Here is a 473,666-nt window from a genome sequence, read left to right as displayed (position 1 = left end):
TGCAGATTTATGTTCATATGTGTACATAATGTATGTATTTGTGGCTACGTTTTAGCCTGTAAAGAATTTACAGTCAAATAAGCTACTGAAAGCTGTTCATGTTAAAAATCATGACCAATCTACGCAGTGCTCAGAAATATAGCACACTACTCCCATCATTTCTTGTGGCATTTAAAATGCTTCCGTAATATGTAAAAATGTCTTCATATACTGTGCAATTCAATTTATCTAAATAGCCTCAGGAGCACAGAAAACATTTGAGTAATCAGACAGCAGATAAAAGAGGATATCATTTCCATAAGGTTATACTGATGTGGAGTCACAAGAGAGATGGGTGAACTCAAAACTGAATTAGTAGTATCTGAAGGTGGGAGAATAGGGAGAGGTTCCGCTGTATATAGAAAAATGTAACGCTTTAGCTATGTCACCTTGATTCTTTCCAAATAGACAGTCCTGAATCTTTGGGGATGATAATCAAGATAATCAATTGCTCCTCTTTATTTCTCTGTTCACATGGAGAACTTGAATCGTACAACCTGACTTTATCCTCTGGCAAGACTGCTTGAACAGGACAGGGTTGTATCTTACTCTCCTTGCGCTAGTGCAAAATAGTCACTTAATGGTTGTAGCCTGTTAACTAAATCCCTACTCGAGTGTTCAGTGGATGTATGAGGCGGGAACAGGACTAAGCTTTCTGGCTGCATACCCTAGCCTAAGCCCTTGCACCTTCAGGGGCCCTACATAGCAGCCCTTTCTATGTGTTCATTTAAATGCGCATAGGTCAGGGTGTGGCCTGAGGAAATGGGCCTATTTCCCTCTCCACACATTCAGTAAACATGTAGGAAAACACATACAGGGATAAATGCTTTACATGGAAACCAAGCCTTACAAGGAACACTAGAAGGAGCTGGGTATGTTTAGCCTGGAAAAGAGGAGACTGGGAGGAGATATGATAAAGGTAAAGGTAAAGGTACCCCTGCCCGTACGGGCCAGTCTTGACAGACTCTGGGGTTGTGCGCCCATCTCACTTAAGAGGCCAGGGGCCAGCGCTGTCCGGAGACACTTCCGGGTCACGTGGCCAGCGTGACATCGCTGCTCTGGCAAGCCAGAGCCGCACACGGAAACGCCGTTTACCTTCCCGCTGGTAAGCGGTCCCTATTTATCTACTTGCACCCGGAGGTGCTTTCGAACTGCTAGGTTGGCAGGCGCTGGGACCGAGCAGCGGGAGCGCACCCCGCCGCAGGGATTCGAACCGCCGACCTTTCGATCGGCAAGCCCTAGGCGCTGAGGCTTTAACCCACAGCGCCACCTGCGTCCCATGGAGATATGATAGCCATCTTCAAATATCTGAAGGGCTTGGTATCTGGACCAGGATTGAAATATTTAAACAGAGGAAAGCATCAAACCATTAATTCTAGCATGCGGGGGCCACCTAAATTGTATAATTTGGCATCTCAATGATTGGTATTATTAATTGTATTATAATTTGGCATTGTTATAATGAGGTTGTTATTGGATTGGATTGTTGTAATAGAAAACTAATAAAAATTATTATCAAATATCTGAAGGGCTGTCATAGAAGGTGGCGCAAGGTTGTCTTCTCCTGCTCCACAGGGTAGGTCTTGAACCAATGGTTTTAAGTTACAAGAAAGGAGATTCCGAGTAAACATCTGGAAAAACTTTCTGACAGGAAGAGCTGTTAGACATTGGAATGGACTCCCTTGGGAGGCTGTGGACTCTCCTTCCTTGGAGGTTTTTAAGCAGAGGGTGGGTGGCCACCTGCCATGGATGCTTTAGTTGAGATTCCCGCATTGCAAGGGGTTGGACTAGATGACCCTCAGGATCCCTTCCAACTCTACAATTCTATTATTTTTTTTTTTTTTTATAATAATTTTTATTAATTTTCCACACATATAATAAAGAACAGTGTAAAACAATATAACTTCATGCTCATCGGTTCATACCCTTCCTTCTTTGACTTCCCCATACCTCCCCATCCCTGCATCCTTGTTTAATAATTCTTTAGCAACCCTTAAGTCCATTGTCTTAGTTCCCTTTCATAAAAGTTTCTTAAGTTTTTTTGTTTACTGCTGCAATTCTTTACTTCTTACCCCCTGACATCTTAACATTCCTCAATTTTGCAATTATTTTTAAGATATATTTTGAAATTCTTCCAGTCCTCTTCCACTGTCTCTTTCCCCTGGTCCCGGATTCTGCCCGTCATCTCGGCCAGGCCCATAAAGTCAATCACCTTTGTTTGCCATTCTTCCAGAGTAGGTAGTTCTTGCGTCTTCCAATACTTTGCCAGTAAAATTCTTGCTGCTGTAGTGGCATACATAAAGAAAGTCCTATCCTTCCTTAACACCACTTGGCCCACCATGCCCAAGAGGAAAGCCTCTGGTTTCTTAGGAAAAGTCCACTTAAGGACCTTCTTAATTTCATTATAGATCATTTCCCAGAAAGCTTTAACCTTTGGGCAGGTCCACCAAAGGTGGTAGAAAGTACCTTCAGTCTCATTACTTTTCCAACACTTATTATTAGGCAAATGATAAATTTTTGCAAGCTTGACTGGGGTCATGTACCACCGGTAGATCATTTTCATAATATTTTCTTTTAAGGCATTACATGCAGTAAATTTAATACCAGTGGTCCATAACTGTTCCCAGTCAGCAAACATAATATCATGACCGATATCTTGTGCCCATTTAATCATAGCTGATTTCACCGTTTCATCCTGTGTATTCCATTTTAACAGCAAGTTATACATTTTTGATAAGTTCTTAGTATTGGATTCCAACAATTCCGTTTCTAATTTTGACTTCTCTTTCTGAAATCCTATTTTCCTGTCTTGTTTAAACGTCTCATTTATCTGATGGTAATGCAACCAATCTCGAACCTTAGGCTTTAATTTCTCATAGCTCTGAAGTTTCACCCTTTCACCATCGTATTCTAAAATCTCATGATATTTTGGCCATTTAGAATCCATATTAAGCTTTTTTACTTCCCTAGCTTCCATTGGTGACACCCACCTAGGGGTTTTACTTTCCAACAAATCTTTGTATCTAGTCCAAACGTTATACAATGCTTTCCTTACAATATGGTTTTTAAAGCTTTTATACACCTTTGCCTTGTCGTACCATAAGTATGCATGCCAACCAAAACTATTGTCATACCCTTCCAGATCCAAAATGTCAGTGTTCTCAAGAAGTAGCCAGTGTTTCAACCAGCAGAAAGTTGCTGATTCATAATAAAGTCTTAAGTCCGGCAGGGCAAACCCCCCTCTATCCTTTGCGTCAGTTAAAATCTTAAATTTAATTCTGGGCTTTTTGCCCTGCCAGACAAATTTTGATATATCTTTCTGCCACTTCTTGAAACACTCCATCTTGTCCACAATCTGCAGCGTCTGGAATAAAAACAACATTCTAGGCAATACATTCATCTTAATAGTAGCAATTCGGCCTAACAAGGAAAGTTTCAACCTTGACCATATTTCCAAATCCTTTTTAACTTCTGACCAGCATTTTTCATAATTGTCCTTAAATAAGTTCACATTCTTGGATGTTAAATTTACCCCCAGGTATTTTACCCTTTTTGTTATTTCCAAGCCTGTTTCATTCTGAAAGCTCTCTCTTTCTTCCGTTGTTAAATTTTTTTCCAACACTTTCGTTTTTTGTCTATTCAATTTAAAACCTGCTACTCGACCAAATATATCAATTAATTCTAATACTCTTTTAGTACTAGTGTCTGGCTGTTGCAAAGTCAATACTAGATCATCTGCGAATGCTCTTAATTTATAATGTCTAACTCCGACCTGAACTCCTTTAACCAACTGGTCCTTTCTAATCATGTTTAACAATACCTCCAGGACTGATATAAAAAGCAAAGGGGATATTGGGCAACCCTGTCGTGTACCTTTTTCTATAGGTATTTCTTCTGTTACCACATTGTTTACAATTAATTTGGCCTTTTGTTGAGAATATATTGCACCTATACCGTTTTCGAAACCTTGGCCTACCCCCATCCCTTGGAGATTCTTTTTCATAAAAGTCCAACAAATGTTGTCAAAGGCTTTCTCTGCATCCACAAAGATCAAAACTGCTTTCCTGTTAATGTCAACGTCCAACAGCTCCAAAATGTCTATAATGTTTCTCACATTGTCTGACATATGTCTGCCTGGGAGAAAGCCTGTTTGGTCCTTATGAATCTCTTCTGCTAAAACTCTTTTCAATCTTTTTGCCAAAATGTCTGCAAAAATTTTGTAATCCACATTGAGTAAAGATATAGGGCGGTAGTTTTTAACCTGGTTCTTCTCAGTCTCTGTTTTCGGTATAAGTGAGATGAAAGCCTCTTTCCACGATTCAGGTGCCTTTTTCCCCTTCAAAATTTCATTGCAAACTTCCTTCAATGGTTGTGTCAGCCATTCTTTCAACATTTTGTAGTATTTGGCCGTTAGGCCATCTGGTCCTGGTGATTTTCCCAATTTCATATTTTGAATGGCACCCTCTATTTCTTGTTCTGTTATTTCCTCATTTAAGATCCTTTTACTTTGTTCTGAGATTTTTGGTAAACCATATTTTCTGATGAATTCTTCTATTTCTTGCTCGTTGATTGGCCCTTGTGCATACAATTTCTTAAAGAAGCTTTGAAAACAATTGTTGATCTCATTGGGTTTATGGATAATTTTTCCTTCCATTTCTAAACTTGTTACAGTGTTCATTTTCTGCCTTTTTTTCAATTGCCATGACAGAAGTTTCCCACATTTATCTGCTGATTCAAAAGTTCTTTGTCTCATTTGCCTTATCTTCCATTCTATTTGTTGGTTCATAAGCTCCATATACTGCATCTGATAGAACTTTATTTCTCTCAAAATCTCATGGGATTTTGGTTTAGACCTCAACTTCTTCTCTCCTTCTTTTATTTTTTCTAAAAAATTTTCTTTCTTCTCATTTTGTTGCTTCCTCTTAATAGAATTTTGTTGAATCAGGAAACCTCGCATCACGGCTTTACTTGCGTCCCAAATTATTCTTTTTTCCACATCTGTTTTCCTGTTGATCTCAAAGTAATCTTTTAATGTTTTAAGGGCCTTCTTGTGGATCTCTTCATCCTTAAATAGGGTGTCATTCATTCTCCATCTATAGGATCCAGTTGTTGTTAGTTTCATCTCCATCTTCACTGCATTATGGTCGGAGCACGTTTTTGGGCATATTTCTACTTTTTTTGTTCTTGGCACCAGACTGCTAGAAATCCAGATTTGGTCTATTCTTGTCCATGTCATTTTTGCTTCAGAGAAGAAAGTTCCCTCTCTCTCTAGAGGGTTCTTTATTCTCCAAATGTCAATCAAGTCCATTGTTTCAGTCATTTCAAAAAAGATCTTTGGTAGTCTCCCTTCTTTTGAAACCACTTGTCTCTGTGCTTTATCCATGTTTGTTGAGACAACTCCATTCATATCTCCCAAATTCTATTATTCTATGACATGTATGCATCTACGTTTAGCAGGGAAAAGAACATTGTCATTATCACTGAAATCACTATCCCCTGTGGTTGCTGCTTGCTAAAGTTTTAGGAGACAGGAGATGCAATCTCAGAGCCATCCTTGTCAGTTCTTTCCTTGCTTAAGCACTGGAGGTATTTTTTTGGTACAGTATAACGTTATGCTTCATGGAGGCATTAAGCAGTTGTTTGGGACTCTGTTGTGGGAATGTCATATAATTCTTCTAGCTTTGCTTCTGTGTTGATTTAATAATAGTTATGGGTAGATAGTAATTAGCTTGTGTTGGCACAAGCAGTGGTAAGCATTTAGGTACACTATAGGATTTTGTTGTAAGAAATAGAAACTTGTCCATCAAATGTTGTGTTTTTGCACTACATAATATGTGAGATAGCAGTAGTTATTCTTGAATGACTCAGACTGCCATTCTAAATACATCTGCTGGAGAGTAAGTCCCACTGAATTTAGATTGACTTCTGAGTAAACATGTTTCAGATTTCGCTGTCAAAGAAACGATACTGACTTGAGTTCTTTGACACACAAGATTGTGTTTAGCGTTAAATTCATAGAATTAGATGTGTCATTTCCATTATGTTTTTAACTGAATGGGACTATTAATAAGTTAGTCAAACATGCCTAAGTTAGTCAAACATGCCTAAAAAGCTTCTTCTTTTTTTTTTAGTCATACAGGAAAGATAGGAAAGGTATAATTTTTTCAGCAGTCAGAAATATATGGCATGCACCGAAACAACAAAAATGAGTATTTGATTTCCATACTGTTAAGGAAGTGGATTTGTCTGAACAGGGACCCCAGAGACACTGGCTTATCACCACTGTGTCAGTAGTGTCATCTCTGTCTTTGCTGCCAATGACAACATTGACAATTAGCTTATACTGTGGATGGGCAAACTTCTTAAAATGTGTCTTATTTCATCACTCAAGGTTGTGATGAGAATGACACATTTTACTGGTTCATAAGTGACATGAGCAAATTCTGCTGGTAAACACTCCCTGCTTGAGCTCTCCTGTGCAGGTGAATCAGAAATCTGTAACTAGAGGTTCTTCCAGACTCTCACTATTTTGGGGTGGAATTCAATCAAGTACAGGCAAATACAGGTGACGCATTGGTAGTTGACTCACTGAGGGAGTTGGGTATGTTTTTAGCCTCGTAAAGAGGATACTGAGAGGAGATATGATAGCCATCTTCAAATATCTAAAGGGCTGTCACATGGAAGATGAAGCAAGCTTGTTTTCTCCCACTCCAGAGGCTAGAAGCTGAACCAGTGAATTCAAGTTACAAGAAAGGACATTCCGACTGAACATCAGGAATAAATTTCTGACAGTAAAAGCTGTTTGACAGTGGAACGGAATCCCTAGGGAGGTGGTGGACTCTCCTTCCTTCCAGGTTTTAAAGCAGAGGTTGGATGGTCGTCTTCCATGTAGTCTTTAATTGAGATTCCTGCATTGCAGGAGGTTGAACTAGATGATTCTCAGGGTCCCTTCCAACTCTACAGTTCTGTGATACTTCTCCAGAAAAAAATCATGGTTGAAGCAGCTTATAACAAACAGCAAAACATCTCAAGATCAACCACCGCAAGAGCAGTAATAGTAAAATGACAACATAACAGCAAATATAGCATACAAAAAAACCAACTTCTCTGTGCTGTATATAACAACATTACATCAACATTAGAAATAACCAGGGAGCTTGAGAGTTTCACCTTGGTCCTAGAAATGCTTCTCCCATGCAGTTCCTACTGCAGCAGCTTATAAGGTTTCTAAAGGCTGGGGTATCTGGAAACGTTCCTCCCATGATGTTGCTCACAGTCCTTGACTAGAAGGTCTTCTGCAACAAATCCACTTCGCCCCAGAAAATAGACATTTTTCAATAAGGAACATGATGCAAAAATGCAATGGAACCTAAGAGAGAACACCTGCTTTGCTGCAATGTCATCTAACCTCCCAGCAAACAAATGAATGCTCAATCGATTTTTTTTAAAGCACACCTGGAAGCACCCCAAAAGGCAGGGATGGGTAACAACCCTGTTTGTTTGACAGGCTTGTCTTGCATTGGCTATGGCAGGTCTATGAACCTATTTCAATGAAAGACACGCTGTGTGTACATACAATGGCAGCTGGCGGGGGTCTATCTGAAAGGCCATTGCCCCCACTATACTGGTACTCCTTCTCACAATGCGCAGTCCTGCCGTTCCTCTACAGCAGGAAATACAATTTTATTTGAATTTGTTGACCCTCCTAGATAGAGGGATAGTGAGCTCATCTAGTTGCAGAAGCCTACACATGCTTTCTGTTCTGTGCAGAAACCCCCCCCCCACACTGTACCTTCTATGTGGATCAGGCCGTGTTTTTCAGGTAGATGGAAGATATGCTCACCTAAGATATGCTCACTTGAAAACTGGAGTGAGAAGCTGTCCATGTCATGTCTTAAGGAAAATATATCAGCTCTTCTACTTGGTTGCTAAGAAGTGAAGGTAGGGGAACATATGCTTAGATTTCATAGCAACCTTTATATTCTTGCAGAGCTCTGTGTTTTTTATGGCTGCATGACTAGCAGGCATTTAGCAGGTATATTTGTGTACTTGGAAAAGCATCACTTGTTGAATTTGTGCTTTCCATGCAGTAATTAAAGACCCTAAAACCCTTCTGGGCAAAGAGGTCAAAGCAATGGTGAGGAGTTTAAGAAGTGGGGTGCGATTCTCTGATAAAGAATGATGAGGATTGCTGGGGTCACTCTGTCTGGAGAGAGAGGTAGTTGAGAAAGCTACAAGTGGATCACAGGTGGGATCTGGCCTGAAGAAAAGCCAAAAGAAGGCTTAGGGAGGGGGAGAATAGTCAGTTGGGAAAACCGACTGTGATTCAGATTCACAGCCAAGCACTCAGCCCCTCCACAGGTGATCTGAAAAAAAGAGAAGCCAGAGGCAATATATAGATAAGGCCAGAAATCAGGAGGCTCTAATACCCTTAACAAGTGATAAACGCATCAGTGGGACTTGTACACTTTTAGTTAGTAGCTTCCATATATTAATCAAAAACAGCATGCTCAGTGCATCGGATGATTCTAAGCTTTTAGATATCTCCCAGACAATTGTAAGGATGATGCCAGATGACATACTTTTATAAAAAACAAATGTCTGTTTGGGGGGCTGAGGGAGGAGAGAAGCTGAGTTAGGGGTTGCTAAAACATATGAACAGACTTTCGAAATTCCCTTTCTGCCCTCCCCATTTTCATTCTTCTTTATTCCACCAAGGTGTAGAGGCTGAAGTAGACACCTTCCTTGCAATGGTGCCCCGGTAGTTCCTCTGCGTGACCCCCCCCCCTTTTCCTTTCCTTTCCTTCCCTCCCCCTCCATCTCCATCTGACTGACAAATGACAATTCTGCCATTTCAGACACAGCTTGTGCAGCGCAGGCACCAGGTCACGAGAGGGTGAAATGTGTCACAAGGCTGAAATACGATGTCTCCTGGGCTCAGGTCACAGCTGGCGCCTCTTTGCAGTCCTTCTGCCCCCCCTCCTGGCTAAGCAAAGCCATTGTGTCCATTGTGTGCACGGCAAATGGCAAGGGGGGGGGCTGCGAAACAAGCCAGAAAGGAATGAAGAAAAACCAGGCAAATAGAATTGAGTCCTTCACTGAGAGAGGCTAGGGCAAGGGATCCCATTGCTGCATGCCCAATTTCCTCAGAAGAATGCAGGGGCAAAAATGGAATGCTATAAAATGGTATCGAATGACTGTAATGCTTCAGTCAGTCAAAACTGATTGCTTAAAAGTAAGGCAATTGAACTTAACTGCAATTAAAAATCACAACCACAATTGCTGCATTATTCCTTGGTTAACGGTGTCAATAAGGAAGAGGAATAGGACTCAGAACTAACTAATGTGCTCTAAGCAACTACATACAGTAACTGCCACCCTTTTGAACACATTCTGCCATCTATGCACGTTCATGCTACAGTCACACATCAGGAAGAAGCACAAGTTCGTGCTGCTGGACACCACAATATTATGGCAAGAAACAACTTCTAGCTTACATGCAAGTGTTTCCAAGTATAAAATGAGGTTCCCATTCACAAAAACAAACCTGTACTGAGTTGAGCAGAGTTGTGCAGCATTTGACATGTGCTGAGTGGGTATCGGCTCATTTAAGTACACAAGCGGCTTGCAGCGCAGTGTACAGACAATGCCTCATAAAGCACAATGCAGCAAATGCAGATGGATTTCTGAATTCGGTTTGTTCTGAAGTAATCCACTGGCCATTACAGCAAATCATAGAATCATAGAGTTGGAAGAGACCACAAGGGCCATCGAGTCCAACCCCCTGCCAAGCAGGAAACACCATCAGAGCACTCCTGACATATGGTTGTCAAGCCTCTGCTTAAAGACCTCCAAAGAAGGAGACTCCACCACACTCCTTGGCAGCAAATTCCACTGTTGAACAGCTCTTACTGTCAGGAAGTTCTTCCTAATGTTTAGGTGGAATCTTCTTTCTTGTAGTTTGGATCCATTGCTCTGTGTCCGCTTCTCTGGAGCAGCAGAAAACAACCTTTCTCCCTCCTCTATGTGACATCCTTTTATATATTTGAACATGGCTAACCTCCTTAACCTCCTCTTCTCCAGGCTAAACATGCCCAGCTCCCTTAGCCGTTCCTCATAAGGCAACGTTTCCAGGCCTTTGACCATTTTGGTTGCCCTCCTCTGGACACGTTCCAGTGCCAAGCACTGTGGGGATGCAATAAAGCTATACTGTATTCACCATGATTGTAACCGTTGGCATTATGCATGGTAGCCCAGAGAGTGGCCAGCAACATCCTGAGAGAGTTTTGTTTTTTAGTTTTTAGTTTTTTTTAAAAAAAAATATTTTATTAAAGTTTTCTTGGTTTACAAAGGTATGCACCATGTCTCTTTTTTCAAATTACATTTTCCATAGGTCAGTTTCATTTGTTGAGACATTAGGGTTACATTAAGAAGAAAAAAGGGGAGAAGAGGTAGAGGGGGCCATGGTGGGTGGGGTCGGAAGGCAATATTTCTATTTTGCTTAATGTACGTGTGGGTTTTTGTGTCAGCGTTGTTTGTGCAGGTTCTCTTTGCTATTCGCTTGTGTTCCTTTGGTGGTGAGAGAAATTGTGGTTGGCCTAGGGTGCGGTTGCTTGTTTGTGATTGGCTGTGTTGAACTTTGTTTTCGTGTGTGAGTGGTGTGTGTGTGTGTGTGTGTTTGAATCAGGTTAGCCATATTGATTCATATGCTGTTGGTGGATTCTTGTCATTATCCTGAGAGAGTTGATAATAGAATTGGTGTGCACTTTTGCTGAGTCCCGCTCAGCATTACTTGAGTCTGGAGGCTGCACCATGGAGCTCCGTAATGCTCATTCAGATAATACTTATGCTGATCATAATAGCGTGATGTTGATTTCCACCCATTGTGTCAAACTGTGGAGATGTGGGTTCAAATCCCTGTTTGCCCACTTATTACCTTGTAAAGCGCCCGAGACCTGCGGGTTTAGGGCAGTATACAAATTTTAATAACAACAACAACAACCACCACCACCATCACCACCATGCAGCACAGAGAGTGAAGTGTCTTCTTCTTTTAACCCAGCTTGAAGAAGAAGACCCTACCCCCCCACACACAGTGTCCCCCAAAGTACTCTGGGAAAGCACAAAATGGAGGGTGATACAATTGATACCTGAGGATAAGTTGGGGAAAATCATGTAAACACTGTGCAGTATTTCAGATGGAAATCACACACCATTTCACTTCATATTTTCATTTTACGAGAACTGCCTCCAACAGACATGGCTTGTGACTTGTCTACAAGGTCAAATAAGCGAGCAGCCATGTTAGGAATAGATCCCAGATTTCTTTTCACAACTGTTTGGTGTTTTTAACCACAAGCCTGATTCCTTCGAAAGGGTAAAAGAAGGCAGAAAGAGTTTAGATAGAATGTCATTACTCGAGTTGGAATTTGTCCCGGACACTGTGGTTAACACTTCATCTAATGCTGGAGAGGGTTTTTTTTTATAATTGGTCCTCAGGGCTTTGTAACAGTTCCCTGTTTGCTTAAGTAAACGGAGTAGTCAGCCCTTTAATACACTGTGCGGACGAGACAGAAGCTATTCCACATTAGTCTTCATTTGGTGGACAGCACTGGCTAGGCTGTGAAATGCTGGTAGTTGACCACAACCTCCTGTAGAAAGCACCTTTTACCCCAGTGTTAAGCTTTATGCATTTTACATGAGCACTTAACACCAGAAAACACTGGATGTCACTGAACCATAAATGTTAATGCTCAGTTTCCATCCGGCGCAACTCACACGCCCAACAGTTGGCTGGAAAAGGGTGGAGGGGTCTAAAGCTAGCTATATTGATTCCTCCATTGAGTAATAGATTTAATTCTAGGACTAATAGCGTTAGCAAAGACAAGTTTCAGTGGGCCAGATGAGGTGTTTGGGTTTTTTAAAAAAAAAAAAGCTCACCATCTTTCCTTAAGGAATTTCTCCTTGGAAAAGAAGCTTTTCCAGACATGAATGGAGAAAGACTCACATGTCATAATTATTTGCATTAATTGAGATCGGGAGCTGTGAAACACCGCATTGGGCTTCTATGAAGCTTAAGTTATAAGGAAGACAAGTTTCCTGCACTTCTAATAGTTGCATAACTGAGAATTTCATCAGGTACAGCTTTTTAAAATTTATTTATTAATTAAACAAAATAGTTATAATTATTAAATAAAAATATTATTATCAAATAAAATATTGTTAATTACGTAAAATTTGTTTATTAAATTTATAAAATAAATAGATACAGCTTGCATGCCATTCAATCTTCTGCACAACTTTTAATGTTTCAGAAGCCATGCCGCCTTTTACATCTAATTTGGAGGCCAAATCAGAGTCCAAAACATTTATTCTTCTATAGGCCGGATGCCGTTTGATAATGCTTTATGCTCTTAACAAATACTTAATAATTATTTTAAATGTTTGCTTATCGCATTCTTATTCCACTCAGGCACCAGGCCCGTTGGCAGACCAACTCTGTATTTCAAAGATGTCTGCAAGCACGACATAAAGGCTGGCAACATCAAGCCTGCCATGTGAGAATCCCTTGCAGACGACCACAGTGCCTGGAAAGAGTCAAGTCATGCATCCACAGCCATGACCAGACGAGGAAATATCCGATGCATATTGACTTGGAGGCAGTGCTATTTTTCTAGAAAAAGAGGTGCTGGAACTCACCCTGAAATCCTGTCTCTTTCTCTTAGATATGGTTACCAGGTTTTTTTCAATGAATCCGGGGACACTTCCTCCCCCCCCCCCCCCGAAACTGAGTAGCAACAGGGAGTCAGAAGTGGGGATGGTGAGGCCAAAGACCCTGGGCCCAAGCACACATGCATATTGTATAAAGGTGCAAAGCCCTTCTTTCCCACCCTGTGAAACATAAATGCGCAGAGTTTTTTAAAAACTGGGCAATGGCGCGCTGCGCGCCCATGACTCCTGAGCCTCCCCCGATCTCCTGCCCCCTTCCTCCTCTGTTTTGACTGATCAGGGGAGGCTTGGGAGTCACAAAGAGGTGGCTGTTGCCCAGTTTTTTTAAAAAAAAACTCTGCACATTTACCGTATTTTTCGCTCTATAAGACGCACCAGATCATAAGACGCACCTAGTTTTTGGAGGAAGAAAACAAGAAAAAAAATATTCTGAATCCCAGAAGCCGGAATAGCAGGAGGGATCGCTGCGCAGCAAAAGCAGCGATCCCTCTTGCTGTTCTGGCTTCTGGGATAGCTGCGCAGCCTGCATTCACTCCATAAGACGCACACACATTTCCCCTTATTTTTTAGGAGGGAAAAAGTGAGTCTTATAGAGCAAAAAATACGGTATGTTTCACAGGGTGCAAAAGAAGGGCTTTGCACCTTCCCTGGCAGAGAAACCACATGCCCTGTGCCCCTCCTGGGCAGTGCCCGCCCGCCCATGACTCCCGAGCCTCCCCCGATCTGTCCAAACAAAGGGGGAAGGGGGCAGGAGATCTGCACCGCCGGACGTCCCTGGTTCCCCTTCAGCAGTGGCGGCAGCAGCGAGCAGCTCCTGAAGCCAGCCAGAGCCAACTGTGCTACCAGGCTGGCTCTGGGCTGCTGAGGCTGCCACTGCCACGTTTTCCGGGGACAGATTTGCAAATCTGGGGACATTCTGGGGACGGAATTTGTCCGGGGACAGATTTGCAAATCCGGGGACGTTTGGTAACCCTATCTTAGAACGGCAATGGTGTCCACCTGAGAGGTGCCAGAACTGAAAAAGCCATAGTTGGAGGTAAGTCTTATTGTGCTCATTTAGGCTTACTCCCATGGCTGTAGCCTCAGCTACTATGATACACCAGCTCACATGGTGGTAACTGTACCCCCATTTACTTGCTGAGGCAGCAGGCCATAACATTTGTCCTTCAAAATCAACCCTTCCAGCTTTGAGTAAATTAGCATGCCCATGAGGTGTTTTGCAAAGGAGCAATTTTTGCATTGCTATGGGGTCCTGCAGTTATTAACAATTTCTTACCACAAAGGAGCAAAAGAAAACCCTCAATATACTTTTACCAAGTGTGTGCAAGAGAACATCTCTCTCTGTGTGTGTTTCTTTTTCATAGAATTTCTAGAATATGTACGACTCTGAATTCATTCTGTTGCATAAAAATGAGAATCGTTTGGTTCAGGAAGCGAACGAGAGGAGACGAACTAAATATTATTATTGTTATCATTGCCCATAAAATAAATCTAGTCACTTAGTGACCTTGGCACGAGGTATTTCCTGGGAATTGATGACTGATTGGTGTTAATGGCCCTCAGCTGCACCTCAGGCCATCAGCTCCTCCCAGCTGGTCATTAATCCACAGGAAATGTCTCAGGTATCGATCTTTATAGCTTAATTAATAAATGCAATGTGTCTTATGGTCTTAGATTTAGAGATGGACCTTTCTTTTTCTGCTGCTTTGAAGGTGACATTTTTACCTCCAGCCTCTCTGGAAGTATTTCCTTTGAAAGCTTTTGTTTCATTTTGTCTCTCAGAATTCATCTCTGCGAGGAGGCAGCAGAGAATTTCACCCTTAGTCAGGGAAGAAGAGAAAGGAGTAGTGTGTGTGCACGCGCGCGTGTGCGCACAGGAAACTTAAATACCTATTTAAATTGGAAGCACACACCAAACAATCAGATCTGTGTGGCTGACATGCACATTAACACCCTGTTGTGCACATAACCTTAGTCTCATGGTTTGTAATTAAGTGCTACTCAGAGTAAACCCATTTAAATCAATGGAACTAAGTTGACAATATTCATTCATTTCAATGGGTCTGCTCTCAGTAGGACTAGCATTAGATACAACCCATTATACATAAGAGTATGCCAGCATCACATACCCATCCTATGGTTATTGTTATGCCATCTTATGTTTTGATGGGTCGGCTACAAACATCCATATCTTCACCCTTTGGCTAGCCCTTTAGCAACGCCCCCGCCCCCGACACAGAGATAGGACAACATCATTGCTCTCTAGATTCCTTTCTCCTCTCCTGTTGGACAACATTTAGAGTCCTGCTGGTTGTAGAGGAGAATGGCCTACAGTGGATACTCTCCTCAAATCACCACAGCTTATTGAAAATATTGTAGTTCAATTGTACTCATTGTTACTCAGAAATAGGTCCCCCTGTGTTTACTGGGGCTTACTTTTGGATTAAGTGTATATAGGACTGCAGATTACTTTTATATTCATTTTAGATTCAAATGATTTTTCAAAATTGCTTTCCTATTTCCTCCTAGATAGCATATGCTCTCCTACTGCATCAGTGCAGAAAACCCCGTGGCAACAGCTCCAAAGGCCATCATTTGTACGCAGTGCTTTTCTATAGGTAGTCACTGGACCAAGTTAAATCCAACAAAAGTTAGGGATTCATCAAAGCACTGATACTCTTGCGTTGTTGTTTTTCAGGTGTGGTCCCACATATCCTCTAAATATTTAGCCCAAAGGTACACTGCAGAGCCCGAGTATAATAATTATTCCAAAGATGTAAATTTAAAATTGCGTCAATCAGTCAAATGCAAGTCTTTTCCTGGTTGAGCAGATCAACTTGAATCTTACCCTAAATCTTGAATGAACACTATTAATCACAGTACAGTAAACACAACAATACATTTGGGATAGAGGAAAACAGTAAATGTTACAGGTTAACACTCACGGCAAAAGACTGAGGTCTCCATCATAGCTAAAGCTAGTTGTGTTTAAGTACAATTGAAATCAATGGGATTTAAATTAACCGCTAACATGTAATTGAGGCTTAAGCATAAACTAAATTTAGTTAGCTCAATTAGGGTCTGATTATCTAAAAATCCTTATGCCTACACAGTGAGTCTACACTCCTTCTAGATAGTTTCTTTTAAAATGCTCCAAACTTACGGTTAATTAAAGAAGAGAAGGCTGTCAAACCGAAACATTTCCTTGGTAGTGCCTCTTAAAGATGGTGTGAGCACTTTGGAAAAGTAGATGTTAAATATTGATCAGTGCTGCATGTATTTCACATGAGTCCTTCCGGCATGTACAAACAGGTTGCTGTCACTCTACCAGCTATTTATTTTGACTTCAATGTTGATTTATCCCGCTCTCCATAAATCCAGAGGTAAATAAGACTTGTATTAAATTTTATTTTTCACAACAGAGGAGGCAGAGAGAAAGACGGATGGAAATAGTTTTAATTCCACCTGCTTTGTTCAGAATGTAAGCCTGCTAGTCAAAGGTTACATTCCTTCTCACCAGTATACAGTGGTACCTCGGGTTACATACGCTTCAGGTTACAGACTCCAGTAACCCAGAAATAGTACCTCGGGTTAAGAACTTTGCTTCAGGATGAGAACAGAAATCGTGCTGCGGCGGTGCAGCGGCAGCAGGAGGCCCCATTAGCTAAAGTGCTGCTTCAGGTTAAGAACAGTTTCAGGTTAAGAACGGACCTCCGGAACGAATTAAGTACGTAACCAGAGGTACTACTGTAAAATTTGCCCAGTGATCTTACTGCCATGTTCCCCTTTCTAAGCTTAAATTTCAGACTATAGGCATAAATTCCTGAGAGTTTTAGGTAGTGCCAGTGGGGAACCAATAGTAATGGGGTAAGGACATTATTCACATTTAGTGTTTAAAGCCCTAAACAACTTTGGCCCCAAACTTCCTGTAGGCCCACCTGGTTGTTAAGATCTCAGAGGGGGCCATCTTGGTAGCCCCTTCTGCCTTATTAGATGTATGGGCTGGTGGCAATGTGGGAGAGGGCATTCTCTGTGGCAATCCCTAAGTTGTGGAATTTCTTCCTCATGAGGTGCATCTGGCATCTACACAGTGCAGTTTTTGGATAATGCTGAAGACACACCTCTTTACCCTGGCCTTTGACACCTGAGACAGCTTAGGTCCAAGTCATCTGAAAGACCATATTCTCCAATGCGACTTTGCTTGGGTTTTGAGATCTTCAAGGGAAGCTCTTCTCTCAGTCCCACCATCCTCACAGGCACACTTGGTGGGGACACCAGAGAGGGCCTTCTCAGTGGCTGCTCCCAGACTCTGAAACTCCCTCCCTACAGAGAAGCTAGACTGACTAGCTTTTGTTGCACTATAGTACCAGAGTATCCTTCTCCCCCTGCCCCTGCGAACATGACAATAATGCAATAACACTGTGGAAGCATCACAGAACAATGAACAAAATGGAATGATGTGTGGATGATCCCACTGCTAATGCACAATTATTGTGCCAATGAGATGCTGCAGAATATATCTGCGAAAACATGCCCACCAGTCTGGAGAGACCCTTTAAAGGGTTGTGATATGCAGTTCACCATCCAAACAGTAATTAGGGAACTAAAAAGCACCTCGATCCTTTAGTATGGTTCCGCTCATCAAAATCTAAAAATCTGTCCCATGTTTCTCTTTCTTTTCTCAACTACTGGCTTTGTGCAGCAGGCCCCATATTTTAAAATCAAGCTAATTCCCCAGATACATTTCCATGTAAAATCTGAAATTCCTAATTTGGTTCCCTATCTTGCGTGGTGAACTAAATTATTTTCACGAGCCCTTCAGGGCATATTGTCAGCACTGACTTACTGCAGTTATGCACCATATCCCAACCATTAACATCACTTCCAAATATAGTGTATTGACAAGGTACCTGGTACAGTGTAAATCCTAGGGACATTTGATCCAGATCGTTAAAACCGAGTGAAGGAAGCAAAGAACAGATCAGGTTACTAATTCAAACAAGCAATGAATTATTCATTCCATTATTAATTCGACAGGCCTCCAGCTCTTTTTTCCCTCTCAGATAGGCTGCATTGAGTATACTTCTGCTGTTTTCTGGCACTGGGTCCATTTGTCTCTTCATAGCTGTGTCAAAGGATGCAGCAGATGCTTCTCCAACACCTTGTGACAATAACTTTCTTGTGCGCAGCGAATGGGATAAACGCCAAGAAAGGTAAGGTAAGGCATTTTGGGGCTGTGTTCTGGGCCCATTTGCAAAATCGTGCTTCTTTTTTAAATGGACTGCCTTTGCTTTGCTTCCCATGATCATGTAGGGTACTAACTCTAGAACATGAGTTGTCATGGTGCACTTGCAATGTGCTGTGTACTGATGGTGCTTCTTATACAAATCTTTCAGTAATCTGCTCCCTGTATACACTGCATATTTTTTTAAGCTAGGGCTTCCAAATTTGTCCTTGTATCCATGCCTTAATCAGATGCATACATGGATCTCTTATGCGTATGGTGCCCACAACTCATGTAATGGAGGCAGCGGGTCCAAGTGGGCAAAGGAAGTGTGGGGTCAAGCTTCCTCCACTGGAATTAACATAGAACTGTATACATCTCTGAACTCTTGCATCCACAAGTATTTTCTGGATCAGGTTGACAGGGTGGAAGCTACTAGTCACCCAACACCCCTATTGAGAAGAATGGGTCTGCTGCAGCAGTGTATGTGCTTTGAGAAGAACAACAGAGAGCAAATATTTGTTGATTTCAATAGAGCTGTAGATATGGAGATGTTTTTGTGTGCTTAGAACCATGTTTATAATGGTGTGCTAGAACAGTATTTTTCATTCTTTCTTTTCAATTATCACTGTAGGCATATAAACAGGTTTAGGGTAACTAGCAGGCCCAGTTGAGCAGGGTTAAAGTTCTTAGTGAGAAGCTGAAACTGTGTGAAGAAAGACAGAGTAACTAATGCTTTCCACTGGATTCTATTTCTAAATTCTATGGACCTGCAGCTGCATTTGAGAAGAAGATACTTAGTTTTGAAGTAGGCCTTCCTCCTCCTTACCACTTAATTTCAGATTTTAAAACAATGCTATTGCCAATTTAGGTATGCTTCCTCCAATCGTAACCAAAGTTTTTGTCTTCTTCCATTCAACTCCATAGCTCTCTGCAGCTATGATCTTCACCACACACCCAGATTCCCTCCAAAATGAGCTGGGCAACAGAACCTTGCTAGATATGCTGGATATTCCAGTGAAAGATAATATGCAATTATTCATTCTCTTAGATTTATGCAGCAATGAGATGCTTTCCACTGTGTATAACTGTGGTCTAAACCACAGAGCCGCTTGGGCTTGCCGATCAGAAGGTCGGTGGTTTGAATCCCAGCGACGGGGTGAGCTCCCGTTGTTCGGTCCCAGCTCCTGCCCACCTCGCAGTTCGAAAGCACATCAAAGCGCAAGTAGATAAATAGGTACCGCTCCGGCAGGAAGGTAAACAGAGTTTCTGTGCGCTGTGTGCCAGAAGCTCCTTAGTCATGCTGGCCACATGACCTGGAAGCTGTCTGCGGACAAACGCCAGCTCCCTTGGCCTATAGAGCGAGATGAGTGCCACAACCCCAGAGTTGTCCACGACTGGACCTAACGGTCAGGGGTACCTTTACCTTTAAACTTTATGTAGTAAAGGAATGTATATGATGCTGGCTCATGTTATCTATCTACTAGCTGTAGATCTTGCCCTGTGGTCCATTACAGTGTCTGATAACAATGCATTACACACTGATTGTAGAAGGTTAGGAAGGACAGAGGATTTCTTCTTTGCCTGTGGCAGTTATTTAGATTTTATTTGAATCTGCCTAGTCCCAAAAATTCTTGAGTGGATTACAGTTCATGTAAAGCATGTAAAATAGCCAACTAATATTAGCAAAATGGGCAATAATACTACATTGTAGTGTGTTGAGTCACTATCTGGACACACATCAAACTGTTCACAAGATTGGTTCAATATGTCTTAATTGACTTCAACAAGCAAAGATGGTCAAATGAATGCTCCTTGGGTAAACAGGAGAAAGGCATTAGTGAGAATGGCATTGTGCAGAAGAAGGAAAGACAAAGCCACATTCAGAAATAAATTTTGGAGTTTGGGGACTTACACCACTATATATTTCTTCAAGTTGTTGCTTATAGATACAGTAAGCTACAGTGGCTGCTTAGTCAAAGTTGACCTTCAAATGTTTATGTTTTCTGTAGGCATCAAATGTGGTGGTGTCCTCTCAGCGCCACATGGCAACGTCTCAAGCCCAAATTTCCCTGGACTCTACCCGTACGATACAGATTGCATGTGGCTCATAGTGGTAACAGAAGGGTCCTCTGTTCTGCTCACCTTTCATCACTTTGACCTGGAATACCATGACAACTGTGAATTTGACTACCTCATGATTTACAACGGGATCTCGGAAGACCAAGGCAATCTCCTAGGAAAATTCTGTGGCACAAACTTTCCTCCACCATTTACATCATCTTGGAACATCATGACTGTAATATTCCACTCGGATAACCATGTGGCCAGCCAAGGATTCTCTGCAGTTTACCAAAAAGGTTAGAATGGGCTTCAGTTGCAGCTTCTCTACGAAAGAGAGAATTGTTTATTTATTCGAACTATTTCTATGACGTCTTGCTTGCAACCTTCACAAGGTGATATACAAAAAATACATCAACATTACATTAAAACGTATTTACAGAAAAGAAATGTCAGTCAACATTAGGCCAGACCATGTATATGTCATGCTGTGTTGTACATCAGGGGACACAGCACCACCTTACAGATTCAGAGCCTCTTAGGCGGAATAAGCCTTTACAAGAGTGGAGCTCTAGGGAAAATTCAGCAGCAAGTACAATGTCTAAGCTGGCCAATAGAGCTGAATCTACTCATTAAGGCACAAGGCAAATCTGTGATTATAAAGACAGGCAGGGGTCAATACCACTTTAGGCAATCAAAACAAACAACGCGAGAGCTAGTGAAGGAAAAGAACAGGTAAAACAGAGGAGAAAAGAGGAGTCAAAAGTGAAGTAGCAAGCAAACAACGATTGGGAAGTGTAATAGGCCTATAAAGAACAAACACAGTGTGCCTTACTGTACAAACAGAGTCAGCAAGCATGAAGAGCCAGATATAGAGGAGAAAACATGCCTCGTCGTGTAGAGTGGTGAGAGAGTGAAGCAAGGCAAGAAACTGGCTAATATACTGAGAGGGTACTTGAGCTCAGAGAGCAAAAATAAAAGTGCACAGGCTGCAGGGAGAAGGTGGCGGCTGTCAGGGACACGAGTTCTTTTCTGGGACCTACCCCAGAGAACTTCTGAGGTCTGTAGATGCTCAGGTCTCAAAGTTTCATTCCGGTGCAGAAGACAAGAGGTGTGCAGCATCAGTTCCTGTGACTGGCAGGCATTACAAAGTCTCTGTGTTGACTTGGCCTGCCTTGGTATACATATTTAGGAGCCTAGATTTCTACCTTGGTGTAGCCAATGGAGCAGTGCATCGACCTGGCTGTATCTCCAGTTTCTCCAGCTCAGGCTACTGTCCTTGCAGACCTTGAAAGTGCACCTTGCATGTCTGGATTTGGTGTGATTGAGTTGGTCTGTAGCTGTGGTGGGTTAGGATAAGAGGGAGTGACTAGACCAAGGTCATTCAGCTTCATGGCTGAGTGGGGAACTTAGTGTGGTTCTCTGCAGACAGAATCCAATATATTGCACTGCAATGGTATACCACACTTTCCCAATCAGTTTCTACCAGCTGAAGGTGAGGGCAACTGAAGAAGGGCAGTTTAAAATTTAGTTTAAATTTTGCTTATCAATTATCTTTAGATACAGATTTCCAGAACATTTAGAAATCCTTGCTTAGGCTTCCTTTAAAAGCTCTTACATTTCCCTTTTCATATTAAACTGTAATCAAGCTACAGGATGGGTCCATAAAAATGGCATCATGGAGCAACTGAGATTTATTATGCTTACTCCTGGTGATTTCAAGAAAATAATGTGCAGAGATTGCAAGTAGAAATGTATTTTCTTCTCAAGGGTTTTTCCTGAACAGCCACAGAAGGATTCAGGAGTAGTAACATTGGATTCTTTCCGTCTCAGGGGCCAGCACTGGCAGGAAAGGGTTTGCAAACTTAATTCTGCTCTCTCTTTACAGTTTTATTGCTTCTTGGCGTAATTGGAAGCAGAAATTGACCTCACAATGGGAACTTAGGCTGTGATTTGCAAACCAGTTCCAACTTAGAAAACCCTCTTGGTTTCAGTAAGGCTACCCCAGAGTAAGCAGTTTCAAAACAGCAACCTATGTCAGCAAGCACAAAGTGCCTGTGGCTTTTGTTAATAGTGTTTTGTTTTGTAAAGTTACAGATAGGTAGCCGTGTTGGTCTGCCATAGTCAAAACAAAATAAAATTTTTTCCTTCCAGTAGCACCTTAAAGACCAACTTAAAGACCAACTAACCTTAAAGAGCACCTTAAAGTAGCACCTTAAAGTAGCACCTTAAAGACCAACTAACTTAGTTGGTCTTTAAGGTGCTACTGGAAGGAAATTTTTTTATTTTGTTTTGTTTTGTAAAGTGATGGTGAATGACCACCATTCAAAGCAATGTTTCTCAAACTTCATGGAGTCATGAGGCCTCCTCCTTTATATGTGTGAGATCTTCTAGGCCTCCCACAACCTGGAAACTTATTTGAACTGAGAAAACCAAGGGACCACCCACACTTACATCTTGTCCCATGCATTTTAGGTACAAGTCTGCATTTCATAGCGCTGTGACCAAGCGCTTGTTCTTTTGCCCCAGTACTTTCCCCACAAAATCCTGCTGTTTAACGTTGACTCAGAAGAAGCAGCAGTTTGAGACCTGTGCCTAGAAACATGGTCGAAAAGAAAGCCCATACACCCCGTGCATGCTGATTCTTTTTCATCTCATTCTTCTCATTCATTTCATTTCATTCTTCAATTCCTACATATGCATTGGATCTAGTCTTCTCTACTAGCTCCAGTGGGGGCTTCCAGACTGTCACTTTTGGAGGCAAAAGGGCAGATTCAGGTTGGACAATTACAGTTGATTGGGGGGAGTCTTGCACAACAAACCCGCTTCCCCTAAAGATCAGAATTTTTTCTGTAAGAAAGTGAGGGGAAACGCACTGGGAAGTGTAGGTTGACACTTGCTTTGATACAATGTCATCTAACCCTTCTGCAATGAAACCAGAATGAATGCTCATTAAATAAACTTGTCTAATCTCCCTGCAAACAAATCAACAGTGAAGATACAATGAAGGTAGTCTGGGAGCACTCACTGTGTCTCCTCTCACCTCATCACTTTTTCGTTTGAAATGGCAGGGCCTATAATCTTACTTCTCCCTTTGGAACCACTATCTGTCCTCATTTTCTATACTTTTCCAGTTTTCACATGCCTTGTTTTGGTTCTTTTTATTGCTTGGAGAGATGGAGATCTGTATGACAAAATTTATGTCCCTTTTCTGGGCAGGGGCGTAGGATGGGGGGCACGGGGGCCCCTCTGCCCCGGGTGTCATCCCTGAGGGGGTGACAAAATGGCACACCACGGGGGTGGCACTTACCGCAGGGCCTGGCCTGTAGTGCGCCTGAACCTCTTGTCTCTCCTGGGAGTGGCATGGTGGCTCAGGCCCCACACTGCCTGAAACAGCCCCTGTTCCTGGGTCTGCGTACACACCATATACGGTATTTAAAACGCACTTAAAGCACATGACTTTCCCCAAGGAATCCCGGGGACTTTCATCTGTTAAGAGTGCTGGGAATTTTACCTCAGTGAGAGGTAAACTACACTTCCTAAGATGCTTTGAGGAAAGTCGTATGATGTAAATGCAACTTGAATTGTAACCTCTCTCTCATTTTAATATGTTATGCTTTCTTGCTTCCAGATGTTTGTGGGGGGGTGCTCACCGGCCTCTCAGGATCAATAACAAGCCCTGATTACCCCGAGAATTACCCCAACAATGCCGAATGCCATTGGGTCATCCAGGCAACTTCAAATTCTGTCATCAAACTGATTTTTGTTGACTTCCAGATGGAAAACAGTGAGCAGTGCAATTTTGATTATGTGGCCATCTTTGATGGGCCAACTATGGGGGATACACTCCTCGGTCACTTTTGTGGGCATGTGAAGCCTCCAGACATCTCTTCTGCACAGGAACTGCTGGTGGTATTCAAATCAGACTTTAACATTGCAGGCAGAGGCTTCAAAGCATATTTCTTTTCAGGTATGGAAGACAATTCTACCTTTACCTTATGCCAATATCAAGTGAGCAGAGGCATGGCAAGTTTTGTGGAGTCTCTGTTAGCACAAGAAGTCATCCTGGGGTCCTTCCAGACATGGAAATTTTAGCAGCACCTAAATATTGCTGGTTCTACTTTAAGCTGGAAGTGGAATGCCAACTCGGCTTCTAAACTTCTGGAATCCAAATAACATTGTGTGACCAAGAGGGAAGCCTTACTTACCGTATTTTTCGTCCTATAGGGCGCACCGGCCCATAGGACGCACCTCGTTTTTTTGGGGGGGGGAATGAATTTTTAAAAATCATTCCCCCCCCCAGCCGCGGCTGCCGCCCCAAGCCTTGCGCACACCTGCCCAAAGCACAGGGCACCCTCTGGAGGGCTCCGCATGCTTCGGGCAGCAGGCTGCCGCCCCAAGCCTTGCGCGCCCTTCGGGACCTCCCACCGGGCGCGCAAGGCTTGCGGACACTTGCCCGAAGCACGGGGAGCCCTCCGGAGGGCTCCCCGTGCTTCGGGCGACAGCCTGCCGCCCCAAGCCTCGCGCGCTCGGCGGGACCTCCCACTGGGCGTGCAAGGCTTGCGGACACTTGCCGGGGCTGCAGGCTGCTGCCCGCAAGCCTTGTGAGCCCGCGGGAACTCCCGCCGGGCTTGCAAGGCTTGGGATAGCTTCCTGAAGCCTGGAGAGCGAGATGGGTCGGTGCGCACCGATGCCTCTCGCTCTCCAGGCTTCAGCGAAAGCCTGCATTCGCCCCATAGGATGCACACACATTTCCCCTTCATTTTTGGAGGGGAAAAAGTGCGTCCTATGGGGCGAAAAATACGGTAATTCGGCCCCAAATGTTTCAGGATGTGATTATCACTGGGATCCTGGTATGGGCAAAATGACTAAATGCTTCTTCTTCCCTCACTCCAGCACCACTACAATGCAAAGAGGGGGAGAAAAAAACATGGATACGGTATAGTGACAATGCTCTTCAGAAAGTGAACGGTTAAAGTGGCAGAGTTGATTTCTAGAGAGGAAAGACAGACCATAGAGAAGGAAATGGCTAGAGAAATGCAAGCAGGCCATAATTGGCTCCAAAACCGACTGAACAGCTGTGTGATAGGCCATTTGCACCATGGGAGATTCTGCAGCTATCCCACTGTTTATTTGTTTTATAGTCAATTTCTGAGCTCTGGAAGCAAAATGGTAGCTGAACAGGGAAAATATGGGAAGGGTATGCTTTGGTCCTGACTTTTATGCAGATGCATCTTAAGAGGAGAATGAACAAGTGCAGCTTTTCTCAGAAAATGCTTGGTGTGGAAGCAGCCTAGGGAAAAATGGGATATATCTACTCATTCCTCAAAAAAACTTAGCTTTTGTATAAATTGAGAGATGGATCCTGACCTCAGTAAAGCAAACAAACTAGCATTGCTTAAAACTGAAGTTAGTATTTCAGCCTTTGCAAATCTTAAACCTTTTATGATATGTTTCTAATCAATAGGATCCACCCTATGCTAAGCTTTGGCAACATTATACCAGTTTCTAATGTTCATTTTGAAGATATGTTTGCTTGTTGAGTATTTCTTCTGAATGCAATCCCACATCATGAAATCTGAGATTTACCACATCCTGGAGAACCTTGGTGTTTGACCAGCCTCCAGGATGTGGCAAATCTGAGATCTCACCACACTGATACATATTCAGAAGAAATGTTAACCACAGAAAATGATTAGTAAAAATCACATTGTGGCAACTTCACCACATTCAAAAGGAGTGTGAGAATCAAGGCACAGAACTAATCTACACATTTAAAAAAGGGCACAACCTGCAGGAGCTATAAAACGTACAGGAGAGGGTTGCATGTTTTCTGCCACACATTAAACACAAACATACAAAACTTTATTCCTAAGGAAAGCTAGCCTGTCAGCGAGAAAAGGTGTGCCTTGCTGTTCTCCCAGATGCACTACCTTTCTATGTACAAGGATTTCCCCATCCTTATCTGTATTATGAAGTTTTTTAGCCTTAGGACAGCTTTACAATGTGCATTTTCCCAGAAGAGCTTGCCAGCTCTACGTCAGACTAAGGGATTTTGCTATAGGGCTTGGACAAAGGTCTCCCATTGGACACATGGGCTAGGGAATATGCTGTTAGGTTATTCTATGTAAGTAGGTATACAGTGGTGCCTCGCAAGTCGAAAAGAATCCGTTCCACGAGTCTCTTCGTCTTGCGGTTTTTTCGTCTTGCGAAGCAACCCTATTAGTGGCTTAGCGGATTAGCGCTATTAGTAGCTTAGCGGCTATTAGCGGCAAAGCGGCTAAGTGGCTATTAGCGGCTTAGCGGCTTAGAAAAAGGGGGGGAAGCAAAAAAAATCGCAAGACTCGCAAGACGTTTTTGTCTTGCGAAGCAAGCCCATAGGGAAATTCGTCTTGCGAAGCACCTCGAAAAACTGAAAACCCTTTCGTCTAGCGGGTTTTTCGTCTTGCGAGGCATTCGTCTTGCGGGGCACCACTGCATATCAAACTCACTAATGCATACATTTATATGGACACCTTATCCTGGTGGTCGTATGCATTTCTGTGTTCATTACTTGTTTGTAGGACTGCATTGCAAAACTTGGAGAAGTGTGAATTTTGAAGGATGGCTACAGTTCGGTTCTTGTATTGTTTAAATGTGAACTGAATCCAATTTTTCCCCATCCCTAATCTATACATAGACATCAGCATATGCAGATTTTATGCAAACCTCTTCTTTTGATGATGCATTTCCTCTTTTGGGTGATGAGCAAGTGGCTACCCTACAGCCAAGCGGGGGGGGGGCGGTTAAGAAGTTGAAATTGCATTTCCCATTGGGTTGAGGAGAGGGATGTGGGAGAGAGAGAAGTGTTTAGGAATGTCTTACACAGCGCTACAAGAAATTAAAGTTCATTCTTTGGGCTGTCTGAATTGTATCACACTCTCTTTGTTCTGTAACCAGGTGCATGTCAGGAGGTGTACACAGCCGTCAAAGGAAATTTCTCCAGTCCTCAGTATCCCAACTATTACCCCAATAATATCAAGTGTCACTGGGCCATCCAGCTGCCCCCAGGATATCGAATCAAAGTCTTCTTCCTGGACTTGGATCTGGAGGGGCGGAACAGCCTGACAGATGGCTGTGATTATGACCATCTGGCTGCGTTTGATGGAGGCACCGAGAAGGCGTCTCTGCTGGGGAAGTGGTGTGGGAGAGAAATGCTGTCTCCTATTATATCCAGTAGAAACAAGCTGCTATTGGTCCTTCACACAGACAGGAACACAGCCAACCGAGGTTTCTCTGTTGCATACATCGGAGGTATGGCCTACCATCTGATTTCTTTCACCCAGATTTTCTGTTGTGTGGAATATTTGCGCGGGGGGGGGGGGGGGAGTTTATGAACAAGAGAATCCAGAACAAGCCTGAAGATAATAATCATTGTTGAAAATGAGCATGACACACAAATGATAAGTTGTCAGAAAGTACTTGCGTTTGTGTGTTGGGAGAAAATACCAAAATTATTAATGCAGTGGCATACAAATTATATAAAATTTTGAGGGAAAGCTATGCAATCAGTGGTTTTCTGTTTTGCGTGCAGTTTCCCAAACTGTGTCATTATTAAATACACATGGTCAGAAAGTATTTGGTAGTTCATACTTCGTTTCAGGAGAAATATGGGCAATTTTTCAACCTTTGCTTTGCTATTTCTTTACTCTAATATTTACTTATCACAGGTTGTATTTCTGTGATGAGCTTTGCAAGAGGCCAGCTGCATAACAGCTAAAATTGGAAGTCTTGTTTAAGTCATCTAGAGTGAAGTCATCCAAGACGGATTTTCTGCAGTATACTTGCTCTGTCTTGTGTCATATTGGTTTATATTGTGTAGGCTGAAATCTGGTGGGCTGGTATTGGTCAACACCTGGTCCAATCCTTGGCAGAATGGGTTGGACATTTTATTTTGAATATTCTCAGTTGTTTGGTTCTGTTCATTTTAGTGATGCAAAGTGCACACGTCTTCACTGTGGGTTCATACAGTCATAATAAACAAAATGAGAGAAGCTTTAGAAGAACTGAGGTACTAGATCAGACCAGAGCTCCCTTGACTCTTGGTACCAGCTAAAATATACAGGATAAAGAGGTTAGCTGCAAGGACAAAGATAAACACCTGTATGTATGTATGTATGTATGTATGTTTATTAGACCAACACTTCACCTTCTCAAATGACTTCGGGTGCTTCCAGACATGGACAATGTCGTAAGGGCCAACCCGATACATTTTGCCGCTGTAAGCAAAATGGCTGACAATGCCCCTGCCCCCATGACACATCCCTCCGCAAATCCGGGTCCCGATCCCGCCCTCTCCCTGCTCTGGGTGTCATGCCTGTGCTGCTGCCAGCCCCGTCACTGCAACTGTGCCCTCACCTGCGACTGTGCCCATGCTGCTGCCACAACATAACAGTGCAGTACAAGCTGCAAAAATAATTGGGGATGCATAGATCTTAAATGGATGTGTACAGTGCTGAAAGGGAGGGTGCAGGATCTTGGACAAGAACTCCCAACTGTCATGATCAGGGGCTTCATATCCTGTGTCACCAGTAGCATAAGCCCACCACACTGGGTTCTGATGTGCCATCTAGACAGTAATACCAGCCTGTTCAGCACCCAGTCAGCTGACCCCCCAACGACCAATCCCAGGACGCCATGTGCTATAAAGCAGTGTTCCCCAACCTTGGGCCTCCAGCTGTTTTTGGACTACAACTCCCATCATCCCTCGCTAGCAAGACCAGTGATCAAGGATGATGGGAATTGTAGTCCAAAAACAGCTGGAGGGCCAAGGTTGGGGAACACTGCTATAAAGGACTTGCTTGTCCTTTGAGCTTGCTTGTCTTTGGCAGTCTGAATGGCTTCCCTCAGAAGTGAGCCTAAGCCCCTGCTCCCTTTCTCTGATTTTCCCTTGGATCTTGGGTTTGACTAAATGTATGCTTCTGCTTTGGACCTTGACTTCTGCTTGTTTTGGACAGGACACCTGCTTCTGGCTCACATGGGCTGACAACAAGCTCCATTGGGTCCCAGAATCTTATTGCCTGGAGCATAACTCTTGCTGAAATCTGGCAGGATAAGATCTATGACGCCTAATCATACATAATAAGCATCACTCACACTTTCACTCCAGACACACACACACACACACACACACACACACACACACCTAAAGCTGGGCAGCAAACAGCAGTCTTGCTATTGACTAATAGTGTCTCAGGGATGTGTGAGGGATGATTTCTATGTTATTTCTGCATGGGACATTCCTTCCTGCATAGTACCAATGACCAGCCTTGTATGTGTTTGCTGAACTGCACAGCAGGAACTGGTTTCTTTGTCCCAGGTCAGAGCCAGTGGTGTCAATCTCCTGTGGTGGATATTAGGAAATGAGCAGCAGTTAAGAGATGCGCCTTCTATTTCACATTGCTGTTGTTAAGCTGGAAGTAGGGTTTTAAATTACTAACCGAATGTATTTGAGGATTTCTCAGTGAGCTTTGAAAAAATGAACTCAGGAGTGAAAAGGCGTGATGAACCTTCCCAAACACTAAATTCTATGCTGCCCAGAGTCACATCTACGATCACTGTGGTGGTGTTGATTATTATCTAGTTTCAAATCTGTGCTTTAGCTCATACTATTATTTTCTGCACGAAGATAATATTATTTTCTGTATGAAATACTGTGTACCACTAAAGCAAATGTTTCAGTTCACTTAAAATTTTGAGCCTGTGGCCTTTACCACTGGTTATGTCTTATTCCCTGATTCACTTGGTAAAGTGCAACTTCATACTCAGGTTGGATCACTAACAAACATTAGCCGGGTAGCTCTTTGAGGCTCTGCTTTCTGTTAAGCCCTGGCAGGGGGAAACGAAGGGGGGGGGGCATCCCTGGTGCTATCACGGACAAAATTATCAATTACTGACCTACCCTCCATGAGGTGGTTTGGGACCCGGCGCTGGAAGCCTGCAGCTAAATATGTGGTCAGGCAATGCATATATGCCCATATAGGACTTTAGAACACAGGACATAGACTTCCCTTTAGACAGCGCTGTATCAGGTCCACTGACATATCTGGCTAAGACAGTGTGATTCATCTGTGGGAATGCTGCCAGCTATTTGTTATTAACCTCCGGTGATTTCAGGGAAGGTTCTTCCTTTCTTTTGTTTCCCCTCTCGCAGTTGTCCTCATGAATGTCAGCTGCACACGGACCGAGTTTCAGATCCAGATTCCCACACAGTCACTGGCTCAGCTGGAGAGGAATAAGATATATTTAGGAATCCCATCCTGTCCTGCACAAGTGGTTGGCTTGAATTTTAGGATACATGCAAGGTTTGAAACCTGTGGTACAGAACCGCAGGTAAGTGATCGGTGTGTTTTTTTTTTAAAAAAAAGTTAGGCCTGTATAAATTAAGGCCATGTCCAAGTAAAATATGTTGGCTGCCTGGGCCTTGTATTCTGCATCAGCAGAAGGCGCAATTATTATCATTTGTTGCCTCCGGACCAATCCTCAGAGCATCTGCTCCTGGATTTGTTTCCATAGCCGAATTAGTGAAGTTCTCCTGTGTGGATTACTTGCTGTCCCTTACTGCTGGCTGCTTCCTTTGCTTGTTCAACATAAATAACAGGGAACTACAAGGCCAACACACAGTTGTGTCATTGAATGGATAAGAGGAGAAGAAGAAGAATTACTATTGGAGGAGTGAAGATGAGGCAATGCAGATGCAGTTATTATTTATCTTGTACATTTGATATGCCACCTTTCTTCCACCATGGAACTCAAGGAAGTGTACATGGGGGATCCCATGGGAGTCTCCCATCCTGGGTCTCTCACCCCACCTTCTCTCTGTTTCTGTCTCTCTCGCACACACATACTCTGACATTTCTCCACACCACCTCTGAGATGTTACACACAAACACACAGGAGAAATGTTACATCTATGGGTGTGTATTTGAAGGAATGGAAAGAACTATTTGGGGTAAAGCACATTCTAACGTTTGTTGTTGGTTCTCCCCTTTCCCCCTTTTTTATCCTCACCACAACCCTATGAGGTAGGTCAGGCTGAGAAGCATCTGTCTAAGATAAAAGTATCCTCCATTATACTCTGAAGTAAGCGGCCTGTGAAGTGATGCCTGGATAAAAGTTTGTGGTGTAAATGTGGTGTTTTGTTTGAACTGTACCTCATGTGGCATCCAAGCATAGGCAGAAAGCTCATCATGACTCAGTTTTTGTTCTAAGAAGGTTTTCCAACACTCTGGCTGATTAGCCTGGTCTAATGATTTTTCTGGAAGAAGGTTTCATGATAATCAGAAAGCATACCGACCACTGTGAATGGGGAACTCAGATCTGGGGGTTTTTTTACTAAGCAAAATCCTTCCAGATGTTCAGCATGTGTTAAATTATCCTCAGGTTGCACAAAGAAAAACTAAGAGCTAAACCAGAGTAACATTTAAGGTGGAGTTTCACACATTTGTTGGGCACTTTTCTTTTAAAAATGCAAATAGCAGCCTCTGCTAGGGGGTGTTAAATATCAGGATCAAAGCAGGGAGAATTTAACTCCTTCCACCCTTCTGCAGACCTTAGAAAAAGATCTCATTTTAAGCATTGGGAGGAAATTTCCTCTCAGCAGCTAACAAGAGTGAGTGTACTTCAAATAGGATTGTGGCATGCAAGGAAAAGGTTAAAACACCACAGCACCAATAACACCTTCAATTACCACTGTGCTTCTTTGGGGTTGGTGTTTTTAAAACCACCGAAAAACTGCTCCTAAGTCCCACATTTTGTTTTAATATAATTTAGTATATTTTTTATTGATTTATCATAAACGTACGTACAAACTGACACATAATCATACAAACCATAACAGAACCATACGCTGAGTATATTTTGTATATAAAAAAAAATTACAGAGGTGCAGTTCCATATAGCCAAGATTTTAAGATGAGTCTATGTAGTGGCGCTGTGGTCTAAACCACAGAGCCTAGGGCTTGCCGATCAGAAGGTCAGCAGTTTGAATCCCCGCAATGGGGTGGGCTCCCGTTACTCTGTCCCAGTTCCTGCCAACCTAGCAGTTAAAAAGCACATCAAAGTGCAAATAGATAAATAAGTACCGCTCCGGTGGGAAGGTGAACGGCGTTTCCATGTGCTGCTCTGGTTTCACCAGAGGTGGCTTAGTCATGCTGGCCACATGACCCAGAAGCTGTCTGCGGACAAACACCGGCTCCCTCAGCCTATAGAGCGAGATGAGCACCGCAACCCCAGAGTCGTCTGCAACTGGACCTAACACTCAGGGGTCCCTTTACCCTTTACCTTATATAGTCCAATCACAACGAGGAGTCATGGGAGGAGTACTTATATGACTCTCCATATTTATATAATTTAAAAAATGGAGACGGATCCACTTCAGAACTGTCTGATTTGGCTTCACCCCAAACTACATGTCTAAGTCTGACCAGATATTCAGATAAAGCTGTGTTCCACACATTAGGAAAACATACCTCTCTCATAGGAATATTGGATGATTTCCAGTATAGGGCTATCTGGCTTCTGATAGTAGCACCAGCACTATATTTTTGTAAGTTATAGGTGATACATTTTTGAAAGTAACCATTGCTTTGGGGTGCAGTTATTGTCTGAGTTCTGGGAAATTTCATTTTAGGTCCCTGTCATCTGTGAAGCTGTTGATGTGCAGGTGGCAAGGCTCATGTTAAAGACCCTAGATTAAATAACTTGTCTATGGCCACCCAGTGAGCAGAGAAAGAAAGAGGAAACGAGGGGTGCTCATTCCTCGGTCAATGGCTTGGCAGTCAAAGGTGCTGAGCATCCAAACGACATTGAAATGAGGCTATGCGCTGCTGGGGAATACTAGATAACTTGTAAATTATTCATAATATTTTCATGTATTTATTTTCAACATATTTTCATAACCGTGGGAGCTAAGCCAAGCTTCCTCATGACATAGTTTTGACTTGTCATGATCAAAGAACTGGTAGTCATAAGTTCAACTTGTTTCCCTTTATTGTACCATTTTGTGATTCCATGAGGTGTGTGTAAAAGAAGAGAGGAGAGGCCTTTTGCTTCATTCATTCCTCACCTGCCAGTCTAGGTAGGTCAGTCATACCAGGCCTGAGGTTCTCTGATCCCTCTGCCTCCAGATGAGAGTGATTTCTGTGGATCCAAGGGGCATATTTATGAGGGGAAATGAGAGATCATCAAGCCTTCCCAGCTCTTCCCTGAACCCCAGAGACTTTACTTTTCTCTGTCAGATCCAACGTGTACAGCCCTGTGAGGGCGGGAAATACCCCTTTGAGTCCAGCAGAAATGCACCCAAGTCCCCAACAGCCAATTTTATTAAGTTTATTTAGAATAAAAAGACAAGGTAAAAGCAGAATGGTACATCAAAAAGAAAACATTTCAAGTCTATTTCTCTTATTGCAGCTACTTATAAATATGCTCCTGGCCTCCTCAGATAGATGGTCGGCTGAAGGACCTATTTGGCAAGAGTCATCTTTTAAAGAGTTCCTGGCCCAGGTGGGTCTTGATTGACAGGTGGCTATGTCCCGCCAATCACAAGGCAGTCACTCACATAGGCAGAAAACACCCAGGGGCTAAAACAGTCAAGGTGGCAATAGGTTGGAGGTGGGGGCTGTTAAGGTGCCTTTCCTGGACTGTGGGCATGACTTCTCTGCTGTGACAGAGAACAAGCGATACGAGGCAATCTTAAGGTGATGGGAAGGACCCGTAGCTCAGTGGCAGAGCAGATCTGCTGTACATACAACAGTTCCCAAGTTCCATCCTCAGCATCTCTAAGTAGGTCTGGGAAAGATTCCCTGCCTCAGACCCTGATGAATTACTGGCAGTCAGCATAGACAATACTGAACCTGGTGGACTATTGGTCTGAGTCCAAACAAGGCATCTGCCTATGACAAGCCACCATAAATGAGGCTTTATGGGGCTAAATGAGGCCACAGTATGAAATAAACCACTTTTAAAAAATACGTCCAGAACAAGGGTCTAATAACCATGTGCATTTGTTGCTTTATTTTTGGCAATGATGTCACAGCAGGTCAGATGTCCAGCGGCACGATGGGATGATAATCCAATGAGTAATCCAATTTTGCTTTCTCTAGTTTCATGGAGTTTGAGAAGGACTTTTTTTCTGGCAGCAGATCCGTCTGCTTCCTTTGTGCACTCTTCCCTCTTTGAAAGGGGAAGCTCTACAAGTGTTTTAATGCAGGTTCTTCTGATAAAGGCCTACATTGATTGACTGATGTACTGTGGCTGGAAGGAAGGGTATGGACTACCAGTAGAATAAAAAAAGAATTATTCACCAGCTGTGAGTAGCTCATAATCAGGCCAAACGTATTGATTTTCTTCCCGTCTGCTCTGTATCCATAGCATATGCAAGTCAGATAGTGGTACCAAAGATTCCATCACGGAAATATAAAAATTAGTACACGTGCTGAATGTCAAAGACAAAATGCACATAACTTCTCTCTGCTCTATTCAAAGCTTGCTCCAGTTTGACACTAGTACAAACTGTAATCCACCTAATTATCTCGCTGTGTAAATATACTGTGTCTTCCTGACCTAAAACTTTACCTGTAAACCTACCAAGTTATGTTGCCACCTATCTTTTCTCTGTATAGCCCTGCATAATGCTGTGATCCACAAAGCTGAACACAGTTAACTGTCCAGGGGTGGTGGCCCAACAGGGGCCTCTCAATAAGCATCTGATTTTGCCTGGCACTGCAGAAACCCAAAAAGATATTGAGCATATGGCAACCGCAATAAGTTGCTTGAGAGCTGTGTTCAGCTTGGTTGTTGTGGAGTTGGTCAGGCCCACCTGGATTCTGTTGCCTTGCATGGCATTATGCATCTTGTTTTAGCTAGAAAACAAAGAGGATTAACAATAAAATTATTTAGATATATATAAATTTATTTATTTGGTTTTTCAGATTAAACTTTTACTGTCACATATCAAACATACAACATAAAAACAATATTGCAAGGAATCTCCTGGACTTCACTCCCCCCCCCTTTGTGGGTCTTATTGTTAATCATTTCCTCCTGCATCTTTTATGATAATTCAAATCTTTTACATCTCCATTGTGTCCAAAACTCACCATTAAGCTACAAGTGATATCCCAAACCTACTAATGATTTTAACTGTTTGCAATGGTTTTTAAGGTTATAATTTCCCCCCATTCCTTATTAAAATTTTGGTCTTCCTGATTTCTGATTCTTCCGGTCATTTTAGCCATTTTGGCATAATCCATCAACTTGATCTGCCCTTCTTCTCTGGTAGGTAAAGTCCCTACCGGATTAAAAATAAATTAGTACCTCACAAAGTAAACCTTAGACAGCCTTACTTCTTTAGAAGATTTATTACTAATGTAGAAAAGGAAGGTGTTCACTGGCTGCACGGTGTTAAAATAAAACACTTTTCTTTTGCTTGTGTTTCTTCTTTTATAGAAAAGAAACAACACGTCTGTGATTGTCAGCATCCTGTATATTGACTTTTCAGATGGAAATCAGGAGGACATTCACCAGTATGAAGTGCAGTGTGAACCCAAAAGGAAAGAGGCCTCTGTGAATCTTATCTCTGGCTCTGATCCCTACAGACTGAACCAGTATGCAGAGAACCTGGTGGAGTCCCAACAGCAGGATATGGAGGCGGCAGAAGTCTACGAGAGCAAGGGCCAGGACACCAGTGACATTGTCTTCATCAGCATCTGTATTCTTGCTGGGGTTCTCATGATCATTGCTATTGTCGGGTTAGTCTTGCTATAGGGATGCAGCCTTTCGGGCACCTATCCTCTTGGCACTCCTTCCATGTCAGCTACTCAATGAGACTCACATGAGAGGCAGCTTGTTCTGGAGCTGGGTTAAAATGCTCACTTATAGTAGCAACTCACCACAAGAGACTAGCCTTGTCCCCTGCCAGTTTAGATCTGAACAGGACTCCTGAGCTTTTGCTCAAAATCACACGCTTAGAGTGTATCTGCGCCAGCACTGCTTCTTAATACTTGTTTTCATTTAATGTAAATTTGCCCCTCATTTCCCCACTACTAATCTTCGTTGGTGGCAAGGGGGAATTATAGGTATAAAAGGAGAATTCCTGGATGCCAAGATCGAAGTTTGGGGCAAGTGTTTTTTGGTGAGAGAACCCCAGCAGAGATTTATAATCACAAAACATGCAGCAAAGGGGGGGGGGGAAGGCTGTTAGATATTTAAAATACATCCTTGTGAGTTCCAAAATGGTCCCTTTTCTCTCAGCATAGAAAAAGATCACACGTTTGGTACATTAAAAATTGGTTTACTTACAAACATGTCAGGTTCATGTACTTTTCCATACATCATTCGGAAAACATAGGCAGTAAAACTTGACTTAGTTACAGTGATGAAAGTTCCTAAATTATTGGTACAGGAACACAAGAATGGCTTGTTAGAGCCATACAGTCTGTGCTTGGAGCAACCAGCTCAGACCTCACACGTTGAGCTTCTCAGGCAGGTTGGGAGAGAACAATAGGTTTGATTACCTTCCTCCCGAGGTGAGGGGGTGTGACCTAGCTAAGCCTGACATGTCGGGTTGCTCTGTGGTTTTAACACCTTTGTGCATTAATTAGACTTAAGCATGTTGATTATATGAGGCTATGAAATTTTGTATGTATATGTGATCACCTCTCTTAGAATAATTGTGGGTTTCTGGGGATTTAAAAAAAATAGTACTGCTTACGCACAATTACTTCTGTGCACTCCTGTCATCATACACATCAATAACTTTGAAGCAGTATGCAGAAGAGATGGGTGTGAAGAGGTATACTTTAACACTGAAAAAGGCAATCTCAGTATTAGGAATAGGATATGAAAATCAAACAGCAAGTAATGTGTATGCCTTCACATAAACTGCCCTATGGCGTGTCCCTGTTTAAAATTCTATGTTCAGTTCTCTCACCCCATCTCTAAAAGGGTATGGTAGAGGTGGAAAAGATACAAAATGGAGAAACTAAAATGATTAGGAGAGATGGAGCACCTTCCCTTATGGAGAAAAGCTTAAGAAGACAGAGAGTCTTAATGTTGCTTTAAAGAGTGGTGTGACACTTGAACTGCTCTTTAACCCTCCTGCTTGTGTGAAGAAACTAGTGATTAAAGAACATTAACAAGTAACTAATCCACATTAAGAGATCTTGAGTGTGTACTCTTGTCTCCTTTGAGAAGATATCACACTGCTTATGGAATAGTGGAAAAATCACAGCAGTCTGTAAGAGACATTGCAGCAGAAGCATTATAGTTCCTTAGCATCTTGATAACCTGTAAGCCAGATGCTTTTGTACCCATTAGGAACAGAGGGTTGGTGTGTTCATATGCCAAGGGTAGGGTGAGGAACTCACAGTTTGTTCATACTACATATTGCTCTTTAGACTTAAGAAGTCAGCCTCTGACATGATAAAAAACTTTTAGAGTCTTGAAATAATTCAGAGCCAGTATTCCATCTCTCTTCTTAAAGAAAAAAGATGCACATCAATTCTTCCCTTAATAAAAAATCTAGCTTTGTTTTTTTGAAAAATGTTTTTTCTAACAATCTAGCTGGTCTTCCATTTAAAACCATAAAGCAAATTTAAATATTCCTGTGACAAATCCAAAAGCTGGTTTTTAAAGTAACAAGTTTATGAGTACAAATCACCTGGGGCAGAACTACACTCGTGGTTTATAACGTTAAGGAATGATTTTCATAATGGAGATGGACACATTACATTTTGCTTGTAATGTTCATAATGTGATATTAAAATTTGACACCAGAGGACGCTGCAGAGCAACCAGGAACCAGCAGTAGAGAAACTGCGTTTTGACGGATAAAAACAAGGTAAGGAACATTTTTAATTTGCCCTGTGACGCTTTAGAACGATCTATCTAATACCGTTCCAATAACGGTTAAAAGGTCAGTGTGGATCCAGCCCTGGAATCCTATACCCTGTTGAAAGAAATAAGTGCTGATCAAGTGTGTAGGTCCCCTTATGGGATTTTAGCATATGTACAGGTAAAACAGGAGTAGACAGAAGTTAAGCCTTCTTAATATTTTTGTCCTGGTAGTGATTTTGCCTTGCATGGGCAATGTTAACAAACATATTTTTTGTTTTAAGCTTCAAAAGGTCTGATAGTTCATGAGTTCACAATTCTCTGATTACATGCGATACTCATATATTTAAATAATCACTTCTTAGCACATGATATTTCATGATAAATTCATGAAGTTCTACTTAAATGATTTCCACAGAGTGCCTATTTGAGCAAGTCGGTTTCACTTTTAAATGACCAAGAGAGACAGCTATGGCAAGCCTTCAAGCGCTTTATTTCTGAAATGTTGCACATACAGTGCTTTGCCACCTTCAGTCTCTTGATGCTGCTCATAGCTTCTTAAACCTAGCAAGGGAAACCAATAACCATTGTACTAACAGTGGGGGATTGGCTATGGCATAATTACAAGTGAAAGGTTCCCCCATTCTGCTCCTTGAAAATTCTGTACTACAGAAAATCTTAGGGACAGGACAGGATAAGTTGAATGTGGTCTGAATATGTATGAGAGTGCACGAATTGTAGAGAAAAAATAGTTGTTTCTGGGTCAAAAGCATGGGACACCTCAATATAATTCATTGTCCTTTAATCAGGCTGCACCAAGAAAGCCACATCAGACACAACAATATTCCTCTACTTGCCTATACCAGAACTCTTCCATTACTCCTTTTAAGTCACAAAGAATATTAGGTTTCATGTATAAAGTAGCTGACTTCTTGATTCCCTATTTTTAGTTGTAAAGCCACTTCAGGGTCCTTTCCCAAAATTCTGAAAAGTTTATTTCCAAAAGTTACATATATGTGATCCTACTATGATGTAAAAACATCTCAAAATAAACCTTGTGTCCAAACATGGTCCTGACTCTCCAGGATGGAGGATATTTATTTGGGTAGCAATATTCCCCCCCCCCGAATGAACTGTCCTTGAATGCAGAATCTTCACTAAAGAGGATGAGCCTTCTCCACAATAGTTTCAGAATAATGTCCTTGTGTTTTCAGTGGCAGCATTATTAGCAGATTCTGAAGGCCTCCTCTAACACAAGAGCACACACACAAGTCCCCCACCTAACAAAAGTGAAAAGAAACCGAGACTTGCAGGAGCTTAGACAATGAATTAGACAGACACAGGTATGACAAGCTGCTTTTCGGATTCCTGATGTACATGTGACTCATGAATACACAAGGCAGTTTTCATAGTGGGAGCAAGTGCCAGTACACTGCTGAGAACAAAACTGGCAACATCAAAAGTGTTTCACAGGAGGGATGGGAATGGAGATAGGCAAATGCATTAAATCCACTGTTTCACTGCCTAATTTGCCCTGTTGTTGTGTTTTCCAAATCATGCTCATGCTAAAGTCTTGGTCCATCTTCCTGTCACCTTGGAACTCCTTGAGAATGTTCTTCGCTTTGTCCTCCAATTAGCTTGTTGAGCCACCAGTTTTTCTGTTTTCTTATCCACTTCTCCCAAACCTTCTAATGGACACAGATCAGAACTGTGACAGCAAATTTACTGAGCAGGACTGCAAAATAATATGAGAAAATGCTCAGCAAAACATTGTTTCTCTTCTACAAGGCAAAGTCAAGTGGGATGACCGTGCATCCTACTTTACAGAGGATTGTCCTCTGAAGCATTGTCCAGTCCAAATACATGTTAAAGTTAAAGAACAACAAGAAGCGAAAGTAGAAGTCTTGAAGTTATCTATACATGGGCAGCAGGTGCATGCCACCTGGTCACAGTCTTTGTCACTATAGTGAAATGTATTGCATTTCCACTGGAATTGTGGTAATTATTTTTAATTTTGCAATTGTACATATAATTTAGCATATTCACATTTTATGTAAACATGTTTCCTCTTTTTTTAGTGCAGAAGTGGCCATCTACATACACTCTTTTCTGGTCTGCAGATAGGCACTTTCCAATTGTATTCAATGGAACCTTTGATTTCCTTGGAATAATGTCAGGAGTTTCTCCATGAGAGCAGTAATGATGGACAAGTTTCCCTGAAAAACACTTTGTACACCACTTCCAATTTTCTCTGAAAATGTAACAGTGTGTTCCAGGCTGTACTTTTAGTTATCACAATACAACAATAATGTCCAATATGCCTAGCTATATCAACTGACTGGGGTCCAGAAGGTGACCCAGAATTGGCTATAATGGACTGAGGTTTTGCAGGACTGCCATGGCAGAGCAGTTAACACGGAAATGGCTTCCTGAATACAGAAAGCCTGAAAACTAGTGGAATACCAAAGGACTGCTCCTGTGAGAAGGTAGCATTTTTTGTACACATTACCTAGCCAGAGAACTGCCTGGCAAAATTCAGAGAAGTGCAAATTTCAAAAGATGGCTGTGTTTCAGTTCATGGATGGTTTCAGAAAGTGCAAATCAGGTGGGCTCACCCTTAAATGTGAACTGCATCAAACTTCTTCCCCATCCCTAACCAGAAAAAAGATCCAGATTCACAATGCAAACTAATTTAAACAAGCCAGTTGGCCCTCGCAAAACCTGTGTAGCACGGACTTTGTGCAGGTTGATATATTGATATCTGAAGCTGTAGAGATAAAAGGAACTGTTGGGTTATTTTTGAAAAATAAGCAACCCTCACTTTTTCCTCTCATAAAAAGAAACTTTGTTATCAGGGTCTTGATTTGAGTCAATGTTTGTTGAACTGACACGTTGGTAAATGAAATATTTATGAGCGAAATATTTGCCATCTATGTTAAGCTCCATTAAAGAAACATTTTGTGTGTGCGCGCCCACGCTTTAGAAAAGAAGGCCAAGCCTCTCCCCATCGCCACAAATCCTTTATGTTGGTTAATTGCTATGTATATAACTGTCAGCTTGGGACTAGTATCAAGGGCTGACAACTGAGGCAACTTAAAAGATATAATTAACCTTCTTCTGCAGGGGCAACTACACAGCGACATCAGAATATGTCTGCCAGTCCTTGCTGGTTGTATAATTGCACCGACGCGTGCATAGTGTCCATGTTCACACGTGCTGTTTAATTTGACAAAAAGTGCATTAGTCAGGATCACGCAATCCTGTCCCACACTTCATCTGGTTGCGTAAGAAGATGCAACATGTTGAAAATCAAATGTGCACAGCAGCTAATTGCCCAGTACTATGGAGATTGTAATGATGAGTGTCCTAATCACACCTCCCTCATGCGTTCTGCTCACCTTCAACAGACTCCTCCTTTGGTTGTTAGTTACAGCCTACTGAAGAATTGTGGGACAATGGGGGGGGGGAGAGTCAGCCCCCACCCTCATCTAATATATCATATATGTCAATGATTTGGCATCTGGCATTGCAAACAAGAGCAACTGTACTCTAAAAAGCACAGCAACTGACTAATTGATTGCCAGTTAAATAAACGGACAAGGACTAGCTGAACGTACTAGCTGAAATGCCATTAACTCTGAAAAGCTTCAGCAGCACTTTGGCAGTCTACACTGGACAAACTTATTCCACAATAAGTGGGGCAAGAGGGGATCCCCACTAATTACATTTGGGGTGGGCAGGAATGAGAAGACACAACAGAATACCACGGGAGTTCAACAGACAGGCAACTATGGGTGCTTCCAGACAGAGACTTCGTGGCACCAACAGATGATTCAGATCCAGTTTTTCTGTATGCAACCAGAGGTGGAAATTGGGTTGTGTACACTGCCCTATATCCCAGGTTCCTGTCCTCTTAAGTGCTTAATTTCAGATGCACTTACACTAGTACTGTTTTCAGCCTAAAACCTCATGCCAGGAACACCAACCTGAACACCCCCTTATCATCTGCTGAAACTGTTTTCCATTACACCAGCAGCAGGCTGGCTACAGAGTGCCTCTGACCCTGTGCAGAGTATTTCAAATGTGTAACTATTAAGGTTATGGTACAAGAACTAAAATTGCCAGTTATCTGAACCGCCACACATCCAGGGAGGCACCAATATCAACTCCCTGACATGGCCATTGTCAGTTTAATCTAGCAAGACCTCGTCTCATCGGAACATGATGATGAGCCACATTTTCCCACCGTGCGGCTCCTCCAGTGTCAACAGAGCAATTTACCCTGCATGAGGACCTGCTACTGTCCATCTCTGACCTTCTAGCCAGGTGCTCTAACTGCAGACAGCATGATTAATGTAATTTTAAACACGAGTTACATTTCAGGACAGGCGGAGGCTGTGCAACGCTGCTCCCCTTTCCTACTCAATGTTTGCATCCTGTCATGTTTCCTTCTTGTAAGTGCTTGTCGGGCTTGCTCTGGCCTATGTTCTCAGCTGTGTCTGCGATTATTAGCTATTAACAATCTATCCAGCTCATCCGTTCAGTGCCTCCTGAGTAAAGAGGGGTCTCTTTGCACTTCCTCCGTGATTGGTCGTTTGCTGGTTCCTGGTCTGAATTGTTCGAGCCTCTCATTTCCACCAGGAAGGTTTGGAATCCATTTTCTCCCTGTCTTTCAACATTCCACAGGCATTCCTGCCCAGGTCCCCTTTTTAAAACACACGCACACACCCCATCTCTCTTAATGAATGTAGGCCTCATATTCTTGACCCCAAGGGAGTTCCTCTGCCAAAATGCCACCGTAATATTGTCAGGATAATTGACAGTAATTCACCTCGCCACCCTTACTTAGGAGGCTAATAACTGAAGTTTCCTTCCACATTTATAAGGGGCCTCCCCGCTAGAAGAGCCTTGTGGTGATGAATATGTATGTACAAGCTAGTCACAAGCCAGAGTGTCCACACGCACTAGAAAACCACTGCTGGAATGGCACCATATATTGAGGCTTTGTGGCATTCAAAACAAGTTAGCATGAGGCAGGATGATGGCAACCGGATGGCTGGATTCTTCAAAACACTGGAATAAATTCAGCTGCTTTTGTGTTGTATGATTACTATTTTGCTTCCTGTTTATTGAACCCACGCCCCGCAAAACTATCCACGTGAGCTGATTTTGTAGCATGCCTTTCTTCCTTAGTAGTGGCTCGTAGACTAAAGCAAGGTATTGCTGGACTCCAACTTCCATCAGCCCTAGCCAGCATGACCAATGGTCAGGGCTGATGGGAGTTGTAGGCCAACAACATCTTGTCAGTGTAGACAATATTGAACTAATTGGGCCAATGGTCTGAGTCAGGATAAGGTAGGTTCCTATGATCCAAGAAACTCATATGAAAACAACTGATTCAGAGCAATAATAGCAACAATAAACTCTACAATAGTGTTCTATTTAAGAAATAAGATTTACTAGACCGGTCGAGGTTGTTGGCAGTCTAGGAAAATGATACCTAGAACAGAATATATGTGTGATGGTTTCAAATTCTTTTAGCTGTGTACTCCCTTTGCTTTCTGTGTCTTCAAGAAAATTAAAGAGTGAGGAATGCAAGTATATGAACAAGACTTTCAATTAGGCTGCACAGAACTAATGAGATCAGTAGGGAAAGCTGGGACCTGTGTTCAAATCTTAACTCAAACAAGAAGCTCATTGGAAGGCTATGGTAGGCTGCATTCCCTACTTACAAAAGAGGACAACTTAACAACAACTCTCACATGACGAAGGCAGTGAGGATCATAACGCTCTTTCCACACACTAAGGTTTTGGTCCTTCGCGTATTTACTTCTGACTAAATGAGCTTCGCCTCAGGCTATACAAGTGCTTTATGATAAATGAGAGTGTCAAAATATTCCTTCCCAGTGTTTGGGGGTGGTTTGGGCGGGGGGAATCTCTCTTTGGAGCTCAGATTTTATATGGGTTGTATGGGGGGGGGGAAGGCTTGCTTTTTTATGGCAAGGCCTCTAAGCTGCCCATAGCATCATGGCTGCTGTCACCATATCAACATGCTGATGGATCCAGTCCCTGCTTAATGTTTGCCTGTCATGCAGTGTTAAAGGCACAGAAAAGTACTGCCGAAAAGGGAGGCAATCCTGGCAGCATATTTTTAAAAGGGTTATTTATTAAACAATAGAAGGGTGTGCATATGGCTACTTGGTGGCGAAGGAAATGCTTCCTGCAGGTGCTTGGAGGTACCCTTTTATCTATTATTGCATTACGCATTCCAAGGGAGACGCCATAACTCAGCAGTGCAGTACGTGTTTTGCATGCAAAAATCCCAGATTCTATCCCTAGCAATTCTGATTAAAGAATCTCAGACAGCAGAGCTGGGAAAGACCTCTGCTTGGATACCCATTGCTAGCCAGGGTAGACAATTCCGATCTAAAGTCTAGACGGAGATTTGGAGTAACTGAGGCTGGGAATACATTACACAATAAACAGAGGCTTCCCAAATCCTGTGTTTTCTGGGTAATACAGGGTTATTTGCAGGGAAGAATCAGCAGGAAAAAGCGGGATGGCTTAATCCCCACCCCACTTCGTTATCAGTTTGGACTTTAAGAAGCTGGGGATAAAATGCCCAGGAGGAGGAAGGGCTATAGGAGGAAAAAGGAGGTGGAGAAGGTGTTTAGGCAGCCTACTCCTCCTGCCTAATTCTCCCATGTTCTCACATTTGTGTTATCCAACAGACTGAGATTGGTCACATTTAAAGTGAATTTAAGACACATGACTTCCCCCCAAGCATCCTGGGAAGTGTAATGCTGGCGCCCCCTGTGACAGAAGCTCAGGAAAGCTTTGCATACTCTTCCTTGCACAACGGCCTGGTGAAGTAGGCCCATTGCATTTTAACTACCCAGTAACAGCTGCCACCACTTCCCTATGAACTCACAGCTGTTCCCCGCTCCATAAGAAGAAATTTGGGGTGCTCAAGGAAATATAAGAGCCCCAAGATCCTAGGGACGACACGTTCTCCATTTCCCAGCCAGGTCCCTCACAGTTTATCTAGGGCATAAATCCAGCCCCTCAGCTTTCTCTCTCTCCTGTTGCAACTTGCTGGTCTTTTAACAATGCAATCCTATACTCCAAGCAATCTAGACTTGTGGGAGATTCCTAGAATCCTTGAGCTTGGCAAACACACACTCCAGCAATCGAATTATGCAAAGCCTTATTAAGGATAGAAGGGAAGAAGGCAAATGGACAAAAGAGCATAGAAGCAAAAGGAGCTCTGTGGTTCAAACACGACTGATCCGAAGTTATTTATGTACAATTCAGTGCTCTGGTCTCCTCAAAACAGCAAGGATAGCCAGTTGCAGGTTTCCCCGAAGGTCGGTTATGGACTCCAGTGGAAGGGAGGGGACAAAAACTGCATAGGACCGCTCACTTTTTAAGGGCTCTTGATCCCACCTTGGTTTGTGTGCCTCCTGACTCCTTTGGACCAATCATAGCCTAAGTCATGTTTCGCAGGTGGTTTGGTCCTTATAGAATAAAGATTTACAGCTCAATGCAGCTGCTGTCTTTTTCAGTGTACATACTGTGTGGGTGAATGTAAGCACCACTGGGTAGGTCTTTGCTAGCATGAGATTTGTGAGAGAGAAGTGTGGGTGCAAGGAACTCTCTCCAGTGGTTATTCTATAATAGCTTCCATTTGGAGTGCCTTTCACTTCTCGATGGCCAGGCATGTTTGGGAGCCCTGATAGCTGTGAGTCAAAAACAGTCTTCTATTCCTGGAATGTTTTATGAGTTACAGGTTTCCTCACTAACCTAGCCATAAAAACAAGGTCCCCACTCACTTATAACCAGAGGTGTGGATCTTCCAGCCTTACTGATGTTTATTTGGCCCATAAGGCTTAGTCATCTTCTACCAATTGTCTGCTTTATAATCTTTTTAAAAAAAAACAAACAAAAACTCTAGCCCTCATGATGTCAAGAATGTCTATGAAGTCTGTGTTGATTTTTCTTTGCTTCTTTCATGGCTGTACTAATAACCTAAGTCATTAAGATGAAAATGTGACACCTAGGACATTTATATGCAATAGAAAGGAAAGGAAAAGGTCTGCAGAAAATATAAAGAGCAGCTTCAGAAGGCTTGAAATATCATTACAGGCTTTATTTGTACAGATGCAGGGGAGGGCTATGGCGTAGTGGTAGGACATCTGCTTTGCATGCAGAAGTTAAGTCTCTGGCATCTCCACATAGGACCCTGTCTGGAACCCTGGTGAGAGCAATGGGCCAGCAATAAATCACACAGAGAAAGTGAAGTTAGCTTTATTAGAAGAAGCAAGGTCAGCTCTGGAGTGCCAGGTCAAATGAGCACAGCAACTCTTCTTGGTAGGTCTTGCCCCTGTGAGGCAGTTGTGGAGACTGAAGGTCCCTGCTTTGCCACAGCTAAGTGTCCTCTCCTAGATCTTTCCCAAGCAATCTGAGACTATGCCGGCATCCTGCTTCATGCCTCTCCTGGTCCTGGGAAACCAGCGGAGAGGGGAGCTTGTCACAGTAGGAGTGGGAGACCCCTGCACTTCTTCACCAGCCTGTCTCCACTCTGCCTCATGACCTCCGTTCTCTCCTACTTCTGTTTCTCGACTGCTCTCTGCCGCAGACTCTCCCTGCTCACTAAACCCTGCTCTCTCTTCAGCTTCCAACACTTCCCCTCCCAGTCTTCTCCCTCCCGCCCTCTGACCATTCATTGTGTCCCACCACCAATCCCCGGTCTTTGAGCCTTCTTCCCTTGGGGATTGTCTAGCTGGTGCCTCCCACCACTCCTCTGCTAGTCACTGCAAGTCACTGCAAACAATACTGAACTAGATAGACCAGTGTTCTTCTGACTCAGTATAAAGCAGCTTCCTCTGTTCCTATGTGTGAATACTAAATCCTTCCAAAGACACACACACATTGGCATGAACATATGTGTACATACTTCCTTCAAGCAGGAGGGAGATTGCCTGCTTTGCAGCTGTCGACTGTCACTGTCTCTTTAAATTCAAGAGAAGCTTGATGTGCAAACATTAGCAGGTAGTAATGTTTATCTCCATGTTATGTAAACTTCACCTGCTGATTGCTGTACCACCAACCTGCTGCTGAATGCACAAGAGAGAGGCCAGGTTAGGCAGGGGGTGGGGGTTTGCAGCAGGTTTAGATGTCAGAAGTAAAGCCCATTTAGAGTAAGTGCAGAAAAAGATGGCCATTGCCTTTTAAAATTGAAGGGGGAGTACTCAGTCGTACACAGAAGCCCAAACGCCTTTGCAGCATCACCTTAGCAATAAGATCAGCTGTGTTCCCCCAAGATCTCATCTTCCATTAGAAGTATGACTTTGACTGGATATAGCCTGCGGGCTCTAGGGCACCTATCCCAACATAACTGGCTTCTTAGCCAAAACAGCTCTTACTAATCAAGGAGAGATTAAGCCAAATTTAGATCATTTTGATCCTTTCCCCCCCAAAGTTCAAAGGCAGATTATGTTATGGATTACTGGCAGCGATTCTAACAGAAAACTAGTGATGTACATTTAATTTCACTTTGAACTGTGGATAGGCACACTTTGCATGCAGAGTTTTTTTTATATTATTTATTAGGCTCTTCCTTATACAGCGTAGCCCCAGGTAGTCTAAAATAGCCTGCCTGGATTAAATGAGGGGCGCTGAATGGAATGGTATTTTGATGACAACAACAATGTCATAGGTACGCTGCGGAAAAGTTGCAGACAGGATTGGCTTCGCAATAAGCAGGTGTGTGGAGGTGCCCATGTTAAACCAAAGAACATTGCGGCATGTTAGTGGGGAACAGCGTGGCAACCCCCATCAGACAACGAATGTTCACTGATTCAGAGGTCACCAACGTGGTGCCTGTGGGCACAGGTGCACTCACAAAGGCCTCTGGCGCTCCCAAGGTCCACTCTCCCCACTGATCTCCTACTTTAAATCAATTATTTTAATCTCATCATGCTACTTAACAGAATTTGAGTTGACTGACAATTCTAGGCTGCATCAAGAAAAGTATGGTGTCCAGATCAAGGGAAGCAATAGTACCACTCTATTCTGCCTTGGGCACGCCACACCTGGAGTACTGTGTCCAATTCTGTGCGCCACAGTTTCAGAAGGATGTTGACAAGCTGGAATGTGTTCACTGGAGGGCTACCAAAATGTTTAAGGGTCTGGGAACCAAGCCTTGTGACAGAGCTGGGTATGTTTAGCCTGGAAGAGTGGAGGCTGAGAAGAGATATGATAGCCATCTTCAATATCTAAAGAGCTGTCACAGTGAAGATGGAGCAAACTTAATTTCTGCTGCCCTAGAGGAAAGGACTCAAACCAATGGATTCAAATTACAAGAAAGGAGATTCCCACTAAAAGTTAGGAAGAGCTTTCTGGTGGTAAGAGCTGTTTGACAGTGGAGTGGACCACCTCAGAAGGTGGTGGACTCTCCTTCACTGGAGGTTTTTTAACAGAGGTCAGATGGCCATCTGTCAGGGATTCTTTAGCTGTGGTTCCTGCAATGCAGAGGGTTGGACTAGATGACCCAAGAGGGTCCCTTTCAACTCCATAATTCAGTGGTTCTATGATAGTGGGTTGCATCCTATGCTCATCCTACTCAGGTAGACCCATTGAAATTAATGGACATGGCAACCAAACGTCCATTGATTTCAGTAGGGCTGCTCTCAGAAAAACCAGCCTCCATGCTGCAAGTATTGTATATTACGGTATTGCATTTGGGCTAAGCAGCCTTGATACAGTGATGCACAAAATATATGCTTATTTCCTTGCTGTTCACAAATCCAAAGCTGGCAGGTTTTAGGTCATTTCCACAAGTGTCATTATGAAACACTGCTTAGCTTCCCGGCTGGCAGGGTGGCACTTTAGCACGCTGGTGTAATGTGTGCTACTGATTCATTCTCCGTTCAGTTGAGGTTCATACTAGAAGATGGACTGACATTTGCATTTCATGCTTGATGTGCTCTTCCGGTCACTTGTGAAAGGATGCCCTCGCAAACAGCGGCAGTTTCACCAGCAACGAAGTGCGCAGTTTGTGTTCCTGTGTGGCCTTGCCTTGGTTCCTTCCCTGGCAGCAACTGTCACTTTTCCTGGTCTCCCACACCATGCAGGGGCGCTGCCAGGTAAGATTGCTCACTTCTGAAGAGGACAGGGAGGAGGTGGGGCACTGGGCAGCCACCATTTCCCCCTTACCTGCTCACTCATGGGCATAACCTGTGGTGGTAGGAAAGGGCGAATCTCTCCATTTTGAATTCTCTCTTTTTTCCCATTTTAGTTTCCCATATTTCCGCATCAATTTGCAAACTCCTCAAGGAGATTCATCGGCACTTTGATGCCAATCCCTCCTAATATACTCATTTTTTGCTAATAAATTTTTCAAACGGCGATGCATTTTTGTATGCTATTTTCACTGAGATGCACAGTTTTAATGCACCCTTTACACTTTGTGTACATGCATTTCTGCACACTTTTGGTTGGCGAACTGCACTGCAAAACTCGGAGAAGTTCAAATTTCAATGGAAGGCTGTGTTTTGGTTCGGAAATTGTGGATGAGGTAGATTTGCCTTTCAGTGCAAACTGTGTCAGGTTTCTGCTCCATGCAAAGGTGGTGGCTGTCATTGCCAGGAGCTGAGCAAGCGCCATTGCAGCACCAATGCCAGGTAAGCCCGTGAACCACAGAATGAGGTGGCAGCTGGTGGATGCATCAGCACCACCCCTGGGAGGGGAGAAAGTGGCTGCAGGCACGGGGGTGGTGAGGACAGGAAAAGCATCCGTTCTGGTGGTGTCCTGGCTCCCCCCATCAGACTCGGAACTCAAACTATTACCCAGGTTTGGAGCTTTAACAGTTGTATTCAGGAATTCAGTACAACAGCCCAACATGGGTCTACTGGTTACACAGGCGCACAGCTCTACGATACGTGGCTAGGCATAAGCTAAGACTTTGTTCCAACAATTGGCACACACCCTGTGCTCCTCTTTTGAAGAGCAGGGCGGTTGCTCATGCAGTTGGCATCTGGAATTTTGGGACTGGGCAAGCAAGCAAGTGCAAAGTCTGTTCCTGCAGCCACATCCTTGGAGGCAGAGGGGGAGTCAACTTGCTGTCAGATTTGTCCCTAAGTGCCTCTCTCCTCAATGACAGGGGAGGCACCAGTGCCCCCTGATATTGCACTTGATGTATATCATAGCATGGAGACAGACAACCCACACTTATCCTGGGTTCAGGCCTCCACCTTCCAGGTCATTGGGCTCTCCCTAGGGTCAGGCGCCTCTCAGGTTCAGAGATCCCCATGCCCCAACCCATGGGTGTAGCCAAGGGGGGGCAGGGAGGGACACCTGCTCCCCCAAATCAATAAAAATACATAGCTAACTGAGGTTCTGCCCCCCCCAACAAAAGGCCTGCCCCCCTCCTAACAAAAGGCCCGTGCCCCAACCCACTAGGACAGGCTTCCTCAACCTCGGCCGTCAGATGTTTTTGGCCTACAACTCCCATGATCCCTAGCTAGCAGGACCAGTGGTCAGGGATGATGGGAACTGTAGTCTCAAAACATCTGGATGGCCGAGGTTGAGGAAGCCTGCACTAGGACCTTCCCCTAGGTCAAACACTCTAACTCCCTACTCTCCTCTTGCTCCTTGTCATCTGACCACCTTCTCCATGACATCTCCACAGGGTTCGTGGCAGGTGGGTCCTGCTAGGGCACCTGTGACCCAGTAAATACCCCATTATGCCAGGTGCTTGTGCTTGGCCAGGAGACAGTCTGGCTTCACAGCAGCTCATGAATCCCCCTGTGGCATCTGTAGATGGAGAGTCTTGGCCATCTTCAACAACACTACATGATCTGTGCATGCCCCGTGGTTTGCTGTTCTTTTCGCTTCACACCCTCAAGAGTTGGCAGCCCCGTTTTATAAGCTGTGGCATATGGAATCACTCTGCAAGCTTCAGGCGCAAGCAAACAGGCTTCCACGCAACCCAGGGTCCAGCTTTGTCTTCTCTTCTCCATGACACAGAAGAGACACCACGGCCAGTCACTCTGTGAGCGTAGCATGCAGAGACATCTAGTGGCCATCTAATTTATTGCAGGGAGGAAAAGTGAGAAATCCAGTCAAAGGGTACGCCAAACAAGTGTATTTAATTTCCATTCCCCTTTTATAATAAAATAAAATAATGAGTGCAAGAAATCAAGTGGGGAAATGGTGCCTTTTGATGCTATAAGCCCTACCTATAGATACAGATCACATTAGTGCAAACTGTGTTTCATTCACTACTTACTACTTGCCTGAGCTTCAGAGTGAGACAGAATGACAGGGAATTTCATTTTCTCAAGGACGGAGTTAAATATTGTAGCTTTAATGCTGAGCATTTCACTGCAGCTACAGTTTTCTCTTGCATGGAAGCAGTGGGGTCCTCTTTGCAAAAAATGCGAAAACACGAGAGATTTACACCACTTGTACCGTCAACATTTGTAAGGATCCAAATAGACACAATGTGCTCAGTCAAAGAGGTTGTAAGTGTTAATTTTCATCTCAAAGTAACTGCCATATAAAGAAAAACAGGATTTCCAGAGTACCATTTCACTGGCAACATCACAGGCAAGGTGTGGGATCACAGGCTGCTTTTGGGGGATGCAATGCCAGCTCCAAGTTTTGAGGGGGCACTTGGGCAAGAATACCTGAGTGGTCCCATCCCTGTCCTCCCAGTATGAGGGCCCAGTCTGTCCTCCCATTTCCTTCTTGCCACTGGCCACTCCCCTGCCCTCTGCCTCTGAGCCTACAACCACTCCGAAGAAAAATGCAAAAGGAGGAGCTTCCATCTCCTCATCCTGATCATCGTTTGCATGTCTGGAGAAGGAAGAAGAAGAAGAGTTTGATATCCCGCCTTTCACTCCCTTTAAGGAGTCTCAAAGCGGCTAACATTCTCCTTTCCCTTCCTCCCCCACAACAAACACTCTGTGAGGTGAGTGAGGCTGAGAGACTTCAGAGAAGTGTGACTAGCCCAAGGTCACCCAGCAGCTGCATGTGGAGGAGCGGAGACGCGAACCCGGTTCCCCAGATTACGAGTCTACCGCTCTTAACCACTACACCACACTGGCTCTGGGAGCAGCAGAAGGGGCAGGAGGCTTTGAGAGTCAGCTCTGGAGCCCCAGGAGGGTTGTGAACTTTGGCAAGAGCCCAACCATGCCAACAAAGCCTGCTGCCAGCTCTGCCTGAAAGGCATATAAATGTGGGTGGTTGTGAACATCAGAGGAGGTGGCCTTGCCTTGCAGGACTGTTTATGTGTCTCTCACTCAGCTATGATCAGCAGGGCTCCTGCTTTTTCCAGTGTCTGCAGCTTAACCGCAAAAGAGGGTAAATGGTAAAGATTCATGAAACAATGGGAACAGGAAATTCCCCATCTTGGCAGCCTGACTACAGCCTGCCCAAAAGAGGGGCTCTGCTCCTCTCCACACCAAAGAAAGCCAAGGGAGGCTTTCCGTATTGTTGCTGCTTCTTTAATTGGCCTGCTTTTTTTGAAATTGTTGTTGCCACCATGAATTATCTGTCAGATTGTTCCTCCTGTCAGAAAGCTGTTGGGGAAAATGGGAAAACATGCCTAATGACATCCTGCTTTGGGAAACAGGATTCTTAACACAAGATGTTGTGAAAACATCTGCCTGCCTCATGGCTCACCCTCCTCCCGTCAATGCCTGTCAAGCACATACAAAGCCAAACAGAACACGTTTCTCTGCAAGGCCTTCCTTACCTGGGAGTCTCTTCGATTGAACTTTCTCCTCCTGCCACATCTCTGGTTCCTGCGGTCTGGAACAGAAGGTGATCTTGCAACAAAGAGAAGCTGGAGATGGGAGGGACTTAAGGAGTGGGCACAAATCCCAAACTCCTGGCGCTTTTGCCATAGGCTGCTCCACATCATGTGCACATCATGTACACATTTAGTACAGGTGATTGCGTGAATGGCCCATGAGATGACAGGTTTACGTTAACTTCAGCTGGCTGCCAGTTTGCTTCAATTCAAGGTGCTGGCATTAGTCTTTAAAGCCCTAAACTCAGTGGAGGCAGGTCCATTAAGGGCCTCACCAATCCCAGTCTCTCTGTCAGCCCTTCCTGCATTCCTTCCTTGCCAGTCCAGTACTGCCTGCCAACTTCCTTCTCCTTAGTCTCGGTGTTGCCCTTGTAGAATTCAGCAGGGAGATGGACAAGGACAAAACCAGACTGTTCTGCCTGTCCTTGGCACTGATGCTGCCTATTGTTTGGGCTCCCACCAGTCTCAATGGGCTCCAGCCACCACTGCCTAAACTGTTTGGGGACAGGCTATCTCATGAATCTCCCACCACCTCTCATATGAGCCTGCTTGAGAACTATGTTCAACTGAGGCCCTTCTGGCAAGAGTTATGTTGCTGAGGACAAGAGAAAGGATCGTTTCTATCATGGTTCCCAGATTATGGAATATTATCTGCACACACAAAATTGCCTGCTTTTCAGCGGGAATTGAAAACTATTATATCAAAATACATTTTTAAAATGTCCCTCTGACTATTGTTCTCCTCTGGTTCTTTTTAATTTGTTTATTGCTTAGTTATACTGTTTTGCTATAGTGCTTTGTTTTAATATACTGTAACAGGGGTTGCCAACCTTTCTGGACCAGCAGGCACATTTTGAGAAAGTCTTGTAGGTGCCAGTCATAAAATGGCTGTCTTAGAGGGTATGGTATAACATAACATGGCTGCCATGAGGTTGTTGCTGCTCCCTCTCCTCACCTGGACAACCTCATGCTTACCATGGGAAGTCAGCTGGTCCTAATTGTGGTGATAGCACAATATTGATACATGCCTACAATGATGCTTTTGCTGTCCTACAACAACAGGGAGCATTGCTCAGTCGCCAGAAAATATGCAAGGTGGCCACACCATTCTCACTCTCATGCACACTCACCACAGACACACATGAATCTCTCTCTCTCACTCATACACCTAGTTCACATATACAGTGGTACCTCGGTTTAAGAACAGTCCAGTTTAAGAATGATTCAGTTTATGAATTCCGCAAAACTGGAAATAGTGTCCCGGTTTGCAAACTTTACTTCAGTCTGAGAACAGAATCCGAATGGTGGAAGGGCACCAGCAGCAGAAGGGAAAGCGCACCTTGGTTTAAGAACAGTTTCGGTTTAAGAACGGATTTCTGGAATAGATTAAGTTTGTAAACCGAGGTACCACTGTACGTCTCTCCTTTTCTGGCTACTGGTGTGTACCTCTCCTCCTCTCACAAAAATCACACATACATTTATTCATTCATTTTCTCCCACCATACCTCTCTTCATCTCTCACAGACCACACACACCCCTGGAGACCCAAGTTTTGGAAACCTTGGTCTACACTGACTGGTAGCAGCTCTCCAGGGATCCAGGCGTTCCCTGCCCTACCAGGAGGCAGCGGAAATTGAACCAGGTGTCTTCTGTATGCTAGAGTATGGGCCCCACCTCTTAGTCACAGCCCCTCAACCAGGAACATTTCATGCCCTTGCTCCAAGCAGCATTTCATTCCCCATGTGCAAATTATTGCGGCCAAATCCTGGAAAAATGTATCATCCCTGCCACCTCGAGGGGAGCATGTGTGGCTTTCATCATGGCGCTGAAACATCATTCCTTGAAATAGTATTTTGTGGAACTTTTCTGCAGATCCTGTTCTATGAAGTTCACAGCATTAGAGTCCTCTGCTCTGAGCATAAAGCCCTAGCTCTTTGCTGTTCTTTGTTGAAAATCACAATCTGAATTCTGATTAGTTCTCGTTCCAGCTCTGCATACCAGCATTATATATGGTCTTGGATCTTACATTCTGAAATTGCTTGTCCTTTTGACCTTGCCTGAAGTCTGAACTCAAGATTTATGTATTGTTTTACCTTGTTTTCTGTTGTATGCCCCGCGAGACTGGACAATTGCTACAGACAGTCCATAGCAACCAACATCACACATCACACAAATCAAAAGAGGTCATAATTGTTTTCACTAAATGGTTCTGTCCAGTGAGGCCCACATGCAGTAGCCTGGTTAATCACAAAGCATGGCTTAGTGTGAATGAGATCATGGCAGCTTCCGTTCTCCCTGGTTGTTTTGCTCCCGAGCTAAACCATGATGTGTTGTCCAAACCCAAGCTCATGGCTTAGTTCTCCCAGGCAAACCACAAGCTGCAGCCAAGCTTTGTGTGGGAGAGCTAAACCATGAGCCAAACCATGGTTTAGCGCAGTGCAGCATAGGAGGTAGCAGATGCCCAGCAAAGCAGCCCTGATCTCCAATTCAGGAGCCTGCATGCTTGCTCCTTCACATTAAACCATGGTTTGTCTTAGTGTTACATGCAAACAAGGAAAATGGCTTATGCTAAGCTATTGGCCTCCGGAATGCAGCTGTTTCTCTGCTAAGGACCCCCTTAGAAAATCAGAGAGACCAATGAAATGGTTAAATGGACTAATCCTTGCAATGATTCCAGAATCCAGTTTAAAAGGGAAGGTTTAGAAATGTAAGGTTAGCAAAACAAAAACAGACCATTATGTCTTCAGCTGATTTTTGCATGATTCTGATTTTAAAGACTGGTGGGATGTGTCTCGTTTCAATTCCAGGTATATCTGCCCATCCACTCTGCTTGTGAGCTTGTTTCACAGCCTGCCTTGTCGAGTGGAGTTGGGGGCTGGGGTTGGGGAGGGAAGGCGAGGAGAGGAGAGGAAGGAGCGGCTGCATGCTGTTGATGGGCTAGAACTCAGCGAGGAGTTTATTGTCTGCTAAGGATGTAGACTCCTTCCTCCTGGGATGCACAAAGAAGCTGGTCTCAAGGCAGAAGTAACCATCATCAGTCCCCAAGGAGCGGCGCGCTGCTGCCGCTGCTGCTTTCTCTGCCTCTCTGGTTCTATGGGAACGCCGCCTGTGCCCCCCTCCTTTGCTCTGGCATTGAATCAAGTCAGTGACACCACCAGCCTCGGAAATGTCTGAGCTGCTTCCCTCTGAGGCGGCAGGGGGGGGAGGGGTGGCACCAGATCACATTGCTGTGGGCTGAACAACAACAAAAAAAACGAGGACAAAACAGGCGGGGGGGGGGAGGAGGAGGAGGGATGTGTGAGCGGGGAAGGAAGGAAGCCAGGGCCCATGCCAGGACATTTAACTGCCACTGCCTTCAAAACAAGACCATTATATTCAAAGGGCTGCCACTCATGGGCCCCCATAGCAGCCAGGTAACTGTGCTGTGAGGAGGAGGAGAAATAATAGGATTTTTGAAAAGGAAAGGAAAGCTTAACCACAGGTGCTTTGGCCTGTCTTAAGAGCTGTGGCACCTGCAGAAACATCTTCATCTAAATCAGCCTTATTCAGCTGGGTGCTCCTTCCAGGAATCTTGGACCACAACTCTCTCATCATCCCAGACCATGCTGGCTAGGGCTGATGGGAGCGGGAGTCCAACAACATCTGGAGGGCACCAGGTTGAATAAGGTAGATTTTAAAGGCCTTGCCTGTGCCACATACCTGCAGCAGAGGCCTTTTCCTTCTCCTGTCCCTGTGGACCCTGAAATCCCAGCTAGATGCTGACAGGTCCATCTCCTGTGCCTAGTGGCTGCTTCCCACTGCTGGAATTTCTGAGTCAGTGTTGAAAGCGATAATAGGATCAGCAAAATGTTCTGGACTTCCAGTGAACTCTTTCGTGCACATTTAGCAGTGAATCAGGGCAGGTACTGAGCTGCAGGGAATTGTGACGAGGTGTTGGAGGCCAGATCTATGTGTGCCACAGGCCCTGGCCCTGCACTCACTTTGCCACTTCTGCCTTTTGAGATCCTTGTAATGAGAGACACTGGGGACTGAACCATGAGCCTGTATTTATGAAAGGACCTGCCATTGTGCTTTTGGCTGTGCACAGGACCCGCTTACGTAGATGTAAAGTCCACATTAGGATCTCATCCCAGCACATTTGTTTCAATGTCGAGAATTTATTATTGGCTAGGGTGGAGGAATAGTTGTTTCACAACACACACATTGTGTCCTTTTGACATTGTCACGCATATAAGAAAACAGATCAGTGTAATTACCAGGAGAAATAAGGTGTGGTGTGGCTCTCTTGCCTCATGGTGGTCTTCAGGGGGCTGGCAGCCCAAAGAGACAGCCTACTCCACATGCGATGTCTTAATCTTTGCTTTCTTGAGGATTTCCCCCGCCTATATGCAAAGCAAATGAACTACTAAAGGGAGGTGGCTTTTATTGTTGAAAAATACAGTCTTACATTTCTTTATGACATATTTCCAATATGATTATTCTTTAAAATTGATACTTCTTAAGGGTTATAAGCAAATTTATATTCCCCCCTCCTGTTCAAGTTGGCATACCACTGATGGAGCACATTTGTTCATTTAAGGCCCAGGCGAGATGTTTAAAGGAGGAAGTCACTTCCCTTGGGAGTTTTTGGGAGTGGAGATGCATTTAACTGGTTCCCTGCCCACCACTGCCCCACTATAAAAACACACACACACACCCCAGCTAACTCCATGTTAGTGACAGGAAACACACAGTTGTCCTTGGGAATGTGTGGTTAAACTCCACAAGGGAAAAAATTTCTTGGGGTTGGGGCAATTTGGAGATGGGATAGGGCAGGTGGGAAAAGTACCAAGTACCTCTTCCCAAAGGTTCCTCTGCAAAACATATTAGACCACTGTTGTGCATGCTAGCATGGAAAGTGCAGTTAGCCCTTCATTCACTGATTAGCGAATACAGTGGTACCTTGGGTTAAGAACTTAATTTGTTCTAGAGGTCCGTTCTTAACCTGAAACTGTTCTTAACCTGAGGTACCACTTTAGCTAATGGGGCATCCCACTGCCGCCGCACCGCCACCATGCGATTTCTGTTCTCATCCTGAAGCAAAGTTCTGAACCCAAGGTACTATTTCTGGGTTAGCGGAGTCTGTAACCTGAAGCGTATGTAACCTGAAGCCTCTGTAACCCAAGGTACCACTGTAATACAGTAATAGCACAGGGACAATGAAAAATGGTATATATCACTCTGCTAGTGCTGCCCCAGAAAGTACATTAAGGTGGGCAGACTTTTTAGCTACAGTATTTAAGAAGCCTTTAGGTAGCCCTAAAATGGTAAAACTTATGTTTGGGGCTTGTGGATTTCATTCAGCAGCAGCAGCACCCCTGCTGCGGCCTCAATCACCCACCTTTCCTCCTGCCATAATTTAAGCACAGCCCTCACCTTACAAAAGATGGATATAAACATTCTTCAGTCATCTAGTACCCATGAGTCAGTGTCAGTCCATAGGTACAGAATACATATTGGTGCTCTTTAATCTCCATCGGTGTGGATGGAGCCCTACATTTGGGTATCCCTGTGCAAAGGCCTCCTTCAGACTAACAGTGAACATGTATCAGCCAGGACATGGCCAGTGCATCCATCAGTGTCTGCACATTTTAGAAAGCCTGTACAAAACCTGGGTCATCTGCTCTTCTAGAGTCTGAGCATGGCACGCTCCCACATTTTTAGCTTTCACCTGTGTGGCTCAGAGCTCTCCTTAAGAGCCTTTTGCACCTGTCAACATCCTCCTTGACTTGTGGGTGGCCAGGACTGAACCCAGCACTCTGAATCAGACCAGAGCCGAGTAGTAAGGAGAACCACAACAGCAGCCCTGTTGCTTCCTAAGACTGGGCAGTGGATGGCACATTGCGTTAATAATGCAGCCTGAAATAGAATTGACCTTTTGGGCCTCACCGTCACATTGTTGACTCACGATTGGTTTGTCATCCACTGAGTGGTAAAGACCACTCATCGTGAATTTCTGAAAATTTTGTAGGTGTGAGGGCAGCTTGTTCTCTCACTATAAATCTGCTTCCCATTATCACAGCTGTAAGTGGGCATCTGATTATCTATTAGTACATTAGGTAGTCTTTGCTGCATCACTTCCATTTGTACACAGCAAAAAAAAAAAGCTGAAGTATTTTCTTTGCCATGGCAATGGATCAACTTTTGAGCAACACATTAAAATGTGAAGGCAGCATCTGTTAAGGCCCTGAGGCTACAGGGGATTCTGTGAGGCCTGGTCAAGGGGAGGATGAGAGAAACTTTTTTTTACTGTTCCGTGATCCTCCTCTTATACCCCGGCCTCAAATCCCTTACCCACTGCCCATCAATAAGTGCATTTTATTTTTATGACTTCTGTCTCTCCCTCCCACTTGTTCTTTAGTGGCCCATGCTGTAATTAGGGCCTAGTAAGAAACCACCCTGGAGGTGTATATATCAAATGCATTGTTACTAATTCTGCTTGAAAGGTACTTTCACACAAGTCTGCTTAAAATCAGAGATAACCGAGTTGGCAGTGAATTAAAGCACATTCATTTCAAAGTTGCTACATTTTTATTGGTGTTACAACTGACTTTTATTAAGGAAAGGCTATTGTTTGTGTTATAACTGTCTTAATGTATTCAAATTTACCTATCCCCTAGTTTTCTTTTTATCATTTTCTTAGTCTTTTGTAATAGCTAAAAAACTAAACTGAATCGTTTACTAATTTCAAAGATATTTAGATGTGAATAACTTGCTTTGGTTCATGGGGTCACGAAGAGTTGGACACGACTAAACGACTAAACAAACTTGCTTTGGATCCCATCATTTGCATCTCATATACAAAACTTAAGTCTGAGATTCAATGTACAGTATATGTGTGTGTACAAATACTCCTTGGGAACTTGTAAAATTTGCTTTGGGCTGAATTAACCTAAGGCACTTTCCTATATGAATTGGCCCTTCTACACACTCTTAATCTATGTTGGGTAGTTTCATGTTACTTACCAGTAAGAGGTATGGTTTTAGACAGCTTGATATATGAAGGAATTGGTACTGAGGAAGTTTAAGAAGAGAATTTAACACTTAAAAAAAGAAAAGATGGTTAATTTGGTTGGACATGACACAACCAAAGTTAGGCACTTGTTAAAGTCCCATTGATTTCACTGGGAGTTATTTAAGCATATGCTTAACTTTCTTTTACAGGGGTTTAATGTGGATTGCGGACCCACCCAATGCATGAGAATGGTTTTACACAGGATCAACAATCTCCCCCTTCAGATATCTCTAGCAATTTCTCAAAGCACTACCCTGAACATGCATTTTCCACACTAATCCTGTCTAATAGCCACTGACTGGCATTCTTTTCCTAAGAGAGGAAACAGTACAAAGACAAAGAGTTAAGACTTCGGTGAGGTACATTTCAGTAACATATTAGGAAAAAGTATTTCCTAAAATGGAATGAATAACCTAGCTATAAGACGTGAATGTTTCAGGAAACATTGCCGTAGTATTCAAAAAGATTGCCAGTATATTCTGCTATAGGCGTGTGTGCTACATGCTCCGGAAGATTATGTACCTTAGCTCTGCTAAGTTTCCACCCACCCAGCTTTATTTCATGCTACAACAGAGTTGGTATGTTTGGTTGTACAGGGCACCCTCCTGTGGTAGCCGCTGGCATGGCACAAAGTTTAGATATGGAGAAAAATGTAATATAATACTGAGAGCACAAAGGGAGAATGGACTCATGGAAGGCAAATGCCTGATCCAGTTCTACTCCTGCACTGATAGCTGTGTGGGAATATCGGCACTAAAAGACGGATGAGGACACAATATTTTTAGCTTACCTACCTTTGAAAGCATCAGGAGTTTCTTTCCATCTAGTTGCACATTGTCCTAATAGGCAGAATTATAATTTTACAATGCTATCATTATAATTTGCCACTGTCTCTCGAGACAAACAGGAGCCAACAACACTAACTGCTGAGAGGGAGTGCATATGTAGGTGTAAGTTGGCCCAATATGGCTATGGTGGTACCTCGGGTTACAGACGCTTCAGGTTACAGACTCTGCTAACCCAGAAATAGTACCTCAGGTTAAGAACTTTGCTTCAGGATGAGAACAGAAACGTGGTCAGCAGCGGGAGGCCCCATTAGCTAAAGTGGTACCTCAGGTTAAGAACAGTTTCAGGTTAAGAACAGACCTCCAGAACGAATTAGGTTCTTAACCCGAGGTACCACTGTATACTGTATTAATTCTGATTTCCTTGTAAACTAATTTACAATCTTTTTTGATTAAAAAAATTATAAATACGAAATATAAATAAATTAGAAGGGGGTTTCCTGTTAGGCCCTCAAGAAGCCCAAAAGCTAAGAGAATCTACAGCACTAAACAGGCACATGACATTAGCTGAGCAAAGATGACTGAATCTTCGTTGTCTGCTATATTGACCCAACATTACAATTTAGCTGCGCTGCTTCTTCATTTTTTGCAGGGGGGTGGGAAGATAACTGCAGGGAACAGTTCATTAACAATGCTGACCCTAGAGTTTTGAGACCATTGGGCACGGCACCCTCAATCTGTACGGTTGGAAGGGACCATGAGGGTCATCTAGTCCAACCGCCTACCATGTAGGAATCTTTTGTCCAACGTGTGACTCTAACTCAGGACCTTGAGATCAAGTGTCTCAAGCGCTACCAACTGAGCTACTCTCCCTAATAAAGATATGGGATATGCAAACTGAGAATTCTATCAGGCTCCAACTGAGCTTGGATACTCAGTGCAAAGTGGAAATAGTGGCTGTTACAGCAGTGAACCTTCTGCTGGTCTTGGGGGCATGGGAAAATGCCCATTGTAGCCACCTTCAAGAGCAGCTTATCCGTGAATGGCTATAAAGCACAGTTACAGTGGAATTCTCTCTCTCATGTTTGCTTTTCGAAAATGTCATTTTAAGAACCAGCCCATGTCAAACACTATCTTTTAGCTTCTTGTATGTTATGTGTAGGTACATGGGCATGCTATTTATTTACTCTTACTGCTTATGTTTGCACTCTGCCCTTCTTGAGCCAGAGAACTCAAGAGCAACTTTTATACGGTTCCCAGGATAAGATCAGTTTTGCAGAATGCAGGGCCAGAAATTGCCTTGCTTGGCTTCAGCAGTAGAACTGCATCATGGGCCTTTGTATCATTATTTTGAATAGAAAGTGGAAGAGTCTTATTTTGAAATCAAATGTGCATGTCAGCCAATGCAGACTTTACACCCACATTACAGGTGTGGGAAAAGCAAAGAGTTTTTTAGTGTCATGGTGAAAATGCCTTTATTTTGCGACAGAGCAAGGAAGCACTTTGTTCACATTGATTTCAAATGACCTTGTTCCAATATGTACATTTCAAAACTGTGTTCTTCTATCTGTTAAGGACACAAACTATTTATGAGTTTTTTTTAGATATGGTGCCCTACATTCTGGGTTATACTGCTTCTTGTATCATGGCCTGAATTTAGACATTGTATCTATTTTTACTCTTCCAAAATATAACAATATTTCCGGAAGAGTCATTGTCTGGTTATAATTCTAGCCAGGAAGAATGCTGAAAACATCCTTCTTCTTAACTTTTATTATAACCATGCTGTTCTTTCCAACATACTCCAAATTAGGGTTATATTGTAAAACTATTTTCAGGTGGTTTTTATTTCACTGTAATATTTGTTCCAACTCTCATCTTAACAGGGGCAGTTTTGTCTTATCTTAAATATACTGCAGTTTTGTAGACTGAAAAACACCAACTGAGGAACAGGCATAGAAATGGTATGCATAAGACTAGTGTAGGGAGCCTTAGGCCCTCCTGATGTTGCTGGACTACACAACTCCCATAATCTCTACCTAGCATGGCCAATAGCCAGGGATAATGGGAGTTGTACATCAGCAACATCTGGGGGGCCAAACGCCAGTGGCGTAGCGTGGGGGGTGCAGGGGAGGCCGGCCGCACTGGGCGCAACATCTGGGGGTTAGGGTTAGGGGGTGCAAATCCACGGGTTAGGGGGCGCAAATTACTTGCCTTGCCCCGGGTGCTGACAACCCACGCTACGCCACTGCCAAACGCTCCCCACACCTGCTATTTTAAAAATGCCTTATTTCATGTTTGTTTACATATTGGTTTTACTGCAACATGCTCACACTTTCTTCCAACTAGTCCATATGTGTGCTTAGGAAAATAACTTGTGCTGAATTTAACTCCCACCTCCCCCTTAGCCAGGCATTTACGGACATCAAGTCTTCCTGGGACGGCTTTTGACAGAAGGAATCTAAATGAGAAGTGCTAGCAGAACTCCCTTTGCGCTTTGTCCTAATTGTTTTCATACTATCTTGCTCTGCTTTAAAGCAAAATCGTTCACAGAGTAACTTGTATAAACACACTCTGAATGTAAATATACACTTAAAAGACTTAATTCCCACTTACCGTCTGATGATATACTTTGGTTTTCTAGCCTCCCACTTTCTTTCAGTGTGTCTTGTGTCATTGACTCCTCTGTTCTCCACTATAACGTTCAGAGTTTATCTATTTGTTCTTAAAGTCAGTGCTGCCTTGACCACACACAGTACGTTACATTATAGTAGGAGACTTAATACCAAGATGAAGCTCTTTTGAACTGTGTTAAAACTTTTCAAGTACACGCAGTTGATCTGGATTATTGTTTTAATTTTTGTGGGGGAAAGCAGTCCAACACCGTTCATGCATGAGTGTAAAGGACTTCTGCAACTGGACTCTTATCTCCTACAGCACCAACTCCACAGATTCTCCAGAACAGATTTTTTGGAGGTGTAGGTGGACAGAGACTAAGATTATGCCACCTTGTGCAATGCTGAATTTCACCCAACATCTTTTGAAAAGGCCATTTCTCCCCCTAGAAAATTATAGTTCAATATCTCACAACATTCTTGTTTGTATTAGTCTGAAGGTGAGGCAGGGGAGTTGCCATTGGTTAAAAAAAAAAAGACCAACCGGTGAGGATGAGGTAGTAACATTTTAGGGCAAGAAATGGAAAAGGAAGTAGGAAGGTTCAGGACATATTTAGGTAGATGGTTTGTAAGCATTGGTATTTACGCAGTACCTGAAAATTTACACTTATTTTCCTTATGCAATCACAGCTTTAGGCAGTTTATTATGCATATATGAATAGAAAGGGACTCTCACTTACTGGGCTCTGGAAGCCCTTGTAAGGTTTTGCAGGGCCATCCAGAGGCTTTTCCTTTGCAGAAACAGCTTTTCAAGCTCTGCACCTTGCTTACAGGGTTCTGGGAATGTTGCACAAAGCCTCTGGTAGGCTGCAGAGAAATCTTGGATAGCAGAGGCTGCTCCTCGGATTGTTCTCATTTTGTGCTATTTTGCCTTTGCATATGGACCCCTAGAACCTCAGCATACATTATACAGCAGAACTGTACAGCAGAACTGTTTTCATACCCACCCATAACAGTGCACAGAAAAAGGTCTACTTGCCCTTTCAGACCAATTAGGTAGCATAATCCCATGGCGCTATTGATGTAAAACGTAACCGATGCCACCATGGGCTCTTGCTGGTCTTGTTGGCCAAGTGCATCAAATGTTATTTCCTCCTCAATGTAAACTCACAGTTCTTAAAAGCCACTGCAGAATGCAATTCTTCAGAGCAGGGTGGGGATCCTGTGTCCCCTCTCCCATATGTTATCTGGCTACAACCCCATCACTGAAAATGCTGGCTGGGGCTGATGGAAGGGCCACAGGTTCCTTACCCCTGCTTCAAAGTACATAGATATGAAGGCAGAGCAGATAATGGTAGAGCAAATGTGCAAAAGAGGTGATTTGATGCTGGAGGATGGCAGGTGGAGCAAGCTTCAGTTTACAAACTAACTACATTTGGTCACCAAAGTTTCTTTTAAGCATACTAGCCAGTCCCTGTGATGAAGCCCACAAAGGTTTGTGCCATACACTCTTGGGAAGAGAATATCACAAAGACCTGGTCTCTTACCAGCTGAAATTACCTTCCAGGCTGCTTAAAGTAGAATAATTTCCTTTCCCATTCCTCTTAACTCTCTGAACTGCAAACCGCCCTTTGTATCAAATGAGAACTTGACATTGAAGGGATATCCTGAAACACTCTCTGGTAGTACTGAACAATTATGTGGTTAATGTATTCACTAATATTCAAAGAAACAGAAGTGATTCCCTCCATTATTTCATAATACAGTTATGCCTATCCCCACCGCTGCACCCCTTCTGCAAAAGGCCTTTGAGTCACTTTTTGTAGCTTTGCACAAGCACGCTAGGTGACAGCACACCACTTTGCACTTGTGCCCGCGTTTCAGGCTTCTGCTTTAAAGCGAATACGAGGGCTCGCACAGTCCTGCGGTAGGGCGCGCTAATGAGACGGGATGAGAGATGAAAAGCTTCTCGCTCAATATTTTCCACCAGCGGGTGACCAATCTGAAAACAGAAAGTAAGAAATGAGATCCTTACATTTAATAAGGAGACTAACTGTTTGAAATTGGAGGCTGGTTTCTTAATCAGCTCAAATTCAAGGAAATCCACTTCACATCACAAGTAAAACAGGAAGAGCAATTTAATTTCACTCCAGCAATTAAAGAACAAGGCAGTGTGGTCAGTCGCTTTTTTTGCCAGCCCAACAGGAAACTAATCTGCAGCCAACCTGGGGTATCAGGTTCAAGTGCAATTACGAACAGGGTAATACTGCCTCCGATAACATTCAGTGATACAAGACACTTTTGATAGCATTTCAAACTCAACTCCAAAACCAAAACCTGGATGTTCTAAATACTTGGCAGGGCCGACTGGCAGGGCTGTAAAGGGAAATGCAGACTCTGTGAGCAAGTGTAAGGAGGTGTAATTAAGAAAACAGAAAGGGATTTGCTAAATGTTAATTATGAAGTTATTGCTTCAACATGTGCCAAGCTATGTAATTTGGCACAGCTGAGACATCTAAATAAATTATATAGAAATAAATGAAAAGCAACTATTGCCTACCAAGAAAGGGTTTATTTCTCTTTTGGCCATTAGTGCCGAGGAATTCTGTATTTGGGGAGAATCCAGAATGTTCAACTGTTACTATCTTCAGGCTTATTTTCGCCTCTACTGTGGTATAACCACTTCCCACTCTTTGTGGAATCTTATATCTAAATTTTAGTACTCCGCTGAAATCACTGACCCTCCTCATCCTCCATAAGATCACTGATTTTTGCAGGGTTGTGGATCTAAAACACACCGTCCAAAGCTCACTGCTCCAATTATTTTGAATAGCTTCTAATTCTAACTCTTGCCTCTCATATTTTGCTCACAGCTCACCTCTGGTGGTTCATGAAAATGCATATGGCACTTCTTTGTGTTAGTAAGAATGGCTCTTGCGGGGAAGATTCAAATAATAGGACGGGGAGTTTTGATTATACTGGTGAATACACAGAACAGGACCTTCTCAGTGGTGGCTTCCCTGTTCTTGCAATTAGATTCCAAGTGAGATAAGGCAAGTCCCATCACTTGTTAACTTTAAATTGGCATTAAAAACTTACTTTTAAAAACATGGCCTCTGGAGGCCATTTTTGTTTTACTGTATGTGGAATGTTGGCTAGAGTACATTGCATCGTACTGGATATTTAAGTGCTTAATGATTTTATTTTTGGATTTGCCTTGTATACAGTTCTAAACTGCTTTGAGAAGCATTTTAGCCTGAAAAGCGGTCTAAAAGTCTAATAACTACATTTACTAGCCCTTGGGCTCCAATTAGAAAATAATGGCATTGGCTGCCAATTAGCTTCTGGGCTAAGTGTGAGGTGCTGGTTCTAGTGTACAAAGTCCTATGCAGCTTGGGATCAGGATACAATAGTTTCAACCCTTTATATATTCTACTGATCATTTTGTTCTTCAGGAGAAGGCCTGTTCCCATACTATGTAGGAATCAGGCCTTTAATGTGGCAGCTCCTACTTATTGGAATCCTGCCCTGCCCCTACACCCCAGCAATTAAATACTGGACAGGCTCCATCTCCATTGTTTTATTATTTATTTAATAAATTAAAAGAATGATCTTATGTTTTGCCAGGGATCATAATGGCTTAATCCAACACTGATGGGGGATTGCCAGAAGGGGTTCAACAGAAGAAGATACTCTGTGTTTTAAACTATTACCACCCTGGCCTTTGAAGTTCTCAGCATGAGTGGGGATGTCACATTCCCCCCCCCCCCCGCAAAAAGAAATTAGGCTCCTTTGCCCAACAGCCAACTTGCTAGTAGACAGAAGCAAGTTCAGCAAGTATATTATTCCCCAACACTGTGGTGCCAAAATTAGATGCTTATGACATTAAAGACTAGAATTCACCCAATTTGTAACTGGAAAAGACTGCAGATAGTTTGCATTATATATGAATCTTATATAGTGGTACCTCGGGTTACATACGCTTCAGGTTACATATGCTTCAGGTTACGGACTCCGCTAACCCAGAAATAGTGCTTCAGGTTAAGAACTTTGCTTCAGGATAAGAACAGAAATCGGGCTCCGGCGGTGCAGCAGCAACAGGAGGGCCCATTAGCTAAAGTGGTGCTTCAGGTTAAGAACAGCTTTAGGTTAAGAACGGACCTCCGGAACGAATTAAGTACTTAACCCGAGGTACCACTGTATTAGACAAGCATTTCCCATGAAGAACAGTTAAGATGCTACCTTGCACACCTAGTTTCCCCATTTGTACATTGCAGCAAAAGGCAATTTACCAGCCCTCCAGCAGCAAATGAATTTCAGAGTGACCCACACTAAATTTAAAATAGATATATATATATAATAATGATTAAAACTGAAACGATTGGTTAGCAGATGGATACTATAAAGACAACTTGTTTCACAATTAGGCAGATTGTAGGCAGCCACTAAGAGCAGTAAGGAGATAGTAGGGGTCGCTATTATTTCAACTGTCTGCTTGCTATGTCACTGAAGGGTTGCTAGGTTGTTGTTTTTCCTCCTAATCTTGCTTTGCATTGGTTAAAAAAGATTCTCATTCAGCAGCTATCTTAACATCTGCACAAATACAAGGTGAAGGAGAGTGACAGCAGTGACCAGCCAGATGCAACAAGAGTAACGGATGGAAAAAGAAAGGTAGAGGCAGCGTATCAGTCTGGTGCGGGGAAGCTCTGACTCTCCAGATGTTGCTGAACTACAACTCCCATCATCCTTGGCCTACTTGCTAGAGCTGGTGCGAAATTTAGTTCAGCAACATCTGGCAGGCAAAAGGCTCTTGGTACCCAATACATATGTTTGCACGAGGTGGAAATAAAAGAGCCCTGAACATGCAGACCCTGCCTTTTGGCAAAAGTGGAGAAGCACATATATGAATAGTAATGAGCCAGGACACAATCCCAATTAAAACTGGCTTCTGGCTACTGACTGCTCCAGATTAGCAACATCAAGCATGTATCTGAAGAGTTACATACATGGTAGAGTTGAAGCTGAGCACTCCAGCTTCAGGACCCAACATTAGCTCCTTAGCAGAAACGGTGCATGATTTTCTGACCAGAGTTGACAAGGACTGTAAACACTGCTTCTAAATTTTGCACGGCAATTCCTGAGGGCCTTGACGTGCCATTTAAAGGATAATTAATGAATACATTAAAAGGATAATTATTATGGAGTTTAATATAGCAGGCAAACTGATCATTAAGGCTTAGAGAGAATTCTTGTTGTGTTCATTACTTAAGAATACCACAGGGATCTGATATTTACCACCACTTTGTACACTATTGACCCTCTCTGTAGGTTCTCACAATAAACTTTGATTTACAAACACTTAATTACGGATATAAAGTTTGCCTGAAATACAGAGCATCCAAAGGGCTTTAGCACAGATTTAGTGCATTAAAATATTGTGTGATCTCCAATGTTGCACAAGCAGGCTTTTGCTCACACTATAGGACTTTGCTCCCCCCCACACCATGCAGCTCCTTGAGGACCCCCAAAATTTGCTCCAGAGTACCAATCCATGGGAACTGAAGGGGGGGAGGAGGAGGAAAAGCCAGTTCTGCTGCTGTGCTAATACCATGCGGTATTGTTCACTAACAATCCATTTCCATGCTTTCCTTTCTTTGAATTATTAGGATGATATGTACATGCTGGCTATGCAAAAGCAAATGTTTTTTTCTACTCCTACTACCTGTCAGTTAGAGTCGAGGGTCATGTAGAGTCCATGGTCTTCTAACACATGACTCTGCTCAACTTTATAATCATAGTAAGATTATAGTAGTATATTATGATTATATAATCATATTAAGATTTCCTAGTTCCACCCCATACCTTCTACAGTTAGGCAAGTAACAACTAGGGAGGGAGCTTTCTCAGTGCCCATACACAGAATGTCCCTCCCAGGTGCCAAATCTGATGTCTTTTCCAGCACCAAGTAAAGAGCTTTTCATTTGCCCAGGCCTTTCTACATGCCATGGAACCGAATTCTAACTGAAAATGTTTCCTGATTCTGTTGCTTCTATCATTCTGCACACTCTTCTCATTTCTGCTGATTATATACTGTGCCTTATTTTATTTGATATTGTTCATAGGACTTTTGAGAGCTACTCTCAAGCTTTGCGAATTTGGGAAGGATGTCAATATTTTAAATAAGTTATTGTTGTTGCAGATCCTGTACACGAGCTTTTTTCTATACCCTCCTCATTACAAAGAATATATCTGGGGGGAAAGGACAGTGAAAGTTCCTAACAATATTTCAGTCTTAGAATCAGACGATACTTTTGCAGCCACCTACAGAAAGGTTTTCTCATTCTACAACACCAAAAGATGAATTTCTATGTAATTTCTCACAATGCTGCAAAAACTTTTTTAAAATTATTTTTTTGATTTATTTAACTATTGCTTTCTTCCTTCCCCGCTGATTGAAGAGGTGAAGACAGATGGAACATTTTTAGAGCACTGGGGATGGGTTGGAAACACACCCATTGCATTCAATATAAAATCTACATTAGTTTTATTCCTAGGAAGAAAGATCCTGCTCTGTAAATTGAGGGTGTCTCAGTTTCATTGAGAAAAAGCCAGCTATAGATAGTGCTGACTGGATATTGCATATGATGCTAATCAGCACACATAATCCCTGATGCAGCTTTGAAACTTAAAAAAATTCAGGGGGGAAACATATAAGTGAACACACTTACGTATAGGGCTTAAAACCTTTTTAAAAAATCAGATAGTCTTGCTGGAACATGACATTCTACAAGATTCTATGCAGAATTCCTGCATCCACAAGGGGTTGGATTAGATGACCTTTGGAGTGCTTTCCATCACCATGATTCTCTGAGAAGAGCAAGTAATCTGCTGCATAGACTCATGGAGATAATAATGTCTCCTCATATTTCAGCAGGCTGCCTGCCTTTAATACCCAGCCATTTGATGACTGAAGGACACTGTTTCTGGCAACCCTGAAATCACTGGATGAGATTATGTTTTAACTGTTTCAGAACATTTTTTGTTTTGTTTTACTGTTGCAACTTGGGCTCCTTTGGGAGGAAGAGGCAAGGTGTAAATAACATAATGTTACATAAATAATAGTTAAATCACTATAGGCAAGGTTATACATTGTTCCCCTTATTTTAAAAAAAGTAAGTTGCAAATCATTCAGTTTGTTGTTATGTGTACAACATGCAAATTATAAATACAGACTCATATCCACTATAAAGTGCAACTAGAATTTAAACCTTATGCCTCTCATCACTAAGATCAGCACTTTTCCATTTTGAATTCCTGGCATCTGCCCTAAATCCGTAACAGAACCACCCCAACTTTGTAAAGAAAAATTGCTTCTCATTCAAAGCCATTTTCAGAAAATGAGTAATAAAAAACACAGTACCTCCAACTCTAGAGCCTCAGCAAGTAGCTTCCGTGCATTCTGCCTAAGCTTCTCTGTCCTGGGATTACTCCTCACTTCTATTGAGGGCCTATTTGAATGGTCTTTGATGAATGTTCGCCACTCAGTATACACTTCTTTGGCAAGAGCGGCCACATCCTGATCTGAATGCTTGCGCATCTTGTTCACTGTATGACCTTGCAGAAGATGAAAGCAACACAAAGTCTTAGCACACATTAAGACATATTAGTATGAATGAAACTTCTAAAAACTGAGGGCAAGCTTGGAAGCACCTGGAATCAGTAACATGGGTGAAAAAGACTTGCCATGAGATGGACTGACATTTGGCTGCTTTGCCAGCAGTTTCCAGGCCAGTGTTATTTCCACCAAAGCCTGCTATAAGCCCAGAGATTTAGCACAGCAGTTATGACACCTGGAACATCTGTATACATCTTCACTTCTCCATACAAGTTCTTGACTAATTCATTGTATTTAAATATATTTAAAGCTGCCTTGGTAACTTTGGTTACTGCTAGAGGTATAATGACCAACTAAGACAGCTAACGTAAGATCAGCGAGGGCAGAGAGTGGGGAAAGGTCTTTAACATGGATACTTAAAATGCCAGTCAGGTTTAAGCTCACAATATATATATATATATATATATATATATATATATTCAACATGCCAAGCATTTTTAAAATGAGCACAACTGATAGGTCTCAGTTTATTCAAATGAACCACATACATATTTCCAATGGAAAATTAAAAAAAAGAATGTTACCTATTTTTGTTGAAAGTAAAACTTCTTTGGAGGGTATTTTCTTCTTTAATTCCATTAAGGCTTCAATTAGATTCTCCTTAGACTGAACTGAAAGCTCTAGCATAGATTTCCATCTTTTTATATCTTCTATAACCACAACCCTCTGCAAAGAACAATCATCATTAGGAGACAGAAAGAGGCACACATAACTTATTGCAGATAAATGTACTGTATTCTGTGTCAGCTAATATGATTGCTATTGACTTATGAATTATTAAATATGACAGGTAGACTAAGTGCAGGAAACCTAGGTAATCCAAACAGACGAATACTTGTTTCACAGTAGGTCCCTGATGTGAAGCAAATGAGAGAAATCTAGAAAGCAAAATAAACTCATTAGACTGCCATCTTCAATCCACTTACTATTCTGAAGTGAGTGTTTTAAGCAGGGTTTTTTAAAACAAAACAAAACATGAAAACACCTCATTGTATTGTCAACTACCAGCTCTTATTTTTCATCTCATCGCAATGTAAGGTCATCCCTGCACTTACCAAATATTTTTTTCAAGCCACAGCCCATCATCCAAATTCTTCATTCCGAATCTCAGTAGGCCAAACACCTCAAGCAAATATAACGCTCCCCTCCTGACTTGGTCCACTGTAAGCTAACTTTTTACTTCACTGATGCAGTGCTTTTTGTTGTCAGCCTTTACGTGGACTTATTGCAGTTTCTTCACCACTTTGAACCCACTCCTTCTACCAGGGGAGGGGAACCTGTGACCATCTAACGCCTGTTGGACCCTTAACTCCCATCAGCCCCAGACAGCATGGCCAATAATCATCAAAGCAGTTTCACTGAAGCTTTTAAACTACCGCATTAGGACCTCTCTAGCAGGAATGGTTTGTAAACTGCATGCACAGTGTCAGATCCTCACAGAATCCTCAAGCCTCTCCTGAAGGGGGGGGACACCCTGCTGAATGTGGTGAGTTAAGGCATATAAGGCTAAAGGGAAAGGGAGAAGAAAGGGCAGGGAAGTCATTTTGCCACCAACCTCTTCTGCCCACATTTCTCTGGATCAAACCCATACTATAAAAGATGTCTTTCTGACTACTTTAGGGAACCTTAATAGTTCACTGTGCAACATGTTCATTAATGATTTTGTTCCAATGACTGTGAAGGGACTAACCACACCCACCCAGACCCAAGTACTTATTGCCCTATAGGATTTTGTACCTACCTATCTCTCAAAATAACTTCTGCTTTGCTAGTATTTATTTATTTCGTATACTGCCCTTCATCTGAAGATCACAAGGTGGTTCACAACATCAAGAAACAAAAGGAGAACACAAAATACACCATAAAATGAAAACAACCCAATAACTCTCCTCCGTTGCTTGGCTAAGTTTTGCCTTCCCTCTCTGTACGCTCAGAAACACTGTCAAGCTATCTGAAACAAAAGGACAGCCATAACATATTATAGTAGACATTTAATGAAATTAGAATAATTTGGGCATATCCAATATCTTACCTTCAGAGATTCTATAGTAGCTTGCTTGTAAATCTTTTCTCTAGGATCTTTCTCCTTAGGCTGTCCTTCAGTCCTTGGTTTTCGTATAACAAACTTATCCATAACACAGTCCTTAAAGAGACAGAAGCCATTGAATGGAGCAAAAAGACAATTCTGTTTCAAAGGCCGGGTGTACGGGTGTGTGCGCGCACTGTACAATTATCTTCTTCAGTAGAATATCTGGGGTTGATAAAGATCTTGCAGCTATAACTAACACAGCACAGTGCCCATTAATATGAAGAAAATGATGATAGCAGGAAATAGTGGGGGAGGAGAGAGACTTTCATACTCTAAATGGCAGTTTGGAATAAAATCACAGCATCTGAGTTAATAATGTGTAACAACAGAAGACAGAGAAGAAAATTGGGTATCAGAGCACAAGTACTCAAACCTATCAGAAGCAACAATGGTTTGATGGAGACCAGGAGTTAATATCCCTCAAAGATGGGACTGCTTGCAGTCATGCCCTCTGTTTTGGATGTTCTTCCTCAACTACAGATTTGAGAGGAACTCCTACTAGCACCCAGGGTAAGAGAGGGCGATCGGTTAGCTACTATTCCTTCCTATATTGCAAGCCGACCAGACAATAGAGAAAGGACGAAGAACATTCACAATGCAGGCTTGATGATCAAAGCGAGTTAAAAGGCAGGCAATGCTGTGAAACCCTGAGAAACATTATGTCCGAGAAGGATGGGGAGAGAGACCACGGTCTGAACGGTGGTGGACTTGCGGTGGACTCACCTGGGAAGGAGCAGCACTCGCCCAAGATGCTTCCCGGCTGCCTATTAGCTTCCGCTATTGCAGCTCCCATCCCGCCTCCAGCAACTACATTTCCCGGCAGGTCTTGCGGCGCGCTCTGTCTTAGCTCTCACGATGTCTCCTCTTCCAACCACGCGCCACTAAGTCATTCATGGAGGCAGCCTATTGTTTTTTAAGGGCGATGGCTACTCAGAAGCACGTCCTGTTGAATTTAGTGGGGCTTACTCCCATGTCAGTAGAGTTGGGATTGCAGTTTAAGTAGCACAACACCCATCATGGAGATGGAAGCTGCATGGTTCCTTAGAACTTTTCTCCCAAAGGAGAGAGCGAGAGAGAAAGAGCCCCGTTCACAAGAAACTGGGGAAATCTAGAATTTTTAGTGTGGTTGTGGTTAGACAGCGATCATGTTCATACTGTTTCTAACATAAAGCTTCTGTCGCGTGGAAAGTGTCCTAAAATTGTTCTAAAATCATCAATTCCAAGACGGTGAGAGTACTTTGATTTTATTACCTCCAAACCAGAGGCAGGAAGGACCAAGACGGGTGTGGATTTGTGCTTAACGCCCCACCACCACCACCAATCAGCCCTCATGTTGCAGGAAGCAATGTCGGCCTCAGTTCAGTTGCCTCCTCAGAGCCGATCTCCGAGCCAAAATCCAAGGCGCTCCCTTGAACGTTCACGCAGAAACCTTATGGTTTCCAAGTTTTAAAATCTTTTTATCATTTTTAACACCCCAAATTATCGAATTCTTCATATGAAACTAATAAGTTGCAAATAGTACGACATCCTCTCTTGGTTGCTTTCTCCAGTAAATACACCGCTGAACAAATACTGTTCTACTAAAATCCGAGTGTATCCCCGCAACCCGCTCCCTTTATATAGTATGGGAAGCTCTCCCTTCTGCCCAGGGAGGGGGTGTGAACCGCACAAAGAAACCCGGAAGTCCGCATCCTCCGTCCACTCTAACCCATTTAAATCCGCAGAGCTGTTCGACGGGTGCCGGAAACCGGAAGCGCGAAAGGGGCGGTTAACAAAAATAAACAACCGTCTGGCTGGGGGTTGGCGACTCAAGATGGCGGCGCTGCGGCCGAGCCGTTTGGGGCTGGGGTCTCTTCTTCTCCTGCTGCTTCTCGCTGTGGGCGACGAGGCGGCCCGGCCCGAATTAGAGCCCGTTCCGGAGTCCCTCTCCGAGTCTTTCGAGCCGGCGCTGGGAAACACCGCCCCTTGCCAGCGGACGTGCCAGAGCACCTACCCGCTCCATACATACCCCAAGGTAACAAGCGGCGGGCGGGCGGGTGGGGTGGGGGGCGCCCCACCTTCCCTACTGAAATATTCCGCCACCCCCCAAGAACCACGCTATAGCAGCCAGTTAGTGGGACCTTCTCTGCATTTCCCCCTTTTCATCCTTCCACCTGCATTTAAGCCCCGGGCGCTCCTGGTTTCTTAAAAAAAATAAGAATCTGGCCCTTGGTTGCGGGCAGGAGAGGCAGCCCCTGCGGCATCGCTGCTTATATTTAAGATCTCCCCACCACCCCCCTCAGTGTAGGGATGCGACCGTGGCTTGTTCTTCTTTCGCTGTGCAGCCCTCGGGGCAACTGGCAGCCGGGGCTGCATATTCTTCCTGGCAAGGAGAGGGAATGGGAAGGAAGCCACACTCCCTGCAGCTGCTGCTCCCCCTTTGGCCGGTGGATGGGGCCTGACTGGTTTTGCCAGTGCTGCGATGCCCTTCCTGGGGTTGCAACCGCTAAGTGGCTATGAGAGCGCGGACCCGTAGGTGGATTTCTCATCTGGTAGTCTTTGACTGCCTGAGGTGGGGCCTCGCAGCTTGGCTGGGTGCAAGTAGGAGTCTCTCTACAGTTGCTGTCCACTAAGTTCTGTGCGATCAGCTCTCCTCCACTTTCCTCTCCTCAGCTTGTTGGGCTGGCTAGTACACAAAGGAAGTGTGCAAAAATAAATCCTTCACGTGTGCCAAAATGCAAAGTGGCATGATTTATTGTTGTTACCCAGTGGCGTAGCGTGGGTTGTCAGCACCTGGGGCAAGGCAAGTAATTTGCGCCCCCTAACCCGTGGATTTGCGCCCCCTAACCCGTGGAATTGCCCTAACCCCAGAAGTTGCGCCCGGTGCGGCCGGCCCCCCCTGCACCCCCCACGCTACGCCACTGTTGTTACCTGTTAGCTGCATTCCTCATAGAAGTGGCCCAAAGAGACTTACAAAATATTGGCATAGGTCTCAGCTGTCACCTGCACAGCTACAGCATATCTGCAAAAGGCTGTAAACTTTAAGGAAAAGGAAAGCTGCTAAGAAAAGGTATCTGGAACTGTCTTCAGATTCTGGTTTCTATGCAAGCACTTTTGTCAGCTGGTCTGAAGGCCAAATAATGGTTGGGCTAATGATTTTCAGATTGATTGACATATGGAAACGGAAACTTTTCTATGCTTCCCCATGAGATACTAAGGCTGCAATTTTAGGTGCATTACCTGAGATTAAACTCTAGCTAATTCAGTGGAATCTGCTTTTCAGTAGGCATGCATGGGATTGCACTCTTATTTCTCAGCAAACTGCAAAGTAAAATGTATTGTGTCTATATCATCTACAGGATTTGATCTCTACATTTTTATTACAAAAATATAGTTGTCATTATAGCCCACTTTCCAGCTTATATAACTCCCCCAGTTCCACATCTAGAACCAAAATAGTGACACTTTGCTGACTTTTATACTACTGTAAATTCACTAAGAGTGTTTGTTCAGTATCTGTCCTGATATCTTTCCTAATTCTCTTCTCCCCAGTGCACACATGGAGCTGAGAAAATTATTCTTTAATTTCACCCACCCAGCCCATTATTTGTGTAGCTTCTTGTAGCTACCTGCTTCTTACCGTACAATGTTAGGTCTTTACCTGTCATGATGATTATGCCAAGCTGTTAACATAATGACATATCAGACCAGGGCTTCTCGGCAAACATGCTCCTTCATATCTCTGCCAAAATTCCTCCTTTCACATCCATATTATTGTTAGCTACTGTATGTCTTCCATGCCATTGTTTGTTCACCATTGCACCCATCAGTGTAATCAATACTGCTTTAAGACATTGACACTGTTACTTTCCTTGCTAGATACCTATGGCACTGTTACTACACAGGAAATACATAGTTACACAATACATTGTCATTTGATTGTTGAACCACATAAGAGTTACCATTTTGGAGCATGTGTGTTACACCTGTTTTCAGATTCCTTATTAAGACTGAAATATTCATAATAGATAAATACCTATCTTATGGGAGAAGGGGTCCATATGTTGACTGGGGAGAAAGGTAAAGGTACCCCTGACCGTTAGGTCCAGTCGTGGACGACTCGGGTTGCGCACTTATCTCACTCTATAGGCCGAGGGAGCCGGCATGTGGTCATGTGGTCAGCATGACTAAACCACTTCTGGCGAACCAGAGCAGCACATGGAAACGCAGTTTACCTTCCCACCAGAGCGGTACCTATTTATCTACTTGCACTTAATGTGCTTTTGAACTGCTAGGTGGGCAGGAGCTGGGACCGAACAATGGGAGCTCACCCCGTCGCGGGGATTCGAACTGCCAACCTTCTGGTCGGCAAGTCCTAGGCTCTGTGGTTTAGACCACAGCGCCACCCACGTCCCTAGACTGGGGAGAAAGGATACCTCAAATACAGGTTGGTCAAAAGCAGTGCCACCCACCTCTAACTCGGGACAGCCACTCCAGAAGGATATCATGGTCAGTGGTATCAAAAACTGCTGAGAGGTTGAGGAGAATTAACCAGGACCTATTTCCTCTGTCTCTCTCGCAACAGATGTCCTCATACAGGGCAATCAAAGCAGTTCCTGTACCAAAACAGAGCCTAAACCCTAATTGAAATGGATCTAGAAAATAAATTTCCATCAAGGGAACCTGGATCTGGTCCACGATCACCCACTCAAGATAGTTTATATTTGTGCAGCTTGTTCCAAAGTAAACTAAATAATAATATTTTATTCAACATCTTGGTTTCATATTTATATAAGGTGTTTCAAGGCTCAGATACAAGACTTGTATTAAAGCCTACTTTTACTAACCTTAGTAGTCTGCTGAAGTCTCAGTGAAAAATCTTGGCTCACTCTTGTAGCTCTGTGAAAAAATAAAAGAAAAAGATTTTTGAAGTTAAATTGTGCAGCACATTGTGTATGTCTTTGTGGTATGAGTAGGGTTAGAGTAGGATGATTATAAAAGAGTGATACTGACCTCTTAGGTTTTCATTACCAGGAAGAAGAGCTCTATGCATGTCAAAGGGGCTGCAGACTCTTCTCCATTTGTCAGTTTGTGGATGATGGGATTGATTTGAATCGGACCAAGTTGGAATGTGACTCTGGTAAGATAAGCTAGCCTCTTTTTCAGCTTGTAATATATGGGTGGTCACCACTTTTCTTCCTATTCAGAGTAGACTTATTGAACTATATTGACCAGTAACTTCATTTCAGTCAGTCTACCCAAAGTGTGACTTAGTTGGATATCTCCCTAGGAGAAGAATTAACACCTTGATGTTAATTGATTAACATCAAGAGAGTTCAGCAAGGAGGAAGCTACCAAAATCATGCCACAAAATAAGTGTCCACATAAGGGCATGAAATCTGATTTATTACAAAGTCAAAAAAGTAAACTTGGCTTAACGTCAACATGTGTCAGCCACAGATACCCTGTTATCAGGGAAATCTATAACAAAATAATAAGCCTTAAAACATGCACCTTGTCACATTTTGTTAGTTATCATAAAATATGTCATTGCAAGCTTAAAAATAAAATGAGAAATTAAAATAAACAAAAGTTTGCAACATAAGAGAATGTTGTGATATAAAATATAATAATAGTGTTGATGCCTTAAGATTTTTGTAATTGTAGCTTCTCCTTTGAAAGAGAATTTTTCTGAAACAAAGATGAGTTTTCTAAGATGAAAGAAAGTGTAATTAAGAAGTTTTCAGTCACAAAGTTACTTGCAGCTGGGATGGGAATCTCTTAGTCCCAAAGCTATTTGCAGCTTTGTTGAGACAGTATGGGTCTTGCTTCTACCGTATGAGATAGGTCTGCACCCCGTCACAAGATTGAGCCTGTCATGGAAGAGAAAGTTCTGTTTCCATGCTGAATTGGACATTAAATATAAACATTCATGAATAATAATCTTGTAAGCTTTGATTGGAAGTAAATCCATTGACTTGAGTAGTGCTCACTGCAAGTAAGCACACATAGCATTGCAGCCCTAATTGGCTTGCTGAGTACACAGTTCTGGGAAGAGTTTATTTTCCCTCTGCAGTTTCTCTGTATACAATTGTTATTTTCACTCTGCAATGCTATTGTTTTGCCTGTCTCCTATCTAAAATGTTGGAACTGGAGCCTTTTAGAAGTTGCATCCTGAGAGAGTTGGCAAAACTGAAAGCTAAGCATATAGCTCAGGGGGCATACTGAAAGTGAGTGGGTATTCTGGTTTTACCCTGCCCCTCTTTGGTATTTCTGTCACTTGGGGAGGCTGTGTGGGTGTTTTTACAGATCCTGAATGCTGAAGTGTAGTTCAATTTTGCCTCTCTTATCTCACAACTGACATTATTTGATTGGAAAGATGAGCGTCAGGAAGGGAAGTCCAACATTAGTAGCAATATGTGTGGTGTTGCACCCCTAATATTCAAGTGTGCTTTAGCTGCTTATGTGGAAGGTGTGACCTTTTAAACTGAAAGAATGTGTCTTTTACAGCATGTTCTGAGGCATATACCTCTCAGTCTGATGAACAATATGCCTGCCGTCTTGGATGCCAGAATCAGTTACCATATGCTGAACTGAGACGAGACCATGTAAGTATTTATATTAAAGTGAGTGAATACATTTTCACTGCTTGTATTCCCATTCTTCAACTATTTTAAAAGTAAATTGTGGAGAGAAGCTCTGTGACATGTTTGAAATTGTTGCTTTTATATTAATATGTGAATCACTATTTATTTGCAGCTCATGTCCTTAATGCCAAGAATGCATCTTCTATTCCCCCTTACGCTTGTGAGATCATTCTGGAGTGATATGATGGAAACAGCCCATAGCTTCATCACCTCCTCATGGACTTTCTACCTTCAAGCTGATGATGGCAAAATAGTAATATTCCAGGTGCTTGCTAACCTGCTCTTACCTGTTCTGACATAAGAGTTCAAGGGAACTAATAATAATAATAATAATAATAATAATAATAATAATAATAATAATTTATTTATACCCCGCCCATCTGGCTGGGCCTCCCCAGCCACTCTGGGCAGCTTCCATAGAAACCAAAAATACAGTAAAATATCACACGTTAAAAACTTCCCTGAACAGGGCTGCCTTAAGATGTCTTCTGAATGTCAGGTAGTTGTTTATCGCTTTGACATCTGCTGGAAGGGCGTTCCACAGGGCAGGCACCACTACCGAGAAGGCCCTCTGCCTGGTTCCCTGTAGCTTTGCTTCTCGCAATGAGGGAACCGCCAGAAGGCCCTCGGCGCTGGACCTCAGCGTCCGGGCAGAGCGATGGGGGTGGAGACGCTCCTTCAGGTCTAAGGGAGGGTGTTTTTTGTTATTCTGTTTTAAATCAAATAACTCCATGTTGAATGTCTGGGAGTGTTCTGTTTTATTGGGTTTGCTCTGCTTAAAAATATAATGTGTCTATTTAGATTACAGTTTGTGTCATTATGTAGATAAATATGTTAGGTTTGTTTCACTAATTTGAAGGTTTTGTTATTATTTCAGTCAAAGCCAGAAGTTCAGTTCATTGAAAGTCCTGGTCAGGAAACACAGGATTTAAAAGAACCATCATTTCGCAAAGCATCTTGTAAGTTGTTTTAGGGAACTCCAAGGAATAGAATATGGTTTGCCAAACAGTAAGGATGTACTGTCAGTGTCTGGCCGGCAATTTGTATTCATGATTAGATAACTGTGGAAACCAGTAGCTTATTTTTTAAGATGCTTACTGTTTGGAATTTGCTTGATGACACAATCTTTGTCTGATGTTTAAACATGGCAACTGAAACATGTTTTTACAAGTTTTGTACTTCAATTGCTTCATTGGCTCTGGTTCAGCAAGACACTGCGTGTTGCAAATGTAAGAAACAAACCCACAAGATATTTTTTAGCTGTTCGCTTTTTCCTAGAACTTCCTTCCAGTTAAAAAAAGGGGGCACTGCTCAATCTTAACATTTATTTAAAGAGCTTGCTGTGTCTAGCAGGAGGATTTACCGGAAGGAAAAAAGGTTGGGTAGACATTCATAGCGTACAGAGAGACTGGACACTTGAGCATATGTGTCTTGGATTCTGTGATAAAATTAAACAAAAATGTACTATGATTTTCAGTAGATCTGCAGCCAGGAGGTCCACAGGCACACAAGGGATTCTTCGACGAAGATGAAAGTGATAACTTCTTCAAATGTGTTTCAATGTATGTACATTTTAGCATATGAAGTAATTGCTTAAGGGAGAGACATGTTTCATTCCCTAATGCTGTATATCACATGTAGTTCAACTACCAAAACAATCATGTGAAATGTTTTCACAAAACATTTTCTTAAAATTAACATTCTGACCATTTCTGCTGTATCTAATTGAATGCTCTTTAAAAACAGGAAATGCCCATAGTAGCACAACTTTTACTACAAACATTGCTGTCATGCTGCTTGCATTGAACATTGTTTCCAAACTCAGACCATTCTTTAATATTACTATGTTAGGTCTATTTATAAGTAAAACAAAGTTCTGAGCAAAGCTGTTGGCTCACATAATATTGAGGGTCAGTTTGAGTCTGAAAGGGTGCTAAAGTAGTTGTGCTTTTAGGCTTGTGGCAGTGATTGTTAACAGCTTTGGATCTTAAACCAACTTCGAAAGGTCTTAAGTTCTTCTGAACCTAGTAACCATAGTTCCTGGTTCGGATGAAATTGAAAACTGGTTAATTGAAAAAGATTTCTGTATTTCATTCAGGCACACCATGAAAAGAAATCACTGCATTTCACAGGCATACTGTCTGTACATATCTCGGCTTATTAAGCTGAGACATGATCATGTGATCATTTTCACTGAACGTAAATGGTAATGGGGAACAATAACCTCTTATTAGATCCTGAAAGCTCAAAGACAATGGTTTTGCTTATTTTCTGGGACCAGATTAAGGTACAGTAGTTGACTGTGATGGCATCTAAGTCTGCCTATTTTGGATTTTGTGTGTGTAGAAACAATATTTAGGGGGGGGGGGGGATACAATTTTCAATATACCTCAAGCTTGTATTTATGGCTGATCTGTTTTCTTATATTCCAGAAATTCTGGCTGGATACTGACAACCACACTTGTCCTTTCTGTACTGGTGTTGCTCTGGATTTGTTGTGCAACTGTTACTACTGCTGTGGAGCAATATGTTCCATCTGAGGTAACTTAAATCCTAAACTTCCCAGCATCCTACCACATTATATTCTGTGATATCAGCATGCTTTGGGTTTGATTTAGAGCCCTTTTGTGCAGAAGAGGGTATCTAATGATTCTCTTGTTAATGAAACAGGATTGTGAACATATATATTGAATATATATTGTAAGAGGTCTCACCTGCTTGTAGCTAACCTCCAATGAAATTGCCAACTTAATCAGCTGATGTGATCACTGGGGCAAATGCAGTATGGAATATGTAAACTGGTAGTGACAGTTCATGCTAGCTTTTTCAGGGAAACAAAAGATAACAAGGGTGGTTTCATGGGATGAGTTTTGACATCTCCCAGCAGAAGCAAAGCATGCACGTGATTTTTGCTTAGCAAGATGACATTCTCTAGATTTGGTGGGCATTTCTGTGAGGTTGCAGTACTGAAGCCATTTCAGTTCATAAAAGTTATAGTACAGTTAGGCCAGAATGCAAAAAAAGGGGGAGGCATTTCTGGTAGCAAATATGCCTGAAAATGTTAATGTAAATAAAATACCATTGTAGAAGTCATATTGATAGCCATTCATATATTATGTAACATACAAAATACTATGCAGGATTAGATCAAGATCTATCATCGAGTAGTTTTGTGGAGCCATATGCAGCCATTTTAAAAAGTGGTGCTCAGCTAAAGGGCTAATTATGTTTCAGATGTAATGTCCAAAATCTTTATTAAAATTTGAAGTCTTCCATTGCTACTTCCTACTGATGCACAATTTAATTGTGCCTTTTCTGTGCCAGTGTCTCAAAGCCTTGATAATTTCACTCATAAAGACTTGTTTAATATCTTCTACTCCTCACCCCTACCCCCCCAAACGCTATGTTTCTGGAGAGTGAACTAAAAGTGTGTGGTCCTGTTTAACAGTATAATCCTAAGCATGTTTACTTGAATGTAACTCCCACTGACTTCAGTAGGAGTTATTCTCCAGTAAGTGTGCATAAGATTTTAGTCATGATATCCATGCACCAAGATGTACTGGAATAAAACTTACTGTGTGAAATGATTTCCATCTAATATCATTTTGTTGTTGTTATTTTAGAAGCTGAGTATCTATGGGGATTTGGAATACATGAATGAACAAAAACTGAATCGATACCCAACTTCTGCTCTCATTGTGGTTAAATGCAAGGCTGATGAAGAAGAAGCTGGACCTCTACCTACGAAAGTTAACTTGACTCAGTCAGCAATATAGATTCAAAAAATGAATTCATTATCTTATTCTAAGACTTCTGTTAACTTTGGTGACTTTTTCCAATGAAGAGGCTTTTGCAGGGGTAGTCAAAATTCAGATTCAAATAAAGTTACATAATTGATTACTGTTCTACTGTCATGGAATTCAGTCTCAGTAAAGGAAATTGTGTTGAGCAATTGGGGTTTGTAGAGAATTTACATTTATTTGCTTTTTTTTTTTGCTTACCAAAAATCATAAGTATTGTCTATACATTAAGGTTGTGGTATTTTCAAATTATGAACATCTGTTGGTATCAGAGTGTATATTTGGAATCTTGTTTCTAATAGTGTAAGGAATTTTTTGTGGTCAAAGATGCCTTTTAAGTTGTCTTCTCAGCTGTGGATAAATGAAACTAACATGTAGAATTGCTTAGAAATCCTTATTGCTTCAAATGGCTCATTTTCCACAATAAGAGTACATTTTTGTTGACCTTTGTGCCAGTTTCTGGCACTGAAGTACTGTGGGTCAGAAATAAAACTTTAATGTATAGAGGAATCTATTATGGTGTCACTTCTGTATCCTAAAACAAATAAGCATCCCTGGCTTTCATTTGCTACACTTGTCGGCTCAGAGAAATGACTAATTTAAACAACAACAACCTTTCCCTAAAAAACAGGCAACATTGGTGGCAGACAAAAATTTCTATGTATATTGGACATTGGTATATTTGACATTGACTTGTTCACAAGAAGTCTCTTGACTCTCACACTCCTTCACACACCAGTTGAAATTGATAAATGTTACTTTCAATTTTAAACTAGCCGCACTTCCCTCTTATGCAGATGCCAGCCAAGATCTGAAACCATGGTTTGATCCTGGCTTGTGTTTGCTATACAGAGCTGTTGTTAGGATCTGTTAGTTCAAAATTGAAATAAAAAGTTTTCAATTTCTTCCTCTGGGGCACAAAGCAGGGAAGATACTCACAAGCCCAAGGATGTTGGAACTCATTATTGGAATAGATAATCATGGTTTCCCACTATGCATAAACCCAGACACAGTTTACAATTAACCCTATCTGGGACATGGCCAGCTTTTAAAAACCTACTTAATGAATAAGAATAAATCGTTACGTTGAGGCTTGTGACCAAACAAATGTCTAATACAGTTTTATAAATCAGTACTTTCCAGGGGGGGACGCAGGTGGCGCTGTGGGTTAAAGCCTCAGCGCCTAGGGCTTGCCGATCGAAAGGTCGGCGGTTCGAATCCCTGCGGGGGGGTGCGCTCCCGCTGCACGGTCCCAGCGCCTGCCAACCTAGCAGTTCGAAAGCACCTCCGGGTGCAAGTAGATAAATAGGGACCGCTTACCAGCGGGAAGGTAAACGGCGTTTCCGTGTGCGGCTCTGGCTCGCCAGAGCAGCGATGTCACGCTGGCCACGTGACCCGGAAGTGTCTCCGGACAGCGCTGGCCCCTGGCCTCTTAAGTGAGATGGGCGCACAACCCCAGAGTCTGTCAAGACTGGCCCGTACGGGCAGGGGTACCTTTACCTTTTACTTTCCAGGGGAGTTTGCAAGTTCTAATTTATTGTTAATATAATTCTAAATGTGTTGAATTGGGAATTTTATTTCAGTATTTTTTTACAAGTGCTCTAAAAATCTTTAATGTTTTAAATTTTATTTTACCCTTGCTAATTGGTAAAAATGTTCTGAAAAACAATAAGCATCTTTATTCGGTTTATTGAAGTGTCCATGCTTCAAGTAAATGACGAACAACAGAAGAGGCAACTATTGTAAACCCTACAGTGAAGTAACAAGCCAATAAAATAGGTGTGCCATTCTCTATAAATATCACTATTGACAGCATCTCTGCATAATTATAAAGTTGATGATTCTCTAATACAGTGGTGGTAGAAAATGAGGTTTTCTGTCTAAAAGTTGATCAATTGGAGACTAATAGAATAACTTGCAAGGGCAATCATTAAGCAAGTTATATTGCTGTGGTTTCATCTAGTCAATACAAATTCTGAAGTTTAAAACTTGCCCTATTTCTTAAAGCGAGAAACCATGGACACTCCTTTACTAATCTGTGAAATAGTTACTTTCAAGCAACTTTTGCAGCTCAGTTGCTGTTTGTGTTGTACGATAACTTCTGCAATGTCAGTTGTCTTGATTTTTCACTTGCTGGGCTAAAATACTGTTGTATTATGCACCAATTATTTCAACTACATTTGCTTTAACTTATACATTTGTTTTTCATTTGGAGTCTTGTTTTAGGAGATGCCTTTGCAAAATAATCCAGACTATATACAGTAAAGGTTAAATGGACTGAAATGTAGTACCCTTACTTTGAAGGTTCAGTGTTGTTGAACTAAGGATTCCATATTGCTATGATGTTACTGGATTCTTCTCTCACTGTGACAACTTGAGCTGAAATCTGTTTAAAGGTCTACAATAAATCAATGGCTAAAAGAACTAGTGCTACTTAATGTACTACTTTTTTAGGAGGAGAAGTCAGTGGTCCCCTGTTAGCAACCGTGTCAGTCTACCAAACTTCAGTTGTGGTTGGTCTGAAAAGCAACACTGAAAGCTCTCTTCTGGTGATTCAGATCAGCCAGTTGAAAAATACTTGTCTATTAAATATAAAACATTGATCTTGTTTCATACTTCATTTCACAGAACTGAACTGTTCTGCTCCAGCTTTGGAGATCAGTAAAATCCATTGTGTTCAGTAACAAAGATAACTGATGTCTTAATAGTGCTTAAACATTGTTGTGTCTACAAAGTCTACAAAGGCCTATATTATGAACACGCCTCAAAATTAACTGTGGCTGAACTGAATATTGGGCTACCCAATCAGTTTTGCCTTCCTAATTTTTTCAGAAAATATGCAAGTATCCATCTATTTTCTGGACCATTTTCAAGCTTGCCTCCTAGCACTAGGTGCCCTTATCTTAGGTAGACTTGATGGTGAAACTTAAGGAGCTTTGTGTATTTACTGAAAGAGGCAAGTTGGCCAAGGCAAGGTTCCTTGGCAGAATTGATTGACATGCCTTACATTAGAGATGGAAATATGTGGCATTCCAGGAGTTATTGGGGCTACAGCTTCCCATCAGCTTTGACCACTGGTCATGGTGGCTGGGACTAATGGAAGCTGATCTCTAGCTCCTCCCACCCTTGACTTAGGTCATTTCTAAACTGCATTTTTCTGGAACCCCAAATGTTCTGGTAATGAGTCTTAATTCTAGCTCCAGAATGAGCTCTACAGCAGAGGAGGGCAATATTTTTGGCTTGAGGAACACATTCCCCTCTGGGCAAATGTCAGAGGGCTTCCCGCCAGAAGTGGGTGGAACCAGAAGCAAAAGTGGCTGGAGCAACAAATGTACAGTACAGATATTCAGTTTCTATACACATTTACACCCTTTTCCATGCAAGCAAGAGGCATCGGAGTCTACAGGCACATTCCAACCAGGCAAAAATACTGTATTTGTGGTATGTATTAGGGCTAATGATGGGTGTTGCCTGAGGAGAGGGGCTGTGGCCTGGGCAAAGTTCTGAGGGCCAGACATAAGCTGGAAGGGGGTTGCATTTGGCCCCACCTCTGCTCTACACGTTCCTGCAAGGGCCTTATTGAAGGGCCAGTGGTTTGTTTCCTTCGAATAGCTGAGCTTTAACATATTGGAAGGTTCTGCCTCAAAATCTTCAGTCCACTGCATCAAAAGATCAGTGCTTTATAAGCTGTGATCTTAAAACTGAAACAAAGTTCAGTCATTAGTACAGACATATTTTTGTTCGTTCAGTAGGAAAAGTCCTTAAAGGGTTTGAACCTTTCCGCACTTCCATCTAAACATCGTAATTTGTCGATTGAAAGAAAAGAAAGAAAAGTTGCTTTATAAATTTACCCCCCACACACATTTAATTATTGTGAGAGTGTATTTAAAGAAGGAAATAAGCACTACAACCATGAAACAACTTGTGTAAACAGAAAATTTACAGTTATAATCTACTTTGCGATATCAGCTAAAATGGAACACTTCCTAAACCAGGTTAGTAGAGAAGAAACCAAAGGGCTGGCACCTGTATCAAAATATTTTAAAGTTAAGAACATGAAACTAGCAATTTATTCCCTAAAGCTTTGAAAGGGCAGCATTCATGCCTGTAGTGTATTTCCTGTGTTACTCAGTGCTACCTGTGTGTGACGTTTAGTAATATGCCCAGTAGGGGCTGAGACATTTTTTTATTATTTGTGGCACTAGCTAGAGGAGAAGCTAATGGGGATTCTTGAGTTTATGCTTACTCTGTTTCATAGGTATGAATGGGGTTAGAATGACTTTCTTCTTCCTACCTCTGTTTCTCCTAGTAGCCTGGTAACGTTACCCCAGGAATGTATTTAGTGGCTTGTTGAGCTAATAAAGCAAGGCAGCTTGAAAGAGGCTAGTTCCTCCTTTCATACCTAAGCAACACAATTTGAAGTGAACATTGATGGAAACATTGCCAGAACAACTCTGCCTATTAATTAGCATAATCCTGCAGCAGTCAGGGGGGAAATGAACAGAATTCATCCTCAGGTAATAGCATCCATTCTATTGTGGGGGGGGGGGATGTAATTATTACTTTTAATACGACTGATCAGCTAGCTCTTATTGCTATTAAAAAGTAGACACGCTGGAAACCTCTGTATCTCTATTTTACCAGTAGCAAACTGGAATCAAAACTAAAAATTATAGTTTTAATTAAATCTCTGTATGTTAGTTACATGTTTTTGAATGTATGCAGATAGGGATTCTATCTGAATATTGAATGCACCGTAATTACAGACAATGTAATGCCTTGTGTTTCCTTAAAAACAATCTTCTCCCTCACAATGAAGGCAATATAATTTTATTTTATTTCTGTTAATTACAGAATATTGAAGGAGCTTCATTTGGTTCAACAAAATCTCTCTTTACTGCTAACAGAGGTAATTGGTACTCTTACTAACAAAAAGCAGTTCAAAAATGCTGGGAGCTGATTAGTTTATGAAATAAAGTTGTCCTTTCAAAAAGAGGAAATCTCTGCTTATATACTACTTGGCTCATATACTTCTTGACAATTGATGTTTCTATAGTTTACAGTATTTGAAAGTTGTTTCATTTTCAGTAGTGTATTATTTGGCTACAAAATGAAAAATGCTTTTAGTTCATTCAAAAGCAGTATCCTATAGGCAGTGGTCTGTTGTTAGAAAACATACAAGTATAACTCATCAGGTATGTCTTCATAACAATATGAAGAGTCTTCTTAATTGTTGGTATGGTTTTAATACATTTTATTGGCATTATACCCCAGTTTGGATTTAAATTATAATGAACAGTGGGTAACAAATTGCATTTTTAAAAATACATTAAAATATTTTAGTTGCAGCATTTCCTGCATTCTTTTCTTCTTACTAGAGTGATGGATGAAACTAAAAACTAAAAACAAATATGCAGTGGGGGACAGGAAGAGGGAGATCATCCCCCACACACTCCATTTCAACTTTTCTAGCTTGCTTCATTGCTGTCTATGCAACTTCTGGCTTGTACCATAGGTGGATTCTAGTACAAAAGCTTTGAGGGAAGACTGTTATGTACTGAAGTTCTCACCCTGGGCCAGCAGGGGGATACTGTAGATAGTTTTCACTCAGGTCCACGTCAGTTATTTTAGGCGGGAAACCCTGGGTTGTTGTTGCTACAATGTTGACAGCCGGCTGCCTATAAAAGCAGGCCGGCTGAGCTGTTTGCAGTCAGTTCTATTCCAGCTTACAAAATAAAGAGCTGCTTTGGAGAAATCGCTGTGTCATCTGCTATGTCAACCCACAACTTAACAAAGACATTGCAATAATTCAAGGCAGTTGCAGCTAATTCTTAGGTACCTTGTAAAAGGAAGGCAGTTAATCACCTAAAGGCAGGTTATGAGCACTGGGAGTGAGATTACACAATACATTAGTCAGCTAATTTTTACTATTTATACCCCACACATCTTGCTGGATTGCCCCAATCACTCTGGGCAGCTTCCAACATATATAAAAACATAATAAAACATTAAACATGAAAAAAACCCTTCTCTATACAGAGTTGCCTTCAGACGGCTTGGAGGTCGGATAACTCCATACCCTCCAACATTTCTCCAATGAAAATAGGGACACCCTAAGGAAAAATGGGACATTCAGGGATCAAATCAGAAACCGGGATGGCTTCTCTAAATCAGGGACTTCCCTGGAAAATAGGGACACTTTGAGGGTCTGGTAGAGCACATGCTTTGTTCCCAGATTCAATCTTTTTGACATCTCAAATTAATAAAACACTTTAGTGAGCCATTGCCAGTCAGAGTAGAGAACACTGGACCAAATAAATAAATGGTCTGACAGCAGCTTCATATGTTCATAAAGTGCTACCACGTAATTTAGCTTTGAACAGGGATAGGAAACCTTAGGCCCAGATACCAAATGTGACCATCCAGTACTCTGTCTGGCCCATAGCTGTCAACTTTTCCCTTTACTTGCGAGGAATCCTTTTCGGAATAAGGGAATTTCCCTTTAAAAAAAAGGAAAATGTTGACAGCTATGATCTGGCCCTCAAGACTCTCCTTAGGCTACACTGTCCCTCCTCTGCACTCTCCTGTGGTGTCTTTGCTTGCCTTTCTTTCTTTCTTTCTTTCCTGGAGGATGGACAGGTGTGGGTGTGTGAAACTTCTGACTTTGCTTACCTGGAAAGTAACTGCCTATACAAAGGTAAGCATTGTATCTGTTGCTCCACCTACCTTTTTCTCTGGCTCTGCACACCAGTGGCATGTGACCCCCACGCCCAGAAGGGAATGCAACCCTCAGACTGGGAAAAAAAGTACTAGAACCAGAGGTGGAGCTAGCTGCTCCAGCTCCCGGAACAGCGTGCACTTGGGGGCAGGGCTAGCCGCCCACAGAGGCGGGGCGAGCATCCCAGGGGTGTGGAGCATGTGTCCCAGGGGGGTGCGCCAGCCGCTGCGAGCCTCCTGGAGGGTGTGCCGGGCGGCGCAAGTCTCCTGGGGGGGTGCAGCCTGCGGCGAGCTTTGGGGGCAGGGCAGCGATGTCAACCCCCCTCAGGGATGGCACCCAGGGCGGACTGCACCCACCTTTCTCCACCTCTGCCTAGAACATACATTGGCTCCTGAGAAGCAAGAAGATGAGCTTTGCAGAAGGTCAGCCGCTTGCACTTAAGGCAACAGGAAGCATCTTGATTATTGTGAAGAAACATATTTTTATATATGTGAAGAAATGCAAATATTAGGGCATGACCTACGTGTTACCAGCATTATTTTTTTAGCAGAAATGGGACAGGTGTGTGTGTTAAGTGTGGTACGAGTTGAAACCTTTGGGTATAAAGTCTTGTACAGTTATGTTCCATATAACATAGAATTAAATACCCATGGGATAATTTCAATATGGGTTAATTAGTAGGGAGTAGCAGAAGCCAATGTCCTCAGTGTGGATTTTCGTACAAATTTAGTGTGAGGGTATATTTGGAATTGATCTTTAAGTCTTCCCTCTGTGACAGGTACTATACAGGGCCTGCAAGGTTGCTGCAAGGATTGCTGTGCATGCATCCCTTGCACCCAACAATGTATCTGCGTGTCTGCCATTGGTCTTGGTATACTTGGTGTCATCGCTACTGTCATTGCATTGGTGGTCACAATTGGCATCCCTCCACATACACCAGGTCAGTCATTTCTAGCTTTCGTTATTATGATGGTGACCAAACTACTGCCAACTGGAGTAATACTTTCAATGGGGCTGTGTCCAGTGTTTCTTCTACTCAGAGTAGACCCATTGGTAATAATGGGCAAGACTAAGGCCACATTGTGCACAATACCACCTTAAATAGTCATGGCTTTGTTGGGAATCTGGTAAGGCACAAGACACAATCCATCCGGCAATTCTCACATGCAAACTCTATTGCAATCAACATGAGCAACGCAAAAGCTTCCATATATTTGCAAACTCATTCATGGCCATTATTTATGTGTGATGCATCCCAACATGGCTATGGGTCAAAACTGGATTATTTGAATGTGTCACTATAGTACTGGGGGTTGGGGTCTGATTAGGTCTGATCATTTCTTTGTCAGTATCATCCATTGTTTCATCTCAATTTTATTTTTCAGTAAATCGTTTATGTGTGACCTCCGGTAATCAGACAGGCTTTTTATGTGACAACAGAGCTAGCTGCATTCCAGCCAGCCAGGTCTGTGATGCAAGACAAAATTGTGCAAATGGGGAGGATGAGCAAGGAACACTATGCGGTAAGAATATTTGCTTAAATCCCCCTCTTACCATGCCCAGTTAATGCCTCATGCTTTTCCCCACCATAACTCAGCCATTTTATAAAGCTTCAAGCTATAGCAAGTTAGGTGGTGAGGAAAACAGAAGCAGACTGAAGATGAGGTCACACATACATGTTCTGCAATCAGTCGATACAGCATCTAGTGATTATTTCCATGTGTGAATAGACAAGAGAACAGAACAGCAGCATCAGGATTCAGGACCTCTTCAAGTGGACTGATGTAGCCTGAATTGAAGTTGTAGGTTGAAGTCAAGTCGTGAACTCTGCCAGGAGTTCTCACATATCAATAACAATATACCTGCAGCCCAGTCATCACTTGGAAGAAGACTATTTCAGTTTCTACTTTAATAAATCCTCAAAATGTGATTTGATTTTGATTATTTAATTACTATGTTGTTGTTGCTGGCATCCGTCTGTCTTGAGAGACACTGGAGTGCGCCTCTGGGGGTTAAGTCAAACCACTGTGTTAGCAGCACTGGAGTGGCCTCAAAATATCTCTCAGCAGTGTAAAAAATACCTGAAGCAGCAATGGATAACTTAAACAAGTTACATATAAAAAGTTACATTAACACAAAGTTGCATGTGTGTGTGTGTGTGTGTATCTCAATTAATTTTCCTTCTGACACACCCTTCCTCTCAGCCTCTGAGTTATCACCCAGGGTCCAAACAAACTTTCAGCTCAAGCCGAAAAGTCTCAAAACAATAAGAGTTCTAGAAACACCAGACATCACCCTAGTCTCTTACTCTAGACTTGCTTTTGTTTTGTTTTGGAGGGGCAGACCTAAGGTGGATTGTACTTCCTCAGGCTGCCCACAGCTGTGTCCCATTCAACTGCACTCTCCAAACTCGGTTGCAGGTACAGCAGTTTGTTGAGTTTCCCAGGGGGTCCAGTGGATGCGAAAAGCCCCCCCCCCCCCTGCACACACTTCTCCTTCTTCATCCTCTGTCCTCTATTCCGCCTCCAGCTGCTATTTGGTAGTCTGTATATCTAAGCAAAGCCTTTAACAACATCCTTTATTATTGTTTTTAAAAGCCCTTTTAAAGAAAGAGATGGTAACTAAATAAATGTAGTTGCTTCAACAGAAATAGTGTGAATATTGCCTTAGTAATTGAACTTCTGAATGACTTTCATTTTCCACCTGCAAAGTAAGGAGAGGGATGTTCTCTTCACAGACAATGTTTCTGGAATGAACTTCAACACCCCCCACCCCCCATGTATGCTGTTTTACTTTGAGGATCTATGCAGCTTACGATGCAAACTTGTACTTGTCTGTTCAGAAGAAAGTCCCATTGAGTTCAGTGAGAGTATCAAGACTGCCTTAATTGTATTGTTATTTATTACTAATTACCACATTGTAAGCCACTGCTGTTTTTACTCAGTATATATTTTGCGCAATACAGCATTCTCTCCCCTCACCGTTTCTGCTTCTTTCTTTATTTTTTTGTAGATGATTTGCCCAACAACCTTCCAGGATACTTGATATTTTATTGCAGCAACCGCAAGGTTTGGGTCTACGCAGACAAAAGATGTAATGGAATCAATGACTGCGGTGACTGTTCTGATGAAGTAGGAGCTTGTAAGTCTTTTCTTACAAAGTTCTGCTTGTAGTTAATGGATAAATGGGAGCAGTGCCCAGGCAAGGATTGCACCCCATAACCTCCTTGTGGGTGTTGCACGTGAGGCAACACAGCAGGCACACTTCACTGTGCCTCTGCTGCAATGGCTCCTCATGGAGGTTACCTGTGGGTTGCCGCATTTGCCCTCTCAGCTTGTCAAACTCCCGGCGTGAGTGGTGGCTTGTGCTCCTTGGTGGGCTTGGTGTCCCTGCAGTGCCAGAGGTGAGTTGGCTGCACTCCTCTCCGCGCCACTTGCCCAAGGACACATGGGAGGAAGGCCTAAGGGAAGGACCGGTGCTGGCTGGGAAAAGTCCAGGCTCCGGCTGGTGGGATTTCTGCCCTGAGGCAGATGTCTCTTCACTGGCCATGTTTTATTGTTTTTAATACCCTGTTGGAAGCCGCCCAGAGTGGCTGGGGAGGCCCAGCCAGATGGGAGGTGTATCAGTAATAAATTAGGAGGAGGAGGAGGAGGTGGTGCCACAGCCCTGAAGGCCTGGGCCTGGGCACAGCTCGCTTCCCCACAACTCCGTAAGGAAGTAGCCATGAGGCCTTGGCATGGGAGCCAGTCATGGGCGTGCTAGGTTGCACCCCCTCAGAATTCTGTGCCCAAGGCCATGACCCGCCTCAGCTCCCCAACGCTGCACCACTTTGTGTGAAATATGCTGGATTGTAAGTCCTTCAGGTTGGTACAGTCCCTTTTCGTCTACCAGAATATCCTCTTTTGCATAGTGTCATTTTCTAGCTTAGCGACATGGGATTTTGCACTAGTTCCCAACATCCCTGACCACTGTGGCCATGCTGGCTGGGGCTGGTGGGAGCTGGAGCCCAGCATCTGGTCCCCATCTCTGCTGAGTACATCTGTTATGCTTCTTTTTTATTCCAGGGGCCAGTTGTCCTCCTTGTGGGCCTCAATGGTGGGGATGCACCATGGTTGTCTTCCATATGTACTGTAGCTGCATTCCCAGACGTCTTTGCCGAGATGGAATACAGCACTGCAGTGACTGGTCTGATGAATACACCTGCACAAGATGAGCACTCCAGGACTGTAACCTTCAGAAAATAATGGGAGCTATCCATCAAATACGGCTGTTGGGGAATTGCCATACGTATTTATGAGAGGGGCTTGCGATGGATGCATTGTGTAGTGTTAGATGTGCTGCTCCTAGACCAGTGATCTTTCACCTTTTGAGCTCAGTAAAGTGTGTCTGCATGTGTGTATAACACCCTTGGCTGCCTCAAAACCCACTGCTACAAAAAGCAAAAGGAGGAAAAGAACGCCTGCTACCAAAAAATCTGGCTCAGACTTCCACAAGTACTGGAAGCTGCGAAATCTTGCTTTGTAACAGAGTAAAGGACCAGGGACAGCCGCAAATAAAATGTTTTAAGTGCAATATACAATGTGACACTAGATGGCAATGGTGAGCCTTATGGAAAATTAAGTGTGTTTTTTTATTTTTTTTAAAAAGGGTTTCCAGAATGATTTTTATATGTGTGTAGAACTCAGTTCAGGCGGAATCCTTCTCACAATTGCTGATCAATGGCAGCTATTGCACAAGCACTTACAGTGATGGAAACTAATTGGTATCTTATTCCTAGATGACATTTAAGAGGGCAGTGATTACCTGCCATGTGAACTCTCTGTTTCCCCCCTCTCCTTTTCTCTGTTATTTTCCCTTAGCTATGGGCATTTGGGTGTTTGATGAGTAAAAGATCATTTATTTCAAACCATGCTGCTGTATTTGATACATTGCACTTCTGTCTACAATATTATTGTATCTCAAAGCCCTCACCTTTTTATACCTCTAACATGCCTGGTGTGACCTGCAGCCATTAGAGTGGAATAAACCCTTAAAAGTGAGAGCATTAGCTGTCAGTTGTAACTACGATAAAGTGGCCTCAGAATAGTCTTCTGGAAGAGGTTTGTGTGACTTTCATACTCTTATGTAGAAGTAGACATCGTCTTATATAATGAAACGGGTACTACAAACAGACCTTTAAGTCAATATTCGTATCTGATAATCAGATTTCTACCAACATATACCATCAGACTAAAACGAATGACTCTTATTTCCTATTGTGGCAAGTCATGCAATATAGATTGTGCAATAAACAAACATTTACAAGTTGTTAGTTGCCCAACTAAATCTTATTCACTTCACAGCACATCATTAAATGCTAAGAGTGTTTAAACACTAATGGCAGATGAATGGGGTTAGGAGTCATGCTTATCTGTTTTTCGTTTGACAGTCATTTTAATTTACATATTGTATTAAATACGTTACTGCTTGAGTAAATAAAACTTGATTTTAGTATGTTTTATTATACTGTGCTAGCATGTGTTCCTCGGCAAAATTTGAAAACTCAGTCTCAGCTTGAAAGGAAACAACACACCCACACACAAAAATCCACAGCAATGAAGTGGAACAGTACCATGTAACAACACAGTAGGATACAAAAGTACCACGTGTTAGCTCTCATTTAATTCATCTAGGGATCTATATAGTATAGTAAAGGTAAAGGTAAAGGAACTCCTGACCATTAGGTCCAGTCGTGACCGACTCTGGGGGTTGCGGCGCTCATCTCGCTTTATTGGCCGAGGGAGCCGGCGTACAGCTTCCGGGTCATGTGGCCAGCATGACTAAGTCGCTTCTGGCAAACCAGAGTAACGCCCTTTACCTTCCCGCCGGAGCAGTACCTATTTATCTACTTGCACTTTGACGTGCTTTTGAACTACTAGGTTGGCAGGAGCAGGGACCAAGCAACGGGAGCTCACCCCATCGCAGGGATTCAAACCGCCGACCTTCTGATCGGCAAGTCCTAGGCTCTGTGGTTTAACCCACAGCGCCACCCGTGTCCCTATATAGTATAGTACAGTATTCCAAATTTACTTCCTTCAGATCTACAAGGCAACAGAAACAAGTCAGGCTCAAATCCCCACTGTGACTGATCTTGAGCTAACTACTTACAGGTTAACCTACTTCACAGGGTTGATAAAATATCAGCCTGGGATTGCAGGGGGAAAGTCTGGATATAACTGTGAAAATTTCTTTAACATGATTAGGTCCCCAAGTCAGGGCTTCTCAAACTTCCTCTTTAGCAGGACCCACCTAAGGGCTGAAAATTGATGAGGCCCACCACTCACAATACAACGGCAGAGCCAGCCACAAAATGATGGCAGAGTTTGGCAGAATCAGCTGGCAAGTAGGGCAATCTGACCCTTCCTTAGAAATTGCTTCTCTTGTTCAGTCCCTTTTGCCTTGTTTCTGTATTTTCTCAACTTTCCCTCACACACTGCTGACTACTCTGTTCATTTCTTCCCTTTCATCCACTCCAAATTAGCATGCTGTAGGCTCACTGTCTGACTCCTATACCTATGTGTGCCTATGAAATGGACATCCAGAGATCCTGCTGGTCCAACCAAAAGGCTACAGCACACCTAGATGAACATAGGCTATGGCAACTGAGGCCTACAGCTTGGAGAGGGAAAAAAGCACCCACTTTGTAAATCAGATGTAACCTATGATTAGTCAAGCCGCATGGTATTACTCTATTATGAAATACTTTATGCCGGAAAATGTGTAGCGTTTTGTGTACCTTTGGTGTTCACTAGTTGAAACCACCGAAACATGTTTAAGCATGACAACTAATACCCAGTTTGTTTATAATGTACAAGAGTCAACAGTGGTTTGGGTGTGCTCTGAACAATCAAAATCAGTTCAAACAGATATTCCACTTCAAAAAGGATAAAATATTTAAAACATATTGTGGATGTATTTATACTACCGGCTTTTATTGTTTAATTCCTCGACTCCTATGTTTATTTTGTTAAATCCTATTATCTGTGTTTAAGTCTCACACTGTTCCTTTGACTACGACACACAAAATACAAGGACAAAAACATAGCGATGACTTGCTTGTAAGAGAAAAAGTCACTCAAGATCAGTCACCACTAAGAGGCTCATATCTAACACTACCTCAAGCAGTTTCTCAAACCTTAGGGTTTATAGCTAAACATGTGTTGTCCTTTTGTAAATGAGCCCTTTGAAAATGAAACAGTGGAGGGTGCTCACCAAAATTTAATCTATCCCACATTAGGCATTAGTTGAAATGTCATCAGTTGTTTTCTCTGATTAATTCAGAAATGGAAAAGTCACTGCTTTTTTTGAGGACACTGTTTTGATGGAAAGCAGAAAATTCAGCTGTGCCATTTTTTTTCTTTTAAAAGTGTTTATTTGCATGCAACTCATACTCAGTAAGAATTTAGTAAGTCCCAGTCTGCCACTGAAAAGCTCAGCTGCTTTGATTTAAAACGCTGTTCTTTGTGCTCAGCTGAAGCTCTCTTTTTCTTCTTCTGTAATTCTTCGCTCTTCCCTATTAGTACAGGTAAATTTAACATTTCTGCTCTTGGCCTGTAGAATTGCAGGTTCTCAGAAGTCTCTATTTCAAGAGGTTCTTCTGTCCTGGCTCTTTTTCCATCTGCAAGACAAATTTTATGAAGTAACTTCACATAATTTTGAATATAGCTTAATTTTGCACTGTTCAGTTTGGGTCAGTTGCACTAACAGAAGAGTTGACCTAAAGAGGCAGTTTCCAAATACAATCGTACCTTGGAAGTCAAAGCGAATCCGTTCTGGAAATCCGTTTGACTTCCAAAACATTCAGAAACCAAAGCACTGCTTCCAAAAATAGTTTGTAAACTGGAACAGTCACTTCTGGGTTTGCAGCTTTCAGGATCCAAAATGTTTGAGAACTAAGCTGTTCGAAAACCAAGGTATGACTGTAGTCAAAATATTTTAAGGGTTCAAAGCTTCTCAAGAATTGCTATTGTGACCTCTCCTATCATTTTAAAATAGAACATAAATGTGGTGATGGTGTAGGTTACCTGCAGCTTCTATGCAAAAGAACACATTTGCAGAAGCAATGTTACACGGAATTCTGAATGTAGCTGCATGTTACTAGCATGACAAAATCTAGGCCTTTATACTTAAATGATCGAGTATTACATGTTACAAATTGAAAGATATTTTCAGCTGTCTTTTTAATTCTCTCCTAACCTATTTCTAATTAATTGCTAAGGTCTAAGTGCTTTGCTCTGACCACAGAGAAGCATAGCGATAATGCTACTTTCTTTGTCTGCAGCTATAAGCTCCTACGGTCAAAGACACAAGCCACTGCTCATGTTTCAAAACCAGCTTGCCTCCTCAGTTCTTGGAGCTACTATGAGGGGTCAGGGGTGACTCTGTGGAAAGCTCCACTTGCATTTGCTGTTTTCCAGCGGTGCTTAAATCATCTTTAGCTCAGTTTACAAAAATGCACTCTAGCTCTAATCCAAGTTTAGAAATTTGTATCTTCATGCAAGTTGCTTACAGAAAAGCTGAGCTGCTGTTCGAGATTTCAGGGTTTCTTGTGGTTTAATTGCTTCCTGCACTGCATGCTCCCATTGCAAGATGGTCTGAGAAAAGTAGAATTGCAAAAAAAGTTTCAGTAGACAGCACACTTATTCAAAGCTAATAGGTCACCACTATAATTTGACATTCAGTGTGAATATGAGTTTACAGTTTTTCAAGTGTTGTTTGTTAATGCATGGCAGTTCCCCTGTGATTCAACAGTATTCATCCCAGTGCTGAGTGATATACAGTTGACTGAGCCATATGGAGTTTGCATAACAACTCACACAGTCTTAAAAGGAAAACTAAAGTTCTGTTAAAAAGCGTATACAAGCCTTAATCTACTAATGGAGTATAAACGAGAGGAAGGCAGAGGTTCTGAGTCATTTAGAAAATCCCCCCTTTTTACCACACAGGAAAATCACTTTTTACCACATAGGAAGATGCTTGCTATATGAAGTCAAGAAATAGTTCAAGAAGGTACATTAAGATATACCTGCTCTGCCCATCCCTCTGTTTTGCAGCTATTGTGATCAAATTCTTTCAAGGGCACCTCTGAATGAACGAGATCTATTTGTGTCTGGATCCAACAAACAACAGCATTTGTGTCCTAGGTAAAAAGAAAAACCAAAACAAATCCCCTTAAAGAAATAATTTTCAACCAAAGACAAAATTTTGACTTTTCTTTGAAATTGCAGTCAATATAACGTGAGTTGCATTTCATTTCTGTGATAAAAATACTCCAGATATTCAGCAAAGCAGAAAAATATGTTCACCTTGAGGCAAGTTCCAGAAAGATCCAAACAGTTCAGCTTTTTGAAAGGAAGCAGATACCTGAGTCCCAAACGGGTGATTCCTGGATTACCTATATAAAATCAAGAATATTGTATTAAATCTAAAATTAAGCTAAATTACAAAATAGTTTCAAGTTGCACGTAAATGATAAAGCGGATTAAGCAAAAGGACTGTTTGTAGTATAGATACGGCCCAGTAATTCAGAATAAATCTGCATATACTTTACATGAGTATGGGTGGTAAAAAGTTAATTGGTTTTTTTCTGGTAAACACGGCTCTGCCTTAATATCTAGATATGATTTGTTAGTTCCCAGGGACTGGAAGAAAATAAAAAAAATACATAAATGCCTACAATATAAAATAGGTACTAATGGTTAAGTCAATATGGGAAGTCAATGTTAATGACATCCAATACCTTAGTTTGTAATATAGGCAGCAACCATTTCACACTTGGGTTCCTTTCCGGCGCCCCATGCGCATTGGTGGAGCGCATATAAACTTGCTCCTTTCCACCCAGCCTCCATTCTACCTTCTTTCAGGTCCATAAGGACCCACACATCGGTGGGCACACGTCAATTGGATGTGCCTAAAATGGTCACCACCTGTAATAGGGTTATGCACACTTGGATGAAAACCAAGTTCTAATAGTACATAGTAACCTTGTACCAGAAACTCTCCCGAACCACAGACTCATTGTATCTAAAGTCTTGGCAGAAACGACTGTCATCTTTCTGGTGTCAAGTGAAAATGGTTTTATGCCCCCAAGCCTTTAGTGGCAATTGGTGGTGATCCTGTATGAAGGGAGTGGTTATTTTTTGCTGTTTTAATTACATTTTCTTTGAATGAACACTCAATGTTTTATGTTTTGTATTGTTTTGTTGAATTTATGCATTTTGCATTCTGTAATTCTAAATTACTTTAGGCCTCCTTTTGATGTGCAAAGCAATCTATACAAACTAACCCTTCCACAACCATATACAGCTCAGCCTTTCTAAGCTCTGCATGACAGAGCCTCGCATGCAATCACTACCTTTGTTTCAATTGGTTTATCAAAGAAGTTGCTCAAAGCTATATCCAGTCCAGGGCTGGGTTCTGGTAGCTGACATGGAACTATATCAGATATTTGCTATGATGTAAATCTAGGATTACAGCCTCAGGGTCAGCCCATACAATAGCTACTAAAATGTATGGTTTCCATATTAAACTGTGCAATAGAAAATTGGCTGTTTCTGTTGCAGAATACACAGCACATTTTGACCATCTCTTGTGTAAACTGGACAGCAGCCGGTTTTAATCAACAATATAGAACAGCAGCTATTCCGGTTTCTATCTCTCTCTTATAATGGGTACTCAATAGTGATTAATTTTTATTTATTAAATTCTTCTGATATTGGCAAGGATGAATGCTGGATTACAATGCATATATCCTGTTTCCATCCTGAAGCTATACTTACAAGACAAATCCAATACTGAGAGATTTTCAAGGCCCCTTTTCATCACTCGGACAGGCGCTGTCATTTTGCGAAGACCAGCATCTGACAAGCAGTTATCTTTCAGGAGAAGCCGAGTTAAACTAAGGTAAATGTAAAAGCTACAATTATACATTTATTTATTTATTTAATAAAATTTACATATTGTTTGATTTTTTTTCTTTTTAAAAAAATCAAAACCCTCAGAAGCTCTTGGTAAGTAGATGGGAGTTTTACAAAGCCAAAAGGAAAGTTCTAAAACTAAGCCAGCTGTGAGATATACAATGAATAAAGTTTGCTGAGTTTTAGACTTTCTGCATTTAAGATTAAGACTGATTTATATTGCCACAGTTCTTTGAACAACAAACCAAATGTTCATTTCCTCTGCAGCAAACTGGTACCTAGATAGTGTCCTGTTGGTGATATGGTCTAGTAGCTCATGCTCATCTCCAAGTTTACAGAAGGACAAATCCAAGCATGTCAGATCCCGGAAAGATTTAATTTCTTCAATTTTTTCAGAAATAACTAGGTAACTGTAAAAGAACAAACACAACTGTAAGATTCTGCACCCTTCTTCAGTTTCTTTCATTCCCATAGATTTAGCACCACCAACCAACTCTGTAAATGGGGGAAATGCCTATGAGATTAGTTTAGTCCAGTTGAGATATATATGTATTTTACAAAGCAACCAAGAATCTCCTCAATGCCCTGATCCAATATTCTGTTTCTGATTATGCTCTATTCTACAGTAAACCTGGAGTGAGGAACCTTTATCAGCACCAACAGACACAATTCCTCATGGGCAGCCTCCTAAGAATGGGGGGCCAGAGGGAAAACTGTGCAGAGCCCCCAGTATGGATTTTGCCTTTGTACCAGTAGGCTAGTTTCTACACATGCTCACACATCCCTTTCTATCCCCCATCCAAGCAAGCAAGAAACATCATCAGAATTCAGGGACACATTCCACTCAAGCAAAAAATATCTGAGGGGACTGCAAAGCAGAACTGGTGAGGGAGGTGATCTGGGGAGAGGCCAGACAGAAAGAGTGCATTTGGCCCCCAAGCCTAAGGTTCCCTGCCCCTGTGCTAAATAATCAGCTATGAGAAAGCCTGATACAAGAAACAGTAACGGTCCTAGTAAGCCATATATATAACAGAAACTTGTAAAAGAGCATCTCTTCTAGGAAAAATATATTTGGTGCAGATAAGACTATGAAGAAGAATAAGCCAGTATTCATTCCTAGATTTGCTGTGAAGGGTACCACACTGAATTTGCTGAATTTGCTTCACAGATTTGCTGTGAAGAACCACACTGAGCCTAAATTTAGTTGTTTGGAAGCAATGTTCAAGAAAGCTTATTTTCAACTAATTGCACTTAGGAAAGATAAAAGGGTTTACATTTAAAGGCCGAATCTTATTTGTAAGGTGTAAAGCAATGCTATTGTTCCATTACTCCACACAGAAAAAAGTAAAGCTGCCAAAACAATAAAAAAGATAAAATAAAGTTTTTAGGTGGATGCATTTGGATTCAAATGCTATGAAGCACTAGGAACAGCCAGAACAAACCACACAACAGTATTCTACCTTATCCTTTTAATTTAGCTCTAGGCAGTGTGATTTGCTACTTTATTGAGGACTCCTTTAATGGGGGTGCAGATGTGCTACTATGAACAAGTTATGCATGCTTACCCATTTTTCAAGCATAGACTCTGAAGCACTAAACTTCCATAAGCATCAATAAATTTTTGCAAAGCACAGAGTCCTGTTCTTGGTTCTGTAAATTTCTGTCTAGCATCTGCTGCATAGAAAAGCTTTTCGGCTATCTGTTCTGGAAAGTCAACCAGTGAATCAACATGATGAATGTTGTCAGCAATGTAACTCAGAACTAGACTGAAGAGAGATTTGGCAGAATAGCGAAGATTTCCCTTCTTTGTGTAAGTGAAGATGAAGTGATCTGTCCTTCCATTGTCATTTTCCCTATTCACATAGAGCTCAACAGAAAATCCTTTGGAAAAGAGTCTTGAAGGCCTTGACTTTGGATCACTGTTGTTTACTCCTCCTGATGCTTGATTTGCCTTATATAGCTGTCCATTTTCCCGAACATATACAGATCCTCTATCTGGAAAGTTTTCCGCATAGAGATAGCATGACATTCCTCTCTGAAGTTTCTGAGAGAGGAAACAAACAAGATAAAGCATAAAACAAAGCAAAAAGGGTTTTAATCTTGGAAATGTCTATGTGTGTGATTTCTACAGTGTCACAAATGTGCTAGAGTTTACACTTTTTAAAACAAAACAAACAAGCAAACAAAAAACAAGTTCTCAGTGGCTGATATGGATAGGCAAAGAGGATACTTGAGACAGAATTCCCTTCCTTTGAATATATATATATATATATATATATATATATATATAAAGAGATAAAAAGGCCGTTTTTTCCTCACTCCTTGGTTGCACAGAATTTTCAATTGCATCCTCCAAAATAGAGACAAGATTGTATCTATGACTGAGCAGAGAATGAAATCAACCACCACCCCTAGCCTCTAAAGGCTACAATCCAGCAAATCTTGACCTTGAGGGAGTCACACTACGATCAGTAGCAGGATCTCTATTACCCACATTATGCACTAAGAATGCCTTCCAAACATTCTGGATAATGTATTTTTATCCTACCATCCCCATCAAAGGAGCCCAAGGCCACAAACGGCAAAGTAACAAAACAGCACAAGTAAAAACAAAATCAAAACATTTAAAAACTAAGAACAACTAAAAGCACACCCACCCACACGCGGTACTGTGTGTGTGCAAGGGTGATGCAATATTTCTATATATTCTTCCAAGTTAAAAACCTCCCTGCACTTCAGTTAACTGGGGAGAGGGCGCTAAATCCTTTCTCCCAGTTCTATTAAACGCGACGAGTTTTTGTTTGGGGTGCGGGGGAGGGGGGCCATTCAAATACGTGACACCGAGACTTCCCCGCCTCGTCCTGCACGTCTGAATGCAGAATGCCCACAACTCCACTCCGCAAACTCGTGCTGCATATCGCGCAGACCGTTTCGCGACCATAGACATAATAAAGACAAACTACCGAGGTGGGGGGGGGGGGGGAATGCGCCACTGGAGCCTCAGTCCTTCAGGCTAGCGGGCAATATCGCACCTTGGGAGCCTCGAGGGCTTTCGGCGACGAGGCAACACCTGCGCGGCTTCCCTTGAATGCAGGCAAAGAGCCCGAAGCAGTCTCGGAAGCAACGCGCCCGAAGACCACAAATATAGGAAGGAAGACGAGAGTCACACCCTCTCATTTGCTGCGTGATTTTGGGTCTCGTCTCCTATTATTTTGTATGGTCGGGCTGCAATCCTACCTTACCTGGCACCAAGGCCACTGAGATCGGGGGGGGGGGGGGCTCACACCTAAGCAGACATATGCATAGGATTGCAGAGTTAGAGAGGTAAAAAGCTCGGTGCTATTGCACGAAAGCTGCACGAGGGGAGGCGTTAAGAAAGGGCTGGCGAATTTAACTTGAGCTGGTTTGGCTGCACACTCAAGTCAGTTCAGGTTTGTGACTGGGAGGTGTGTGCGTGATATGCCGCTGTCACAGCCCTACGTCTGCAAGTTGCAATACAGGGATAATGGTAGGATTCAGACGACACGAGTCCCTCTTAACAGCGCCATCTTCTTATGTATGCACGACTTAGAAGTAAAGCCTCGATGAACTCAGCGGGACTTAACTGCAGCAATGGACGTACCCAGGATTTGCTCTCAGCAGGTAAGGGTGCCTAGGAGTGCAGCCTTCGCTGAAATCAGTGGGGCTTCAGTTAGTCGCCGCGGCTAAATTTAGACCCTGATTTCAACGCAAGGATGGCTGCAATCCTAAACCAACTTAATTGGGGAGCAAGGCCCATTGGATTCCCTAGGACTTACTGCTGCATAGGCACCATTAGGACTGCGTTGTTCGTCTGGATCCAAACCAACAACTTCGAACTGTTGCCTGCATTTGTAGCATACAATTTTCAGATTCCTCTCTGGTGGGGTGGAGGGGGGGTCGCATTTTTCACGAGAGCTGTCCCCCGAGTCAGAGAAAACACGTGCTCCACCATTATTTGCCTATATACCTTTTGAGGGGCCGGGGGGCTCGTTGCAGCAGCTGCTGCTGCCGCCGTTTCGGCCTCCTAGGTAGGAATTTCTCCGTTATTTCCTAGGATCACTCATCCGTTTTGCCCCGGAGACGAGAGAAAACATGGCGCCAAAAGCAACCAGGAAGCAGCAGAGGTAGAAATGGCTGGTCACGCCTCTTCCTGGGTTTTCCCTTCGAGTCGGGATGGGCTGCTAGGCAACCGGGCAACGTTTCTCCGTAGATGCAAGAGGCCTTTTAGGAAGCGACTCTTCCCGAGGGTGGAGAAAACATGAAATTCACGGACTACTGCCTTAGCTCCGAAGGAACCGATGTGATTCAAGCAACATCAAGTGATGAAAAATACCCGCCAGAAAATATCACGGATGGGTAAGATCTTGATCCTGATGAAGTAGCAGGCTCTTTCCTTGTAGCGCCTGAATATTGCTATTATATATCATGAGCTTTCGTGGACTAAGGTTCACTTTTTGGTATATATATATATATAAAGGTTTACTTTCAGGTTTTATGAATGGTTTTTTACATCCTCAGCTCGCATAATTATTTCCTTTGGGTTGGAAGTAAAACCCATCCATTTGGTTTCCGAAATGCTTTTAAATATGAACTTGAGCGTCATGGAAGAATATAGTATTTGTAGCCAGTGGTTTTTTTCCATAAAAAAATGTTTAGGGGTACTCTCATTTTCCTACTCATATTGAAATACTGCCCCTCAATGAGGCCAAACTTAGATTCACAAAATGTTTAGGGGTATGCGTACCCCTGTGTCCCCCCCCCCTGGAAGAAATCACTCTTTGTAGCATTTGTGTCACACATTCAAATAACCTAAGGCACAGTATAGTTGTAATAGGCTGCCATACTGTAGAATATAGGCTGAAGGAATTGTTCATGGATTTTTCACTTGTAAGAAAATATCAGCCCTTAGCTGGGGGTGAGAGACTAGGTCATTTGAATTGTATTGGAATGTTGGATGTCTTTATTATTGTAAATTGAATAAAATTTCTCTGTTACAGATATATCTACAATATATTTCTAACATTTGGCATTCATACAGGTTATTTCACTCTCTCTTAACAGAAAATCTGAAACCTTTTGGACAACAACTGGGATGTTTCCACAGGAATTTATTATTTGTTTTCATAAATGTGTAACCATTAGCAAACTCACAATCCAGTGTTATTGTGGTAAGTTGATGTTATACAGCTAGGTTTTCATTTCTGAATTAGCAACTTTTCCTGCAAAAATATGTGTTATTTTTGCTTTAGGGCACAATCCAAGCCCCCCTCTCCTGCTGGTGGGCTTTTGTGTAGCAGTGGATCTGTATTCCTGCTTCTTGTGGCCATAGCGGATGGTGGGGAGAGGCAGATGATCAGGCCCAAATTGGACTAGATCACTGTGCCAGCTCCAGGTCCCAGTGCTGTTGCATGACATCAATGATTCTGGCTTGGTATCCATAAGATTTATGGCTGATTTAGCCCTGCCCCAGCCCACCATTTGAAGGCCCTTTTTCAGTGCCTTCCAGAGGTTACTGCCAGAAGGCAGCTCTCCACCTGCCCACCCATTTTTGGGGGGCGTGGGGAGTGGGAAATTGGTTCTCACAGCAGCCCTATCCACCTGCACATTTGGCAACTAGCAGGGGCCCGCACAACTAGCAAAGCTGAGGAACACTGATCAGTGAGGTTTTGTGTAGGGTTCTGCGCTTGTGGTTCTATATAGGTTAGAGCAGCTGTGTAGAAAACTGTGTGAATGTGGGTGCTAGTTTGTGTATGAAAGTACAATGGATAAAGTACAACCACTTGTGGGGTTTTTTCACATGCAGAGGGGATTCAACTGATCACAAGGTTATAGATACATCCCAAATGCAACTCAGCCTAGATTTTCTGTGTCTTTTAACAGTTCTATATCTGATACTATCTGTGAATTGTCATAATTAATGAAATCTTAGGCATGATTGAACATTAATATTGTAATGTAAAGGCTAAGTACTACTTTGTTGATGAATTTTGTGTGAAACTAGGCAGCCTTAACCAAGAATTTCTTTTCTTAACACTGTCCTTAGTGCAGACATTACGGATTGAAAAAAGCGTGTCTAAAGATCCAGTTGATTTTGAAGAATGCATTGAAAAAGGTAATTCTTTACTTGATGTAACAGTTCTAATTAGGTGGATGATTGCAATTTGATGTACAAATCAGTTAAGGCTGCAATCCTATATCTCTTATTAGAAGGAAGTCCTATTGAACTCATTTGGTATAAGTTCGCATATACGAAGCAGGACTAGGATCAAAGCACACTTCTGTGATATCTAAGGAACCAATGGCTGGTTCTCCACAACTTCCAGATGCTGACTTGTTGCTGTTGCCTGCTTATAATTTGTTTTGTGCCATTCATTGAACAATTTAGTGCGTTTTATATTACCCCATCTTATAGGGTTGTTGGTTGCTATGATTATTCAGATATTGTATATGAAGTGCTTGGAACACTTAGCAAAAGTGATCTATAAATATCTGTTACTATTTGGAACCCAGGTGGTAATTTCTTACCTTCCATGACAATATTTTTCTGGGAAGCTATTAAATGTTTCCTTTGTCTATGTCTGCAATTGGTCTAAGAGTATTTTTTAAAAATAATATAGCAGTGAAAATATAGTACATTTTGAAGGGTCTTTGATAACCTTGGGTAGATTATTATGGGAGAAGTTGCTAATTTTAAACTATTTTAAAGTGGATTACATTGTGGCCCTAATGAAGCTTGGGACATACCATCTATGGAGTGTGTTAACTTTATTGGAGTTAATTTAGATCTTTACTAGGATTATGAGTTTTTGCGCTCCAGTGAATTTTCAGATCCAGAATCTAAACATGTTACATATTAAGGTGCTGCTTGTTTGTTTTATGTTCAGAGTTGCAACATAAAGAAGGAGAACTTCAAACAGAAGAATTTTCGGTAAGTATATGCCATCTAGCATTAATGAGGTGTATGCAAAGAGTGCATAATGAATTTGTGGGGAAATCTTGAGTTAGCAAGGTAATGTAGACATTAGTAGGAGCTTGATAAAATCTGAAGCAATGTTTTCATGTTCATACTAATATATATATATATATATATATATATATATGCCTATGTTACATTTAACTGCTAAAACATAGAGGCCTTTGACAGTTCCATATCTGAACCAAAGTACTTTATACTTTTGAGTGATGACAGTTACCATTAGGGATTATGAACACTGACTGGTTTATGTATTTTTGCACATTTGCAGTGCAATCCTAAGCATGTTTGCCAAGAAGTAAGTCCCATTAAGCTCAATGGAGCTTACACATCAGTAAATGTATTTAGGATTGTACCCCCTGTAACGTGCAGGATTGTCAATATTCATCATTTTTTACATTAACTGTAGTATATGTGTATATGTGTGAAAAGGAATAGTCATAATTATATCTATAGCTATATCTTAACACTAAATGTGTAGTAATTTCTCATGATACAACTTTTATCATCATAGTTTGCTAAATTCCCAAGCCTCTTAAATATTAAGCAAAAAGCAGCAATATAGAGGAACGCTGATTCAAATCAAATTTTAAAAAATCAATTTGAAATTTACTTAGTAGCCTGATCTTGACCATACCTGTCATCAGCTCACTCCTGTAACCTGATTGTAATTTGGGGAGTTTTATACTACGTCTTTAGTATAGCAAGATTTAGATTCGGATTCTTTCTAGCATACAATGGTTTATTTTTTAATTAACTAAGTATTCCCATGCTGAGTATCAAACAACTACAGAATACATTTCATCTAAAACTAAGCGATTTCAAGTCATATTGATTTCAGTTTTTGTAAATTAAAAAAGCTCTTAAATCTCTCACATTGAAATTATTGCCATTGAAAAATGCTTCACTTGCACTGAATTGTGCCCATAGTTCTATAACTATTGGTGTTGTTACTCTTATTCTTATTTCTTTTTGGCAGTTTCCTGAGATCCAAGCGACATACTTGCGATTCATTATTTTGTCTGGCTTTGATGCTTTTGTGTCAGTTCATAGGGTGATAGCAGAAGGAATAACACAAGATAGTGAAAACCAAACTTAATGTGCTGCAATCACAACTGTATAAATATTGTACTGATATTTGTATTATAGATTATGTAATCCAAGCATTAAAGTATGTTTTCTAAACTGTGTCTTTTGTATATCTTTGTCACAGACTTTTTTGTTGTTGGTAAATTCTGTTAAACTATGTAGTAAATATGATACCTCTATTTCACTAGAACTCACCACTTCCTTCATCTAGGTTTATAAATGGAGAGTTCCTATTCACTCATGTCATGACCCCATTTGAGGGACATTCCTGACAACCTCTATTAATCTGAGACTATTTGAAATATTCCCTGCATTTTGGCCACTTCAGTGCTGGAGTGTTAGCCACTGTTATGCATCAAGAGGTCCTCTGACACAAATAAATTTTACAGTATTGTCAGAGCATTCAAAGTGGAATGAACCACTTGTGTAAAAATGGTTAGCTATCTGTTTCAGAGGTATCCCTGACAGTTTTGATATCCCCTTTTATGAGTATGTGAAGTTCAAGCTTCTTGACAGAAAGATCAAATCAACATCAGAGCACACCATGCAAAACCCTGGCCAATGCACTTACATCCATTGGATCCCAGTCAAGGTTCGATTTTGCTCAGGATAGCAACCCAGGGAGACAGGGAGTCAGGGAGTAAATTACAAACACCCAAGAAAAACCACAAACTGCTGAATGTAACTGAAGCTAATTACTTGGTTTATTGATATATAAACAATAATAGAGATGAACAATTGGAGATGATGTGAAATAGAATTATAAATGATACAGAATGCATATAGAAAATAGAATATATAGTAATGAATACAAAATATGATTAAATATTTAGCCATTGGATATGATTTGCATATTGATTAACAAATGGCATGCACTGACAAAGCAATCAATCCAAGTGAATAACATAACAGCTATCTCTCTCCAATCGATCTGTTGTAAATAATTCTACGTTCCTAGCATATTAGAGCAATAAAATTCATAGTTCCCAAGCATACAGCAATAGACCAGATCCTGTGGATCAGATTGCGAAGTAAGGTGGAAAGCAGCAGGAAAGGATAAAACCATAAACTGTGCAACCTTCCCCTCCCCAAATAAAAGATGTAGAAGAACTGAGCATGCCTTTTATATCAATCAGTAAAGGGACTAGGGGGCTGGATCTTTCCATTAAATTTTTTTCCTTTCAGTTTTACTGTTTGTATGGACAGACTCCCATAAACATGGACTATGTATTACCATAATCCATATGGGAGAAGGAAGAAAGATGAACAAACGGGACCCTGTTGTACAAGTGGTTCTTCATGAAGGGAGCTTTGACACACTACCAGCATCAGTATGCCAAAACATTAGGCTCTCACTTTGTTTAGGTGATGTGGTTGCTTTTCTGCCACTCTGCAGAATGCCAAGTCACTGGAAGCATTGACTGAAAACAGCAAAAATGTGCACTCAGATTCAAGCAGCTTTCACAGGAAAGAGCCAGACATGGTACAATGTCCATTTTACTCCATCATGGCTGTTCTACTGTATGCACAGAACATATTGTCATGGTTGGGTGTAGGCCAAGCAAGACCCAGATAAGCAATATTTAGGATCAAAAGGACCATATGACTAGTTTCAGATACACAAAAGGGCCTTTGAGCTTGCAGTTTCTCAAAGAGTAGCTTTTCACATCACATGCCATACTGCTTTTGAAACTTGGAAGAATTTCAAGTGTATTTCGGTAAATATGGCAAGGATGGAGAACCTGTGGCCCTCAACATATTGTTAGAGTCCAGGTCATATCAGGCTAAGGCAGCATGTTCAACCAAGCATGCTATATGGCATGGGGTTCCCAGTTTGCTTTTTTAAGCCAAATGTAAAATAATATCAACAGGTACATTTGTATACTTGGGAATGCTTATAATATCTTAAGAAGACAGATTCATAGGTAGTGTTAACAACAACAAATAAAGGTAAAGGTACCCCTGACCATTAGGTCCAGTCGTGACCGACTCTGGGGTTGCGACACTCATCTCGCTTTATTGGCTGAGGGAGCCGGCGTACAGCTTCCAGGTCATGTGGCCAGCATGATTAAGCTGCTTCTGGCGAACCAGAGCAGCGCAAGGAAACGCCATTAACCTTCCCGCCGGAGTGGTACCTATTTATCTACTTGCACTGTGTGCTTTCGAACTGCTAGGTTGGCAGGAGCAGGCACCGTGCAACGGGAGCTCACCCCGTCGCTGGGATTCGAACCACCGACCTTTTGATCGGCAAGTCCTAGGCTCTGTGGTTTAACCCACAGCGCCACCCGCGTCCCACCAACAACAACAAATAGTGTGCTATAATTGCACACTAGCAACTAACTAGTACACTAACATTGCTAGCTGGACAGATCCACCTAAAATTACAGTATTCCTTCCAAGGCATTTGTTCTAGCAATGGTCTGAGTTGGATGAATATTCAGGAATCTTCTGGCATAAAAATCTCTCCTGCATATTATCTATCCAATACAGCCTTAGAAAACAAAGAGCTTAAAGCGATCAGTTATGGAATAAGCCTCCGTCTTTCACCAATGCAACCACCACCATCCAGCATTCTGTAGTTGGTGTTTCTCCTTTGCTCCTTTTGACAACCACAATATCAAACGATGACACTTAAAAACAGCAAGCCTGTAAAGATGGTATGAGACAGTTTGATCATAATAATTTAGTATATTGTTTCTGTTAATATTTTTTTTTTTTGTAAATCAGGTCACAGCCCCTTGTTTTAAGCTATGACCATCATAAACAAATATTAATAGAAACAAGACTAACAAACCATTACAATATCTCAGAAATTTTCTATAACCTCCTCGAATAAACATTACAAACGTTAGACATGCTACCCATACCACAGCTCTGTTTTGACTGAGAAAGATAATCTGATCACCTGAAGAAATAGTCCATTCTAGCAGAGGAAGCAGCTGCAAGTGTGCACTTTGCACAATCCAAAAACCTCCTTTCATCTTAGCTGTTTCCAGCTGAATAGCTAATGTTTGGGAGAGACCCGCAGGCCAAGGATCCCCCACCCCTGGCATACAGGCTGTTTAATGTGGCAATCCCTTCATGTGGAGCCACCTGCCATGCACTGCACCACAACAGTTTTTTGTTTTGTTATGTAGTGTTGTCAGGGATGGGAGATCATTGGAAGTGTCTGGTGAGCCACTTCACATTAATTGCTTGTTCCATGGAGCCATCTTTATACAGCTGTTTCTCAAATTACTATGGGACTGCTGTTTTCATATGTTACTTAGGCCACAATGATTGATATTTGCAACACTTGCAGGCTGCACTTCAGTTATTTAGATGCTTAATTTAGTGTGTGTATTTGCGCTCCTTATATTGAGGACTAACGATTGCTTTCTAACAGTCTGCCAGTTTTCCTCGTTCCAACTAAATTGGATTTTTCCCTTTGTATATATTCTAAATCCTTCTAAATGAATATGAATACCTTTAAAAACTGGTTGTATCCATGTGGACATTTGTGGAGAAGATAACACACAAACCATGAGTTTCCCAAGGTGCAGAAGATCTATACCTTTTTTTACACAGTTTGGTGGGACTTTATTTCATACTTGTCTGACTCTGTTGTGTTGAACTTTCTGTCTCCCTCGTGTCAAGAAATTTTGCTATCTTAAGACCACAGCTCATCAGATGCAAGGATTTATGTTGATGGAGTATGATGGCTCTGCTTTTCATGTTTGTTTATTCTTTATATTATCATTTCTCAATAAATCTATAAAATAAAGTAAGAATTGGTTGTATCCAAAGAAGTTTTCCTGTTAGCACAAAGACTTGCATGCACACCAGAACTTCCTCTCCCAACATCCTTCTCCCTCCAATCTGATCCAGAGGGCAGAGCAACCCCATCAAAATATTATCGGGTAGAAAAGGGAGGGGAAGTTATATTGTGCAGGCAGAAGTCCATGCACTAGTGGGATGACTTCATGGGTTGTATGTAGCCTTTAATCAACAGACTATGACGTTACTGTATTGTTCACATATGAGATTGTAATTAGGCCTGTTTTATAGTTCTAAAGCAGTTTTTCCAAGACTTCACGTACTTCTTCTGGGTGATAATTCCAGGGTCCCACTCCACCCTGTAAAAGAAATACCATTATGAGCAATTTCCAGGGAGGAGAATGCAGGTTGTACAAAAGTGATGCAATTAATTACAGATATTCCTCATCTTCATGAAAAGTATTTAGTGAGACAATATTTGGCACCAGCTAATTATTTAACAATTAGATGTCAAAAATAGAATTCAAAATGGTTTGCAATTATACAAATACTGTATCTCCCAACTAAGTTATTGTTTTCCATCTCATGTGAGATGAGAGGCAAAATGACACAAGTGATTACACTGGGAGAAAGGGTGAGAAATAAATTCAAGGAACTAAATAAATGCATGCTGTGTTTTTTTGTTAAGAAAAGCAGATTTGGACGGCTGTTGTTCTGAACAGATAAGCAAACACATCACGCTCCTGCAGCATTTCCTTCAGGTTCAAGTCACACTGGGAGAGCCAGTGTGGTGTAGTGGTTAAGAGCGGTAGTCTTGTAATCTGGGGAACCAGGTTTGATTCCCTGCTCCTCCACCTGCAGCTGCTGGGTGACCTTGGGCCAGTCACACTTCTTTGAAGTCTCTCAGCCCCACTCACCTCACAGAGTGTTTGTTGTGGGGGAGGAAGGGAAAGGAGAATGTTAGCCGCTTTGAGACTCATGAAGGGGAGTGAAAGGCGGGATATCAAATCCAAACTCTTCTTCTCTTCTTCTTCTTCACTCCCAAACTGCTTTTTCTCCCACAAGATCCCAGGTGCTTGTTCGACAAGTACAGGGAATCCCACAGGGCAAGGGGGAAAGGAACTAGGTTTGGAAACCTTAAGATGGAAGAGGGTTAAACACCTCTTTATCTCTAGTCTGCTCAGCTCAGAATGACAACCCTCCAAACCTGATTTCCTTCACACATTTCCTTGCACATATTTATATGTAATGCATATTTTGCAAGTATACAAGCACGAGAGAGAAACACAATGTAGTTGCCAGCGTAGCTAACAGGGTGCCCTCCAGATTTTGTTGGACTAAAACTGCTGGAGTAAAAAATCTGGAGTCTTTTCTTGAAGGCACAAGCAGGTTATCCCTGCAGTAGACTACTGTATCTCTTTCTCTTTAAGGAGATTCAAGTTGCAGTTCTCATAGGATCGAATCTTGGTAAAGTTAATGACATGTAGAAACGGGTAGGTAAATTCAGGAGGCCTGCTAAGTCAAGGCGGATTCCAAGTTAACTCTAAAAGAAGACAATGAAATGGACGTAGTCTCCACTTTCATGAGAAGGTTCTTGGTTGACTCACACCAGGGTAGGAATTATTCCGTACCTTTTCTTAATACAGTGGTGCCTCGCAAGACGAAATTAATCCGTTCCGCGAGTCTCTTCGTCTAGCAGTTTTTTCGTCTTGCGAAGCAAGCCCATTGATGGCTTAGCGGATTAGCGCTATTAGCGCTATTAGCGGCTTTTAGCTGCTTTTAGCGGCTTAGCGGCTTAGCAGATAAGCGGCTTAGCGGCTTAGAAAAAGGGGGGGGAGGGAAAAAACCCCGCAGGAACTCGCAAGACATTTTCGTCTTGCGAAGCAAGCCCATAGGAAATTCATTTTGCGAAGCACCTCCAAAACGGTAAACCCTTTCGTCTAGCGAGTTTTCCGTCTTGCGAGGCGTTTGTCTTGCCGGGCACCACTGTAATATGATCTAAGGCACTCAGGCTACCCAGACCAACTATCATGTTGTGATACATGCTGTGCTGAACGCAAGGGTCCTACCAAACTAATAACATTTTTATTACCTTGTAGATAATATTTCCTTTTTGAAGGACATAAAGCCTTTCTGGTAGAGCTGCATACTTGGAACTGCTTAGGTTCTCCATTGTGTCTACAACCACTGGACATGAGGGATTCTCTTTCAGTAGGACCTGTGCAGCCTGGATACGATCTTGGAGGGTTTGATGACTTTTAATGGCAATATTGTTCTTAAAAGCCCATCCATCTAAAGCAAACAGCATGATTAGGCTAATCATATAGTATCTAGTCATAGCAACATTTATTAATAACCTTCAGAATGGTAGAATTGTATGTCGGAGTATTAAGTTGGATAATAAAATTTATATTTTAATCCAGTTTTTACTGATTTACAAATGAGGCAAACTTGGCAAAAGATGGTATTCAACTTAAGTTTTATTTGGAGTAGATCTATTAAAATTATTGAACCTAACTTTGCCATGTTTATTAATTTCAGTGGGTGCATTCTCAGTGAAACTTAGTTGAATACCACCCAAAGTATTTAAGTCCTCATTTTTAAAATTGATGTGGCTAACCAAGCACCCTAGTTTTGAAGCATTTGTTTTGATTTTCAATACTGAGACCAAAAGGTTAACATATTTAGAGGCATACAAGCACTTTCTTGCATCTTCTAATCCCTTTTAAGAAATTAACAATTAAAACAGATACAGGAAATCTGTGACCTTCCAAATATTGTTGGACTACAACTCCCATCATCCTTGACCATTGTCCATGGCTGGCTATGGCTGATGGGAGTAGGAATCCAACAACATCTGGAGGATCACTTGTTCCCTCTTCCTTAATTTAAAATATGCCATAGTAGTTTAGTTACTGTCTATATGCTATGACAGTAATGGGGCACCTGAGGCCCAGGGGTGAGGGCAAATGTGGCCTTGCAGGCCTCTCTATCTTACCCTTAAAACTATCCCCAAGTGATATACCCTCCTCAGCCATGCTCCTCACCAGCCCTGATTTGTACCCTCCTTGAGTGTTTTTGCTTGACTGGATAGAGGATAGAGAGGGATGTGTGAATGTGTGTAGAAATTACCCATAGTAATCTTACTTTACCTGAGGCATGAGCTTCTTCAATGTAGATTATAAGGAAATCTGCTGCAAATCTGAAGTCTTCGACGAGCTTCTTGAATTTGCCAAATTTGAACATAAATGAAGGTCAGGTACAGCTTCCAAATGCCAAGACCAAAGGCCTCGTTCCTGCAACAGACATAAGCAGTCTTCAAAGTGTAATGAAACTAGAATCATAGTGTTTTCCTTAAAAAGTACCAGTCAATAATTCTTCCACATTCCTTGTAAGCAGGACATCTAACATTTGATCCTATGGGAACTCAAACCTTGGGAGACAAGCAGGATGGCATTCTACTAATGTATCCCATTACAGCAAGGATTTCTGCTTGCACAATGGGACTTCCTCTGCTCCTCTGTGCCCACCCTGCACCCTCCTCAAATCTGTTTCATTGGGTTAGGGAAACTCACAGAATGCATTTAATGGGGGAAGGGGAGGAGAAGGAGATGGAACAATTGCCTTAGCTCTATGCCGGATTCCACACATACATTTTCCAGTATGCTAAGGGTGCTTCCATTTATCTTGCATCTCAAATGGGCCACATACAACCTCATAGAATCATATAACTGAAGAGTTGGAAAGGACCACAAGGGTCATTTAGTCCAGCCCCAGAAATGCAGGAATCTTTTCACCAATGTGAGGCTTAAACCCATGACCCTGAGATTAAGTGTTTCATGCTCTGACGTAGCTAGCCATTATGATCTTCATGGTATCTGTTGAGCTGTGGGTGAACATATCAGATGACACAGTGATTCTTCAAACAGCTCTTGTTTATTCACAGCCCAGAACAGAACTGAACTGAAGGGTTCAGCCAGCCTTCTTATGTAGAGCTCCACTACAACGCAACAGTAACAACTTTCTGTAACTATCCAATCACTGAACGTCACTTTCAATTCCTTATTTGCATATATGGACCTGAGTGAAAACTATCTACAGTATCCCCCTGCTGGCCCAGGGTGAGAACTTCAGTACAGTGGTACCTCGGGTTACATATGCTTCAGGTTACATACGCTTCAGGTTACAGACTCTGCTAACCCAGAAATAGTACCTCGGGTTAAGAACTTTGCTTCAGGATGAGAACAGAAATCGTGCTCCGGAGGCGCGGCAGCAGTGGGAGGCCCCATAGGCTAAAGTGGTGCTTCAGGTTAAGAACAGTTTCAGGTTAAGAACGGACCTCCGGAACGAATTAAATACTTAACCCGAGGTACCACTGTACATAACAGTATCACCCTTTCATGACAGTCTGTGAAATATCTTTCTTTGGTTCTTATTCCAAAACACATTTTGCCTCAGTCATACTCAACAACCAAGAACGCGCAGACCATACAGTGTAAGTTTTGAGAATGCGCATATGCATGCTTTGACTTTTCTGTGCATTTTAAAGACTTTGCAGTTACTTATAAAGTGCAGCTTAATGATTGAAGAGTATGTTGTAAGAGAGAGCAAAGTGTGTTTTGTGTTTGTTCTTTGTCCTGACAGTACATTTGGGCAACCTGGAGCTTTAGTAATCACTGTCTCTTTTCTAGACCCACATCATGTACTTAAAAGAAATTCAATGCATTTTCAAAGCATATGGTTACCGGAAACTGTCATTTTCTCTCCTCCCTCTTGCCAGAACTACAATTCCTTACACCCTTACCAGTCCCCATAATTCTTTGAGGGAAGTTACGTGCTTTGAATGTATGGTCTGGATCTGACCAGGGAGAAGAGAGTCTGAGATCTGCTGCTTACTTACTGGAGTTCTTCTCAAGTCATTAATATGCACATGAAATAGAGACCTTGCCATTTCACCACCCAATTTGTTCACGGTTAATTCCAGGTAATTATATCTGGCCTGAGTTGTTTTGTGCCTTTTGTAACCTTCCCCAATTTTCTCAATATGTTCTGGCACAATTCAGGCTGCACACCCACCCACTTAATTATTGTTTAATGTGGTGTCTAAATTGTCAAACCATGGTTCACGATAAGCTAACAGTACAGAATCAGAAAACATGTTTTGAAATGAGTTGCCAAACGGCAGTTTGTGTTAACAAATACCAGGAGACCTTTAAAAATATTCAACTTACCATGCATGAAGTCCAGTATGTGACGTATTTCCCCTCTAAAATCTACTAGAGGGGTGTTAGGAGCAGGACAGCCTTGAAACACTTCGTCTTCTAGCCTTTGCCATCTGACTTTCAAGACGAAGAGTAAGTACTGGAAACTGAAGAAAGTTGGACCCCAGTTTTCATAGTCGAAATTGGGGTTTCTTGCCATGCTGCTCTTTCCCCCTTGTTTCAAAATATATCTCTTCGCGGTAGCTGGGAATAAGATCAAGCAGATTTTACCAACAGCCGTAAAGAAGCACACTTCAAAGAGAATCCAGAACTTTTGCACCAATGTCCTGATTTTGAACATCTTGCCAGAATGAGAGATCGCTGTGTTGTGCAAAGTTGAGAGGGGGGGAAAGTAGATGAAGTAGCTTAGCTTTTGAACATGCATATGCAAGACTTCTGCTATTGGCTCACCAACTGCCATTCTAAAGGTTACGGTAAATGAAATGTTATTCAGAATAAATAATTTGCAGCTTCCAGGAATCAAGGGTGTATCCCTTCTGCTGTGCTGTAGGGTTTGTACTTGTTCCAATAGTATTTCGGTGCACCAATTATTACTGCTGGAGGATTCAGAACCAGGATCACATTTTAGAATGATTTAATTTGTTTGAACTGAGGAATATGAACAGGAATTACATTTTTTTGTTTGTTTTTTTAATCAGAATTCCTGACCCCCCCCCACTTGACTTCTTTAAAAAAAGTAAGTGTGGCCCTTGTGCATATCAGCTGTATGGATAATTCCCATCTCCCTTTAATATCCTATTGTTATTTGTATTGTTCATGTACTGCTGCACTTGCTCTCACAACAGCCAGTGGCTAGCGTGGGGGGTGCAGGGGGGGGGCCGGCCGGGCGCAACATCTGGGGGTTATGGTTAGGGGGCGCAAATCCACGGGTTAGGGGGTGCAAATTACTTGCCTTGCCCCGGGTGCTGACAACCCACGCTACGCCATTGACAACAGCCACTGTTCCCATTTCACATATGAAAGCAGAATGCTTGAGGCTGTGTGGCAGCAGAGGACTTCTGTTTACTTTTAACAGCTGGGCAATCCAACAAGCATAAAGATTAAGGAACAGGTAGAGTTTGGTCTATTGCGTCTCTGAACAACACGGTTGTGAAAGGCGAGGGAGCTGCCGGGAAGAAAACAAACCTGTTTATCGGCGTCCCCCTGCTCAGTTCCCACACATCTCTTTTGGAGCGAGCGTTTCTTCATCACTTTAAGGGAAGATGTAACAGTTTGCTCCGCCTTCAGGGGCTGAAAGCTTCCTAGCGAGATCATTAAGGAGGGTCGTGTGAAGGCGGTACTGCGCTGCCCATCGGAGCAGAGAACGGGGATCTTGAAATCATGGTGCGAGAAGGAGGGAAAGAGGCTGTTTGAATGAGTAACCAGTTCAAGAACCTGCAGACAGGCAGCCCTTGGAGCTTACTCCCAAGGGAGCATGCATAGGATTACAGTTTGTCCTTTACAGGCAGCTCTGCAAAAGGCAGAGCGGCAGCTTGGAAGGTTAACACATTTATTGCGGCACAAGCTTCCGCACCCCTAATCTCACCAGCCGCGACAAATCTGCTGGGCTTTATAAGGCGCCCGGTGCTCGCTTTCTCTTTAAAGGGAGGGGACAGGAGAGCGACAGAGAGACGCGCCGGTCGGCTCGGGCCTCTTAAAGGGCGCCCTGTCTCTTTAAGGAGGAGAGAAGTTAAAGCAGCCGCCGAGCCCTTGCCGTTTCCGGCAACACAGGCCCTCGGTACGTAGCGTCCCTTTTTTGGCACCGGGAGGTAGTGGCCGCCTCGTGGAGTGGGTGGGAGGGAGGGAGAGGGTCCACCCTGCGGCCTGGCCCAAAGGGAGGCTTCACACGTTAGGGGGAAAGAGAGAGACCCGTGTCTGCGCGGGTGGAACACCACCCCCTTGCCGGCTCCCTGGCGCGCAGTCCCCACGTTCGAATGATGCAGCCGGGGGCTTATTCATTGCGCCCAAATAGGACCGCAGGGAAGGGAAGCGATGGCTGCTGCCTCTCTCTTCCCGCCATAAGAGGCATCTCTTAATGCAGATGGGTCCCTCTTTCGTGTCCTTTAACCGCCTTAGCAGTGCCAAGGGTGGGTTTTCTCACTCGCAGCCCCCTTTATGGCATTAAATATGGAAGCGGCGGTGATTTGCATGGAACTGGGAAGTGATTTGGGGCTGACGTATGGATAGGTAACGAGCGCAAGGCTGCTGGTTACATCAAGGCTTGTCTCTTGCTACGTCTTCAGTCTCCATGTAATAAAAACGTATTTGCTTGGAAGTTAGCTTCATGGGTTCCCCAAAGCACTTCAGGGTTGGGTTTTTTTTGGGGGGGGGGGCTATTAGGCACTGGGTAGTTTTTTCCTTCCCTGCTGGAAGACTGCAGTGGCCAGAATACCTGCCTGCCTGCTTTCCCATACCTTGACCACTACAGATTTCCAGTAGGATATTCCGTCAGCAACCTTAGGACTTGAAAGATAAAGCAGCACGAAACTGCTTCTGAGGAAGCGCCCCTAGATTTGTGTATGTGGTGTAAGAAGCAGCAAGAGCACCAGGAAAGATACTGGGGGGCTAGTGCTACTGGAAGGGTACCTCTGGGGCTGTGACCACATAGTAAGACAACCAGGGCAACCATCACTGTATGGATCTGGCAACTTTTCACCATACCACAGTAAATCACTGAAGAGAATCATTGGCAGTGGTGCAGATTTGTAGGGCATTTGACATGCTTACAGATACGGTGCATCCTTCATCCTGTGTGTTTGTGACTTTTTGTTGCCTTGCACAAGGCAAAGATGACTAATATATTATTAAAAAAGAACATATGGAATCAGATTTGGATTTCTAGCAGACATCAGGTTGCTTTTTTGTTTGTGTGATTCAGGCCTTAGACTTTTGAGTTTGCTTTTTGTAATCTAGTTTATTATATTAATTGCCAGAAAGGTAGTTGCACCCAGGTTAGTTGGCTTGTATGTTTCTATTTAAAAAGCTGTACTAAGGAGGGATTGCTTTCCTTTTCCCTGTTATAGTCTGCCTGAGCTGTTTATTTGCGATCCTTGGATGAAGGGCAGTATAGAAATTTAGTAAATAATAATAATTCTACCCGTTATATCCGTTATAATCTCCTTATTGCTTGTAGTAATCTGGATAAAGTGGACTAATCTTGTTGGGAGTCTATCTCAAGGTTTCTTCAGATTTCCAGGATGTTTCATAGATTCCAGAGCTCTGTGTTTCAGTTTTGTCAATGTGTGAATAAGAGTTCCATTTTTAATTTGAAACTGTATTTAATCTGCTTCATGTTTTCCAGCTATTTTTCACTTCTGAGCACTTCGTTGGGACATTGGTGCATGAATGGCAACTGTGGATGACCTAAAGTTTCATGGTAACTTATAAAATTACACTTAAAGTCTCTGAATTATTCTGCTGTACGTGCATGGGGCCATTGCATTAATACCACTTATATAATTAAACCATGTTTCATAATGTACAGTCTTGCGAGCTCAACATTACTGCTGATTGTTTTAAAAGCAGCGTTTATCAGTTATGGAACTAAGCTCAGTTGTCTCTACATAATGGGAATATTATGGGAAAAGTGATGGAGCATTTTGCACATGAAGAGTGCATTAAGTAATCGCTTAAGGTTCTGCCAATTTGCTAGGTGCTTATTCTAATTAGGACTGAAAGCCCAGTTACAGTTCCTACAGTTAGGTAGTATGCCACTGGTTCAAATGTATAGAAAGCCGACAGTTACAGCAGACAAGTAGGAGGAGTGACAAGTAGGAGGAGCTTGCCATTGGTGAAAATTGCAGTAGACGTGAATTGTTTCTGTTCTAGCAGTCTACTGCTGTTCTAATTACTTAAAATGTGTGTGGGTTTATACCATTAGTATTAATTTGTCTCCTGCACCTATTGATTTATGTTTCTGTGCTGCTCCCCTTTCAATATGCACTAGTTCAAACAGCCTTTCTGTCTAGTGAACTTAACCCTAGGGTGTAGATTCAGGTCTGCCATCAGCTAGTGTGCAGGAGGTAGACCAGCAGCACATCTTACTCGGGGGGGGGGGAATCTTTTTAACTGGGCGCCAACACAAGCTTTGCAACATAATGATGGGAGAGCCCTACTAATTTCATACAGTTGCATGCCCTGACAGTTAGCAATGTGAAAATCTAAACTTTATTGGAATGATTTGTTTTTCAGAATTTGATGATGCAGCCAATTTGTTGGTAGCAAATCCGGATGCTGTCACAATAAGCATTGATGAACCAGCTGAGAAACCAAAAACAAAGCATGGACATCTGCAAGATTCTGGGAGAGAGGAGGATGATGAGCTATTGGGGACAGATGATTCTGATAAGACTGAGGTTAGAGGACAGTGTAAAGATGTTTTCTGATAGACTGATTTTCCTCCTCAAGCTTTTAATTAGTACAACAGCTATTTTAAATACCGGTAAATTGAATATGTTGTGTGTAAGTGGCAGCAGAAGCCACTTGGGGTAGTCATCTGTGAGAAGGGAAAACATAGGCTAGTCCTTGGCCAGGCTGCTCTGTAGCAAAAAGATTGTATTCCTGAGAAGTTTAATACCCCAGACAGGGTGTGCGATGGGTAGGCACAGTATTGGAAGATAGCTCATGGGGTGTAGGTTGGAATGGGGATAGGAGAGCTTTTTTGTTATCATTATTCACTTGCTATTTTCTCTGTTAGCCCTGAACTGGTTTGTGAAAGTGCTCTCGTACTTGTTACAATTTCAGGTGGTAAGCACCACATTAATGGTTTGGGGCATATGTATATGTAAGCAGATATCGAATAAAAATAATTAACCTCAGAATATTCCCTGTGAAAACTGTTCTACATGGCTTGTTGGTACCCTTCTATTGAAATGCATTCTATTGAATTTCTTTCTTTCTAGCCACTGGAAGATTTGTTCAGTGGCAATACTTTCCCCGCTTTGACCAGAGGTGTGTGAATCCTCTGTAGTGCTGTGTGTGGCTTTCCCACAGGACTGTAAATTGGAAGAGATTATATACAGCACATATAACAGGCAGTGATGAAATAGATAATTCCTGAGTGGAGTGGCTAGAGTTAACTGAAGGACATAGGGTTGGTACCAGGTTGTCTGAACTTGTGGCCAGTGGCCTGACAATACCACACACACTGTTTCAGAAAGATGGGCTTGGCGAATTAGCAGGGTGGTAACAATAATATATTTGGCATACATTTTGCTGAAAATTCTTCTTCCAAGTTGAAATGTCTTTTCCCACTTTGCTCAAAGATATCTGCAATTCCTATGAGTTAAAAAGACCTGCCTGTTAAAATGACACGCTAATATTGAATTAGCAATCTTTTTCTCCTCTTCTAAAATCTTATATTTCAGTTGCTTGCCGGACAGAAGAAAAGCGCCCCATTCTGGACATTTGAGTATTACCAAACATTTTTTGATGTCGATACATACCAGGTTTGTAATCTGCAGTAATGTCTCTATTAAGGCACCATGCGCAAGTGATCTTCAGCTTGCTTTTTTGTGCATAGCAGAGCTGGTAGTGGATACTATCTGCAACTGTTCAGAGTTCATCATTTTCCCATATTCATAGGTCTCCAAACAAAAAAAAGTACAAATGATTCATTATTTTTGAAAATGTATCTGGCCTGTTGCCGCTCCCTGCCACTTGAAATTGTCAATACCAATCAATGCATGTGTGATTACTACTTTTGTAGGAATATTATAATACTTATCAGCAGAGTTTGCTGTGCACTTCAGTCTCTGGAGTTCTGTCCACAAATGCAACCTGTTATTCAAAGTGCCGCATGCTTGCACCCTTTACTAGTGTGTGCTAAGTCATCAAATTTCAATGGCAGCTTAACTGTGGATGTCAACTATGGAAATAATAGGATGAGTGTTATGCAGCAATATCAGAAGTAGGTGGGGAGGAGGGATAAGCAAACCATTCGTACAACTGAAGCAAGAAGAAAATACAGAGGGGATAGCCAGACAACTGTGCCATTTCAAACACTCAAAGCAATTATCTAGTTCAGATGTCACAATAATTTAATTAAATAATTTAATTAAAATCATTTATCTTCAGTCAAATGTTTTGTTTTACTTTTATTAGGTCCTTGACAGAATCAAAGGTTCTGTTTTTCCAGTACCAGGGAAGAACTTTGTAAGACTGTATATTCGAAGTAATCCAGATCTTTATGGTACGTGCAAATGCTAAACTTGTCATGAAAGAACTTATTTTTTCCCCAACACTGGGTCAGTCAGTCAGAATAAATGATCTTTTCCTTTTGTTTCCATTAAGGTCCCTTTTGGATATGTGCCACGTTAGTCTTTGCCATTGCTATCAGTGGCAACCTTTCAAAATTTTTCATCCATCTGGGCAAACCTGATTTCCATTATGTGCCTGAATTCCGAAAAGGTTTGTGTTAAAAGCTGTATTCCAAATACATTTGAATTCCTGGTGGTTCACTGTTCTAGCTAAGGTAACAGAAGAAGAAATTTAAGATACAGTTAGCCACCATATAAAGGGAAACATGGGTTTTGTTCCGAAGTACATGGCAGTTCAAGATACTAAGTTCCTCACCAAATTAGAAGCAAGGAAGAGGCTGTAGATATGGTGTGTATAATATTGCCTGACCTAGACTGAGAGCTTAGGCAAGTGAAGACAGGAATGGCTTAGGGAGCAGCCAGACAGAGCTGGGTAACCATAAGAGAATGCATGTATCAGGTAATTGCTCTTAGTTATGTATGGGTGTTGTGTTATAGAGGCTCAGTAACTTTGGCAGCCAAATTCAGTGTTCCATTTCTCTTACTGAGTGACAGAGATAACAGAGGCATATTTTAAGGTGTAGCCTGTGAGACCTGATTTCCAAAGGTTAACTGCTGCCAGATGATTATCAATCAAACACAGAGTAATGCAGCCAGCTGTTATGTAGTTTTAATTTACATCCTTTGAGGCCAGTATTTCTATGATGTGATAGCCTTGATTATTTTGCTGTGATTCTGAATGCTGAAATAAATCTCTTTACAGTGTCCATAGCTGCTACAGCCATCTATGCATATGCTTGGCTAGTTCCTCTAGCTCTCTGGGGATTTCTTATGTGGAGAAACAGTAAAGTTGTGAACATAGTATCCTACTCATTTCTTGAGATTGTGTGCGTTTATGGCTATTCACTTTTCATTTATATTCCAACAGCGGTAAGTTCAATATAAAGAATTCCTGAGTATATGAAGAGTCTTGAGGAAGTGCTGAATAAATTGTTTTGATTTTTTAATAATATAAACAGATCAATACAGATTGTTGACATTTTATATGGGAAGTTTAGATGAGAAATCCATTCATAGCCTGCTTAATTCACCTTGGAAATACTGGACAAATTTCACTGAGATTTGCCCTAAAATGCTGAAATGTGCATAATTTAATCTGAAGGGATGCTTCTTGCTGTTCCCTCCAGCTGTTATGTGCATGGATTCCATGCACTATGCTGTTTCAAGTGGCTACACTGAGGAATACTTCTCTGTAGGGCTGCTGCTTGAACATGGGTGCCATCTGAGATGCTGTTGGAATCTTTTGACAGATCCTTTTTTTTGAGACCCCCTTAGTTGACAAATGAAACAAAAAAATTGTGTATCGAATATCATCAGTATCTTAACTTGTTGAAGGAAGGAAGGGATTGATGGTGGATTTTGGATAGTAGCGATGCAGAGTATTTTCCTGGAAATAGCCATTGCCTACTGTTCACTACGGGATGCGGGTGGCACTGTGGGTTAAACCACAGAGCCTAGGACTTGCCGATCAGAAGGTCGGTGGTTCGAATCCCTGCGACGGGGTGAACTCCCGTTGCTTGGTCCCTGGTCCTGCCAACCTAGCAGTTCGAAAGCACGTCAAAGTGCAAGTAGATAAATAGGTACCGCTCCGGCAGGAAGGTAAACGGCATTTCCGTGCGCTGCTCTGGTTCTCCAAAAGCGGTTTAGTCATGCTGGCCACATGACCCGGAAGCTGTACGCCGGCTCCCTCGGCCAATAAAGCTTGATGAGCACTGCAACCCCAAAGTCGGTCATGACTGGACCTAATGGTCAGGGGTCCCTTTAACTTTACCTTACTGTTCACTACATATGCATCATTGTGTACTGTATTGTGGGCCACAGTTCTAGATTATGTCTTGAAGAGCAGCCAATTTATAACTTTACTCAGTATTGAGTTCAAGACATTGGTTATTTATAGAAACCGTTTGTGGGTGCTCTTACTAATTTTCTCAATAAAATCCAGAAAATTCTGTTTCTATAAGATTTTATCTGATTCAAACCAGCAAAAACTAGAACTGCATTTTCTTTCTTTTTCTTTACAGATATTGTGGATTATTCCGCAGAAAGCTCTCAGATGGGTTTTGGTGGTATTTGCTTTGTGCCTTTCAGGATCTGTCTTAGTGATGACATTTTGGCCTGCTGTTAGAGATGACAACCGAAGGATTGCAGTGGCTACAATTGTGACGGTGGTGCTTCTCAATGCCTTGCTTGCTGTTGGTTGCTTGGTATGACAGTTGTTTCCTAACTTTTCAGTAGTTTTTTCTTAGGTCAGTTTTCATGAACAGTTAAAAGCTTCACCTATGGAGACCTTTATTCATGGAGAAAATCTGCAATCCTCACAAATAAATGTGGTTGTACTTACTGTAAATAACTCTAGAGATGGGTAGCATTTTAAAAATAGGATTTCTGTACCAAGTCATGTCTACAATTGCCTATCAGTGACTGGCTTAAAAGCTGTTTAAGTGGCTAAGTGTTCCTATATTGGAGTAGGGTATAAAACCAGTATGTTGAATATGCTTAAATCCCATGCCTTGAGCACTTACTTGCTTGTGTAAACTTTTTTGGCTTATTTACTCTGGAAATGTTAGTTTTGGTAACTTTCATATAATTAATTGATGCTATAATCTGTTTTTGTTTCATTTGTTCACTAAATCAATATAGTCAGTATTGCAGTCATCTTTTAAAATCCAGTGGTAAAGCTAATGGTTGTATTACATCTTCCCTGCCCACATAAGCAATACAAATGTAAAAAGTGCAGTATAAAGGTTAACCTGTGATATTCGTAATATACTATTGTCCCTTCTTCTCACCTTCCCCAATAATGTAGGCATACTTTTTTGATGCCCCTGAACTGGATGTTGTTATGCCAACTACTGCACTTCCACAAAATGTAACAATAAGAGCAATAAAGGAACAGTAACAAAGGTAAGTATTTCAAAAGTTACACCCTATGTTGGTGGTCTTGCTATAACTCGCTTCTATTTAAGCAGTGATGCTTGTTGGGTCGAATTCTATGTTAAGTGTGCCTGGGTTCTCAGGTGGGTCTTCTACTTACATCCTTGCTTGCTGTGCTTGTGCCACAGCAGCTGTGATGACACACTGCACAAGGCAAGTGTGGCACTGCTGGACAAATTAAGCAGCCTTTTAATTCCCTTTGCCATCATGCATGAATTTCAGCAACTCACATATGCAGGGAAAACTCAATATATGAGCCTGGAGACACCAGTAGGATAGAGGCAGAATGCCCCTAGTAGCCCTGAACCTTAAAAATCAATTTTGCTCACAACTGCATAGTATCTTGTGATGATTCTTGGTCACAGTGAAGTGTGAGAAAATGCTGTAAACCCACTTATCACTCCCCACCCTCCCATTTAGACAAAGTACATCTGACAGTTCTCTACATGATAGCATACCGAGGCAGTCATGTTAAATTAGCTAACAGGCTTGCTTCAGTGCTTATCTATATCCTTCTGGGTGCATTTCATGGATATGATCATTTTTTGTTACCGGATGCGTATTTCTACAGATTAGAATTAGAACTGGAATACATGAGGGCCCACATCCAAAATCTGAATATGTTCTATTAAAATAAAAATGGACCTTTGCAACATATCTGGTACAATTAAAACACATTAACAAACCTTGCAAAACAGCAACAAAACTAAGAAGTGCTTCAGAACAAGGACAAATGCAAGTTTACAGGTTTTGCTCTCCTTTCTAAGTTTTTTATTCTGGACAAATTGTGTAGACAGTAGCAAAGATGCTCTAGAACTTGATGCCTTCAGCATTCTGCATTTTAGATTCATAATACTAGCTTGCTTGTCTTTCCCTCTTCAGATATATATTTCTTCATCTGTGGGATATTGCTTTATTGGGGCTTTCCCATATTGAAAAAAAGAAAACCCAAAAGATCTGAAAAGAAGCATCAGCGAAAGCCAAAAGTTCTTAATGACACATCAGCAGAACCATCTAAATTCATAGTACCTCACCCTTGAATGATCAACTAGTAATGGACTTAGCTGAAATTCTGCTCTGTTGAAGCAAAAGATTTAAAAAAGGTTTCAGTTTAGTGGAATCAATTTCACCTGGAGATTTGAATCCTAAAAATTTCAGCGGTAGATTTAAACCCTAATAATTTATTATTTTTTTATCTTCTGTATAATTCTTGTTTTGTCATCAAATAAAAATGACTCAAAATGCCACCATTTCTAAATATTTCTTCCCAAAAGCCTGTATATTTTGCTGTATTTATAATACATCATCAGCATCCACAGGATTTTGGGGGGAGGATGGGAGCATATGCATACAAACATAGTTATAGCTGACTAAGTTTTGCTCAGAAAAGACCAATTTAAATTAGTGGACCCAAGTTAGTCATGTTCATTCATTTCAGAACGTCTACTCTAAGTGGGACTAGCATTGGATACAAACCATAATATTTTTATGAGTTTGTGGATCCCAGCCCTCTATAATCCCTGGACCCAGCAGGTGTTAGATTTAATCAAGGCTTGTGTGTTAAGCTGAGTGCTAGACACTTCTGATTCCTGGATGCAGCAAGTGTCAAAAGCTAATTAAGCAGTCCTGGGCAATGGGCCATTAAGAGGACTGGGGATCAAAGTGCTTGTTGTGCTAGATTGGCAAAAGGCGGGCCTTCCCTCCTTTAACAGATAAAGCCAGTTTAGAGAAGAGGAGTTAGGAAAGCTGTAAGCTGGAGAGACAGCGAGGTGGGTGGGAGAGCAATGTTTGATGTCTGTCTGAATCCAAGGCTGTGACTATGAGAGAAGACCCTTTTGGGGGTTCTGCTGTGAGCCCCTCCATCGTAGGCTCAGGTTGTATATATGTGTAAATAAACCATATATCATAAAGACACCACAGTCTCTGCTGTGTCTCATTTCCAAAAGGAAACATGGACCCCGGGCAAGCGCATGGAACCCTTGGGATCTTGCACCGCTCAGAGACTGGGGTGGCATGCAACTATATATACCAGGGCCAGCCCACCCATGAGACCAGGTGAAGCAACCACTACAGTGGTGCCTCGCAAGACGAAATTAATTCGTTCCGCGAGTTTTTTCGTCTTGCGATTTTTTCGTCTTGCGAAGCACGGACTTTGGAAAAGCTTCAAAAATCACCAGTCTTCAAAAACCTCAAAAAAGGCTACCACACCGCGTGCTATGAGTGGCTCCTCGAAGTGAATGCACGGTTTTAAGAAAAAGGAAACAAACTTGCAAGACATTTTCGTCTTGCGAAGCAAGCCCATAGGGAAATCCGTCTTGCGAAGAAACTCAAAAAACGAAAAACCCTTTTGTTTTGCGAGTTTTTCGTCTTACGAGGCATTCGTCTTGCAAGGTACCACTGTATTTGTTGACTGCAAGGGTGAAAGTCAACCTAGCAGTTCGAAAGCACATCCAAAGTGCAAGTAGATAAATAAGTACCGCTCTGGCGGGAAGGTAAACGGCGTTTCCGTGCACTGCTCTGGTTCGCCAGCAGCGGCTTAGTCATGCTGGCCACATGACTCGGAAGCTGTACGCCAGCTCCCTCGGCCAATAAAGCGAGATGAGCGCCGCAACCCCAGAGTTGTCCACGACTGGACCTAATGGTCAGAGGTCCCTTTACCTTTAAGGGTGACAGAATCAGCACATGAAGGTCACAGACTGGGCTCGTATTAAACAAGAAATCAGACATTCACTGCTAATACTATAGCCTTATCTTTGCCATATCAGAACTAGTGGGGAAGTTAATGGGGGGGGGTTATAGTGAAAGAAATCATCATCATCATCATCATCATCATCATCATCATCACCATCATTTTATTATTTATACCCTGCCCATCTGGCTGGGTTTCCAGCACAAATAAAAACGCCAAACATTAAAAACTTCCTGATACTGGGCTGCTTCAGATGTCTTTGAAAAGTTGTGTAGCATCATTTGCTCTGCCTCCATCCATTGACACCCCCCCCCCCAATTTAATGGGTTGACTCCATGAGCCAAAGGCGTTAAATTTCTGCAATAGGATTTTCAGGCTAGTCCATGACATCTCCATACTTGTTCCTTTTTGCACCGGCCTCTGTCTCCTTCTGGGGGTCCACATGGGGCACTTTCTCTTTGGCTACATCTGGGACACTGGGTTGTTTGCTCTCCAGAAAGATCCATAAGTCAGAACACTTCTGTGTCTCCCATCGAGTCACTGTATAGCTTGCAACTGAACCTGCAACAAAGGAGAGCAGGATGTTCCACTGGAGCGGGTAGTGAATCTTCCGGATGATTTTTTGAAGAGCAAAAGCCATCCCGGAGACTGTAATAAATGTCCCCATGCCCTTCATGAATGCATAAGACTGGCAGGCAGTATATTCTTGTAGCCCCGGGTGCTTGGCTGCCACCGCTTCGTCCACGCGAGACAACCCCACGTTCACCATCTCTGCTGCAGACTCCAAGCTGCACACTCCCTCCTCCACCTGTGCCTTGGACCCCTCAGATCCTCTGAGGTGCTAAAATGAGAAATAAAGAGTTCAGAGAGAAGACCATTAGCAATCACATATTTTTCAAAAGCTTATTTTCATCTGCATGGTTCACTCAAAGATTTATTGCTAATCAGTAGACATGGGAAACTAAGAAGTTCCGATAAACCTTAATTGTTTTTCCATCCATCTGGCAGTAGACTTGCTCTGCTATCATATTATGTGTGCTGAAACCAAACTGCATTCCTCCTGCTGGGAGTAAACCTTGAGGAATAATCTCTGTCCACTGCCTTGCGGGACAAATCAGGAGCGGAGTGCCTAAGATGGTTGGACGGTGCCTTGTAGACCTCCTTCCGTCAACTCCTGCAGCCACCCTGCTGTCAAATGTACTGTTTTGCTTTCCTTTGGACCACATCAGCGAGGCCCGAAAGGGATTGTTTTCTGAGCAGCCCAGGACCTGCATAAACGCTCCTCAAACTTGCACCCTGGGAAGGTCACTTTGGTGCTGCTATTGTCTTCACCACCGGAGGAGCACTCCATTGTCTCTCGAGACGAAAGAAAGCGAGGCCGAGAGGGGGGTCTTGTCATCTAAGCAGCCCAGCACCTCCATGCACACTGCCCAGGCTTGCGCTTTTCCATTGTCTCGAGAGAGGGACGGATGCCAACAATATTATATAATGGATATTTTAAAATACTATATTGTATATATTAAATATTTAATGATTTTTTTAAAAAAAAACCACACAAAATATATTTTAAAATATATCGGAAATCTGCACAAAGAAAACAGAGGCACATCTCACTTACTTCCTCCCCCTTTTCTACCGGACTCCGTAAGAAAGTAAACTTCCGCTTAGAGAACGGTTGACTGAAGCGCCACACCGACGACGGACGCGCTAAATTAACGTCACTGAAGCTATTCCCTGCTCTTGGCAACGGGAGCAGGGCTCCCTGGGATAGCATCCGGGAACTGAAGCCGTTCCTCTCCGCTCGCGGCATGGGAGGGCGAGGGATGATGTTCCATTCAACGCGGGAACAGCTAAATGTATGTATGAATGCGCGCGCATTAAGCACATGTACGAACACCCGAATAGAGCTAATGCGTGTTTGCGCAACGTCACTTCATGCTTCAGAGGTATCAATGGGTTCCCAATTCCTCCCTTTGGCAAGTGGGCGGGGGAGCCTCGCTTTGAATTGGCTCCAATAAACCCATAGTTTTTAAGCACAGGCTTGTAAAACTGCCAAGATTCATTCAGTTTTATCTTTTGGGGAGAACTGAAGAGGACTGCACGCAAGTTAAACTGGAGTAGGGTGTGTTTTTTTTTAATGAGAGCATGGTCCAGTAAAATTGCCATTACTTTACAGTACTGTTTCGGCTTGCTAGTTCTCCTGCCTTAGACTGAAGCAGAAGTTGCTGCTCCATGAAGTCGTTCGGCCCTTTCCATCCTGGGAAAGGCTGTCTTCGTTGAACCTCTGCATGCATGCTGCTGTAACAGCGGAGGAATGCTGCCAGGAAAAGGTGGCACCAACCTTTTCTAGGTGGGAGCGGAGCAGGGGTTGTTGCTCATATTTATAATGGTATAAAACAACAACCAGCTGTTAAGATGTCTCAAATGTCCACAGAGGACAGCTGGCTTAAGAAAGTGCTATCCTTGAAAAATTGGTCCACCACTGGAAAGTATTAAGTGGTAACACCAAACATGGGGATTTGCAGCTGTTTGTTGGATTTTCATGACATATATGTGCAATTCTTCTAATTTCAAAATTGTACCAGCCAAATATGACTTTATGTAGAGCTATTCATGACATCTGTATGTGTCTTTACATATAAATAGCCCGTAAAATTCATTGTGTCTTCGGGTCTTCAGTCAGATTGCATGATGGCCTCTTGCCCATGCCTATATGTTCATCCTTCACCCCCTTTCTCCAATGCCCAAAGAAGAGCTGGTAGTTTGCTTTCTTACACTGTGTCATTGCAGGTTTCATGCCTCAGTCAATAGTTGTTTGTTTGTTTTGATTAATAAAATTTATTTTTTTAGAAAATCAGTTGTTCCTGAGAGGGACAAGGTGCAGCCCCATCTACCCAGCTGGTTTCCTTCCTTCAGAAAGATAGCATGAGATCCATAAGACAATAACAAACAAAATCTTTAAAATTCACACAGACATGCACACAAGGAAAAATATACAGGGAAGGAGGAGGAAAACATGGAAACGTAGGCACCAGTCGTTACATATACTTAAAATGAACATAATCCCGCTGTCCCTCTTCTCCCTCTGGTGCAGCCAGATTTACCGTATTTTTTGCTCTTTAAGACTCACTTTTTCCCTCCCAAAAAGTATGGGGAAATGTGTGTGCGTCTTATGGAGCGAATGCAGGATGCGCAGCTATCCCAGAAGCCAGAACAGCTTTCACTGCACAGTGCTGCTCCATGCTCTTGCTGTTCTGACTTCTGAGATTCAGAATATTTTTTTCTTATTTTCCTCCTCCGAAAACTCCCATTCCCTCACCTCTTCAATTCTAATGGAAACGCTGTTACCTATTTTCCTCTGAAAATTGTTCATTTAAAACTGCATATGATTTGAAAGTGATCAAACTCTGGCATCAAATTAAAAGAATAAATAAATCATTTTGACTTAAAGTTTTCCAAAAGTACTATTTCTCTTTCCCCCACCTCTCTCTCCACCATTCTTGAGAGAGGTTCATTTTGAGTAACTGTTTAAATGGGCAATTTGTCTACATCTACATCCTGGTTTATGGAGTCTGTCTTTGGATACGTTTTTGTTTCCTTTCCAGATCTTGGGATGGAGAGCAGCTGCAAGCCTTGCTTGGTCAGTGCTGCTGCTTCCTCTGTGTATTGCAGCCTTCATCAGCATTAGCAGCATTGACTTCTTCCACCCGGTACAATGGATCACAAGTATGTCAGTGCCCTGCCTGAGGCAAATGTTACAGAGCAGTATTTATGCAGTTTTTTATTCAACGTTATTTGGGCATATTATCACAGCAATCCTTACAACAGCCCTAACATTTAGGTCAGTGTTCTCATATTACATGTAGAGCAAGGATGGGGAAGATTTTTTTCAGCCTGAGGGCCCCATGCCAGTGGGGGGTGGCAGAGGCAAAAATGGGTAGAGCAACAAATGTAAATGGTGCTTTTGTACAGTAGGCTGGTTCCTACACACACTCTCACACCCCTCTGTATCCTCCATCCAGACATGCCAGAGGTATTATCAGAGTTACCTCTGGAATTACCAGTTCTGGACTGGGAAGAAGGCAGGGTAAAAACAGTAATAACAGCAACAAGAATGGTTTAGTGTGACGTGTGAATGTGATCGCTGAGTTTATGGCTGAGATGAGAGAGATACCAAAGACCCCCAAGGTCTCAGCCCAACCTTGTAGGCACTAAGATCTAGTAGTAGATCTGTTGTATAGCACTTCTCATTCATATTTTTTCTCCTGTCTTAGGCTCATTCAATGACCTGTATACCTCCTACGTTATTTTCTGCATACTGCTAATGTCTGTGGTCATACTGGTAATAAGCATCTTCAACGTTGAGTTTCATGCAGGTTGGTGTTGAAAGCTGCATCAACTTAAAAAGTGCCGTTTAATTTGCTGATTTGTGCTTAACTCTGTACATAACGTTAGGCTTTCTTTTAAAATTTGGAATCTGTTTCTTTGTGTGTCAGTAGAAACTTAGTTTCCTACCTTTGCTCTTAAAACTCTCCATTAATAAATGTAGAATAACTCTAAATACTGTGCTAAATCCTTAAAGACCATTCTCCACTCCTGAAGGTCTGATTTGGCTTTTTTAAAGAATTCACTATCCTACAATGAACTCATGAGTGCTTAAATGTGGGGCAGTGATTGCCTGAATGTGGTGTCTTGAAATGTGACACAACGTATGTACATAACATGATATTCTTTAAGTCAGGAGGTGGTTAAATGTTCTTATTTGCCCTCTTACTTTGCAGTTGTGCCTTCTATTCCTTGCTCTCGGTTAGCTCTGATAAGCAAGATTATCCACCCGCAGCAAGTGATCCATTCCGTTGCTCATGCTGTAATGGGAATGCTGGTAGCTTGGTGTGCAGCAGTTATGACGAAGGGGAAGTTTCTCTTTTTATCTGTACCCTGCACAGCTACAGAAAGGTAACCCTGGGAGTGGTTCAAGAGCTGTTTATTAAAATGTAACTTCTTGTGAATGCTAATAACGAAATGCTGCCAGATAGTTCACATTAGGTGATTCTCATTTTGCTGCTAGTAGGAAGATGTGTGCAAGCAAATGTTTCCTGAGAAATAAATTGCTGTGTACTTGTGACCCTTTGGGTGCAGAAGATAAAAGTAGCCTTGTAGCCACAGGTGAGGCAAGGAGAGACTTGGTGGAGGAAGGAACGTTTGTGCCATCTCCCCTCTTCTAAGCTCCTCAGTACAGTGGTGCCCCGCAAGACGAATGCCTCGCAAGACAAAAAACCCGCTAGATGAAAGGGTTTTCCGTTTTGGAGGCGCTTCGCAAAACGAATTTCCTATGGGCTTGCTTAGCAAGATGAAAATGTCTTGCGAGTTTTTCCAACTTTTTTTTCCTCCCCCCCTTTTTCTAAGCCGCTAAGCTGCTTATCTGCTTATCCGCTAAGCCGCTAAAAGCTGCTAAGCTGCTAATAGCGCTAAGCCGCTAAGCCGTCAATGGGCTTGCTTCACAAGACGAAAAAACCGCTAGACGAGGAGAATCGCGGAACAGATTCTTTTCGTCTTGCGAGGCACCACTGTATAAGGGTTTTTGTTGTCGACTAGCCTGCCAAAAGGCTAGAAGCTTGCATTTCCATGAAGGCCATAGAGGACAGGGCTCCCCCTATACTGTAGCTTGTATAGGAAGTTAGTAACATTTTTGCAGACTAAAAATAATACATGCAATTATTTACAAACCTGGATTAAAATACTCCAAAGAGGCTGCACCTTTTTTTGTAGCCTTTTCCCTATTTTTAGGAAGCAAGTCAAGGTTGCTGAGAAAATGCAATTCTCACACCAGCTAACTCCAGCCAGTGATCCCATAAGGATTATAGTCGGTTGCAGTTATTTGTTGGATAGTGCTCAGGATGCTGCCACTGCCCCCCAATATTTGTGCAATTTTATCACTTTTTAAAAAGTCAGTAGTTAAAAATGAGCACCTCCTTGCAGTACCATATGTATATCTACAAGGCGAACTGAATATAAAGTTGGGGAATGTGTATTTCAGTCTGTTTACTATGTAATAGATAAACGAGAGTAAAACTTTTTTTAATAGTTGCTGGACAGTGTTTTGGAATGAGTCCACCGCCACCTTAATTTTGCAAAATTGGGTAACATTTCCTTAAAGGTAGAATTGAGTATAGAGTTATTATCTTCCTGTGCAACTAAAGGCTAAAATTACTGCTTTGCTTCAGTGTAGCTGATGCTGATCTGCACATGTGCCTGAATGAGTACCACCTCTTCCTCTTGCTTCTTGGAGCCTTTATGGGTTACAGCTATAGCCTTCGGTATCTAGTTAACAATTTGAACTACCTTCCATTTCCAGTTATACAGGTAAGTGCACAAGTAACAGCAGGAATAGAATTCAAACACTGGGCCACCTGTAGTGCTTTTGCTTTTGTGATCATGAACGTCAGCGGTTTGAATCTGTGTGATGGGGTGAACTCCCATTGCTCTGTCCTAGCTTCTGCCAACCTAGCAGGTCGAAAGTACACCAGTGTAAGTAGATAAATAGGTATCACAGTGGCGGGAAGATAAACAGTGTTTCTGTGTACTCTGCTTCCATCACAGTGTTCTGTTTTGCCAGAAGCGTTTTAGTCATGCTGGCTACATAACCCAGAAAGCTGTCTTTGGATAAACACTGGCTCCCTCGGCCTGAAAGCGAGATGAGCACCACACCCCATAGTCACCTTTGACTGGACTTAACTATCCAGGGGTCCTTTACCTTTATTATTATTATTATTATTATTATTATTATTATTATTATTATTTTACCTTTTACGTGATCATGACTATTACATATTTGGAGGGAAGTCATATCATGCTGGGTCCAGGAAGGATTTTCCTGCAGGGCATAGCTGCAGCATAGTGGGTGGGGACCCAAGAAATATGAGCAGAACTTGAAGAAGGAGACTTCCCACTTCTGTTGGGACTCCTAGATGGTGTGGCTTGTGATGTGGGCGTCTGCAGTGGGTAGGCAAAATTGTCCCAAATCAGACAGAAACCCCTTATATGAGCAGAGCTTCCTTCTTTCAACAATCTCTTATATCTGCTTGCAGTTCTCAGGATCCAAACAAAGGATTCTTGAGATTGTCTGTCACCCTGTTATAGTTGGGCTTTGATGCTGTACAGTACAGTGGGTTGGATCCAGAGAACTCTGTTTTTCCCATAGTGTTTTCTAGGCTGCTCCCCCTTTACAAGCCCTTGTGTTCCGTTCAAAGGATGCCCCTGAGGATTTTGGGGATTCCCTAGAATCCAGCAGAGTGGAGCTGTAGCAGGATGGTGAAATCAGAAGAATTTGGTTTGGCTGCCATGCACATGCAGAAGTGCCTTTCCACTCATGTAGGACACCTTTGGATCCAAGCCAGTAACCTATAGTAATACAATATTTGGGAAGAGAGTAATTCTAAAATAGAAGAAAACGTGCTCTTAATATCTATCAGGATCTTTCAGTATCCGAAATCGTTTCTGAGTTTAAAATGTGACATATTTTAAAATCCAAAGTCTGATATATGGTATGTGGATAAGAATATTCTGCTGTTAAACATTTGCCCAATCTTTTTCAGCAATACAAGTATCTGCGCTTCAGGAGATCACTTCCGTTGCTTGCAAAGCATAGTTGTGTGGAGTCGCTGTATATGGTCAGAAACTTTTGTGCTGCTTACTATTTCTTTGGTAAGAATTTTTGGTAATTTTACTTCTCTCCCCCTGCCCCCTTTTCTGTAAATGATATGAGTGGGAAGGAAGCCAGCAATTCCCTGATAACAAGTTGCTGAATTGGGGTGGGAGGGGGCTTTACATAAGAGTTGGCTGCCATAGTCATGCCTAACTTTGGGGGTTTACAAAGTCAACTGGCCAGTATAGGGGAGGGGGAAAATGCTCTGTGTAGCGGAGTTTTGCCCCAATTTATCACCATTTCTTTCAAATTTCTGTTGGTAATATATTTTTATGCCAGAAATACATTTCCTCTATGGAAGTGTTAATACACCTGTGTTTTTACAGCTTGATTTCCCCCCCCCCCCCATTTGTGGCATTTTAGGTTATATTCCAAGGGCATGGATAATTACCACAATGAACCTTCAGACCGATAGGTTAGTACCTATAATAAATAAATAAATAAATAAATAAATTGAATTTCTAACTCTTCATCTTGTAATAGAGGAACTCCTTGTACATTTTGCAGCTTGTCAGATTCCTACCCTGTGCTTTAGAAAATAAGACTCCCAGAGCAGCTTGAAAAAACAACAACAACAGCCTAGCAAGACTGTCCCCACTTTCAGGCGTATAATATGACACACAAGGAAGAAGGAATGGGGAAGAAAGAGTAGGGAGGAAACAAGCTCAGACTTCATGCTTTAAAATTGCAGTTCTCCTAGCGTTCAGTTGGGGTAGAAACAATTCAGGTAGGCTGATGGAGTTTAGCCAGTGAGATATTAAAACCAACACTTTTAATTGAACCCAGAATACAATAGGAATGCTTATGCAAATACTAGAGTAGTGGTATAATAATTCCCCATGCAACCTACTCCTGTCAGTGAAAAGTGATGCATTTAATTGAAGTTTCTTATTGAGGGTGGTCTAGCACAGATGTTTCTTTCTAACAAGATGTGCTAAGTAAAAAAGAAACCTGGCCTCTCCCACCACCCTGGTATGGGCGTCCTTATTGATGGCCACTCAAGGTCACATGCAGCTTTGATGTCGTACAGAGCTTCAAAACTTAACTTTCCAGCTCCACCCCACTAGTCTGATGGTGCCCACAGGAGAATAATATTCTTCCATGGAGTAGGATAAATAGACTGAACACTAAAGCTTTCCACCAGGGATAGTTCTTACAGTGTTGGGAGATTTTAAAGATGTTTGAGGTTCATTGGGAAAGGATGGTGACCTTATCCTCTCTGGCAGTGGGAAGTAACAAAGAACAGACTTCTCAGGCATCCTTGGTAGACCTACTGAGTCTGTTTGATTCTGTGTCAGTGGAGAATGTCCCAACTGTCTTCCACTATGCCCTGAACAATCGTATGGGAAACACTTTCACAACAGAAGTATTAGAATCACATTTCCACTTGCATACTGTATTTTTCGCTCCATAAGACGCACTAGACCATTAGACGCACCTAGTTTTTAGAAGGGGAATGCAAGGGAAAAAAATATTTTTAAAGGGAGCGCTGAGCAGAGCCTGTATGCATTGCAGGCTCTGCTCAGCCCTCCCTTTCACGAGCCGCGTGGAGCGTGTGTGCGGCGCTTGCAGGCTTCTCCCTCCTCAGCGGGAAAAGCCCCCAAGAGCCACAAACATGCTCCAAACAGCTAGTGAAAGGGAGTGCGGCTCTTGCGGGAGGTGGGGGAAGGGGCTGAGGGGCTGCCCTCTGTCCCTTCCCCCACCTCCCACAAAAGCCCCCAAGAGCGGTGCGCTCTTTAAAGGGTGCGTGGCTCCTGTGGGCTTTTCTGCGAGGTGGGGGAATTCCCCCACATCATAGAAAAGCCCGCAGACGCCACGCACCCTTTAAAGAGCGCACAGCTTTTGTGTGCTTTTATATGAGGAGGGAGAAGTGACTGACGCAGCCAGTCAGTCCCTTCGCCCTCCTGGGGAAAAGCCCGCAAGAGCCGCGCAGAGCTTGTGTGCGGCTCTTGGGGTTTTCCCCGCCTGCCTCCCCCCTGCATTCGCTCCATAAGACGCACACAAATTTCCCCTTACTTTTTAGGAGGGAAGCAGTGCGTCTTATGGAGCGAAAAATACGGTGTAAGCGTATATCAAAAGCGACCCTTTTGATATAAATCAGCTTGTATTTATATACTGCTCATTGCAAAAAAACACCATCTAATAGTGTTGGCTCCCCCCCCCCCCCCCCGGCCTTCCAGTAAACTTCATCCTCTGGACACGATGGCTGGTCTCTTGGATTTGTCCCTTCTGTACCACAGCTGGCTATGTGGCGTGTTTCTTCTGATGACTTGGTACATTGCATGGCTGCTCTTCAGAATCTATGCCACTGAGGTTGGTGCTGTATGTCTGATACATACAATCTTACTATCTCTTCCATTTTTAAAGCAATGCATGAATGCTCTTATACTTTTTGTATAGCACAGCAGGACTCTTGAGATCAGATTAATCGGTTTTCAGTTGGATAATTTTACATTCCTTTCCCCTGCTTTCTTGTCAGGGCTGGGTTGGGTTGACAGCCTGTCCGTTTTGCTGGTTTGACCAGGCTTGCAAATGATCACAGTATATATTATTATTAATTTTGACAAAGGGGTTTTTCTCATGGCGAGCTTCAGCTACGGTGTGCGTTCCATTTTCAGGCACATCATTTTCCTGTCCAGCCGACATTTGCGGAAGAAACCGACCAGTGTTTACCTAAAATTTTAAGCAGCAACCCCCCACCTCTTATAAAGGTATGAGTTTGGCTAAATACACAGACTTGTCAAATTGCCTCTTTCGTAGTCTTTGTCATAATAGAAGCAATTTGAGTAAAATATAAGTGATAAAGCATGGGATTTCATGCAAGGTATTTTTCAATCTACCAATAAAATTCACACTAGAAGCTTGCAGCCAAGGATTTGACAGGTTTTTTAGATCACTATGGGAATGTAATCTTTTCTCACCTCTGTAACTTCTAGCCATAAGTTTCTTTTGCCCATGTTCCTGGTTTTCCTTCCCCATCACATTCCTCTTTCCCCTCTTAATTTCTCTGAATCATTTCTTTCTCCCACTCCTTTCTGAAGTCGCTGTGCTTCTGTTTTGGGATCCGAATCCCTCTTTCCCTAGGTCCCTAATGCTTCTATTGTCTCCTTCCTTAGGCCATTCTCTCTGGCTTGCCTTATCAGTTTAGCAAATGACAGCCATAAACCCATTTTCATTCTCCATCCATTTTCATAACTCTAGCAGCTCAATCAGACCCTGCCAAATGCTTCACCAGTGCAACATTTTAGTGCAAAAATCTGTCTGCGTATCCAAGTAATTTCTTATACGTTTGCTTGCGTACCTAATATGGCTGAAGCTCTTTGTCCCTTATCTAGCACTTAATGAAAATGCAGTTCTCAGATGTGTCTGGAAAAAAAGCAATAATTTGAAAATAATTTATTTTGAGGGTTCAGGTAGATAGCCGTGTTGGTCTGATGCCGTCGAAATAAATTTAAAATTTAAAAATTGTCCAGTAGCACCTTAGAGACTAACTACCGGTAAGCTTGTTCTGGGTATAAGCTTTTGTGTTCATGAAAGCTTATACCCAGAACAAACTTAGTTGGTCTCTAAGGTGCTACTGGACAATTTTTAAATTTTAAATTTATTTTGATGGGGCAGAGTGAAGGGAATTTTAGTGATAAAACTCAAGTAAAAACATTACAGCTGTTAATACTTCTAAACATTTCCCCCTGCAGTTCTTGGCTTTACAGGACTTGATGTTCCTTTCCCAGTATTCTTCTGTGCGACGTCAAGAGGTCTTCAGCCTTAGCCAGCCAGGTATTTGGAAAAAAATATCTATGACCCATTAAGTCAGAAGGGGAAAGTGAGAAGTACTCTGTAAGAAGCTGACTTTGAGGAGAGTTGTTCTGTTTTCATTGTTGTATTTAGCAAATACTACTGAGGAAAGGTAGGTTTTATACAGAGCATCTTATGCTGACCACCATTGTGTCCAAAACAAGGTATGAGGAGGTCCAAGATGGATTGTGTACAAACAGCGTTTCCTCTCTGCATTGGCAAAGCAGACGGTGCTTGTCGCATGCATTTAAAAGTAATGCAGCTATGCATATTTTATTTGGGCTTTTTGGACCCCAATACAATTCTGTGAAATACGTTGGAAATGCCTCACTCCACTGCCTGATGTTCCAGTGTTTATTGACTAGCTTCTGATGGCTATATGATGTCGCTATATTCATGGCCTAACAGTTTGACCACAACTTTGGGCATTTAAAGGGTTGATGTTTTGAGTTGATTTTTTTTTTACTTCACATACTTCACTGTGATATAAAGGCTTGCATAATAGCCTGACCCCTGTTTTGGGCTACTTCATGCTATGTAAATTGGCTAGATTATTTTGGTTCTAAGTTGCTCTGAGTTTCCTTGGGCAAGATAAAGTGACTAACAAATGTAATTAATAATAATAAGTTTTTAAGTCTAGACATTCTGCTTGTCTGTAAAAGGTGGACACCCTCACAACTGGACTTCAATCTCCCAGGAGTGCTTGAAACTTTTAAGTGATCTGACACAGAAACTGATAATGCACCAGGAGGCCGCAGCTGCAAATGGGAGGCTGAAACAGCAAACTGTGGGGGACACGAGACAGCCCTCTAGCCCTCCAGGTACTGGACGAATCAGTTGCAATGCTGCAGTTCTTGAGTCTCCAAATCACAGCTGGGCCTGCCAATGGGTGTCTGGGGACAATCTTATTTCAAAAGGGGTAGGGCAGCTGATTTATTGTTTCAGTTGCATTGGGAGCTTTTGCTGATTTTTTTCCCTTTAAAAAACACACATTCCAGTGGATATTTGTAAAGTGCACCTTCAGACTTTATGTGGGAATGCTGCCTTGCCATGGTTGTGCTGGTGTTTTCTTACAGTAAACCCATGTTCACAGGCACACATTGCTCAGCCTGCGGTGAAAATGGTTTCTGTCCACTTTATATCATGAGATACGCATCTGCCCTTCATGCTTTGCTTGTGTTACAGCAGTGTTTCCCCCCCAGTAAACAATTATAAAGTAAAGGCAAAGGACCCCTGGACGGTCCAGTCAAAGGCGACTATGGGGTTGCGGTGCTCATGCTCATCTTGCTTTCAGGCCGAGGGAGCCGGTGGCCATGTGGCCAGAATGACTAAACCGCTACTGGCGCACGGTGGACCGTGACAGAAGCCAGAGCACACAGTAACACTCTTTAATCAGAGTGCATGGAAACGCTGTTTACCTTCCCGCCACAGCGGTACCTATTTGTCTACTTACACTGGCATGCTTTCAAACTGCTAGGTTGGCAGGAGCCGGGAACAAGCAACGGGAGCTCACCTTCCGATCGGCAGCCCAAGAGGCTCAGTGGTTTAGACCACAGCCAATATAATTGAAGTATACTAAAGTATGAAGCAGCCCTAAGGAATATATCACCTCCTGTTGCTGCCCAGCTGAGATTTGGATCTCTGTCAGTTAGTAACTAAAACATTAGGTTTGCAAAGTGCATGACTTAGTGAATGCTACTTGTTGGTATAAACCATTTTGAGTTCTTCTTGTACAATATTTTTATTTGCCAGGAGCAGCTGCTGGAGAAACATCATTTCACACTCCAAGGTCCATTATGCTTCCTCGAACCCAAATGCCTTCTCTGGTCAAATCATCTCTGTTGCCTTTGAAAACATCCCCTTCTTCTGACGTCAGAAGCAATTTAGGGTCACCTTTCACTCCTCTGAGTCGCAAGGCTGGCGTGCTGGATTTAAACTCTCCTTGGAATGGATCTGTCCAAAGTCCCCATATTATGAGGAGAGGACCAAAATTATGGACAACAAGTTCAGGTAGAATTTCTTCTCTCCCAACCTTAGTTTGAGCACTTAGCTACTTAATTACTGGGACACCCAGTTAGGCTTTTTTTTTTTTTTTTTTTTTTAAAAAAAAAAAAGGATGGGGGAACCAACAGTTTGGATTTCTTTTGTAGATCTGCAGTGGACAGCCTCTTCTCCTGAACCCTACCCAATGAGTGCTGTTGCAGGCGGTGCAAATGTAGCAGTACAACCAAGTTTTATCTATACGTGGCTGCAGAGCAAGAAAGAGCAGGTATACAAAATCAAGCAATTAATGAGTCAATACTTCCACCAGCATTATTTTCTAGTGCATTTCCCCAGCGCTTTGTAATGTAGTTTAGTACATTTCCCAAAGCAATCTGTAAACTTGCAGCAATGACCACTTGATAGCAACTCCTATCCCTGCAATGAAGCAGCATATTTTTGTTCTGATCATTGACACAACTCCAAAGATTAAAGTTTCTACTCTACTGAAGCTCTGGATTAAAATAAATGTGGGTTGCAGAACATAAACCACTGTCAAATGCAGTGCTTGCAATTCAGAATATCTAGACCATGGAGAGAGACTAAGATAAAACCTGAAATGCATTTATTTGGACTTGCATACTGCATACAGCGCCTAGGACTTGCCGATCGCATGGTCGGCAGTTCGAATCCCCGCGGCGGGGTGCGCTCCCGTTGTTAGGTCCCAGCGCCTGCCAACCTAGCAGTTTGAAAGCACCCCCGGGTGCAAGTAGATAAATAGGGACCGCTTACCAGTGGGAAGGTAAATGGCGTTCTGTGTGCTGCGCTGGCTCGCCAGATGCAGCTTGTCACGCTGGCCACGTGACCCGGAAGTGTCTGCGGACAGCGCTGGCTCCCGGCCTCTAGAGTGAGATGAGCGCACAGCCCTAGAGTCTGTCAAGACTGGCCCGTACGGGCAGGGGTACCTTTACCTTTACCTTTTTACTGTTTTAAATTGTTGGGAATTAGTTCCAACAAACTCATTTTAGGATTAGGGTGTCAACCAGTGAAGCTTAAAAGTTTTGGATTACTTTTAAACAGAGAGTAAATATCATTTTGATCTGCCAAAGATGTTCCATTGTCTTTTCATTGATATTTTCTTCTTCCAGATCAAAACCTTCTTATCAAAACGAGTACTGATAATGTATTTTTTCAGCAAGGTAAGGATGAGAACATGACTTAATGATCAAAACTTAACTGGGCAGCAAAGAATTATTGTTGTTACTACCTTTTGAACTACTCCTATGAAACCTATGCTCATAACTATTGAACTCAAACAAGATAGGGGAACCTGTTGCCCTGAAAGCAGCTCTCATCATCCCTGACCATTGGCCCTGCTGGCTGGGGCTGATAGGACATTTGCAGGGGGACAGGTCCCTCATCCCTGAATTAGGACTTGGTACATTGATCCTTGAAATAAATGCTGTGTAAACTGAAAATTTAGCTTCAAAGTACTAATCTTCATAGGGTTAACACACTGAACACTGAAACTATTTTCAGATTAACTTTTCATACAGAGCTCGTGATGGCTAAACTTTGGTTAGTTCATTTTATTTCTGTATTTGAAACATTCTGTTTATATGGTTGGCTAAAGGTTTTTCAAAAACACTTCTCTCTTTCTCAGAACCCTGAGGCTTCCATTCAGGCTCTCTTTTCTGATACCCAAATGCATATTTGGGCTTTGGAAGGTAAGCACTTTCTTCATATTGGAAATGGCTCTCAGATGCTGCTCCCTTTGATTTATGTGGTAACCTTGCAGTGAAATTCACTCAGCAATATCAATTCATTTTTCTTTTGGCACACCCTCCCTCTCAGTTTCTGGGTTCTCACCCAGGGTTGAAACAAACTCTCAGCTCACCCACAAAAGCCTCACAACCAGAAGAGATTCTGGAAACAGTAGACATCACCCTAGTCACTTACTCTAGACTTGGTTTTTATGGGCAGGCTCAAGGTAGATGGCACTTCCTTAGGCTGTCTACAGCTGTACAGCTGCACTTTCCACACCAAGTTCCAGGTACAGCTGGTTTGTAGAGTTCCCAGAGGGTCCAAAGGATGGGAAAAGGGCCCTCCTCCACCCACAGCTTTTTCTTCACCCTCTGCCCTCTCCTCTGCTTCCCACTGTGTTATAATCCCAGACTAAGCAGCAAGTTATCCAAACTACAAATTACTCCTTTCTTTAGGTTTGTCGCATCTCATAGCAGCTTCATTTACCGAAGACAGATATGGAGTTGTCCAAACAACACTGCCTTCTATTCTGAATACGTTGCTAACTCTTCAAGAGGTGAGGAGATTTACTTTCTTCTTTGAAAAAAAAGTGATATGAACTCCTAACATGTTAATTGACTTAGGAAAAAAATGTTTTTTGTTTTGCCATGACTTTTTTCAAGCGAATTTTAACCATAGAAGAAAGGTCTGATAAGGTAAGGAGGATATTGGTGCTTAAGTTTCCTGTTGGTTTATTTCCATCTTAGGTGGTAGACAAGCAGTTCAAGCTTCCTCATGTTTCCAGCAAACCCCCCCGGATTTCAGGAAGTCTGGCAGACACTTCCTACAAAACCCTTCGATTTGCCTTAAGAGCATCACTGAAAACTGCAATCTATCGGATCATCACCACTTTTGGAGAGCACTTAAAGTGAGGTTTGGGCTCATAAAGCTGCCTTAATGTTCATTTCTAAATATAATGAGATGTACCATAGGCTTCCATCTCTTTTCACAAATGAATGAAAATAAAAGGTTAGCAGGAACCATGCTCTACTCTACGTAGAGAAAAATAAAAGAACTCTCTGCCAGGGATTTTACAAATTGTTATGCGCAGCAATCTGTGTAGCTTTGTACAGAAATGTTCTTCTAAGGCAGCATACACACTATACCTTGGAAGCACATTCAGAGCACATTTGCCCCCTCAAATAATTCTAGGCACTGTAGTTGGTTAAGGATTACTAGGAATTTTAACTCTGTGAGAGGTAAACTACAGTGTTCTAGGGGGAAAATGTGCTTTGAATGTGCTTTGAAAGTATAATGTATACACAGCCTAACGGTGCTTTGAAGAAACCAGGAGCTGCATGATAACAACTGAAAAGCCTTTTATCATGTCACTACCCTGCTAGACCATGAGTTGACCCCAGCATTACCATTCTTCCATTTCTTTGGATTTCCAAGTGATAGCAGAGGGATGATAATGTTGAGCTACATTTATTTGCCCAGGTTGCTTAGGCTTCTCGTTTTTTTAAGAAAGTTATCAAACCCTTTCTGAACTTTGTATATTGAAGTGTTTGGGGAGCAGGTCTGCAAAATATGTTTTGTGTTTTTTCTGTTCTCCAGTGCCGTGCAAGTATCTGCAGAAGTCAAGAAAAGACTCCAGCAGTTCCTGGAGTTCAAGGAATAGTTCAAGTCAAACTGCCTGTGCTGTTAACAGGTGAATAATGCTGCCTCAGATCAAAACAAATTGAAACTGATTTGATCTGTCCTACTGACTTTCCAGAGGTGTACTTTAATTGCAAGTCTTGGGGGTGACTAAACTGTCAACAGAAGTACTTGAAACACTTGGAATACGTTATTTGACATTTTGTATAATAAAGTGTTTTGTTTTTTTTAAATGAATGATGGTCTGCAGTAGTTGAATGCTATTATGATTTATGTATGGCCGATAATGGGAACCTGTTTCCTTCCAGACATTTTGGGCAACACCTCCACACATCCCTGACTGTTGGTCATTCTGCCTGGGGCTGATGGGACTTGGAGTACAATGACATCTGAAGGGCCATTAGTTCCACACCCCCGATATATGAGATTGCTCTGATTTGAAGGAGGGTATGGGTTTTTCTACATGATCTTTACTGATATGGCACTTTTCTTCTCATAATAAGTGGCTTTCCCCAGCCACTCTGGGCGGCTTCCAACCGAATATTAAAAACAACACAGCATCAGATATTAAAAACTTTTCTAAACAGGGCCGCCTTCAGTTGTCTTTTAAAAGTAAAATAGTTGTTTATTGCCTTGACATCTGCTGGGAGGGCGTTCCACAGGGCAGGCGCCACTACTGAGAAGGCCTTCTTCCTGGTTCCCTGTAACCTCACTTCTTGCAGCGAGGGAACTGCCAGGAAAAGCAGGTTGAATTCACTATTTAAGCTGAGGGGCCCGTAAATCATTTGAAGAGCCACTGTGCGGATGCAGAGGATTCTAATGCTGAATCATCCAGTATAAAAAGTTATCTTGTGGCTGACCTGTTCAATGAAGAAAATTAAGACATCAGACAAACATGATATTCTTTGCTGTACAGATTGGAGAATAAGTAGAAATTTACATACATTTGAATGATTGTTTTTGTGCTGCACACCATCCTGATGTTGCAGTTTCTAAATGATGGTAAATATATAAACATACATACATACATACATACATACATACATACATACATAAATAAATAAAGGTCTGGCTATATCTTTGGTTCACCACAAGAGGTCACTGTTCTACATGTAAATAGTATGTATTGCCTCCTTTCATCCAAAGAGTCTTGCTTTGCCCTTAATGACAGGCTGATCTGCAATACAACCTAGTTTCTCAAACTTTGTTGAGGGCTTAGCATGATGTGACAGGAAAGGGATCATGAGGCTGGAAGTCAGATCAGTTGGAACACCCCATCAATTCTCGTTCATCCACTTTAGGGTTCTGTGAGTGACCGCTCTCAAGTGCCTCACCACATTTAGTAAGATAGCTCAGGAGGACCAGCTGCTTTATTTCAATTATGTCTCCATGGTGGGTGTAGTTTCAGGAAGGGCCAGAAATACAATGGTTCTATTCTTTTATTGCTTCTGAGATTGTTTTAATTTTCATTTTTAATACGGTGGTACCTCAGGTTACAGATGCTTTGGGTTACAGACGCTTCGGGTTACAAACTCCGCTAACCAGGAAATGGTTGCTCCAGGTTAAGAACTTTGCCCCAGTATAAGAATGGAAATCGTGCACCAGCAGCACAGCAGCAGCAGGAGGTCCCATTAGCGAAAGCGCACCTCAGGTTAAGAACCGTTTCAGAACGGACCTCTGGAACGAATTGAGTTCTTAACCCCAGGTACCACTGTACACAGCAAGCAATAACAACAACCATAAAGAAAAGAAGAAAGATCAAAGCAATATCATGATTCCATTATTTTCAATGTGAGTCTGAGATACACTGAGGGACCAACACAAGAGATGGTAGGCAAATGAATTGCGCCTCGCTCCCCAAGTGCCTTCACTAACTAGGGTTAACACATGCAAGTTTCCCCAGGTTTCTGAAAAGCCCTAATCCTAGCAACAAGGCCAGTGCACAGGGTCTAGCTGTGAAGGAAAGAGCCAGTTTAATTGTGATTTGGTTGACATGTGCACTTTTGAGGAAAAAGGGGGAAAGGCACACTAAAATCTATGCACAAATTACTGTCTGTGCAACTGTGAGTGTGTGTGTGTGTGTGTGTGTGTGTGTGTGTCCTTTCAAACACCATCCATTTCCTCTTCAATTAAAACAAGACTGTGTGGTGCTGGGTTGTGATAATGGCAACACAGGACACACAGGACTTAAGAATCTGCCAGTTTTTATTATACTTTCTCGTGGCTTTTAGCATGAAATCGCATTATAAACATGGGAGATAAAGGGTTGTATTCCATACAGTCTGACTCCTGAGGAACAATTGCATTTGCAAAAAATAAAGTAACACTTTGCAAACCAAGGGCAATTCAGGGTAGATTGTACCCAGGTTGGCTTAAACCAAGTCATCTTATGAGTCTATCTAGCACAGTATTGTCGGGTTGGAATAAAAAAGCTCAACAACTTTTGGGGTTGAGCTTTCTGTTTCCTGTAAGAAAGAGAAGCTGTATTTGGAAAACAACTCTTGTCTGTTATCTCAATCCAAAGCCATTCTTTCCCAAAACAACTGTTTGGGAGGGAGGGTTTTGTGGCTCCTTGTGTAGCGTTTGGTATGCATAGCCATTTCTGTCACATCAGATCCTGTAATTAAGGTCACATGCACATTTTTTGACCCACCTGCCTATTTTCCTTCATATGCTGTGGTTAGCGTTGCAGAGGACAACTTCCTCTGTGAGAGCTCCCTGATTCCAGTGCATTTGAAATAACAAAGCTTGTCCTTAAGCAAATACACAGTTGCCCTTATCAGTCTTGAAGACGACTGGAATCTCTCTACATCCAGTTTGGAGAGCTCTGTCCATGTTGAGATTTGCTGTTATATTGCACTGGGCAAATTATAATTTAATTGCTGGTTTAAAATAAGTTGCATTATATTTTAATTACTGGCTTAACTAATTTGATTTTATTATTTCTGTATTTTTCTGTGTATAAGACGCCCCCTATTTTGGGGGACTCCAAATTAAGAAAACACCCCTTAGCACTACCCGTGTATAAGACGAGCCCCAATTTTAAACCTAATTTTTTGTTTAAAAACCCTAGTCTTATACATGGAAAAAATACAGTATGCATTTTAATAATTAATGTTTTTAATGTCATAAGCGACCTTGAATCCCAACTTGGGAGAAAGGTGGAATGTAAATATATTAAATAAAAAATAAATCATAATTCTATTGTTTAATTATTGGGTGTCTGCCTGTTATGAGAAATTGGCCCTGCTCTACATATACCTAGAGAGTGTAGTCTAGAAGGGGCCAAGAGGGACCACATATGTATTACTTCTGTTTTAGCTAATAAAAGCTAAGCTCAGGCTGCTATATCAACAGTACCTCAGGCATGGGTAACTGGAGAGAAAAGGACAAACGGCTCCTGTAACTTTTATATTATTTTATTATTTTTACTGTCTAGAACTAAGGAAGGGTTCTCCAGTAATTTAACCTAGTTATACTATGGATAAGCAGCCAAGCTTAGAGAAAATTCAGCTAGCCATAATGATGGACTATAGTTTTGAAAAACTGGCTAAATTAATATCCCCCCCAGAAGCTAAGAGGTTAATGCATCTAATTAGGTTGTTTTCTACTGAAAAAAGCTTTCTACTTGTTGAGAGACTACATTGTTCACAAGTATGGTGTTGTCTCTTTAGATTCATGATTATAAACAGGCTCAAGGCTGGCAGCCAAACACTTGGCTGGCAAATTCCAATAAATATGTAAAATTCAGCTCCTCCAGATGCAGTCTGCCTATTTGGTCTAAGGCTGAGGGGAAATGGCCTCCCAAAATTCTGCACACTCTGTGAGTGGTGAAACTGAGGGGAGGCATTTTGCTGATTTTTTTTTGCAGGTGAGCTGGGGAGATGAAGTCCTCAAACAGTATTTCTCTGAAAATTATCTTCAGAAAATTTTGGCTCACTTCATGCTGAATGAAACTTTGTTTAGAACTCCCTTATAGGTGAGGAAGGCAAATTTCAGTCTTAGTTTAAGGGCTGCCTCAGGTAACACTGGGAATGGATGGGTTTGAATAGATGGAAGTGAGGAACTGGTACCTTAAAAATGCAGCAAGACTTTTAAAATGTTGATCCTTGTTTGAGGGTGTTGGTTTGAGATCTTCTTAGCATCCTAAGTGACATTTTTGTGGGGATTGCCATTTGTCTTTTGGCAGAAACATGGATGTGTTTGACTTTTAGTCTACAGTATTTTAAAGCATTTGGATTTTTTTTGTTGTTCTAAAAATTTGACATGAATTTTAATGTGAACCTGTCTGAGGCAGCTATTTGGCTGAAAGTCATCATAAAAAATGTCTAACAATAACAAAACTTTACCTCAGGAAAAGGCCTGGGAAGAAGAAACATGGGTGTCATATACCTCAGTGTTCTCTCCCTCACACAGCAGTGACCATGTGCATTTAAGTTATCCCTTGTGCTTAAGTTTAAGAGGGTATAGAGGTCCTCTCTTCACTTGTCATTTGCTTTCTTGTAACAACCCCTCACTAAAAAAAAAAGGAGCATTCATCATCCATTTTTCCTGCTAACACTGGTAGGGGAGAACTTTATTTTACCCATTTAACACAGTGAGTGGTAGTCAGCTAAGTTTTACTCAAAGTAGACCTGTTGAAACGAATGAACCTAATTTAGGCATGTTTGTTAATTTAATTGAGTCTACTCTGAGTAAAACTTTGTTGAATACTATCGGGGTGGGGGAGAGACAGCTATGACTCGGCTGCAAATTGTTGCTGCAGCTTCTGGCACAGAAAAGAAGATGAAAAGTGCTGATTCTTATATGTACAAACACTGACACACACCATGTACACTTGCTGCCTCATTGTGTATTCCTGCTGATGGATGTGTACATATAATAACAGCCTAGGACAGTCAAGCTGCCTCAGTTCTTCCACATCTGAAGCGAAGCACATCCACCTAGAAATGGCAGCAAGGATGACTTTTGTGCTTAACTCTTCTAGCATGTACAAAACATCTCCACCCCTCTGCCAGTGTCACAGGTACACTGTATGTGATTAGGTTCCCCTGCCACAAGTGCAGTACAATGTAGACTGCAGGTTGAGATAGGAAAACCACAAAATGGCACCACCAGCTATCATGGTCAGTTTGACCTACCGGTACATTCTGTCTTGGGATAAAACACACACTGAGGGGTTTTAGCTTAAAAGGAACTGGTCAGAATAATCTTTAATCTATATCTCCAGTGGGTTCTCTCTCTCTTGAAAAAGGATGTTGATGAATACCTGGCCTTTGTATGGCATTGGGTGAATTCAGTTTGAAAGTTCTCCAGTTACTTTCAGTTATTCATAATATAATACCTCTTATCACAGAATCTTCCTCTCAGCAAAAATCTTCAGACATTCCTTAGACTGTTTTTTTTTTTTGCCAAAAGCAGAGGGATGTTAGGATCATCGTCTAGAACTTCTCTAAAAGAAGTGGCCAATTTGTTTATCATAAAGGGTTGCCCCAGAAACATCTAAAGATCTGGAAGATCGTGTGCTCCTATCTTGAACGTTTTATTAACCCATCTGGTGCAGATATTGTTGACAGTGACAACAGACCAGGCCTGCACTACTTGTGACCCCATCAAAACAAAATGCAGCCCAGTAGCCATGGATTGTTGTTGGCCAGATATTTGACAATCTATTTTTACACACTCAGGCGGGCACCAACACACTGGACCATACTTGGCTGATGAGCTACATTTAGCAACCACAAGTTGTCAAGGCCAGGCAGGACAGGGTATACTGTTAGGCAGTCAGTTGGCTGCCACAGGCAAGTGACTGTGGGTGTCATTAAAGGGCTGCAAATTGTTATTTATTATTCTTGTATTTTTACTGCCAGGAATGGGAGAGATGGTTTTTGGAATTGTCTGCTCCAGAATTACTTGGCTCGCTTTGAGTGCTATGCAGTTTGGGATGGTGGTGGTGATTACCATTTGCTGTTGAACCTCAGACAGCAAAATGTCTTGGGCTGGCCCTGGCTGCACTAAGAGCATGGCTTAATACTGTGACCCTATTATGTGGTCTCCTCTTAGCAATTTGTACCGTTTTCAGAGCTACTTCCCAAATTACTATTTGACATGAAAATTAATCCTAGTGTTGAGAGAAAAGTGTATATTTACATTTGAATGAAGGGATATGTGTCTCTTATTTTTCAGCAACCTGAGTTGTGAAGGTGCCAGACGCATGTATCAACTTTCTGAACCAGGTACACTCAACTGGACAGAAACTCCATAGTTAGACCTTTCATGTACATGCTATTTTAGCACAGAGGTTAATTTTTATGCCCCAAAATTTAATATGCGAAGTGGCCTTCACTGAGAAACTAAAGACCATTTTGTTATAAGTAAGAGATAAACATTGCATAGAGAGGCAAATGATTAAAGCCCCTCTCAACCAGAGTCCCAGCATGGATTTGTGCACCTGCAATTTACTTTAACAAAAATAATATAATTGTTAATGGATGTGGCATCTTCCATTTACCCATTAGCCCTAAGAATGTTAGCTGGCTGCCAGGAAACTCCTGCTCAAACCTCTACTTAAGTCATGCACTCACTACATGGCCTGATATAAAACATTATTCCCTCAATCTCATTTTGTTTGTACCATAGTGATAATAATACCAACCCATCTTATGGGGACTGTAAGTAGTGTTTATGGTGTTAGGCATGCTACTCATGAGCAAATCCCACTGATTATATGGGACCTTGCAAACATGCATCAGGGAAGAAAGCTTATGGGGGTAATGTCTGTGGAGCACTTGAACTTGTTTGGAACCCTATGGAGTGGGGTGAGAGTGATTTGGAGTATTATAACAGCTATATTATAACAGCAGGTAAAGGGTTGCTCACTCTTCCCTTTGCCACTTTTCTCATCCCAGTTCATTGCTCCCTAAACTGCTTCAGGGTTTTTTTTTTGTTTTTTAAGCTGCACTGGAGTTTTTGTAATTATAATTAGGCTTTCTGAAAAGCGATCATCTAATCATCATTGTCATCATCTTATGAAATAAATAAGCATTTCATTGTAATTTTAAAAGACAGTCTACCTTATTAAGATTATTTTTGTAGATATTCTCCTTCCCTTCTGTTAGTGATCATGCAACATGTGTGATAGCTGCTGACTAGGAAAGATAAGTTGGCATGTGTAACTAAGAGTGACTACAGGTTGTCCACACTTTTCAAAAGATGTTCTGTTGATATGGGGAAGAGCAATTTGGTCCCCAGCTGTAAAACAGGGCCATGGGGGGAAATTTAGAGGTAAAGTCAAGTTGCTGCATAATGGATTTCAACAGTTCTAATGTGAATTGAACCTGGACAATTGCTCCCAAGCTTAGAAAGTTAATAGTTTTTCCTAGGCAACTAGAACAAGCCCAGAAAATAAAAGTCTAAAAAGAACATGGTAGCATTCTTTTGATTCCTTGGTGGACAAGCCATCTCTTCTTGGGAGGGTGAGATTATTTAAAGCAATTAAAAAAAACTCTCTTCTCTTTCTGTTTCCTAGCCCAATTTTTATGTAGAATGGTGCTTAAAGCCACTTTTTATACCAGGGAACCAGTGGGGACCTTGGAGTCAGAGTATGTAACATTGGGGCAAAAATGGCAAAAATTAGGTAAGTTGGTATAATGGGTGCTGAATGGGTAGGTGATATCCATAGCTAATTTAATTACAGTGGTACCTTGGGTAGCGCTGTGGGTAAAACCTCAGTGCCTAGGACTTGCCGATCGTATGGTCGGCAGTTCGAATCCCTGCGGCGGGGTGAGCTCCCGTCTTTCGGTCCCAGCTCCTGCCCACCTAGCAGTTCGAAAGCACCCCTAAGTGCAAGTAGATAAATAGGTACTGCTTTATAGCGGAAAGGTAAACGGCATTTCCGTGTGCTGCGCTGGTGATGTCTTGCCAGAGCAGCTTTGTCATGCTGGCCACATGACCCGGAAGTGTCTCCAGACAGCGCTGGCTCCCGGCCTCTAAAGTGAGATGAGCGCACAACCCTAGAGTCGGACACGACTGGCCCGTATGGGCAGGGGTACCTTTACCTTTACCTTTACCTTGGGTTAAGAACTTAATTTGTTCTGAAGGTCCATTCTTAACCTGAAACTGTTCTTAACCTGAAGCACCACTTTAGGTAATGGGGCCTCCCGCTGCCACCGCACTGCCACTGCACGATTTCTGTTTTCATCCTGAAGCAAAGTTCTTAACCCGAAGTACTATTTCTGGGTTAGCTGAGACTGTAACCTGAAGCGTCTGCAACCCGAGGTACCACTGTACTTTAATGTAACCTGGCTATTGTTATTATTTAATGTACTTATATCTTGCCTTTCTCCCAAGCTACTTTATAAAATACAAAGTAAACAGGTTAAAAGCAATAATTAAAATATATCAGAACTCATTTAGAACCAGCAATTAAAATATAGTTTGCCCTGACAGCAACCCAGTCATCAGCATCATTTGTACCTTAGTTTTCAGAGGCCCGCCTTTAATAGGAAGGCCCGCCTGTTAGCGGAAGGAAAACATAGCCAATCTAGTCTCTCTTGGGAGCGAATTCAATATGGAAGCAACCACAGAAAAGGCTCCCATGATCTCTAGCTAGCAGGACCAGTGGTTAGGGATGGTGGGAACTGTAGTCCCAGAACATCTGGAGAGCCGAGTTTGCCTATGCCTGCTCTAGCTCATTGCAGGGCAACTACTTTGAATGCAGAAGGTCCCATGTTCAAGCCCTGCCATCACCAGATAGGGCTGGGAATGTAACATCTGAAACCCTAGATAGTCACTGCGATCAGTAAGGAAAATACTGAGATAGATGAACCAATGGTCTGACTTAGCAAAATATAGCTGTTCCTATCTATTGACTGGGTGTCTTTGATTCGGAAAGAGAAAATAATATATTTATAGATGCTAGATATGCTCATTTCTCTCTCTCTCTCTCTCTCTCTCTATATATATATATATATATATATATCGGTACACAACCCTTTTTATATCCAGCCCTTATCTTTACGTATTGGCTTTGGTTAGCTTCCCTTAGCTGTACAGAGATTTAAGTGAAACTTGATGAAAATGGATACAGACTGCTTTTGTGAAGACCTGTTCTTTACAGTGAATTGGCAAAGGGGTCAGTGCCAGCCTACCCATGAGCAGGGTGAAGCAGTCATCTCAGGTGGAGGAAGCTCACAAGGTGTTGCCCACTGAGATCTCACTGGTGCCCCTTCCCTGCCATGCAAAGCATGTTCTCTACCTTTCCCAAGTAAAGCAAGTTTTAAAAGGATCCTTAAGAATATTGTAATCAGTTATTTATTGAATAGGTCTTAATACTTGTCTCCATAATGCAAACTCCATAATGCAACCCTTAAGGAAGAAACCAGCATGGTGCCTTACGCAAGAATACAAAGTGCGAGCTTTCCAGTCTTTCTTGAAATACAATGAATGGAACAATGGGTTGTAAACAACCCAAGTGCTCCTCAGAGTAGTCCCACTGAAATTAATGAGCCTAAACTAGTCATGTTTAGTAACTTCAATGGGTCTACTTGGAGTAGGACCGGCACTGAATCCCACCTCATTTTGCCTAGGTCCAGGATATACTCCCCGTGGGACTACAAAATCCATATATGATGATTTTGTTCTGCTTCATGCATCAAAGTAGTCTGTGATCTACATAAGCTTCTTTTGCAATGTGCGCTGTTTTCCATAAACATTGTGGCAAACTCTGCTGGTGTTCAGGAACAGCGCGTGAGTGTTTTGTTCAGTGTAGTGAGAAATTCCAGAGAAGTAGCTTGTTACTCTGTTTCAGCAAAATTCAGTCCTCTGCTATTTTAAAGTTTATGTATATTTATGCCAACTCTGCCCACAAAATACCAGTCCCATTGTGTGTGTAGCTGCGATCTGGGCTACTATAATTACAAAGACTATCTGGGAAATGACGAGTCGCATTTTCCAGTGGAACAAAATGCAGGTACTGTAGTTGGAAACGGCGATATCGCTGCAACATGAATAAAAACAAGTGTGATACAGAGGCTCAATTTCTTCCGTAAAAAGAGAGCAGAAACGAAAGAAGAGAAAGAATTACAGCTGCATTTTAGGGGCGTAATTCCGATATCCTGCAGGTCACCTTGATGGGCATGTCTGGATAGCTCAGTTAGACAGGCACTAAGATGTCCACTGATGCACTCGCAAACCCGGGCAAGAAGGAGCGAGCGAGGATAGTTTTGCGCCGCCACGTGCCGGCGTACGCTCCTTAGCACACGCGTGTCCCTTCGCTGGCCCTTGCACGCTCGCCGCCCATCCCAGCCCCGAAGGGGCGGTTCCTCTCCGCCCGATCTGACTCAGGGGCTGGGCTTCCTCAGCCACCGGCGCCTTGGAAGGGCAATGACCGCGGCTGCCTTCAATCAGGCGCCCGGCATTAGAGGCAACGCCGAGCGGCTGGAGAAGCTACGACGGCGCAAGGCGGAGAGCAGCGATCGCCGTCGGAGCTCTTCCAGCGATGCAGTTGTTGAGACGGCAGCATCGTCTCCCGGGACAGACTCCGGCAGGTAGGGGGCTTTTCACCTGCAGGGGAGTGGGTATGCCTGCCTAACTGAGATGCTCTCCACCTGGCGTGGGTTGCAAAGGCAGAGCGCTGGTCTCTTTAGCTAATTCCCGGCGGGGAGCCTCTTTTTCTGCCCTTGGCTGCTTGGAGGAGTTGGGCATTAAGAGCTCCCTGAAGTTCCTACGGGGAGGCTGCCCTGGAAACATGCGGACCCGTGCAGTGGTTATTGCCTGCCGGCATTCCCCCCCCCGCCCCCACTTTAGCGAGACGAAATTTTGTTATATCGCTCTAAAATGCAGGTAGCAAGTTTTCGGCTGCAGCAGAACTCCTCGTTCAGCAGTTCAGGCGCTTAGGATTCCCCGCAAAAGTTAAAAGCGCCCAAAGGCAGCGGGAAGGCAGTTCTGCATTTTGAGAGAGTGATGCGTTGTTCGCTAATCGTGCTGTTTCAACAAATTCAGAAATGCAACTTGCTTTTTTTTTTTAAATAAACCAAGTTCTGCTGCAGTCTTGGCCATTGCGCTTTGTCAGGCAGAAGTGAAAGACTCAGCAGGAGCAAAACATTAAGAGTCCCTCTCCCCTTCCCCCCATGAGAAGACCAAGGGTAGCGTTGTAGGGAAACTTACATTCATCTATTAGCAAAACCTAACAAATCCTCAAACTTCCCATTGCTTCCAAGCTTCTAGCCACAACAAAATACTTTGCAGTCTTTCCTGCCTGGTATTTATTGTTCTCTGTAAAAAAATAAGCATCTGATTTACACTTCATTGGACAATAGGCTGAATGCGCTAGCCAATGCACAAGCCAATACGTTGCATAGATGTTATTTACGGATCCCCATGGATTTTAAGATTTATAAAGGAATTCTTCTTTTGGAATGTTTGACTGGAATGTGTACTGGGGTGTGAGATCAAGAAGGGCACATGCTGCTAAATGATGCTTTCCATGGCTGTAAATATTTAATTGCCACCTTCTATTGGGGTTGAAAAGATTAATTTGATTTTGGAATTCCCATCTCCAAAGACTGGCTGTTGGTGAGACTTTGCTAGCCACAATCTATGCAAATCTGAGTTTGCCTAGTTGAGGATAAGGATCATCCTATGGTCTAAATGGTCAGTCTTTCAGTGACACCTCTTGATAAACTTATGCCATGCATGATCAATATTTTTTCTGGTTCTGAGTGACAGAATTATGGTAAAATATTAAAAAGGAATAAATGAAATATTTTGGAAATAGACACCTTATTTCTTTATTTAAATCAGTTAGAAAATAGGGTTTACTCTTGTTTATAAATCTGTATCTTGTAGTGAGCTCTACCCTATAAAAGCTGATGCCACAATACATTACACATCTATTGTGGAGAATATTTTGACTACAGAATGACTGACACTGTAATCCCATAGATGTCTACTCATAATTAAATCCTGTTGAGTAGGGTGTGTTTATCAGTAAGTAGATGCAGGATTGCAGCCTCATATGCATACTCCTCTGGAAGCCCACAAATGTTGCTGCCCACAGAAGTGCTACTGTCAGTTTGCTTACTTGCATTCTAGTCTGCTAATCATTTATGATAGACTGATGGTCCAAAATTGAAACCAACCAGCCAGCTGTCTTCTAGATTAGAAAACTTGTACTTCCTGATCATCTAGAGGTGATTTGTTGCTTGCTATAGGTAATTGTGTCTGTTTCCATACCTGAAGTAAATAAAGAATGCTAATCAACATTTAATCTGTTGACAGACTTCAACATTTCTTGCTCCACTTGATGTAGGAGACTTGGAAGGGAGCCCCTCCAGTAGAGGGGCATCAATATGCACTATGAAGTGGCAGATTATCCGAAGTCCAGTAGCAGCAGTGCAGCATTCTTTGAAGTCCTTGACAAACACCAAGTCATGCCTATGAAGGAGCTGCCCCAAGGTAGCTGTTCAAATAGCAGTCGAGCTTTTTTGAATTCCCAGATGTCCTTTAAAATAACTGTCAGCAATGGTGGTGACAGCACTGAAGCTCAGCAGATCCCACCTGAACTGCCAGTGCCTCTGCTAGATCTCTTTCCCAAAAGACCTAGCATATTTGAGAGACTTCCTATTCTGCAGAGGACACAAGAGACACGATGCCCTAAAACTGGCAGAGAGTATTTCCAGCAAAAGGGTGAGTAATAAAGTGCATGAACTATAAAATATTTTATCTGTGGTCTCCTTTTCCTTTCTTGTTTCTCAGGATGCTATTTGCTTTTTTTATTCACTTAATTTATTTGTTAGCTTGGCAGCTTTCCTTCACCTTCTCACCACAAGACAATTTAAACCAGACTTCCCTTGTAGATGGTCTAGTTAGTCATCGATACTTGAAAGAAATAGCAGGACCAAGTTCTGAAAAATATGTGCAGACAGTGCTGTATAGGCACCGTGTCAGAAAAGAGTGAAAACACACTTATTTCTTCTTTGTTCCGTATTTGTGGGTGTAGTAAGGTTAGTTTAGTTAGTTATTGCCCTCTCTCTTGATTTCAAGAGAAAATGAAACTGTCACCATCTTAAGTGTCTGGTAGGGTTTTTGGTGTTTGAAAACTAAGCATGTTATAGCCAGTATTGTTTACTTGAGAGACAAATACGGCCATGCAAACTTGTTTCCTATTTGGTTTGTAAAGTTTCTGCTTTCAAAATGCCTCACTTAAGCTTCATTAATAATAGTTTTGTGTCATCCTTCGCTGCAAGGTGCTGAACATATTTATTATTATAAGCTATTGTTTAAATCTTGTGAGTAGATGAGCAATGTTTTCATTCTACAAATGTGGAAGTGAGTCTGAGTGATGAGGAATATAGTACAATGGGATTTGAATGAAAGATTTTCCAGTAGGAGTTTTGATAACATGTAAACGCGTTGGGGCTTTTCAAATGTGTTGGGGCTTTTCAAACATGGGCTGGCTCTAATATGCTAATTCAGTGTGTACCAACTCTGAAATCTAGGATGAAAGAAAGCAGTCTGATTTATCCCATGGAAATCTTCATAGCAAGAATGGGGAGTACTGTACATAATTTGCAATGGAAAACAGTAGTACTGAGAATGGTAGCATTTGTCAGTGCTTCCTTCCTTTTTCGTACTAAAATGGCTGAAACTGAAGTGTGAGAACTCTTTGTTTCATCTCAAAAGAGATGGCCAATAGTATACAATTAAGGATAAAGTATTAGAAAAATGAAACACAATTTAAAACCTTCCAGAAAAATCCTTAAAAAGCAGCAAGAAAAACAAGATGTCAGTTTTGTCTCCTTCAAGTGCCTGCTGAAATAAAAATGTTTGCTTTCTAAAAATTTAATTATATGTCAGGTCTCAGGTTTATCTGCTGACGCACACAGACTTGTCAAAAATGAAACTGTTTGGTGGCAGATAATATCTGTCCTCTAAGAAGTGATGTTCTTGAAGTGATGCAGCAAAACGTAGCAGAGATGATAGCATCTAACGTCTTCACACGGGTATCCTGTTTTTTCTTCTTCAAAAAGGGCAATGGCAATGTTCTTCATAAAGGACTGCTTGAGCGAGAGGAGAGTTGGGACTGAGGTGTAAAGGATCTGGAGTAGGAGCCTCAAAGTATTCATGTGGTGGCTTTGAACTGGTGATTTACAATAGCTTGGCTCAGGAGGTTTTCAGCTGTCTTTCTGGGCAGAAGGCTTAACTTCTGCAGTAGGTTTACCACAGGTGTTTCAAGAATCGGTGTACTAGCCAGAAAAAATCTAAAGGATGCTGTCATTGTATCCATTTTCTTTCTTCCTGGTACAGTATATAAATCTAAATTCATCAACTTTTTAGTTGATGTGGCCTTCCTTTTGAATGTTTTGCTCAGAGGAAGAGAAGTAGGTACCTAAATGACTTGCCATGAAATTAAGTAAATTCACACCTAATTCTACATAACTAATCTGCAGCTGAACAATCAAGAACAAGCCTTGGCTACAGATCATAGTTAAGGAGGGGAGAGAGCTTAAGCATGATCCCATGTTTGGCGATAACACTAAGCCCAAACCTTAGTGTAGTTGCTTAGTGCTTGTGTGAATGTGGCTATTAATGGTCCTAAAATAATGTGTGAGCCAGTGAATGTTTATGGATAGAATTATTTCAGGTGGGTATTCACACCATTTTGCATATTCTACCTCAATAACCATTACAGTAGCTTGTAAAGCTAAATATTATTTATTCATTTAAAAGCATTGATGAACTGAATATTTCAGAAATTCTAAGCAGTGTACAGTCTAAAAAAAAAATATAATTAAAACATTAAAATTATAAACTGTTCTTAATATAGTGTTGTAATGTTCTGTTTAATATTGTAAGCTGTCTTGGCACCTTAGCGTAAAGGGTGGGTAATAAATCAAATAATAAAAATATAATACTAACCCACATAAAACATATTAAAGTGAATAAAACAGCAATCCAGAGGATTCAGATGTGTAAGGCAGGGTCCAATCTTATGGGTCAGGAAAAGATATGTGAAGCAGTTGTTGGCTCCTGCTCACATATGGCAGAGGGAAGGGCATTACACAGTGCAGGGATAGTAGCAAAAAATTATTGTTTTCCGGTCACTGCCCTATGATATTCTGTAGGATGAGGTGCCACAAGTAGAATTTCCTCAGATGATGTAGGCAATCGTACAGGAGCAGGTGGACTTTCAAGTAACCTGTTTCTGAGTTGTTCAGGGCTTTATGCATTAAGAATATGCAAGAATAACAATAAGAGTAGAATAACAATAAGAGTATCCCTGGTATTGTGCATAGGAGGACTGTAGGTGAGACTAGCTAAGAAGTTCACAGCTGAGGTGATATTTGAACCAGGGATTTCCTGACTCTTTCACTCTCAGCACAAAGCTCATACTGTATAGTGTAGTGGCTATGAAATCAAGGTGATTAGGGTGATATGCAAGCAGCTTCTCACCTTCTAAAATTAAAAATAAAATAAATATCTAGACATTAAATTAACAAGCTCGTTTCAGCAAGCTGAAGTTCAGCTATGACTGCTGAAATCCAGTTGTGGCTCACACGAACATTTACTGCGGAGGTACAGATTGTCCTGGAAAATTCACAGCAAAGGTTTGCTGATACCTCAAGCTTGTTGGAGCTAAAACATTTTGGGCAAATCCTGGGAGTCACAATATTTTACTTGGCGTGCCTGTAAATATTTGAAGTTATATGTTAATAATAAAAACAGTTGGTCTGCTAAGCTTTCTCATCTCTGAGTATTTGGGTATTTATGAGGACTTGCTCAGAAATGCTATTTACTGTGGAAAAGAAGATTCTGAACTTTCTAAAACGAAAACAAAAAAAACAGCCTGGCTGTTCTTGATGTCAGACTTACTCAGCATATAGGCTGCCTACCTTTTCTCTTCACCTGTGTAGGTGTGCCACCTTGTAGCATCAGAGAATATGCCTTCTTTCAATTGTCTTATACAATTTCTTCATAATAGTGTTTATGAAAGTAAAGATATAGCCACATTAATTAGAAGAAGCAACTCCTCTCATTTTGTAGGAGATAATCTACCTTTCATATGGGCTGTTGTTGAAATTTACCCTATTATGGTGTTTTCTGATTAGAATAGATAATACTCTTCTGAGGTCTTGCAAGCATATGCCCTCTGTGCTCATACAGTACATAGACCCCATCACACCTGTCCACTTTCATTGTCTAAACTTAGTGAAGACACTGAGTACAATGACATGGATGGAGAGAGATATTTTACAAATAGAAATGGGACTCCTGGAGCAGACTGGTGTCATTTGCAGATAGTCCACTCATCCTTCGACTAATCTCACACAGCCTTGGTGGAGGGAGACCGATACCATTTTAAGGTAGGGGTGTGTGTGTGTGTGTGATTTCTCCAGTACAGTGGTACCTTGGGTTAAGTACTTAATTCGTTCTGGAGGTCCATTCTTAACCTGAAACTGTTCTTAACCTGAAGCATCACTTTAGCTAATAGGGCCTCCTGCTGCCGCCATGCCGCCAGAGCACGATTTCTGTTCTCATCCTGAAGCAAAGTTCTTAACCCTAAGCACTATTTCTGGGTTAGCGGAGTCTGTAACCTGAAGCGTATGTAACCTGAAGCATATGTAACCCGAGGTACCACTGTACTCAGAAAGGCGGTGTAAACTGAGAGTATTCCTTCATAGCTTGCTCCATCCTTTGTGCAACTTGTTACATTTGATTTCTCAGTGTTAGTTTCTGAAGCTCCATTTCAATAATGTTGCTGGCCAGTTGGCAGTCTGTTTTTTAACCAGCTGTGCCACACGAGGTGCTATTTCAAAAACAGGACCAGCTAGGTAGGGGGTAGATTGAAGTGTTCCTATTGGATCAAACTCCCTCTATACTTGCAGTTACTGGAGGACTTGCTCAAAAATGGGCATAATCTACCAACTGGCAATAAACTCTAGGTCATGGGATGCAGCCAACCACATCATAATCTTCCTCTTTCTTCAAACCTGAATCTGATTTTTCAGAATCTCATTATCCAAAGCTTGCTGGGACTGTCAGTCTAAGCAAATAATACTGTTTTATTGAATTTCAAGTAATTGAACTTTGTGGATCCTGCTAGCAATCCAGAGTATAACCCATGGAGGGGAGCCTCAGAGATATAAAATCATTGGTCTTATCATAGCTGCTGATTGTAAGACAATCTAATGAACAAACTCATAGAAGTTAGCACGTGAAAATGTTTTACTAGCCTGTGTGTCTATACAGACTGTGCAGAAAGGTATTACCATATTTCTAAATAATAGACATTCATAAAATGATGGAGAGCTGGAGATCATGGAGAATATTGCTTGTACTAATGTAGCAGTTCCCAAATGTTTATGTCCGCAGAGCACTTGAAAATTACTATGGGTCCCAATGGACCACTTAATAATTTTTCTTCTTGTTGTAGTAATTATAATGTGCTGTGCTAGATGCTGCATGATTTTAAATTGTATTTTTACAGATTACAGATCACCTGAATGAAGTGGTCTGTGGACTAAAGTTCGGGAACCTGTGCACTAATGGATATGTGGCTAATATAATAGTTAGTCCCTACAGCCATGCGAGCTATATGCAGTCTGACAATTGCTGTTGCAATGGATTCTGTGATGGAGTTTGCATTTGGGGAAATGCATTCCTTTGCCACAATCCCAAAGATGGTGTATAAAAATTGTGCGCCACAAATTATTTTAAAATATGCATTTATTGCATTAAAATTGATTGGGTTTAAAGGTGTCCAATTTCCCCCCTTAATGTAATGAAATGGCAAGAGTTCTCCCACTACCCTTTTTGGCATGTGAAGAGCCAAAGACCATTTAATCTAAATTCAATTCCAGTTTTGCCTTTAGGTTTGGACTTGAATACCTTTGAAGACTAGCTGCCAAGTTTTCTGCCCACTCTCTTACACTCTTAAGGCATCCAGTATGTGTGAATGCTTTCTTATTTGTACGACACATGCTTCACTGGTAAGCTGGCAAAAGGATTCCCCCCCCTTTTTTCTGTGGTTTAATTTGTGTTTTATTAAATGATGATTCATCACTGACAGTTACTGGGAAAAATACTGCTGTACGAAACAGCTCCAACTTATGCTGTTTCAATTTTCATGTGGTTTTGTGTATTTACGAATTGCAAGAACCTATTCAAACCATTGCAAAGTAATGAGCCAAGCTCTATCTGGCCAATCAGTACATTAAAATAAATATTGTAAAGTTTGATGTTGCTGGTTGATGTCGACTGACCTTTTATATTGCTATGCTTGAATAGGTCTTTGATAGTTTTACATGATTTCCTAATAAAAAGCACAGCAGTGGAATAAATCAGATTTGTAAATTTGTTTCAAGGATTAGGCAAATGATTTAAAAAAAAAATTCAAAGGGATACCTGATTATGAAGGATTTACAGATAATAGCAAGAATCTTGATGTAAGAAGAAAAATAATGTAATTCTTGTGTGCATTTGCATGTTTTACTTTGGGGAGGGAGGGTGGCCCTAAGAAGACATCAGCAAATACCATAAAACTAACTTTTTAATGCATATTTCAATTGCTGTTATTTTAAGCTCTTAAGGGGTTGAAGACTTGGTTTATTCTGGAACATTGCTGAACTATATGAAATGTGACTCTTGGGATCTGGTATTTTAATACTTAGTAGAAATATGTATAATAGTAGATGATGTATTTTGCCTGCCTTCCAGGTCTGAAGAAGTTAGGCATACTGGCTAAGACAAAGAGAATCCAATGTGTAAATCAATGACTAACCTTTCATAAAATAATAATCTTTATGTAATCATACAGTTTTACAAGTTATGGTACGTACAAGAGGATTAATATATGGTGCAACAGTGAAGCCAAGTAACTTCCCAGTGCATACCGTAAGGCCTAAACTTTACTGCCAATGTGTTCCAGTGATTCACTGCTATTTCATGTTTTATGGAAGTGAAGTAGTTTAAAAACTAAAGCCGCCAATCCTTGGGGAAAAACAACAACAACCCAACAACAATTAAAGTGCATCATAGAAATGAAATTTAATCATACCCACTATCAAAGCCTAGGTTGCTTTTGGTTGCTTCAAGTAAAAGATCCCAGTTGGTTTTGTTGCAAATATATTTTTCTTTGTTTAAGATTGACAGTGGCATAACTGCCAAATAAGAAGTGAAACGCTTCTCTAGATGGATGTGCACTTAAGTTCTTCATGCTTAACGTGGTCCAGGTTTCTTTATAATATGTTTAAATTCTTTGGAATGTTGGATGCCTAAAGCTAAGCGCTTAATGATGTGTCGTTTCAGATATCTAGGAGCAGGTTTATGAAATGGGATATTTTGCTGGGAGGGATGAGTGGCACACTTCAGAGCTATCGGACCAAAGGAAGCAGAGCAGGGTGGTGCAGTTTTCTTAAAAAATATATATATAATAATAAACATCTCAATTGACTTATATCAAAAAACACAATGCTTTTGAAAGTGATTTAAATGAGAATAGGACTAATTCTGCACACATTTTAAAGTTCTTGGATTTTCGGCTCTTCCTCTATCCTATTGCTGCAGCAGCTGGGTTTAATTTAATCTGACTCCTGCACTGAGGGCAAGGCATCGGTGAACCCCTGATAGAATTTGCTCTTTCCTGGAATTGTCCCATGTATGGTGAGTAATTCCAAAGGGAAACAGAAAATGGTATTGGAATAGCATTTGAAGAAGGCAAGATGTTTCTTAGCTTCTGCTAAAATAGACCACCCAACCTCCTTAACCCTTTTTTATGAAAACCTTGGTTTGCCCTGTGTGTGCCAGGCAGATGACTTTGTGGTTTGTGTGGATTACAAAGAAGAATGAGATGGATGGATTTCCTACTGGTTCCCCAAGAGAGTTTCTTACAGTAGTATTTATACACGTGCTCAGGGTTGCTGCAACTGCTTCCATTTTAAATCAAAGGGAATTATTGTTGTCTTCAAAGAGGAGAATTGAGCTCTGAGCACTTTGCGAAATCCTCACCCCTGATGGACTGGGGAACATTGGCAGCAAATATGACTTTATTTTGTTCCTACTGTCCATGGGTTCACAAAGAGTCGGGCATGACTAAACAACAACAACAACTGAAATAAAGAGTGACTTTGCCATTGACGTCAGTGAGGCAACAATATGGACCGTGGGTTGACATCACTGGTTTCTTACACATTCAGCTTTGTTTTCATATTGCTTAATAACTTCCTTGTTTTATATGCCACTCTAGTTTAGATTGGACTTGTAAAAAAAAAAATAACTTAGACACCCCCACCTCAAAAATATACTCCCAGTTAGTGGATTATACTGGGTGATATTCATAGGAAGGATTTCTAGCTGGAAAATTTCCACACATCCACTTTTTCTCTTGATGTTTCAACCTAAAGCTAAAATTGAGGGAGTAATGAGAAGAGTCTGCATAGCTTCTATGATACCACATTATCCTTGCCTTTTTTTACTAACAAAGACAATATATCAGAGACTACCTTCTTCCCTATAGACCCTAATGGGTGTTAAGACCAGCACAGGGAGCTGTTTTGATAGTTCCATCTCCCTCAGAAGTTTGGGGTGGTGCAGGCCTAGGAGAGAGCATTCTCTGTGGCTGCCCCTGGTGTGGGATTCCCACAGAAGTGTGCATAGACTCTTCAATCTACAACTTTTGGTAACTCCTTTTTACCCTGGTCTTTGACACCCCAGATGTGTGTTTTCAGGATCCACCCTATTATTATTATTATTATTATTATTATTATTATTATTATTATTTATTGGTTGGGTAAACTAGTCCAATGCATCTTTGAAGCCTCTGTACAACCAAGTTACCTGCTATATGGGCTGCCACCTCTGTAGCGGTCCTCCCTATATCTGACGGAAATACCTTAACACGAAAGCAATTCATCACGTGATATGATTTCCTTGTCCCCCCACAACAAAATTATTGGCCATGGCTTAGTGTGAATATGCTGGTTCCCAAGGAGGAAATTGTAGTTGCTTTGCTCTTCCTGGTTTTTTTAGGTAACCATGGCAGCTAAGTCAAGGTTTGGTATAACCTGGGATAATCATTAAAGTTGCTCCTCCTTAACCAAGATCTGTAGCCAAGGAAGAGAGACCATGACCTCTGGGTTGGATGGCACAATAATACAAACCTTGACTTTGCAGCTGTGCTGTGCTGTGTTGACGTAAAGGCCAGGGAGAAGTAAAGGGATATGACTTCCTGTCTAGGAGCCAGCATGTTTGTGTGGTCACAGTAAGCCATTTTCTGTTGCTGGCAGTGTGAGTTTCCTAAGGACAACCAACAGTATGATGATACACATGACTTTACTGTGGGACAGACGTGTGGAACTTCACTGGGATGCTTGTTTTTAGTGGCATCATCATGGCATAGCGTATAAAACTCAGTTTCTAAGAAGCTGCACTGCAGGTGGTGGTTGTCCCATATCAGGCAGTTTTCCCATTTCTGTGCTCAGTTAGGCCTCATCAGATGTTTTTTCCTCAAGCCTGGCTTTTCTATGAGTCACAGCAATGTTACTTTTGCAAGCCCTTATGTACCTCAGGGAGAGGAAGAGGAAGAAGAAGAGGAAGAGGAAGAGGAAAGGAGAAAGAGAGAGCCTTCTATCTACTTGGGCATGGACAGGGGCATATTAAACTTTTTACTACAAGCAAAGCTTGGGCTTCTTAGGTGAGAAGTTGCTGATCATCTTTCCATTCCTTTTCCTAATGTTTTAAAGGTCAACAAAAGCTGATCCCCCCAATTGTCTCTTTGAATTGTAAAGATGTTCCTGTTGCAATAACTTTTTACCTTGCCACTAACATCACAGCCTGCAATTTACTCCAATGTTTTTTTTTTTCTGTGGGAGACCAAAAATCTAATGCGCAAATAACCTCTTTAGAAGTTGAGTTAGTCACACATTTTTAAGACATTCCAAAAATCCTGCTAAGCTCCATTTGAGCTTGCTCTGCTGACTGCTAAGTGAATCAGATGTTTGAAACTTTTTATTTTAGGTTTGATTTTAGATTTTGGTCACCAGAGAAACATTGGTTTTCCTGGCAAAATGCAGAGTTGGTTTCATTAAAGAAAAATAAATCAGTTTTACAGATATGAGGTACTTCTTATTTCCTGAGATGTTAAAAAAGCTCAATTCTCCAACAAAAGCAGAGCAGAAAGGATGTGCGGGAAAACTATATGAATAGACTCACTCTGAAGGGAAAACTGGCTGCAATAGGGTGAAGGAGAGAAAGGGATCCATGATGCACTGGGGTAGGGAAGAGAGAAAGAGGTAATACCAGAAATAGTATATGACAGTACAGTATGTGATAAAGCAGTGTCAGGTGCGCAGAAAATATATGCATGACCACCAATGTATGTGGAATGCAGTTACCACATCCAGTCTATGTTTCTGTATAGGTCATTTAGCAGTAGCAAATTGCAGTTACGGTATATAGATGTGGGTGTGAGTTTACACCCAAGAAATGCCAAGCCTAGGAAGGAAACAAATATATTATTTAATCCTATGGCAGGGATACACTTTCTTGTGGCTCCCATGGAAGCATTTCTTGATTTTGGGGGTGGGTTCTTTGAAGTTGTTTGAATTTGGTTTAGGGTCCTGGCATGTCATGAAGCTGGTAACCATCGTTCGGATGAAACGTGAAACTATGGGTAATTAGAGGCTTCCTGGTTTGATTGCTTGTACTAGGAAAGGAGGAGCAAAGGGTCTGCACTTTCAGTTATGTTTAACGGAGATAGGGTAGACCGAAGCAACTCTATGAGATCTTTCTTTCTTATGCAGTATAGTATGTCAGGCCATGCATTCACTGCTGTGAAAAGTTTCAACCAGATTTCAAGTCAGTAAGATTAACTTGCCTCCCACCCAACCACCATCTCTCTTAATTGCTACGTGTAAGGGGTTCTCAAAGTTCCAAGGGTATTTTATACAAGAGTTGCCTAGTGGAGGAAACTGGTTTTCATTGTGCAGTTCCTGCTATCGGTATCAACCCCAGAAGCATTCATGTGATTTAGCAGGTACCTTGCAGGCATGGTTTTTGGGTAATCACCATCTACATATCAACATTATGTAAATCGAGGTTGCCTAGGTATGCAATTTAATTGTGAACACTTAAAACATTTCTGAAGGTATAAAACAATACCTAGAGTTCCCATCTTTAAAACGTTTCAGGTCAAAGGACACACGTGTTTTTATTTTCTTATTTGTGGTATAATGTGTTCAAGGCAGATTTATGGCACAACCTTTGTTTATTGACTTGTACTTTTTCTGCATTGAAACTAATGGAACATGACAGATGATATTTATGAGGCATGTGTTTCTTATTAAATTGCATTGGACATTAAAACCTGATAAAAGAACACATTTTAAAGGCCAGGTAAATGGAAAAGGACTTGCACTGCCTTAATTGGAAAGTTTACACAGAAAAAGGCACTGCCTTTTGATGGACTATACCTGCTTGTAAAATTAGAATTGTTTCTAGCCAAGAAGGTGAATATGCATTTGTATGAAATGTTAGACAATCAATTGATTGCCCTTTTGATAGTCAAGTTTTAATTGAAGCAGATGATCTAAATTGGACCATGAGTACAACAATGTTGTCTGGTGATTTAATGAGGCTCTCTTGCTTAATATGTTGTTTTCCTTTTGTAGAAGGGCTCTCCAGGTGGAGCAGTGGGTCAGTGCAACTGACTGTTAACTAGAAGGCTGGTGGTTGGAAGGTTGGGACAGTTGCACAAGGCCTCTGGGACGTTCCCGTGGATGGTCCCAATCTCACAAGATCTCAGGCAGCAGGGGTGATTCCAGGGGTCGTTCTGACTTTACACGATTCTGTTTTTATTCACAGCCCCCAGGAACACAGTTGTCATGTAAGTTGTTATTGCGCTGTACAAGAAAGTTTTCTAAGGTGGGAAAAACATGGAGTTTTAAGGAAAATAGGTTACAAGGCAAAAAATAAAAATAAAAATCCAGCCAATTCCCCAGTGGAGCAAAAGTAGGCAGCAGCAAACCTGGGTTTGCCAATTGGTCAAGAACCAAGCCAATCCTGAATGAATGTATCAGAAATAGTGCTACTTACCAGTGTTGTGGACTACAGCTCCCATCATCCCTGACCATGCTGAAATGGGCTGATGGAGGTTTTGTGTCAAAGTACTCTTGCAGCCCACTTGGTATGAAAGGTTGGACTTCCCTGATCTAGAGGGTGCCACATTGTCTACACTATCCTATATGACACATAAGTTTGGTGCATTCAGAGGTCTCAAGACAAAAAAACTAGTGAATTTAGGCTGCACCCACTTACCTGGCAGTAACTAAATGGAATTTACTTCCAAGAAGGTATGTATAAGATTGCACTTTTAGTGCCAGCCACAGTTTTTTATCCCTATGGAACTGAATTTGCTGAGATTGAATCTTTAGATCTCAGTCTTAAGAGATTTATAAGCTTACTGGAACAAGGAGGCTGTTTTGTATCCAGAGAATGTTTGTTTGTTTAACTCTGGTAAAGTTATCTGTTTTGTATTAGTGCTTATTGTAAGCTTAAGAAGAAGTCAAATACAAAATAAAAATAAAATAGGCAAGCCTACTTATATGTAGCATTTAATGTAACACGTAATGTAGCACTTAATTTAACACTTAAAAATACAGAAGAGAATGGTCTTAAATTTTTCTTTTAGTCCAGATGGCTTCCTGTAAAACAGAATTCCTTGGTTTTATTCACAAACTCACTAACCTCAGTTTGAACTGAAATATTTGATTGTTGCACACCAAGGTTTGTTTGATTGTTGACTGCTTTACACTGTGATGTTCTTTTTCTAAAGATGGTATAAAAAATTAAAAATTGATAATAATAATAATTTTCTAATGAAGCAGCAGGAGCATGAAATAAATCTGGGACAGAACTTGACAGCACAGAAAATATGCATTGTTCTCATCAAGGGCTTCCTCCAATATATAAAGTTTATCCCTCTATCGAGAGTCTGGACTACTAAACTCATTTTACTAGTTTATGATAGATACATAGATAAAAAGTTAAATACTCTTAGATAATCAGTTTTAAAATCATTATCTTTCCTCTCTTCTCTCTTCTATTATCTCTGTGGACTCTCTTCTTACTGTGCTTTATTTGCATTTAATTTTCTTGTGTAAATCTTGTGTTTTTGATACTGTAACCTGACCCAAGACCTTTAAATCAATAATGATAGGATTCCCACAGAGGTGTACCTGGCCACTTCACTGTACAGTTTTTGGTAAACCCTGAAATTGTATGTGTTTAATGTGGCCTTTGACACCCTGAGGTGTATACTTTTAGGACCTGCTCCATCTTTTAAATTGTTTATCATGTAGTATTTCAAATTCTTGTAACCCATCCTGGGACCTTAGGGTGAAGGGAAGATAATAAATTAAAACCATCGTAATCATCCTCATCTAGCTCAGACCAGTAAAAGTGATTAGACTTGTGAGGAAATTTAGCAGGGCCTTCTCAACAGCAACTGCACAATTATGATATATAGCCTTATACCTGTAGAGATCAGGCAGGCCCCAACTGTTGTTTTGTTTAAGATGACTGAAAAACAACATAACTGGGAACTTAACTAAAGCATGGTTGAGTTACTACTACTTTGTGCTGGTGATTCTAATATTGTTTATCGTGAGTAACTATATGTTAAAAGGTTTTATTAAATGAATTTGTATCTTGCAATATTTTAAGTGGCTTCATGAAATATTTATTAAAAAATAATAAACCTCTAAAGATAAAATCTTTTTTTAAAAAGTTGTTTCTTCTGTATCTTTATTATACAGTGCAATCATAATATATTTGTTGCAAAATGAGTGCTGTTATGTTGTAATTCCTACACCTCTATTTCTGGAATATGGGATCACTTTGAGATAGAGTATCTTTGGTGTCCAATATACATTATTAAATGTTGTGGCCTTTTATTTACCATATTAAGACAGCAACTTTCAGTAATCCGTATATTTTACAACATATAGATGTGCCTTATACTACAAATAATAACCCCCTTTTTAATAGCACTATTCATTTAGAAATTCATACGCCACTTTTCTTAAAATAAACTCAGCAGGTTATGAAAAAGTTCATAAAATATATTAAAGAGAAGTCAATATCAATAATCAATAATATTTTATATTATCCAGTGCCTCATTAGTAAAATGAATTCCCCAGGCACAAGAGATTTGATTTGTAGTGTCTAGTTTGAGCAGAGCTGTGTTTTCTGAAATTTGCTGTATTTCCACCCTACTTTTGAATGTGTGTACAGTACTGCTGAGTTTGTAATAATTGTGCCTCTTCTACCGAAGCCTTATATTCCAAAATAGTAATAATCACCCACCCATAGTCAAGAAAAATAGTTGGCGCTTCCTAAGTGAAATTTGGAGTGTTTCTTACCCTATAGATAGGTTCACACATGTATACATGGCTGACTGAAAATTGTGTTTACATTTGTATTTTATGTGTGCCCTTAGGCAAGGTGGTGTTTTTAGCAGATGGCCACTTTATTTTTGTGAGTCTGCAGTTAGCGTGGGTGAATAAATTTTCAATAACCTTCAGCTTGCTGTTGCTTCGTCAAAGAAAAAACTTGGTGACTGCATTAAATAAAGGTTTTGAGATGACTGTTCTACCCACGCTTGCATTACTGTTGGAAATGCAAACTGTTTCAGGCCAATGCTAATTAATTTTATTCCTGTGGTTCTTTCCAAGCATGCAGTGTGCTAAATAAGCATTTTTATGAATCCAAAGAGGGTTTGTTTAATAAGTTGGTACAGTTCGACTAGCTTCATAGCTGTCTGAAGCCTGCTGGGAAAAAGTAACCAAAACTATCTGCATTGTAGTCCCAAGACAAATCCCTTCTCTACTACAATTTGTCATTAAACTTATTGAGTTCTTGCAGATTAAGGCATGAAGTTGTAATTCACAGTTTATAGAACATTTCACAGATTTCATTCCGACTTTTGGAGTGATGCTGACTCAAGTTCCAAGTGAGGAGAAAGATTAAAGGTCATCAGGAATACTGTTTTGAGGATGGAACTGTGACCAGAACTCATAAAATAAAAACAGGCAGTAGGATTTATATATTTTTTCAAGGCATTCTCCAGCCTGACAAATGTTTCCTGTAAATAGGTCACTGTGTTCTGTGTGATGAGGTTTGTGAACTGAAAAGAAAAAAGAAAAAACCAAAATTAATCCTGCATAACTGAGAACTTGTTGCTGTAGAATAGCGAGGGCTATTTCCTTTTAGTAAGTAGTCTCATTCCCATTCAGCTGTACTGTTTCATGAGGCATAGGAAAATGTGGAAAGAAAAATCTGTGTGAAAGAGGTGGTATTTTTTAAAAAACCAAAAGAAATTAATCTTGAACCTGTCAAAATATATGTGTAAGTTATGTTTTTGAGAGCATTTGATATTCATTAAATTGTAATAGTAATTTTTACATTATGGGATTTCCTCTGAATGCAAGGGAAAAGTCACAGGGTTGGACTTGAGAGTAAAGTGTGTGGATGGGGTTTGGCAAAAGTGGATTTCGCTGCCCTGTGACAGTCCTCTTCTGAAAGCCTTCCCAAGGATCAGAAGGCCCTGCTGAATGGAATAGGTTGTGGTACAGGGGACTGCAAGGAAGTGGGGAATCAATGAAAATTGAGTGGAGACATCTTCCATAGTTTTCCATGCTACTCTGGAGATGAATTGTGGGGGCTGGGAGGGCTTCTGGTGAAGGAGTGGGTAGGAGAGGCAGCTTCTGCCAGCCTCCCTCTGTACACTTTCCCTTGGATCCAATGCACAGCATTTCTAGAGCTTTGTTACATGAAATAAAGCAGTTTACCAGAGTTTTACAGTTAAAAATTGTACCCATGCTTTTGCATGTCTCGTTTCCTCCACTATTACACATTGTTGAAGACTCCTCACTGCCTGCTACATTACATTGCAGGATGCACCATGGGGCCTCCAGAGTCTGCCTGCCTCCTCCCACTCAGCTGCCCTACAGCTGGGGAGGAGGCAGTGGGCGGACCGTTTGGGCAGTGCGGAGCTTGTGCGTGCTCAAGCCATTGTGTCTCTCCCAGGAGAGACCCGTGGTTCGGGTTCGCTGCAGGCCCTGCAGTGAGTTCTTCCCAACATTTTGTCACCTCCCTCAGTGGTGACACCCGGGGCGGTCCACACCCACCGCACCCCCCTGCCTCCGCCCCTGCATGTTCATTTATTCAGCAGCAGCTTGTTCTCCACTGACAAGCCAAGGTGGCAATTTTGGTACAGAAATATAAGAAAGCATATTTTTCTACAATATATTCTAAGCTGTTTAAAATATATGTCAGTAGCTAAATTATATGAAGTAACAAGATTTATGCTACATCGTAACTTAGGCTGTGCAAAAGGAAGAGTGTTGTGTTATTGGGATTGAAAAGGAATCAAATGATAAAAGTTCCAGTCTCCATTCTTTCCATATGGTTAAATTGATTTTAGAAGGAGTTAATGTCTTTTAGTTTATTCTTGTCCATTTTCTGATATGGGAGTGAACACATAATGTATTGACCTCTATACTCCATGTTTAACCATGGGACCTGGTCTGAGCCCTGTAAAATCAAAAGGATATTGTGTATTGTGTATTTGATCCTACGTAGGGTTTTATGAGATAGCCAAGGTCTCTTATTTGCATGAATAAAATTTAGTAGATTTTTTGACAATTATCAGCATGAGAGATGGGTGTGCCTATTGGTAAGACTTGGAATACATAGAGAAGGTGTGGTAATGACATCATTTGTTATAGAAAGTCTGTCCAACCATTAGTATGTTAGCTTTGACCAATTATTGAGTTAGTTATTCGATATTTTATCAAGGGAGTAAAGTTCAATTTTTCTAGTTTAGATAGATTCTTAAGTATACTCACTCCCAGTTATTTATAGTAGGTATTACAGAATTTCAGGCCAGTTGTTTTGTGCCAGTGCAGTTGTAGGTTTGGCAGGGTGTGTAAACACACATCAACTCACTTCTGGTGACGTTAACAATGGACACAGATACTTTGCCATATATAGCAAGTTGGTGCATAAGAGCATGTTTCAGGATCAGAAAAGAATAGCAAACATATTGATAAGATTAGTTCTTTCAAATAATTCAAAACCTTTTACGTCATCATCTGCTTTCAGTGCCAAAGCTTAGGGGTTCCATGGCCAGGGCAAAAGGCAGGAGAGTCAGTGGGCAGCCCTGTTTCATGCCCTGGCCAATGGGAAATATTGAACAGCATTCCTCATTTACCAGAACTTGGGCCAGTGCCACGTAATCTAAATTATAAAGCATATCAAGCCAGGGTGTGCTAATACCAAAGGATTGCAGACTTGTAGATATTGCTAGTTTAAATGATCAGTTGCCTTGACTGTGTTCAGCATCAGGAGAACAGTAGGTTCTGAATATGATTGACTAAAAATAAAATTGTATTGAGAACCCTTCTAATAGGGAAGGCTGTGAATCTTTATTTTATGAATCTGACTTGGTCATGGTGGACAAAGTTGGATAAAATTTTTGAAAGTCTGCTGATCACTATGCCTGTAAATAATTTAGCAACCACGTTAATTAGTGAATTAGGGCTATAGGATTCAACTTGCTCAAGATCTTTCTGTGGTTTGGGTATAGCTGTCATAACAGAGGTACTCCAGGTTTCAGGAATTTGGCCTCTATTCCGTGTGTCAAGAAACAATTTCAGAAGAAAAGGTGAGATATGTTCTGAAAACTTTTTATAAAATGATTCCTGCTGAGTCTGGTTAAATTTTGGCATTTTATTTTATTCAAATAATTTTATGAAGAGTTGGGAGTCCAGATTCAGAGTTTTGTTTATAAAAAAATTAAATTCCCCCCAAAATGTCTTTTCGTCTATCTATTTTTTCACCTTTCTGCACTTTAAGAGATGTGATTATTAATAATGTAAAGGTCATACTATGTCAAATGTTCTTTTTAAAGTTAGCCAAGTTTGTGTACACACTCTTGCATACACAAGGACTTCAGGCACATACTTTATAAGGCTGCCAACACTTTTATAAAATCTTCATTTTTCATTAACTTGTTGCCTTAGGGTCTATACTAATGCAGTTCCTCTAAAACAGGAAGCTAGGACTCTGTTTCCCCTGTGGTTTCACACTGGAGGGGTAGGAGTATGACTGGGTAAGAAGAAAAATTGACATCAAGGAACTGTTCCCCCCCCCCTTGGGCATGGAAGGGACGTCCCGTGCCAAGGAACACACTGTTTTAAGGTAACAAGTCTTTCTTTTTCTTTGTTCACTTTGGGAAGAAAAGAAATACTTTAGGACAAATCCTACTAATCATTAATTAGGTAAAACTTTTCTTGAAACTAATGAACCAGGTTTTTCAGCAGTGCAAAAGCTATCTCCCTTCACCCCACAATTTCCCCCCTTCTGCAGGTACTGCTGCAGATCAGGGGAACCCTTTTCATAACATGCTGCAAACTTATCAAAGCCAACTGTTGATTTGAAATTGTGCTAAATTGTAATAGTAATGCAAGAAGCTTAGCCCCAAAATAGAGCATTAGCAGAGTGGTAACATGATATTTGAAACTATAAAAGAGATTTTAGCATTTAATGAGTTGAGCAGTATTTCATCGGTAGTAAAGAAGGTCTGCTTCAAAGCTGTATAAGTGAAACACTTAATTTTATTTCTTATGTTGACTTGTTCATGGGCCCAAAGGACCAGGCAGGAAGAAGTTAGAGAGCCTTATATTACACTATAATTGCTTGAAGAAAGAATACCATCTATTTCTTGTTATCCATTAGCTACTTCCAGTGTTAATAAGCTCATACAACCCCCTTCTACAGCATAATCCGTTCAGATATTAGTTGTTTTATTTTAGGACACGCCCCCACTTTTATACTATTTCATAATGGTCTTCAGCTAAATGTTTAAGAACCATGGCGTATTAGCAGAATGGGTATACGGACTAGGATGGTGTGGCTGGGTGGGATGGGCTATATTGTAGGCCAGGGGTGGGGAACTTTTGACACTCCAAATGTTGCTGAACTACAACTCCCCAGGATAATGGAGTGTAGATCGGCGGCAACTGGAGGGCAAAAGGTGCCCCATCCATGTTGCAAGTAGTGCGGGAGTGATGCACAGTTTATCATTGTGTACTCTGTACATTTGATACCATAGGGTTTTGCCCTGTGTAGGCCACCACTTCCCTGCTTCCTCTTTGGTTAGTGGTAGAGAGTTCGAACAACCATGTGCCTAATTGCTCTTGATGCTAATATTTACATGTAAGCAGGGATTGCAACTTTGGCTCTTAGCTCTGCAGCTCATTCTGTGAGTGTCCAATTAGTACAGGTCTGAGAACAAGCATTTTTCCATTAATGTAGCAAACACTAAATAATATGTTGGATTCATGCTGAAATTTATCTCAAACCCTTTTGTAGTCATGACTGCAAGAATGGGATGAAGTTATGTTTCTTGGAACTGCTACTATAAGCAGTGTGTGCAAAGGTGTTGTGAAGTAGCCATTTGTGTTTCACAGTGTACAGAACCACCACCACACAACCAGGTCTTTGCATCAGGGGATGATGTTTTTAGACAGATCTCGGAGCCCTGGCATACCTTTTTCTAAAAATTAAACACTGCCTGCAGAGGAAAATCAGCAGGAAGCAAGGAAGGGCATAAGTGCCAACCACTTCCATTGAAAAATAGTCCCCCCCCCCAAAAAAAAGTGACTGGCCTTTGAGGGCACAGGTTTGAGGCAGAATCTGTTTTTTTGCCCATAATTTTTCTTTGAAAGCTTTTGTCTTTTTATGGCCGCAGTCTTAAAAACAGTGGCCTCAATCCAAAATGAGTTAGTTCCACTTCATTTCCTTCACAATCAACATGACTTGTTACAATTAACTTACTCATTAATTTCAGTAAGCTATAGGGTGGAACAGCTGGGGAAGGAAGGGCTAAAGCTCACCTCTTACCCCTCCCCCACATACCTGATACTCAGGTTGGAATCCAATGACACTTTTAGCCTTGTGCCTAGTTCAATCCTCCCCCCACCTGCTATTAAATTTATAATGAAATGTGATTTTGCATCCGATCTGCTTAGAAAATGAAACAAAAAGCACAGCGAGGGGAAAACATTTCGGACCGCTCCAGTTTCATCAAGGAAATTCAGATACACAGAAGTGCCATGTACTTCCTTGTACTATTATATACTGTACCATGTATATTCAACTTTTATATATCTGAATTTCCCTGATGAAGGACCATAGTGGTCCAAAAATGCGTTGGACAATAAGGCTATATGCAGACATGGGAAATTTTTCATTAGTTTTCCTGGTTATTTAACTATATATTTTGTTTCATAAGATTTATATACTTCTTGATTGTAATAAAACCTCAAAGTGGCTTACAAAAAGAATAAAACAAGATTTCGGTGAAAGACAGCATTTAAAACATAAACAAATTAATTAAAATCATTGATAAGTTAAAAACCAGATTAAAACACATGTCAACATTCAACATGTCTGAATATGCTTGTACAAACAAAAACATTTTTAGCAGGTGCTGAATGCACTATGATTCCAGGAAAGAGGAATGGACTGGCAAAGAGTTTTAAGTTTGTAGTGTAGATATTGCCATAACTCTCACATTTAACTGGCCAAAAAATATTTTTGTGAGTCAGGTGAATCATATATATATATCACTAGACACTGTATATACAAAGGGCATTACATTAATTCAGTGTTCATCTTTTAATTTAATTGATATTTAATCTCCACCTCTTCTGCCCCACTAGAACTAGCCATCAGTTCTTCATTCCCAAGTTTAGCAACATATTTTGTCTGTTGCTTTCTTACCTGGCTTTCTGTGACTAGACACAAGTACCCTACGTGTGGGTATCCCATCAAATCTCTACAGCCTTATTTATCATTTTATTAATTCCATTTTATGTTCAAAGAGCTTTTATAACCCATTTTATCCACACTTGAAATCCTGGAGAGATTATGACAAGCCCAAGGCTACCCAGTCACTCTGAGCTGGGATTTGAATTAAGTCCAATACTCTCCATGCCCTGGACCTTTGAGGATGTAGAAGTTATACGGTTCCCACGGTCCCTTCATTTATTTCACTGAAAACTGAGTGGAATCTATGCAGCTCTGACGTGCTGTCACAACCATTATTTAAAGTTTGTCTGATAATTATATATATATATATATATATATATATATATATATATATATAGTGAGTAATTAACAAGACCTAATGCTTCTTTACCTTGTCTGTGTTTGTGTGTGTGTTTAATTTAGTTTTTCATATGAGAAAGAACGTCCAATTAGTTATGATGTCATGGTCTACTGCTAATATCAGTACTCCAGGTGGTGTTACTGTTTCACAACCGAAATTCTATCATGGTCGTAGGGCAATCCTTTTAGTATGAACTGATACAGCACCATTGTCTCACCTTGCTTGTGTGGAAGGTGTGGCTTGTGATGGATATGCTGGTGGTACATGAGATCCTTCCCCATGATCCTCTTTTATATGAGACATTGTAAACCTGCATTTCATTGGTTTGAAAACTGTGTATAGCAATTGCTATATCTCAGATGGAAGAATATACCAAATAATAACATTGATGAAGAACAGTCAGTTAACAATAATTGTAAAGGGTAGAAATACCATAACATCTGTCTGTGGACTGCAGAGGCAGATGAAGGATTCTCTCTCTCCCCCCCCCCCAACCTACTAAATATCAGACTTCCATATCCCTTGGTCCTGACTTATTGGCAGCAGGTTTCATAGCTAGTTTTGGCCATGACTTTTGGTGGTTGAACTATAATGTCCCAGTACAGAATATAACAACAAATACATCACATTACTAACATACATCTATCTTTCTGTGACAGATGGTAATCACAGTGTGCTTTGATCTGCTTTTAAAACATATATGCAAGAGTTCTTTTTGAAAATGTAGCCTAGATGCTTCGGCACAGGCCATTTCCCCCAATCTTGAGCTGCCTGACTGGAGGTGAGCTAACATTAAATCTGTTTTAGAAAGGAAGTGGTTGTTCATGATGGATCTGCTGCATTACTGAAGTAATAGTATGCCTAGCAGCTTTGTAAATTAATGCAATTTCTTAAAACGGTCCTTAACGTGCCCACAACAGGGACAACCCTGCTTTTCTGTGCATTTTCAAATTAAAGCAAACTATTTCCTATGAATACTTTTATTGTTTGCTTGAGCTGTGGAGTGTAAGTTTGGCCTTGCTTCCTATCCTTTGATGCCTTCATTTTTGTCTCTACCATCCACGCCATCCAATATCCATGCCAGCCAGCTGTACTGTGCTGAATGTGATTTTTTTAAAAAACTAAGCTTCCCTTTTAATTTGTAATGTAACAAGTCCTCAAATGTGTTCACCGCTCCTCCACAAAGGACGATTATTTTGGCACAGGCTTTCCAAAAGACCCATCCTGCTGCCAAAACAACTCTTAAAGATGAAGCAATGATTTCTTGTTCATTGATGGGCATAGGACCCCATATGTTCTGTACCATAGACAGGAACTGTGCTCTAAATATTGCTTTAAGGTGAGCTAAATATGGTTTACAGACGTGATTCCTACAGCATTTACCCCTTTGTAGTCCATCTGGCTAGCCAGACTTGTTCCTTGAATCAACAAGACAGAGTTGGGATGGATGTGTGGGGTGACTTAAAAAGGTAAAGGTAAAGGACCCCTGAAAGTTAAGTCCAGTCACGAACGACTCTGGGGCTGTGGCGCTCATCTCGCTTTACTGGCCGAGGGAGCCAACGTTTGTCCGCAGTTTTTTTGGGTCACGTGGCTAGCATGACTAAGCCACTTCTGACGAAACCAGAGCAGCGCACGGAAATGCCATTTACCTTCCTGCTGGAGCGGTACCTATTTATCTACTTGCACTTTGATGTGCTTTCAAACTACTAGGTTGGCAGGAGCTGGGACTGAACAATGGGAGCTCACCCCGTCGCGGGGATTCAAACCGCCAACCTTCCGATCGGCTCAGTGGTTTAGATCACAGCGCCACCCGTGTCCGTGGGGAGACTTAGGCACCAACTAAAAGAAACTTTTCCTGAGCAGGTACAATGATGTAACTTAACAAAGTTGTTGCACACAATGGTTGTAAGTGCTGGGGACTCCCTTCTGTAGTAGTGGTGTTGGCTTAAGGTCTTTTTGTATATTTTGCCATTGACACACACCATTGTTTCCACTGTGTTAGTGCAGCATTTACTAACAATCTTTATCGGTATATTTTCTTGCCACTTAATCAACATTTTGAGTCCTATTGGTTTCTAAAAGTGAGTAAGGAGAATGCTGCTGATTGTTTAGATTTCTCAGCATCATGTAGACATTAATTTGTGAGAATAACAAACTGCATGTGAGGACGCCATTAATAAATATTTGGCAGTTTGACTTGGCTAAGACATGCAATGGCTATTAGTAGTCTAGGATGCCACAATATTGCTCTCAGTTCTTCTGTGGCATCTTCCTGTTCCTGCTCTCCACCTCATTCTATAGTCTTTCCATTTTCTTTCCGATAGGTTGAAGGTCATAGCAGAACACTAGTTGTCTTAAATGAATGTGGATGTTGATGGTGCGACCCTGGCTCATACTTCCACGACTGGTTGAGACAGAGCCTTCTGTATTTCTGATACAGGGGCTGATAGGGACAAATAAAATAATAGGACCCTCTTTGGCTCTTCTATTGTAGCATCTCAAATACACTTTCTTGTGGTCAAGTTAAGTAGCAGAATATTCAAGGGCCACTCACTTGGGTTCAACAATCATGTGGTTACTTCCTATGAGAGGAGCACACTTTGGCTGGGCTGTGGGAAGCAACCACCAGTGATCTGGTTGATAGTTGATCCTCACATGTTACCTGTCATGATGTGGAATTCAACAGCATGGTTGTGCCAGTAAAGCAATAGGTGTTTGGCAAATGTAATGGTAGGAGGCTAAGCTAGGTTCCTTGCTGTTGACAGAGAAGTATATATAGACAAATTGGCTTCAAACTACCATTGTGGTCATGTGGTATGTATTCTGCATTCAAAGCATTTTGCCTCTGGAATATTTTCTAGGGATACTCACGTGTCAGCACTACCCTGTTTCTGATCATAGTATATACTATGCCTGGAGAAAGAAATTACAGCTGGCAGGAGGTGTCTATTCCATAATAATAGTCACTGTTATTTACAACACATCTGTCTTGTTATACTTAAAGTTTATTTCCTTTGGAAAAATGAGAAAATCCAGGAAAATTGAAGGATAGCTTGAAGAATAAAGCCTATAAAACCACTAGGGCATGAAATGTTGGATTTAAATAGCATAGTGGTTTATTCCCCACCCCTCCTCTTCTATTTATCATTTTAATCGGTTAAAGCATGTTTCTTAGAAATAGTCAAAATACAGACCCAGACATATTTTGTATTTTATGCATCCCCACTGGTACATTTTTTTGGATGCAGAATGGCTCTGCTAAACCTGTGGAGGTGTTTGAATAGAAAACATGGTGTAATGAAAGTCTTGCTGTGTATTCAGTTTTGAGAGAAGTGGCAGTAAATCAGAAGAGCCAATTGCTTTATGTTGCTCCCTACGCAACGACAGCTTGTCATATTGCATGAAAATGTTACTGATCAGCTCATTGTACGTGTGCCAGTTGGTGTTTAGGCTCCACATAAGAGAATATTTTTTTTTGCAGATCTTAGTACTATATGGGTTAGTGGGTAAAGACTTGAATTCCTGACAATCATGCACATGGGTGGATACAAACATAGCATATACATCAGAACAGGAAAGTCCTGTTCAAGTCAAAATAGTATTTGGGCAGAAAAAGTCAAAATCTAAACTGGCAAATCTTAGCACTGTGCCCAGTGTGGTACCTTTAACTCAGCACTGCTGTGTAGAAGAAGCTGACATGTACAAAACTGAAACAGCATTTGTGTAACAACCACTGCTTCTAAATCCTTATTTTGTTAAATCATGTGCTTGGACATATTATTAAAATATGTTCATAGAAAAGGATCAGAGAGAAAGGCTGTTGTTAATTATGACAGCACACAGTTATAATAATTGATTATTATACAACTTGTTTATAGATGTGTATGCCCACCTAGCTTCTGGTAACCTTGCTTGCCTAACTGAGAAACATCTGCAGCAAAGACAGCTCATTTGGGCAGTTGTCACTCTTTCAAGTGCTGCAAAAAGCTGCAAAACATGTTTGACCAGAGATGATAGCAAGACAAAAGGAATGTATACACCACAAGCAGTGATGGTTCTATCATACCATTATCAACTCTTCTAAACTTATCTGTCTGTCTGTATGAATGTAATGGAAAGTGAATGAATGTCTAATGAGAGTTCCAGTTGATTTAAACAGTATCAGATCCCATGCTGGAAATAGCATCCAGACTCTTGTGTTGGAAACACAAGATAATATTGGAAACCTGTACTCTCTTTTGCCCCTCAATTTGGGTCTTTTCCATCTAATAACAAACCAAGAAGAACATTTGGGGGAGCCCCTTCAAGGGTAGGCAGATCAAGTTGAGGCACCACAATGAAATAGTTCCTTTTATACTTAACCATTGACTTAACTATAATTTTGTGAGAAGTTGTTAATAAAACATAAGTGAAAATAAACCAGAATGTGAGTTCGTTTTAGCTGCATTGTAGGTAAAGTGGCAAGGGTAGAGTGGATTTAGCATACAACAAATAATTAATGGAGGAGGCTTGAGAGTACCAGATGTTGCAGCATTACTGCACTAAGTAGCTGTGGAACAGGTCAGAAACGTGGATGTGAGATCACTGGGAAACTTATGTAGTAGTAAGATAGAAGGTCCCCCCCCAAGGATATAATTCATAAAGGAGTAGATTAGGTTCCACTAACTATGGCAGGTGTAGCCAATGTACTCTCAAGATGTCGTTGGACTCCAACTCCCATCATCTTCCATCAGCATGGCCAATAGAGAGGAATTTGTAATCCAGCATCAGGAAGGCACCACTGGTCAGTTTGAAAAAACTGCATGACTAGTTTCATGTGCCTACAGGGGCTTGTGTTATTCAATCAACAGCTGCCTATGCTGCATAGTCAACTATTTTTGTATCTCAGGAAGGTCATTTGTGATGCAGGATGTAGGGGCATACTCTCAAATGCAAATTCCAAACAGCTCACTGGATGTACCTAAACCATGTTGGGCATGCTTAAAGTATCTCTTTGGGTCCTACCCTACATATCACTTACAATTGTTATATTGGGATATAACACAGCCACTATGAAATACAATGTTTCTTTTCAAAAAGGGGGAAAAAGCAGACATTATGTAATTTCAAGAGACACATAAGAAGGAAGTGGTGAACCTGAACGTAGGTTTAACTGTTTGTTGTTCCTCTTGCTGAGTTTCTGAATACCCAAACAGGGAAATCAATGTGTTTTGCTAAACATGCATTCCTAAAATAAATCTTAAATGGCAATGAGATGATTATATTGTTACAGGCTTCTTCTTCTTTTACATGTACTTATAAAAATTCAATGGATTCACAACAAATGTTCATTTTCAGCTATGGATGTTACACAGCTGCATACACCAGGAAACATTGGCTAGCTAATTGGTGCAGTAAACTACTGTGGCAAATGTGCATTTGCCATCACATCTTGTGTAATACAGCTTTATTTGTGAATTTTAAACAAATATTTATTAAAACATGTTTCATTTTATGTAGTATTAATATTAATAATTTTACACATATGCCTGGTAATTTTGCAAACATTCATTTAGACCTCACATTACATCATCATCTTGCACTTTAATTCCAGTTTAGTTGTCCAAGTGTCGCTGCTTATGAAGCCAAAATGGCAACAACTGTGCACAAGAATGAGGTATCAGCATATTTGGGGATGGGGTGTCTAGAATCCTGAACAAAAGCACTTTGCACTGCATTACTTTGTTGGAGGTCTCTGTCATGTGCCCCACAGTGCTGTTGAAATGGGTTTGGATTGGCAGGATATCCCCTTTCCACCCCAATTTCAGTTGTTACAGAATGGGGAGCATGGATGCCCTTGAATCTTCCTGCAGAGTGGAAAGACTTAGTGGAGGCTGGCAAGGGCTTTGAGTAGCCAAGTTGTCAGTGACTAAACAGGAGCCTAAACAGGAGACCCAGCTTCCCAATGTATCATGTGCTAGCAATCCTGTCATTCCCTAAGATGAGCAAATATTGTCAGTAAGCACACCATATAATGATAATAATAATAATTATTTGTACCCCGCCCATCTGGCTGGGTTTCCCCAGCCACTCTGGACGGCTTCTAACAAAGATTAAAAATACATCAAAATGTCACACATTAGAAACTTCCCTGTATTGCCTTTAAAAGCTTAGTGGATGTGGTATGGAAACCTGTTGGGACATCTTTCTCACTTCCTTAGTTCTGAACTTCTTGCTATACTCTTGAACTCCTGAACTGAGACGCCTCAGCTCTGTGTCTGCTGCTGAGTCTGTGTTGAATAAAGATCTCTTTCTTACAAGAGCCTCTCTCTGCTTGCGTGTTTTGGGGCAGAAGTCAGGACAGTTCCACTTGTTGTTTGTCTCATTTGGAATGAGTAGCATTTGCTCACTAGGAAAGTTGTGACTGTGAAAAATTGTGATCTGTTGAGGCAGTATGTTGACAGCATACAAGGCAGTTTGTCAACATCTCTAATTTTAGTGATGAATTTACGATGTTATTGGCTAATAGGTAATCCAAGGCGACAACCTATAAATCTTCCATTTGTGTGTATTTTTTTCACCTGCACATTTGGCTTTTCATTGAAGCGCATAGCTGTTTACATAATAATATTTTTTAGCTATTAGCAGTTGATGGAAGAATGAATTTAAACTGATCCCTTTCAGATTAAATTGGTATAAAACTGAATTGTAAAATTTATGTGTATTATGAAATTAGAGTTTTGTGAAGTATCCACAATAATGCACACATGAAAGTTGAAGCCAATTTAGAAGCACCCCCCCCACACACACACATATAAGGTTTAGAAATGTGTCCTGGAAATGACTCCATGGTAGTCTTCCAGGTTTTGGTATTTGTGTAACATCCAATGTAAAGAGTTGGTGAATCAGACCTAAATGCTTGTGGGTTTGAGATCTGACTGACTTTGGTTCAAGTTCATATTTAAAGCTTATGTGCATCTTTGTTCCAGAGCCAAACATTCATTAACTTAGTATGGGCAAACTAGACATGATACCATTCGCCCAATTAACAATTGCATGAATTATTTATAAAAATAAGTAGTAGAGACATGGGACAGGGCTAATACAGCTAATACACCACCATCTTGGTGGGTGGTAAGGACCTTCAGATGGCAAGACTTTAGCCTTATGTCTCTTGTTACAATTATGATTTGGATTGTGCCCCCTGCCCCTCCTAGTTTCATTGGAAGAAAACTAAATTAAAATTCCCTACATGTTCCCAGGTTCCCAGTTTGGATTAGGGATTCCACACCTTATATTGATTGTCAAATAAATATACATGTTACTGCCAACTGCATCAGTGGCTTTATGTCTAGTTTAAATACTGTCACAGAGTTATTGACTAATTTGGCCAAGGAGAAGTTTTCCTTCCTTCCTTCCTTCCTTCCTTATATGGCACTTAGACACTGACTGACACCTACAGGCCCACAGGTGCCCAAGGTGGTTTTCCATGGTGCCCACAAGATCTTGTCCTGTCCACCTCTCCTTGCGGAAATTAGTCTTGAAAGTAGTTTTTGGCTGTAACCAATAGAATTTTTTTTTGCAAGCTTAATTGTTGTGTGTTGTCACATTTGCACTATACATTTAAAGCACATTGTTTGCCCCCAAAGATTCATGGGAACTATAGTTTACCATTCACAGAGATATAATTCCCAGCACCCTTAACAAACAATATTCCCCAGGATTCTTTTGGGGAAGCCATGCACTTTAAATACAGTGGTACCTCGGGTTACATCCGCTTCAGGTTACAGACTCCGCTAACCCAGAAATAGTACCTCGGGTTAAGAACTTTGCTTCAGGATGAGAACAGAAATCGTGCCCCAACGGCGCAGCGGCAGCAGGAGGCCTAATTACCTAAAGTGGTGCTTCAAGTTAAGAACAGTTTCAGGTTAAGAATGGATCTCTGAAATGAATTAAGTACTTAACTGGAGGTACCACTGTATGTTGTGAATGTATGGTGTGGATTTGATCTCTCTGTGTGATTATTTTCTTGGAGTTTGCAGCTGGGAAAGGAAGGTTGACTCTTGCTTCTCCAGTTGTACTCTTTAGGAAGCTCCCTCTCCCAAAAAGTTAGGGGAGGTGGGAAGTGAAAATGCTTTTCTGGTGGGAGGGGGATATTGAGTGCTCATGGTAATTTAACTGGTTTGGAAAGGTGTGCGCAGCCCCAAAAAAGTTGGCGACCTGGTACAACTTGTCTCCTGATCCTTCCCCAGCAACAAACCTCTTTATCTAATTGGCAGGTATCAGTTGTGACCAGCATTTTCATTTCTTGTAGTGTTTAGGGTAGCACCTGGTTTGGATGGTTATCCCTGTGCCAGTGATACCATGTCAGCTGTGCTTTTCACCAGAGGAGGATCGAGTGGGCAGGGCCTGTGTCTCGGTTGCAAAATGTCTTAAGAAATCCAAGTCTATTTCTGGCCTTAGAATATGAAATGTTTAGCAAATGAAAACTGGTATCCATAGCACAGGCTTTAGGAGAGAATGAGACAATTTTGAAAGGATTTATTATTTCATCTGGGAATACCATGATATGATGGGAAATAAGAAAAGTCTGGGGAAGGTATGAAGGGGAGGTATTAAAAATATGAGCAGCAAATGGCCTTTGTTTTTTTAATTCTGTGTTTGGTTCACAGATTTATTCTAACCTCTGGCTTCTCTATCACTTTCATCTCAAGTCTTCACTGTTTGTTTACCAAGAAAATCTGGCAATCAACAAATACCCTTCTTACATAGCTTTGGATGATCCTTTAAAGATATTGTGAGGGTTTTATTTTAATTGCACAATGAGATTTCCACACACAACCCAAGGCTATCTGCTTAGGTCAGCTTCCCCCAACCTGGTACCCTCCACATGTTTTGTACTATGAGTGCCGTCAGCTTCAGCCATCTTGACCATGCTGGATGGGGCAGATGGGAATTAAAATCCAAAACATCTGGAGAGCACTAACTTGGAGAAGGCTGAGTTAGGTTGTCATAGACTGTTTTTGTTGTGAAAATAATGCTCCACAAACTATCTACCAATAGGGATCAATTAGAAATATGTTATTGGGTTTTTTCCTCCAAGATCTTTATTCAGTGCTGGTTGCATCTTGATTCAATTTCTACTGAATGGTGGGAAAGCACTTTTGAACATCTTGAATTTTTTAAAAATAGTTCTTATGATGTGAAGTTGATTTATTGCTGACCTGTACCGGCTTTCAGTGTTGTGTCTGCAGGTTTTGAGAAAGCATGATGTAGAAAATTATTGCTTCCCCTGTTGTTTGGAAGAATGACTCCCTAATGGAGTCTTCTAGGCTTTACTGTCTTTTATCACTAAAGCGGATCTTACCTTGGTGTATGACTGCAGTATTTGTACTACCTCACGAAGGATATCTGTTGCCTTTGCTGTGTGGTGGTAAGTCTTCCTTTTGTCTCCATGAAGCCACTTTGTTACTGGTTTCTTCCTTTCTACATTTTTTTCTTCAGGGTGTGATGGATTAATCTTGGAAGACTGAGATCCATAGGTATGAAGAGGCTCGTCAATTGGACTCTTGGTAAAGGACCTTGATGATAAATTCTATTATAAATTATAAATTTATTTGTGAATTATATTTACGGGGAGGTTGAGTCAAAGATTTTAGAAATATACATTTTTTTCTGATCAAAAGATCTCTGAGGCTGGAAGCTACTCTGAGAGTTACATGCTAGTGATCACAACAAAGTCTCATGTCAGTGTTTTACAAAAGTATTGTGATTGCCCTTACTGTGTCTATAATAAGTGAACAAACTTTGTACGTTGTCCTTGTATAGTGCTGTCATCGCCCAGTGAGGGCACTGAGAGACACAACAGGGAGAATCTGCAGTTGAATCTCCCAACTATTCTTCCACCACCACCACAACATCAGTTTAATAGTACCATGAAGGAAAACAACTGCTTTAAAAAAAAACTTGGAGCTTGAGGGAGAGTATTTATCAAAATAGACCTGAAGCTGCTTCCCATTACAGAAAAAAGAAGGATGTGATACTCCCCAGCCCTGCTGCAATCTAATAGCCACTTCTGGGGGGGGGGCAATTTAGATTGGGATAGGATTAAAGTTTAAAATCACAATGGGGTGGCCAACCTTGTACTGTCCAGTTGTTGTTGGATTCAGATTCCTAACAGCCACAGCCAGCAGGATAGATCATAAGAAAAAGGTCTGTTTGCATATGTAAAAATAAAAACGATTAGAAACCCACTATAAAACCACCAATATATACCAATAGCGTAATACAACATGTCTCTTTTTGAGACCTAATGTACCAGGCTAAAAACCTATCTAGACCTGCATCCTGCTTACCACAGTGACCAATTAGATGCCTAAGGGAAGCTTAGAAGCAGGACTTTGATACAATAGCTGCCTCACACTGTTGTTCCCCAACAACAGGTATGCAGAGGCATGCTGCCTCTAATTGGGGAAGCAGTAGTCAGCCATCATGCCAGGTAGCTGTTGAAGAGTTTATGACTTAAATTGTAATTTAGGATGCTTCTTAACATGATCTGGAACAGTCAGGTAAGAGGAACACATTCAAATTTCTACAGTGATGCAAAGAGATATGCTAAAAAAGTCATGAGGTACCACTAAAAGTCAGAATGAATTGGGAAGGCTGAACCAGGCACCAGTCTTGTAAGTTCTTCCTTTCTCTGCCTCCTTCAATCTCTAATCTGTGAATTTGGAAAGAGATGCGTGAGACACAGAGGCAGGCAGCACGTCCTGTTCTTGAATGGTCCTGTTGGGAGGAAAAGAAAGGGAACAGATGTGCGGTCTGAGGCAAAACAAAGCATTGAGGTCAAAGAGCATCACTGAGGGATCCAAGCCCTGGGAGACCTGTCTAGTCAAAGGAGCAGAGCCCAAAATTAACTGTATTTTGTTTATTCCCATGTCATAATCTGTTTAGTCAGAAAAACAAATTCTGATTAGACTCTAAACAAGCAATTCTCCTTGCTACAGAGCCGGCTTGTATCATTTGTGCCAAGGAGAGTGTCTCAAGAATACTTAAAGATGGAGAATTGTGGCATTTCCCTTCCTTTTGTATTTCTTTTTTTTTTTTAAGGTCCACTTAATTTTGTTTAACTTGGGAATAGGTCAGTAAGCTAGGTTTTTAAGTGGAAAGAAGAATAGGTTGGGCTGTATTGTGGTAGTCCTCAGAGCCTTCCACAAGGTCCGTGTCTCCTTTAGCATCCAACATAAACACCTTGTTCCAGCTGTCAATCTTCATGGCCTCACTGATATAACAGTGCCATCCATCTCTACCTCTTATGGAAAGTCTACTGTTCCATCCACATGCATTGGATTTTGCAGTCTATATATCTAGACAAAGACTTGGAAAACAGTGGTTTCTCTCTCTCTCTCTTTTTTAAATAATATTTATTACTTTTAGAACTTACAAAAAAGAAAAAGAAGAAAAAAAGAAAAAACAACAACAAAAAAGGAAAAAACAATACAATACAATATATAATATAAACAATACAAAACACAACATTAACCTAAACAAAACAAAACAAAAACAATTTAAAAACATACATTGTACCATTTCAGTAGTCTATCTTTCATACCCTTGTTTCATCGACCTCCTCTCACCTCCCTTTTTGTATTGCACTTCTATTAATTGTTTCAGCAATTCCTTTCCATCTTTCTCTATTTTCTGTCATATAAATATCTTAACTTATTTTTACCCTTATTTTCCATTAATACTATAATGCTTATTTATGCTTAACTCCTTATAACATTTCAACTAAAGCCATAAGATTTCATTCCAACATTTTTCTAACACTCAGTAATTTTACAATATTTCTATTTCTGAAAATAAACTTTAAAACTTTTTCCAATCTTCTTCCACCATCTCTTCTCCCTGGTCTCGGATACTGCCAGTCATTCATCAATTCCAAATAGTCCATCAACCTGGTGATCTTCTGTCCGAGGCTCTTAACTCTTTTCCAAGTCCCTTCTGTAGGTCTTCTTCATATTTATACATGCACTTTACTTTGTCTTCTACTGATCTTGTTCTTATTTTCCTTCCTTTGATACTGAATAGCAGATCTCGGGGAAGCTCCAACCTAGCAATGCTTTTATTCCTTCTCGACAGGTCAACCAAATCTCCATGGTAAAATCTAAAATCCATAAGGTATTTCAGGACATGTTTCAAAATTCCTCCAAATCCAAAGGCCCCCACAGCTCCAATCTCCTCATGACCCAAGTCCAAATCCCAAAAGTCAGTGAATCCCTGCATGAAGGAATCTGTCCAACTTTCCTTCTCCAGTCCAGGCACGGCTCCGATCCTCAAAATCTGACTTTTTATAAAATCAATCATAAAAGGCCTCAACTTATAGTCCTCAATTTGCCTCTGTAAGGCTGGGACTCCCACTTGTATTACTTTAGGTTCAACAACAGCAACTTTCTTCTTCGCCTTCTCAACAATTTGCCCTGTCAAAGTAGATTCCTGTATCAGATCCTGAATAATTTCTGTATTGATAGCCACTTTTTGTCCCAAGTTATCAATTTTAGTAGTCATGACATCTGTCTTCTTGTGGAGTTGTTCCAACGAGTGACTTATCTTGCATTATGCAATCACTAAAGCTTCTTCTGTCGACATTCTCAAATAGTCCAAGGTCAATCCCTGATTCTCACAGTCTCTTATCTTGCAGCTGGAAAACAGTGGTTTCTCAATGGTTCTGCACAATATGCTACAAGCCACTGAGTGGTGGCCAAGGAGAAAGGAGGGGACCTAGTTTATGCCTCCCACTTTCAGTGGCTGTTATAAATCCCTCTGTAAATAACTGGTTCTAAAGCAGTGTCTACCGTCAGTGATGGACTGGATGAGGGTGAACAGAGGGTGAACAAACCTAATCCAGACAAGACAGGGGTGCTCTTGAATAGGCAGAAAGTAGAACAAGAATAGGGATTCAGTCTGTACTGGATGGGGATATACTTCCCCTGAAGATGCATGTTTGCAGTTAGGGTGTGTGCCTAGATTCAACCCTGAGCAAGGGATGCCCAGGTTTCTGTGGTGGTTAGGAGTGCATTTGCACAGTTAAAGCTAGTGTGCTAGCTTCATCAGTTCCAAGAGATGTCTGATCTGGCCACAGGAACACATACCTTAGTTATATCCCATTTGAATTACTGCATGTAGGCCTGCCTTTTAAAAGTGCTTGGGAATTTTAGTTGACCAAAGAGCTACAACCAGTCTGTTTACTGGGGATGGTTATAAGGAGCATGTTACTTCCTTGTTACAACAGCTCCACTGGTTGTCAGTGTGTTTCTGGGCATAATTTGAAGTGCTGGTTATGACCTATGAAGCTGAGTCTACACAGCTTAGGCCCAGGCTATTTGAAGGACTGTATGAACCCGCCCAGGCTCTTAGATCTTTGGGAGAGGCCCTCCTGCTCTCAATCTCACCACCCTCACAGACCAGGCTGCCAACTTGAATGAAATATTGTGGGGGCCCAGATAAGCCCCGCCCCGCATAATCAATCACATGACACAGTGCATACACACCATTTGAATGACAGTGCCCATCAACTTTGAGGTAGCTCATTCCCCTCAAATTGTGGGGGACGAAGCCCCCGCAGCCCCTAGGAGTTGGCTCCTATGTCACAGGCATATTTTGTGGAAACACAGGAGAGGGCCTTTTTAGTGACTGCTCCCAGACTTCAGAACTCCCTTCCTAGAGAGACTAGGCTGACTCCCTCCCTGTTGTCCTTCTGCCGGCAGATGAAGACTGATGTATTCCAGCAGGGAACTGACTGCTTTCCAGGAAAGTGCTTTTAAATGGTGTGTTCTTTATAGTGTTTTTACTATATACACTTTAATAATTTGTTTTTACATCATTTAAATTCCATTATAGTTTAATTACTTTTTAACTACCGGTACATATAATCTTTTATATGTTTTCAGCTACCTGTGGTTTATCCCTTTCTGTTTCAATTTTTGTGAGCTGCCTTGAGTTTCTGTTTTGGGGAAAAGGAGGAATACAATATAAAATAAATATAGCATGGCAAAGTTTACTGTGTGATCCAGGCCTTCCTAAGTTCTTAGCATGCTCAAATGCTTTGTGTCCAAAATATACGCTGCTATGTGGCACAATTATAGACTAGTTTTGATTGTACCATAAAACCTACCTACTTACCCTTCTTGATGGTTCTCCAGCAGTGCCAGTTAGGTAGGTATGCAAACTGCCTTGGATGCTGCTTAACAGTGGTTGCCGAAAACTGCAGATTCTGCATCTGCATGGCTTCCTGCTGGTTTCAGAATGTTGGGAGCACCAGATGAAAAAGTGTTCTACAGATGCAGTAGTACCAAGAGAATGCCCCTCACATCCAGTATAAACCTGGCCACCTCCTTAAGTAAGTAGATCAAGGGGAAAGGGCATAAATCAAACATGACAGGGCTGCTTCATGATAGTTAAACTAAGCCACAGGCGAGGTACATAATCCTTTTTCAAAAGCCCGTGTTGCAGTTAGTGAACAAAGAGGAAGTTTGGTTGTGCTGCCACAAGTCCTGTAATATTATACTTGAAGGCTGCATTTCTACACTCACTTAGTTGTCTCCTTGAACTCTGCACTGGATTGTGTTGCAAGCTTCTTAATGATGAATGTATGCAATATATTTTGCTGGGACTCCTGTAGCTGCCAGCTCACCACTGGCTGCAGTTGATCAGTTGTTTCCATTGTGGGTTGCATGCCCTCGCATAATGTGTCCTCTGCTGCTTCATTCATCAGAGGTTCCCTGCTGCAGTGGTAGAAAAGAATGCTGTTAGTAATTGGCAGAGTACCAAGCAAACTCAATGGATTATTTTCCTTTGTGCATTCAGGAACTGGTTGGTTCCATGTGTCTAGGAATGGATGGACCTCTTTGTTGGCCTGATAGAAAGGTAGTTACCTATATTTTTAGAAAGTAATTATTAGGTTATGATGGTGTGGTTGTGTCTTCCCTTGACCCTCAGTTATTAGCATCTATTTCTAGGCCAGTACAAAATGTTAAATCCAGTGCAGCCTAGTTGAATTCATTTGCTGAAAACAAACATTAGGGAAAAGGTAGAGTATTTTAATCCTTTGTAATGGTTTATAATTAATGAGGGAATTAAAGTGTGTGGCACGTTCAATGCTGAAGCCCTCAAATTGCTTTGGAAAATGTACTATGGAGGTAAATGAGATGCCTGTGGGTGAGACGCTATGAGACTTCATGTAAGGCTAAAGAACAAGATAACAGATAAGAGAGTAGGAATATGATACTTTGAGCTGAGTTGCTCCACAATGCAACTGACATCTCAGAACAAGAAGAAATGCTGGGTTTGTAAAGCTCTTTATTCCAAGATACACTGAACATAATAAACAAAGGATTTGTAATCCTTCCTGGACATTTTCTTTATTAACTTCAGTGAGAATGAAAGTAATGTTTATATTTAAGGGTACGTTTGTGTGTGTGTGTGTGTGTGTGTGTGTGTTTTACACTCCATTCATCATTTCAGTGTCCGTACCATCAGTTCTCAATGGATAATTTTATCAGTGTTACTCCTGTTACTACTTGCAGATTTTCTATGCATGTGGACTTGTCTTCCTGGCTTTGTGCATTGTATTTTGAAATTGAAAATAAAACATCCCCACTGAATAAATAAAAATAAAGGTTCTTACAAACATATATTTAATAAGTCTACAAATAATAGGGGTCCACTGTTATTCCTTTCTGCTCCCTGCTATGGCAGTTTGCATGAGTGTTGAATTAGCTTTTCATGTAAAGATCTGGTTTTGTACATTGATCTTCCTTATTGAATTGTAACTTGTATGTGTACAAGAATCAAGCTCAAACCTAGCCACTCGGCTCGTGATGCTTAACATTTTAAAGTTCTGTAATACAAACTAACAGTAACATGAGCCAGAATGATTATTGACACAAAAGAGAAAAGGGCAAGAATGCATTCCATGATGATAAACTGGGATTAATGTTGCAATTTTAAAAGCCTTATATTTGTTTATGTATTTATTATTTAATTTCTATACCACTTTTTATATTAACAATATCTCTAAGCAATTTACAAAAAAGCTGAAGCAACAACAGACAACTTAAACAAAATACAGAGTTACATATAAAAATGGTACATTAATATAAAAATTACTCATTGTCAGAGCTGCCCAAGGTCCCAGCTCACAGAGGACCAATGCCAGGTCGTGGTTATATACAAAAGTCTTTATTGAAGTTCAGTTTCCATTCCAAAGCCGTAGCGCGCAGCTCTACATCTTAAACCCTAGACCGCCGAAGTTCCGTCTGAATCTCCTCCCCCCTGACACCAGTTTAAGATTCTAGCCCTGCTCCACCTCTTCCTCTGCTCTCTTCTCCTCTGGGTCCTCCTGTCCGCTGAGGCATTCCCCTTTCTGGATTCTTCTGACGCTGAGTCCCCTGACTCCTCCCCCTGCCTCCGGCGGGCTTTAGGACCCGGTTCCCAATCCTCGTTCTCTGCTGCCCTGCGCGCCTGTACTTTTGAACTTGGCTCTCGCGCCAACCCAGTGACCTTCCTCCTGACCGTTACACTGCTTCTGTCACTGCTTCCCTCTTCCGGGATGCTAGCTGGACCTGACCTCCCCTCCATTGCCTGACTCTCCAATGGAGGCGTGGTCAGCCCTGACTCCTCTTCTCTCCCTGCTGGGGGAGACGCTACCCCCGATACCTGGGACTCTTCCCCCCCCACTATGCTCACGTGGGGAAGCTGGTCCTGATCTCCAACTGCTGCTCTGGGAGTCCCCGCTGGCCCCTTGCTTCTGGAGTGTCCCCCTTGGGACCCCCCTTGCCCTGGCCACCGGCGCCCCCTTCTGTGAATCTTCCGATTCGCTGGAGAGGCTCATGGAATCTCTCGGGCCACTGTCATCTTCTCCTACGCTGCCCTCAGATTCTTCCCCTTCGCTCTCCATCTCCCCTCTTCCCTGTGCTTCTGCTCCTGAGCCCCTGACATCCATCCCCCCCTCGAAGCCCCCCCTTCCCCCCTCTCCCTCTTCTGGTGTGGGTTCCGGGTGCTCCAGTGTTGTGGGGATGAGTGCAGGATACAGTTCATCTCCCCTGGTGTGCAGCCAGCCGGCTGGCTCCTGCCAGTTCGTGACGGGCTCGTCGACGTCGATCTCCTCTGCTTCCATTTCTCTGCAGCTGTGCTCGAACCCAGGATCCTCCCCCAACACGTCCATGTCCCCCTCTCCCCCTGTTGCCTCGGGTGACGTTGCGTGCAAGGGCCCTCCCGGCAGTTCCCTGCTCCACCCCACTTCCGGTTGATCTTCCCACCAATAAGAGCGGTCTGTGCCAAACCCTGAGATCGATCCCTCTGGGGAGGTAGTCTCTGGCGCCATTTCCTCAGCTGGTGAGAACCCCTGGAACGTGCTGGCTGAGAGTGTGGGTGTGAAAAGATATTCATCGAAATAATCTGCCGGCATGGGTCTGTGTGGGAAGAGTGCATGAAACTCGTCTTTGAGGTAGTGCTCCTCCACGGCATAGTACGGTACCCACCTGTTGGCGCTGGCCGGGGTACCTTCCCTGGCGAGGAGATATTCAACCCCCTCTTTCCGAGGCCAATCCCCTCCGGCTTGGCACCTGGTAGCCCCTCCTTTCTCAAAATTTCCAACCTGGTTTGCAGATCCTGGCAGAACGCGGCTGATTCCTCCTCTCTCTTTCTGGATGCTGCTACTTCCATGGAAAGCCTCGTGACTGCTTCTTGCAGGGCTGTCAATTTCTCCTCTGTAGCCATCCTTCCCGATCTTCGTGAGCTCGCAAAACACCAAGTCTTGCCCCTCACTGCGTCAACTCACGCTGCGAAGGTTTTTTTTTGGAGACGGAACTTACTGTCAGAGCTGCCCAAGGTCCCAGCTCACAGAGGACCAACGCCAGGTCGTGGTTATATACAAAAGTCTTTATTGAAGTTCAGTTTCCATTCCAAAGCCGTAGCTCGCAGCTCTACGTCTTAAACCCTAGACCGCCGAAGTTCCGTCTGAATCTCCTCCCCCCTGACACCAGTTTAAGATTCTAGCCCTGCTCCACCTCTTCCTCTGCTCTCTTCTCCTCTGGGTCCTCCTGTCCGCTGAGGCATTCCCCTTTCTGGATTCTTCTGACGCTGAGTCCCCTGCCTCCTCCCCCTGCCTCCGGCGGGCTTTAGGACCCGGTTCCCAATCCTCGTTCTCTGCTGCCCTGCGCGCCTGTACTTTTGAACTTGGCTCTCGCGCCAACCCAGTGACCTTCCTCCTGACCGTTACACTGCTTCTGTCACTGCTTCCCTCTTCCGGGATGCTAGCTGGACCTGACCTCCCCTCCATTGCCTGACTCTCCAATGGAGGCGTGGTCAGCCCTGACTCCTCTTCTCTCCCTGCTGGGGGAGACGCTACCCCCGATACCTGGGACTCTTCCCCCCCCCCACTATGCTCAGGTGGGGAAGCTGGTCCTGATCTCCAACTGCTGCTCTGGGAGTCCCCGCTGGCCCCTTGCTTCTGGAGTGTCCCCCTTGGGACCCCCCTTGCCCTGGCCACCGGCGCCCCTTCTGTGAATCTTCCAATTCGCTGGAGAGGCTCATGGAATCTCTCGGGCCACTGTCATCTTCTCCTACGCTGCCCTCAGATTCTTCCCCTTCGCTCTCCATCTCCCCTCTTCCCTGTGCTTCTGCTCCTGAGCCCCTGACACTCATATATATATAAATCAATATCCATTCATTTTCTGTCTAGTTCTCTCTTCTTCTCAACTGCCAGGTTTCTCAGCCAGTGTTCAACAAACTCTTTAAGTTGACCCACAAAAGTCTCACAATGAGAAGAGTTCCTTGTCATCACCCTAGTCTCTCACTCTAGACTTGCTTTTTATGGGCAGGCCCAAGGTAGATGGTGCTTTCTCTGGCTGACCACAGCTGTGTCCCATTGAGCTGCACTCTCCACACCCAGTTCCAGCAGGTTTGTTTAGTTTCCCAGGGGGTCCAAAGGATGGGGAAAGGGCTTTCCTCCATTCACAGCTCTTTCTTCACCCTCTTCTCCAGCTGCTTTTGGGGAAGTTTTTTTTTTTTTGTATATATATATACCAATGTTCAGTGTCATTCTGTTGCATTCAGTGTAACTTTTTGGGAGGACATGATTTAAGAGGTTGTGGTTCTTTACCCAGCAATAAGCAATTGCAATAATACTTGTAAAAAGTAACTTTTTAATTTACCTTTTCATCTAATCACCACTAGGGGGAATTCAAATCACTACACTAATTCAGCAGCTGCCTCCAGCTGATGTATTTATCAAGTGGATAAGGGAATCTGCTGCTGTACCCGTCATGATTGTTTCTCTACGGTTTAATGTGGAAAATCCTTAAAAACTAATATTTATTGTTTCATAAGCTTTCATGTGTTAGATCCCACTTCATTATATGCATGAAATGCTCCCCTAAAATGGGGATTGTGTATAACACATTGGCTGAATATCTAATTTCTCTCCGCACCCCACCCCTCACACACAAATGTAAAAAGAGAAAATAAAGTTTTACATTATGGAGCCAAAAGACCAAGAAAATGCAAGAGCCATGGAATACTAGGTTTCATGGGAACCAAAGCAAACTGCAAAGCAATAAAGATTACTTATCACTCATTTTATGTTTCATTAACTCCAGTCATATATTGAACTATATCTCACACATTGTGATAAACCCCGCTCTCATTGAGTGATTATAAAATAAAGTGTGGGAAGTCTGTGATCATAGAATTGTAACTGAAATTGCAACTGAAAGCAGAAGGGAGATTCTGCAGCACAGAGGCCCCCAAATCTGCTCTGGAGGGTTCTGCAGCTCTTTACATCAGGTTTTGGGGTTTTTTTGGAGGGGTGGGGGTTGCAGAGGAAGGAGTAATTTATCTGAATGGCTTCTTCATTTTCCATGGACAGATGCCTTCCTTTAGTGGAGCAACACCAGCTTGATTCCGAGACTTCTGGGTTAGCGCCTCCGGCAATGGCGGAGCTCCTCCGATCGGGAGGAACTTGCTCCGTGGAAAGCAGGGGCTGAACCACCACGGCGAAGGCGGAGACCCTTGAAAATCACAGGCGGAAGAGCCTGTGAACTTGGGATTCGGCTGGCACCTTTTGCGCCCCCCCTACTCGTGGGGAGACCCGGTATCGGGAATCCAGAGCAACGTGGGGTGAGTGGCGTGGTGCTTTGAATTGACCGCTTCTTTCACGGAGTGAAGCCTCATTGCTGCTGTTGGAGAGCGCTGACTTTTTCCTGTGGACAATTGGATTTTAAATAACAACCCGTGAGTAGAACGGAAAATTGGATTTCTAAATACCTTAATTCGGCATCGAATGGGGAAGGCTCAAAACAGGAAGTCCGCCTCCCCTTTTTGTAAACAGACTGAAGCAAAGTATTCATAAGCTAAGGTTTTGGAAAGCTTCATGTAAAGGATCAAACTTCTATTGATTGAAACTATTAAAACCCCCTTGGAAGCAGGGGAAGAGGGGGAAAATTTTGACCAAGCGTGCCTGCAGGAGAGAGTGGAAAACTAAATTACCACGTCTCTGAACCTGGGGACGGGCTGCAAAAAGAAAAAAAAGGAAAAAGTCCATTGACGGTGAACAGTACATATTTGACAGCTAGCTACAAGAGAAAGATACTGTTTCCATTGTCCGCTTCTGCGTTTTAAAAGAAGAAAAAGTAACTGAAAATTGATACTATTTTTCACCTTTGGAACTGTGTTGGAAAGGACTGAGTTTTTGAAACTGTTACAAGAGTGGAGCGGAGGCATCCAGCTGTAAGATAAGGACTGTGAGAAACCAGAGTTTGACCTTGAACATCCCAAGAATGTCGATTAGGGAAGATTTAGTGTCTGCATTTTATAAGACAAACTATTTGTTGGAAAAGCTTCATAAACAGATAGATGCTATGGCTACTAAAACTGACATCTTGGGATCAAAAGTGGGCATCAACACAGAAGTTGTCAAGGATCCGGCACAGGAATCTATTATGACTGAACAAATCGTTGAAAAGAAGAAGGAGAAAGTTGCTGTGGTCGAACCTAAAGTAATACAAGGGGGAGCCTTAACCTTACAGATGCAAATTGAGGATCACAAATTGAGGCCCTTTATGATTGAAACTAGAAAGATTGGAGCCTGGCCTGGTCTGGAAAAGGAAAGTTGGAGAGATTGACTTTTGGGATATGGATTTGGGTCAGGAGGAGATTGGAGCTTTTGGGGCCTTTGGATTTGGAGGAATTTTGAAACAAGATTTGGAATGCTTTATGGATCCTAGCTTTAACTATGGAAATCTGGCTGTCCTGTTAAGAAGGAATAAAGGCATTGTTGGGATGGAGCTCCCCTGAGATCTGCTTTTTAGCACTAAAGATTATGAAGAAGATCGGCAGAAGGGACGTGAAGAAGAGTTAAGAGCCTCAGATATAAGATCTCCAGGTTTATGGACTGTGTGGAGTTGACAGAAGGGACGGCAGAGGCCGAGATCTGGGAGAGGAGACGGTGGAAGAAGATTGGGAATTTAAAGTTTATATTTGGAAATTTTGTAAAAATTTAATGAGGGAGAGAAAAATAGTGGAATGAAATTTTTATGACCCTAGTAGAAATGTTTTAAGAGTTTAAGTTCAAATAGATATATTAATTTTAAGGAGAAATAAGATTAAAAAAAAAACAACGGATTGTTAATTGGCGAAAGAAGAGAATGTAAAATTATAGTACATTAAGATAGATTATAAGGACAAAATAAAGAGGGAAAGGATTTGCTGAAATATCTAACTGAATTAGAATACAAAAAAGGGAGGTGGGAGGAGGTCAAGGAAACAAGCAAATGAAAGATATATTATGTGAAGGTTTGATGTGTTTCTTGCTTTTGTTTTTCCTTTTTCCTTAATCTTTTCTCTCTCTCTTTTTTATTTGTATGGTATTCTTTTTTTTAATGTGATACATTGTTTTGTTTTTTGTTTAATTTGGTGTTTTTCTGTTTTATCTGTAACCTTTAAAACCTTAATAAATATTATTTTTTAAAAAAACCAACACCAGCTTGATTCCATCCTGTATCAAAGTGCACTGCAAAAGATGTCCTCCTGTCTTGGGGTAAATCGTTGTTCATTTGCATGGGATATGTAGGAAAAGCAGCAGTATGGCTTTTCTCCTGGAGAAGAACACTTCTTTAAATTCTCCCAGAGACCTGAGGGTGTTGTCTTTTGCAACACCTGAAGTAACCACCCATGTTTGTTGTAACACTGAGCTTGCTGCTGGAGGTTGTTAACCTGGGGTTGGTATCCTTAACCTCCAGGAAATTCGCAGAGGTGAGGTGAGGCAGTTGCCTCAGGGCAGCAGACTCCCAACAACTGTGAGGGGTGGCAAATCTAGCCTCTGTGGAGCAAACTCTGCACTTGTCAGCCTCCTCTTCTGCACATTCACTGCCTTCCGCCACGTGCCTTTAAATATATATATATATATATATGCAAGAGCCAAACATAGAAATGAGCAGCATTGGATGAAGGAAGATCTGGGTAGAATTACAAGCAAGGAATTTTTTTAAGGTACCTTACTGCCAATGATGGAATAATAATTGTCCTACAAAGCTGCTTGCTTGATGCCAAAAGAGAAGATGCCACAATGAGTAATGATAAAAGAATGTACATTTGTCTTGAACAGTCACACAGGTTCTTTTTATTAGCAGTCTAAAGTAAAATAAAGTACCTTAGTTATTACAGTGGCCATGCACATGAAAAGACGAGCTGGTGGATGAGCCAATTCAGTGACCCCCACCTGCACAAATATGAAAGTTAAAAACAGATTAGATTTTCCAGAACTGGTGTTTTGAAAACTATATCCATCTCAGCAGAAGACAGAGTATCACAACCCGAAGGGCTAGTCATTTGCTGAGCAAAGAGAACAAAACTCATTTGTTGAGCATGCATAAACATGTGCATAAACACGTGCTTTACCGAAATTTTATTTTATTTATTATTTTGATAGATTGATGATAGATAGATAGAGATCAGTTTTCAAAAAAGATACTGTGGGGTGGGAAAAGATGCCAACGAGGGCAACCAAAACGATCAAGGGGATGGAGGTGTCTACCCTATGATGAAAGGCCGCAATATTTTGGGCTTGTTAGTTTAGAAAAATTGTGATTTGGGGAACATAATGTCAGAAGCTGGGGGTCATCCAATAAAGCGGAATCCGAGAAATTCGGGAAAGGAAAAAGGAAAGACTTATTCACACCATGCAGTGATCTTTAATGTCGCTGAATTACTGGATACTTGCTAGAAGCTTAATGTGGATGTGCACATGTGTGTTTTGAAAGAAACCCAACTGCATACCAGATCCCATGCTGTGCAATACATATGTAAGTGTGGGAAAAGGTATACGTGTCTGTGCATACCTGGCCTTGTTTCACTACAATGAACTTGCCATCTTCCTAGCAATGCATTATGTGTCAGAACCGCCTCTCCACTCTTCTAATCCGTTTCTCAACCACGGATGGTTTAATTGTTGCAAATGGAATACTTGTTCTACAGAAGTCCAATAAATCTGCAGCCCGTCTTCCCGGTAATCAATCACAGATTGCGAATTGCATGAGGAAAAAATCTATAAGCTATGTTCTTCATGTCTAGTATGTTGGGTTATTTTCATGTCTTGTGGTTTGCATTTGGCCACTGTCATTTTGGAGGAATTTCCTGCCATCTGCGTTCAATTGAATTTTCTCACAGATTTGGACTTGCTTGTAAATACTGTGATCTGGCAAAGGGAGAATCTTTGTTTGTCAGGGGCATTTCTTGAAAACCATTATTATGGGATTGGCAGTGTGCCGGCCTAGGAAAAATGCAGAAGGTAAAAAAGGTGCAGGCTGTTCTTTCTTTTTCTTAAATGGGTGAAACAACCAACACTTTTATCAGCTACTGTTGATGGCTCATTGCATCCTTCTGCCTGTTCAGGCTGTCCTTGTATTTCATATTTTCTCATTAGTGGACTGCAAGCCAGGATACAGCAGCAAACCAAGCAGTCCTTAGAATTCCCTTAGAATTATATTTAGTATTTCCCAAGGAATGTCATTGCACTGCACCAATCACATCAGGACTTTATTTACAACCATCTCTAATGAAGTGTATTTGGTGGCTGGATTTGTTCTGCAAATTAATATTCGAACAGCAAACATCAGTGCCAGCCAATTCTTAGAAATGAAGTTGGGTGGGATTTAATTCTGCTGTGCAAAACATTTTCTTTAATTTGGCAATGGTTTCACAGCCGAGCTATTGCCAGGGTAATATCTTTTGCTTTATCTCTGAGACAGAAAATATATTTCAACCACTGTATTAGTACTCAAAATTAAGCAAAAATAAAGCTTTTTGGCCCTATTATGTGTCTTCAAGGACACACTGCGTGGGCTTCTTGCAAAGACTGTCACAATCTCTACTGCACTCCCTCTCCCACAGTGCACAGTTGTTACTGTTTTACTTTTTGGGGTTATCAACAAGTTTTCCAGCTTAACAGAACAAACCATTATTTTGTAAACAAACCATAAACGCTTCAGATTTTTTTCTAGGAGACATACATATCCCAGAGTCTTAGAAATCCATCTTTGAAGGGGTGTTTTGTTTTGTTTTTTTTAGCCTGAGCTGGATGGCTTGATTTTTGGGTTGCTATGACTTGAACTTTGACTTGCCAGATGTCTGCATTTGATCATGGTCATAATGCTTGTGCAGATTGTCTGGGTACAGGCCAGAAGCCACTTTAATATTTGTGTTCTACAGCCAGTGGCAACTCCACACATAAAGATCCTTCACCTTCTCCCTCTGTAACATTATCCTCCTTACCTAATTACTGACCTCCCTAATTGCAAGGTGTGTAAAGCAATAACTTTCCCCAAACAATATTCGCTTTGGGCTGTTCCCTATGCAGTGGAAGGCTCAGTTATAAAATTCCTAAACAAATCCACATATTGTGAATTGGTAGCTTTCGCCTGCCATTCCTAGAAACAAGGAGGTAGGAAAACAAAATAGCCTCTCTAGCACTTCTGCTGTAATCTATCATAAAATGAAAGTGAAACAGGTGCTTCCAGTAGTGAGAACTGACCAAGTCCCCATATTTTCAGAATACAGTACAAGTACCTTTGAATTATATATTGTTCTGTTTTCAGTTCTTAATTATTTTTTTATTTACTGTATTTATCTTCTGCTGTTTTTGACTTGCCTCATTTTTGTCTGTTGAAATCATAAAATACTTATCACTTCAATAGTGTGGTGATGATATGATAGAATATTGTGAATTTAGGTTGGATTCCAATGTGGTTGCTTGTCAGCACAACAAGCAGATTTGGGTTGTGTGCAGAGGAGTATAAAGGGGGAAAGGCTCTCTGGAGCAGATTTTTTAGGGTGCTGAAGGGCTGCTGGGGGGAAGGAGAGAAAGGTGAAGTTCCATTGTGTGAATGAAAGTTCATTCTACTTGTGCACAGTGTGTGTGTATTGCTTTTTTATGTTATTGTTGGTGGTTTTCAGCCAGCTTGGGCTTTCCACAGAAGGGAAAAGCGGGATGTTAATGCTGAATTGAATAAATGAGTGCCTGTGTGTTGACCTCTGTCTGAAGACAGAGTGCTAGAAGCCTTTGCTTCTATTTGTTTGTATAGATCACCTAATCAGAAAACTTATAGCAAGCATCTTATTTCATCATCTCCCCAGAACTTCCAAATAATGTCATTTTAACACTCTGACAGCTTTGTCTGTGTTTCTTATCTTTCGCTTTAATGGACTTCATTTTATTCTGGCTCAGTCGAATGCCAGGTATTTTGTTTTCTTAGCTTTAAGAACAGCTTTTCTGTTTGTGTTTTTAATCATATACTGCTTCATCATGAACCTCTTGAGGGTGGGATGGTAAAAGGACACAAAGGAAACAAATTAATTCATTCTCCTTCAGCCTTTTACATAAGGCATGGCCAAGAAAATAGAGATTACCTCTCTGCATGACAACAGCATATCCATGATACAGCATCTGGACTGCAATACCTTTTGAAAGACTCCAGTTCTCAAAGAGAGGAGCTCTTTGATTTCAGCAAAGTTTCCAAGATTCTTTGGGTCACTGGTTTATAGTTTATTTGTTTACCAGAGAAAGAGCTGTGTTTTGCGCAAGCCAAACAAGGCTGGCACCACAAATAGAAAACAGATTACACTCATTGCCATTAGTCAGCTCTTCTTTGAAAAGGAACAACTGTGTACAAATGGCACAAGCTTTTCTATTTTGCTTTCTTGCAGGCACTGAAAAGGTGCTAGTTCTGACAACAAAACTGTAGCCCCTACCTGCTTTGCATTTGCTGTCAGGTATCCAAGGCTCATGTCACTAGGCTCCTGCCCATCTTGATCATAATCCATGTTTGTTGTTTAGTCGTTTAGTCGTGTCCGACTCTTCATGACTCCATGGACCAGAGCACGCCAGGCACTCCTGTCTTCCACTGCCTCCCAGAGTTTGGTCAAACTCATGTTCGTAGCTTCGAGAACACTGTCCAACCATCTCGTCCTCTGCTGTCCCCTTCTCCTTGTGCCCTCCATCTTTCCCAACATCAGAGTCTTTTCCAGGGAGTCTTCTCTTCTCATGAGGTGGCCAAAGTATTGGAGTCTCAGCTTCAGGATCTGTCCTTCCAGTGAGCACTCAGGGCTGGTTTCTTTAAAAATGGATAGGTTTGATCTTCTTGCAGTTCATGGGACTCTCAAGAGTCTCCTCCAGCACCATAATTCAGAAGCATCAATTCTTCGGCAATCAGCCTTCTTTATCCCCTAAACCTAGCCACTGTTAAGTGAGCTGTCATCAATAAATATCCTATCAATTATTTATTTTTTAGATCTCTCTCTTATCTGGTAAATGTATGGGAAATTTTGTAATGTATGAAGAGGCCATTATGTCTAATAATTGAGACAGAAATTAGAGAAAAGGTCATGAATTTTGAAGAAGATTGGTAGGGGAGTGTCAGGTGGCATCAGAACAGCAGGTAAGATGAGGCTAGGATAATTAGAAACTTTCTGTTACCAGAGATACAGGCCTTGCTCCAGGCGTTGGGATCATAGTAGAAGAGCAAAGGACAGGAAGGAAATAAGGGGAGAAGGCAACAGTTGAAGCTTTTTTGTATGTATGGGACTCCAGATCCATTGTTCTTTCAGATATACTATTGTTGCTTAGCAACAGCTCTTCACTTGCCAGTGGAGTATCCTATGTAAGAGGCATTAGAGAGGGAGATAGCCATCCATCTCCCATCTGTGCCTTTAAAAACCAGCACCAGTATAAAAGTGAAACAGTATTTTCCTCTGCTGTGTGAAGAATACATTATTGTGTCTGTTTGCTTTAGAAAAGAAAACCCATAATGTCTTCTTAGAAGCGAAGAAGGCATAGGTTACCAAAGCCAGTGGGACAGCAATAGAAATAGCAATAGTTGTAATAATAATAATAATAATAGTATTAGTAGTAGTAGTAGTAATAGAATGGGTTCCCTGGCTCATATTTGTATTAGTGGCTCTTCCTCATTCAGTTGCACTTTACAAATGATGGGGCTTCTTATTCTTCGTGCAGGGTGAGGTGTACAACCCATCATTTGTGGCATCACACAATTGTCATGGGTCTGGTTAAGAAAAACCTCCTTTTGGCATGTTGTGAGTTACATTGTAGAACAGAAGTTGGAGACCTGAGTTCCCAAAGGAAAATTAATGCTTTAATAGCCAGCCTTTGTGCAACTAAGAACCAGGCTGCCAAACCATAATTAAAGTACATGTAGAGATGTGGGTTGGAACTGTGCATGCACCAACCAAGTTGTAGATGATGCCTGAGCAGTAAAGACTGAGGACAGCTCTCTCTGTGTGTATATACTCGCTTAGCATATTCTTAATGTACAGCAAGCTATGTATGAAGTTGTTAGTGTTTAATTCTAAAAAGAGAATTGGCAATCCTTAAACAATTCTGGAATTCACACCCATTTAACTGCAAGCAGTTGTAGGTGGGCGGGCTATTATGATAATCCCCCTTTGAAGAGATGGCACTGCATGTGTTCAAAGACAATGAGCCCTGCTTTTGCTAGTAGGATACTGGAGTGTGTAGGTTTGATCCAGAGGTGCCTGTTGTGAGTAGATAGGGATTTCTGCTTGTGGTCATGACCACTGTTGACTTCCTTTGGCCCACTGCACCATATCCCTCACTCTTTTCAAGGGGGCACTGACAAATTCTGTGTGGAGAAACCCCAGTTGTGTATGTGGGAAACTGCTCACAGTTCACTGGATCCAACCCTATTTTCCATTGAGCAAGGGAAGTTGTAAATTACTGGATTCATTGTATTACAGTGGTACCTCGGGTTACAGACGCTTCAGGTTACAGACTCCGCTAACCCAGAAATAGTACCTTGGGTTAAGAACTTTGCTTCAGGATGAGAACAGAAATTGTGTGGCGGCGGCGCAGCAGCAGCGGGAGGCCCCATTAGCTAAAGTGGTACCTCAGGTTAAGAACAGTTTCAGGTTAAGAACAGATGGATTTATTTTTTGTTTTGAGCGTAGCTAGATCCCCCTTAATCTTCCCTGAGCCTAGAAGAACTCTAAATGGCCCAACTTCATCATTTGATAAATCAAGCTGTTAGTACAAAAAAGCCCCAACCATTTCTGAGATGTGGTTGGAAATTATGCAGTGAACAATGTGTTTATTTAAAGGCAAGTGGGGAAAAGCAGACCTATTAGTATTAGGGTGTGTGTGTGTATGTGTGTGTGTGTGTGTGAGAGAGAGAGAGAGAGAGAGAGTGTTGAAAGCATTGTGCACATAAAATCCCCAAAATATTTTGTGGCCGACTCCTTAATAGTTTTTACTGAATTTATTTAAAAATAGGAGCCTTTGTTTCCTTTCTATAATAAAACCGAACGACTTCCATATTCTTGCCCATAACCAAGAAAGTTATATAGCATTCTGCAAACAAAGTGAGTATTAAAAAGTTTCTTTTCTTCCTACATGCTGAATTAATAATTTTGTGCAAGGTATTTTATAATAAACAGCTCATGCACTTCATTTTTTGTAACAATCGCAGTGATAGATCCTTCACAGATCCGAATTGTTAAGTAGTGTATGACTACTGTTTAAGCTTTATAAAAGTTTACTTATATTTTTAAAGTTTTTGGAGTTTTAAAAAAGCTAGCCCATTTCTTTAAATTTTCAGTCTTTCAATATTTTAAGAGAGCTTAAAGGATGATGACATTGTTCAGTCTTGAGAACAAATGAGCTAAGGAAACATTTGGTGTGTCCACATAACGGCAATGAATCCTTGCCTGACTCTGTGGCCCCTGAATGATGTCACCACTTTATTTGCAATGGTTCTGTGGTTGGAACTATCTTTGACTCAAAAGCCGAGAAAATATTTGAGGCTGACATTTTGGTAAGGGCTAGAGTTGAATCAATATTTTTCCATTTATTTAATAATTTTGCCTATGCGAACCATTTTTTGTATTTGTTTATGGCTTTAGTTTTCCTTTAGTTTTTAGTTTTTCTTGCAATAGCAACCCCAAAGTGAAATAATACTAGCGAAAGGGGGCGGGGGGAGCAATGTATATATAGAGACCTTCAGATTTTCTCCTCTCCTGGGTTTATAAATTTGCTAGTGTGTTTTTAATTGGCATGGATCACACAACTGAGGGGAAATAGCATTTGCATATTTTTGAGTTTCAATGTTCTGGGGAGGAAAATAATTGCAGTAGTGGAGTAGAAAGTAGAGGCCATACTAGAGGCAATGGGGCAGGGCAGAGGGTTGCAGAGAGGAACAGAAAGCTTGGTATGGCGTTTGGCAATTCTGTTTAACACCCTTCTTGTTCCTCTTCTACTCTCAAGTTTCCTTGGAAAGTTCATTGTATTATTGGAAGTAGATTCAGGTTGTATCCCATGTCATTTATGACTGTCTATTAATTCAGCTCAAATGTGACCTGGATGTGCACTACAAGAGAAATGGATTACTTGGATGCCACTGTCATGTTTGGATGTAGTCCATGCCACACTATTCCTTTGTATGCTGTAGGCCTTTGAAACAACTGCCCCTTTGACTACTGTGGCCAAGCGTAGCAGAATCTTCAGAATGAACTTTGACTTAGGCAAAGCATGCTGTTGGCAACTCTGATGGATTTCTGGTGCTGAGGAAAAGGAGATTCAAGAAAGATAAAGGAGAAAAAAGTGAGCTAACCTTTATGTGTATCATAGGTAGAGAATGCTAGCAGCACATGCTTTCTGAAGCTTTGGATGAAACTGTTCCACCCAGCTGTCTAATTATAGGAACAGAAAAAAATTAAATGAAAAATTGTGGACCCAAGAATGTGTAATTTTACCTATAGGAAAAAGAACTGGTCTCCAGATTTTGAGCAGCAGAGTTTCACATCTGTTCTCATCATGAGCTCTAGATTTGCTATCTGTCATATTTTTCTACAAAGATGCTTATGGTTCACGATAACATGTTGATAGATGCAAAGCTTTTCCTCTGTGAACTAGTCATGGTGTGTTTGATATTATGCGTGGAAACATTGTACAAGTGGTGACTGGTGATTTCCGATTTATATTGAGACTTGCACCTGATCCAACTTGAGTTTTGAATTTATGATCCTTCTATCAAGAAGAAACCTGACTGTAAATCATGGTTTATAGTCTTGATAATATAATGTCTGCTCCAACTGATATTTTATTTCTTCAGCTTTTTGATTCTTTCCATATGAAAGGCGGTTGTCCATTGGGATGCTTTTGTTGTTCCTTTCTTTAGAGGATGAATACTTTTAGCATGGATTGAAGAACGGATTCTTTGAAATTTGCATATATAAATCAAAATTGTAGTTGTATGGTCTTCTGTTTCTTGGTGTCCTTAATATTAGATGATTAAAGATACTGCAATTTACTAATGAAAAGATGCATTTTTGAAGAGTAAAGGTCAGAGCCATACTTGAAGACTTCCATTGCCTGAAATGTCAACAGTAATTTTAATCAAGGAAATTTCTAGGCCATCATCAAAGTGCATTCCCTTTCATGATTCAAAAAAGCCATACTGCTGATGTTTATAATTATGGTAGACTGCCATCAAAATCTTTGTTCATCAAACTTCATTACAAGGATTTATTTGACATGCTGTAATACTGTTAATGCAGAACAGAAATGAAGCTATTAGTTTACCAGCAAATTCATTAAAATGGTGTAAGTATTATTGTCAATAGATACACCAGGAACATAAATTATCCTGTTCTGCCTATTGGTTTTATAGGTTTTTTTGTGTTTTTGCTCTTGCTGTTGAACAGTTCCATATAAAGCAGCATAGAATGCCAGAGTTTTCTCCCATTAGCGAATAATTCTGCAGCCGTTTTGTATATGTTCTGTTGAATGGTTGAGTATCACCTAAGGAAATATTCTAACTCAGGCACTCTTTTTGAAAGGAGAAACAGTTTTTCTTACTATACAGAAAGTCACAATGTGTTGAATGTGACATGAAAATGTTTTTGTAATAGAGGACTTGTCAGACTTCACAAACATAAATTCATGATAGCCCAACATGAAGCCTGTTGGTCCTGACTTTTTTTAAAAAAAATGTTTCTGTTAGCTAAAAACAACACTAGAAGACATTTCTAATCTGCCTGTCACCTCAGTGTCATTTTGTTGACATGCTGGAGATCCAGATAACCCAGTTTCTCCTTTATAAAAGCTATCAGAGTATTTTTTCTTATTTTTTGTAATCAATAAAAAAATAATGTCCAAGATTGTGATTGGCTTGAATGTTCATCTGCTCATTTTTTGGGACGCTCACTACAAGAAGACAGTGGTACCTCAGTTTATGAACGTAATTTGTTCTGGAAGTCCGTTCTTAAACCAAAACTGTTCTTAAACCGAGGCATGCTTTCCGTAATGAGGCCTCCCACCATTGGTGCCCTTCCACCGTTCCGCTTCTGTTCTTAGACCGAGGTAAAGTTTGCAAACCGGGACATTACTTCCGGTTCTGCGGAGTTTGTAAACCGAATAGTTTGTAAACAGGGCTGTTCTTAAACTGAGGTACCACTGTACTACGATGAATCCATGGAACATAATGTGAATGTTTCTTAAATTGCAACATGATAGCTTTGTGTTCAAGATTGGAAGACTCAAATGACTGCATGGCCTTTCATGCTGTGCACTTAGCAAATAAATAACTTTTCTCAATTCCTGGACCTAAGACCTGTATAATGTTGTAAATTGTCTGTATTTAGCCTAACATTTTAATGATGAATGTGGATCAAAATTTTCCTTGCGGATACAAGAAGCAGAACATCTGGAATTATCAAATTGATTCCATTTCATTTGCTTCAAGGGACAGATAATGTGCATTTGGACAGGTTTCTCCCCCCCCCCCCAGTTTTACTCACTTTACTTTTCCATTTTCCTTAGCAGTTGTATGCTTTACTTCCTGTGGTTTGCCAGCTGCTAGCGCTAACCATATACAGTCATACCTCTGGTTGAATGTGCTTCGGGTTGAGCGCGTTTGAGTTGCACTCCGCAGCAACCCGGAAGTAACGGAGCGTGTTACTTCCGGGTTTTGCCGCTCACGCATGCGCAGACGCTCAAAATGACGTCACGCACATGCGCGAAAGCAGCAAAACATGACCTGTGCACGCGCAGATGCGCCGTTGCTTCTTACGTTTACTTCAGGATGTGAACAGGGCTCTGGAATGGATCCCGTTTGCATCCCAAGGTACCACTGTAATACACCTTCTTCTGTGGCATGGATTCTATCATTATTAGGTTTTCCATTCCAATCCTGGAGGATTGTTTGTTTAATTACATATTTATTCCCTACCCCCTTTTATGGACATGTCAAGTAGCTAAGTGCAGTGCCAAAATAGTGTGTCCTCTTACGGTCATGACAGATTTTTTAATGCAAAAACAAATAATTGATATTTCAGTGGACCGGGGGGTTGAGTACAAGATGTCACAAAATGACTGTTTTAATAAGGTGAATTGGTGAAAATGATGTCACTGGGGTATTTAATGGGAAAACATAATATTTTTTAATTTAATTATAATATTTGACCAGGCAGATTTTAATGGGCTTAGGCTCTATGCAAGGGTACCAGTCTCTTCTGGTTCTGTCACTTTCCCCAGTTAAACATTCTCACAAAACCATAGAACTCAGATAGCCCAGAAGGCCATCTGGACACATCATTTTCATTGAATTCTAGCCATGCTTTAAAAACATCTTCACATAATATTAGCTTCCCCTAAATTGAATGAGTACAGTATGTGCATTCAGATGCACACCCCATCGAAAGGATTGTGGTGCAAATAGATAACATTTATCTGCAAAATACATTTTGATGAACATCCTAATTTATGTGCATGGTTCATGATCCAGCAAGTGATATGTGCACAGAAGTTTGTTTTAATGCACAGCTCATCCTGGCTAGATTGGTATTCAATAAATTCTGAATTGAATTACTAATTGGGCTTAGCGCTGCAGTTCCTTTCAAAGCACTGTAGTTAATTAATGGGGAAAGGAACTGGAATTAGCAAAAGCATTTCTTTCCTCAAACTTTAAAATGTGTTTTGTGTCAGGGACTTAAGGAATTAACAAGAAGGTAATTCACACACAGAGATAGAATTTGTTTTTGTTTTTTGTTTTATTTTTGAAATCTTTTAATCAAAAGATACCTAGCATCAGGTGGTCGTAGGGAACAGACTTTCTGTCTTTGTCCATGGAATTGCATGGATCATTGACTTTGATTGGTAGTGTATCAGAATCAGTTGAGTTAGACATTTTTTGCTGAAATTCAGAGCCATCTGAAATTACTTGAAGATGAAAGAAAAAATTCTCTGTTCCAGGAGGGAAATATGATGATAAGAAATACTTAACTTTCTCAGAGTTTCTCAGAGTTTGCTCCTGGGACAGGAAGGAACACAAATTATACCCTTTCTATCAAACAGTACATGTCATACCATTCTTGATTGCTTTTGGAAATGTCATGTACCACTGCCCAGGTTCCATAGTCTTCTCATTATGCAGTCCATATGAGGTGGTCTTATTGAATATAGGCATTTGACAGATGCCATTTGGTCATATGTGGGTGACTATTTGAACATTAATTAGCTAAATAGAATATTAATTAATTAACCCGATGATCTAATTAACCTTATGATTGTTATGCATGGTTGGTTGGTTGGTTTTATTTTGTTGTACATAGTATAGTTTTTGTTCATGTTACCTTTCCTGGGTTTTTATGGTGAAAGGCAGGCAAGAAATCTAATAAACATTAACAATTAAACTACAAACTGCAACTGAATAGATGCTACTTGAAGTAAGATTCTGTCGGTCTGCTACTGAGGCTATTTCCAGATGGGTTGTTGAGATGCTGCAAAAGGGTAGTTGGTACCTGGATTTTCCATCTTTCCATCTTATTATTGTTATTACTATTAATTATTACTATTATTATATTTCTGTACTGTCCTTCATCCACGGTTCACAGGCTGGTTTGCTATATAAAAATACAAAAATGCTTCCGTCTTATCTGGCAGAGGGCCTTCTCAGTAGCGACATCCTTCCTGTGGAACACCTTTCCATCAGATGTCAAACAAATAACTAGCTACAGTAATATTTCAGGTTACGTGTTTTCGGGTTATGGACCGCAGGAAACCCAGAAGTACCGGAACGGGTTACTTCTGGGTTTTGCTGCTAGTGCATGCGCAGAAGTGCTAAATCACGCTTTGCGCATGTGCAGAAGCACAGAAGCGCTGAATTCTGCCTGCGCAGACGCGGTGCTTCAGGATGCGAACGCTGCAGGTTGCGGATGTGCCTCTGTCACGGATTACGTCCACAACCCGAGGTTCCACTGTATATGACTTTTAGAAGACTTGTAAAGGTAGTCCTGTACAGGGAAGGTTTTAATGGTTGATGTTTTATTGTGTTTTTAATATTTTGTTGTGAGCCTCCCAAAGTGGCTGGGGCAACTCAGTGTTGTTGGGATTGGGCTTCAGTTTATTGGTTCCCATCTAGTCCATTACTGAGCCAAGACAAGGAGAAGTAGAGCTGTGTGTCATCAGCATACTGTACAAAGGAGATCTGCTGAACTCCCTCAGTCTGGGGAACTGACTGCTGTAGGTTGCTACCAGACTATCCCCCTGTGCCTCCAAATTTCTTGATTGCCTGTATTCTGCTTGTGTTTGTCAGAATTTGATATATATTTTTCTGCATTGTTTCTGAAAAAACCCAGTATTTCTTGCTGTATTGCTCCTTTATCAATCCTAATAAATGGTTTAATTTTAATTTCTAGTCTGGTTTTGGATTATTCTTGTCCAACATTGGAGGAGCGTATAGTATTCTGCTTATATTACAAAATATTGACCACTCACAGCTGAAGGTAGAAACTGGTTGTAGTGCTGAGGTTTTTATAATGGAAATCCTGGCTTAGACTGAGGAGTATTTTAAAAACATTCAGAGAATGCCTGTCACTTTTATCCATAAAATATATTTCCCAAAATTTATTGGAGACATTAAAAAAGCATTGGCTTCTGGTGAGCTTCAACTGATGTTCATAAAAAAGAAATTCTAAAGCCCATCCAGTCTAATAAAAAAAATTGGCAAGGTGGCAATTGATGGAGGAAAAATGCACAGTGTTTTCTATTCCTTTTTCTACGGCCTTTGTTTTAACATACTCTAGCTCAAAACAGGGGTTTTTTTGTAAATAAATTTTTATTAGCTTCCCAATATTTCCCAAATAATAGCAGATTATAACAATGTCAATTAAACAGTATAGAACTTCTCAACATGCCTGAAAACTATCTATACTATTCCAAGAAGGCAACCATTTTGAAATATTTGGTTGCCATGGCTAGTTCATAATTACTTGAAGATCCAGATCAGTGCTTGAGATACTAAGCTGTGTATCATGAGAGTCTGAGTTGCACAACCTATTTCAGAGTGCAATGATGTTTTCTTCAGTTATTATTTGTGCTTAGTTTCTGCATAGTTTGGAAAAATGTGTCCTTTTTGGGACATTGCAGTGCAGTGCTGTACAGTGTACCCTTAATTTATTTCTGCTGTTTGTTCATGCTCCTTCTGTGCCATGATTCTGAAAAAAATAGATCTTTGCTAAGAAGTACTTAGGGTATAGGCTAGTACTCACAAATATGGAAGTCAGGTCCTGCCTATAAAAATTATACATGAGCTACCTGATGAGGTCTATGTATATGGAAAATTTCAAACTGATCCATGAAATTTGCCAGAGGTACAGCAAGTAAAATGTGCTGATAATTTACACATTTACTTTTACTCCAGTTTTTGAAAAGGCATATTGTTACACGCCCCTCAAAATTCACGAATGGTGCAAGATTCCAGGGGTTGAAGCCATACTTTATCCTGTGTCTGTGTTTCCTTTTGGATGATAAAGCACAGTGGAGACTGTGGTGTTTTTATGATATGTGGATTTTTTAAAACACATATATATACAACCTCAGCTAACGATGGAGAGAGTATGGAGCATTCAGATTCCAAGAGGGTCTCTTGCTTCTAGGTTTGCCACCTGTCCCTAGAAAAAATGGATTGGCCAGTTTTTGGACAAAAGTGTCCCCTGTCCAATTGAACGTCAACTGTCCCGTTTTCTACTTCCCATATTTGGGCTTGGCTGGCCCAAAATGGCGGTTGTGTCACTGTTGGTGCAGCTCACAAGGAGCCAGGCCAAGTGACAATAGAGAGAAGGGGAAGGAGTGACCTCCTCTCCCTCCCTCACCCCGTCCTTCCTTCCCTTTCCTGGTGCTCCTCCTCAGCCATCACCCACTGGTTTAGCATGGCGTGAGTCCGCTGTCGCATAGCCCTACTCTGCCACCCTGACCTGACCTCTCCTCCCTCCTCCTTCCTTCTCCTATGCGCTTGAGTGTCTTCCAACACCAACATGGGCGAGAGACTGGAGCTGCGGCTCAAGTCGCCCATGGGAGCCGGCCGTCTACCCCTGGCCCCTGCCCATCTATGTGGTGAGGAGACAGGAGGTTGAATACAGGGAACACCCCTCCACAAAGGAGGGTAGGATTTGGTGTCATGAGAGTGTGTGTGCCCCCCAATCCCCACTCTGACCTGTTCTTTATTTTGCCCAACCTGCCCTGTATTTTACCTTGCAAAAGGTGGCAACCCTACTTGCTTCTCCCACAGGTGCAGCAGACTGGGGTCTCAAAACTGAGAAATCAGCAGTGCTCTCTTTGCCTTTGTTACTGCCTGTCCTGATCAGCTCACCAGGTGTTATTCACCCCCTTCCTCTTCCTTGTCCCTGCTAACAGACTGAAAAAGGGTTTTCCTGGTTTACATAATCAATACTGAAATGTAACATCATTTAAACCCCTTTGTCTCTGCCCACTAATACACAGCTGGAGGAGGAGCCCCGCCCCTCTTCCTCTGGCATACTCTTCACCCTCCTAATGGCTTCTCTTGATGGGTTAATGACTCAGCCATTATTAGCTTTGTTCCTCTTGACACCTCCTCTTCCAGGTGGCTTCCTGGATAGGGAAAGCTGAGTCCAGCTACTTAAAGGCTAACTTTCAGCTTAATCCTCCAAGCACTGATTAATTTAAACTTTTATTAGACCCAGGAATTTAGAGGGATCTGGCCTTACACAAACTCATATATATTTTTTCCCATTTTTATTTTTCATCATTTTGGTGAAGTTCTGAGCAGTAGTTTAAAGTTTTCAAGATTTTCTTGTCTCATTAAAGCCTGTGTCAGCAACTCTGGAAAAATAAGGCAATGCTAACACAGTTTCATGTCTGAAGCAAGAATTCTGCCAGTACTGCAATATTTGCAGAGGGAGTCATCTAGTGGATACTGTAAGCAATACCTATTCCTGAAGTTATGGAACAGAATATTGTGGTATGGGATCATGAACATTTTTGGACTCGTGGGCACATTTGGAAACCTGATACACTGTTGAGACACACATGCATGCTGTAGCCATACATGGGTGCAGGAACCCACACTCTGAAAATACATGTGTGTACAATTGCGTATCCCCCCCACACCCTACCCCAAACTGCAAGAACACATACATACAGGCACTGCACATCCCAGCTACTGTTTAACCTGTCCTGCCAGCACTGATGTAAGCAATAAAGAAGCATGGGTCAACTCACAGGAGGTTTCTTCTAGCAATACAACAAGGCTTAGATGCTTTATGACACAATGCAGGGCTAGGACAAATTGCAAAATATTTGTTGGTTCTTGGTACTCCATCCTTCCCATCCAGATTTGTGCTTGAAAAGTGTGGGTGTATGGAGAGTATGCTGCACAGTTTGTGACATTGCATAAACCATTACTGATGATGGGACACATCTATTAAGCCTCAGCTTCTAAGTTCATGACTTTGTGGAGCTTGAGCCAATATGAAATAGCTTTAACTCTGGTTTTGAATAAGCAGGTGTTGTTATATTTTTAGATTGAAAAAGCTGAATACAGTGGTACCTCTGGTTACGTACTTAATTTGTTCTGGAGGCTGTTCTTAACCTGAAACTGTTCTTAACCTGAAGCACCACTTAAGCTAATGGGGCCTCCTGCTGCTGCCGCACCGCCGGAGCACGATTTCTGTTCTCATCCTGAAGCAAAGTTCTTAACCCAAGGTACTATTTCTGGGTTAGTGGAGTGTGTAACCTGAAGCGTCTGTAACCTGAAGCGTATGTAACCCGAGGTACCACTGTACTAACTATTTCTCAAATGTGCAAAATGTGATTTTGATCAATTAAGGACATCATAAATTTTCTGGATTATTTGCAGATTCTGAAAATGACATTAGATTTGTTTTCCTGCATCTTTTTATCTTATGCATGCTGCACATGCAATTCCAGGGCAACAAGCATTGCACTCAGCACAGGGTGTCACACATTGGCCAAATTTGCCTCAGCATGTTGGCCTTCAATCCCATGCTAACAGGCAACACTGATTTCAGAGTACTGAGTTATTAAAAAAAACAGTGTATCTAAGCAACAGTGTTCTTATAACTTTCATTCCTTTCCCTCAGCTTTGCATGTCACCACTGCATCTATTTAAAAAACACTCTTCATTCACATTAAACTAGGGTGGGGAACTTCAGGTCCAGTGGTCTTTATCCAGCCATTGAGACCCCAACCCAGTCCTTGTTTTGCACCCTGCTTAAGTGCAGAAGGTTGGCGGTTCGAATCCCCGTGACAGGGTGAGCTCCCGTTGCTCAGTCTCTGCTCCTAGCAGTTCAAAAGCACATCAAAGTGCAAGTAGATAAATAGGTACCGCTCCAGCGGGAAGGTAAACGGCGTTTCTGTGCGCTGCTCTGGTTCGCCAGAAGTGGCTTAGTCATGCTGGCCACATGACCCGGAAGCTGTATGCCGGCTCCCTCGGCCAGTAAAGCGAGATGAGCGCCGCAACCCCAGAGTCGGCCATGACTGGACCTAATGGTCAGGGGTCCCTTTACCTTTACTAAGTGCATTTGTCTGGCTGAAACATGTTCTTAAATGCCTCTTGCTTGCCTGGATGGAGGAAGGAGGTGTGTGTGTATGGTGGGGGGATGGTTGGAGTATACAGCCTACTGTTTAGCCTAAAGGAAAGTCACATCTTCTCGTCCTTCCACTTTTTGCCTCTGGCTCAGCATAACACTGTTATATGGTCCCCAAAAGATTACCCATGAAGGATTGTGACCTTTGGGTTTAAGAAATGACTCCACCTGTGCATTAAAGCATAGTTTATTTTTAGCTATGTTTTAATGTCATGCCCAAACCACACCTAATTCATAATGAGCTAGATTAAATATTAAATATTTTAAGATGATTTGCTGGGCAATTTGTTACCCAAAGCAGCTTAAAATCAAAACATCTGCCTCTGTCCCAGAACTACAACCAGGCACTGGTTTAGGATTCTGAGAACGGACAGGAAAGGTGAAGTTAAATATCATTAGCATACCGATGTAGCCAAACTTTTTGATGGCTTCCTAGTGGTTTCATATTGAAGTTGAACAGCATGGGGAACAAAACAGACTGCTGTGGGAACCTGCAAGCAGGGGCAGAGCAAAAGTCCTTCAGTATCACCTTTTAAATCCTTCCTGGATGGTTGCACCCTTATCACTGTAATTCACAGGTAGACCAATATCCTGATACTTTAAACCCATATGATCCTAAGATTGATCTTGTTAAATGCTGTGTATTTTTCTTAAATGCTAAGTATTTTTCCAGGGTAGGAAAAAAAGTCTGCATATCACTAAGTTGTGGTGATTCTGAATAGCCCTACTTTGGCTTTAGGCTGCTTGGGGACTCATATAGATTTGTCACCTTGTTCTAATAACTGAGATTTGGAAAGTGGGGATTGTAATCTATTAAAAAGATTTTTTTTGTGGTTTAGGTTGTCCGTAAACGAGAGCTTCTATTTCTGTATTGAAGTTTCAGAAAGTTAGTGTGTGTTTGTGTAGGGAAAGGCCCTCAACACACATTAGACTAGTGTTATGTTTTCCCTAAGCTACCAGATATTTTCATGGTGCTAATCTCCATGGAGAACTCTAAATCCATATAACATTATTGAATGCAAATGTTTGCTTTGGCACAGTTATTTAACAGTTGTGTGTGTGAATTTAGCATTTTCTCTAGTATTTTCTCTAGTGGCTCAAAGTGTAATCCCCCCCTTTATTAGTATTTTATCCTCCAAAGTTTCTACCAAGACTTGGTCCTTCCTAAATTTCATGTCAGTTTGATGTCTTGGTACTTTAGGGAGTGAATATATGTGTATGTATATATATATATATACTAAATTAATACACTATATATATATATATATATATATATATATATATATATATATATAGTGTATTAATTTAGTTCATAATGAGTTTTGGTGTAAAAATGGATTATCCATTTTCATTTTGATTTCTGGACTATTCTGTCCCCTAACATCTGCAAATGTTCACCTCTCTCAACATGCTATCTTGGTTTCTCCAGTCTTTGTCCTAAAAGTGAGTTTCTTGAACAGTTTATGGAAATACAGGATTTTATACTAGAGCTGTTATTTTAAAAACACTTGGTAAACACCACTGAAGATAGTGGAATTTTCTTTCAGGTAAAGATGCATAGGATTGTACAGTATTGTAAGACAGTCTACTTATTTTGGATTCTGTACATGGGGGTGATTTTACCATTCATCTGAAAGTACAAAGAAGGCGATAAGTGGTATTTTAGAGCCTTGCCTTCCTTCTGTATCCAACTTGGTACAAGTAAAGAACACACAGAGACTCACAGTTTTGATAATTGCATTGACAATTAGGTTTTAGGCTCTCTAAGAAATATACCTTTAAACTTTTAAAATTAATTACATTTTATGTATCAGCCATTTGATTTATGGCTTCATAATATCTCCATGTTAATCTTTCAAAACTGATTATCAGTTCCATCTGCTTTCTACTTCCTTGACAGCTTCCTTTGCCTTGAATTCAGTTGTTGACATCCATGTCATTGTTTGACATTCATTGTACCAAACTCTAATTCTAAAAAATATTTACAGTATAGTAAAAAAGGAAAGAAAAGAAGTATCATTGGCACATGTGCATTTAATGATGTTCATTGTACTAAGTGGAACCAGCATGCATATTGGCATAAAAGAAGTTCAGCTGGAGTTGTGAGCTCTGTATTTTTAGGTAATAGCTAAAAGAAACAGAGTAATGAAGCTAGCAGCAGTGGAATAAAACAAAGTGTCACAATTTTGTTTAAGTTTTGATTATTGTCTGTTATGGAGAATGGTGATAGGCACAACAATATACAGAATAACCTATCTCCTTCAGGTCTATAGTATCTTTTTGAGATGGAGCAGCCTGACTTGCACACAAAATTATCTACATCTAGATGTGCCACAGACTTGTGATGTTTGCTGTTATATTTTTTTTAGATATACTGCCAGTTCCTAGTGTGTGTGTGTGTGTGTGTGTGTGTGTGTGTCTTTTAGTGACCTTTCCATTATGAAGCCCTGATTTGTTTGCCAAGTACCGTACTTGCAGTTAATGGCAGCAGTGAGATGGAGGGCAATAAGAGACCACCACTGACCACCAACTGAGGAGAAGGGGGCCCCAAGGTCTCCGATTGCCAGCAGTTTGCCTCCACATGACTGCTTCAGTTTCCAGTGCTTGCACCTTTGCCATGCAATGCCTGCCAGTATGGATGTGAGGCTCCCCTTTAGCTTAGGCAGCCTCTTAACAACTTACAGCAGAGTTTTCCAAACTGTGTATCGCAACATGTTAGTGTGCCAGCTGCAGTGTGTAGGTATGTTGCGTGAACACTCCCTACATTCCTCCCGGGTCTGGAAAGGGGTTAGTTTAACCTCCAATTTGCTAGTAAAACTGAATTACTTTGTCATGAAGTGATGCACATCTGAAAAGTGTGTAACCAACATGAAAAGTTTGGAAAGCTCTGCTTTTCAGTTTCTGAATCTTGGAGGCTATCAGTATATTTTTGCCTTTGGAGCACTCCCACACACTGGCAATATGCATTTATTCTTGGTTGCAGCTTACAGTTAGTGAGGACAGAACTTAAACCACAAGGCAGGGTTTGAATGATACCCTGAGCCAAAACCTGGCTTAGCTTACAGTGGTGCAGGAGTGAAAAAAGATGGGGGAGGAGCAAAGCAGTTGTGACGTCTTCTCTGGGAGGTGTCACACACTTGCTCATAAGCCTTGGTTCAGCTTACTATGACATGTTACCTGGCCAGTGCTCCCATCCTAATTTTAGAATCCAGGAGTTCAGCGATATGAACAGAGCTCTGTTGCTGCTCCAATTATACAGCTGCAATATTGTTTCCAGTCACTCAGCTGCAGTTAACAAACAGCTCCTTTTCCTGCCAGTGTGTGTATTCTAGGAAGAGAATGACTGCAGACTTGTTCCATTAGAAGTAACATGCAAGTCTTGTTCCTACCATTCTTTGGCAATCATTTCAAAGCTAAAACATTGTCTTCTCTCTTCTGCTCAATGTTAGAATCTGTTCAGAAGGGCAATATGACAACAGAAAATATATTTCTACTTATTTCCCTCAACTTTCCTTTTATCATCTGATTTGAAAATAGGGGGAGCCATTGTGGTGACCTCCAGATGCTGTTGGACGCCAGTTCCCATCAGCCCTAGAAAATATGACCCATGGTCAGGGGAGATGGGATCTGTAGTCCAACAAATTGCTGGAGGGTCACAGGTTCCTCAACCCTGTTTGGATGTATGTTTTTCACTTTCATCTTCCTAACTCGCTCTCCCTCAGCCCTACTGTGGACCTACTACTTGTTTCACAGCCACCATAGTGTCTCTGCCCATGTGATTTTTTTGCAGTATATGTTTTACACACCTGTGATCCCTATTCTGTTCTTTTGGTTCTGCAATACAATAGACAACTCACGCACACCCAGTTCCAGATCTTTTATTAGGGTTCAGTTGGGGGTCTGTATTTGAACTGTCATTCAAATATTCAAGTCATTTTTTAAAAAAAGACGGGAGGTACAGAGAATCCTTATTTTGTGCAGGGGTTACATTCCGAACCCCCACATGCATTGGCAGGGCCTAAATAAAGCATCCCACATTTCCCCCATTCACTCTTTTTTGTGACATTTTGGTAATGTTTTAGAGTCACTTCTGGGTTCGGTGCCATCCGTGCATGCACAACTGTGTGTCAGTCGGATGCATGCAAATTGGTTGTTGTTTGTACTTAGTTTTTTAAAAAAGGAGTATTGAAAATATTTTAGCTACTTAAATTGGAAGTGCTTCATCCTTAAAAAAATAGTAGGATTTGGATTCAGACTACCACCAGCTGAGTTTTACTTTTGCAAGGTGGCTTCCCCCCTTTTCTTCTCTGAGACCTCCTGTGCAAGGTATCCATGCACATTTTCCACCAAGCTGACTTTACACTGCAGGTCTGCACTCCAACTCAGTCAGGAGTAGCTTTTACTGGATACAGGAAGAGAGAAAATTCCATTGTGTGTGCTACTCCAGATCTAGATATTTGTAAATATACACTGAGAGTCATTTATTTTTTAATTCTTTTATTTTAAAAAAGTATCATCCATCTTTCCATAAAAATTGCCCATGGTTGTATACAATAAAATGTATGAAGCCAAATTCAATAAAATCATAAATATACAGCAGCAGAGAACAGGAATGCACACCAGCTCACAGCCTAAATGCCAGCCTGAAGAGGAAAGTTTTCACATGCCAAAAGTTAAAGCCAAGCTAGCAGCCAAACTATGAATAACCACTCAGTTCTGGGCACCACAATTTAAGGATATTGACGAGCTGGAACATGTGCAGAGGAGAGCAACCAAGATGATCAAGGGTCTGTAAACAAAGCCTTATGAGGAAAGGTTGAGGGAATTGGGCATGTTTAGCATGGTAAAGAGGAGACTGAGAGGAGATATGATAGCCATCTGCAAATATCTAAAGGGCTGTCACATGGAGGACTGAGTAAGCTAGTTTTCTCCCAGCCTGGAGGGTAGGACCCGAACCAACAAATTCATGTTACAAGAAAGATTCCAACCAAACAGCAGGAAGAACTTTTGACAGTAAGAGCTGACAGTGAAACAGACTTCCATGAGAGGTGGTGAACTCTCCTTCCCTGGAGGTTTTTAAGCAGAGGCTGTCTGGCCACCTGTCATGTATGATCTTGTTGAGATTCCTGCATTGCAGGGGGTGGACTAGATAACCCTTGGGGTCCTTTCCATCTCTCCGTCTCTACAATTCTATGATTCTAGAATAACTTCTGCCCAATTCAAAACCACCTTTGCTGTAGCAAAACGTAACCAATGAATTGTATTAGTCTCATTCTTATCCTTCATTTTGTGAAACTGGACACTACAACTTGTTTAGCCAGAAACCTTTTGATGAGTGAACAAGTGTTGCATCCCAGTGGGAAATCGCCCGAGCTGTCATTTGTTCCCTCTGTCTCTCCAGCTCATTTTGTGAGAGCAGCCAACCCACAGGAAGAGTTTTATCAGGAATAGTCCCCCCGCTTCTCAGCTGTTTTTGATACAGTAAACAACTCATTACGTATTAAGATGGTTAGCTTTTATTAAGACATATTGAAAATGTGTAACTGCAATTTCATGAAATACTGTACATAAAATCTCAGTAGTTGCATATTTTGAGAATCAGTTATCAACCAATTTAATAGAATGGATCCAAGATTTAGGTATATATTATTTGAGATGATTCAATATCTTTACATGTTTTATAATTGTAAAGGTTTTACTTGTTTTTAGAATTGTACTTTCTATTGTTGTTACCTGCCCTAAGACCCTTATAAACAAACAAGCAAACAAACAAATGTAAAGCTCCTCTTTTGTATTGCTTCTGCCATTTTGTCTTGTCCTCCTCTATTTATTAACATTTCACATAGTAGGGTTTGTTTGGTAAAAAAATTGCAATTCAAATGAAATCTAGATATATGTGCATATATATACTTTCCCAAAATTAAGAAGACGGTAGAATATGTCTAACTGTTGCAGGATTTTATTGGGTGATACTAAGCAGGTTATTCAGCAAGTTTTCTCTAACGGTTTTAAATTCTTGAGTTTGTCAGTCATCAGTCCTGCATTAAAAAAGGTAAAGGTAAAGGTACCCCTGCCCATACGGGCCAGTCTTGACAGACTCTGGGGTTGTGCGCCCATCTCACTCAAGAGGCCGGGGGCCAGCGCTGTCCGGAGACACTTCCGGGTCACAAGGCCAGCGTGACAAAGCTGCATCTGGTGAGCCAGCGCAGCACACGGAAACGCCGTTTACCTTCCCACCAGTAAGCGGTCCCTATTTATCTACTTGCACCCGGGGGTGCTTTCAAACTGCTAGGTTGGCAGGCGCTGGGACCGAGCAGCGGGAGCGCACCCCGCCGCGGGGATTCGAACTGCCGACCTTTCAATCGGCAAGCCCTAGGTACTGAGGCTTTTACCCACAGCGCCACCCGCGTCCCCACGGTCAGTCATCAGTCCTGCATTACTTTAAATCAAATGTGTCTTAGAGCTGCAAAGATTAAGATATTTTTGCTGTCTTAATTTCCTCTTGTTTCCAGTGACAGTGAGATCACCATTAACAGCAAGCAAAAATCTGCAAAATTGTTGTCACCCCCCTTTTGGATCTACAAAAATGGTGTAATTTTCCAAATTGTAGACATGACTTCATTTTGACATTCTTTCCTCACTCTTGCACACAGTGACTATATAAACAAGCATTTGGTGGATTTTTGAAGGAATGACTAAAATCGTCATCAAAATGTTAGGTTTTTAGCTCTTTTAAATTCTTGTGCTGCAGTAGCTTCTCCAGCAATTTTTCATACATTAATCCAGAGCTCATGTTCAGTATCAGTATTCTCCACAATACTAATGCCTTTCCTTCAAACGAGTCCCTGATGCAATCCTACCAGTTTTCATTCTGACCTACTTTGTGTATCCAGTCCTCTGTCAGAATTATGCCATTGTTTAGGGAATACAGAAAAGCATCAATGTGAAACTTTGTTAAAGCAATGATTCTAAATCAATGATTTAAATCAGTTGTGTGTTTTTAAAGATCATGTTTTGAATTACCTTGATTTAAATCAATCCACATTGGCAAGTGGTCCTGAACCAGGGCCAACTGAATTAAATGGTAGCACCCACACCAGCATTCCACCTTTCTGGATTGCTGGCATGCTGCTATTGGTTTCTACCATGTGTTTTAACTTACTATGGTATCTAGCATGAGGTTCAGTCAAGCCATTCCACATGGGAAGCAATTTTGACAATATCTGGACCTCAGTCACATGGAAGAACATTTTTGCAGAATCCAAAATCCTGCAATAAATCATGCAACAGCTGGGGGCAAAGCTAAGAAGAGTTGAATATTTGAATTGTCACCATTAAAATATAGGGTTCCCCCCCACCCCCGGCAGCTGATCCAGCCTTTTCCTGATATAGATATTCAATGATAGGCAAGGTTTCACATATTGAATGCCTTCCTTTTCAGCACCAAAGTCCTAAAAAGGCAGTGAGACATATCACTAACTAAACCAGCTTTTGCCAGCCTGGTACCCTCTGATGTTTTGAATTTCAGCTCACTTCATCCTTGACCAATGGCCACACTGCCTTGGGCTGATGTGAGTTGTACTGCAAAGCAGCTGGTGGGCACCAGGTTGGGGGACGCTCATGCAGAAGTAATTTTACAGTTGCCCTGGGTATTTTTTTAAAAAATCCTTTCTACAAAAGGATAAATTCAATTGAATAAAAATAAGTGTCTTGTTCTGAAAGGACACTGCAGTGCAAGTTCCCAGTAAAAATGTTATTTTCTTTAGATATGTCATAGGTGCATTCTGTATGATGTCTCAAAGCAGCAAGAATAAGCAAATGACCTAGTTTGGCAGACACCACAAAAGCCACAAAAGCTCTGGGGATAGTTTAGTATGTTAGGCAAATATTTCAAACATATCTTTGTTTTGAGTGTGAGTCACTGCAGTTTTATGTGTCATTAAAGCTATTTGTTCATTGTTCTTAATTAGGTAAAGTTCTAAAGCACTGCAGCAAACTCTTGTCGAATCATCACCCTTTCCATTCAGCCTTATCTCATTGTGAAGCCCCAGTGGGTGCTTTTATCAGAAACAACAGGACCTCTGTACAGCACAGTATCCACTATGAATGAAAAACTGAAACATCCTTGGGAAGTTGGAGTTATTGCTATAGAGATTAGTGTCAGACTGCAACCCAGCATTGCCTTTTGGAGAGAAACCTCACATTTATGTAAAAATGCATGTAATAAAGCTCTCATTAGCACGCAGCTACTCACACAGTAGGGACGCGGGTGGTGCTGTGGGTTAAACCACAGAGCCTAGGACTTGCCGATAGGCGGTTGGCGATTTGAATCCCCACAACGGAGTGAGCTCCCGTTGTTCGGTCCCTGCTCCTGCCAACGTAGCTGTTCGAAAGCACATCAAAGTGCAAGTAGATAAATAGGTACTGCTCCAGCGGGAAGGTAAACGGCGTTTCCGTACGCTGCTCTGGTTCACCAGAAGCGGCTTAGTCATGCTGGCCACATGACCTGGAAGCTGTACGCTGGCTCCCTCGGCCAGTAAAGCGAGATGAGCGCCGCAACCCCAGAGTCAGCCACGACTGGACCTAATGGTCAGGGGTCCCTTTACCTTTTTACTCACACAGTGGGACTTCCCTTCCTGTACTCCTTCCTGCAACCTCCCATGCCCCTGCAATTCTGCTCTGGAACAGGCTGGGGGAGGGATGTGGGATGGCAGCAGTGGGGGCGGGGGTAATCTGTTCTACAAACAATAAGGCAGATGGACATTACTGGATATCACCCAGTGTTTTTAAATATGAAAAGCAGACTCAGGAAGCTGCAGTTTTGAGTGAAAGAGCAATAGCACGATATTTAACCCTTTCCAGTGGTTTATCTTTCCTCTTGCAATCCCCCATTCCCTGGCAACTCGATTAGTAATTACCCAAATTGTGTTTCGAGTGGACAAAGACTCAAGAACCAAACTTTCCTCAAAACAAGTCCCTGAAGGGTGCTTTTCTTTTCTTTTCTAAATGAAGCTTTGTTACATATGTATTAAAATGTAACATATAGTTTGTACCTTTGTAGTCCCAGGTACTATTGATTGTGAATGAATGAGACACTTTTCAATGGCTAGGTTTATGCACAATAACTATAGAATTGGGAGCATAGACCTCATACTATGATTGCTGCAGGGGAACCTAGCTATTTAACCTATTGCTCACCATTCATGGTAGATAACAACATACAGTCAAACCTCGGCTGACACACGTAATCCATTCCGGAAGACGGTTCAACTTCTGAAATGTTCGACCCCCGAGCATTAAAGGTGATTGGCAAAGTCAGTGGAGAAGAAAGAAGAAAACTCTGGGTTTTCAGCGTTTGGGAGCCAAAACTTTCCAAAATGGAGCCGTTTGGGAACCGAAGTTTAACTGTATTTGCGTTATTTTGCCCAGGTCCAAAAGTATGAATAAGCTCCTGTGACTTGCAAGAAATGTGTGCTTTTTGTGTATAGACTTGCCTAGGCATGTGCCTTTATTAGGTCTGCAACCCGTGTTTGTTGTGGGATAGGAAGGAAAAGGAGAAGGAAAAGCTGCTTTGAGACTCCTTCGGGTAGTGATAAAGCGGGATATCAAATCCAAACTCCTCCTCCTCCTCCTCCTCCTCCTCCTCTTCTTCTTCTTCTTTTGGGGGGGCAGCTCAGAGACCAGGGGGCAGCAGCAGTGGCTGCCCAGAGGACTCCAAAGGAGAAGAGGATGAGGGTACACAAGGGAGGTTGTTCAAAAAAGGGTGAGAGCCTGCCAGCTCTGCAGGCAAGGGGTGATATTACTGGGCTCCTGAGCTCCACAGGGGTGCTGCATGGTCAAGAGAGCCATGGAGTCAAAAAGGTTGAAAACCCCTCCTTTATTGCCATGGCTTGTCTGTTATTGTTACTGCTGCATTTTTTTAAAAAAATGGGAATTTGGCATGAAGATGATCTGACATTTTATTAGAAAGTCTATCTACATTAAACTTATGTTGTAAACATATGCATATTGCCAGTTGGCCTCAGCTTTTTAATACTTCTCTGGCTTTAGTTTTGGTACCCGCTGGGGAGGTAAATGTTGCTAACATTATGAAGATTGTGTTGATACTTCTCTTTAAAATTGTTCCCCAATAGCATCTATGTTTTCTGTATGCATGTAGTTCAGCTGTTGTAGATAGTCCAGTTCAAGCCTTTGGTTTCTGTGTCATGATATCATGGTAAAAGTGCTAAAATGGTTGCTAATGAATTTTGGAATTGTATTGCCCAAGCAATGAAAGAGTGCAGATGTACACCCACAGGGATTTTCCTGGTACTAAACCCATCCCATATGTGAAAAACAGTTTAGCACTTTGATGTTGGGTGAGACACTTGGGAGAGGGAGAGAAATCTGATGGGTTACAAAATGTAACCACTCTACCACCATTTTAAATGAGAAAAATGTACCCATGCAGTACTTCCATAGCTTTATGAGAAAGTGGATCTATGTATAAATTGTAATCATTACTTCTAGAATTGTAGTCATTACTTCTAGAAACCGAAACAACTTACAAAACTGTGGCTCCCATCCTATGTATGCTTACCTGGGAGTGAGCTCTGTTGAACAAAGTGGGACTTCCAAGTAAATATGTGCATTAAAAATACCGTGGCATTGACAAGCTACCAAGGAATTTACAGATCTCACTACCTCAAAGAGGTAATCTCCCCAAAGCTACATGCATCAAAAAGGAATTGTGGCTATTTCATTGGGCAGGATCCAGTGTTAAACATATGTGTCAGGACTAGCAGACACTTTTCTCTGCTTCTTCCTAATGGCAGCTCTCCTACAAGATACCCAGCTGGATGAGGTGGGCTGAGGTGTGGGAAGCTGTGTGGGAAGTGAGGATCCTTGAAAACCATGGGAAGCTTCTATGAGGAGCTCATCTCCCATAGCATTCAGTGCTACTCGTTCAGCCCACCCATTCAGCGGGGTTTCTGAGCCTTGGAGGAGCGTGACAAGGCAAGGAAGTCAACTTCCACCAGCCTTGCTATGCACATTTAACTCTGGATCTGATCCACAGCTTTTAAAAAACTATTTTGATAAGGAGTACTGTATGCTTTCTGAAATATATTTGTTATTATTGTGATTTTTAAAAAGACATTTAGGGTCGCTGTATTTCTCATGCTCTGATAGTATAATGTTTTGAAACTGAAATGGATATGGCTATTAAAGCATTGCACATGGGCACATATCCAGGACTTCTTGTATCCTTCAAGACTAGCATGTTACCCAGTTGAACTGTCTAACAGGCTACAATTCAAACTCTAGATTGCGTGTGGCAAAGAAATAGGAACCTATGATTTTGACGAGCATCTCATTAGAAGCCAGCTCATATACACTATCCTATAATGAGTCAAAAGTCAGGCAGCTGGCACATTAGAAAGAGTGTTTCTGAAGGCCATCTATTCTTATAGTTTGTGCAATGAAAATGGGTCAATGTTCAGGTGTAAAAGAAAATCAGTAAAAATGGAGGCTGCAATTTAGCACATAAGCGAGAGCTCTCAGTTCACACACATTTTAATTATTTCAGTTAAAGGCAGGAGGAGTGAAGCACAGTTATGTATGCTACTTTTTCAGTGTTGCATAAATAACCTTTACATTCTTATTTTTCCTCATTTCACATTTTTTTAAAGAGTAGTGTGCTGCCCTTGTCTTACATAGTATTGCTTGGTAAAGACTTGGGTGGCTGAATAGAAGCAAAATGCAACCTGGACCGGCAAGAATTTGGTATCCAATGTTTATGTTTCAGAAGAACATTTCAGGGCCTGTGGTCAAAGTGCCACTTCCCATCCCCCCTCAACCTACAAGACGCCCCCAAAAGAAATAATAACTAAAAACAAAAACTGTTGTTTCACCTCCTCCTGTAGTAAAAGAAAATGTTCTTAAAAATATTATCACTTATTCAGGTTTCAATGTAAGGTGGTGGTAGGGAAAGCAACAATCAATGTCAGTGGTTAATTCCTTAGGAATTGGACCTTGATTACTTTGAAACTTTTTTTTTTCATTCTCTCCTGATTTCTTGAGGCAGTCTGCCAGTAGTAGGTGGATCATGCTGACGGGAACAAGTAAGATACAGCACCACTCTTGTTGAGGAGCTCATCATTATGTTTTTCTCTTCCTCCTCTCCTTTCTTTAACAGTGAATGGTGCCTACAATCATTGTAATTTGATATCTGAGAAGAATAACTTGATGGATGTGGAGATGACAAATAGCTTGGGGCCCGTGTGTAGACAGAACCTGCTCATCCACTCAGGAAGCTCGCTTACCCGAGACCACCCGTTGCCTTGTGAAAGACTCCTACATGTTAGTCAGCTGAACTTGTCTCGCTCAGATACAAGGTATCGTTTTCAATTTTGACTGCCTTATGTGCTCTTATCGTTTCAGAAGCTGCCACAGGTCTGAAAACTTCAGCAGTTACACACTATGCTATTTTGCCAGCTTGAGTTATTAATCTTTTTATTTATTAACTGTCTGTACTGCCCTTCATCCAAGGATCACAGGGTGGTTTACAATATACATACAAAAATAACATTACAAAACATAACATTAAAAAATACATAACATAGTAACAAGCAACAACAACGCCCCCCTAGTTTAAAATGCCATAGATTGTTTAATTAGCTGAAGGCTTTTCCCGGCCGAGAGTGGGACGCAGTAGCCCTGCGCAGCCCTTTGCTTTGGCCTTGGCTGGCCACGGGGGCTGGCGGATTGCCCGCCAACAATTAAAAAATAATAATGGGCCACTCAGGGGCCCAAAAGAGTGGGGATGCCCCACCTGCGGACCTGGCTAGGTCAGTCTTCAGTCTGGTTTGCCTGCAGGGCACAAAAGCAGGGTGTGCTGTTGTCTGTGCACAGTCCAGAATGGGCATCATGGGCATCAGCAGACAAGCGGAGATGAAGGAGCAGTTGTTGACATTCCTGGATCCATGGAGTTCGGGAAAGAGCAAGGATCACCCACTCCACATCCTCCTCAGGGCTTGAGCAGTGAGTTGTTGTTTTTTTAAGTTTCCTTCCCTCAGGTTTCAGTACCAACTTTATTTCCTCCCATTTTCCTTTTCTTTTAGTCTGGTTTACTTTCACCCCGACAGGCAAATGCTTTAGAGCACCAGGAGTCTTGGAGGCTGCAGAACATTTCCTTCCCTCCGCCCACCCCTGTATTCTTCTACAAGAGGAATGTTTTTGCTTGGTGCTTAAATATATGTAAGGAAGGCGCAGAGCAAGCCTCCCAGGGGAGAGCATTCCACCTTGTACCTTCAAGTATGCCCTTCTTTTGTGTTCCAGTTCTAAGAATCAAAAGAAGGGGGGGGGCAATAGTTTCCTCTTGGCTTCTTGAAATAGGCTTTATCCATTGCCACAATCTCTGATATGGTTTCCTGTAGTCAAAATGAGATCAAGATTTGCCATTCCAAGAGGTGGTTTGTTGCTCATTCCCTTTAGCCAAACATGCAGCATGAATAGCTAATGACTGGATGGTAAGTAAAGAAGAGGATTTTTGCTCAACAAACATGTGGATGAGACATTGGTCTCCTTTTCACCCTCCTCTCCAATTACTTATTTCAAGGGTAGCCCTGCAGATGTTGTTGGACTATAACTTCCGTTGGTCCCAGGCGGCTTGGCCAATTGTTATGGATGATGTGGAGGGCATCTCAGTTAGGGAGTGCATTAATTCCATGTATGAGGCTTGATCCCATCTTCAGTAAATAATTTGTTGTAGATCCAAAGAAAATAATTGCTGGGTTCTGGACAAGCTGCTGACTTGAGTTTAGAATGAATCAGGGATCTGGCCTCAAGTATTAGAAAAAGGATGCTTTCAAGCTACAACTTGAAGGAAGGTAGAAAATAATAAAACAATCCCCATAGCAGTATTTCCCATAAGAGGATATCATAAGTTCCCATCTAGTCAACAGGGCATTTGTATCTCTATCTCTCTCCCTCCCCCCCCTTATAAATAAAAATCCTTCAAGACTTTTGTGCTTTTTTAAGGGTAGAAAACTAAAAAACAACAACCATTTTTTAATCCTACTTGTATAAGGTAACATTATTGCAAAGTTTGAATCTGGTACCCTTCTAAGAAGATGTGAATTGTTGAGAGAAACTTGCTATGAATTTTTATTTTTTAAAGGTGATCCATCAGTTACTCTGCTTTTTCGCTGAACAATATTGACCTTTTTGAGAATCTTGGGGGGGGGGATACCCTTCAAACTTGAAACTTATATATGAGATACTTTAATTCATAAATGCTCCATGTCTAGAACCATCTTATTCAAATTTCCATATACATGGCATGAGGAAACAAGGGCTCTTAACTTATTCATGGCAATTTAGCTGCTTTTGATTTTGTTATATATGTTTGTTAACTCCATCTTGACCCTGTTATGAATCCACATGGTACTTACTGCTAACAATCTGGTTTTATTCTTTCACTGAATACAATTATGATGCAAAGATAATTGGGGTTGGAGCAAACAAAAGGAGGAAGAGAAGACCTTGCTTAGATCTTTTCAGGAGCTTTTTGAAAAATCCATAATGAGGAAATGACAGATGCCTGTATACAGGGGATCATAGTACTCCCTTACGAAATATGAACTCCTTACAACTCTGTCTCAGGGAAGATTCCCAGAACAACACAGGATTATGTGCCATAGAACTTGAGAGAGCTGCTATTGTGATATAAAGCAGCAGGTGACTGGGGTAATTCCCTTTACTCCTAAAGCTTGGCTTGGGCTCTGTAGGCTTTGCCTTTTTCTCAGAAACTGGAAGAATGTAGAATGAATGCCAGTGTTTCTCAGGGGTTCCATGGTTTGTTTGTTTTCTTGCTTACTTTTGGCACTTCAGGTCCCGCATAATTTTATGTTTCTGTAGATTTATTAAGAGCCCCTTGCTGTGATGTCATCCCACAACCTTGTGGTATTTTTTAAAGTTCACACACACACACCCCAACCAGCAATTAGCTTTGCAAATTTCTGACTGCTGATACTTCACTAAGCTTCAGCCTTTCTAAACCTGGTGAGTACCATGGATAGTCCTCCAAATGCCACCACAGCTGTTAAAAAGCTTTCCTCCTAAAGTGGCCAAATATTTAATATAGCCCATTATTTTGTCAGTGGATTCTCTGTTCACTGCTAACTAGGAGATCATATATGCATTTTTGGCGGGGGGGGGGGCAGTAGTTTTGCAGTTTATTTTTCAGTGCCCAGCTTAATTTCTGATCCCCTCATCTTCATTCATACAGACACCCATGTGGATTCTAGATATTTTCTTAATTCAAATGACACTTTTGTGCAGTCCTACCACAGTCTCCAGACGCAGGTGGCGCTGTGGGTTAAAGCCTCAGCGCCTAGGGCTTGCCGATCGAAAGGTCGGCGGTTCGAATCCCTGCGGCGGGGTGCGCTCCCGCTGCTCGGTCCCAGCGCCTGCCAACCTAGCAGTTCGAAAGCACCTCCGGGTGCAAGTAGATAAATAGGGACCGCTTACCAGCGGGAAGGTAAACGGCGTTTCCGTGTGCGGCTCTGGCTCTGGCCAGAGCAGCGATGTCACGCTGGCCACGTGACCCGGAAGTGTCTCCGGACAGCGCTGGCCCCTGGCCTCTTAAGTGAGATGGGCGCACAACCCCAGAGTCTGTCAAGACTGGCCCGTACGGGCAGGGGTACCTTTACCTTACCACAGTCTCCCAGTGCTACACTCAAAGCATGACTTTGTAGGTAGGAACAGAACCACTGTAAAACCGTGCCCACATTGCAATTTCCCCTCTATCTACCCCTTTCCTGCTTTATACATGCTGATTTACTGTTGCAATCAACACTCAGTGACGTGGGTCTGCTGCCATCACATGTAGTTTTGGTGGTAGTTTGGACTTTGGAGTTCACAAGTACCTGCCAATATAGTGTGCAGCTTGAGTATCTACTTTCCCGATTTTGGTCTTGAGTCAAAAGCCATTTGTGGGACAAAGGCTGTCCTTGTGAGCTACCATGCTTTCTTCATGTAGCACCATTTAAAAGTTCAGTGTATAAGTTCTATGAAAATTAATCCAAGAGAAAGGTCCTGTCTAAGGTTAAAAACATAAGCATGTTGTGTCCATTATCCTTAACCTCCATTAAAGTTACAGTTTCACTGAGACTACCGGGCAATAGAGGGGAAGAATTGTGATAACAGTATACTGGAAGCTTCCTTTGCTGTGGTCATTTCGACTATTCCTGCTTCCCAGTCCATAAATAACAGAAAAGAGAATTTCTGTGGTTCTGTCTTTAATTCCTAGATTTGCAACCACAAAGAAAACCCCAATAAAAGCTTATACCATCTGTGCCATCAGCAAAAGACATGTTCTAGACAACTGACTGTTGCAAATAAAATGTCCATTTAACCTAATATGCTGAAATCCTTTATCTTCTTCCAGTCCTCCTTGACTTATTTAAGAGCTGTATTCCAGAGAGAACCTTTTCTTCTTCTTCTTCTCCTACCCACAAGTTCATCTCATGGCTTTGAAAGCTATGCAGTACATTTTCACTACATAGAATAGATAAATGAGATACATATGTTTTGATAGAAAAATCCTAATCGTTTATTCACTGCAACTGGTCCTGATAAACAGCTAATATTGGCAATTTTTTAGATAATCCATTATTAGGCACAGAAAATAACGTTTTTGCTGGATTCAGTCATAAAAGCAGAAGAAGGAGCATGTTGCAGAAGCTGTAAAAATGTAGCAGAAAACTTTCAAAACTTGCAGTGGAGTGATCTAGGAAATTTATATATGTGTGTAAAAAATCTGAAGAAAATTGAATGAAGTTATGTTAGGAAGACTATCTTGTTTCTTTCAGTTATTATCTTAAGTAGCAGAGCTGGAAATCTTTTAAGAAACATCACATCTCTTGCCTTGCCTCAGTGCCTGTGAGTGTATGAGGATGTGTATTATCTTTATAAATAGAAGCATCCTAAACAAGTAGGCCAAACCATAATAAATGTCTCTTATGTGTGACAGTTAAAAATATTTGATAACAAGCTTAACTGCATGAGTCTAATTGACCCACAACACCTTATTTCATCACAAATTGTAGAATCCAATTACAAATTAATTTGGAATAACCAGGTACATTTGCTTGGAAGTTTTTCTAGGCTCCAAACTAAGCCCTGATCCTGCCTCTTGGCCTTCTCAGAGATCTGTAAGCTTGAGAGCAATGGGCATAATTGCTAAGAGTGAGGATCTACAGGTCTCAGATGCCTCAGTGACAGGAACTGGGCCACCCTAACCACTCCTTTCATACTCTTTTGAGAAATGGAGGCAGGAGCAGCCAGTGGGTCTATGGTCTTCCAAATATAATATACCGCTGTCACCAAGAGAGGGATAGGAAAGGTAGTAGGATCTTGGTGTAGTGTCGGCACTGAGTCAGAGCCAATCCACTGCTTTTGCCGCTGTGTTTGTGCTGTGCCTGCATTGCACCAAGCTCCCACTGTCTTGCCCCTCTCCCTCTCAGTAAGTGGCAGTCATGTGTCATGTTTGGAAGGAGTCATAAAAGCTATAGAAGTCATACAATGATAGAGTTGGAAGGGACCCAGAGGGTCATCTAGTCCAATCCTGCACACACAGCAGTGCAGCCACACCTGTGCAGTGACACCTGCTGCTAATGAATGGAGGGAATGATCACAAGCACCTAGTCCATAACAGAACCATCTTAAAGGTGGACCCATCAAACTCCAGGAATATCTAACATCAATCCAATCCTGTTTAGGATTGGACTTGGGGAATCTGATTTTTACCTCCAGGATCCAGCAAGACATATCTAGTTTACCAAAGACAAATTAACTTAAGCAACAGTCTTAACTATAGTAATTACAGTTGTTAAGATTTATAGAAATGCTTTAAAATAAATAGTGCCATTTTTTTCATTTTTATTCAGCTACTGCTAGTGGTTTAAATAAAATCTGCTTAGCTCTATTACCTAGAATAGGGTTTGCCAACATCTTCAGAATTAAAATAATTATATTGTCAATGGACCAAAAACTCTGAAAACTATAGGTTGCCTATGCCTAATTTCAGAAATTTTGCTCACAAATAGGACAACTTTTATATCTTGTAACAGATTTAGATACTGTGAAAATGCAAGGTTTTCTTGCATGGAAAACACAAATCATTGTAAAGCTATGAGTAAGCTGTGTTGGCTGTTCCAAATGAATGTCAGGTAAAGATTTTATACCACATCATTTTTCATTTTACTGGTGTGCCTCATATTTTATAGACAATCTGTTAAGATGTGTTAATAAATGTGTATTTACTATTCTACCTGTAAAAACCAGGTGTGTTGGTTATTATCAGATGAAGTGTAAAAGATTAAGATATTATAAACAATAAGTCATAGACATTATTTGAAATAGAATTTCTACAAGTCATCATGGTAGAGATGAAAGGCTTGAAAGTGGGGTTTCAATGGAAAGAGAGGGAAGTTTCTAGTATGATTAAAAATCCTAAGCCTAGTTCTGATGTTTCAGAAGATATTGGATAGTAAACCTGTCACAAAGAAATGACTAAATCTTGCCAAACCAGCATCCCAGACAAATGTGATTTTATGAGAAGTCAACATTTTCTGAGTTATTTTTAATGTGACATTTTGGAGTCACTGGGATGCCTTAGAAAGGTGGTATGCAGGTGGGGTAGAACTATTTTTTAAAATAAATTCATTCCATCCCATGCATCTGATACTTACTATATAACTCTTTCTCATAGAACATTATGCAGCACATATGCATAGAACTAACTAAGTGGCGGGATACATGCTTAGCTTGCTTACCCTTGGGCAAAGCCAAAACAAGTGGCATAGGGTGGGTGGGAGGGAAAATCCAGCACCAAATGAACTTCTGGTTCCAGGCATGCCCTACTTACATGGGAAGGGTGTGGACCAGACCGAAGAGTGTGGCTTGCAGTCTCCACTCTGGTCCGACCCTGATGCCACGCCCCCTGACCTGCCTGAGATTGGTGGAATTGAGGGTGGTTCCCAACAGCCTGCACAACCAGTGGAGGGGGAAGTGATGTCTTCCCCTGAGTCTGTGGAACAGAGGAGACTGGTGTAGCTGCCGCTCACCGCCATTGAAGACAGCAAGCGGCCATTCCATTCCCCTTCTTAAAAAACCCATTAGTTTTAGTTATTCTGTCTTTACAATCACATTTAGTTTGTTACTCATTCAATACAGTTGTATCTGTTTTTGTAACTGGCATTTGTACTAGTTGCCCATTGCTGTCTACAGGAGACCAGACTGCTAGGATAAGCAAAAGCATTCCTTGAGAGTCTTTTGCCCTTTGAACACTCTGGTCATTTGTTTTGGAAAGAATGAAAAATTAACTACGTAGTTAATTTTTTCCAATTGTCCCAAACAAATGCGCACCTCTACAAAGCATATATCGTTGACATTAAAAATGCAACTGTAAATTGTTCTATCCCCTCCTCAGCAAAGCTATTTTGTAGGAATTGGCTACTGAGCTGTAAACAACAGAAACTGTGAAAACACACGAGTAAAGCAAAACAGGGTTAGTAAGCCATCTCTAGGACTCATTAGTCTCATTCTTCTAAAGGGAAGAGTTGAATTCTGTCCTGTATGCCATCATTCTATACATGAAGCAGAATGAAATGGGAAAGTCCAGAGTTGGTAGAATGGACTGCATTGAGTCATTCTACACTTAAAAGACCATATTTTAAATTCTTCCTCCTCCTCCTCCTCTTCTTCTTCTTTCTCCTTGCTTCAGATAGAAAAAAAAGGCTGGTCCCTGTGTAATTGTTGGTTGGTTTTACTTGCAGCAAGTTTTTTTTAAAAAATGTGCAGCCTGAAATCCATTCCATCTCCCACCTCAGTATTCTACCTTCTTTTACTACATCTGTACACCAAACCAACCCCATTAGATAAATTATCTCAGTGTTCAAGTTTGGATTCCAATGTGGAGTAGATTATAAATCATTGTTCAGTGGGAAGGATGTGCATTTTCCATCTGGAAATAACGTATTTCAAGGCAAATATCTTGAAAGTATTCAGGTAGGTAGCCATGTTGGTCTGATGGAGTTGAAATAAATAAAATAAATATATAAATAACTTTTTAAAAAATTGTATATCTGAAAGAGGTGTGCATGCACACGAAAGCTTATACCCAGAACAAACTTAGAGTTGGTCTCTAAGGTGCTACTGGACAATTTTTTAATATATATTTTTAATCTTGAAAGTATGTTATTTTCATTTTTCTGGGCAGACATGTGAGCAAAATCCACAACTGTCTTGATTTGTTGTGTTTAAACTGCTCTATATACAACTAGTGGGGGGTGGTGGAATTAGAAATAAATAATGCTTTAATACATTTTGTCTGCAATGCCCACTGAATAAGATATGTAGAGGTTATTGAGGTGCTGCCATTTTGAAAACAGCTGTAACAATACTTTGTTCTGTATGTGTGAAACCAACACTATACGAGATGCTAATGCTTTTCCAGAGAAAGCAGCTAAATAATTTTCAAATGCAGTTATTATAAGATGAGGTACACACAAAGATGAACTCTATTGTCCCTTGCTAAGGAACTTAATAAACATTGCATCTTGAATGAAATGCTATAATTCTCTGCCACTTAGTGATGATAAATGAAACTGTGTTTCAGGCCTCCCGCATTTCAAGAATCAACAGATTCTACCACTCTGTGCATGAATGGAAGCCACACTACTCAGCATATAAAACAGGAGTGCCGGAGCGATTACAAGGGCCTTTCTGAGGTTTCCACACATAGAGGGATTACCGAAGGAATGGAATTGAGAAGCTCAGGCAGCTTTCATCCTGAAATAGACCTAATGAACAATGGCCTTACAAATTCACTTTCATCATACTTGTTTAATAATGAACATAGCTCCTCCCTGGGCTCATTGTCACTCAGCAGTCCTCAGCATCCAAGCAGGCACCAGGCAAGCAACCTGAAGAAGAGATGCATCTCCATGTTGCCGTCTCCCGCTGATGGGATAGATATTACAACTATCATCCGCACGTCACAAACGTCACTGGTTACCTGCGTGAATGGACTGCGGACTAACTCAGCTGGCATTTCCCCTTCTCCCGGAGAGATCGCTCTCCACAGTACACAGAAAGCCTCTCGTCCCCAGTCTTGTTCCCAACCTGGGAACCATTGTCATCTTCCTCCCCCTTCGGTATGCCTTGTACCAGTTTCCACTGAAATTGTCCGAGGTGACTGTGATCATTCGCAAATGCAGCAAACAGGAGAAAATGGAAGCCTCTGTCTTATAATGAACAGTGCTAGTGTTCCTCATCAAGACACTTCACATAGCAGTCAGAAGTTGAATTTTTTAAAACAAGAGCCACTTGATGAATATTCCTCCACCTCAGATCTTTTTCAGCATAACCAAGAGCTGCCGCCACCTTATCATTTGCACCAGCAGCGAAGCCAAACTCAAGGGACGCTGTCTCATTTACATGCTTCCATGTCTCCAAAGACAAACGAATGCGATGAGCAGGAGACCAGCAATGGCAAGCAGGCCTGTCGGTGGATTGACTGTAGCGCTGCCTATGATCAACAAGATGAACTGGTCCGGCACATAGAAAAAACACACATTGATCAAAGGAAAGGAGAGGACTTTACTTGCTTCTGGACAGGCTGTGTCCGTCGGTATAAACCTTTTAACGCTCGTTATAAACTGCTGATTCACATGAGGGTTCATTCCGGAGAAAAACCAAACAAGTGCATGGTAAGTCTGGAATATATTTATTTGACTAGAAACATGCTAATGTCTCTGGACTTCTTCCTCCTCTTAAAAATCCTCTTCCAGCATTATCAGGGTGCTTTTCCTGTAACTTATTTCCAAGCAGGATTTGACTAAAAACATACACTCTGAGTTCTTTGCACTCTGCCTTCCTTCACAATATCATTCCAGCACAGTAATGTTTTCTGGCAGTTTGGTCTGTAATGCTTCCAAGACGATTTTGGGTGTTGTGAGGGGCACGGAACAAATACATATTGGGAGGGGGGAGTGTCTGAGATACAAACGTTGTAATGTCAAAGAATAATATTTTGTTGCCCTCTGCAAAAGCTTGACTCCTAATACAGTTGTTTATTTTTGAAATGGCCATTGGAACATTAATATGATGATCAAAGCAGCCTGCAGCAATTTGACATGAAGGAAGGGTCATTGTGCCTCTGGTGACATTTAAATCAAACATGAAGTACGTTTAATGATAATTATTTTCATTCTGCCTTTTGAACAGTATTCCAACTGAGCAGAAGCCTTTATAATTACAGATGGCAGAAAAGGAAGGGAATCCTAGTAGTAGTAATTATTATTATCATTCACAATTGCAGTTGAGCATGTCATAAAACTTTTAGGATGGCTTTCATTTAACTTTCAAAAGAAGAGTTCTGAAATAAAGCTGTTTTCTTCTGATCAGGCAGATCTAAGCCACATTATAATTCCAAAGAGAGCATCTTGGAACAGTGTTGTTTCTGCCTGTGTTATCGCAATAATGTGGGCAATTAAAATAAAAGCTAATGACTTGCAGTTGGCTTTCCACATGCTGAAAGCAGCAATAATATGAAACCCTGAATAGAATAGATAACAACAAGGAAAGATTGGTCAGAACTTCCAAACCCAGCAGTGAAATATGAAACTTTTGTTTGCAACCCCAAATGTATTGCTTACAAAGGAATAACCACACCAGCAGATTGGGTTGCCTCATCAAAACATCAGCAAGTAGAAGCACTTTGGAGATTTGGTGCGGGGGTGGGGTGGGGGGGAGAGGTTTCAGTGGAGTACAGTGGAGATGTGCTCTGAAAAAATGAACACTTGCTACATACTATGGCTTTGATATTGTGGAATGGCAAGCATTCCCTTTAAACTAAGATGTCCTTTTACATTAAAAAAGAGCAAGAAGACTTTAGAGCAAGCATTGGGGAATATTGGAGCTATTACCAAGCACAGTCATAGGGTAAGGAATAATAGCATAGGTCTAGTTATACTTCCTTATGATGGTGATACATTCCTCATACATCACAGTCATAAGCATATCTAGGTATACATGAATGGTTGTCTGAGGAAGTTAAACAATATAGTGAAATACTAGATGGTCTGCTCTAGTTTCTTCTAGGCATAGGCCATAGGGCATTCACTATGTCCCATATTATGCTTTCTGTCTTTCTCTATAATTTCTATGATTTTACTTTATTTAATCTCAATACTCTGTTCAATTTATTATTTAATATTTTGAAATATCAAGACAACAAAGAATCTGCTTTATAGTACTTCTTATCCTCCTTCTCTGAAACTATATTATGTATATATTATGGCACCCTTTAAATCTTTCCATTAAGCTAAAAATGGTAAATAATGGTGTCTCTGTTTGTGTATTCATGACCAGACATCTAAAACCAATTAAATAGTATTCACAGCTTTCCTTAAAAAAGCACATTGTTTCCTAGATACTAATTGTGAACAAATAAGATTTACGCGAAAGTTAGTTTATTGAAAAAACCATCACTAGATTAACATGCCAATTAGAACAGATAATATATGTAGTAATAGAGGGAAGCATCATGTAGAAATTTAAACCTTCAGTTTGCATCTTCTAAAGACACATTGTGCTGCGTTGGAGTTAGAAATTTGAAACTATGAAAATATCTGGATTACTCAGCAGAGTTGGCTATATAATTTTGTAAGTTGTTTTTAAAAAGGTGGTTAAAACCAATGTACTGGCTTCACTTTTCTCTTTGTCTCTTTTACAAAAGTTTGTTTTAAAATTAGAAAAGCTTGGTTAGTTGCTTTTTTATAGTGATGAAAGATGTGGTGTAGAAGTCTAGATTTACTCGCCAGCAAGAAATACCCTCTCCGTATTTTCTTTGAAGTGTGTGTTTGACAGCTATTTTACGGAGTATAGCAGTTTTCTAATGTTACCTTCCCAGTTAGCATTTCACACAAACCAGCTGTTGTAATTCAGGGTAAGGAAAACTGTGAGATTCCTGGCTTTATGTTGCTGTGTTAATCTGTATTAAATAATGAGCAACACTGGAAGAATATTGAGTTGCAAATAGGCCATGAAATAGTTGCATACACTTTAAATAATTAATCTATTTTTCATGTATAACAGAAGACTTTCAGTACTGGTGACAGAGCAATATTTTGAATGTGCTTTTGTGACCCAGTCAGAATGAAAGAACCAAGCATAACAAAACCAGTTGTGATGCCCGGGGAGACTGTTAATAACTGTTTAGTAACTATGAGTAAAGGAAAAGAGAGTTAAATATTTGAAGTAAAAAATGCATCTTTAGGATTATGACTCTGAAGGGACTGTTAAAATGTATATTTCTCACCAACGTTGGTTTTCAAATGTTAGAAGGTTAAGATCTTAAGGAAACATATCTTCAAAATCATTGCTGTACTAGGACTATATGCATTTGTGCTTTTTGCTGCAATATTACTGTAAAAAATGTGTTATCTTTGGAAAAAGTTAATAACGACGAGTTCGAAGTATGAATTATTTTGTGCACATTGATGCCCTGCGTAAATTTAGAAACAATTAGCAGATTGTTTCTAAAGCCAAGATCAGTAACAACAACCAGCGATCATTGTTGGATGGTTGCCGTGGCCCTGTACTTCTCCCTACACCCCCCCCCCCCCGTAAGTGATTCCTTTTTCTCTTGATGTCCTTCCAAAGCACATTTTTATTTTCTTTGATTATGGGTATCTTTCCAGTCTGTTCAGCAAAATTTGTTGGCTAAATATGCATTGAACGTGTTCACAGGAGGCTGGCAACAAGTAGCTCCCTGTCTATATGCATAAAAGCTCCTGTCCATGTAAAATTATTAATTTCTTATGACAGGCTTTGCTACTATGTACTGTAGTAGACAAAGGAATTTTGGAATTCAGGCTACTTGAGAACAGGAAATACATGAGACATTTTGATTGAAAAGTAAATGGTCCACTAAAATGGCAGTTAATCCTTTTATTATCTTTCCAACAGCAGTTTCCACAATACTTTCATGAGGTAAGCTTCCTTTCAGTCCAACTGTAACACTCATCATTACAGCTGGTTTAAATTTAGCCAGTGTGCTCTTTTCTCAGCAGCAGACAGAGGAAAAGTAAAGTTCTATCTTCTGTAAAGGAATTACTGATATATATATTTTGGGTGGGGGCAGGTTCATTTTTGCATTTGGTGCCGAAATCTTTGAGTCCTTTTGTATTATCTGCTAGAATATTCCAATTAATTGATTCCTTTTCTGCGTTGTGTCCTTCATTTGCGTGTGGGTATGCACTTTCTCCTGGTCTTCTTCTCTTTTTATTCTTTGGGCTGTGTAAGTAGTCTGAAGGAAACTACCTAATCTCCTTGCAATATCCTGTTATGTTTCATACTTAACTTGTGTTATTTTAGTTTTATTAAATTTGGTGCTCATCTGCATTATGATCAGAAATATATCCAACAAAAATAATGATGCAATGCCTCTAAGACTTGAACTTTTGAAGATTAATTTCAAGCTTTTGTAGATTTGGTGTCCCAGACAATTGGAATTTTGATTGTCTGAGAGCAAAAAATTATCCAACTTAAATGTTTTCAGTTTAAAGCCTCACCGCCCAAGATTTACCATATCATGTTTTACTTTCACCACCATTTTGATTAGCAATTAATAGTGATCCCAATCTTGTACAATAATCTTTAAGTCCCTGTCTGCAAATGTAAATACGTTACTGTATTTCTATCAGAAGAGGTGTTGGGGTGGGGCTAGTGAGGTATAATTTATATTATATTATATTATATTATATTATATTATATTATATTATATTATATTATATTATTAATAAAAGACAACTTCTAGTAAGCTAAATGAAGTGTTGAAGAATATGTTTAAGTTGCAGAATTTTCTTATTTTAAACCTGAGTATCTATGTTTAAAAAATTTCACAAGGATGACAGCTCTCTAATTAATGATTCATGAATATATAAATTTCCAGAGTGGTAGCTGTGTTATTCTATTGCCACAAAAATAACGAAAGTGCCTTGTGAATCCTTAAAAACTAAAAATATATGGCATAAGGTTTTGTGGACCAGGGTTCCCTTCATCAGGTGCATGAAGAGTTATCTAGAGTTGCTGATATATGCATACATGCATGTTGTTCTGGTGTGGTAGTGGTGGTGGTGTTCATGTAATTGTAAATGGTGACATTAAAAAGGTAAAGGTAAAGGTACCCCTGCCCGCACGGGCCAGTCGTGTCCGACTCTGGGATTGCACGCCCATCTCGCTTAAGAGGCCGGGGGCCAGCGCTGTCCGAAGACACTTCTGGGTCATGTGGCCAGCGTGACGAAGCTGCTCTGGCGAGCCTGCACCAGCGCAGCACACGGAAACGCCGTTTACCTTCCCGCTATAAAGCGGTACCTATTTATCTACTTGCACTTAAGAGTGCTTTCGAACTGCTAGGTGGGCAGGAGCTGGGACCGAACGACAGGAGCTCACCCTGCCGCGGGGATTCAAACCGCCGACCATGCGATCGGCAAGTCCTAGGCGCTGAGGTTTTACCCACAGCGCCACCCACGTCCCATATGGTGACATTAGAGGGGAATAAAATGTGGAAAGCACAGGCAGTGACCATTACATTATTAACAACAATGTGTCATGAAATATAGTGTAGGTAGTATTCACCTATACTGCTTTATGCTCGTTTTCCTTTACCTAAATGAAGGCAAGACACCTTGCTTCACTGGGGTTCTTTCAGTATTTGTCTAGTTGAGTAGGAGCTGGTTTTGAAAAAGTGGGCTCTGCACTCGAACCATTTGGCAGGGAATGTTGGCATGGGTCTTCCCCACAGAATTGATGGCCTTCAACATGTTTCTGATTCATGGCTTGTTGATGCCCTGGTTGACCTATGGAAAGCAGAGATTAGTTTAATGGTTGACATTACGGCTCCTAGGTGTTCTCTTTTAGTTTGCAAAGTCTGCATTGCAACTCCTCTGCCCAGAGTTGAGGGATGAAAGAGTTTGATAGATTAGATCACAAGTGGCAAAAGACTTGCTGTAAATGCTACCAAACACAGGCTAGAACTTATTGCTGAATCTATTCTGTGGTGGTGATAATGGCAAAGAGGCATACTCTTTTGCCACTGCTGTATCCTTTGTTGTTTATGGTCCATTGCAACTACACCCCCATACTGATGTAAAGGAAACTTTGGGAGACTGCTGTAACATGTTTGCTGTGAACATCAAAAGGAATGCTAAGCATATCCTTTTCTATGTGGATGCCACAGTTGGCACAAGATAGTCCATTGAGGAGTCTGGAGCACCATTTAGTCTTCTTTTGTGGGATGGGCTTCATTTGTTGCAACCTGAGAATGGTGACAAGATGCTTGAAGGATTTTGGTCCACTTTTCAACTCTATCCTTGCCCTCTCAGGCTTTTTACTTCTAGTAGTAAGGGGTTGGCTGACTAAGTCCAAGGGGGTAATTCCAGCCATCTTTAAAGAGGTTGGTCCTAATTGTTGTTAAGGATGTAGTTGCAGGACATTTCTAGAAGCTCTCTGAGGACCCTGCTTGGATTTATTTCAGTTTGGTTTCAGAAACTTTCTTAGTCAGCTTAATGCAGGTATGGGAAACCTCCAGATGTTGCTTAACTACAACTCACAACATCCCTGGCCATAGGCCATGCTTGCTGGGCCTGATGGGAGCTGTAGTTCAGCAACATTGGGAGGGCCAAAGATTTCTGTCACCTGCCCTAATGAATAATGTGTGCTGGGAAAGGGTAAGAGGGAACCCTGCTTCTTCTAGATCTCTTTGTGGTGGTTGATACTATTGATCATGGTATAATTCTGTGTAAGCTTTTTGGTGTGGGTGTTTTGCTAGTTCCATTCCTAACCTGCAGGGCTGATCCCAGGTAGTAGTGGTGGAAGACTACAGTTTAACTCTGTGGCATCTCTCTTGTTCCCCAAGGCTATTTAACATCTGTTTGTTGAATATTGGAATGTGAACGTGTATGATTCTATAGAGTTGTTTTTGTGAATTGTATCTTGACTTGATCAAGATGAAGTAACTTATTGAAAAAAAATTAATGATTTTTTAAAAAATCAAACAATTGAAAGAAATTATAAATAATAGTAATCATATACTTTTTGTGGTACTACTTTCTGTAAAGAACTGTACTGCAAGCTTGAATTATTAGACTTACTCAGCAAAGTGGTCCAGACTCTCTGTGTTGTTTTATTCTTCCTATGTGTAGAGATAGCATGTCCACAAAGAAGTTCCTGTGTCCTGATACCATGCAACTTGCTTTGCTGAATAACTTATATTGGCCTTTGTTTTGAAATTGCACCCAAGGCATTTAAAAATGGGAAATGGAAAAAGCATGTTCTCATAATCCAACTCGGTAAAGTTTGCACAACTTGCTCTTTGTTTCATCATCCCAACAATAAATCTTTCATTTGTGTCAGCTGAGAGTGCCTACTAAGTCTGCAAGTGATTACTTCTATGAATTGTGTTGGTACCTTTGCAGTACATGAGTGAACAATAAAATGGGGAGTTGATCAAGACTCTTTTATGGTCTGGCAGGAAGCCTCTAACAAAACAGGCCTGATGCATGGAGTTTCATCCAAGTGTTTCTAATCTCTTACTCCGTTAACCTCTCTGTGCAGGTTAAACAAGTTAAAATTATTCCTTTACACTATGAAAAATAATGTTATCTGATCAGAAATGGTTTTGAACATCCTTCAGAGGGCAAGTTGACACAGTAAAAAAAATTAGACTTGTGCATTGTCTGTTGAACCTTGAGAACAGAATTCCAATATTGTGACTTAAGTGAGGGAAGGTAAGTCATTTTCATCCTCATTCACAGAGAGAGGCCAGCAGTGATTGAAGCCCACCGTATCCAGGATCCCCAACACTATCTCAAGACATTTTGCTGCCACGCATTAAAAGCCAACTGGACTGGTAGTGGTTTTTTCCTTCAGCATCGGTGATAGGATGGTGTACTCTACTTCACCTAAGGCAGCAGACTAGCTTTGGGTATGCAGAGCAGACCACATGGCACACACACCTCTGTTCTTTTAGCAAGTTACTGCTGCTTGCTCACTGCTTTTCTTGCAAGTTACTGCTGCTTGCTCACTGCTTTTCTTGGTACCTGCCTGCTGCTCACTCAAATATTGCAGTGTAGTAGTGTCAGCATGCATCATGTGAGCAGAGCAACATGCATGTACACATAATGCATGTTGGCATGGATGGCTTGGGCTGGCTTCTTCTTTGTCTGCTCTCTCAGTCAGGGGCCTTTCCACACAGAATTGTTTGAGACATGTTGAGAGGGGGACTTGGCCAGACAGCCCAGAAAAGTAACCAAGGTGCCTGCTCAAAGGGAAGAGAACAGGAGAGGGACTTAAGAAGAATGGCTGGAGGAACTTAAGAAGAGCCTTGCTCCAATATGATCATAGGGATGGAGTAACACCCCTATGGGAAAAGGTTGCAGCATTTGGGACTTTTTAGTTTAGAGAAATAGTGAGTGAGAAGTGACATAATAGAAGTTTATAAAATTATGCATAGCACAGAGACAAAGAGATTTTTTTTTTGTTCCTCTCATAACACTAGAACGCATAGACATCCAGTGAAGTTGAATGTTGGAAGACTCAGGACAAATAAAAGAAAGTACTTATTTGCACAGTACATAAACTATGAAACTTGCTCTCACTCGAGGCAATGGTAACCACCAGCCTGGCTGGCTGGCTTTAAAATAGGAGTAAACAAATTCATTGAGATTATCAATGGCTACTAGCCCTAATGGCTCTGCTCTGTCTTCACAGTATGCTTCTGAATACTAATTGCTGGCAACCCAAGGCAAGGAGAGGGCTCTTGTGGTGGGGTCCTGTTTGCAGGTTTGCCACAGGTATCTGGGTGGCCACTGTGAGAACAGGATACTGGACTAGTTAGATCATTGACCTGATCCAGCAGACTGTTCTTGCATTGTTATGATGGCTAAGCTTACTCATGAGTCTTTTGCTAAATACCTTGCCAAAACCTTTTTGAAAGTCCAAATATGCTATGTTAACTGGATCACCTCTACCTATATGCTTGTTGACACTCTCAAAGGTTTGTGAGGGACTTGCCCTTGCAGAAGCCATCCTGGCTTTGCTTCAGCCCTTATTGTTCTGTGTGCTTGGTTAGTTTATCTTTAACAATACTTTCTACCAGTTTCCCCAGAACCAACATTAATTAATTTCTACCAGTTTCCCCAGAACCAACCAGCCAGTTTAATTTCTTCCAGTTTCCCCAGAACCAACATTAATTAATTTCTACCAGTTTCCCCAGAACCAACCAGCCAGTAATTTCTAGGACCATCCTCATCCTGTATGGTGTTACGTTGACCATCTTCCAATCTTTATGTATGGAGGCTGCTCTTAGGGACAAATTACTCTTTTTGTTAGAAGACCAGCAATTTCACATTTGAGTTATTTGAGTACTCTCCAGTGGATGCCATCGAGGCCCAGTGATCTGTCAGTTTTTATTTTGTCTGTTTGGCCTAGTTCTTAATCTCTCCTCCCTGCTATGTACTTCAGTTCCTCAGCCTCTTCCTACCAAAGTTAGTTCAGGCACTGGAACTTGCCCTATATATTGCATTGTGAAGACAGATACAAATAATTAATTGAGCTTCTCAGCAGTCTCCTTTATCTTACTTAGCACACCTTCGACTCCCTTGCCATCTAAGGGTCTTCTGCTACTAATATATTTTAAAAACTTCTTGTTGTTCATCTGTACACTTTTAGCAATGTGCTTCTCAATTCTTTTTTAGCATCCCTTATTGTTTGCTTGCACTTCTTTTGCCAAAGTTTGTGTTCCATTTTGTTCTCTTCATTTGAACAAGACTTCAATTTTTCTTTTAAGAAAGCCAACGTCTTGAGATAAAAACTTGTTTGCCTGTGCCATTGCTAGGCCTTAATCCAAGCCCAAGTCATTAGGGGTCTAATGCTAATCTGTGTGTGACCAAATTCTGTTTTCCACAGTTGATTTTGCCCCCCGTAGTGGGGAAAGAGCAAGTTCCTTCCCTGCTTGCTCCCATCATATCACTTGGAAGTTGGTACGAATGTGTTCCAATAATACTTTGTATTAAACAAATTCATCGTGATTTCTTGGCAAACAGGACAAAGATAAAAGTTTTGCTTCCAAGCAAGCAGGATCATGTCTAGGCTGAAACACTGCAAGTGACTACTTGTGCTTCTTTAGTCCATTGAGCCATCTGTCATGGATGCTTTAGTTGTGATTCCACTGAAAAGGATATACCAAGAGCTCTGGCCAAAGGTTTCAATACAAGGAATAATTCCTACTTGAGAGTTGAAAAGAAAAACGTGTATATTCTGCTAAGAATAACAGTTTTAAACTAATAGTAAATTTGAACACAACGTATATGTGCGACAGTTTTAAAATAATAGTAAATTTAAACACGACGTTTAAGTGCAGAAATAATGTAGTTTCAAATATGCAGTGATATAGTATAAAGGTACATAAAATGCCAGTACACAACAATTGTTTTATACAAGTCTCAATGGCAGTCAAAAAGAGTCCATGTTATATAAAGTCAGAATAAAGAATCAAATAGGGCCAAAAAGAAGTATCCGGAGTATGAATTAGATGTACGACTCAGTAGTGGTGACCAGGACAGGGCCCTGTTTCGGAGTAAATGCCTTCTTCAGCTGGTAATATCAAATAATATGTAAAAATAAATCAAGGTTCTCCAATACCATAAATCATAAATATAATGAAGTATATACATTCTGAAGTGTATTAATGCATATCATGATATTTGGTTCCATACCTCGGTTTTTTAAGGAATATAAATCTGTTGGAAGTCTGTATCATTCAATTCTTTTGTGTTTCTTTTTCAACATGCGTCTAGAAATGAGAATTTACAAGAGTTATTATTTCCAGTCAAATTGTTTGTGAAAAACGGACATCAGATGAGTGTTTTCTCACCTTGGATAAATGAATCCAAATTTTCTTGCGTTTCTCTGTGCGTTTTCTATTAGGGAATGAGATCTTTGTCTTATATGTGTGTCTGTGGGGGAGGAGGATAGGCTCTCCCTTCTTAAAGGTGTAGACAGAGAGGAGACATAAAGTCCAAAGTCATCTGTAGTGGTTTTTTAAAGAAAAGAATTGTAGTCTTGATGTTCATTCAAGCCCTTGGGGGACATCGTTTCAAACAGATGAATATATCGTGCTTCCTGTTGTAACAATAGTCTATCAATGTTTCTCCTGGTATATAAATCTACTTTTGGTTTCCAGATAATGAAGAAGACAAAATCATCCTCCGTATGTTTTTGCTGTATGATACTCTAAACAATTGACTGCATTTTTATATAACATATGGGATCTGTGCTTTGCATATAAACAATGACTGTAATATGTTCATGTTATGATTCACATTTCTAATCTTACAAGAGCAATCTATATTAGTAATGTTGTTCAGTTGTTGCTTTAAAAAAACACATGCACATAACTGGTGGATTAGAGTTAATTAGTTAAAATGTTCTAGAGAGCTTATCCCCATATTAGAAGAACAGCCAGCATGTCCGGAACTATAGGAGTTCCATTTTGTTGTGGCAAGTCTCCATCTCTCATTTTAGTGTCTTTGGCACTCACTAAGAGGATAGGAAATTAAAGAATTGTTTGAAAACATGGAACACTGGCTTTTAAGGGAAGATTAAAAGAGTGAATTCTGTCCAGCTTGCCCAAAGAAAGCACTAAGGGAGAAGAGAAAGAAAAGGGAATATTTGCTTAGAAGCGATAAGTAAGAGTTAACAGGATGAAAAAGAGCAAAGCCAAAATTGAAGAGGATCAAAAATAAACTTTGTTGTGAGGCCTCCTGTGCTATTAAATATTTTTTATGGAAGGTCCATCATTACTGGAAACAATTCTCGAACCACTTGCTTCAAAGTATTCACACTAGTATTAATGGAACTTCTTCATTTTAGGTTAGTTTTTTGCATTAAAATCACACATTTTGGGTTAGTCACTGGAAGTTCTCCAGGTTAAATGGTTGTTTATCTGCAGCCTGAGGCTATAAAAAGCAGCAACTGCACATTTCCTCCTTCTCTTGACCCTCCTTCATTTCATTGGCTGCTGTTTACAAAACAGGAAAATGTCTAGTATGTGATGATGTCATCTTTTGGTGAAAGGTATGTAAGAAATCTGATTGATGATGATATAGTTCACAAGACGTTGCTTGTGGAGAGAAGATGTGTGACTTCTGTTTTCAGCGGTAACCACATGATCTCCGTAACATTCCATAACATCTAGTTTCAGTCTGAGTTACCTATAATTGGATTTGAAAAAATAACTAGATATTGCTGACCTAGATAAGTAGAATCAGACAGAAAGAAAGTTTTACATGGGTTTCATAGATTTCAAGGAAGATAGGAATGTAACACCTCCAGAGGAATAATATCCAAGGGAAGGTCAGAAGATCACCCTTGGGTTAATTTGCTCAAAGGAGGGTTATTTCCAGAAGAACTGCACCAGAGAGGGAAAGGGCAAAAATATAATTTCATTATAATTCCTCTAGCAGAGTGGTGCATTAAAAAAAAAATCTAGAGAATTTGAGGGATAAATAAATTAACACCTCCAGGATGTCATCCAAATATTTTGTTGTGAATACAATGTGTACTATAGGTAATTCAAACTTGATAGAATTTACATTTTTATAATTTATTGCTACCTATTTTTGTGTGCAGTTTTGATACAGTTTTAAAGATATTTCCATTGTTATGCATGTGTCAGGTTCTATAACAGGAGCCCTATGTTAGCGTTCACTGTGGACACAATTGGAATTGCATGACAGGGTGGGACCACACTTGTTGGCCCCACCTCCAGCCTTTTAGTAGAGAAGCATGGTTTGGAAAGAACAATATCAAATATAGTTCAGGACACTAAGACCTAGTAATCGTGGACAAGGAGGTAGATCTTTTCTGGGCCTTGTCCTTATAGACTGTACATAAAGCATTTTGGATGGCTAAAATTAAGCAGCCTAAAACAAGTTTGCCTCTATCTTGTCTTCTGCTGTATGTCACAACTGGTCTTGAGTTGCTGAGCACACTCAGTGGCCACAGTGTCTCCAGTCCATTCCTCTTCTCATGTCTCATGAAAAATACTTCCATATACGGTAACTTAAATTCACACTGTGTCTCCACTCCCACTTACTATGCACTCATTGCATTTCCAGCTCTGGGATTTTAACTTCTAGTTACACAACATTATCCAAAGTGCATATGTATCTTGTGTTTTGTTAGAAGATGTGTTGTTTCTCAAATCAGCTTCACAATGATTGGCAAGGTGCGAACACGTTTGCATAGGGTAAAAACATCCCTGGCCTATCAGTGCCCCCTGGTATGTAAGCAAACAGAAACAAATTGAAGCTAGGGAGGAAAGAACTCTGAAACACTCCTACTTAATTGCATTCTATGAAACGCTCCTACTTAAGTGCATTCTAAGGCAGTAATGTCAATGAATCCTGATTTGGAGAAGTACCCCCTTTTCTGTCATTTAACTAACTTGAACCACCTCTTCAGGACCCATAATGCCAGCCTAGATTACCTGCTCTTGCACATTGACCTCTAATTTATATCATGGCTGACTCAAGGTCACTTTAATACTATGTGGCCAGTGCAGTAGGTGATGTGAGACCTCTGTGACACGGTAGCAACTGGAGAATGGGTAAGGGTTTTCTCTTGGGATCAATCCAGAAAGTGTTAAGCTTTTTATGTAATAATTTATGCGTACATTCGTACATCAGGTTGTATCCCATGCTGCACAAATGATGTTCTACTTGTGCAGTAGAACTTGCCCTTCCTCTCCTCTCTCCTTGCTCTCCCATAATCTGATCTGGAGGGTCCCTCAACTCGTTTGAGTGCTTGCAAAAGGCAGCCATGGGGTGCTTGACTCTATCACCTCTGTCAAACCCTCCTCCCAGGGCCTCATCAACTTACCAGTTTGTAAGCATGCAACCCCGCTTTAAATGCTTGTGACGTCTCTATCATCTATCACTGCTATGCAAAAGCCTTCAACAGTGCAACATCAACTAATTTTGGTGTTTGCCACTTCAGCACAGTATGAACTTTCCCACCAGCCACAATTGGTTTCATGGCATGTGAAAACCACTTCTATAAATCCCTATTGTTGTCCCTTATAGTTTGCCTTAGTGTGTACTTTGCTTCATTACCAAATGGAGTTTATTTAAGTTTATATTTAAGCAACTTACTCTTGGGTTTTAAAGTTCATTTTTCCAAGGACAATTTGTGAAAGCATCCATTGTAACATAAACAAAACCACATTTTTTTCTTTTTAAAAAACTGGCTCACTCTTACTTTAAATCCATGGTGTTATGCCCAGAAATTATTTGGAGTACACGAAACTAATGTGCAGCTCTGCCACCTTAGACAAAATAGACAGTTAAATCTGTAGCTTATATTGTGTGGTTTGGATTGAGATATTGTACTGACAACATTGTAATTGTTTTAATGCTGTTTTTCCTTGCCATCAATTGTACCATAATATAGGGAGAAAATGAAAATAAAGACTGGAGCATTGGCTTAAATGTACTAACTGGTAAACAACAAAACTGCAAATTATAATTTTTTGGACCATTGCAAACCAATTTTAATTTTGATTGTGAAAGTGACTTTAATCCTGATTTCTGATTTTCATGACTATTGGGAGCCTACAATAGTTGTATTTGTGGCCTCAGTCTGGTTCTGATTATTTTTTATAAGCATTTTTCAACTTGGACACAGGCAGCACTCACTTTTAAGTTGCTTTAAAATTTAACCTTGTTACCAGATATTGTGATACTTCCTTCAAAAACATGACCTGGATGTAGACAATGGAAATGCAGCTGAAACCTCTCATGGTCACAATAAAGGCACCATGAAGATATGGAGCTGTAAGTCATCACAAAATCTAAAGTGGTGTTTATTTGGAGTATTGGGTAAATGCTAGATATTAATTTTGAGTCAGGACCAAGAACACATTTTCAGTGCTGTGAACCATGTGAAGTGAATGTTACAAAAATCCAATGCAAAAGGTATTTTTCATTCATAGGAAATAATGTTAAGACTGTGGGAGCAATTTAGCAGGTTGCACTAGTAGACTGTTTGTCCACCAGCCCATTGATTATTCCATTACAGTATATAGAAAAAGGCATTGTATATACAGTGCGGACTGGGCTCAACAACCTGGGAACATTGCCCATCTAGGAGAAGGAAATCTCTTATCCTAAACCTTTGCTGCTTTGTGGGATATTCTTGGGAAAAGAAAAAGCTATGGAGTAAACCCTACACAAATCCAGAGTGGAGTTCCTAAGATGGTTGGCACCTTGTAAACCTCCTTCCAGCAAATCCTGCAGCCAAGCTGGTGCCAAGCATATTGCTCTGCTTTCCTTTGGACCACATCAGCAAGGCTGGGAGGGGGCTCTTGTCATCTGGGCAGCCCAGGACCTCCATACACACTGCCCAGTCTTGCGCCCAGGGAGGTCACTTTGCTGCTGCTAATGCAGAAGTTGGACTTCATTTCTTGAGGCGCGCTCCATTGTCTCACGAGACAGATGGACGCCAACAACAATATATGGTGCCATAAACATGCATAAGTTATATGTTCACATATTGTACTAGGGTACCCATGCGAACATTACTTACATCTATTAAATAAAATGTTGTTTTAAATTGAAGTATAATTGCCAATATCCTTTGTCAGAGTAATGCTTTTTTATCTGTATTATTAAGACTTATAAACTAACACTAATAACTTAATTCAAACAGTTCTTCCAGAAATGCTGTTCAAGTCTTGTGTTGTACTTTCCTTCGGTTTAATAATCCCCTTCCAAATTTATATTGGTTTCTGGAAAGAAGGACTTGTTAGGAGTGTTTTTCCAAATTGGCCACAATAATCCACTGAGATCTGCCAGCTGAATCATTGCTATGCTTGTGAAATTGCCAAGAGTGCTGTTGGGGAGGGGTTGAAATTTTCACAATACTGCACTGTTATTCATACCTCTTCTCTTACATTTGATCCAAAAGATGTTGACTGTGTACAAAAGTATTTTAAAACAGTATGCACACATTGTCTGCAATATGTGGGAATTATGCTGATGTGTGTGTGTGGTTGGGGTGGGGTAAGGACCAAGTTCAAATCTGTACGGTCACAAATCTCATTAGGTTGACTTGGTTTATCTCCCAGCCCAATGTACTGGATTGTTGTGAATATCTCTGTTATAAAGCACTTAATCCACTATATGAAAAATGCTGTTGTAAATAATAATGGATACTTCAATGAGATCCTAAATCTAGCTCATTTAAATTGGTTTGTGAATAAAGAAGACTATTGGTAGCATTGTATTACAAATAACACTGTATATATGCATGTGCTATTTACTCTATGATATCTAGAAGTTCATGTCCATTATTCACCTATACGTTTACACAAACACCTCATATTTTATTTACCGCTATATCCCCATATTCCTCATAGCCTCTTCTCTTAGTTCTCTACTCCTTATATGTATAATGCTTTACCTTTTACCTATATGTATACAGTGGTACCTCGGTTAAGAACTTAATTCCTTCTGGAGGTCTGTTCTTAACCTGAAACTGTTCTTAATCTGAAGTACCACTTTAGCTAATGGGGCCTACTGCTGCCACTGCGCCGCTGCTGTGCAATTTCTGTTCTCATCCTGAAGCAAAGTTCTTAACCCGAGGTACTATTTCTGGGTTAGCGGAGTCTGTAACCTGAAGCGTCTGTAACCCAAGGTACCACTGTAATGCATATGCATACTGCTACGCAGCACACATGCACTGCTTTGAAATATGCCTCATCATTGACAAATGTGTGCAATTTCTTGTTGTATGTTAGCATCGTTGGTATATATGTGAGAAGGCTCCTAAGCCATTGATTTTTTTGTGATCTCTGGTTTTGCCAGGTCTCGGAGGCAAGGCAAGTGTTACTTCATTGATAGGAAACAAAGCCCATTTGTTTCTCGGATCAGAAAGCAAGTGTGACTGTGATTTTTCTGTATAGGTCAAATGCTATCACATGATTCTGCTCTGGCCTATTGGTGTGCTGAAACCTGATGACCTTGCTGATTACTCTGCATTTTTCACTTTTGGCTAGAGCCTTGTTGAATCTCTTTCTTAATAATTCCTTGGTATTGGGGGGATCACTGTGTGATTGAGTCCTAAAAGTTTCTCCTTTAAGTGCCAGATAGTATGAAATGGCTAATGAAATAAAATGGACCTAGAACAGGCCTTAACCTGAAGCCTTTGAAATTCTGGACAAGAATTGAATTGTTGTTGCCATTACTTAGGGCTGGGCAAAAACTGGATATGAAGACAGATCATGCAGTTTGAAGGTCTTTAGACTGAAAGTGGTTTCCTGGATGGAGGATAGAGAGCGATCTAGGAATGTGTGTAAAACCAACACCTTGTACAAATGAAGCATTTCTATTCATTGTGATGTCCATTTTTGCCTCTGGCTTCACTGGCATAGGATGCCTGGAAGGTTGCCTAGAAGGGAATTCAGGCCATCATCTGAAAAGGTTTCCTCACCTCTGATTTTTGGGTCTTGCATATTTTTGGTCATAGGAATCTGAATGACCATTGCATACTCGGGTCCAAGTGCTGACAAGCAGACAGGCAGCAGTGTAGCAAATGGACTGCCTAGTGGAGACACAGAAGTATTGCCTGGTAGGCTTTCCTAATGATGAGTTTCTCAATGATAGAGGGCGTAGATAACCATTGGGTGGCCCTCAGGATTTCTGGTTCAAGTAGAGAAGTGTCCATTACAGATTTTATTTCACTACTGCTCAGGCTTTCTGAGTTTCTGCTTTCTATGTTGACCTCCTCTTTGCCCAACCTGCTGCTTTCCTAACTTTCTTCCTTGGCTTATTCTCCTGGATTCTCAACCCTTGCTTGCCCTTATTAAAGCCTTTGTGGTAGATGCTCTTCTATTTTCTTTACCCAGCAGCCATCCACTATCAGTGATGCAGGAGGGCCATGATTATGGATCTGCCAAATATATGTGTTTTACTAAATACCATATCCAGCTGTCTTTAGCCGCTACTTTGAAGATCATGGAAGTGGCACCAGGGAAGTAGTGGATTTAACCCACTAGTGTTTTGCCATTTTTCTGTACGAAATTGCCCCTGGATATTTCTTTTAGCTTTGTTTTTCTACCACAGAACTAATAGCATATTGGGGGTTGATTACTTTTATGCTGTTCATCAGATCTTCTCCTCCAGCACCACTTCTCTCGTCTTCAAAGCAGCCACATGTGGGACTACTAATTGGGGGAAAAAACACTGGAAGAGATCTTGACCACAGATCTCCTACATTTTCTATGGTTTGTCCCTTAATTGTCACCTTGGAGTAGAGTCTGGTTGTCATTCTTATGTGGTTCAAAGGTCTTACTGTCAGTTCCTGATGTCATGTTAAATCTAGTTTAAAGAGACAAATTTAACTTTAATGATTACTATACAAAACAAATACACATCTTTTTCTGCCTGGCATTTGTTATGATTTCCCAGTTATTAGCCAACACACCCTCTGATTTAACTATTCCACATACTTAGGTTGACTCAATATTTTGTAACCAACTTGTACCCATTTAGCCCCTTTGCAATCAACATCTACTTCAGTTATCATTCATTAATTGGTTTATAGGAATATTGTACTATTTCACAGGCTTATAATTTGCAAGGCAATTTTTCCTGCTCTCATTGGAACAGCAACAATAGTTTAAATGGATTTGTTTATGTCATTCTAAGATTATGTATAAATCTAATTTAGCTTTTGGAGGAAACTTTGTGGCTTTGGTGGTATGAATTATCCCCCCCCCCCCAAAAAAAAAATCTCTTCTAGGCAGTATTCATTGAAACACAAATAAATCAGGGCAAGAGGAGAAGAATGATTTCTTTGCAATTGTGTTTATTGTTGCCTCCTAATTTTAGACTGAAGCTTGTTTTGGTAGATGAACACAGAACATTGGAGGTAGATTTTGTAGGCTAATTTACACTACTGTCATTATGAAAGCCATAATGATGGATGGAAATTTGCAACAGGGAAGGAATTGCAGCAGAATGCTCCTTAGGACTGTGTTAGTGGCATAGGTCCAGTTCTAAGAGATAATACCTCTTGTCCAGATTGGTATGCTGCTAGCCTGTACTTGCATTTTTGCACCTAAAATAGCAGCATAGGGATTGGCTATTGAAGACTGGATCTTCTTGTGCCTAGAAGTAGACATTCTTTCCGTTCCCAAATGCAGAGTTTCTGAACATGTGGCTTTATTTGTTCCTTGGAGTTGTGCACATTAAAAACAAATAAATGAAGAGACTTTTTTTACCATGCAGATTTGACATATGAGGAGAATAGAGTGCATGACATAGGAAGAGATTATAGTGCATGGACTTTGAAGAAAAGGAATGATATGATTGTAATCAAGAAATACAGGTGATATCCAGCTGTGGTTGCCCACTTGCACACTATACTTCTGCCCAAACAAACACAACTCTCCTTCCCTCTTCCCCTCCATTTGCTCCTTCCAAATCTAGAGGTGTGGGTCCCTCTGGAGCAGATTGGGAGGGGTTGGGGGAAGAGAGGAAATGGTGGGTCCATTGTGTTTGCTAGTATGATGTTGGACATCACTCAGTGTCTGCAGCATTCTGAGCTTTTCACATACAAAATGCAACCCACATTTGCAAGCTTTAAATACAACAAAAAACTCTTCATTCCGCTGTCTCTATAATGTAAGTGCTAATTACTCCATTGTTGAGATGGCCATGTGCACAATTGTATTGGTTCTTTAACCAGTGCTTCTTTCCCTAGAAAAAGAGGTGCTGGTACTCACCATTAAGTTGTTGCAGTAAATGCCACACCTTTTAACAACAACAACAACAAAAAAGGTGTTTTCAGGACCCTTAAGTACTGCCTGAAGGTACGTACGGGCCAGTCGTGTCCGACTCTAGGGTTGTGCACCCATCTCGCTTAAGAGGCCGGGGGCCAGCGCTGTCCGGAGACACTTCCGGGTCACGTGGCCAGCGTGACGAAGCTGCTCTGGTGAGCCAGCACCAGCGCAGCACACAGAAACACCACTGCCTGAAAAAGGACTGTATTTAACACATATTCATACTGAAGAATGCCATCTCCCTTCCAGCAGGAGTATGGTGGCTGCCACTCTGGAACCAGTTATTTATATTTTGGAAGAGTAAAAGTAACCAGAATCTTCCAGATTTTTTCTTTTCACTCTTGGGTCCCTGATATACTAAAACTGTTTCTGTGGCTTCTAACCGTATTTAAACCCCAGCACTAAATTTGTTACATGGACAAAAGTTGGGTTGATTTCAGTGGGACTCACATCCATATAAAGGTGTTTAGGAGTGCAGCTTAAATCTAACACAGATGTACTGGGGAGGAAGCGCAAACCCTACAGTAGCAGGCATATATCTAGTGGTAGTTCTAGCAGTAAACTGGTTGTAAAAACGAATCCCTCGGCAAATGTGTGCGCAAATTGAGTATTAGAGGCCAAATCATGGTTCTCCTGAAATAGTTTTTTTCTGCTTGGGCTGTGTTCAACTCTCAATCCCGTAACCTCATTGAAACAACAATAATAAAAAGATTTGTAATGAACTAAAATGTCAGCAAGATGATGTGTTTATAAAAGAACAGTTTTATGCAAATTCTGGCTAGGCTCAGCAGTGAACAGTTGTTTACTTTTGTAGTCCCTTGATTCAGTGGCATAAATAAGCAAGTCTCTTTTCAACCTCTGCCTGTTGTGGACATTTTGCAGGAAAAGTGCAGTAGGCATTGTGCATGCATATCAACACATGAAAGTGGTGCAGTGCATCACCATAAGACAAAGCCTGGTGCCATTTTGTAATAGGTACTTTTTGCCTCCCCCTTTTTTATATTAAAAATAATAATATGTGATTCCTGTGGTGGAATATGCTGGAGCCTTTCCTTGCTGCTCATCAGGATTAAATTTCTGGTTGCCATTGGCAACCTAGCAGTCATATTTGTGGACCCCTATGCAGAATCTGACGCCTGTGGCTTATTATATGCAGTGCAAATGCTACATACAGCATCAACTTTTGTCAGCAACTAATATTTGACAATTTAAAAGGGATTCCTTTTAGTGCAGGTTTTATGTAAAGCTGTTTACATTAAAGTAACAGCCAATTAAAATGTATTATGTAACCCACATCAGAGTTGAGTGCAGATTTTCTGTTTTAACTGACATATGGCCTTATTTATGAAAATAAAAATCATCATGTTTTGATGATATGTTCACATAATTTATGTGGAAAACCATGGGGGAATGCTTTTACTGAGTAAACTATTATTTTCTGGGATTCATTAAGTTCCTTTTAACCCATGTGCACAGCTGCCCTCCCCCACCCAATTCTTTATCCTGGAACAAAGGGGCCAATATCGAATATGAAAAGAGATTGGGAACAGGAAAGAACAAGTTGTTCTATACCATCCCGTGCCATCAGTAGTCTGTGTTTAGAAGTGCATATTCGTTTGACTCATTAAATAACAAAACTTTTAAATAAATCCCAGACCTGATGTTCCAGGCAGCAGTCCAAAAACTCATATATTCAACTGGAGTACATTTTTACTCCTATTGAATTGGACCGTAATGCATTTACTTCACATTTGTTGCACAATAGGTCTGCTAAGAAAGGCATGCAATTTGTGTTTCTCTCCCAATAAAAGTAGTTTGGTTGATCAGTCAAGTCAATTGAACAAGGTTCAACTTGAGCATACATTTAATCTCATGTTCTTGTTAGGTTTATCTAATGCTGAGATGTTCTCCAGGTGCTCAAGTTAGATATTTGTAATGCCTGGGGTTACAAGAGGTTGAGACGAATGTGTGCTGAGGGGCAGAGAACTGACAGCATAGTAAGAATTCACATTCTGACAGCATTTGCATGGCTGAAAACCAGTACAGAGTGCAGATAGTCACATGACAAAAATAGTCATATGAATATTTAATCTCACAGCCAGATCAGTTTCAATGTGTGATGAGATGAACAAGAAAAAATGACTCCTGATCACACACTGGAAATCAATGTAGCGGCGAAACAGCTGTTGGATAACCGCTGCTGGTTGGCCAATGAGTTTTCCTGTATTTATTTGATTTGATTTTTGGTCCACCATTCATTCAAAGCAATATATACTCTGTGAGGGCTGTGCCACTATTTCTTGGGTCTACTACTGAGAGCCCCAGTTTAATAACTGCAGGAACATCTGTGCAAGGTCTTTTGGATCCAGTGCACCTATGGTAGTTTTGAACACATGCTCATGGTATGCCTTAAGAGTTTCATGAATTCTGGTGATGCACTTTGTTTCTGAAGAATTACTGACTTGGCATAATTATCAATTTAGAAGATTTGAATATCTTCAGTTGTGTACCCATTGCACACTGGAAACCAGTGAAATCCATTGCACACTGGCCTAATGTAATCCCAAAGTGACCCACTCCCCTCAGAAGATGGACGTCTGCACAAGTTTCAAGTCAAACAAGTTTCAGTGGCAGCCTCCTGTATGTGATTTGCCTAGTCACATTCATAAGACTACAAAAGGAGAAATAGGTTGAGGAGAAATAGGTTGCATCCCTCTCAGAAAATTTAATAGGTGACATTAAGAGTAAGTGTGCTGTTAGTTCAGTTTAGAAGTTTTAAGTGCTGTATTTTACCAGAAAGTATCTGAAACTGCAAAACTCATGACATATACTCTTGTGAAATTGATTATGCTGACTGTGATATTTGATTAATGAGTAAAGCATTCAAACACATATTTGGCTCAGGACTGTGATATTCAACGTCTAAGTGAAATTTTAATGGATTTGTCATACTTGACTTTTGTCTTAATTGTGACGTGAGCTAAAGAAAATTAATCTCAGAGTATATCTTAATTATGAAAATGTGCGCCTTACAATTATGACAGTGTGTATTAAAACAGAGGGCTTTGCTTCTAGGGCAGAAAATGTTCTCCATATGCACAATAGGGAATTCCTATATACCCAGTGCTTCCTTCATAGAAGAGTGTGTGGGGCTTTGAACTGTGACAGAATCTACAAAATTGTAACCAGCAGCAAATCTTACACTGTCAAAGTGTATCAAATATATATTCAGATAATAGGGGTGCCAAGCTGCATACAGTGTATTTGTCAGATATAATATCCTGCTTTGGTACCATCAAACTCTAATAATGTTGTAAATAAAGCACACAATGCCCCTGGCTAATGCCAGTGCATTGTGGGAGAGGCAAGTTATCTTCATTATACTGCCCATAGTGATTGGCTGTGCATTATGGGAAACATGTTGTCTTCATTTTGTTCTTGGATGACTTCTAGAATCATCACTCCCAAAGGAAGTTAGGTAAAACAAATTCAAGACCTATTTCCTTGCCAGAGTCTCTTTAACAATTGTGAAAGCTAATAAATGTATTAGTTACCATTTCAAATCTACTGAGACCTAATCCACATGATGGTAGTATTCATTTCTGAGAAACGTAATAGTACTTCCAACCAACTGTGGCAGCTGCTGGCAGCACCTCCTATTCCTAATGAAATTTGCTATTTTACATACTGTTGGATAGCTAAATCCAGCTAGGTTAACAAAGAGCTGTGCACTCTGGTCTTGATTATTATTACTGAAATCCAATAGGCCAGGCGCCAGGTTGTGTGGAGCAAAATAACCTATGAACAAGATGGGAAACAAAAGGGATGCTGAATGGATTTTTATTGCTTGGCTAAATAAGGTTAGCAGGTCTTTGAGTCAAGACATGCCCCCTCCTTGTTTTGTTAACTGAATGACAATTAAACAATGACCCTTGTAATGAAAGATTGCCTCTGAATTCATGATGATAACTCTACTATAACCCCTGCAAAGTGTGCCTTTTGTCCCTAATACTCACCATATTTAGCAACATGGAGAATAAATTTTGTGTTCCAAAATGTAAGGGCTCTTCTAGATTGTCAATATTTTCAGGTAGGACTCAGTCATATCCTGAGAAAATTCAGGCTGTGAAATTAGAGGTGATTTTTTTGCTCTTGGGAAACAAATCTGCTTTCTCTAAAGATTGGGGTTTTTGTGAGAAGGAAAGTTGATGAACAAATACTCTGAAAAGTGTGGGGTAACAGCTGCTTGAAGCAACATTGTCTAATCTCCCTAAAAACAAAGCAGGAAACAGCAGATGTCATCAAATCCTGGGGTGGGCAGCAGTGGCGGCACATCACCATCGCCCGCAGCCCCCTGGGGTGAAAACACTTCCACGTGGTGGCCAGCTGTTTGGGAATTGCCCTGGCTGGCTTCAAGGGATGGCAGGGCAACTCAACATCTTCATATTAAAACTGCCAAATCATGAGCAGGCTGGGGGGCGGAGTCTGGACAACAAACCAGAGTGGATCTGGATATATAAGGTGACTGTGCCTGAGTATTGGCACTGCAGTTGGCTATCAGAAGACAGAGACCACAACAACATTTTGAGGCCACTCTAAAAATTGCCAAATCCAGACTACTAAATATATAGATCACAGTGTGAATGAAGCCTTGGGATGTATTTGCTTTAGCTGAATGCTTTCAGTGACTCTTTAAAGCAATCACATGAATGGCCCCACTGCAACATTTCATGGGTATATTCACAGACATGATCTAGAATTCAGAGGTTGCTAACCCTTTGGGGCCAGTGGGCACAAGTGGAAATTTGAGAAAGTGCCTTCAGTGCCAGTTACAGAACAGTTTCTGTGGGAGCATAGTATAGCATAAAATGGCTGCCATGGGAACTGGACATAACACAAATGGCTGATGAGGGGGCATGACAAAAGCTGAGCCAATGCAAAAGAGAACTGAGCAGGAAGACCAAACAGCCTCCCATATAGTGTCAGTTTTTGAGAGAATGTTAACTAAGACATTTCACGAGTATTGGTGACCCCTGAACTCACTCAGTAACAACATCTCTGGAAAGGTTGCATGGATTATTAATCCTCACAATAACATTATACGAAGGCACTAATAATGCCCCTGCCAAATCTAGCCACAAGCTGTTGTGTGTGAAGTTGGAAACAAGTGCGTGGTGCATCTGGGAATGGTATAATTGTCAGCACCATCGATGCTTTCTTTTTTTCTGAGCTATACTACACTGGTATAATCATAGACTTGGCTGTCAGCATCTTTAAGTTATCTGAGAGCTGGCACACAATTATGATTTCTGCAGGGATGCCACCCAAAGCAGTATCTTCATAATGAGCTCTCTGCTGTTACATATCAAATGGTTGCTGTACCTATCATTTTTGTCATGTGGAGTCTTTACATCCTAGCTAGCTGCCACCAGGAATGTGTAGAGAGGACATGCAGACACTGTACATCACTGTACAAGCGGCCCATGGGGGTCATTTAACCAACTCATGGACCCCTGCCACCCGCTCAGTCGGCTCCCGTGCGCTGTGCTAAACCAGCACAGAGCAGAGCGGGGACTGCCAATGGGAAGCTGCGCACGCCGCCTCCACACCGGAAGGAGCACTGGAAATAGCATTTGTGCATGCATGTGTGCGCGCGCATGCATGTGCACTTTGGCCCACCGTGGCATCTGCGGGACTGTGAACTGGCCCAAGTCACAAAAACTTTGCCAACGCCTGCTGTACATGATGAAAATGATCTTCACAGTGTATCAGCCTAGTTGGAAGTAGAAAACTTGTGTTGTTTCTCAGTATTTTCATGTAACATTTAGGTTAATTTCTACCCCATATAACTCATCCAGCTCTTTGCCTCTCTAATCCATACATAGTAACATACCTTTGTTGTACTCCAAAAGTCAATAATAGCCACCAAAGAACTGATATCCTTTTGTAGACCAATATTCTTCTCACTAATGTCTCATGATTTGTTTTCCACCTAGGGGCATACAACATGGGGCACAGATCTTAGAATTCTTATTTGCATCTTTTACCACTATGCACCGGGACGCGGGTGGTGCTGTGGGTAAAACCTCAGTGCCTAGGACTTGCCGATCGCATGGTCGGTGGTTCAAATCCCCGTGGCGGGGTGCGCTCCCGTCATTCAGTCCCCGCGCCTGCCAACCTAGCAGTTCGAAAGCACCTCCGGGTGCAAGTAGATAAATAGGGACCGCTTACCAGCGGGAAGGTAAACGGCGTTCCGTGTGCTGCGCTGGCTCGCCAGTTGCAGCTCCGTCACGCTGGCCACGTGACCCGGAAGTGTCTTCAGACGGCGCCGGCTCCCGGCCTCTAGAGTGAGATGAGCGCACAACCCTAGATTCTGGCAAGACTGGCCCGTACGGACAGGGGTACCTTTACCTTTATCTTTTTACCACTATGCAAGTACAAGCACTCTTGTATTATAATGTTAGAAATTGTTAATTGTAGTAGCTGAAATCAAAGTTTAGTTAACATTACCCTGTGACAGCATTATGCTAAAATACTAGGTTTTCCTGTACGTGTGTTGCAGAAGTAAAATAGATGCATGCAGTACCTGATGGTCAAAAGTATGACTTCAGTGAAGACGTTCCTGCCCACAATAGTTCTTTCCAGATGCTGTTCTCTAAAGAGAAGAATATTTGACAGCTGCATTAATATTGTTACCCTAGAGGGGAAAATTGGGCAGATGCTGAGGTAAGACATATCCACTGACCTGCTTCTAAATGGAATTTGAACAATATAGTCCTTCCTTTCAAGCTTCATATCTGATGTTTATATCCTGCAGAATTTAGGGGAATATGGCTAGCATATGTTCATGCTTCAAACATGGAATGTGTTCTTTCTTATTGGTTCACATTGCAAAAATATCCATTTCTTGTGTACCTCTTGAGAAGTTCTTCACACTTTTGATTCATCCATGCATGTTGGTTTTGTCATTCATTGTTGAGGGATTGTTGTAGAAAGAGTTGGATGCTTTGTTCTTGTAATTCAAGGCTGGTTTATAGCACTCAGCTGTCACATTACGCTCCCATGTGGTGGCTTTTGTCTAGCCTTCGTCAACCTGGTGCCCTCCAGAGTTTTGGATTACAGCTCCCATCACTTCAGCCAGCAAGGTGAAGGCTGCATTGAGCACTCTGAGCAATGTGTTTTTAGCTGTATAATCAAGACATTGTATACTCCAGCAAATATTTCTGTTTGCTTTGATACAGAAAGAATTGTGCTGTTCATCTGGTGAGCCGTTACAGCAAAGGGGCTTAAATGTGATGATAGTTGTCAGGTGGGGCTCATAATGATAGCCATAATTATAAAATATTGCTTGTGCTACATTATTTTGCAAGTCTTGCTATGGCTGGAATCCTGACACAGCTATGTCCATTGTGCTTTATTCCATTCTAGAAACATTATGGACTTTTGTGCTCTTCTTCTACCTATATATTTTATGGTCTGGAAACTTGTTAGATTCTCACATTGCTGTATATAAATTTAATCCTTAAGGGTTGGGATAATTTCTAGCATTTAAAAGTCAACACTATTTAAAAGAATTGAAATAATGATTTAAACAAGATCTCCAGTTATAGAATTTTAAGGTAAACCCATTTTTGGTACCTGTCCCCTCTTTATGAAGTACCTATGGTGTTTTATGCATTTGTGGAGAGATGGATCCTCTCCCTAAAAAAAGTGTCTAGTAAAATAAAAATAAATAAAAGTCTGTTGCAGTCCTTGAGCAGTCAAAAGAGTACAGTGGAATCAGTGCTCAGGGGACAAGCTCATGTCAATGAACTCAGGGCCAGTTTATAGAAATTAGAATATGTCACATTTTACAACATTGTACTGATGGAATTGTTTGTATATATATAAATCTAATAAAATAATTTATGATATTAGAACCTAGGAATTGTAATTTATTTTTAACAGAGCAAAAGTTAAAATTACCATATCTAATTAAAGATAATATTTTGAGATTATTTCAACAAATTGATTACTGTATAGCCCTTTCTAAAAAAATACATAGAAGTTGTACTGTATTGCTATTTTCCTCCACATCTTCATAACCTCTTGAGTGGTAAACCATCATGAATCCAAATATTTCACATAGGCAATTGAGCCTAAGACATGGTAATTTTGTCCTTGCAGTGCCTAAAGGAGTCGTGACTAAACTGGGATTTAGACTCAAGTCTTCCAAGCTGAAATCCAAGATTCTCTCCATTGGACTATATTGGCTCACAATATAACACTTTCTTTTAACTAAAGTAATTTCCCATTGGAAAATTCATGGGAAAATTCAAGATACATCTCTGTTTCAAATTGATGTTGACTGATTTTGAGCAATATAACATGTGAATTGGAAACAGACTACAGTCATGGATCTTGGCATGAATTGGGGCAGGGGTGGGGAGTCTATGGTCTTTCAGATGTTGCTGGACTGCAGTTTCCATCAGCCCTGACCACTGGCCATGCTAATGGAGGCTGACAGCAGTTAGGAGTCCAACATTATCTGGAGGAGCAGAGGTTCCCCATCACTGCAGCAAGGGCTGGACTGTTTTGAGACAATATCCAACTGCAATTTTCTCCAATTCCTAGGCACAGTATTGCAGATATAATGCTTTTATATATTCTAATTGTCATAGAGTTCTACTTTATTGTATTCCATCTGTCTTAATTGTTGTAATTATGCTATATGGGCATTGCAGGCTAGTCATTTGGAATTTTTAAAAAGAAAGTGGGACTTAAATGTTTTGTGTTCATAATTTTAATACGGGGAACCTTACCATCTAGATCAGCCTTTCTCAATCTTAGGTTCCCATATATTGTTGGACTACAATTCCCATAATCCCTGACCACTGGTCCTGCTAGCCAGTAATGATGGGAATTGTAGTCCAACAATATCTGGGAACCCAAGGTTGAGAAAGATAGCTCTAGAAGGTATACTTGTATTTTTCTGCTGCAGAAATCTGCATGGTCTCAGGTTCTTCATCACACTGCTAGCAGGCCACAGTGTAAATAAAGACCTAAAGTGTGAACAAAATCTATCTGATAGAAATATATTGTTATAGAAAGATATTGTTATTTTGCCCTTTGTTAAAGAGAACAGTAATAATTGACTGATGGGTACGTTCACTCGACTTCTTAATAATATGACTTCATTCAGTGATAATAGGCTGGAGTTTGACCAGCATATGCAATTTATTTGAACTGAATATATTTCAGAGTATATTTGAAGAAGTCAAAAGGCTTATATTTCCTTTTGAGAAATTCATAGACAGCTTGATGAGACTTACCTTAACCATACCCCAAAGAAACATGTTGAATACCTTAAGTGAGGTGGGAAGGGGAGTAGAGTGTTAGTTTATTTTGTGATATTAAGTACATTTTAAAAGTTTTCTTAAGAAGTAAGAAAATAAGCATGTTGAGTAGATTCTGAGAGCTGCCTTGAAAATGAATAGTTGCTGGAGCAAGAAAATAGAGCTTTTTAAATAAGGAGCACATGGTCTAGGTCTTGATGCTTTCCAGGTTGACACTTGCATGGCTGCATCACTTCTCTGCAACTGTTGCTGTTGTTTAGAAAGCCGTAGTTCTTATTTTCTGGTAGAAAATACTGAGAGAACATTGAAAAGTTCTCAAAACATTTGCAATACGATATTGACCTCCTAACAATTTTTTCAAATAGATTTTAATTTCCTTTCATTTGGGCGGACAGTTCAGCACATTTGGTGTGCTAGGTAAATCCTCAGTCTACCTGGCTAATGTTTTCTAGTTCCAGATATGGTCTTCCGGTCTTTTTGCCTTGATTTTGCTTTTAGGTTCAATGTATGCCTTTAAGACAAAGGAAAGGGAGATTCATATGTGTGTGTTTATTTTTTAAAGTTGCCATTTTGGTTCCACAACAATTAGAGTAATATGAACAGTACTGTGAAATGAGGAGGTAAGAGTTATAATATTTTACAAATTCAACCTTATGTCAGAAATTAGGTGATCATAGAGAAAATAATAATAATAATATAATATAATAATAATAATAATAATAATAATAATAATAATAATAATAATAATAATAATTTATTATTTATACCCCGCCCATCTGGCTGGGCTTCCCCAGCCACTCTGGGCAGCTTCCAAAAAAATATTAAAATACTGTAATACATCAAACATTAAAAGCTTCCCTAAAAATACAGAACTGCAGGGGAAAAAACTTGTATTTATTGAAGGATATTCTTCAGTATTTTGAAGGATATATGGGATGCAGGTGGCGCTGTGGGTTAAAGCCTCAACGCCTAGGGCTTGCCGATCGAAAGGTCGGCGGTTCGAATCCCTGCGGCGGGGTGCGCTCCCGCTGCTCGGTCCCAGCGCCTGCCAACCTAGCAGTTCGAAAGCACCTCCGGGTGCAAGTAGATAAATAGGGACCGCTTACCAGCGGGAAGGTAAACGGCGTTTCCGTGTGCGGCTCTGGCTCTGGCCAGAGCAGCGATGTCACGCTGGCCACGTGACCCGGAAGTGTCTCCGGACAGCGCTGGCCCCTGGCCTCTTAAGTGAGATGGGCGCACAACCCCAGAGTCTGTCAAGACTGGCCCGTACGGGCAGGGGTACCTTTACCTTTACCTTTAAGGTTGAGTTGTTGAATTAGTTTGAGGTTTGGTAAACTATGTTATATGGTCCACCATATTTCAACGCTTGAAGAGATTTCATAAATTGTATGTTATAAAGACCCAGTTTACTTAGCCTGCAACCACTGTTATCTCTGGTACACTTGTGCTACTCTAATTGCATTCCTGTCTCTTCAGAATGGCTGAACCAGTGTCTTTGACTCCAGTGGGCTTGAATTCCCATATGATCCTGTCCTCTCTTGACCCATCCCAGACCTTGTCTACCTAAGCATGAAACATGTATTCTTACAAGATATAGCAGTGTTGGAGGTAGAAAGAAACCACTGCCTGCCAGCACATCACTGTTGGTTATTACTGCATCAAGGCAGAAAGTGAGACTGGGGTGGGGGCTGGGGCACCAAGCACTTGTAATGGAGCACCAAATTTATAGAGTTTGCCATTTAGCTACTGTAGTAGTGACCCCTCCACGCGACTTTGCTCCATTAGGAAGCAATGCATTTTGCTGTTGGGTTTTACACCACTAATTCCCAACCCTGGTCTAGCATTCACACTCCCCTTGTGTGTATTACATTGGTCCCAATCAATAAGTCCTATGCTTGTAAAGGTGCTTCCAGATGAGCGTTCATTGTGGGATCAGAGTTTCTCATACATATCAGTCAGGTTGTTGTTGTTTTTCCAGTGTCTACACACAGTGTTATTGTCATCAAAATACCAGACTGTCACCACACTCCCATTTAATTGTTTGCAATATCTCAGTGACCAATTCCCAACATTAAACTCTCCTCTGAAGCATTCTGATTGAGCAGCCCATACCTCCTTTGTGCTGGGGTGGATTAAACAGAGCTCTCCTTCTGGCTGTGTTGGCCTCCTGATGTCGGCCTCCCCCTTCCACCTGCCAAATGGGCAGGCAGAAGTGCTGCTGGCAGGATCGCTAATGGTGACAGCCAGCAGGAACCCCTTTCCAGTTGCTGGGAGAGGGAAGGCTGAGCTGGTCCAGGATCCTTTGGAGATGTGGTGTTGGTCCCAGCACTCCATAAACTCCACTGGGCTGGTGGGGAGGGGAGGTTAGGTTTGCACTCTTAGACTCCTGATGCTCACTGGCACTTCCTCTTTCACTTTGGGAATCTATCACTCTAGTCCACTTTTGATATGCCAGATCAGAAATCTTGATCCTGACTGGGCAGTGGCCACACTTTTATTTTTAAAGCCAACATTGTTATTTCCTGGTGGCCAGCATCTCCTGGAAACTGCCCAGCTCTTGATGAGTTCTAGTAGAAGGATAAGATGGTACAACCATCTTATCCTTATGTTGAAATGGGTACAACCGATTATTACAAGATGGTGCTGGGAATGCTTTGAAAAATAAGTGTTAAAAAAGGTTGTCATATCTGTTTCAGATTTATGATCATAATAAGTTGGGTACAGTATAATTTTCATGTATAAAACACCCATAATATGGTTGTTTTCCATGTAGGAGCATACCTGGAAGATATTGACAGCAGATGCCAACAAACAAAGAAGCTTCCCCTAAGTTGTTTAAAATGTGGCAATCTGCAAGCCTGTTCCAGGGGATAATTCCAGACCCCAGTTTTTTACCTGCTCTCTGGCGTTGTCCCAGTTTGAGCCACTTATATACCCCTCTAACCTGATTTGCTGAAGAAGATGAGGCTGCCAAACCAGATATTTACCTTGGGAACACAAACTCTTATCCTGTAACATTTCATCAGGCACAGCTAAAGAAAAGATTTATAGGCTTTGTGGCACTGAAATAATTTCAGTTACTTTTTAGCCAAAAATAATGTAAAGTCAAATAGTGCTTGTTTTTGTTATATACGTATATATAAAAGTTTGTAATTAGGAGACCATATTTTGGCTTGATTTACAATGTTAGCTTGGTATCCAATTAGCAATAATAGTGTTCTTTTAACTAAACACATATCCTTCCAGAATTATGCAGACTTTCCAATTACCATGCTCTGATGAAGTTATAGCTAGAGACTTGTAAAGTGGTGCATAGTTTATAAAGGCAATATATTCTTAACTACCTTGCCATACAGTATACTACTGAGCTTCATTTGCTCTCTGGGTTATAGGAGCTTGTTAAAAATAAAACATGTATAAGATGATTGAAAAAGTATGTCAGAGAATATTTATGTCTCCCCCCCCCCCCTGTGCAATAGAGTTGGTCCTCCGAAACAGACAGAGAGGCAAACTTGTTTTCAAACTTTATTTACAATTGAGCTGCAGCTCCATATCCTGAAGTATGCCGGGCAGCATTGCTGGCCAAACTGACATGCTGCAAAGTAACACCAAATGCATAGGAGTAGCATGCCGATACAGCTCCCCTGAGTGTGTTGCTTAATTTCCTTCAGTTGTTGACTTCACTCCGAGAAACACAATTGTGCGCCCAGGTGCAGGGTGTGTGCGGCTGGGCAAGGGGCAGGCCAAGGAAAAACTATCAGACACAGGACCTCAATAAAGGGCTTAAACAGGTCACAACTTTATGATACAGCAGCAAACTGAGCTAGGTGGCTCAGATGTGGCTTACTTAAATAAGTAATAGGCAGACCTGACTGGGAACCTCAAGCAATCTAGACTACCACTGTCGCAAGCCCCCCCCCCCAGCTCCACTGCCATTGGCCTGTTCAAACAGGCATCTCTTGGCACTCTGCGCAGTTCCAAGGGGAGGCTGATGTTCCCAATAGCTGTGTGGGGAAATGGCCCCAGCCCAGAGTCGCAGCCCTGCTTTTGTCGCAAACCACTTGCATTTGCAGGCAAGTAGCCATTGTGTGGCATCTCATTTTTATAAAACCCTGGACTGCTCACTGAAGTGAGCAAAGTTGCATTTTCAAAGGAATTGTTACATGAATGAGGCTAGAATATAGATCTCTTTGACCTTGCATTGCTGCCAGATGTGTTGTTGTTTAGTCGTTTAGTCGTGTCCGACTCTTCGTGACCCCACGGACCAGAGCACGCCAGATGTGTTAATGCATGCTGAATGCCACTCCATCTAAAGCAAGTCCAGAGAGCTGAAGAAACAGGATGCAATAAGCCTTCACTCAAACCTGTGCTTAATTTCTAGGAAAAGAGATGTTGAACCTCTGGCAGCTGCTCAGGTGCCTTAGTTCTATAATCTCTTCCACTGATTCCTGATGGGTTGCGGACTCCCTCTACTTAAAACTCAGCCAGTTGAGAGGGAAAAAAAAACCCAAAATATGTTCAGGGGCATTTTCATCTGTTCTATCTTCCTAGGATTAAGTCCTGAGTTAGAAAAAGATGCCTGGGCAGAGCCCTGATGAGCTCTGACCAAAATCAAAACTATAAAGCCTTAAATGGCTCAGAACAGCAATACCTCAAGGACCGCCTCTTTTCATATGAACCTACCTCAATCCTGAGTTCATCTTCTGAGGCCCTTCTTCATGTGCCTCCTCCTTGAAAGGTCCAGAGGGTGGCAACACAAGAATGGACTTTTTCTACAGTGGCTCCCTGTCTATGGAATCCTCTCCCCAGGGAAGTTTGCCTGGTGCCTTCATAATACACCTTTAGGAGCCAGGCAAAAATGTTCTTTTTTAACCAGGCATTTGCTTGATTTGATTGACATCCTTTGCCCTTTTAAAATGTGGGTTGTTTTTTTGGGGGGGTTATTGGGTTGTTGTTTTTATTTTGATTATGGATTTTGTGGTTTTATATTTTGATTTTATTCTGTAAACCGCCCTGAGACCTGTGGATATAGGGTGGTTAGTTAGTTAATTAATTAATTCAATCTACTTCTATGATCTAGTAATTCCCTTTCCATAGATGCCTGAGTTTGTTTGTACCCAGTAAGGTTTCCCTTTCCCTTTTCCTCTTTTCTATCAATTGCAATACATTTTGTAATATAAGTAAGATTTAAAATACAGTTTGCAATTACAGTGGTACCTCAGGTTAAGAACTTAATTCGTTTCAGAGGTCTGTTCTTAACCTGAAACTGTTCTTAACCTGAGGTACCACTTTAGCTAATGGGGCCTCCCGCTGCCGCACGATTTCTGTTCTCATCCTGAAGCAAAGTTCTTAACCCGAGGTACTATTTCTGGGTTAGCGGAGTCTATAACCTGAAGCATCTTTAACCTGAAGTGTTTGTAACCCGAGGTACCACTGTATTATTTAGCACAATATCCTGTTGTTCAGAGCAAAAGTAGAAAAAGCCTGTACCTGTACCTGTATCTGTTCTTCCTGTAATACAGCCTTCTGCAACCTAGTGTTTTCCATATGGTTTGGACTACAATTCCCATTAGTCCCAGCCAACACAGTTGCCTTGGTCAGATAGGAGTTGTATCCCAAAAGATCTGGAGCACCCCAGATTGGGGAAGCTTCTGTAACAGATCATGGCCCATGCCTGAGGCACCCAATCAGCTTCACATGGGGTATGGCAATACAGATAATGCACTGTACACCATCATGTGGGAAAAACACAAGGCTGTGTCTTTTGTCATGATTAGAACATGTCTGGAAGTTGCAGCTTTACCTATGATGTTACGTGCAGGCGTTTACTTTCCCAACTACTCTATATGGATAGGCAGTTGAGTGTAAGGCTATCTGGGTGAAATCAGCAGACGTTATCCCATTCCTTCTCTCAACACATTCATCAGAACATCTGCACAGATGTATTGGTTATCTTAATGCGTGTAATGCAGCCTCACACTGATGTTTATATAAAAGCCCACATAAAGTATAGCATAATTTCTACTGAGTTTGATGCAAAAAACCCAGCTAATTAAGCATTTTAAACACATGACCAGTACCTATTGGAACAAGGCACTTATATATCTCTTGTTGAACAAGTTGCTTCCGTCTTCAATAAATAAAAAATCTCATTCAATATGTGTAATGCCTGCCTCTATTAAAGTTTGTTGTGGTTTTAAATGCCAGTGCAAAGAGGGTAAGATTAGCTTTAAAGTGAATGTGATCTTTAGAGATATCCACAATCTCCAGTTACTGCAGACTTCCTGCAGTACGGGCAGACTAGGTAAATATATATCTTTTCTAATGAGGCACGGTATAGTTTTTAAATGGTTTATATCTAAGTTGTTCCTAGTTTTTATGTACTGCTGATTTCTAAATATCCCATTATTTGTACCATATGCTCCTCTGAAGTCATTGTTTAGCAGCGCAGCAAAAGAAATACATAAATCTGGCAATGTAGCATGAGTCTGTGATTTTATTTCAGTCACTGTCAATCAACTACCATTCATGTAAGTTGGAATCAGAGCCAAAACATGTAATTAAATCATGGATGATGTCCTGGAATGATGGGGGGAGGGGGAGGAATATGGAATACTCCTGTAGACAGTGCCATGTACAGTTTACATTACACATATTACCAAATAAGCAGTAAAGGGGGGGGGGAGAAACACTGTAGAATGAATTTTCATGGCAGTGATGGTTCAAGGTACTGCATAACCAATTCTGTGTCTCCACTGTGGGGTGTGTGTGTTTTTCCCTCCCATACAAACAGCAACTCACCATCCTTTCCCCCTAACAGTACATGGAGAAATCCACTTTTGAAATTCACTGGATGAGGAGCTTATGATCCTCCAGGTGTTGTTGAACTCCAACTTCCATCAGCTGCAGCCAGCATAGCCAGTGAACAGGGATAATGAGAGCTATAGTCCCTCAACATCTGGAGGACCAGAGATTATCCAGCCCTGATATAAAGAAAAATACTCAACAATGCAACACCTTGTAGGCGCTCTGTACATTATGTCATTATGCAGTATATAAATAACAGTATCATAGCGATGTAGTAATAATAACAAAACATTAAAATATTCTGTTATCTTTCCCTTGCAAATGATGACAGTATACAATAAACCACCAAAGGAAGCATAAAATGGGGGCTCAGGCAAGGGATGCATACAAACACCAAAATGGTTGACAGAGCCACTAGCTGTTAGAAAAATGTTATGGTTATTACTGGGATATGTGAGAATATGGTTTGTGTCGTCTGAAAACTACTGCCATGTATATATTCTTAAGCTAACTTTTTCTGTTCCAAATTGTCAATTTGGAAACACAATACAGCCTTGTTTATCTTATAGTGTATGAGTCACATAAATCTCTTTGGTAAGCAGTAGCTCAATAAACAGTCCTTTTTGCTTTAGGGTAGGGGCCAGGTTGTAGGCTTGGAGTGGGAGAAGAGAAGGTTTGGTATGTGTGTTATTAATAGCAAATTGCTAATAAATTTGCGGGGGAGTGTGCACAGAGAGGATCCCCCCCCCAAAAAAGAAATATGTGGAGTGCTCACAAGAGAAATTTGAAAAACCAAGAACATCTATGAATTGCTTAGTGGCTGCCCAGTTGGCAACTCACCTCTAATACACCTTGGTAAGTCCTTAGAGGGGAATTAGCTGTAAACCTCTGATACACAGGCATCAATGCAGCCTGTCTCATGCCCTTAAGCAGATGTTATTTGTTGCTGTAGGGCAGACTTTGGGTTTGCCATATTTGCTTTGTTTCCCCACTCTAGAACTCCTAGTATCTGTCATTCAGATCCAGGTGTAAAAGACATATGGTTAGGTGTACATTCCAAGCCCTGGGATTTATTTTAAGTACCAGAACTGAACCAAGCCTACATTCCTTTCACATCGAAGTCCACTCCTGGCTTTCTTTCTTAATTTCAAAAGCATAATTTAGGTGCAAAAATCATGTTGTTGTGGCTTTGTTAAACAATTGGGAGTCAGAAACTCTTACTGATCTTCTATAAATACTAGTAGATCCCAATCTAGGGCAGTATTCATCTAAGTATGTGCACAAGTAGAATGACCTCCGCTTGTGCAAACGGATTCTCCGCTCTACCCCCCATGCACCCTGAACCGCCCCAAGGCTGGTAGAAAAAGATTCCATTGCAGAAACAGAAGTCATTCCACTTTCCCAAAATGCTACTTAGTGCTGCTTTGAACACAGCCCAAGGCCAATTGGTACATTCTGCCTCCCTGTTTGTGAGGGAGAACTAGAACTTGATCTTATTTTCCCCCTGCCTCTTTTGGTTTAATATGTATTACACATTTGATTTTAATATATTCTGCTCTGAGGTTGCTTCAACAATGAAGAGCAGGTAAGAAAAATTTTAAATAAAAGAATTAAGAGAATTAACTCATAATCACAGTGTCTTCTGAGTTCAAAATATATTTGAATTTTGTATGCTTTTTGAAGTTATGCATTAAGTTATTCATTAAAAATAAATTATTCCAATTGTTTCAATCACATTTTTTAAAGCTTCTGTAAATCCACAGGCAGTCTGCAAGGAGTGCTGGTGCTGTTTGATATTAAGGGAGAGTGAATGAAATACATTTAAAACTATCATTTAAACAGTGGCTACTGTGCATATAAAGTAACATGCCTTTGCACCACATGGAGTTTTACAAAATATTCCCAAGCTGCCTTCCAGCTTTACACATGTGGCAGTCTCTTCGTTTGCAACCGAAATGGGGACACTGCTGGAATGGAACAAAGTAGCTACTTAACACATAAGGCTTTTTACACATTGGGCTTGAGTGGAATTTGGCCAGGAAACTTGGGTTAATGCCTCTGCTCTCAGTAAAGTTTTCATGGGATCTTTAGCATCATATTTTTCAGCTTTTGCTCTGCATTTTATGTGGGTATAATTTCCAGGTGCAAATAAGTCTGTTACATTTTAATAGCCTAATAATACAATGCAACAGAAAGTTTAACATTAATTCAATTAATTTCTACAGGAATTAGTTAGGAGACTTAACTTTGGCTGGGTTGTGCCTTAAGGCTACGGTCCTCAAATTGCATTCTCTTGTATATTTGTGCAGTAGCCCTGCTGGTTTTAATGACACTTGTCAGCATGCAGCCTGGTGCTATGCATGGGTATTCAGAAAGAAAGAAATCCTCTGTGTGCAGTGGGGCTTCCTTCCAAGTAAGTGTGAATAGGATTGCAGCCACCTGCCTCAAATTGGACTCACATAGAACTGACAAGGGACCACCTAAGGGTTGCTTTCTCAGTACGTCTCAGGGGAGATGTAACTCCAAACAGTGTATAAGCTAGTAATAAACTTTGGTCTCATTCACACTGTCCTAGTTTGTGGCATAAGAAGAGCTAAAAGGCCCATATACTGTATTTTTCGCCCTATAGGACGCACTTTTTCCGCTCCAAAAATGAAGGGGAAATCTGTGTGCGTCCTATGGGCGAATGCAGGCTTTCGCTGAAGCTTGGAGAGCGAGAGGGGTCGGTGCGCACCAACCCCTCTCGCTCTCCAGGCTTCGGGAAGCTATTAGCAAGCCTGGGGAGCCCGCGGGAGTTCCCGCAGGGCTCCCTAGGCTGCGGATAGCAGCCTGCTGCCCGGAGCATGGAGCGCGCTGAAGCAGAGCGCCCCGTGCTTCGGGCAGATATCCTTTTCTCCTCTAAAAACTATGGTAGGTGCGTTTTTAAAAGCTCGGGCTTCCCCCGCCCCAGCCCCGCGGCTGGGGGGGAATAAATTTTCCCCCTTTATTTCCCCCCAAAAAAACTAGGTGCGTCCTATGGGCTGGTGCGTCCTATAGGGCGAAAAATACGGTAGTCATCAGCACCCTGTTTTACACATGATGTCTCCGGGGCGGATGTCTCTGGATACCCCAAAAGCAAAGTACGAAGGCATATGGGGTGAACTATGTAGCCATTGATAGATTTATCATCTTGTGAATTTGTCTAATTCTCCTTTAAACCATCTAATCTAGTATCCGTTTGGTGACAGCAGATTCCTGTATATATGTTGTGTAAAGTATATATGTTGTGTAAACGTATATATGTTATGTAAAGTATTGCTTTCTTTGACCCTGAATCTATAGCCTAACCACTCATAAGTTTCACTGTATGTCCCCAGAGATCTAGTATTATGAGAGAGAAAAGAAGCTTCAGCACCCAGAGTAGTCTGGTTGCACTAGTGTAGCACTTCCCAAACTATGTTCTTTGGACCAGCAGTGGTCCACAAGCTGCATTCAGGTGGTCCACAGCATGTCTGCATTCACTATTAATGTTGATTTCAAATGGTATATTATTGCTTGTTTTTTGAATCCCATAGAATTCAAATTGTGACCTGATAATATTCAATATAAGAAATAAAAGAAGCAATGCAATACAATTAAAAAGCATACAGCATCTAGCACAGTGCATTATAATTGGTACAACAGGCAGAAAACTAATTAAGTGGTCTGTGAAAACCCTCAGCTATTTTCAGGTGGTCTGGGAGGGGGAGAGTTTATGAACCACTGCAGTAAAGAATTAGGCTGGATCTACCCCGACCTTTTTAACATGATTAGAAATACTTTTCTAAAATGTCACAGGGCATACTGGTAAATTGAGAAACATTCCTTGCCTTGTTTTGTCAGTAACAAGCAGTTTCCCTATTGCTGGTTGCTCTGTAGCCCCCTCTGGTGTCACATTTTAGTGACGCATTATTAACGTTACATGCAAAACATCATATTTCTATCTACATTATGAAAATCGTTCCTTAACTCTATCTTAACGTTATAAACCGTGAGTGTAGATCCACCCTTAGTGAGGCAGGACTTCCCTTTGCAGAAGCCATTCTTCTGTATGCTTGATAATCTCATATTTAGTAATGCTTTCCACCAATTTATGTGGAACAGATGTTAAGCTAATTTAGGGTTGCCATATTTCAAAAGTTAGAATCTAGACATAAAAGTTGTTGAGCTTTTTTATATATACCAATTTTCATTTATATTTCCCCCCCTTGTTTGTTTTAATGCTTTTAGCAAGTCTCCCTCCCTCTTCCCCTTGTTGTTGTTGTATTGCCAGAGTTGTTATTCCCTTTGTTCCTTCATTCCTTTTTTTGTTTGTTTGTTTAAATTTACTTAAGGAGACATTCTTGCCTCGTGTAGCTTTAAGCAATGCCCTCTGTGGGGCAGAAAAGTAAAAATGTAATTGCATATTTCAAGAAGCCTGCAAGGGTCTCTGCAGAGACCACTGTTATCTTTAAACTACAGCCTCCGGCTTGGTAGGGACTGCCCTTTCCACATCCTGCGTGCTCCTCAGACCAGTTCCTGCCCTCTTCACTTGCTACTCTCCTCAGCAGCCCTTGCACCTTACACACTGTAAAAGGGTTTAGGTATAGGGTGAATGTTGTGGTGAATGCTGTCTGTATTATCCTCAAGGGTTTTTACTCCACAGCCCACACAACCCTTAATGTTAGCAGGGAAATATATAGCGCGTCCAGGTGCAGTGAAGCCGCAGGTAGTGGAGCAAAGATATGGTGAAGTTGCAATGAGTACAGTACAACCATATTGGAATACAACAGACCACAACTTTATTGATTACAAATGTCAGCAGGTTTTGGCACAGGTATTGGGTCTGTATCCTGAATTAATCAGCCTGCTGCTGGTTGATTATTTAGCAGGGCTAACCAGGGTTAAGTATTGCCCTTGACATGCATCAAATTGGGGTTACACCTCGGAGACCACTATTTTGGGAGTGCTATGGCTCATAAGCCCCTGTCTGGACTTCTGGACAGAGACACCTGTCCCTGGATCCCTTTAACGGGATACCCCAATTCCTTGGACTGGGGCGTGGGGATCCCGATCCCCCCACAGCCACCTTGACCAAGGAATGAACCCAGTCCCTTATCCACCACCCAAGTCAGCCCCTTCATGCCGACTCACTACCAAATTGCTCACATCTGCATCCAATCCCTAATACAGTTGTGAATGCCCAACAATCAAACCTTGGTGACTGTTGGCGACAATTTTAGCTCATTGGGTCTATACAGGGCCCCATTATCAAATTCGATACCCCCCCTGTTGCAACACTGTGTGCTGCACCCCCCTGCTCATTTTCTTCTGTGCACAGGTGGCTCATATGGACTCTACGGTTCTGCCTTTCTAGCAGTTCTGACCAGAAGATTGTCATCAGTGGGTGTGCTGCGTGCAGCACCTGAAGGTCCACTGCTGCAGTAACGTTTAGGTTGATGATTTCCCTGGTTCCCCGATCATTTTCTCTTAACTGAATGATCTGAGCATCCAGCAGGCCTACCACTGTGATGTGAGATGTCAGCCAAGGCGATGTGAGATGTCACATGCTATATGAGCCTGGGCATCCAAACCAAAGTTCCCCTGCAGCTGGTAAGCAGCCCTTAACAAGCACAGTTAGCAGCGATGCCAACTTCAGGAAAAGCGTTAGTGAGCAGAGCTGAGTGCTGAGAGTAGCTTTGTTTTCCAACTGCTCTTGCCTAGTGTCTCTGTTGTTTTGCAGATTTCATTTGGAGGAGAAAACAAATCACAGTTAAGCCATAGTTGCATAGCTGTCAACTTACAGATTTGAAAATAAGGGACCAGCAGCCTTGAAAATAAGGGACCAGCAGCCAAAATAAGGGACCTGCAGCCTCACCTGTTCCAGGCACTCCAGTCTTCCTGTCCTCTTGCAGTCTGGTCAAACTCATGCTGGTAGCTTCGAGAACACTGTCCAACCAACTTTGTAACCAGAGGTTCAACTGAATAGAATCTGAATCACATGCACCACAAGGCCTATGCAGCCTCAACTTAAGATGGCTCCCCGGCCTGGCTTTGCACTGCAAAGTTTGCAGCAGCACGTGCAACAAAATGGCGTCCAGCATTCAAAAAACCCCTCAGCTTGCATTAACTAGCCACACACAAGGCATGCAAGCTCCACTCCCCAGTCATTCTTAGACTTCTTATTGGGTGAGCAACACAGCCAAGCAACACAGTTGGAACCTCCCTCCTCCCTGGCCGGCAAGGAGGAGGGAGGGAGGGAGAGGAGGGAGAGGAGCTGCTTCTTTTGAAATTTAAGGGACATCATTTAAGGGATATTTAAGGGACATCCATCAAAAAGAAACAGCAACGGGACATGGCGCTGGAATAAGGGACTGTCCCTTCAAATAAGGGACACTTGACAGCTATGCATAGTTGAGAAGATGCCTGCCTTCACATTTAAAGTTAAACCATAGTGAGTGGATCAGCAACAAACCTTGACTTCTTTTATGAACAAGCCCATAGTTAAGGCACTGTACTGGTCTCAGATGTAATGCTAAGTCAGGGTTTATTAACTAAGGTTTGTGGTACGAGGACCCGAACCCCGCGCAGTGGAATGAAACACAAGGACACGTGATATAAGGTTAATGGGCAAGAAAAGGCCACAACTTTATTGATTACAGCAAGTGAAAAGGTATTGGCTTAGGCATTGGATTACGTCAGCTGACTCCACCCACTTGGAGAGGGGTGAGTCTAAAAACAAAGGGGGGTTTATTCACCAGTAGGTGGAGCCTGTTGATGCTAATCCAACTATAGACTCTCCCCTGATGTCACCGAGGGTCGTGCCATGGCCTCCCGCCAAGCAGGCATCGGACAGAATACACGACCACCGGATTCCTTTAACGGAATACCCAAAAATTGAAGGCGCAGGCGATGGCCACACCTAGCCCTTCGACACCACAACACATTATTCCAATGCCTAACCTACCCACCAATACCGCGAAAGTTGTGACGATTGCTACGAGGTAGGCGAAAAAACCAAAAAGCCTAATGCCAAATGGAAAAATTCCTACCAGGCCCCCTGGACAACCAGGGTGACCAACCTAAGGTCCATAGCAAGGCCAAAAGAAAACTGGAAACCCTGCTCTAAGGGAGTGGAGGGTGGGTGACTCGCGATGGCACGACAAAAAGTGAGGGCTGGAAGCTGGCGCCGCAGCAATTCAGGCTGCTGTACACGCCCCCTTGAAGGCACCTGGTTTGGTGCCTGGCCAAGGGCGTGGGCGCCAGCCAGGTGAGTGGGAGGCAGGGGGCAAACGCCCCCCTGCTTGAGGCGGAGTCCGGCTCCCAGCCACAACCACTCCCCTCTCTTGCAGGGAGGAGAGTCTTTATTTAACTGTCGCCTAACCTGATATGCAATCCAGGTATATCCAGGTTTCATTATAAAATTGTCTCTTCTGTGTTGTTAGCTGTTACTTGAAACACTATTACTTAGCAATCTCTCTTCCATAGCATAAATGAAGAAATATGCTCCTTTTGTATCCACTCTTGTTAAAGCTACTCTGAGCATACAACCATATCTGTCACCCCTAGTTCTGTGCTACTTATTACCTACGTATCTATTTTGATTCCATTGAAACAACCAAGTAAGATGTTTAGTATTTAATTGAAAGCATAAATTTGAGGCAACTAAAGGGGAGGAATGTGAAGCCCTAGGAATGGTGGCCAGACCTAAGCTTTTAACATACCATTTGAAAAATCTGACTTTACAGCAGCATCTGGGAACAGTCTTCATGTTTCCTTTATCACTTTAATTCCTTTTGTATGGAACAACACAATTTGGAAATGGAAAAAACAATGGCATGTATTGTATTAGTCTAAAAAGCACTGTAATTGGAAATGCCTCACACTGGAACAGAATCACATCTCCTGCACTTATCTTTTGTGCACCAGCCTCCTGTTTTATCTGCATATGAGCTTGAACTTAGGAAAGTTGGATGAGTGCTTGTTTTTAACAAGGGCATCTTCATGTTTGCAATATTAATGTTTGGAAATCTTACTCTTCTGCTCGTTATGGCACTATCTAAAATGATAGTTCTTATCAGGGTGGTTGGATTCTTTTCCCTGTGTCCCTGTGAGGGGAAAGCTTAGTTACGCTTGATTTTGCGTGACTGGATAAATATGCACAAAGCACTGCTTTGAATGTTTAAAATATAAGCTGGTTAGTCATTGTGCAAGTTATGGTTCATGATGGTACAGGCGGGAGGAATCTGTGGCCTTCCAGAGGATGTTGGACTCTGTCTCACATCCCCAGCCACCATAGCCAATGGCCAGGGATGATAGGAGTTGTAGTCTAACAACATATGGAGGGCCCAGGTTCCTCTGCCCTATTGCATCACTAGGGAGTAATAGCCTAGGAAGGGCCAATCTGTGACCCTCAAATTGTGACCCTATCTGTGAGCTGTAGTTCCCATCAGCTCCAGCCAGCATGGTCAGTGATAGAGCATTATGTAAGTTGTATTTCATCAACATCTGAAGGTTACCAGCTCTAGGCCTGTCTTGCCTTCTGTGAAATGAACCTGGAGAAGGCAGTGCATAGATGGACTAAGAATTGTCAGTTCCCTAATGAAAGGTCTGCTGCTGGGGGAAGAATAACATGAGCATAAGATGGATGATGGTGCATAGTTGAATGCCAGGAGTCACCCTTGGCACACTGAAACTCTTCAGAATTTAACATTTCGGGAAACATTTATTTAAATTAACCTGCATGACTTAATCCATTCAGTACATTGGCTAAATAGTAGAAACTTTTAAAGTTTGCTGTCCCCCTGGTAACCAAGAAAACAGAGCGCTTCATACACAATAGCAGATCAAAGAAACTGCAGCACTGTATGTTTCTACTGGGAACTGTTTCTGACAGATCACAGATACACAGCAATGAGCTCCTTCACTGCTAAATTACCAGCTGTTGAACTGTAGCCAACAGCAAAAATTGGGTCGTGGTGACATTTCTTTATTGTGCTAAATTAATGTTTCCATTATCTTATTTATGATCTTTGTTATTATATTGCCTCTAAGGTCACTTCCCTGATTTTACAAGGACACAGACACTGTCAGGCGTTAAAGAATGGGGCTGAGTGGCCAGCAATCAGCCCTTTGACCTTTTTCTCTGGTTCCTATTCCTCGCTTCAAATGTAGAAGGCATATTATTTGAAGCTGGCCATGTAGGCCTGGCAAAGAGATAGCTCCAATGTTTATTTGTTTGTTTGTAGTTGTATTTAGATGATCAGATAAATAACCAGAGTGGGCTTACATCTGGGACATCTGTGTCAACATTGTATGTGCTGGAAACATTTCTTTTTTTCTGGCTAGACTTGCAAAGCAAATTCTAGTGGCTATCGTCATATATAATCTGTGGACTGTATTCATATGGATAGGGAACATACACATGCAGATGCTGGATTCCATGTTCATATCCCTGACTGAAGGACCATGCATGCAAACAGGTGCTGTGTGCATAGTTCTTGGCTAGATTTAGCTGCACACCTGGAATTGCAAACATATAATTGGAAAGAGCATTAATGAGTTCTTTGGAAAGATATCAGGGGGTTGAATTTAAACCATCCACTCTCTTCCCAAACAGCCAATCACAGCTATCACCACTTATCTATGCAGAACTATGTGTGCCTGAGCACTGCCTGGTGAGCATGTGTTTAACTGGATTGCTGCAAGAAAATTTCTGTCTGAAGTGGGTTTGTTATTCCTCCTAGCTCCCTTCCAAAAATAATATAAGCACTGGTGTGGGCTTTTGTTCTCCAGAGTGGACAATATAAACAACATTCCTGATTGTAGGTACAATTAATATTTGTATTAATTTTGAGGTATTTTTCATTTTCTGGAAAATTATTTCTTCCATGTTGTGTGAGGGGCTCTGTTTTACCAGTATATACCTGGAACAAATAATTATTTTTCCTAGGAAAGTCAGCTACCTACCTACTTAGCAATAGTTGAGTCAACTGAAATGACAACCATTAGGTTGAATGCATTAACCCAAGGTAGTACTCTTTTGTGTCCATAGCACACACACAAGATTTTCAGTAGATGCAGCTTCTCCCTCCATTACAGTTTTATTGTATTTATTTATTCATTTATATCCCATTTTTCCTGCAAGAAGCTCTGGGTGGCGCACGTGGTTCTTCCTCTCCCCATTTTCCGTCCTCACAACAACCGTGTTATGGCTGAAGCCTAGAACCCCAGACTCCCCAGTCATAGTCCAACACTTGAACCACTAGACCACACCAGCTATGAGAGAACAGGCTTCTAAAATCTTCTTTTCTGCATAACAATTAAAAGTACAAGCTCCTGACATATATTCAGCTTGAATGAGAATCATCTAATCCATGCATGTCCAACTCCCAAGAGACTGTGATCTGTGATCTACTCACAGTATAAAAATACTGACAATGATCATTTTCATTGCCAGGAGTTGTTGAGCTTTTTTAAGGGGAGGGTTAACATTAAGGCGACACGGGTGGCGCTGTGGGTTAAACCACAGAACCTAGGACTTGCTGATCAGAAGGTCGCCGGTTGGAATCCCCGCCACAGAGTGAGCTCCCGTTGCTTAGTCCCTGCTCCTGCCAACCTAGCAGTTCGAAAGCACGTCAAAGTGCAAGTAGATAAATAGGTACCGCTCTGGCAGGAAGGTAAACGCGTTTCCGTGCGCTGTTCTGGTTCGCCAGAAGCAGCTTAGTTATGCTGGCCACATGACCTGGAAGCTGTACGCTGGCTCCCTCGGCCAATAAAGTGAGATGAGCGCCGCAACCCCAGAGTCGGTCACGACTGGACCTAATGGTCAGGGGTCCCTTTACCTCTTAACATTAAGGCAATCACTAAACCTGATGCCACCGATCAACCGGGGGCACCTCCACGATTGACCATTCAATCGCGATTGATTCTAATCCAACCCCCTGCAATGCAGAAATATGCAGCTGTCCCATACGGCAATCGAAAATGCAACCTTGGTGTTATCAGCACCACACTTTAACCAACTGAACTATCTAGGCTCAGTTAAGATAGAACCAATTGCTGCAAGGCAGATTTATTAACCAGCTGCCTTCCAATTTTCCCAGTGAGTTTTGAGTTTTCCCAATGAGTTTTGTTAAGAACATAAGAAGCTACTGTGTGCCATATACTGAATCAGATGATGAAGCTTCAGTATTGTTTCTGCTACGATGAATGACGGTGGATTTCTAGACTTTCATTGCTCCTCCAGATGACCTATTTATAGAGTATTCATTTTGATTTGCTTGCACAAAGCTTTTGTGGAAGTTATATCTGGTCTTTATTGAGCATTCATTCAGCTTTGTTGTATGACAGTGAGCATTCATTCTGTAGAATAACTCCGTTTACTCTGGAGTAAGGTGGAGGTTATTTAATTCAGACAGAATTTTGATTCCACATGTCATCCTACATGACCCTGAGACCTTTCTGATCATTTGTGAAGTATCATTACACTCTCCCATCACAGCAGGGCTAGAATGACTGTGAAATGTTCTTTTTGCCTTTCAAAATCAAGATGGGGTTATTTCAAATAGCTTCTATTTTTAGAGACTCTTTGCCCATGCTGCATTTTGCAAAGCATATACAAGAGCAGAGGTGACTTTAGCCAGGCCTTTGAAACCTGAGTATTTTTTTTTAACCAACCAATATGCAATTGATATTTTTACAGCTGTCATTATAGTAGTAGTGTGTTTCTATGTTGTACAGCACATTTTCCTGTGAAAGTGTGGGTTGTAAATATTTGAATACAGTGGTATCTCAGGTTAAGTACTTAATTCAGTCTGCAGGTCCGTTCTTAACCTGAAACTGTTCTTAACCTGAAGCACCACTTTAGCTAATGCGGCCGCCGGAGCATGATTTCTGTTCTCATCCTGAAACAAAGTTCTTAACCCAAGGTAACATTTCTAGGTTAGTGGAGTCTGTAACCTGAAGTGTATGTAACTTGAAGCGTATGTAACCTAAGGTACCACTGTAAATATTTTTTTCCAAATTTTTATAAATTTTCATCCCTTTTAAATTTACTTTGGGTAGAATTCGACCAAGTTTTATTCAGAGTAGACTTGGTGAAATTAATGGACCTATCCTAGTCATGTTCGTTAATTTTAATGGGTCTAGTTTCGGTAAAACATGATTGAATACCACTCTATCTTTCTTCACTTTCCTAACTCAGACACTGTTCTAACTCAGACCCAATTGGCAGTAGGAGTGAGGCAGACCTGCAGAGCTACCTTCCCAACACCAGCATTGGTCCAGCTTACTGGATAGGAGCTGGAGTAGGATAGGGTGGTAGTGAGTTTGGTCTACACAGATGAACCAATGGAGCCAATCCAGTGCTCCACCTGGTGCATCTGCCTCTTAACCATTCTGCTTCACCCCAGCACTGTCCAGGACAGCTGTAACAATACTGGTGTCCAGAGGTTGGGTCTACACCAGTAAATTAGTCATTGTTGCTAATCACTGGTTGAGTACATGAAGGTTCCTGCATACACCCTTGTGTATTCACATGATGCTGCAAAGAAGAATCCACGTACTGGACAAAGCCATATTGAAAAATATTTTAGCTGGAGTGTTTTTCCTTTTTTCTATTACCTGCCCTGCTTCTGTGTCCCACCAGGAAAGGAGTCTAGGCTGGTGGGCGCAAGGGATAGGGCTTCCTCAGCCATGGCCCCAAGATTTGGGATAACACAAGTGGTGGTGGTTTCTCTCTCTCTTCAGTTTTGCAACTTCTCTCTCCAGCTTATCTGGAAGATGGCTCCATAGTAAGTCAATAAAAAGACACCCATTCTTTTGTTGTGATTCCTACATCACAGGGGATTGGATTAGATGACCCTATGATTCTCTGATGAGAAAATCACAGGCGTAGAGCTTAATACTCCGGGTTCATGGGGGCTCACTACTTCAGATCTTAGCTCATCACTGATAGTAGTAACATTAAGCAGAGATGCAGATGGTCCTTGCCCTGTTTTCCTAAGAGACCTTCCTTTTTAGTGGTGCGCAGGACATACAACACAAAAGCTCACACTCTGCCCTTATATGATGAACTATTTCTTGTACACCCATTTTCCACACTAGTTTGAGGCATGTGGCTTTTGGGAGTGAATGCTCAGAGAAGAATGCTGCAATCTGATAGCAGAATCCTTTGTGGTTGTATTTGTCCTCTTAGCTTTTGTTCTCCTTGGTTTTCTTTAACCCGAAGTGCCTGCAGGCTGCACTCTTGTTTAAGGGCTGTGATTTTGTCATGGTACATTCTGAGGGAAAATTATGGATTAGTTATGGTTGGGTTTTTTGTTGTTGTTTTTAAGTTATGGTGAATTTTAAAAAAAGTTATCAGTATTCAACTTGTGTGTGCATGCATGCACATTTCACACCAATGGACAGACAAGTGTACGATGCATATTCCACCCACCCACCAACCATGTTTCTAGATTTCATTTCTAAACCAGGTTTGAGGTTCCACATTGCAGGTATTTGCTTCCTTTTGACCTCTTCTTGAAGATTGATCTGTAGAACAATATAACTTGACGTATTAGTCCAAATGTTAAGCTGTTTTCTTGCTAGCTCTCTTATAAACCTATATCGGTGCTTATAATATTAGCACTTGAGCATCTTTCCAGTTGAAACTTTTATTTATTTATTGTTTTATATAACAACACTTTATCCCCTGTTTTATCCTCTTAACAACCCTGTGAGGTAGATTGGACTGATAGAAAGTTTACCTAGAATGCTTTATGACTTATTGGAGACGTGAATCTGAGTCACTATAGTGAGTCTAATCACAATACTTTTTCTACCTTTATTTTGCCCTCAGTTTCCTTTCTTTATTTGGATAGCTGCCCAACACATTGTATCCAGGAGAAAGGATTTATTTAGGATACTTAGAACTCTTTTTCTTTGTCTCTGTCTTGCCGGTTCAGACACCTACATTATGCATGTTTGTAAGGAAACCATTTTTGCACATCTCAGTCCTCTTCTCCAGAAAATGCATGATTTAATTCTGGAGAGGCCACATTGTTAGAAGAAAAACTTGACGTTTCATGTTCAGCAGTGATGCTAACATTTAACTGGGATTGCATCATTCAAATGGAATCATTGATAGTTAAATAAAGTGATTGCCTTGGCACAGGGACCTGATGTTGAGGTTTCATCATGAAGAAGAATAGGACAGAGTGACCTCTGTGTATTATGTATCATTCTTGCTGTGGAACATCGACTGCATGTCTTTAAGCAAACGTATGCTGCAGCTGGACGAGTTTGGCAATAGGAAAGCTTAGTTTTTGGCTTTGTGGGAAAGGACGGAGGGGGATAAAATGTTTGGGTGTGTGTTGTTTTTTGAAGAATATTGATAGTAGCGGATGGGAAGTATCATAATTACTTGCTGAATTATGTGAAGGTTTTGTTTCTCTTTACAAAGAGCCCATTGTGGTCATGTAAATGGCCATTATGACTAAGCAAATTAAACCCTCTAAGGCATCTGTTCTTTTCAAAACAACAACAATCAAAACTGCTCTTCCTACATTTCTCAAAAGTATTGTAGACAATGATGAAGCCAATTAAAAAAACAACAACTGGAGTGCAACTAAGCTTTGGAAGTTTAATGTGGTTTAAGTTGCACAGCACGTTAAGGGCATAATTTTGCAATACTTGAGATACAATAAAACCATAAAACCCTGCCCAGCATTGTCCCTTGTTAGAGGTGTTTTTCAACATCTGTCACCAGAGAGCAATTGCGCAATTAAAAATGCCTTGGATCCAGTGTCCGTTCAATGAATGGAAGGGTTCCATCAATTTGAGGAAAAGGCTATGCAGTGGAGACTCTTACTGGAGGAAGGGAGGTGGTTTTTGCTTATCCCCTCTTCCCTGTCCAGCCTCCCCTGCCACTTCCCAATGCTCTGGTTATAGCTCACTTTTCAACTAGAGTTCTCAGAGTGGCTAAACACAGCAGATCCACCAAGTCATGTGCTCAAAAAAGCCAGCCCCATAGGAGCAGGAGCTGGCATCCATTCCAGAGGGCCGTTGGCTCTATGAGGGTCATTGAGGAGAGAGTCCAATTGAAGCAGGCCTTGATGTTGCCTTTGCTCTCTTCTTCCTTTCCACAGGACAGTTGGGAGGGGCAGATCTATGGAGATAGAAAGTTCTGGGGATTTGTAATGATCACTTCCAATATGAAGTGAATGACAAATGCTTAGTACTTTTCCAGGTCTGATTTCACAGACCACTGGAGAATTCTTTTCTTTCTACCCCTTCCAATCCAAACCTCCTGTACCTCAACCAAATCCACCAACTATTCCTTCAACTGATACCCAAAATTCCTACCATCCCACCCATGCTGATCTTCCAGTAGCAATCCCTGACAAGTGGAAGAAGGAAAAAATGGCAGAGTCCTCCATCAATTCCCTCCAATGACTGTTATGCTTCATGAATATACAGCATACCAGATACCACTAATGGGAGTGGGGGAAGACTTATTGCCAGTCTCCTAACCCAAGCACTGACCAGACCAATACCCACTTAGCTTCAGCAAGGTTGCTGTATCATGTGCCTTGGATCACAGCTCAGTTGCAGACTCTCCAGACCATTATCCCATATAAATGGGGGTTTGAAGCTGAGAGAATGATTGAGGCTTGCCTAATGATTTGGGTTATGTGTATGTGTATCTGAATCAGGGACTTCCCAGCTTACTGAACATTTTTGTAAGGTGAGGATGTAATCCAAGAGCTAGCTTTGTCAGGGTTGCTTAAACTTAAGTTTTTCTTCTCAAATAAAGCCAGAAAGTAGAGTCATTAATGTAGTAGTGAGTAAACAATTATCTGGGGTAATCTATATCAATTACCTTTATGGTTTGGATTTCATCCAGTTCCAGCTCTGACTCAGTTCATATATGCATGCATGTCATTACTTATATCCAGGGTACTTTGGCTTATCTGAAACTTTGACAATCATAATTCCAATAACTTATTCGTTTGCAAGATTCCCAGAGTTACACACAGCGATAATACTTAATATTAAAGCTGTTGCCCTTATAAATACACTTAAAAGTATTGTGAACAAATCAGGACAAAAAGCCGATTTCTGTTGAAAAAATGAGTTAAGGTATCCAGTTCAACATCAGTCTCTGAGTTTTATATTTAATTTTAGAAGCCATAACTAAATGTTTTAATTTGACATTATTCTTAACATCATGCTAATTTGTTCCAGATGTTCCTACAGAGCCAAACGCTGCAATTTTTGCATAGAAAGTATGTGCATGGGTGATTTATTCCAAAAGAGCTTCTATTTTACTGCATTTTATTTCTTCTCAATGAAGCACTTAACAACATGGTTCTCTTTAAGGCTTTTACTTAATCATATGGATATAATTTTTTTCAATTTACATTTTTAGTTCTTTAGTGGTGGACATGGGACGTTTCTTAAACTGGTTAGATTAAATGCACATGTCAAAAGCATCTTGTATGCAAGTCTGAAGCACTTTCTGTTGCAAAAGCCTTCATAGAAGATATAGAAGTGATTGTGGTTTGCTGCTAGGTTGTGGAATAGAGGTAAAAGGACCATGAAAACGTCAATGATTCCCCCTCACCAAATATTACATAATCATATATGACAATAATGTAAGTTCACTTTTTTCATATAAAAAAAGCATAGTACATTGTGAACACTTAAGACATGGGGAAAGAAGGGCCAGAAAAAAGCACACTAATTTTTTTTGTCATTTCTGGGCTGATGTTCAACATTTCAATTTAAAACCTATTTCCGTTGGGTTACATTTCCAGTTTTTCTCTAATATGATCTTGGAAAACTTTGCAATTAAGCAGATATTTTTAGAGCTGCATACGAAATGTGAGATGCTTCCAATGTGAAACCTGCCACATTTGAACATATTGTACAGCCGTTACTATACCTAGAAACACCATTTCTGAAAAATTCCAAGAATGTCATCTGGCTCTGCTCTTTGGAAATGTGGCACACATGTAATGCAGTTCATCACAAGAAATCACCATGGACTTGTGGGACTGTAGGAAGCTGAGGAACAACATCCAGGAGAGCTGCCCTTTCTCCCTTTCACTGTGTAGACAGTCAGCATCATTCTGAAATTGTTTAATGCTGTGCTGAAACCTGTCCCATAAGTTCTCAAAATATTTTCACCTGCAAAAGAGGCATCTGTTTTTCTGCATCTTTTTTTACAAGTGCTCACATGAGACATATGAGTTTCCTCAACACTGCTCCCGAGTTTCACTGTTATCCTTTATAGGGAACCATAGGTCATGGGTGTCATTGGGAAGCCACCTGATCAGGTCATACTGCGATGAGTGATACGGATCCAGCTCATAACATTTGCAAGTACTTAGTATGTGATTAATTTTTATATTCCTTTCCAACAGCTCAAGGGAACGTGGAGGAGCGTTGGGGAAATTTGCATGTCATGTCAAAGTAGCTTGGTCAAGCGATAGTTGCTCGCTGCAGATAGGCCATTTTTAAGCAACATGTGGTGAGAGACAGCTGGGATTGACAACAACAGGACTTGAACATTTGGTGGTAACCAGCTCTCATTGCTCTACCACAAGCTATGGAGGAGAACTTCAGTTCGGTTTTCATTGGCAATGTATTTTCACTTTATCTTTATGACATCTATTCAGAACTGAATATAACTTCTTTATGCTGCCGTGTCCTCAGTATCTCCAAACCCTCTTGTAGTTCCTCCCACATTTATTAAAAAGCTGTTCTTCATCACTTTCTGCTTTCTATGACAGGCAGAAATATTCAGAGTTCCCTAGGAATAGGCATTACTATTGAAACAATTCTGTGAATTGCAGCTCTCTGAGAGGAATAGGGGTCTTTTAACAACTCACAGCCCAATTAACGAACTACAGCTCCCATGATCCTTTGTGGGGGGGGGAAGAGCCATGACTGTTTAAAGTGGTGTGATACTGCCTTAAATGTATAGTGTAGATGGACCCTAGGAAAAATTGCAGTTAAAAATGAATAGATGTAGTTGGAGAATAGGTGCTAAAAAGCAACACTGTAATAATGTTAAGACAGGCAGGCCCTGTTCCAGAGTAAGAATTGCTTGCCAGTACTGCGTGACCCTTTGGAGAATTATTCTGTTTCGAAAAAGAAAAAAAGTATAGCTACACTGACGAACTGAGAGTTCTGAGATGAAGATAAGAATCCATAGGTTCTGCTGTGGAAACAAAATGACCTTGTAATCATATGGGGGAGGGGGGCATTTCCATGTCCCTTGAAAAGCAGTTCTAGAAGGCCTTCAAAGGGCCGAAAATCTCTGGAGAATTTTTGGTGGGCTATAAGATGGAAGAGGGAAAAAACAGAAGTGCTCCCCACTTGCTCAATAGGACATTTGGACTGAAGCAATTGTTTCCCATATGCCATTCTATAGAAGTTTCATCCAGTATTCGACATTGTGTAGGTACACTTTTTTTGCTATTTATCCAGAGGATACAGATTTTATTATTTCAGAAATGACAAAGTCCCTTTTGCACAGAGAAATGAATGGAGAATAGTGTATGGGAAGAAATGGGGCCTTTGAAGAAGGCAGCGGAGACAGGAATGTAAACACAGCTACTTGCATAAAACAGATTCTATTTTGAAGAAAACCATTAAACCTTGTCTGACACCTGTGGAATCAGATTCACAGAAAGACACTGTATAGAGGCAGAAAATTATTGAACTTCTTCAGTTCAGTATTTTCCAGAAAAACATATTGAATCGCATAGACATTTTAAGAATATTGCAAATGTAAAACCCATTACAGGAGGAGTTTGCCTGACCTTCTGTTCAAATTTATGCGGAAATCATATCTGTGTCCACACTCATTTAATTTTTTGTCATGTTTATATTCCTCCCTTTCTTCCCAAAAGGTGCCAACACCTTATATGCATCCCAGCTTTATTTCTCTTTACACACATTTCTATTTAAATTAGAATGAGTTTGCATTTAAAAGCTAACTTACCAAATTCATACCTTCCAAAACTGAAACACAGGCTTCAAAATATGCATTTCTTTGAATTTTGTAGTGCAGCTACCCAGCCAAGTGGCATGCACCAATTTCATATACTGGGATATATTGGTCATCTTACTCTTTCCCTCTTGGTTTGCTTTCATTTGCCCCTTTCTTCAGTTCTGTCAAGTTTCCTTGTATAAGAAAGTATTGCAGCAGCCCTTTTTCAATTAGGTTTTCCTCTTGCTTGCTGCAATAAAACTCCAGATGTTTTGGGACTTCATGGTTCTCTGGATATTCTTTTCCTTTATTTTAATTTTCTTTTGTAACATGCCACACATGTGGTATTTTGGCCTTTTAAGATGTTGTGCTATGCTAATCAGGCCATTTTTATTCTTTTTCTATTCCCTTTGTTGTCTTTATTTTGCCTTTGGTATATCGGTTACAATACTTTGGAAACTTTTCTTAATCAAATCAGATTTAAATTAATGGGAAGGAGGTGGGAAGAGATTTCAGAACTGTTAAGTTCTTTTAAAAGGAGCATGTGCTGGATATTTTCCTTGTAGAAGGTCCATACTTTCCTTGCACAAGAAGGGAGGCATACCTGAGTGGTGGAACATGTGCATTGTTTTGATGAAGTCCCAGGTTCAAAGGTGCGTCTATGGTTCACGGATCTCAGGTAGCAGAGCTGGAAAAGAATCTTGGTAGAACTATTTTCAGTTAGAGTATACAGAACTGAGACAAGCAAATGTGCAAATGCAAGTTAGCTTTGTGTACACTTATAAGTCCATTCTGTTCCTGTATCTTAAGCAGAGCCTTTGCTTCATGCTGGTAAGTCTTCTACCAAGTTTCGTGTCAAAACTTTTGTAACAATGGAGACATGACTTTTTAAGGGCCCATTCTTACAAATACTTCCATGAGCAGTTATAGAGATGCCAAAGGCAGCATTCATAGAAGTATGGTGTTTACCTGGTTATACTATCAAAGTTACCACATCAGAAGAGAATACCACAATAAAGTAACTTTTCCCTTGGCAAACAGAGAAAAAAAATGTGGAAGGGGATTAAGCAGATGATTAGATGAACTTCAGTGTTCAATAGGGTTTCCAGATGCCTCTTATTTTACAGTAAGTCTTGCAGTTTAGATAGCAATGCATTGCTCTAGAATAATAGAATTGTAGTTGGAAGGGACCCTGAGGGTCATCTAGTCCAACCCCCTGCAGTGCAGGGATATGATCAACTAGATCATACATAACAGGTGACCATTAAACCTCTGCTTAAAAATCTCCAAGGAAAGAGAGTCCACCACTTCCCGTGGGACTCTGTTCCACTGTTGAACAGCTCAGTGTCAGAAAGTTCTTCCTGATGTTTAGTAGGAATCTCCTTTCTTGTAACTTGAATGCACTGGCTTGAGTCATAATGGGCACCTCAAATCCACAGAACTCTGTAGGGCAGAATTCTTAGTTCTATATTAACCCTTGTTTGGAGCCACAAAGACTTCATGCCCACCCTGGTCCTGGACTCATCCAGCTGGAGTGAGGGGCCAGATATGGACCAGCACTTGATTCCTTTGCCTCTGTTACAGGGCGCTGGATCTTGCTTTTGTCACCATTTTGTTGCCATGGCTAAATAGGAGAAAAAGGGATTTGGGTGCATCTAGTTGAAATTAGTAATATCAAGCAAACAAACATATGCTGTGTTGTCTTATTACAAGAATTAAAAGTCTACAGGAGACTGGATAGTCAGTCATTAATAAGCTGTTCTGTAATTTGCAGTTTACAAATGTATCCAAAGGCTTAGGTGATATAGAGGGTTTCTAAGCCATACTTGTATTTTGTTCCAGACTTTCAACATAGTCTTTCAAACATCTGAGCCACATGAGCTGCCTGTTGAGTCCTGTGAAAGTTTATTAACATGCATACATACTATGTTTGCAGACTTGGCGGGGGTGGGGGGGTGGGCTCATGTCCTTTTAAAAAAGAAATTCTAGCATTTGAACCAGTGGTGTATATATATTTAAAAATCTTTTTAATACTATTCATGCACATATTTTCCTGTATGTATGAGGAGTAGAATGTGTGCGGACCCTAGCCCTTTAATATTTATTGTGTATTGGAAGTTTTGCAATTGCTTTGGAAGAAGAAAAAACATTTCATAGTGCTCAGAAACAGCTTAGATATTTTGAGCAGACAGAAGACTTCCTATTGATAGCCATAAATGTTTTGGGAATGAAACATTTCAGGTTTTCCATCTGTAAGCTGTCTGAGATGTCAACAGCCAATATGACCTGGTGTTTCCCTTGTAGGTCTATAAATAAAAGGTAGCTTGTTTAACTGATCTTGCAGCCGAAAGCAGAGGTGTGTATTAATGAGCTTTCTCTAATGGCACACTGACTCTATTTACAACACCGCCACTGTGAAGCCTTCTCTCTTACAGTCATAACTCATTTCCGACGAAAATGTCAGTTATTGCTCCACCTTACGGCACAAGCTGTTTGGTTTCTAGTTGGTTTCTTCCCGTTCCCAACAACTGACAGCTATTCTAGTCATGACTGTGATTAAGTACCCTTAGGAAAGCAGTCAATGTTTGATAATATATTGGCTTATGCTCTCATTCCCACAACATGCATTTATGATGTGGTATGGAAGCAAAGAAAAATGTGTTTGAGCAATGATGATGTATTATATACAGATGATTGTGGCAGGCATAATGGTATGTCCTTAGAACCATTTTGGTATAATTTTGCTTCTAGTAATAGGATTTCTTAGGAAGTGCGTGGCATGTCAAGTTTTTAAAGAGGCATGTTATAGAATCATATAATTGTCGAGTTGGAAGGGAATCCCAAGCGTCATCTAGTCTAACCCCCCACAATGCAGGAATCTCAACTAGATCATGCGTGGCAGACAGCAACCCAACATCTGCTTAAAAACCTATATCCCACAAAATATATTTCATGCTATTTCTGTTAATGAGTAGAGGACCTATCTGATGGCAGTTGTCCCCCCCCCCCACCCTTCACCCTTCACCCTTCACTCCCAAACACTTTTTCAGTTTTGGGATTGTTAAAAAGAAATGTAGTAGTAGTAGTAATTTGTACCCCTCCATCTGACTGGGCTGCCCCAGCCACTCTGGGTGGTTTCCAACAGAATATACAAAAACACAACGGAACGTTGTCACACAGGTCTGCCTTCAGGTGTCTATGGAAGGTCGTATAATTATTTATCTGTTTGACATCTGATGGTAGGGCGTTCCACAGTGCGGGCGCCACTATCAAGAAGGCCCTTTGTCTGGTTCCCTGTAACTTCACTTCTCACAATGAGGGAACCACTGGAGGATCCTTGGAGTTGGAAGAGAAAAAAAATTAATAAGCTATTTTGTTGAAGGGTGTTTTAGGTAAAGGTAAAGGTACCCCTGCCCGTACGGGCCAGTCTTGACAGACTCTGGGGTTGTGCGCCCATCTCACTTAAGAGGCCAGGGGCCAGCGCTGTCCGGAGACACTTCTGGGTCACGTGGCCAGCGTGACATCGCTGCTCTGGTGAGCCAGAGTCGCACACAGAAACGCCGTTTACCTTCCCGCTGGTAAGCGGTCCCTATTTATCTACTTGCACCCGGAGGTGCTTTCGAACTGCTAGGTTGACAGGCGCTGGGACCGAGCAGCGGGAGCGCACCCCGCCGCAGGGATTCGAACCGCCGACCTTTCGATCGGCAAGTCCTAGGCGCTGAGGCTTTAACCCACAGCGCCACCTGCGTTATATTTTTCAGATTTAAGAGCTCTGGTCAATTTAGCCTGTGAATTGATGGTTTGAATTTGGTATGAAAACCCCAGCCCACTATGGAAATGGATCACCAGTTTCATAGGTATTCAGTTTTCATATACCATAGTCTAGGGTGGCTGACCTGTTTTGGCCCCAGAGCCAAATTGTCACCCACTCAAACCACCCAGGGGTTTCATCATGGCTACACATATCAGAGCACATATACAGCACATGCATTCTTGCACACACATACTCAGAGCACACAGACAAAAGGCTCCTTGAGAATGGGGGAAGGAGGAATCAAAAGGGTCTGGTCACGGTGCAGACCTTCTTCCTGCTAAAGTGCTAAGCAATCTCAGTACTCCACATTGAGTGCTTACCCTTTCGACTCAGCCCAGCACTGCAGTGGAGATTCAAATTGCTTACGTCCTCATGGGGTAATTTCTTCCCATTTTCTGGTACAATATCAGTGTTCAGAGGTCTGACTTCCTAGGACTTCCTAGCATTGGTGCCCTGGCAGAGGGAGAATGCCAAGCACATTGTTGACTGCAGAAGAGACTGCCCAATTTTGCCAGGTTACAGCCAGATTACTGTAAGTGGCTTGGTAAGCCTTGGTCTATGCTGCATATTGTCATGTTTTCATATATATTATAACATGCAAGTGCTTTTTGCATCTGCAAAAAGTTAACATGTGGAATTGTACCCTAGGAGGAGCAGAACTATTGTATACAGTAGCAAAAGTTTTTTTGGATGCAAGGCTAATGTATAAAAAGCTATGTTGGCATTGTATTCACTGTTATTGCATGCAATGCCATGCAATGTATTTGTGAAGTGTGGCCATTCCTAAATATGTGTACATTATGTCATAGAAGTGAAAATATGTTTATTCAAGCTTTGATTTTTTTAAAAAAAGAATAACTCCATTTACAGCTGTTTTTTGCAGACGCAAAAGATTGTTACTATTATCCCAGGTGTCAATCTTGAGAAAAATGTGTAAGGGAGTGAGATGAAAGAATGACAGATTAATACCAGATGTCTGGGAGATATGGCTAGAAGCCTTCTAAGTTGACCGAGTAGTTCTTATATTCCTCCTGCTCTTTAGAAACTATATATCAACTCCTTGTAGACATATCATATAATGTATGAAAATGACCAATAATTTCCATGGTAAATAATTTGAAACGAGCTAAAAATACCCAGATTTCAGCACTATTTTAGATTCTGTGAATGGTTTTAAGTAGGGCTGCACTGAAAAGAGGATGACATTTTCACCAAAGGTTTTAAGAGCACCTTGCATTCTAGGTAAAGGCTGGAAACATTTGCCCACACTCTGAAATAGTTATGTTTGCCCTCAATGACATCATCACACAGTTAAACCTGATTGTCTATGTGGTGTCATGTTGATTCATGATAGGCTCACAGAGTTGATATCAACTAAATCTGACTGACTGATGATATGATGACATTATTTCTAAGAAAGAATGAGTTAATCAAAACAAATGGCACTGAAACAGCAGCTTAAGACTGATCAGGGAACACACTGTAAACAAGATGTAATAAAGGGAAGGATTGCATTTCATCCCCTCCTGCCTCCTTCAGTTGCTGCTGCTGCTATTTAGGAAAGCAATAACTTTCTATTCAATATCCCACCTCAAACTTGATTTAGATATTTTTTTTTCAATCTTAGTGTCCAGATTAATAATAATAATAATAATAATAATAATAATATTTATACTCCGCCCATCTGGCTGGGTTTCCCCAGCCATATAGTTCAAATTTTAATTCTGCTTTGGGAAGGTAGGGTAGAGGGTCATGGCAGGACATCTGCAAGCTTTCTTGAATAATACTGTTTATTTAAAATGATACGGATTACCTAGACCCCTTCCAGTTTGGGTTTAGGCCTGGTCATCCTGATGGGTGACCTTTATTCAGAACAGGACAAAGGGAGTGTGATCTTGTTCCTTCTTCTTGACCTGTCTATGTCTGTTGACACTATCATAGTATACTCCTAGATCAATTCCATGGGATGGGTCCAGTGTCCGGAGAGGAATGTTGGGAATTATGCTCGTTGTTAATTCTCCATAATAAGTGATTAGAAGAGGCTATGCAGGTTCCATAATGGTTTCAGTGGTGGTCTGGATGAAGGCAGTATTATTTTTACTGATAATTTTATAGTTTTATTCTCTTTGTAAATCACTTTTAGGGTGGGTGTGTTTTTACAATCAAGTGGTGTATAAATTTTAAGAAATAAATAAAATAAATAAATTGAGTTTGAATCCCGTCTAGATGGAGGCTCTGTGGGTAAGCAATCTTGTGTCCAAGAAATAGCCCAGAGTGAGATTTCACTCCTTCTGAAAGAGTAGACACACAATTCTGGATCCAGAGGCCCATGTGACCTTTGTGCTATGACTGCCTTCCAGTAGCTTCAACTGATGCAATAGCTGCATCCATTCACAGACCAGAATAGCTGTAGTTCAGGCACTGGTAACTTCAATATGGGATTATTGAAGTGCACTCTCTCTGAAGCGTCTCTTGCGGTTGTTCGAGAAGCTCCACTTAGTGCAGAATGCTGCAACATGATTCCTGACCAAAATGAGATTCTACCAACATATTACACCTCTACTCAAAGATCTGTACTGGCTGCTCATTTGCTACTGGGCCAAGTCCAAGGTCTTACTATTAGCATATAAAGCCCTTAACACCTTGGGAGCAGTTTCCTTGAGAGATTGCCTTGCTCTCTGCTTGACTACTTTGATCTATGGAACTTGCACTCTTGCAAGCACTATACAATGTTCACTCCATAACTGCAAGGAGCTGAGCTTTCAGTGTGGCAGCAGCAATGGTCTGAAACTGCCCCTGCTTATTAACATTAGGCAGCCAAACTTGTTGTGCTGTTCCAGATACCTGCTAAAAAAACATTTTGGTTTTGGCAAGCCTACCTGGAGGTAAACAAGTTATGCATTCTTGTTTCTAGTGATTTCATTTGTATATTTAAAAATTATTTTAAATTGTTTTACATAGACCATTTTTAGATATATTTTTAATTTAAGTGGTATATAAATTCTAATTAATGGGTTTTTTTTAAAATGGTACTGTTCAAAATGGAACAAAAAGAAGGGGGGGGGAGAGAAGGAATTACCTACACTACGCAGAATGTAGAATTAAGTTCAAGAACTGAACTGCAGTCCTTAAAAACTTATCTTTCATTTCCATTCCAAATGATTGCCCAGAAAGTCTTGGAAATGTTCCTACAGCATGTGCCAAAGGCAGAAAATCCAGAACAGGCTGCATGGATCTTGGGGTTGGAACACCTACGTCAGAGGGGCTTCTCTGCAGCATCTGTATTTCATGGCTTTCCTCTGATCCTCTGGTGTGTCGCTGCATTGTTTTCAATGGAATTGTGCCAGAGCCAGCAACATGTTCAGCAGCTAGGGAAAAATGATGCCCGTGCACTGCATAATTAGTTACCCTAAAGGAAACAGCAGCAAAATGGCTGTCATCAAATCTTAGAGCTGGAAACAACAAAGTGGATAATCTAGCCCAGAGATTGCCAACTGGTAATCCTTGAGCCAGATGTGGCCTACAAAGCACTTTTATCTCCTGGCCCTACCAAATTTGAAACAAGAAGTCATAACTTTTTTGCCTAGAGGTTTACTTACAAAGAACATAAAATTGCTTTCAAACATTGTGACAGCTAGAGATAATTCCACACTTTAAAAAAATTATATGTATTCATACAGTTTTAATCCCTGTGCCATTAGTTGCTCAGAAACAATAAGAGTCTGTTCATTTTTTATATTTGTTTTATTGTATTGCTACCCAATGTATTTTCCAGAAGGGCAAAAGAACACAGCCAATCTGTCTCTGGAGGAGATTTTTTGAGATGCACAATTGTTCCTCAGCTCTCCCACCCAAGTCAAGAACCTCTACTACTGCTTAATTGCCAAAAACTTCTGTTCTGCAAAGTACAGTACAGGTCTAGCGCCTGGACAATGGTCTGGAGATTAGACAGCTAATTATACAAACACTGGCACTCCTAATACATTCAAATTGCTCTCTCTGTGGGAGTACATACTGCATTAGAAAACCACCAACAGAAGCTTGTTGGGCATTTTTATAGCACTCTTAAAGAAAGACGGTTCCACCAGGTAGCTCGTCCCAATGCTTAATTTTAATAGCAGCTGCCACATTTTTAGAGACTGAAATAAATTCCAGAGATTACCCCAAAAACCCTGGTTCCAGTCTGGAACCCTGATACTATCACTGAACGTACAACTAATTCCTCAGTTTTGTAAAACTGAATGGAAGGTGGCAGCAACAAAAAACAGAATTAAGGCTGCAATGCTATAAGCACTTTCACAGAAGTCCCATTGAAAGCAATAGGGCTGAGTAGACATGTAGACACTGTAAAAATGCTAAATTTGTGAGGGTGTTTAGAAAGGAGAAAGGGGAAGGCTTAGTATAACAAAGTAAAAATGAGAGGGCTACAGATGGGAGTTGTGTTTTCAGAGTTCTGTCGTTCCCAAATGGACTTAGAAAATGCCATGTTTGCCAAGGCTACTCTTAATTAAATGGACAGCTGCACAGTTGTTGGATAGTAAACTTAACAAAACTTAGATCTCAGGTTGCATTTTTTCTTTTTTGAAGTTGTTTGCTAAAATATGTGCTCTAGTTTCTAGACCTTTAGCATTTATTTATTTACTTTTTATCTGAAATGACCGAAATCTTCCAAGCTTCATTGGCACCTAGAAAGACATCAAATATTCCAAGGGGGAATTCCCTAGCAGCCAAATAAAATTTCTGAGTCACAGGTCACTTATTTCTTCAGTTTTAAGGTGACTACTCTTGAGAAGAAAGTTGCCCGTTGATGCATATAACATTTCACTGTGCATTTATCCATAAAGCTAAGTCCAAATAACAAGTAACAGCAAAGGGCAGCAAAAATGTAATGGTCTTGTTATCTATCATCCCACTATGGTATATATTGAGATTCTATTCTAGGTAATTTTCTCTTCGATTTGAGGATCACTTCATGTGGACGAGGCTTCCTGAATAGGAGATTTACTACCTAGTCTTAAGAGAAGTGTAGGCACATCTGCTCAAGAAAAATTAGAAGTGGGGTGCTTACATTCTGCTTTATGAAGCTAAGAGGACTACTTTGGTTTCCCTTGCTGTAGGCATATTGTCTGATGGAATGCAACATGGGATAGGATGTTGATGATGCTATTGATTGATTGATTGATTGATTGATTATATGAATATGGCATCTCTTAAATCATATAGATTCACAAGGTAGCTAGAAATGATCACAATAAATGAGAGCAGTTAAAACAATGAGAACAATTTAAAAGCCCTTCTTATAATCCTGCCACCCTCACAGGCACACACAGGGAGGGGCTTTTCAATGGATGCTCCCAGAATTTGGAACTCCGTTCCTAGAGAAGCTAGACTGGCTCCATCCTTGTTGTCCTTCTGCTGGCAGGTTTTTTTTCCCTTGGAACACCCACTTTTCTCTGTTCACAGAAAGATCTTTGGGAAATGGGTTGTTGAGGTTGCTCTCAGGCATCTTTGTAACCAGCCAGCTCCAGCAACTTAAAACCTATGCCAACCAGCAGTTAAGAAGCTAATAACAATCACAACATATTTACAGCGTTCTGGACAGAATGTAATAAAATACGACTTTTTCACCAGTGTGCCACTAGCTGGTGGATTATCTAAGAAAACTAAGAGTCTAGTTGGCACACTGAAAACTACCACCACTACCACAAATTCCTTCAGACTTCTTTCCCCACAAATTCACTTGTAAATTGCATGCCAAAGGAAGGGCAGTAGCTTTTCTTCATAGCCAAAGACATCAAGAAGCTTCAGAACTGGTAGGGGCTATCACTGCTCATACCAGGAAAAGCATCACTGTGGGTGACACAATGGCAGAAAATCACAGAGGTGATGTGCTTCATATAACAATTTTGTCTTATACATGCAGTTGTGAAGTGTGATTGTGCATCTGCCACACAAAGAGCAGGTGCTATAACTGCAGGGTTTGTGAGTTTTGCTGCTGTTGTTGTTGTTGTTACACATAACTCACTTTAATTTTACTGTTGTGCCTATGTGGCATTATTATTTTTTATTATTTTTTAGAAAACTGGAGGTCAGTTACACCCACACACTGTTGTTGTAGATTTATGTACATTACATTGTGGGGTATTATTGTTAACTCAAGTGATTATTGTGCAACTACTGTTTACTAGAAAAGCGAAGTTTGAAATGAAATCATTTATTATTATTTTAAAAAGCCTTGCAAATGGTTTTATGCTGAATACTTTCCACCAAGCATTTTATTTGTATTGCTTTCTCTGGGTACATTTGACACCAAAACCAGACTGAGACAGTCAGTTTTGCTATTGAAAAGTAATTTCTCTGTTTTGTTTGTGGCAGCCAATGATCTGATCCTCACAGTAGCTCTTGTTCCAATACTTCATGCTGTTCATAACATTGAAGAGAACTCTTCCTATGCCGCTGAAAACTTGTTCTTTCTTATTGTTTAAGCTCCTTTACTTAAACAGTCTCTAGAAGCCTTAACACTGTGTACATAGAAGAATACAGTATTACCGACCCCTACGCCATGCATAATGATGGATTAAGACAGCGGAGCGAAATCTGTTTCATCCATGAACTTCAGCAGATGTTCTGAATTCTGGTTGATTTGTTGCATGTCCAGTTTGGATTGTTTTTTTCAAACACTGTACTCATTATAGCAGGATATGGTTTATTTAATAAAGCTTTACAGAGTTTTTTATGGCTTTATTGCAGTTTGAAGGGTGCAACAAAGCATTTTCTCGACTTGAAAACCTTAAGATTCACCTGCGGAGTCACACGGGTGAGAAGCCTTATCTTTGTCAGCATCCTGGCTGCCAGAAAGCTTTCAGCAACTCTAGCGACCGGGCTAAGCATCAGCGAACACACCTGGATACTGTAAGCATCACATTATTCTATATGACGCTATATATAGTGCATCATTTGTAACAGGACCTTTCCTGAAACCAGCACAGCCATAGAATCATGGAGTTGTAAGGGACCCTGAGGATCATCTAGCCCAACCCCCTGCAATGCAGGGATATGCAGCTGTCCCACATGGGGATCGAACCTAGAACGTTGGCATTGTCAGCATGCGCTCAGTCTATTCCTGTGTGCTACAATGTGTTTTTTGAAAGAAAATGGGGAAATTATTATTCTCCTATCAAAAGGTTCACCATGGGCTTTATTTCATTTATAAAAAATATTTTTATGTCACCCTTCATCAAAACTGACTTCAGGGTACTTTACAATAATTAAAAATACGAGGTCGTCATTAAAATGCAACACAGAGAGCAACATTGGCACACAACAGATAAAGGAGCCAGCAGAAATATTTAAAATGCCTTAGAATTATATTTGCACTTTAAGGTTTTGCCTTGCACCTAGCACCTTGGTGCCTTGCATGTCTCCTTGTGGAGGGCATTCTACAACTGGGACATCACTGCCAAAATAGTTCTCTGTCTAGCTTCTTTGCTACTCGTGCCCACCAGCTTCAAGATAAGGAGGCCAGAGCTTCCATCGCTTAAAGGGGGAAGGCTTCACTGTCTGCTTCTACACTGCCAAAGGCCTCACCAAACTTGACATCAGCCGTGTAGATCACCTTAAAGATAGGCAGGTTGCTACAAGAGTGAGCAACCCTTCAGGTTGTTGAGAGCTAGTAAACAGCATGACTTTAAACTGGATTTGGAAGCGTGTTGCCTGGTAGTGAAGAAAGTTTTTTTTTAAGCTTGGACAGAAATGGTCTGAACGAACTGCCCCGGTCAAAATACTGGTAGTTCTGAACTATCTTCAAAGGCAGCTCCAGTGATTCATACTGGAGGCTACCAGGGCATGGATAACCATGGGCAGACTATCTTTATCCTAGAGAGATCACAACTGGCACACTGGCTGTAACTACTGAAAGGCACTTGGCACTATTGAGGGCCTTTTAGGGGTTACTATTGACCACCCCTTCCACAATCCCAACTGAAGCAGACTTCAGAAGCATTGAACATTTTTTTAAAGTCCTAAGACTTCATGTCAGCATTCCCTAACCTAGCACCATATGTTTTGGACTCCAACTCCTCTCAACCCAGCCAGCATGACAAAAGATCAGGGCAGATGAGAGTTTTAGTCTAAAACATCTGGAGAGCACCAGGTTGGGAAAGGCTGCTTTGTATTGTGACAATATATTGTCATTACTAAGCTCTCCACCCCAATGGCACTTACAGCCTCCTTTATGTAAGGTGGTGTAATGCTCAATTTTGTTGTCCTAGTGTAGTAAAACGTCATTAATGCATATAGCCCACAGTACTTCCAAGAGTATTTGGGTCCCATCTGCAATATATGTTAAGGCGGTATCATACCACTTTAAACAATCATGGCTTCCTCCCAATAAGGGTGCTGAGAGTTGCTAGGATGCCCCCATTCCTGTTACAGAGCTGCAGAGTTAAATGTATTGTTTAAATGCATAGTGCAGATGGAACCTTGGATAGGGATAAACAAATACAAAGGAAATAGGGTTATACCGACTTCGGCAAACTACCACAAACTATTCAATTAATTAGAATTTCTAGAGATTTCTAGGTTACTACAGTTTGGATAATAGCTATTTTACTATACTGTCCAGATCATGTTAGCCTTTACTAGTGTCAACCCACCCATGAAAGCAAAGCAGACTCCTTAGGTCACCTAAGCTCCTGGGCCAAAGCTCATAAAGAATAACAGCAAGAGTCCTTCCTTTGTCTTTTTGAAAGAGGTGAATATGTGGTTTAACGTTTGGCCGGGTGTTTATGGGGCAGAAACCTGGCGGTTAATTGATATTTACTTTTAAAGCAGCTACACATTTCAGACAGTACAGCATTAAGGAATGTGTAATGTACATTATGCCCTCCAAAAACAAACAAGCCAGTCAGTCACATTTTCCAAACCCAAGCACACTTACAATAACAATGTTTTATTTATTTGAAAGTCAGCTTTAGAGATTTGAATTTGTAATTACTTCTAAAATGTGGCTCTTTTGAAATTTAATATGCTGTATAGGATGCACCTTTTTGAAGTTGTAACGGCTTGACGTTAATGTAAGTGGAATGAGGTGGAAGGGCAGACTAACTTGGCTTGCAGAAATAATTTTGTAGACTTCGTGGTACATACAGAACCAAGTCCCTCTCTGCCACCTTGTTTTTTTTGTATGAGTGCTGTTGCACATCATTTTGTAGATTTCATGGTACACCAGAACCAAGTCTCTCTCTGTCTCCTTATATCTTGTTACATGGGTGTTATTGCAAAGAGCTCCTTTAACTTTCTATTCTCTTTTTCCTTCCTTCTTTTTCTTTACTTTTTCTCCCATATCTGTCTTTACTCTGAAATATTCATAATCAGCAAAAAGGTACAGTAATAATTTTGACTAACCTTTTGTTAGTGCTGTAGCTTAGTTTTTTAGACATTCTTTAAATTTTTTGCTGCATTCACAACCTGCATACGCCAGCATTCATTTTCTTATATATTTTCACCTAATTATTTAATCAATAATTTTAGATTTGTTTTGTCTTTTGCTTTTTTAACATAGATCTAAGTAATTAGAATGTGTCTTGCATGCTGGTGTTTAATGTTCCAAATGCATGAAACAGAAGATCTGCAGTTCGCGGAACAAACTCTGATCCCTTTTAATATGCCTGCTGTGTAACTGAATCCTGTGTGAAAGTGAGATTGAAAAGGTTTGGACTAGTATGGATGGACTTTTTCTGATCTAGTTTCCCCCATCCTTAATAATGTGTTACTATAGCTGGGAAAATACTCTGCCTAGTTAATTCCACGAAGGAATTGTTTAATGGTTTCCATCATCCTTCCTCAAATTTCGGTTCTCTGTGTGTTCCAGGCACTTTCAATAAATTGACTTTCATATGTAAGTTTCTGGGTACGTATCAGGTTAGCCTTTGGAGCTTTGAGCTGGTGAATGATCTTATTATTCCTTTGGAAATTTCCTGCTGGTACAAGGAGCAGGACTACTTATTCCTCTGGAGGCGCCTACAAAGAAAAAGGATTTATATGGACTGCTTAGTTCTTATTGAATGCATGTGGAAGTGATTTGAGATTCCGAATGCAGGTCAATCTGTCATTTATCTTCTCTGAAAGGAGAATCTGTAAATAATTACGAAGACCTGTTAGAATGTGCTGGTTTGATCGAATAACAGATTATTAGGTTAGGGTTAGGTCTAGGGCTGTCCTGGAAACTGGATTAGAATCTACCTTTTAAAGAAGAGATAAGATGACTGCTTTTATAGTGCTGGAAAGATTTACTACCAATGTTGTAAACCAGAATTGTTAAATTTTGTCCAAAAGAAGGAACAGAGCTTTGTCGTAGAGCAGGAGGAATCAATTTGGTGCCTGCCAGGTGTTTTAGACTACAATTCCCATGATATCTGTTGGCCATGCTGGCTAGGGATGATGGGAGCCATAGCTCAAAACATCTGGAGGGCACCGTGTTGACTGCTCCTGCAAATGAAAAGATTGTAGGATTGCACTGGATTGTCCTAATGTCATATTGTCTACCCATATCATACCCCTGATATGTCAACTCAGCCAGCTAGATTGTAGGATGATAAATGCACAGAGATCAGCAGTAAGCAAAGGATATCATAATACCAGAACTTTCAGCAGAGTAAAGAATAAATGAAACGGATAATAAAAGCCATGGATATATGTAGGATAGTGCAGAGGAACACAAACTTCCTTAGAAAATGAGGCTACTCTGATATTTGAAATAAATCTTAGAATGGTTGTGCCCATGTGAGTGCCCCTAGGATTGTGCAGTGTTTCAGATGGGCTGTTGGTCTGATGTGTTGTCACATAAGTATTATGTAGGGGTTGTCCACAGGGGCACAGCAGGATGTGTGGTTGTAAAGACTTGCGGGGAATGTTGGCAATACTGTATTTCTTCAGTAGTTGTGGACACTGGACAGAGGAAGTGCCTCTTAAAATTAATAAAAAGGATGGACATGTAAAGAAAGTATCATTTAGTTGTTAGGCCTCATGGCAATTTCAAGACCTGATGTAATTTTCTCCGTTGCAGTTTCATCTAGTACACCTTATCCAAAAACATTAAGTGCCCAGATGTGTAAAATGCTTCAAGCATTTGGACTAAGTCCAGAATAAAAGCGATTTCTGCAGCAGATCTGGATGTACTACCTCTGGTTCTTTGCCAGGCCTGTTATACACAGTTATGCTTGCTCAAGTAGCATTTTCAAGCTGAGCAAAGCAACTAGAGGCTTCACAACATGTTTGCACATCACCAACAACCCCTGAATACAGATAGGTAGCCGTGTTGGTCTGCCATAGTCAAAACAAAAAAAATTCCTTCCAGTAGCACCTTAAAGACCAACTAAGTTAGTTCTTGGTATGAGCTTTCGTGTGCATGCACACTTCTTCAGAACTTCTTCTGAAGAAGTGTGCATGCACACGAAAGCTCATACCAAGAACTAACTTAGTTGGTCTTTAAGGTGCTACTGGAAGGAATTTTTTTTGTTTTAACCCCTGAATATTTCATGTTCTGAACATAACAGTTCATACCTTTAGGATAATGTTTCCAAAACAGACATCTTTCCATGTTATCTTTTCCCCTCCCCTTTCCTCTCCACATGTTTACAGAAACCATATGCCTGCCAGATTCCCGGGTGCTCCAAGCGCTATACTGATCCAAGTTCCCTCCGAAAGCATGTGAAAGCTCATTCTGCCAAAGAACAACAGGTGCGCAAAAAGGTAAGACCACCAGTCCAAAAAAGGAAACCATTCCAAATGAATGTTCACCTGAAGTGTTTCACTGAATGTCATAGGGCAATTCTTAGTTCACCCTGTCAAATAATCAACCAGTGTCAGGATATACACCCAATTCCTGTACCAAAATCTGCTGAAATTTGTAATAAATAAAGCTGAGACCTGTTTAATCCTAAAATAGTTTTAATGTGTTTACTGCTTCTTCATCATTTGTTGACCCCACTGTCCTCAGCTTCACTGCTCTTGGACCTGCAACTGAGAGGACATGAGAAGCTGCTTTATACCTGGGCTTGGTCCACCTAGCTTAGCATTGCCTATTGGTTGCAGCTTTCAAGTTTTTTAGGCAGAAATCTTTCCAGGATTGAACCTGGAATCTTCTGCATGTGGCATCACAACATGCCACAACCTGTCCCCCGTGCATTCAATTCCTGCCTTTTTTCAGGCAATGGTACATCAATGAGCTCTAAAACTCTTTTAAGAGAACAAAATGAAGTAGTTATTTAGTAGTAGTTTAAACTTTTATTGGCTGCAGCTGCTGATTGTGATCCAGAATTCTCAATCTTTGTATGTGAAAAAACGAACTGCCTGCAGGATAGAAGGCTAAACTGATTTGCCTGGATCTTTTAGTTTAGAATAACTGAGCCCAAGGGAAGGCGGAATGCAAAACTGTAAACTTCAAAACAATAACCATTTATTAATGGTCACAACATAGAATGGCTGTTTCTGTGTAATTTGAGCCTTGTGTTATGACAAAAGCTTGGCAACATCAGCATGTTTGAACGAGAATTAGAAATGCTTTTCTTTCTTAATTCTCTTCTCCTGCTGTTTTTAATATGATCAACATTGTGGTTTGCAAAGAGCATGCTTCGGACACTTTTGCCAGTGCATTCATTTACATGGAAAACAGCTGCCATATCAGCAGTACCTCTTGCACATTACTAACAGCCCGCCATTTTGTCAGCTCTAATCTGATAAGTGCAAACACTTTTCCTCCCCTATCAAATACCCTTCCAACCACTGCAGTTACAAAAGTGATGCAATCCTTTCAAGAGAAGGAACCCAAGATGCTAGATACTAGAGGGGAATATGGAGCCAAATTACTCCATAAAATTGTGAGGAGCACAAGGGTCCATTATGTTTCTGAGAAACAAGATGCTGCTGGTTTAAGATCAGCATGCTTAATTTCTGTGTGCAAGAAAACCCAAATGATTTCTAATTAGAAGCACTAAGCACCTAATATATCTTCAATTACTCTAGTCCTGGAAACAATGGCATTTTGTTTCTTCCTTATATATGTAGGCTATAAGGGAAAAGGCATATGCATCCAATTAACTGCACTTTAGTTCTGCACTTTAAAATGAAAATCTCTTTGTTTTATCCTTCCCCTTTAGCTACACTCATGCTCTGATGCTGAACAAGACATACTAAGTGAATGCTTAGCCATGCAGCAACTCCACCCTTCTTCACAACACATTTTGGATGGCAAGTGTGGGCGATCAATGGGCCACCATGATCTAATAACAGGTAGGAACATTTCTCAAAGATACATTATAGCATGCACCATCCAGTCTGGTGCCCACAGAGCTAAGATTCAAATCCCCACCAAGCCACAAAGCTAATCAGGTAGGCTTAGGCAAAGGCACTATCCCTTGGTCCACCTGGCCACACAAGGTTGTTGTAAGGCTGAAATAATACACTGATGTTCATGGAGAGAGAATGTGACATAGCAAATAAATACAATTCTGAAATCTGAGGTTTTGAAAAAGTTTCCATACATTCAAAGTAGAACCAGTGCTTTTCCTCCCAGGGGGTATTCAAGGGTACGCATTACTGACACCTCTCTTTTTGTTGTTAAAAAGTGTGACACTTACTGTAACAACTTCAAGTTGAGTACCGGCACCTATTTTTCTAGAAAAAAAAGCACTGATAGGACTAAATGCATTGGCTGATAACCATGCATTGTTGCAAGGAAAATTTGCAGATAATTAGAAGTTGGCTTGGAATCAGTCTTCTCAAAGAGTGTTTACAGCTGGTGTGTATTTTCGGTTCAAACATGTTTGTGATTATTTTTCCAACAGTCCATAATTTGTCTGATGGACAGTTCATGTTTATGGTACCCATGTGAATTGGCCATCAGACAAATTTTCTGCCATTGCCAGTCGAGCACCTAAGTAATTTTAGATCCTGGATTTAATGGGACATCCTTTCAGGCTGTCCTGTGTACCACTGCAGTTACAAAGCACACAATTAACATTTGTCTTCTCCCCGCTCCCCAAGCACCATACTAAGCTTTCCAACTGCTTCCACATTCCTGATGTGTTAGAGCACAAAAACAGTGTGCCAGCCCTGATTAAAAAATATTTTGAGCATGTGCAGTTTTGCATTTTAAACTTGCGTAAATAGTAATAAAGAATAATAAAAATTACCAGACCTTCGGGTAATTAACACTCTATTGCCGTTTAAATGTGTTTTGGGGGAGCGGGGGTTATTAGTTTGTTCATTTTTGTTTTATTGTGTATTTTGTGTTCTCATTTAGTTTTTTTGTTGTGAACCATCCTGTGATCTTCAGATGAAGAGCGGTATTAAAATTTAATAAATAATAGTAATAATAGTAATAAATCATGGCACCATCATGACTACAATGATAAAATGAAGTTTGTGTCTACTGCCATTGCTGCCATACATATTTATTTGTGAATAAGCACTATTTTGTTGTAGAAAAGGATAATCTAAAAAAATAATAAAATCAACATCTGTAACCAAATGAATACTTAGACAACCACCCCATGTATACAGTATGTGTGTAGGTGTATGTATATGCGCGCACACACACACACACACAGAGAGAGAGAGAGAGAGAGAGAGAGAGAGAGAGCGCCACAGTGACCAGTATCAGTCCTGGTGGGTCCTCCTGGAATAATTCATGCCAGACCAAGGTACTGATGCTGGGTCTGGTTGCCAATGTCTCCATCATCTACCACTCTCCGGATTGTCATGCGGCTGGTCCTGGTTTTTGGCTTAGAAGTCCAGTCCTAGTGCAACACTGGCCATTATGCCATGTTAAAGGCTCCCTGGAGATGTGGAGAGGGAGCTTTCAATTTGTAACTGTTTGCTTAAGAAACAGGCTTATTCATTATTTATGTCATAAATTTTGATAGTGCTAAAACTGAAACCATAGTTTCTTTGTTCGTAGTGGTTTAGGCCTTCTCTCTCAGTAAGTTGTATCAGCAGAAAAACATGCCTTGTTTGTTTGTTTAAAGTTGATAACAAAATAGAAAAATAAATTTTCCAGAGTCTTCATTTCAAAGAAGCTGTTTATCTAGGACCTCATATGCAACACTGTTATAATTAGTTTTGTTTGGGGGCACATCAGCCAGTCAATATTTTTTAAACATTACCCACAATATTTTTAAAATCAATATTTTTAAATTGATTTAAATGAGGTGCATCATTTAAGTCCTGATTTTTTTTAAAAAAAAAAAACCTCTTGTATGTCACGTAGGCACAGTTTCTCATCACAAGTTGTTGTGGCTATTATTTGTTGTTGTAGTAGTATTTCTATATTTAATGAGTCATAAGCAAACAAGAGAGATCCCTGCCCAAGGACCCTACTATGTGGAAGAGTCAAAGAGGTGAATAGGTAAGAAAGGCAGAGGTGGGCATATCAGGGGATGGAAAGGTGCAAGCGGAGTTGTGCATGCTTAAGCTTAGTTTTAGGTTCAGGACATGACTAAGGGGCTAAGTTAACACTTCAGCTAAATGAAGAACAGTGAGTTATAGCCTTGTAGGTTCCAGTGGTACTATGGGTGGGATACCAAGCTGCCAGTAAATGTATGATAGAGCACAAAGCACTAAAGACGTTCTTCTTCCAAGTTAGTAATTGGAACCAACAGGTGGGTCTCAAGCAGAGGTAGAATTCCATTGGTAGGAGCTTTAATAAAATGTTTGGGAATTGAAATTCCTGTGTAGTGTACATAGTAGACTACACATGCTTCAGAAAGTAACGTGCAAGTCAAATTCACCATATAAAGCTTTCCTTTATTCTGCTTGAAAATACTTGTTTATGCTGGGCTGTTCTGTCAAAGAAACCACAGCATTAAGGTACAGAGTGCTGTGCCACTGGGATTACTTGGATTACCAAGAACCTTTCCACCTAAACTAAGGCTGCAGCATATTTAAAATATGTCAAGGATGAAAGCGAACATACAGATATGAATCATTTTTCAAGCCTCCTATCCCTTGTGCCAAACTTCAAAGCAAGCCTGCCTGGGCTTGGGCTAGAAGTAGAGAATATCTGAGATGAATGCTCTCTATAATCACAATACATGGGCATTACAATTCTGCATTTTTAAAAAGTCCTAATGTGGTGCTTTAGCATAACGTTGAAACCTCAATCTACTATCAACTATTTATGAAAATGCTCAGGAACGTAAGATAGTTGCTGAGTCAAACTGGGGATCCCTCTAAACCAAGATGTCCCAGCCCTGTGGTATATGAACTCAGGTCTATCAGATCCAAGTGCAACAATCCTCTGGTCCTTACCGACTTCTGTTGTGAGGCAGATGATGGACGAATCTGTAGGTCAAGTAGTGTCGTGCATGCAGAAGGCTCTCTTGCTCCCTCTCTTTTGGCATTTCTTCTAGCTCTGTATTTTCTGCACCTTTTTGGTTTTGTTTTTTGCTGCAGTTACTTGGCAGAAACCCCAAAAAGCCCTTATCCCAGATGGTCTGCAATGCTAGTTTAGTAACAGATGTTAGTGCTAAAGGTTAAACCATTTAGATTTTGATGGATGGCATGTATTTATAAACCGAAGTGGTTAATGTGTTAAGAAGCCCAAGGTACTCCCTTCCATGCTTAGGTACATAGTAGGAAGACAGCATTTATAGGGCTTATGTGCAGTACATTGCACCTTGGCGACCATTCCTCCCTTGAATGTACATTAAGGGACTGAAACAACTCAATGGTTTCATGCTTTAGGATCCGTCTAGGGAGATCTTTGCTTTTATGAAAGTGCACAGCTTTCCAGGATGTGCAAATAGGAATTTGTACAGAATGCAGGGTAGAGTATTTTCTCATCAAACCAACAGACACTTCACTGACTTCAGTGCACACACTATTCTGTGGCTATGGTGATGTTCTCCAAACAGACAACACCTCCTAAAATGTCTACTCTTTGGAGATTAGTTATCAATCAGTGATGGAATGTGAGCAAAAAAGCCCAAGCTTATACTAGAGTTACATACAATTTTGAGAAACTTCTCCAACACTTTTCAGATGTGAATTTGCACAGAGCAATAGCATGGTGGTGGTAGTCTGTACTCCATATCCAATGCATACTCATTAAAATGTCTCAACAGAGCCTTCTGTATGCAGCTTCATGTGTAGAGGGCTCTATCCACATGCATGTGAGCTTTCAAAAGGTATTTTAATGCATGTAGGTAAGGGGTGAAGCTGCCACTGTGATGCCACCCCCATTCTCTTATTCATTCAGTGTACAAATTCATATCTGAAAAGGGCTCATGTGTCTTCCTTATACTCATGTCTCTTCCTTATACAGGTATATGCTACTACAGGAATCTGGAGTTCCCTACAGTGGGTACCCATATCAAACTTGGTACGTGTTTCAATGTTAAATGCTATGCAGTTGCAAAAGCACTACTCAAATCATATCACCCTCAATTGCTGTACAAAAATATGGAACGACTGCCTAAGACCAGTTGGGAAGAAGAAACTGAGTTCTCCTATTGAGCATCTGGTTTTAGATACCGTCTATGTGCCAATTGCTAGGGATTAACACAAAATGGTAACCAATGGTACCTGTCTGGCTACTGGCCACAAATTCTTGGGGTAGATCATTGCTCTGTCACAGAATGGTGTTTCTGCATTTAGACTTAAGTCATGTTTAGAACAGAGCCATTGAAATCAATGAAGCTTAAGTTAGTCTAACCGAAGTCCTATTGATTTCAGTGGGTCTAACCTAAGTCTGGATCCCAACCCTTAATGCTTAGTCATGATAATATTGTGATATCCAAAAGCAGCCAGAAAATGCATTTCATGCTGGAAAGGTCAAATTTGTCAACCTGTGCAGAATTAGTTGTGCTTAAGCCCATTGATTAAAATGGTATTAAAGCCAAATGTAATGTGACTTTAAATCACATGCTTTGCACTTGAGTATTATGCATATTGCATGTGTGGAGGCCCTGGTCTGAACTGAAACAGCAGTGGCAGGAAAAGGAAAAGCCCCCTATCCCCATGTTATGGTCGTGAAAGAAAAACCTGAATTAGGAGAATGTAATTCTGTTGATGTGATTAAGCTGCTAAATCTAGATCCAAATAGAGCTTTTTGCTGCCTGAAATCAATAGTTATGTGATTTCATTTTGTGTTCTCCACATGAATACTGATAGTCCTTTCATCTGCCCCAAATTGCAATATCCAAATGTTTGGACTTTGGGACAATACAGGTTCCCCTGAAAGGGAATAGCTCTTTCCATTACTCTTCCAGTTGTCCAAACATCAAAACAGTTGGATTTTTCTTCCTCTTCTCTCATATTACAATCTGAGTTCCAGTCAAATAATTAAAGTAGCAGCTATGTGGTGTCTAGCAATGATGTGTTACATCTTTTTTAAATGTCATCTGAATGTCACTTGCATGAATTCAGCATCAAAAGACTGTGCCAAAAGGAAATTATAACACCCTGGAACCACACAGACATACAAATGAAAGCAGAGGTAGAATCAATGATACTGTCTGCAGAGAATAAGTGATAGAACAATATTTTCCCAACTGTTAGTAATAGGTTGTCATTATATTCCCCAGAGGGACTTTCACATAACACAAGATGGGTCTTGTGGTTTGGAGCCCTTCTTGTAAAAACGGATGTGTGCAGTTAGCTCACTCAGTTTAAATACAAATCCTACATCAGCCTGTTCCAAAATAACTGAAGTTAATGAGAAAGTAAAATTGTGGAGAGTATCAAGCCAGACTAAAAGAGGTCATGAAGTTAAACAAGCCACCACCACTGGTAGCAGACACAAACATCAACCTCACACTCAAGGTCACCATCAACTCAGATTGTTGCAGCCAACCAGATGCTGGGCTCTCCTTCTCCACCAGAAATGTGGTCTGCTTCATCTCATGCTCCGTTGGCCAATGTATCATGCTCTAACTGCTCACCCTTGGCTGAGAGCTGTGGGATAAGAGCCCTTTTGCTCATGCCCTTGCTAGGCAAGAGGTTTAAGTATGATACATGGAGATCTGGGAGAAAGGGTGGGGATAGTCTTCCCTGCTGAATCTCTTTCTACTAACACACCAGCCCCACTTTCACTTATTCATGCTGATATAATTTATTTATTGGGCTCAGGAGTGTAACATGCTACATCACTGAAACTGCACCTGTCCTTCCTAACGGGAGTATATGTATATAATACATAGTACTTGAACAAAGTATTTGTTCTCTTTGCTGCCTGAAAGGATCATTATGCAGATGGGGGTGGGGAAGAGAACAGCCATTGGTTCTATCTTACTGAGGCATTGTTGTAAAGCTGGTGGGGAATACATTTGCAGAAAAAGATGTTGTGAAGTGCACAACTCCCTGAAACCAGGAAAAAGCCAGGGCACAGGAACCTTATTCTGTTCCCTACTGTTCTCCACCCACCCCACTTTCAGATCAAAAAGTAATGTTTCTCAGCTATACGCATGACTGTGTGAAACTGCCTGGAAAATTCAGAGCTCATCTTTCTTAGGAAATGGTCTGATGGGAAATGGGAAGAGCTGAAGGGATGCGTCTCAGGAAGAGACTCAGGCTACATATAAATATATATAAAAACAGAAATTGGGTTTGTTTGTTTTTAAAACCCACTGTGGCATGAGCCCAGCTTTCCTCATCCTCCTTTCAGATGGCATACATTTCTGTCTCCACAATGAATGCTGATTTTCTCACAGGTTTGGTTTCTCCCCTCATGTTTCTTTGTTGTTATTGCTGTACAAAATGTTGTTTATATGATTATACATTTATACAACCATATGGCACCTGAATTTGTTTCATTTGTATGTATGTTTGTTTGCTTGCTTGCTTACTTGTTTGCTCAGAAATGTGAAAAGCTGCTCCAGGGTGAGGTGTACTTATTTACATTTCCTTTTGTTTCTACAGGTCGGTATGTTCACATGTCTCCTATGAATGTAAATCTTAAAGCCTATACCTGAGAATGCCAATACTAGTACTACTCAAGAAAATAAAGTAGTATGAATATAGTAAAAAGATGATTTAATGCTCCTGTTCATTGCCTGGCACTGATTAGCTAGCCTGGAGGGACCATTGTCACGAGACAATTGCAGTGGTGCACATGTTTCTAGATAAAGCAATTCATGGCAGGGACCTAGCCTGTCACATCTGTTTTGAGACATTTGCCCTAAGGAGAGGTTAAACAAAAGTTTACATTTTTCAGGGCTGAGCTTCTTCACTGGCAACTTTTCTCTTTCCTCCTTAGGCATGTACACAGGTTCCAGCACTAACCACAATGGACCGTCACCTGGTCTCCTGCCACCATCTCATGATGTACCTGCAAAACAACATATGCTTGAGTCCACCCTCACCAGTTCACACCATCATATGTCACCCATAGAAGGCACCAGAGAAGGGTATGTTGCCTAGGAATGTGTTTTTAATGCAGTCCAATGTTTGACAGATGAATGTGTGTTGATGCATGTATGCAGTTGTGTGCATACAGGCTCCAGTTGCAGGTAATATATTTGGATTGTGGAAATAGCCCCCCACTGGCATTAGAGCAGTGTGGAGTGTTTTATTCTCCAGGGCTACAGCCACTCCATTCCATTCTCCCTCCCCACAACAGCCTGCCAGCATTCTGTGCCCACTGAGCATGCTCTCCTCTTGGTGGGCTGTTTGCAGGATCCTTTCTCCAGGTGGGTTTTTGAGGGAACATACTTGTGCACATTAGAATACAGTGGTACCTCAGGTTACAGACTCTTCAGGTTACAGACTCCACTAACCCAGAAACAGTACCTCAGGTTAAGAACTTTGCTTCAGGATGAGAACAGAAATTGCACGGGGGCCCTATTAGCTAAAGTGGTACCTCAGGTTAAGAACAGTTTCAGGTTAAGAACGGACCTCCAGAATGAATTAAGTTCTTATCTCAAGGTACCACTGTATTGATTATCTCCACTGATTTCTAGGTGCAGTTCTGACTCCTCCTCCCCCCCCCGGAATGTTTTAAAATGGCTTCTCAGGAAATGGCCTATCCAGACAATGAGGCTGTCCTCTGTACCCTTTTTATATCCATGTGTTTCTCCCTTTGGCCTCCTTCTCCAGCCACCCACTTTCACTCCCCCATCCACACAGTTTCCAGGGTTTACTCTCTCTCGGTCAGCATTCCTTGGCATTGAGTTTTCACTGGGATGTTTTGGAGGCTTTCTCCCCTTTGTCCTCTCCCTGCAAACTCCTGATTTACCCTGAATCTGCTGGTACTTTGCCCTGGTAGGTGATGCTGTTCTGGGTACATACGCCAAGGCCTGAATTGGAAATAGAGGAAATGATCATAGAATCAGAGCTGGAATGGATCTCAAGTGTCATCTAGCCCAACCCCCTGCAATGCAGGAATATTCAGCTGCCCCATATGGGGATCGAACATGCAACCTGGGCATTCTTAGGACCACACTGAATCAAACAGGATTGCTCTGACCCTTTCCTAAATTTAAGAAATTTAAGAACCAAGCAACTCTGTTCCCAGATCATTGGGAAGGCGGAGGGGGCTTGATGTTGCAATCATGTCCAGATATCTAATAGGGATTTATGATAATCCACTGCCAGGCCGCAGCTCTTGAGAGGGTCCTGTCACCTGCCTCAGGATCCCATCACTCCTTGGAACCTTGTGTTCTCCCATATCACTTTAAGGGATGATCTTTTCTACCATATGAGAATTATTGGCTTAATGACTTGGCATCTGCTCAATGGTGAGCAATACATGAATGTATCTTGGGAATTACATGAATTTCTTCTTTGGTGAGAAATAAGCATATATAAACTTTAAATGACATTTCTGAGAATGGTGACACTTTAGTGTGGTAGGATTGTTTTATAAACTTCAAACCTTTATTTCTAATTAAAAAACAAGATAGTAATTGTACATAAATAAATTGTGAAATAAATTGCACTTTATGAAATATTTTTGATACAATGGACAACTAATAAAACTGTACTTGTGGGACAGACTGTATCCCACACATGCATAGGAACTGATTTGGACTTTCAACAGCCCTATTTCAGATAAACCATTTTTCACAATCTGTTGCTTGGCTATGCACTGCTAATTCATTCCTTCCCATTGAAGCAGTCTCCATTTTGGTTAAGTCAGTTCCTATTGTGTGGAATGAACTTAGCCAAATGATTCAGGTTTTTATTTAATGTCCCACTATAAGCTTCAGTTGCCAGGGATATATTAATACAGGCATCCCCAACCTGCGGCCCTCCAGATGTTTTGTCCTACAACTCCCATCATCCCTAGCTAACAGGACCAGTGGTCAGGGATGATGGGAATTGTAGTCCAAAACATCTGGAGGGCTGAAGGTTGGGGATGCCTGTATTGGTATTTACTGGCGGCTTTGGTCACAAGTAGATTAAAAAGGGTTTTTTTTTTACTAGCCATGTCATGGAAGAGCATGCTAATCTATTACATTCCAATGTTTGGGTACTTAAGCAAAGCAAACAGTATAATGAAAAGTCACACTTTATCCATGTTTATTCATAAGTAAGTCACACCAAAGTCTGTTTAGGATTGCAGCCTATCATTAACCTAATACAAGAGTAATAGCATAAGCCTTTGTGTATCTACTCAGAAGTAAACTCAACTATGTTCAATGGAACTTACTCCCACGTAAATGTGTATAGGATTGAAATCTAAAATAATGAAAAGGCTCTAGCTATGATGCAAACCTCTGAAAACTAACTATGAAATTTTATCATAGTATGTTTACATGCTTATTTTAAAACTGTGTTACCTAATTTTGTCATATGGTGATTTGATTGTTGGTGGTATATTTTGACCAGCATTGAAACTGCAAAGTAATTGTAGTGTTAAATATATTATCAGCAAATGTACTAAAATATACATTTTATTTTTTTAATAGCCTTTAGTTTAACTGCAGGATTTCAAATCTAAATAATATCTCTAATACATTGTGAGCTATATTATTGTGGAAAATCAAATTAGACTTGAATTGGCCTCAATATGGGACTACCCATATGTACTTAAGGACCCTATTTATTTTTGGCTAGGGGTTCTTGGCAGTGGCAGATTGAAAAATATTGAATATTGGTTTTAAATGTTTTGCTACTTAAATTGTGTGTGCGGATTTTTTTTTGTTCATGTTGCCTGTTGTTCTAACTCACCCTATGACCTCCAGGCAAAAATCAGAATATAAATCTTAGTTTAATATAATGTAAAGAAATCAGATCTTTGTGCATAGAGATTAAGTTTAGCTTGTGATGGGATGACTGTGTGTGCCAGCATTTATTTTGAGAGTATATGATAATCTTACACCTAATATTACTTATGCATACTAAGACTACATATACACCATACATTTAAGGTGCAGTTCCCTCCCTCAAGAACTTTGGAAACCGTCGTTTGTTGAGGATAACAACTACTCCTACTTTATTATTTATATGCCAGCCATCTGACTGGGTTGCCCTGGCCACTCCTGGCAGCTTCCAGCAAAATATAAAAACACAATGAAACATCAAAATCTTCCTTATACAGGGCTGCCTTCAGTTGTTTTCTAACAGTCAAATAGTTATCTGATGCTGGGAAGTGTAGCTCTGTGAGGGATAAACTACAACTCCCAGGATTCTTTGAGGGGATGCTTTAAATATATGCGCACACACAATTGACCTTGTTTGTTGGCTTATCAACAAAAGAATACACATTCAGTGCGATTTGGCCACTGAAATTTTACACCTTTGTCAGTTAATTGTAGCGAAGGGAACATGAAGAACATGTAGCTCTCCATATCTTGCTGGACTGCAACTCCCATTCTCCTTTACCATTGGCCATGACAACTGTGGGTGATGAGAGTTGGAGTGCAACATATGGAGGGCACAAGTTCCCAACCTTGCTGTAGTGCACCTGCGTTCCCTCAGATAAAAATGTATATGGCACAAATTAAATAAAAACCCATCACTATCCTTTTTTATGTAAGCTGCTATACACTTCTGGCAAGCCTGCAATGTTTTGCCTCATTCATCACCTATCTCAGCCTCCATGTTTAAGTACATGTACAGAATTTCTACACTGTGAACCAATGTGATGACAAGGTTGGATTCCTGGGTTTAAGTCTTTGGGACGGACCAAAATGATTGCTATCAAAAAACCGTAATGATTGAGTCATCAAATATGGGAGAAGCCAAAAGCTACAAGAAGCAGAGCACAAGAAGTCTACTCACATTTGACAGAAAGACTAAGATTTTGATTTAGAACCTTTTTAAAACAAAAAAAGCCCTTGTTATACCATTCTTTGCCAAAGTCAATAACAAGTGCAGCTCTCAGTTTTCCCAAATGGTTTGCTAAGACATTTAAATAGTTTGACAAAAATTATTTAATTTACTTGAAAATGTTCTAACAAAATCTGACTTCATTACCAAATATATTTACCCTGGCTACATATGAGATGTATAATATTTTTTTCTCTTCAATAAAGAAGTGTGTGAAGTGTACAGAATGCTGGATCAAGTAATTTTATACTAATTTATATTAATATTAATTAAAGGAGAAGTGTTTGATTTAGAAATATTTTGGCATATAGAAAGTGGACCTTGTCATGATCCAGTTTTTTTTTTTTTTAATGTTTCAGGTAGTGAAGTGTTATTTTAGCATTAGTTACAACACTCACCATAAATAATGACAAGCTCTGTTTAATTTCACCAGTTGTGAAGATAGTAAAATTTGATTTGTGGCAGCCTGAAGATGGAAAAACAACACGGCATCTTAAGAGTTGTCTGCACTAAAAAAAAGTTTACAGCTATATGTGTGGTGTAGAATGTGGTGTGCATGTACTAGTAAGTATATCTTGTGTCCACAAACTGTTATGTCTCCCACAGGTCTCAATGCTGGTCCCAGCTTGCTCATTTTGACTAGATATGTTGAACTGTTTTTCTAGAACACTCTTCATAGAATAACAAGAGTTGGGAAGGGGCTAGATAGACCTCTTTAGCAAGGAAGGAACCCGCCACATACCAACTTTTAGCATATGAATCCAGATATTCTAGGTCGGTCATAGCGTGTCATTGCTGAAGAGTGGGTGTGTTTCAAAAGGCATCTGCAAAGCAAATTTATTTAGGTGATTCCAGTAAGGAAGACAAATCTACTGGTTTTTTCTAGGGGACAAAAAACTTGTGTTAAATATCCACGTTATCTTGGCTATAATTGTGCTATTTTTCAATTGGTGAGTGACATTTGAATTTTTGCACTCTTGTATGTGGGATAGCCATTGAATATTAGGAATATTAAGTACAGTACAGTGGTACCTCAGGTTACAAACACTTCAGGTTACAAACGCTTCGGGTTACAGACTCCACTAATCTTGAAGTAGTACCTCGGGTTAAGAACTTTACGTCAGGATGAGAACAGAAATTGTGCGGCGGTGCAGCAGGCCCCATTGGCTAAAGTGGTACCTCAGATTAAGAACCATTTCTGATTAAGAACGGACCTCCAGAACGAATTAAGTTCTTAACCAGAGGTACCACTGTATATTAATCTGCATTCTTCTACTAAAGGTTTGGCAGCAGCTTTGTACTGTAAGGTTCTTGTTTGTGTGGATAGTGTAAGAGTGGTTTGTGGAAAAAACACATATACTACTTTTAGGTACACACATTTGATTTAGTGTAGTGTTAAATATTTATTGAGCTTTGGTGCATATCAACTATGCAGCATTTCAGAGTGATAAACCTTTCAAAGTTGGATTCTAATAAGAAGGATTCAGGAAAATTTTTTATCATGGAATGTTATTTCTACGTTCGACACAGATGTGTGGAAGAGAGCAAAGTGTTGTAGGAGAGGACTAGTCTCAATAGTGAACAGCAATGCTGGATATTTTTAGGGGGAACCACAGAGTTGAAATGGGCCTTGCAGCCATCTAACCCAACCCCCCAATTAATGCAGGAAATCCAGAGCGAGAAGCATCTTCAAAAGATGGTTGTCCACCCTTTGCTTGAAGACCTTCAGAGAGAGAGCCTCACCTCTGGGGTAATGAGTGCTGCTATAGGCTAGACTGAGATAGTGACCGGCCCAGTGTTACCCTGTGAACTTCAATGCTCAACTACACCACACTGACTTTTTCACCTTCTGTGATTGCCCTTCTGGGTTCCACCGCTGCCCTCCCCCCATAAAATTATAGCCATAGTGAAATTTCCTGCATATAAAGGCCTGTCCTTGTTTAATTTTTATTGGGTGCAGAATTTTGCTTTTAGGGCAGAATTTAGGTTATGTTGGTGCAAAGTTTTCCCTACAGACAACATGCAGTTCTGGCAACAAATATTGACAACATTCAGTATTGCTAAAATTGAAGTGTCCCATTTTTTTGTAATAATAAAGTAAAAGGAAACTGTTGAAAAGTATAACTTTGGTAGCATCCAGCACCTTCTTTAAAGTTGCATTCATGTGTGAAAGATGTAGAACTGTTTCTGTTCCTCCTTCAACTTGAAAAGATAAACTTGTCAGACTAGTTTTGAGTTTTATTTCAAATTTGGTTAACTTCTGCATGTCAATCCATGTTGATATTTTGTGCACTGTGACCCATTTGGTTTTTTGCAAATTCAAGTGGCCGGTGTATCTGTGCTGAACTACAAGGGAGTCAAAAATATCCTGTTGAAGTTGAATGACAGAAGAATTCCTGGTTATTCTGATCTTGGTAGCGATTGCTTCCTTTGCTAGCTCTTGAGCCGAGCAGTCATTGTTCACGGAGAGGATAGAAGCATATTGCTGAGTTTCTGTTGAGTTCCAGTATAATGTAGTAGAGCATACAAGTATCCAAGAGTAAACTTATTGCTGCATGCTTACACATTAATGTAAAACTATAAAATAGAACAGTTCTTTGGGAGAGTAAACTACAATGACTGATTTAGTATTGTGCTGTTGAAGGAATCCTGCATATTCTGTAAAATAAGGCAAAGGCACCTGGGACTGATTAGTAGCAAAGTTCACCAAACTTCAGATAGAGGGTCCCCCCCCCCCATAAAACTGAACGGTTTAACTATTTCCTGAGCTTGTGTTGACAGAAATTCCCCGAGGGTAGGGCCCAGAAAAGAAACACGTGGCACGAAACTGGGCATCGTCCAGAAACTAGATTAGTAGAGCTTTGCACATCATTTTTAATATTATTGGAAGAGATGAAAATCGATGTTAACCTTTTCTCTTTCTTTTCATTTTGTTTTGGTCTTTTGATCCTGTAGCTGACTTGAGAGGTTATTTTTTAAATATAATTTGAGTGATCAGAGTGCAGTTTTTATAAATGAGGCATTTTGCATTTATTTGTTATAGTTTACTGGTATAGTATTATTTTACTTAAAGCTTGTTTACACAATCATGGAAAATATACGTCCTGAGGTGTCTAATTTATGGCTCCTACCCTGAACTAACAATTTGGTACGGTGCTTGTTTACATAATCAAGGAATCCTATCATGCTTTTGCCACACCTCCTTGCACAGTAATTTAGGACAACGGTAGATCACACCAGTTAGCTCTGAATTGCGAACTCTGGGAAAATACCATATTGCAGTGCTTACAATTTCTTATGGACAACTATGCCAATAACATTCAAGTCGGGGAAACAGTTCTTGATTTTTTCCCCCTGAATTCCATTCTGCTTCATTCAATCTTGCCTATACTTCATGACTGCATAAACAAATTTGAGGCACAAACCAATTAACTGATCCTTATACCAAGATGAGTAGTTCTGTAAAAGAGTCCTTAAAGTTTCCCCTTGGCTGGTTATCAAAAAATGGTCTGTAGTTTTTACAAATTTTGATATTTCCCTTTGGCATCCTAAAATCTTAAGTATTACAGTTAAGCATAAACATTTGACAAGTTTCTGACATTTACTCTAAACTTTCTCTCTCTCACACACACAAAATTAATGTGGCACCTCCTGGTCCACCTTCTGCACCTCTCAGAGTACACTGTTTATACTGTCATGTAGACCACTGATGTGAGTGGCTGACATGCCAGCAAATGGTAGGTTATAATATATGAATCGGCCCTTAGTCTCTGAGGTTTTACTATACTTTTGCATTTCTTTGTGTTAGCATTCAATGAATAATCACCCTCCATGTCAACATTTATTATATGCTATTTGACAGTACTTGATAAATGGTTTGAAGTACAGACAAGCACCACATCACAAAACATATTGGAATTTATTTGAGATAAAGTACAGATGGACTGAACTCTGGATCTGATCTTCTTCCTGCTGAGATGGATGGAAGAAATATTGGGATCCATTGTTTAGCAGAGGAATTTGACAGTCAAAGCTGCCCTTCCAAAACAACAACAAAGTGAGGCTGTTCATATTGGAAACATCCCTGTCTCTGTTGTGGTCGTATTTTACCCCAAGTATAAGTAAAAGAGAAGTGGATTTCTCTTGAGTTTCAGTTTTATATTCACTTAAAGTAGTTACCAATTACACATGCTGTACTGTATTTTCTGTTGTCAGGAATACATTAAATAAGATTAGCTAACTGTAAAGCAAGATGAGTGCCGCAACCCCAGAGTGGTCTGCGACTGGACTGTCAGGGTTTCTTTACCTTTACCTTTTTAGAGCGATAAAAGGCTTACCTTTTCATCATTTTAGTCTTTAATGGCTTTGGAATAGTTTATTCTGTAAACCCATTTACCGGGAAGATTTTAAAAGTAAAATAAAATCTGAGACATTATTTATTACAAAATACGTACATTGCCTCTTCTCAATGCAGGGCACTAGAACACAGGAAACTGCCTTAAACTGAGCCAGACCATTGGTCCAGCTAGCTCAGTACAGCCTACAATGACTGGAAGTAGCACTCCAGGGTTTCAGCCAGGAGGCTTATACAAAAATTAAAACAACGAAACCATTTCAAAAACAAATTCTTGTTTTTTAAATCTAGGAATGGCTGAAGATGACTCTGAGAACCTGGGTCAGACCAGTTATCAAGCAGAAGATGTACCTATAAAGTTTATCTATACCTACCTTCCAAAAGATGTAAGAAGAGCCTTGCTGGATCAGACAATCTGACTCAGCAGCCTCTCTTCAAACTGGACAACCCAATGCCTATGGGAAACTTGAAGCAGTATATGCTTTCCCACTTATGTTGGTATTAGAGGCATACTTTGTTCCAACTCAGTGCAGCCAGCCTACTTCTGATTAGATATGCGTAGGATTGTGCTGTAAACTTCAGTTGGAATTGGATGACCATTGCCATTTCACACATCCTGCTCTAGGCATCCACACACCTTGCTGAGACAAATGTGTCCCCTCATCTGCATGACAGTGCTTATCCAAGGCATATTGGACTGATACAGTGTGCTGTTTAATGATGGTGGTGATTCATATCCAGCACCATCAGTTATTTCACTTGATTTGTTGTGCTGTACCTCATATGGATTTATTGTCCATGGCTGCATCTGGATCAGGGTTCTTACAATCTTTCAGTGTATGGAACACCTAAAATATTTTTACAGGTACACCTAAATGTGTCAGACATGTAACTAAAAATGTGTGTTGTACAGTTACCGTAATCAGAGTTAGGATTGTGTATAGTATTAGAAAACCTGAGTTTGCAGCTGAATAATTTGTGTACTGTATGGTCTTTTAAAATCCATTTGTAGAATGCTCCAAAGAATCCCTAATGTATCCACCACAATACCTTTCTTTTCCCACTTCAGAGCATATTGTGTCAGGCACAGAAGGTCTAGTTGGAGGTGTCTCCTGCCTAAATTTTGGGTGGAACACCCTTAATGAAGTATTGCATCCACTCACATATCTCTGTGCTATAGTGATTCCCTGCATAGAACACTGAAAGACTTTAAATTATCAGAACACCTGAGTGGAATCAGGGGTAACTTTCCCTGCCAAAGGTATATGAGACAATGCTAGCAATATCAAATAATTAGGCAGCCGATCTGCCCGTGAGTTTGACCTCATGATCTACAAGGATGGAAGCAAAGAAAACACATAATCTGTAGAATAAATGCCATACTGTACTTGTATCCATATAGCTGGCAAAACGTGTAACATATTATTCTTGGTTTACACATTGCTTATATAAATCTAACACAGATGCCTCACTCTTCTGCTCTGCCCGTGCCATTCAAACCAGACAAATTCTGGGAAGGGTTTCACTTAAATGCTACTCTTTCACACACAATTCCTAACAAAATGAATAAGGTTTTCAACAGAGCATGGATTGCATGATGGATTTTGCCCTATGGTTTCAAGTAGCTAACTGAAACATGATCAAAAGTACTTTCCACAAGTTCTTTCGCCAGTTGTCTCCACCCTGAGATACATGGGGATGCCTAAGGCATCAGTGTCATAAACATTCACATTGTTAGGACACTTTATGGCCCTCCCTATGAGGAGAGCCTTTACAGGATAGTGAATGGTGATAGGTTTCTCAGTTAGAACCTTCATTCATTATGCAAATCTCTGGACTCTTCAAATCTTCAAACATTCTTGCTGACTACTGTGATCTTCTACAACAATCCAAGCCAGGGCTAGCTTCACTGTGGCTTCTGATTGGATCGTATGTGGTCTCCCTTCTGCCTTGTTGGTGTCCTATATTTGGCAATGTGCTTGAAAGCTCAGCAGTGGAGACAGGTACCATTCAGTGAACTTGCTCATGAATTAATACACACACCTGCTTTATTTCAAACATGACTGTGGAATACTTGTTACCTGCATGATTATCTTTTGTAGTAAATGCATCAATAGGAAGCAGCCCTCAGCCTTTTGAAGTTTTTAATAAGTTGCTTTTGGGCCAGTGGTGGGACAAATAATAATAATACTGGGGTTGTGTGCAAAGAAGGAAGCTCAGCTCTTGCAACTGGGAAACAAACCAGCTCAGGCATTTTTGATCAATTAAAAGCTCAATGCATTCTAAAAGGATGAAGTGCTCCTATGCTATGAGAGGTAGATGCAATGTACTCTGTAACTCTTGTCAGTATAACTTTTGCAAGTGATTAGAGATTTGGGACTCAGCTATACAGCTGTAAATAAAACATTTTAAGTGTGTTGTAAAGTGCAATATACAAATGTGACACTAGATGGCGATGGTGAGCTATTGCTAATTCAATATATTTTTCAATTTTTTTAAAAAAAGCATTTTCACAGCGTTTTTTTATATGTGTGTAGATTCCACCTTGGTTTTTAAAAGTATATTTCTGTTAAGCTATTTTTGTGGTTGCTGTCATGTCGCACAGACAGGTTTATCGTTATTAATACTGTACTTTTAACTTTACATGAATTGTAAGTAAAATTCTCTCTCTCTCTCTCTCTCTCTCTCTCTCTCTCTCTCACACACACACACACACACACACTAAAGCTACACTCGCCCAAGTGTTTTATGCACTCAATGATATGGGATCAAGTTTATCATCTCTCTTGCTCTTCCTTCTTGTTCTAGGATTGTTCCAAATATTCATCCTCCTCTCGTTAGTCCATTGAAAACCATAGTTGCTCCTCCCCTACTTCCGAAACACAGCTCCCCATCATCACACAGCCAATCTCCAAGTGGGCAGCACTTCTCAGCAAATAAAACACATACGCAATTTCAAAACCAGTCTGCACAGCAGGGACCACAAGGTAATTCTATACTATGTTCATGCATATGTGTGTGCGTGTGTTGATGCACAGTGCGTACAAGAAATGCTAAATGTGTGTGCAGATTCATTTAAAGAGCTGACCAAAAAGGGGATAGTGCACCATGCTGCTTGTCCTGACATCATGGTGCCATGACTTATGCTGTGAAGTGGAATAGAAATAGTAGGAACATGTTCAGTATGGTGACATTAGTACAACCCATTATAGACGAGAAGGGTTTGAGGCTGCTATTCTTGTCAGCAGCTAAATGTTCCTCATAATGTTTAGTTATGTCTGGAACGTCTGCTAATATTTTCATTGACACTCTGCATTGTTTGATTGGTTACAGTGCTTACTTAAGGCAGCAAATGGCAACTGCACCACATTTATTCTGTATTGAAAGCACTTCATCTTCTGCAGTATGAAAGAGGAACGCTATAATTAACAGTGGCATAATGGGCTGTAATCTGTGATCAGTGATAACTATTCATGACTGGTAGAAGCAGCCACCCCTGACAAGTTAATGCAGTGTCTACCAAGTGCTTTGTATAGGTTTTGAAGCGTACAAATGAAGTAGGAGCTTAAATACAGATGTGGAAACTGTGATAGTGTGTGTTCTGTTTAGTGCTGCCAAATTTCCATGTATTTCAATGGAAGGTGCCCTTTCAACAAGACAGAGCTCTTTTGAAAATGTGTACATCCAATGTGAAATGTTTTTATGTTTGTTGGCCTTAGTACTACAGGTGACAGCTGCCTAGACTTTGGGAAAGGGTATGTCCTGTGTATAAGCTAGCACAAAAGAGCAACACACAGGGGAAATCCCCACTCCATCTGAGCCCATTTCCAATTATATACCTGTCCCCACCATTGCCCATTTGATTTGGGTACAAGCAGGGCTACTAGCAGTCATGTGGTCTTACACAAGATGTATAAGGCTCAAGCTCAGTTAGCTGCGAAATTTCCTGAGTTTAGTATTTTTTGGACTAGTTCAGGTCTGTGTGGCTCAAGCAAGGCCACAAACCAGCCAACAAGCATCAGGAAATGACAGTATCAAATCAAAAATGATAATAAACATTAACAGTTTATCATCAACAAAGGATAAACATAAACATCTAGAGTAGATTAAGCCAAAATCCACAAGTCTTGAAACTAGGCTTATAAGCAAACCTAAATCCCTTTAAAGTTATCTTTGCTTTAAAAAAAATGGAAATAAAGTGTAATTTTACACTAATTAGCAAAACTACAAACAAAATATGTTGTATAACATAAAACATCCTATAGTTAAGTATATCCAAAACATTACAAAACCATGTTTTATATCTGGAAACAACTCATTTCTCCTGCTATAGTCAACAAAAGGGTTCATGTTATGAATGTAAGTTGTCACTGGGTTGTGACCTGGCCCACTCATGCATCAGGCACCGACTTGCACAATGAAGCTTCTCCCTCTCCCCTGCAGCCCTCTGTGTGCCCTCAAAATCTAATCCTGATGGTTTGGGAGACCCTCTGGAGCAGATTTTGGGGGCACACGGGGAAAGAGGAAGTATGGTTGCAGAAGTGGATACAACCAATTTCATATTTTTCTTTAAATCTGATATAGTGCCTCAGTTTAACCACAGAGGCAAATTTGCACAATTTTTCTATCCATTCTTTAGGATATATCATTGAAACCCAACATTATCCTAGCAGCAGTTATCATATGATCATACTTTACTAGATCATGCACATATTTCAAGAAAAAGAACACAGGGTCTAGTTGAATTTTGTATCTTACAGTTATATCTACAGTTATATCTAAGAGTTCAGGAAATCCCCCCCCCCCCCAAAAAAAAATCTGTGCCTTTATATTCCCACTACATTTGGTAAAAATCCTCTTATTTCTTGGCGAGTAGTTATTATGTAGTTATTTCTCAGCTGTGGAGTAATGTACTATCTATACATTACATAATGACATAATTTTATTGCAGCTGTCCCTTATGGGCCATGTTTAAAGAAAATGTATGTGCACTGTTCCATAATTTTTATCAGACATCCATTGGGGTATTTTTACCTATATTATTGGGCAAATAAACCCTGTATTCTGCAATGTGTTCTGATTCTGTCATACCTCAATTTTAGTTTATGGATTTTTGAATGTGTATGACTGCTGTTCTCAATAATTAATTACTCAAAACTCCATTAAATCTCATATTTGCTGATGCACACTAAGATATTCCTACAGAAATGATCTCATCTATAAGTATTCAAAGCAAGTTGGATTTTTCTACTTAGTCTTCAATCTATTTAATCTCAGAATATGTTAACGTGGTGTTCTGACTCACAAAATCTTTAAACCTTAAATAGTTTGAGTTGCAGATTTCAAAGCCAGTATGCACATTGTATTTAATTTGTCAAGCACTGATTCTAAGGGTGATGGGCATGAGCTAAATAATCTTTTATATTAATTGCAAATGCTTTAGTTTTGGGATCAGATATGTCAAAATGGCTTCTAAGCAACTATAAAATCAATCTATCATTAAAATACAAAATAAAACGTTGTTCTTTACCAACCCAATCCTACAGTTGTTATTTTCCCCATATGGACAGTCTCCGATTCTTATTTGAAACATGTTCCATAGGAATTCGGTAACTTGTCCAGTCCAGAATCCAAATAATACAATTTGCAATAGAAAGTGGATTCAAACTGGAGACTTCCAGACCATTTCTCATTTTTTAAAATCTTGTGTATCTTTCATGTTTTTATTTGATTTTTGCATGTTCTTGTTGCATGCAACCATGACAAGCAGAACAATTTTTTCCTTGCGGAAATTGACATAGCAAATCTTTCATAAGCAGCATAATCAATTAAAGTTCCAGTGGACAACAAAAAACATGAAACGGAGCTTGTTGCAATACATTATTTGTACCTACATAAAAGCTGACTTGAACAGAAGCTGGTTATTAAATTTAAAAATATTAATGTCACTGAAGCACAATATGATAGCTGATAATAGCATATAACCACATTACAGTAATAAGCTAAGTAACTATGAAACCACAAGGGTTTAGCTGCTTAAGAGTAAAGCAGAAACAAACATACAGAATAACTGTTGAACTATTGTAATAAGTTTATTCTATAAGAAAATCACACATCCTGTTGGAAGGAAGTGTTGCTTTTTCATTGTTCTGTGTCATAGAGGTTTTAAAAAGCAATTATTTTAGCCAAACACCAAAATATTACCTTAATTTCAGGCCAAGTAAATGTCATTAATATCCTTAAAAATAAGTTATTTTCTTATGAAGAGTGTTTTAAATTAGTAAAGTAGTAGCATGTGCTCAATTTTTTTAACTCTAAAAATGAAAATATAACAACTGTCAACCAAATGTAAAATCTTTGCTCGTGAGAGTAAAAGGCATATTTATACTTCTCCTTCCTCTGGGTAATAGAAGTCTTAAAGAAATCCTATTTGGACGCATTATGGATGAGAATGCATGGACAATGGATGAAAACAAAAACCCAGCAGAATTTTTGACTTCAGCTAAAGTAGGATCAGATGGAAATTGTTATGCGTTGAAGGAATTTGGCAACCAAATGAAATAGCACAGCTATTTATATATCTTACATGATGTCTTTTCATAGAGATTTTATGTAATTTGACGAGTTTGACTTATTTGTGCTCATACATTTAAGTGGAATGACATGAACGAATTGGCATTTAATAGGCATATTCCAATAATTTCCTCATTACATCATTCGTTTAAAAAGTGCTTTAGATTTTTGGGTTGTGGCTTGAGGGAAATAGAGGCAACGAGCATACTTTGTGATGTGGTTAACTACAGCTTTTCTGTGTCACATTCAAAGCAAAATTGTAACTGAATGTTATGTTTGGAACACAGTTGATTCCTTTATTAACTGTTATACTTCTACATTTTATTCCACATAAAACATTTAACAGTGATCATTTAAACCGACAGGGTGTTTGGGAAATTCTTCATTGGAAATTAGCTGCCACAGATTTGATTTAAATCTGACAAACTGAAGGAATGCTGAAATCGTTTGGGGTGCGGGGGGGGATGTCAACTCTGCCGCTGCCGCTGCCAGGACTTTGCTTAACACAAATAGAAATGTTACTTTATGAAACTTGCAAAAATGAAAGAGATGGGGGGGGTGGAGAAAGACCAATTTTATACAGTTCCATGGAATGGTTCATATTTTAGCCCCTTAAAGAGTTTGGAAATCCTTTTAAAAGCTCCATGTTTAGATTGCAGTACTAAACCACATGTGGTTGTTAATTGCACTATCGTTATGGGATTTGAACCTTGTTTTAAGCTCCTGCTGTTACTCTGTGTTAGATCTTGAAAGACACTTTGGCATGAAGGACCGACAAATCTGTAAGAGCTTAAGAACAAAATGCTTTTAAAAACCCACAACAATATAAATGTTTCCCCTTCTTTGCCTGAAAGTAACAAGAGTAATCTAACAGTGAAATGATGAGTAACATGAAGAATATCTATGACATATTTGACAGAATGTCCAAATTGAAATATCAGCCGGGTAACTGTTTGCAAAGTAGGGTGGTTACGAGTGAGGAGGGAATGACAGTGGGAGACTTCACTCTGAAGTGCAGCAACACTGTAATCTAAGTAATTATTTTGTCATTACTTGAGCATTCAGCAAGCCAAGTTGAATGATACTCATCACAGTATGCTACTTTTATCTGGAATGGAAATGCAGTTGAACCGGTGTTTCTGATTAAATCGGCTGTATTGTCAGTCACTCCGCAGAGCTGCAAACTAAGGTACTGCAACTCTAGCCATTTTCTCTAGAATTAACATGTTGATCCCCATAGCACCTGCTAACAAAAGTAGGGAGGCAATTTTAACAGGTCCCTCCTGTGCCACTTCCCATGCTGCCCTCAAGGGTCCCCACACCCCCAGCAGATTTGTGGGGGTACAATAGGGAGAGAAGGTATTAGTGAGAATCTCCTCCTTTATTAGGAGAGACCATAATTTGATCACAAGGCCTTCCATGATTGGATCAAACACATATGGTCCGACAGTTATTGTAGAGAATCATAGTTGTTGTATTCCAGTGTTTTCCCTGTTGCCATCTAGCAGACTGGCAAAGGACCTGGTGCAGAGGAATTGTTTGCACTGAATGCTGTGATTGCCATGCTGCCATCACCTCTCTTGAAATACGAAGCCCTTTCAAAACAAATTCTGCAGTTCAGTTATTTGGGAGAGGAAGCATGAGCTAAAATTACCCCCCCCCCATCAAACAAACAAAAAAAACCCTGTATGGATGTCATGCTTTTATTTGAACCCTTGACAGATCATATACCTTTCCTATAAGATGTGGAGATCATGGAAAGAGAAACAAATTGCTTAGAGAATGCTATTTTGAGCGGGGAAAACATGACAAGGAGGATGGGTTAAGCAACCCCCTATACCGCCCCCATTTCTCCACTTAAATTTACCACTTCCCAAAATGGTTTTTCATATTACAGGGGAAACATACATTCAGCAATATGTCATGCTTAATTTGGAGAGAAACGTGGGGAAAGAGAGATGACATGTCATCATTTCTGGAAGATGTCTCTACCGGGCAGGCTGGAAAATGTTCAGCTTTTCCCTTAGCAATGCATACAAAGTGCTCATTGGAGCTGAAGGGATGGCTCAGTGGAATCCAAGTGTCTCACTGATTCACTGCCCATCTCTAAAGTATACAGTCATCTTAGAAGGTGTGTGCAGAGGACTTCATAGTTCATAAATATAGAAATGAGGATAACTCTCAACATCAATAAGGTACTGTCCTTGAAGTCTCAGAGTGAGATAGCTGATCAGCCTGGCATAAGAGCTCTTTGAATCTCTCAGCCAGACACTCCCTGCCCAATGCCAAAGAGGATATACCTAATTTAGAATCTAATTTTATCAAGACAGCTTTCATTCTGACTCCCTGTCTTGTGTGATTGGAAATACCTCCGACAACAAACCTAGAAAATAAACTCCACAATACCGCTAAAATTAAAAGTTTAAAGATTGATGTCAAACTACAATAGATAGTACCACCATGAAACAAAATTTCATAAATGAAACCAAATGCATATTTCTAGTACTAAAAATGTCTGTACAATATCTATTTGCAGGTTATCAAGGCAGCTTTCATTCTATACAGAACTGTTTCCACTATGAGGACTGTTACCGAGCAATGGACTCATCTGTCAACAGTGATGCGCTGTCAGGGGACTCCCATTGCTTTAACCCTCTGCGACAAAATGGCTATCACATCCTCAGTGCACCTATAGCTTCAACAGGTAACTGATCTGGGCTGTACTGGATTAATCTTGCTCAATAATTTATTATAGGGGGAAAGCAAACATCTTTTTTATATTTTATAAATAAGGAAAGTGGGATGGTGCTTTTTTGTATGTATTAAGGTCCCCTAATTCTCTTCTTTCAGAGACTGAATTATCTGACGCTGCACAGCGAGAATTCAGTCTCTGAGTCAGGTGTTGCATGAAATGTGTAGCTCTTATCCATCCTCATGTCTCCCAGTATTATCTAGTTGAATCAGACACATGGCACAACAACACTGTATTAACATCACATGCCTGTTTCAGTTAAACATTACTTGAAGGCATGCAGAAGAATTGTCAGCTGGCAGTGACATGTTTCATATAATGCCTAGATTAGATCTAGTTCTACAGCTTGATCAGCTAACATTGCAGCTAAAGGTTTCTGTTTCATAGATATACAAAACATTTGCAGATTTATTATATCCTTTAATACTGAGACAACTGTTTTTATTTCTGTATTTAAGTTCACAAAATTGTAGCATGGTTGTGGAAATTTTGAGTTTATAAAATGTTACCCAAATATTAGGAAAAGGTATTAAGTTCCTATTGGCTTTTTAAAAGGTTATTTTCATAATTTCAAATTGCTTATACACATGCAGTCTTTGAGGTGCCAGGCAATAATTTTTAATGCAATTTTTTAAAAATAAATAAATAACCAAAGATGTAAAAATGAAGCTGTAAAATATACATAACTTTAGCAAACTCCTGCTGGCATGATTAAATCTCTCTCCCCCCCCCCCAAAGATTCTCTTCATTTGCTTGCCCTTTTCTGAAACTTTTCCAACTCTACAGTATCCCTTTTGAAATGAGGCAACCAGAACTGTATGCTGTATTCCAAATGCAGTTGCACAATAGATTCATATAATGACATTATGATATTGGCAGTTTTATTTTGAATTCCTTTTCTAATGATCCCAACATGGAATTTGCCTTCTTCAAAGCTAATGGAACCCTGGGTTTGATAGGTTCATTGAGTTATTTCCTATGACTCCAAGGTCTCATTCCTGGTCAGGCATTGTGAGTTCAGACTCCATGAATGCATGATTTTTTTGTCCTAACATGCATTGCTTTACACTTGTAATATTGAATTTCATTTGCCATTTTAATGCCCCATTCACTCAATTTGGAGAGGTTGTTTTGGAGCTTTACACAATCCTTTTTTGTTTTCATGCCCCTGAACAATTTAGTATCATTAGCAGACTTGGCTGCCTCACTGCTCACCCCAACTCTAGATCATTTCTGAACAAGTTAAAAAGCACAATCCTTGGGGGATTCTACTTTCTACATCTCTATCTGGAGAACTGTCCATTTATTCCTACTCTCTGCTTCCTGTTATGTAACCAGTTCCTAGAGTCTTTGGAAAGGTACTTTGCTGAAAGCTTTTGGAAAATCCAAATACATTATGTTAACCAGATGACCTCTATCTATAGGCTTGTTGACACTCTCGAAGAACTCCACTAGGGTAATGAAATAGACCTTACCCTTGCATAAGTCATCCTGTTTCTGCTACAGCAAGGCTTGTTCTTCTATATGGTTTGTAATATTATCTTTAACAATACTTCCCATCATTTTTCTGGGGCAGACGTTAAGTTAACCCACCTGTAAATTCCAGGACTGCCTCCCCCCATCCCTTTTTTAAAAAATGTGTTGTATTGAGGCCATTTTCCAGTCCTCAAATATGGAAGCTAATCTTACATATATTACATAGGATATAAGCAAAACAGTCATTTCACAGAAGGTAATTTGCCTCAGATTCAGACTTGTTTATCATCATATGCAGTTACCTTGTTCCAACTAGCACAAGTTAAAATCTAGTAAAAAGTTAAGGATGGATTTTTTAACCTACAGTTGACATTTTTGTATGTTGTTTTATGTTCTCTGCCTTTTTGGAAGTCACTTTTTTGATGTTTTTTTAAAACATCCTCTATTCGGGTTAACATCAGATTGCAGATTAGGATTAGTATGGAGCAGACTAAATAAACTTTTCAAAAGAAGTCATCGGAGCAAAGAATAATATCATGGCAAGAAACCAAATTCAACAGCCATTGATATTTTTATGTCTGGCCTCTAAACTGTTATGAGATATTTCACTTTGGTACTTTTTATATTTAGGCAAATACTTAAGAGTCTTAAACACAAAAACAAACAACCCTGCAATTCATAGATAATTTGTTGGCCAAATAGACCACTTGTACTCACTGGATCTTAGTTTAGTGTTTCTTTTTCTTGGTTTTATTGTACCATCAATATAAGGGAGATCTCATCTACTAAAAATGCCTGGTATGACCAATCCTATTAACCTGGTATGACCAATCCTATTAACAGAGAATACATTCTTTATCTTAGTATTTTGGATGTTTTGTGCTATCTGGGTTGTTACAATGCCATCTGGGTTGCCATAGCTTACTACTGTCCATTCTACCACTGTGGGTGAAACAAAACCTAATAAGTGCACATAGGTGCATTTGCTATCATTTATCCTTGTTATCCTTTCTTGCCAACCTTCCTTTGCTGTTTTCCCACTGTTGAAATTTGGATTGTAAACTCCTGGGTTGACTGGGTGGTGGTGGTTATGTTTTATTTTGTCACTTATGGCAATCTGCAAAGTTCCATGAACATTAATAGTGTTATATAGAAATAATAAAATAATAATGTACCAAGAGCTGAAATAAAATAAATTCAGGAATGCAACCCAGAGCAGATCTGAGTTCCATGCTTATTCAGATTCTATTGATCATTTGAATGAAAGAAGCTGCCACACAGACCAAGACAGGAGTATATGTCGATTTGGTTCCAAATTTATTTCAGCAGAGTGTTGCAGACTGAGCTGTAGCACAGTGGATAAACAAGTTCCTTGTGCAATGGGTCCCACTTACTGTTTTCTGGGGCTATGTACACACTATACCTTTAAAGTATGTTATTTCCATCTATTAATTTTGGGTGCTGTAGTTTGTTAAGGGTTGCTGGGGATTGCAGCACAGTGCCCAGAATCCTTTGAGCAAAAGAATGTGTTTTAAAGGTATAGTGTATACACAGCCTGGATGTTTGCTTATACACTCTTTGGAGCATGAGGCTCTCAAAAAATCCTGAAACTGCAGAATGAATTGGACATTGTGGGAAAGGGAGATAAGTTCCAGGTCTTCATACTTTCTCAATCTCTATCTTCATTGCCAGTCAAGTACCTTCCTTCCCGCTGCCCCCATTCCTACAACTTTCCCTTTGAGCTCCTGTTAGCATAACAATTTAGAAGAAAGTATGATAACTCTGAAATTTTGCCAATTCTAAACAGTGGTTTTGGAGCCAGAAGATTAAAAGTTGATAGTTTTGAGAGTATTAACCCTTTTGCAGCATTCTTTAGCATAGCTGTTCACCCCTTTTCCACAGGTGAAAAAGGATGAAGAGTGCTGTTAAGAGTTGGGTCTCTCACAAACAGGAATTTAAATGATAATAAGGAACAGATACTTGTTCTCCAAAAATGTTTTATAGTTGATAAGCAGCGTCTCTAACGCTGCAGCGCTGTGAAGCTACAAAACGCACAAGGAAGAATTGCAAATGCAAACAGAATGTGTTTTTTAAGTTTCTGCTGCAGCTGCTCACGTGGCTAGCTGGTTTTAAACTTAAAAGTGACTTGCCTGCATAGCTATACAAGTAGCTGCAAAGGTGAGCTTTGTGTGGTTGTTAATTATTTCTTGCCAGGGTGTTGCACAAATTATATCCACATATCTCTAAGTCATATTTTTAAAACTTAAACAACAAAGTCCTCCATCCATACAACAGCCAAAGGTCCAGCCACTAGAATTTCATTTTAGAAACATATTTTGTGTATCCCCTGACCCAGGATAAATAAACAGTCACTCCCCACATTGTGTCTGTTTAACATCTTACTAGTAAGGCTATCAAGTCTTAATTGGAAATCATTGAAAAGCCATGCAGAGGAATTTTATGCTGTAACTTCAAAGCAGATCATGGTTACTGAAAGCTTTAAGGACAATTTGTGAATACAGTGGTACCTCGGGTTACATACGCTTCAGGTTACAGACTCCGCTAACCCAGAAATATTACCTCGGGTTAAGAACTTTGCTTCAGGATGAGAACAGAAATCATGCTCCGGCGGTGCGGCAGCAGCAGGAGGCCCCATTAGCTAAAGTGGTGCTTCAGGTTAAGAACAGTTTCAGGTTAAGAACAGACCACCAGAACGAATTAAGTACTTAACCCGAGGTACCACTGTACTGTATTGAGCAGGAGTGCCAACTTGAATAAAATTGGGGGGGGGCAGGTAAGCCCACATAACTGAACACAATACCTGACGCGCACACACCATTAAAACAGCAGTGCCCATTTGGGGGGCCTCAAATATTTTAGGGGGGGCAAAGGGTCCTCAGCCCCTGGGAGTTGGCTCCTATGGTATTGAGTGAACAAAGCACAAACAGCTGCTGTGCAACAACAACATGTATCAGAAGCTGTGGAGTTATGATTTAAGCTATGAGCTCAATCAGTGGCGTAGCATGGGGGGTGCAGGGGGGGCCGGCCGCACCGGGCGCAACATCTGGGGGGGGCGCACTCACACTCGCAGCTCTCTGCCCCTACCTGGCTCACAGGTTAGGCTCACGGGTTAGGGGCCACAAATTACTTGCCTTGCCCCGGGTGCTGACAACCCACGCTACGCCACCGAGCTCAATTGCATATATTTTTCTCTGCAGGCACAAACGGGAGGTTTTGAGAGAACAGGTGGTAGGAAGGGAATGTGCTTGAGCAGCTCCTCTCCTCTTCCCATTCTCAAGCCTACCTGCTACTTTGCATTTTAAAAAATACACAATGAAAGGAAAATTAATCTTAGAACTGAGCATCACATTTAGTTTGTGCCTCGTACTCAGATTGTATTTGCCACCTTTCGTAGTATTAATCAGTCTCATGTGCTTGCCATATTTTCAGGCTATGAGGTCATTTCTGAAGCACAATGTGTGTCAGAAGAAGTAGTTATCAATGGAACAGAAGAAAATAATGGATTTTTCCAAAATGGCACTTTTGATCACTGTTTGAATCACATTCCTCCCATCTATACGGATACCTAAGCCCGGCTAAAATATTTGTTTTCTTTACCATGCTTATGCCTTTTGTATTTACAGAATTGTTGTTCAACTACCTTTACTGTATTTAGTCTGCAACTAAATGTATGTGCTCATTTAAGTCAACCTCTCACATTTTACCAATCTATTTTATAAAGGAATATACTGTACAATTATTGGAATCTATTCCTTTGCTGTGGCACTTTGAAATTGATTCTCTTAAGGGAGAAGGGAGAGCATCCGAAACTGCTTGTTGTGTAAGTTCTTTTAGTAAAATATAAATCTAAATTATATAATATGCTTGTAAAGATTTTTTTTTTTGAAAAGTATGTTTTCAATTTAAGAATCCTGGTCTCTTTAATCACAGTTAATTCATCTGGTGTTTTCTTGACTATAAAAGGACTTCTTTAAAAGTCACAGACCTCATGTACATAAAAGTTTTCACTATGCTGAGCTGGTTTTATATTTTCAATTTTACAAGAAAGCATTAAAAACTGGAAACAAGTCTACTGTCTTTTTTAAAAATAAAATTTCATCTGCCATTTTGCTAAACCTTAACATCAGTGACTTAAGAGCACATGCAGTTGTTTGCTGCAGTTTATATCTTCTTTCCCAAATGCTGTAATTGGTTATCTTCCACTAACTTCTCATAAAACTATTCTTCTTTCTGAATATGCTTTATGATACATTCCTGTGTTAGTATAACTTACCATTTTGATATGGTGCAGAAACTGACTAATTTTGTGTCAAGAAGCAGCTGCCCTGGTTTATAACCTTTGCAGTTCCAGAAACCAGTTCACCTTGGTTATTCACAGAGGAAAAGGGAATAACCATATACATGTATGCAACCTGGGGTGGGGTAGATGTAAGGGTTTTTAACACCATCCTCAGCAGCAGCAACTACATGCGGGAGGAGAAGTCTGTGCCTGGAAGTCTGTTTATCCAAATGTACATTTCCTTGCTAGATCATGACCTATGTTTAGCATTATATTGGGTTGCCTTCTCTTTGGACAAGGAAAGTTTTAAGCAGCCAAAGGTGAATGCATCATCCAAATAATAAATACTCAAAGTATGCAAATGCCTTTGTGCTTCTTGAACCAAGGCCATTATATTTCACCATCGGTTTTCTTTTTTTTAAAGAAAGCAACAGCATATAAATGATAAAATCAGAATATAGCCTAATCAACTGTAAACTTTCCATAGGCCATGCCCATATCTCCCTCTTGTGGCTAATTAATGCAAAGCTATGAAGACTTCTATATTTCTCTGAAAGAATACAATCCTATCCTCAGCAGTTAATCAAAAGTATCACAATGTTGGGTGATTTTGCACAAGGAAGTGAAACGTAGAATTTCTGTGCATTAGACACCGCATTTCCCAATGCTACTGATTGTCAGTGACATTCGTTGATTCTTATTATTCTTATTTGTATCTGTAAGCCGCCCTGAGTCACTTATATGGAAACAGGCAGTGTATATACATATTATTATTATTTGATTATGAGAGCATGCAAGGCAACAACATATTGCTTGAAAGTTTTGCATATGAATAAATACCCTATTAAGCTAGTGCTATGTTTCCATGAAAGCAGACTTCAATGGCAGTAGTCCAGGATGGCCTCAAACTCACACCATCCCAGACCATTACTCATAGTGGTTGGGGGTTGATGGATGTTGGAGTCCAACAACATCAACGGGCACTATGTTTACCTGTGTTCTAGCCCAATGTACCAGCTGAGGCTGTGCGCACACCACTGAAATAGATGGGGCTTACAGGGTTCTCCTTGCTCACTTTTTTTAACACTGACAAACTGGATGCAATTGTGAATATCTGACTAGAGGTATTGAAGCAGGATCAATATGTGCAGAGAAGACAGCACTGTATTTTTCTGGGTTATGCCAAGTAGATGCTACATTCTGTTTACAATCGTAATGTGGAAGGGTTTGTAACAGCATCACTCTGAACTCCACCCAGTTCTGCCCAGCAATAAAATTAAAATAGGCAAGAGACTATGTTATTTTTTTCTAAATATACAAATGCATTTCTTTCCATGGCAATGTACTGTTTCACAGAACCTAATTTTCTTTATGGGGTTAAAAGAAAAACAGATTTTGGAAGAGGCATTACGTCTCTGTGGTTGTCAGTTCAGGTTCATGAGCTTTTTGTACTAGCCAAAGGCCATGACAAACTTGTATTAAGCAATAGTATTAATAAAATAATACAAAACATACATCCATAATATAAAAATCTGCAAAGCCTTTGCCAAGTTCCTGAGCATTAAAACACAGGTTCCCTTGTGCCTCTCTGACAGCTCCAATTCTAATATTATTTTGCCTTTTAAAATCCAATTTGCCAACATCCATGATGTAAGAGAGAGAAGTTACCAGAGACACCAACAAACTCAAATCCAGCAAATGCTGGGTGACAACAGCATCTGCCTCCCAGCCATTCCCAAGGAGGGCCTAAGCAGCCACTCCTATCTTCCTTGGCTGGTACTAGCAAAATTTGGTTGCTGCTGGACTGGCCTAGCTGGCTGTCTTGCCTTGCTGCCTTCTCCCAACGTTATAGACAACACTATTTTGAAAGGCCTTTTACTCAGCAAGCATGCAAAAAGGCAGCCAGCCCAGGCCATGCAGTTCTGCCAGACACCATGTGGGTGCATGCACCGCTGTGGTCACATGGTGTAAAATGGCAATAATTCTCCTGCATTATTGCCAGTGGTACCTTGGGATGCAAGGTACAGTAGTACCTTGGAATGCAAACAGGATCCGTTCCAGAGCCCCGTTCGCATCCTGAATAGAACGCAAGACGCAACGGCACATCTGTGTGTGTGTGTCGTGTTTTGCTGCTTCCACGCATGTGCATGACGTCATTTTGAGCGTCTGCACATGCGGCGAAACCCAGAAGTAATGCACTCTGTTACATCCGGGTTGCCGCGGAGCGCAACCCAGAAGCGCTAAGCCTGAAGCACATTCAACCCGAGGTATGACTGTATTTCCTTGGGCAGGCAGCAGATGAGCATTAGGCAGAGTAGTGAGCTGACAGTTGTCAGATGCTAGAAGACAAAGCTGTATGTGTCATGCAACCTGATAAGTTAACCTGCTGCCCTCAGCTGGGGCACTTAAGTAAAAGTTAACTGTCAGTTCAGTTATCTTCTGTAAGTATCTGGAACAGGGAACTACTTTTGTCCTTCAACACAGACAAAAAATGTCTTGGGTCACCCCTACCCCCAGGCCTGTTAGCCCAGCACTGAAGCCCCAATACATGAGGGGGTCCATGGGAAGAGAAGGCCAGGTGTCTGTGTAGGCCCCACAAAAGCCTGAAGACAGCTCTGAGGGAGGACAGCTCTTGCAGAATGAAATGTGAGACTCTTTGCTTGTAAATGTAGTAAGGTTTCAAATGTGTTAAAAGCACATTTGGGTTTTCACAGATAAATTATTTTCTTACTGTAGAATTCTGTGAAATATTAGAATAACATTCAAATCTCAGTTGGGGATTGCATAAAGTATGAAATTAGGTTCAACAATAAACTATTTTCAGTTGCAGGATTTGTAGAATAAGAAAAACAATTATTATTGTTATTTGGCATCTGTATAGCACTTTCAAGTGTTCAAGACCTTTCATGTGCGTTATGTAGTGGTAGTTCTTACAACGACCCTGTAAGCCTTATAGGGTAGGGTAGGGTAAGTCTTGCAAAGATGCTTAAGACCCCTTGATGTCAATAGGACTTTAAAATGTATAAATGCCTGTAGGATTTAGACCCTTATCTGTGGGAGATTTTAGTCTTATTCAGAAATTCCTCAGACAGATTCAGGGATCCATGATTCCTCTCTATGCTTTTGTTATTATTTACAGTTCTATAACACTGTATTCTATCCCTCCATCAACTTGTGCTGATCACCAGCTTTGCTTTTGTTTAAAAAGGAATATATAACAATAATCTTGTAAGTACATTCAAACCAGATAGTAGATCTAGCTGTTGTTCATTAGAAGATTTTTTTAAAAGTCCTTATGTTGTTTCAGTTTTGTAAGATCTGTTCAAACACCCTGTTTCAATTACTTGCTTTGTGATACATAATTCAATAAGCCAATGCAGTTGTCTTAACCTGATCCTTTAATCCAGCATTCCAGCTATGAGCCTCTAACAGATGTATGACAATCAACAGGTGAAGCTTTTTAGGGACAAATCACGTATGATGTCTGGAGACCCATTATTTAATCTTCTGCATTTTTAAGCATGGTAAATGCAACTGTGGGTGGAATGGGGGCAAGTTTGATTCAGAACAGGGCCATAATATAAAGAGATTTTCTAGCCGTTCCACCCAATTTTTCGTGTCTGAATTAACCCTCCACCCCTGGAAATTGCCCTCTGGAGCAAATGGCAGATGGCGATGGGGATTCACACTGCAGCCTTCATTCAAATCAGCCCTGCCTGCTTCCACAGCTCAGATATCAAGATACTGTATCTAGCTTGGTTCTCAGTTTGAAAACTGCATTGAGAAAGCACAAGCTGAATTCATAGGGCCTCGGTTTACAGCGTGGGTAGGCAAACTAAGGCCGGGGGCCGGATCTGGCCCAATCGCCTTCTAAATCCAGCCCGCACACAGTCTGGGAATCAGTTGTTTTCTATATGAGTAGAATGTGTGCTTTTCTTTAAAATGCATCTCTGGGTTATTTGTGGGTCTTAGGAATTCGTTCATTTATTTATTTTTTTCAAAATATAGTCCGGCCCCCCACAAGGTTTGAAGGACAGTGGACTGGCCCCCTGCTGAAAAAGTTTGCTGACTCCTGGTTTACAGAATGGCAGCAACCTCAGAATTACTAAGTATTTAATAACGCTTCTGCTTTACCAATCCTCCTACTGGTCGCACGCCACAATCCTAGGCAATATTTTACAGATTAAAGAGATTTAATGAGAGGGAAGGGGTAAAAGTGCATAAAGGCAATCTACCTAATTCTATCTAACTCTATGTTCTCTCTCATCATAAGTTAAACCACTTCCCCTGTCAGCTGGTCACCAATATTCCAACTTCTTCACACACAAGTGGTTCATGTGACCCAGTATTGAGAATAAAAGTCCTAGTGGTGGTGCAAAGGTCCTGCCTAATATGAATGTACACTAATACAAATGTGGTGGCTCAAGGATACCCCAACCATCACTGGCGCCCTGGAATGCTGGGGCAGAAAACATCAGGGCTGCCTTCAGATGGCACTTTATTCTACCTTCTCGACATTTCTTGATCTGTTAATTTCTGCATTTAAGGCATTTTTTAAATGCAACACAAAAACAACTTCTGGAAATCTAGTGGAATCCAGCAAAATTTGGTCTCATTTCTGTGTTGCTTTAAAAAAACACAATCCATTTGCAACCCCATTAACTAAGAAAATTGCAGGAGTTTTACATTGCAATTTCATGTGACAAAAATTTGGGCAGTATGCCAGCATACAGTTCTTCCATACCATTTAAAATTCAGAGCAACATGGTGCTATAGCTATCAAAAAGCCACTGTAAAAGGAAGGTTAGAAACTGGGACAGAAGCACCAGCATTATAACCAATAGGTAAAGGTAAGGGGACCCCTGACCATTAGGTCCAGTTGTGGGCGACTCTAGGGTTGGGGCGCTCATTTTGCTTTATTGGCTGAGGGAGCCAGTGTACAGCTTCCAGGTCATGTGGCCAGCATGACTAAGCCGCTTCTGGTGAACCAGAGCAGCACACGGAAACACCGTTTACCTTCCCGCCGGAGCGGTACCTATTTATCTACTTGCACTTTGATGTGCTTTTGAACTGCTAGGTTGGCAGGAGCAGGGACCGAGCAACGGGAGCTCACCCCGCCGCAGGGATTCAAACTGCCAACCTTCTGATCAGCAAGTCCTAGGCTCAGTGGTTTAACCCACAGTGCCACCTGCGTCCCTTCATATTATTATAACCAATAAAATGCACTAAACCTGAAGTCTGAATGCAGCCCAGATTGCTCCACTTCTAGGCATTATGTTTTTAACTGCAGTAACAGCACACAATATGTTCAGGCAGGAGCAGTGCAATTCTAATCCCTTATTTGTTACTATCTAAAATATTTTGGGAGTCATGTTGGTAGTTCAGTCCATAATAGATAAAAGCAAATTATTTATAATTTCTTTAATAAAATAAAAAAAATAAAAATCTTGTTCTTCTGCTAAAAAAAAGTCCCACAGCAGTTTATTATCAGAAAAGGGGGTGGGGGAGGAAGAGAGGGAGATTTCCTGCCCCCAGGTTTACAATCTAAAAAGACGCAACACAAAAAGAAAATGGATTGGGAAGGAAGAGGAAATCAACTCAGGTTCAAATTTCAGGATAACAACCAGTTCACAATAGCAGTTTTATGTATAGATGAATTTATCAAATTGCCAGCATCACACATAAACCCACCAACAGTACCTGAAGTAACATTAGCTGAGGTTTGTGAGAGAAGCCAGTGTTTGCAATGATGCTGCCCTGTCTTGGCCGTGTGGGGAAGAGACAGAGTTGGGTTGGCATAATATGCTGACGCCCAGAGCTTCCTGGCCTGGCTCCTTGCAGACACAGCAGTCATCCACATGCTTTTGGAAAGCACGCAAGCACCACCTGGGTGAAACAGCACTCTCCCTACTTGTGATTCCCAGAAACCAATGTTCAGAAGCATACTGCGGCTGACCTGGAAGGTCGAACATGATTGAGGAAGAGGGCAAATAAGCAATAGCAAGAGTGGCAAGTGGGCGGTCAGCTGCTAATAGCACCTTGACTATGGGCCCCCAAAGCTTGAAGTTGTCACTGGAAGACAGAAATGCCTGGTGCCCGTCTGGGTGGCCCAACACGCCTATTAATCTCCCAACACGAGATTAGCTAGTGGTTCTAATCTCCCTTGCTCTCTTAAGCCCAGCTACTGCCAGCCCCTGCTGTCATGGATGTTAGCTGCAAATAGAACACTTTTCACACACCTTTGAGAAGCAGATAACACAGATCACTTTTGAGATGGTTCTGCTTTGCTTGCCACAGGAAGCCAACAAGCTTTCTGGTCTGCCCATTCCATAAACTGGCAGGAAATCACGACCGGCTCCCAATTTGCAATAAAATGTTAGCAAACACCCAGTTCGGCCAACCCAATGCTTTTTTAAATAACACTATTCATCCTGTGCCTGCCAAATTAGAGACGAAATTAAGATATTTTACATGCAAGTCACAAAATTAGATCAGACCTGTGAAACGAGCCAACTATTTTTCTGCAAGCTGGTGTCTATTGGTTGTATTAGTTAACTATTTGGAAGTAATAATAGTAATAAAGTAAACAAATGACTGCATGTGAAGGGAATTGACTAGGATCCTGATACATTGTGATGGCTGCTGGTGGCAACTGTACAAGGAAATAAGAAAAAGAATTATTTTGTGTTTATAGTAACGACTACCAATATGGAAGCAATTAGAACACACTTGAACATTCTTTTGGTACAGAACAGATCGTGAAGGAAACAGTGTAAAATGATTGTTACTTAATCGGATCCATATGTGCTTAATTCAATTATACAATGACAACATATTGCTATTGATAATTAAAAGAATCAGAGAAGTACAAGGACACCCAAAGAGCTGACAGCAGCATTCCACTCCATTCCAATGCTAGCAGAAAGCAGTTCACCAAATTTAACCATGGTGTAGGTTTCCCTGACCTCTGTCAAGTTACACCCAGAATGAACCTGGCACAATGCAGCAAGAGTGCAAACATTAGAGATTTTTTTTAAAAAATAATAATAAAGCTTTGGAATGAGCTAGTCTCCTGGGGAATAAAACCCTGCAGATTTCCAGAATTTGGAAGACCATAGAAGGCTGTGTATTTTGGCTGCGTAGTCTAACTAGCTATTCACAGCTGTAGGACCAGTCACACTATGGAAGACATTTTATATAAACATGACTAAACGGTATAAAGTATTGAAGCATTTTTAAAGATCATGCGGTCAGTTTTTTCAGTTATTCACATGGTGTAATAAATTTCTGACTAAGGGGAAGGGGGTGGAATTAGTCCCTGAACATAATCAACTACTACTAGTCATTCAAATGCCTTCTTATATTATCATTCAACTAGCGGCACCAGAATCACTTTTCTCCCTTCAGAGGGCAATTCTTCTCCAGTCACACTGTGGTATAATTCGTATGGGGTAAAGGTTGTGTGAAGGATCCAACAGAAGGTCGACTCTCTGGCAATAATTTGAAATCCTGGCTATAAATGCAACCCTGATTTTTGAGGCTTGTGGTAGATTCTTTGTATTAACTAGACACATATGCATCTATTGGGAAGAGGGTTGAAAAAAGTTGTTTGGCAATGAGAAAAATATGGTTGTGTCCCACATTTGGGATCAATTTCATAATCCTTTGTGCTTGTTTTGCTATGAGAAGCAATCATATAAGCAGCATATAAGCATGAAGTGATGTCAGCTCTTTTATATCAATATTTAAATGTGCTTTGTTACAGATCCCGATTTGATAGCTACAGTCTCTACACCTCTGCCATAGGCTTACATTAGCATGCAGCATTTTTAGACTACATTGAGAGCAAGGAATATAAGATCAAACCCACCCCATCCCCTGCCTTCTATCTCCACAATTTACTGCGTGAAACTGTCCCCACCCACCCACCCACCCTGGCTTGCTTCTTATACTAGAGCTTCAAGACACTTTCGCCAAAAGGGGAACAGATTATAGCAGTATTTAGATTCCCTATTACAGTGAATGGGGGAAACACAGATTATTGTTTTATGCAGAGCAACTAACAGAGGATGGATCCTGCAGAAAGGAATGGCTGGATGTGAGTGAAAGGAAAGACAGTGGAAGGTGACTAGTTTGCACTCACTGTGTGTGTGTGTGTGTGTGTGTGTGTGTGTGTGTGTGATTTTGCTGACTTTCCTTCTTGCAGATGGAATCCCCTTAGTACAGAGAATGTAATATATGATCAGAGAACTGTGAGAAGAAGGTGGGTGGACTGAAAATTTTTTTACTCGCTGGCTCAGTCTTGGGAGACATACAGTTAGACACCTGACAAATGTGGGATGGTGCTTCAATTTAGATTTGTTCATTTCTAAAAAGAAAGATATCATCTGCCCTGGAATCCCTTTTTAATTCTGAGCAGATGAAGGAAGGCTGCAGTTTTATGACCCAGGGAATAGAACAGATGAAATCCTGGGCTGTTTAGATCAGCACCCTGATTGTGGAAGGCAGCATGGACAGGAGTTTATGTATCCTACAATGATTTCTATAACCAACACACTCACCCACCCTTCTGATGGTTGGTCTTCATTTTCCAGAAAGAGGTCTAGAGGCTTACATCATGAGTTTGGTTTCTGTGCAATGAAGGTCACTGGAAACTGGTGGCTTTTCTGCATTATAAGGTTTATTTGCACACACACATGATAGAAATCTCATGATGGTAACACTATGCACACCTTCCAGAAATGATCTGCAGCAAGTAAGTTTCTGTGGCAACACTTTGGCTGAAGGATACCTAAAAAGTTAGGGTCATTTATATAACAAAGAAACTGGTTTGACCATCTCAGCAATACTTTTTTCTGCAGAATCCAACTTCAAAATCCAATCACAGCAATAGAGGGAACCACATATGCCCATTTGGTCCAACCAAGAAAACTAGCAGATCCAAGCAAAAAATTCTGATACGAAATCTTCTAATATGAGTATAACACTTCACCATCCTTCATCCAATGTAATTCAAATGCTTGATATGTCATTCTTGCAACTTTCTGACTACTCTCCTGTCCAGTTTCTACTGCCACCACCTCTTCCAGCTAGGAATCAGAGTGCACTACAGAGTGTGTCTACAACAGCATCCCACAGATGGGGAAGACATTGTGCCACTTCCTCCAAGACACATGCAAACTAGTTTCCTGTGATGTCTGAATAAGGAGGAGAGGAAGGGGAGGGACATGCAGGCACACGGCTCATGCACTGTTAGATAAACTCTTCACTGACAGATAAACCATTATTTGTTGAACCGACACTATCACATCTGAACCTTCCAACATAACTTCTAAGTCAGCCTATGTTTCTTTTAGTCAGGCTAAGCCAAAGAGTTAAGGTTGGCCTGTGCTGCAGCACCTAGATGCCGAAATCCAGCATCGCCTGAGCTCTGCGAGTGTGGCTTTCTCCCGATTGAAGTGCAGAGTGTTTGAGGACCGGGACATTCAGAGGGAAACCAAAATGCTTGTTTACAAAGCTATTATACTACCAACCTTACTGTATGTTTGTGAAACATGGACCACGTATAAACGCCATCTCCAACTCCTCGAAAGATTCCATCAACGGTATCTCTGAAAAAATGTACACATCACTTGGGAAGACAGGCAAACTAATACCAGTGTACTGGAAGAAGCAAAGATCACCAGTGTTGAAGCAATGATTCTTCAACATCAACTTCGTTGGACTGCTCATGGCTAATTATCGTCTTCCAAAGCAACTACTCTATTCCAAACTTAAAAATGGAAAGCGTGATGCTGGTGGTCAACAAAAGAGGTTTAATAAAGACTGTCTCAAGGGAAATCTTTAAAAAATGTAGTATAAACACCAGCAATTGGGAAACACTGGCCTGTGAGCGCTCGAATTGGAGAACAGCCTTTACCAAAGGTGTCATAGGCTTTGAAGACACTCAAACTTAGGACACAAGGGAGAAACGTGCTAAGAGAAAGGCACAGCTTGGCAAATCCACACCGTGATAAACTCCTGTCCGGAAACCAATGTCCCCACTGTGGAAGGACATGTGGATCCAGAATTGGCCTTCACAGTCACTTACAGACTCATGGTTAAAACCGTGTTTATGGAAGACAATCTTACTCGGCTACGAGTGATCGCCAAAGAAGAAGAAGACCCTTGATCCCTTATTTATGAACAGAATTCAAATCCTCGAACTAGGATCCTTCAGTTCACTGTTTCTCCTTCCTTGTCACTCTTGGTTAGAAGTCAGTCATGCAGCTTGTTTAAAATTCTCTCCAGGGCAGAACTGACTGCTTACAGTTAGCAGCAGAAACCTTGTTTGGCACCAAAAACAGAGTTACAGTCACACCTGATACCTAATACTACTGGCAGCAATAAAATTACAGCCTGACATTTGACAGTTTAAAAACTAAAACATTCCACACAAACTGCTTTGACCCTTTCATATGTACTCAAAGCCACATGTCCAAGCTGATGTTTCAGTTCCAAATTAGGTGGCTAAGCAAAATATGCAAACAAAACAACTGCAATAAATTATAGAGCTCTGAAAGTACCACTGCAATTGCACAAATCAAGGTCAGACATGCTAATGATTAAAAGCTGGAGAAGCAGCAGCATCTTTGCCTTTTCCCAATTGACAATATACATGTCAAAGTGAATCCCCATGCCAATTGTAAAAACTGATTTATCTCACTGTACTAAAAACACTTATTGTAAGACATCTGCAAAAATGTTTGGGGGCTACCACATTTAACCTTTATTTTCAAAGGGTAAGTTACTTAATTTTGTAGACTGCACATTGTGTAGATTGTATTTTTACAAGAAGAAAAGAAAGACAGAAAGGAAGGAAGGAAAAGGAAATGATGTATTTATTCATTCCAAATTATATCCAGCATTGTAGCCTTTGTGACATCTAAGATGGCTTTAAAATTTGCTACCATAAATGTTATGAAAAATTAAAAAAGTGTTTGTAGCCAGGAACTTTATTGAAACTATGCAACTCTTCTCAATTTAATAAAGTGGTAGCTAATCTATCCCTTGTCATTCTCCAGAACAGCTTCTCTCACACAAGTGCTCATGGAACGCTATAGTTTATAACATTATAGAATCACACAATATAAGAGAGTGTTCGGGAAATAACAGGAGACAAACAGACAAGCAGTACAAAGATTAGCAGTATTGGAGGAGATGGAAAAAAGACTCAGTCCTCCCAGTACAGGCAAATCCAGAGGACCCAATTTAGGGTTTGCTTTTAAACTCGACTGGTGAATAAAGTCAAGCCAGTTTGCAATTGTACATGATGAATGAGAAACTGAAAAGAATACTCCTCCTTGGAACATAAATGGTAGCACAGCAAGCTGCCTTTCATCACAGTATCAAATACTGGAAGAACTGTAAGTCTTACTTTTGTCACGAGAGGGAGCTCCAGTTCAAGTATTTCTTAAATGTGAATTTGAGAGTGGAGATGCAGTGTTTTGTCCAGCAAGAATACGTTAACAGAGATACTATACCGATAAAAAACAGAAGTTACAGACACTTTCTGACCCCATGTTTGTGATAGGACAGGCAACAGTACCTATAAAACTAGGCAAATATTACATACTTTATTTTTAACGTACATTGTTCTTTGATTAAACTTTTATAAACAGGGGCGACAGTAGCACTGAGATGGGGGAAAAGATATTCAGAGTTGTACAAAGAAAAGTAGATAGGGAAGATCTTGATTTGGAATCAAGCCTAAGGGTTGTACTGAACCTGCTTCTAACTCGGAGTAGGCCCATTGAAATTAACAAACATAAATGAGCCACATCCATTCACTTCAGTTAATCTACCCTAAGTAGGATTAACATTTAATATCACCCTAAAAGCTGGACCAGGAACTTCTGCAGTGCAAGTCCCAACTATACACATTTTTATACCCATGGCCATTTTTTAAAATTATCTCCATACTGTTGCAGACAGTGTTTGTTTGTTTGCTTTACTTTCAAGACCCTTATTCAGGTCACCTAAGAGATTTCTTTTTCAGATATGGGATTTACACCCTGCTCTACAATAAAATAAGACTCAAGAACAGAACGTATTTCCCATTGGGAGGGGGCAGCAGGTGCCTGCCCTTGTGCTGCTGCCACTGCCAGGGCAGAAGAGGAGGTGGTGTGGTGGTGGTAGTAGAGGAGGTGCCTGCCCCTTACCCTTGAGGACTTGTTCTGGGGTGCTTAGGGCAGGTTTTACATATGTCTTCTGGATGCTCGTGGCCTCTGTTGTGCTTTCAGCAGCTTGTATTGTTACAGAGTCTTGGGAGCCAGGGTTTATGGGTGCCAGATTCCCCTAAATCCCAGGGTCTGATAGGTGTTAGCATTTAATCAATGTTTCGAGTGTTAAAATTGACTTCCAGACACTGGATTTAGAAAAGCATTAAAATACAGTGCCAAGCCAGCTTCCCTTGTTCAGGAAATCGCCTGGGAGATCAGCCATTAACAAAAGACAAAGGGAAAGTAATGGGCCATTAGGAAAGCCAGAGAGAAGGGACTCTGTGCCAGGCAGAAAACCGGAAGGGTCCCTCCTCGCAGCTCTAAGTAAGTTTGGAGACAAAACAGAGTAGGGTTCAGGAATGCAGTTGGCCGTGATGTGAGCTGAAGGTTGATTCTGTAAAAGGCAGCAAGCTAGAGAGAGGGTTAGAGCCATGGTAAGTATGCCTGGGACCCCTGAAACCTCACATTGCTCAGAGATTAGGGTGGCATGCAACAGTACTTTGTGAGGTGCTTTCAATAAACTTGTATTTTTGCATTTCCACATAGATGCTGTATGATCTGGAGAGGGGGCGGCACAGCCTGTGTCTGTTTGGGATGCTTTTGGGGCCATGGAGTATACCAGTGATCTTCACATCTGCTTACCTGGTTGTGCTGTTAGTGTGGTTGTGCAACTGGAGGAGTGTGTGGTGGGTGCAGTCAGGGTGTGTGGCATGTACTCATTAGAGGCTGCATGCAGAATGTGCTCTGTTTTTCTGCACTGCTTCCCATGGATTCTCTCTAAGCGGCCTCACAGTCTGCACAGTTAGGAGGGCTTGGATCCTATCCACCCTGTGTGTCAACAGGTGGCAGCAGTTTCCATGGTGACAGTGGCATTCTGTATTTCAGCAGATTTTTCTATTCTGCTGGGTTGGTGCCAGTTCAGCCATCATTTCTGCCTTCCTGAAGCTTCTGAATGGACTCAGGATCTGGAATACTTTATGGCGGCTTAAATTCAGCCAGCATATATTAAGCCCGATTCCCATGTTTAGGATTGCCCTGCCCGCTAAGATTCAAACTGGTTCACAGCATATCATATTAACAACTGCACTACCCTGCTGTGCTTAATCCATTTCCATTTAAAATCAGTGGGCTTCAAAACATGCTTAAGTTGGCTGGAACAAACCTCTAATTATCTACATTTGTTGTTAATTGTCCAGGCAGGCAGCCCCAAGTGAACAGTCCTGACCTCTTTCACTCTCAAGGCTTGAGATTATCCAGACATTTCATCTGGTCCTACGGTTACTTGGAAATATATACGTATAATGAATTATACCTATTAAAATCATTTAAACTGCTTCTGTTTAGAGATGACACTACAAAGCCAATTGGATTTTTGTGAACCAACTTAAAAACTGTATTCTTGTGCACCAGTATAGTGAATCTCATTCTATATTGCTTTTAAATATATTTATCTCCCCTCTGTTTCCTGGCTAGCTACATGCAGTCCAATAAAGCTAATGGGACTCTGTTATTTCTTCAATATCCAGATAGTAAGAAAAAAAGCAAATGCTATTACATGGGTAGGCAAGCTAAGGCCCGGGGGCTGGATCTGGCCCAACTGCCTTCTAAATCTGGCCCGCAGACGGTCTAGGAATCAGCATGTTTTTACATAAGTAAAATGTGTCCTTTTATTTAAAATGCATCTCTCGGTTATTTGTGGGGAATAGGAATTTGTTCATTCTCCCCCCCCCAAAAAAAAATAGTCCGGCCCCCCCACCAAGGTCTGAGGGACAGTGGACCGGTCCCCTGCTGAAAAAGTTTGCTGACCCCTGTGCTATTAGATGTTGAGTCTACATGGATCACCTAAATCACTGGTACCTTCACTGAAATTTTATCACTTTTTAGCAGCCCTGTACATTAAAACATTCTTTGTATTATTATTTTAAGGGAAAGTAATGGGAGATTAAGGAAGTTTGTTCTGTCATTCCCCAGTTAACAGCTTGAAGTGTGCAGTCAGAGTACTGCAATATAAAAGTACATACTCAAAAGTGCTCTGGCATGACTTCTGGAAAAGTGGTTGGGAAGTTGTAACTAGGGTTTCAAGCTTTAAATAGGTTCATTAAATATTTAGGCTGCAGTCCTATGCATACTTACCTGGGAGTAATTTCCAATGAATCAATGGGGCTTACTGAGCAGTCATGTATTGGATTGCACTGTTAGTTAATTAATTGCTGAAGATGGTGGAAATCCATCAGAGGGGCAAAGATTAAGGAAACACTTGTTGATTTTTCAAGGCTATTTTGATTCTGATGTGTTGCTGGAAGCTTTCACCTACTGAATTACAACTCACTTTTTCCTTCAGTAGTTCAAAAGTTACTGTAAAAGCTAGCTTGTGGGAGTGGGATCAAGGGTGTACCAAAGGAGTGGTTAGGTTGGGGACCAAGGGCACAGGCCGGGGGGGGCACAAAAATCATGCCCCTCCACTCTGGCTCAGAGTGGCTAGGAGCCTATCTGCCCACTCTCCGTGCCAAGGGTGCAAAGGATGGTGTGTGTGTGTCAATACAGCTCCTTGCCAAGGGCGTAAGGGAGCCTAGGTACGCCTCTGGTGGAGACAGATTAACAATCTGACCAGATGGGCCACCAAGGTTCCCCCCTCCCCGACCATGTTGGCATGTCCATGTCTCTTTTGCCAGGTGCAGAAATGTGTGTTTGCTTTCACATCTATTCTGACATAGCATCAAAAACAGGGGCATACAGCTCTGCAAAGATGGAGTTGGGTAACAGAGAATAGTGGTAAAAATGAGTCACTATGTAGACCTGGAATGGGGAATCTATGGCCTTTCAGATGTTGTTGGACTACAACTCAAATCACCTCTGACAATTAGCCAATCCATGCTGATTGCGGCCAAGGTGAAATCTAACAATATCCAGAAATTCCCCATATCAGAGTTTAACTATTACTATTACTACTACTCCTACTCCTACATTACAGTTTGAGATACAATGCCCTATCATTATTATAAAAACAATAGGGATTGTATCTCAAACTGTAATGTGACAGTAAAAGTTCAAGGCACTGTAACAAATACTACTGCAAAATTAGTGCAGTTTCTCAGTCTTGTCTTCATGGGGGAAAATGTTTGGTTTTACCTTACCAATATGAACCTTTAAACTTTCAAGATATTTGGACTGCCATCCTATTTTTTGTTTTGTTTTGTTATAATATCTTGGGCTTCTGAGTAACTGAACAATTAGGGTGATTAATTGCATGCTTGCAATAAAAACAGACGACCAGCAGAGATCCCTTACAGGCTAAATATTTTGAGAAAATTCTATCTGCTACTAGACATAACAAATGCAATCAACCCAGCATGCAACTTGAAGCTGGTTGAATGGATGCTTGCTGGTTTGCTCTGGAACCCAAACCTCCTTAAAAGAAGCCAAAGTGTTTAAAAAAATAAACTCAAGATGGAGAGCATGGGGGAAGAGAAATATTGACATGTGAAGCTGATATTATCCTAACAAAAGAAACACTGTTGGCCCTTTGGCCATTTCATTGTTCAAATCAAAACAGCAAGACTTGGGAGAGTACACACTGGCTAAAGCGTTTGCCTCTGAGTAATTAACTGCTGCTGGGTAAGTTACAACACACCAATAGGATATTTCTCAAATGCACATTTTATATCAGGTGGTCAAGCAAGCTGTATTTATACAGCACAACACAAAATCTAGTGGCTTATGTAAAATTCAGAGAAAGTCAGGTTTTATTGTTTACATTACAAGATCAAGTTTCTAACCCATGGGGTTGTGAAGCAAAGCATAAAGACACAGGCAGTGTGATAAAGTATGAGAAGCTAGAGTGGCTTTAATTATTTATTGGACTACTACCCTGCCCTTCAAAAATATGTGACTCACACAATAATATATTCAAATACAAAAGCTAAAACTTGCAATAGCAAAAACTGGATAAAAACCAGCAGCAGAGATAATAAATTTTAAATTCTAGAGAGTTTTGGGGGAAGGGGTCTTCATTAGGCACCACAATAATGCAAATTACAGGGGAGGGGCATCTCTGAAAAGGGATGGGGCATCTCTAAAAAGACACCTACAGAAGAGCTGAAAACATGAAGCCTAGTTCATTTGTTTATAGGTAAATCTTCAGCTCCTTTTAAATCCCTTCACATCTTAGGGCTGGGGTATGTACCATCACTTTGAATTTGACTCATAAATAGACACTGAGCCAGTGCAACTGTAATGCCCAGTCATTTTAACTATATTCTAAACCAATGGAGGTTTTCCAATCTGTCTTCAAATGCAGTCCCATATACCACACATCCATTCATTTATTATTCAGTTCCTAAGCCTGCTCTTCATTGTAAATGATCCCAAAGCAGGTTACAACATATAACTACATAAACCACAGCAGGCCAACACTAACAAGCCAACCACTATCATAACACATTGACAAAAAGTTAGATAAAAATTCCAAAACATTTCACAATAGCCCAGCTCAAAAACTGACTATATTGCTTCAATCTCTTCAATAAGCCTAGGCAAAGAGGTGCCTCCTTAACTAGCATTAAAAAGCTAACAGTGTCAGCACCAGGTAATCTTCAACAGGGAAAGCATTCCAAAGAGAAGTGGCCACCACAGAGATGGCCTTTTCTCGCATCACTCTACAGGCAGACTTGTATAGAAAGAGGTATTTAGGTCTGATCATCTTTTATACATCAACATTAACACATTGTATTGAGTGCTGCAGGTTCTGCAGGACAAATGTTGTTATGTGGTTCCAACCGCCAGTACTTCTCAACATCCTCAGAATTACATCAGCTACAGTTTTTAAACCATACGCAGCCCAAAAAGCACTTTACAATAATTCAACTGGGAAGTTACCATAACATGCGTTGCTATGGCTAGGCTACCTAACCAGGAAAGGCCATCACTGACAAACTAGTAATTGGAACTCCTTGCCACCAGGACCATCAAGGACAGCACTGGATCAAGGAGAGCCCCAAGAACATGAGCTCACTCTTTCAAGAGGAGAACGAACCTATCCAGAACAAACTGTGTATCAAATTCCCAATCAGAGAACCAGCAGCACACAGGTAATCTAACCTGAATGTTACCAGTCCAGAGCATAGATAAGTGAAGTCAAACTATTAATATTCCAAGTAGAGTTGCATGTGGTGTATCACCTTAAGCTTATAAAAAGGATGCCATTCCATGGAAGCAACTCACACCTCAAGTGACACAAGTTGTACCTAAGTGTCTACACTCTCTTGTTCCTTACTTGTATCAGAAAATTTTCCAATGTGTGCTGACCCAAGTTACTGGAAGACCCAAATCACTGAATGAGAGCAATTTTTAAAGAATAAAATCTTTATGGACTACTGTGGGATAGCCCTCCATCAAAATAATGCTTGGGTCAATTAAAAGCCCTTCCTTATTGAGGCTTTACTTAGGTTGTGAAGGAGCAAGAGGCAACAAAAATAAGCGAATCATCTCAGTCATTCCCTACTGTTTCTTCACTAGCAGAGGGCAGCCCATAAGAGGCATATCATGAAGCCTGCAGGAAGCAAAGGAAAGTGGAAAGAGCAGACTTTGGTCATTTCCTGTAAAAAGAGCCTGACTGCAATGTGCAGAGAATAACTTGTCTTGGTAGCTGAGAGCATTTGGACCTTTTCACAAATGAAGCAACCCAATCTTTTAAAAACAAAACCTGTGTTTATATAAGCTAGCTGCATGAATTCTTGTTGGGCAAATTAACTCTGTGATATGACTCAATATGTAGGGAAATAACTTTAACCATTTCAGTTGCTATGAGTGTTTCCATGATTTACAAAGCTCTCCTTCAGGCAAGAGCTCAATGGAGACCAAGAGCTGGGAAAATCTATATGCTATAAATGAACCAATATACTATCTTTAAAGGAAATTGTTGCTAAAAGAAAAGAACATACACTTGCTTCATTAAGGCAAATTATTATTTGGGACTAAAAGCAAGACCTAGAGATGTTAAACTGCCCCCCAAGCTTGAAATATGTGTTTCTTTAGTTAATTTAAATTAACTGGTAACTAGTGCTTTAATTTCTTTTGTGTACAGAATGAAATATTGGCTCCAGCAATATTAGTATTTTGTAGAAAAAGGTAATGCGTATCTTGAGAACTATAATGCATATCTTGAGAACTTTAACTTTTCTTGCCTATTGTTTTAGATAGTAGAATTGAAGTGTATCACACTATTTCATTATTTGTAATAAGGGTGCCAAGAATCTATCATCAAAGTAGTACGGAATTCCTGTCGCCTAGGCAGCCCAGGCCCCTTCATGGATCACTGCCTTGCCGTGGCGAAGGGGCTTGAATAACTCAGAGAAGCTATGAACTATGCCGAGGAGGGCACCCAAGATGAACAGGTCATAGTGGAGAGTTTTGACCAAACGTGATCCACCTGGAGGAGGAACCGGCAAGCTACTCCAGTATCCCTGCCAAGAAAACTCCATGGACAAGGATGGAAGTGAAAGCTGGACCATGATCGCCGAAGAATTGATCGCCGAAGAATTGATGCTTTTGAATTATGGTGCTGGAGGAGACTCTTGAGAGTCCCATGGACTGCAAGAAGATCAAACCTATCCATTCTTAAGGAAATCAGCCCTGAGTGCTCACTGGAAGGATAGATCCTGAAGCTGAGGCTCCAATACTTTGGCCACCTCATGAGAAAAGAAGACTCCCTGGAAAAGACCCTGATGTTGGGAAAGATGGAGGGCACAAGAAGAAGGGGACGACAGAGGTCGAGATGGTTGGATAGTGTTCTTGAGGCTACCAGCATGAGTTTGAGCAGACTGCGGGAGGCAGTGGAAGACAGAAGTGCCTGGCGTGCTCTGGTCCATGGGGTCACGAAGAGTCGGACACGACTAAACAACTAAACAACAACAACAAGGCAGCCCAAGACTTCCAGACACACTGTCTAGGCTTGTGCCCTTAGTAGTAGTGTCCAATATATTTCCAGCGAAAAGCAGTAAAGTTCAATTCCATACACATACTATTTTGTGTGGAGGTGGATGAGAGGATTTTCACAGCACAAATCCTATCTTTGCATGTCTGCTTGGCTGTATTCTCCATTTTGCTCATGAATCCAACTCCCTAGTAAGTGTGCTTGGGATTGCATCCTCAGAATTGAATAAACTTGAAAGAAGGGCAGCTGCTCATAGAATGTGCACTTATTCTACCACCACTTCTGATAAACAGATTCTATAGGTTTTCAAAATGGTACAAAATCTGTAAAACCTTCTTAACCAGAAACAACAGTGGGCATGGCCACCCTTAAAAGGTACAGGACAGATCACACTGCACACACCCCAGTTCTTTAATTTTCCCTTCTGTTTCTGCTGACCCTCTTCTCCATGACAGTGGTGGTGGTGACCCCTCCTCGTCCCAGATTATTTTTTGTCAGTTTGGGTACATGTGGTTTTTTTTTTATAGCAGTGGTAGCCTCTCTGCTTGGAGCATATCATAATCCGAATGATATGGCTAATCAAATGGCAATGCTGGTTACCTATTACCCTGCTTCAGCAAAGAATATTCAACTATATTTTCAGATCCTGTTTGAAAGAAGCTGCAGTTGCAGTGACTTTCAGGGACTTTAGGCACAAAAATTGGTGATTTGTATCACAGTTACTTCCAGTAATTTGATCAAAACAAAAAGTTATGTTATGCCATTTTATGACATCATGCTATGTTGTAATATTTTTTCACCTGGTTTTTCCTCTGCAAATAGTTACACTGTATTTTATAATATACTGGAAGCCATATGCCTGGTAATATTTTGCAGCTTCATACAGGCAAATAATGTTTTACTTATAAGCAAAACAAGATGGATGAAAAAGCCCAGTTGAACACATTTACAAACATAAACATTGATGAAAATAAAGATGCAAATCCTCACTCTTACCAGAACACACTGATCTAGTTCCAATGTATCACAACAAAGTAGAACGTTTTCCCCCTACATCAGAAATGGAACAGGAGTCAATGATGTTAACTACTTGCAGAAGAGTTATAATTATACATACAATATGAATATTTATTTAGTAGAGAGACTTCCTTATTAATATTTCATAAGAATACTGGCCATCCAAGCTACTTAATAGATTTAAACTTTTAATAAAGATTCTACTGAAAAAGACAGTATCTGCTTGTTTATTTCTGAGCAACACTCTTGAGACAAATGCCTCACATCCTCCTTGACTTCAAGACCTGTATCATTAACATTGTGATTTTCTTGTTTTGCATGATGATTGCACAAAATACAGTATCTGGCTGCCACGTCTCTTAATTCTTTATTTTCTTGGAGTTTTATTATTTTGGGGCTCCGGTTATTCTCAAGTAAGAGAAGATCTCTGGAAAAGACACTGGACAGAGCTTGCTCCTTCCAGTCACAATTATTTTCTCTGTACACATTTAGGTATTTATTCATGTTCTCCTCACAGGTATGTTTCTGTGAAGTGCCACCTTCAGTTTGGCTTGCTGTGATAAAAGCTACATTCAAAGGAGAAGTGTCTGTGATTTTATAAATGCAAGGTCCATAGTCTAGAACCTTGGTGTTTGAATGCAGCAAAGGAAAACAAATATTCAACATACCAGAGTTAATGCATGTCAAGTAATTAAGGTAATCATGTCCACTTTGGAATACATTTTCCTCAAGGGCTGGTAAATGCTCTCTGCTCAGCAGCTGTCTTCTCTGATGGGCAGCAAATCTGTCAAAGGTTCTTTGTCGAAGTTCCCTTTCCAACATTATTGATTCCAACTCCTTGTCTGCAAATGCCCTTCTTTTCCTCATTCTCTCACTGAGGCTAGAAAGGCAATGTTCTGTTTCCTGGGAGGATGGACTATTTGCTACAACAAAATCCAAAGGAAAAGGACAGTTATTGTGCAAAGCCTGGCATTAGGTGCTTTCAAACATTATGCATTTCCTTTACAGAAAGCATTTCACGCGGTAAAAACGGTATTACTAAGAAACCTGTGTGTAAGTTGTCACATCACAGGTAATAGTTGCACGTGCCAGTCATTAACTGTTTGTACACGTTGTATAGTTGAAAGTGTAGCATAGTGAAAGTGCACCCATACGCTTGTCACATACAACAGCTAACAGCTAACTACACCAGTGTATTTCATGTGTAGGTAATATCATATGTAATTAAGACATCTGAAGCAGCCTTTGTGCTTAAATACAGCTGACACCAAGAAAATCAAGAACACTCAGTTCATACTCAAATCAGTGGCACTTAGGTATACATAGCTTCTCTGGAAGGCATCCAGTATTCACTCATGAAATGTAATGTCAACCAGAGTCCTTGACTAGAAATGCCATTGTCACACAATCTTTTGATGTTTTTTAAGGGTTTGGAGAGTCATGCCTAAAGAGGTCTTCATAAGTAGATGCTTATTTATGGAATGTGTCAGGAATATAAAATAAACATTCATTTCACAGCTATAACAACTTATTGTCCTATATCAATACCACATTTTATAATGGAATACATTAAAAGGGAAGAACCTACTAGGTTTGTTTCAAGTGTATTTCCTACATGCAGGCACATACCTTCCGGTGAGTGTCTAGCCAACAACCTGGCAGTCTGCTTGGTCTTGCAATGAAAGTTTAATCTGTGGCCAGAAACTGAATATTCACTGCTCCTCATGGCTTTCTTAACCTATATAACGACAAAAAGAAGAGGACATTCATCAACACCATAGCTATTTTTGCTTACTAACAATGTCCATGCTTGCCTGCTAAAATAATACTGAAAACATTCAAGCTATTTGTAAGCAAATAAGAAAAGCTGCATTATGATTAAAAGACAACTTTCCCCCAGGATGCATTACAATTATATAGTTTACATTAGGGGTTTATTATTGCTGTTTTAAATACATATAACATATAACATGAACTCAAAGAAAGGGAACTTGTCTTCAATAGCAGTAAACCAATTACGGTGCCAGGCCCAGACAGCTCCACTAGCACCCAAATTAATTTAAGAAGCTTAAACTATTTACACTGAATCCATCCCATTTAAAAGTTAAAGCTACTCAGCTTCGATCTACATGAGGCAAAGCTCACTAAAGACTGGGACTTGTTTTCAGCTGAAATGCAGAACCAGATTCCAGTGACTTTCTCAGGAAAAGGTGCTTCAGGTTACTTTCCTTACATTATTCCTCAGCTCCACATCCTCCCCGTTTGTTCTTGTGTCACTTAGAATCAAAGAACCGTAGAGTTGGAAGGGACATCAAGGGTCATTTAGTCCAAACCCATGCAATGCAGGAATTGCAACCAAAGCATCCATGACAGTTGACCATCCAACCTCTGCCTAAAAACCTCCAAAGGAGAGGAGTCCACCACCTTCCCAAGGAGTCCATTCCAATGTCTAACACCACTTACCGCCAGAAAGGTCTTTCTGATGCAGATGCTTTATTTTTTTGTTCTGGAAAAGCTTACTGCCCTATAAAGCTTGCATGGGCCCAGAAGCTAAGCAAAAAGTACATCCCACTGCCCAAAGCACACACCAATGAAGCTAAAACTAAAGCCAGCTGAACTTACAGGAGCAAATTCAGCAGCTGAAGCTTTGTGCTTTGCTACAGGGAAAAAAACATCACAGCTGAAGATGCTCCTGCATTGCAAGGAATAAAGGCAAGGTGGGGGGGTTGCCTCTGGGGCGGGGATCCTGCTTATACTGTACAGGGACTAGTACGTTCTTAGTTTAAACAGCAACTATTCAACTTGCCAGAGTTGCCCATACTGGCAAATGTGGCCCTCTGAGGGGCCCCCACATCCCATGCCCTGAGGCGTTTCCGCCATTCCCCCACCCGTCGCTGCCGCCTGAGAGGATTTCTTTAGCCATTACTAACCGTTCTGCTGCTCCACCACCGAAATTAATACAACTCAGTGCTGAAGCAAGTTGTTCAGGTAAGTTTTTAATGTCTCACATTATTATTATTTTTATATTTTGCTGGAAGCTGCCCAGAGTGGCTGGGGAAACCCAGCCAGATGGGCGGGGTATAAACAATAAAATTATTATTAACTGTCACCATCATCCTCTCCATCATCATCATCATTATTATTATTATTATTATTATTATTATTATTATTGTGTTATGGCCTCTTAAGGACTCCAGAGCCGTCAGCAAGGAGAGAGGGGCCCGAGGAGGAGCCCTGCTGGCCCCCTCTACGGCCGGCGTTGTGTTTCCCGCCCCTGCTGATTTTTTTCCCCGCGCAAGGCGCGCGCTCCCACTCACCTGGCCGGCCACCTGGTCTTGGTGCCTCCTCAGCGCCACCTGCGCGGCCGTCACGCGCTGCCTCTCGAGCACCAGCAAGCACGCGGCGCACGCGCACTCCCGCCAGCGGCACAGCCGCTTGTGGCCCTTGAGGCTGGACACCACGCCGTGGTTCCTGCAGCGCGCGCACTTGGGCAGTCGCTGGCTCAGCAGGCGCCGCGAGCCGGTGCTGAAAGCGCCGCTGCCGCCCTCGACCTCATGGCCGGGGCGCTCTGAAGAGCTGACGGGGCGGGCAGATTTAGCTTTTCGCTGCCGCCTGGAGGGCAAGGGCAACATGATGGACCTTTTGCTCGCTGTCTCAGGCCTTCTGAAGCTATAGCTCTTTTTTTTTTTTGGTGGGTCTGAAGGCACCTGCACAGGTTGGGCTTCACTTTGCTAGACGACCGCAAAGTCGCGTCGCGCTTGCAACTTGTTGGGGCTGTAGCGCCCTCTGGCCGAGTCTGCGGCTGCTTCCCGTCGGCTCTCCTCTACAGCCGTATCTTCTTCTGTCCTGCGTATTAGTAGCACCTTTCTGATGAAGGCTCAGCCCGGCCCAGCCTTGATCTTTGACGTCAGTTCTCCACTTCTCCCCACCACTTGCCGCTCAATCAAATCTATTCCAGGCTTAACCCCTAAAATGCTACAGGACACAATGCTCTGTTTTGCCGCCCTGCCCACCCCACAACACACATACACACGTACCGACCCATTTTCGAGTCCTGTACTACATCAATTATTGCCAAGAATCGGATGCACACTCCAGATTCATTATGAGAAGAACGTGGACTGTCAGCCTTGCGAGGCACAGTAAGTGAGGACGCTAATTCAAAATTACGCCTACCAGTGAGCAAGGACTAGGGCAATGTGTTTATTATGTTTCTTCATTACTTTTCTGGCAAGATACTCAAGGCAGTTTACAGCAGAAAAGCACAAAAACAGATGCAACTCCTCCCCCAGCCAGTAAGAAAAACATAATAATGGGAGACTGCAACAGCAGATTTTTTAAAAATAATTTTTGTAAACAGTTAGGAAATGGTCCTGAAAAAACTCCACTGAAATGAGAGTTTTTACTGAACTTTCTTCAGTGGTTCACAGTCTTGAGACTTAGTCATTTAGCATTTTAAACGTCAAAACTAGCACCTTGAATCATGGCTGGAAGCAAATCAGTAACCAGTGCAGCTAGTAAAGGATTGGCATAATGTGATACAGCTGGCAGTTGCATGTGGAACTAATGGAACCTTTTGGGCATTATTTAATGATGGCTCCATGTAGAACATACTGCAGTACAGTAATCCAATCTCAAATTAACAAGAAACAACTTTTGGTGTGTAATTCAAAGTTGGTAAAAAGCAGTCCTAGCCACCACTGATATCTGAGCATCTAGGTGCAGTTTTAAGTCTAGAACGCTCAAACTATGTATACTTTTTTCATCAATACTCTCTCATTCAAATGCAGATGTATACATATTTAATCATTTAAATGATTAAAACTAACATGATTAATTGACTAAGATTTATTTAAAAGGGTGATAGTCCTATTAATTGGTACGATAAACTAACATTTTAATCTACAATTACAATCTCCTAGCTAACTGATGAAATGAACAATAAATTTCAGGATTTGGGGCTCTTGTAGCACCAATAACTACAAGACTAGGTAAATAAATAGTTTGCCATACTTATGACAATTGGCTTCTCTCTCTCATACTTTCTTATGTACTTCACAAAAGTCCACTCTCATGGATCCACAAACAAACAAAAAAGAAACATTATTTTATATTTAAATACACTAGTTATTTACAGTATAGAATATTGACTTGAAAGCCAGAAAGTTCAAAAGCTTACATCTGTAGCACTACAAAAACAAGCAGAACTCTGTACATCATTGCAAAGCAATGATCCATGATCTCTTGATCCAACTGCTGTTTGTCTTCAGTGTTATGAATTTCAAATTCAGGGTCACCTTTTAAATATAGTGTTTGATTCAGAACTAAAATACTAGAAAATAATACTCCCATGTTGTAACACATGCTCACATAAGTAGTCTTGCACAGCTCTCACTCATTTTGGTTGAGTTTGCACACAAAAATTTCTTACATGGTGGATTTTGACCTAGTGCACTAGGCCACAATAATTTGTTCATCCTGGCTCATTTGTGATATGAAAGTGATTTCAGCCATACAGTGATATGGCAAAACGCAACCTGACTAAAATGCCTTTGGATGTTGTTCGGTCACTTGAAATAGGAATTTTTTTATTAATCCTTCTATTGCTGCTCATTAGGTAAGCCAAGTAGGTATACGTTTGAATTTTCCATTAATTCTTCAACAACTGCAGCAGTAATTGTATTCAGATAAAAGTATCCTTGTTAAATGTCCCCTCTGCCTTTTAAACATTTGAAGTCTGTTTCAGAACAAAAATGTGACATTTCAAAACTTAAGATCAGTATCAACGTTTTAATAGATTTAAGCAAAGAAAGTGAAACTAACATTTGTAGCTGGTCTTTTTACAACGGAACACATTAAAGCGGAATGCTGCTCTTCATCCTTATTCTGATACAAAAATAAATCTTCCTCCTTTCCTATCAGGTGAGAACTGTGCCCTTTGCAAGGATGCTACTTTTCCCCAAAGTAAAGGCTGAGTAAGCAAAGAAGCATCAAGTGCACATTTTCCTTGCTCTTCCCCACTTCTTGTCTCTGGTTTTGGACTAAGCCATAATTAACATGAAATAGTTATATAAATGACACAATTCAAACACTGAGCATGAAGAGCTACACTTAGACCCTGCCTGCACTGTATATTTAAAGGCCTTGAAGCAGTCAGAGCTTCCCCCAAAGAATCCTGGGAACTTGTTCGTTAAGGGTGCTTAGAGTTGCTAGGGGACCCCTGTTCTCCCAGAGTAACACTTCTCAGAGTGGTTTAACAGCCAACCTCTCTTCCCAGAGAACTCTGGGAATTGTAGCTCTGGGATCTCCTAATCCCTCACAGCATCATAAACAAAAAAAAAAAAAAACAGTTCCCAGGATTCTTTGAGGAAGGCCCTGACTGTTTAAGGTGGTATGACACTGCTTTAAATATATAGTGCAGATGGGACCTTAATCATAGTGGCAACTGTTAACTCTGCTATCCCAAATTGATCCCAACTGTTCAGCCATATGAACCACAACTCTATTCATGGTCTGTTATCATTAGCAGGCCCTTGAAACTCAACAGTTATTTCCCTATAAACATCCCATTATGTGTACTGCAGCTCTAATACCCACTGAAGCATAAAAAAGCATCTGAGCCATCCCTCTATAGTTCCTCTCCTGAACTTTGAAAGAAATACACAGCTGCAGCACAAGCGTAAGTTAGGGCTGCCAACTTGTCAGAAAAAGAATTAGCCTGATTCTGGGGTTTTAATAGCAGCCTGAAATGGAAGAATTAGCAAATGAAACTTTTCAAGCAATGGAGATAATCATTATCGCCTGCTAATATCTACATAGCAAACTCTTGTTAAAGGCTCAGACAGAAGCAGATAACAAAAGCTGGCAAGCCTAGAAATGGCTAGAATATCCACTTTCACAACCACAGGCTGGGAGGTGGTGTGAAAGTGTGACCAGACACAACTTTATTTGGGGATCGCATGTACTTGAGCACATCTGATCTCCTACTGTTTACATTAATCCTGAGTTGAGCCTGCATTAACTTCCTGCCCATCTGCATGTCAGAAACAGACTATGAAGATTCCTAAACTTCCACTTTGGCATTAAGGCACCAAGCAGCGGAAATTCCTGTGTGGATAGCACCCGATAGACCAAATGTTGTGAACAATACCAACCCAAATACTGACGTGACCAGTCAGTGACGCAAAACAAAACATCACTTTCAGAATGGCAGCACTTGAAGTCAACATTTGAACATGACTTTTTGGTGCATTTAGTGCTCAGAATATGAGGAACATTTTCCACTGGCATCTTCCTGAGAAGATGACAGGCTGCATTCAGATGTCACTCCAGAATCCTGGCTATCTGCAGGTGTAGCTGAAATACAGAAGCAGAAGAACAATCCAGTGATTTCAGGTTCTTTGTATGAATCTGCTCTTTACAATTAATCCAAGGAATTCTCTGTTTTAATTTCATGTCCATTTTTGATCTTGAATCATACAAATATTTGAAATACAAATAAGCTTATCACCTCATGTTATTATAGCTTGTATCTTTCTAGTTTGCAGATGGTGGCTTATTAGATCAACTCCCCAATACTACTGCAAATATACAACTTACTTTATGTAGTCTACAAAGATGCTATAAAATCCTTAAAGTTTCAAACAACCCCCCCCCCATTGACAACTCTAAAGAGTTTGAGATTGATTTCCAAGTAGTTTGCCCTCTTGTGGCTACTCAAAAATTAAACATCAGAACTTAAAACTCCAAAAATAATTTTCACATCCCACATTCATGCCATAGAATGTGAGAAAAGAATGGAAAGATTGGCTCTGTTCCTTTAAAATCTGGGGTGGTATCTGACTCATAACCTGAATAGATTACTGAAATTAATGGATTTGTTAGTCTGGGTCATCTATGAGTATGACTGTCCGTCAATGATATCTGACTTTCTGTACGGTAAATCTATTTGGCTAAAGATACGTATGACTAAATCCACATAGGACTAAACCAGATAAAGATACTTGTGAAATCAAGGGTTGAAGGTGCATTTCACTACTAGCAGAAGTGTGCCTGACAGACAGCACTATCAACGAGATCCATTAGAAAAAAGCATCTTGCAAGCAAAGGAGAATACACATATAGTGCTTTTACAAAATGAACTTTGTTCCCACGTTGAAGTTAGCAGCTTTTCAAAACATACTGTGGTGGGATAATGAGCTGCTTGTGCGTTGAAACTCGATCCCTCAGAGCTCACTCAGTGTAGTGAAACCCTGGCTTGAGAGGAGCCCTTGAGCATGGCTCCCTCAGTCGCTGGTAGAATCTGACAGTGGGCGTTTGCGGAAGCGTTTCCAACATAAAAGCTGTTTCACAGACATGCGCCTCCTGGATTCCCTGCGTGACAGTTTCCGGCGGGGGGTGGGAGTCCTTAAGGGCTGTTCCGATACCTCCTCGCTGTTCCCACTGGAAGTATCCCAGAGCCTCCCCTCCGACTCCCTTTCCTTTGGAGCTCCCGCACTCCCCCTACTGGTTCCCTCTTCTGCTGAAGAAGAGGCTCTCCTATTCTCCTGAAGCCTTCTCACCACCTGTCCTTCCGATGGCAGTTCCCTGACATCCACCTCCCCCCCAGGGCCCCCTTCACCCCCTCCCGCCTCTTCTCTTACTGGCGGCGAGGACGGAAATCCCTGGAAGGAACTCCCCTCATCCTCTGAGGATTCAAACACTTCTAACCACGGCCTACCGCCTCTTTCCCCCTCTTCCTCTTCTTCGTCGGAATCTGTTTCCACCTCCACTTCCGACTCTGGGAACCCTTCAAATTCCCCTTCCTCATCTGTAGTCCCGAAGTGTTCCCTCCTAAACCTTGCCACTGGTTGTGGTTTACTTGGGAAACGCCGATGAAACGTTTCTATTAAAATCTCGTCTTTAACTTCCTCTGCCGGTACCCATGCGTTTTCTGACTCTTCCTCCCCCTCCCATTCTACCAAGTATTCCACCTGATTCCCCTTCCACCTGGAATCAATGATCCCTGCCACATCCATGTTGCGTTCTCTCTCTTCTATGACGGGTGTCCGGGTGACCTCCCTCTCATGTTCCCCCCACTCACACCCCTCTCTGTATGGCGACAGTAATGACCTGTGAAATACTGGGTGCAATTTCATGTGACTGGGCAATCGGAGTTTGAATGCTACTGGGTTGACCTGCTGTATGACCTCAAAGGGTCCCAACCGTTTGGGTCTCAATTTCTTACACCCTCCCTTGAACGGCAGTCCTTGGGTGGATAGCCACACCCGGTTACCCACCCTTATGGTTTCGCCTTCCCTCCTATTTCTGTCAGCTTGCTTCTTATATTCTTCTTTGGCTTTCTCTAAGTTGAGTTGGAGCTGACGGTGGATCGCTTCCATCTCTTCAACAAAATTTTCCGCTGCAGGTACACTCCACCTTCCCCCGCCCTCTCCTGGAAACGCCCGAGGATGACACCCATAATTGGCTAGAAAGGGACTCATCCCTGTGGACACGTTCTCCGCGTTGTTGTAGGCAAATTCTGCCAGAGGTAACCAGTCCACCCAATCCGTTTCTCTGTCCTTTACATAACACCTCAGATATTGTTGCAAAACCCCGTTTGCCCTTTCTGCTTGCCCATTTGTTTCTGGGTGTCTGGCGGTGGAAAAACTTACCTCCACATGCAACATGCTCATTAGTTTCCTCCAGAACCTAGAAGTAAATTGTTTTCCTCTGTCGCTCAAAACCCTCAAGGGGGCGCCATGCAACCTAAAAATGTGCTCCACAAACAACCTTGCGGTTTCTTCCGCTGTCACTGCATGTGAACAAGCTATAAAGTGGCACATCTTAGTTAGTAGATCTACCACCACCATGACCGCGGTTTTCCCTTTGGATCTCGGTAGATCGGTCATGAAGTCTATGGATACCATCTCCCATGGCCTTTCTGGGGTGGGTAAGGGTTCTAATAACCCCGCTGGCGCCAACCTCTCTCCCTTTGCTCTTTGGCACCTGTCGCATCCCCTGACATACTCCCGCACGTCCTCCCGCACCTTGGGCCACCAAAACTCCCTGGTAACCAACCACATGGTTTTGTGCTGCCCGAAGTGCCCCGCCGTGGGGCTGTCATGCAACTGCTTAAGCACCCGCCCTCTTAGTTCCCCACCTGGTATGTAGAGCGCCCCTTTGTAATATAGTTTTCCGTTCTTTTCCTCAAACCCCCCTGCGTTCTCACCTGTCTCCCTGAGTTCCCTAAGTTTCTCTTGGGCATATTCATCGTTTTCAATACCCTCTACCAGTTCTCTTTGCCCCACCAATGCCGCCCCACAAACCCAGTGGTCCTCTGAGATGATATGTCTTTCTTCCGCCCCTCCTTCCCCCTCCAAGTACTCAGGTTTTCTGGAGAGAGCGTCCGCCCTGACATTCTCAGCCCCTGGCACGTAGCGAATCTCAAAATTGAACTTGGAGAACTCTTGCGCCCATCTTACTTGTCTCTGGTTCAACACTCGGGCTGTTCTCCAGTATTCTAGATTTTTGTGGTCTGTCCGCACTTGAACCTTGTGTTGCGCTCCAATCAACAGGTGTCTCCATCTCTTGAACGCTTCGTGGACAGCGAGTAATTCTCTGTCGTACACTGTATAATTCCTCTCAGACTTGTTCAATTTCCTCGAGAAGAAGGCACACGGCCTCCATTCCGACGTATTCGCTCCTGGCTGCAGAAGCACGGCCCCCACCGCTCTGTCAGACGCGTCGGTTTCCACCCTCATCGGCTGCTGCAGATCCACGTGTAAGAGTTGTTCTTCCGAAGCAAACGCCCTCTTTAAACTTTCGAAAGCTCGCTGCGCTTCTTCCGTCCAGACAAATTTCTTCTTACTGCTGAGACAATCCGTGATGGGGGCTGTTAAATGGGCGAAGTTCTTGATGAACTTCCGATAGAAGTTTCCGAACCCCAAAAACCTCTGCACATCTTTCTTAGTTTTCGGTGGCCTCCATTCCAGCACCGCTTGCACCTTGCTAGGATCCATGGCCAGCCCCTTGTCCGACAACCGGTACCCAAGGAATTCCACCTCCCTGGTGTGAAACTGACACTTCTCCAGTTTCACCCACAGCTGGTTTTCTTGCAGTTTGCTCAGTACTTCTCGCACATCTCGCACATGCTGCTCTTCATCCTCCGAGTACACCAGTACATCGTCCAAGAACGCAGCGCAGTTCTTGTACAGCAATGGTCCTAGTACGTGATTCATGAATGATTGAAATACTGCTGAACCCGCCTGGAGGCCGAAAGGCATAACGCAGTACTCAAATGCCCCCAAGGGGGTGAACATAGTGGTTTTCCACTCATCTCCCTTTCTCATACGTATCAGGTTATACGCCCCCCTCAGGTCCAGCTTGGTAAAAATCTTCCCTTTTCTCACCCGGGTCAGAATGTCATCGATTCTGGGCATAGGGAAGCTCACGGGTTCGGACACTGCGTTTAGGGCCCTGAAACCCACAATTAATCTCGGTTTGTCCGAGTTTTTTTTGTCTACAAAGAACACTGGACTACCCCCCACCGCTCGTGACTCCCTGATGAACCCACGCTTGAGGTTTTTGTCAATAAACTCCCTTAGCTCCTGCATCTCTCTGTCAGACATTGCATACACCTTGCCCACTGGCAATTGCGCTCCTGGAAGTAAGTTGATTTGGCAGTCAAAGGGTCTGTGCGGGGGTAGTTTATCTGCTTCCCTTTCGCTGAAGACGTCGGCAAAATCTGCATATTGTCGTGGTACCCTACCTTGTTCCATTGCTTCTATCTTTGCTAACGCGGCCTGAGTGCCTACTTGGCCCCCTTTTTCTGTGCAGTGTCCCATACAATGCGCCGACCCAAAGGAAACCACTCTCTGATGCCATCCCACAAGCGGATCATGCAGCGCTAGCCAGCTCATCCCCAAAATGATGGGCGCTCCTCCCAACGTGGCTATATTAAACGCTATCCGTTCTGTGTGTCTTGCCACCCTCATTGTCATGGGGACAGTCTGCTGGTCTACTTCTCCCCCCAACAGCGCCCTCCCATCAATCGTGGTCACCTGCAGGGGATTTTTTAAAGGAATGGTTTGTATCTGATGGGCGGCTGCAAACTCCTTACTCATAAAGTTGCAGGAGCTGCCTGAGTCTAGTAACGCCTTCACTTTTAGTGGGTGTCCGTTTGCCAGCTCCAGCAATACCTCTATTACAAGAGCTGGTCTTGGGGGTTCTGGCGTGGGCACATTTACTGTTCCTTGGCCTGGCTGCTGTGCCCCGTCGGTGGCAGCCAGGCGTTGGCTTTTACTTGCTCCTTAGCTGCTTCTCCCTCCTCCCCAACAGCTCCCGCCATTCCTTGCCATTCCTTTCTTTGCGGACAAACTCTGGCAAAATGACCTGGCTGTTGGCAGAGAAAACATTTCTTGGCGCCTTTTCCCTCCTTCTTCCGCCCTTCACTGGGGTTTGAAATTGCGCGCGCGCGCGCTGTTCCGATCTCCATCGGCTCTGCTGGCAGAGAAGGCTGCTCTGGCATCTCTGGAATGCGGAAATCCCTCCAACGCTCCCCTTTCCCTTCCCGCTTCTCCAAGGCTCTGGCCTCTTGGCGTGAGCCTATGGCCAGCGCTGATTTAGTCAGAAGGTCCATAGACTCCGCCCTGGGCCCCCGGGAAAGTTCGTCTTTCACTGCCGAAGATAGTCCTTCTTCGAACAGCATTTGTATCGGTTCCGCTGACAAATCCCATCCTAATTTATGGATCAACATGGTGAACTCAGTCCAGTACTCACGGACAGATCGGTTCCCTTGTTTACACGCCATTAACTGCCTGCGCGCCACTCCCTGCTCAATCTCGCTGGAAAACATCAGATCCATGGCGCGAAAAAACTTCCTTGTGTCCCTTAGGGCTTCATTATTGGCTGCCATTAGTGGTCTCACCCAATCTCTGGCCGGGCCTTCGAGATGCCCAATCACAAAAGCAACCCTCGAATCCTCATCAGGAAAATCATCAAACTGCAGATTGAGGGCATATTGCATCTCAGTCCTGAAGGCTTGATAATTCCTGGGATCACCCCCAAACTTCTGCACCAGTCCTGGCACTTTCCTCGAGAGCTGGGCGGCTTTCCCCTTTTCTGCATCATGAGCCCTCCTCTCCTCCAACCTCGCCGTTTGCAGAGCTAACTGTACCTCCAACATCCTGTACCTTTCTTCCAGGCTAGGACCGGCTGCAGCTGCTCCCCCATCTCCGGCTCCGGCTGGGTTGCTCATGATGCCTCTCTTTGCACAAGCTGCTTTCAGGGACTGTCAGATTGCTGTGGTGGGATAATGAGCTGCTTGTGCGTTGAAACTCGATCCCTCAGAGCTCACTCAGTGTAGTGAAACCCTGGCTTGAGAGGAGCCCTTGAGCATGGCTCCCTCAGTCGCTGGTAGAATCTGACAGTGGGCGTTTGCGGAAGCGTTTCCAACATAAAAGCTGTTTCACAGACATGCGCCTCCTGGATTCCCTGCGTGACAGTTTCCGGCGGGGGGTGGGAGTCCTTAAGGGCTGTTCCGATACCTCCTCGCTGTTCCCACTGGAAGTATCCCAGAGCCTCCCCTCCGACTCCCTTTCCTTTGGAGCTCCCGCACTCCCCCTACTGGTTCCCTCTTCTGCTGAAGAAGAGGCTCTCCTATTCTCCTGAAGCCTTCTCACCACCTGTCCTTCCGATGGCAGTTCCCTGACACATACCTTCTCAGCTTGAGACAAACTGCTGCTAGGAAGCAAACAATTTTTCAGTTTTCAGGCAACCTAATTATGTACACAAAACAGTATGTGGTGCTTCAGAGTATGTATTTAGGTCACAGAGTTTTGAGTGCTTCTCTACATCAAAAACAAAGCACATGTATAGGGAAAGAGTTTCAAGTCTAGCCTTTTCTTTGATGTGCTAGCTTTTCACACATAGGATTTTAAAAAATAACAACAGGTAGGCATGAACATACAAATAAGAGCTATTTCATGAGTTATTTCAGCATGTTTCTATCAGCCATGTTTGTGGCAGAACAGGAAAAGTAGTTCTTCTGAAGGGAAAAGTTAACTCTGTTTGAAACTGTAGAAAATGTTTCTGTATCACGGCTGTGAGCCAACCAAAGGTTGCCCATAGTATACTTGATTTTCCCCTACACTGGGCTAAAGGCATGAAACCAAGAAAGGTAAATACAATACTTAAGGGGGTTTTTTGTGTGTGGTTTTTCCTTGACCTTACCAAATCTGAAAGCAGCTATTAATTTATATTTCCAAATAAATAAATAAATAAATAAATAAATAAATAAATATCCACAATTCAAGATGAAAAGCAAACAGGAGCTAAATATTTTAAGAAGGACCATGCTAAAGAGGGAAGTGCTATTGCTCAGTGGTAAAACACACCCCACACGGGCAAAGGGTTCATTGCCTAGTGTCTCCTGGTAACGGAAATATTCCTGCCTGAAACCCTGGAGAACAGCTGCCAGTCAGTACAGAGTACAGGTGACTCTCAATTAATGCAGGAGTTACATTCCAGGGATAGTGCATAAAGCCAAAATTGCATATAATCAAAACACATTGAGTTCAGTGGCAGGTGGGATTGCCAAAGTCTTTTTTTCTATTACTGTTTAATTGCTTTTTAATGATAGTTTCTTCTATGCTTTTAGTTGTTCTTATCTGTAAACTTCCTTGAGTCCCTGTCAGGAGAAAGGAAGACTATAAATAAAGATATAATCATTGCCATCTTTAGGACCCTCCCACCAGGTCTGGCCCAGGCGCTCCACTCCTGTCACTATTCATATCAGGTTACCACCAGGATACTAGTCACATGGCGTCCTTTCACACTAGCCAACCTCCATGGGATTCCCCAACAGGCATGCGGGGATGGCATATTGGCATCCATATCAGGAGTCTTTCAGGATAACGGATCCTAACCTAATGCCATGCTTACCTCACTGTAGTCATGTGAAAGTTGTGGCCCGTACACTTGTCTTAGTTGTTATTTATCCCCTTCCTGTCTGGGTGGACAGCCACAACACACCAGCTATGCAACCAACGGAACCTTTTGAATGCTTACCAGATGTTTCCTTTGTAGCTTCAGCCACAACATTCAGTGGGAGAGGCGGCGGAATGTAGTGAATCCCTGGCAGAAATCCCTGAGGTATAAAAGGTGGCAACGGAGTGTAATAACCTGGACAAAAATCTCCACCTACATCTTGCATCTGCATGAAGGCAAAGAGACAAAGGTATTTGGTTTCAGAGTGAATACATAAAAGGGCAGAAGGCTAAGACAAAATGTGTTTTATCATCATATAATTCTGAACTGTTTATGAAGATTTATGTGTAGGTTGACCAGGAGCAAAAGAGGTCATTGTGGCTATGCTCTACTTCCAGTGTCAAATATAGGATGCCTCTGAATACCATTTGCTAGGAACCAAATGTGGGAAAAGTGTTGTGGCACTCGGGACCTGCTTGCAGGCTTCCATCTGGTTGGCCACTGAAAGAACAGTATGCTGGAGTAGATGGGCCTTTGGCTTTCCTTATGAACTTACGCTCAGGGTCCTGCAGCTTTAATAGTTGTGCAGAAGAATGAAATTCTACAGCTGTAGCTTGCATTACAAGCTGCTACTGATAAATTACAGGAGCCCTGTCCTTTTTTGTACCTAGCTACACTATTCCAGATTGACTGGGGAAATTATGGCAGTTTTCATCATACTGGGAACCCATTTTGCATTTACATACCATTTCCATTTACAGTGTCCTGAGCTTCCATTCAAGTGCAAAACTGTGAACATGGGCAAAGTTCTCCATGTACATGTGCCCTAACAGGAGCCAGTTGCAATATGTACTAAAAAAAAAGAGAAAAGGCCCCTAAAACCCCAAGAGAATGATTAGTTCAATTATCCAGCAGGTTCAATTTCTGATGTGGGTTTCTCTAGTGTAGATACCTTGAAAACAACTTCTGTCAAATTCTGTCCGATTTACTTTCACTTTGAAGAAACAATTATCAGTGTATGGATACACTATATTTTGTGCCAACTGGGAGCTGGGTATTTAAAATGAGGATTATTTCTGAGTGAACAACCAAATATGTACCCCACTGAAAGCAAAGGAGAACACCTGAACTTGGATGCACATATCTGTTGAAAGTAGTGGTTAAATCACATTTAAGGTACTTCACACCTGGCATTTTGTGTGGGATAGTCATGCTTTGTTCACTAGTCTTTACAAGACAGCTACACAGCTGTTGCATTGTATTTTTCCTGTTCTACTGTCTTTTCTCAGAAGAACAGACATACACCGAAACGTCTGACTTTATTATGCAATTGATTAATCAGTTTCCATGAGGCATCCTGATGCCTACCAGGCACCTTTTTCAGGAGAACAGAAGAGGAACGCAATCTCCACAGGTGCGGATGCTCTTAGAAGTACTTAAATATCTTTTTAGAACAGCACTATTTTCCTGTGGGTATTGATCTATCACAACATATATATGCTGTTACCTTTGTGGTGGAAACAATTTTATCACTCTGCTTTTTTTTAATTGATATTTTAATTAGCACTAAAATGCTTTTCTGGCTTTACTTTTTTATGAAGTAAAAACCCCTTTGTCGTCAACACCATTTTAGCAATGTGGTTAATGGCAGTGATCAGGAAGGATTTTTAGTTTTTATTACCACTATAATACGCCTTTGATTAAAAGCAGATAGCCATAAAATACACACTGGCATTAAATATTGATTCAAAACTAAGCAAGCTGCTAAAATGGCAAAAGCTACAAAGGCTGTTTTTATTTTTTCATTTAACAAAATTTATAGACTGCTTTATCAGTATAACAAATGCATGCTTCTCTTCCAGTAGCTGCTCACATGATTTGGACCTTCTTTTCCACCCACATCAGCTGTTTCACATCCAGTGATGAGGATGGAACATAGCAGGTCTATACATAGAGTAATAGTGTAGAAAGTCAATTCCAATTGTAGCTTACAGCAGAAAAGCCATGAATGGATGGCACTAGGAGCTGCCTGTCTGGAAGCTCATTCCAGTGTGCATCCAGTTTGTACAGTTCCTAATAGTAGCCGATCTGAAACACTCGCAGAGATAATATCTATATTCAAGACCAGGAGTGGGAATGGTGGAAAACTCAATAAAATTAAAGGGACAAGTTTTGTATAACCCTGAAATTTACCCCTTTTTTGTTTTGTCTACATACAATTCAAGACTGATGCAACCAGAGGCAAAGGGTTTTCTTTCTTTCTTTCTTTTTGCAAGTATATTTCGAGACCTGAGCTCCTGCATTCAAACAGAGCTTGCATTAAGCAGTACTATGGCTAAAACGTCACTTACTGGCATAGAAGCAACACCTCCTGGCCCATGACTGCTAGGAAAGTGCCTGAAACCTGCTTGCAGGGGCAAGACAGAGGCAGGCGAAGGGCCTCTGTAGCCTGTTTGGTTGATAGTGAATCCAACAGAAATTGGATGGTAAGGGTATATCCCAGAGTACCCGGGATACAGTTTCGGAGGCTCCCTCTCCACAGATTCTGGGCCCACAACAGCACATTCTTGAGGCTGGTCTACAGAGAAATAGAATAGTTGAATGGAATAGTGTTATAAACAATATATGTAAGATTTCCATGTATTTTAGCATCTTGAAAATACTGTGCTTCCACTATTTGAATATTCATGAGTAGGTCCTTTTTAGATGTCCTCCCAACATTGTAGGAGATGATTATCCAGAACCAGCTCTGTGCAGCTAGGAGGATGCTTAAATTGCCAAAACATGGGGAGAAGGTCGTAATTCTCACTGCACTGGGGCAAATTGCCAGGTCTGTGGGAAAGAACCTCACGATTGGTTGTACCTACATAGCTGGGTTCAGAGGTGTACTTAGGGGCTGGTGAAACAGGCCTTCGCTGGGGGCGCAGGCCCAGGGAGAAGCAATAATCACCCCAGAAATCTTTCTCCAGCTATCTGTGTAAAGTTGTGAATTTAGACAAGAGTGGGGAGCTGAGCTGTAGGAGAAATGGCAAGGCGGTATTTGAAGGTAGACCACTGGAGACTGGAAAGTGTGTGGTAGCACACTGCCACTGTCGTGGAGAGATCAAAAGTGGAACTAGCTTCCCAACCTTATTGCACCACAGAACAAAGACATGCAAATGTTTTCACCCTTCCTCCAATCCTCACACTAACTCTGGTCACTTCAAGTACTTAGGTAGAATAAAATGCAGCAATTTCTAATGTGGCTATTACAGTAAAGTCAGGTTTTTTTCTGGGGGTGGCGCCACCAATACAGCTCCTTGCCAAGGGCGCAAGGGACCCTAGTTACGCCTCTGGCTGGGTTATCTAAATGTTTTTACAGATATGTAGAGGTACTCATGGATAAATTGCTCCCACCCAGCTGGAGAATGTCCAGAGACACCATTCCTACTCGCAGATTAAAAGCTTCTAGACACCATGTGGTATTGAAGCAAAGTTAAAGACTACCAGGGCCTCTGAATTTGTAGCACTTGTGGCTGGAAGATTTATCAGTATTTCAAAACAAAACACAACCTGATGCATTTGAAAACAAGCTCACAGATTTAATGCTAAGTCTAAATAAAAGAATAACATACAGGCTGTTTTAATAATGTTTAGTACACTGACAAACCAGTAGATGGCAAACCACAATTAAAGATAGCACAAAATAGAGATAATAGAATTAAACAGCTAGAGAGCATGTTGAAGTCATATTAACCACATATTTTTTAGAACTGAACCAACATGTTCTGAAAATTTAAAACTGAGGAAAATTGCAGAGCTTAAATACAACATTTTGCAACATATATGTTTTTGATAAATTTGTTTTACTTACAGCTTGTTGATTTAAGGCAGTATTGCTATCAACTTGCTAGATTTAACATTTTCTAAACTCCATGTTGTTACTTTAACCCTTAAATTCAATAATGAGAATGCTGACCAAAAAAATCTAAGTATTGTAAAATAAAATTTATTTTTGCAAAGTTAGATCTTAATTTTTCCCTCCCAAAATTCACTGCAGCTCTAGATATTTGTAAAAGCAGCCACATATGAGCACCACTTTCATTGCAAAAATAATTTTTCATAAGACAACAGTCAAATACCAGGTTTGCTTTTCTCTTTTATATTTTACACACCCGGTCCTAACAAATGGCAGTAACTTCCCTGTTTATTTGCACTGGCTGTGATATATTCCCTTTGCTAAAGGAGATGTCTGTAAAATACAACAAAATTCATTTTAAGTCCAGACTCTGGGTTAGTCTTGTTGCTCTATTGGCAATTCAGTGCTGCGCAGGGCCTGCTGCAAGCTCATTTCACTCTTAAAACAAAGACCGGCTGCATATATTTGTGGGGTGGTTTTTCTTTCTTTTCTGCAACAATGAAACATGGTCAAGCAGCCTCCAAGACTAAATTCCTGCAGCTACAAAGTCCTCAAGCAGGATATGGAACTGCAAAATAAATAAATAAATCCATACTATCTTTTCAGGGAAGAAGAAATCCCAAAATAGCACCAGTACCAAATCTCAACAGAAATTATTGAGGCAGAGCAGGTGGAACATTTGGTGCATATATGCATAATACCAATACTAATACTAATAATAATTTATTTGTACCCCGCCCATCTGGCTGGGCTTCCCCAGCCACTCTGGGCAGCTTCCAACAAAGATTAAAAATACCGTACATTAAAATAATGGCTATGAACACATCAGCCTGTTTGAAGCAGAGCTTTTTTCTGGGCCACATACCTAAGTCTATGAAAGTTGGAGAGCTGGGTTTGGGTGGTGTCCTGGCAGTTCTTGTCCTCATAGAGTGGCTAACTGCTGCAGAAGTCACCTTGGCTCCTTCCTGCACAACAGACCCCTGGGTGGGGGGTTCTGAAAGATTCATCCTGGAGCACTTTCTGCCGCTACCTGTGGTTGCCACCTGCTCATCGCTGGGACTGTGCTGACCAGGTGGCAACATTTCACTGAGTGGGGAGTCCGGTCCCTGCCTCTTCAAGGCCTTCTGCGCAGCCATGATCTTCTGGCGTTCAGTAATGAGAGCACATTTTTCACATGGGCACTGCTTCCAGCGGCAGTGGCCTGCGTGGCCCTTCACGGGTACCACAAAGCCGTGGTTCCGGCAGCGTGAGCATTTGGGGGCCCGGAGAGACTGAGCAGCTGCATCTTGGGACTCCATGGCAGGCAACCGTCTGCAGCCCCACCACACCAAGGCAGCAGGTCTGAATCTGCTGGTAGAAGCTGCAGAGAATAGCTACAATATAGCTAGTAAGCCTGGGCCTGCAGAAGGGGAGGAGTTCGGCTCCAGAAAGAAACGAAACAATTGGCCAGCCCCCAGAATACAGTAGAACTCCTGTAGCAGACTTCAACAGAGTAATAGGTGGGTGGGTGGCATTGCATATCCTCAAAAACCTTTGTTTTTTAAAATCAAGTGTTCTAAGCTTGCTGACTCCCTTCTCCCTCTGTCAGAAAGGAGGTGGGGCTTTTGGTTTAAGGACTGTAGGCGATTGCTAGCAGAAGATAAGGAACTCAGTCTTCTAGTGGTCCTGCAATAAGTTTTCTTAAGAAGCAGGCTGCTCAATTTTGAGCTTTAACAGGAGATGAGGGCGGCAGCATTCACTGAGATGGTGTTGTTTTACTGGCACTGGTTAACCCCGTGGCTGAGTGATTCTTGCGCTGGCCCTACCTGGGGCTGCTTAAACCAGTGTTGGCTTTTGGTTAATTAAAAACTGGCCAGCTTCACATGTTTTAAGTTTTATAAGTGGAGAACATGTGGCCCCTCAGATGTTATGGGACAGCATCCTCAATGCTTTGTTCTTTTTATTCTATGAGTTTTCCATATAGTACATTTACAGAAACAAGCAACTTATGTATGCCTTTAGTTATACAATACCTTGTTTTCATAAAATAAATGAAGGGCAACCATAAACTATTGTTTCACACAAAATTCTTATTTCAGCTGTTTTTCCACCCATTTCTGCCAGATTCCTTGGTCAGCTTTTACTCATGGACAATTATGGATAGCTCATTTACGGGCACTAATATGCCTTCTTTAAAAACTCCAAACAGCCACACAAGATATTCAGTATGTTACAAGGCAAGCTATATAACCATCAAGCTAATTGCAAAAGTCTGATAATAAATTGGGAACCCTGTTCACACAGGGTCATAGCTATACACACATAGAAGCCAATTTAACACTGTTATTTATTTGTTATACATATTTATATCCCTTTCTTCATTGCAAGCAATTTCAGAGTTACAAGTTAAAAGTATCATGCATCAATATAAAAACAACAACGTTAAAAACAGAAACAGATAAATTATAACCAAAAAGGTCACTTTCACGTAACACATAGAAATCATGGGCAGAGGCAATGGGTGCAATGCTGATCCCCTCTTAAGTATGTATATACTGAAAAACAAAATCAATTGGAAATATTTATTAAATCATAGCATATAAATGACAAAAATATAAAAACTCTGCAATAACTGAAATATAAGAATAAAAAGAATGTATGAATGAAATATAAAACTGCAATTTATAAATGGAAAGCAAGGTTAGAGTTGCAAATAAAAATAATTAGCTAAACTACCAATAATGCATGTATACGTGTTAATTCCCCCTAAAATGCATCTTCCTAAACTTCAATCAGTCCAAACTGGTTAAAAGTTTTTCTAAATTGTCAGTCTTATAAAATTAAGGAAATGGCTTCTGGGAACTCAAAGGAAAAGTTGAGATTAAAAAAGGGGGATTTTTTACAAATGGTTAATAGTGAAGTCTGAGCCTCCCAATGGAACAAGCAAGAACTAACAGAAACAGAATTTTAGTGAAAATAAAAACCTATAAAAACTGCATCTATTTTTTAAAAAATGTCCATTAGCCAAATATCCAGGTCCAAAAAGGCTGGCTTAGAGAAAATGGCCAAGTGCAGCTTCAGAAACTCCCTGATATCTACAAAACTTCATGTACTGTTTACTCAGCTAACCTTTGAAGTGCCTGTGTTCTTTTCATAATTTATATTGTTAAATATGGGTGCCACTAACCTTCTGAAATGTACAAGAATCCAGGACTTTCTATTGTGAAGGAAACAGACCTGGGAACACATACAGGCTTTAAAACCATACCACCACTCCAGGGAAAAGAAGCAGATGTGGATCACGAAGCTGGTTCATTGTCCACAACTCTAATTTTGTGAAAATAGATACTTTCAGAAGTCCTTTCAGAAACTGCTTAGGAGCTATTGTGTCCAACAGTTGCCGAAAGGTCAACTTCTGCTAGAGGGTTCTGCTGTCAAAGAACTTGACCTACACAGCAGTGCCTCCTCCAGGCACTGCCCTCTCTAGCTTTTTGCTACTTCACAGCAGGACAAGCAATCTGCTTTAAAAGCAGACCTCCTCTCAGGCCCTGACATTGTCCCTCTTGGCCATTTTTGTGAAGCTGCAGTTTGCTTGCAAAACACAGTAACATGAGGAAATGAAACAGTCACACACTGTTGTTAGTTGCCTAGCATTCTCCTTTTTGCATGTAGTGGGGACAACTAATATGCTCATCATTTATCCTTGAAAACATTAAACTTAATGGTACTTCCAGATAGCACCTTATTACAAATGGGTCATTTACAGAAAGCAAATCGACAAGAGGTATTCTTTAACTTACTGAAAATTCCATGGAAAGTGTAAAGCCAGATTAAATAGGGGAAATACAGGCTGTCATTTTTATACCAATGATGTTGTGTGGGTGCTGCAAAAAACTTGTATGCATGAACAACATCAATCCCACAATAAATCCCTGCCTGAGAGCACATTGAATCTTTGTTTCCTTCATTACAGTTAAAAAAATTGAATTTAAATTTAGCACTATGAATATGAGGTAGAGTCAGAAACAAACATTTATGCAACTTACTTTGCATTAAAAGGGGGTGAGGGCATATTAGTAGCTCTCAAATATTTAAAGTGCTGTTTTAAAGAAGACAGTGAACAGATGAGAGAGAACGATGAAAGGTAATATTCTAAGCCACAGCCGTAGTAGCAGTGGCAATGGCAGCAGCAAAGGTTTGGCCAGAAAATAAGGAAAGCTTTGCCAGGTCTATTTTATCTTTGTCAAAATGTATTTTCAGCCTTCTAATACATTCTTACAACAGTGTGGAAAATTCTTAGCACCACTCCCCTGTAGCCCTAGAGCACAGGAAGGCAACCTTCAGTCCTCAGCCTACTTTTATGTGACCCTCGGACTAATTTCCTGTAGGTGAGGGAAAAGCGGGTTTCAGAAAGAGAGCTGGGGAAGAGAAGGGGTGTCCCATACACTTTTGTCTCTGGCCCCACCCATCATTGGTATGTGACAGATTACACCTGGACACACACTGGAGGGTTAATCTGACTATGAGATGGAAATATCCAACTAGCTTTATGTACATTACAATCCCCAATAATACATTCAGGTTAAAAAGATCACTATTTTAAACCCTGATGCTCAGAAATCTAATGGCAGGAGACATTTATTTATTTAAGTAATCTTGATCAAAGACAATACAAAATGGCTGCCATAGGCAGCAAAAAAAAGATGCAATGGTACTTTCTACCAGTGAGTACCATTACAAAACAAGCACTGGTCATGCAGATCTGGCAAACCTTTTCTCAGATAATCCATTCTACCACAAAACACTATCCTGAAATCCCCACTTCTCTGTATCCCTCTTTTATCCTGTAACTCTCTCCCATTATATTTCCCATCTTTCCCCCAGCTTTATTTTCCACTAACAACCTACCTTTTTTCACAATTCACATCCAATAAGTAATGTTTGTTTTCTAAGTATCCATGCACCTCCTTCTTAGGAGATCATGGTGCCATTTAGTTTATGCTGAGTGACATATAGCCACTAGGACCGTGCTAGCTATCTGTTAGCCAGTAACATACAACCACTGTCTACTTTATTTACATCAAACTCAAACCTTTAGTTAAAAGTTAAGGCTTAACATCTTTTGGGGAATCCCATGTTGTCTTATTTCTTCCAAAGGTGTTAGGAAGAAATGAATGAGTGAACAACCAGCCTCTGGTTATTTAAATATGGAAGATAAATGTATTTTTACATCTGTTACTTTTAATCTCAAGCAAACTCTTCTACATTGTGGTTAATCTTATTATTAAAGAGAGTCTAATCCTTAGGGTAACATAACCAGTGCCCATCCTCTTTTATGTATTTAAAAGCCTGCTTCCATAGTGCTAGGCCTGTTTTGGCCCACTGAGGCCTTGTGGAGCCAGGCTAGAGTGTATGCAGTGCACAGTCCGCACCCACTGGGAGGGCCAATCCTTCCTTTGGAGGCCGAGTCTCTATGGTTAGAAGAACCCTGGGATTCGTGGCAGTTGGGAAAGTAGCCATTAATTGGCTCCTGGCCCTTCTCCTTTGCACTGAATATGCCTTGTCCTTCTGCAGACCAGGGAAAATGCAGTTCCTGGAAGGAGGAGACTAGCAGCACCAAGTTCACCACCTCCCAGAACATACCTTGGCTGTGGAGTGCAGCTGCCTATATTTCCTGGAGAACGGGTATCGACAGCAAATCCATCAGCAACCTGGAGAAAATGGAAATGGAGGCCTCTAGTTCTTGCACATACCCCCACCCCAAGCTCTGGTCTCGACTCTGGACAGTTGCTTGCCCCACTTCCTGGAGCTCTCAGGGAAACAGCAGTGGCAGCCCTGCACCCCCACTTTTGTGCAAGGCCTCAGGCGGCTACAGGGCCATGGATGCAATGGCCTCCCTGAACAGCAGTCCACTCTCTCTGTGCAAACATCGGCGCTGCCTGTCAGCAGCAGCAGCTGCAACCAAAAAAGCAGCCCCTCCTCCACCTCCACCACCGGAGGAAGAGTATAGCTGTGAGTATGGGTCAACGACTTACCTCATACTATGCTCCCTGGGCGGCGTGGTGAGCTGTGGCGCAACCCACACAGCAGTATGCCCGCTGGATGTGGTGAAGTGCCGCATGCAAGTAGAACCTACGCGCTATCGGGGACTTTTTCAGGGGCTTAGTCTCACTGTGCAAGAGGAGGGAATGCGTGGTCTGGTCAAGGGGTGGGCTCCAACAGCCATAGGCTACTCCATGCAAGGACTTGCCAAGTTTGGCCTCTACGAGTACTTCAAGATATATTACTCTGATTTGCTGGGTCCCGAACAAGCTTATCTGTGGCGTACCAGCGTTTACCTTGCTGCTTCAGCCAGTGCTGAGTTCTTTGCTGACATTGCTTTGTCCCCAATGGAAGCTGCCAAGGTACGAATTCAGACCCAGCATGGCTTTGCCAACACACTGCGGGAGGCAGCTCCCAAGATGTACATTGAAGAAGGGCTGTGGGCTTTCTACAAGGGGGTGGCTCCACTCTGGATGCGGCAGATCCCTTACACCATGATGAAGTTTTCCTGCTTTGAAAGAACTGTAGAGGCTCTCTACAAATACGTCATGCCCAAACCACGGGATCAGTGCACCAAAATGGAACAACTTGGAGTCACATTTGTTGGTGGATATATTGCTGGAGTCTTTTGCGCTGTAGTCTCACACCCAGCTGATTCTGTGATATCTGTGCTCAATAAAGAAAAGGGCAGCACTGCTGTAGGCGTCCTCAAGAAATTGGGCATGAAAGGCATCTGGAAAGGGCTATTTACCCGCATCTTAATGATTGGCACCCTCACTGCCCTGCAGTGGTTCATCTATGACTCAGTTAAAGTTTATCTCAAGCTACCCCGGCCCCCACCACCTGAGATGCCTGCCTCTTTGAAAAAGAAACTCTCTGAAAAATAGATCCACACTGTGAGGCTATACTGCTATGTTTCAAGGGTGTCATATGTCATAGTTCTATAGGAATTTCTACTCTACTAATATGTGGTTATGAGTAGACTGTAGAAATCCATCACACACTAATTCTGAATCTAAAACTAAGCTGCACAGTGCTCCAGCAACGTATCAAGTAAGCTACTTTAAATAACTACTTACTGCATGCAACACATGATTTAGCATAATATTTCCCATATTTTATTTTGCTATTAATTGCGTTCAAAATTACATATTGCATAATTTGGTATATAGTTTTTATAGGCTGTTAAATATTTTAAGGTTAACATAACCAGCTAATAGCAACTGCTAGATGAGCTGATTGTTTTAATACTGTTGTCATGCTCTGAAGATTATTGTCATTTGTCAAGTTGTTAGTATTCACTATCAGATGGCACCCTGATTATAATATAGCAAGTTGTAGATCCCCATGTACATCAGTTGTTTGAGACAACATCAAACATACATACTTTAAAAAGTAGTACTCAAAAAGTTAGTGAGGTTGTTTTAGAGAATACTTTTGAAGATCATAGATTTTGGTGAGAGAGCCTGTTTATGCATGCAGAAGGGCAGGGCATTTTATTTGATAGGCCTTGCCCTATGCCTCACCACAAATCTCATTGAGAGTATCCTGGGCTTAAAAAATGATGAGCATCACACATGTTGGTAGTAGTATATTGATTCAGATACCACAGTATGGAAAGGAAGTCCTCTATGCTTGGGACTTGGCTGAAAGTTGAATTTATATGTTCCTTTAATGCGTATGTTGCACTTTCCCTAATACGTATAGTTCATTGTCCTGCAATTTCATGTGGACACTTGGTGTTTGCATACTAAATAAAGTTATTGTAGTTATTGAGAAAATAAAAGGCCTAGTGTTTGCTAAAGTTTATTTATTTATTTATTTGCACATACTGCTTTTTCCAATTAAAGTTTAGTGATCCAACACAGCCCCTGCCCTAAGGCTTAGAATCTAAAATACACAACACAAGAAGGTACAAAAGAAAAAAGCCAACTCAGGCATGAATTCTTTAACGCTACTAACGTATGCATTCCTGCTATGGCTATGCTGATATCATTCCATAAACCTCCCGAAGTGGAGAGCAATTTTTTGGGAGATTTCCAAATGTTAACTTATGTTATCTTTGAAGCTACAAAAAAAATTCCAATTCTGTTCTACTCTATTTCTTACTTGTATTGATAAAAATTAAGAATAACCATTTTGGATTCAGAAAGTTATCAATAACTTCTAATTAGAGCCCAATCAGATTTTTTCTTTGGCACCATATTTATAACTGGATAGCCCTTTCACATATGAAAGATACCAGCATTCCATTTCCCAGACTTGTTCACTTTGTTTAGACACACACACACACATGCCCCATATCCCTTTTTATTATAAAATACTGTATCTGAGAATATTGAAATAATAAGATGATAATTTATTTGCATTTCCATTCATTTTTTTAAAAAAGGAGAATCCACTTGTGTTATACTTTCTAGTTGTTCTAAATTAAGGTGCCAGTAATCTGGTATTAAAGATTTGGAAATGCTTTAATTTATATTTTGCACATTGGTAACTTTTGCATCTAATTGTGTGGGGGGGGGAACCTCATCAAAAAGAATTTGTATTAATTGACATAGGAGTTGGCATTAGGCCCACAGAATTTTACACACTACTCAGTATCATTCAGGAAACAATGTAAAACTGATGTATGCTCTGCCCAGTTTAACCTCACTACTGTGGTAATGCAACGACATATTGCACCTAGTTCTCAACTGAGGTAGTAATTGGAGGTGGGGACTTACATGACAGAACATTCTTCCAATACAAAACCCCCCTCCAACCCTGCAAACAGATTTCTTATCTCGACATCCATTATTATATGGGGAGATTGTTTTTTGTATGGGTGGCCATACATTCAAGGGAACTCCCCCTGCATTCCCAAGGGTAACAACTCAGACACAACTTAATAACCTCATTGAGAACTAGGCTCAATACAGCATTTCAAGACTCTTGTTTAGGCATGTGTCATTCAAAGTCTTCTGCTTAACATGTGTTTCACAGATGGCTTAACAGATTTAGGTTAGGCCAGAAGCCAAAGCAAACATAGTTGCATGGTTTCCCCATACTTTTCATGCATGGTTGAAGACTTCACCTTTCCTGCCTGACAGTTTTCACACAAGATACTAAAAATGTTCATTTGACCATGTCATAGTATTTGCATTACATGTGACCATTGATGATATCGCATGGAATGTGAAAAGCAAAATTTCTATATACATTACAGATTTTACATCTGCTTGTCGACCAAGTGAATTAAGTTTATTGTGTGAAAATGCTGTATGAATTGCTTTAGATGATATTTCAACTAGCTCACATGCTAGTCATGGCACTCCATGACATAGGTATACATGAAAATAGTATGACATACATGAAAGTGGTATATCATGGTAAAATATAGCTATATATAAGTTAACTGTTTTAAGAAGAAAAGGAACCTTTGGGTGATTTCCCCAAAGTAAAGAATGGTTTTCTTATGTAGCTTGTTCTTTTATGAAAGCAAAACTGCAAATACTGTATTTTTTTCCTTTTTTGTAAAAGGGCCCTCTTGCAAAAAGATAGAAAGCAATCAAACCCTTTTTCTGTCTTTCATTCCAACAATTCCAAATATGAATATATTTTGATATGCAAATTATTGCTCTGCATATATTCTTCTATTGTGATTATCAGTATGTGCTGATTGAAGTCAACAGCTCTTGCAATGATAACAATGCCACATGGATGTGGTTCAGTAGTGAAACTGTAGAATATCACTTTTACACAAAGCTTTTGTTCCAGCTGGAGACTTAAATTAATTCTGCATAGAAAAGCATATTTCACAAAAACCTTTTGAATTCTAATCAAACATGCTTCAAGCGGGGGTTGTCACCTTTTTCCTGGCAGAGGCAGATAAAAGGGCACTTTTATTAAGAAAAAATCAGGCACGTTGTTTACTCTTTGATGTCTCGCTTTGCAGGGATTATTTTGTTTTACATTGACTGAGTACTCTGACATTAGAGAGGGTGAAGATTCTGATACTGGCCCAAGCACCCTACTTTTATGGAAAGGCCCCTGTTTGGCTGATGGACTGCATGTCATTGCTGGAAATCCAAGAGTTGTCAATTTCCCATTCATTTATTTTCTTTCCCCTTCACCTCCTGCCCCCCAAGGAAAAGCTGGCTTTTAACTTTCCTTGCTCACTCATGGCTAGGTTAAAATGCGTTTAGGAGAGTTCTTAACTAAATGAACAATACCACTGGATAACACCATGCGTAGAATTTGCTTGGGCAATGTATATTCTGAAAAGAAATTCAAATTGATTTCCGACATTCTTATTACTACGCAAATTGCTTAGTTTCACAGATTTAATATTGTTAAATCCACAAATGGAAGAATGATGTAATTCTTATCACACTACATGTGTTAATTGCCACAATGTCTGTGTTACCAACACAACTGTAGTTATCACTCTCCGTATTTTTCAGCATTTAATTCTTTTCTGACCTGATTACAGTTCACATTTTTAGCAGGCGTTTTTTGCAGGATAATAGTACTGACACCTCTATCTTCTTTTACCAGCAAAAAGTACAATACATAGACACATCTGCAACTCAGTATAACACTTCATACATCTGATGAAGTACTTGTAGTTCATGAAAACTTATGTCATTATAAATTTGTTAGTCGTTGTGGTGCAACCAAAAATGTTCTTGTTTTGTTGCAAGAGAATAAAAAGGTTACTCCTCTGGAAATTATTACAGGTGTGTTAGCCATATGCTTAGGTTTCTGAACTTTGCAGCTTTGGGTATTCATCAGTGCCAAAGTAGTGTCTTGAAACCAAAGGGTTTCTGTTCGTTGGTATGGAATAGTGGCTAACAATCTCTTTGCTCTTGAATAGTGCACCTTAGCCAGATAGTCTGACACAGTGTTTGGGATTTACGTCGACAAAAGTTTGTATAAATTGGACTCATTTGAGATGAATGGATAGAAGGTCCCCTTGAACAAGCTGGACCAACCTTCCACTATTTCTGTAGGCATTTCTAATAGCTGACATTATTGTGCCTTGAAAAGCATGTTTGGTTGCCTAATTGAGTTGACAGTTTTGAAGTTCTTCTGCCTGTTGAACTGACAATTTTCTGACTGGACCTCGAAGCTAATATTTTTTGTACTATTTGTGGCTCGTGGGAAAATCTAGATGGACACAATGATTGCAGAAATCAAATCCTGGTTGCTTAGGGAGAAGTTCACACCAACAATTTGCTTCTGAAAATATATTAGAGCTGTCCTTACGCTACAGGCGCAAAGAGTGAGTGGAAAAATTTAAAAACCCTGATCTAGGAATCAGGATGATAACCAAATTATAGTAAATTGTCCCAGAAACAGTCTGTAAAATCTGTTGTACTCTGTTCTTATGAGATTCACATATAAAAATTAATAAGTGATACATACATTGTGTTGTAACGTAGCTTTACATTCTGAAATGGTGACATTCACAATATCCTGCAGTTTATTTGTTTTTACTATGCATAGTATCCAAAATCAAATGCCCCAGCCTAACTCATGTCACCCATATGTTTTTCTACTAGTTTCCCTAGTAGTCTCCTTTCCTTTAAAAACAACAACTTCCCCACTTTGTAGCAGTTCTAGTGTGGATGAAAGTAAACTCTCTAATGGTTTGTTAGCAAAACCAAGGGATCAAGGAGCTGCTTCCTGTGCACGGAGCAGAAGCATAACAAAAGTTGCAATTAAAAACAAAAGATGGATTTGGCCTGTTTGTGGTCCTTTTCTTAGTGAGCTGTAGAGCAGAACAGCTCTTAATGCTTTGTGATACATCATCTCCTATTAAAAGAGGCATTTTAATAGGGAGATAATTAAATGTACCATAAACAAAAGAGAAGGTTTGCACAGCCACAGTGAAGCCAATGGAAACAATGACACTCTCAATTTATTGTATGAAATACATTGCTCTGACTTTTGAGAATTTTGAAAGGGATCTTTCAGGATCCAGTAGGATAAGAAATAACAAATAAACATGTGATTTAACTTATTTTATTTTTAGTTGGATTTTGTAAACATATTCAGTGGAATCAATTCAATTCAAAAAGGGAACACTTGGGAGGTATTTTGTAAATAATCTCATTCTAACAAACTGCATGTGCAACTGGTTCCTGTTCTCAGTGATGTAATGCAAGAATGCACAAGTTTATAGTGGACTGTGAAAGGACCTGGCTGCACTTTTAAAAAATGTATATAATTCATTGAATGTCATGTGCTTCCTCTCTCCGTCTGCCTTGTACATATGTCATGCATATATATGGTGAACTGTTCTTGCCCATCCCATCAATGGATGTACAGTGTAACACTGATGCCAATCTATATTCAGGCAAAAATGCATGTGCAGGCTCTGTGTGAGTGTAGGGTCCATATTGATGCATATTCTGACTTTATCTAAGTACATTTTGTACACATGGCAGAGCCATATACCCTATATTTAAAGCACTTTCAACGTGCATTTAATAACATGACTTCCCCTGAAGAATCCTGGCAAATTTTGTTTTCCCCTCATGGAGCTACAATTCCCAGCACCCAAAATAAACCACAAAATTGGCATAAAATATCACATCATTGCCTTTGAACCAGAATTTGTGAGATTATCCTTCAAGTGCTAAATTATAGTTGGACTGATAATTAGATAAGCCTGTGGACTCAAAATCATGCATCTCTCTTTTACAAGCTGTGCTTCTTTTATGTCAGCAGATGGAGCTGTAAGATAAATAGTATTACCTAGTACTGCAACCAAATGGATACACAAAATAGGTCAGTTGTTGGTACCTGTTGAGGAAAGAGGCTGAATAATTTTGAGGCAGATCTACAACCTGCCTATGATGGAATCTGTAAAAGTCTGGATCTGCAATTCTTAATATATTTACTAGGTATCCCTTTTAACTTGATGGAATTTACTTAGGATTGTACATCACATTGGTCTAAAGTGGAAATACTTTGACTTAAGTAGATAGTGGATCAGGCTTCTCATATGTTTTTGTCAATAGTGGGATGTAAGAGGTGGGGTCCCACAAGGATCGCTATTTGAACCTGTGCTTTTAAACTTCTTCATAAATGACACAAACCTGGGGTGAGGTGGCAAAGTTTGCTGATAACACCACATTGTTCAGGGTATCAGAACAAAAAGAGATTTCAGTGAACTCCAGAAAGGATCTATCCAAATTGAGTGAATAGCCATTAAAATAGCAAATGTAATTAAATGTGACCAAGTGTAAAATGATGTATATTGGGGCAGCAACAGCAGCAGCAGCAGCAGCAGCAACAACAACAACAACAACAACAACAACAACAAAATATATTGCTTCTACCCCGCCCATCTGACTGAGTTAACCCAGCCATTCTGGGTGGCTTCCAACAGATTATAAAAACCCCCCACAAATCTTCCTGATACAGTACTGCCTTCAGATATCTACGAAAAGTTGTATAAATCTTTATATCTTCGGCATCTAATGGGAGGGCATTCTACAGGGTCTGAACTGGTGGTGGGTGATTAGGAAAGTGCTCTTGGAGTCTGGTAAATAGCTTGATGATGCTAATTTTGTGTGCTACAGCTGGACTAGAATAGGATGCTGGACTAGATGGGCCTTTGGTCTGATCCATAGGTCTCATCTGACAACTGGAATAATTTATTTGTCTTCTGTGCTGTTTACATGTCTAGTCATTTCTTTCCCCATCCTTAAAAAGAGAATTATCTCCCTTTGTGAAAGTTGCAAACTGAACTTGTGTGCTGAATGTCAGTGTGGCCTGGAGAGCCAATACAATGTAGTAGGTGGAAGGTTGCACTTAGATTCAAAAAATATGGGTTCAAATCCCTGCTAGGGCACAAAGCCTACAGTGTGATTTTACAGCAGTCACTGTCTTTTAGAGGATGCTTCCGAGATCTAAAAGGTGGGAGATAAATAAATAAACCAACAAACTTTTGAAAGCTCTGGGATAGGGTCTGGGGGCTTCCTTCACCACCAATAGTGTGGCCACAAAAAGCAGAGCAGAATAAATTCCTGCTTGCACAATCAGGCTTCCTTGGAACATAGTTAAGCAAAAAGGAACTGCTACATTCTTTTTCCTGCCTTTTTAAAGAAGAAGACACAGGAAAGTTTGGCAGCTCTGGGGATCTGGGATTGCCAAGTAGGATTGGTGGCCACTATACAGCTGTAGCATAGGAAGAGCCACAATTTCTGCATTCCACCTACAGAGAATGCAACAAATCTGCATAGCAGATTTAATCTGCAGCATAGAAATAAATGCTTCTCCCAAGGTTAACTGACGTAGTTGTAACCCCCATAACACTGGATAGGCATCAGCTGAGAGACAGTCAGTACATGTATTTCTATGTAGCGGCCACAAATTGCGAGATCACATTATGGGTTACCATCTGCTTTGACCTCCATACAACCTTTGTGTTGCTTTGCTTTGAGTCAAAGCATTGGCATTCAAAACACATGCAAGGTATTTCCCCCCAAGCACTCATAGGGATGCTGTTGTCAGTTAACTGTCCAGAATCCATGAATCACATCAAAACTTCAGTGCGGGAAATATAGAGGTCTTACACAGAGTGCATTCATCAGCTGGAAAGCAGGTCATCTCCCCAGCAGCAATTGCCCTCCATTGTTTGTAGAATAAATGAAGCAGGCTTTCCCCATGAAAGTAGCTTCATGAATTTTTATAGCATTCCTAAAGAGAACCAAAACTGAAACACGCTTTATGACGAGCTGGCAATTTTAAAAAACAAACATGTCAAACAACAGTGTGCAAACACTGAGCACTCTCATGTTTTGCAATGGGCAATTGAGCATTCTGGCTACTACAATGTAAAGCATATAGTTTAGATTAATTTACCTGGAAGGATGAAAAAATGGAGAGTCAGAAGAGATGGGACATCAGTAACGAGTGATGACAAAGGCCTTCAGTGTTGCCTTCATCAACTTCATTTCTTGGTTCTCCTTAATCTCTAGGAAGTGCTGTGGGGCTTGGATGGTTAGTCTTAAATTATTAAGAATAACTTGTCCTGAGTACACAAGCATCACCAATGGAACATATCTTTAATGGTCTCTCCAGAAAGCATATCCATAGTCCCTAGGAAAGTCTCCAAGATGTTGTGCCACAATTTTCCAGATTGTGCACAACAGCTGCTTAAGAAAGAGACACCCTTAAATGTGTTTTATATTTAATGTGTCTGCTTCTTCTTTTAAAATATCAGTCATTTTAGGTGAGAGAGCAGTAGGATTGGGATTGTGGTGTACAGCTAAAAGGGGGTTAATCTGATGGAAAAAGAGAGAAAGCAGTGGGCAGGAGATAACAGACATCCAGCTAGTTTCAACTCTTTGGAGGGAAATGCCAGCAATAAGTTGCACAACCACTCAGTCTTTTCCTTCCTTGTGGTTTCATCTGTGCTCTGATAACCTCAGTCAGCTTTGCATGTAAGATCAGACGCTATCAGCATACGGTCCCTGTAGATATTTTAGTTCTGTCTGTGAGACACAAATGCTGCTTCTGATTTTGGCTGAGTTAGCTTGTTTAAAATTCAGGACAGGTTTAGCTGGCCACTGGGGTTGTAGCAATGGATGTGCATGTCCTGTATGATTCTGAGAAAAAGGCTTTTGGTCCTTTTCTCTGTGCGTTTTTATTCTGGAGAAGTGAAGGCTACAATGAGGACCTGCTGCTCTGTTGTTTTGGCCAGAAGTACAGTATAAACCAAAAAAAGCCTGATTGAACTGGCATTTCACCCTTCTTGATACAACAATTGTCTAACATTTACTCTGTTTCAGCTTTTGTTGTTGGGTTCAGCTTACTGTGCTGCAATTTAGCAATCCACATTGAAAACATTTCCCTTGTTATGAGGCTACAGGTTGGAGTGGCTGTTGCTGAAAAATGTTATTGGATGCAGCCCACCAGGTGGACCTTCTTTAAAATCCTCAGTATAATGGAAGGGATTTCTTTGGGCAAAGGCTTGCATCTCTTGCATACATTCTATTCATTTCAAAGAGTCTGTACAGGAGATGACCCCTGTAGATGAACTGTGGCTGTGTTCATTTACATCAGATATGGGGAACTTGTGGCCATGCAGATGTTCATAGAACCATAAATTCATAAAATTGAAGAATTTTCTATTGCACCACAGTCATGGAGCGAAGAACACATTTTTTGGCCAGTGCTTGATGTCCCAAATTATCTTACGTTTCTAAAATACATTCAGTTTTGAAATCTATATATTTTAAAATTATATTGTTCTGAAGAGTTTTTTTGAGTAGCTGGGAAAGGACTGTAGCTCAGTGGTAGAGCATGCAGAATATTTTCATCTCTACATGGGGCTGTGAGACACCCCTGTCTGAACTCTAGAGAGCCACTGCCTTTTAGTCTAGACCACATTGAACTAAGTGGCCCAATGGTGTGACTCAAAAAGGGTAGCTTCTGATGTGTTTTCCATTATTTTTTTCTATACAATGTGGCAGTTTAATCCCAATGCAATGTTTAATTCCGACATTTGATTCTGATCTACCAAGATGCAATAGCTGATAAAATGTAACATCACTCCACATGCAGCCTTGATTATCTGGGGGAGCAAGAAGGTATTATCCCATCCCCTGACCTCAGTCACAAACTATGCCTGTGTGAGCAAGCATGCAGTGCTACTTGCATAAGCATTTTGCTGTTGTTCTCTCGCCTGCTATCATCATTCACTGTCTGGCTCCTCTCTCATGGGGAAGTCCAAAAGGAACTAAGAAGCCAAGAAAGCACAGGAACATTAGGAACGAGTTGAAATGTGAACGCCACGCAGCTCCCACTGGCTCCTCTGAAATTGCTTTCTTGCAAGCGTGCAAGACAGAATTTCAAGGTAAAATTTCAGTCAGCAGACTGATAAGACTCAGGGCCATGCGAGGGCTGTTATTGAAATAGCATTCTATATGTATGATTTGGGGAAATTATCCACTTTAGAGGAAAGTCAGGCAGTAGGATTGCTCTGGTTAATAGAAACTGTGCATTTAAACCAATATGCCCTAAAGCTTTTTGATCCACTGGAGAGCTTCATTTTTGTGATGGAGCAAGTAATAGCCTTAGCTGGTCTAGGTCATTGTAATTTGGTTGACTGTATGAATATATGGCCTTCTGGAGCTTCACTTTCACCTTGCTTTGACCTAGAACAAACCATCCTCAGTTTATCAAAGCAATCCTGCTCCCCTTTGCTGCTCCCTACACATGGAGCTGCCTCCCTGATCAAGGTCTACAGTCCCATCTCTCTCCCTTCCTTAAAATCTATCTTTTGACTGGAGCAGCAGTAGTGAGGGAGAAAGGGGTAAGTTAACTCTTTTGCTCTGTGCTGTTTTTGTGATCGAAATGGCACTCCCTCAAATCGTTATTAGCTCCATGGTGAAAAATATGTTATGGCCTCAGATCAATATGAGAGTGAGGAAGTTATAAAGTGCACCTTCTTGTGTACCTTTGGAGTGTGAGGTTCAGGAAGTATGAAAAATTAGGAGGCTCTTGTGTCCATGTGTCAACAACCACTGTAAGCTTAAAGCTATGAATCCTGGTAATGCAAGCGTATGGAACATTTTTTCAGCTTGAGGGTGCATTCCTTTCTGAGCAACTTTCCAAGGGCCACACAGTGGGTGGGGTCAGAAGCAAAAGTTGATGTGGGAGATGTTCCACAGCCAAATATAACTATGCGTACTTGCCAGTAAAGTAAGGGGTTAAGGGGAGTAAAGTAAGGGGTTTACTTGCCAGTAAAGTAAGGGGTTAAGGGGAGGGAGGAAGTTTTATTTGTTTCCTGTTCTTCTCTCCCTCCCTCCCTATTTGAATCATGTAACTGAGCAGATGTCGGAGGCTGGGTCTTCCGAGTCAGCCTGTGTGTTTGAGACTAACGTCTGTATTTTGTAAACAAGAATTCCTTACCTGTGTTGTTTCTGCTGTAGCACTAAACAGTGCACGAGTGAGAGTTCTGATAAATGTACTAAATAAAATGTTTAAACTTACTTAGGTTTGAGGGAACGCAGTTGTCAGCACTTAATACTGGGACATTTTAAGGTCTAACAACTCATATTTCCCATGCTTTGTAAACACTGCACATATATTTTAGTTTTAAAATTTGCTGGGGACTCTTTTGGCTAGACAGTGAGTCAAACACCATACTTTTTGTGGTTACCCACACACGGGACTTCAGGATTAACTGGTATTCCCCAGTTATTTTCCAACAGTTGACAGAGCAGTGAATTTCACCTTTGTATAATAGGCTGCTTTCTACACATATACCTCTCTATCCTCCAGACAGACAAGCAAGAGATATTATTAGAGTTCAAGGACATATTCCATCCATTCAAAATAAGCTGGGGTGTGAAGCTGGGCATGGGGAGAGTTCCCAGGGCCTGAAAGGCCATATATGACTCTGGGCCTGAGGCTCTGCACCTCTGTGCTAAAGCCTAAGATTGTTCCCCCCCCCCTTTGCCACATTAGTTTCCTACATTACAGTGTTGCTGGGAGCAAGGAACATCTGCTAGTGACAAGAGAAAGACACACACACCCTGACAATAAAGCAGCCTTTCTCCCAATTTTGGAAAGCTGGAAAGAGATTCCTGGAGGGATGTCAGGGGCTGGCAGGACTCTGAAGGGTGTGCAGAGGAGGCAAGGGAGCTGGATGAACATCTTGGGGAAGTGGCCAGCGATTTGCGGGGTTCTGTGCCACCCACGAGACAGGAGTTGGGGCTGGAGGAAGAGGAAGAATTGGGGCTGTCAGAGGTGGGGTGTCATGAACTGGCAGGACTCAACACAACACTAGGTCTGGAGAATTGTGAAGGTTACAAAACAAGGGTTGGCTAGCAACACAATTGCTGCTGCTGGCATTGGAAGGATTAACAAAGGGTGTGTGGAGGGGGGGAAGGAGCTAATGGCAAGCTCCACCTCTGAGGAACTGTTGGATAATTTTAGGTTCAGATGTCACCTCAGCCATAAACTTACTGCAATTGCTTTAGGCAAGTCCTTGTTTTCTCAGTTCCACACACTTCTCAACCCCTATCTTCCTGTCACTCCGCAGCAAAAACACCTCTACTCGCCAGACAGGCCAATCCCCCTCTCTTCTCCCACCGTACTCCATTCTTCTTGGGGTTCTGCTGATTCTCCAGAGCAGAATTGCAGGAGGCATGTGGAAGGAGCGGAATGTAGGAAAACTCCATTGTGCTAGCAGGAGCCAATGCACTGGCTTACGCTACCACACTAGGTTGGTTGAATCTAGGCCAAAGTGTTTCGGACAGCAGAAGTATGCTATATAAATGCTAATGGCTATTGTGCTTATAAATACAGGCTGACCTGTCTACCAAAAATGATCTATTGTGCCAATAGTCCAAATTGACACCCCTGTTCCAAAATTCAGGACAAAGAAGTTGCTCAGAGGGAAATTGACACATCAAGGCAGTTTCCTTTAGATACTCTTCAGCACCGTATCCTGGATTCTGTTGGGTTTTTTTTGCCCAAACAGCTGTGTTCTCACCTTTGTTTCCAATCTAGAGGAGGTGTGCGGAGAACAGGATGTGGGACAACACTTGCCCCTATGTATCGTTCTATAAATGTACCTCAGTCACCTCTAGACCTGCAACACAGATGTATACCTAGGGACCCAAAAGAGCAGCAGTCTTTGATAAAGCGACATATACGTAGTTAATGGCACATCAAATGTGCAAATTTTAGTTGGACAGCAGTATTTGTTTGAAACCTGCACTAGAGACGGCACTTTCTACCTGGAGGAGACTGGCTTCCCAGGTAGAATTCTGCTGATTTCATTACATTTATAATCCAAAGAATGTCAGCACTGCTGTGTTCTAACTGGGTGACATTTCATTTCAAAGGTACTCAAGACCAATTAAGCATTTTGCATGCAGCTAAGCTGGAGAAAACAAACACTCTATAAAAATGCTTTCCACAACACAGAATGTGCTTTAATGACTACATTAGGATATGATGATCCATACTTATCACAGCTTTTGCTGATTGTGTAGTGTGTGTGTAAAATTGCAAGTAATAAATGAGACCCTGTGTATCATCTTTTGTATGTGCCATTGCATCCAATGCTTGTTGCTGGAACGAGAGCATAAGGTGATCCCTGCCTGATTAAGCCTCTTTAGTCCAGCATCTTATTTTCTATAGTGGCCAGCTAGATGCCTATATAGACAAGCAGAACATGAGCACAATAGCATTGCCTCTCACAGTTGTTCCCCAGCAACTAGTATTCAGAGGCATGCTGGGTCTGTAGCTCAAGGTAGCATATTACCACCATGACTAGCAGCCAATGAGTAGTGGGATAGCGAAGCTGTGCCAGGTCCCACCTGCCCACCTCCGACATCCATGTAACTGGGATGTTATGTGATCAGGAGCCCTGGTTGCATGACATTCTCGATAGTGTGGTCAGCCTGTGCGTGTTCAGCTCCCCTTTCCAACACTGTTCAAATGGAGGAGTTGCTCATATCTGAGATCTGTCTGGTGCCAGTGTTGTTGTTTTAATTATTGGTGTACTTCGTTGCACTGAAATAATTGACATTTATTTCTTTATTTACTCTTTTTGATTGATGGATTTTTATCCAACCTTTCCTGCAAAGGAGCCCAGGGCAGCAAAAACAAAGCAGTAAAGCAGTATAATTTATTTAAAACACAATGAAATATCCTCACAGCTAAACGATATTAAGGTTGCCAGGAGCAATATCTTTCAAGCCATGAAATGCTTGAGTGTAGAGGAATGTTTTTAAATTCCGCTTAAATGTTAATAATGAGGGGGGCAGATGGACCTCAACAGGAAGGACATTCCATAAGTCTCCACACTGTGGCCCCTCTGTGACTCAGGTGTTGTGAGAGTCTGCAACACACACACACACACGCAAACCAAACAACCATCCCAGTCCTTGAATTGATGCAAGGAATTACCCACTGTAGAAGAAATGGCAGTGAAAGCAGAACCAACTGAAATGTGAATAGGGCAGATTCATTTTCTGCAAGAAACTTGCTGCTTTGGAGGACCATAAAAATGCAACTGCAGGAATTCCTCTTGCAGACTTCACATGTGCCTACCAGGAAAAACAGTAGCAGAGATACTTTCCTCTGGATACTCAGGATATGGTATATTGCCTCTATGAACAATGGTATGGGAAAAGCAAACAGTAGCTGTAGCAGTCTCAGAGGTGGAAGCACATGAATGACCTTAATTTTGCAGAGAGCATGATATTGATTGCATCTCGATCAGGAACTCGGCAACAGGAGCCATGCTTTGTATAAATCTATAAAACATAGCCACAGAGCCAAGATGCACTTGAGATAGAACTGGTTGTGAGTCAGGGAAATTGCTAAGTTATTAGGAGGAAAAACACAAGAGTTCATCTATACTCTTCTCTGCTTCGAGGAGCTGAGAACACAGATGATTTAGGAGAGTTTCCTGAGGCTTCGGATAAGAGGAGGTTCACGTTGCCTCTATTCCAGTGTTAGCAGAAAATCATTTTGTGTGCAGCACAACCATGGATGTCTCAGGCAGCTAACCTGCCTGGTGTCATTGCAAATAAGCAGATGTGGAAGGGTTGATTAGCACGACATTTTATACATAGTCACTTTCCTAGAAATTGCGGGTGGTGCTGTGGGTTAAACCACTGAGCCTAGGACTTGCCAATCAGAAGGTCGGTGGTTCGAATCCCCACAACGAGGTGAGCTCCCGTTGCTCGGTCCCTGCTCCTGCCAACCTAGCAGTTCGAAAGCACATCAAAGTGCAAGTAGATAAATAGATACCGCTCCGGCAGGAAGGTAAACGGCGTTTCTGTGCGCTGCTCTGGTTCGCCAGAAGCGGCTTGGTCATGCTGGCGATTACTGCTCTAGAATATAATTGTGTTTTGTGAAACAGGGCATTCAGGACATGGATCACTTTAGGCAGAAAGGTGTGGCTTATTTGGGTATTTGGTACTTGTAGGTGTAGGGGGTAGTAAGAGTATGTAGGCTAGCTCTGCCCCCTATGGTGCTATAGTGCATGATGCCCACATCTCTTGCCACCTTGTGTTTGGCATCAGTCACAAGGGGTGAAAGGGGGGTGGATCACTCTGCAGTGAAGTAAGTTCCTTGGCAGAGGGTGCAACTCAAGATCTGTGATTAGGATCTCCTGCAATTAAAAACCAAATCAATAACTGCCTCAGGGCAGGGCTGAAAGTCAGAACTGTGGAGCAGAGGAAAGGGGTCAATCCTTCCTCCTGCACTATTTTCCTCATTAAAATCCTCCCCAAGTCACTATTTGTCTCATGAGGCGAAACCTACAAGTACCAGTATGATACCTTAAAATTTACCCCTGCAGGGAAAATAGTAGCAAGGGGCAAGGATTTTAAAAGGGAAAACAGTGCAGAGAAAAGACTTAATCATCCCTTATAATAAGTACCCCATTCCTGGCTTGCCAACTTAAAATGCTGTAAGCCATCTACCCCACTGCACTGCTTCATTTGTGTTTTAGATTGCATTTGCAGGTTTCAAGTTGCCTGCTGCCTGTCCACACCAGTCTTCATATGGCTTACATTTTCAATTCGGGTCGAAACTGGTTTGGGCGAAAATGCATCAAGACGCATGATATCTCAAGAAACTTATAGGATAGATGTGGATCGTGGCTAACATTGTGTGTACATGGCTTCACAAACCAGCTGGTGGAAGCACACTGGATACAGAGTAAACAGGAGTATGTGCACAGCCTCAACCCCCACCTCCACCCTCCCATATCTGCTGTTTATTAATTTATTTACAGTGTAAGATCCTAATCACATATTCTATCAGAATGTGAATCCAGTACTAAAAGAATTACATTTTGGACAGTGCCACTTTTCTGATTAAAAAACCCAAAGAAATATGTGCCTTCTAAGCTGGTTGTTGGAAATCTAGTTCATATGATATTTTTAATGAAAGGAACACCTAGCACCAAAACCTGTAGAAGTGGATTTTGTGCTGATGCTGTCCATCCATAACTATGATCTGTCTGTCAGAATTTGAAGAAGACAGGCAGGTGCTCAGCTTTCCCAGATTCTAATGACAAAACTGTCATCAGGGGATAACTGAATTTGTGCTGATATGTACTTTCTAACTTATCTTTAATCTGGCAGGGCTTCTCTGCTGCATCCTTAAAAATTCAGAATGGTAATAATAATAGTAATAATAGTAATAATTACTATTATTATAGCATCCATGTTGTTTTACCATTTCGTAACCCCCAAAGCAGCAAGACTAAACAAGCACCCTTTATGAAAAGTTATTTCTCCCACAACTAGAAAGTTCAGTTGCCTTAGAAATGATTCTCAGCAATTGTCCATAACTAGGTCATGCATCAAGCTGAAGGGGGAGCAATAACAAAGGAGGTATTGTTTAAAATGAGGATGATAAGGGTGCCTGACTTAAAATATTTTAAAATATAACGTGCTTTAGAGATGGTCCCTCAAAAAACTGTTTGTCCTCAGTGTTTTTTGACTAACGCCTATAAATTGGGTTGCCAGTTTATCACTGGGACTAATTCAAAGTTTATGAAGTGCTAAATTGCTTAGGACCCATCTACTTAAAGAAGGGCTGGGAACCTTTGGGTCTCCAGTTCTTGCTGAAGTACAGCTCCCGTCAGCCCTAGCAAGCACGGCAAATGGTCAGAGATAATGGGAGTTGTACTTCAGCTTGATCAACGTGTATATTTCTGTGACCTGCTGGAGACTCTTATGGGGAAACCCAGCCCGATGGGTGGGGTATAAATAATAAATTATTATTATATTATTCTCATTATTATATTATTATTCTCAGCAATGGCACCCAAGCTTTGGAACAGACATATTCTTCCCCACCCAATCATAGTTCAGCTGGCACTAATGTTTACCATCTTTCATTGTCAGCTTAAGACCTTCCTCTTTTGTCAGGCTTATGGTTAATAATTATATTTGACCTAGGCAGCACAGCGCAGTTATTTTGATAAGACTGATTGTTATGCTTTGACTTTTTGTTTTTTCAAACAAAGCTTTCTACCCTAAGTTATAAGGTGGAACATAAAATAAATAGATTAGATAGATAGATAGATAGATAGATAGCAAACCAAGTCTGAGTGGGAACACAAAGTTTCCAGAACATCATCTAAGTATTGGCAGGATCAGCCCGAAAAACCATAGCTGAGCAAAATCAGTCACCATGGCAACCACACAAAAAAGGCTGGAAACAGCTCAGGAAAGCCATAGGAACCAGTCATGGTAGAAGGATTTAAACATAAAAGGAAGTCATGAGGGGCACGGGAGGTAATAAAGAATTGTTGTTGTTGTTGTTTAGTCGTGTCCGACTCTTCGTGACCCCATGGACCAGAGCACACCAGGCACTCCTGTCTTCCACTGCCTCCCGCAGTTTGGTCAGACTCATGTTTGTATCTTCAAGAATAGTGTCCAACCATCTCATCCTCTGTCGTCCCCTTCTCCTTGTGCCCTCCATCTTTCCCAACATCAGGGTCTTTTCCAGGGAGTCTTCTCTTCTCATGAGGTGGCCAAAGTATTGGAGCCTCAGCTTCACGATCTGTCCTTCCAGTGAGCACTCAGGGCTGATTTCCTTAAGAATGGATACGTTTGGTCTTCTTGCACATGATTACTCAGGATTTATCCTATCTCTTTTGAATGCATCCAGACAAGGCCCTCCCCTGTAATGAGGCTCTTTTCTGCTAGCCCAGGCCTCCTCAAATTTGGCCCTCCAGATGCTTTTGGCCTACAACTCCCATGATCCCTAGCCAGCAGGACCAGTGGTCAGGGATGATGGGACTTTTAGTCTCCAAACATCTGGAGGGCCGAGGTTGAAGAAGTCTGTGCTAGCCCAACCTTCATATCTAAATTGCTCCTTTTCCCACTATCTGTCTCCTGGGGCTGATGTAAAACAAATCCAGTGAGAGCCCATTGCCTGCTTATTGCACTGACTAAGACTGCAGTCCTAATGCCTCTTACTAGAGAGTAAGTCCCATTGAATTCAATGGGGCTTTATTCTGACAGGATTCCTCTGTTGGTGTGTGTATGAATAGACTTGGTTGCAGTTCAGACAAAATAAATAGTCTGAAATTCAAGATTTTGTGTGTGTGTGTGTGTGCGTGCGCACGCGCAAGTTAGAGATGTTGTACAATAATTAAAGCAGATAATGCTTTAGTAGGTCTGTGTTTTGAAAGCTCTCTCTGAGCATCATCTATTTTAAGGTGTTTTTGTCCTTCTGCCGATTTTAAATATTTGTTTCCATCTCCAGACAGCTTATTATCAGGTTTTGCAATAGTAAAAATAGCATATTTCAGTGTTGTAAGTTTTGCTTTTAATTGGCTTTAGCACACTATAGCAGTCTGCCCCACTGTATTCTGTGCTGTTTTGGGAGTTGTGGTCATTTTTATGCTGTGATGAACATCATCTAGACCTTCCAAGAGAGAGAGAGACAGAGGGTACCATTCTTCTTCCCTCACTTCCTCTCCCCTTCACCCTAGAATGCAGGATGTATCAAATATTAAACTGGCATTAGATTTAATCCTACCTGAGAGGGTAGGAATTAAGAAGAGTCCACTTTCTGTAAACTGGCATTTGATGTAAAAAGAGAGAGAGAGAGAGAAAAGAGATAAAAATAATCTCATAGCAAACTTGTACACTAGGAATTATCCTTTCTTAAATAAATATCATAGGGAAGTGCTGCTCCAAACAAACAGGAATATCCGATTTGAATTTTATACTGTAATCTTCAACAAGAAGTGAAAAATGTCTTTGAAATTTGAGTGCCTGAGAAGAAAATATGTGTTTGAGAAGTAAGATGATCACAAATAAGACTGCAATCCTAGATCCACTTACCCAGGAGTGCTAAACTGCCTTGAGCTCAGCAGGACTTACATATGAGTAGTCATGCACCACAAGAGACAGAGACTGCAGCAAGTCTTAGCAATACTCTTGATACTGCAGCTGAGTTTTGAAGACTGACCTACAAACAAAGACAGTTTCTTAAAGTTACCTTTGAGTAATGGATAAAAATGACTCCAGGAGTCCAGGATGCCGTGAGGAGCACATTTTAAAGGTTTCAGTAAGGAGGAAAGATGAGCTGTAGGTGAAATCATTTGGATTATTTATTAGAGCACTGCTCCATTTACAGCTTTAGTGCTACCATCAATGGAGCTTTTACAGTGTTGAATCCTGCCTTATGCAGTAGTTTTAAGAATTTTCCCAGTAAGACAGCAACCTGCATGCATGGACATCACAAGGGGAGGACATCATTTTAAAACAAACAGTTCACCCTAATTCACATTGAGGTGGAAAACCTGTGCCTGGCGTGGACCAATTGAGGCTGCAGGTGATGTCAGGGGCAAGGTTGCTTATCCACCTGAGGTATGTGAAAAAATGCTCGATGGCATCCTCTCTCAATGTGGTCAACAAGCATTAATTCTAGAATGGCTGCTTGATACATTGCCTGCCCTCCAGCAAAACAAGAGAGGAAATGCATCACCAAAAGAGAGAACAAAAGATGGTCTCATTTGCATAAAATTTGTATATTCAAATACATGTGCAAATTTATAAGCAATGATTTTGATTTAAATAGAAATACAATGCACCTCATCATAATGAGAAAGACTGCAACCAGGTGATATGGGTACCAGCTCAGTCTTATCCAGAGCTGTTGATGGGCACTGATGCCCCCTTCCTTCTTAAGGGACAACTCTTCAAGTGGAGGACACCTTCAAACACCTTCAGCTTAGAGGACTGTCCTCTGTGAAGTCAGACACCCCACCTCATTCACAGGTAAAGTTTGTGCAGCCTTGATCTGTGACACAAAATGCTTTCTAACGTTTCTCCTCATTCAGCCACTCAACAAGCAGCCAGATAATTGCCCGGCTTGCTGACCACAAACATTTAGCTGTCAGCAGAACTCTTAAATAATACAACCACTTATTCTACTTAAGCATTACCCAGCTCTCCAGAACACAACCTCAAATAACTGTCTCAAAGGGGGAGATTATCAGAAGTGTGAATTACATTTGTTCACTAATGTATTGCCAAAAAGATGTTGCTAGAGGGCAGCTACGTAATGTACGTGCTTTGCATTCTCATTGCAGCAGATTTTTGTCTGTGTAGATGCTGTTTTCCATCAGCAGCATATCTTGACTGCAGCCTGTGACCTAAGCAGCCAGTGCACCCCAGATGGACAAAATCATATCTGTTTACCTGATACTAGAAGAAGAAGTCAAAAGGAATCTTAAAGTTGGTCAGGGTGGAGGGGGAACCCTTTCCTGGGCAAGAGGGGATTTATATTTGCTAAAGGGAGAGGCTGGCTTTGATTAATAATAGAAGTGCTGCGCTTAATCACTGAATCTTTTCTTCTTCTTCCTGCCTATAGGCACAAAAAGGCAAAGGCTCTTCTCAAAGAGATACAGAAAATCAAACATTGATCAGAGTCTATTGTTTTCCTTTTGGCTGTGCCAAAAATACACATATCAGGTTCCTAATCCCAAGAGATCTAAATGCCAATGTACAAGGAACAAATCAGTAAACGTGTGGGATTTTGCTATAAGAGAAGGAAGAACTCTTTCTTTGGGGGGGTGCATGTTTGGAGAATTAAAAGAGAAAGGACTAAGGAGTTGTAAACTCAGATAAATTCTTGCAGAAGCAAGTTGTGTTGGGGTTTAAAAAGACAAAGGCTGCTGCTGAGCAGTAAAAGGTAAAGGGACCCCCGACCATTAGGTCCAGTCGTGAATGACTCTGGGTTTGCAGCGCTCATCTCACTTTATTGGCCGAGGGAGCCGGCGTACAGCTTCCGGGTCATGTGGCCAGCATGACCAAGCCGCTTCTGGCGAACCAGAGCAGTGCACGGAAACGCCGTTTACCTTCCCGCCGGAGTGGTATCTATTTATCTACTTGCACTTTGATGTGCTTTTGAACTGCTAGGTGGGCAGGAGTAGGGACCGAGCAACAGGAGCTCACCATGTCACGGGGATTCGAACTGCCCACCTTCTGATCGGCTAGTCCTAGGCTCTGTGGTTTAACCCACAGCGCCACCCACATCCCTGCTGAGCAGTAATTCATCTCCTACTCTGATGTGTGCCATTGCTATAATCTGTATTCTGCATGTTCTAATCATTACATTAATTAATTACATTAATCAAATTCATATAATTTATACACCACTTGCTTGTAAAAACAACAACCCTCAAAGTGGTTTACAAAAACCGTAAAACTATAAATTACCACCAAGAAAAATTAACACTAATAATTTAAGATTTTCAAAAAGTTAAAATAACAATAGACTAAAACTTTCTAAACATCTGGGAAGGCTAGCCTACATGAAAATGTTTTTAGCAGGCACTGAAAAGAGTACAGTGAAGGTGCCTGTCTTATATCAATAGGTAGGGAGTTCCAAAGTGTAGGTGCTGCCACACTAAGAAACTAAGTTCCTACAAAGGTTATTCTTCGGCATCTGTAACAGTGCCAGTTCTGCCAATCAAAGTGGTCAAGTGAGCACATGCAAGGTAAGGCAATTTTGTAAGTAAACTTCTCTCAAGTTGTTAAAGGCGCTATATACCAAGAGTAACACCTTGAACGTGACCCAGTTGCAACATGCCAATATGGCCCTTGGGTCCAGAAGGGTTAGCCGTCCCTATTCTAATTGGTTTGAGATCTTAGCAATGTTGTGCTCCTTCCTAATGTGCTGTAGGAGGAGTTGATCAAAATGGCTTGGCTGCAACTTTTAGCCATATGACTCTGTGATTTGGTAAGTAATAGCTCATTTTCTGTCTTAATCGAGTATAATTTTTCTTCACACAATGAACACATTGGTATTTAGCAACTCAGCCATGTTTCTGTGGGAAAGCATGCTCAGCTGAGAATGTTATTCAGAAAATGGATATCTAGCAAGAAATTATTCTGCCTGCTTAGAAAAGCTATCTGCTCTTTTCTTTCAAGGTTTACTCAAAAAGCAAACCTGTTATGTGAAGTGAATCATTTTTTAAAAAAACAAACAAAAACAAACCCACATACTTTTAGTGTCATACTTCTGGTGCTGACATTTAGAAAAATCCAAACACAGCAAGAAGTGTTCGGGAGCCATATAGTCAAGCATTGCTTTTAAAAATATGATTGTAAAAGGGAGGGTTAATGGGGACAGAAGAACTGCTGGAATTTGGTCAAGCCTAATGGCGGAAGTCTGGCTCTACCTTTCTTTTCTTAAGGAAATTGCTGGTTGATTGCTCCCAGTCTCTGAACCTTCTCCAAGGCTTCTGAATGGGGGTAAGGGGCATACCATCCTCTTTCCCAGCTAAGGGTGATGTAATATAAGTCTCTTTGTGTCTGTGAAAGGGAACAAAGAAAGAGACAGATTGCAATCAGAGAAAGAAAGGGAAAGAGCCAGCTTTGAGCTCTTAAAAAAAAAGTATTTTTGGAAAGGTTGCCCTGTCTGGAGATATTTTGTGGGGCAGTGGATTTTCTGTTGGAATATTTAAGCTGTCTTACAGTAGCTGGTGTGTGGGGTGCTCACCTTACCTCCTGACAGTTGAGTCATTGCTGCTTACCTGAACAGAGAAAGGGGAGGTTGGCCAGCATGGCAGAAATGTGCAAATGCACTGCTGGGGCCCATCTGACATGCCTGACCTCACCACCTCTTCCTCCGCTTCTCCTCCTCCTCCCCTGAAAGCAGCAGCAACTCTTCTCCCTGGAACCCATCCCACTACTGCTGTCAAACTCTATCTAGGCTCAACCTGTATATTTGTTAACAGTATCACAAAATGCCTCAAGTCTTTGGTCATGCCTTCTTCCAATGTAAAGCAAACCCTGGTCAGCACCCTGTGTGCATAACAATAATTTGGGTAACTGGTCAAATACTTAAGGGAAATACTCAGTATTAAAGTTTTGTTTTCTATAGTGCTGAATATATTTTAAAAATATGTGTAAGCAGTGTATAAAAAAACTGAAGCAACTACAGGCAACTTAAAAAAATATTACAAAAATAGATCTACATATAAAAATGCTGCATTATTACAAAGTCGCTAATGTACCAATCAGTGTGATTTATATATAACAAAGCATGTGCAAAATATTTGGGAAAGTGTCACGCTTGGTTGTAGTGCTTTAGCTTAATAAGGAACAAGAATGAATTTGTAACAGTGCACTACATTATATTTTGCCCAACACATTTCAATGAATCTTAGAGATTTCTAATTTCACATTTGAACACATGAAGAGGAATAAAAGAAAACTGACTACACCTCAGGGATTCTCTTTTCTTGTTTCTGCAATGATGTCTTTCTCCTTTTCTCCTTTTGAAAAATAAACTTTGAGGGGAGAGGGTGAGGGAAAAAATCTCAGAATTTTTCATGGAAAGCTGTATTTGGAGAAAATTCAATTCTAGGTGAAGGAATCCTTTGTTTTCACCCACTTTTCCAACTTTTAGATATCCCTGAAAGAGGAACACATTTCTGCATCTAAAGTTTGCTAACTCCCTCTTCTCCTTTTTGACTCAGCCCTAATTTTATAGTGCCTCTAAAATCTGCCCAAGTTTTAACATGCCTAGAGTGGGAGCTCCACAAAACCATGCTGATCCTACATATCTGATAGTCCTATTTCCAAACTGCTCTAAATTTATATAATGTCTTATGTCAGGCTGTTACCCCAGGACCACATGGACCTCAGACAATTAATCTTTGATTGCCATATGTTAACAAATGACAAACTACTAAGAAACCATGTGAAATTAATGCTAACCATGCTCTACTGTCCCTCTCAATTGTCTTCAGATGGATAACTGCATGTCATTATTAATTACTGCAGACCAAAGATGTCTCTCAGAAGCAACAGTCATCTTCATGAGTAGCACAAATATTAACATTCTTGAACAGACATCATTCTTCCTTTTCTTGTTCATAGAGTGGGTCCAAGCTCTCTCTCTCTCTCTCTCTCTCTCTCTCTCTCTCTCTGTGTGTGTCTCTGTCTCTCTCTCTCTGTATGTATGTATTTAAGGCATCAATGTGGTCCAGCCTAAAATAATTTGTTACTTGATTTGAAGCAGCAAATGCCCCCACCCCAAGTCAAGCTGCATAATACCCAAGGCCAGCCAAGTTTTGTTGGCTTAGGCATTGGGCGGAAAATACCATAAGAACCTGTGACATGAACAATGCAGCAACAATAGCAAATTAAATAACTAACAGTTTGCTGCTCTTTCATGACACCTCCTGAAGCAGCCTCAGTCCACCTAATGGTAGGACTGGCCTTGTTATTAATTTAAATACTTTGAACGTTTAAAGAAACAAGTGTTGAGACGTCTTGTTCTGAAGGGGTGGAAAACTTGAAATGAAGTTATGGAGGACACTCTCTGGGGTCAATCTAGTCCTGGTTCATGGCACTGTGCATACATGCATAGATGTGTGGGAGTTAGGGGACCTGGGAATGGACAGAATCTTCCCCTTAGACTGTATGTAAGACAGTAACAGAAATTAAGAGGTTACCCATTTGCCAATTCTATGAAGTGGAACAGTGGGAAAAGTAATTTAAATTTGTAGTTGGTAGTGCTAATGCCATCAATCAGGAAGAACTCTTCACAGATATGTATGAGTAGACCATGGGTAGGCAAACTGAGGCCCGGGGGCCGGATGCGGCCCAATCGCCTTCTAAATATGGCCCGCGGATGTTCTGGAAATCAGCGTGTTTTTACATGAGTAGAATGTGTCCTTTTATTTAAAATGCATCTCTGGGTTAATTGTGGGGTCTGCTTGGTGTTTTTAAATGAGTAGAATGTGTGCTTCTATTTAAAATGCATCTCTGGGTGGGGCATAGGAATTTGTTAAAAAAATATAGTCCAGCCCCCCACAAGGTCTGAGGGACAGTGGACCGGCCCCCTGCTGACCCCTGGACTACACTGATAACATTGTTCCCAAGATCAGAGGCAGGCTTGTGGCATCTTGAAGGGAAATAAAAACAAGAAATCCATTGCCCTATCATGTTTTGTCCTGCATGTGCAGAATGAGATCATTCATGCTGTTGAGTTAAGGGTGCACTGCACAGCTTAATTTTCTACTCTCTTTAATGTAAGGTGTAAGGGAGTGTCCAAACAAGCCAACCCTTTTTCATATCTTTTCTTATGATATGAAATCAGATTTCCTAGGCTTCCTCAAAGTTACTGCAGCTGCTAATTAAAGAGGCATTTGCAGCTGAAAATGCACATCATTTGTGGGGGCCCTCATGTGCTCTGTATGTATTTGTATATGCAAGCACCTGCTTTTTGTAATTTTCATCTGAAACATCATCGCTGTGTGTGAGAGAGAGTGCGCATACACACACGAAATAAGTAATGAAATATCCCTTTTTTTAAAAAAAAAAAAATCCATTTCAAACAGTGCCATTTGAATCTTCCAAGTCTTGTTTTGAAAGCTTAGGTAATGGGGAGGGGAGGGGTACAGTATGAACACTTCCCTTTTCTGAGTAAAGGTGTAGATTTAATCCACGTTGTTCTTGTTCTCATTTGACTATGGGCAATAATATAAATTTTATATATATATATATATATATATATATATATATATATATATATATATATATATAATTCAGTACATGACAGAGGAGACTTACTATAAACCCCAGCTGTGAGATATCATAGCAGAAAGACAGATTTATTTCCTTATTCATTGGATACCAATGCTCTACTGATCTGCTATAGAAATTGTTTTCTTTTTCCCCCTTTCCATTTGAAAGTGCTTTTACATATTTTATTTGAACCAAACCCCATCATTACCAATTAATTTGAGGAGGGCTCTGGCTCAGTGGTGGGCTCCATCCATTGTGTGCAGAAGATCTAGGTTGGGCTGAGAGAGTTTCCGGCATGAAACCCCAGAGAGTGGCTGCATTGAAGACAGTAATGAGCTAGGTAGCCCAATAGACTGACTTGACATAAGGAAGCTCTATATCATCCTAATTAAGTTGGTAAAATCTGCTCTGCATTTCTGGACAGTTAACACATACCTCGATCCGGCTGTCGTGGATGAGTCACAGATAGTGATCTGAGATGAGCTGGGAACCAGAAGTGGGGACTTGTGTCGGGAAATCAGGCTTAAGGGAAAAATCCAGAAGTCAGGCCCAAAAGAGCATAGCAGAAGTCAAGGCTGATGGTGTCCAGCTGGGGACCCAAGTTTGGAAAACCGTTAGGCTTGGGCCTACGATTATGTGGCTCACTACATGGAGCACACCCACACAATCAAAAGACTGTAAATCTGAGATGTGGCAACTCCAGACACTACCACACACTGTCCACTTTGTGGTGTCCATGATGTGTGAGCCTGGGATTAATTTCAGTTATGTGAAAGAATGTTCACAAAAGGTTTAACTTACGCTTGAGCTTTGTAAATGCAGAGAGACACTTGTGCCGTGCTGAGCAGGCATTAGTACGTTAGTAGTTGAAATGTATCAAATGAAGATCCATGGATGAGGTGATCTTCCCTAGCCCCTTTACTGTGAGGCTTCAGATCCTTGTTCAGTTCTATAGAGATAGGTACATTACTTTGCCATGATGCCTGCTCCCTGTCCAGCAGCGCTGATCTATTCAGCGCAACTGCTTACTACAGTCTCTGGGGCATCTCCAAAGGTTGCAGATTTATACTGATGCAATAATTTCTGAGTCTAATCCTCCCTCTTTGCTGGTGCATTTGCTCATAAGAAAAACTCCTTAGAGAGAGAGCTGGACAGAGTTCAAACCAAGATCCATCAACTGAAGACAGGTGCAAAATAGTAACTAAAGTGGGTGGATACAGATGGAAAACAATTATCTACTGCACCCCAAAAGCAGCATACTGAAATGTCCTATATATAGCAGTACAGGTGGGCTCTGTTGTACTCTTACTTTAAAAGCACATTTAAAGCACATTCTTCCCCGCTGTAGTTTGCGAAGGGTTTCTGGGAATTGTAACTCTGTCCAGCATTCTTTGACAGAAAGAATGTGTTTTGTATGTGCTTTAAAGGAATAAAGTGTGCACAGCCTATACACCAAATAAAAGGGTTTTTTAACACAAAGCTCTATCCCAGCCTGCATTTGTACTGGAACTATTTTTAGTTTACTAGAACTATTTTTAGATGTTTACACTTGTGTTGTGGTTGCAACTATTTTCTCTGTTTTATAATTGAATTTTTTATTATTGTTGTAACACACCCTGGGACCTTGAGGTGAAGGGTGGAGAAGAAATAAATCAATTATAAAATTGGCCAGTAGAACTGCATGAAGAACAGGTAAAAAGTAACCAGCTAATAATGCTAGTATTTTATAGTTGAAGAACTTGGAAGCTAAAAAAAAAGGATTAAGCACAATAGCAGCCATTGCAGTTTTTTAAAAAAACGAAAACAAACCTTGCCATTTATCTTGCTGTTGTTGAACTGCTTGAAACATAGGAACGGATAGTATCAGACCTTTTGTTGATCTCTAGATCAGTATTGTCTGCGTTTCCCCCCGAACCTTACCTGGAGATGCAAGGAATTAAAGTTTCTTTTTGCAAAGCAGATGCTTTACTACTGAACAATACATGCCAACTCTATGGCACTGCCCCTCAAAGTATGTGGGGACAGGGCTGAGTGCCCACAGTCTTGAGAGGCCGGGCCCTGCAGGGGCTTCCTGCGGTGACAGAGGACCCTGCTGGGCCTAACCACAGCGGCAAAGGGCCCCACTGGGCCTCCCTGCACTGGCAGAGGGCCTCTTTGGGCCTCCCCACTGTGGCAGGGGGCCTCTTTAGGTCTTGTGGCGTCTCTTGGACGTGCATGACGTCAAATGCATTCAAAGAGGTGTCCCCCCCTCACACACACACAGTGCCGCGTGGAACGTGGTGTCTTTGCACTGAACTATGATCCTATCCCACTGGCCACCAGAAATCTAATGCAAATCACCCAGAGATCTACCAGCACACTCTGATCTACTATATGTCCCTTAAACAAGGAGCTGCTTCAGCCTGCAAATGAAATTTCACCTCTCAGGTATATCCAAAACAGGTTTCTAACCTTTCCCACGAGTGAGCATGCCCAAAGCAAGAACAAAACAAAACAAAAACCCCACTTCTTTGAGCCTCCTGAGGTGTGCATGAGGTAGATGTTTGGCTTGGCAGTGACCACTTGCAGCCCGAGGAAGAGGCACTGGAAAAAGAGCAACCACAAGCTGGGAAGGTGTATTAATTTTAGTCCCCTGTTGTGCTTGTGAAAAGATATCTCTGCTTGCATTTTCTGTTCCACTTCCTCTCATTTGTCTGTAGAAAGCAAAAAAGAAAAATGGACATTCTTTAAAGAACAAGTATGAAGCCAAAACTTTTCAGTCCAGCAAAGCAGCAATTATTGCAATAAACAAATATGACAGATGCCCCCAGCAGGACCCTTAAACATGTTTCCTTGTCGTAACAAATGCTTACAGATAATAGAGTTTTCCAGGTCATTGAAATCTCTACTCTAACAAAAATTCTCTGCCAGTGAATTGTTTCGAGGCGGGGGGGGGGGGGGCGGGGGCGGGCGGGCAGGGACCCTTTAGCAGAAGGAAATTCAGCCTAGATGTATCCTCTACAGCTAAACAATGAATATGGTGACATGATCCAATTATTGTCATATTATGGGCTGCTTTCCACATTTCCTTGCTTCACTAAAACAATGTCCTGAAAATAGCTGGAAAAAATGTTATTTAAACACTGAAAGCAAATATGTTTGGTCTCAGAACCTTTGTAGCATACAGGTTTTATACTTGTGGCTGATGGTTCCAGTGTCAAATAACCCTATTTCTCAGCTGTTTTATTGCTGCTTTGAAATATATTTCCATGCACATCTTTTTAAATGCAGGTAGAGAATCCTACCTGACCAAATGACAACCTTCTCTGCAAGGATGCCCTGATTATGGAATGTCCTGCCCTGGAAACATGGGTATCAATGCTTTGACATTTTGGTGCCAGGCTAAGGCCAGCCTTTCCCCCTGGGCATTTATGAGTTGCTACTAGGTTTTATGCTTATAGATCCATCATATACATACCTTCTCAGAAGTAAGCCTCAACAGAGCTAACTCCCAAATAAGTGTGTCAGCCTTACTGACTTTCTGAGTCAGGCTAATTTCCATCTAGTCTAGCATTCTCTTTCCAACAGTAGCTAGCTGGGCACTCCTGAAAGCTCACAGGCAGGGCATTTATTCATTATTTATCCTCTGCTTTTAAAAATACAGTTTTACAAAACAACTTACAAACACACAAAAAACATAATAGTAACAAATTCATATGGACACTTACATATCCCTCTGAAATCAATGGGACTTACTTCTGAATGGACATGCACAGGATTGCACCATAAAAATATGGTAGAAAGTGAACCAAATGCAAAACACATTGACATTAAAAAAAAACAAAGAATGCAACATAAAAATAGTAGGAAAAATATGAAGGTGGTGGTATTCCTCTTTATTTCTAGCATCAAAGAGATACCGTCTCTGAACATGAAGTTAAATTTCTTCTTAATTCTTATTGCTTTAATTCATGTGTTGCTTTTCCACATAGATGTGTCCAAAGCAGCTCATAACACAAGAACAACAACAGGTATCAAAACATCCTTATAATAAACAGTCTTGTACCAGTTCATTTCAAAAGATAATATAGCAATCCAAATAAATAGTTTGCTTCAGCAATACTAATATAACATTTTGCAAGTTGGTATCATGCAAGTATTACTGCAAAACAAGTACTATCAATCATTAAAGTAAATATCAGTTACTCCTACTTATCCATGATTAAAACATGTAGGGTGGTAATCCAATGTAGCTCAAGCAAGTGCAACTAGAGGCAAGTGCACCATCTTGCACTGACAGCAGTGGAAAGTTTTATCGTGTCTGATTCTGCCTTATGGGCGACATCCCAATGGCACCCGCCATCTTGCAGAAGAGACTTTCTGCAACAGGACTTTGGGCTTCTCATCTCTCCCCTTCTAGCCTCCCAGTGCCTCACAAATGTATTCTAGGGTGCTGGGGAAAACCCCTAGAACAGATTTTGGGGGTATGTGGGGGCCTAAGGGGTGCAACATGGTACACTTGCCTGTTATTGACTCGCTTGTCTTGTTGCCTTCATCTTAATAGACATCAATAGACTTGCAGTGAAGCCTTGATCTGTTCAGTGACTCCTTATCCAATGTTACTCTTCCACACATGTCCTATTTTCTTTCCTCTTATCTCATTTCTGCTTCTACGTTATTTTATTTTATTGAGATGGGGCAGGTGATTCTCTACCCCAGGGACATAGGCATGCCTGCAGAATACCAAATAATACAAATGCAGCAAAGATAAGAACTTTTTCATTTCTTATACAGACATGAAGAGCATGCTACATGTATTTCATTTAACAAATATTTTCCCTATTCTTCATTGCTACTGAAGTGAAACAATTTCCACCTAGCACAAAACCTTTAAAAAGAAGACAGTACACATTCCTGCAGAACTAGGATCAAAGATGTTATTACATGTCAATGATTTCCTGACAATTTTATGATCTATCATTTCTTTTTACTTGCACACTGTTTTGAATTTATAAGGGAAGCAGATGGAAATAGTTTTCAAATAAATAAATGACCATCACATCGACAAATGTGCAGAATTGGCTTTCACATGCAAATATAATTGAAATACTGTAAGAGTTGCTACATGGCCAGCATGCTAATCTTGAAATTTTATAAAATGGACTTTTTTTTTAATCAGTGCACTCGGCAATGAATGGCTAATCATTCAGAGACTAAATGCTAGGAAAGAAAATGAGTAAGAACAGCCCAATAATATTAATGTAAGGTTAGCATGAGCATACCTTGCTAGAAAAAACAAGAACATGGCCCCTCTGCCTGCAGACCTATCTTGGTCTATGCTGGTAGATATCTTAAATGAAGGTCTCACACATGGACAAATTATTAATGAAAACTGTAGGGTAACTAAACGAGGCTTATTATGAGTTAATATTCAGGCCCAGTGTTTGCATCAGGCATCCTTGCCAGATGTATAATGCTGAAAGAATGCAATTGCACCAGCCCATGACTACAAGGAGACCCAGATGCTGAGGTGGTACACAGTCGACCCATGTAAAAGATCCACCTCTCTCATAAGCATGTTTAAGAGTCATGTGTAAAGTGTACACAAAAACAAGTTCCCAGGGACATGTGCAACATCAGGGAAGACGATGCTTCAAAGGGCTTTGCAATGTGGCCCTTATTTAAAATGGCATTCTCTGTTTTGTAAGAAAGCCCCACATTGATTGAATGTGACGGATAGTTCTTAATTCATAACACCACAGTCCTTTTTTTAATAAATATTTATTAGAGTTTCCAAATTAATACAAAAAACAAAAAACAGAAATACACAAAAAATGACAACAATGCAAAGATACAAAATTTAAAAACAGTTAAAACAAATATAATTTCCATTACTTATTTCCATTAACTTGTTTCCCAGACCTCCTCTCACCTCCCCCTTTTGTATTCCAGTTCAAATTCTTAACTCAGCAAATCCTTATTATAACTTATTATAACTTATTATAACTTATTGCTCAACCTTTACATTACAGCTGGTAACCACTTAATTTCTGTCCAACATCCCTCTAATCTCCATTGATTTTGCAATGCCGCTGCAAATAGTCTTTAAATTTCTTCCAGTCTTCTTCCGCCGACTCTTTTCCCTGGTCCCTTCATCTGCCATTCTTTCAGAGTGGGTAAATCTTGTGTCTTCCAATACTTCGCGATGAGTATTCTTGCTGCTGTTGTGGCATACATAAAAAAAGTTCTATCTTTCTTTAGCACCAATTGGCCGACCATGCCCAGGAGAAAGGCCTCTGGTTTCTTAAGGAAGGTATATTTAAATACCTTTTTCAGTTCATTATAGATCATTTCCCAGAAAGCCTTAATCTTTGGGCACGTCCACCAAAGGTGAAAGAATGTACCTTCAGTCTCTTTACATTTCCAGCATTTGTTATCGGGCAAGTGATAAATTTTTGCAAGCTTGACTGGGGTTATGTACCACCTATATATCATTTTCATTATATTCTCTCTTAAGGCATTACATGCCGTAAATTTCAAACCGGTGGTCCATAACTGTTCCCAGTCAGCAAACATAATATTATGTCCAACATCCTGTGCCCATTTAATCATAGCAGACTTCACCGTTTCATCCTGGGTGTTCCATTTCAGCAGCAAGTTATACATCTTTGACAAAATCTTAGTTTTGGGTTCTAACAATTCTGTTTCTAATTTTGATTTTTCCACCTGGAATCCTATTTTCTTGTCCAATTTATAAGCCTCCATTATCTGATAATAATGAAGCCAGTCTCGCACTTTGTTTTTTAGTTTCTCAAAACTCTGCACATAACACCACAGTCCTGAACCACTATGCATACAACAGTGTTCCAGGGTGAATTTTATTTATTTTTGTTTCATAAGTGTTAATAATCTGCCAGCCCTAAACTTACTGCTTGTGCCTCTTTTATAAACAAGAGGCACCTGGCACATAGGAAAAAGCAGTGGTACCCACTGTAAATGTCACAAGAGAGGCAGAGAGTGTTGTAGATTAGCCAGATCCCACATGAGCTTTGAAAATAGCCTGCATGCTTTTCTTTATAGCTGCTCAGCATCCTCCTGTGAGCAGAAATTGCAGGTATTGTCTGCATTCCCAGTTGCAACAATGATAATACAAGGAGCACTTAGTAGTTCTCATGGAGCATGGGTATTCCTTAGGAAGAAACAAATAAAACACACATTCTTGATGCCAAAATCAGCTCATTGTTCCTTCCCCAACTTCCGAGGGGGAAGGGGAGCACATTTTTGTGGACTGAAATCTGGATTCAAATAATTTTCTGCTGCACTGGAGGGGGCGGTGGGGAAACAAGGAGCAAACTTTAATATTAGGCTCATTATTGATGGTTATTATTGTATCTACTTGAGCGTGAATTCATCTGCAAAATGGATCATCATGTACTTAAGTGGCTTTGCTAAATGATAGTAATAATGAAATATGAGACTCTGTGCCTGGAGAAAGTTAACTTTGCTTTCTAATGAGCAAACATAGTTGTGTTGGAAAATGGGTTCTGGGTCTTAGTCTCCAGTTTCCAGGTTCTGTTACAAGCAGAATGAAAATGTGGCTTTCACTGGGGATGACATTAATGGGAACCAGTGTGGGAATGGAAATGCACAAGCACTTGCCAATGAAAAGGTCTGAGTCATGTTGAAGTCAGCCTACAGGAAGAGGGAAGCAATAGTGAGCAAGCTCAAAGAGGGAAAGGTTAGAAGAGAAGGGTGTAATGTTGGCTACCCATGCCCTGGACATTGCATCAATCTGGGACATGGTGGATAGAGGGGATATGGCAACCACCAGAAGCAGCCACCATGTTTTTGCTTCTGTAACTATTTTGAATTTCTCATGTGTCCCAGACTGAGGGAATGTTTACAGCATTATGGACGGTAGGAGCCTTGAGTCTGATCTGCAGAGGGGCTCTACTGCCCCTTACATTAAAGGTAAAGGTACCCCTGCCTGTACGGGCCAGTCTTGATAGACTCTGGGGTTGTGCGCCCATCTCACTTAAGAGGCCAGGGGCCAGCGCTGTCCGGAGACACTTCCGGGTCACGTGGCCAGCGTGACATCGCTGCTCTGGCGAGCCAGAGCCGCACACGGAAACGCCGTTTACCTTCCCACTGGTAAGCGGTCCCTATTTATCTACTTGCACCTGGAGGTGCTTTCGAACTGCTAGGTTGGCAGGCGCTGGGACCGAGCAGCGGGAGCGCACCCCGCCGCAGGGATTCGAACCGCCGACCTTTCGATCGGCAAGTCCTAGGCGCTGAAGCTTTAACCCACAGCGCCACCTGCGTCCCTGCCCCTTACATTAGAAGCTTAAAGAAAACACAACAACCCACTCCCTACAAGCGTTACTGAGGACCACTCACAGCTGGAGCTGCCCTTTTACCAATACCTGTTCATAATAATTGGAATATTTTAGCAAGCAGCAGTGGCATTGTGAAAACATATGAACCTCACACAGGACTGTGACATCTATCTCTTCTCTGATGAAGATGAGAAGTAGCTCGGTGCCTGCAAAAGGGCTGTAGCTCAGAGGAAGTCTTATTTGCTTTGCATGGAAACAATTTCAGATTCAGTCCCTGGAGCTGCTGCCAAGTTAGTGTAGACCAGCCTTTGCTAATTTGCCACTCTTCCAGATGTTTTGGACCACAACCACCATCAGTCCCAGCCAACCAGTCTGTGCTGGCTAGGGCTGATGTGAGTTGTAGTCCAAAACAACTGGAGGGTTCTAGGTTGGCAAAGGGTGACATAGACAATAATGAGCTAGATGGCCCAGTGGTTTGACTTGGTAGAAGGCAGCTTCCCATGTTTCTGTTTGCACCAGGTCCATTATATCAGCAATGGCCAACATAGTTCTCTCCAGATGTTGTTGGACTCCAACTCTCATGAGCTCCAGCCAGCATGGCCCGTGGTCAGGGACCAGGGGAGTTGGAGATCAGCAATATCTGGTTAGCTACATCTGCTTAATATGGAATAAATGCATTTAGACTAGGGCTTGAATCCCCATCTGCCACTGATGTGATGGCCTCTATTATTATGCCTAAATAAAACTAGGTGTGGTGCAAAACACAAACAGGCATGTCAAAAATGGGGCTTGCAATCTAATTTGGACAGATTAAAACCCAAAAGCAGAGGTGGAAAAATAAAAAAAAAGACAAGGGCTAAATGAAATGAATGAACCTCAAGTCTTTTTTAGAAAGTGAATCAACTTTATTGGAAACTTTAAAATATGTTAATCATAGAAGGGTGGGAAATGATCAACTCAGCTTGCTGGCTTTACGAATACCTACCTTGTCTTAAATGTTTAATGTGTATATATTATCAACGGGACCTTTCCCACTTCTCTTAGGCCTCCAGCATTGGCTCTGGAGACACCAAATGCTTTCCCCTATGCTTGTGTTCCAAGTTGTGCATCTTAGGGTGGGACTCTCTCCAAAGCCCATCAGTTGTGCTTCTTAATTGGATGGAAGGATTGGTGTCCAATGAAGCGAAGCACCCATCTGCCACCTCCCTAGTGATAGGCAGACTGAGCATGCTCATGCAGCTGTTTTTTTTGTTTGTTTTTTACATTTAGTCACCTTTTCCCTTTCTGAAGATACAGTTGCACTATAGAAACATCAAACACACCCCTTCCCCCTGCTTCCTGGCACTTTTATTATGGATAACTGCAAAACCTAAAATTCATTGTGAGCTGTTCTCCTATGAACTATCTGCAACCAGGTGTTGAGTCCAGTTCAAAGGTACCCATGGCAACCAGCCTTTATAGAAAAATACAAATTTCTGCACGCCAGACATGGGTTGACTTTCAAAAGAGCAAATGACAAATGTGCTATGGGCTTTATACGAAAAGCTGTGACATATTAATAACATGGCTTTAAAGTTCAGCCCCATGCTACTGTTGATTATCCAGGTGCCATTTACAGAGCGAGGAGTAAGGACAGAATACATGAATATATACAGAGCCTGAAATATTGATTTTTTTCCCCCAGCCACTTATTGCTGCAAGTCAGGTACTGCATTCCTCAAAGAACCATTAAAAGTCTGCTAAAAATTCCCACTCAATCTGCACATAGATTAAAGATTATGAAATACATGGTACATAGCCATGTTGGTGGTGGTGATGGTGAAACACCCACTTTTTATTCACTATGAACCTTGGGGACTGCAATGTACAAAAAGTTCTTACTAGTTTTGCCCAGCATAAGCAGCTATCTGAACTAAACTTACTTACCTCACCAAACCTTTATTAGGCATTACAAGTACAGGCCATCATAAAACATCCATATATATATATATATATTAAATATATACAAATAAGCAGCCATGTAAAATACATAATGATGAGGATATCTGAACTAACCAGTAGTAACTGAAGTTAATTTGAAGTATTCCCTTTGTTCAGAGATATATTTACGGTAATCTATATTGTAGTAGACAAGTATTTGAACACCTCCTGAAAGCCAAATGCCATTTTTATACAGAGATTTTCCCTGCCACCTCTAAAAGGAATTCTTTATAGAAACGTTACATCAAAGCCTTGGCACCACCACTGCAGATGCCCTTGCTCAACTGTACGTCAGATGGCAGTGGAAACACAGAATAGAGCTATTTACTTGGCTCTTAGGGAAGTGCCATAGCTCAGGGCTAGAGCATCTGTTTTGCATACAGAAGGTCCCAGGTTTAACTCTAGGCCTATCCAAGCAGGGCTGGGAGTGTCACCTGCCTGAAGCCCTGCAAAGCCACTGCCTGTCAGTGTGGATAATGCTAAGCTTGATGGACCTATGGTCTGACTCAGCAGAAGGCTTCTCATGTCCCTATGTACTGAAGACCTGTGTGTTTGGTTAGGCTCATATGGACAGGTGCAGACCTTTAGATACCATGGTTCCAAGTTATACAAGACTTTAAACTGGGATCAGAAACACAGTAGACAATATAGCTAATGGTATAGAATCAGACTTACATGATCCCCAAGCAGGCTCCAGTCCAAACTCTAGTCGCTACATTCAGCAGCTGCTGACTTTCCAAACACCTTTCAAAGGAAGCCCTGCACTGATCATGGCACAAGTTGCCAACTGGGAAGAAGCAACGTTGATTTGCTTTATTGATTTGCTCAATTTATACTCTGCTCTTCATAAATTCCACTGATCCCAGGGTGAGACACACATCTTAGCACGCTGTAAAACTATACAATTACATTTTGAATAACAAAAGCATGCTAAAATACAGCAGATAATAGTTGGATAATAAGAATGCAGCAGATCATTGCTTACTAGGCCATGGATTATTTGCATTTCAACCTTGCTATTACAGTACTCCATCCTGAGCCCTGCATGGAGCTGTCCAGGGTGCTGCCTGATTTCTGAAATCCCACCTCATGTTGTTCCGCCTTTGCCTTGAACTTCCCATTTGAACGGCAACCCCCAGATGGCACTGCTTGGAACAGCACATGAGAGCTGAATGGTTTAAAGAGAAAATAGGGGTGTGGGTGTAGGGGTGTGTGGGGGGTGTGAGTGTGTGTGTAATTAAGCACTCAGAGGCACAACTTTGTACTTTTGACCTTGCAAGAAGTATCCTTGAATATTTCTGTCACACTTGAAAATATCCGTAGGCATTATCAGGCTCCTCCATGATGTCTCAACACTATTCACTTCAGTTCATAAGTTTCTTGTTCTGGCCAAAAGCCATGACAAACTTGCTTTAAGCAATAGTATTAATAAAATAATACAAAACATACAACCATAATATAAAAATCTGCAAAAACTTTGCCAAGGTCCTGAGCATTAATAATAATAATAATAATAATAATAATAATAATAATAATAATAATTTATATCCCGCCCTCCCCAGCCAAAGCCGGGCTCAGGGAAGCTAACAACACTAAAACAGTGCAACATTATAAAAACATTATAAAAATTAATTAAAATCCAAATTGATGGCAACCATAAACTAAAGTTTTGTAAAGATTGCCAAAGGAGGGAGTCAGGCTGCACCCTGACCAAAGGCCTGGTGGAACAGCTCTGTCTTGCAGACCCTGCGGAAAGATGTCAAGTCCTGCAGGGCCCTTGTCTCTTGTGACAGAGCGTTCTACCAGGTTGGAGCCACAGCCGAAAAAGCCCTGGCTCTAGTTGAGGCCAGCCTAACCTCTCTGTGGCCTGGGACCTTCAAGATGTTTTTATTTGAAGACCGTAAGTTCCTCTGTGGGGCATACCAGGAGAGGCGGTCCCGTAGGTACAAGGGTCCTAGGCCGTATAGGGCTTTGAAGGTTAAAACCAGCACCTTAAACCTGATCCTGTACTCCACCGGGAGCCAGTGCAGCTGGTATAGCACCGGATGAATGTGATCTCACAGTGAAGACACCGTAAGGAGTCTCGCTGCGGCATTCTGCACCCGCTGGAGTTTCTGGGTCAGTCTCAAGGGCAGCCCCATGTAGAGCAAGTTACAATAATCCAGTCTGGAGGTGACCGTCACGTGGATCACAGCGGCTAGGTCAGGGCGAGATGTAGGTGTTCCTTAAAAAAAAAAAAAAATACGCACAGATTTTTATTTTGAAATACAGTTCAAAATGCAACCAACAACAAAAAAATCTATGCATAACAACACCGTGAGATCATGGAAAACCTATTTGTCTCAATTTCATGAGAAATACTGTCAAGTATGTGACTATGGGGAAGTGGCTGTTGTCATTCAGAAATATTTTGATCATCAAATCTAGAGAATATTTGTGCTGTTTGTTTATATTTGTTTGGAGAGCTCATTATGAAAATAAGGAAAGAATGTGGAGTATTATCCTGAAGTCAGATTTATAAGTTAAGCAAGGGATGAAACACTCTTCTTCTAAACAACAACAACAACATCTTTGTGGTCGTAGTGTATGACTAAGAACTAGTCCTAAAACTTAGAATGTATTCCTTAGACTTAATGTAACTAGTCCTACGCCTTTCACGTACTACGGCCAGGTAGACCATGAAGTAAAAGATGCAAAATATTTTAGCGTGGCATAATAAACCTGCCAGCAAAAATGGCCTAAATTAACAAGAACTTATAAATCAGAAGTGAAGAATATCAGGCTCAAATTTACAAATGAGGCTCTCCAGGCTTCTCTGCCCAGCTCTCAGAACTCTCATTAGGCTTCATTCCCTTCTGTCAGATTACAACATTCACTGGCCCTGCTTCACGCCCTGAGTGTTTTTGCCTGGCTGGAATTTGTCCACCTCTGACAATGCCTCTTGCTTGTCTGGATGTAGGCTAGAAAGAAGGATGTGAGTGTGTGTGGAAACCAGCCTACTGTACAAAGATCACTTTTGCCAAAATTGCAAACCCAAGAATTCATGCAGGGGCAGGGCAACTCAGGCCCAGCAACTATGAGACTCAAAGCCAGCCAGTGGGGCCCAATTTGAAACTCTGGGGCCCAACTTGAATTTTTTTTGTGGGGCCCCAGTTCACAGCCAAAGTCTGCAGAATCTTAGAGATATAAATATTGCTCCACCCACTTTTTCTGTAGCCCTACCCACCATCAGCATGTGGCCCCAAGAAGGTTGCCCAGAAGCAAGTGTGGCCCTCAGGCTGAAGAAGGTTCCCCACTCCTGTTGACATTTTCCATGCTTAACCTTTGTCTCTAGACTGGATGGAAAGACACGGTGACAAAAGCAGAGGAGCCAAACTGTTGCAAAGCCTCTCTTGGGAGAACAAGCAAACAACAAGAAGAGGAAGATAAATGGTGAAGGTAGATGTGCAGAAGTAAGAATCTTTGTTTTGTGTGGCTTTGTGCTCTTACCATGCATTAGCAGGCTTTTCCCCCAGTTGATACTAATGTTCAATTAGGCACAATAAATCTTTCTGTCCTGCTTGGAACACCATGGCATTTGCAAGCTTGGGGCAGAAAGGTGTCAGCTGAAGTATGTCGGAAGCCAGTCCCAGAGGGGAAGACATGCTCTTATCCATTTATGTTTGTGGGAGTGATGCAAATAATCAATTCCATTTGACAGGCACAGTCACTGTTGGGTTTGTGTTTAAGTGCTGAATATATATAATTATATATATATATAATTATTTTTCATGTCATTTATTTGTGCAGTCAGAAATGCTCAGAAAGGCAACCTTCTAAAATACATGATCCATAAAATAAAATTGTGAAAGTTGTCAAATGTGAGCAGACCTCTGTTGTTTTTGTTGTTCTGTGGCTATGGAATTTCTCTATTCCCATTTTCAGTTACTTTGCTTAGCAGCGCTAAGTTAGGTCTATGACTTTCAATGGGTCTACTCTGAGTACATCTTACTTAAATATCATTCATTGTCTTGAGTTTACTTGAATAGGTATGGTACTTTAAGGTCTTCATGTGTTAAGAACAGGCCTGTGCTATCGTCTTAAAACCCTATTTTGTCGCATTCACAAGACTGTAATCTGTGGTGATTACAGAAACATTCATTTCGCAGCACTACATACACCTGAAAACACCTGAGATGTGGGAAGCATCCATGCAGAAATGGCAGCCATGCAAGTCACTTAATGTAAAACTGGACCAAAATATATATTATGAAAGAGGATGGGACCTTAAGTTTGTTCCATTACATGCAGTGGCGTAGCGTGGGGGGTGCAGGGCGGGCCGGCCGCACCGGGCGCAACATCTGGGGGGGGCACGCTCGCACTCGCAGCTCTCTGCCCCTACCTGGCTCACTCAGGGTTAGGGGACGCAAATTACTTGCCTTGCCCCGGGTGCTGACAACCCACGCTACGCCACTGATTACATGAACATGTGTGTGTGTGTGTGTGTGTTCACGCTCTGATGAAATGGACTCTAGTCCATGACAATGTATGCCACAATAAATTTGTTAAGTCTTGTTAAGCCACAAGATTCTTTGTATTTGCTGCAAAACATGCTAACACCTCTGGAAGTTGTTGCACACCCACAGAAAGCCAGCTAATGTGCTTAGTAGGCATTACCCAGATCTTAGCTGGGTAGAGAGGAAAAAGAGTCTCACCTGCAGTCTGGTAGTAAACGCCAACAGAAAATGCTGAGAGATGGAATTTGTGCCTTGGCAGCCTTGTAAAATGCACCTCTGGGGTTCCATTTCTCTGTCAAGCACAAAATCTGCTGAAGCTCTAATTAATCCAGGAATTAAAATTATTTATGGGGATGCCACCATCACAGTTACCTCAAAATGAAGGCTAAACTGGATTCCTCTTCGACTCTATGGCCTTGGACTTAAAAGAGGTGTTGGGATGCCTTTCAATAACAACTGCTTCCCAAGGAAACAAAGAATCATAGAGGCATGACATTAAATACAATCTGGATTGAAGTAGTGAATGCAGTGTCCTCAAGATGCTGTTAAACTACAGCACCCATCAGTCTCCAACCAGCATGACCAGATGATGAGGCAAAGCCATCCACCATCCTTTTCCTGACTTGCTTTTATCCTGACTTGTTTTTAAGAGGTGATTTAATTATTGTTTGATTTTATATCAGTGTTTATGTTTGATGTTAGCTTCCCTGAGCCTGGTCTCAGCCGGGGAGCAAAGTTGTGTTTTTATATATATATATATATATATTTATTTATTTATTTATTTATTATTAATTATTATTTTCTCACAGTGATCATCCAGATGCCTATAGAAAGCTCACAAGCAGGACCTGACTGCAACAGCATTCTCGTCACTTGTGATTCCCATTATTGTTCTACAGGGCTCTCAACTTCTGAAAGCAGGACAGATAACTGCAGTGCAGAGTGGCCATAAATTCAGCAAGATCGTCTGTGCAAGTGCTCACAAAAAACCATGAATCTCTTATTCACGTGTTAGGAGACAAATCTTTCCATGGTATTGTATCATCATTTTGTGCAAATTCTTGTGATGAATGGTTTTATTTGCTCCTTCTGTAGTGAATTCTGACAAGAAAAGCCATCATAAAAACAACGTGGAACTTCACTTTGAAATGAGGAAACAATTTCCTAAAATGATGCCATTCTTAACTGTGGATGGGTAAAAATCCTGTAAATTTTGAACTACTCAGAGAAAATAGTTCAGAGAAAGGAAACTATTGCTTGCAATTTCCTGGGACATGCGAGAGCCAAAATGGGCATCTCCTTTGAGTTAGCAATCTTCTTTCCAAGCATTCTTGTTATGGCTGTTTGGGTGATTTAAAAAGCTGGCGAGGATTTTATATTAATTCACACCATAGAGCTAAAGCTATGCTGTGTATCATTCCTTCTTCTTCCAATGTTCAGGCGCAAGTGTCATTGCCTATGTAGCCACTGCTGTACTGCCCATGCATGAGACAGAAAGTGTCAGCCGACTCTGAGGAACCCTGTGGGTTCCAGAAGTACAAAAAAGTCTTTGGAAAAGAAACACAAATGAGAAGAAACTCTCCAAATGAACCCAAGGAAGACTGAATGTGCTCAGTCACTCTACCAATGGATTCTTAGGGAGAGGGCAGAACAGTGTGTTGGGAAGGAAATGGCATGGAGTATCCTGAGGAAAGGCAGTGAGCAGTAATAGTCTGCATTGCAGCGTTTTGTTTCAGGTCCCATAACGCCATGCCCCCCATTTTAAAGGGTATTCCATAGCAGAAGACATTCAGAGGAAGGCCTAACAATATTGGAATACATTAATCTGAAGTAAACATACACCTTTAGCTTGTGGCCTGATCCAAACAGTGCCTTTTCATGTGTTGACACCAGCTGTTGTATGATTTTACAAATATGCTGGAGAAATATATTCTTACTGGGAATGAAATAAAGCATGCTGAGCAGCTTCACAGGGGAAGTTGCCTCCTCACTGAGAGCCCTTCAGAACACCTGCAGCTTGGGATATTCGGAGGTGTCGGTCCTTCTGATAAACTTCAGAAGCTGTTGCCAAATGTAATATATTACTGTTTGACCAATTTCAGTTACTGAAAGAGAACTCAAACATCAATATTTCACAGCATTTTTCATCAGAATAACAGGCGGCAGTTATCCTGTGCATCCCCAATATGTTTACATCCTATGACAGAATGAATCTTCCCAAAACGACTGATATGTTTCAGCTTTTATAGCAATGTATCTGGTTCTGTGCTGTTGTACGCAAACAACCAAGAAAATGTATTCCCTGCCCAATACTGACAAATATGAAACGAAGTCAGTATGGCCTAGATATATATTTTTTAATTCTAGCACATATAAAGCAACTCAAAATATAGCTTAATAACAAATGCCCAATAAAATTTCCACATGCAATAATATTATCAAACAAGTGTATTTCTCTCAAGAATCCTGGGTATTGTGGGTTTTTTATGGGTGCTGAGAGTTGTCCTGAGACCTCTATTCCCCTGGCAGAGCTACATTTTCCAGAGTGGTTTAGCAGTCAGTTCCTCTTCCCAAGTCTAAATGGAACTGAAGAAGGGAAAATGGTCTGGCAGCTATGATTCTGTGAGACTCAGCTTATTCAAGATGTATTGAGTTACTGTATGAAGAGAGTCATTTTCACTTTCAGTCTGATAATGACCAGGATGGAAGAGGTGAGCCCTAGTATCTCTGATGTTATCATCTGCAACATTTGTCAGTACACATACAGAATGCAAAATGTGCTGTGTCTATGTGGGTGCTGCGCAAACACTGACTTTGAAAGACAATGAGGATTAGAAGATTCATTTATTCAATCGAAGCTTCATTTGATAGATGCAGAAATCCTGAGCTAACTTCCTCCATTGCAATTTTAGTCTTTCATTTCCCAGAGTTTGACAAGACTTTGGGCCAAGCTTTAATGGAGTATGTCATTCAGGGAAGTATACAATGGTAAATTACTGGGACACATAAAGCAGGTTATGACAATAATCTAGGGATAAATCTTAGGAATCTCATAGATACAACACTAGAAGACTTTATTCACACCCATCCACCATGAGATATCATTTTTTCCCTTTCTCAGTATTATAAATGGTGAACATTTGTATGAAAAGTTCTGAATATTTTTGTGTTAGGTGGAAATACTAGCTGTTCAGTTTTATCAAGAAACTGCTAATCTTGTGACAATCTGAAGTTCAAACCAGATGTAACAGATCGTAATGGGTCTCTTAAAAGAAAAAAGGATGAGTCAATTCTAGAGGGCCAGTTGAGATAAGAGAAATGGAAGAGAGAAGAGGGATAAGAGGAATGCTTAACGGTTTCCATCGCTGTCATCAAAGGGAAGGTCCTTAGCTCAGTAACACAGCAAATGCTTTGCATGCAAAAAGTCCCAGGTTCAATCCCTGGAATCTCCAGGTAGAAATTAACTTCTAGAGACTACCTGATCTGAAATGAACCCACCACAGAGGGTGCAGGAGGCTAGCTGGCCAGGATACCACTAAGAGTGGGCGGTGGGATCAGAAGTGTGTAGGCCTGAAGGTAAGAGAAGAGATCCCACTGCATGGAAGTGCATAAGGCCAGTAGGCCTGGAAACAAGGGGGGAAGACCCCCACTTTGGCAAGCCCTCACTAGGAATACTGTACAGTATACAGGTCTGGTTGGTTTTTTAAAGGGAAAATAGGATTCTTGTGCCTTTAACAGTTGTATGGCAAGCAGAAATCCAGCAGGTGAAGGCTTTTCCAGAACGGAAACACAACTATGGGAAGAGCTCCACCATAAGAGTACTCTCTCTAATTTTGTGTTCCACCATGAAACCCATGACAGCCATGTTGTGTACTGCCATGGCTGCCATCATTTGACTGGTGCCCACAGCACTCTTTCAGATTTCAAAATGTGTCCACTGGTCCTAAAAGGTTGGCAATGCCTGGTCTAGTGCTAAGCTGGATGGGCCAAGTGTCTGACTCTGCATAAAGTGGCTTCCTATGTGAGTATGTTCCTATTCCCACACACTAAGAGCTCATACGGCAGGTTTTTACCTTTGCAGAGGTTGAATTGTGATGGAACCTGGACTGTTTTTAGCTAAAGCCTTGTTCCTTCCTCAAAACTATCTTATTTTCTCCAGTATTTAAAACTTCCTTTTACGAAAACAGCCCACAGATTTCTTTTTCTCATTAACATATAAGAATCCCTTCTTTAAATTTCCCCAAATGCAACATTTCCCCCTTTGAGACACCTGGCAGCTAGACTGATGGAATAGCCACCAGCTGAGAAGCAAATTTATTTTGTAAATATTCATGAAGCACCAGTTAAAGGCATCTGAATTTTAAAAAACAAACCGGATTTTTGAATTTAATGCTTATAAAACCAAGCTGCTCAGAACCAAGGATATTAAATTTAACCACACAAAAAAAGTGCAAGGAAGCCTGAGGAAAACATCCCCATGGAGCTGTATAAGTGTGTATTTAATGTCTTCCTGAAATTAGCTGCTGTTGCTGTGCTATTCTAAATCACTATATACATATTGTGTTGAATGAACTACTGTATTAATTTTCCATTTCTGTGCCATTAACTTTTCAGCTGGACATGACAGTATCTCTGTTCATTGCCAGGTAGATGTTTATTTTTCAAACTAACTTCCAGAGATCTTTTAGAGGTATTTCTTGACTCAAAAGAAAAAGGGGGGCGGTTAAAAGAGGGTTAACTAGACAACATCCTGAGAGATTTGCTTTTTCACTTTAAAACTACTGAGGAATCTATTTCTCTGCTACAACTGTTTATATCCTGCCTTTCAGGATATAAACATAACCAAGGCAGCTTACAATGAACATCTGAATACAAATTTTAAATAATTTCTATGTTTTCAGTGTAAATTGCATCATTTTTAATTGCATGATTTACATATATAGGAATCAGCTGCACCACAATGTTTTATCCAGCATATGCATACTTAGGGGAGAAAACAATACATCCCATTCGCAATTATTTAAGTAGGTATTCTTACTCAAAAAAAAGCACAGGGGTATATCATGGCTGTGAGGAAATCTTTGTGCATTTTCACACCCTGCTGATTTTGCCCAGTTACGTGCACTGGCAAGGCAGTTAACTCACCAATAAATTTGCTTTTATGGGGTGATGGTTGCTCTCAAGACCATCTTCCATGGCAAAAGAAATAAATAACTGAGGTATAAAAACATAAAAAGACCATTTATTGTCAGAAAACACAACTAGTATAAAAAAAAATTGCTAAAAAGAAAAACAACTATGTACAAGTCTTTTTCCAAGTTGGCTTTTACTGGCTGCGGAAAAATGCTCCTAGCTCTGCCTTGTCCCATGCTGCACGCTGCTGTATCAGGGTACTGACCATAGGATGCTTTCCCTCCCTCAGGCGATACAATATATATAGAGTAAAATAAAAGGCTGCCCTGAGTCCAGCAATCACATTTTTCAGATCCTAAGTCCAGTCTGCTAGCATCCCAGCAGACTTCTTCCCCTCTTCTCTCAGCACAGTCAAATGATTGACAACCCAGACTGACAACTCACTGCAGGCTTATACGTCTAAAATGAAGCTAAACACATAATGCCACTAATTAGGTAGACGCCAAAAGTGTGCATCTGCTGCCATAAGCAGAAGTCAGGTTTTGTCATGTCACTGGGGACATAATTTCTTGAATGATTGTGGTGGCACGTCCGACGCTGAGTTCATGATGAATGCTACGTACGTGGCAGGTGCACCCAGAGCCACATGGCTGTGGGCTTAAGTGGCTGTATGTCAAGTTGCACAGGGTTTCCCATCATGCACTGTTGCAGTCCCATGAGCAGGTCTGGAGTTCTCACAGCCAAATTAATGTGCTAGGTTGTGGGTTGAGTGCACTTTTGCTGCCTCTGGAGGACAATTCACTCTACTGCTGGCTGCTTCTTTTCTTCCACCCAAATTCTGCTTCTGGAACATGCCAGCGCAAGGTTTTAAAAAAATCCTCATAGCATATGCTTAGAGATGTTTACTTTTGAAAGCCCATTTACGGTGCTTTTTCTCTGAGTCATAACTCTTACTAGTTATTTTTTTAAACAGACAGACAGACAAATGCTACCATGGGTGTAAAATCTTTGCCTACCTGGCTTGCACCACACTTCTGTTGAATAGATCACCTCAAGCCCAAGCCACAATTTTTCAGGCTGCTGCGAAACCTCCATTGAGAAGGTCTCTGAGGACAGGCAATATTATTTTGGGGGCGTAAGGTTAATGATTAGGAACATAGGATGCTCGCCTCAGGGCTCCTCCAGACAACCCGTTCAACATTCATCCTGATTTGCTGGTGTTTTGTTTTGTTTTTACAGATCTTCCTGTCAATCAATCATTTCTCACTCACTTTTCAGTGCATTTCCCCCATCACTTTTCAAACAACAAAAAGTTGATTTTGTTAAAAGTGGATTTATAAAGTAACAGAACACTTTGATATACTTTAATTTGCAAACCTAAAGTTCTGGTATGTACTTGAATCCCTCCTACTGAATAATGGCACACTTTAGAGGCACCCTTATCCTGAGTCAGCACACTAGTCTTTTTAGGTCAATATGGTCTACACTGACTGGCAGCAGCTTTCCAGGTTTTCTGACAGGGAATCTGTCCCAGCTCTACCTGGAAATGACAGGGATTGAACATGGGACCTTCTGCATGCAAAGCAGGTGAGCTAACCACTGAGCTACAGCCCTTCCGATGACTTACACCCAGGGGTGTAAGAAACCATGGTTTTCCATTCCACTCTGTATTCGTCACATGCACCACTGTTTCTGTTCCACTGCAGTTTGGCTTCTGCCAATGTTGTTCACATTGCTGACCACTGTGGTTAAATTACATAACTTACTACATTGCCATCGGGTCATTCCACACAAACACCCATTCATTTAAGTGCAATGGAAGCACAAAGTAAACAGGGGGAGGATGCAGTTTCCACTCCCATTTTTTGCTTTTGTCAAAATTATCTGACAGCTTATCAAACATTCCGAGATGTGTCTACTCAATGACACTTGCTTCCAAATAAGCTGGTATAGGATTCCATTCTTAGTCTCTTACAATGCAATTCTGTACATAATTTCAATTTTTCCATTACTCCCTGAGAAGTGTGTTTCGAGCTGCAGCCCAAAACCACTATCCACGTGAAAGAAAAAGGCGTTTTCCCAAGTGCACTTAACTTGACTGCTTAACTTTTTGCTTCGATTGGTATAGAATACAGCTAAGTAGAAAGGGTGGTGTGAATTGGCCCATCCATATTTTGTAGGAGTTGCATGTTTTGCCATGAAATAGCTCAGACCACTTCCCTGCCATCTACAAGCTGGTTAGATCTTCTTGGCAGATCAATTTCATAAGTTCTGCACGCTCCAGATGGTGCTTGAAAAATATATATCTGCCCAGTATTCATAGTGGGGGGAAACCACCGAGGAAATTATGGTCCTGTAAACAACGAGTGACAAATCCAAAATGGAAGAAAAACTGCCTAGTTAGCAGCACTAAAACTGGATTTTTAAATAAATAAAATAAAATAAATAAAATAAAATAAGGCTTGGAAGCTGCCAATGTGGCATTTGATTATGAGTTTATGTAGCTATGGCTGGCTTTATTTATGGGCATAGTTTCTATTATAGATCCTGGAGACAACTAAGATTTATCACAGTATCTTTTTTTTTTTGTAAAGAAGAAGAAAAACCCAACCCTAACAACCAAAGGGATCTTCATTGCCCTTCGAAAGCCCATTTACTGTATTTGTTATCTGATTCATTGCTCTGGCATTTATTAATAAAAATGACATTTATTTCAAATTACATTTAAGCCAATCACCAAATTAATCATGCAGCTACAATTGTATGAAGGGGCCCTTATCTGCTAGGACTGAAGACAGAACCTGCCAGGGGGCAAGAGCTGCCTCCTCTAATAATATCCTGCATTGATCATATCTAGCCTATTCTGGATAATGAAGAAGTATTCTGAATGTGTGTGGGAGGTGTGCTCATGTGAGTAGAGGCTGCTGCTACAATTGGGTGGGGCTGGATACTACCAGAGGAAGGCAACTTCTGTCTTATATTAGTTCTTTTAATTTCTTGCCTGTCATAAGATCTAGAGGTCTTAGCTGAGACCTTGCAAACATTATGTTTGTAGACAGATGACAGTCCAATAGGTGCAAAATGATTGATTAAGCATATGTACACATTAGTGGCTTAAAAGGCAGCAAGGTCCTCACAGCTCCACCGCCGTCGCTGCATTTCAAGTCACAAATGTAGAGAATGCAAAATTTAAACATCGAAAAGATAAAATAACATTGTTGTCTACAACTACCCATCTTGCAATATTATTGCTATATCAATAGCATGGTGAAGACTTGGATTGTACACTTATAATTCTACTCAGAGTAGACCCATTGAAATGAATGAACCTAAATTAGTCATGATCATCCATTTCAAGGGGCTAATCTGAGGAGGAGGAGAAGAAGAAGAAGAAGAAGAAGAAGAAGAAGAAGAAGAAGAAGAAGAAGAAGAAGAGGAGTAGTAGTAGTAGTAGTAGTAGTAGTAGTAGTTTGGATTTGATATCCCGCCTTTCACTCCCTTTAAGGAGTCTCAAAGCGGCTAACATTCTGCTTTCCCTTCCTCCCCCACAACAAACACTCTGTGAGGTGAGTGGGGCTGAGAGACTTCAAAGAAGTGTTACTGGCCCAAGGTCACCCAGCAGATGCATGTGGAGGAGCGGAGACGCGAACCCGGTTCCCCAGATTACGAGACTACCGCTCTTAACTACTACACCACACAGGTCCTCCATGTAGGAGGACCTACATTGGACGCAACACTCACCCTCCCACTTTGGACAAGATAATACCCCTCTTCTAATTTATCCCTTCAAGTCCCCAAGTGGCCAGAAGGAATTGAATGCAATGTGTGCCAAAGCAGGTGAACATTTACACAGCAACACTTTCAGCTGGGAAAGAAATTTCACCTCACACTGAAATCATGATGTAAAGTATACAACAGGAAGCAAAGGGTGCTAAAAACAGGTAATTAGGATGAGAGAACACCAATGTGTAAATGCACGCTAATCAGCTTTTCTTAGGAAAGCATGCCATGGGAAAAAATAGTTATTTCCGTTAACCAGAGTGTTCTTTTATTCATTAAAGGATTTTTTCATTTCAGTACAAGCATCATTGAACTTATACAAAAATGTGTTGGGATGCCGTAGTAAGGGTAGGCATACAAATAATAACTAAGCATGTTAAGTGGTTATTTTGTGTTAATGTGTTGGGATAAGTCATTAGTACATGACTGGTATTTTTCCTAATGATGTTTTGTTTTCTAACTGGAGTGGGGGGTGGATAACCATTTTGGGAGTCTGAGCGTACAGCTAGATGTTTCTTTAAAGATTGTCGGTTACATATTAATTTCCACAGGCAATTGTCTGAAAATGGATGGATGCTAATTTATGGATTACTTGAGAGTATCAATTTCAGTCAAACTGAGATTAGATGACTTTTTTAGCAGCTGCAGCTAAATGATCATATTCACATTCAGTCTTATGATTATGAACTGATGAAGAAGAAGAGGTGAGTTGAATGAATATCTTCTCAGATCCAAGAAGGACAAAGAAACTTAGCGGTCCAGGGAAGAGCCTTGTTTTCCCCTGTTTCTTTTAATTGTGCAATGGCAACAACCACCTGCAATTGGGGGGGGGGAGGTGCATTTTAATTTGGGGTGCTTTTTCCATCATAAATCTTTTTTTAAAAAAAATTAACAGACATAATGGGTCAGCTGAAAACCTCTCATTCCACTGTACAGTGGTACCTCTGGTTACGAACTTAATTTGTTCCGGAGGTCCTTTCTTAACCTGAAACTGTTCTTAACCTGAGGTACTACTTTAGCTAATGGGGCCTCCCGCTGCCGCTGCGCCGCCAGAGCACAATTTCTGTTCTCATCCTGAGGTAAGGTTCTTAACCCGAGGTACTACTTCCGGGTTAGCGGAGTCTGAAATCCAAAGTGTTTGTAACCCAATGTGTTTGTAACCCAAGGTACCACTGTATTCAACTGCAATAGATGAGCTCATCATCTTTGCCAGCCTCCACATTTCATATGTGAGAATATAGATTTATCTTTACCTTATTGTGCAACAAATCTAGAGCAAGATCATATAAATAATACAATAAGGAGAATGGGAGATTTTAGCCCATGTAAGACTATACTCAATCATTATAGGATTCCCATAAATGCTCTACTCAGCCACTATTCTTATTGAATGTTCAGGACCCTGTACATAATGTGAATGATAGAATCACTTATCAATGGAAGTGCTGGTGTGATGATAGCAGAAGTTTTTTGAACCTTACTTCACGCTATAGGATCAACACTGTGGTAAATTAGTATTGCAGCATTCTGTGGTGTATCTGTGGCATTATTCAGCTCTTTGTTGTGGATGTTTTTATATCTTCTGTTATTGTAACGGTATTAAAATGGTTGCCAAGGCAAAGGTTTTCTACCACATTTGTACTCCTACTCCCAGAGCAGGAATATAGAAACTGAGCTTCCAGATGCTGATGGACTACAACTCCTATCATCCCTGTGCATCCCTATGCTGGCTGTGACTGATGGGAGTTGGAGTCCAACAATATCAGGAGGGCCACAAGTTCTCCATCCTTGAACTAAATGCACTAGAAGGGTCTTTAAACCTCTATACAAGAGAAAAATGATACTCATTTCCCCAACATACTTAAGGAAAGGACTATTACACAGTTGTACTCTGACTGGCTCAGTGTAGACTCAGATATTTCCTTGTGGAGGGTTAAATACCAGTTACCTTTTACCCTTGAGATAGAAGCAAAACATTTTATTTAATGCAGGTAATTTTTCCACTGAATTACGAATTCCAAAATAGCATTGAATAACCTTTCAAGCAGCAGACGTGAAGGCCAATTATTTATGTTCACTAATAGCTTCGAGTTTGGCATGATTTTTGTTATTAAAAATACCAGGGAATGAAGGTGTGCAGCATTTGGGAAGACGGATGGTTGCTTTGCATTTAAAATATCACTGTTTTGGAACCCCAGCCTCTTCCATGCCCTGAAATGCTGACCTAGACAAATAATTTCCTAATGTACCGATGAATTTGGGGTACATTTTGTCCATCAGTCTTCAAAATAACCTATTTCCTTTCGAATCTTTTATGGAATCACTAAAAAGATGAGGTCTCTTTTCAATTACCTGCCTCTTGGAATTACTCGTGCTGTATCATGGCAGACATCATTCTTAGTAAGTAAGGATTGCTCACTTGCTTATTTCTGCTGTGATGCTTTTGTTACCATTGCAGCCATTAATCTGGATACAATATAAATGCTACTCATTCCCATCACTTCAGCGACATGGAGACAAATACTGTTACACTTAAAATTGTGGAATTAATGAACTACCCACAGCAAAAGAAAACAAGGCAAAAGCAAGAGGGAAAAGAGGGATAGCTACATAAACTGGAATGCAAATATTCACTCCTGGGCTTTAACTAAGAAAAGGAAAAGGAAACATTGAACATTGTATGCCTGAAAATTCTACAGGTTGATAGGAATTGTGTCTATTTATTTATTTTTTTAAAAAAATGTTCCATAACTAAAGGCCTCTGACATTCAAAATGCATGTTAGAATATATGTCATAAATCAGTGGGTGTTTCAGGATTCTAGGTGGGCGGTAGGGGGTTCTACGGCACAAGCTGAATCCTCCTTCCATCAAGCACTGGTGGGCGGTTAGGAAATTTTACCATCAAGAAAGATGCATTTGTGGGCAGTAGGTATAAAAAGGTTGACTACCCCTGCCACAAATAATTAGCACAAGCCAAAATATATCCAAAAGAGTGAAAATTTCAGCCATGTTGATTGAAATCCAATGTGATAGCACAAGCCAGCCTAAAAGGCTATCTCATTAACTCCCTTTGTTGAAGATCAATTCAGGATTATGACTGTTTAATGAAAATAATTAAGAAGGCTGAACAGTTTATAGAAAGTGTAATATTAGGGCTATTATAAAGGGAAATTATAGATCATGATCCTGATCCACCTGCAGTTGCAGACAAGTAGTCATGCATTGCAGGGGGTTGAACTAGATGATCCTCAGGGTCCCTTCCAGCTCGACAATTCTACGATTCTATGTGTGCATCTGGGGCCACCAAACGTTTACTCCTTGAAGGACTCCTCCAGATGATCTGTTTGTTGAGCAGTCATCCTGATTTGCTTGCAGAAAGCTTATGCAGAAGTTAATTTATGTCTGGTCTTTATTGAACATTTGTTTGGATTTTTTTTTGCGGGGAGATTATACAACAATGTACATTCATCCTCCTTTACTTACACAGTGTTCAGATGTGGGGATTATTATGTTGCTTTTCCTGGTTATAATGCTAGCACTTCTGTCCCAGTTTCTAACATTCCTTTTACATTGTATTACCTATTGCATTATGGAATGGTGCCTTTTTTTAATCGATGTCACACTAAATTTCATTCATACCAGTGGGTGTGCTGTGACACAACAGCAAATGTCACTGGACATGTTGCCATCACCTCCGCCCTTTATGTGCACGTGCACTTATTTACCACAGTGAAAATGGCAGGAAAGAACTTTATGCGGGCATACCGCCACAAATTTCATCCTACAATTTTCTGGGTTAACAAGGTTCCAAACAGATATTTTCTGTGCGCAATCAACACAGAAATGAGCATTAAACTTTCACAAGATTCTGCTAGATTGCCTAAAGTGGCTTTTATGGTGTGTGAAAGATCACACAAAACACAAAAATTATCAGAATTCTTGGGACAGGTAAATTGGTGAAAGCACTGGGATGTCTTAGAGCTTCTCAGCCTTCAGAACAGAAATACAGTCCCCAGGCACAAAATAGAGCAATGGAGATAATGACTGTTAAACCAATTTTACTCTGTAGTGTAGCTATACCCTATGTGACTTCAACCCTGTGGCATTATATATCCTCTTTGCTACCCAATGGAATTTCTGTCTTCTGGCACAATATTGTGTTGTCATGAGGTAACGCTGAAGGATAGATTCTCTGTAGCCCAGTGGTACGGTCCTAATTCAACAGTTGTCATTGATAGTTTGGGGGCCTTTCTGTGAAATCTGCAACAATGAGAAAATGTAGGTTTTCCACCTGAGGGAGGTTGTGGGCTGTATACGGCTGTGTCCAAGCTAATAAGTCTACGTGAGGAGAAAATGAAATGATTCCCGCTATAACAGTAAGCTGCACAAATAATTTAAAGGGTACTTTTAAGGGAACCGTGCTTTTTTATTTTAAAACCAGTCCTACAAAAGTAGCTAATACCGTGGTCTTCTTTGCAACATTAAAAACAAAACAAACATGTAAGCCGCAATTGCAGAATGCTAGTGTATTGTTTCATATCTATTCTCATGAAGGTTTTTCATGCTGAGGTTCTGTTTCTAGGTATCTGAGCCAATTTCAGCTGTGTTATTACTTTTATCTTCCTTCATGTATGTGGGAGTTCTCTGCTCACGAGTGAAATATATGCAGCAGACTAGGACTGGCGGGGGCTGAGGCACACAGCATTTAGTGGGGCTGCTAGGAGCTCACTGGCGGGCTAGGCGCATGGCCCATGAGGTCATGAGGCCATGATCCATTTGTTACTGTTTTCTCCCCAACTTCCTCCTTTGTAAAAGCACCGTGGACAAAGAGAATGGGAGACTGACAACAAAAATGTTGGCAGGAGCCTTTCCAAGTTCAAATGGATGATAGGATGTGTAGGACAGGAAAAAATATGGCTTTGAGGTCTCAGAGATTTATTTATTTTTAATGGCTTAACATTTTACTTGCCCTAGGGGCCTTAATAGACCAGCGCCGTGAAACGTGTCACAAGGCCCCGTGAGGCCTGCTGCCATGAGGCCTGGCCTCTCAGGATTGATTGGGGGGGCGGGGCGGTCACCCCATCCCAACAGACTGGGGGGAGGGGCGCTGAAGACACCTCAGCCCTATGGAGTTTGGTGCCTTTGGCTTCCAGTCTCTTGAATGCCCCAAGAATAATTCTTCCTAGAGACTGTCAGGTGCAAACTGATCACGAGTTAATTTCAGAATTCATTATGGCTTATTCTGCCAAGAGCTCAAGTTCCTCAGCTTATCAAAGCAGATGACAGCCTGCATAGGATTTTTAAAAATTTTTTTTAAAGGAAATTGAAATAGTGTTGAATTTGAAAGTGTGAGCTCTAGCAAATTCATATTCATTTGCTGTGTTGCTGTGGACAAGTTATGAGTTCAAAGGTTCTTACTCCCAGGTAAAGTGTGTATGGGATGTTCTATATTACTCCAGTAACACCAGATACTTCTGTTTCAGCATAGAGACAGTATAGCTGATACAATCATGTAAATTGTTCTGTACAGTATCAAGACTGAGGTTACACCAAATTTCAGAAGAAACATTTAAATGAGCTTTCCTAGAAGGCAGTCATGTGCTAATCTATATTTTCATATAATCAAAAATTATTCAAATTCTCCCAACAGGGCTTTATGTACATTACAAAAGAAAGACAGCCTTAAGTCATTCCAGTCTGGAGTAGGTCTTTTTGTTTTTCTTCTTTGTTTTCTTTTTTAATTTATGTAATTAAGGAACAGGATCCATTTCTCAAAAAGCATGTCAGCATTTTTGGATTCACACTACCCTTGATCTCAGATGGGACTTGCCAGACAGATTTTTCATTAAAATCAACAGATGGGCAAATGTGACAAAATGTTGGAGTGTGGTGGCAGTTAAGAGATATATAAATGATTCTCTGTGTGTGTGTGTGTCAGTCCATCTTCTGCCTCTCTGTCACAGTGTAGTGTGACACCCAGGATTGGTGTTGCTGATGAAAGGGCAGGACTATATAATTAGAAAGGTAGCTCAGTCCTCAGGCTTTTGTCAGAGCACAGTAATTGGGCCGCAGTAGGGACACTTTGGGGGCTCAAGAAGTAGATGGTCCTAATGCAGCTTTACCCAATTTTTACTTTTAAGAATTATTTTTAAAGGTCGTCAAGCAGGCCAAATCTATCTCTGATGCTTGCGTGCATGCTGATATAGATACAAGAACAATATCCTTTGGTTTCTTCAACATAATGAAATGTGTCGATTTAATGTAAATTGTGGACAAGCCCTGAGACTTAATTATCTTAATGTTTGTTTTTTTCCCAGCCAGACCTATTTGCATTCTCAGATGGGTCCTCGCTATCAGCTGGCTAGTTTGTCTCTTCCATTTCTCCCTGTCGCCTCTGCCAACATTCTTGTCTGCCATCTATCAGGAGCTTGCTGAGTGTTGTTGCTGCTTTTCCCTAAGCCATGTTTGCATCGAGCACACAAACTTAAATATGGATGAGCCTGGATGGCTTCCAATTTGTCTTTTTCCTTGCACAATTATATGCTTGTCATAAACACTTTCAGGAGGATAGCCATGCTGAAATATTTAAGAGGCAGCTTCATCTTTCTAGGCGCATTGATTAAAAGTGGTTAACTCCTTAATACTTTCTGTTGCTTATTTAGGGACAGTTTATTTACAGGGTTAGTATGCAAATGAAATAAAAACAGAAATTGCAAAGCAGTAATGTTTGGATTCTTTTGCAATTACAGGATGCCTCTCCTGGCAGTGATAGCAAAACAAAACGAAACGGGGGGGGGGACCCCATACCATCAGGAATAGACTGCATTGTGATGAATACAGTTGGTGTCTCCAGGAGTCTTGAGGTGCATTATTTCCCCCCTAGTTCTGAAGTGTTTCTACCTACTGCTCAGATACTGGTAAGTATTAAAGTTCAGCACAAGAAAATAACTGAATGTACCAGAGGGAAGGAGTGGCATCAACAATCTGTTTCACCACATCCCCCACATTCTGCCAACTATAAGCAGATAGCAGGCATGAAGGCAGCAAGGAATTTGGGAAAGCAAGGTCAGAATACATATTCATCCTTCTTATTAGCCACTAGAAGGTCCGTATGGTGATTATCAATGACAGAAACCTTAACGTCTCCATATAGCCTCTAGTGAAGATGAAATCCTTTCTTCTTAGCATGTCTCTCAGGTTGTCTATGGTTCATCATTGATGAACACTAAGGCAGATGGACCACAGTTTCCCCAGGTTGCATTGCAACTTACAGAATAGATCTTTGGTGAAGATCCTAGAAGATTCTATAACTGAACACCTTTGCTTATTTTGGGAATCTTTGAGTCTTGCATTAAATATAAATGACAATCAAGTCATCATGGATTCTGCACACTTAATCTTTCGTTTTCTTGTGTGGGCATTGTACACAATGGATGTGGCATTTTTATTGCCTTGGAGTTGAGAAAGAGTACTTAATGATGCATTCAGAATATGGAATGCCTATGAATGTGAAAAGTAACCAATTATTTGTGACTCCCAATTTTATGTGGTATTCAGTTCAAAGACATCAAGGTTTGTCAGGTTTTGTGGCTGCTGTACTTTGTACTCTCCTGGATGGCTTAGCACATCTAATTAATATCTCCTCACTTGGCGCTGTGTGCCATTTCCTGTTATCTTCCATATGAAAGACGTTTTTCATCTCTTTTGTATTGTGAGATGTATGAATAGGTTTACTTATGAGACAATGGAAGTGACATTTGCTGGTGCTTTGATGGGAGACACACCTGCATTCCTGCTTGCTAAACCAATTTGAAAATGAACCTTTATGGGTAGATTCCAAAGTCCAAAAGCAATAGATGAGTATTTGTGTGTGTGTGTGTGTGTGTGTGTGTGGACACGAGAGAGAGAGATGGAGTGATGGGACCGGGGAAGGAGGTGCTGGTATTGTAGCCTAGTGTTTCCTCACTCACTGTACTGTGAAATATATAATTAAACCCTTTGGACCAAGTAATTTCTTCTTTGTATTGTAAGAAGTATTTCTCCCCCCCCCCCAACCTATGTTGCTTCACTATAAATCAGGGGTGGTGATCTAGTAGTCCCCCCTTCCTTCTATGCATAAAGACTCTTTTTTGCTTTTATCTTGCTTGTGGTATGATGGTTTTACATGGAATCTTTATAACATTAGTACTGTTTCACATGCTAGTGATGAAACCTCTTTGGATCGGGTACAGCCTGTGAGCCATGGGGTTCAGCCACCCATGTTTGAAAATCGTAATGCATTTCAGAAAGGATCGGGGGAAAGCATGAGGTCCAACTTTTTCACACTCAAAACCAGGACACATGTCTTCCAGGATGCACTCCTGGGTGAGTCACATGACCCACGCCTCACTCTCGATGTGCTTTTGGGGGGCGAGAGCACAGCGTGAAAGTGCAGTGCAAGAGTGCAAGAGATCATGGCACCCAAAGTGGCCGTCACATTCTTGCGCAAAAAAAACCAGGCTGTCCTGTTTTATCCGGGGCACTTGGCAGGTATGGGAAAGACAAGCTGTTGTATATACAAGACCTTGAAGTATTATTCTAATTTTTGATTCAGCTAGTCAGCTTTTCATCTAGAAAATTAGAATGAAAAGACTGCCAGCAAGCACTTTTTTAATTCTTCATGAACAAATTGTTTCATAATAGAAATCTGGAAATTTATAGTACTTTTTTCAAGCAAGGTTCTCAGGAGAACATAGCAAAGCAGTGCAGCATCACTCTATTGACTCCAGTAAATGCGCTGACTAAAGTGCTTTCCAGGAATGCAGCATTAACAATTTGACCTCTAAGCAAGGCCATAACCATACTTGTCTTCTGAGCTAGATGCCTTTATTAGCATGAAGTCAGGAAACAGCAAGATTATGTGCAAGTAGGCAAACAGAAACTTCAGCCCTATGGTGGAATCTGTGACCATCAAGTCCCTTGGCTGCAAAATCATTTTTGCCTGAAACAAGGGCAAATGTTTGTGCTGATGCAGACAGGACCTTGAAAGAGACCACAAATGTCCATTGGAATTAGAGGAAACATTTTTGTCTGTGACAAGCAGGGGAGAAATCTCTTTTGTTTTGAGTCAAAAAAATCTCGAGTCTGAGATAAAATGTGAGTGCCGAGAAACTTACGTCTATTATTCATTTTTCTGACGCCAGAAGGCAGATTGGCAGTAAATTTTAGATTGACCTTCAATCAACAGAAGGCTGGAGTGAACAATTCATTTGGAAGGATAACCGTAAAGATAAATGTTATCACAGTTCCTCTGGAGCTAGAGTAGAGGCCAAAAATGGAAAACAAGGTGCCCCACATATAACTCGATTCTGTAACAGGAAAATAAGGTTCCACATCTAGGACCCATACAATGTTTGAAGGGATAGTGAGTGTCCATGTGCTAGGATCCATCCAAAGCTAGTCTGAATCAATAGGAGCATCTTTCCAGGCAGAGCTAGCAATAGCCATTGTATACCAACCCTAGGTCCATCAGAACAACCTCAAGATATCATGTTGGTGTAAAGCTAAGCAGGGCCAGTGCCAGGCTACTTTGCATCCGAAGTAAGGCTAATTACTTGCATGCACACACCCCAAATGGCTAACTTTAATTTTAAAAAACAGATGTATTGCAGAAAAAATAAAAAGCACAAAACTTGAAACTGCTAAATTTGCTTTAGATTACAAGAATAAACAATACAGCATTCTTTGATTATCTTTCTCAAATACAAAAGATGTTTTAGCACACAAATCATTTTGAACAGCCTTACGAACTGTGGTGTTAAAATTGAAATCTTTAAAAAGTTTCAGTTTCAGACACATCAAAATCTCACTCTGCATGGCTTTTCCTTTGCAAGTGTTGTCACTAATTCCTTCAGGTCAAGCGCTGATGCTTGGGCAGGTTCAACTGATATAGCTGCCAAACCATGTCTAAGAGAACATAGTAGAAAGCTTCTTTGAATTTCTGCTTTTGGAACTTGCAGTCCCTCACCTTGGACATCATACTCAAACTGCCGTTATTTTCTCCTTTTTTCTAACTTGTATCACAGTTTGGTAGTATATCTAGCTCCTGTGCAATCTCAGTAGCATCTATCATAACTTGTTGAAAACCTCATCACACCTACAGCCCATAAGGTAATCCTTGGTCGCATACAATTGGCTTGTAGCTCGATTTAAACCAGCTTCCTTATTTTGTAGCAGCTTGCTTCTAAGATTAACTTCAAAAAAGTTGTACCATGTAACAAGAGACACCACACACTTGAATGTACAAATTGCATGAGCAAGGAAGGGCCTTAGCTTCAATTCAGGGAGTATTTCCAGATAAACCTTTTAAGCTTGTGTCATTGAAGATCGCTATTAAATCATATATACTACCAATATGATATCTCAGTGGTTTCATAGCATCGATCTGACTCTCCCATCTTGTTTTGCTCAATGTCTTAACAGTTATGCCTAAGCCTGATACACAGCTGGTTAGAATTTGCCAATGCTGAGTTGATGCAGAAAAATAATAGCTCTGTTGAACCAAACTGAAGAAACTAGTTGCTTCCAGATAGCACTGGTGGGTTTATGTCCAGGACTCTCTTTTGTATGCCATTTTCTTTGCCTTTAATGTTACTCTCGTTATCATAAAATTGACCATGCAGATTCTTAATTGGTAATCCCACTTGTAAATCTCCACTTGTACCACAGAATACCAGGTTTTGCATGTCAAGAACTCTGACCAAAGCAATCAAGCATTTCAAGATTTGTCACCAATATTGTTTTTATTGCCTAATTTTCTGTCTGTTAATATCAACTGTTTTTCTTTTATTTAGTTCAAAAATGATAAAATTATTCAAAAAGAGCACAGTATCAAAAAATTATAAGAATAACAAAACTGCACAAAACTGTACCCCTTAAAGGTCAGTACTTCACCCCTCTGAGGCCTGTACCCTAGGTGGCTGTCTAGTTTACCTAATATAATAATAATAATAATAATTTATTATTTATACCCCGCCCATCTGGCTGAGTTTCCCCAGTGATAACACCAACCCTGATGCTAAGGCTGCATTTGGATATAAGACTAGACCATAGTTTAGTGCAACATGAACAAGCCTTGTCCTCCTTCCCCACTCCTCTTCTGGCATGGCTGAAAGGTGAGGTTGGAATAACCCACTTCCATTTTCAGCTAACCAGTTTGCTATTTTTCCCCACATGTGACAAACTCTGGTTCATAGGCATGCATGCAGGGTGTACTTTATGCTGTGAAGACTATAATTTTGTTTTAAAAATACAGAATAATAATATAAATTGTTGCATCTTATTTTAGAGTCAAGAGTGAGGCAGTGTAGTCAGTGCAATACAACCACAGCAAACTTCTGTATCATTTATGCCACAGAAGTATTTTAGTATATACATGTATTTTGTGAAGAAGTTGTGATAATATTAATGATATACACATGTCTCTCTTTGTTTTCTTGTAATTACTGTAAATTATACAGTATTATCACCCAGATGGTTGAAAACAGCTCTTGAGTGATAGGTTGTCTGCTAGGAAGAATGACTGAGTCATGATGATGAAGTTGAACAATCTCTTCAGAACTTTGCGGAGCTATTATTCATTCACATCCACCATTTGATCACTATGTTTGCTGTAGTGTTTACCGGGGATATAACAGCACTTTTACAGCACTTATAGGAACATACGTTTACAGCCTGAAGAAGTGTACTTATTGGAAAGAAGTGGGTTTCTGTTTTAGTACAGGAAATTTTCAACCATGAGGTTGGTTGATGAAAGAAAGAAAGAAAGAAAGAAAGAAAGAAAGAAAGAAAGAAAGAAAGAATACCATATATTTTACAGCTGACTACATGAGGCAATGTCATCAGACTGTTACATTACATGAACTGCAGAGTCTGAGACTAGTCAACGTATTTTGGGTCTCTACCACCACCACAGCTATTATGTATTTCTGAAAACCTGGGGAATGGCGTTCCCCGGGACAACTGATACCTCCCTCTTGGATGGCGCTATTTTGGCTACATGACAACTGGCACTAGGATAAGTTAATTTGCTATTAGTACAAATGTTGAAGTTTGGAGTGTTTCTGTTCAGGGCAGTTTCTATTCCAGCCATTCTATTTCATCGCCATTTCTGCTTTTCCTCCCACCACCTCAGCAGTCAGTCAGCATTTCATGCCCCCAATCCTCATTAGGTTGCTTCTGGTCCCCCCTCCTTTCTCCATTTTTTTGGGGGGGGAGGGGAATGGGCTTGACACACGTTTACTCAATCCCAGCTAAATTATATTATTTATTATATTATTATTATTGAATATAATTTATCCACTATAGACAGGGCAGCTCCCTCTACCATCCCTGGTGACACTGAAAAATTGCTTGGAGTGCACCAGATAGTGACCTGTCCAGACAATGAAATGGTTCTTTCAGTCCTTTATATGTATCTTTACATTTCTCTATCCTCCCATCACAGCCATTCTGTGACTTTCCCCTTTTCTATCCAGTTGTTCTCCCCCTGCCTCATTCAACATCCATGTCTCTGAGTTATAATGGACCTTTTTTGGGGGAAGGTGTTCTTAGATTTCCTTTCCACCACCACCATATATTTGTGCACACATGGAGGTAACCACCCCAAGTCTTCTGATGCTTTTCTCTTGTGAATTGGTGATGCAGTTTTGGGTCTGTAAGCGTGAGTGTGGACAGACGTGCATTGGTGTTCGTATATAGGCAATAATATGACAGAATGCCACTCGGGGTGGTGAGATCAGGCCAGTTATCAGAAACAGAATTCAGAAAGCTGTGCTTGTTTTTTATTTGTTTAATAAGAGTCACTTCGGCCATAACGTCATTTGCAAAGCTGAATGAAATGAGCGGAGGTTTGTATCAGAATTGCTTTTTTGCATCGATGATCCAGTCATGAATATACAGCAGCTTCATTAGTGAGCTATCTGCAGGGGAGCTCACGCTTCACTTTACTAGCCCTAAAATGGAATTCTCTTTGATAAGAGGCATCAAAGAGCAAGGTGGGAGATAAAAAGGGTGGCAAATGAAGGACTTTAAAAACAAGAGAGAAAGAGAGAGACCCTTTGCAGTCTGTGAACAGGCAAATTTCAAATGGATGATTGATGAGAAAGCTCCCCTGCTTTCTCTCTCTTGCCTTCTTCAAGCCCTCTCTTACCAAATGAGGGAAGCAGGTTTTAATTTTCTACCCACAGTGCTAAGGGAAAAAGTGTATTGGTTCCAATGACCCGGTGACATTTGTAGCATCAATTTCTATGTCATTTGAGCACGAGTCTGGCTAGCAGGACCAGCAATTCCATCTAGATGATGAGAACTGAGAAGCTTTTCAAGTATATACAGCAGCCGATAATAACGGTCTATTTAAGCTAATAATTGTATGTGAAAAGCTGGAATGGCTGAAATACCAGCCTTTGTTAACATTTCTAAAACCAAACCAGAGCTTTTTCTGTGTATAAAGTCAGTAGCCTATCAGAATGGGAACAGACGGCATGTTGGGAGAAAATGAATATGTTGAAGATGTGGCCAGCAGCAATTGTCAGGTTCATTTTAGACTAATGCTAATGCTAATTGGAAGCTCTCTAGACACTGACCGTACAGCTTCTGTGTTCTGCATAATTCTTAATGTGAAAGCTATGGAAAAGCTAAATAAAAAAACAGTGGCATTACTGGAACTTGGTTATCTTTTCCTAAAGTAGATTTCCAGGATAAATAATAATAGAACTGGAGGTCTGGAACTTGGAAGGATGGTGTCCATAGCAGAGCCAGGGTTTTGTGCCCAATATATTCCGCATTGTACCAGTATATACTATTTCGGAGGTCCAATCATTTATGTATTTCTCTGTTTCTTATGAAAATGTCCCACACTTAGACAAAAAAGAGGTCTTGCTACTGCTTAGGTTTGCACAGCTGCATTTGCCCCCAGCTATTCTCTGTTATTTCCCTCCCCCCTCCCCCCCCGTTTCTCTCTCTCTTTTTTACCTTTGCTTCTTCCTCTCTCTGTGCTGTTTCCATCAACACTGAGACTGTAAGCTGCTCGGGGCAGGTGGCTGACATGTTTGCTGCTGTTAATGTCGTCCTGTACAGTGTTAGGCATGTTTATGCTGAAGTGTTAACTGATAGCCACTGTAATGCTAAATCTCTGCCAGGATTGAAAAGTATAACCCAGCTATTATGGAATGGAGGAAGTCTTTACGTACTCTGAACAAGCCATAAATGTGCCAGCTCACAAAGCATACTGAATAGGAACAAAGAAGAAATAAGGCATTAAAAAACCAAATGGCAATGGTTTTATTGGAAGTGTGATGGTGTGGCTGCAATCATAGAATCAAAATCTAATCCTCCCCTCCATTCTGAAGGAGGAATTGCTATTCTTTATCATCCTTCAGGTTCTAATTTTCATACACTTTTAAAAGCTCCAAGTGATGGAAATCCCAATCCTTGGGACATGTTGTTTCATGCTGTAGTATATTCCTTCTAAAGGTATGATGCTTGAGATATTTGAAACTTGCTCTCATGTCATTTCTCAATCTTTGTACCCTATGATAAACTTGTTCAGGGTATTGAGCCTGTCTCTTCCTCCTCCTCCTCCTCCTCCTCCTCCTCTTCCCTAGCTCTCCTTCATTTTTTTTTTAGAAATTAGGGGATTGAAAATATGCAGTACTTTACCCCAAAATGTTCCATGAACCAATGGCAGAGGTGAGGACCCAGATTTCTCCCAGGCTCTGCATAGACTCCCATTTACTCCTATTAGTTTGGGAAGCAGTGTATGCATGAGGTTAGCCACAATCCATATCCTGTCATTTCTAATGAAATACTGTGTTTTGATGTGCCCCCACAATCAGCTTCAATTCGATTTGAGAGAGAAAACACCTGGCTGTGTTTTAAGCTGGTACTGTATACACAGCCTCAGACCCAAATTCAACTCGCTGTCTTTCTTCTGGCCAGCTTAAAATCCTCACAAACTTACTCATATCCTACTTGAAATGTGGTGCCCCCAAACTGGATACTACATTGGTTTCATGATTTCATTGTCTTCCACTCCATGTACCAGCAGTCACAGGAAAGGGCATGGAGACTTGTATTATGATTGCATGATAGGGTTGGGTTGTGGGCATGACAGCACTCTGAGGTGAGCCAGGAGGCTTAGATCAGAAGCCATGAAACAAGCCTAAAGTAATGACCCCAACACAAAGCAGGAGGCCAGATCAAAGAGCAAGTCAGCAGTCAGGATCAAATGGCACAACCTAAGGACAAATGAGGCAGGGTCAAAGACCAAGTTAAAAATCAGGACTGAAGCACAACCAAGGATATAGCATGCCTGAGCTCCAAAAGAACCTGTTGTTGGAGCAAGACTCAGCTGCGAAGAAGCTCCCTTCCACTTCTTCCTGTCCCAAACAAGCCAGCGGCCATAGCCGGCTCTGGAAGGTTCTTCTGGCTTTTGCTCATCTGAATTGTAGATGTGGCCTCGCCAGAGGTTCATTCCCAGTTCTTGTGTTCAGTATTTCTGTGCTCTCATTCTGAAATTAATTTGTGACGGCATCAAGTTGCTCATTCATGCAGTCTGTGCAACAAAAAATTCCAGTTATTTTTCAGATGTGCTATTTCTCATTTGGACTTTCCCCATTTTACACATATTCATGTGTTTCCACCATTTTCTGTTTTCTGTCAACCCCACCCCCCACCCCAATTTTCTGCATTTCACTTTGCTGGTTTTGTTTCCTTTCTCCAATTTATCATTTTGTAATAATCTAATCTAACCCCTAAAGAGAGGGAGGAATCAATATACTCAGAAGATCTCTAGCAGATGAATATGGCCTGTGGCATAATTGTCATGCTGCAATATATTTTATTGTTAAGTGCTGCCATTATGCAGTAGTATAGTGGCGATTCTTTAATTAAAACAGAAATTAAAAAGGGAGATTTTAGAAGGGCAGGTTGTTAAAATTCATTGTGTAAGACAAAGGACAGCCTTTACCTGAAAGCTAATCTTAGGAATGTTAGGCACTGAAGATAACTATTATCCTGTATGTGATGATGGTGTCATTCTAGATCAGATAATTTTTTTCCAGATACGACAGTACGTTTTTCTAATAGTCATAAAATAACCCTGATTTGACGGATTAAACTCCACATATACTTACTATGTTGCACATGTCAGAAGAAGGGAATTTTTAAAACCCAAACCCCCCAGTAAAAATAAGGATTGTTTATGTCTATAAGACTTAAAGTTATAATTATATTCTCTGCCAATGGCATCTTAGCATCTCTTACTAAGGGTGAATGAAGACTAAAATGTAGTAAAAGTGATTTGAACATTGGGACATTTGTTTTCAGTGCAGAGAATGGGTGATTAGACAACTTTCACTGTGTGAAAGAACATATGTCTTTACCCCTTAGTGGGGGAATTGGTTGGGATGCTGTTTTATGTTTTTATACACCTGTATTTATATCCAGGTTTCCTAAACAAATAACTCATTTAACAAAAAACATTGATTTGTGCTTGTAGAAAAACTATTCCCATTCAGAAGTCTACTAGCTGCCCCAGACATGTGGTTATTGTGAAGGAGGGTTAAACTGTAGACTTAGAAGGCACCTAATGGCTTTGCATCCCCAAGAACTTCTGCTTGTCTGAGTACAAAGAGAAGATTTTGTTAAATAACAGCAGCTACTCAAGTTGGACTCAGTGTGAAAAGATTAGGTTTGTCTCACTCACAAGCCTAACCTCCCCCAAGCAGCTATGAATGTGCCCAATGTGTTGGGTCATTCGGAACTGTCTCTGAAATAGAAAAGATGCGGGATAGGGTACCCAAAATGATGATGAGATTGGAGCACCTTCCCCATGAGAAATGGCAAAAGCATTTAGAGCTTTTTAGACTTTGGGGGGCAGGGGAGATGAATAATGAATAACTAAGATGATAGAGGTTCATAAAATATGCATCATGTGAAGAATGAACACATCATGTGAACTTTTCTCTCTCTTCTGTAATCCTGGAATTCATGGACACTCAATGGAGTCAATCACCAGTAGATCCAGATTCACATTGTCTCTGCAATGTGAACTGGTGGTGGTCTATGTTATTATTAGTATTATTTGTATATTATTATGTTTTTGGTGTCCCCCCCCCACATCCTGCTTCTCTTTCTTCTTTAATTTTATTTCATCTTTTTCTCTTATTCCTTTCCTTGTTAAGGCATTAGTGTAATTTTAATAGTAAGATTCAGGACAGAATCTGTAAGGGAAGGACCCTAGCTCAGTGGTGGAGCACATGCTCTGTATGAATAGGATATTGGGTTCATTCTCCTGGCAACTTCAGACAGAGCTGCTTGGGAATGTCCCATGTCTGAAACCCTGGAGATCTGCTGCCAGTCTGTGTAGCTAAATGGTCTGACTCAGGATGAAGTATTTTGAAAATACTTCAAATGCATAGCTGTCTTTGGGAATTTACTGTCATAAGATGTGGCCGTTGGCATGGATGGCTTTGAAAGGGGATTATGCAACTTCATGGAGGACAGATCTATTAATAGGTAAAGGGAACCACCAAATACCAGTTTCTGGGGTGCAAAAGATTCCCAGAATCACCTGGCTACCCATGGTTAGGAAGCCATGGACTACAGAGACCAGTTTGTTTGAGTCTTAGAATTAGTTCAAACATAGCCCCTAAATCAATTTGGGCGCTTAAGCAGGCAGAATATTTTAGAGCTCAGGCCTTACCCCGAAAATGAATGAGTGTCTTAAGGATTTGGCCCCAATATTGTGAGTAATGGAAGTAGGTGGTGATGGTGGGAGAAAGGGATTCAGTCTGGCAGCACACACAAATTTGTGGATTAAAGCATAGGTCTCTTCTATGCTTTTGGGGAGGAACTGAGTGTAAGACAAATCTTCTTCTTTTGCACTTTCCTCTACTAAATCTGCCACACAATAGCATCTTTTGCATGATGGATTATTATGCTCAAGCCATCCATAACTGCAATTAAAAACTTGACATAATATTTCCTGGGCAATATGCTGTTATCTAGAATCAAGCGCGGTTCCTTTTTGTGAGCATAATTAGCATAGTTAATGCATTATGTTCTCAGAACAGTTTTATTAAAGTCATATGTTTGTGCTCCCTCACCAGGTAGTGGCAAGTTGTTGGCAAAAGGCAGAAATGCACACCATACATTCAATGCACATTTGAAGTACATGACTTCCTGCAAAGAATGCTGGAAGTAGCTCTGTGAGAGAGAAACTAGTATCCTGGTTTGGGGGAAGGGGCAATGTGCTTTAAATGTACACTGAATGGGTTTTTAATGTATAGTGTACCAGCACCTACTTCAAAACCACTTTGATGGGGTACATTATTTAGAAATATCTGTGGGTCTATAGTGGGTCATTTTTTACGTTAATGCTTTTTAATATTTCATATCTGTGTTTAACTCTCACATTTCTTTTATTTGCTGGCTTCAAATATGCGTAAATATATGTCTTACAACCTTCTGCTATGTGGCAGTCTGGGAAAAGAATTGGTCATAAAGCCTCGTTCGCTTTTCTTGGATGGAGTGCATTTGGGGGAGAGAAATAAGCAAACTGTAGACATCATGTATTATAATACACAAAATTATAAGCCTTTTAAAGCTATGCATTTGGGAGTGGGCACTTTATGATATCATTTGGTGATTCGTTTTTGATAGTCTTCTTCCTTTTTACCACCCCTATTAATATTACACATCTTTTCTCCTACCATACTGTTGGAAGTTAAACTCGATTATGTGGATATCAGTACCTTGGGTGATATGACACTAAAGTCAAATTAGAGAACTTCAGAATTTAATTCCACTGAACCCAGTTATTAAAGAATGGAACATGGCAAAGAAAATGTATTAATTAGGCAGTATTCATTACTGACTGATGCTCAGCTAAAGGGCCTGTCATTTTTCCACTGTTTTCAAACAAAGGAGTGTGGCAGATAGAGCTGGGCAATATCTGGTTTTCAATATCACGCTATATCACCAGCTAAACGTTGTGATATCTCTATATATCACAATATCTGAAATAAGGCTGGAGCTTATAATAATCTGGGAAAAAATCGGGGGGGGGGATCTAAATTTGATGTGTATAATTAAATGAAAATTTACTCAGTGATAGCATGCTTAACTAAACCATTAAAAGATTTCTGGAGAGTATATTACTGTTCTATTAAGGCAGGAGTCAGCAAACTTTTTCAGCAGGGGGCTGGTTCACTGTCCCTCAGACCTTGTGGGGGGCTGGACTATTTTTTTTGGGGGGGGGGAATGAACAAATTCCTATGCCCCACAAATAACCCAGAGATGCATTTTAAATAAAAGGACACATTCCACTCATATAAAAACACCAGGCAGGCCCCACAAATAACCCAGAGATGCATTTTAAATAAAAGGGCACATTCTACTCATGTAAAAACACGCTGATTCCCGGACCATCCGCAGGCCGGATTGAGAAGGCAATTGAGCTGGATATTGCCCCCGGGCCTTAGTTTGCCTACCCATGTTTTAAGGGTTTTATACACCCATAGTGACCCCTTGAACTTGGCCATGTAACAAATTGGGAAGTGGTTGTAGATCAGTGTTAGAAGGTCAGGTAGACAATCTAGGTGTAACTTGGCACCTGAAAATTAGGTTACAGATGGCCATCCAACCTCTGCTTAAAAACCTCCAAGGAAGGAGAGGGTACCACCTACCAAGGGAGTCCTTATGCCTTGCAGATCCGGCAGGCAGTAAATGGCCATTTACTTTATGCTGCTTCCTGCTTCCCAGGTCTGCAAGGCCAGCTGGGCAGTGCATTCTCAGGGTGAAAAAGTATGAAACCTTCATCACACTAATATGGGTAAGGAACAAACTATCAATATATCGCCCACCCCTAGTCCTAGTGGCAGACATTCCATGCTTCTTTGGGCACAGTGAAAATATAAAACTTCTATAACAAGAAAATTATCAGCCTGGCAATCTCACCAATAACATATTGATACAAAACCCAGGAGGTGTCTAGTAGTGCTGTTTGTGAGCACAGTAATAACCTATCATTACATGCCAGGGATCGCTCAAACTTTTCATTAGTAGCTCGTTGTTCTGAGGAATTCAGTTGTTGTTTTCATTTACATAATAAAATATAATAGCGGGTTATTTCACTGAATATTTCATATTGGAATCACTGAGCCATACATAGCCTGCATTGATTCACTGCCTTCCTACCCATCACATGTGGAGAAATTCTAGAGTATGCAATGCATGGTGCAGACCACATGAAAGATCCAGAGATACCCTGATACAAAAATCTTCCCTCACTTTAAAATAGATGGGAAAATATGTCAACCCTCAACATTAAAAACAATGGGAAATTTGTTATTTTAAAATGCCCTGAAAATAAAAGGGAATACAGTAATAATAATTATTATTATTTGTACCACGCCCATCTGAGTTTCCCAGCCACTCTGGGCTGCTTCCAACATATATTCCAACATCGTTCTGCCCGGATACTGAGGTCCAGCGCCGAGGGCCTTCTGGCAGTTCCCTCGCTGCGAGAAGCCAAGTTATACAGAACCAGGAAGAGGTCCTTCTCGGTAGTGGCACCCACCCTGTGGAACACCCTCCCACCAGATGTCAAAGAGAAAAATAACTACCAAACTTTTAGAAGACATCTAAAGGCAGCCCTGTTTAGGGAAGCTTTTAATGTTTAATAGATTATTGTATTTTAGTGTTTTGTTGGAAGCCGCCCAGAGTGGCTGGGGAAACCCAGCCAGATAGGCAGGATATAAATAATAAATTATTATTATTATTATTATTATTTAAAACAAATTTAAAAATTAAACATTAAAAAGTTTCCCTATAAAGGGCTGCCTTCAAATGTCTTCTAAAGGTTATATACAAAATAAAAAAATTCCTTCCAGTAGCACCTTAAAGACCAACTAAGTTAGTTCTTGGTATGAGCTTTTGTGTGCATGCACACTTCTTCAGATACACTGAAACAGAAGTCACCAGACCCTTCTATATAGTGAGAAGGTGGGGAGGGGTATTACACAGAAGGGTGGTGGGATTGGGTGATTGGCAGATAGCTGTGATGAGCCTGTTGACGACTCTTAACGACTGCAATAGGTCTTACAGGAAAAAGCAAGGGGTGAGAAGGTGAAAAATGGCTTTGTCATGTATAATGAGATAAGAATCCAATGTCTTTGTTCAGACCAGGTCTCTCCATGGTTTTAAGTTTGGTAATAAGTTGCAATTCAGCAGCTTCTCTTTCCAGTCTATTTCTGAAATTCCTTTGTAATAGAACAACTACTTTGAGATCTTGTATAGAATGTCCTGGGAGATTGAAGTGTTCTCCTACTGGTTTCTCTGTCTTGTGGTTCCTGATGTCAGATTTATGTCCGTTTATTCTTTGGCGTAAGGTTTGGCCTCTTTGTCCAATATAGAGAGCTGAAGGACACTGTTGGCATTTGATGGCATATACAATGTTAGACGATGAGCAATTAAATAGTCCCAAGATGGTATGTGTGATGTTGTTGGGGCCAGTAATGGTGTTGTCCGGGTGTATGTGGCAGCAAAGTTGGCATCTGGGTTTATTGCAGGCTCTGGTGCCAGTGTCCGTGTTAAGTCTGGTTGTAGTATTATTGTGGGTTAGGAGTTGTTTAAGATTGGGTGGCTGTCTGTAGGCAATGAAAGGTCTTCCTCCCAGAGCTTGAGAAAGAGAACTGTCATTGTCCAGGAGAGGTTGTAGATCTCTGATGATGCGTTGTACTGTTTTAACTTGGGAGCTGTATGTGATGACTAGAGGTGTTCTGTTATTTTCTTTTTTGGGTCTGTCTTGCAGCAAGTTCTCTCTGGGTATCAGTCTGGCTCTGTTGATCTGTTGTCTAACTTCATCTGCTGGGTATTTTAGTTCTAAAAAGGTTTGCTGTAGATCTCTTAGGTGAGAGTCTCTGTCTGTAGAATTGGAACAGATGCGGCTGTAACGTAGTGCCTGGCTATATACAATGGACTGTTTGGTATGTTTGGGATGGTAGCTAGAGGCATGTAGATATGTTTGTCGGTCATGCTCTCTACCCCTGCTGTAAACTTTCATCATTGATTGTACGTGTGCATTCTGGGCCCACACAATACACACTCATGTTCACATCTGTACAGTGTAAACAAATATACTTTGTTCTTCTTCTACACAGATCTGCAGTTTGTTAACATAGTCCTTTGTCTTGTATAAATGTGGCTTATTTCCCCTGAGAACAAAAAAAATCAATGAAGATCCTGTAACTTTACAGAGACACAATGCAATATTAAATATCACCCTGGGAATATGCGTCAAAAGGACAGGACATCCAGCAGAGCAGATTTCTGCAATTAATTTCTCAGCTCAAACTTCTTAGATCACAGGGGGAGAGGTTTAGCTCACCCTCACCTCTGCAAAAAGAGGGCAAGACATGAGCTAATACTCAACTCAATGTTTAATTAGCCATGGAAAAATATCAATAGCGGAGCATCTTGAATGTCAAAGATAATATGGAAATACAGCTTCTAATTTAATACAATGAAGTTTCCAATCATGGCCATGCTATATAAATGTGACCTAGACCAGCATTAACATGGAGAGAAAGCAAAATAAAGCAAATGGTTAATCTGCAATCACTTGCTGCATAGGTCGCTAAAAGCAATTAGGAAAAGCTACTCTTGATTTCACATTTTCCCTTTGCAAATGCAATATGTAAAAACACCGACTCGGGCCTGATTCTGTGCATAGTTCCTTTAAAATCGATCCCATTGCATTTTATGGTACCTACTCCTACATAATTGTTGGAATGCATTCATAACATGATGTAACATAAGCAGTTGCCCTATTCAGATTACCAGTCTATGTTGGCTGCACAAATTGAACCCACAAGAGTGCGTGTAAAGTTTCATCTTCTTTTATTGTTCTCTAGAGCCCAGTGAAACCTAACCATATCATTTCAAGTACATTCAATGTGATACCCATGTTTATTTAGTTATTAGCCTTACTCTCTACCCATCTTTAAACAGGCACCCAGTGGCGTAGCGTGGGTTGTCAGCACCCGGGGCAAGGCAAGTAATTTGCGCCCCTAACCCTGGATTTGCGCCCCCTAACCCTATCCCTAACCCTAACCCCCAGATGTTGCGCCCGGTGCGGCCGGGCCCCCCTGCACCCCCCACGCTACGCCACTGCAGGCACCCAACTATCAAGGAAACAGCAGGAGAAATAGCTACAAGGGAACTGTAAAACAATGAAATAGCCAGATATGAAATTGCATCACTCTAGTTCAGGGCTGGGGAACCTTTTTCAATCCAGAGTACACATGCCAGTGAGGAGTGGAGCCAAAGACAAAAGTGGGTGGGTTTCAGCCACTCCAAATCAAAGGTTTCTACACACATCCTACTTCATCCAGACAAGCAAGGGTTGTTATTGCCACTTCCATGGCTACGGGGATCGCATGACAGCATCAGAGGCAAGGGGAGTTGGAGGAGCACTGTCACAGCATTGTGACAACGTCTTACTATCTCTCTGACACAACCACCACTGCCACTGACTAGACCCATGCCTGTCTGAACATAAGAAACAGAGAAAATGGTTATGGCTTTATAAAAAGCACTGGACAATTAACAAAAGGCCAGTAAAGACATTATCTTCTGCAGTTTAATCTTTGGGGTAAGTGGTTAATTACTAGTACTTCCAGTATGTGTGTCTATTCCGATGCACTTTAATAAGAGACACTGGACATTGAGTTGCATTATCTACTAGTTGGATAGGAGCTTATCTACAGTCACCAGTAGCCTCCATTGTGCCACAATACCCTACTTTAGGGTTGCCACATGTCATTAAAATCCTGGACATGTCCTCTTTTTGCGGGGTCTACATGCCTCTCCGGGGAGATTTTTACAATTGTAAGCAAATGTCCATTTTTAGGGAGAGGAATGTGTGTGCTTGAGCGGTTCAGGCTGTGTTTCGGGCTCTCCTTTGGGCTTGGTGGTGGAGGGGAGAGCAGGCAATTGCCAAAAAAAGCTCAACAACTTTGTTTACCTAGATATTTACCCCGGGAAATATGGCAACCCTACCCGTGACTCACCTGCATGTGAACATGCATAACTCAAGAAATAAAACAACACATACACAGCCGGAAAAGAAAAAAAAACACCTTGCGAAATAATATTCAGAAATAACAGCACTTTCCATGCAAGGGGAAAAATGAAATGGAAAAGGTTACATTGAAAGTGGAATTAAGAAACCTGTGGAAAAGCTGCATCAAGCAAAGTAGAATGCAATTAGCATAATTTATAACTTGACATCCTGCTAACAAGTCAGCATCCTCAATTGGGGGGAAGGTGATGTGACCCTGCATATGTACACTTTGTGCATCAGTGAAAAACCCAATATGAGAGCCATATAATATGCACAGAACTTGCGTCTCGGGGGTTTATTTGTCTGAATTGTATACCTTCAGTTGTTTGTTCTATGACTTGGAATCTGATACAACAAACCTCATTATTTGATCCTCACTTATCCAAATTCATCTGTGTTGTGCATCCACAGTATGCGCTGCTCCAACTGAGCTATGGCCCTTCACTGGAGTGCTGCCTGAATGTAATTCTAGGGGAAATGGCAAGTCAGATGGCAAGCCAAAGGTTTTAGATTTCTCCAATGGCTGCCGAATTGCATAATAAAATAACCCTTTTAAAAAAAACCCAGAAGAGTGTTCTAAGGGGAGTGCTTTGCATAGAACCAGAGCATAAATCAAGTGGAATGGAGAACAGTAAGTGCCTCAAAAATATTATTTTGTGCAGAGCAGGTATTTTCTTTATTATCATTTTTTATTACTTATTTAATTTGTTAGTGGCTTTATGTCGCCCAAAGCAACTCTCAGAGTGATTTACAACCAACCAACCAACCAAACCCCCATTGATACATTAATACGGGGGGGGGGGGCGTTAAAAACTGTACCTGCTTCTAAAAGGCACAAATAGTTAGAGGCCTAAAGCCTGGTAATAGAGGAATTTTTTTGCCTGGTGCCTAAAGATACGATGGTGCCAGGTGAGCCTTCCTGGGGAGAGCATTCCACAAATGGGGAGCCACCACTGAAAAGGCTTGTTCTTTTTAGTGGGAGATTATGGAATTTCTCATCTGCATACAGGTGTTCTGCAAACCTGAATGGGTGGTCGTATGTTACATCTTAACGAGTATGTTACATCTGCACACCTGGATGTGCAAATAGTTGAGCTGTATGCTCCTATTGTTATCCACATGTAACTTTTAGTGAATGTACACTCTGTGTAATTCAGCTGTACAGTGGTACCTCGGGTTACATATGCTTCAGGTTACATACGCTTCAGGTTACAGACTCTGCTACCCCAGAAATATTGCTTCAGGTTAAGAACTTTGCTTTAGGATGAGAACAGAAATCGTGCTCCGGCGGCGCGGTGGCAGCGGGAGGCCCCATTAGCTAAAGTGGTGCTTCAGGTTAAGAACAGTTTCAGGTTAAGTACGGACCTCCGGAACGAATTAAATACTTAACCCGAGGTACCACTGTACAAAGCAACATGTGTACACTCTTTCATACAAGTTCTTGTGTATGTGCAAAGACAGTTTGTACTGTTATATGTTCAGTGTAACTTTCAAACAGGCCTTATGTTCTTCTCTCATTAGATGGTTTCTTAAAGCTCCTTAAAGCTTACAGGCCAGGTGGCTTCTTTGCAATGGTACCTACAACAAAATAAACTCTTGGTCTAGAGTAGACCTTCATTTTTATTCCTTTTATTTCTTTATTAAAAAGAGACTGAAAAGATTAGTCTGTTGCCAGGACCCTATTGGGCAGCATACCTACCTGTAACTCAGAAAACAGCTTTCTTCATGGTATGTGGCAGCTTTTCAATCCCACCGTGGTTTTAGGGCTTTCGTATCCAACCTCAGAGAGCTTCTTTGCTGCTAGGGAAACTTGATTGACATTACTTCCACACTGGATGTCACCAAACAAACTTCATGCATCAAGAGTGCTGCTCTGAAATTATTAACCTACATCTTGGCATGAGCCCTTAGATATCTGTTCAGAGAGAGATAGAGAGAGAGATTTCTGAGGCATTCACCAGCTCACACATGTATTGTTTTATTGCCCACACCTTAATGAGAACACAGTGTATAATACCAACTCAGTTGACATTTGTTCCTTCCTCAGAGCTTGAGGCACTCACTTTTCAAGAACTACCTTTCTTTTCACCTCATAAAGTTCGCTGACTGCAAATGCTTACAAGAAGTGAGATGCTGATATTGTACAGCCAATTGTCCTTTATTGTTTTCTGCAACAATGGTCAGGCCCTTCCCCAATCAATCCCCCCCTCGGGTTAAGATTTATCTGGACGTTCCTTCCCTCAGTGCCTCCCTCTTTCGGGTAATTTGATAAGAGGTGAAGGGATCACATGTCCCTTGAGTCCCTACGCTTTGCAAGCTCCATGTTATTGAGATGGGATTTGAACAAACGGGAGCAAAGCAAATGCCTTTTCCCCTCAGAATCGCTGGGCTTTCTCAGCAATGGCCCAAGTAATGAGAAAAGTTGGTTAGGCTCAGGTATAAAGCACACTGCAATATTAACCAGAAAATTCTCCTAGGGCATCTGGTCTCATAAATGTTGTGGTCCGTATTCTTGAGGCAGAAGTAGATACTACAGTGACTCCGGTGGGAGCTGAGCTTCTGAAATTCTGTCAGCAAAACCTTCCTATTTGTAAGCTAATTGAAATGACTGTTGCAAATGTTTGCTTCTGCTGAAAAGCAGTAGACTTGTGTAGATAAATATTAGCCTAGTTTGATATTAGCATTTTAGTTTGTTCTAGACTGAATAGGAAATCTGTTGAACAAGGACTACAGCTCTTTGGTAGAGCACAAGCCTGGAATATACAATGCAACAGGTTCAATCCCATGCACTGTGTGTGTGTGTGTGTGTGTGTGTGTGTGTGTGTGTGTGTGTGTCCATTTATTTTAGTGGGTCTCCTCTGAGTACGGTGTACCTTAGATGAAATTCTTTGGTTGCAATCTTTTTTTCCCCAGATTCTTCATGAGTCTCTCAACAAGTACTGCAACTCTAATAGAGCAAAAATGAATGCAGCCTATTTTCAGGGTAGTTTTTGAGGAGATCTGCATTCCTTCGTGGCTGGATCTCTCTGTGTTTGAAGGATATGCTGCATCACTTTAGAGGCACACTCTGATAGCCAGTTCTTAGAAAGCCCCTTTTGCTTTCTGTGATCGCTTTGAAGCCAGATGATTTCCTGGCAACACTGACTGTAAGGGGAACGATGCGACCGTGATTTAAAGCACACTGACAGCGATGACTTCTTAAATTTTTATAAGGGTGCCAGATATGCTATTTAAATTTTCATAAAGATTTGAAACTACATTCTTTCAGGTTCTTTTTTTTTTTTAACTATCATGGCTAAAATTGCTCACACAGGAGAATGCTTGCAATGGGCTGCTTAACAGATGTGAGCCTTATAGTTGGGATGTTAGGCTGCTGGAACTGTAAAAATCATTATGCCATCATAGAGTTGGTAGTTGCATAATGGTATGTACAAACTTGTGGATATGTCTTATCTATAATTCAGTACATCTTTTAATGAACTTGCAGGGCCACTGGGAGCCTGGGACCAAGCAAGGTGATATAGAACTATGAAAACAATGCCGGAAAAACCAAAGCAATGAATGTCTGCTTGGATTTTGGAGGGGGTTGAGGGGTGGCAATTTCTAGACAAGCAAAGGGACAAGGCTGCTTTCCCTTTCGGCTTTTATTTTCAAAGCTGTGTATGTCTTAGATGAACAGACAGGTTTTGTGGGGGCTGTACTCTCAGCTCTTCCAAAACTTGCTGAGTTGGACTTTGCCTCCAGACTCATCAAAAAAGCCGGCTTCTCTGTGCATAGAGGTGCCTCCACCCTGGACCTCCTGTCATTTTCCCTGCAGCCGGTGTGACAGGGCTCTCCCAGCAGGCCCTGCTCAGGAAACAGAGGTGGTTTTTTGGAGATCTGGCAACCCTACAGGTACATGAACTCCTTTGAGCTCCTCCAGATAAACTTGGATTTGATCATGCCCACTCCTGATTTGCTTGCTTAAAATTCACATGGAGGTTTACACGGTCTGTATTGAGCATTTGTTCTGATTTGTTTGTGGAAAGGATATATGAACATTCATCCTGGTTTGTTTGTGTGTGGTGGTTGTATGCCTCCCCATTAATCAATTGTTTTTCCTGTTGTTGTTGTTATAAAATTTACTACCTGCCCTTTACCCTAAGCTCCCAGGGCAGGTTCCAGCACTGAAACACAACATTACAGCACAATATTAAAAACAGTTTTATATAACTTCCAGTTATATAAATAAGGTGGGTGTTAAAAGTATACATCTCATGTGTCAAAAGCCAAGTTATCTCTATCCAAAAGGGGACAGAGCTGGCAAATCAGCCAGAGCTGAAAAAGAGCATTCCTAGCTACTGAGGCCATAAGAGTCTCTAGTGACAGCATTGAATCCAGGAGACTCCTAAACTACAAACCTGCTCCTTCCAGGGGTGTGCAACCCCATGCAGGACAGGCCACCTCCCCACCTCCTGGATATGAGAACCTGGGACATATAACACCTCTGTCTTTTCAGGATTCAGCTTGCATCCAGCCCATCACCATATCCAAACATTGGTCCAACACCTCCACCACTTCTCCTGAGTGCATCTCCCCATCACCTCCCCAGCTGTAAAAAGTCTTCTCTTTTATTTTTTGCACCAGAGTGCTTTAATTATGCAAACTTACATTTGCGTAGGTACATTGTGCTAGAATCTCTTCCACAAAATACTGACTACCTGGTGGCGACCTTTGTATGATGACTGAAAGACTGCAAATTGAAAGCATCTTAGATCATCTTGATTCTTAAGTTGGTTTGAAGGTGATATACAAATCACTATGCAAAATAGATGGTATCCTCACCTCTTACTTCTGGTAAAGGCAACTTGGATTTGCTCTCTGCATGTTTTCTCCACATTAAGAAATGGTTTGCCTTCATACTTGTATATCATCTTGGTTGATATCAGAGCCCTTCAGCAACTTCAGCAAGCTTTCTTTTAGCAAGTCATAAATAAGACATAATCCTTTGTTTATAAATTGAACTGCATGGGGGGGGGGAGATGTACAAGGAAAAAAATGGATGCTTATAGCAATAAAGCTGCTCCGTCTTTGAACTTACCATTCTTATCCTCAATGGGAGCTTTAAAATACATGTTTAACAGCACAATGCTTTATTCACTATGTTCAATGCTCCCAGGTAAGTGTGCATAGGCTTGCAGCCTCACAGTTGTACATTGCACTGAAATGTATAAACTATTGATTCAGCATGAATGGAATGGTGTTATTTACATTTATCCAGCCCTTCTTCAGAGCATCATTGCTCAGTGAAAGCCTATGCTTATAAACTTTACATAAACTGCAGCCTTGCATAGCAGTTCTGACCAAGTCTGCTCAGAGGTACAGTATGGTAAAGTGGAGCTAGGATCACATCAGTCTTACTATTCTTTGAGATCACTGTGAGAGACAGTGACAGACTCAAAGCTACCCTAGGAGTTTCATAGCTGAGGAAGGATTTGCATATCTGGGTTCTCACATTCAAAACTGACACTGAACCCCATCCATTCTACAATGGGGGGTGGAAACTAAATATGGAGCTAAGTAACCATCCCATCAGTGCAATGATTTATGCTTCTGTAATGGGACATTCCTACCCTCCTCTTCTAATCTGAGGGAACTCCTAAAACAGAGTTAGGCCATGGGAGAGAGTGGGAAAAAATTTCCATTGTGTAAGCGTAAATCTTTACGCTAATGGGGCAGTTACTTGTCACTGCACTGGATTCAAGTCCAAGAACCTTGCATTTCCTAAAGCTGTTGCCACTATTATAGGCTGTGTTAGGAAATTAGCAGGAGTAGTGGATATATATCCTTGAAGGGACTTCAGGAGAACAGGTCAGCATAAAACTTACTGCTGTGTTCACAAACACAACAGAGTGACACCTCAAATGCTAACAAAATAATTATATTGTTATATATGATATATATATATGATATATATATATGATATATATGCACTATTGCAGTCGTTAAGAGTCGTCAACAGGCTCATCACAGCTATCTGCCAATCACCCATTCCCACCACCCTTCTGAGTAATACCCCTCCCCACCTTCTCACTATATAGAAGGGTCTGGAAACTTCTGTTTCAGTGTATCTGAAGAAGTGTGCATGCACACGAAAGCTCATACCAAGAACTAACTTAGTTGGTCTTTAAGGTGCTACTGGAAGGAATTTTTTTTGTTTTGACTATGGCAGACCAACACGGCTACCTATCTGTAACTGTTGTTCATTGGTTTGCCTTATACAAAGATATACTTCCGAGTGCTGAGTAAAATCATCATCGATTTTAAGCTGGCTGGTGCTAAATCCAGGTTTCTGTGGAAAGTCTGTATTTATTTTTTCCTTCTTCATTTTTGTCCACATTTTCAGCAAAGGAAGCATTGTAGCTAAATTGGGTTTATAAATACAATGCCAGTAACTTGCAGCTAAAGCTGCTTTACCTCCATCAATAGTAATCTCTAGGCTGTATGCTTTGCACATTTACAATGATATTATACCAGCATAATTCCATCGACTACATTGGTATTTGCTCCCGAACAAGTGATTTTGAAATGTGTGGAGCCAAATTGTAATTTTTGGACACTCTTTTTCAAATGTGGCAGGGCCTGATGGATTGTAATGGCTTAGAACAAATTAGGTATTTTGGCTCATTTATCACATGCTCTTTACCACAAGTGTGCTCTAAATCAGCATGCTGAAAACTAAGATAACATGTTTGAATAAATTGGTGTTGATACATAATAAGCTGTCAATGGACTAGTTACAATCAAAGGCAATAGCTACCTCCACAATTGATTAGTGGCTTACATTGTGTCAAGCTTATTCCTTAAAGGGAAAACATTAAGTTTTTTCCCAACCAAGTATTTATCAGTGTGCCCCTATTTATTAATCTTCCCAAGACTGTGATTTCATGAATCTGCATTGCTATTTTAAAACTTTTTGCATATTTGATTGTTCCATACTTCATGATAGTATATGAACATTTTTTTAAGAGTATGGTGAGTCTGCTTTAATTATTACAGGGGCATTTAATATGGAGCAGTTTTGTGATTTTGGCTAGTCTCTCACTGCACTATTTGCACTTATGGTGCACAATTACAGTTTGCACAGTACTCTAGTTTTGATATTTCAGTATGAATTGCAGGAGTTGTCTTTTTGTCTGTCCTCTTTTAAGTTGCTTGTTTTCATGAGTCATGTGCTTGGGCAGAGGAGGATACAGGGAAGAGTTTGGGGTGCCTCTGTTTGGATAGTCACGAGGGAATGGATATGAAAGTAATACTGATAAATATGTAATAATCAAAATAAGAAGTCCATCTCCAGCCTTCCTAGTGCCAGTTTTGAACTGGGAAAGGGGAGGTTTGGAATCATAAAAAAATCCCAATCTAAAAATCAAAGAAAAATGTGTCTGGGACACAGCCAGGATATTCAAGTCTACAAACATTAGAGTTCACATGTAGGTCCTTGGCAAATCCAGTGTGTGGCTGCCACCTGGGACAGGCTTGTCTGGGTGAGGTGTGCAGTCAGAGTGCAATCCATGCTCCCATACTACATATAGGCTCTGCACAGGGTGTTATCATCTGAACCCTCCCAGGCACCAGCCTACTTTCTGTAATAGCATTTTAAGTTTGCCATAGTCTTTTTATCCTCACAACAACCCTGCAAAGTAAATCATAGTAAATTTTTAGGATTCTGGGGATTCAGTTTCTGCTGTAAACCATGGCTATCTCTTTGATTGAAAATGTACCAGAATAACATAGCCAATGTCATACAATGAACCTGAGGTACAGAGGGGGGAATTTAAAATTAGGACTCCAGATCTTGCATTTTTTGAAGTTTAAAGGGAAGACCCTTGGCAGCTGGCTTACTGAGAATTAAAAAGGGCAGACAGTATTCTATCCAATCAAAGCATGACACATCCCCAAGGGTTTAATTTGAGAAGTTGGAAGTCATGATTAAGAATTCTGAGCCTCAGAAATAAATGACATGAGCATGCACAGAGTGCACCTCTACTCAATTACAAATGTGTGCATGTGTGATGATTCTACAACAGTAACTTCATTTTGTTCTAAATAACATGAGTGTCCTTTGTGTAAAGAGCACATTTGGCAAGCACCATGCAGTTCTGCACTCAGTCTCCCCACATCAAAATTGACAACAGCACTCAGTACACTTGCACAATAAATACATCCCAGGTCATATCAAGTTGTAAACACAAACACCCACCCACCTTTCTTTATATGATACTCCTGTTCCAAAGCTTTAACCTTTAAACAACCATTCCCATCAAACATCTCTATCAACAAGTTTCCAGGTTCAGAACATCCATTCCCAGAAAAATGAAATACATGTACCAACATGCCTTTGAATAAAGTCACTTGGGGGGGGGGTAATTGCTTGATATTCTCCAGTAGCACTAGTATAAGAGCCAACTTACACCCAGAGATGTATCTGCCTGGGAGGGAAAAGAAAAATCCTAAAATTGTGCAATGAACAAATAGTGCAAATCATAATTACATATAACATTACATATACTCGTTGTCCCTTGTCATGGGATTTTTCTTTTAGATCTAAAGCCTGTGGGCAGAGACTGTCTTGTTTTGATAGTATGTAAGCTGCTCTGGGAGCTTTTTTTTTTTTGGCTGAAGAGCGGGGTACAAATGCTCTAAATAAATAATCTATTATGTGCTAATCTGTATTTTTACAGGATTACATCTTTTGGTGTTTGATGTCATGGTTTCAGTTATGAAACTGAAGAAACACTGCTGCTTTCTAAGCTTGCCAGATCTTCCACCCCCTCAGCTCTCATAAACTTCATTAGGTATACCTGTTCTGCCTCTATACCTCCTGCTTTGCTTCCTTCTCATGCACCCACATAGTTCTGCCTCCTAAAACCTGGTTCACAGTTCATCCTTCCTTCTAGCTGTAGCACACCTATTAGGGCCAGACTGATACCACTGGTTGGGAGGTAGCTACAGTGGTACCTCGGGTTAAGTACTTAATTCATTCCGGAGGTTCGTTCTTAACCTGAAACTGTTCTTAACCTGAAGCACCACTTTAGCTAATGGGGCCTCCCGCTGCTGCCGGGCCGCCGGAGCACGATTTCTGTTCCCATCTTGAAGCAAAGTTCTTAACCTGAGGTACTATTTCTGGGTTAGCGGAGTCTGTAACCTGAAGCGTAGGTAACCCGAGGTAGCACTGTATAACAAAACCGAGATTTGGAGTCTGTGTCTTCTAAGCCAGGATCTCTGAGCATTAGTTGTTGGAGATTTGGTAAAGGGCAAGGGCATGACATGAAATACAGAAAGAATAACTGTAAACTGATAGGGCTATTTTGCAAAAGGCTCAGGTAAAAAACAAGGTTATGGCATTTTTGTGTTCTGTTTTATGGTGTATTTATTTGTGCTTTTCACAAATTTCACCACAAACCTTTTTGGAACAAGGTTTTTCAGGAATGCTTGAATATCTGGATTCATTTCAGTCTGGCTTCATGCCTGGTCATGGCACCAAAACTACAATGGTCATCCTGGTTAATGATAACATTTTTCAGGAGTGAGATGTGGGGAGCATGACCGTGCTGGTTCTAGACCTCTCAGCAGCTTTCAGTACCACCGACCACAGTATCCTTCCAGTGGCTCAAGGAGGTGCAGGTTGGGGGCACCTGCTGCTGCTCTGCTCCTAAATTGAGGTGTGTTTCCAGAAAGTTATGGAGGGGCACTGTTCAACGCCATGGGGATTTTCCTGTGGTGTTCCACAGGGTTCCATCTTGTTTTGCTTTTGTTGGATCCTGAGTCGTCGGTGAGGTCTTCATGGTGGACCCTCGGTTGGGATGGCTGGCTCGGCCGTGCCTCTTGCGTCGACCTCTCGGCAGCTTCCGTTGCCAGGGCCTCCTCCAGAGCGACCTGGAACGTTAGGTCCTTCTTAGCGTAGAGGCGTCGTTGCAGCTTCTCATCCCTCAGGCCACCGACGAGGCGGTCACGAAGCATGTTGTCCAGCTCTGAGAAGTTGCAGAACCGGGCGGCTTGGCGGAGAGAGGTCACAAACCCAGTTATGGTTTCCCCAGGGGCTTGCCGCTTTGCGTAGAAGGCATTTCGACGAGCCACCACTGAGGGCTGCGGTGAAAAGTGCCCCTTCAGCTGTTCCATTATTGTTTTGTATGGAACAGTAGCGACGTCTTCAGGCGCAAGGAGAGCCCGGGCGATTTCAAACGTCTCCTCTCCGCAGACGCTGAAGAATATTGCCCTCTTCTTGGCGTCTTCTTCATCGGTGACCCCTTTGGCTTCTAGGAGGAAGGTGAAACGGGAGGCGTATGCTTCCCAGTCTCCAGATGCTGGGTTGAACGGCGAAAAGCTGCTGTTGGTTGCCATTCTGAGTTCCTTGTGTCCCGGAGCTGAAGCCTGGATACACGGTGCGAGGCAGCGATGCGGCAGGTGGCGGTGCTGCGGTGCTGTGTGTGGCAGTCAGCTCAGCGGGATCCCATCCTCGTCGCCAGTGAAATATACTCAGAGTCGCAAAGTGATTTCATGCTCTTTATTCAGCTCATAGTGGTGAGGAGGAATGAATGAATGTCCCCTCAAGGTATCTGCTTTATATACATTATTTACACAATGGGCTGCACATGATTGGCTAATTCCGGAATTCTACTGTAAGCCAATCAGGTTGTGGATTCACTTCTATCTGGAGCATGATTGGGTAGTTCCTGCCAACCAATCATACTGCTGCATTGTTCTAGGACCAATCAGGCTGCTGCCTTTTGGATCCTATTGTTCTAGGGCCAATCAGACTGCTGCAGTTTGGATCCTATTCAACCCAGTACATAACAGCT

The 473,666-nt window shown here is 41.2% G+C and overlaps 13 protein-coding genes, 1 long non-coding RNA gene and 2 pseudogenes across 44 annotated transcripts; 9 read left to right on the top strand and 7 right to left on the bottom strand.

The window, feature by feature from the left end:
- Window positions 1–5,460: 5,460 nt before the first annotated feature.
- Window positions 5,461–14,557, bottom strand: LOC307219175 (dynein light chain Tctex-type 5-like; annotated as a pseudogene). Its single transcript has 2 exons — window positions 14,423–14,557; window positions 5,461–6,540 (listed from the first exon to the last, which is right to left on the bottom strand). The product of its transcript is annotated as a dynein light chain Tctex-type 5-like (transcript).
- A 2,497-nt stretch (window positions 14,558–17,054) lies between these two features.
- On the top strand, window positions 17,055–38,963 carry CDCP2 (CUB domain containing protein 2). 2 transcript variants are annotated; one of them, XM_079980745.1, is made up of 6 exons: window positions 17,055–17,981; window positions 20,005–20,352; window positions 23,685–24,023; window positions 26,993–27,346; window positions 30,246–30,424; window positions 35,540–38,962. In XM_079980745.1, the coding sequence occupies exons 1-6, from the start codon at window positions 17,906–17,908 to the stop codon at window positions 35,855–35,857; spliced, it is 1,614 nt and encodes a 537-aa protein (XP_079836871.1). In that variant the 5' UTR covers window positions 17,055–17,905; the 3' UTR covers window positions 35,858–38,962. The 2 variants fall into 2 exon arrangements, with proteins under 2 accessions (XP_079836871.1, XP_079836870.1); XM_079980744.1 differs by lacking the exon at window positions 17,055–17,981 and having other exon boundaries at window positions 19,150–20,352; window positions 35,540–38,963.
- A 23,858-nt stretch (window positions 38,964–62,821) lies between these two features.
- LOC307218506 lies at window positions 62,822–64,912 on the top strand. The gene is made up of 2 exons (XR_013839994.1): window positions 62,822–63,315; window positions 63,353–64,912. It is a non-coding gene; the product is annotated as an uncharacterized lncRNA (long non-coding RNA).
- Window positions 64,860–74,234, bottom strand: TCEANC2 (transcription elongation factor A N-terminal and central domain containing 2). 2 transcript variants are annotated; one of them, XM_079980795.1, is made up of 5 exons: window positions 74,212–74,234; window positions 72,904–73,014; window positions 71,396–71,537; window positions 70,617–70,810; window positions 64,860–65,198 (listed from the first exon to the last, which is right to left on the bottom strand). In XM_079980795.1, exons 2-5 carry the CDS (start codon window positions 73,003–73,005, stop codon window positions 65,010–65,012), a joined length of 627 nt encoding a protein of 208 aa, XP_079836921.1. In that variant the 5' UTR covers window positions 73,006–73,014; window positions 74,212–74,234; the 3' UTR covers window positions 64,860–65,009. The 2 variants fall into 2 exon arrangements, with proteins under 2 accessions (XP_079836921.1, XP_079836922.1); XM_079980796.1 differs by lacking the exon at window positions 74,212–74,234 and adding an exon at window positions 73,684–73,817.
- Window positions 74,235–74,728: 494 nt separating this feature from the next.
- On the top strand, window positions 74,729–85,810 carry TMEM59 (transmembrane protein 59). Of its 2 annotated transcripts, none has more exons than XM_079980764.1 (8): window positions 74,729–74,974; window positions 77,974–78,079; window positions 79,450–79,547; window positions 79,699–79,851; window positions 80,464–80,545; window positions 81,067–81,148; window positions 82,019–82,127; window positions 83,210–85,810. In XM_079980764.1, exons 1-8 carry the CDS (start codon window positions 74,774–74,776, stop codon window positions 83,360–83,362), a joined length of 984 nt encoding a protein of 327 aa, XP_079836890.1. In that variant the 5' UTR covers window positions 74,729–74,773; the 3' UTR covers window positions 83,363–85,810. The 2 variants fall into 2 exon arrangements, with proteins under 2 accessions (XP_079836890.1, XP_079836889.1); XM_079980763.1 differs by having other exon boundaries at window positions 74,730–74,974; window positions 81,064–81,148.
- An 850-nt stretch (window positions 85,811–86,660) lies between these two features.
- LDLRAD1 (low density lipoprotein receptor class A domain containing 1) lies at window positions 86,661–94,642 on the top strand. The gene is made up of 6 exons (XM_079980804.1): window positions 86,661–87,903; window positions 88,241–88,295; window positions 90,883–91,044; window positions 91,490–91,627; window positions 93,117–93,245; window positions 94,169–94,642. The coding sequence occupies exons 1-6, from the start codon at window positions 87,883–87,885 to the stop codon at window positions 94,315–94,317; spliced, it is 654 nt and encodes a 217-aa protein (XP_079836930.1). The 5' UTR covers window positions 86,661–87,882; the 3' UTR covers window positions 94,318–94,642.
- Window positions 94,643–97,492: 2,850 nt separating this feature from the next.
- Window positions 97,493–105,174, bottom strand: LRRC42 (leucine rich repeat containing 42). Of its 4 annotated transcripts, none has more exons than XM_079980754.1 (8): window positions 105,048–105,174; window positions 102,625–103,103; window positions 101,338–101,469; window positions 100,922–101,040; window positions 99,449–99,537; window positions 99,169–99,282; window positions 98,653–98,737; window positions 97,493–97,761 (listed from the first exon to the last, which is right to left on the bottom strand). In XM_079980754.1, exons 2-8 carry the CDS (start codon window positions 103,086–103,088, stop codon window positions 97,535–97,537), a joined length of 1,230 nt encoding a protein of 409 aa, XP_079836880.1. In that variant the 5' UTR covers window positions 103,089–103,103; window positions 105,048–105,174; the 3' UTR covers window positions 97,493–97,534. The 4 variants fall into 4 exon arrangements, with proteins under 4 accessions (XP_079836880.1, XP_079836882.1, XP_079836883.1 ...); XM_079980756.1 differs by lacking the exon at window positions 105,048–105,174 and adding an exon at window positions 104,857–104,985; XM_079980757.1 differs by lacking the exon at window positions 105,048–105,174 and adding an exon at window positions 104,092–104,215.
- Window positions 105,175–105,296: 122 nt separating this feature from the next.
- On the top strand, window positions 105,297–109,238 carry IFT25 (intraflagellar transport 25). The gene is made up of 5 exons (XM_079980815.1): window positions 105,297–105,436; window positions 106,142–106,248; window positions 107,124–107,192; window positions 107,965–108,008; window positions 109,033–109,238. Exons 1-5 carry the CDS (start codon window positions 105,339–105,341, stop codon window positions 109,150–109,152), a joined length of 438 nt encoding a protein of 145 aa, XP_079836941.1. The 5' UTR covers window positions 105,297–105,338; the 3' UTR covers window positions 109,153–109,238.
- A 586-nt stretch (window positions 109,239–109,824) lies between these two features.
- Window positions 109,825–118,595, bottom strand: DIO1 (iodothyronine deiodinase 1). The gene is made up of 4 exons (XM_079980794.1): window positions 118,130–118,595; window positions 116,051–116,194; window positions 114,991–115,190; window positions 109,825–113,257 (listed from the first exon to the last, which is right to left on the bottom strand). Exons 1-4 carry the CDS (start codon window positions 118,578–118,580, stop codon window positions 113,192–113,194), a joined length of 861 nt encoding a protein of 286 aa, XP_079836920.1. The 5' UTR covers window positions 118,581–118,595; the 3' UTR covers window positions 109,825–113,191.
- Window positions 118,596–119,285: 690 nt separating this feature from the next.
- Window positions 119,286–129,324, top strand: YIPF1 (Yip1 domain family member 1). 4 transcript variants are annotated; one of them, XM_079980787.1, is made up of 10 exons: window positions 119,286–119,503; window positions 121,461–121,535; window positions 122,351–122,514; window positions 123,526–123,606; window positions 124,262–124,349; window positions 124,451–124,567; window positions 125,180–125,346; window positions 126,498–126,680; window positions 127,283–127,380; window positions 128,293–129,324. In XM_079980787.1, the coding sequence occupies exons 2-9, from the start codon at window positions 121,505–121,507 to the stop codon at window positions 127,373–127,375; spliced, it is 924 nt and encodes a 307-aa protein (XP_079836913.1). In that variant the 5' UTR covers window positions 119,286–119,503; window positions 121,461–121,504; the 3' UTR covers window positions 127,376–127,380; window positions 128,293–129,324. The 4 variants fall into 4 exon arrangements, with proteins under 4 accessions (XP_079836913.1, XP_079836912.1, XP_079836914.1 ...); XM_079980786.1 differs by lacking the exon at window positions 119,286–119,503 and adding an exon at window positions 119,514–119,897; XM_079980788.1 differs by lacking the exon at window positions 119,286–119,503 and adding an exon at window positions 120,103–120,246.
- A 921-nt stretch (window positions 129,325–130,245) lies between these two features.
- TMEM141 (transmembrane protein 141) lies at window positions 130,246–131,790 on the bottom strand. Of its 2 annotated transcripts, none has more exons than XM_079980814.1 (2): window positions 131,718–131,790; window positions 130,246–130,940 (listed from the first exon to the last, which is right to left on the bottom strand). In XM_079980814.1, the coding sequence occupies exon 2, from the start codon at window positions 130,866–130,868 to the stop codon at window positions 130,476–130,478; it is 393 nt and encodes a 130-aa protein (XP_079836940.1). In that variant the 5' UTR covers window positions 130,869–130,940; window positions 131,718–131,790; the 3' UTR covers window positions 130,246–130,475. The 2 variants fall into 2 exon arrangements, with proteins under 2 accessions (XP_079836940.1, XP_079836939.1); XM_079980813.1 differs by lacking the exon at window positions 131,718–131,790 and adding an exon at window positions 131,368–131,490.
- Window positions 131,791–131,821: 31 nt separating this feature from the next.
- NDC1 (NDC1 transmembrane nucleoporin) lies at window positions 131,822–147,208 on the top strand. 3 transcript variants are annotated; one of them, XM_079980734.1, is made up of 18 exons: window positions 131,822–131,955; window positions 133,705–133,825; window positions 134,374–134,475; window positions 134,881–135,055; window positions 136,324–136,462; window positions 137,695–137,803; window positions 138,168–138,219; window positions 139,985–140,117; window positions 140,423–140,515; window positions 141,500–141,581; window positions 142,262–142,420; window positions 143,352–143,609; window positions 143,750–143,868; window positions 144,728–144,778; window positions 145,243–145,306; window positions 145,799–145,899; window positions 146,090–146,250; window positions 146,940–147,208. In XM_079980734.1, the coding sequence occupies exons 1-18, from the start codon at window positions 131,908–131,910 to the stop codon at window positions 147,001–147,003; spliced, it is 2,031 nt and encodes a 676-aa protein (XP_079836860.1). In that variant the 5' UTR covers window positions 131,822–131,907; the 3' UTR covers window positions 147,004–147,208. The 3 variants fall into 3 exon arrangements, with proteins under 3 accessions (XP_079836860.1, XP_079836859.1, XP_079836858.1); XM_079980733.1 differs by having other exon boundaries at window positions 131,876–132,045; window positions 143,358–143,609; XM_079980732.1 differs by having other exon boundaries at window positions 131,876–132,045.
- A 3,637-nt stretch (window positions 147,209–150,845) lies between these two features.
- On the top strand, window positions 150,846–345,292 carry GLIS1 (GLIS family zinc finger 1). Of its 5 annotated transcripts, XM_079980726.1 has the most exons (13): window positions 150,846–150,960; window positions 153,168–153,217; window positions 159,261–159,668; window positions 231,879–232,077; window positions 240,366–241,458; window positions 306,346–306,507; window positions 311,236–311,346; window positions 312,753–312,885; window positions 316,919–316,975; window positions 319,850–320,000; window positions 331,028–331,206; window positions 337,329–337,496; window positions 342,471–345,292. In XM_079980726.1, the coding sequence occupies exons 3-13, from the start codon at window positions 159,332–159,334 to the stop codon at window positions 342,608–342,610; spliced, it is 2,730 nt and encodes a 909-aa protein (XP_079836852.1). In that variant the 5' UTR covers window positions 150,846–150,960; window positions 153,168–153,217; window positions 159,261–159,331; the 3' UTR covers window positions 342,611–345,292. The 5 variants fall into 5 exon arrangements, with proteins under 5 accessions (XP_079836852.1, XP_079836854.1, XP_079836853.1 ...); XM_079980728.1 differs by lacking the exon at window positions 150,846–150,960 and having other exon boundaries at window positions 153,202–153,217; window positions 159,292–159,668; XM_079980727.1 differs by lacking the exons at window positions 150,846–150,960; window positions 153,168–153,217 and adding an exon at window positions 157,240–157,528 and having other exon boundaries at window positions 159,292–159,668.
- On the bottom strand, window positions 291,906–367,615 carry LOC307218486 (doublesex- and mab-3-related transcription factor 2-like). 13 transcript variants are annotated; one of them, XR_013839989.1, is made up of 6 exons: window positions 366,846–367,603; window positions 365,158–365,266; window positions 364,197–364,451; window positions 363,508–363,561; window positions 323,818–323,851; window positions 319,907–319,921 (listed from the first exon to the last, which is right to left on the bottom strand). XR_013839989.1 is itself a non-coding variant. In XM_079980777.1 (5 exons), exons 1-4 carry the CDS (start codon window positions 367,158–367,160, stop codon window positions 363,536–363,538), a joined length of 705 nt encoding a protein of 234 aa, XP_079836903.1. In that variant the 5' UTR covers window positions 367,161–367,603; the 3' UTR covers window positions 291,906–291,947; window positions 363,508–363,535. The 13 variants fall into 13 exon arrangements, 11 of the variants coding, with proteins under 11 accessions (XP_079836903.1, XP_079836894.1, XP_079836902.1 ...); XM_079980777.1 differs by lacking the exons at window positions 319,907–319,921; window positions 323,818–323,851 and adding an exon at window positions 291,906–291,947; XM_079980768.1 differs by lacking the exons at window positions 319,907–319,921; window positions 323,818–323,851 and adding an exon at window positions 296,417–296,481.
- Window positions 367,616–370,097: 2,482 nt separating this feature from the next.
- On the bottom strand, window positions 370,098–384,632 carry DMRTB1 (DMRT like family B with proline rich C-terminal 1). Its single transcript, XM_079980792.1, has 4 exons — window positions 383,259–384,632; window positions 380,847–381,073; window positions 378,577–378,721; window positions 370,098–370,884 (listed from the first exon to the last, which is right to left on the bottom strand). Exons 1-4 carry the CDS (start codon window positions 383,689–383,691, stop codon window positions 370,781–370,783), a joined length of 909 nt encoding a protein of 302 aa, XP_079836918.1. The 5' UTR covers window positions 383,692–384,632; the 3' UTR covers window positions 370,098–370,780.
- Window positions 384,633–387,808: 3,176 nt separating this feature from the next.
- LOC307218480 (solute carrier family 25 member 3 pseudogene) lies at window positions 387,809–390,199 on the top strand (annotated as a pseudogene). Its single transcript has one exon. The product of its transcript is annotated as a solute carrier family 25 member 3 pseudogene (transcript).
- The last annotated feature ends 83,467 nt before the right edge of the window (window positions 390,200–473,666 follow it).

The sequence above is a fragment of the Podarcis cretensis genome (assembly GCF_951804945.1).
Source record: "Podarcis cretensis genome assembly, chromosome: 6".
In the NCBI taxonomy this organism is placed as follows: domain Eukaryota; kingdom Metazoa; phylum Chordata; class Lepidosauria; order Squamata; family Lacertidae; genus Podarcis; species Podarcis cretensis.
This window is presented reverse-complemented; position numbering and strand designations above follow the sequence as displayed.

Excerpts from the sequence above, each read along its gene's own strand:
- CDCP2 (XM_079980744.1), top strand. The coding sequence starts at position 19,797 with ATGAATGCTCCTTGGGTAAACAGGAGAAAGGCATTAGTGAGAATGGCA. Across the intron at positions 27,347-30,245 it reads CTCTGTTGCATACATCGGAG|TTGTCCTCATGAATGTCAGC; the intron begins GTATGGCCTACC and ends CCCCTCTCGCAG. Across the intron at positions 30,425-35,539 it reads CCTGTGGTACAGAACCGCAG|AAAAGAAACAACACGTCTGT; the intron begins GTAAGTGATCGG and ends CTTCTTTTATAG.
- TCEANC2 (XM_079980795.1), bottom strand. The coding sequence starts at position 73,005 with ATGGATAAGTTTGTTATACGAAAACCAAGGACTGAAGGACAGCCTAAG. Across the intron at positions 71,538-72,903 it reads CTACTATAGAATCTCTGAAG|AGGGTTGTGGTTATAGAAGA; the intron begins GTAAGATATTGG and ends TGTTCTTTGCAG. Across the intron at positions 65,199-70,616 it reads CTGAGGCTCTAGAGTTGGAG|ATTGGTCACCCGCTGGTGGA; the intron begins GTACTGTGTTTT and ends TTCTGTTTTCAG.
- TMEM59 (XM_079980763.1), top strand. The coding sequence starts at position 74,774 with ATGGCGGCGCTGCGGCCGAGCCGTTTGGGGCTGGGGTCTCTTCTTCTC. Across the intron at positions 80,546-81,063 it reads ATCATTTCGCAAAGCATCTT|TAGATCTGCAGCCAGGAGGT; the intron begins GTAAGTTGTTTT and ends TATGATTTTCAG. Across the intron at positions 82,128-83,209 it reads AGCAATATGTTCCATCTGAG|AAGCTGAGTATCTATGGGGA; the intron begins GTAACTTAAATC and ends TTGTTATTTTAG.
- LDLRAD1 (XM_079980804.1), top strand. The coding sequence starts at position 87,883 with ATGAACAGAATTCATCCTCAG. Across the intron at positions 87,904-88,240 it reads TGAACAGAATTCATCCTCAG|AATATTGAAGGAGCTTCATT; the intron begins GTAATAGCATCC and ends TGTTAATTACAG. Across the intron at positions 91,628-93,116 it reads TGAGCAAGGAACACTATGCG|ATGATTTGCCCAACAACCTT; the intron begins GTAAGAATATTT and ends ATTTTTTTGTAG.
- LRRC42 (XM_079980754.1), bottom strand. The coding sequence starts at position 103,088 with ATGTCATGCTATCTCTATGCGGAAAACTTTCCAGATAGAGGATCTGTA. Across the intron at positions 101,041-101,337 it reads ACCAACAGGACACTATCTAG|TTTAACTCGGCTTCTCCTGA; the intron begins GTACCAGTTTGC and ends CATTTACCTTAG. Across the intron at positions 97,762-98,652 it reads AACAGCAGCTCAGCTTTTCT|ATGGAAAAAGAGCCAGGACA; the intron begins GTAAGCAACTTG and ends TTTGTCTTGCAG.
- IFT25 (XM_079980815.1), top strand. The coding sequence starts at position 105,339 with ATGAAATTCACGGACTACTGCCTTAGCTCCGAAGGAACCGATGTGATT. Across the intron at positions 106,249-107,123 it reads CACAATCCAGTGTTATTGTG|TGCAGACATTACGGATTGAA; the intron begins GTAAGTTGATGT and ends CACTGTCCTTAG. Across the intron at positions 107,193-107,964 it reads TGAAGAATGCATTGAAAAAG|AGTTGCAACATAAAGAAGGA; the intron begins GTAATTCTTTAC and ends TTTTATGTTCAG.
- YIPF1 (XM_079980787.1), top strand. The coding sequence starts at position 121,505 with ATGGCAACTGTGGATGACCTAAAGTTTCATG. Across the intron at positions 121,536-122,350 it reads GGATGACCTAAAGTTTCATG|AATTTGATGATGCAGCCAAT; the intron begins GTAACTTATAAA and ends TTTGTTTTTCAG. Across the intron at positions 123,607-124,261 it reads TTGATGTCGATACATACCAG|GTCCTTGACAGAATCAAAGG; the intron begins GTTTGTAATCTG and ends TACTTTTATTAG.
- NDC1 (XM_079980732.1), top strand. The coding sequence starts at position 131,908 with ATGGGAGGGCGAGGGATGATGTTCCATTCAACGCGGGAACAGCTAAAT. Across the intron at positions 134,476-134,880 it reads CAACGTTGAGTTTCATGCAG|TTGTGCCTTCTATTCCTTGC; the intron begins GTTGGTGTTGAA and ends CTTACTTTGCAG. Across the intron at positions 141,582-142,261 it reads CTTCAGCCTTAGCCAGCCAG|GTGGACACCCTCACAACTGG; the intron begins GTATTTGGAAAA and ends TGTCTGTAAAAG.
- GLIS1 (XM_079980726.1), top strand. The coding sequence starts at position 159,332 with ATGCACTATGAAGTGGCAGATTATCCGAAGTCCAGTAGCAGCAGTGCA. Across the intron at positions 159,669-231,878 it reads AGAGTATTTCCAGCAAAAGG|TGAATGGTGCCTACAATCAT; the intron begins GTGAGTAATAAA and ends TTTCTTTAACAG. Across the intron at positions 232,078-240,365 it reads TTGTCTCGCTCAGATACAAG|GCCTCCCGCATTTCAAGAAT; the intron begins GTATCGTTTTCA and ends ACTGTGTTTCAG.
- LOC307218486 (XM_079980767.1), bottom strand. The coding sequence starts at position 367,160 with ATGTTGCCCTTGCCCTCCAGGCGGCAGCGAAAAGCTAAATCTGCCCGC. Across the intron at positions 365,267-366,845 it reads AAGACCAGGTGGCCGGCCAG|GTTAAGAAAGCCATGAGGAG; the intron begins GTGAGTGGGAGC and ends GTCGTTATATAG. Across the intron at positions 364,452-365,157 it reads GGCTAGACACTCACCGGAAG|CAAATAGTCCATCCTCCCAG; the intron begins GTATGTGCCTGC and ends ATTTTGTTGTAG.
- DMRTB1 (XM_079980792.1), bottom strand. The coding sequence starts at position 383,691 with ATGGAGTCCCAAGATGCAGCTGCTCAGTCTCTCCGGGCCCCCAAATGC. Across the intron at positions 381,074-383,258 it reads TCCAACTTTCATAGACTTAG|ACCAGCCTCAAGAATGTGCT; the intron begins GTATGTGGCCCA and ends ATTTCTCTGTAG. Across the intron at positions 378,722-380,846 it reads GAGGTGTTGCTTCTATGCCA|ATGCAAGATGTAGGTGGAGA; the intron begins GTAAGTGACGTT and ends GCCTTCATGCAG.